This window comes from Macaca mulatta, chromosome 17, assembly GCF_049350105.2.
Source record: "Macaca mulatta isolate MMU2019108-1 chromosome 17, T2T-MMU8v2.0, whole genome shotgun sequence".
Taxonomy (NCBI): domain Eukaryota; kingdom Metazoa; phylum Chordata; class Mammalia; order Primates; family Cercopithecidae; genus Macaca; species Macaca mulatta.
The window spans coordinates 18751378-19328093 of record NC_133422.1 but is presented as its reverse complement, the minus strand read 5'-3'; the positions used below and the strand labels follow the sequence as shown (position 1 = coordinate 19328093).

Genomic DNA, 576716 nt, shown 5'->3' with positions numbered 1-576716 from the left:
ATTAATAGCCTACCAACCAAAAAAAGTCCAGGACCAGATGGATTCACAGCCGAATTCTACCAGAGGTTCAAAGAGGAGCTGGTACCATTCCTTCTGAAGCTATTCCAATCAATAGAGAAAAAGGAAATCCTCCCTAACTCATTTTATGAGGCCAGCATTATCCTGATACCAAAGCCTCATCCTGATACCAAAGCCTGGCAGAGACACAACAAAAAAAGAGAATTTTAGACCAATATCCCTGATGAACATTGAAGCAAAACTCCTCAATAAAATACTGGCAAACTGAATCCAGCAGCACATCAAAAAGCTTATCCACCACAATCAAGCTGGCTTCATCCTGGGATGCAAGGCTGGTTCAACATACACAAATCAATAAACATAATCCATCATACAAACAGAACCAAAGACAAAAACCACATGATTTTCTCAATAGATGCAGAAAAGGCCTTTGACAAAATTCAACAGCCCTTCATGCTAAAAACTCTCAATAAACTGGGTATTGATGGGACGTATCTGAAAATAATAAGAGCTATTTATGACAAACCCACAGCCAATATCATACTGAATGGGCAAAAAACTGGAAGCATTCCCTTTGAAAACTGGTACAAGACAGGGATGCCCTCTCTCAACATAGTGTTGGAAGTTCTGGCCGGGGCAATCAGGCAGGAGAAACAAATAAAGGGTATTCAATTAGGAAAAGAGGAAGTCAAATTGTCCCTGTTTGCAGATGACATGATTGTATATTTAGAAAACCCCATCGTCTCAGCCCCAAATCTCCTTAAGCTGATAAGCAACTTCAGCAAAGTCTCAGGATACAAAATCAATGTGCAAAAATCACAAGCATTCCTATACACCAAGAACAGACAAACAGAGAGCCAAATCATGAGTGAACTCCATTCACAATTGCTTCAAAAAGAATAAAATACCTAGGAATCCAACTTACAAGGGATGCGAAGGACCTCTTCAAGGAGAACTACAAACCACTGCTCAATGAAATAAAAAAGGACACAAAGAAATGGAAGAACATTCCATGCTCATGGATAGGAAGAATCAATACTGTGAAAATGGCCATACTGCCCAAGGTAATTTATAGATTCAATGCCATCCCCATCAAGCTACCAATGATTTTCTTCACAGAATTGGAAAAAAACTACTTTAAAGTTCATATGGAACCAAAAAAGAGCCCACATTGCCAAGACAATCCTAAGCCAAAAGAACAAAGCTGGAGGCATCACACTCCCTGACTTCAAGCTATACTACAAGGCTACAGTAACCAAAACAGCATGGTGCTGGTACCAAAACAGAAATATAGACCAATGGAACAGAACAGAGCCCTCAGAAATAATACCACACATGTATAACCATCTGATCTTTGACATACCTGACAAAAACAAGAAATGGGGAAAGGATTCCCTGTTTAATAAATGGTGCTGGGAAAACTGGCTCGCCATATGTAGAAAGCTGAAACTGGATCCCTTCCTTATACCTTATGCAAAAATTAATTCAAGATGGATTAAAGACTTAAATGTTAGACCTAAAACCATAAAAACCCTAGAAGAAAACCTAGCCAACAACATTCAGGACATAGGCATGGGCAAGGAGTTCATGACTAAAACACCAAAAGCAATGGCAACAAAAGCCAAAATTGACAAATGGGATCTAATTAAACTAAAGAGCTTCTGCACAGCAAAAGAAACTACTGTCCGAGTGAACAGTCAACCTACAGAATGGGAGGAAATTTTTGCAATCTACTCATCTGACAAAGGGCCAATATCCAGAATCTACAAAGAACTTAAACAAATTTACAAGAAAAAAATCAAACAACCCCATCAAAAAGCAGGCAAAGGATATGAAAAGACAATTCTCAAAAGAAGACATTTATGCCGCCAACAGATACATGAAAAAATGCTTATCATCACTGGTCATCAGAGAAATGCAAAGCAAAACCACAATGAGATACCATTTCACACCAGGTAGAATGGCAATCATTAAAAAGTCAGGAAACAACAGTTGCTGGAGAGGACGTGGAGAAATAGGAACACTTTTACACTGTTAGTGGGACTGTAAACTAGTTCAACCATTGTGGAAGACAGTGTGGCGATTCATCAAGGATCTAGAACTAGAAATACCATTTGACCCAGCCATCCCATTACTGGGTATATACCCAAAGGATTATAAATCATGCTGCTATAAAGACACATGCACACGTATGTTTATTGCGGCACTATTCACAATAGCAAAGACTTGGAACCAACCCAAACGTCCATCAATGATAGACTGGATTAAGAAAATGTGGCACATATACACCATGGAATACTATGCAGCCATAAAAAAGGATGAGTTCATGTCCTTTGTAGGGACATGGATGAAACTGGAAACCATCATTCTCAGCAAACTATCGCAAGGACAGAAAACCAAACACTGCATGGTCTCACTCATAGGTGGGAATTGAACAATGAGAACACTTGGACACAGGGTGGGAAACATCACACACTGGGGCCTGTCATGGGGTTGGGGGAGTGGGGAGGGATAGCATTAGGAGATATACCTAATGTAAATGATGAGTTAATGGGTGCAGCACACAAACATGGCACATGTATACATATGTAACAAATCTGCACGTTGTGCACATGTACCCCAGAACTTAAAGTATAATTTTTTTAAAAAACTGGGAGATACATGTTTTAAAAACATATATATATATTTTTTTATCATTATCCTAGTGTTTTCCAGAATTCACTCTTACTACTTTTACTTTTGTATTTGGGTTAAGGCATATGTAATTTCTTATGGTGTGCATCAACTTTCCCCAAAAAGAAAACAGAAGGGAAGACTTTATCCTTTTTTAATTTGGTCTTTGTTCTTTCAGTTAATTGATTTGTAAGAAAGTTTTATGATGGGCAATATCTGAATCAGGACAGTTTCCAGAATTTATGGTGGATCAAGACACAGGTAAGTAAGTAAGTTTAATTGTACCAAGGATACCAATAATGTACCCAAAAAAGTATTGTGTGTAATAGTCTTCTCAGACTTCCTGTTATGCTTTGAGAGAAAAAGCAAACGTAGCAAAGAATACCAAGTGCTCTGGACTAGACCCCTGCAACCCAATCAATCAGAACATGAGGAGCAGGTGCTTCCCTCCTGAGGGAACTCATGTTAATTGGACCCTCAGTTACTGATGTATAATAACCAGGATGGCAATGTATTTGTTTACAACGAAAGACGTAGAAAACAGCAGACTGAATCCTCTTGTTTATTCATTTGCTACCCTGTAGACAAATCTACAAGGAAAGCCAAATTATTATCAGAAAGAAGTTTGACAAGATGAAAGTCAAGCAAGGAGAGCAAGTTGGGCGATCTTAACAGCTGCTGCCACCAAGCCAGACTTGGGAACGCCAGTCTAGTCCCCAGGGCTGTGCTGGAAACATTAGCCAGTGTTTATTTAAGTGGCATTGTTTGCTATACACTCATAGATCCTAATGAGTACATCATACTTCCTAATGTATGAAGTGAAAGTATTATTTCACTTATTTTAATTTTACATTATTTTATTTATTATTTATTTTACACTACAATAATTATTTCAATTATTTTATATTAGAAAGTAAAACAAATTTTTGTTCTGAGATATAATTGAAAGCATTGTGACTATCTAACATTTTTTTAAAAATATGCCACAACATATATTAGGGCATCCTGTTGCCACAGGATCCCACTACCATGATGGGGCCAGAAGTCCTCTAACCTACTGGAGCCCACATGAGACAAAATTAGCATTACAACTTTGATAACTAGCTGACCATCGGGTGTGTGGCATGTCCTTCTGACCCTGCTCTGGCTTCCAGGAATCTATGCCTTCTGATGTACTCATTGTCAGCTTGGACAAAATTTATTCTAATCTTTGTTTCCCATGGGCACAAAAAGACTTTTTCTTGTCCAGCTTCCCAATGGCCTTGCTTACTGTGGATATCCATTTGACTTCTGTCCCTTCTCCATTCGTTTGACCAACCGTGTCCTTGATCCATCTTTTACATTCAGGCTTCATCTTCATATCAGCTGCCCTCTGAATACCAACACCTTTTTTCTGCTTTGTCCATCTGAAGTTGTAGAATTTTACATAAACCCAATGATGGCAATATTTTTTGTTGAGCATCTTTATGTTTTACTGTTACTAAAGTAGTAAAATTTGTAGTTGACCACAAAAGAATAGTTTCGGCTTTTTTTAAACATTAGTAATTTCTACTAAAATGTTTCACAGGCTTAACACTTACAGTAAATGATAAACATAATAACAGAATATTTATGAAATATGACCTTTTCTGAAAGTATATGGTTTTACATTTCTTATTTGTTAAAACCTATAGGATATAGGTTTTAATTACTATATAATTATTTCATGGTAATTAATAATTACTATATGGGATATAATTACTAGTGAAACATAAAAGAGGCTGATAATTACTGTCCACGGGCATACAAATGTAGAACAATGTATCTTTAATTACTTTATCAATAATTTTACTATAGAGGCAAAATAAAGGCAGAATCTATATCATCCCCTCTGAAAAATAGTAAAAGTTAACCATGTTCATTTGTATGATATACTTAAAATGATTGTTATGAAGTAACCAAATATCCATTAGATTGTTTGTATTCTTGAATGAACTATATTTTTCAAAATGATATGTGACCATAATAATATTATCATAAAATAACTAAAACCCCCATAATTCTTAAGTGAAACTAAGTATACTCTAATCCACCAATGTTGGTATTTGGAATGGGTCATTTGATATGTGTTGTGATAGAAAGCTAAGTAAGAATAGAGATTCAAGGGGAATTTGGAAAGAAAATCATTAATTTAATTAGAATGTAGTAGCTTCAACAGCTTCTTTCTGGTCCACATACTCGTTCTTTGGGTATATGAATATCTTAAATAATGCTACCTTCAGAGTAACTTTCACCTGACAGGCATTTCTCTCTGAAAAGTATCATGTTAAACGGGATCCCTGCTTATATAATTTAAACGTTTTAAGAGCAATCCTATTTCTCTATGCCAGTTTTATGGGATAAAAAGAAGGGGAGAAGGCCGGGTACAGTGACTCATGCCTGTAATCCCAGCACTTTGGGAGGCCAAGGTGGGCAGATCACCAGGTCAAGAGATGAAGACCATCCTGGCCAACATGGTGAAACCCCGTGTCTACTAAAAATACACAGATTATCTGGGTGTGGTGGTGCACGCCTGTAGTCCCAGCTACTCAGGAGGCTGAGGCAGGAGAACCGCTTGAACCTGGGAGGCGTAGGTTGCAGTGAGCCAAGATCGCGCCATTGCACTCCAGCCTGGGCGATAGAGCAAGACTCTGTCTTAAAAACAAAACAAAACAAAACAAAACAAAAAACACGGGGAGAAAAAAAGAACACTTTTATCATTAGTCACATGTTTACTGCCGGTAACCTGTACTAATTTGTTTTTATTTTGTTCCCCTCACACTCCCCTCCCCACCATTTTCCCTACAGATCCACACTCCACCCTTTTTCATGTGCAATCAACCCCGGAAAGTTGGACAGGAAGTGAAAGATACCAACAGTCCCCAATGTCCCCTGGCTTCTGGTTGGGTTCGGCCAGGGACAGTAAGCTTGTGGTGGTTATTCCCTCAGCTCCCTTTCTACAGTGTCACCACAGGCAAGCTGCCCTTCAATGCTGTGAGGCCGCGCTCTCTGCAGACCCCCTCTGTCTCCAGGATCAGAACCGCTCGCCCCTTCAGGTGTGTGTGGTAAAAGCTCAGGATGGTGCTAGCTCCCGGGTACCATTGGTAGACTACATCCTGGCACCTTCATCTGTACTGTGGTCCCAGTATCTCTGCTCAGATTACCCCATAGGAGTGTCCCATCCATTTCTTCCTGGGACTCTACCTCAAAGATTATCTTCATCATCAGACAAACTATCTTCATCGGACCCCTTCCAAAGCAATGAAACGAGGATTCCAGTATGAGACTCTACTGAATCTGTGTGTGCTACAACAGTGAGGTTAACACTTCAGTTTTTAAAGTGTAGGAATTTAGAAAGAAATTCCAATTGCCAAAAGACAATCACTCAACTTCTTCATCCAAACTGTAATTAAACTTTGAAATAATTCTCCTCTTTGACATATATAATCATACCTTTCTAACAGAAAAGTCAGATTAAGTGTTTTAGACCTAATATCCTAACTAGAAGTGAAAAAGTTTCTAAATTAAGACATGAAGGCTTTAAAATAGACAAGAACACCCTGAATTGCCTTTCTCTTATCAATGTTTTGCATTATCACTCCTAATAATAATATTAAAAATAATAACAGGTAACAATTATTGAATGCTTAGTATGTGTGAGGACTGTTTCAGGTGCTTTTTGCATATTATGTCATTCAATGCCTCCAATAAATCTGTGATGTAAGGACTGGTATTACCCTTGTTTTACAAATGACGAAATAAAGTATGAAAGATTAAATAACTTGTCCAAAGTTGTTTTCTTTATGTTGCTGCCTTCATGGGTTTTAGAATATAATAAATAGTTATTTCTGCCCAGGAAAATCACATGTACAAATACTTATCTTTAATTAAAACCCATTTTTACTATCACCTCCACATTGCTAACAGATTTCATCCATAGACCTAGATGTTATAATCATTGAGTTTTCTATTTTTTCAACTTGAAAATTTGTTCTGAATCATAAATTTGTAATTCTGAGGACTTCAGCAAAGATGTTTACAATCCTGAACATTTCTTTCAAGAAATTTCCACATGTATTGGCATGTTGGAGCTGCTGCTGGCAAAATAGGAAAATCATTGTATTTAAGTATCATGTTCTTAAACATCATTTCAAAGTTAAACTAATGAAAAGATTAGTATTATCTTAACTGATGTAAAAAATCTTCTGCTTAAAACTAATTTGGGCAACCAATGTACAAAAAGGCTTGACAGTGGCATCTTGTCAAGTATGTTACAGGAGTACCAAAAAGGAATATATTGAGGGTGTGAATCTTTAAAATACTGAACTGTGAATACATGTCTCTTTAATACATTTCTGTATTTTAATCTAGTCTGTCATATTGCAGTCAGAGGTCCAAGGAACATTTCTACTTCTATGTAACTGTAGAAACACAATAAACCTGCTTTTCTGGCCCATTTCAGGCAAGCAGTGAGCGACAGATTGAAACTTGGAAGCCAGATCATGACCAATAGCTCAGCTGCCTGGTGATGAGGTTAAAGGTATACAATCATATTTTCTGTTTCTATGTCATGTCTGTCACTGAAACAAAATCTTTCTGCCAAAAAGTTATTGCTACTAAAAGAAAAAGAGTTAACTCTATATTCTGAGTTACAATTAACTCTCAAATAGTATAAATAATAGTTTTTAAATCTCTGCTATGTCATCAAAATATTAAATAAAGGCAACAAATTTTGTTTTCAATCCAACATTTTGGTCACAGGGTAAATCTGAAGACACTGTTTTGTACAAATTCATTTGTCATGACTAAAATGCAAAGGAATAACGTGCTCAGAAAGAAGAAAGCTAGAGTACCAGAGAGGATCTTAAGGATTATCTACTTTAGAAGGTGAGGTCAATAAAGATGAAACAATTTGAGTATTCATTAATGGAGTGATGTTGTTTCTCATATTGATAACCACAATCACTTCTTGTTTTCATTCAGCCTTCAAAATCTTCTGGTTCTTACGGCGTTTCACTAAATGAGACACTAAAACCCCAGTACTTAAAAACCCAAACCTATATTAGCATGTATATGTGGCCTTTTCAGTCTCTCTCAATATTTTACCTAATATATATTGGTTACAATTAATATGTAAAGCCTCATTTAAACTAATGAATGATTATCCTTCCCAATTTTCAACACGCAAGTTCTCCGATTAATAATATGTTCTTTGTTTATCTCTATTTAACAAAATTAGTCTCTATTCCATCTTTAGCCTGGAATATAATGAGCTTTTATTCAGAGGTTTCAAGGACATGAACTTATTTGTACTAATGCCTCTGTGTGAAGAAAATGTTTCATTGCATCCATATTTCACCAATGGTAGCAGTAGAGCCAGGGCTGCTGACTTCTTCAAGGTCATGCCAAGGATCATCAGCCAAATCTAGGGAGCCAGACCTCTCAGTCCCAGTTCTCAATTAATCTATGATTTTGATGCTAATATCAAAACTGTGTTAGTATTAGATGAATCAGAGTTGCTCAACCCATCACCTGTTCTTTACCACTTATTATTGAAAAACTGAACTAGCACTTCATGGGTATTTGGTAAATCTGTTGAATATACAGTTAATTAATCTCTTAGTCACTAATCTCATTTCTGTGCTTTTGTTCTGTTCCTTAAATACCTTTCACATTTGTATCCAAAATAGATAGATGAACAGTAGGTGTTTAATCCGTTTTTGCAGTGAAAAAAAATGAATGCTTGATACAACTTAATGAAATGCCATCATAGAAAAAAACCTATGAAGCCACAAAGTGAATTCAACAAGTTAGCAGCTACCTCTAAAGTGGGAAGAAAAGAGAAAGGAAGCCTGCAGAGTGGCTTTAATTACATATGTAAGTTTCGTATTCCATTAAAAAAATTGGAGATCAGAAACAATACAGCAAATCCTCCCAATTTGCTTGATGGGCTCTCTTGGTATCTGTTGCATTGTTTTCTGAGATTTGAAATATTTCATGTTTTACAATTTTAGTAAAGCAATGCTTCTAAATTTCAGTAATTGGATAACAACTTTTAAAGAAAAAAAAATCACAAAGCTTCAAAATGTATCTGCAGACCCAGTTTGAGAAAAACTGAAATAAGGTGTTTACTGGAGGAAGAAAATTAACAACAGAATTTTTTCTTCTCTATGCTTTGCTAATTTTGCCATGTGCTTGGAGTTCAGGATAACAGAAAATATGTCCCCATTGAACATCTGTACTTTGGGGGCTTGACTAGTACCTTATTTTCACTTACTTTGTTATTTCACTTACTAGTCCTTTGGTGAGCTCATTACTAATCTGAATTTGTTCAATTTCCTTAAAAGATTATAAATATAAACAAGAATAGGACATGCAGGAACAATGAACCTAAGGTTTTATTGTGGTATTTTGGGATTTCTAACATACAGCCAAAAGGAAAAGAAAGAGAAAAACATACAGTGAGTGAGTTATGATGAATTATATTGAAGGTTGAATACTTTCATTTACTTGAATGCTGAAAATGGTTTTATAAACAAGTGAACTCAATGTACTCACAATAACCCGCAAACAATACTCTTACTGGTTAGTCCTTAGGTTTAGAATAATTTCATAACTGTAGTTGGCATCTTTCTCAAGATGAAGAAAATAAAGTCTAAGGAGGTTAAGTTCTGTACCTGGGAGGCCAGGAAATGGCATGAATACTACCAGTTGTCTTTCTGATCCTGGGGCAGACATCAGTAATCAATCATCAGATTCTTTGACATATGAAATAAACCTAGTTAGTGGCCAGGTGCAGTGGCTCACGCCTGTAATCTCAGCACTTTGGGAGACCCAGGTGGGCAGATCACTCGAGGTCAGGAGTTGGTCAGGCCAGCCTGGCCAACATGTTGAAACTCCGTCTCTACTAAAAATACAAAAACTAGCTGGGCATGGTGGCTGGCACCTGTAATCCCAGCTACTCAGGAACTGAGGCAGGAGAATCACTTGAATCTGGGAGGTGGAGGGTGCAGTGAGCCAAGATTATGCCACTGCACTCCAGCCTGGGCAACAGATCGAGACTCCAGCCTGGGTGACAGAGAACTCCATCTCAAAAAAAAAAAAAAAAAAAAAAATTAATTTAATTTAATAAATAAATAAATAAATAAACCTAGTTAGTAGGCCAGTTCCAGACCAAGAACACATAATGGTCAGGAGATAACAAGGAAGCCAGATTACCACCCCGTCACCACTTGCACCCAGCCAGGTCTATCACTACTGCTTCTTATTTTGACACCTTTTTCCACATGACTTCATTCTCATAAATGCTCTTCTTCAAGAAAAATAAGCCATTTATCCAACTGATGACTAAAGCCACTCTCCTTTCCTAGTGACACTTTGCGGTTGATGATGACTGAGAATCCTGTCTTCATACTTGATTCCCCCCATGAGCTCACATGGTTGATGCAAACGTCTCTGCTTGCTCTCCTGGGGCCTGGTGCCCCAGGCAGGCTCTTGCTTTCTCTGGCCAGCCCCACTGCCTAAAGCCATCTGTCTAAACATGGAATCCCTCAGCCCACATTCCCTCATTGCTCATGTTCTGCCCCTCTCATCTGTCTGCGGCTTTGGGCTTGGCAAACACCAGGGAAACTCCTTGTGGCTTTACCTGCATTCTGAATAGCATTTAACCATGGAAAACTAGAAGTTTCATAACAAATCGTGTTTTAATCTTCTTTGGGGAGGCTTCTCTTTCATCACCTGCTGTTAGAGCAACAGGCAAAAGAGACATAGAGAAAGAAATAGGTTATTTTGAAGGGGAGAACTAATGAAATAATAATGATGGATGTGTACGTTTGTCTTTTAGCTTAAAAAATGCTTATGGAAAGCACTTGGTATTGCAACATGGTGGATGGGGAGTGGAGATTCATCTTTCTGTAGCCTCTTTGAAGGTTTCTACAGCACAGAGCCAAGGGTTCAGCACCAGTGGGCTAGCTGGGGACACTTTCTGGAATGCTGTAAGCTTTTCTTTACACCTGACAGCAATAATTTTGAGAAATACATTTTCCCCCATCTTTGTGGATTTAGGCTTAACATACAGAACAGTGGTTTCTACCTAACTCAAGTGATTAATTAACCAACTCAAAAGTAGGCACTGAATGGCCAAAAGCCACTGCCATTTCATTCCGTTTCACCTGCCCACATGCTAACACTGTATAAGCACTGGAAAGTGTTAGGAATTTGAGTGAGGAATGCTGGCTGGGGGAAAAAGAAGAAAATATCTTCCAGGCAAACTCCTTCAAAGTAAAATCTTGATGACTCCTTCTTCTCCCTCTATTCATCAGTTTATTCATTCAACATACATTTATTACACTCCTTACTTAGGGTAGATAGAGACTTAAGCATTGATTACTAAAAGATAAATAACACTAAAAATTAGGTGTAAGCATTCTCATTTCCAGAGCACCTAACATATAGCAGGTAAGTTCATATCCATTCCACATTCAATCCTGTGATATAGGGAGGTATTATTAATCTGTCTTTTTCTAAGCAAGTGATAAAATGGAGATTTGGGGAGGTTATATAGCTTAACCTCAATCTCAAAACTAAACCATGGCCTAGAGTGGATTTAAACTCAACTCTGACATTCTACCATATTGCCTCCAACCCTCACAATTAAGTGAAAGAAAGAAACATATAAGAATGCACTTCCCAGACCAAAGTCCTGGAGGGTTTCTCCACTGTTTTGTTCATATAGTTTCATAGTTTCGGGTCTTAGATTTAAGTCTTTAATCTATTTTGATTTGATTTATGAGTATGGTGAGTGATAGAGGTTTAGTTTCATTCTTCTGCATATGGATATCCAGTTTTCCCAGCACCATTTATTGAAGACTATCTTTTCACCATTGTATGTTCTTGGCAACTTTGTTGAAGATGAGTTGGCTGTAAATACCTGTTTTCATGTCTGGATTCTCTATTCTGTTCCATTGGTCTGATGTCTATTTTTATGCCAGTACCACGCTGTTTTGGTTACTATGGCTTTGTAATGAATTTTGAACTCAGGTAGTATGATGCTCCCAACTTTGTTCTTTTTGCTCAGGATTGCTTTGGCTATTTATGCAAACAAATTCCATATAAATTTTTGGATTTTTTTCTATTTCTTTGAAGAAAGTCATTGGTATTTTGATAAGGATTGCATTGAATCTGCAAATTGCTTTGGATAGTATTCTCTCAACAATATTAATTTTTCTAGTCCAGAGCATGGACTATCTTTCCACTTATTGTGTCCTCTTCAATATTCCTCTCAGAAGGATTGTTTTATAGTTTTTCTCGTCTAGATCTTTCACTTCTTTGATTAGACTGATTCCTAGGTGTTTTATATTTTTGTAGCTATAATAAGTGGAATTGCTTTATTGGTTTCTTTTCCAGATTGTTTGCTGTTGGTGTAAACTCCAGGCAATCAAAGCAAAAATAGACAATTAAGATTACATCAAGTGGCTCCAGTGGTGCAACTGGTTAGCATGCAGTACTTATAAGATTACATCAAGCCAAAAATCTTCCGCATAACAGAGGAAACAATGAACAAAGTGAAGAGACAACCCACAGAATGGGAGAAAATATTTACAAACCATCCATTTGACAAGGGATTAATAATGAGAATATATAAGGTGCTCAAGCAACTCAATGGGAAAAAAATCAAATAATCTGATTTAAAAATGGGCAAAAGATTTGAACAGACATTTCTCAAAAGAATACATGCAAATGGCCAACAAGTATATGAAAAAATGCTCAACATTACTAATCATCAGAGAAATGCAAACCAAAACCACAGTGAGATATCATCTCACCCTGTTAAAATGGCTTATATCAAAAAGACAGGCAATAGCAGATGCTGACAAGGATGTGGAGAAAGAGAACACTCATACACTGCTGGTTGGAATGTAAATTTGTACAACCACTATGGCGAACAGTTCAGAGGTTCCTCAGAAAACTAAAACTAAAACTACTATATAATCCAGCAATCCCACTACTGGACATGTATCCAAAAGAAAGGAAATCAATATATCAAAGAGGTATCTACTCTCATGTTTATTACAGCGCTATTCATGATAGCCAAGATATGGAATCAACCTAAATACCCATCAACAGATGAATAGATTAACAAATTGGGGTAAAGATAAACAATGGAATATAATTTAGCCATAAAAATGAATGAAATCCTGTTATTTGCAGCAACATGGATGGAACTGGAGGCCATTATGTTAAGTGAAATAAACCAAGCACAGAAAGACAAATATCACATGTTCTCCCTCATATGTGAGAGCTACAAAAAGTGGATCTCATGAAGGTAGAAAAGAGAATGGTGGTTACCAGAGGCCAGGAAGGGAGAGGGGAGGGGAGAAGGAAAGTGGGGGAAGAATATACATATATTTATTGCTATTGAACTGTACATTTAAACATGGTAAAGAGTAAACTTTGTATGCATATTTTACCTCACTAAAATCTATATTTTAGAGAATGCATTTCCCTTGAAAGGGATTAATGCTGTCATGCAGATGTGTCCATGATGCTGTAGGAGCACATGGTAGAGAGCAACATTCTTTTCAGGGACTTCCAACCCTCACTGTTATGAGGGCTAACATGTGAGAGACCCCAACATGGGAAGAGGGAGCACAAGCATTATTTTTATTCATTTTAAACTTTCAATCAATTTAATAAGTATATTTTTAGGAGAAATGCATGTGTGGCATAGTTTGTAAGTCCTTACATACATAAAAGTCTTGTTGCTAATAGAAGTTAACTGAAACATGATTTGGGAAGAAAAGAAGCAAATACAATTTCCATAGCAAACACTGCAGATTCACTTTTGTTGTTGAGTATGAAACCACAATTTAGGAAGCTATATTCCCTAAAAAAAGTATAGATGTTGCTTCATGATCTATTCCTGACCTGTAAATAATGTATGCATGTAGGCCAGGCGCGGTAGCTCACGCCTGTAATCCTAGCACTTTGTGGGGCTGAGGCAGGCAGATCATGAGGTCAGGAGATTGAGACCATCCTGGCTAACACGGTGAAACCCCGTCTCTACTAAAAATACAAAAAGTTAGCCAGGCGTGGTGGTGGGCGCCTGTTGTCCCAGCTACTCGGGAGGCTGAGGCAGGAGAATGGCATGAACCCAGGAGGCAGAGCTTGCAGTGAGCCGAGATCGCGCCACTGCACTCCAGCCTGGGTGACAGAGCAAGACTCCATCTCAAAAAAAAAAAAAAGAAAAAAAAAAAGAATGTATGCATGTAGATGAAAGTCTTCACTATGTTGCAGGTACCATAAATAACGAATATAACTTGCCCTTGTGATGTTATCAAAATTATAGTTCAGAGAAACAACTGAGAGTAATCTAGACAGATAAAATCCAATATCCAATATCTCTAAAGAAAAAGCATCAGATTGGCTTAACTTCTACCTCCACATTAAATACTCTAAATCATGGAAGAGCATTTTTAAGCTATTAAAAAGAAGCATTGTTTTCTTATTTTATAAAGGTGCACAATTTTCAAAGTAGCCTTACCTGCCCAGGCTATAAGTTTTCAGTCTTACACAACTTCTGACCAAATACCACCTTGATTCCATAGCTTTTGTGAGAAACATGAAAGGAACGTCAATTTGGGAAACAACCTGGGCAGGAGAGTAACAGTTACTCAAACAGAAGCCTAGTCTGAGTCATCATCACACCCTCACCTTATGCAGAGGCCCTGGGAGAAGACAAAACATTTTCTTTTGAAACTTAAAATATATAGGTGATCAACATTTGGTTATTTTGTCAGGACAAACAATTTTTTAAAGCCTTTAAATTGAATAAAAAACTGATTATAGTGATACATTTTCTTGGTAGTGTTAGCTTTAAAGAAATTGCATTGGCCAGGCATGGTGGCTCACGCCTGTAATCCCAGAACTTTGGGAGGCCAAGGCAGGCAGATCATGAGGTCAGAAGATCGAGACCATCCTGGCTAACATGGTGAAACCCCATCTCCACTAAAAATACAAAAAATTAGCTGGGCGTGGTGGCAGGCACCTGTAGTCCCAGCTACTCGGGAGGCTGAGGCAGGAGAATGGCGTGAACCCGGGAGGCAGAGCTTGCAGTGAGCCGAGATCAGGCCATTGCACTTTGGCCTCCGTGACAGAGCGAAACTCCATCTCAAAAAAAAAAAAAAAAAAAAAAAAGGGAAAAGAAAGAAATTGCATCAACACAATAAGGAAGGGAACTCCACAAATAAATTGGTAAAAAAAATAATTTTACTATTGTAATTGAGTGTTATTGTTATAAAACTCCTAACTCGGTAGGGTCTTCCTGAACACTTTGTCTTCTGTCCAAAATGGGAAGGGAAATAGCCAGTGTGCAGTCACTAGGGACGAGTTTGGACCTGTAGGCTGCACAGAACTGAATAAAGCGGTGTATTTCTGGGAGAAGGGGAGCAGGATTAACCCGTATCATTGAAAACTGAAAGCACCTAGATCCAAAATGTTGTTTTTCCAGGCTGTCATCGGGAGGCAATGATTCCTTGCTCATTCCCCATTCCACATTCTCGATTGATACCTTTCGTCTGGCTATATTTATTTTCACTTTAGTATTTGAAAAGTGAAGGAGTGTGTGCCTGTCCTGTGGGTGACCTGAATAAGGGCAGCACAGTGCAGTCACTGTCAATGGTTAAGCATTTGCCACTGCTGGATGAGTGGCAGAGCCGACACTATGTCCCAACTGTGTGGCTTACTCAAAGAGCCATGCTACAGCTAATTGGGTTCACAAAATTTTTTAGTCCATTGGTTCAGCTGCAGTGGTTTAGACACGGTCTTTCCTCACAGTAGGGGCCAGGCTGGAGCGCTTTCTAAATGACTGAAATGACCAGCAGCAAAGCCTATCATTCAGATCACTCCTTCGGCGCAGACACAACCTGTGAGCACAGGCTGAAATTACGGGTTGAACTGATGCAGCGTTTCTTTTTTTCCAACGTGCAAAAACTGAGCAAACTGTGTTTGTTGTTTTGCTATTTTAGGTACAGCAGAATGTTTAACTACTAAGTTAATTTCACAACTTTTTGGACAATTGTATAATAGAAGCATTTATATAAAGACTGTCTTTTTCTTAATAAAAGATTTTCCCCCTGAATGTTGATGAGTGACTTTCTTTCACCTCTCCAGCTAAGGGTCTCATCTCAACCCCATCACCATGTTATATGTGGTTCTTCTGAACCTTTCTGCTCAAACATCTCCAGAGCCAAGACTCATCTCTGTGGTACCTAACTCAGAACACACCCTAGCTGAGCCACGTACAAGTCCACCTATCATCTTTAGGCTGTCAGACCTCCATTATTGGTTCAGAAACCCAAGAGAGTACAGTCTGACCTGAGATCTTCAGCTAAGTGATCTAAACCACAGATTTTTAGAGAACAAGCTTCACTCAGCTTCCTCCTTTAACAGCTTACCTATCCCTTCCTTGCCCCTCAACATTCAATAAGCAAGCTCAGATTCTTTCGTTTCTCTCACTGGCTATGCAAATGAGCCTGACTGAAAACATTTGATCCGCTCAGGGTCCTCCTGCCAATTTGGCTGTTCACTCTAGACACCCAACCCCAGCTTAGCCTCAGCATTTCCCACCAATGCAAACCTGTCATTTACCCTTATGTCCACAATCACGAGTAGGGGTCGTGCCTGATGTCTGCCTTGAACCTTTGGAAACTCACCCAACATTAATATTACCCTAGACTACGAGCACATAACTAATCAGGAATAGAATATTAGATGAAATTAAAATTGTAAAGAGGAATTCTAATTGGTGCTTTCTTTTTGCCATTGTGATCTAACTATCACAGAAAGAAACTACTGTCCTCAAGAAGCTATGTGGGCTGTTTCCTAGAATGGCAAATTGTATACTTTTAGTGTTTGTCTGATGATACATTCCAGTATCTTTAATTTAAAAAACAGTGGAAGATATGTCACATGGTAGCATGTGAGTTACTGCCAAACAAGTGTTATATGGAATGCGCTGCTAAGTCTTCAAAGAAAATGGAAAAGGAACAGACATATCTTGATCTCTTTTTGGGTGCCTTGCACGAGGCTGGAAAGAGGTAAGTAGAGGCTTTCAATTGGTTGGGAAGGTTTCATCTCCAACTTTCAAGACTAAAACCTGGGAATGATCCATCCTTGGCCCCTCCCTGTCCCTCATCCTTTATGTCCAGTCCAACATCATCACTTCCCTTGATTTTCACTGCCACCATTCTCATCCATCAGTTCCCTCTGGACTACTTCCACAGCCCCCTGGTGGTCTCCACACTTCAATTCCTGTCCTCCTCCCATATGCACTCACACATGCAGCCAGACCAAGTTTTTAAAGTTTACATCAAATCACATCACATGCTGTCCCTTCTGCCAGGTGCCCTGTCTCTATTCTCACTTGCAAAGAACGCCTGACTTCTTATTTTTCAGGACTCAGCTTAAATCTCACCACCCTCTCTAAGTACATTCTCCCTATTATTCTTTCTTTGCTTATTCTTTCTTACTTATGTTTGCTCCCAGCTTATTTTCTGCCTCCCTCAATAGACTTTAAAGCTCCACAAGGAAGACAGCGTGGCTGCTTATTCACCAATGGGTACCCTGAACCTAGCACGTCAATTGGGAAGTACTAGGTACTCAATAAATGTTTGTTGGATGAATAAGGAAGAACAACTTGACTCTGGTGTTAATGTTGGGAAGAAGCTGGCATTCAGAGGCTAAAGCATGGTAACTCACATTGCTAAATGGGCAAAGGTAAAGATGAAATAATATAAGAGAAAGAGAGATGTGGGAAAGTGCTGGGTGTATGAGGGTATTGGGAGCAGAGGAGTCTGGGTGGACGTACAGAGATGTGAGCAAAGAGTAGTGTGAGGTAGTCTGGGAAAAGTGGGCCAGGTTTGATGGGACCTCATGTTGCCCAGGTGCCCACCCTCCAGTCTGGCACTGCATCAACTTAGACCTCAGCATGTAAACTAGAGTGAAAAGTCCCAGAGAAAATGCCATAATCAGTTTTCAAAAGCATGAGTCCCCAGGTGCATAATATTACACATGTTGAGACATTTCACCACCATAGGATGATATTCTATACATTCAACGGGGGTGTTCCTTATACCCCTCACAAGACTGCTCCATATCAAATAAGGCATTTACAGAGAAAAGCTGAAAGAAACAATGAGAAAGTTCTTCCGAATTTAAGAGTGTACCTACAATCAGGAAACAACATGAAAAGAGTAGTTCCTGGCAATGGTGGTGATATATAACCCAGCCATCTACTGGAAGTATGACATTGGAGATGAGAACTAGCTAAGGACTTGAGGTGTCACTGAGCACACATTTAATTCTCTACCTCCGTTACTGACATGGAATTAAACACCCGAGCAACAGAATACCCAGTCTATTTAAAATTTCCATAATAAATTATAGTGTTTATAGGAAATCTGATCTGTGTCACAAGGTCTTCAGTCATTTCAACACATTAATCCTATAGTGAAAAGGCCAGGTGGATGGGGCATGATTCTTGCATTGACTGGCGTTTCAGATCACAGCCAAGTTTCTACTGATTTGATTAAACCTTATCTCACACCCAAAGGACACGGTGCAGATGTTGTTCAGGAAAGTGAGACTGGGGTGATTAAGTTGAGCTTCTTATGCCCAAGGAAAGCTCTTGACCTAGGAAAAGAAAAGGTAACAGTAAACTGTGGAGGAGCAATCCTGGCCTTTATCCCTTTGATATGAAAGGGCAGGTAAGGGAGAATAACGTGGGCTTAGTTCCTAAAATGTTTAGTAAGCTCCTGAGAAGAAAGGTATTGGAATTTTAAGTACAGTATTGTAGGAATCGCTCACCTGCAGGAAACTGTAGGCATATCTAGCAATATCTAAATTCTTTACCTTTTTCAGCGAGCTGATTAATGGTTCACCATTCCACTCTAGTATGTTCTGACATGGGTGTGCCAAGGTGCCGTGCACAATAAGGTTTATGCCCCCAAGATCTGGAGGATCTGATCAGAGAGTTATGTAAAGAGACACTAAAAAGCTGACATCCATTAAGGATTGAACTTCAGAGTTTGAGAAGCTGAGTGCTTGTAGTCTTTTAGGACCAGGCTAGTGATTTGGTTTAAGTGAGATTGTTAAGGGAAGGGCTTGGAATAGCACGAGGGCAGAGAATGAGATGTTCCTGGGCTGAATCAGCCACATCTCTGTTCCTGCAGTTTGTATTAACTAACAGGGACTAGAACCAGGAGCTATTGTACTATTCTCCAGACTATTGCTCTCTACAATGTCCAGTTTCCAAGCCTGGTGTCCTCTAAGAGAAGCCCATTTTCCTCTGGGGAAAGTGACTCCTCCCTGACCTCTGAGGGCCAGGAAACAGAACTGAGGCAACTCTCAGTCATCTGTGACCATTAAGTGAAATAGGATCTCCTCATAGGCTCTTGGTTGCTCACCTCCATCTATGAAACTCCCATTCCCTTAGATATGCACAACGGGCTTAAGGTTAGCCTTCCAAAAGCGTGCACTTCTACTGGCTCCCCCAGATACCTTCATAATTTTCCTCCCTGACAGCCCAGTAAACTAGCAACAGCTGCCTTCTCAAGAACTCTAGCTACAACATTTTAAAAGCAAATGTTATTAATATAAAGAACATTAGTAAGTATTAGATACCCTGAGGATGGCATATTATGGTAAATAAAGGACCCGTTAATTCCCACAATGAGTATTATCTAGTATCACTTAATTGCCTGGGAGAATTCTTCATTCCTCTCTCTATATGGCCAGTGATAGCATCTCTATTCCAGAGGACACAGCTCTAAGAAAATGGTCGCAGTCCTGGGGGTGCCTTCACTACATGATGAGCATCAGACAGGCAGAGGAGAGCGTCTTTTCTCTGCTCATGGAGGATTTGGGCAGGGATACGTTGCTGTAGCAAGACTTACTCCTTCCACCCTGGGAAACATTAGCAAATGCTACCCAAAATGAGTACAGGATCACAACCTCACCACGTAGATTTTTCTGATGAAGTTTCAAATATTGGCTGTCTTACCTTCAACATTAAAGCTTTCTGTTGCTAAGAGGAATGGGAAAACAAGCAGCACCCAGGAAAGCAGTGATTGGTGTATGGGCTGGTTCTTAGTGAATACGCAGGCTTTTTGCATAGAATCCTGTTGCATTGTTTCTTTCTGTGACATATAATTTTAATTGCCTGTATACCTTAAATTATCCCAGTCAGGTTTTTTCTTAATTAACTTTGTGGGATGGGACATAGGCTCTGTTTTTTGGGAACAGCTTCCAAATTAAAATTGTCCAATTAATTAAATTGAGCTGGTGTCGGCCCATAGATTGTAAGTTTCTTACCTTTATTCATCCAACACCTATTTATGTCAGAGATGCATAATAGACATATGTTATCTTTTAAGAGACATATGTTTCTACTGCCTCCCACCCAAGTGTCTTCATATAAAACTCCACGCAGGAGAGTTTTAAAGTTACCTTCACCCTTTGCATGACCATTTAATCTATTCTCCAGTCTCTGTGTCTGGACATTTTGGTTTTCCCACCAATTTGGCAACTCAGTATGAAAGCTCCCATCACACCAACTCTCAAAGCTATAATCAAAGCCTTCAAACCATCATGCACCGTGGCAGAAGGGTTATCCATTGTTAAAGTAAATTTCACTTCCCAAGTAGCACATTGAGTGTCTTTGATCTATGTGACCCCTCTTCATGTCCACACCTGGCAGCCTTCCCTGCTAGGATCTCCTCCAAACAACAGCCTCCTCTCCAATTAGGGGGAAACTCAAAACAACAATCTTCTCTGTAGCTTAATTCAGACATGAATTGTCAACCCAATGTATTGTTTTAACTCAGTGTCCCACATTTCTCCTATAATTACTCAAATTCTCTCGATCAGAATTCCACCTGAAGAGTATACATATACATGGAGGAATTATCTATCCTTTTATGATCGGCTTGGTAAGATGGATCCATGTGCTTCTTGACATTTTATGTAAATGGAAAGTACTACGTGCAAAACTGTTTGCAGAAAAAACAGTGCATAGTAGAATATTGTGGTTTCCAAACCTAACTGATAATAAATAACTTGGGAAGTTTTTAAAGATGGGGATCCCTGGTCGCTATCTCATATCATTTTAATAAATAGGTCCAAGATGGAGTTAGGAGTCTGTATTCTTAGAATCATTCCCCCACATAATTCTGACTACCAGCTGGAGTTGGGCTCCAACAATGCAAGGTATTATTATGTTTCTATAATAATAAATATGGCTTTCTATTTTGTTTGATTTTTAAACATTCTGTTTTGAGATAACTGTAGATTAACTTGCAGTTTTGAGAAATAATACAAAGAGATCCCATGCACCCTTTACCTACTTTCCCCTCTATAATAACATCTATGGCTATACTCCATCTTGCAAAACTGTACAGTATCACAATCAGGATACTAACATGGACTCAATACACTCATCTTGTTCAAATTTCTCCCATTATATTTATGCTAATTTGTGTTTGTGCGAGTGTGTGTCTTTAGTTCTATGCAATTTTATCTACTTGTAGGTTCATGTATGCACCACCACCACAATCAAGACACAGAACAGTTTCAACATCACAAGGATTCTTTGTGTCGCCCTTCCATAGCCACACCTACCCTCCTTCTCCCCGCACCCTGGCAACTTTTCATCTGTTCCCCATTTCGTGATTTTGCCATTTTAATAATACTATATAAGTGGAATCCAGCAGGATCGTGATTGCTGAATAATGGCCTGTCCATGTCTTAATCCCCAGAACCTGTGAATACATGATTCTATATGGCAAAAGATACTCTGTAGATGTGATTAAGTGAAGGATGTTAAGAGTTGGAGAGTATCCTGGGTTATCTTGGTGGGTCCAATATAATCACAAATGTCCTGGCAAGAAGGAGGCAGGAAACTCAGGGATATAATAGTAGGAGATGTGGTGATGAAAGCAGAGGCTGGAGGGATTCTAGGAAGGGGCCACAAGCCAAGGAATGTAGGCATTCTCTAGAACCTCAGCAGGCAAGGAAATGGATTCTCCCCTACAGCCTCCATAAAGAACCATCCTTACCAACATCTTGACTTTTCAAGACTTTAGAGACTGATTTTGGATTCCTGATTTTCAGAACTATAAGATAATAAATTTGTATTAGTTCAGCCATTAAGTTTGTGGTAATTTGGTACAGCAGCAACAAGAAACTAATTTAGTATGTAATCTTTTGGAATACTGGGTTTTTTTTTCTGTCCTTATAGTTCTCTTGAGATTCATCCATGTCGTGTGAATCAATAGTTTGTTTCTTTTTATTGTTGAATAGTATTCCAAGGCATCGATGTAGCACACTTTGTTTAACTAGTCACCTGTCAAAGAACACCTGGGTTGTTTCCACTTTGGGGCTATTATGAATAAAGATACTATAAACATTCATATATGGGGTTTGGTGTGAGCATAAATTTCTATTTCTCTGGGATAAATGTCAAGGACTGAAATTGCTGGATCATATGATAATTGAATGCTTCATTTTGTAAGAAACTGCCAAACTGTTTTCCAGGGTGACTGTACATTCCCACTAGCAATGTATAAGCGATCCAATCTCACCTTCTTCATTTTGTATTGTCTCTATTTTTTTTAAAACATTCTGGTAAGTGTGTAGTAATATCTCATTTGGGTTTTAATTTTCACTTCCCTAGCTAATCATGCTGAGCATCTTTTTATGCTTACCTATAAACCCTCTTAAGTGAAATGTCTGTTTATATCTTTTACCTATTCTATAGTTGGCATATCTGGTTTTGTTGTTGTTGTTGTTGCTGTTGTTGTTGTTTGAGACAGAGTCTCACTCTGTCACCCAGGCTAGAGTGCAGTGTCATGATTATAGCTCACTGCAGTCTCCACCGCCTGGGCTCAAGCAATCCTCCCACCTCAGACTCCCAAGTGGCTGGGATGATGGGCATGTGCCAGCACACCCAGCTAATTTTTGTACTTTTTGTAGAGACAGGGTTTCACTATGTTGCCCAGCCTGGTCTTGAGCTCCTGGGCTCAAGCTATCTGCCTGCCTCGGCCTCCAAAAGTGCTAGGATTACAGGTGTGAGCCACCGTAACCAGCCATGTTTTTTTCACTTTAGAGTTTTGAGAGTATTCTATCTAGTCTAGATACAAGTCATTTGTCAAATATGCGATTTGCAATTTTTTTTTCCTAGCCTGTAGCTTATCGTTTTATCCTGTTAATAAGGTATTTTGCAGAGCAAAAGGTTTTTTTTTTTTATTTTCATGAAGTCTGATTTATCAGTTTTCCTTTTATGGATCATACTTTTGGCATCAAGTCTAAGAACTCTTCGCCTAATTTAGATTCTGAAGATTTCTCTGAAGTTTTTTCTAAAAGTTTTGTAATTTATATTCTATTTTTTTTAAGTCCGTGTTTCACTTGAGTTAATTTTTGTATAAGGTATTAGGTTTAGGTTGAGGTCCACTTTTATAATTATAGCTATTCAGTTGCTCCAGCACCATTTGTTGAAAAGCTATCCTTCATCAAATTGCTTTTGCAGGCTGGGCACAGTGGCTTACTCCTGTAATCCCAGCACTTTGGGAGGCCAAGGTGGGCAGATCACTTGAAGTCAGGAGTTTGAGATCAGCTTGGTCAACATGGCAAAACCACATGTCCACCAACAATATAAAAATTAGCCAGGCATGGTGGTGGGTGCCTGTAATCCCGGATGCTCGGGAGGCTGAAGTAGGAGAATCGCTTGAACCTGGGAGGTGGAGGTTGCAGTGAGCCAAGATCAGGCCACTGCCCTCCAACCTGGGTGACAGAGTGAGAATTCATCTCAAAAAGAAACAAACAAACAAAAAAGTTGCTTTTGCACTTCTCTCAAAAATCAAAGGAGGATATTTGTGTGGATATATTTCTGGGTTCTCTATCTGTGCCACTGATATATATGTCCATCCCTATGCCAATATCACACTGTTTTAACTACTACAGCTCCATAGTTAGCCTTAATACTGGGTAGGGTGATTCTCCCTCTTTATTCTTCTTTGTCAGGATTATTTTAGCTATTTCAGGGTTTGTATCTTTAAATACAAATTTTAGAACAAGGTAGTCTATGCCTACAACCTTGTATGATCTATGCCTGATCAATTCAGGGAGAATTAACATCTTTACTATATTAAATTTCCAATCTATGAACAGATATGTATCTCTATTTATTTAGATATTCTTTGATTTCATTTATCAGCATTTTGTAACTTTCATCAAACAGATCCTCTACATGTTTTGTTAATTTTTATCTGAACATTTCATTTCTGGGGGGCTTTTCTACATGATCATGTCATCTGTAAATAAGAGCTTCCCTGATTTTTTTTAATCAATAAGAAAATCCTAAAGGGAAACACAGAGGAATCTGGACTACAGAGCACTGCTACATCATAGTTGCAGAAGACGAGGGATTGTTCTATAAAAGCAGAAGGAAAAAATTCAAAAGAAGGGTGCTAATCTCCATTCAAATGCACACAAAAAATATGTCAGCCCTGCAATATTTTTCCTCTGCGTTGTTTTCCTCCATGTTGAGTTTTCTGGTACTTTTCTCTGTGTTGAGCTGGTAACTATATCACAAGATAAAAGATAGGTTGATTTTTATTCTCATAATTGAAATTGGCCCCAAAAAGCATGCCTTCTGCACTGTCCTCTGTTTTGCAGACAGGGAAGTATGGGCCAACTGTGAAATTCGCTTTGGGTCTGCATGGGATTATGACTTTTCCATTTCAAGGACATCCAGTACCATCAGAGGGGTCCCAATGTATCAAAAGTGATGCTCCTTTGAGTAGGAGACAGATCTAGTCTCTTGAGCTCTAGAAATGGCAGCAGAGAGCCAAGGACCAAGTGAGTCCCCAGAGTCAGCGGCCATGTCAAAAACAGAAACAGAACTCCTGACATTGAGTCTGCCAATCTAACCACCAGACCGCATTTCCTCTTTTTAATTTCCACTCTGCCCTCCGCATAATTACATCAATGCTTCACTGTGTTTATGACACACGGCGTGGATTAAAGAGCTGAATGTAAAATGCTATGCCTGAGAAGGCAATTACTTTGAACAATTGTTTCAGTTGGATAGAAAGGTAACCGTAAGCACGTTGAATCTATGATCCTACATTAATTAGTAAGACTTCTGGCTGTGTCCTGGAACCCAAGGGCAAAGATACCCCAAGTCCCCAGAAGGGCACTGAAGCCAGGATTTGGAAATATGTAGGATTCCTGCTGGTTCTCCCAAAGCTCTACTTCAGAACTTCAGATCACTTTCTCTCTCTCTCTCTCCCTCTGGTCACAGTCTTACTTCTATAGTTTCTGTGCTTTAAAATCAGAATATTAAGATTTTTTTACCTACTTGCCTCAGGAAGTATAAATTTTGTGATCTGAAAAACTAGCACCTAAGAGAAGTGAAAGACTACTGGCGATTACCATAAATCACAGATTTTAAGCCCCTCTCGGGATTGCACGACATATAATAAATCCTGCAACCATTTTTGGTCCTTCCTTTAATTATTTCTGAAACAAAAAAAAAATCTACCTGGTTTATTTTCTAGAATTTTTATAAAAATTAAGTGTCTTAACATATGCAAAAAAATGCTGTATAAACCCTAGGACACTACAAAAATAGAAGATACTGCAACCATGCTTGTCTTGGGATTCATGTTATTGGAAATAAAAATAATCCTATATAGGACCTTGTATTTATTTTCACACAAGAAGAAAAAATCATTTATGTAAATGGCCATATTTTTATAAGACTCTTTTGAGGTTATTTGGGGCAAAAAAATATTGTCATCATTTTGTTGGAGGCAAAAATGAGAACCAAACAAAATAACTTACCAAATGTCACATAAACAGTCATGGAATAAGATCTTTTGGCTAGGATGTGATATTAAAGAAACAAGTTTCAAAACCTGAGCCCAGATCGTCATCCTATTTACACCATGAAAGGGAGATGTTTCTTAGTGTATAAAATTCCCAGGAAATGACCGCCAAGCCAGCACTTCTGGAAGATGGAAACATGAAGTTCAAGACTAGCTCCCTAAATTTTATTGATGATCATGTCCTGTTTTCTCCTCATAAATGGAAAACACCACTATACCTAAAAATTGGAGCCCTCCCTTTACAGATTCCAAGACCACCTACTGCTCTCCAGCCCCTGGGAACTATGCATAAGATTCTGCAGCTCCTGGGATCATAAGCGAGCACTCCTAAGTCAACAGATTCTCTTTGGTGCATTCTATGTTCCTCCCAGTTGGTTCGGATATTCCTAAGAGACAGAAAATAGCAATGCCTAAATTTTATGGAGTGAGGAATTTTATTTCTAAGAGGACAAGAAGCCATTAAGTAAGAACATGTTTTTGCCCTATTCACTTTAAAAAGACGAGCAGAATCATACAACAATTTTACAAATATTCTCAAGGGTAATCGGAATTCTGCTATTCTAACACACCTAAAAAGTGAGAGTAGCTTCAACTCCGTGCTCTGGAAGCACAGCTGAAACTCAAGAAGGATTTTCTGAAGGTTGGCTCCTTCATGTTTGTCCTCAAAGTCCTCAATCATAGTGAGCAGTCCTTGTTTGTTCTTCTCCTTAATAAGTGAAATAGCTCTGAGAAGGTCTGAAACTGGAAAAAGCAAGCCATGTGATGGCAATGTCATCATTAAAAGCATCTGTTGTTATTTATTTGGTCACATCCTACAGTGAAAATGCTCAAAGAATCAGCCTATGTCCATTTATTATCAACACAGGTATCCCAGATTTATTCTGCTGTATTAGTTTAATTGGAACATTATTGAGAAATACAGGTTTCCAATGAAAAAGGAATAAAAGTCTAGATAAATTACGCAAATAACATATGGCCTTTTCCTATGAAGATCATAAGCAATTTGTATGCCATTTGTTTTCCAAGGGCAAGGTCTTTTGTGTGTGAAATTGAAATCTAAAGTAAGGTACATTGATTTACAGGAAATTGTACCTTTACCCACAAATTCATCATTTACAAATACTATTTCGGGGGCTAGATTGAAAGAAGGCATATTTTTTGAGCCAAGAATGCCATCAACTGTGTCCACATCTGTTTATAAGCAGTTTTTTCCTAATTCAAAGATTAAAGGCTCACAAAAATATTTTTTAAAATCATTTGAAATAGCAGCATACAATTTAGTCTTAGGATTCACTTCCAGGGAAAATTGTATTCACTCATATTTCATAGAAAAAGAGTAGGGCAGGTGGAGGGCGAGGGGGCGCCTGGAGAATAAAGGGTGTAGCCAATTGAAAGGTTAGTGCCATTTTCCTAGGAAATGGCACTGGTTCTTTTTCAAACTAAAGAAGAATGATTGTGTGGCTCCATATCCTTTAATATGAGGATTTTTTAAATCCCCCAGGGTTTTCCATTTGCCACTCTGAGCTTACAGGCAGTCTTTTTATTGCCCAGAATATTTATTTGCAGATCTTAAAATGTCCATATGTCATGGAAGATATGAGGCTTCGGTGACAGGTATTAAGATGTGTCCAGAAACCACTTTTCCAGGGCCCAGTGCCTGAGTCCTTTATTTAAGGGTGTGCACCCCGCAAGGAGAATTAAACAGTGAGCACTACCGTAGGTTTAGACAGGGCTCCCTCCTCCTCCACCTACCCGGCTTCCTCCACTTTCTTTCAGTTTCAACTGCGATCACATTGCAATCAAGCCAGAATATTTTTCCATTTCTAATGCTTCTAATCCAAGGTCTTATTGCAAGGAAAATTTTCTTCTTTCTGGAAAAGGGCTCAAAGCAGAAAAATGTGTTGGGAACACAAAGATGTGGGCGTATTTGCCCATCTGCACAGGATGTGCCTACCTGCTGTGCTCACATAGGAATGTAGAATTATCAGTGGAGAAATGGCAAAGTGGCAGGAAGTGGGGGTAAAACTATTTGACTCTCTGCTGTGTCTTACCTCTTGAGTTTCAAATAAAAATATTCAATAACCAATGCGTGTGTAGTTTAAACATGCCTGATGCTTTCCTGGAGGCCAAACGCTATTCAAATGTGACCAAGAAGCACCACAGTTTTGAAATCTCATGGACAATGATTGTGGTGGGAAAGGCATTTTCTGATATATTACCTGAATGCTGGTGACTTAGGTATCGTTTGCTTTTGCCTTGACTACCTAATCATTTGCTAAAATGAAAAGAACGAAAGCATCAATCATTAGCCTCAATTCTGAAAGCTTATTTTTCATTCATATTGCCTTGAACATAAGGTTTGATCTTGGTTGGCTTCCAAATCAGTAATTTGTTATGTTTTGCTCCCCCGTGCCATCTCTTGGCATTGAGGAATGAAGGTGCTATCACAGGCAGAGGAAGGCAGTACTGGTCCCTTCGCTTTGTCTAGAATACAAAGAACGCTGCCAACTCTACCAAAGAGAGGCAAGAACAAGGGAGGCGTCTGCCGCCCACCCACTCTGCTTACTTTCCCAAATACAACCATCGTGCCTTTATACCAGTGGTTTCAAGCAACCGGGAGAAAACACCTGCTCTATCCTGCTTTCCACGGCAGACAGGTTGCGTGGTTCTGATCTATGATTCATTTCGTTTTACTGGGTCCTCCCCAGAATCTCATCCTATGTATTCGAGGATCAAGTTAAAAACTGCTCATTAAGATTGTGTGTGCAAGAAGCAACCAGGTAACCATTTTGGCTTAACTGTCTGTGTGATTTAAACAATCTATTTGCTTAGGGAAGAAAGGGAGGAGTTCTTTTTGTTTGTTTTAGGTTAACTTTTATTTTCTTACTCTAACTGGGTGGGGTTTTTTTTTAAATGCATTTGCATCTATTCCATAAATTCCACTTTTTTTATTCCTTATTTGCTTCCCCTTTCCTTTTCTGTTTGTATTGCCTTCTGTTACAAACCTACTGCCACCCCTTAACGTCTCAGTGCCTATCTGACATTGACCTACAGAGATATTTTCAGATGCCTCTCCTTGACCATCCCATGCTTCTGAGGCATATCACACCCCTTGGACTCTTCTTTCGGTTTCCAGTTTTCTTTCTTTCATTTTCATTTCTTCTTTTGGGGTGGTATATAGGTTTGGGATTTTGCATTCTTTCCTTTCAAGCCTCATGTACTTTAATTCTCCACTGAACTGGCCTTAACTCTGGCCCAGAACATCCTCACATTGCTCCATTTGCTCTTTCCAAACCTGCTTTTATACATTATGCTCTGAAGACACCCTGGGAGGTAAATTAGTTTCTATGTCTTTCATTTCACAGATGGGGAACCTGAAAGCAGAAAGGGACTGTAGAGCACCAAGCTAGAGGTGAGCTGTGATTCAAACTCCCAGTCCTCACTTCTAGCTGTGTCCCAGCGCAGGCAGTTCACTGTTCAGCTGTTCCAAGATCTCCCTTCAGCCTCCACGAATAACAATTGAATAATGGTGCTAATGAGATCTGACTTGTATTCCTGAAGGAAACCTTCTCTTCGTAGATGAGATTCTTATAATTTCCTCACCTGAAGATTTCCATATTCCAAAGCCCTAGGCACCCACAGCCTCTCCTTCAATGCACACTGTTACTTAGGGACCCCATTTGGCTGAGATAAATCTGTTGTTTAATTGGTCTTAGGTGGTTACTGTTTCATAATCCCTGGCCTCCTTCTTTCCATCCCAGATCCCCAAGAGCCAAGAAAGAACACCATCACTTCTGTATGATATTTCTTTATTTAACCTTCCTGCCAATCAAACACATAGAATCCATTTCAGGTAATGACAGAGAATTTTAACTGTGGCGATTAGCCACAGCTCATCAACAGCACAAGAACCTGCTGAAATTTCTCTCAGAAATCATTGCACTCAACTGTGATGTGCTGATTGAGATAATGAGCTGCAAGATGAAAATTAAGGAATAAGAGAATGAATATCTTTTTTCTTTTCCTCCCACTAAGAAGAGGAAGAAAAGCAAAAGAAAAAAAAAGGGAGAGGAAGCTAGGAGCTAAAGTTTATTTTCTAACACATTCCTTACTTAATTTTTCCCACCTAAATCTGATTAAGTCTACCACTTTTCAAGGCTTTTGTAGATTTCCACCAGTTGTGGCTTTCGGGCTGAAGAATGTCTCTGCAAGAATGTAAGCTGGATTTGTCCTTGGTTATTTGAGTCTTAAAAGCCACAGTGCCAACAGCTTTTCTCTGAATCCCTTTTCCTTTTACCCCTCCTCTTCTAAAGGATGGATTTTAATACCGATTTTCGTTTAGCACCAGTGCCTTGTATTGGGTGTCTGAGTTTTGGTCGTTGGCAGGCAGACGCAAACCACAGTGTGCCTTTGCCATTGTTCCCCTGGAATTCCAGAGGCATCTAGGCCACTTGGCTCTGCTGCCCTCATCAGGGGCAGCCCCTCTCTCCATGCAGGGCATCCAGTGGATGGAAGCAAATTCCCGCAGCTCTGCATCCCAGCCCGGCCCTGCCCTCCTCCTCTCCGAGCAGGGTGGAGATGGGATGGAGAGATAAAGACTGCCCTGGAGGTTTCATTCTCTGAAGTAACAGCTCATTAGGGAGAGCAACCTAAGTGCAAATTTTAATCTTTTTACTTTTCCGGTCACACAATGAACTTCAATTATGAGATTATAAGATTGAAAAAGGATGCTTAGGAAGGTGGTATGTGTGCACAGTGTGTGTGTGTTGTGCATTGTGTGTGTGTGTTGGTGAAGTGGATGAAATAATTTCTGGTATATATCCCGAAAAAGTTCTTTTGCAATTCCAGATTGCAAACTTACCTACTCTAACAGTTACCAACACTTACCTACTCTTAATTGACACTGTGGCTTACTCACTGACTTGCCTTTCATCTTCATAGGCAACTTTATGTATAGGTCTATGTTAAACTTGTATGTTGTTTATTGCACAGAAGTAACTATATCACTCACCCCCAAAATATAAAATGCATGTATATATGCACACATAAATCTACAGTAAATATACATGAGATATATGTATTATCAACAGCTTGACACTAATGAGGTAGAAGTTGGTTAAATTTCACATGAAAGATATTGTTTCCCAAGTGTCATTTAAAATACACATACATGCTCTCAATGTACATATACTTAGATACATACACACATATATATCTGTGTGTATATATACATGCATTTTCTCCTTTCTTTACAATGGATCTTCTCTTTCCCAGTGAAAGACCCTGCTAAAGGGACAAGCTGCTTTATAAGAGAGGTTCAGTGCTAGGGGTCGTGGGTTCAAATCCCACCATTCTACCTCTAACAGGACATGAGATCTTAGCGCATTTCTTTAACCCTCTCTGCCTCATTTCTATTAACAAAATAGCCTCTATAAAATTATGTGGGAAGGAGATCACGGTAGCTAGCTCACAGTATTGTAAGACCTCTTGATTGAAATCCACATCAATTCTAAGATCTTTAACATTTGTCACATTTTAATGTCCCTGAATTTGCATTTCATCTTATGATGGATTATGCATTATATTTAATTGGCATATTTTCTTTCTTAATGGCATATGAAGCAATGATATTTCTTACAACTGATGATATATACATTTCATAAAACACTATTTGAGTTAAAATTGTCTTGCTAGTTTACGGTATTATTCAAAAGTCATGTTTTCTTGTTACTAAACAATGAACCATGGAACCGATCTCCCTGGCCTGTTTTGAACAACCAAAGACATTCACTGAGTTACAAAGTACCCAGCTGAAGCAGAAGATGAATTAGGTAAGAAGGAAAAAATGTCTGTCTTGAAAAATATTATACATAATAGCCGCTCACTTGGTTTAATGATCTGGTGTTATTGTCCTGAAATTCTTTATAATTTTTGCACAAGAGGCCTTGAATGTTTATTTTACACTGGTCTAGAAAAATGACGTAGCACATCCTGATGAGAAACTTACTCGATTAAAAAATTAAAGTCTGTTGACTCTTCTTGCGTTCACCTTCTGGCCCCTGGCATGCAAGACTGTGAGTGTCTCAAAAAGAGTCATGAACTCTGTGAGTCTCAAATCAGCATTTTCAAGCATGCTTTGTTCTGTTTTCAGCCTTCGTATCCTCAGCCCACATAGGACAGCAGTTACAAACAGACCTTGGAATTCTGAAGGTTAGAAATAGATAACATATTTCAAAACCTTTAGCTCTTAAAATAAAGGCCCTTAAGGAAAGCATATGTACCTTTTTTTTTTTTTTTTTTTTTTTTTACAATTTGAGGGAAAAACCCCTGGAACTTCAAGGCATCTTTTCATACTTTTACACAACTCGTGTTTTACATAACTCATTTTATATAAGGCAGATCATAAAGTTATTTTTTAAAAGAATATTACTAAAATAAAGTTAAAATGAGCATCTTTTCTGGTTATATTTTCTATCACCACCTTATATATCCACTTTCTGTTTTAGTGGGGATGAACATGATGCAAGCAATTTTCTCTGCTAAAACTAAAGTATGCAAGGAAATTAAAACCTCTCCTTTGAAATGTTTTACCTAGAGTCAGATTCTATCCAGCAATAAATTCTGCACATGATTCTATAAAACATATACTCCAGACTCAGAATTTCTAAGTGACTTAAGTGAAGAAAGTGAGGATGTTGAGGGGATGAAATGAATAGGCTCACTTAAAATGACACATTGAGCTCATAAAATTTTCTTAAGCAGATTTTGCCCAAATAGAAGACTGAAAGTTGCCTCTTTTCAAACATGCTTCAAAATCTAACAGTTCTAAAGGCTTTGCAGTTGTGATTGGCCTGTCTACAAGTTTTAGGAAGTCTTTGCTGCTACCTAAGCAACAAAGATTCAACAAGACAAAGGCAACAGTGTTGAAAGGAAAAATATTAGGTGAAATGTAAAAGGGATCACTGCAGAGGACCAAGAACACCCAAACCTAGACACTCATTTTTCTCCTGGCCTTAGGGAAATACATGCATGGAGGATAACAGCCAAAGGACATTCATTGTTACGATTAACTTTGGGGCCCAAACCACAATGTAAAACTGGAATGACCTGTCCTTGAAGGCGGCGAGCACGGGCATCATGGTGGGTGGCAAGGAGGCTCCTGCTGGGGAGGTGCTTGTTTCAGGAATGCACAGGCAGCCAACTTCGCAGAGCAGCCTAGCCCCTAAGGTCTTCTTGGAGTTCATCCTGCACCACCTACCCATCGACCACAACCGGCTGCCTGAATGAGCTGCTGTCCCTCTCTGTGGTCTGTGGCCACCACCTCTTCCTGGGCTTCAGTTACAATAAAGACCTTTCAGACAAAGTGATGGAACTAGCTGGTGGGGTTGAAGTGGAAGGCCTGCCACAGTTTACTATAAGAAGTGACTTAATGAATGAGTAGAGCTAAGGCAGAAGACCAATCACACTGTCCTCATAAGCTACAGGGGCTTAGAAAGGAGGCTGGGATGAATGGGACGCCAACCACAGCAGCTCTCTTAAAACTCCTGCTACCACCAACAAAAAAAGAGGCAGGTGGAATGAAAAGGAATCTGTCTAGATTGATTTTTTTTTTTTTTAAGTTCTCATTCTTCCTGTAGCTATCACTGTAAAAGTCTGCATGAATATGTATGTATTCATAAATCATGCACTCTAAGATGAGTTCATCAACATTGTAAAAGCTCTTCTTTTTTTATTTTAGTTTTTAAATGTCAAGCTTTGTATTTAAAATGCCCTTTTTGTTGATGTAATAATAGCAAGTAATGAACTTTATTGTTTGGATTTTTTAACAGTGGAAAGAAAAAAAGTGTGGGGGAAAAAACTGAAATGACTTAGGCTGGAATACTCCTTTTGAAGATTTCTGAAAACAGATTCAATAACATCTATCTAATCCCCCAAAACCTGAGCGCAGTCTGTATTATATCAAGAGCTTAAATACAGTGTTTTCAATGAATCATATAAACAGCACAAAAGGTTAAGGATTATGTTGTCTGATAAAGAGGAATTTAAAATCAGAGTTCTTGGGTTCCCATTCTTCACAATTTCACACTCATTCTTTGGATGCCTCCTCTCTTATTCCTCACTGGGAGTCATCTCATGGTGATGTAGATGTACTTGAGTACCTGGAGAGAGGGAGCTTTCTCCAAACCCACATTTCTTATGGGGGCCATGCTCTATAACTGCATCTGTCCCTAAAATTGTAGATGACTGCTTAAGTAGTCCAAAGTCCAAGGTATATATCTAAGTTCTTGATATGGTTTGGCTGTGTCCCCACCCAAATCTTACCTTGAATTGTAATAATCCCTACATGTCAAGGGTGAGGCCAGGTAAAGATAATTGAATCATGGGGGCAGTTTTCCCCACACTGTTCTCATAGTTGTGAATAAGTCTCATGAGATCTGATGGTTTTATAAATGGGAGTTCCCCTGCACAAGCTCTCTTGCCTGCTGCCATGTAAGACGTGACTTTGTTCCTCATTTGCCTTCCGTCATGATTGCAAGGCCTCCCCAGCCATGTGGAACTGTGAGTCAATTAAACCTCTTTCCTTTATAAATTACCCAATCTCAGGTATGTCTTTATTAGCAGCATGAGAACAGACTAACACAGTTCTATAATACATTCTTCTCCAAAACAAATATAAAGAGGACATGGCGGCCACCTTCTTCTAAAATGTCTACTGTTACCATATCACCAGCCTCCTTTTTCTGAGTTAGAATTTAGTCTAGCATCATAACTTCTCATATTGCTTTCTCTACTTTCTCTTATATCTAGCAAACACCCCAAAATGCAGTATCACATTTTTGACTCTATAGAGGCAGTAGCCACTTCCATTCTTTTTACTTTTTATGTAGGTTCTAGATAATTTGGGGTCAACGAGGAAGGAAGGCCAAGAGAAAAGTAATGGCACAAGAATACTGCAATAATTTGCAAACAATTCTTTTAAAATGAGTTATCTTTATAATGTGGGCACTATTGTTATATAAAAACAATTCAACAGTTTTAAAACGTGTGATAAATATTATGGAACATAAAATTGTAAAACTTTATCACTTCCCTTTTAAAGGTAAGAGTAAAAACAGTGGTTGGGAGAAGTAATTTCAAAAAATTTGTCTTAGTGAATAAGTGTATCTAACATTTTCTTTCAGTGGTTCTCTGCCAAGAGTGATCTTGCCCTCCACCCCTACGCCAGTGGATATTTGGCCAAGTCTGGAGATATGTTTGATTTTCACAGCTCTAGGGGGTGGGAGGGCATTTCTACTGAGGTCAAGTGGGTAGAGGCCAGGTATGCTAAACACCCTCTAATGCACAGGGCAGGCCCTGCTGCAGAGAATGTTCTGGCCCAAATATCTATAGTATCATAGCTGAGAAACCCTGCTCTATTTTATTAAGGGAAGAACAACAAAAAGAGCGTGGACTGAGTTCTTCAGGAAATACTTTCACAATTCCAAAATGGGTCACTTCAACTCCAGGGCACTCATCTGCTCAGGTGTTAGTCTTACGGAGACAGATACCAAGAGTCCAGTCTTCCCAATCAATCCTCTCTTCATCCATTCTTTATATTTTTAACTCCACCAGCTCCAAATCGTTCAATCTCCTCTAGTAATTGGACCAACTCTGCCCCCTGCCTATGATTTAAACAGCTGGAAGCTTGACTTTGACATGCAAAAATCAGAAGTCTTGAAGCTCGAGGAAGCAAAAATCTGTGCAGATGCTTAAAAATAGCCTGGCTCAAAGAGTGTCAAGAGGTAGACACTCTAATCATAAACATTAGGGAGTGTGTTCTAAAAATGTTCAGAATAGAATCTGAAAATCTAGCAGAAAGTCCTTTGTCAGTTTGATTTTACATGAAAATCAGGCTTTGAAGCATTCAAGGTTATACTCCTCATTTGTAGGAACTCTCAGAGAACGCTGGCTTACCTTCCGCAGCTTAACTTTTAGCTGCCTCCCCCATGGTGTTTTGCTTCTTATACCAATTTACTATTATCATACTTCTGTTTCTTTTTTTTCTCTTCAGTATAATGTGGGAAAATGACTTTTGTGGACATTCCTACTGTGAATATTTGCATTTTTGAACATTATCTGAATGACATCAGGAATTCAAACAATTTGAAATCACAGAGCCTTGCAGGTAGCAATCGGAATAATTTTACACAGATAGAAATTTTATGCTGAGCCGAAAACCATGGCAGTCGCCCTCTAAAACACAAAAGAAAGCAGCCATAGGATAAAAAGTAAACATTTGCCTAAAACAGTAAAAATAAAAAAAGCTTTAGTTTAGAATTATATCATTCTATTGGAGTCATTTGTATTTTTTGCAAAACATATATGCAAATATATGTTTTAAAATAAATGCATGAATATATGTAGACACAGTTATACATCTACACACATGTGTATGTATTTCTCTCAAAACTTTTTATTTATTAGTTATTTATATTCTTATCATCAACAACAACTTTAAAATGTACGTGTAATAGTGGGCATTATAGAAATGAGTGCCAAATGCCTTGTCTGAGGGGCATCAGAACTGAACAATCAACTCCAGATATGTGCTCACATTAATCTGAAAAGGAACAAGCCTCTTTTCAGTGTATATTATATATTTCCACACTAAAGCCTTGTCTTTACTTTTTTTTTCTGTCATTCCAAAACCAAGAAAAGATAATATAAGTAATTGATTCTTAAATTACTGCTAAGTCTTCCATAATCAACGTCAATATAAAATGAGGTAACTCTGCCCAAAAGAAAAAGAGAAAATATGTAAGATGAAAAGAAAAGAAATAGCTGTTAAGGTAGCAATGTCCAGTGGGACCTGATATTAAAGGCCACAATGTCATAGAGGATAGTTTTTAATATAGAGTTTAAAATACCTGCATTCTACTTCAGCACCATTTTTTTGAGGGGGGAAGAGTGGAGTTACTTCTTTAAGCCACAATTTCTTCGCCTGTAAAATAGGATAAGCAAATATATGCAAAAGTACAATGAAAATGTCAAAGAGCTTCACACATGTAATTTAAGATTTAATATTACAGTTGCTGAAAGGAAGTTCTTCCAGTTGTGACACCCTCATGTTTAAAGGGCAACAGAAGATCCCTGTGATGAAGAGTGGCCACTTGACCCCATTACTAAAACTAGGGTCAGTTCCCCAAGACTTTGTGACATGGAATGGTTTCCCCTCCTCTTCCCTCATGATTCTGAATAAATCAATCATCAGCTAAGGAAAAAGAAAGCCACCCAAGCCAATGAGTTCTACCATCTGCTCCAGCTTGTATAAAGTACCGTGCACACTGCCATGAACTGAGGAATGGGAACTGTTGACATTATCTCATCTATGGACAAATAAAATGATGAGGATGGCAATTCATAATATTTCTAATACACTAACAATAGCTAATATGTATTGGCTGTTTGCCAAGTCGATAAATATTTATCAAGAATGAGGCACTGGGTGCGGTGGCTCATGCCTGTAATCCCAGCATTTTGGGAGGCCAAGGAGGGTGGATCACTTGAGGTCAGGAGTTTGAGACCAGTTTGACCAACATGGTGAAACCCTGTCTCTACTAAAAATATGACAATTAGCTGGGCATGGTGGCGGGCGCCTGTCATCCCAGCCACTCAGAATGCTGAGGCAGGAGAATCACTTCAACCTGGGAGGCGGAGGTTGCAGTGAGCCAAGATCGCGCCATTGCACTCCAGTCTGGACAACAAGAGTGAAACTCTGTCTCCAAAAAAAAAAAAAGAGAGAGAAAAAAAGAAAGAGGCTAAGTTCTTCTTGTTGATTTTCGAATTTATAAGGAAACATCTATTCCTTCCATCTTACATATGAAAAACTGGCATGACAAAATTAAGTAACCTGCTGAAGGTAATACAGTGCGCAAGTGCTAGATTATGCAGTGGGATGTTAATGTTAGGTCCAGATTCAGGGTAAGAAAGTCAAGAGACAGAAGAACAAAAAAGGAGAGACTTTTGCAGTGACTACTACATTTAAGGTGTTAAAGACTTGTCAGTAAGAGATAGAAAGTATTAAGCATCAGTTTTTCTAACACTGTTGTTAGTTCTTTTTAACCCCCATGTTTTCTTAGGTGAGCCAGATTGCAAAGTCTCTGACATTAGGGAACATGTCTGATACTTTGAATCTACTATGGGACCAGGCACACAAATAAATGTACCTGTCTGTGAACTAAGCAAGCTTTTTGCAAAGTTAAAATGGGATCTGGTGATGAATGGGGTGTATTTACAGCTTGAGTCTCACTTACTTTGTGCAGTGGAGGAGTTTGACTCAAGAACATTCAGGGCGTTTTGGCAGCCCCAGGAGAGGTGGGCATGTCTCTTGAGAAAACAAAATTTAATTTTCTTTTTTTCAAGATGCTTAAAAATAGCCTGGCTCAAAGAGCGTCAAGAGATAGACACTCTAATCATAAATGTTAGGGTTCTACACAGATAGTAGAGTCTGGGTGAAAAGTTAGTACAAACAACAACACAGAAACCCCAAGAAAGGAGATGCATCACCCAGAATGCTGCAGGCCTTGATGAGCATCGCTAATCTCAGTGTACCAGGTTTAAAGCAATGGTGACAACGGGAGCTAGAAATTGACACAAGAATCTGTTGGAAAAGCCTAGGGTTCAAAAGTCCCATGATATAAGCTGAGCCTCCCCACAAGGCAGCAGAGGAGAGACCCCTGTGACAAACAGAGGTTCCACAAGATGCCCAGATGTGGGACTGGAACAAGCAGTTGTGCAGTGTGGCAGCTCAGCAAAGCCCTGGGAGCCGCAGAAAGCAAACAGCAACGGGATGGGAAATGTGCAATTGTCGTATGATGTTTTTGGTGACTTGAGCTAGTGTTTGCCAACGGGAAAGCATCAGCACATCCAAAAGGATAAGTTTCACACGTGTCTGAATCACGGCTCAAACTCAAATACTCACTCAGATTGGAATCAGATCCCCAGGAGGTCACCTGGACCCTTTCTGCCACAAACACAGACTCATACAAGTAACAGGAATAATTTTTTTATTTCTCCCAGTTAAATGACGGTGGAGATAAATTAGGTTAACATTTCTTTCTTAGAGCTATAAACCATGTTTTTTGGAGATTTAAAGTGGCATCATATTAATATTAATATCATCTTGATTTTGCTGCTTTATGTGAACCCCTGTGGTTGTAGGAACCTCCCATCTCCTTTAATTATAAATGGGAATCCCTGGGGTTCTCTCATTCTGACATTCCTTTTCGCTCCCCTGTGGGACTCTCCACAGTGACGTTTCCTCTCCTATCCAAGCCTCCAGTAGGACCATCTACGCCCAGGCCTCAGGTCCCTGAAACTGCATGAAGCCCACCACCTCCACCTCTGCTACGAACTGTGGCACAGTTTCCCACTGTGCCCCTAGGGCCACTGCTGTCACCAGTCCCACTCATTACTGCCTCGGCCAGGCCCTGCAGGAGCCCTCCAATGACACTCCACCTGCTGTGTACTGAACCTTTGTGCCCCCCCAAATATGTATATTGAAACCCTAATTCCCAATGTGATGTTTTTTGTATGCAAATGTATATATTTGGAGGTGGGACCTTTGGGAATACATTATGGGCGTGGAGCCCTCACGATGGGATGGGATTAGTGCCCTAATAAGAGACATAAGACGGCTTGCTAGTTTGCTTCCTCTCTTTCTCTCATTCTCTCTCTCTCTCTCTCTCTCTCTCTCACTGCCTTGTGAGGACATACCAAAGAAGACAGCCCTCACAGGAACCAAATTGGCTGGCACCTTGATCTTGGACTTCCCAGACTCCAGAACGGTGAGAAACAATATCTGCCATTTAGGCTACCCAGTCTATGGTGTTTCTGTTCTAGCAGCTGCAGTTGACTGACACATCATCTTTCCTGCCTCTGTCCTGGTGAGTCCAGCTGGCACAGTGGGGCCATGTTCTCTGCAGTCCTCAAAGGCTGAGGCCACCACACAGCAGGTCATTGCTGAAATGGGGGAATTGCCTCTCTCCCCTGAGTGTGAATACAGAAGTCAGGATACAGGCACTTCCCTCTACCCCTGAATTGTTGTGACATAGTTCTGTCCACTTTCATTCACTGCGCTCAAGCAAATTCACTGCAGGATGGAGGGCAGGGATCTTCTCCGGCAGTCCACCAGGCTCATCAGATTCGTACTGGTTTGGAGCGGCACCTCACGATGGCATAAAGAGTTCTGCCCTACAAACATTACCAGGTTACATCCAGCACTTGGAGATTATTGGAAGCATATGAATACATGCCTCCTGAGGCTTCATAGCTATTATAAAACGTTCTTTGCCAGTCAAGCTTCATTTCACAAAATCAGCATTTCCATTTCAACAAAAATGGCATGTCCAATCCAATTCTGAGTGCTCTTACTCAACAACTTGACAAACCCCAAAGTCATCTGCTACTGGAGTTTGGTGTGGGGGAGGGAGGTGGGAGGTGGGAGGTGGGAGTAGCACGGGAGACACACACCTAAGCGTGGTGGAAGGAAAATGCCGTCCACTCTCTCCTGGCAGCAGCTAGGACTGGCGAGGCCATGGGTGCTCCCTAGAGGATGTTGTCTGCAACTTCTCTAGGAACAAGAGACATACATGCCCTTCATCGGTGGTAGCCTTGCGGCAGCAGAGGCATGCTATGTAAGAGAGGAAATTGAAGTGCAGGTGATAGAGGAATCAGACGGCTTCCAGTTGGGCGCCAGAATCTGCTAACTTTAGAATTTTGTTAGGCTCTATAACTTGGGCCAGAGGGATATGGCGTGGTAAGAAGAATGTGGGCATTGAGGTGACATGGGGAGAATTCCCTAATGTCATTGAGAGAGAGTAATACCTCAGATAGTAGATGGACAGTCCTTCATAAGGGCCAGAGGCATATGGTGTGGTTAAGAAGGATGTGGGCATTGGAGTGACATGGGGAGAATTCTCTAAAGTCACCGAGAGATAGAATTGCCTCAGATAGTAATGGACAGTCATTCAAAAGGGCCAGAGGCATATGGTGTGGTAAGAAGGATGTGGGCATTGAGGTGACATGGGGATAATTCCCTAACCTCACCGAGAGATAGTAATGCCCCAGATAGTAATGGACAGTCATTCAGAAGGATAAGGTGTGACGGTGAACAGCCCCGGTGTCATGCTTACTGCATGGAAGGCACCCCACCACAGGCTGTGGTTCTTCACGTGCCTCTGCCCGTTATGCGCTCAGCCCATTTTAATAGGACCTGTCTTCGAGAACAGCAAATAACAGGGCAGCTGACATATTGAGTCCACTAAGGCTTCAAGAGGGAGGAGAGGGAGGATGTGAATATCCTGGGATAGAGAGAGTGGTGGAGGCAGCAACAAACAGGTGAATCTGCTGAGGGGGCTGCAAGGAAGGGAGAAAAGGCTGAGAATGAGGAGTTGCCTGTCGCTGAGAAAGGCCCTGAGTTTGGAAGTGCATCCTCCTGGAGAAAATCCAGCCTGTGCGGACACCATTCCGCTGACTCTGTTTATGTGCTATTTGGTACTCTGTGTCATTTCCTATTCTTCCTCTGCCTCACCATGTAGCCTTTCTGTATTTATCAAAGGATAAATTAGAAAAAAAATAAAGTGCTGTGAACTTCATATTAACCTATTGGTCTCATGGCTAGCTGCAGTGCTGGAAAAGTTTATTCAGTCAGGAAAGCTGAGTATTGGCCAGTTTTGAAAAGTTATTTATAGATTTCCTTTATCAGTGTTTTCTAAAAACTCCATATTAACATGAAAAAAAATCACAATAACTAGTTTTATTTCTTTTCAAACAAAGCATCTGTAACCAAGCAGAAGTAGGATTTTATTTATTTATTTTTTGAGACACAGTCTCGCTCTGTCACCCAGACTGGAGTGCAGTGGGGCAATTTGGCTCACTGCAACCTCTGCCTCCCAGGTTCAAGCAATTCTCCTGCCTCAGCCTCCTGAGTAGCTGGGATTATAGGCGTGTGCCACCACACCTGGCTAAATTTTTTTGTAGTTTTAGTAGAGATGGGGTTTCGTCATGTTGGCCAGACTGGTCTCGAACTCCTGACTTCAAGTGATCCACCCATCTTGGCCTCCCAAAGTGCTGGGATTACAGGCATGAGCCACTGCACCCAGCCAGAAGTAGGATTTTAAATGATGGATTTACCCTGGGGATTTCTCCAGAATGTTTGGACAAAACCCACTGAAGGCGAAGCACATGAGTTAGATACATAAAAACTCTCAGCATCAAGAGAAAGGCTCAGGTTCATATTATCTTGCTTATTTGTGGTATTATATAATTTATTGTGCATTTTATAAATATGCAAGCCTTGTGAATTGTCTTCATTTCACTACAGAAGCTGCACTGAGTCATTTGCTATCTTGATGCGGGATTTTCTTTTCTGTTTTCATATTTATGAATTTGTCCTCTTGGAAAATACCAAGGTCAGTTTCTGCCATTTGTTGCAAAATGTGGAAGGTTTCACTGAAGGTGGTGTTGATTATGCATGCATCCAAATATAGATATGGGTCTCAAATATTTATTTAAAAACTGAAAACCCTTGAGAACACAAAGGCACAAAATAAAACAAAACAGAAAACAAAAGAAAAGTGAAATGAAATATGAAATATGTTTTCTTAACCCTCAGTGTTACACCTTAGGAAATAGCAGGATCTAGTCTCTGCAATGATTGGTTTTCAGGTGATAATAACAATCTAAACTGAAAATATGAAGGTGGGCCGGGCACAGTGGCTCACACCTGTATCCCAGCACTTTGGGAGGACAAGGTGGGAGGATCACTTCAGCCCAGGAGTTCGAGACCAGCCTGGGCAACATGGTAAAACCCCGTCACTACAAAACACACAAAAATTAGCTGGGCATGGTGGCACGTGCCTGTAGTCTCAGTCTCAGCTACTTGGGAGGCTGAGACAGCATTACCTGAGCCCAGGAGGCAGAGGTTGCAGTGAGCTGAGATCACGCCACTGAACTTCCAGCCTGGATGATAAAGAAAGACTGTCGAAAAAAGGAAGGAAGGAAGGAAGGAAGGGAAGGAAGGAGAAAGAAGGAAGTAAGGAAGGAAGGAAAGAAGGAAAGAAGGAAGGAAGGGAGAAAGAAAAAAGATGAAGGTAACACATAATAGTTTACAAGTTAAGTTTTCAAACAAATTGGAGTTTTTACTAAGTTGATGTTTTCTTCACCTGGGGATGCATTTTTTTTTTTAATTTTTAAAGAAAATAAATAGCATTTCCAACTCCAAAGCTATTTTGAAATGAAACATAAAGTCAGGGAAGATTTATGACTATGGACAATTTATGAAGTCCCTTTTTATAATGTCAGCTTACATAGCTCTGGAATTCTAACTTCCTGGGCACAGCAAGGAGCAAAATAGCAAACACAATAGGTAAACATGGAGAGACAATATCAGTGACTGGTACTCACCAATTGTTTTCCTAACTTTACAGACACATGTACAGAAAGACAGTCTTCAAATCAGAAATCGGAGTAAATAAATCTTAAAGGATAGGAATCATCTGTAGGGGTGGAAGTATACTAACGAAAGCATGATAGGAAGGTGGAAAACATTCACTTGGGTGCTGGAAGTCAACGGAGAAATGCCTTAAGTGTTCTGAGGAAAACTGAACTACAATTCGACTAAGGGCAAAATCAAGATATTGTGGATATGCAGGGACTCAGATTTAATACTCACATGCCCTTCCTTTTTTTAATTTTTAATTTCCGTAGATTTTTGGGGAACAGGTGGTATTTGGTTACATGAATAGGTTCTTTAGTGGTGATTTGTGAGATTTTGCTGCACCTGAGCAGTATACACTGATCACAATTAGTATTCTTTTATCCCTCACCCTCTTCCAACCCTTTCCCCCTGAGTCCTCAAAATCCATTCTGTCATTCTTACGCCTTTGCATCCTCATAGCTTAGCTCCCACTCACGAGTGAGAACATACAATGTTTGGTTTTTCATTGCTGAGTTACTTCACTTAGAATAATAGTCTCCAGTCCCATCCAGGTTGCTGTGAATGCCATTAATTCATTCCTTTTTATGGCTGAGTAGTATTCCATCACACACACACACACACACACACACACACACACACACACCCCACAGTTTTTTTTATCCACTCCGTGATTGATGGGCATTTGAGTTAGTTCCACAAATGCACAAAAGTGCAGTGGCATTTTTGCAATTGCAAATTGTGCTGCTATAAACATGTCACACACCCTTTCATAGAGAGTATTATCCACCAAAACCAGGGAATAAATCAAGCAATAAATTAAGGAAGCTGTGGCTCCAACAGTGGAGCTGGGAAGCGAGGGTCCTGGATGGCCACTGGGTTGCTGGAGATGAGTGCATCTGGATTAGAGAGAGGGAAGGTGGGCCACAGGCAGGAGGTTTCCAGAAAAAAGAGAAAATTAGTGGGTCATCTGACTTTTTTATGTGATTTTTTTCTGTTTTTTTTTTTTTTAATTGTGGTTAAGTATGTAGCATAAAATGTACCATTTTAACTATTGTTAAGTGTGCAGTTTAGCGGCATTAAGTACTTTCATGTTGTTAGGCAACCATTAGTGCCATTGCCAGAACTTTTCCATCTCCTCCAACTGAAGCTTTCTGTCTGTTAAAGTCTAACTTTTCATTCCACCTCCTCCCAGCCCAGGGCAACCACTATTCTACTTTCTGTCTTGACAATTTTGAATACTCTAGGTACCAGATATCAAGGTTTAATCATATGATATTTGTCTTTTTATGACTGGCTCATTTCACTTAGCATAATGTCCTTGAAGTTCATCCATGTTTCTTTTTTTTTAGGCTAGTATTTCATTGTATGTAGATACCACATTTTGCTTATCCATTCATCCATTGATGGACATTTGGGTTGTTTCTAGCTTTTAGCTATTGTGAACAATGCTGCGATGAACATCGGTATAGAAATATCTGTTCCCGTCCCCAGTTTCAATTCTTTTGGGTATACACTAGAAGCAGAATGGCTGGGTCATATGGTAATTCCATGTTTAATTTTTTGAGAAATCACCATGCCATTATCTACAACAGCTGCACCATTTTACTTTCCCACCAGCAACGTACAAGGGTTCCAGTTTCTCCACATGCTTGCCAACACTTCTTATTTTCTGTTTTCTTAATAATAACCAACCTAAAGAGTGTGAAGTGGTATCTTATTTTTACTTTTCATTTGCGTTTCCCTAATGATTAATGATATTGAGCATTTTTTTCATAAGCTTATTGGCCATTTGTATATCTTATTTGGAGAGATGTCTATCCAGGTCAGGTCCTATGCCCATTTTTAAATTGGGTTCTTTGTTTTGTTGTCATTGAGTTGTATGAATTCCTTACACGTACTGGATAACAATCCCTTATCAGATATAAAATTTGCCAATATTTTCTCCCATTATGTGGGTTACTTTTTCACTTTGTTGATAGTGTCCTTTTGTGAGAGGCATGTGAACCAGAACAACTCCATGTTGAATAGGAGCTGGGTAAAATGAGGCTGAGACGTACTGGGCTGCATTTCCAGATGGTTAAGGCATTCTAACTTACAGGATGAGAAAAAAGGTCAGCACAAAATACAAGTCATAGAGACCTTGCTGATACAACAGGTTGCAGTAAAGGAGCCGGCCAAAACCCACCAAAACCAAGATGGCAATGAGAGTGACCTCTGTGTGTGTGTGTGTGTGTGGACTCTTTAGGGTTTTCTATATGTGAGATCATTACCTTTTGTGAACAGAGCTACTTTTACTTCTTCCTCCCAAAGTGAAAATGAATTTTTAAATTTCCTTTTATTGCCTAATTGTCCTCACTATTACACTCCCACCAGAGTCATGAGAATTTACAAATGCCATGGCAACATCAGGAAGTTACCCTATATGGTCTAGAAAGGGGAGGCATGAATAATATACCCCCTTGTTTAGCATATAATCAAGAAATAACCATAAAAATGGGCTGCTCTGTCTATGGAGTGGACATTTTTAAAATTCCTTTACTTTCTTAGTAAACTTGCTTTCACTTTACTCTGTGAACTCGCCCTGAATTCTTTCTTTTGTGAGATCCAAGAACCCTCTCTTGGGCTCTGGATTAGGACCCTTTTCCTGCGACTCCAGTATTTCACCTCCATGGTTAAGTTTATTCCAGCATTTTATTCTTTTGATGCTATAATAAATAGAATTTTTAAATTTCCTACTTGGATTATTCATTGTTAGTGCATAACAATGCAACTTATTTTTGTGTGTTGGTTTGTATCCTACAACTTTGCTGAATGTATCAGTTCTAATCACTCTGTGTGTGTGTGTGTGTGTGTGTGGACTCTTTAGGGTTTTCTACTTGTAAGATCATTATCTTCTGTGAACAGAGCTACTTTTACTTCTTCCTTCCAAAGTGAAAATGAATTTTTAAATGTCCTTTTATTGCCTAATTGTTCTGGCTAGGACATTCAGTACTACACTGAAAGTGATGAAAGTGGTGAACGCAGGCGTGCTTGTCTTGTTCCTGATCTTGGAGGAAAAGCTTTCAGTCTTTCACAGTTGAGTATGATGTTAGCTGTGAGTTTTTCACACATAGCCTTTATTATGTTGAGATAGTTTTCTTCTATTCTTCACTTCTTCAGTGTTTTTATCATGAAAGGATATTGAATTTTGTCACATGCTTTTCATGCATCGAGAGGATCATATGGTGTTGTTTTCCATTCTATTAATGTGGTGCGTTACACTGACTGATTTTCATATGCTGAATGAAAGGTCACAATTGATAGACCTTTGGCTAGTATGACTAAGAAAAAGGGAGAGAAGTCTCAAATAACTAAACTCAGAAATGAAAGAGGGAACATTATGACTGATTTTACAAAAATAAAAAAAACTATAAGGAAGTAACAATTTTATGTCAACAAATTAGATAAGCTAGTGAAATGAACAAATTCCTAGAAACACAGAACCCACCAAGACTGAATCATAAAGAAATGAAAAATCTGAATAGACCTAAACTAAAAGGTGATTGCCTCAGTAATCAAAAGCCTCTAAGCAATGAAAACTCAGGAGCAGATGGCTTCACTGGCAAATTCTACCAAACATTTAGAGAATAATTTATACCAATCCTTCTCAAACTCTTTCAAAAAATTAAAGAGGAGGGTACACTTCCTAATTCATTCTATGAGTCCAGCATTACCGTGAAACCAAAGCCAGACAAAGGCACTACAAGGAAGGAGAACTACAGACCAATATCCCTGATGAATATTCATGCAAAAATTCTCAATAAAATACTAGCAAACTGAATTCAACAGCATATAAAAAGGATTATACACCATGAACAAGTGGGGTTTATTCCTGGAATGCAAGACTGTGCCAACTAGACTGCACTGCTGAGTGCCCAGATTAAACCTTATTTCTGGGTGTGTCTATGAGGGTGTTTCTGGGTGAGATTAGCATTTGAATCAGTGGACTCAGTAAAATAGATGGCCTTCCCAGTGTGGGTGGGCCCCATCCAATCCACTGAAGATCTGAATAGAACAAAAGGTGAAGGAAGGATGAATTTGCTCCTTTTTCTTTTTGTCTGCCTGCTTGAGCTGAGACACTGCTACCAGAAAGGGGTCCCAATCCAGACCCCAAGAGAGGGTTCTTGGATCTCGCACAATAAAGAATTCAGGGCGAGTTCATAAAGTGAAAGCAAGTTTATTAGGAAAGTAAAGGAATAAAAGAATGGCTACTCCATAGACAGAGCAGCCCCAAGTGCTGCTAGTTGCCCATTTTTATGGTTATTTCTTGGTTATATGCTAAACAAGGAGTGGATTATTTATGCCTCCCCTTTTTAGACCATACAAGGTAACTTCCTGATGCTGCCATGGCATTTGTAAACTGTCATGGCGCTGGTGGGAGTGTAGCAGCCAGGACAACCAGAGGTCACTCCCGTCGCCATCTTGGTTTTGGTGGGTTTTGGCCAGCTTCTTTAGTGCAATCCTGTTTTATCAGCAAGGTCCATCTGACCTGCATCTAGTGCTGACCTTTTATCTCATGCTGTGACTAAGAGTGCCTTAACTGTCTGGGAATGCAGCCCAGCAGGTCTCAGCCTCATTTTACCCAGCCCCTGCTCAAGATAGAGTTGCTCTTGTTTACACATCTTCTGACAACGTCAGTCTCCTGCCATTGGTTTGGGATTTACACCATCAGCTCCCCTGATTTTTAGGCCTTTGGACTTGGGCTGGAATTACACTACAAGCTTTTCTGAGTTTCCAACTTGCAGGCAGCAGATCTGCAGTTCTCAGCCTTCATAATCATGGCAGCCAACTTCTGATAATAAATCTTCTTTTATAAATATTTACCCTCTCTCTCTCTGTCTTATCTATCTATCTATCTATCTATCTATCTATCTATCTATCTATCATCTATCTATCATCTATCTATCTATCTATCTATCTTATCCATCTATAATTTTCTTTTGGTTCTGTTTCTCTGGAGATTCCCAACTAATGAAATTTTAATCAAATACAAAAACAGTACTCATAGGCTCTGCCCCTGCTTCATGTGACTGTCACAAATTATATCTCTATAATACTATTTTATGCTCATTAACATAGATTTATAATTATTTATTACATATTTATCTCTTAAATTCTGTATAAAATAAAAAATTGAGTTATAAACAAAAAATACAATAATACCGTTGTTTTCTATTTATCCATGTATTTACTTTTGCTGAAGAATGTCATATTTTTGTATGGCTTCAAGTTTCTGTCCAGTGTTTTTTCATTTCACTTAATCCATTTTTGGCATTTCTGGTTGGACAAGTCTATGGCAATGTATGCGTTCAGCCTTTGTTTGAGAATATATTAACTCTTCCTTCCTTTTTTTTTTTTTTTTTTTTTTCCTGAGACAGAGTCTCGCTGTGTCGCCCACGCTGGAGTATAGTGGCATGATCTTGGCTCACTGCAACCTCCTCTTCCTGGGTTCAAGTGATTCTTGTGCCTCAGCTGGGACTATGTGTGTGGCCACCACACCTGGCTAATTTTTTTTGTAATTTTAATAGAGATGGGGTTTCACCATGTGTGCCAGGCTGGTCTCGAAGTCCTGACCTCAAGTTATCCGCCTGCCTTGGCCTCCCAAAGTGCTGGGATTACAGGTGTGAGCCGTAAGCCCAGTCTTCCTTCATTTTTGAAAGACAGTTTTGCCATACATAAAATCCTTGGTTGATTTTTTTTTTCACTCCAGCAGTTTAAATATATAATCTCATTCCTTCTGGCCTCTTATAAGGTTTCTACTGAGAAATCTACCGATAATCTTATTGAGGTTTCCTTGTACATGATGAGCATCACTTTTCTCTTGCTGTTTTCAAACTTCTCTGTCGTTTGCTTTTGACAATTTGATTATAGTGTGTCTCATTGTGGGTCTCTTTGGGTTTATCCTACTTAGTGTTCATTGAGCTTCTTGGATAATATAGCCATGCCTTTCTCCTAATTTGGGATGTTTTCAGCCATTATTTCCTCAAGTAATCTATCTACCCCTTTCCCTCTCTTTCTTCTCCTTCTGCAATTTTTACAATCCCTATGTTGGTCTGTTTGACGGTGTCTCATAAGACTCATAGGCCCTGTTCACTTGCCTTCATTCTTTTTGCTCCTCAGACTTGATAATTTCAAAAGATTTGACTTCATGTTTGCTGATTCCTTCTTCTGCTTGTTTGAGTCAGCTGTTGAACCTCTCTAGTGAGTTTTTCAATTCAGTTCTTATGTGTTTTACTTCCAGAATTTCCTTATTGTTGTTACTGTCTATAATTTCTGTCTGTAGAGGTTTTTATTTTGTTCCTACGTTGTTTTTCTAATTTTCTTTTGCTCTTTGAGCATACTTAAGAGAGTTGTTTTAAAGTAAGTTTGAGATGTGTGTTACTGCAGGGATTGTTTCTGTGGTTGTATTGTGTCCTTTTGAATGAATTATGTTTTTTTGTTTCCTTGCATCTCTTGTGATTTAAATTGGGTATTTAAAAAAACAGCCACCTTCTCCAATCTTGCAAACTGGCATGGAAAACGTTCAGTAATTTATGAGCCCCTGATCCTCAAGATCAGACTGCGGTTATGGTTTAAAGTCTTCTCAGGTCTTTTCTGAACATGTGTCCTGACTTGGTCTATGTGTGTGTTTCCCCCACCACCCACCCTAATTAATTTTCTCTGGCTGCATTGAAAAGTCTTGATTCCCCAGAGTCTCATCCCAGCTTCCTATGGACTTAGATGTCCTATCGTAATGCTCTGTCCATACTCTCTTGCTCCCAAGTGCCCACGGATCTGCATTCCCTTTGCAGTTTTCATGTACACACCTACCACTGCCTTCTACAGCTTCTAGCCTGAGATCCAAAATATGCCAGTGTCCCCTGTCTGAGCTCTGAGTCAGGCAAGGCAAGACTAGACCCTCAGGTGACCCACAGAAAGGTCAGAATGTTGCAAACATTTCTACCCTGCTCTTTCCATCCCAAAGGGAAAACCAGGAATTAGGCTACTTCCTCCAGATTTCACTATGCTGGGAAGGTGAGACAAGGTAAGTAAAAATGCTATGAAATTTCCTACTGTATTGAAGGTAGATTTTTCTTGGTTGAGCTTTTTTTGGTTGCTGTAGATCTTTGACCTGTTTTCAGAGTTCCTATAAAGTTATTTTTGTCACTCTAGTGGTTTATTTGGTGTTTCTATGGGGGAACAAGGGCCTGAAGCTTCCTCATCCACTATCTTGCTGATGTCACTCCTAATAAAATATTTCGAAAGAAACTGGTGATGGGTGAATAGCACATGAGAAGGTACAGTTGTGTGTGTGGCTTCATTCGATTTCATTCCTCTGTCAAGAAAGAATCAACTAGAACCCAGAAGATAGTCCCGTTAATTCAACTTGTTTAGTGAGAAAAAAATACTGTATTAGTATGTGTATATCTATTTCATTCAATTCAATCTAATTTAACAAGTTGGTTTTAGCCCCTATAATTAGCAAAGAAAATAAAATATTTGGGTAGTTATATTTAAAAAAGCAATGCATAGAGAAAAGAAAAACAATAAAGAATAAATTTATGAAAAGAACCAAAAGGAACATTTGGGGAAAATTTATGAAAAGTTAGCTAACCCTCATAGCAATAGTTTATTTCATAAGTGTTGAAATGGAATATGAATAAGCAGAAAAAATATGACTACAATTTAGGAGCTATTGATGAACTCTAAAAGTGTGAAAAGCAGAGGTAATATAAAACATATACTTCTGCTGGGCCTAGTGGCTCATGCCTGTAACCCTAGCACTTTGGGAGGCCAAGGTGGGGTGGGGGAATAGCTTGACAGGAGTTCAAGACTAGTCTGGGCAACATGGTGAAGCCGTATCTCCACTAAAAAATTTAAAAATTAGGGCCAGGTGCGCTGGCTCATGCCTGTAATCTCAGCACTTTGGGAGGCCAAGGCAAGTGGATCGCTTGAGGCCGGGAGCTCAAAACCAGCCTGGCCAACATGGTGAAACCCTCTCTCTACTAAAAATACAAAAAATTAGCCCTGCATGGTGACGGGCGCCTGTAATCCCAGCTACTTGAGAGGTTGAGGCAGGAGAATTGCTTGAACCTGGGAAGTGGAGGTTGCAGTGAACCGAGATTGTGCCATTGTATTCCAACCCGAGAAACAAGAGTGAAATTCCATCTCAAAAAAATTTAAAAATAAAAAAATAAAAAAAAATTAGTTGGGCATGGTGGCATGTGCCTGTGTTTCCAGCCTCTAGGGAGGCTGAGGTGGGAGGATTACTTGAGCCTGGGAGGCGGAGGTTGCAGGAAGCTGAGATCACACCACTGCACTCCAGTCTGGGTGACAGAGTGAGACCCTGTCTCAGGAAAAAAATACAAAAATCCCACAAAAAACCAAAAACTTCACATATTCTTTCTGTTTTCTATAATCTTTTCATTACTACTTCTGCTGTTTTCCATGCACCCCCATTTCCAAAAAAAAGATTTCCTAAGTAAAAGTAAAATTACTTGGGATAAGTTATACCGCAAAGAAAACATGGCTGTTTACTAAATATAATAAGTCACTTAGGAAAACCATTTTGGTAAACCATTGATTTTTGAAATTTAAATACTGGAATCAAGAAGGAAACAAACCTGCAAGAGGCTACATTCAGGTAAGCCTCTCCAACTTCTCTGAGCTCAAACTAAAGTGATACATTAGTTTAACAACAATTAATCTTTCCAGAAAGTTGCATATTTTCCCAATTACATTTTATTAGTTTGGTTGAAGTCTACTGTCTTTTTAACTACTTTTCTTCATTTATTGAATATGTATTTGTTATGAATTGAATGTTCATATCCCCCTAAATTCATATGTTGAATTCCCAATGTGATGGTATTTGAAGATGGGACTTTTGGGAGACAATTAGGTTTAAATAGTATCATGAGGGTGTGGCTTTCATGATGGGATTAATGCCCTTCTAAGAAGAAACATAACAGCTTTCTCTCTCCAAGGCTACCACCTCACTTGCCATTAAGGACACAGCAATAAAGTGGCCATCTACAAGCCAGGAACAGAGCCACGCTGGTACCTTGGGCTTAGATTTCTAGCCTCCAGAAATGTGAGAAAATAAATTTATGTTGTTTAAATCACCTAATCCATGGTATTTTGTTATGCCAGCCTGAGCAAATTAAGAAGTATTTGCTGAGCACTTTCTGTGTGCCCAGCATTGGGGTAAATGCTGAGTGTGAAATAAAACTAAGACACAGTCATTGATCTTAAGAATCAGAGTCTGTCTTGGGCAACTGACATATAAACCAATAATTTAATACCAAATGATCAGTGCTGCAGTAGGCCAAAACATAGAGCTCTGTGTGAGTACAGAGGAGAAAGCCTTCATATCTGCTATCATCCAGTGGTTCTATTTCATGTTCAAAAATGTCCTTAAGCCTCTTATAATTCCAAAATTCTGAGGTCCTGCGTGATGGTGAGTTTTCATGTTGTGTATTTGGGACTCATCTCCTGTCTTTTAATGCAAGATGCATCAGTGCATAAGTTAACGTCTCTGTATTTTCTTCCCAGTTTGGCATTTGACCAGACTTTGGGATAGTCACACCTCTCCAGCTTTTTGTTTCTCAGTTTTTCCATCTGTAAACTGAGATGTTAATATTTGTCATAAACTTCCGTACACTGATAAACAATGGGATAGTGCTCCAAGTGGGAAGGGAAAAAGCAAGCAAGAAGATTCGTGTTCCATTAAAGCGATAAAAATGATGTAGGACAACAAATAACAAAATTGATAAGGCTAATTCTCTTAAGCCAGTGCTTGTTAGATTACAATGGGCACACAAAGCACATGCAACTCTTGTTAAAATGCAGGTTTCGATTCAGAAAATCTGGGATGGTCTAAGACTCTGTGTTTCTACAGGCTCCCAGGTAGGCCGATGCTTCTGCCAGGTGGACTACACTATGAGCAACAAGATTTTAATGATTTCAGGCCCTACCGTAAGTGCAGGTATAATTTTCACAATTTCTAAACGTTTATTTACTTACCAGAGTCACTAAGGCATCACTTAAGATGGTGGTTCTCAAATTTTTTGGTTTCAGAACCCCTTTTACAATCTTAAAAACTGCTGTGGAGTGCTTACGTCTATCTGTACTTAGCACATTTGAAATTAAAATTGAGAAAATTTTAGAACACAGGAGTATATCACCATATATCCTATTATTTTTCAGACTCATCATGTTACTCCATATCCGGTAGCCTCAAGAAAACACTACTCTACACTCATGAGAGACTGAGAATGAAAAAGCAAATAGTGTTTATTACTATTATGAAAATTCTTTTGGCCTCCCTGATCCCTTGAAAGAAACTGCTGATTAAGATATTTTCCTTCCTTCCTTCTTTCTGCCCTTGCTCCCTTCCTCCCTTCCTTCCTCCCTTCCTCCCTTCCTTCCTTCCTCCCTTCCTCCCTTCCCTCCCTCCCTTGATTCCCTCCCTCTCTCCCTCTCTGCCCCCGTCTCTCTTTCGTTGTTTTTTGTTTCTTTCTACATAAGATCTCACTCTGTCATCCAGGCTGCAGTGTAGAGGCGCAATCGCAGCTTACTGTAGCCTAGAACTCCTAAACGCAAGTGATTCTCCTGTCTCAACCTCCTGAGTAGCTGGGACTATAGGTGTGTACCACCATGCCGCACTAACTAAAAAAAAAATTTTTTTTTTTTTTTTTTTATAGATAGGATCTCACTATATTGCTCAGCTGCTCTCAAACTCCTGGCCTCAAGTGATTCACCTGCCTGGGCCTCCCAAAATGCTGGGTTTACAAGTGTGAGCCACTGCACCTGGCCAAGACATTGTTCTTTCAATATACATAGCTGTACCACAAACACTACTAAATAAATCAGAAAACAACCTATGGTCATTTAATTCAGTTAAAGATGCCTTTCTTGAGAACCTAATATATATACAAATCAAAATATCCAAGTTTTTCCATTAAAAATATCTGATTAAAGCTGTAATTCTTATGTGTGGGAACTTTTAAGAAAATATCAATCTGATCTCCATCCAAACCAATTAAATTAATATCCCTGGAACTTAATATTGTTTAAACAACTAAGAGGTGATTCTAATTTGCAGCCAGAATTAAAAACCACTAGGTTAAGGAAGCAGGATATAAAGTACAGAGGCCCAAAGTAGAAGAAAGTGTGCACATGGGGTCGACATTGCTTAGGGGGTCAGATGGACCAGGTCAGAGTCTCGGTACTATTGTTACCTAGCTGTGTGATCTTACACAGTACGTTTATCATCCCTCACTTTCAGTTTCTTGAACTATAACTTGGGATAGTAATGGCTCATATAGGGTTGTTCCGAGGATTAAATGAGGAAAAGCATGGAAAGCACATGGTAAATATTCATCAAATGTTAGCATTATTAATAGAGACATTAAGCACTGCAAAATCTAACCAGACAAACTATGAATTAAACACGTCTTGTGGGATGGAAGGTAGGTTGCAAACATTTGATGTGGACCTGGAAGGAAGATAATATTAATCCGAAGGCAATTGCCATCACCCTTGGCACAAATTGGCTTAACACAGCTTGGGGTATGATTGAATAGTGTGTTTTTGTTTTTGTTTCTTTAATCCTTGATGGAGAAAAGGAGCCAAAGTAGTAGATTTAGCAGAAAGGATTTTTGGCTACCGTTGATGGGTTCTGAAAGAGTTCATTGGATCTTTCACGTCCTGAGAAAGGAGCTCCCCTGAAACCATAATAAACCAGCCAGGCTATACTGCATAAACAGTCCCATTTACTGTTAGTATATAAACATTGCTTTGGCATTAATATAGAAAATATGAATCAGAGGGTCCTATTCATAAATACAATATTTGGATAAGAAGAAAAGCCACCATAGAGTTAATTTGCCCGTAAAGTCAAAGGGAAAAAAGAGGTGGAAGTAGAAATTCTGCTGTCAGTTTCAAGTAATACTTTGGATACATAGCAATTATCTGGTTAATCTGGTCAGTGTGGAAAAATTCAAGAACTCTTTCAAATTGGCTAGCCACACTAACCAAAGTATTCAAACAAGTAACAAATCTACTTTGTAGTGGGGAGAGGGGTACTGTTAAAAATATGTAACAAAATGGTACAGTATAACAAAAATGGTACAGTTTAGAACTAACAATCAGAGCAGATAATTGCCCAAGCAGACCCAATGTCAACTGTAAATATATGGTTCATCTGTACTTAGTGTACCCACTGACTATCAGCTTTAAGGTGGATAACATCTCTTGTCTCTTTTTCCTTAGCACTCTTTCATGAAAATTAACTCTTCAAGATATGTTACCTAAATATTTAGTGATCCCAGCTGGTTTTACGTACTCATCATTTTAACCACTTAACAACAACAAACATTCTTTATTTTTGATTGCAGAGACATCTGAAGAAAAAGAATTTTAATGCTCTGTGTCCTTTCAAAATAGATCATTTAGAATACTGTTAAGATTGTTTTGCCAGGCATGGTGGCTCTCACCTGTAATCCCAGCACTTTGGGAGGCCGAGTCAGGTGGATCATGAGGTCAGGAGTTCAAGACCAGCCTGGCCAAAATGGTGAAACCCCGTCTCTACTAAAAATACAAAATATTAGCTGGGCATGGTGGCAGGCACCTGTAATCCCAGTTACTCGGGAGGCTGAGGCAGGAGAATCACTTGAACTCAGAGGGCAGAGGTTGCAATGAACCGAGATCACACCACTGTACTCCAGCCTGGGCAACAGAGACTCTGTCTCGGAAAAAAAAAAAAAACAAAAAAAACTGAGAAAAACAAATTACATAATTTGTTCAAGTTTGTACCACTCGCAAATAAAGGAGCTAAGCTTCAAACCCACATAGCTGGACTGCAGAGCCCACACTCTCGAATATTATGCCTTACTGCCTAAACACAAAGGAGAATTTAATAAATGAAAAGTGTATTTCAAATCACTTTCAAAGTCCAGGTTAGTCAATATATCCTACCTGGTTAAAAAATAGCAATGGAACCCTACCTCACATTTATTTAAACAAATTAACACCAGGTAGATAATATATTTAATATTTAAGTAAACAAAAATTTAAAATAAAGATCAGGTATGTTACAAATAGTTCTGGTGCCACAAAAGAAATAGCACTCGGATATAAAATTTTCTTTTTTTCTTCTAAGCAAGGCAATTTACTTTTATAGAAGGGTGCACCCTCACAGACGGAGCAATGGTGAGCACAAACCTGGCCAAGGGAAGGGAGGGGGTTTTTATCCCTGACGTCCGCGGCCCCTGCGTTCCTCTATTGGCTAGGGTTAGACTGCACAGGCTCAACTAATTCCAACTGGCTAATTTAAAAAGGGTGACAGGGTGAGTGGTTTGGTGGGGAAAATGGTAATGGAAGGAGTCAGTGTGGAGAATGAGCCAGGGTGGAGCAGGTGATTGGAATGAGCCAGGGTGGGACAGGTGATCAGAATGAGTCAGGGCGGAGCAGGTAATCGGAATGAGCCAGGGTGGGACAAGTGATCAGAATGAGCCAGGGTGGGGCAGGTAATCAGAATGAGTCAAGGTGGAGCAGGGGATCGGAATGAGTCAGGGCAGAGCAGGTAATTGGAATGAGCCAGGGTGGGACAGGTGATCAGAATGAGTCAGGGCGGAGCAGGTAATCGGAATGGGCCAGGGTGGGACAGGTGATCAGAATGAGTCAGGGTGGAGCAGGTGATCAGAATGAGTCAGGGTGGAGCAGGTAATCGGAATGAGCCAGGGTGGGACAGGTGATCAGAATGAGTCAGGGCGGAGCAGGTAATCGGAATGGGCCAGGGTGGGACAGGTGATCAGAATGAGTCAGGGTGGAGCAGGTGATCAGAATGAGTCAGGGTGGAGCAGGTAATCGGAATGAGCCAGGGTGGGACAGGTGATCTGAGTGAGTCAGGGTGGAGCAGGTAATTGGAATGAGCCAGGGTGGGACAAGTGATCAGAATGAGTCAGGGTGGAGCAGGTAATTGGAATGAGCCAGGGTGGGACAGGTGATCAGAATGAGTCAGGGCGGAGCAGGTAATCGGAATGGGCCAGGGTGGGACAGGTGATCAGAATGAGTCAGGGTGGAGCAGGTGATCAGAATGAGTCAGGGTGGAGCAGGTAATCGGAATGAGCCAGGGTGGGACAGGTGATCTGAGTGAGTCAGGGTGGAGCAGGTAATCGGAATGAGCCAGGGTGGGACAAGTGATCAGAATGAGTCAGGGTGGAGCAGGTAATCGGAATGAGCCAGGGTGGGACAGGTGATCTGAGTGAGTCAGGGTGGAGCAGGTAATCGGAATGGGCCAGGGTGGGACAGGTGATCAGAATGAGTCAGGGCGGAGCAGGTAATCGGAATGAGCCAGGGTGGGACAGGTGATCAGAGTGAGTCAGGGTGGAACAGGTAATCGGAATGGGCCAGGGTGGGACAGGTGATCAGAGTGAGTCAGGGTGGAGCAGGTAATCGGAATGAGCCAAGGTGGGACCGGTGATCTGAGTGAGTCAGGGTGGAGCAGGTAATCAGAATGAGTCAGGGTGGAGAAGGTGATTGGAATAAGTCAGGGTCAAGTAGGTGATTGCAAAAGGTTGCTTTATGTGTAAGTTAAGTTTAAAAGTAGAAGGCAAAGAAGAACATACTGACTTACTGATTCTTTGAGGAGAAATTTAGAACTCATATCTAACAGATAGATCATTGCTGCATGATTTTTAACAACAAAATCAAAATATCCATTAACTAAGGATTCGATTATAAATTGGAGTACATTCATACTGTGGATTACTGTTCAGTTATTTTAAAAATCGAGGCAGCATTATTTATACAACAGTGAAATGTGATGCAAAACATCATTGAACATAAAAAGGAACAGAACATTGTGTGTAGTGTGCTATCATTTGTTTTAGACGTGTGAGTGGTCTGAGTGCAGATGCATAGATGATCTTTAAAGTATGCACGGGAAGGCCGGGCATGGTGGCTCACGCCTGTAATCCCAGCACATCGGGAGGCTGAGGTGGGTGGATCACGAGGTCAGGAAATCGAGACCATCCTGGCAAACACAGTGAAACCCTGTCTCTACTAAAAATAGAAAAAATTAGCCGGGCGTGGTGGCAGGTGCCTGCAGTCCCAGCTAATTGGGAGGCTGAGGCAGGAGAATGGTGAACCTGGGAAGTGGAGCTTGCGGTGAGCCAAGATCGGGCCACTGCACTCCAGCCTGGGTGACAGAGCACGACTGTCTCAAAAAAAAGGATGTATAGGAATTAGAAATTAGGCAACAGGGATTGCCTATGGGGAAGAGAACTTGATGGCTAAGGTCCAGGGTGAGAGGAACTTAATGTTTACTGTATATCCTTTTGTGCCTTTTGAGATTTTTACAGTGTACATGCTATTACCCATTCATAAATAATAAAATTTAAAACCAACAAGTACAAGTGAGGATGTTTTAATCATTCCCTGCGTAATGCTCTCTCTGCCAGGTGAAGTAAGCAACTTTTGTGAAAACACAAAGAATAGTGAAGTTTAGAAGAAAAGAGTGGTGGAGAAAAAAAATAATGAATTTTTAAGGCTTACTTTTCTTCAGGTCATCTTGTCTTTTAACAAACTATGAACATTAAAGTTATTTAGAAAGTAACACATATTTGAGATAAGAATAACGATAGTGATAACAGCCAACACAATTGGTGTTTACACTTAGACGGACACATTTTAGTGCTTTGCGTACATTTATTTATTTAAGCCACACAGCAACTCTACATGCTGTGTGTGCGTGTGTATTATTATCCGCATTATTCTGAAGAGTAAATCTGAGTTTCCATTTGGTTCATCCCTCACAGCATTTCCACCAAATGAAGAGTCACAGAGTAGACAGGGGAAGATGACAAAGCCATCTGGTCACATTTCTACAGCCAGTCCCCAAGGCAGAGTTTTCCGGGACGACATCACCTCCCACAACTGGAATGATTCCAGAAGCACAAGGTCTTGCACTGGTTACAAGATGATGATGGTCCATGGGGTGGCCGCCTGTGAGCAAATGTCAACATTCAAAGACAATGTTGCTGATGGTGCAATTTCCTGCTTTGAATACCTCACATTCCTGCATGTTCACCGGGAGGGCTGAACTAAAGATTCATCCAGGACCATACACTGATTACCATGTGGTGGAGGATGTGTGAAGATGGAAAGGGCAATTAAGCACTCTGCTGACCGCTGATTATTATTTTATAGTGGTAACAGTTGTCCCACAGGGAAAGCTCTAAGCATGGCATTTTGAGAAAATTCCATGCCAAAATATAATTGCTCCACACCTCTATCCTAAGTGACCGAAACTCCATAGGAAGGAAGCATAGTTGCCTTCTGTCTGCTAGCTGCAACTTTTTAAATGAAAATAAAATGAAATATATACAGTTATCCCTCGCTATCCATGGGGGATTGGTTCCAGCATCCCCACAGATACCAAAATCCACAGATGTCCAAGTCACTGATATAAAATGGTATAGTATTTGTATATAACCTACACACGTCTTCCAAAATACTTTAAATAATCTCTAGATTACTTACAATACCGAATACAATGTGCTTAGTTTTTATGCTGTGTTTTAAAAAATGTTTTAATGTATTGTTATTTTTTTCCCAAATATTTTCAATTAGCTGTTGGTTGAATCTGTGAATGCAGAACCTGCACAAATAGAGAACTGACTGTGTGTGTGTGTGTGTGTGTGTGTTGTATGTGTATATATATGTATATGTATGTATGTGTATACATAGATACATATATAGTTAACATTTAACAAATAAGGTGAATCATATTAAAACAGCAAACACATAGGATTCAATCAGTTATTTGTTCTAAGCCTTACTATGCCTCTTAGTAACTCTGTGCAGCCAGGCAAGATTAATCTGTTTCTCATCTGTAAAATGGTGAAACTAATTCTCATTTCTTAGGGTTGTAGGGTGAGTTAATACACGCACACACCACACACACCACACGCACACACACATCACTTGATACAGAATCCAGTTAAATGCTAAAGCATGCAGTTAAATGTTCCACTAACATCAGTTTCCTCCCACACTTTCCTACCAATTAACCCCATCTTCTTGGCAGGCAGTGCAAGAATACTTTGCTGAAACCAAATTTGACCACCTTGCCTGGAACTGGCTTTTTGTGCAGTGACCACCCACACTCTCTTTTGCACTCCACTCCCCTGACCCTTGACCCAGTCTGCTCACTATAGTTCACAGCATGACGAGCCAATCTCACAATGAAGAGGGACATTTCCTACCTTTGAGAAAAAAAAAAAAAAAAATGGGCAGAGAACCAGCAGACTTGTGGTGCCTTCCATTTCCCATCTGTAAATTTCTCAAAATCCTTTCCAGTAAGCAATCTCTTAGGGCTCATAATGTGATTAATAGTATTAAGTGTCTCTGTTGTCTTGAGCATTTCAGATGCAAATCTTTCTTAATAATGTACAGTCATTGTATTATGGACGGGAGACAGTTTGATCAGGCTCCTCTCTCTTCTCATGCATGCTAGAATCTGAGCGGGCTTACACGAATCCATCAGTCAATCAACAAGTAAAAGTTTTGCTTCATTTCAGCAATGAATTAATAGGGTTGCTGTGGATTAAATCCAAGTGTCCCCTCTGGAATCCAGAGACCTCAAATCAGCAGGGCTAGATAGAATTCACATCAGAGTGGCTCTTCCTGGGAGCCCTATACAAAATGATTATCAATTTTATATTTGTCTGAAATGCCACGCTGTCAAGTTGAATCTTTAAAGTGCAAATATAAGTGACTACCATTTTCTCTCTGCAAAACTTGTTTCAGTATCACTTACCCTATTGGTGTTGTCATTTTCTTGAAACGTGATTTCCAAACTGTCCAGTCCTGACAACTGTGCCTCTCCTCTCCACTCCCTGCCCATTGACAACAAACTCTGCAGGATCTCACAATCACCTAGAACCACATGCCCTTGTCTGGGCATCCACTATTTTCCTTCCACTCACTGTCAGCTGCATTAAAACGGGCCAAGCCAGTGTTCAGTCACCCTCTTTATCTGCCTCACCATTCCTTCCTCTGCCTATTCATGCTGCTGCAGAGCTCTGGACCAGCTTCCTGTAATCTCCTGGAGGGGGAAATTTCTCCCTTTAGCTTGGCCTCCCAAGCCTGGTTGTTTTGGGTAACTGATTTCCTCCTCTCTCCTCATTAGGGTTCACATAGCTTCTTTGTTAGCCTGCTAACCTTTCTCCACCAGTGAGGAATTTCTTCTAAGCCCTAGGATTTCAGTGTGCTCCTATGCTTCCTGCTGTTGGAGTGCAGAATTTCCTGAGCCAGGGATGTATACGGTTGAGGCACTGCTGGGCTCTATCCTGACTGTACCTCATAGGGATCATCCTACTCTTTGTACAGTACATCACATTTGTATCCCAGGGCACTGAGTTCTGTCCCTACTTTGACATATCATTTCCTTAATTCCCCAAAGCTGAGAAAAGTGGAAAATCCTCCATTCTCCAAGTACTCTTAACCCCCACTCGCTCCGTTTTGACTTGGGAGTGGTCCTTCTCCTTCAATTCCCCATCTGAAGGATTTAGTTTAATACAAGATAAATAACTAGAAAAGCAAAATGTTGTATGAGGTGTAGTCTTCCAACTGAGATCTCTTCTGAGTGCCCTATCAAAAATATTAAATAATTCAAAAATAAAAGGATTAGCAGAAATACTCGTGAGGGTAAATTCTCTGATCCTTTTTGTTTTTGATGGAGGAGTGTAAGTAGACACTGTTAACGATTTAAAGGATGAATGTGTATATGCGAGATCTCCTGAATAGTAACTAGAAAATGACCACAGACATAAGTTAATTTTAAATCTGAGAAGGGCTGGTCTGATGGTAGTGGGTTATCAGAATTTATTAACATTAGTGTCACTAAAGTTGGTATAAAACCCCCGATTGCTAAATTTGACTGGCTAGAAAAAATAAATAAATCTGAGAAGGTAATATTTACCAGCGAAGAGCCAAAGTAAAATACTTAATTTCTCACATGGTCAGATAACAGGAAATCCGACCCCTTTAATCCCTGCCTTACTACCTTCAGTTTCCCGACCTCCTCACTATATACCCTGATATAGCCCAGAATGCCAAGGAGTTTACTAGAATTTCAAGGAATTCTCAGTTTTCCAGCTTTATTTCTGGAGCACGGACTCAGACGCACCTCTTTTGATGACCTTCATTGCAGTTGCAAAGCAGCTATCCTTCTTCCAAAGGTAGAGCTAGCTGAATTCCAGGCGTTCTAAAAGGTTCTCTGTTGAATATGGCATAGCCACAAGGTTGAGGCATACTGTGGTTGGTCATGACCAAGGCCAAGGACCTAAGACTGGGCCTTCACTCCAATTCCTGCCCAGTCCCTGGCAGTACATTAAGTTAGACTTGCTCTTCCCTAATACATTGCTCATTTAGGAGTTCCCACAACCAAGTGACAATGAGTTGAACATATTAGCCTTCAGACACATTTTTTTCAGGCTACGAGACTGCCCCCAGGATGCATGCTCATCTCAGCACCCATACTCTGGGAGCTCCTGAACCACAAGACTTCAGTGTGGCAGCCCGGAGCTTCCTCTCTTTCTATTCTCTTGAAAAATTTATTAGGAGGACTCCACTGTTCTTCCCTGTTCCTGGGCCTTGGTTAAGGATATTATCTTCATCAAAACAGGTTTCCTTAACTTTGAATCTAAGAGAACAGGAGCTGGAAATCTGCTTGTAGACATCTGGACAATTGCCACATGAATTATTCACTCCTTTACAGTAAACTAAAAGCTCTGATTATTTATAGTTTCTACAAATTCCAACTCAGTGAACTGCCTACTGTGTTCTAAACCATGAACTCCTTGTGAACTTCAGGTCTTGTTGACTTCTATATCCGATGCTTACTGCCCCCGGTGCAGAACAGTGTTTGGCAAATACTAGTTAGATGGATCTGATGCCCAGAGGTCTCCTGCCCCTTCTAGGTAGTGGTGGTCTCCTCCAAGTCTCTGTTGGAGTTTCCCAACTAATCTGGATTCCGCCACTCATTGCTCACTGCTGTTCTAGGCCACGCCATTACCCTCAAAGGATGTTCTCCTGACGGGTCCTACACCTGAGCTATTCTTTGCAGGTGAGGTCAGGTGTGCTGTACTCTGACAAATAGGTATATTCTAAGCGTTCCATGAATAGAAGCTCTTGGCTCATCAAGAAGGTGATGACAGCTTTTCCAGGCATAGCCTTCTCATTACCCCCTTCTTAATGTTAAGTGGGCTGTGTGGAGTGGACTGTGTTATGTGAACAGATGAAGCCGGCCCTGCATCAAGGTTTGCAGCAACCAGCTTGCTTCCCTTCTCACCACACTTTCTCCCCCCAGAATCCATGCTGTCTGGGGCCACTTCCAGCACAGCTTCCGCTTCCTGTAGGCTAGAAAGAAAAATGATCTCGCTTGCCTTCAGGTTATATGTTTATCAGAAGACCTTCAGCAAAAGAGGAATGGAAAATGCCCTAGGTAAACTGAAGTTGGACTTCCAAATGAAAACTGTGTTACAGTTGTATTTGGACAGCCACTTAGCTTGAGGAGGAGCTGCCTATAGATAAATGATGTTCAGGTGTGCTGAGATTAAACTGAGACAGATTCTGCATCATTTGTTGGTTTGGGGTCAGAGACAAAATTAGGGACTGTATTTTATAATATTGAATATCTGGTCACTTAACGTTAGTTTGGATTGGTGTGTAGTTTCACAGGCCTCTGGGAAGTATTGTCCTTTTCAGTCTCACAAGCATATTAGTAATACTGCCAACTGTACCATCATTTTAAAATAAAAAAGGTACAGTGCTTGACTCTAAGAATTTAACATCAAACAGAAGAGAACAGAAAAATTTTAAAATAAGGCATTGTGTTTATGACATTAGGAATGGAAAAAAAAACAAAACAGAACAAAAATGAACTAACAAATATTAGTCATCTGGTAACTAAAAAATCCAGGCTTTTGTGTTGTTGAGCATCATAAGTTTCTAAATAATACCATCCTACTTGCCCAATGGCTGCCACACTCTTGTCAACGACAATATTTATTTCCATTTAAAAAGTAAATATTTCCTAACAAAGGGCATAGGATTGAATGATATAGCTTTGTCTCCACCTGCAGGAATAAAGAGAATGAATTCTTATTCATTATTTGAAAATATGTAAGACCTCTAAGATCATCATTAAAAATATGAGGTGAAATCAATACTCGAGCTTTACTAATACATTCTTCTATAATGAAGTAATTGGATCAAAACAGGGTCAGTTTAAAAAAGACATAATTAATGTGAACCACTATACTCGTTTTTTTAACTTTTTGCTGAACTGTGATAGAAGTATACAAAAGTTCACAGTCATCAATATACAGCTTGATGAATGATCACACAATAAACATACTTGTCTAATCATCATCCAGATCAAGGAACAGGACATTCACAGCACCCTTGAAGCTCCCTCAAGAGTCACACTTACTTTTCAAACCAGGATTCAAAGTCCTTGTTTTTAACCTATCCATCAGTCACATCCCATGGGAAAAAGGCATCTTACGGGCATGTGAGCCACAGACTGCAGACATCCTGTTCCCCGCCGAGCACCGTGGTCTAGGTGTTGCCCCTGAGAAGCCCATCGCTAGGCCTCTGTTGTGATGGGGGGAGGCAGCCCCCAACTTCCTGTGGCTCCTTCTTCTACTGTGGCTCCAAACACAATCAGCTTGTGCTCATGTTCAAGGACAGGTGTAGCCCTCATTTTCATTTCATCCTCAGTCTGGATGAACATGAGGAGAGATTGAGGTTATCTCCTCATCAAAACACATTTCTGGTGCACTTCTTGAAGATCCATGACACACAGTATTTAGGGAGGACTCCTGTCTGACCTGGACAAAAGTAGGGCCACCCACAGGTTACTACAAGCAGCATGTCCAACATTCTACACCTCCACCAAGGAAGAAATTAAACTCTTTTGCTTATTACCCAAACTACAACTTCTAACTAAAATAGATCTGCATCTGCTTTAGGTTATCTTAAGCTTCCTGTTGTCCAGTGTCTTGAAATGATTATTTCATAGTTTTTTCAGATTTTTGGTTGTTTCAGACATAAGGGTACCTCTAGTCCCTGTTACTCCATATTGGCTGGAAGCAGAAATCTGAAGAGTTATGCTCTGATGGCCCTCTGGCCTCTTGAAAAGAGCAAGGTTTCTAGAAATACAAAGCATCTGATGATTCCTAGGATTTTCTGTACAATGGGTAATGTTTTTCCCTTTACCCAATATGTGTAGTTGCTTGTTCTGTGACCACAAAGCCTGTAGATATTTTCAGATTTAGATTTAAAATCAATGAACGATATCATCTCCCACTGATTCAGCTGGGAAAGAACAAGTTCACATTGTAAGTTAACAACCCAAGGGAAAGGGTATGAGAAGAGAGGAAATCAGAAAGAAAATTATAAAACAACCAAATATAACAGGTTTAATTTTCTTCCCATAAAGTATTAATTAAAATCATTTGTTAGATTATTTCTAATATTTGTTAAAATTATTTGAAAAATATATTTGGATGTTTGTCATTCAAAGAGTTAAGCCAGGCTCCATGGGGGAACTTGGGACTGGTGACCCTGCCAGGTGCTTTTGGTAAAAGGGAGGTAACAATGTGTCTAGTGCATACATATTGTGGGCACACTTCAGCTATTCAAACCCAGACAGAGGAAATGGGGGAATTGGGGTGGGAGAGGGATGGGGCTTAGAAAATGAATAAAAAGAGAAAATGGCCCAAAACTCTTTGCTGTGGCTCTTCATGCAATGAAAGCCTGCATTGTGTCAAGCTGTGAGTCAAAATAAGAAGGTTATTCAGCTATCACAGCCTGCATCTAAAATATGAAATAGTTCTATTCCAGCCATTTAGTTTCTCATACTAAAAAAAGAAAAAGAAAAAAAAAAAAGCCCTCTTCATTTGCTCCTACTTTTTTCTGCAGCCCACAGTCATTTCATATTTTCAGGGGAAAAACAAATGTTAACTTTTAAAAACCTCTCTTCTCTAACCTGTCAACTGATTTTGCACGTTCCAGTGAATTGGGATGAATGCTTGGACCTAATTTGATGTTTGCCAAAAAAAAGTCCTCCAGCCCTCTAATAAGCGCCCATGTATTATGTGGGTAGCAGCTCTCACCTCCCCTTCTCTTCTCTAAAACGGCTCCCCTCTGCATCCTTGTCCCCACCCCCAGGCCCTTCACCTCCATTTATTTTCCTTGGATAAGAGTCTCACAGTGAATAGGAAACATCTTTAAGAAGGGGAGAGGAGTTGTGAAAGAGATTTAGAGGCCAAATGGGGCCGTTGGAGAAAAAAGAATTCAGAACCGTTGATATAACTCAATGGCATTCACTGTTGCAGAGAGTAATGAACTTTTTACTTAGTTAGCAACAGTTCACCCAATGTCCTAGACTAATTTGAGGCCATTTTCCAAGAAGAAAAGAAAGCTATGCGGTTCACAGCCACGCATCTGTGCACAGTGCCGAGAGCCACCGCCATTCCTCGTGCAGATTTTTGTGCAAGGAAAAGACTAGCTCTTATCTTTGTTTCTCTGCCTGGTTCCTTGTGTGGCATTTTTTTCATATGCATAAACACAACGGGAAATTAAATGGCTCATAATCCATTCTGAAAGGTAAATTTTGCCTGAAAAATTATGTGCTATAACTTGAAAATAATATTCTATGTCCAGATGTCCTCAGACCTCCCTAAATAATAGAGTGTATATAAAACATCCAAGCATTTATCCTAAAGCCGAGTCTTCTATTCAGTTGGCTGAAAGTGTAATACACTGAGAACCCATGAGGTTTCTTGTCTCATTTATTCCATATTAATATGGATGTTGGGCCAAAAATAGTATTTTTTACTTCTGGTATTAATAAATTAATAAATTACTTCACCCCAGACATTGCCTTTAAATAGAAGAGACATTTCTTTCAGGGAAGGGCCAGCTGCCGGGGCATGCATGCCTGAGGGTAACATTTAGACTACTGGTGGTCTTGCCTTCCTTGGTGCCAGCCATCATGTTGCTCTGTATATTCAACAGCAAAGTTCTGAACATTTAAATTTAGTTTGGTCAGATATCAGGAGCTGGGATATTCTGATCCTATCAAACATCTTCTTTTCTCTTTTTGAAAGCAAACTTGTTGGTGTGACAGCTGTACTTGAGAAAAGTAGGCAAAAAAGTAGATTTTGGTTTCTAGTTTGAACTCAATGCATTTGTAAGTCAAAAACTCAAAACTCTCTTTTCAGTCAACTTCCTGACACATGTTCTTGGAGTGTCACTGTGGACTTTGACTGGAGCAGACAGCAATTATTTTCTTTAAGTCCTCCATGGGTTAAAATTCTATTCATTCTTCATCCATCAGCAAGTTGCTTCCAATTTAAGAAATACTGTGACTTGCCTAGAGTAGGTACCTAATAAATGTTTTAATTTTATTTAATTTAGGATAATATGTCTGTGGACTATTTGGTAGCCAGATTCTTGAGCATTCTTGTAATGTTTGTTCATGATAGCTCAATTCTCAGAGGTGCAACTGAGGTGAATGATTCTGAAGTGATTTCTGGCCCTGGGTCCCCTTCCTGTGATGTCAGAGACACAGCTTTCTGAGGTGACTTTAGGACAGAACCCTGGAGAGGTCTTTGTTCAATGAAGCCACACTAAGAATCTGAAAGGATCTATTCAAGGGTTCCTGAATGGCTCCTCATGGCTCCAGCTGAGATTTATGCCTCTGATTTCAGCAGGACCCTGGGTGCCATTTGGTCTTTCTCATCTCCATGATGTTGAACCTGAGAAGTCACATAGCCTGGCTGGCACTTTTCCAGACCACTTCCTCTGATGAGAAAAGAAAAACAAGGCTTTGTGACACAGAAGAATGCATGCTGCCTGTCCTGGATCCGCAGCCTAGGCAAAACAGTATCCAGGTTCTGCAAAGCCCAATAGGATGATGTGGCGATAACACCTTTGCTTATAGGAATGATCAATTTAAGGGACACCCATGACTGATGCCAGCAGCTTTTGTTCTTGTCTCTGGATTAGCTCTATCACAGGTCAAACAGACTCAGAATAGAATTAGTAATCGGCATCATTGCTAATACTTACTGAAAGCACTTACCATATACTCTGCACTGTTCTAAGCTCTTTACATTGATTTATTTTATTCTTACGACTCTATAAAGCAGATACTAATGTTATTTCTACTTTACTGGTGAAAAAATGGGAGCATAAAGTTTTTAAATAGATTGCTCAAGGTCACACAGTGTGACAGTTTACAGTAGCATGCAAATTTTTTGACACTCCTCTCTTCAAAAAGTGGAATATAATTTTCCTTCTCCCTTGATTTGAACCAGACTTAGAGATTCAATTCTAATAAAAAGCATATGGTGGAAGTGAGGGCACATGCTTCTTAGGCTAGGATGTAAGACATTACCCCTTCTACCTGGTTTTCTCATGGATTTCTCGCTTTCAAGGAAGCCAGGCATCATCTGGTGAAGACTCTCAGGCAGCCTGTGTGGAGGCCCACAAGTGGAGGACTAAAACCAGACCAATGTGTCAGCCATGTGGATGAGCCACCCTGGCAGTGGTTCCCCTCCTGACCCAGTCAAGCCTTCAGATGACAACAACCATGATAGCCCCTGAGGCAAAACTGCCCAACTATGCCACTTCTGAATCTCTGACCTAGAGAAACTGTGAAATAATATTGTTTTAAATAAGTAAGTTTGAATAATTTGTTCTGTATTCATAGATAACTAATACAGCTTCTGAGTGGCAAAGTCAAGGGCGGTCTGAAGGCAGAGTCTACACTTTACTGCTATACCCTCTCCTGATACTAAGGAGATTATCAATAAGCTCAGATTCTGGCAATAAATGTTCAGTAAATGTTTTATCTAAGCTGCAGGAAATTCTGATGTGTTTTTAGACACTTAGAAATCAATAATGCACATGAGCTAGGTAGTCACTTCTTTCATTGGCTGTTATGAATTAATGCTGGTCAAGGCCTTTTGCTCTATGCTGCCTTTTCTAGGCTCTAGGTAGACACTACCTTTCCATTAGCACATTATTTCAGAGAAGGCTGTTGCAATTATAATTAGTCAGATTATAGCATCCTTTAGGGTCCTTCCTGTCCTGAGAATACACCATAGTCATCTTACCCAAATTGGATATGTATTAAATCTATCAACCTCAAGTATTAACCATTTTTGATAAACTATTCCTTTTAGGCTGGGAGGAAAATATAAGCAACTCATCTCTTAGGCAGGATAACTTCTGCACATAGTTATTTCCCATAATGTTTTGATTAGGACTGCTTAACTCTCAGAAGATTGACTCTTTGCTGCCACCTTGCTGATACCATGAATGTTAATGCCCATGGCACTGGGCTTTGCACAGAGTGGATATTCAGTAAATGGTAGTTCTTGTTTCTCTCCCACATATGCAGTTAGGAATACATTAGTCTTCCCAGAAATTGTTAGACTACTGTCAATAAGTAACCATTATTTGACATAACCCCACTGGCTGCAGCAAACATACATTCCCTACTACCCTCTTTTCAGCATCAAGAAAACTGAAATATCTACTCAGAGAGTTAGAAGGCACATGATGAGTAATTTCCTAGTCATTTAGAGCCAGACCAGATGGCCTTAAAGATACTCCAACCAAGAAGAGCTGGCTAACCTGACTCTGGGATTCCAACACTGGTGATGCCTCACCAGGACAGATGCCAGTCTCTCTGCTGCCCCTCCTGTGTGTTGTTCACATGGCAGCCTTATTTCTGTTCTTAAAATCCAAAGCAAAGTTCAAGTTTTCTACCAGGTAATACAAACCTGGCCAGTTTCTGCCCCTGGCCTACCTCATCTTCCAAAACTTCTCACATTTTTCAACCTAATAACATTGAACTTTATGTAGTTTCCCAAGTAGCTATCCTCTCTAGCTCCACACCCCCATCTTCTAACCTAGTTAACTCTTATTCTTACAGGAATCAGGTTATTGGTCAACTCACCTGGGGTATCGCCCTCCCACGCCACCTGAGCTCTGCCCTCATTCCTTGCTCTTCACTGCTGGAGTGGACCCCACCCTCTGTGCTCCAGGATTACTCTGAAAATAGCCCCCCATACTGAGTATGCTGTGTTGACACTATCTGTTTGAATGCTTATCTCCCCTACTACATTATAAGCCCCTGCCAACAGTGGCAGGGTCATATTTAACTTTGCCTTCTCAGTGTCTGGCAAAAAGAAGGTGCTTAATAAATTAGATAATGTATGCAAAGTACTTAGCCTAACACTTGACGTAGCAAGTGTTGTTGTTAATTTGGTGATGGAACCAATTGTTACTTCTCACCTATCCACAAGCCAAAAAGCTGTTTTGGTTTCTTCCTGGTAACAACTAAAGAGAGAAAGGCTGAATGAACACAAAAAGAAAGAAATAGAAAAGACACATAGAATCAAGAATCTAAAGACACTAAAAATAAGTAATTAAATAAACAAAATTAAATGAGACTGATGAGAAAACTAAACAAAAGCAAGGGGAATTTGACAAACGTTCCTAGCAGCTACATAGTCCCCACTACGAAAGCAGCTTCGACAGAAGTGGTAAATTCCCTATAACCTGAGTCACTATAGACCAGACCAGACAAACCGCTTGAAAGAATACAGCAGTAGACACCAGGGTACTGGCTGAATTAGTTGGCTTTTTTCATCTTCAATTTCTCTGATTCATTCACAAAATATTTATAACAGGGCCGCAAAACATTTGTTACATCTTTTCCCATTTGTTCTCCTTCATTTTCCAAAGGAAAAGTGTATAGTATTAAATATTTACTTAGTTAAAACATTACCGGGCAAGGGGACTGTGCAAAATCAGAAGGGCTAATATCTAACAACAACAATGGAGAAGACAGAGACGGCCATTTTACTGGAAACTTTTTTGACACAACCTGATTATTCTGATTAGGTCTATATTGGAAATAAAAAATTTAGGGCAGATTGCTTCTGGGTGTTTGTTGATTTATTCTTTGGATAAAATTGGTCAGAATAAACTTCCTTAAAATAACAACCACACATAACACACAAGTTGTACTTTCTCTTGCTCTCCTTCTGCCTACTCTTCCTCCCTCTTCTGCCTCTCTTTTTTCGTCTCAGAGTTCCTAGAAACAAAGCTAAACACTGGAAGGAAAGCGCTGACACTACTGTGTCTAGAATTGGTGGATTCTTGGTCTCACTGACTTCAAGAATGAAGCTGCGGACCCTCGCGGTGAGAGTTACAGTTCTTAAAGATGGTGTGTCCGGAGTTTGTTCCTTCAGACGTTCAGATGTGTCTGGAGCTTCTTCCTTCTGGTGGGTTCGTGGTCTCGCTGTTAGGAGTGAAGCTGCAGACCTTGGTGATGAGTGTTACAGCTCTTAAAGGCAGCGCGTCTGGAGTTGTTTGTTCTTCCCAGTGGGTTCGTGGTCTCGCTGGCTTTAGGAGTGAAGCTGCAGACCTTTGTGGTGAGTGTTACAGCTCACAACAGCAGCGTGGACCCACAGAGTGAGCAGCAGCAAGATTTATTGCAAAGAGTGAAACAACAAAGCTTCCACAGTGTGGAAGGGGACCCCAGTGGGTTGCCACCGCTGGCTCGGGCAGCCTGCGTTTATTCCCTTATCGGGTCCCACCCACATCCTGCTGATTGGCCTATTTTACAGAGAGCTGACTGGTCTGTTTTGTCAGAGTGCTGATTGGTGCGTTTACAATCCTTGAGCTAGACACACAGTCACAGAGTGCTAGTTAACTAGATACAGTTAGCTAGATAGAGTACCAATTGGTACATTTACAAACCTTGAGCTAGACACAGAGTTACAGAGTGCTAGTCCTCCAAGTCTCCACTAGGTTAGCTAGATACAGGGTACCAATTGGTGTATTCACAAACCTTGAGCTAGACCCAGAGTGCTGATTGGTGTATTTACAAACCCTGAGCTAGACACAGAGTGCTGACTGGTGTATTTACAAACCCTGAGCTAGACACAGAGTCACAGAGTGCTAGTCCTCCAAGTCTCCACTAGGCTAGTTAGATACAGAGTACCAACTGGTGTATTCACAAACCCTGAGCTAGACACAGAGTCACAGAGTGCTAGTCCTCCAAGTCTCCACTAGGCTAGTTAGATACAGAGTACCAACTGGTGTATTCACAAACCCTGAGCTAGACACAGAGTGCTGACTGGTGTACAGACAATTCTCCGGCTATATATAAAAGTTCTCCAAGTCCCCATCCAGTTCAGGAGCCCAGCTGGCTTCACCCAGTGGATCCTGCACCCGGGCTGCAGGCGGAGCTGCCTGCCAGTCCTGAGGCACGCCTGCACTCCTCAGCCCTTGGACTGTGGATGGGAACCGGCACCACGGAGCAGGAGGCGGCGCCCCTCCGGGAGGCTCAGGCCGCGGGGGAGCCCACCGCAGGGGGAGCTCAGACATGGCGGGCTGCAGGTCCCAAGCCTTACCCCGCGGGGAAGCAGCTAAACCTGGCGAGAATTTGAGTGCAGCGCCAGCGGGCTGGCACTGCTGGGGGACCAGGTGCAACCTCTGCAGCTGCTGGCCCGGGTGCTAAGCCCCTCATTGCCCTGGGCTGGCGGTGCTGGCTGGCTGCTCCCAGTGCAGGGCCCGCGGAGCCCGCACCCGAGCCCGCACCCACCGGAACTCGCACTGGCCCGCGAGCGCAGTGTGCAGCCTGGGTTCCCGCCCACATCTCTCCCTCCACACCTCCCGGCAAGCAGAGAGGGAGGAGGCTCCGGCCTCAGCCAGCCCAGAGAGGGGCTCCCACGGTGCCGTGGCAGGCTGAAGGGCTCCTCAAGCGCCGCCAGAGTGGACGCGGAGGCCAGAGGCTGAGGAGGTGCTGAGAGTGAGGACTGCTGGCACATTGTCACCTCTCACTATTCTTTTGTAGTTGTTTTCTTTAGCTTTTAAAATATAGTTATGTTTTTCCAGCTCTTTGTTGATCAGAATTTTGCCTAAAAAAAAAAACCTTTCAACCGGGTGCTGCGGCTCACACCTGTAATCCCAGTACTTTGGGAGGCCAAGGCAGGCAGATCACCTGAGGTAGGCAGTTCCAGACCAGCCTGACCAACATGGAGAAACCCCATCTGTACTAAAAATATGAAATTAGCCAGGCATGGTGGCACATGCCTGTAATCCCAGCTACTCAGGAGGCAGAGGCAGGAGAATCACTTGAACCTGGGAGGCAGAGGTTGCGGTGAGCCGAGATCCCGTCATTGCACTCCAGCCTAGGCAACAAGAGAAAAACTCCGTCTCAAAAAAAAAAAAAAAAAAAAAAAAAAAAAGATATTTCAGATGTATCTCTGGAAGATTATTTTAGGATATTTCCAGCTTTTACTGTAGCTGAATTCCGGATGCTTTAATCTGTTTTAGTATTGTATTAAAATGTAAAACGACATGAAAAAGAACTACGTTATTAGGGCTTTGTGAGTCACTCAAGCAAGGTCATAGGATGTGAGGGGTCAATGGGAGCAGGGAGCCTCCTGTACAACCCTCCTCAGTTTTAGTGATGAGGAAACCAAAACCCAGGATGAATAGTAAGGTTAAAGGCTACTGAAAGTCAAAGTCAGGACTGGATCCCAGATGTCCTCATTCTTCATCTAGAACTTTTCCCATTATACCAAGTGGGTAGAGTGTTTGGAGAAAACCGAGCTGTTGTATACTTTTTCTTTTTCTCAAATTTAATCCTAGAAACATAACTATAATGAAAATAAGAACAGCTAACATCCAGTGAATGTTGATTTTGTGCCCTCCACTGTTCTACACTTTTTACCTGTCTTAACTTATTTGAGTCACAACGTCATTACCCTCACCTGACCAATGAGGAAACTGAGACAAAATAGGTTATGTTTCCCAGAGTAACTTACCTCAGGTAACAGATGACAGACAAAATGGGACCTCCGGGCCAGGCCTGGCTCCAGAGCAGACACACCCATCCATGATGCCTGACAGCCTCCCAGCAAAAGCAGAACTTCCTCCAAGGCTGGGAGAGCAATGAGCAATGGAAATGCCCATTCCCCTGCCTGAGTGTTGATATTTCATTGTCATTTTTGTACCTTTGCATTTTTATAGCCTATTTAGTGCAACTATTAATAATAAATTTGCAATCTCTCAGAATTTTCTGAATATAATCACAGTGATTTTGCAACGGTGTGAAAATATAAACTTTGAAATTTTTTTCTGGCCAGCGGTGGCTCACAACTGTAATCCCAGCACTTTGGGAGGCTGAGGCAGGTGGATCATGAGGTCAGGATTTTGAGACCTGCTGGGCGAATATGGTGAAACCCTGTCTCTACTAAAAATAACAAAAATTACCTTGGCGTGGTGGTGTGTACTTGTAGTCCCAGCTACTCGGGAGGCTGAGGCAGAAGAATTGCTTGAACCTGGGAGGTGGAGGTTGCAGTGAGCCGAGATGGCACCACTGCACTCCAGCCTGGGTGACAGAGCAAAACTCTGTCTTAAAAGAAAAAACAAAAACAACAACAACAAAAAAGACATTTTTTTCCATCTTTGTGAACTACCTAGATGTAAAAATATTTAAAATTCTGCTCCAAACTACTGATAAAAGTAAATTATAAACAAAAAGACTTACAAAAGAACCAGCATAAAAGTCTATAGAAAAGAAATTTTTAAATATCCACCACCACCAAAGAGTTTTTGAGCATCAGTTGTACCAAATACTAAATATAGTTCTCAAATTTGTTTTCTAAAACAACATTTAATAAGTATCTTATATTCTTCTGTAAACACCAGAAACAACTGGCCTAACAATTTGGGGGAAAAATGATTTTTCACTGGCAAAAAGAAGCCTTCAAAATGTATATTACCTTCATACAGTTTTAAAATCATATGCGGTTTGGGAAATAATAATGTGGAAGACTTTGAAAGTCAAGACTAAGGTTTCCTTTGGCAGCTATGAACTTGGGGCTTATTGATGAGCATCCTATAAATAGCATGCCCTCATTTGCCCCTTAAATATAGTCAGGGAAGCAGTCAGCCGGTCATTTCCTGCAATTTGACCATCCTGATCTGTGACTGTGGGGCAGTTTCGAAGCCTCTACAGTCAGCCCACACCACACACTCCTATGGATTTCTAACCAAACGTCTGCCAACCTTCACATTCCCTTTTATGATTCATTTCTAGGTTTATTTCAGTCAGTATTTAGACATGATTGGGGAAAAAAAAAGCAAAAGTGTCAATAGGTTTGTAATTTTCATTTCCATCTGGACCAGTTAGAGTACACCATGATAGGTTTTACATGTGCTATCCACAGCATTTCTTATTCTAAGGAATGTATTGACTTTTAAGCAATAAGAAGCTGATTATGAGGTGGACAGAACTTAAGTCATAAAAAATAATTAACCTATTTCCACAAAACTACTAGCTTTAAAAGAATCCTGATGGGAGTCAGGCTGGGACAGAGTTTCTACATTCCAGTGACTATTCTCTCCAAATAGAGTAACTCCTAAGTGACAGTGGCCCAGCTCTTTTACTAAATGGTTGCTGCCAATCTAAAATCATTCACTCTTCAGTTCAGGGCTTTTGTTTTCCTCTTGTTCTAACTGAAACAGAGGTAGAAACATAATCAGTTTCTAATAATTGAGAATTATGGTGTCCCTGCCTGTTTGGTTGTTAGTGTAAACATGTAAAAATGGCATAAATTATCTTTCTCTTTGTCAGAAGTATCAGAAATAGACAATCTCCAGTGCCTAAGATCATGTAAAGATCTTTCCCCTCACACTACCATGAAAGCTGATTTGGAAAGTGCCTATTGTGGCTTCCATTTAGGCCTAAGCCTCTTCCCAATAAATGTGTTTGTAAATACCCCAAATGACCTGCACCCTTGGAAGGCACCTCCTCCCTCTGGCTGCCTTGAAGACAGATGGGCTATTTTTCCCTTCCTGGCATTAGGATGGAGGGAAGGTGAAGAGGTAAGAGGAGCAGGGGGTGGATAGAAATGGCTTTGATCTTGCTGTGCCACTGGGGCAAGTCCCTCCATCTCTAAGGCCCTTCTGATTCTCGACTAATAAACAGGGAGACCCACGTCTACCTTGTTAGTTTGATGTTAGGAGACATAAAATATACAAAGCTCCTGACCCCAAATTGGTGATCCAAAATGGCAAATGTTCCAAAAGAAGATAGTCCCCACAGACAGTGGCAGGAGGGCAGGTCTTCACCAGCTAGCAACTGCTCTGCAACTGGAGCCTCTGGCTGGAACATTTGGAGGTTCTGTAAAAGCCTTCAGTTCCTCAATGGGGGCAAGAGAGCCCAAGGTAATTGGAAGAAGGATGTCTGTTTCCTAAAGAGACCATAAGGAAAATCAAGTACTTGGCTACCTGGACCATCCTTAAGAGGTCAAGAACTGAGCTCTCAGGCCAGCACAGGGAGTCTGAGAAGAGCCCCTAGGCCAGGAAACAGATGATAAGTGATGTGACTCCATGGTGCCAGGGAACTTTAGGAAAGCCTACGTCAGGTGTTTACTGACAGCTTCTCTAACTTGAAAAGACCAAGTCAATTCAACTGATGTTCAGATGCTAGTGTCCTGTAAAGAACACAAAGATGAGAAAGCTCCAGCCCCCTACCCTCAAACAATGGAGAGTTGAAGAAATGAAGACTACAAGCTCCCTGAGGGCAGGAATCATGTCTGTTTGGCTTAACATAGAATGCTTAGTGCTGAGTCAAATGCCTGGCACATGATAGGACTCAAGAGATGTTTATTGAATAAAATATGCAAAGAATTATGATGTGAAGCAGGTACAATATATTCTGGAGGCTCAGAGGTAGGAGAAGCATCAGTGGGTCAGGAGAGGAAATCAGGAAAAGTTTGATAAACTATTGTAAGAGTTTAAGCAAAACTGCAGCAAGGGAAGACATTTCAGGAAACAATGTGAGCAGAGGTGAAACACAAGATGTGTTCAGAGAACACATATCTTCCGATACATGCTCTGGGTTCTAATCACACCAAGCTCGTTGTGAGGAGCAACACCAGAACTGGAGTAGCAGGGCAAGGCCTTGCTGGGGAAGACCTGGAAGGGAGGCCTAGGCCTTTGTACTTAATTTGGAAGGCAGTTTTTGAATGAGACAGCGGCAGTTTTATTTCTACTCTGTGCCAGGCTTCAGCCTTCTCACCCCTACCTTGTACCCTTGGAAGATATGTATCTTGCTCAGTGCTTTTCCCCCAGCACCAAGTATAGTGCCAGGAACCATTAGAAAGGTGTTGAATGGGCCGGGCGCGGTGGCTCAAGCCTGTAATCCCAGCACTTTGGGAGGCCAAGACGAGTGGTTCACGAGGTCAGAAGATCGAGACCATCCTGGCTAACCCGGTGAAACCCCATCTCTACTAAAAAATACAAAAAAATAGCCGGGCAAGGTGGCGGGCGCCTGTAGTCCCAGCTACTCGGGAGGCTGAGGCAGGAGAATGGCGTGAACCCGGGAGGCGGAGCTTGCAGTGAGCCGAGATCCGGCCACTGCACTCCAGCCAGGGCCACAGAGTGAGACTCCGTTTCAAAAAAAAAAAAAAAAAAGGTGTTGAATGGATAAATGAAAAAGTGAATCAGGCAGGGGGATGAGATGGGACCATGGCCATTTTTAATAACCATACGATCATATGTGCTTTTCAGTTACTTTATACGATTAAGCTTTCAAGTTATTATTTTCGGGGATGCTCAAAAAAATTTGGTGAGGTGGGTAGACTATATATTTGTATTATCTTCCTCAGGCAAGTAAGAAAAGGCCAGTAGAGTTAAATGTACTTTGCCAAGGCATCAGCCCAAATGACAGATGGAACCATGACTGTCCTCCTGCAGAGGACCGTCCTCCTGTGCCAAGGCACTTCCTTGACTCTGACTCCAGAGTCCAGTCAGAAAGCTTACTGTAAAGATCAAGCAGCAGGGCCGGGTCTCCCTGGGGAGCCCTGGGCAGCGGGTGAGCCACCAGTTACCCCTCACTATAACTCCAGGTGTCTCTGGGACACACACCTGGCTATTCTTGTCTAGTGTGGAGACGATGGATAAAGAAGTGCTTAGAAATCTTACAGGATGACTTAAACACAGCAAATGCCTTTCAGTACCTGTGGGAAACAAGCCAGAAAGATGGCTGGATCTGTTACCTGCTGAGTGATACGCAGAGGACAGGCCCTAAGTTGTTGGGAATTGGTGGCCCTGCCCATCAGCCTTGTATGGAATGGCCCTAAGCAGTGGCAGGCTTTCTTCCTGCTGATGTGGGAGGGGGTGGCAGTGCTCAGCAGTGCCACACGTGTCTGCATGGACCTGATCTGCAGCTACTTATATGACATGAGGAGCAGCTAATGAGGGGCAGCTAATGCTTGAGCCCCAGAGAATGTAGGATTTTCTTTAATGAAAGTGAACACTAAAAAGACAATTAATGTTATCAAGTGAGGTCTTGTAGAAACAAGAAGAGAAGGCAATGAGGCAGTGGAAGTTCTTTTGAAAAAAACCTCTTGGCAATAAAGAGTGTGGTAACTACACGCTTCAGTTGTTACTAAACTTTTCAGTAATTAAAACTTGATTGGGAGAAATGAAAGCCCGTGATCTTAGGCCTTTTTCATTTCAAATAAGCCTTTCACAATTAATTCTTGCACCATTCCTCTTAAAGCAAATTTGACAGTGAACTTTGTTCAGTATTCTGACTAATGGCTATAGCCACCTCTGCAAACACAAATGGATTTCTTTATCTTTTAAATCAAATGGATTAAATTAAATAGCATTGAAAGGAAAAATGAATAAACACGATAAACATGTACTATGGAGCATAATACAGGGGGCAGGGTGAGGCAGTGGAAAAAAAAATTGGATCCAGTGACAGAAGACCTGGGTTTCATTCAAGCTTCTGTCATATAAGACAAATACTTAATTGTCTCTTACTGTTGCTGCTTTATCTGTAAAAATGGAATGAGAAATAACATGTAACTTTGAGGACCTCAGTGAGGAGGCTGATGAGAGGCCATACGTGAATGTGCTTTGTGAAGGCTCTATGGAAACGTTGGATGCTCTTAGCATCCCTGTTAGCTGTCTCTAAGGACACCTCTGTCAATGTGAGGGAGTCTTCGTGTGACATGTGTTGTCTCCTGGAGTGCTGAGGTCAGTGGCATTCCACTGGAGCCCAAAAAGAAAACCCAACTAATATGTGTAAGACAATAGTAGTAGTTGTGGGTGTTAATTAGATAAATTACCAAACTGCCTGCCACTTGTGATATGAACCAGAGAATATTTTTACTTTCTGATACTGATTTCTAATTTTCTTTGCAGGACAGATTTAAATTGTGTGTGGTACTATAAGGTAAAGAGTTCAACAGCATGACTGCTAGATGTTAGCTACTTGTTTTAGTTAGTTCAGGCTGCTTAACAAAATACCTTAGACTGGGTAATTTATAAATAGAAATGTATTGCTAACAGTTCTAGGGGCTGGGAAGTCCAAGATCAAAGGCATCAGCAGATTCAGAGTCTGGTGAGGGCTTGCTCTCTGCTTCAAAGATGAGACCTTTCACACGATGGAAGAGGCAAACAAGCTCTCTCATGCCATTTTATAAGGGCACAAAACCCTTTCACGAGGGATCCAGCCACATGAACTAATCATCAACCAAAGGCCCCCCTCTCTTAATACCATTACCTTGGGGGTTAGGTTTCAACATATGAATTTCAGGTGGGACAGAAACCTTCAGACTATAGCAGTACTGTATTCAACTATTTCCCTCTACTCTTAACTTCAGTTTTAACATAAAATAATAATTTATAATAATTGTTGGACACTATTGTCTATCTAGCTCTGTACTAAATTATTTGGCTTTGCACAGATTATTTTAGTTCTCATAATAAACCTATACCTTAATGCAATTTATAATTCCTACCTTTGCAGATGAGAAAACAGGCTTAGAGAGGGCAAGTAATTTTTCCAAGGTCTCACAGCCAACAGCTGGAATTCATTTCTAAATGTACTCTTAATATCGCATTGGACACAGAACATGGTGGTAATCTGGAAAACTGCAACTGCCTGGCTGGAGAAAGTATAAGTTGGTTCAACCACCCTGAAAAACAATTTGGCACTCTCTTATAATCTTGAACATTCTCATATTCTGTAACCTAGAAATTTCACTCCAAGGTAGGGAGATTCTCATGCATTACACTAGTATGTGTACATAGGAATGTTATGGAAGCATTGTTCACAATGCTAAAGAAACAAAAGACTTTAGAAAAGCTCAGACATTCTGTTGACAGGAGGGTGACTAACTTGTCACAGTGGATTATATAGCAGTGAAGATAAATGAACTACAACTCCATAGAGGTGCAGAGATGAATCTTAACATTATGTTAAGTGAGGAAAAAACATTACAGAAGGGCTACCTACAGAATAATATTACCTTAATATGCAAAACTAAAAAATAATGAATAGGGACACATACATATGTGATAAAACCTTAAAAAAATCAAGTGAAAGTCAGGACAAAATTCAAGCAAATGCTTCCCTCTGATGGTAGGCAGGGGGTGGGATACATATGCACAGGTAGATACAAGAGTATTTGAAACATTCCAGTTATTAAGTTGAGTAGTGAAGTCTATAGGTGCCTGCTTTGTGGCTGAAATATAATAGTATTATATATTATTTTAAATGAAACAGATATCACATAATTACAACTTTCTTCTTAAAAGATACCACTGAGACTTGACTGCAAAGGTAGTATGAAGATGTGTGTATTGGGAGTCTCTGCTTCTCACTCCCACCCCCAGGAACCTAAAGCCTAGATGACTAAAAAGAAAAAACATCAGATCAAGGGTATGGCTATGATTACCCAGGTTTGTTTTTCTGGCCCCTCCAAGCTAGAGGACTACCTGGGGCTCTTAGCCCTGGATAAACCATCCTGCCGGTATAGCAAAGCAGATGAGAAAGATTTGGCCACCCACACAGCAATCAAGAGCTCCTCTAGGTGGGCCAGGAAATTGCAATTGTCCCTGCCCTGTGGCAGCGCTAAGCCACCTGTGGAGTGGCAGTAGGGGCCAGGAGGAGTGGCAGTGTTCAGGACTCAGCTGCCCAGCTGGTCCCTAGGGAGCAGCAAGTAAGTGCCAGTGAGATATCAACACCAGAGCACTCCAGCTGAGGCAATTTAAAAGAGTGCATAATTGGACATAATAGAGTTAAAATATAATTGCCTCATTAAAATGGGTTACTAAATCTCATTGTGTGTGAGTGTGAAAGAGATAGACAGACATGTGTGTTAAACTGCAAGAAAGAGAAGTTACATAAATGAATGTGAGTGGGTAAGATCTGAGAGTGCCTGGCAGTGCCACCTAGATAGAAGAGACCCTGGTTCCTAATGGACAGTGTGTGGAAACCCCCGGCTTGTGGCTGCTCTTGTGCAATGACAGTTCAGAGTTGGGACAGACTAAATGTAACCAAGTCTCATCTTTTGCCAGCGGGTCTCCATTTTTAAAATCAAAGCTCCAGGTTAGGAATGCTTTTCTATCCCTTTGCTGTCTCTAGTTCACCTTGGCATGGCTACCAGAGCAAGCTGTAAAATTGGGACTTTTCATGTCTAGTTGCCTTCATGGCAGATTCAGAGCTGGATTTGAGGCTGTTGGCCTGAGTGACAGGAGCATGACTGCAGGGGTGAAATACTTCCAAGCAGCCACAGAAGTCTTTATCACCCTGTAGGGGAGCCCATACAAGTAACATTTTCTGCTCCTTCCCTGAAAGTTAGAACACAATCAGGCTTTGGTTAGATTTAGTAAATGCTCCCACCAACACACACAGAGAGAACGCTCTTCTTTGCTGACATGTGGTACATAAACTACAATGTTTCCTGCCACTGCCACCTCCACTCCCACTCTGAAAATCATCAATGCCCCCTATAAGAACTCCTGAAGGGAGAAAAATGTCACCTACTTACCTCCTTTAAAATATTTTCAAGAAAAGATCAGTAATTTCTGACAATTACCTAGAACTCTCATTATCCCAAGAGCCTCAAGTGGTCATGCTTCACTTTGTTCTCAATTTCCTAACATGAGTACAATCTGGCAATTAGCACAACTTAGTCCGGAAGGAGCAAAATTAATTTTTGTCTCAAAACCCTCACACATTAAAATGTCAAGACTAATGAGTTATTTTATTTTTTGTTGTAGAAAGCAGATAAACATTAACAATCTGGTGTCAGTAAGTGTCACTAACAAGACCCAAAATATGCAGAGTGCTTATTGTAGGCATAGCTTAGGCAAGGAGATGAAGGAAGCAAATAGAGAAGGAAGGGGGTAGAGGGTTCCATACCCCAGCCCTAACCTGTACACAAAACGCTGATCATACCCCATCACCCTTTAAAACAAGAAATGTCAAGTCAACATGAGAGAGCTTAAATTCACCCTAACCAGCTTATGTGACTCATCTCTGCTGGTAAGCACCTGCCTTTAAATGCAGATTTTCACTTATATGCACAGATTTGTTTCTATGCATGATTAAATACTCTGTTGATTCTTCAGATAAGTTCAGAAGTGCAAAAAAGTAGGAGGATAAGCTTTTTAATTACAAGCAATTCAGCCTGGCAAACAGAACTCTCAACCTGTCCAAGTTCTGGACTTCCAAACCTTGCCAAGATCCCCATCTGCTTCTTCTGTGGGAGCTTGGGGAGGGGGTGCTGATTCAAGTTCCCACAGAAAGAATTAGAAAATCTTGGACCAAATGCTTAGTTCTAACAAATAAAGAGCCTCAGTTCTGGATAAAAGTTAAATTGTTAAGAGATTCCACTGCTCTGGTTTTGGGATGGGGTTAGGAGGGAGTAGTATGGGATGGGGTAGGATGGGGAAATGACAGAACCAGATTTCAGCTCATCTTGATGAAATTTGGAGTTACAAAGGCTACTCTTGTTCCCCCAGGTTTTTTTGGGAATGGGCCAGGGGTGACTGGATGCCGAGAATCCTCTGAGTGGCTCTCCCTACTCCACCTCCATGCCCAGTTTCCTTGAGTGCCAGGATACTCCAGAAGCCTCTGAATGGAGGCCCCTGAAATGTTATGCAACAGAAATTGGCAACCCTTTCCTTTCAAGCTGCCAAGCGGGAGAAGTGTTGGTAGGTGGTGGAGGAACAGGGAAGGTGAATGCAATGTGTTAGCTGGGAGTCGCGACTCAACATGTAAGGTGTCCCCAACTGTGTAGCCATTGCTCAATTGACAGGCAGATGGAGGGCAGATGGGCAAGAAGGGTGGAGACAGAGGCAGTATTGGGGAGAGGGTCCAGAAGCCAGAAGTGGCTGGGTGGCAGCTGCTGAGTCTCAGCCAGGCTGGCACAGTTATCAGGAAGCCTGGAGTGCCACCCTCTGGTAAGTGAGCCAAGGGTTGGTTGCTAAATCCTGTAACAGAACCCTCCCTACAGGCACTTGGCATTTGAGCTTTAATGGTTTTGGCACTTGGCCTAATTGCTCAGAATATGTGCTCGGTTAGAGAGTAATTCCTTCATCACACTCAGTAAGTATCTGCACACAGCACAGAAGCTGTGATATTTTTATACCAGTAATTCCTTTGCCGACCACCAACATTCTATGAAACCTTCCTTGAGGCTAGTGGATATCAACCAAACTCAGAGTTTTACATTAACTTTAGACTCCAGATTATGAATAATTTTTAAAGCAGAATGTCTACCCAGTAAGAAAACTGCTCTATTTTGTTCAAGAAACTATCTAGAAGGAAAGTTGCAACATACAGTTAACAAAAGGATTCACATTTTATCTTAAAACACCGAAAGCTGGAAATCAATCTGACATACTTGCTTATTCTTGTTAATGTGATTAAGTACCATAACACATTTTGGGATTAAGGTCATTTCAGTGAGTGAAATAAGATTATTTCTAGTATATGAGATATCTAGATTTTTCAGAGATTAAAGTCATATGCTAGTATTCAAAAATCAGTCAGAACCAATAGAATCCAAGTCACCCAATCCAGGGTTTGGGAGAGAAGGATAAGTGAACAATATGAATAAGGCCTCAATATGCTGTGAGAATTTGCTTAATTTGCCATGGGATCAAAGCAATTGGAACTGCCAGTAATTCAAGTATCAGTGATTGGCTTAATTGGTAAGTCTACAGTTTATTTTTATAAACTGTGGAATAGAAGACAGAAAGAGATATCAGAGGGCATGGCAGAAGGAAGTCTCTTAGCGATTCTTTTTCAAGGAACAAATTTGATTGCCTCATTTCCTTGCTAAAAACTTTAATAGCAAAAATGCAAAGAACATACTTCTAAGTAACACATAGTTCAAAGAAGATATCATAATAGATAGAATTTATATATCTAGAAATAGCCTGAAAACATATAAAGCAAAAACTGGCAAAACTAAAAATACAGGAAAATCCACAATCATAAAGTATTTAACAAGTATCTCTCAGTAGCTGATACACCATGCAGATTAAAAATCAGAAAGGCTATAGATGATTTAAACAAGATTAACAAAATTTATCCTTTTACCATATACAGAGCACTGCACCCAATACTACAGAAAACATATTATTTCTAAATCTAAAAAGGACAATTTACAAAAACAAATCATATGTTGGACTATAAAGCAAGTATGAATAAATATAAAAAGGTTGATACACAGAATATATTTTCTGGTTATAGTGGAATTAAGCTTGAAATCAGTAATATAAAAATAACTAGAAAATATTCATATGTTTGAAAATATATTTCTAAGTAATCTATGAGTCAAATAATAAATCACAGTGGAAATTAGCAAATACTTCTGAAGTAAAAGGTAATGAAAATATGACATATAAAAGTTTATGGATATAGCTAAACCTGTGCTTAGATAGAAACACAGATGAACACATTAAATATATTTAAATGAATACATTACAACAGAAAAAGGTCTGAAAATCAATAATATGAGCTTCCATTTCAAGAAGAGAAAAAGAGGAGAAAATAAAATACCAAGAAAGTAAAAGGAAGGAAAAATATAGAGCAAAAATAAATGAAATAGAAAACAAATATACAATAAAAAAAAAATCAACCAAGTCAAAAATAGGTTCTTTGAAAGGATAAATAAAATCCGTAATTCTTCCAAGACTACCCAAGGAAAAAAAGAAAGAAAACACAAATTACCAATATTAGGTCTACAGACCTTAAAAAAGTAAAACGATAGTAAGGAGAACATTATGACAAAAACATTTAGATGAAATGGACATATGCCTTGCAAAATAAAATTTACCAAAACTGACACAAGAAGAAATAGAACAGCTAAAGAGTTTTACATCTATTTAGAAAATGGGATTTTTAATTAAAAACCTTCCCACAAAGGTATCTCCAGGTTTAGTTGGCTCTACTTGAAACGCTTCTAAATATTTAAGAAAGAACTAACAACAATCTTACATTCTTCCAGATAACAGAAAGAGAGAATATATCCCAATTTGTTTTATGAGGCCAGTATTATCATATTATCAAAACCTGACAAAGACCTTTAAAGAAAGGAAAATTACAGGGCAATCTTTCTCATGAACAAAGATGCAAAGATCCTAAATGAAGTGTTATCATATAAAATAAAAAGATATGTAAAAAGCATAGTACATTATGACCACTGGGTTTATTCCAGAAATGCAAGGCTGATGTTTGAAATTCTCCATATTAAGTAAATAAAAGGGGGGAGGCACAGATATCAAAATTCTCCCCAAATTGATACTGATACTCCCCAAATTGATCTCTAAATAGACACAGAAAAAAAACTGATCAAATTCAATACTTATTTGTTCTTTAAAATAATCAGGACACACCAGGAACAGAAAGAAATTTTCTTAATTTGATAAAGCTTATCTACAAAACACGTATCTAACAAACAATTGAAAGCTTCCTCTCCTTCCATAAAATTTACAATTAATAAGTAAATTTAGCAAGGTCACTACTAAAAATACAAAAACATACAAAACTAAATCCAGTGATTTATACAGAAAGGGAAAATAATACGATCAACTTACGCTTATTTTGGGAATGCAAGAGTGATTTAAGGCCAGGAAAATTATAAATATCATTTATCACATTAACAAATAAAGGAGAAAAGCGAAATGATCATCTCAGTAGATTCTGAAAGTGGTTTAATAAAATTCAACATCCATTCATAATTAATAACAGCATGTAAGATACAAAGTAACTTCCTCTCTGATAAAGATTATCTGCTGAAAATTTACAGCAAGTATAATTCTTTATGGTGAGATAGTGAAAGCTGAATTAAGAAAAATAACCATTATCATAGCTATTAGTTAACATTCTGCTGGAGGTTCTAGCCAGCATAAAAGAAAAGAAAAAGAAATAAAGGGTACATAAGCGTCAAAGAAAAAAAAAGCCACAAAACACTTATTTTGTCTTGAATAGATCTATATAGAGAAAACTCAAAGAAAAATCACTGAAAATAGTATTACGAAGGTGCCTGGATCTATTATAATCAACATATAAAATCAACTCCACATCTTTATTTTTTAATTGTACATTATTTATGGGGTACAGTGTGATTTTTGATACATGTATCCATGTGTAATGATCTAACAGGGTAATCAGCATATACATCACCTCAAATGTTTGTAATTTGTGTCAGACACATTCAAAATATTCTCTTCTAGCTATTTGAAAATATATAATAGATTGTTGTTAATTATAGTCACCCTACAGTGCTATAGAACACTAGAATTTTTCTACTATTTAGCTGTACTTTTGTATCCATTAAACAACCCCTGACTATCCCCACCATCTCCTTACATGTCCCTGCCTCTAGTATCAACTATTCTATATTCTACTTCTGTGAGATGAATGTTTTTATCTTCCATCTGAGAACATGCAGTATTTATATTTCTGTGCCTGGCTTATTTCACTAAATATACAATGTTCTCCAAGCTTATCCATGTTGGCGCAAATGAGATAATTTTGTTTTTTTTTTAATGGCTAAATAGTATTCCCCTGTGTATATATGCCACATTTTCTTTATCTACTCATCTGTTAAAGGACACAAGTTGATTCCATATCTTGGCTATTGTGAATAGTGCTGCAGTAAACATGGGAGTAAAAATAAAATATCTCTTCAACATATTCATAATTTCCTTTAGATATATACCCAGTAGTGAGATGGCTGGATCATATGGTAGTCCTATTTTTAGTTTTTAGAGGAATCTCTATACTGTTTTCCATAGTGGCTGGACTAATTTACAACAGCATATGCATTCCCATTTCTGTGCATTCTTGTTAGCATTTGTTATTTTTTTCTCTTTTTGATAGTAGCCAAAATGAGATAATATCTCATTGTGGTTTTGGTGTGCATTTCCCTGATGATTAGTGGTGTTGAGCTTTTTTTTTTTTTTTTTTTTTTTCCATATACCTGTTGGTCACTTGTGTCTGGTTTTGAGAGATGTCTATTTGGCTCTTTTGCCCATTTTTAAAATTGGATTTTTTTGTTGTTGTTGCTCAGTTGTTTGAGGTCCTTGTATATTCTAAATATCAATCTCCTGTCAGATGAATAGTTTGCAAATATCTTCTGAAGGTTGTATCTTCACTTTGTTGATTATTTCTTTTACTGTGCTGAATCTTTTTAGTTTGATATAATCTTATTTGTCCATTTTTGCTTTTGTTGCCTGTGCTTTTGAGGTTTTCTCCATAAAATCTTCACCCAGGCCAGGGTACTGAAGTGTTTCCCCTATGTTTTCTTCTAGTAGTTTCATACTTTCAGGTCTTACGTTTAAGTCTTTTATCCATTCGGGGTCTAGTTTCACTTTCTGCATATGAATATCAGTTTGCAACTGCTGCACATAGAAGTCAATTCCATTCCATATACAGCAACAAATAATTGTAAGTGTAACTTAAGAATAGATATAATTTACACTCTTAACAAGAACTGTAAGTTTCTTAGGAATAAACACCAAAGTTTTCTCAGATATATATTAAGAAAATTACAGTGTTTTTGAAGGACATTAAAACTACCCTAATAGGGAAATTTTGACATGCTGTGAGTTGGATTAATCTAATAAAGATATCAATTCTCCCCAAATTGATACATAGAGTTGAAGTAATCCCAACCATATCCCCAATAGCCGTTGAAGAAATGTAAGTGGATTCTCTATTATAGTGACAAATTTACATTGCTATTTGTGGAATGGCAGAAAGCCAAGAATGGCTAAGGCACTCTAGATGAAGAAAAGAAAATGAAGCACTGTGCCATATATTGAGACTTACTACAAAGTTATAATAATGACATTCGTTGTTGGTGCAGGAATGAATAAACCTATAAAAAGAGTGCAGTAAAAATACATAAATTTATTCACATATGGGAATTTGATATATGACAGAGATGGCACTAGCCTTCCCCCACTATTATCACACACAGAAAGAAGAAAGCAATACTAATTCTACACCATCCCCCAGAGACCTGAGGTTACAAAGAGCAACACCAGAGCTAATGATTTACCACTTGCAGAGAGTCTTTTGGTAAATCAAAGTAGTGTGTTTGCACATTTTTTGGTTAAATGCAAATTCTGTTATGGTTTGTTATTATATGATCCGTTATATTAACCTATTAATACTCAGCTCAGTGGGGAAATTATTTTCTTTTTTATAAGATTTAGAATAAAGGCAGGGTACATTGAGATGTTCTTTCTGTTTTTGTTGTTTATTTTCTTTTTTAGCAGCACCTTTTGGCTTTTTAATGCTTAGCTTGCTTATATCTTTGTTTGTAAAAGAATCTAATAGTTTTAAGCAAGGAAAATTCCTAGTCTGCAATTAAATATGTATGGCAATTATGTGGAATACTAATCAAATCTTTGGTGTCCTTTCTAAGACTTAGCTTCTAAGGTAAATTCATTTTTCTACCTCAGTTCAATCTTCATTATCATTTTACTTTCCACTGGAGGCCCAGCTAGCCCGACAGTGGCCAGCTCTTGCCTGAATCCCGAAAATTAGACTTATATAGATGATACCCCCAGAAAGACTCAGGGCAATCTCAACACAGGAGACCCAACTTTTGATGCTGGCTTGCACTCTTGCTTCTTGTCATTTTGCTTTTAGTAGGCCAAAGCTAATACTTCTCCAGTGGAATTTCAGATGTTGACAGTGATGGAAAAAAGAGTATATTTAAGTAAATTAATTTCCTGGTAGCAAAGGTGTAAACTTTGAAATCCTAGACTGGCTTAGACTTTCACTGTTAAATTCACAATAATGTAACACTTTGCCAAAAGATGCTATGTCCCCTCAAAGCAAGCAAATATAACATATGAATACTTTTGGCCCTATCAACAATTTCCCCAATTTAGCTAATTTTTGTAAGCTTAGTACCATTTATTTTTACTTATTAAATTGTCGGTGCTAAGAAAGTTTTATTTTTAACATTCACTGGTATTAAGGTTAGTTGGATTTGATAGACTAATATGCTGTTATTAATCTAATTATTAATATTACATTCATTTCTCAGCTAGTTTATAGAAATTTCATATTTGGACCTGCAAAAATACATAATTATATTATCTATCTTCCAAAGCACATTCTCTCAGAGGTGAAGTAAGTATGTAATTTCAAGATGATAGGTAATTGTGCTTAATACAATTATAGTCCCAAAGTAACCATATGTAGTCCTATCTATTTATAATATTATCTAAACAGCATATTTAACTAAATATGTATTCAATATTATTCAGTATTATTATATGACTCTGCATTTCACTTATATATTTATTTTAAAGTGCATAGTGTATAAAAAAACTGATAAATAGTCCAAGACTGGACAATTATATATCAGTACTATTGCCAGTTTCAAGGAAAATATCCCTCAATTTCTAGTTTTCAAAAGAGGCCATCAGATCACAAAACCACAATAAGATCACAATTAAGACATGAGAACTGGCCTGTTTTAATTCCATTATATTTGCAATTTACTTTGAGAAAAAATTCATATAACATAAAATTTACCATTTTAAAAAGAGCACGATCCAGTGGCTTTTAGTATACTCAATGCTGTGCAACCATCATACTGTGTAATTCCAGGACATTTCTATCACTCCAAAAAGTACCTGTTAGCAGTCTCTTCCTGATCAGTTCCTCTCCCTATCCCCTGGAAACTGCTAATCTACTTTCATGTCTCTGTGGATTTGCCAATTCTGGAGATTTCATTAAAATGGAATCAAATTATATATAGCCTTTTGTGTTTGGCTTCTAATTAGAATAATGTTTTCAAGATTCATCCATGTTGAAGCATGTTTCAGTAGTCCATTCCTTTTTATAAATGAATAATATTTCATTGTACAGATAGATCACATTTTGTTTATCCGTTCATTATCTGATGGACATTTCAGTTGTTTCTAATTTTCAGTTATTATAAATGCTGCTATGAATATTCACGTAAGTCTTGTGTAGACATAAATTTTCAATTATCTTGGGTAAAAGCCGAGGCATAGAAATGCTAGGTCATATCATAACTCTACTTAGCTTTTTGAGGAACCGCTTGTTAAACTGTTTTCCACATCAGTTGTACCACTTTACATCCCCACCAACAACGTATGGGACTTCCAAGTTCTCCACATCATACCAGCTTCTAAAATTACTAACGTTATAGTCACCTTGATATGTGCAAAGTAGAATCTCATTGTGATTCTGACTTGCATTTCCCTAATGACTAATGATGTTGATCATTTTTTCATGTTAGGGTTAGGGTTAGCTATCTGTGTATCTTCTTTGGTTAAATACCTATTCAAATACTTTGCACACTTTAAAATTTAGTTGTCTTTTGTTTTGTTTTTCAAGGAAGAACTTGATGTCCCAAAATTATTATTATTTTTTTTTTTGTAGAGATGGGGTCTTGCTATGTTTCCCAGGATACTCTTGAATTCCTGGCCTCAAGCAATCTTCTCACCTAGTGCTGGGATCACAGGCATGAGCCACCGTGCCCAGCTCAGTTGTCTTTTTTTTTTTTTTTTTTGAGAAGGAGTCTTGCTCTGTCACCAGACTGAAGTGCAGTGGCGCAATCTTGGCTCACTGAAACCTCCACCTCCTGGGTTCAAGTGATTCTCCTGCCTCAGCCTCCCGAGTAGCTGGGATTACAGGTACCTGCCACCACACCCGGCTAATTTTTGTATTTTTAGTAGAGACGGGGTGTCCCCATGTTGGACAGTATGGTCTCCATCTCTTGACCTCAAGATCTGCCCACCTTGGACTCCCAAAGTGCTGGGATTACAGGCATGAACCACCACGCCAGCCCTCAGTTGTCTTTTTATTGCTGAATTGCAAGAGTTATATTTTGGATACACAGCCGATCCTTGAGCAATATGGGTTTGAACTGTGTGGGTTCACTTACACATGGATTTTATTTTCAACCAAAGCAAACAAAAAAAAAAAACAGTACTCGTAAGGTGTGAAACCTGCATATATGGAGGAATGGCTTTTCATATACATGGATTCTACAGGGCCAGTTTTTAAGACTCAAGTATGTGCAGATTTTGGTATACAACCACATATACCAAGGGATGAATATATATTCTAGATACCAGATTCTTGTCAGACAAAAAACTTGCAAATATTTTCTACCATTGGGTGGGTTGTCTTTTCACTTTCTTGATAGAGTCCTTTAATGCATATATTTTAAAATTTTAATAAAAACCCAATTATATTTTCTTTGCATGCTTGCACTTTTGGTGTCATATTTAAGAAACCATCACCTAATATAAGGCCATCTACATTTCCTTCTGGAGATTTATAGTTTTAGCTCTTATATTCAGATCTTCCATCTATTTCTAGTTCATTTTTGTATATTTTTGTAGATTTCCAGTTGTCACAGCCCCATTTTCTGAAAAGGCAATTCTTTCCCCCATTGAATGGTCTTGGAAGCCTTGTAAAAAAATCAATTGAGCATAGATATATATGTTTATTTCTGGACTCTTAAATTTTATTCCATTGAAATATATGTCCATTCTTATGCCACTACCACACTGTTTTGATAACTGGAGCATTGTAATAAATTTTGATATTGGGAAGTTTCAAGATGGGTTGGCCATAGTCCTCCACATATACAAATAAATTCTAGAATCAGCTTGTCCATTTCTTAAAAAAAAAAAACAAAAAACAAGCAGATGAAACTTTGATAGGAATTGCATTTAATCTGTAGATCAATTTGGGGGGATATTGTCATGGTAATAATAAGTCCTCTGATCCATGAACACAGGATGTCTTTCTAGGCCATCTTTAATTTCTTACAACAGTATTTTGTAGCTTCCAATAGACAAATATTTCACTTCTGTGGTTAAGTTTATTCCTAAGTATTTTATTCTGTTTGGTGTTACTGTAAATGAAATTTGCTTAATGTTCAGATTGCTCACTGCTACTGTATACAACAGATACTTCCACAGTGATCTTGTATCCTACAATGTTGCTAAGCTTATTAGTTCTAGTTTCAGGGCTTTTTAGAAAGATTATTTAGGATGTTATATATATTTTTTGATATTTTGTGTATATGTGTATATACATAAATACATATATCTGTATATATATAACCACGTCATCTACAAATTAACATAGTTTTACTTCTTCCTTTTCAATCTAAGTGCCTTTTGTTTCTTTTTCTCATCTAATTGCTACGGCTATAATATCAAGTACAATGTGGAATAGAACTGTTGAGTATCCATGTCTTGTTCATGATCTCAGGAAGAAAGCTTTCAGTTTTTCACCATTAAGTATAATGTTAGCTGTGGGTTTATTCATAGATTCCTTTCATCAGTTTGAGGAAGTCCCCTTTTTCACTTATAAAAGGGTGTTTCCTTTTTTTAAGTCTCACTCTGTCACCTAGGTTGGAGTGTAGTGGCATAATCATAGCTCACTACAGAGTCAACCTGGGAGGCATGAGTCACTGTGCCTAGCTGGTGCTGGATTTTTATCAAATGCTTTTTCTACAATCACTGAGGTGATCATGTATTTTGTTTTGTTTTTATTAATATGATGTAGTACATTAATTGCTTTTCATACATTCAGTTGACCTTACATTCCTGAGATAAATTCACTTGGTTGTAGCATGTAATTTTTTCAAACAATGCTGGATTCTGTTTGCTAGTATTTTGTTGAGCATTTTGCATAGATCTTCATTAGGGATATTGGTCTGTAGTCTTCTTGTGATGTCTTTCCTGTCTTTGTTGTACCAATAACAAATATTAGCCTTGTAGAATAAACACATCAGGGTGTGTTCCCTCCTCTTTTGGGGGAAAAATTTGATTAGCGTTAATTCCTCTTTGAATGTCTAGTAGAATTCACCAGTGAATTCACCAGTAATGACATCTAGTAGAATTCACCTGCGAAACCACCAGTGTATTCCCCAGTGAAGCAATTCACTAGGCTTTGTTGTTGTTGGGAGTTTTTTGATTACTGACTCCATCTTGTTGCTATAGGTCTATCCAGATTTTATATTTCTTCTTGAGTTTATTTTGGTACTTTGTTTTTTTCATTTGTCCACTTTCACTTGTTTGCATATATTAATAGCATTCTGTTATCCTTATTTTGTAAGTTCAGTAATGTCCCCTCTTTCATACTTCAGTAATTATTATTATTATTATTATTGTTCAGTCAGCTAAAGGTTAGTCAGTGTTTCTATCCTTTCAAAGAATTTACTTTTGGTTTTGTTAATCTTCTATATCATTTTTCTAGTCTCTATTTTGTCTCTGTTATAATCTTTATTATTTCCTTTTTCTTGCATTAGGTTTAGTTTGCTCTTCTTTTATGTTTCTTAAGGTTATTGATTCGGTTATTTCTTTCCCTTTAAGGTAGGCTATAAATTTCCCTCAGAACTATTTTTGCTGCGTTTCATAAGATTTGGTATGGTGTTTCATTACAAACTTTCAGAGTATTTTCTAGTTTCCTTTGTGATTTCTTCCTTGGTCCACTGGGTTAAGAGCATCTTGTTTAATTTCCACATATTAGTACATTTTAAAAATTTCCTTTTGCTATTAATTTACAATTTCATGTTATTGTGGTTGAAAACATACTTTGTATAATTTCAGTCTTTTAAAATTTATTGAGACTTGTACTGTGGCCTAACATATGGTCTATCTTGGAGGGTATTCCCTGTGTACTTGGAATGTGTATTCTGTTGTTTTTGGGTGGATTGTTCCATTGATGTCTACTAGATCTAGCTGATTTAGAATAGTTATTGAGTGTTCGATTCCCTTGTTATTCTTTAAGTCTTTTGTTGATTTTTTTGTCTAGCATCCTTTCATTTCAGCTCCAAGTACTTCATTGAGCACTCACTTAGGGCAGGTTGGCCAGCAATGAATTCTCAGTTTTTGTTCATCTGGGAATGTCTTAATTTCTCCTATGTTTTCAGTTTTGTCAGACACAGATACAACCCCCCACCCCCCACAGCTCTTTGAATATACCATCTAATGCCTTTTGGTTTCTACAGTTTCTGATGAGAAATTAGGTATTAGTCTTATGGAGGATCACTTGTACATGATGAGTTACCTCTCTCTTGGCGTTTTCGATTTCCTCTTAGCCTTTGGCTTATAACAGTTTGATTGTGATGTGTCCCAGTGTACATCTTTTTAGTTCATCTGACTTGGAGCTCAGTGAACTTTTTGGATGTGTAATGTTTTCCACCAAATTTCCAGTATCCTGACAATATTTCTTCAAATATTCTTTCGGACGCTTTCTCTTTTTCTCTGAGACTCCTATTGTCTGTATATTGTTGATGGTGTCCCACAGGCCTCTGAGGCTATTTCCTTTCATTCATTTTTTTTTTCTTTTCCTTAAACTGGAACATCTCAATTGACCCACCTTCAAGTTTTCTGAGTTTTTTCTTCTGCCTGCTCAAAATTGCTTTTATCCCCTATAATGTATTATTTTGTGTACTAATTCTCATGTCCAAATAAGTTTCTTTTCATAATTTTTATAAAGTATAACTTTAAATTATAACTTTTAAAATTATAAATTTATTTAAAAACTTCCTTTTTATACCTGTATCTTTTTATTGTATTCTGTATTTGGTAAGACACTCTTCTCATACTTTAGTCCTTCAGACTTGGTTTCCTTAAATCCTTGAGTATATTTAAAATAGTTAAAATCTTTGTCTAGTAAGTTCAATATCTGGGCTATCTGTTGGAAATCAGACTCTCTTGCCCCACCCCATTTGTTGTTGCTGCTTTTTATAGCTGTGATTATATTTTAGTGACTTTCATGAACTCATTCTGTAAAATCTATATTCTTTGTCGTGTGACCACTTATGTGTCTGATTCATTAGCTTAACTGTCAACTAATGATTAGATGCAGAGTTCCCTGAATGCCTAAAACCAAAAAATTGCTCCGTCTTTGCTGAAGGGCTCTGTGTGCCTGTTGGGACATGTCTTGGACACTCAGCCAGGCAGCTTCTAACTTTGCTTCTGCCTTCATTCCCTGCTTGCTCAGATCCTCAAGGTCAGGCAGAGGGGAGAGATTGGGGTCTCTCTGTTCGTTCGTGAACATGCACACAGTCCTAAACATGCACAGAGGCCTTCTAGATTCCCAGAAATATGTAAGACTTTTTCAAAGTCCTTATGAATATCTCATTCCCAACCTTTCTTCCAAAGTTTTCTGGTTAGTTTATTATTTGCCCCAACTGTTATCCATTGCTTCATGTAGCAATGACAGGTAAATGTTTTAAATAAATTCCCCACCCCCACCCCAGTAGAGGGTGAGTTCCATAATAGGTACGATAAAAGCCAGTTTTTTGAATGGGTTTTCCCAGGAACAATCAGACAGATCAAATAAGGTCCATTTTGCCAATAAGGTCCATTCTGCTCTTTCCCATACCATGAATGTGGCATGTGCTTTTCAAGACTACTGCTGAACTAGGGAGCAAGGTATGGAATTGGCATAAGTTAAAGCACCAAAATGCTTGCTGTTATTACTAACATTTGGCTTTTTTTTTTTTTTTTAAGTAACTCAGGTTACTGTGATTTTTTTATTAGTTTCTAGAGTCCTGAAAAAGTTGACTTTGACCATTTTTTGAAGGCCAGTTTTATTGCTACCTTTATGAGGGGACAAAATTTTAAAATTCACCATTTTTGCTCTCACCATGCTATTATATGATTTTACATCTTAACCAAATAGTTAATAGAACCCAATCATTATGATAATCTCAGACTGAACAATGTACAGTTGTGGTTTGAAACTTTGTTTTCTTGCTCTCAACCTCTTATCCCAAGGACATCCGGCTGAATTATAAAGGATGATATTAGTTCATTTTTTCTTCTTGCCAACATGCACAAGCACTCTACCAAATTTCATGTTAATTTACAATATATGTAACTATCTCTGTGCAAAACAGGGAATTTCTCAATGGGAAACAAATGATTTGGTTATATTTTTAAACTCTGATGCTTATCACAGAGCCTACTACCTAGTAGGTACTTAAGAAATGCATTTAATAAGACTAATGAAAAAAATAGCTATCATATATTGAGTTCTAACTTTAGCCCAGGTCTTATGCCAAGCAAATTTCTAAACTATTTTTTAAAATTGTAAAATATATGAACAAAAGTTTATGTAACATATACGAAAAATTTTAAAGAATATTTAACAGTACTAACAACCTAGCATAAGAATAAAACATTATCAGTAACTTCAAAACATCCTGTGTTTCCCTCTCCATAATCTTAAATTGTATTAATCATTTCCTATATTTTCCTTACACCTTTACCACATGTATATCTATGTATATTTTTTATACTTTATTAAACATTCTATAAAAGGGTATTATATTATTCTGATTTCTTTCTCAACATTATATAATTGAAAACCATTCATTTTCTCACTGCTGTACTCCATCCTATGGATCTATCTAAAGACATTTAAGCTAACATTATTCTGGATAGAATAGGTTGAAGTAATAAATCCCTAAAGGAAGGATTAAAAAAAAAAGTAACCAGGATCAAGCCCGAGAGTATGCCAACTTTTAGAAATCATATAGAGGCAAAAGAGCCAGGGAAGAAGGTCAAAAGAGGGTTGGGCTAACGAAATGGGAGGAAAATTAGGAGAAAGTGGTGCCATGGAAGACTGGAAAGGATAGAATTTCAAACAGAAATGTGTGGAATGACACTGAGAGTTCAACAAGTAGAGATACAGAAGAATCTGCTGGATGTGACAACATACAGCACTGATGAAAAGCTTATCAGGTTAGTTTTGGTGTAGTGGTGAGAGACTGAAACTATATTGGGATACTTTAAAGACAGAATGAGAAATGAGGAAGTAGATGACAGCATGTCTAAACTAGGAAAGGAAGCAGAGAAATGGAGGTGTTAGGATCTGGGAAGTAGAGAGTATTAAAAAACATGATGAACATTATGACATTATGTATGACATTAAGAATAATCCTAGCGAGAGGCCAGTTGTTGCTGAAGCAAAATGAAGGGATAACCCAGAGAGAGAAGGCTCTAATAAGAAGATGAGAGATGCAAGCCAGAGCATAAAGGAAGGGAATATCCTGTCATAGAAAGAGAAATAACATCTCAAGTACCAAACAAGGACGGAGAGGAGATGGGTGTGATGTTTGAGAATAGGAAAATAAGGAAGATTAATAGTTTCTATTCTTGGTGAATTATGAAGGATATTAAATGAGAATGTGGATGAAGAAGTCCTTTAGAAACATGGAAAGTTAAGAGTAGAATTACAAACTAATATTGAATGTCTGTCTTAGTTCATTTAGACTGCTATACCAAAATACCATAAACTAGGTGGCTTATAAAAACAACAGACATTTATTTCTCCCAGTTCTGGAGGCTGCAAAGCCCAAAATCAAGGCACTAAAAGATTTGGTGTCTAGCGACGGCCTGCTTCCTCATTGATGGCTGTCTCCCACTGTAACATCACATGGTAGAAGGGACAGGGATCTCTTGAGCTGCCTGAGTAAGGGTACTAATCCCATTCATGAGGGCTTCATCCTGACAACCTAATCACCTCTCAAAGGATCCACCTCCTAATACCATCACCTCAGGGGTGAGGACTTCAACATGAATTTGGGGAAACGTAAACATTCAAACTACAGCAGTGCCCATATGAACACTGTAATCATGAATTCTGAGTAAAGTCAGTCAGTCCATTTGTGTTATCTTTTCCCTCAGGTAATATCCACCTGCTCAAGTGAAGGCACAGAGAAAGAAATGGAAAAGTTCAACCACATAAGGGTTTTGGCATTCAAACACCCTTCCTCTCTGAAAGAAGTGCAGACATGCATTTTCTAGGTTATACTTATGCCAAGTGAAAATAATTCAAAATGCAAACTCTGAAGTAATAGCAAACTTAGGTGTTATATTAATGGATTATTACTTACAATGTTTTATTTTGCTTTAGTTCTCAAGATCATACATACCACATTTCGCCTGTGAGTCTTTCACTGATTACCTCAGTTTTGTCCTATGTTGTACTTCCTTTTCTATTAGTGCATTTTCTAAAAACACATCAGTAGGATGTATATCTACAGGATAGCTGCAATAATTGCTGCTCTATACATATTGTAATATTTTATTTGAAAAAAAGCCAGCTAAAAAGCACAATAAATTTTTTGCTATAAAACAAAGGAATTTACTCATGACAAGGTATCAATCTTCTTTCACTGTAGAAATAAATTATATAAAATTTAAGTTCTTGATTTATACTTTATTTTCTGTCTTTTATATATAACACATACTAATCGAAGGGAAAAAAAACTAAAAATACAGATTTATACCCAAATGGATAATGATTATATAATCATTCTTACTCCAAACAGAATTGTATTAGGTATAAACAATTATAAACTTTAGATAAATAGGTCATATTCTATAAATACCAATTTGTTATATACAACATAATCTTCTACAAATATTAGTTTTATGTTATTACTTTTCAAAATATTTCAAACTAGTTATTTTTTTCCTTGTGCTTCAGTTTTCTCATTTGAAATTTAGGGACTTACCCCTTTTTATAGATTTACTAGAAATCAAGTTTTTTTGCTGATAAGAATGTCAAATCAGGCACACTGGGATTTATTCCTTTAAAAACACAGTCATTTTGAATCTTCCTAATAGGTAATGGTCTAAAGTCAGAGTCCAGTTACACCATAGAGATAAGACACACCGCCAATTGACAACCCTTTCTCTGGCAGATTTTTCTCCAATGTTTGAGTAGATCATTGTTTCTTGGTGTGAACACCAGATAAAATGTGTAGTTGGTTGGATTTAGGACCCATATTGTATGACAAATACCCATCTTTAAACACCAGCCTTAGACATAGCTCAGGCTGTCTACATGCTTAGAGTTCATTGGAAAGGCTGAGTTCCGCCTTGAGGTCCATTGAGGGCTCCCACAGAGTGGAATCCACCCTGTTTAAATCACTTTTCTCTCTCCTTTTTTCTCATTATTGCTGAGTGTATATTTAAAATTGTGTAAAAATGTATGCAAATATATATGGCATGCTAAAGTAGAACAGAAAGGAGATTCACTGCCATATACACCAGAAGCACAATTCACTGTTATTTTTCTCTCTTCTAACAACTCTTTAAGGGCAGCTATTTTGGGGACAGAGACATAGGCTAGGTTCAGAAAAGCTACTAAGTATACCTACTCATATTAATAAGAAAACAAATGAATCTTTAAGTAAGGAGACATTTATTAAGTCATATCCTTATACTAATTCTTAAATTTAGACAAATTTTTTATATGCTGTTAATTTAGAACTACTAGTCTTGTAAAAAAAATTCTTCAAACCTTTCATATTACTTTATGCTTCTTGAATACAGTGAAAACTGCAGAGCTGGAGAGATGGCTAGCAAAAAAAATAGAGCATCTTATTTAGAGTAGATACACAGCAATACTAGCTCAGGTCAACATGTTATTTACTTCCATGTTACTGAGACCAAAAAAAAAAAAAAATTATCGGGACTTACAATCTCATGACACAAAGAAAACTGTAACTATCAAATTTTAGAGTAAAAATTCAAAGAATAAAAAATAACCTTCAGTGTTTTAGGCAGGACATATTTTGCTAACACAATGAAATAAGATAATCAGGAAAGAAGCGTCTGCACTTGCTGTGGCGATCGGTGAAGAATGTTCTCTGGATCTTTGTATTCATTGACTGGATTCATCACAGCTGCATACACTTCACCATAGGCTCTGCAGACTAATTCTGTAGACTGTTTTACGATCTGCTCTCTATTGATAAGCAAACAAAATGTAAACACATCATTTGAAAAAAATATTTTTACTAAGAATTATAAGACAGCTTGACATTTCAATCAATACATTTCACTTTCATTATCATCACACATGCACTATTTAAGAATCACTATACGGGTACACGATTAATCCTGATTTGGGGATAAAACATAATTTTATATTTATTATTTATTAAATCTTTCTCCATTACTATATAGGTTGCAGAGGGCATGGACTGTGTTTTGTTCCTGATATATAGTGAACTGCTATATATTTGTGCCTGATACACAGGACTGCTAAATAAGAAACAAAAACTGTGACCCAATGTCAATGTATTGATTTTGCAAAAGTGGTAACACATTAAAGAAAGATGCTTACAATTGTTCAAATTTATCAACACTTTTATCTCTCAGAAAACTTAAACTGCTCTTTCACCTATAGCTTTTACTCTAACAACCACATCTCCTAGCTTTCTCTTCAACTCTCTATATCACCCCAAGCTAAAATGTGACGCTTGCAGCAAATCACAGCTTTCTCACAAATACACATTTCTACAAAAGCACACAAAAGAACAGAGTTTTGCAAATGTTTACAAAATTATCCAGCTAGAAAAAACAGTACTGGTTCATTAAATGTGCAACAACTCTCTGCATAGTTCCATGACATTAACTTCCCGTCATCCCCAGCTACTTGTACTATTCATGTATCACTGCGAGAAGATGGTACTAATGGTTCTCATGGTACTAGCCATGAGAACACTGGTACTAATTTTCTGATTTTTACAAAAACTAATAAAAATGTAGTATTTTTTTTTTTTGAGACGGAGTCTCACTCTGTCACCCAGGCTGGCTGCAAGCTCTGCCTCCTGAGTTCACGCCATTCTCCTGCCTCAGCCTCCCGAGTAGCTGGGACTACAGGCGCTCGCCACCACGCGCCGCTGATTTCTTTGTATTTTTAGTAGAGACAGGGTTTCACCGTGTTAGCCAGGATGGTCTCGATCTCCTGACCTCGTGATCCGCCCGCCTCAGCCTCCCAAAGTGCTGGGATTACAGGCGTGAGCCACCGCACCTGGCCATAAAAATGTGTTTTTAAAGCTTTGCTTCCAAACTTCCTTTTCTTGTAGTTTCCTACTTGTGTTAATGGCATAACAATGTCGTATCACCTCAGTTCAGGTTCTAAAATGACCTCTTGCCTGGAGTAAACGCAAACTCCTATCTATTCTTCTCTCTTTCAGTATCTTCCATATTCAATCCATCCTACGCACTGTTGTTAGATTAATCTTTCTGAGGCATACTTTCTATCATATCTTTCTCTTACCTGGAGCTTTCAAAGAGCATCAATGGCCTCTTTTGGTTTCAGAGAAGCCAACATTCCTTCTCCTACCATTCAAAATCATCTAACACTTTCCCTATCACTACTCTAATTCCAGTGCTACCCCTGACTGTTCTCCCGGCTCTGGTCTTGCTCATCTCAGTTCCTTTGCTCCTACTTCATTTTCCTAGAATGCCTCTTTCACCACTTTTAAATGCTCTCAATGTTCAGCAAAAATGTTCCCTCTTATCCATGAAGTCTTATCTGATTTTTAGAGCTAGAAATAATTACATCCTTTGTGGAATGTCCATGATACTTTTTCTGTTCCTTTTATGTAGCTTTTACCACTCCTAACTTACAATAAAGCTTCTACATTTTCTTGATGTTCAGATCCCAACAGTTTTGTATTAGGAAGGGGTTAGCTCTGCATCAAATGGATATGACTGACATATAACCCAATTTCCAAAATGTCCTTTAAAAATTATTAAATTACAGAAATACATGTTGTTCATGTCTTACCTGTCCTGCAAAATTTCAAGTAACTTGACCCTGTTTATGTTCATATGTCCCTTAAAATCCAGTATATTTTGAATATGATGGATGCTCAATAAATACATGTTCACTGAATACTTGGAGAAAAATAACTTTTTCCTTATTTACAGAGTCCTATTCTGGGCTCTTGAGCCACCACTGTTTTCCATAAATGCTGAATCAGTGGCTATTTCAGGGCAAACTGTTTCTTCACATAGTCAAGAGTACGTGACTGTGACTAGCCAGACTAACGTAATAGTTATAGCGTAATAGTAATGTTGTGTTAAGTTGTAACACAAGTCAATATCATGAGGCCATGATCAACAGAACATATTCTTTGTTTTTCTAGGAATTATGTTCTTTTTTGGTAATAATGGATAGAATAATATATTTTTAAGATTATCTGTGGAAATATATGCATCTGTGGTCTAGAAAAGAGAATAGTTGGATGGAATAAGAAGTCCACCTATGATCTTGGAATATCTGTACACTGTTCTAATGGGGTCCAAACTCTTGGTGAGTTGAAGTAACTTGACATTTTCCAAAAATTGCTAAAGCTTCCAAAATGACAGTGAGTAGTAGAAAGATATGCTGTGTAAATTTTCTGAGCAGAGTAGAGTGGTGCTACTGGTTGTACTACATTTTTGCTGAAAGGAAAGGTATGATGGTAGAAACTGGTTTAGAAAACTACTAAACTAAATGAGGCTTGGAGATTTTTTTTTTTTTTTTTTTTGAGATAGTCTCACTTTGTCACCAGGCTGGAGTGCAGTGGCATAATCTTGGCTCATTGCAACCTCTGCCTCCTCAGTTCAAGTGATTCTCCTGCCTCAGCCTCCCAAGTAGCTGGGATTACAGGCATGCACCACCATGCCTGGCTAATTTTTGTATTTTTAGTAGAGACGGGGTTTCACCATGTTGATCAGGCTGGTCTTGAAATCCTGACCTCAGGTGATCCACCCACTTTGGCCTCCCAAAGTGCTGGGATTACAGGCATGAGCCACTGTGCCCAGCCTGGAGATATTTTTTGATCTATTGATTGGTGATCTTTCCTGTAATTAAATTTGCTTGACAATGAATGTAACAAAATAATGCAAAAATTATTTTTCATGAAAACATACTAGAAACTAGTATTTTAAAACATTATTACATTTAACACACATTTGATACCCACTTTTGCAACAAGTCAGATACTGGATTTTAGAAATAGTGTTCTTCGTTCTTTTCTAAGTACAATAACATAGATTTCTGAGAAGTGTATAAAGCATTCATTATCCATGCCTCATACTCAAGTCTATACTCAATCTCAATACAGCATATATTTGATCATATATAAGGAGTACACAAAATAAGGCTATTTCTTCTCATAAAAAGTATACAATGTACAATTATAAATATTGAATATGATTTTTAAAAGTTCAGAGTAACTTGTAAATGTAGTATTGTTGAAACTTCTAAAGTAGTGAAGTTTAAATTTCTCAAGTAACAGTGATAAAAAATTTAAAATTTACTGAAATTTAGTTATAACTTGACACATTTATTTCTAAGCTATATAAATTAGCTCACAAATGTCTGAAACTAACACTACAGCTGAAAATTCATTGTTAAGTCTGCAATAGATAAAAATAAAATAAAGCAGTACTGCAATAAACATAGATAATTAAATAGAATCAAGCCAGTTAAAACTAAACAAGAGTTTATAATTTATTTTAAATTTTGGTGTTAGATGGTATAGTACGTCTTCAATCTGCTCCTCACTTTAAAAAGCCACTGAGATAGGGAAAGGGTTAAAAAAAGAATATGCGTATGGTGGAGAAGATGAAGAAAGCAAAGCTGGTGGATAAAAAGAAATCTTCATGTATTACATGAAGGAAGGAGGAAGGAAAAAAAGCAAAGAATAAGGAACTGCTCCTCCTGGCCTGCTAACTGCCTGCTAAAGCCAACAGGATAGAAATAAAATGAAAAGGGAGATTCTCTAAAGTGAGTCTGAGTCAAACTCAAACTATAAAGACCAAGAACTCTGGATGACAGTGTGATTCTACATTTCTGAACAAATATGAGTTCATTTATCACTACCAAAGCGACAGGTTCCTACACTCACTTTGATTAAGTATTTTCTAATCCGTTCTATAGGGTACAGTAGAGATAAAATGGTATAGTGGAGGAAATTACTGTTAGAAGACTTACATTCTAGTTGAAGCTCTGCCACTTATTATTGTTGCCTTGAATAAGTAATTTAACCTCTACTAGTTAGATTACTAGATGAATTAGTTAATCTTTATAAGGTACTTTGAGCTTTTGAGCGATATTATTCCATTGAGAGTTAAGAGTATTTTAATGAGTTATTGTTTAAAAAAAACTACCTACATGAATAAATACATCACATACGCATACACATACATTATTTTAGGGAACTAAGTTTCCCAAAATATGATTTATAAAAGCATATCAGTTATTTGTATATAAATGAATGTTTCTATAGTGCTAAAACCATTTTATCCTCTTGCCAGTTTACTATACTTTTTATTTACAGTAATAATTACTATGTAAATTCATCCTTTATCTTAAAAAGTATATTAAGTATCTGTCTATCAATCAACTGATCAAATGATTTTTTTTTTTTTTTTTTTTTTTTTTTTTTTTTTTTTTTTTTGAGACAGAGTCTCGCTTAGTCGCCCAGGCTGGAGTGCAGTGGCGCGATCTCGGCTCACTGCAAGCTCCGCCTCCCGGGTTCACGCCATTCTCCTGCCTCAGCCTCCCGAGTAGCTGGGACTACAGGCGCCCGCCGCCTCGCCCGGCTAATTTTTTGCATTTTTAGTAGAGACGGGGTTTCACAGTGTTAGCCAGGATGGTCTCGATCTCCTGACCTTGTGATCCGCCCGCCTCGGCCTCCCAAAGTGCTGGGATTACAGGCGTGAGCCACCGCGCCCGGCCTGATCAAATGATTTTTAAAAGTTCAGAGTAACTATCTATATTGTCTGCCAGCCTGCCTGGTCTTAGCCCAAATTATTCATTAAATACTAATATCACATATGAAATACAGAGTCTCAAACAATAATGAATCATTATAGTGACAAATAATCAATGTTCAAAATGGAAAAGTTTCAAGGATTCTATGACTAAATCCAAAATGACCAACAGATCATCTCAGTTCAGTCACATGCTCCTGAAAGTTGGGAATGTCCTTATCAACTAAACACCCTATGTACTGGCAGTGAAAGCAGTGAATTTTTGTTGTTATTGTCAGCAGTGCATGCTGAACACTGGTTCTAGCATGGGCATCCACTTGATTTTACTTACTATTTTGATCAATCACAGCCTAGCCCATACTGAGGGGGAGTACCTTCAGGACTGTTTCTGTCCTCTTGCTTTTCACAACACCAAAAGATATGCAAAAAGACCAGTTGAAAGGGGAAAGTAACTTTTTAAAAATTATTATACTTTAAATTCTAGGGTACAGGTGCACAACGTGCCGGTTTGTTACATAGGTATACATCTGCCATGTTGGTTTGCTGCACCCATTTACTTGTCATTTACATTAGGTATTTCTCCTAATGCTATCCCTCCCCCACCCCCACCACACGACAGGGCCTGGGGTGTGATGTTTCCTGCCCTGTGTCCAAGTGTTCTCAATGTTCAATTCCCGCCTATGAGTGAGAACATGCAGTGTTTGGTTTTCTGTCCTTGCAACAGTTTGCTCAGAATGACGGTTTTCAGCTGCATCCATATCCCTACAAAGGACATGAATTCATCCTTTTTTATGGCTGCATAGTATTGCATGGTGTATATGTGCCACATTTTCTTAATGTATTCTATCATTGATGGACATTTGTGTTGGTTCCAAGTTTTTGCTATTGTGAATAGTGCCACAATAAACATACGTGTGCATGTGTCTTTATACTAGCATGATTTATAATCCTTTGGGTATACACTCAGTATGGGATCGGTGGGCCAAATCGTATTTCTAGTTCTAGATCATTCAGGATGCACCACACTGTCTTCCACAATGGTTGAACTAGTTTACACTCCCACCAACAGTGTAAAAGCATTCCTGTTACTCCACATCCTCTCCAGTATCTGTTTCTTCCTGACTTTTTAATGATTGCCATTCTGACGGGTGTGAGATGGTATCTCATTGTGGTTTTGATTTGCATTTCTCTCATGACCAGTGATGACGAACATTTTTTCATGTGTCTGTTGACTGCATAAATGTCTTCTTTTGAGAAGTCTCTGTTCATATCCTTTGCCCACTTTTTGATGGGGTTGTTTATTTCTTGTAAATTTGTTTAAGCTCTTTGTAGATTCTGGATATTAGCCCTTTGTCAGATGGGTAGATTGCAAAAATTTTTTTCCCATTCTGTAGGTTGGCTGTTCACTCTGAGGGTAGTTTCTTTTGCTGTGCAGCAGCTCTTGAGTTTAATTAGATCCCATTTTCCTATTTTGGCTTTTGTTGCCATTGTTTTCATCATGAAGTCCTTGTCCATGCTTATGTCCTAAATGATACTGCCTAGGTTTTCTTCTAGGGTTTTTACGGTTTTAGGTCTAACATTTAAGTTTTTAATCTATCTTGAATTAATTCTTGTATAAGGTGTAAGGAAGGGATCCAGTTTCAGCTTTCTACATTTGCCTAGCCAATTTTCCCAGTACCATTTATTAAACAGGGAATCCTTACTCCATTTCTTGTTTTTTTCAGGTCTGTCAAAGATCAGATGGTTGTAGATGTGTGGTGTTATTTCTGAGGCCTCTATTCTGTTCCATCGGTTTAGATATCTGTTTTGACACCAGTACCGTACTGTTTTGGTTACTGTAGCCTTGTAGTCTAGTTTGAAGTCAGGTAGTGTGATGCTTCTAGCTTTGTTCTTTTGGCTTAGGATTGTCTTGGCAACGTGGGCTCTTTTTTGGTTCCATATAAATTTTAAAGTAGTTTCTTCCAATTCTGTGAAGAAAGTCATTGGTACCTTGATGGGGATGGCATTGAATCTATAAATTACCATGGGCAGTATGGCCATTTTCATGATATTGATTCTTCCTATCCATGAACATGAAATGTTCTCCCATTTATGTCCTCTTTTATTTCGTTGAACAGTGGTGTGTAGTTCTCCTTGAAGAGATCCTTCACATCCCTTGTAAGCTGGATTCCTAGGTTATTTTATTCTCTTTGTAGCAATTGTGAATGGGAGTTTGCTCATGATTTGGCTCTGTTTGTCTGTTATTGGTGTATAGGAATGCTTGTGATTTTGCACGCTGATTTTGTATCCTGAGAATTTGCTGAAGTTCCTTGTCAGCTTAAGGAGATTTTGGGCTGAGACAATGGGGTTTTCTAAATATACAATCACGTCACCTGCAAACAGGGACAATTTGACTTCCTCTTTTCCTAATTGAATACCCTTTATTTGTTTCTCCTGCCTGATTGCCCTGGCCAGAACTTCCAACACTATGTTGAATAGGAGTGGTGAGAGAGGGCAGCCCTGTCTTGTGCCAGTTTTCAAAGGGAATACTTCCAGTTTTTGCCCATTCAGTATGATGTTGGTGTGGGTCTGTCATAAATAGCTCTTATTATTTTGAGATATGTTCCATCAAAACCTAGTTTATTGATAGTTTTTTAGCATGAAGGGCTGTGGAATTTTGTCAAAGGCCCTTTCTGCATCTATTGAGATAATCATGTGGTTTTTGTCATTGGTTCTGTTTATGTGATGGATTCTGTTTATTGATATGCATATGTCGAACCAGCCTTGCATCCCAGGGATGAAGCCAACTTGATCGTGATGGATAAGCTTTTTGACGTGCTGATGAATTTGGTTTGCCAGTATTTTACTGAGGACTTTTGCATCAATGTTCATCTGGGATATTGGTCTAAAATTCTCTTTTTTTGTTGTGTCTCTGCCAGGCTTTGGTATCACGATGATGCTGGCCTCATAAAATGAGTTAAGGAGGATTCCCTCTCTTTCTATTGATTGGAATAGTTTCAGAAGGTTGGTACCAGCTCCTCTTTTTACCTCTGGTAGAATTCGGCTGTGAATCCGTCTGGTCCTGAACTTTTTTTTGGTTGGTAGGCTACTAATTCTGCCTCAATTTCAGAGCCTGTTATTGGTCTATTCAGAGATTCAACTTCCTCCTGTTTTAGTCTTAGGAGGGTGTATGTGTCCAGGAATTTATCCATTTCTTCTAGGTTTTGTAGATTATTTGCATAGAGGTGTTTGTAGTATTCTCTGATGGTAGTTTGTATTTCTGTGGGATCAGTGATGATGTCCCCTTTATCTTTTTTTTATTGTGTCTATTTGATTCTTCTCTCTTTTCTTATTGGTCTTGCTAGCGGTCTATCAATTTTGTTGATCTTTTCAAAACACCAGCTCCTGGATTCATTGATTTTTTGAAGGGTTTTTTTGTGTCTCTATCTCCTTCAGTTCTGCTCTTAGTTATTTCTTGCCTTCTGCTAGCTTTTGAATTTGTTTGCTCTTGCTTTTCTAGTTCTTTGAATTGTGATGCTAGGGTGTCAATTTTAGATCTTTCCTGCCTTCTTTTGTGGGCATTTAGTGCTATAAATTTCCCTCTATACACTGCTTTAAATGTGTCCCAGAGATTCTGGCACATTATGTCTCTGTTCTCATTGGTTTCAAAGAACATCTTTATTTCTGCCTTCATTTCATTATTTACCCCGTAGTCATTCAGGAGCAGGAGTCATCCATGTAGTTGTGCAGTTTTGAATGAGTTTCTTAATCCTGAGTTCTAATTTGATTGCATTGTGGTCTGAGAGACAGTTTGTTGTGATTTCTGTTCTTTTACATTTGCTGAGGAGTGCTTTACTTCCAACTATGTGATCAGTTTTGGAATAAGTGTGATGTGGTGCTGAGAAGAATATATATTCTGTTGATATGGGGTGGAGAGTTCTCTAGATGTCTATTAGGTCTGCTTGGTGCAGAGCTGAGTTCAAGTCCTGGATATCCTTGTTAACCTTCTGTCTCGTTGATCTGTCTAATATTGACAGTGGGGTGTTAAAATCTCCCATTATTATTGTGTGGGTGTCTAAGTCTCTTTGTAGGTCTCCAAGGACTTGCTTTATGAATCTGGGTGCTGCTGTATTGTGTGCATACATATTTAGGATAGTTAGCTCTTCTTGTTGAATTGATCCCTTTATCATTATGTAATGGCCTTCTTTGTCTCATTTGATCTTTGTTGGTTTAAAGTCTGTTTTATCAGAGACCAGGACTGCAACCGCTTCTTTTTTTTGCCTTCCATTTGCTTGGTAGATCTTCCTCCATCCCTTTATTTTGAGCCTATGTGTGTCTCTGCATGTGAGATGGGTCTCCTGAATATAGCACACTGATGGCTCTTGACTCTTTATCCAATTTGCCAGTCCATGTCTTTTAATTGGGGCATTTAGCCCATTTACATTTAAGGTTAATATTGTTATGTGTGAATCTGATCCTGTCATTATGATGTTAGCTGGTTATTTTGCCTGTTAGTTGATGCAGTTTCTTCCTAGCATCGATGGTCTTGACAATGTGGCATGTTTTTGCAGTGGCTGGTACCAGTTGTTCCTTTCCATGTTTAGTGCTTCCTTCAGGAGCTCTTGTAAGGCAGGCCTGGTGGTAGCAAAATCTCTCAGCATTTGCTTGTCTGTAAAGGATTTTATTTCTCCTTCACTTATGAAGCTTAGTTTGGCTGGATATGAAATTCTGGGTTGAAATTTCTTTAAGAATGTTGAATATTGGCCCCCCACTCTCCTTTGGCTTGTAGAGTTTCTGCTGAGAGATCTGCTGTTAGTCTGATGGGCTTCCCTTTGTGGGTACCCTGACCTTTCTCTCTGGCTGTCCTTAACATTTTTTCCTTCATTTCAACCTTGGTGAATCTGACAATTATGTCTTGAACTTGCTCTTCTCGAGGAGTATCTTTGTGGCGTTCTCTGTATTTCCTGAATTTGAATGTTGGCCTGCCTTGCTAGGTTGGGGAAGTTCTCCTGGATAATATCCTGAAGAGTGTTTTCCAACTTGGTTCCATTCTCCCCATCACTTTCAGGTACAACAATCAAACATAGATTTAGTGTTTTCACCTAATCCCATATTTCTTGGAGGCTTTGTTTGTTTCTTTTTACTCTTTTTTCTCTAAACTTCTCTTCTTGCTTTATTTCATTAATTTGATCTTCAATCACTGATACTTTCTTCCAGTCGATCAAATCAGCTACTGAAGCTTGTGCATGCATCACGTAGTTCTCGTGCCATGTTTTTCAGCTCCATCAGGTCATTTAAGGTCTTCTCTACACTGTTTATTCTAGTTAGCCATTCATCTAATCTTTCTTCAAGGTTTTCAGCTTCCTTGCGATGGGTCAAACATCCTCCTTTAGCTCAGAGGAGTTTGTTATCACCGACCTTCTGAAGCCTACTTCTGTCAGCTCATCAAAGTCATTCTCCATCCAGCTTTGTTCCGTTGCTGGTGAGGAGCTGCGATCCTTTAGAGGAGAAGAGGCTCTCTCGTTTTTAGAATTTTCAGCTTTTCTGCTCTGGTTTCTCCCCATCTTTGTGGTTTTATCTACCTTTGGTCTTTGATGTTGATGACCTACAGATGGGGTTTTGGTGTGGATGTCCTTTTTGTTGATATTGATGCTATTCCTTTCTGTTTGTTAGTTTTCCTTCTAACAGTCAGGTCCCTCAGCTGCAGGTTTGTCGGAGTTTGCTGGAGGTCCACTCCAGACAAGCGGAGGCTGCAGAACAGCAAATATTGCTGCCTGATCCTTCCTCTGGAAGCTTCATCCCAGAGGGGCACCTGCCTCTATGAGGTGTCAGTCAGCCCCTACTGGGGTGTCTCCCAGTTAGGCTACACAGGAGTCAGGGACCCATTTGAGGAGGCAGTCTGTCCATTCTCCGAGGTCAACACAGTGCTGGGAGAGAATCATTGCTCTTTTCAGAGCTGTCAGACAGGGATGTTTAAGTCTGCAGAAGTTTCTTCTGCCTTTTGTTCACCTATGCCCTGCCCGCCGAGGTGGATACTACAGAGACAGCCTGCTTTGCTGAGCTCTGGTGGGCTCTGCCCAGTTAGAGCTACCCAGGTCACTTTGTTTACCTACTCAAGGCTCAGCAATGGCAGACGCCCCTCCCCCTGCCAGGCTGCTGCCTGGCAGGTTGATCTCAGACTACTGCACTAGCAGTAAGCAAGGCTCCATGGGCTTGGGATCTGCCTAGCCAGGTGAGGAATATAATCTCCTGGTGTGCCGTTTGCTGAGACCATTGGAAAAGCACAGTATTTGGGCGGAACTGTCCCATTTATCCAGCTGCCATCTGTCAGCCTTCCCTTGGCTAGGAAAGGGAAATCCCCCAACCCCTTGAGCTTCCTGGGGGAGGCAATGCCCCGCCCTGCTTCTGCTCACCCTCCATGGGCTGCACCCACTGTCCAACCAGTCCCAATGAGAGGAACCAGGTACCTTGGTTGGAAATGCAGAAATCACCCGTTTTCTGTGTCGATCATGTTGGGAGCTGCAGACCGGAGCTGTTTCTATTTGGCCATCTTGGAATGGCATAACTTTTTATTTGAATATAAGCTATGATCATCTAAACAGGTAGACCATTAACTTTCCTGTCTCTTTGCTACCACGAAATCCTCAGAGGTATTAATTTATTAAGTGGTATCCTATGGGCCTTTGGATGGTTTAATGATCTTCCCAGTCCAAGTATAACTTTTAAAAAATTAAAAAGATGATTCTCATACAAATTAATGATGGGTCAAAAATTTAATAACTCATTGATGAGGAAACTACTAAGAAGATAAAGCTGGTTCAAAGCACATTTTGAGAAACTGGTCATTTACAGGTATTTGGAAAGGACAGTCAGAACAAAACAGGTTAGGTACAAATGTGCTACAGAGCAAGAAAAACCATAGCTTTGGGGCTATTTCTTCTACCACACAGAATCTATAAATTAACATGTCCACAGAGTTTGGAACCTTTAATCAATAGTAAACAGAGAATCAAACAAAGGCCCATTCCCTAAATAAATAATTATTGATGAGCCTGTTAAAAACAATGCTTCATTATGACCCTGCAATGACATACTGTTCTCTCAGACCTTATTTGCCTAATTCCAAGTTTTGAAAGGTCTTTCTTAACATCTCTTACACTTAGAAAGTAGCTGCTATACCAGCATATCATATAGCAAATATAATAATCAGGCAGTTAATTTACTGTTAGGAAAAAAACATATTGAGAGATCAGCTTGTTATATAGTTTTAAAGAAGGCAACGTTTTTTCAGCTACTAATGTATCAGAATACTATATATTGGGAAATTCAATTTGTCCAGTTACAAACGTCACAGTGTCATAAAAATCTGGTATTATAAATTTTAAAATCATGATAAAGACTGATCTATAACTAAATGGATATATTATTCTCATTTTAAAATATGTTCAAGGAAATTTACTGTATTTTAAATAATTATTTAAAACTGAACTGAGATAAGAAATGAACTGCTTACTTCCAAAAATCAGTGAGCTTGTCATTAATCTGTACTTTAGGATTTTGGTTGCCATAACAACATGATACAACTTTCTCATTACCATAAACCCAGCATTTCCAAAAATAGATTATTTCAACATCAGGTTCTGTGATCACTAAAGTTAAGTTTTATTTTAGCACCACAGTTAAGAGTGCAATCAAATGTGCCACAGGAGAAAAAAAGGCGTTAAGCCTAAAAGCCCAAGTAGAAAAGATGATAATATCCTTATGAATAACAGATTAGTTAAAATTCTGATTTTTCTTTATCACCATATAAACATAAGAAATGTCACAATGGGTCAAGACAATTTTTCATCCCAGGTTAGCTATCTGTCTACAAGTGAAATTTAAGTATATTTTTCATGAGGCCAAGCTACGTATTTCACATGTCATCTATCATCACATATGCCAGACATCTATGAGCATCTTTCAAAAATAATAAAATAATCTCAACACAGAAAGAGCTAATAAAATACAGTATAGTCTAGTGTTGAAGAGAATAGGGTCTAGAATCAGAAATACTGGATTTAAATCATGGCTCTACTTCTTACTAATTTTTGACCTTGATTCAATTACTTAATCTTTCTAAACAATATCCTCTTTTAAATTCATCGAAAGAATTGAACTAAGCAATCTATTATTAAAGGATCACTCTGAGTGTTCAGTTTAGGCTGTAGGGCTTGGGTGGATGGTGGTGGAGAGGGCAAGTGTAAAAATGGAAGAGTTCAGAGGTTAATGTGATAAACCAGGCACAGATGATGCCACCTTGGGCTGGAGTGCTAATTGTGGAGATGTTCAAAAGTATGAGTCCTCTCTCATATACTTTTTCTTAGATAAATATTTAATGAAATAATTCCATGAGAAGTTTGATTAATGTTGGAATTATTTACAGATTAACCTGTTACACTAGTGAATTTTCCAGTCTATGAACAGAGTATGCCTATTTAGTCAGACCTTTTAGAATTTTCAATAAATTTTTATAAGTTTCATTATGTAATTTTCCATATATATTATCGAATTTATTCCTAGGAAACAATCCTGTGACTTTTATAATAAAGTCTTTTACTTTTCACTGTTATAATTAGATATTGCTGTTATACAGAAAAGGTACTAATTTTTGTATGTTAATTTTGAATCTTGTCAAGTAACAACTCTATTTTAGTTCTATTAGTTTATTAATTGTTTGCCTTTTTTGTTTTTGGTACAGACATTTAAAATTAACACGTTTTATTAATTCTTTTCAATATTTATGACTCAATTCATTACAATGGCTAGAAGCTCCAAAGTAAATACATGTGACAGTAAGTATGCATATCTTGTTTTGAACTTCAATGAAAAGGTTTCTAATGTTTCATCATTAACTATTATGTTTGCTGTACATTTTCAATATTCCAACATAGTGTAATGGTACTCTTCTCTAACTGGTTTATGTAGTTAATTCAAGTCAGATTTTTCTTTGTATCCTTTGGCTATGGTGTTTCCTCTCTTGATGCAATGGCATGTTTGATTTTTTTAAATGAATTTTTATATCTTGCAGGCTTTTTATGTAAGACCTACTTAAGCATGACTTTTATCACTATAAAACATTACCCTTTGACCTTTTAGTGACTTACACCCTGAATTCAATTTCACCTGTTAATATTGCAACTCCTTCTTTCTTTGTATGCCGCTTTGTTGTAAATGGTCTCTTGTAAAGGGCATATAGGTAAACTGAGTTTTTTTTTTTTTTTTTTTTTTAAATCTCAGCTGACACGCTTGTATGTTAAAATAGGGTAACTTAAGTTATCCACATTCATTGTAAAAACTGATTTAGCTTGCAATTTATAAAGAAAAACTTGCTATGACTTTTCTAGTTCTTGCTATGAACTTTCTAGAACTAGAAATATCTAGTTTGAGTTCTTAAGTTCATCTGCTTAGGATTTCTTATTTCCTTTTTTGCTCATTCTTACATTAATTTCATGAATGTTTCATCTGCACCTAAAAACAATGTGTATTTTCTATAGTTTGTGTGTAGTATTTTAATTTTTTTTTTTTTTTTTTTTTTTTTTGAGACGGAGTCTCGCTCTGTCGCTCAGGCTGGAGTGCAGAGGCACAATCTCGGCTCACTGCAAGCTCCGCTCCACCTCCCAGGTTCACGCCATTCTCCTGCCTCAGCTTCCCAATAGCTGGGACTACAGGCGCACGCCACCACGCCCGGCTTAATTTTTTGTAATTTTAGTAGAGACGGGGTTTCACCATGTTAGCCAGGATGGTCTCAAACTCCTGACCTCGTGATCCACCTGCCTCGGCCTCCCAAAGTGCTGGGATTACAGACGTGAGCCACCGCGCCCGGCCAGTATTTTAAATATTTCTATTAGGTAAAGATTGGTAGTACTGTTCAACTATGAAGCATCATGTTAATGTCCTATTTTTTTGTATCAATTACTGAGAGGAGTTATGTTGAAATATCTAACTATATTTCTTGATATAGCTATTCCTCATCAATTCTGTAAGCTTATATTTCATGTTATTTGCAGCTCTGCTATTAAATGCACATATATACTATTATACTTTCTTCATGTATTAATCCTATTATATTATAAAATGTCACACTTTATCTCTGGTATTATTATCTGTCTGTAGTCTAATTTTTCTGAGAGTAATATAGCTATTCCAGCTTTATGATTAGTGCTTGCATGGTATATCTTTTGCCATCCTTTTAAACTATCTCTGCCTTTATATTTAAAATGAATTTTTTTATAGATAGCAGATAGTTGTATCAGGCTTTTTCATCCAATCAAAGAATTTTGTCTTTTAGTTCGACTGTATAGTACTTTTACATTTATTACAGTTACTTATTAGGCTGTAATTAAGTCTATCTTCCTGCTACTTGTTTCATACTTGTCTCATTTGTTCTTTTACCCTCCCTTTGCACCTTCTTTTGATAAAATTACTTTTTAAAAATTCTATTTGATCTTATCTATTGGTATGTTAAATAACTTTGTTTGTTTTAATGATTGTGGGAAGGTTTACAATCTACCTCCAATCAATATTATATATTGCATGGATAACTTAATATCCTTACAATATTACAACACCAAACTTCCACTTCCCTCCCACTGCATCTTTTGCACTTTTGTTGTCATATGTTTTATTACTATGTGTTAAAAATTCCACTATTAGGAGCAAGATGAGCAAATAGAAGCCTCCAGTAATCGTCCCCCAAGCAGGAATGCCAAATTGAACAACAATCCAAACAAAAAATCACCTTCCTAAGAACCAAAAATCAGGTAAGCAATCATAGTACTTGGTTTCAACATAATATTAAGGAAAGAGGCACTAAACAGGATAAGAAAGATAGTCTTGAATTGCTACACTGTCCTTCCCCTAATCCCTGGCACTGGCAGCATGGCATGGAGAGATAATTTATGCACTTGTGGAAGGGAATAAAAAGAGTGATTATGGGACTTAGCAATGGAATTTAGTGCTGCCCTGTCACAGCAGAAAGCAACACCAGGCAGAACTCAGCCAGCATCCCCAGAGGGAGCATTTAGACCAGCACTGGTCAGAAGGGAAGTCTCCATCCCAGCGGTCAGAACCAGAGTTCTGGCAAGCCCCACCACCATGGGATAAGGTGCTCTGGGATCTGAAATAAACTGAAGGGCAAGTTTCGGGCCATAAGGGCTCTAATTCGTGGGCAAACTTCTGTGCTGTGCTGGGCTTAGAGCCAGTGGACTTGGGGTGCATGCGACCTAGTGAGACACCAGCTAGGGCAGCCAACGGAGTACTTGTATCACTCCTCCTGCAACCCCAGGCGATGCAGCTCGTAGCTCCGGAAAAGACTCCTTCCTTCTGCTTGAGAGAGAAGAATGAGAAGGACTTTGTTTTGTATCTTGGATGCCAGCTCAGCCACCTCAGAACACAACACCAGATATAACAGATTCCTAAGGTTCCTGACTCCAGGCCCTGCATCCCAGACAGCTTCTCTGGACCCACCCAGAGACAAGGGAAACTCATTGCCCTGAAGGGAAGGACACAAGCCTCGCTGATTCATCACTTGCGGACTGCAGAGCCCTTGGGCCTTGAGGGAACATGGGCAGTAGCCATACAGTGATCCCTGTGGACCTTAGGCAAGACCCAGTACTACGCTTGCTTTGGATCTCACCCAGCACAGTCCCAGTGGTGGTGCCACAAAGAGGCATGTATCACCACTCCCCCAGCTCCAAGGCAGCTCAGTACAGACAGGGAGAATCTCTTTGCGTGGTGGAAATTAAGGGAAGAGAACAAGAGTCTACGTCTAGTAATCCAGGAAGTTCTCCTGGATCTCACCCAAGAACACCAATGTAGTACCTCATTGAGTCTGCAAGAGCCATAGGGCTTGGGGTGTTCCCTAATGTAGATACGGCTGCAGTGACCAAAGACTTAATTCACAACACCCAAGTCCCCTTGAATACTTGGAAAGCCTTCATAAGAAGGACAGGTACAAGGCCCAGACTGTGAAGACTATAATACCCACCTCGTCAATGCCCAGACACTGATGAACATCTACGAGCATCAAGACCATCCAGGAAAACATGACCTCACCAAACGAATTAAACAATGCACCAGTGACCAACACGGAGTGACAGACATATGTGACCTTTCAGACAGAGAAACCAAAATAGTTGTGCTGAGGAAGTGCAAAGAAATTCAAGATAACACAAAGAAGAGATTCAGAATCTTGTTTTTTGTTTTTCTGAAACCGAGTTTCACTCTCGTTACCCAGGCTGGAGTGCAATGGTGCGATCTCGGCTCACTGCAACCTCCGCCTCCCGGGTTCAAGCTATTCTCCTGCCTCAGCCTCCCGAGTAGCTGGGATTACAGGCAGGCACCACCATGCCTGGCTAATTTTGTATTTTTAGTAGAGATGGGTTTCTCCATGTTGGTTAGTCTGGTCTTGAACTCCTGACCTCACGCGATCCACCTGCCTTGGCCCCGCAAAGTGCTGAGATTATAGGCATGAGTCACCGTGCCCGGCCGAAATTCAGAACCTTATCAGATAACTTTAACGAAGAGCCTGAAATAATCAAAAAGAATCAAACAGAAAGTCCAAAGCTGAAAAACACAAGTGACATGCTAAAGAATGCATCAGAGTCTCTTAGTTGCAGAATTAATCAAACAGAAGAAAGAACTACTGAGATTAAAGACAGGATATTTGAAAATACACAGTAAGAGGAGACAAAAGAAAAAGGAATTAAAAAAATGAAGCACACATACAAGATCTAGAAAATAGCCTCAAGGGAGCAAATCCAAGAGTTGCTGGCCTTAAATGAGGAGGCAGAGAGAGATTAGAGTAGAAAGTTTATTCGAAGGGATAATAGAGAACTTCCCAAACCTAGAGAAAGATATCAATATTCAAGTACAAGAAGGTTACAGACCACCAAGCAGATGTAATCCAAATAAGGCTATCTCAAGACCTTTAATAATCAAACTCCCAAAGGCCAAAGAAAAAGAAAGGAATGTAAAAGCAGCAAGAGAAAAACAACTTACAAAGGAGCTCCAATACTTCTGGCAGCAGACTTTTCAGTGGAAACCTTACAGGCCAGGAGAGAGTGGCATGACATAAAGTGCTGAAGGAAAAAAAAACTTTTATCCTAGAATACCGTATGCAGTGAAAAGACCTTATAAACATGAAGGACAAATAAAGGCTTTCCCAGACCAAAAAAACAAAAAAACAAACAAAAAAAGGACTTCATCAACACCACATCTGTCCTACAAGAAATGCTAAAGAGAGTTCTTCAGTGTGAAAGAAAAGGATATTAATGAGCAATAAGAAATCATCTGAAGGAACTAAACACACTGGTATTACTAGGTACATAGAAAAACACAGAAAAATATTGTAAACTGTAACTGTGGTGTGTAAACTACTCATATCTTGAGTAGAAAGAGTAAAAAGATGAACCAATCAAAAATAACTACAATAACATTTCAAGTGACAGACAGTATAATAAGATATAAGCAGAAACAACAAATATTAGAAAGCAGGGCAATGAAGTGGAAGAGTAAAGAGTTTTTTGTTAGTTTTCTCTTTGCTTGTTTATTTAAACAATCCATGTTAAGTTGTTGTCAGTTTAAAATAATGGAGTATAAGAAGCTTGGAAGCTTCATGGTAACCTCAAGTCAAAAAACATACAACAGATATACAAAACATAAAAAGCAAGGCATTAAAATATACCACCAGAGAAAATCAACTTCATTAAAAGAGAGATAGGAAGGAAGGAAAGAAGGAAATGAAAACCACAGAAGAACAAGAAAGCAAATTTCAAAATGGCAGAGTAAGTCCTTATCAGTAATAACATAATGTAAATGGACTATGGTCTCCAATCAAAAGTCACAGAGTGGTTGAATGGATTGAAAAAAACAAGACCCAAAGATCTGTTGCCTACAAAAAAATTACTTCATCTATAAAGCAGACATAGACTGAAAAAAAGAAAGAAAAAGATACTCCATGCCAGTGGAAACAAACAACAAAATAGGAGTAGCTATACTTATTTATACCAGAAAAAATAAGATTTGAAGGCAAACATAAAAAGAGACAAACAAGTTCAGTATATAATGATAAAGGAGTAAATTCAGCAAGAGGGTATAACAATTGTAAATATACATGCACCCAACATTGCGGCACCCAGATATACAAAGCATTATTAGAGATAATGAGAGAGATAGGCCCCGAAACAATAATAGCTGGAGGCTTTAACCCTCTACTTTCATCACTGGACAGATTTCCCACAGAGAAAATTAAAAAAGAAATATTGGACTTAATCTACACTACGGACCAATTGCAAATGCACCTAATCAATATTTGTAGAGTATTTCATCCAATGGCTGCAGAATAAACATTTTCTCTTCAGCACATAGATCATTCTCAAGCACAGACCATATGTTAGGACACAAAAAAAGTCCATAAAATTTTTTAAAAATGAAATTATATCAAGTATCTTCTTTGACCGCAAAGGAATAAAACTAAAAATTGTAACAAGAAGAATTTTGGAAACTATACAAACACATGGAAATTTAACAGTATGTTCCTGAATAACCAGTGGGCCAATGAAGAAATTAAGAAGGAAATTAAAAAATTTATTGAAACAACTGAAAATGGAAACAACATACCAAAACCGATGGGATACAGTAAAAGCAGTAGTAAAAGGAAAGTTTATAGCTGTAAGTGCCTACATAAAAAAGTAGAAAAGCTTCAAATAAACAACCTAATGATACATTTTAAAGAACTAGAAAAGCAAGATGAAACCAAACCCAAAATTAGTGGAAGAAAATAAATAAAGATAGAGCATAAATAAATGAAATTGAAACAAAGAAAAGTACAAAAGAGTGATGAAACAAAAGGTGATTTTTTGAAAAGACAGACAAAATTGACAAACCTTTAGCCAGACTAAGAAAAGAACCAGAAGATCCAAATAAATAAAATCAGAAACGAAAAAGGAGACATTACAGCCAGTACCCCAGAAATTCAAAGACGCATTACAGGCTACTATGAGCAACTATAAACTTAGAAGAAATGAATAAATTCCTAGACACATGCAACCTGCCAAGACTGAACCATGAAGAAATTCAAAACCTGAAGAGACCAATAACAAGTAATGAGATCAAAGCCATAAAAAAAGTCTCCCAGCTAAAAAAAGCCAGGAACTGATGGCTTCACTTCTGAATTTTACCAAACACTTAAGGAAGAACTAGCGCCAATTCTACTCAAACTATTCCAAGAAATATAGGAGAAGGGAATACTTCCACGTTCATTCTATGAGGCCACCAGTATTACCCTGATATCAAAACCAAAGACAGATTAAGAAAAAGCAAAACAAAAATACAGGCCAATATCCCTGATGAACAGTGATGTAAAAATTCTCAAAATAATAGGGAAAAGAATAGAAAAAGAAAATGATCATAAAGAATTCTTCCTTTTTGGCCAGGCGCAGTGGCCAAAAGCACTTTGGGAGGCCGAGGTGGGTGGATCACGAGGTCAGGAATTTGAGATCAGCTTGGCCAACATGGTGAAACCCCGTCTCTACTAAAAACACAAAAATTAGCTGGGCGCGTTGGCAGGTGCCCATATTCCTACCTACTCAGGAGACTGATGCAGGAGAGTTGCTTGAACCCAGGACGCAGAGGTTGCCGTTAGCCAAGATCGCACCACTCTACTCCAGCCTGGGTGACACAGCAAGACTCCATCTCAAAAAAAAAGAAAAAAAAAAAGAATTATTCCTTTTTGTACCCATTTCTTACAGTGCATTAAGCTGGGGATAAATCTTCTCTATTTTCATTTATTTCAAAACATTTATTTCACTTTCAGTTTGAAAGATACTTTTTTTCCGATCGATCACTTAAAGTTGACATTGTTTATATACTTAGCTTTTTAAAGGTGATGATATTCTACTGTGTTCTGGTCTGTGCTGTTTCTAACGAGAAGTCAGTAGTAATGCCATTGTTCCCTGCAAATGTCTTTAAAAAATTATCTCTTTATCACTGGTTTTCAATAATTTGATTATGGTATGATTTGGTATTTAATTTCTTGGGTCTGAGGGTTCCTATTTGCCATAACATTTAGAAAAAATTCCCCTTTTATTCAAATTTTTCTGCTTCAATTACACTATGATATCTAATTATACACGTTAGACTGCTTAGTATTATCTCACAATTCTCTAAGACTCCATTTATTTTCCAGCCTTTTAATTTTTTTCTATCTGTGCTTCAGTTTCTATTGTCCTCTCCTCAAGTTAACTGATCTTTCTCTCTGGAGTGTTCAACGGGCCTATAAGACAATCCAGTGAATTTTTCATTTTATATACTGCATCTCTGAGTTCTAAAATTCTAATTTTGTAAAATCCCCTATTTGTTCTCTCAGGGTCATGTTTTCCTTTAAATTCTTGAACATATTTTTAACAGCTTTTTAAAAACACCTTATCTGCTAATTCTGTAAACTTTATCATTTGAAAGCATGTTTCTATTGACTGATTTTTTTTTTTTCCAGGTTTGGCTCATATTTTCCTGCTTTCCCACTGCAATAGTATTTTATTGCATGCTTAGCATTATAGATGTTAGCATTATAGACTGCATGCTTAGCATTATAGATGTTGATTGTCTGTAACTGTCATCTTTAAGTATGTTATGTTTTGTTCCGGAAGGCAGTTAATTTAATTACAGATCAAGTGGATCATTTAGAGGCTTGATTTTAAGCTGAATTAGTATGAATATAAAGTTGCTCTGATGGTTAATTTTAAGGGTTAACTTGACCGGATAAGGGATACCTAGTTAGTCGATAAAGCATAATTTCTGGGTGTGTCTGTGAGGGTGTTTCCCCAAGAGATTGGCATGGAAGTTGGGAGACTGAGTGAAGAACATTCCCCATCAATGGGGCGGGCTCCATCCAATCAGCTGAAGGCCTGAATGGAACAAAAAGGTAGAGGAACAGCAAACTGCTCTTTTTCTCTCCTGCAGCTACGATACTCTTTCTTTTCCTTCCCTTGACATAAGAATTCCAGGTTCTCCAGCCTTTGGGGATTAACCCTGCTTTTAAGGTTTGGACTTTCTGAGTCTCTAAAGCATTCAGTTCACAGCTGTCCAGTAGTTCTTTTCCTGGTAGTTTTTTTTTTTTTTTTTTTAATTTTACCCCAAACTTGCTTTATTTTTGTCTATATGGATATTCCTGATAGTACAGGTGAATAAAAGAAGGTAGTTAAAAGAAAAAAAAAATATTCAATTTCTCTCAAAAAAATTGCTCCATTATAGGTACATGCTTTATTTCTAACATATTATTTCTATAATGGAGGAAAAACCTTGAATAAAAGCGTTATCAAATCTTATCCACTTTCCCATATGCTCACTTTAGGAAACATCTGCATTCTCTTTATTTCTTAAGTTATTATGGAAGTAACTGTGACTCAATAGCAAAGATTCATTGAGAACATTTTATATATACACAATTGTGGTTTCTATAGTCCAAACTCTATTTTTGTACTGCTATAAGGCGAATATTTGGAAATTTTGTATTGAAAATAGAACAACAAGCTTCAAATTCACTCTAAAGGGAAGACTTCTTTAAAACCATTGTCTTTCTCTAATCCTTTCCTTATTTCCTATACCACCTTGTTTCCTAGCTATTTAAATGTATTCAATACCTTATTCAAAGGCTGAGGTGCTCAATCAAAATCTCTGAAAGTCAATCAAACGAAGACAAGACAAGAAAAAGGGAGACACGAGTTACAGGTGTCCCAAAGATATTGCAACTATGAAGATAAACAAAGTTCAGGAGAAGAGAATATGAAAAAAAAAAAAACAGATAGTATACGTGCAATTAAAAAATCTGCTTTAGGCCGGGAGTGGTATCAAGCCTGTAACTCCAGCACTTTAGGAGGTCAAGGTGGGCAGATAATTTGAGGTCAGGAGTTTGAGACCAGCTTGGCCAACATGGAGAGGACCCATCTCCACTAAAAATACAAAAATCTGCCAGGTGTGGTGGCATGCACCTGTAGTCCCAGCTACCTGGGAGGCTAAGGCAGGAGAATCACTTGAACCCGGGAGATGGAGGCTGCAATGAGTTGAGATTGTGCCACTGCACTCCGACCTAGGTGACAGTGCCAGACTCCGTCTCAAAAAAAATAAAAAATAAAAATCTCCTTTAATGTTAAATCTTTTTTTTTCTGAGATGTAGTCTTGCTCTGTCACCCAGGCTGGAGTGCAGTGGCGCAATCCCAGCTCCCTGCAACCTCTGCCTCCTGAGTATCTGCCGGGTTCCCTGGCCCGGGGGTTGGGGACCCCTGCTTCACAGCATCTGGGCTATATGTCATCTTTTAAAGTATATTAAAACCTCTCTTCAATCATTATTGCATTCAAACGATTCTCCTGCCTCAGCCTACCAAGTAGCTGGGACTACAGGCATGCACCACTACACCCAGCTCATTTTTGTATTTTTAGTAGAGACAGGGTTTCACCATGTTGGCCAGGCTGGTCTTGAACTCCTGACCTTGTGATCTGCCTGCGTCGACCTCCCAAAGTGCTGGGATTACAGGTGTTCAGAGAACCACCGCGCCCGGCCTGATGTTAAATCTTAAATGTGTAAAATGCCCTATATTTTCAAAGCAATCCTGATTTTGAAAATAAGTAGCTAAATTTATACTATAATTTCTGTTCGTCTAAACAAATATTGAAAATTATGTTGCAGATCACATTTAATTTTCAAATACTTTGCAAATAACATTTAAAAATATTTCTGAATGAAAACAAAGGTAAATAGGTACTAAGAAATTTCAAATTCTTGTTTGTAGTATTAATACTTATATAAATAATATGCATATCTCAATTTTAAATGTCATTATAAATAGCAAGAATTCATAATAGGATGTTAGGCACATATCATAAAATAATTTTAAAAACTGAATTAAAAATTCACATTTAAAAAAAAGTACCAAAACTTTTTCATTTGTCTGATAACAAAATAACAAAGTTTACATTTTAACTGTTAGACAATAGGACAATAAAAGTAAATGAGAAACTAAAATATTCTCAATAATGGAAGACAAACATTTAATTAATTTCAAAAATGATTTAAGCTTAGGAAATTTGACAAGTTTCTGAGGCAAAGAACTCAAATAGATCCGTATACAATACTCAATCCCATCGCTGGTTCAACAGTGTTTTTTAAAACTGTTACCAAGACTAAGAAAGAAAAATAAAATTCTAGAAGAGCCTAAGAATGTATAATTTCGAAATTTTGTGGAATGTTGCCGAACTGCCCTTTGAAAAGATTGTACTAATTTATACTGTCATTAAAAAAGTGTGAAAATGCCCATTTTCTCAGACCTGTTCCATTAGTATATAATAAATGTTTTATTGTCAGCAGTCTGATAGATAAAAGTTCTCATTGCTTCAGTTTGCATTTGTTGGTAATTACCATTTCCTCAGATATTTACTTGCCATTTCCATTACTTCTGTGAGTTGTCCAAATATTCGGGGCCTGTTTTTCTACAATCTGTATTAATTTATAGGATCTTACTACATATTAAGGATAATATATTAAGGATAATTTATCTGTTACATACTTTGCAAATATTTTTCCATATTATTGTTTATATTTTAACTTAGCTTATATTATCTTTTTCTGTAAAAACCTTAAAATGTTACAGAGCCAAATCTGTCCATCTGTTTCCTTTATAGCAGCAGTTCCCAATGTTTTTGGCAGCAGGGACTGGTTTTGTGGAAGACAATTTTTCCGTGGACGAGAAGCTGGGGGATGGTTTTGGGATGAAACTGTTCCATCTCATAAGGAGCACACAACCTAGATCCCTCCAGGCACAGTTCACAGTAGGGTTCGTGCTCCTAACAGGTGGGGTCCCTTGCCCGGGGGTTGGGGACCCCTGCTTCACAGCATCTGGGCTACATGTCATCTTTTAAAGTACATTAAAATCTCTTTTAAATCATTACATTATGAAAAGAAAAACAATATACTTCACATGTAGTGACACTGCTAATAACATTCAAATATTACGTACTGAGACATGGTTAAGTTAAAAAGCATTACAGGTATTTAGTTAAAAATTTAATAATTTAAGAAGCACATTGGCCGGGTGAGGTGGCTCACGCCTGTAATCCCAGAACTTTGGGAAGCCGAGGTGGGTGGATCACGAGGTCAGGAGTTCGAGACCAGCCTGGCCAATATGGTGAAACTCCATCTCTACTAAAAATACAAAAATTAGCTGGGTGCAGTGGTGGGCGCCTGTAATCCCAGTTACTTGGGAGGCTGAGGCAGGAGAATTGCTTGAACCTGGGAGGCAGAGATGGCACTGAGTCAAGATCACTGCACTCTAGCCTGGGCAACAGAGCAAGACTCCATCTCAAAAAACAAAGAAAAAAAAAGAAGCACATACAAACAACCTGAGTCACAGCATAACAGTTTCTTTGGTAATCTCTTAAGTCTTCAGAATTCTGGTTATGTAAACAGTATAATATCTTTTAGGATAATACAATATAAAGGTCACAGAAAAACACTAAATTCATTTACTCTAGTCACTCACCTAAAATGGAACTTTCCTAAGTCTGTGTCTGAGAAAAAAAAAAATGGTCCATTGATTTCCAGCCAATTTTAATCGATACCAAATTCTGCATGGTGAGTTAAAAAGCTGCTTCCTTGCTCTATTTTTTGCTGTAGTTCTATGCTCAAGAACAGAAAATAAGTATATCTCCTCTATAACATTACATTCTTTTAGATGTCTGAAATGTTTTCTTCAATAGTTCTTTCCTTACTGTACATTGTAAATATTTGTTCACATGTTTAACTGACCTATTAGTTTATAAGCTCCATGAAAACAGTGCAAATGTCTTTTAAACCTTAACTCCTAGTGCCTGTTACATAGAAAACACTTACTGCACTGCTGTTTGAATAGAAAGAAAAAAAAGTGTAGATAATGTTGCCTAATTTCTTACCTGGCAATAGACAGGTAAAAAAAATAGACAATTTTGCCAATATTTTTCTTAAAATCAAGAAAGATTATATAATCTGTTTCTTCTAATTGTTATATTCTAATATTTTCATGTATGATTCTGTGTCCTGAATACATTCCTGATAAATGATACTGAGTAATTTTATATCTACAGAAAACTACCTTAGATTCAAAATAGTCTATAAATCAGTTCATCTGCATTGCATAATGAATATATTATTGATTTTCCATAACATATTCAACATTATTCTAACATGTTTGTTAACATAAAGGTATTTGGTATTACAGCTACATAGCTTCAATTATATTCAAAGTAATTTTAAAAATCATTTACTAATTAGAGATTTTGGAGTGACGTATAGACATGGAATAAGTACAGACATGTTCAGATCACATCCTTCGGTGTGCTGAGGCAGACGAAAGGTTGAGAACTACAGATTTTCAACGGTAAATCGCCTATTCTTGAAAATAACTTTTTTTCCAAAAAACGTACTTGATATTTAAAAATATGTGAATCTTTACCAACTACTTGGGACCAAAAATACTTACTTCACTGTGGCACTTAGAAGAAAGTTCAGCTGTGGTATTAATAGGTTGTCTGGGGCTGACAGATAACGATCAAACTGAACCTAAACGAAATAGAGAAATACAAAATATAAAGTACATATATGTGCTAACAAACATCTCAAATATAAACATATCTTTTTTTTTTTTTTTTTTTTTTTTGAGGCAGAGTCTCACCTTGTCGCCCAGGCTGGAGTGCAATGGCACAATCTTGGCTCACTGCAAGCTCCGCCTCCCGGGTTCACGCCATTCTCCTGCCTCAGCCTCCTAAGTAGCTGGGACTACAGGCGCCCGCCACCGTGCCCAACTAATTTTTTTGTATTTTCAGTAGAGACGGGCTTTCACTGTGTTAGCCAGGATGGTCTCGATCTCCTGACCTTGTGATCCGCCCGCCTTGGCCTCCCAAAGTGCTGGGATTACAGGTGTGAGCCACTGCACCCAGCCAAACATATCTTTTAAGAATTAAAATACTTGAGAAAAATTCCATACTCCAAATAACTAGATTGTTGTGTTCAAACTGTGTAGTATTTCGTAAACATTCTACCTAAAACTCCCTAAAACTGTCAAATCTGTAATGTAGTCAATATTAGCAATATTTACTTTTAAAATCCTGAATCCAAACCATTCATTTTAGTCTTCCTCATAAAGCTTTTAAGTAATAATATTAACAAAAAGTAAAGTCATCAGGTTTCAGGTCTACCTGTTTCTTGATTTTACTATATTTATTCATTTGTTCATTAATCCATTCATTAGTTCAACTAATACCTACCATTGAAAAGGTACTATATTAAGTAATGGAAGTATTAAAACGAGCAAAAAAAAGGATAGTCCCTAGCTTCATAGAGCTTATGACCTAGCAAGAGAGGTGTTAAACAGGCAGTAATATAAATAATATAAAATTACAAACTTTGTTAAATGCTATTAAGGAACAAAACAAGGTACTATAAAGAATAAATTAAGGACCTAGTCTGTGGATTTGGCAAAAGCATCTCTCAGGAAAGGACATTTGAAGTGAAACCTTAAAGCTTAATATACATTAAGTAAGTGAATAGATGGGTGGGGAGGTTCAGGGAGAGGAGACAGCATGAAGGCTCGAGGTGGGAAGGAAAACAGCTAGGTAAGTAGAGATCATGTAGGACTGGTAAGCTTATTTAAGATTTTAATAATTTTAAAAGCATTAGTAAACCATTTAAGTTAAGTAAGGGAGAAGTCTGATTTAAGTTTTAAGAAGCTCACTCTGGCCATAGGAAGAACAGAATGGAAGATTGCAATAATAGATGCAAAGACACCAATTAGGTACCTTAGGCACCTACTGCAGCATTTTTAGACTATGGGGCAATCAAGATGAAAGAAGTAAAGATATTTGAGGACCATCAGGACTTGGTTACTGATAGAATGAAAGGATTGACTCCCAGATTTTGGATCTGTATAAATTAATTCACTACATTATCGTAACACAAAACTGTACTCTTCATTCATTTGTGTAGTAGCTGCATCTCTTACTAGATCATATCTGTTTTCATCCCAGTTCTTAGTATGATGCCAAGAAATAGCAGAAACTTGGTTAATAACTATTTAAATGATAAATGGATAGAAGGTCTTACAATTTTCCGAGTTAATAATGCCTGGAAAAGGACTTAGGTTTGGGGTGGAATGGGCAGAGTTAGTTTTGGACATGCTGAATTGAAGTGCCTTAGAAACCCCTAAATGGAGACAACAAATGGTTGTATATAATCATGTATTAAATACAAAACTCAAGCAAGATTTGTTTCTTTAGAGAAATCATATATTCATATTCACCTTAATTGTTCTGAAAATTAACACCAGGAACATGAAGAATTTTTAATGGCATTTAAAATATTTTATGAGTTGTATTACAGACTGGATTATGTGTCAAGAGAGGAGAAACAGAGGAAGGGAACACACATTTGGTACTAACTAATGTTACAGATGTAAGTGTGAGCATAGATCTTCATTTTTTGGGGGTAAAAGCCTTGAAGTGGAATTTTACTGGATAGTATGGTGAGTGTATATATAACTTCCTAAAAAACATATCTTTTAATGAATCTAAAATTCATTTTCATCTATTTTTATTTAAACTTTTTAACATTGAATTTTCTTTGCATTTCTAATTTTTGCTATTAAATTTTTGTTTTATATATAGAAGTTATAACTGTTGCTTCTATATAGTGTCTTTTATTATGACATAATGTTTCTGCTTTGTTGCATTTAGTCTTTTTAAATTCTACTTTAGATATCTAACAATTATATAGATAGCTCTACCTTCTTCTTTGCATTTGTTAGGTATCTTATGGGCCTATCCGTTTATTTTCAGTTAAATTGAGTTCTGGAAGATAATATATAGGAAAGCCCTGGCATCAAAAATTGTTGGAAAATTTAAAAACCTTCCTAGAGGACTATCTATGAAAGTCAGGCCATTGTGGTAGTGAGTATATGTGAGTATTTTAAATACTTAGGATCAGTAGTTTAGAACAGTAGTTAAATCCACAAGCACTGTAGGCCAACTTCCTGGATTGAATGGGGTTGTCATGAGGATTCAAGAGTTAATACATGAAAAGCACTTGCTATGCTAAGTAAATGTTAATGGCTGTTCTTGTTCCTTGTTATTATTATTACTATTACTAGTATTACTATCATAAAACTTCCAAAAGGGATCACTCCTATGAGAGATAGAGCTGTATGACTTAAATATCATATAATGAACGGCTATGCACATGAGAAAAGTATATATACTTAAGACACAGAAACACACACAAAAAATTGTGATCATGCAAAAAGGAAGATACAAGATCCTCACCTGAAAAGGAAGGTAATAAAGTCGAAATTCAGTGAGTCTCAAACTAAAGAGTAACATACTATTTTAAGAGTGGAATCTAGTTTTGATTTTCATGTCAGGAAAAAGTCAAGAGCTTTAAACCAAGGATCATGTAGTAACAAGTTTATAATGATATACAGCCTAATTTCTTCATATCTGTCATTCCTGTTTTCAATTAAATTAGGAATAAAACTCTAAAAATAGAGTAAACAGTAATCCTAAACAGTAATGATGAGACTATCAGAGCATAGTGGAACACTACCATGAATTTAAGACTTGGCCAGAACTACTCAATTAAAGGAATACAGGCTTAGTCATTATTATTCGACCCAATGTTAATACAGCATATCGAGAGATAAAAAGTATCACCCAGAATGAAATTATCACACAGCAAAAAATGAAGAATATTGATCTATAAGGAAATCTAAATTAAAATGTTTTATCATACACTTACCATTGCAGCCTTCAGTGTCACAGAATCTAGGTTGGCCATATTAGCTAAAGAGCCCTATTTAAAAAAAAAAAAAAAAAGCAGATCCGAGATGTAAAAAAGGAGATATACATTTTATTTCACTTATTGAATATAGTCCATTAAAGAACTGCCCAAATTTGGAAAATCATTTAGCTTATTTCCATAGAACTCAAGTGTAATTTCTTCAACCTCAGTAAGATCAGGGACTATGATTTGTTGGAAGGAGCAAGAGGCGCTCAAGTTTATTAACAACAGAAATATCATGATACTTCAAGTTTACTCATACTCAAGAAAATGAAGGCAATGAAGCATTGGAAGATGCCAGTGACACATGGAGGCTTTGATACTTTCAGAAAGTACAGAAAGGCAGCAAAATTGGTTCCTACTGGTAGAAATTTGCTTACCACTTTAGCAAATAAAAAATTGAAAAGTTGTGTTTTGAGAGCTTCACTTAAGAGTTTCTGGGCCACAATATAGTCTTCATGTTAATGCTGTTTGAAAGAGTTCTTTGCTTTCTTAAGAAAGATGGCTTACATGGTTTTCTAGGGTTCCCATCACTCCTTTATTTCTACCAGGGTTCTATAATTTAACAAGATCATATGCTGACCTCAGAAGTGACTGCCTTCTCAGAGTAATGGGCACTTTGCTAAATTAAAAAGAAGATGACTGCTATTTATACTGTAATCTACGCATTCAATTACAACTAATAGTGATATAGGAATCCAAAAAATTTACCAGTATGAATATCCTTTAGACATTTTATTATAATACTAATTTTTGTATATTTTCATTACTTTTAACAAAAACCATTTTTAATAAAAAGGATTGTTAATACTGTGGGGCACTCTACCATATTTAGGAAGTCATCTAAGAGCTATGCATGTATTATGTCTTAAGAATAACCCTATGACACAGATACTATTATTACCCCCAACCCACAGGTAAGGAAACAGATACAGAAAAATAAATCACTTTCCCAGGAAAACATAGCTAACATGTGGTAGAGCCAAGAATCCAGAGTGCAGCTCTAGAAGACCATACTATAAACTGGCATGTTCTTGAATTAGGAAGGAACATGAATTAGTAAGGAACATCTAAGCACTTACCTGTTCAGGTTTATGTTGCTGTACAGCGTTATAGATGCAACTCAAGCCTACCCTAGTTAAAACATAAGAGGCTTGCTCATTTATAAGTGTGTCCAAATGTGCTTCAATCTAAAATAAAACACAGAAAGAAAACATTTTAAAAGAAGAATGACACTGATGAGAGTAGAAGTAAACTACTCCAGAGTCTTAGCTCTTCATCATGGAGTTTTTCCTTGCATTGGCACAGGGATGACCTCTGTAACAAAACCTTTTTCTTCCCCCAAACAGTAAGTCTTTCTATGAAAGGGGGAAAAAGTCTTACTTTAAAAATTATAACCAAGGAGGATTCTAGGACTATCCTTCAGTCATAAAATTTGGGTTGTTTCTCAACTCTTTTAAAAGCTGGTAATAAACAAAACACAAACAAAAAAACACTAGTAAACAACAACAGTATAAAATAAAATATTTAGGAAGAGCTCCGAGATGAGGGCCTGATGTTCCTGACTTCCTGTCCTCCTCATGGTCCCAACTTGCTAGGTTGACTTAACAAATCAAATATACCATCTGGAGGAAATCTCATTACAGCTCAAGTAGCAATTTCTCCTGAGGATAAGGCAGGCCTGTGACAAGTAGGGAAGAGTTGAGGGCCCAGTAGAAACTTGGCTAAAGATTTCAGGTTCAGGAACTACCTAAGAAGATGCCGCTACCAGATGTGAGTAGTATGGGCTCCCCAGTTTTGTGCTATTTTGGGGGATTCCAACTAATGCTAATGGAGATAAAAACCACAGAAGAGGACTACCTTGATGGGTTGAAACATTCCCTGGTGAGAAAAAGCTTGCTCTTCCTTTTTTTTTTTTTTTCCGCTAGTACAATCCTGAATCTGGAGGTCTTCCTTCTATTCCTCACCAGAATGTTCCCCCAGATTTTACCAGTTTGCTTGCTAGTGACACAGTACACTGTCAACTATGGTATCTGTTACCATCTAAATGATTGCCATTTTCCAAGCAACTCCAATAGCTCTGCTCTTCCCCCTAAAAAACTTAGAACTGATTTAAAAGAGGTGAGGAAGCTAAAAGAAAGCCCTTGTGAATAATCAGAACAAGTATGGTTTCTTTCCTGAGGCATCACTACGGAAAGACATAAAGTACTTTCATTTTTTTTTTTTTAAATAAATGCCCAAGGAAGTACAATTAGAGCCCTTACTTGCTGGATTTACTAGAAACCAAAGAAAAACAAAGTGTGCAAAGGTAAACACTTAATGAAGGTGAAAAAGAGTTACGGCTAAGAATCAAATTAGTGGTCTGAAAGAAAAATGGAAGGAAAGTAATATAGAGCAAATATCAAAGAAATAGATTAAAGTAAAGAGATCTAAAAAGAAATTAGAGGGCAGATCCTTGAGATAAAACCAACCGAGGACAGCGGTTTCAAAATATAAAAAGTAACACATAGAAAAGTGATGATTAAAGAAATAGAACTCTTTACTAAGCAAAAGAAAGGTTTGAATCTTTACATTGAAATGGCTCTACAAAGTCAAAGATGCAAATAATTTTTAAAAAGAGACATACCAAAAATATCCTGGGAAAACATACGAACTCAAAGGAAAATCCCTGTAAGTTTCCAGATGAATGGACTAGATTACTAAAAACAAGAGAATCTGACTAGCCTGGACTTCTTGCTTGAAACACTGGAAGAAGCTATATAAAAGTAGGAAAAAAATAATAGGTTATTGGTAGTAAAAGTCCTAAAATCAAGAATCCTTTACCCAACAAGGTAAATTGTTACTTTGGAGAAATGTGATAAACCACACCTTCCCATATCCACACCCTTGTATTGTCCTCTATCATACTGAATCCAGGCTGTTCTATGTGACCAGTCTTGGCTGACAGCACGCTAGCAAGCATAATGCAAGTATAGGCCAATAAGCACTTCCACACTGTGATTTGTCTGCTTAGAATACCCACTCAAAGGGACTGCCAGTGGGGTCTGAAAGGACATGGCGAAAATTGCTAGTGGAGTCTGGAGAAAGGGGAACCTGAATTATCTGCTGATAGGACAATTACTGAAAACGCTGCCAGGACTAATAAAGATCTGGCTCAAGAGATTTCTGCAGAACGTTGAAATACATGTAAAAGTCCAGTTGACACATTGAATGGGGGCAAAAATAAGCAAGGACATAGATAACTTGAATAAACTAATAAGCTCAATTCAGCGCACAGACCAGGAAGAATTTTTACCATGTAAACAATTTTTACAATTGTTCCATAAAATAGTTATGGAACACATAAGAAAAACAGATAATGGGTGACAAAGCAAATTGATAGACACCTGACCTATCTGAAGATTTAGATCAATGGCAGGGATTTGGGCTTGAATTAGTGACAAATACAGAAAAAATGACATTTCTTAAATAAAAACGTTATTAATTCCACAGAAAATGAAAAAGTCATCCATGAAAGGTAAATTAACCATTCTTCGTTACGTGGCTCAGTCACCAATAGTGTTTACATAGTAATAATAATTTAACATAATATTGATCTAACCAAAATTTATAATATAGCTGCATTTGGGAGGATGGGAAAGCTCTAAATATAACCATATTCTTATCCGGGTGGGTTGGGGGAGTGGCAGTAGATAACTAAATTTTCATTGTTCATTTCATTTCATAATGTATTAGATTATATCTAATACATTAGATATAAAACTTAAAAGATCTGTAAGTAGCAATACACATAAGTGTTTAGAATTACAAATATAAATACCAAAAGAAGTAACTATAAAAACTGAAAGAAATTGTGCTTTTGAGGGAGAAATGAGAGACAGATGTTGGAGGTGGAGAGGATGGTACACTGGTGGCTTTTCATAAGAAGTTCGGTAGAATTATTTGACTTTAAACCACAAATATGGAAAATTCTGATATATTTATTTTAAAACAAAAAATTAAAAATTAGAAAATATAAATTTAGATCTATCAAAACTCATTCCTATATCCACTGCCAAACTGTTGATATATGTGTGATAGCACAGAACATTCAGAGTTGTTTTTTAAAAAAATAGTATATTTACCAATAATCACTGCTTAAAATTGGAATCCAACTATCTACTAAATTTTACAAATGGCTTTGTTTTAGTCATCATGTACACTCTTAAGTGATAACCATTTGCTTTATAGAACTCAAGGACTCAAGTGATTGGTATAGCAATTTGTAATGTTTTGCCTAACACTGGTTTACACATAGATAAAAATATATCTGTCCGCTGTAACACATTCTGCATTAACTATGCAGCTTGAAAAATATAGCATATTATTCACAGTTCAGAAACTGAAATCTGCATACAGAGTAACTGTTCAAATTAATCAGAAAAGCTTCAATCCACCATCACATACTACGGTATGAATCGAGTATTTTAAACATTACATATTCTGGTTCCTCTAAAGCTGAAAACTGAAATACTAAATTTGTGTGTGTGTGTGTGTGTGTTGTATATGTGTGCGTGTGTCCTTTCATCAGATGATATCAAGGGATCTATAGGAATTAGGTCATTAAAATTAGTTAAGCCAATAACTTAAAGCTATCACATAGAGAAAAAGATTCGATCATAGTAAATAGTCATTTTATAGAAAAATTTACCTGAAACTGTAGCATTTCCAGACGTCTGTCAGTGAATTCAAATAGAGCTAATGTTGTCTTCATCATATATAGTGAATTGACCATGAAAGTGGCCATGTCAGCTGTGCCTAAGTTGCTGGCTGATACAGTACACATCTGTAGGAGAGGATCCAAGACACATGATAAAACCTACAAATGAAAAATAAAATGAATTCTTTATTTCTCAATCACTGATATGGTCTTGGGTTAATGATACTTCAGAATTAATGCCAAACTAATCAGAAGGAAGCCAATTTATGGAAGCACATAGGAAAAGATTAAACATAAATCAATACTTTTTAAATTATGAGAACTGGTTTAATATTTGAAGGAAAATCAACAGTAAGAAAGGGATTGTCAAAGTATATGAATTACAAAAATCCAGAAGTGAAACAGAATGTACAATAGAGGAGCAAAAAACAATCATTAAAAATGAATTTACAACATACCTGCACAAAATCAGCTTGACGAGCATCTAATGGTACAACTGAAGAATCATGAGATGCTAAAACTTCACGCAGCAATATTAGTGTCTGATTTAGTGCAGAACTTGGTCCAAGATCAGGTGGTGGGAGTTCAACCTAAAATAAGAGATGATTTATCCACTCCTTATATTTTTCCACTAAATTTTAATGGGTAAATGTAAGTTCATAGTAAAAAAAAATGTAAAAGTTATAAAGCATAGACTCACACATTAGAAACCTATAATTTATTAATAGCTTACTTTGAACTACACTAACAGCATACAAAGTGAGAGAAAAGTTCTTTGCCAGATTATCTCAAAATATCTCACCTTGTACTCTAAAATTAAAAAAAAAATTTGAAAAGTTAATGTTCACTTGAATTACAGAATTATATTTTAATATGTATTTAAAATGGCCTGTTTTATTTTTTAGCTCAAATCATAAGAAAAAAGCAGTCCATAGACCAGCACTATCCCAACTATAATATAATTGAGAAACGTCACCTACTCTCAGGCCCAAATCTCAGAGATTTTAGTTCAATATGTATAGGCTAGGGGTTCAGGAATTGACAGTTCAACAAGCACCCTAGGAGTCTCTTAAGAAGGTAACTCATGGGTCACACATTTTGAAAATCACTTCACAGAAACAGTATAACATTACCATTAATATCTTGGGCTCTAGAGTTAAGCACATTAAGTTCAAATCTTGGATCTATCAGTTACTAGTTGTGTAATCTTCAGCAAGTTACTTAACTTTCCAGAGCTTCAGAGGGACTCTGTAAATATTAAATGAGATTGTTGCATGGCTGAGTAGCGTGCCTTGCACTTACTAAGTAGAAGGTATGCCAAGTTCACTATCCTTATTTGGTGGCACCATGATACATAAAAAGAAGTGCCTATGAATTTCTTTAAAAATATTTTCAGAATACTTGTAATGTTAATAAAGTAATATTTTGTAAATTTTTTAAAAATAGCACTTAGAAGACAATGTAAGAGACTACATCCAAGTGGCAGGTAGGTAGAAAGGTGTAAGAGTTTTCAAATATTGGCATTTATTATGAGATTGTTTCATGTAGAAAGTTAATACATAAGTGACATCACCAGGAATAGCAAAGTAAGCATGTCCAAAAATACTCTCTCCTTCATAAAAACAACAAGAACAAAAAAATCATAAAACATGCAAACAAACAAGAAAATATAGTCCATGTACAGCATACACAGAAAAACACCTCAACAGAAACATTATCTGAAGAAGTCCAGATGTTAGATTTACTAGACAAAGACTTTAAACAAGCTATTTTAGATATGTTCAAAGACTGAAGGAAATCATGTCTGAAGAACTAAAGTATGGAAACAATGTCTCACCAAATAGAGAATATCAATAAAGAGACAGGAATAATAAAATATAACCAAATAGAAATTCTGGAGTCAAAAAGTACAATAACTGAAATGAAAAATTCACTATAGGGTTTTGTTTTGTTTGACAGGGTCTCTCTCTGTCACTCAGGACAAAGTATAGTGGTACAATCACAGCTCACTGCAGCTTGACCTCCTATGCTCGAGTGATCACCCCACCTCAGTCTCCCAAGTATTAACAGCTAGGAATACAGGGACGTGCCACCATGCCTGGCTCATTTTCTTTTTTGTAGAGATGGTAGCCTTTCTATGTTGCCCAGGCTGGTCTCAAACTCCTGGGCTCAAGTGATCCTCCTGTCTCAGCCTCCCAAAATGCTATGATTACAGGTGTGAACTGCTGTGCTTGGCCTTACAGCAGATATGAGCAGGCGGAATAAATAATCAATGAACTTAAAGACAGGAACTTAAAGATTATTGAGTCTGAGAAACAGAAGGAAAAAGAATTTGAAAAAAAAATGAACAGAACATCAGAGATAAGACACTATTTAACAACGTAAGTATACAGGGGATCCCAGAAGGAAAGAACAAAGAGAAAAAGGCAGTGAAGAAACAATGACAGAAAGCTTCCCAATTTTGATTTTAAAAAGCATTAATCAACATCCAAGAAGCTAACTGACCTCCCAGAAGGATAAACTCAAGAGACCTACATTAACATATATCATAATCCAACTGTCAAAAGACAAAGAGATAATTCTGAAAGCAACTAGAAAGAAATAACTCATTATGACAAGGGATTTTTGACAAGATCAATAGCTGATTTCTTACCAGAAAACATGCAGGCCAGAAGCATTGGATGACATATTCACAGGTTGAAATAAATGAACTGTCAACCAAGTATTTCAAATTCAGCAAAACTATTTTTCAAGAATAAAGGAGAAATTAAGACACTCCCAAATAAAGGCAAAAATTCTTCATTAGCATACCTGCCCTACAAGACATACTAAGGAAAACTGGACACTAGAAAGTAACTTGATCCACATAAAAAAATAGAGCACTGGTCAAGGCTGCAACAATGATAACTATAAAAGACAGTTTTAATGTATTTTTTTCTTCATAACTCTAATTTAAAAGAAAACTGCATGAGGCAATAATTATAAGTCTATGTTGATGGTATACAATGTCATAAGATTTAACTGTATTAATAATGGCATAAAGGAAGAGGAGAATGGAGCTATATAGGAGCAAAGTTTTTGTATACTATTGAAAGTATGTTGTTATAAATTAAGATGCTAATTGTAATTCCCAGGGCACCACTCAGGAAATAAAACCTTATACCCACATACATATATATTTAAATAACAAGGGAATTAAATTAGTATACTAGAAAATATCTACTTAATGTAAAAGAAGTAACAGGGACACAGAGAAAAAAATCATTTAAGACATACAGAAAACAAAAGAGCAAAATGCAGACATAAATCCTACTCTACCCTCAATTAAATTACGTGTAAATGGATTAAACATGACAATCAAAAAGCAGAGACTAGCAGATTAATTTGAAAACCCACACCATGTACCAACTATATGCCAACTTCAAGAGACACACTTTTAAGACAAAAAAAATTGGATGTAAAAGGATATAAAAAGCTATACCTTGCAAACAATAACAGAAAGAAAGCTAGATTAAATTAGCTACATTAACATACTAATACCAGACAAAACAGACTTTAAGACAAAAATTATTACTAGAAATAAAGGATATCTGATAATGATAGAAGGGTCAATCAAAAAAATAAAATAATTATAAACATATATGCACCCAACAAAAAAGCCCCAAAACACATAGAGCCAAAACTTACAGAATTGAAGGAAAATATTTCTTGTAGTGAAGAGATACATATTTTACATTCCACAGTTTCTTCAGTTTTGTCTCCTTTTCTTTCATTAAATTCAAATAAATGTGAACTTAAAAAAAACCTCCAGAATATGATCTTATCTTCACAAAAGTATTCTATTTATCATTCCTACTTAAAATGATATCTAGACTGTTGTTAAACTGATGATAATAAAGTTAACTAATGTTATTTCCAAGAAGAGGGTTTTTAAAAATTTTTCATCTTTGTGCTCTTCTCTATGGTTTAAATTATGTATAAATATGCGCATATCAGTTTTACAAAATTAATAGAGTGATCTCTGCCCCCTAAAAGAAATGAAATATACCAAGCAGTTAATAACAGTTAATTCAGAGTGAGAGGATGTAGATGAGTATTATTTTCTTCTTTGTGTTTCCTTTTTAAAATAAATATACATTTAATAGAAATCAACATACTCATAATTCTAAAAATTTAAATATACAGATATTCCATATACATGCATGCATATACATGTTTATAAGTAATATAAACTGAACAGAAGATACTCAAAAATTTTTCAGTGGAATCTTTAGCTTAGTACAAATCAGAAAGATCTGCTAGCATTCTAATAGCTATAATATAGAAATAGACAGCTATAAAAACTAGAGCAAACACGTATGTGTCAGTTCCCAATACCTTTCACAAAGAGAAAAAAAAAAAAATCTAACAAATCCTCCAGGGAAGCTTAGAGAGAGAGATACAGAAGGGGAGAGAGAGAGAGAGAGAGAGAGAGAAGGAGAGAGTACATAGTGTCTTTTGGAAGCAATAAATCTTTAAAAAAATTTTTTTTAATTTTAGTAACTTTTGGTATACAAAAGTTTCTGGTTACATGGATGATTGTACTGTGCCGAAGTCTGAGATTTTAGTGCACCCATCGTCCAAGTAGCGTATATTGTGCTCAATATCTAATTTTTTATTCCTCACTCCTCATCCTCTCCCCCTTCTAAGTCTCCGTAGTACATTATATCACTCTGTGTGCCTTTGTGTACCCAGAGCTTAGCTCCCACTTTTAAGAACACAGTTTTTGGTTTCCTATTCCTGAGTTGCTTCACTTAGAATAATGGCCTCCTGCTCCATACAAGTTGTTGCAATTTCTTTATTTTGCAACTCATTGGTTGATGGGCACTTAGGTTGGTTTCATTATCTTTACAATTGCAACTGTGCTGCCATAAACATACGTGTGCAAGTGTCTTTTTGATATAATGACTTCTATTCCTTTGGGTAGATATCCAGTAGTGGGAGTGCTGGATTGAATGGTAGATCTTTTAGTTCTTTAAGAAATCTCCCTAGTGATTTCCACAAAGGCTGTGCTAATCTACATTCCCACCAGCAGTATATAAGCATTCCCTTTCACCATATCCACATTAATATATACATTTTTTTACTTTTTAATAATGGTCATTCTTACAGGAGTAAGGTGGTGTCTCGCTGTGGTTTTAATTTGCATTTCCTTGATCTCATTTGCCCACTTTTTGATGGGATTTTTTTTTCTTGCTGATTTGTTTGTGTTCCTTGTATTCTGGATATTAGTCCTTTTTCAGATGCACAGTTTGCAAATATTTTCTCTGTGGGTTGTGTGTCTCCTCTGATGGTTATTTCTTTGGCTATACAGAAGCATTTTAGTTTAATTAGGTCCCATTTATTTATTTTTATTTTTGTTGCACTTGGAAGCAATAAATCTTTAAAAAAAATTTTTTCAAAAATTCACACAAGAGATTTTTAAATTGCCAAACAAAACAGAAGACCAACGATGTAAAACTTACACATTGGTGGGAGAAAGCTTAAAGGAAATTTTTTTCTCCCTTGAAATCAGGTCTTTAAGGAGTTTAAATTTAAGGCTAAAGATGCACTTTGCCATAGTTACAGTTGATGGTAAATTATTGCAAGTGAGTGCTACTTGAACTCAAGTCATTCGACAAACTGCCATTCTGTGAGGTGCTTTCACACACATCCATTAGATCAGCAACAAGGTAAGAACCATACTTCTAAAGCAAAGTGAAAATTATGGCAGTTTTTCAGATAAACAAACTTTGTGACTACAAAATCCTATAGCAGAATAACAGAAAGAAAATCTAAGGAAGAGAAATAGTTCATTAATATCCTTTTGTCACTTTAGTTTCATTTTGTAAAATTCATTCTAATGGTTAAACTTTGTAAGAGACAAGTCTACATTTCTTTTAAGTACCTCCAATGCATTCTTGCACTTACTTTATACTAACCATAATCTTCCCCTTAGGGAAGAGACCCTCTTTACTATGTCTTTCATATTTCCATATAAGCCTGTGGAGGCCAAACACTAGACTTAAGTGGGCTTTGTTATTTAGAGGGCCTAAAACAAGTAGTAGCAACCATTAGAAAAAAACAAAATACATTTTATGAACTTCATGTAAAACAATAATCACAATACAAAAATTCCTATAAGCTTTAAGCTGTGTAAAAAATCCAAGTTTATTCACACTCCACTTCCTTGGAAACCAGTCAGTACCAGTGAGTGAGTGGCAGATGCATCCTCAGAGTGATGTGACTGGGAGAAAGAGGTGTTAATATTATCACTGCTACTTATGCCAGGACTTGAGCTATTCATAGAAATCTTACATACTGACAGAAAGTTGAAGAAAATGTGAACTTTTGCCTTACAAATAAAGATTTCCCTCTTTCTTATTCTGTATGTTTGACTTTTCCCTCTATTTTTGTCATGATCTTTTTTTTTTTTTTTTTTTTTTTTTTTTTGAGACGGAGTCTCGCTCTGTCGCCCAGGCTGGAGTGCAGTGGCCGGATCTCAGCTCACTGCAAGCTCCGCCTCCCGGGTTTACGCCATTCTCCTTTCTCAGCCTCCCGAGTAGCTGGGACTACAGGCGCCCGCCACCTCGCCCGGCTAGCTTTTTGTATTTTTTAGTAGAGACGGGGTTTCACCGTGTTAGCCAGGATGGTCTCGATCTCCTGACCTTGTGATCCGCCCGTCTCAGCCTCCCAAAGTGCTGGGATTACAGGCTTGAGCCACCGCGCCCGGCTCATGATCTTAAACTCTCAAAAATCTTAACTAGAGTTGTAACCTGACCTTGGCCACAGGATACTTTGCTGAGTATCTACAGCAGGCATGCAAGTACTTGCTCAGGCAGGTAAGCTTTGTTTTAAACATGGCCACATGTTACTTCCAAATATCTATATCACGGATATGTGCCACTAACCTAAGCACGTTCGTGTGAATGAATGGATAAAAAAATCACTGGTTATAGTCAAAGCATACTCCCTCAGCGACAATGAGCAAACATCTTTGCTTGTTTTAAAATCCAAATACAAGGCTGCTAAAATGACATGTGAGAGTGTCTACTTCAAATAGATTAGACTCCCTATTTCAGGCACATATCTTCTTAACTGCTCTTTCACAATGTTTTAAGCATAATGGATATCAATAAAAACTGTTGATCATGGTCGCTTACATTCAATTTATGTTCCTGCAACATAGTTATAACATAAAACATATACATGTGCCACTATATATTTAATCAATTGTTTTGAAATACCAGTGGACTAAACAGTAAGTCATTTCTTAACAAGCCTCTAGACAATAAACATGTTCCAACAGTACTATGAGGGAATGCTTTGGCATTAGTAATGCTATTTAATAGGGAATATGAACCAAAATAATTCATCTATAACTGGCTTCTGTGTGGAAGAATGGGATCCATAAGTACAGTATTAAAGATGTTTCCAAAAATAAAGAATTAACATTTTATTAAGCCCCAATAATATGTTAAATGAAAAATGCAAACTACTCATCAGGGCTAGGCATGGTAACTCACGCCTGCAGTCCCAGCACTTTGAGAGGCTGAGGTGGGCGGATCACCTGAGGTCAGGAGTTTGAGACCAACCTGGCCAATATGCGAAACCCCGTCTCTACTAAAAATACAAAAATTAGCTGGGCGTGGTGGCATATGCCTGTAATCGCAGCTACTTGGGAGGCTAAGGCAGGAGAATCGCTTGAGCTCAGGAGGTGGACATTGTAGTGAGCTGAGATTGCACCAGTGCACTCCAGTCTGGACCACAGAGTGAGACTCCATCTCAAAAACAAAAACAAAATTGTATGCACATCATGTGTACAGGTGTGTGTACACTTGTATTTTTAAAAGACTGAAATATTAAAACACTGAATGTTACCTACAGTTATGTTTAAACTTTCTTTATATTTCTATCTTCAAAATGAGTATTTTGTAACATGTGAAAAAATAATCTAAAAACTGTACCATGTACTTTTACATGTCATCTTCATTTCATCCTAATAAGCCTAAGGTATATATTATTCCCATTTTACAGAAGATGAGTAAGACTGATGAGAAGGAGGAGGAAGGAAGAATATCGGATTTTATATATGAGGAAACTAAAATAAGGACAGATTAAATAAGGTGCCAAAGGTCCCACTGTTCTTAGAAGGGGCAGAGCTTAGACTCTCACCCAAGCAGTAACTCCAAAGGTCACACATATAACGACCACATCAAAGTGTTAATTTTGATTTTCATAAGTGATATTTTTACTTGAATTCTATAAAGTTAATTTTTTCAGAGAGGATGCTATAGATCTTAGATTCTTCTGTAGGATCATAGATCTTAGGGAATCTACGATAAGGCGCTATTAACAGCTGTTTCTTAAGATCATGACCACACTGAAGCCTATCAGCACTAATGGCCCCAGTATCTTACAACCTATTTGAGGCCTTCTTCAAGTTTATATAAAGCATCCTTTCTTCCTAAATGTTTTGCTACATTGAAATTTTGCTAGCTAATTTTATATCCTTGTGACTCACATGCTTTAAACTTTTCAAACCAGTGATTCTCACGTGTTACAGGTGGAGGAGGAAGGCATACATCTTTAAGAATATCATTGAGGTTACCATTTGTTTTTCAAAAAAAAAAAATAAACATATGGAAAATTACAGACACAATTATAGATTAATAGAAGCCCACTCATGGGCTCCAATGTAATTTTAAACATAAGTAAAATTAGATATATTGTTTTATAAGTTAAGATTTTTTAAAAGACAGAAATTAGCATTACATGGTAAGGTTAAAATTTTTCTTTCATCAAAAACAAAAGCTAGTATCAAAAAAAAAAAAAAAAAAGAAAAAAGAAAAAGAAAAGGACCAGCTAATGTCTTCGCCACCCTATTTAAAAAAGAAAAAACTTCTAAAGAACTCAGAGTTTGTATGAAATACAAACGGGAGTAGGAACAATAGTTACCACTTTTTGTTTTACAAACATTAAATGAGGGTATTTGCTTAGAAGCTTTAATGTACAAGTATTAATGCTATCCAGTTAATCAGATCAACAACCCAAAAGTATTTGTTGATTTTTTCTTTTCTTCATTTCCCTCACTTAATTTACTGAATTATCTCTATACCATTAAAATATATTCCAAATGCAAATGCTCCAAACCATCCTATGCTACTACTCTATAGCAAGCCACTTTTGCCAGGTTTACTCTGTCTCCTAAGTGGTCTCCTTTCTTCCAAATGTGCTCCTCCATACCCACATTCCATTCTCCATACAGCAGTTCCAATGATCTTTTTAAAATGCTTTCAAAAATGAAGATGTGAGACTAAATCTTCAATGACTTACTCTTGCACTCAAAAGCAAACTGCCTTTAAGGTATGTGGAAACAGAATCAACAATCAAAATCAACTCTATACTATAAATACATATGTGGAAAATAAAATTTAAAAAGAAAAAGAAGTTCCAAAAGCATCAAAAAAACCCTTCAATATCAGGGAATAAATCTAACAAAAGATGTGTAAGGCCTGAACACTATAAAAGGTTAGTGAGAGAAACTAAAGACCTAAGTAAATGGAGAGATACATGATGTTCATAAATTGAAAATCTTGGTATCATTAAGATACTAATTTCTCCTCAACTGATCTATAGATTTAATCAAAGCCTCAGAAAGCTTTTTTATTTTAAAAATGTATAAGTTGATTCTAAACAAAATAAAATCAATGGAATAATCTAAAATAAATCAATGGAAATCACAATTACCAAACAAATCCACATACATAGTCATGTGATTTATGACCATTTCCACTTCACTGCAGTGGGAATGGATGGCCTTTACAATAAATGGTGCTGGATCAAGTGTATATCCATATGAAAATATGCACAATAGTGAAGATATGGAATCAACCTAAGTTGTCTTACATATATGTTATACATGTTATACACACACATCACACATATACACACACATATATATATACACATACATACTCATACACACACACCATGGAATACTACTCAGCCATGAAAAATAATGAAATCATTTCTCTTGCAACAACATGAGTGGAACTTGAGGCCATTATCTTAGGTGAAATAAACAAAGTCAGCCATGAAAAAGAATGAAATCATTTCTCTTGCAACAACATGAGTGGAACTTGAGGCCATTATCTTAGGTGAAATAAACAAAGTCAAATATTGCATGTTCTTGTAAGCGGGAGCTAAATAATGTGTACACATGGACACAGAGTAAAATAATAGACACTGGAGATTCAGAAAGGTTGGGAGGGTGGGAGTGGAGGATGAGAAATTACCTACTGGGTGCAATGTACAGTACTCAGGTGATGGTTACACTAAAAGCCCAGACTTCACCACTACATAATATATAAATGTAACATGACTGCATTGGTATCTCATAAATTTATAAAAATTAAAAATAAAAGGAAAATGTTAAAAGGAACTATTATGTATGGAACATCCACCAAGAAGTAGGCACAGGCTTAGCAATTAAGCAGACGTGGATTTCTATTCACTCTTAGTGACTATGTGACCTAGGGTAGGTTTATCTAAGTTTACTGTGTCATCATTCTTTGTTTTACATTTAGTAAAAACTCAATTACATAGTGACAGCTTATTGAAAGTCATAATGATTGGAAAAGTTAGAATTTGAGTACAGCTCTATTAGACTCCAAAGCCCAGGATTTCTCCTTGAGCCATATATTGCCTTTCTAATGTGGAGCCATCAATTGCTTACCCGAGATAAGTATTCCCAACAAACTCAGAATGAATCTTTAAGAAAGGCTATACTTGTATCACCGCACACAAACTACGTGCAACTGCACTACTGGTACGAAGACAACAAATTATTAAATATCAACTTAACTGGAAAAAAACAGAAGTCTCAGGTAACCTAAGAAATACATATGTAGCTAAGGACAAAGACGACTGAGAAGATTAGCTTCTAAGGCTCTTCTAGTTTTTCAATCTATCAAACATCTGCTGAAGACCTACTATGAGAACATGGTATTAGGTATCCAGTTATGTTTTACCAGACATTACGACATGGATCAAGACCAAAGGCAAGAAAAATTGAAAGCAGAAATAAACTAATTTAAATAATGCATACACACACAAATTAAACTTGACCCCTACCTTCATACCATACTCAAACATTTGAGATGGATTGAAGGCCTAAATGTGGAAGCTAAAATAATCAAGCTTCTTAGAGAAAAATACAGAAGAATATCCTCATGACCTTGGGATAGGCAAAGATTTCTTAAACAGGACACAAAAGGAACTAATCATGAAATAAAGGCTTGTTATACAAGACTGAATTACAAATTGAGAATTTCTGTTGATCTAATACACAACTCACAGAGTGAAAAGACAGTTCAAAAACGTAGAAAATATCTGTAATGCTTATTATTCCATAAAGGACTTGTATCCAAACACGTTTGAAAACTCTTACAAGTCAATGAGGAAAAGGTAACAACCTAAGGACTCTCTGCAACAGTCTTTTATTTATTTATTTATTTATTTATTTAATTTTTTGAGAGGGAGTCTCACTCTGTCACCCAGGCTGGAGTGCAGTGGCGTGATCTCAGCTCACTGCAACCTCCACCTCCCGGGTTCACGCCATTCTCCTGCATCAAACTGCCGAGTAGCTGGGACCACAGGCGCCCGTCACCACGCCCGGCTAACTTTTTGTATTTTTAGTAGAGACGGGGTTTCACCATGTCAGCCAGGATGGTCTCGATCTCCTGACCTCATGATCTGCCTGCCTCGGCCTCCCAAGGTGCTGGGATTACAGGCATGATCTGCAACAGTCTTTAAAAGACAACTTCACAAGAAAGTACATCCAGCAGCCAATAAACATGAAAAACTGTTCAACACCATTAATCTTGAGAAAAATGCAAACTACAAGCAAATGAAATACCACCACACACTTTCTATAATGACTAAAATTAAAAAGACTAACAACATCAAGTACTGGAGAGAATGTGGAACAACTGAAACACCCACATTTCTGGTGAAGTCATCTAGGACAATTACTTTGGAAAAATACTTAGCAATATCTACTAAAGCTAATCAATCTTATAATCCAGATATTCCATTTCTGGGCATACATACAACAGAAATAAAAACTTTTATGTTCACCAACACATGTATAAGACTATTCATAACAGCTTTATTTACAATATCCAAGAACTAGAAATGTCCCAAATGTCCATCACTAATAGAATGAGTAAATTGTGGTGCATATATATAACAAAATCACTACACAACAATTAAAAAATGAACTACTGAACATGCAAAATATATGAATCTTACAGATATGTTAAATTAAATCAGGGCCAAAAATGTACACACTGTATGATCTATTTACATGAAGTTAATATCAGGGAAAACAAGAGATAGTAGTCAGACAGCAGTTTACACTGGGGTTAGATATTGACTGGGAAGGGGAATGAGGATGCCTTCTGAGGTGCTATAAATGTTTTATGTCTTATCTGGGTGATAGTTAATGAGCACATGCAAATACAAACATTCAACTAACTGTATACTTTAGACTTGGGTACTATAGCTGCAGTTAAAAAGAAAGCTCGGCCGGGCACAGTGGCTCATGCCTGTAATCCCGGCACTTCGGGAGGCTGTGAGTGGGGATCGCGAGGTCAAGAGATGGAGACCATCCTGGCCAACATGGTGAAACCCCTTCTCTACTAAAAATACAAAAATTAGCTGGGCACGGTGGTGCATGCCTGTAGTCCCAGCTACGCAGGAGGCTGAGGCGGGAGAATCGCCTGAACCTGGAAGGCAGAGGAGGCAGTGAGCAGAGATTGTGCATGGCACTCCAGCCTGGTGACAGAGTGAGACTCTGTCTCAAAAAAAAAAAAAAAAAAAAAAAAAGCAAGCTCATTTGTTCTTCTTCTTTATATTATTGTACATATTAAACATCAAGTCTTATTATGAAATACTTATTTCAAAATTTGAATATTTTTAAGTGACAAAGTTGAAGTATACAGAAACATTTCACATGTAAAAGCATTTAAAGGCCAGGCATGTTGGCTTATGCCTGTAATACCATCACTTTGGGAGGCTGAGGTGGGTGGGTTGCTTGAGGCCAGGAACTCAAGATCAGCCTGGCCAACGTGGTAAAATGTTGTCTCTACTAAAAATACAAAAATTAGTTGGACATGGTGGTGGGTGCCTGTAGTCCCAGCTACTCAGGAGGCTGAGGCAGGAGAATCGCTTGAACCCAGGAGAAGGAGGTTGCAGTGAGCAGAGAGTGCACCACTGAGCTCCAGCCTGGACGACAGAGACAGACTCTGTCTCAATCAATTAATCAATCAATAAATTTAAAAAAAGCATTTAAGCTACTGAAAAATTCCTATTTCATATATCAAAACCTCTCTTTTTTAAAATGTGTAGCGCTATACCAAAAGTCCTCATTCTTCTTGTGACTACTTTTTATCCTTTCGGTAGTTTAGGTGCCCTTTTACTAGAGAAAAATAAAAAGGTTGCACCATAAAAATTCCAAAAGCTGTTCCTATGACTTCATCCCACTACCAACTTTAGTTTTATTCTTTCAGCTATCTTTCATTTAAAGTTCTCTAATTTTCTGTTGTGTAGTTTCTTAGAAGGCCCTTCACCCATTTGCTTTCAAAATATAAAGACAAACCAACCAAACACAGAGTCCTCATATTTTTAAACGAATTTCCTCATTCTCTCTCTATCTATATTAAAATATATATATAAAGGATTATATATGTATATATTTAAAGAAGTGTGTGTGTGTGTATATATATATCTATTCCTTTTGCTCTAAATACATACATTCTAGAAAATGACAATATGTGGAATTTAAGTTTTTAAGTCAACAAAATTGTCCAAGATAAATTTAAGAGTACAAATTAACGTGTTTGAAATAATTTCAAATTACAGCTTATTTTATACACTTTTTTTTAAATGTTAAAGCATTTTGGATAAAAAAAATTCAGTTTTTTGTTTGTTTGTTTTCCTGGCACAACCATCTGTAAGGAATAATGTAAAACTCAAACTATTCAACCAGAACAGCACCTCTCAAACTTTAATGAGCATATGAACCTCCTGGGAATCTTATTAAAATGCATAATTCGATTCAGTAGGTCTGGAGTAGGGCCTGAGATATTTGCATGTCTAGTAAGTTCCCAGATGATGCCCAAGCTGCTAATCCACATACTATGCTATGAGTAGTAAAAAGAGATTCAAAGCAGTAACTATATCCTAGAATTTAAATGACTATTTATTTAAAGAATCATTTTAGGTTTTTTTTTTTTTTTTTCTCCAGAGGACCAGGCAAATCAATCCTGACTACTATTAATTTGATATGGGTTTCATTTAAGACAGGCTATATCCTTTCAATTAGAACTGTACTATTACTATAGTGAGAAATAATTTTAGAAAATGTCAGTCTAGCCTAAATTGATACAGCACTGTGTCTTTTGCAGTATAGACACATATTCTCTTTAAACTTCACTAGATTTGCAGTTATGAATATTTCCGGAGAGCCTGATAAGGAAGGGAGTATGCATACTTGAATACTCAAGTGCTTCAAACTGCTTTGTTAGGGAAAAGGTACGTCTTTCAATAAAATTATGTCCTTGAATTTTCTTTTTTTCATGCTGGATAAAGAATCAGTTCCCAAGTATGTCTTTAAAAGCACAAAAGCAATCATATTTTTTAAAATTCATCTCTGGCTATACCTTTATTTTAAAAGCTATTCTTCCTAACAATTATACTATCCACTTAAAATTATATTAACAGAAATTTCCACTTGGGTGCTTTGCTAATGAAGAACATTCTACAATAAATACTGTTTTCTTCATAGAGCTACAATGTTTTTAGAGGAAGCAAAATGGTTTACAAGAAGCAGAATAAGTAAAAGATATAACTAATATAAAATTATGGAACATTAAAATTTGATGAAAGGAAGATATTCTTGCAAAAACCCGGAAATGATTGTAGATACAAGCAACATATAAGTTGTAAAGAGAATCATAATACAGTTGCAATCTAATGTAAAAATAACTCTAAATATAGCCCAGTTCATATCTGAGAAAAACATCAAGGGTTCAATTAATAATAATGACAATGAAAACAACAATAATTATCAGAGCCCATTCACTCTACAAACTCACATAAGCTGCAATATTGATTGGTAATTAATATATTCAAATTACAATTACTTTCTTCCCTCATTTTCATCCTGTTCTGTTCAAAGTTTTAATTGGAAGATGTCATCCTTCAATTGCCTTTTACTATCCATTACAGATGACCCTTAAACAACCAATGTTTAAACCACAAAGGTCCACATTTACATAGATTTTTTTCTCCCTCTGCTACTCTCTGAGACAGCAAGACCAATCCCTCTTTTTCCTCCTTCTCAGGCTACTCAATGTGAAGACAACGAGGATAAAGACCTTTATGATGATTCACTTCCATTTAATGAATAGTAGATATATTTTCTCTCCCTTATGATTTTCTTAATAACATTTTCTTTTCACTAGCTTACTTTATTGTAAGAATACAGTATATAAATACATACAACAAAAAAATGTGTTAATTGACTGCTTACATTACTAGCAAGGCTTCCAGTCAATAGTAAGCTAATGAGCAGTTACATTTTGAGAGTCAAAAGTCATATGCAGATTTTTTTCAACCGCACAGGGGTCAGCATCCTAACTCCTATGTTGTTCAGGGGTCAACTGTGTATTTTCCTGTTTTGTTGCAACTTTCATTTTAACTTTTACATGACTAATAAAATATACAGAAATTTACTATTAGGGTAATAAAACAAAATAAATGGATAACCACTTGGGAAAGAATAAGATCTTAACTTTTCAGTCTGAACAATAATAAACTTCAGTAGATTAAAAATTTGTTGCAAAAGTGAAACCAGGGCCAGGGCCAGGTGTGGTGGCTCATGTCTGTAATTCCTGCACTTTGGGAGGCTGAGGCAGGAGGATCACCTGAGGCCAGTAGTTGGAGACAAGCCTGGGCAACACAGTGAGACCATGTCTCTACAAAAAAAAAAAAAAAAGAAAAATCAAATTAGCTGGACATGGTGGCATGCACCTGTAGTCCCAGCTACTTGGAAGGCTGAGGTAGAAGGATGGCTTGAGCCCAGGAGTTCGAGGCTACAGTGAGCTATGATCCTGGGCAACAAGAGTAAGACCCTGTTGCTTAAAAAATAAATAAATAAAGTGAAAACATAGAAACACCTAAGAAAATATATCTAAATAAATATATTAAACAATCTATCACTTCCCCACTAATAGATGCTAACTTTATTACATATTAAATTCTAAATGTTTTCTCTTGTGGGAATACTTTCAAGCATGGAATGCTCCCAAGGGAAAAAAACTATATAAAAAAAAGTTATATCGAACTATAAAAAAATTAAAAGTTGATGTTTCAGAAAATACTACAGGCAAATTTTAAAGGCAGATGATAATGTGGAGAAAATGTCTGTAATATATATGATGGAGTTAATATTCTTAAGGCATAAAGACTATCAGAAACAAACAAGACAACCCAACAGGAAAATGGCAAAGGACTTGAACAAGCAATTCATAAACAGCCAAAACACATTATCTTAAAATGCGTATTCTCACTAGAATCTCAGAAATCCAAATGAGAAAAATAACAAAATGTCACTTTTGCTCATCGTGTAGGCAAATATATATTTTTTAATGTCCATTATCCAGTTTTAGCAAGGGTTGGCACTTTTTCAGTAGGAGGTAAGATAGTAGATTTGAGGAAATGGGTGAAAGTAAGTATGGTAAATGTGAGTGGCTGCCAAAGGACAATCAGTATTTGCTGGACCTCCTGGAGGGCCTTCCTGATGCTGGAGACAATTTTTAGTGACTCCTGTCTGTATGATGCAATTTCCTTTAGCAGCACTCAGGAAATATTGAAAACTTGAATTCAAGGTGGTTTTGCAAAGTGAATGTGGTGAAATGGCAAGGGTGCAAGAGATTTAAAGCTAATGGCAAGATAGTGATGGAATATAGGCCAGCAGAAAATGAACTGAACCATTCATGTTACCAGTATTTATTGAGCACCTCATGAGCTGGCATATAAGAAAATTAATTACATTTGCATATTGATCTTTTCACCAATGACTTCACTAGAATTCATTTTCTGGTGTACAACTTTTTAGTTGATTCTCCTAGGTCCTCAAAATAGACTATCATAACATCCATAAATAATCTAACATCTCCTCCTTTAAAATATTTACAATTCATTTCTTTATCTGGTCTTTCTGCCATGGTTATTATTTAAAAGTATTGGCAAGCATTCTTGTTCTTCACTTAAATAGAAGAATCACGAGTGTGTCAATATTAATTATGATGTTGGCTGTTAGTTTTATCTCTCTTTATATGGTTAAGGAAGTATTCTTCAATGACTTACTAAGATTTTCCCTAAACAATGTGATCAAATATGAGAATATAAAATTTATTTTATATACTCATTTAGTATATTTCCTAACACTGAAACATTCTTATATCTATGTAATAAATCATTCTTGGTTTTAATATATAAATGCTGAATTTTGAAGTTTTAAAACTTAAAAGGTGACTAATACATGGTTTTCACTACTGACTATCTTTAAAAGGTTTTATGTCAGTGTTATACTACCTAAAACAAACTGAGAAGCTTTTCATATTTTTTCGTGTTCTGAAGAATTATCTGTTCCTCCTAAGTATGAATGAAGTCCTCTATATAATCTGAACGAGGCCTGGCAACACGTTCTTTAATAACTTTTCTTCCTTCCTTAGGTATAGTCACACTTTCCACTTCCTTTTGGCTCACATTTTACCAATTTATGTCACCTTGAAAAGCATTCACCCTATTCAGATTTTCAGATGATTAGCATAAAACTGCATATGTGTACTCTCTAAGTTTTAATTCTCATCTGTGGATTATCTCTAATTTCTAAAAACTTTTAATTTTCTTTTTTTCTTGATTAAACTTGTTAGAAGTTTGTCAATTTTGTTTATCTTTTCAACAAATAATTCTGCTTTTGTTTTCTAATTTGTCACAGAAATTTAATTCCATCCTTTCTATTTATCTTTATTTTATTGTTCTGTTTCAAATTTCTTAATACAAATGCCTAATGCATCTATTTTCAGTCTTAAGGCCCGTATGTTTTCCAATTGGTAAAGCTGGAAATATGCTTACCCATGAGCTTTTCTACATACTGCAATCTGGCTCCTATCTCCACCACAGGACTAAAATTGTCCAGTCAGGTCACCTATCACATATATATTGCCAAAGATAACAAGCCTCCTACTAGAACTCTTTAAAAGCATCTGTCATTATTAACCATGCCCTCCTTCTAGAAACTCTCTTCTCTTAGCTTTTCTGATAAAACCTTATCCTAATTTTTGTCCTGCCTCTCTGGCCATCCTCTCTTAGCATCATACTGTTGACTTTTTTCCTTCTCTTAAATGTCAGCATTTCCCAAGACTGTGTCCTGGTAGCTCCACTCTTACAAAAAAAATTCTTCCTAGTGACTTCACCCAAACCCATGAATTCAACTATCTCTTATATGTGAAACTCTCTAAACCCAAATGTATCGCTCCCCTTTAGATAAGACCAGTTCCAGAGGGATGTCTCATAGGCACCTCAAACTCAACTTATCTAACTTAGACGATACCATCTTTATCTCCCAAATTGTTCTCTCTTTCTGCATTCTAGATATTTGTGGTTAGCCTAGGAATTATTCTAGATGGCTCCCTCTCACTTACCCACATTCAGTCAGTCATCAAGTTTTGAAGATTTTATCTTCACCCTTCAAGAATCTGTCCCCTCTTGCCTATTCCCAGAGTCTTTCCCTTAGATCATGTGTGAATAAAAACAACTGCAATACTCCTTTAATTTTCCTATCTCCAACCCAGCCTCCCCACTTACATATATAAAACACATCACTTTACTAGTGGTATTTCTTAATAAATGAAAAATGTGTTTATAGGTAACTCATACTCATGTTCTAGCATATTCTATTTGTTACTTCTATTTAAGATGACCCCATCCACTCCTTTCTTCACCTATCTAAAGCCTACCTGTCCTTCAAAGTTCAACTGTCTTACGTCTCTCTGTGGAAAGCTTCCTCTCTGTAGAAGAGTACATAGAGTTTGCTAAATATACTCCTCCTTGGGTGCTAGCATATACCCTAGGCACATGTCTTTCATAAATCATAGGATTCTATAATAACTAGACTTATTTGGTCATTTTCCACTAAAGGAGAAGCAACCTTAAGGAGGTCAACAGACCTTGAGTGTTCATCCTTGTACTCTCAACATCTGGCACATATTTGTTCATGTTTAATGTTTGGGTATCATGTATAAATTATTTTAGAAGAGTTCTGTCTAAATAAGAACCATAAAAACAAATATAACCAGAAATGATTGTTAGTAAACTGGTGATGCAAACAGAAATACACAAGGCAAGAAAAATTAAGGTAGACATTCCAGCTCCACAAATTCATGTTGCTTTTCCAAATGAATCTGAGTCATGCATGTGGGTCAGGAAGTAGACTTAGGAAAGTGAAGATTGAACTTAGGAAAGTAAAGATTGACCAGGTATTCTGAACTAAATTGCTACTGACTATTTTATACCATATTACAAAACCCGGGCCTAATATAGCTAGCCTATTAGATAGAGTAGTACAATTAAAAAGCCAGCATGGTGATTGTGACACATCCTTGAAAAACTCATGTCCTCAATAATGAAACAAAAATAAAGAAGAATTTGATCATTGTAAATATATTCCTTAAGGTCCTACCAAAATACCCTGCTCAATTTAAGATATTAGATCTTACAGACCTTGTTCAGGTTTTTGTTGTTTATTTGTTTTTTTGTGGGATGTGTTTTTTTGTTTGTTTTCATAAATAATTATATAACTCAGAGGAGCATAAATTTCATAAGGGCAAAACTGTAACATCAGGGGTAGAAATACAAGCTGTTTGGAAAAAACATTTTGTAAGAGTTCTGGTTTTCCAATCTATATGTCATCTTAGCCCCCGGCTAAATATAGTAAATTTGCTTTAATTATACAACTTCTGTGACAGAAAAAATGGTAGTAAAATTGGAGCCTGAGACGCTATCTCTAATTATAACTCGATGTTATACTGTTTCTGGAATGAAGACTATAAACTTAGGTACAATCAGTCATCTCAAAATGAAAGTTGTTGGTGACAGGAAGAACTCAAAGGAACACAGAATGTAATGGGAAAAGTTACAAATCAATAATAAAATCATTAAAACATCTTTAATGTGAAAGATTCACATTCACATAATTTAATAATTACATTTTTCAAACATACCTTGTCCATTAATTTACTTGCATGAAGACTCAAGCTATTGAAGAATATTTTTTTGCTTAGCAAATGCATTTCTTCAATGGTAGTCAACAATGTAGTTGCACTATTTCCAACAATGCCACTAAAAGCAAAGGACATTTCAGGTTGCAAAACAGAAACTGAAACAAAACAGTTCTTTGAGTAGAATGCTTTAAAAAGACCTAGATTTAAATAAAAGTTTTTATGTAAAATATAACCTGTGAATTACAAATACTCTAGTTTCATATTTTAAAAATCAGGATTTTTATTTTTCTTTTGAGTTAGGTGAAGAAAAAATAAAAACAAACTACTATGTTTTCAATATTTCACAATCTCTTTTAGCAAAACTGTGGGTCAGAACAAATATTTGTAATATACAAAACCCTATCTCTATTTTTCCTCTATTAGAGTAAATATATATCTCGATTATCTAAGACAGTTAAATTTTAAGAAGAGCATTGAATCAACAGCTCTATTGATAAAATATTTAAATTGCATAAATACTGAGTTATTCTTTTAATTAAAACTGTCATACTATTATATCAATAACACACCTATAAATTAGAGTTTCTCAATTTTTATACAGCTGCCTACAGAGCAGTATATTTAGACTAACTGAAAAGTCTGATAAGTCTGAAAAGTATGATAATATTTTGAAATAACTAATTACATTAGTACGTTCCATAATCCTCAATTTGCTATTGTATAAGGATATTTCTTAGACCCATTCAAGGAGGTTTCCCATTTTTGCCAAGATCTAAGACAAGTACGTATATAAAATAATTCCCAATTTTTTTCTCCTAATTCACACACTAAAAATGATTTTAACAACTTTCTAGGGGAAAAGCTTCTTAAGGATATGAAAATATGCTGTAATCCAGTAGGGAATTATAATTTCTAAAGGTATCACAACATCTTCCATGCCTAAAACATTTTAGATTGCTAAAGATGAATATAATGGCATTAAATACTACCAAACAGTAAGCTAAAACACAGCAAATTTACTGATAAATCAAAACACATACGATATATTATAAAAGCAAATATTAATCTCTGCAAATGTAATATTTCAGTACAATTCTGAAACCAAAATAAATTAGATAAATTCTTACATAGTTCATGAAAAAAAGCAAATTATTAGTAAAATACATATATAGAGCAAACAGCAAAATACTAGCAAATTGCTAAACCAATAGCCATAATACTTATATTTTAAAGAAACAACAAGTATTTCAGTTAAAAATATTGTAAACCAAATACTAAAATAAACTGGATGGAATTCCCACACACGCCTGCACATGCAATAAAAACAAGTATTTCTCTGAACAAAAGTGTACATCAAGCAACAGAGGAAGCAAATTAAATGAAAACAAATAGAAGCAATTTAATGAAAAATTTAGAGAGAGCTCAACATATATTTACATTTTTTTTTAAAATTTGTAGTTATCAGCTGTACTTTGCAGTTACTCAGATCTAGAATTTACTAATGTTTATTGAGCACTCACTATGTTCCAGTAACTGGTCCAGATAATTGTAGACGTTTCTTCTGACATTTCATTCCATATTTCTATCCAACATGCTTATACTATTACTTGATTTTTCAGTTTTAGGTATTATCTACAAATTCCCTGATGTAGAAGATGAGAGTTAAACTCTCTTATACAGTTCTCCTCCTCCACCACAACACACTCAAACTTCACCTTCCCCAGGCTTCCTAATAGAGCCACGGGCACAGAGTTCTGGTAAATGACTATTCAATGTTTACATCATTACACTCATGTAAATACTATTCAGAGCTGACCAAAGAATCAGGGATACCCGAAACAAGCCAATGAACAGGCTAGTGAAGAAGACAAACCCCAGTGTGACAGCCAAGCAGCTTGCAGTAGGCCTAAAGGGCAACACATCTAGACTGGCGGGGAATGAGGGCTCCAAGAAGGGTATCAGACAGGGGCAGGAGAGAGGCCGATTACCTGGTGGACTATATGGTGAGACAATGAAGTGTTGAGTTCTCTTAAATACCTTGGATCCAAAATAGTGATAAGGGCATAGGAAAGTAAAGTACAAAATCAAAGTGTTTATTAATTCCAGGGAGAAAAGCTTTAAAGGAAAAGATATATAATCCAAGCATGCTCGAGTCCCTGTTTTTTGGATTCTATATCTTCCTTTTGTTGGGAGTTTTAATGTATAAGAGGTGAATTTTTTGAGATCTTGCATGCGTCTTGTTTTTTTCCCAACTTCACTGCTATTCCTTGCCAGTTTTGTGGTTTCTCCTCTTCTTGACCTCAAAATATTGGAGCTTCCCAGGACTCAGTCTTTAGCCCCATTCTTTATCTATACTCATTTCTCAAGTGACCTTACCTACTCCCATGGCATCAAATGTCATCTATTTTCTGAAAACTAAGACATTTACAGCTTCAGCCCTGATTTCTCTCTGTATTATTTGCTCACTCAAAATCTCCTACTCTATGTTCACAGATACATCAAATCTGACAAGGCCAAAACTGAACGGAATTCTTCATTACCCACCACTCCCATCCACCAGTTCCTTTCCAGCATTCCCCATCTCAGCAAACAAAACCATTCACCCAGCTGTTCAAACCAAAAGCCTTATTCATCCTTGACTCCTCACACCTCACGCTATCTAGTATGTATACATGTCCTATTGGCTGTGACATAAATTATCTCCGAAATCAACTACTGTCACCCTAGTCTAAACTCATCATCATCTCTTCTCAGGACCACAAACTGCTTTCTAAATATCTTCCTTATTTTCCCTTTTGTCTCACTACACTACATGATTCACAGAGTATTCAGAGTAACCTTGTAACACGAACCTGCTCAAGTCACTCAAAACCCTCACATTTTTCCCAATCTTATTCACTCAGTATGAAATCTAAATAACCACTATGGCCTTCAAAATCCTATACGAGCTGGCCTCTCTCTACCTTTCTTATTTCATCCCCCCCTACTCCTTCCAATTCACTATACTCCAATTCCTGGTCTTCTTTCTAGTCCTCCAAAATGCAAGCTTTTCCTAGCTTCAGTAGCAGAGTGTATTTTTGTCCTGGACATTCTTCCCCAAGATCTTTTCATGCCCAACTCCTTCATATTATTCACATCTGTATTCAAATACCACCTCTACTGAATGGCCTCAAAAATAGTCACACACACATATATCTAGTCATATATGGTCACTCCCTATACTTTCTATTTCCTTTCTCCTGCTTCATCTTCAGTACCCTTATAACTACCAAAAATTATTATTTTATACTTGCTTGTCTCCCCTACTAGAATGTAAGTTTAAGTTCTGTTTTGTTAATTACTGTTTCCTTATTACCTAGAAGAATGGCAAGTATACAGTCAACTTTTTAATTGAATGAGGAAATGTGTGAACAAGTAGAAAAAGTACATGCAAAAAGTCAATCAAAAAAAGATTTTGTCATCTTCAATATCATCTTCAAAGACAGAAAAATTACAATTATCAGAGCCTAAAAAACCTATTATCATCTTCAGAATCTGAATTATTTTTTTCTAACATTTTCTGCATTAGAAACTAACATATCAATATCTTTAAATAATAAATTTCATTTAGTCCCATTATGGACATTATTAAATAAACAATTTTAAAAATTATTTTACCAGCATCTTTTTATAACACAGCACTTGCTATGTCCAGCTTTCAGCTGTCCTTGTGTTTTCTAAGTATTTATTATTCTCTTATTATAGGATGCTATAATATTACAACTGAAACTAATTCATTGCTTTTGAATTACGGGAAAGATGACAATAAGTTTATATCTAAAATATTAAGGGACTAATCCAAATCCTATCTCTGATCAGTTTTGTAGACTACAGCTTGTTAGTTTTGTTTGAAAATCTACTAGTAAGATGTAAAATCCCCTTCTTAGCTGTTTGTTAAGTTCTGGGTGGCTACTGTCTGTCACTAAGGGGTAGGTGATAACCCTACCACAGTTTTTTGGTACTCTGTAAACTAGTGCTCCTTCAACCTTTCCTGGTAATGTTAGTTATATTCTTCTTAGATTTTTAACAGTTGGCCTACTATTCCTGATACTGGCATACTGTATAACAAGTAATTTTTTTTTTTTTTTTTTTTTTGAGACGGAGTCTGGCTTTGTCGACCAAACTGGAGTGCAATGGCCGGATCTCAGCTCACTGCAAGCTCCGCCTCCCAGGTTTACGCCATTCTCCTGTCTCAGCCTCCCGAGTAGCTGGGACTACAGGCGCCTGCCACCTCGCCCGGCTAGTTTTTTGTATTTTTTTAGTAGAGACGGGGTTTCACCATGTTAGCCAGGCTGGTCTCGACCTCCTGACCTCGTGATCCGCCCGTCTCGGCCTCCCAAAGTGCTGGGATTACAGGCTTGAGCCACCGCGCCCAGCCAAGTAATTTTTAAATAATTATTTAATGGAAAAATACAAAAACTATCAAAAATATGGCTTGGAAAGACATTGTTGTAACATAACTACACATGTAACAGTCTTACAGTGACAGTTATAATAAAACTCAAGGGTATACCACCAACAGACAAATGTAAAGCAAAAATGAATGCATATTTTGGAGTCAAAGATTACATTTTTTATAAGACGAGTGGTTCCTAATCAGATAAAGTTGCTGGTATGTAGCGAAGATAAAGCTATGGTTCTATTTTATCACTTATAGTAAACTAAATGCTGAAGAATTTAGGTTATTTACATCCAGAATAGAACATTTAATTCACTATGCTCTATTGTGAGTATATGGTATAGTTGCGTTAGTTGCCTTGGATGTCTTTTACTAATGCAGGAAGACTCAATAAAGACTTACGTTATAGACTCATATTGTTATATAAGGGGTGTGTGTGTGTGTGTGTGTGTGTGTATAGTTAAGCTTGGAGAAAAAAGGAGAAAGGAAATAATAGACCTTAAGGCACAGCATGTATAATATGCATATAATGATTTACATGGTGTGGAGGTTCTACTAGTTATGCTTAGTCTATACTTAGTGTATAATTACCATACACAATATAAAAAAAAAATCTTATACTGTGCTCTAACTGAAAGAAACAGCACATTGGATTTGGCAAACACATTTTGCCATTCCACTTACCTGATTGTATGGTGATAAAATTTGAGGAGATTAGAAATTTTATATAATAAAACTGCCCCAGGTTCAGCAACTATTACTTGCTCAATTCGAACCTATTAAAATACATGAGAAGAAAGTAAACATTTCTTAAAAGTATAACTTTTTTTCATTAATAACATACGGTATGAATAGAATAGCAAAGACAAACTTTTATTATTGCAGAGATCACAAAATGCCTCCTAAATAATTTCTGAGTAGTAAGTCATACAAGATGGTAAAGTAACAAACATTTTAATATAGATACACTCTACAAAAAAGCTGACCCATTATTTGCAGAATTTGGTTCAAGCCAGTTGTTACCAGAAATATCAATACATTGAGATCATTTGAGATTTATCACCAGTATATAATGGAATCTGGTTCAATACTAAATTGTAAAGGCAACTGCTACATCCATAAAACAGATTATCAATGAAAACATACTGCTTTATTGCCAAATATTCAAGAAAAAAAATTCCAGTCTATAAATTATTATATCAAGTTTGTCTATTAATCAAAGAATAGAAAAGTAGACAAATCTTGAATTAGCACCAACATATTTGCCAAATTATAAGATTACCAGAGCAAAATCAGATCTAGTTCAAGATTAACTTGATCTGCATCAAGATTTAGCAAATATGAATCTTTTCTAATTAAATTTCATCCTTCACTGATCTTTCTTTTCTCTTATTAATGAATATAATCTAAACTACACTGATAAATGCTTACTTAAATATTGTATCTGCCCTTAAGCTATTGCTTACATTATATCTTCTTGCTTTCCTAACTAGTTTCTATATACAAATACAGTATAGACATTATGTCTTCTTCTGCCTATTTTACATCTCTGTAGCGTCTGGTAGAACAGTATACACACAACAGATGTTTAATAAGTGCTTTTAAAAGTTGAACTTTCTCTGTATTTAGATTTTGGCATATGTCATAAAACAACTATGATTTGCTAAAATGACATTTTATATCTGCATACAAAAGCCTCTTAGATTATAGAAATCAATTTACATTTACATTAATATGTTTATGAAATTGGTTCATCTGTTGGTATAGGTGATAGACTATCTAACTACCACAATACCATGGATCATGAATGGCATTTGAATTTAAAAAATATATTTTTCCATATTATAATTTATTTTTAAACCAAGACCTTAACAGTGACTTATATGTTATATCAATAAAAGTGATATTTTCTTAATTTTAATATAATTATTACAGAAAAATATAAAAAATGTTAATTGTAGGCAAACAGCTCTTTACTAGCAGATTTTAAACACCATCTCAGCTATATGGCCACCTGCCTTCCAGAATTTTGAGGCATCAAGAAAATATTCTTAGTTCTAACTCCCTTAAGAAAGAGAGAAAAGAGGGGAGAGAGAGAAAGAAAGAAAGAAAGAAAGGAAAATAAAAGAGGGAAGGGAGGGAGGAAGGAAAAAAAAACAATTTCTATCTCTCTCGAATACAAAGGTTTTGAGGGAAAGCGGCAATAAACAATACAACAGCTACAATACAAAATACAACAGAGAAAGGCTGGAAAATCAGAAGACTGACAAATAATACACCAAGAATGCTTTGTTTGCCACACAGAAAGAAACACTCTGTCTTATGAGGGCTATATGAGAGGCTAACCATTTTCAGCAAAACCCAACAGTCACAGGAGAAACAACAAAAGACAAGAGAAACAAAAAGTAAAAAAGGTCAAAGAGACCAAAGAAGTGGTGGTAGCAGCAACTGGGCTGGAAATTATCACTGTGATGACAGTGGAGGGAAAAATCATTAGCAGAGCTGGAAAGCAGCAATGGGAATAATGGCTCAGATATAAAGTGTGTTGGAACAGATCTTGGCATATCATAAGCACTCAATAAATCCTAACTGCATTGTGAGAAGCAGCATCAACCATAAAGGCAGATATTAAAAGTAGCAAAATGGGCTTCAGGCACCCTGACAGCAGAGAAGGTAGGGAAGAGCTAAAAGAACAGTGGCTCTCCTCTCCAAGGCCAGAGAGAAAAAGTGAGAGCAAGAGAAAGAGAGTGGGTTTGTGTTCATGAAGGGGACATAGGAAGAAGGGAGGACTAAAAAAGATGATGATGAACTTCCTTTACCTTAGTATCACAGACAGCTGCTCAGGGTAGACATCTGTTCCTATGTATACCTCAATCTGAGGGCCCAATGACTATGTTGTGTACAATATTCAGCTTTATTTTTCATGCCATTGATCTTTTACATTATGCCTGCCTTCACAGAACCCGCCATAATCTAAGGTCTGTAGCATACACTACCCTAAAGTTTTTATTAAAAGAGAAAATTCAAATGATAGCTGGTAATCTATCAGCAATCTAAAACATTCACATAAAAGAAGGATTTTATACCCATGGGCTTGAAAAAAATTTTAATATATTAGTTCTGATCTTTCTAGCTACAATTTTTGGAGTAAAGACATGTACAAAGTAATAGGGTTGATGCTGATGAGCCATGGATAGTATCCTCTACACAACATATGTAATCTTAAACTTAGAGCACCAATTCTTTAAACTGGCAATAGATTTACAGATCTTATCTTAATGCATACATTTACAAATATTTAATCTACCACCTATGATGTTTCACTTTACTAAGACAAAGAAAAGATTAAACAAGGTAGAATAAATCAAATATATAGTTTCTCAAGGATTATCTCCCATTACCACTATAACCTTTTCTTTATGCTTCTAAAAATCAAAATCTCCTACTCTAAAAAAAAACCATTTCTACAAAGAAGAATAATGGACAGAAAAGTAGCCATAACATCCAATATCATATGTCATTAGAAAAAGTTTAGTTGCTTATCAATTAGGAAGAAGAAATTTTGTATGAGTGAGATTATAAAAGCAGATTGATCACTAGAAAAATTCAGAATTATAATTGCAAAAGGAAATATTAAAAGTCAAAATTTTTTTCCTCATCTAACAACTATATCACTGAAAATATAACCACCAAATAAAGTACAGAAAAAAAATTCCTAAAATAATGTAACACTGTCTATCAGTATAAAAGGAAGGGAAGTATGAAATTGCTAGATTATATATCACTATCAAGCTAATTTGATATGTAACTATTGTGAACACCTGCTAAATATTCTCTGGAGTATGCAATACATATTATCATCATATGGAAAGATTTCAAGTTTCTGTCATTTCAGAAAAGGAATTTTTCTTCATTTTACGACAAAAAGATACTTGTCTGCTTACTAGTGTCTTCTTTCCCTTTGGCATCTTATATTTAAATTTGCCAGCAGATCACAGTAAGGTCCTACAATTGTCATAAAGATCTTTCTGAGCATGTACATTTAAGGAAGATGAAATGAGAATTTCTAAGTACATTTTAAAACAAAGGCAGACTTCAGTATATAACGTCTTTATCTAACTGGTGGGTATTAGTTTAAACATTTTTGATATAATAATTCTTACTCAAACCAGGACAGGAAACTGAAGAGTCCATTATAACCCTTAGATTCTAAAATTATAATATTTACACAATTACTTTTTAAAAAGAAAAGGAAAAGCATACACCTACTATGTAGCCACAAAAATTATAAATTAAATTTTTTTAAAAAAAGAAAGAACAGCTGTAAAAAGAAACATAATTACATAAGCAAGGAAGGGGGGAAGGTAAGGCAGATAAAGTAAAATTTATCTTTTACCTAGTCACTTTGATAAAGTGACTAGGAGTTTAACTATATGAAGTTATAAAAAGGTATAAAAGCATAGCAAAATAAATCTCATTTTATTCCTCCTCTTCTTCTATGTTTCCAGTAACTGCCAGTATACAAAATAAACAATATTTATAAGAGTTATATATGTCTACATCAAACTATGACAAGTAAATATTTCATTTGGGAGAAATAAGTAAAATAATTTCAAGATACTTTGCCATTTATTTTCTGAATATACAGTTACGTCCTATGAGATCAAGTTAGAGTAACAGTTAAATTTGTCAGTATAATCAATTGTCACAAAGTGTGTCATCTGAGATTTCCTTGCCTGGAACATATACCAAAAAAAAAAAAACTTAGAAATAAAATAAATTAATTTTAAAGTTCATTTCTTGAAAAAATTAATTAAACTTCTGGATTTCAATTTCCATGTACGAAATTGAAGTCAATCAAGGAAGTTGGTTTACAAGGAAAAGTAAACCAACAATTGCCAAGTATTCTCTAAATATTAATAAAGGAAAACAAAGGTATTTACCATCTGCTAAATACTTAGTGTCATAAACTATGTACTTCATCTACACAGTCATCCTCACAACAACCCTGGATGATAGATGTTTTAACATACAGGTTCCACGGGAGCATAATTCAGGCGCAGAAGAGTTAAGCAGATAGAATAAGTAAACACAATTAAGTGGCAATATGGGAATTCTAACTCAAATTTGATTCCAAATTCTGTTTCTTGTACTATAAATAGTATTGCTAATACTAATACATATTATTTTATCCTTGGATTAATCATTATTTATTGCTATAAGCAAAAACTCTTCTATGTTTGAAGCAATCAAGTAAACAAAATATTCTTAGTAAATCTCTCTGTTAAGAGTTCATAGATTTGCTATTTAAATTTAAGAGATTTTTTTCTCAATCAAATAAGAAAAATTACTACAGGAAATATAATCTGTAAAAGATAGGTCAATATATGCAAACTACAAATATTACCAATTTTCTTTCTCAGAGAGAAAACTGGCAATTATTATTTTAAAATGTTTCTTATTAGTCTACATCAGTGTGCTAATTTGAAAAAATTATAGATTGTATTTGAGTTGGTATCAGTTTCTTAAGTTCCTACAAATAAGGTAATAATTTAACCAGGTACCATATAGCATATGTAAAAACAAAATATTTTACCTTTAGAGGCCTGCACACACCTTCAGTGATATGCCCAACAACTTCTTGAATATTTTCTTCAATACCTAAAATTAATTACTACATAATTAATATTTGTTTCCATATTATACCTTGCTTCATATAAGTTCAAAAAACAAATAATATATAATACATATAATTAATGGCACTAATAACTTTTAAAATAACCGTAACAGGGTCCAGCGTGGTGGCTCACGCGTGTAATCCCAGCACTTTGGGAGGCCGAGTTGGGTGGATCACAAGATCAGGAGATCGAGACCATGCTGGCTAACACGGTGAAACCCTGTCTCTACTACAAATACAAAAAAGTAGCCAGGCGTGGTGGTGGGCGCCTGTAGTCCCAGCTACTCGGGAGGCTGAGGCAGGAGAATGGTGTGAACCTGGGAGGCAGAGCTCACAGTGAGCCGAGCTCGCGCCACTGTACTCCAGCCTGGGCGACAGAGTGAGACTCCGTCTCAAAAAAAAAAAAAAATTAACCATAACAATATTTTGGTAAGTTTGATATCTCTTGGGACATTACTAATTGTGTTAACATATTACTAATTGTGATAATACCTAATATGCGTCTAGAAAGCCTTAATTCATTTGATTTTGAGTTAATAAAATGAGTATTTCTTTGTGAAAAATATTATAAGACAGAGGAAAAAAAAGTCTGAAATGTATTCATTGAATGAAGTGATGCCAAGATGTATTAGCATTTATTTTACAAACATCTTGTTCCAGGCAGTACTGCTTAGCACATACACTGAGGGTATAAAGTTGAAAAATACACCTTGAAATCTTACAGAAAAACTAGTATTTTCCGAACACCAACTATTTATCGAGCTCTGTACTGGGTATTTGACATTTACTGCTTGTAACCACCTTCATTTTTACAGATGGAAAAACTGAGGCCCAGAAGATTGAAGTCATTCCTATAGAATAACCTACTTCATCTAACTACAATCTATTTTCTTCCTTAACACTGCCTTATATATACTTTTCTAAAACATCTTTAAGGAAACACATTTATTTAAACGGGGTAATGAGAATAATAACAGAAAGAGAACCTAACAATGCACACTTTGTGCCAATCTAACATATGCTGAGTCTAATCTTGATACTGAAGAGTTAGAATCTATGAGGTTAGTATTACCACCATAACACTGACTCATCTTGCAGATAATGTGAACCACAGAGGCGTGTGGCTGAGCTATGTAAAACAGTCAAGTGATACCAAGCCACAGTGTCTCTCTTAACTTCCTATCAAAAATAGAACATTTTAAAATCATACCTACACTAAACCCTCAAACTCTAAAACAGGCCTCCTTAGGTAATCACAACTAAGAAGATTGGGAATTCTGTAAACAAGACATCAGCAACACTCAACTACAGTTATTTTTCTTCCTTGACATCAAGACAAAAATTTTAAGTACATTGTATATATGGTGATGTAGTTGAGTGTTTGTCCCCTCTAAATTCATGTTGAAATGTAATCCCCAATGTTGGAGGTGGAGCCTGGTGGGAGATGTTTGGGTTATGGGAGTGGATCTCTTATGAATGGCTTGGTGCTATCCTCACAATAGTCAGTGTTGCTTAAAAGTGTGTGGCACCTCCCATCTCTCTGTCTTGCTCCCTCAATCACCATGTGACATGCTGGTTCTTCCCCTTTCACCTTCCACCATGACTCTATGCTTCCTGAGGCCTTCACCAGAAGCAGATGTGGGCATCATGCTTCCTCTACTGCCTGTAGAACCGTGAGTCAAGTTAAACCTCTTTATAGATTACCAAGCTTCAGGTATTCCTTTGTAGCAATGCAGAAACATACTAACAAATATGATAATTGGTTTTAAAATTTTAAAACAGTGTCATGAGAATGAAAAAAGAGGCTGGGTAGCAGAAATGAAAGAATTAGTAGCTTCAAGACCTTAAACAAGTCACTCAGCCTGTTTACACACAGATAAAACTAAGATAATACCACCTTGTACCTTTAATGCGTCATGTAGAGGATTTGAGATAATGTATGCTAGATATTCCAGAAATTTCTTAAAAGTGCCACAGAGGAGTCTAGGTTTGATATGAAAGGTCATTATTTTTCACTATAAAACCGAACAGTTGAGTGACAGGACAAAGGTGATGGAAGAGAAAGTCTATTAGCAGAATGAGGGAGAAACCAGAGAAGAGAAAGACTAATCAGGACACTTATTATACCATCAAGGTGTTTATCTAAGTGAAGAAGATGGCAACAAGAGTAGAAACAGAGATGCTTGGGTTATTTTCAGGATGTAGGCATTAGCAATATAATCGGTGGACCCACCTTGTGTAGTTACATGCTTTAAGAGAGCTTCAAGGTGTTCCTTTTCAGAAGCAGTAGCTTGATGGAGCCAAGCCAACATATCTCCCACATACCTAATGAAAACTAAATGTTAATGAAGATTTCCTTTGGAAAAACATCCACTCCTCTTCTGCTGTCTGATTACTATACCTCAATGGGTCATGAGAGTGCATTTCAATTGGTCTAGGTGTACCTCCGGGGCCCCCTCTTGTGAGCGCATCAATAAATCCACGAACAACTGTACTTCTTCTGGCTGTTCCAAATTCATCTAAGGTATATCTAGAAGAAACAAGTTGTACAAAAAATGGTTGGGGTTCTTTGTCTCTAGTGGCTATATCAGATTTTCATGCAATTTCTGAGACAAGCAAGTACTTAAAGCTCTTTTAGGCATTCGGTCAAGCAACACTGCTTTCAAACAAGAAAAAAATATTTAAGAGATAACTTTGGCGCATTGAAAATTCAGTCAAAAAGTAAAAACTTTTAACCCTCCTAAGAAACAATGCTGGGATATGGGACTAAAGCAGAGGCAGCAGTAATAAGGGATAAAGCAATGGACTTAGTAAAAGTAGGAAAATCAAGCCAAGGTGGGAAGACTTAACTTTTTAGGTTTCAGTATATTCAGTATATTAGGTTTCAGTATATTTCAGTATATATATTTATATTCTAAAACGATGCTCTACTGTTTTACATAAAGCCATAAGAGTTCTCAAAAGCTGATTATAATTAGAACTCTGCAATCCAAGGCTGGGTGTGGTGATTCACACCTGCAATTCCACCACTTTGGGAGGCCGAGGAAGGTGGGCACTTGAGCCCAGGAGTTAGAGATCAGCCTGGTCAAAATAATGAGACCCTTTCTCATTATTAAAAAAAAAAAAAAAATAGCCAGGCATGGTGGTGCATGTCTATAGTCCCAGCTACTCGGGAGGCTGAGTTAGGTGGATCCCTTGAGCCTGTGAGGTTCAGGCTACAGTTAGCAGTGACTGCTCCACTATACTCCAGCCTAAGCCACAGAGCAAGACCCTGTCTCAGAAAAAAATAAAAGAATTCGCAGTCCAAAAATGGAGGTTTTCTCTTCTACATTAAAAAGTTGTCTTTATACATACTATCACAATTTATCACCAAAATTTGCTCTAAAAATTGCTATCCATTTTTAAAAGCTTATTTTGACTCCAATATTAGACATAATAGATGTTCCTTAAATTTACTGACCAATCACATATACAAGCAAATACCTTTTTAAAAAACATGTATTAAGAAGTCACCTATTATAATTGAAAAGGCATGGAAAGGCTTTCTAAGGTGAAGGAACTGGTAGGGAAGGAAAGCTTTTAACTGGGGAACAGGACGATTTGGGATTCAATTTATAAAAAGGGCCTGGAGCTCTCTGTAGTACCCATTTCTTTGACTTGACTCAGTCTTGTTTCCCATTATTGCCACCATTCCTGACATCCATCCCTCAATTGAAAGTTCTTTCCATTTTAAAAGTATAAAGAAAAACACAATCTATTTTAGCAGTCTGATGTCAGCAGATTCTAGACTAACTTGTAAACCTCTAAACAGTATTCTACCATACCAAATTTTAAGAATTATGTCGGCCGGGCGCGGTGGCTCAAGCCTGTAATCCCAGCACTTTGGGAGGCCGAGACGGGCGGATCACAAGGTCAGGAGATTGAGACCATCCTGGCTAACATGGTGAAACCCCGTCTCTACTAAAAATACAAAAAATTAGCCAGGCGAGGTGGCGGGCGCCTGTAGTCCCAGCTACTCGGGAGGCTGAGGCAGGAGAATGGCGTAAACCCGGGAGGCGGAGCTTGCAGTGAGCTGAGATCCGGCCACTGCACTCCAGCCTGGGCGACAGAGCGAGACTCCGTCTCAAAAAAAAAAAAAAAAAAAAAAAAAAGAATTATGTCGATAACCTATTACCAAAACTTCCCAAGATACCCAAAATAATTAATATCTTAGGCTACATAGCTTTCTTTCATATGCTGTTAATTGGATGAAAAATCCACATTTCGGTAAACATGTGAAAGATCGTTTACTTCAAAATAAAAGAGAAAGCCTGTAGAACTGGCAAATAGCTATAAATATTTAGGAATATGAACCTTTTTTGAGGACTGTTTACTATTAACTAGACTATGGTTCTTTGTGTGTTTGTTTTCCATTAAAAAGAAATGGTTTTGAGATTCCCTGTGGTGACATACTAGTACAGAAAAGGGAAAGTGTAATATCCAGCTAAGTTTTGCTAAATTGCATAATTGCCCTGCATTTACTCTCTATTTTTTAAACAAATTAGAACCAAAATGCTCATTGCTATTTTTTCCCTCATGCTCTTAAATTATAAATCCATTTAGTGTGAAGAATGCCTTCTTTTAAATGATCACCTGATTCTCTGAAATATGACTGCTTATCACAGCACAAAATTCACAAATGTTTAACTTTTTAAGTATATAAAGCTAATCCTCATTCCCAAGACCCTATTAACCACAGTAAAAATAAACAGCAAAATTTGTTTCTAGGACTGTCCACTGGGACCACAGTTGTAACAGAATCCAGTGAATCTACTGGTATCTTAAATAGGGGGTAAATTACCAAGCCTGGCAAACACTGGAATTTCATCTGTTTAACACTATAAAATATCAATAAACATTAATATTAATGTCAATCTTCCTATAGAACAAATATAATTTAAAGCAAAAACAGCATAAGCCATATGAACCTTCAATATCTTTAGACATGAAACATCCTGGGAAGGCCCAGAGACAGAAGAAAAATTCTTTCACCAAAATCAGACATTCTTCCAACAATAATCAAAATTCAAAATGGAGCTTTTTCAGGGTGAATGTTCAAATTATGTACATATTCTCAAATACCCCTAGTTAAAATTAAGTCTCATTTTAAAAATCGTGTTTTAGCTACCGTCAAAGAAATTCTGGTCAAAAAACAAATTAAAAGGTGAAAATTTTTAATCAAAAAGCAAATTAAAAGATAATAGTATAGAAGTGCCTCTTTGAAACACAACAAATACATAAAGAAGGAAGAAAAATCAGCATTGTACATATTACTACATTTTAAAATAACTTATATTCTAAAGGCTTACGAAAGGAAAGAAATTATCAAAATTTCTCACTTCCATTTATAATTATACATGATTTATTATTAAAAGTCAATAATGCATTAGCATTCCAGTTATATACTACATAAGAAACACTGAGTAATGGCAACTTTCCCCAGGGATTTCAATAATTGACATTTTTCTTGCCTATAATACTTACGTTATTTGAGACATAATAATGGACAGTGAAGCTTTTAGACATTACTTACTAAGTTCATATAGTGCCATCTGGTGGTTAGCATGACACATTATTAAGTTTTCCCTAAATGTAAGGAAACTACCACTTTGAAAATAATTACTTAATGAAAGGCCAATTTCCTCTTTTTTAGCATTTATCTTGTTCTAATCATCTGGTCTTAAAAACTTACTCCCCCACTCAACTTCTAAATGTCTCTTAAAATCTTCCGAATTGCCATTACTGCCCCTGCTTCTTAGCATATGCCCTTCGCAGATAAACCTTCTTTGCCCCTCCATCATAGTTCCATTCTTTATTTTTCAAGCTTTTTCTCTGATTGCCACGTGGCCCTCAAATACACCCCTCCTTAGCTGACAGCTTTCTAGTCACCTCCTCTCAAAATAAAAATAATATCCAAACATCACACTACGTGCCTCAAGTGAACAATGTAACTTAATCTTCACATCAACCCTGTAAAATAGGCACTATTATTATCTTCATTTTACAGCGAAGGAAACTGAAGTTTATAAAGGTGTAAGGACTTCTCAAAGAAATCTGACTCAAGAGCCCACCTTATAAGCCATTTAATATTGCTCCTTTCCAAGTTTTGATAAAGAACTATAATTCAGTAAAAATTTATTTGCATGGCAGAAGTCAGCTGTTGTTTTCAGGTGCCCAAAACACACAAAGGCTTTTTTTTTTTTTTTTTAAAGATTAACCTTGTGAATAAATATTAATCTGCAGACAATGCAACAGTTGTTAAAATCAAACACCAAATGTTTTAAGTGCTAAAAGACTCATATCAATGCCAATACGTTAAAGTGAAAAAGTTGAGAAAGAAATTTCAAAGAACTGCTAAGCTGCTGATCAATGGTAAACATTAACTTATATTATATGCACAACATTCAGGGCTATTACAAATCCAGCTGTTGCTCCTAATTCAATAGCCAGGGCAAGCTTTTGCAATTAATTTCCCAAAGGTGCATGTTCTCTCAATGTATATCTTTGCATTACTGTTCCCTCAACCTGGAAACTGTTCTTCCTTTACTTCTAGGAAAATGCCTATTCAGCCTTCAGAACTCACTTTATACCTAATTCCATAGGAAACTTTCACTGACGTTCACTCTTTCCCCTACCTCAGAATACTTGAGCCACACAGCATCTGGGACATGACTTGTAGACTAGCAATTAGTATATTCAATTAAAATGCATTTGTTTATCTCCAGTTCCATAAAATAAAGCAGTCTGAGGGCAGTGCTTTACTGAAGCTGTGTTTCTAGAATGTGAAATGGTGCTTAACACAGAGTACTCAGTAAGTAGCTCTGGGGTGTTATTCTTTTACACAGTTGGTCAGCATTTGTGTTCTGTGACCTTATGAGAGTATAAGTAGTGTTCCAATCAGAAAGTAATGGGAAGGTCCTCTAAAAATAGTATAAGCAGAAACTGAAAGGGATGAGTCACAGCAGGATGTACTACCTTGGTAAGAGTCCCCTGGTTTCCTATTTTCAGAATTAGTAATATCATCAACCCCTACATCTACCTAAAGCTTATGCTCATACTACTCTAGGCATTAAAGAAAGTATTTACTTTTTATTTTATAAAAATTAAGTGAATAAAATTAAAATATAAAATAATAAAACACATATCAACAAATATAAAATGCATTAAATTCTTATCCAAAGCATTACCACATAGCTCTTGTTTGGCGTCAATTAGGAGATCAAAGACCTGGGCCCTCTCTTCCTAAATCCTATTAATAGAACCTTGATATTAAATATTCTTTTTTTCATCTCTGCATAACCATATTTCTCAGTCCTGGTATGACTTCAGTCTCTGTAGGGAAGGATTCATATAGGAGTTTTAGTTACTTACAATTCTAAGGGAGTTAATAAGATGACAGGGGAAAAGTCACTGAACCTCTATATAAATAAGAGGTAGTCTAGATACAGAGACACTTTGGTTTCTCTTTCCATATTGTATTCTATAGTATGTAAAATTCAAATAAGCTGATATCCCGTGAAACAAATTCAAGTTAAGGTGAATAGTATTGTTGTAAATTATTACAAATATTACTCAAACTATTATATATGCTTTTGATTAATACTGATATATAAAGTAAATTATCAAAAGAAAAGTAGGCATTCTTTTTTAATTAAGAAAAAGTCACCAACTTATATAAGACAGGTCTGTCCTGCAGGGCTTCCATTGCCTGTGTCAATACTGGAGATATGTCACATGATTCTTGTGTCAATGTTCTGCATTCACCTGAAATATAATGAACATTATAACTTTTGTTAAATTCAGCTTAGATGTTTATTATGTCTGTTGCATTCCAGGAGTCTAAATTCTATGGCAAACACTCCATAAAAAAATTCCTCAGAAAAACCTAGATATACCAATCAAAAACTAATTTATACTGTCAACCAAACTAAAAAGTTAAGCTTAAGTAGTTATATAACTTTAAATGACCACATATGCTATCAGATATACCCCAAAGCTGTATTTTATTATTATAAAAAACTAGAGTTCTGAAAAACCAACCAATGGACAAGTATTTCCTAATAACTGCCATATACATGACAGTATTAGGGAGGCAGGCAGGAGCACTAAAAATATATTATCAGTTCCTTCCCTGAGAAGCAATCTTTAAGCAATTCGCTAAAATTGTTAATGTGGTTAACCAATATATAGTGATACAATTATAATTTCAAAAGAGTTTGAATTTTAAACTCTTAAAAATCTCTACACCAACTTTTCTTTATTTTTCTAATTTTATCTATAACATGCTCACAAGTGCCTAGTACATTCAAATTTAGAACTTCTCAGAAATTCCCAACCTTTGGTACACAAGGACTTCACACTGGCAGTATACTTTCTAGCATGCACTGACTGAAAACAAAATATGCACAGAGAATTGAAGACATCTTAAAATGTCTTCATAGTCTCCACAAGATAGAGGCCCACAGTTGGGAGCCACTGTGTAAGATGTTGTGGAAGCACAAAGAAATTTCAGTCAATGTCCGTGCCTTTGAGAAAGTAGAAAACTAGTGAGATAAGACATATATGAAAAAAATACAATGAGATGCAACGAGAGAAAGGCAGACAACACTCCAGATGGAAGCAAACAATGTAAAGGAGATAGGTAGAAAAACAAACAGGTTTTAGAGATAAAAACTTAACCAACCAGACCAGAGAATTCCATTTGCAGAGCATAGTACAGGAGTAGCTGGTTAACTAAATTTAATTCCAACCCCTTCCAACAGCTGGTTGGTAACACCTATTAAAATATGTGCTCCTGTTCCATGCTTGCTTGTTTTAAATATCTTCTCTGGTTTTAATAGGCTATTTGCAAAATGTCTATTGAAACATTTTCAAACAAAACTAAAGCAAATAAAGTATTCCTGGTAGGCAAAATAATGGCCCTCCAAAGATGTCCACATCCTAATCCCTGGAATCTTTGAATATGTTACCTTACGTGGCAAAAGGGACTTTGTAAATGAAATTAAGGTAGTAGACCTTAAAATGGAGAGATTTTCTCAGATTACCCAAGTGGGTCCAAGGTAATCACACAGGCCTCACAACCTAAGTAGCTGGCAGAAAAGTTAGAGATATGAGATGGAAGATGAGGCAGGAGAGAATCAACATGAGAAAATGACTTGACCTGACATTGCTGGCTGGCTTGAAGATGGAGGAAGGGGCCGCAAGCCAAAGAATGCGGGCAGCCTCTAGAAACTGGGAAAAACCCTCAGTGACAGCCAGCAAGGAAACACAGACCTCAGTCCTACAAACACAAGGAACTGAATTCTGCCAACTAACTGAATGAGCAAGGAAACAGATTATCCCTTAGAGCATACAGAAACAAATGCAGGTCTACCAACATTCAGATATTAGCATAGTGAGAACCACGTCTGATTTCTGACCTACAGAGGAGTAAGGCAATAAATATGTGTTGTTTTAAGCCATTAAGTTTGTAATAATTTGCTACAGCAACAGCAGAAAATCAATTTACCACTTACAACTTTACAGTTATGTAAACAACAAGAGACACCTAATCTGCTTTAAGATAATCTAGGGCAGAAACTGTCTTCATGTTTTTATTCTCATACTTAATCAAGCATACTGCTTGGACGATAGCAGGTGCTCATGATACAATCACAAAAACAGTGTGTTCAAACGTGAAGTTTGTTTTTCTGTTTTTTTTTAAATATTTTAAAATATTTAAAATATTTTTGATTACTAGATCAAAATGCATCAAAAACCAAGTAAAAATTTAAAAATCAAATACAATTACTATTTTTATTTAAAAAAATTTTTTGACTACTAAAATCAAAATATATCAAAGACCAAGTAAAATTTTAAAAAACAACTACAAATGTTCATGAATGTAGACAACATAAAATAAATCACTTACTTTGAGCCCATCGGTAAAGTCTTTCATAAGCCGTTTCTTGAAGTAAGGCCATCTGTTCCATAATTTCTAAACTAAAAAAAATTAAAGATTTATTATAATTTAAATCTTAGTCAACAGCTACATCTAAGCACCTAATTATTTTGTTTGCATATTACATGTTACAGCATATTAACTTTTTATCATTTTATGGAATGATTTTTCAATAATTTTCTACAATTAAGTAAATGTCACATTTTAACCATCACTTACTTATCAACTACTGTTTTAGCCTAAACCTGTCAGGGTATAACTTCACTATTCTCTAAAGATAAATAAAGATTAAACTTCTATTTCACAAAATGCTATATAGTTTCACAAACAATCTAGAATATCTTTAAAATTTTGGAAACATAAGCAGCAATGCAATTAGTTCAACGAGCAGTTACTCACCCTGCCGTTTGTTGATTTGTACGCAAGAGAACTTTGACATCATTATGAATCTGTTTTACTCTTCCAAGTGCCTTGAAAAACTCCTTTAAAATTAAGAATGTGACTTTATGTCCATGCTTCAGGCAAAATTACATTATTTAAAACTGAAAGGTCACTGCCAAGGGCAAACAAACTCTTTCACCTATTTTAACGAAGACTTCCTATACTGATCTCAACTTTCTCTAAGTTTTCATAGATGATGTAACTGGTATTTATTCACATCTTCCTACTACGTGCCAAATAGTGTTGACAGTTGCCAGGAATACAAAATTTATAAAGAGAAAAATCCCTGTCCTCAAGAAGTGTACATAGTCTAGTGAGAAATGCAAAACTAAAAATTAGTAAATTAAAAAAAAACATACTGTGTATTACACATCTTATTACTTAAGCCTGGCATTCTTATTGCTGAAGATGATGTTTTATATCTCTGTTGTATACTTATTCTTGCTCCCTCGTCCAAGAGTAGAATGCAAAGTTAAATATATAGGAGGTGACAGATGCCAAACTGTTGACTGATATTTAAATGTACTGGAGGCTTAGGTTTCAGAGTGCCACAAATAGTGTTCCACTCATGAAAAATAATGGATATGTTATTTTTCTTTGATGAATAAAGCTTAAAATACTACTAATAATAATCTTCCTTTTCTAATTTCTACCAAGGGGAGAAAAAAATGATATATCAAATATTTCAAAAGCACAAAGTTCCTCAAAACATGAGGACAGTACATACTAATACATAATATCTCATACTAATACATAAAAGAAAAAGAAAATAGAAAATGTGGTCTAACTGTACTATGATGTATGAAGGAGATAAAGAGAACATATGTGTGTACTATCTGTGTTGGGGGAGGAGACAGAGTGGGTAAAAGGCTAAATCCTCACATTTCACAATAGAGAATCAATAGAAAACAGTTAACATAGATAATCAAAGCATATTCTTTTTAGCTATAGATCTGGAATATAGAATTTACAAAAGAAGCAATTAATAACATTGAAAATGGTTGGCAAAAGACCTAGAGGTGAGGAAGAGTAAAATAGGTGACATAGATTTTCTTTCTATAAGCTTTATTGACTCTGACTTTTTAAAAAGTACATGTATTACTTTGAAAAATATAATTAAAATACACATCTTAAATTTCCAAACATAAAAATATTCTCAGATGAAACTTTTTAAAATGGGAAAATAAAGCTTCAAAAATGCAGTTTCTCTCTAATATCTGTAACTACTAAACTTTAAATGATTAAAAAGTCAGGATACCTCAGTAATGGGTCCTTCTCTTGTACCTCGGAGAAGACTCATTTCATCAGAAGTCAGTTGGAACTTGGATAAGAAGGCATCTGCGACTTGTGCTCTTATCTCTAATTTTTGGCTGTAATTTTCAAAACAAGCAATAAAAGTCAAGCATCTTATTCAGTTGCATAGCTTTAAAACAGATTATATCTCAGACAACTTTTTAAAACAAAGATATGAAAAATTCTCAACATTTTCAAAAAGTCTTGTTTCTGCCTCAAATATAATTTTATCAGACATGTAGGTGATAAAATTAGCTAATATTATTCTATTTCAGATACTTGCACACAATAAATGGAGTTGATCATTATGCAAAAGAAAAAATAAGTCCATGCATGGTCCCTGCATTACAAATTTGCAGCCACTTACAGGTACTTAAATAGTTCACCTTGCAGTTTGCTAGATTGCTTTTATAAGGGAGAAATACGTACCTGTTTTCAACCAATTTCTCTTCAGTCACTAAAACAATTCCGAGCCTTTTACGTTTTCACATGAAGTACATATCAAAAATCAAATTTATTAGTTTATTTTATGTTAGAGAAGATAAGAACTCCTTTATTAATTCTCCATAAATTGCTAGTCACTTATCCACTTTTCTCTTCCCCACTTTTTCTACAAAATATAGTAATAAAAACAACCTTTTAAATTATATTATCTGAATGCAACCTATCTAAACTAGCTGACAGAAAAAGGCACACTCAAGGACCTATGGGACTGAGTAGAATCAATACCCACAGGCAAGTTAGGAACACAAATTACTTGAACAGAAACTCAACATTCCTGGTTTCTGTATCTCAGAACTGAAAATACATACATAAAGTTATACAAGTATTTCACTAGCAATATTCAGAGAATAGTAATATTCCACAATTAAACAAATTTCAAATAAAAATGAACAAAGATAAACACTATTTGTATAGATGATACAATGCATCTGCCATCTCTGTTTTATTTGCACCTTTGAGGTGGGAGGTTTTAAATTCAAAGTTGATTGCTAATGCTCCTACTGAATAAAGAAACTTACAAGGAAAAATCCTCCAGGTGGCAGCAAAGATCTGTTTATTTCAAATGAGAAATCACCTAATTGAGTCTACACAGATTTAAATGTCATGTTCTTAATCATCTTATTACTGATGCCTGAACGTTATCTTAATATTTATTTTATTTTTGCTTGGTTGCTTTGTTGCCTGTGCTTTTGAAGTCTTATTCAAAAAATCCTTGCCCAGTCCAATTTCATGAAACAATTCTCCTATTTTTTTTTTTTCTGGTAGTTATATAATTTGGGGTCATATAATTTACTCTTTAATCCATTTAGAGTTTGTTTTTATATATGGTGAGAGATAAGGGTCTGGTTTCATTCTTCTGTGTGTAGCTACCTAGTTTTTCCAACACCACTTACTAAAGACACTGTCTTTTACCCAATGTGTGTTCTTGGTGCCTTTGTTGAAAATCAGTTGGCTGTAAATGCATGAATTTATTTCCGGGTTCTCTAGTCTGTTCCATTGGTCTATGTGTTTTGACACCAGAACCATGCTGTTTTGTAGTATATTCTGAAGTCAGGTACTATATAATGCCTCCAGCTTTCTTCTTTTTGCTTTGACTATCCAGGTTGTTTTGCATTTCCATATGAATTTTAAGATTTTTTTCTATTTCTGTGAAGAATGTCACTAATATTTTAAAAGTAATTGCATAGAATCTGTAGATTGATTGGGGTACTATGGACATTTTAACAACATTAATTCTTCTAATTCATGGACACAGGATTATCTGCCCATTTATTTGTGTCCTTTTCAATTTCTTTCATCACTGTCTTATAATTTTCATGGTAGAGATCTTTCACCCCCTAAGTTTATTCCTATGTATTTTATCATTTTTTGTAGTTATTATAAATGGAATTGCTTTCTTCATTTCTTTTTCAGATAATCTGCTGTTCATGTATGAAAACACTACTGATTTTTGTATGTCGATAATGTCTTCTGCAACTTTACTAAATTCATTTAATATTTACACAATTCTACCATTTTTTGGTGGAGTCTTTAGGATTTTAAATATATGAAACAACCTACAGAATGGGAAGTACTTGCAAACTATGCATCTGGCAAGAAGCTACTATCTAGAATATATAAGAAACTCAAACATCTCAATAACAACAAAAAAATCTGATTTAAAAATGGGCAAAAGACCTAAATAAACATTCTCAAAAGAAGATACACAATTGGCAATAGTTATATGAAAAAAATCTCAACATCACTAATCACCAGGGAAATGCAAACCAAAACCACAGTATCACCTCTCCTCAATTAGAAAGGCTATTACCAGAAAGACAAAAAACAACAAATGCTGGCAAAAATGTAGAGAAAAAAAGAAATCTTATACACTGTTGGTGGGAATATAAATCAGTACAGCCATTACGGAAAACAGTGTGGGGTTCCTCAAAAAACTAAAACCTATCATGTGATCCAGCAATACCATTATTGGGTATATATGCAAGGGAATAATATCAGTATGTCGAAGAAACATCTGCACTTCCATGTTACTGCAGTGCTATTCACAATAGCCAAGATATGAAATCAACCTAAATGCCCATGTTCAGAAGAATGGATAAGAAAATGCATGTGTGTGTACACATACAATTGAATACTATTCTGCCATAAAACAAAATGAAATCCTGTCATCTGTGAAAACATGGATGAATCTAGAGGACATCATGTTAAGTGAAGTAAGCCAGGCACAGAAAGACAAACATCACTTGATCTTCCTCATATCATATGTGGAACCTAAAAAAGTTGACTTCATAGAGAGTACAATGATGGTTACCAGAGGTTGGGGAAGATAGTGGGGAGAGAGGGAGAGGAAGAGATTGGTCAACAAGTACAAAGTTACAGTAAGGAAGAGTAAGTTCTACTGTTTTATTACAAACTAGGGTGACTACAGTAAATAATGCAGTGGTATTTCAAGATAGTGAACATTTTGAATATTGTCACAAATAAATGATAAATGTTTTTTATCACTTATTTGATAAATGAAATGATAAATGTTTAAAGTGATAGATATGGTAATTACCTTGAAACATTACATTGTACCCCATAAATATATATAATCATTATGTCAATTATAAATTAAAAATGAATTTTAAAAAGCTTAAAGAGTTACCCTTAACAGGTTTTGTTTTATACTTTTCAAAGTTCCAGTCATTATCATAAAGAATTTAAAGTAATTATAAAATTTTATCAAATTCCTAGGGACTATGCAAATTAACCATGTGAAATAAAATGTTTTTGGGAGCTTTTTTGGATCTATCTTTAGAATCAATTTATTAGGCACAAAGAAAAATTTGTCTCTTTAGTTTATAGTTTCATTTTGTTGTAATCAAAACAAGTGTTACCCACCTTGATCATACCCCTTAATCATTACAATTCATTCCAAATAATGCTGACTGGATTTAAAAATCAATCACGAGATAAAGACTGAAACATAGGCTCTTAATATAGCTACAAAAGAGACGGTGCAAAAATATTTTTATAATGGGCACAATACTAAAACAAGAGTTTGATATATCAAGATGGCAACTTTAAAAGTAGTGACAGAATAAATTCTAATACATTTTTTATTATCATATTACTCTAGTTTTACCACATGTGTTCTTTCCAGGTAAATTTTCACAGCCATTCTGACAGGAAGTTATTGTTCAATGGTCCAGTGATTCGGTTTGGGAATATTCACTCATTCAAATAACATTATTGGAGACTTACAATGTATAAGGCCTATGCCAGAGAACAGTGTGACAAAAGGCACTTATGACACAGACCTTGTCCTTACTTTACATCAACATATGGAACTTTTTGAGGGCTTTTAATGTCTAAGTAAAAAGTATATGAGATAAATATTAACATAAAACATATAAAGTATAACTTCCAGAGTATTTAAGATTATGTTTATACAATCACTGTATATTGTATAAATAAGTTAAATAATAATATGTGAAATACATACTACAGAAAAATACATAATAGACAAAACTGAGGTAGATCTATATGTACTAACATAAAATGATCCATAAGGCATTTTACAGATATAAAATTTGCAAGAAAGTATGTATAGGAATCCCCACTTATTTTTAAGAGCCACAATAGTCCCCCCTTATCCTCGGGGGATACAGTCCAAGACCCTCCAGTGGATGCCTGAAACTGCTGATGGTACCAAACCCTACACATACTGTTTTTCAATCTGATAACTGAGACAGCTACTAAGTGACTACTGAGTGGTGGCGTATATAGCATCACACACTAGAAAAAGGGATGATTCAAGTCCCACCAAAGTGGGAGCCAACCACTTGAGATTTCCTCATGCTGCTCAAAATGGTACACAATTTAAAGCTTATAAATTGCTTATTTCTGAAATTTTCCATTTATTACTTTCAGACTGCAGTTGACCATAAGTAATGGAAACCACACAAAGCAAAACCATAGACAAGGTTGGGAACACATACATCAATTTTCAGTATGTCCAGTCATACATCGCCTAAGTATTTAAAATAAACAGACTACTTAATCTTCATGTTCCTTCAAATCATCCCAGAACATGATTTATGAATTTTGTGGTACTTTTCTTTTTCTTGAAAACTTATCTGTGTCGTATCTTAATTCTACCTCTAGGTTCACCTACACCAAATAATTTCAAAATAATTTTTTAAAGGGACATAAGATATAAACCAAACCAAAAAAAAGTAAAGAAATATAAATGGCAAAACAAGATGAGAAACATGTCGATTCATCACTATTCAATGATATGTAAATTAAAATGATTAAATTAAATGAAAAATTAAATTAAAATGATACCAGGGCCTGTCGTGGGGTGGGGGGAGGGATAGCATTAGGAGATATACCCAATGTAAATGACAAGTTAATGGGTGCAGCACACCAACATGGCACATGTATACATATGTAACAAACCTGCACGTTGTGCACACGTACCCTAGAACTTAAAGTATAATAAAAAAATAAAAAATAAAAATAAAAATAAAGTGGTGTGATAATATTTTTCATCTATATTGGCGAAGTTTTTAATGATGATACCTAACGCTCATAAGGATGTAATAAAATAGACACACAATGGAAGTAGAAATTGTTATAACCTTTTTCAAGAAAACTTTAGGCATTGTATTTCAGGACACTTCCAAAAATGATCCTCTTGAAATAAAAAACCGTAGGAAAATGGACATAAAATATTAACTGAAAAAAGTAAAATATTAACAACACACACACCTACTCACTCTGGAAGGAAATATGCCAAAACATTAATTGTGGTTTTGTCTGAGTGGTAGAGTTATATCTGATTTTAATTTTCCTTAAATTGTATACAATAGATTTATATTAACATTATGTCAAAAAAATTTAAGAAAGAAAAGGCAGTTTTTTACACTTAAGAGATTCCTTTTACCTAATTCATATGATGGAAAGATAAGTGAAATAACCTGTTTGACAGGATCTTAAAGAATCTGGTTATCAATTACAATCCTTAAGGAAAAGTATTTCTACAATATTTTTCTTGGTCCTAAAATATAAAAAAAGAAGAAACTTTCCACTTTAAGTTTCTATAAAGTATCAAACTGAAAGTTAAACATTTTTGAAAGACTGGTTAAAACTCAATAGAGATAAAATCCTGTAATGAGGTTGTTCACTTGTCAGCATTGCCAGTATCACGCCATGATTTTAAAACCTGATAAATTTCTAAATTTTTATTAGTATTTTAAAACAAATAGATAAAATAACTTCAATACAAAAATATATTGAAAAATAAAGCACAAATGACAAAAAAGATAAAACTGAGTTACATCAAAATTTAAAATGTTTGTGCTATAAATGATATCACAAAAGTGAAGATAACTCACAGAATGGGAGAAAATAATGTATCTGCTAAAAAAAACCTATATCCAGAATATATAAAGAACTTTTACAACCAATAAATAAAAACACAACTAACCTAAACAAAAAATGGGTAAAGGACGTAAATAGACATTTCTCCAAAGAAAATATGCAAATACCAATAAGCAATAAAAAGATGCTTGACATCATTAGTCATTAGGAAAAAGCAAATCTAAACCACAATGAGCAGTACTTCACACCCAGTAGCATGGCTATCATCAAAATGACAGATTAAAAACAAAGATATGCAGAAACTGGAATCCTCATATGTTGCTTTTGGAAATGCAAAACTGTGCAGCTTCTTTAGAAAGAGTGTGGCAGTTCCTCAAACAGTTAAACAAAGAGTTACCATACATGACTCAGCAATGCTACCTCTAAATATATACCTAGGAGGAATAAAACACATATGCCCACACAAAAACTTGTAAACAAATATTTACAGCCAGCATTATTTGCAACAGCCAAATAGTGGAAACAACCCAAATGTCTATCAACTAGTGAGCAGGTGAACAAAATGTGGTATAGCTGTACAATGGAATACTATTCAGCCACAAAAAAGTTAAAGTAACATGGATGAATCTTAAAAGTATTTATGCTATGTGGAAAAAGCTAGCCAAAAGGGCCACATATTGTGTGATCTTATTTGCATGAAAGATTCAGAATAGGCAAATCCAGAGCGGCAGAAAGTGTATTAATGGTTCACTAAGGCTGGATGACTACTAATGGTCACGAGTTTTCTTTCTGGGATGGTGAAAATGTTGTAACTCAGATCATAATGATGGTTGCACAATGCTTTGAATATACTAAAAACCAATAAACTATATACTTTAATTTTATGCTATGTGAATTATATCTCAACAAAGATGTTTTTACAATACAAAGGCTCTACCTTTTGAATTACATGATTATAACTGTACAAAATACAGCTTAAAAGGCATCTAATACATTCTTTCAGCTTGATACTTTCCACTCCTTAATAACATTTAGTTAAGTATATGCACAATTGCTATTACTCTTATAAAGTAAGAGTGTCAAATATTAACAGGCAATGTCAGCAATAACTATTTAAAATGTTAAAGTAACCGTGTAGATATAGTCAGTTGATAAGTTTTCTGTATAGAAAGGAGTGGGTACAAAGAGCATTAATACACTGCCTTTGCTATCTAGTTAAAATAGTCAAAGACCACAATGTCCAGCAATTTTTCAGAAATTATAGGGCAGAAAATAAGTGCTAGAAGAATAATGTGTTGTGGGAGTACAAAGAAGGAACTAATTACTTTTTTTTTCTGGTGACTGAGTAAAGGTTCCTGGCTGAACATGGAAAATAGATAATAAAACTGTAAAGCACAAAGGTGGAATATAATTTCCTATAAGCTGAAGTATTTGTTAAAGAAAGCAAGACTTTCTTTGAAACATATATATGTACTTACATATATACATTCTCAAGGAACATGTACATGCATGTGTGACACACACGATAGCCTGTAATTCTTAAGTTTTGTAAAATATTTTGAAATATATGATGGGCATAAACAACAGGGAACCTTAAGGGACAAACGAGTTTTCAACAAATGAATTTTGGGAAATGGAATTCCAGGTAGAACGAATGAGAATGCAGAAAAAGTCTACCTGGTTGATAAACGCAGTTAAATCAGGAAATAAAAAAGCAATAGCCCCTTTAAATGAAGTGTGACCACAAAAAAAAAGGAAGGAAAAAAACAAAACCTCTTTTGTATTGGTGGAGAAAAATGTTAGGGAGAAAAAGTTCTTTTTACTGGTGGGGAAAATTTGATCAGACAAAATTTTCATTAAAAAAAATCCATACCATCTCCAAACCTAATTTTTAAAATACATAAACCAAAGATTATTTCCAAATTTTTCCTCATACTATTTCCCTTAGAGTATGATCATCATAATCATGAGAAACAGATAAGTCATACTGTGCCTTACCCCCAAATTTTCATTTCCAGTCCAATATGTGTGACTGAAATAAAGTTGTTACAGTTTATCTGAGTCAGGCCCCTGCATGTCACTGGCAATATTTTCTTTTGGATAGTTGCTGCTATGTACAAGTGAGATAGGAAGAAAGAAGAAAAGAGGTGTGATGCTCCCCTGCTTTCCCCTAACCTTTTATTAGGTAATGAAAGAAAATGTGTCATATATGCTTCTGCAGTATATTTTTACATGCAATATAAAACCATTTATGCAAGAAAAAGTTTTATATTTTTATGCCACCAATTTCAAAACCTGAGTTAAAGTAGTTTACAATGCAATTAAAATAAAACTGTTAAAAACCAAAATAGTAAGAAATCAAGGGAAAGGCTGAGAAAGTAAATAATACATCTGAGGAAAGCTATTGCAATTAAGCACAAAATAGCTCTAAGCTTCCTAGTTGCCAGAGCAAAAATAGAAATAAGATGCGTGACATGGATTTCTTTATCCAATAAAAGGGAGGAGTAGAGAGGGGCAACATTCTTTAATGTATGTCATGCAGTGTGTTCAGCAACTTACGTAAATCATTTAGTTATCTCAAAAACCCCATGACATAGATATTTTTCCCTTCCTTCTTTCAGACATAGAAACTTAGGTTAAGGGAAGTTAAGAAATAACTGTATAAAATCAAAAATCTAATAATCTTTTACCCAAGGTTTCGATTAAAGTTCAGGCTTTTGTCTTAAATCCTATATTCTTTCCATTTTAACATACTGAACTTAAAAAAATACACACACACAAACATTCTCCAGAAATTATTTTTCTGAGTCCAGAGAGAAATCTGGCTGGTGGGCCTTTACAAGAGATAATAAAAATATAATAGTGATTTCAGTAGTATTTAAAAAATACAAAGGTATGTTCATGTACACATAGCCTTTCCTGATCATCAATGAAGCCTATCGTCTGGCTACCAATGAAATATTAAAGGGAAATGCTAACCTGCAGTCCTGTGAAGAAAATTCTACATTGAGCTTTATCTATTAGAGCATCTCAGCTGTCCTGATGACTGACTGACTTCTCACTCAGTTGGAAAAACATTCATATCATTTATACATTTGTCTGAATAAGAGTATCATATTATTCAAATAATCCCATAGTATTTCTATTTCTAAAGCTAACTGCTTGTTTAACGAAGTTTCTTGTTAAAAAGATATTTTAAAATGAAAAACCAACTCCGTGTCAGCCCCCAGAGACCTGTTATCATAATTTCTGCCTTGCAACTTTCCTAAAATATATTCACACAAATGTTCACTTGGCACATCTTATCTATAGCTCTTGGGATACTAGAATGTCATGAATTTTCATTTCCCAAAAGCATTATCAGGTCAAAACACTTCCATAGGCTGACTAAAATAATAAACATAAACCTTGCTTAGTTTTGAGAATACATGAACAGAAGCACAATGTTCTAATATTGTCTCCTGTATACATTATTTAGAGTCCCATATTACAAGCTCCAATACAAGGCTTATTTTTCAGTTTTCACTTTATGTTCCTTTCCTAACATTATAGTTGCTTCCCATATTCATTTACTCAAAAATTATTTATTGAATCTGTGAAATACCAGGCACTGCAAATACAAAAAGGAGAATAAGAAATTGTCATTGTTCTCAAGGAGCTCACAGTTTAGGAGATAAAGAGACAATCAAATCAACAATTAATTGCAAACAACTGTAATACATATTACACTAAAAATGCAAACAAAAAGATTTAACTGAGAACAGGAAATGTTTAAATAGGCTTTGCATACAGGATTACTGATGTGTTATCCTCTTAGTTTTAGTCACAATTTTTAATTAAAGTAACGTTTGTTTTTGTGTTCAGCACTAAGTTAGAGAAAAATTAATGTCAAGGTCTCTAACAGGGCATGTGTTTTTCTAGGACACTTTTCTTTCAAAAGAACTGTTATAAAATGCAATCTAATTTTACGGTGAAGGCACAGGCTTAATTCTGATAAAGAAATTTAACATTGCCTTTCCTCACAGAGCTGACTGCTTTGCAGAGTCAACCATCTCTCACATGGGCTTAGTCTGCAACTTTTCTCACCACTGTCTACCACCAACAGGAGAATATTTGTGGTGACAGAACTGTACTATAGCGTGACTATGGTGGTGCATTCAGGAATCTACAAATGATAAAATGTATAAAAATAAATACACCAATAAGTAAAACTGTAAAATCTGGATAAGACAGGTAGATAGTACCAAGGTCATTATCCTAGTTGTGGTACCATACTATAGTTCTGTAAAATGTTACCTTTGGCAGAAACAAGGTAAAGGCTACCTTGGATCTCTGTATTATTTCTTACAACTGCATGTGAATCTATAATTATCTCAAAATATAAAGTTTAACATTTAAAAAGTTTAAATGTTTTTTCAAAGTTTACCAGTTAGGAGATGAGAGAATTAAGGTAAGGGAGAGGGACATTCCACAAAAAATTAAAAATATGAATAATATTTTGTCTAAGCCCAGGTCTTTCAAATTATAGTCTCTGGACCACTGCATAAAAATACCTGGGGCCGAATCCTGAGCCTGAATCAAGATTTACTGAGTCATTAACCAAAAGACACAGTTGTTTACTTTTTGCAGTCAGATCTCTGAGGATGGAGGCCAAAACTTGCCATTTTATCAAGCTCCTTGGTGATTCTTATGTTTACTGTGATAAGGTGTGGGATACATGAATTGTAATGTAAAAGACCAGAAAGAAAAACTGAAATAAAAGATGGCTCCAATGACACCTAACATCAGACTAAATATTTCCAGTGATTTAAAAAAAAAAAAGCTTTGAAGAACTAATTGTTCAAATTGTAAGGGATAGAAAATTCTTGCTTATCATAAATCAAAATTTGCTACCTGTAAATTTCTCCTTTAAAACTCAATTCCAAACTCAGCAGCAATACATAATAAAATTTAGCCCTTTTTTAAACAGAAAGTTCATCAAATACCATCAAATATTTGAAGACACCACCATGTCCCTCTTAGTCCTATACTTCTAAATAAACAATTCTGGTTTTTTCAACCCTACGTCATTTTTTGAGACCCTTTACCATCCTATTCACCCTCTTGCCCAGCCCCGTTTTTTCTTAAAAGCTTAAATCTGTTGATATTTCACACTTAACATTCCATACTTTGTGTCATTCACAATTTCTAAGTTGTCTATATATACTCTAAAGTCTTTGATTAAATGTTAAACATAAAAGGATTGGATTGAAGGTGCTCTGAAAAGTTTACAGACTTTTCAGGAAAAAAGCTGACTTAGAGGTCAACATCAAGTAATTAACCACCAATGTGGGGGTACGACCATTTATCCAGCTATAAAATACAGAATGACATAAACAAGATAAAAGAGAATTTAAGGCCAGATTTCCTAAAATTAATTTCTATCCAGGCAATTTGCAATTCAATAAATCTGAGGACAACATCAACTTGCTCTCATTTTGGCTTGTAGAAATCACAAAATGGATAAAGGTGGATTTTAGTGAAAGGGAAGGTAGTTAGTAAACAAAAAGGGAATTAAATGCATGAAATTATGATTAAACTTTTATAAAGTTTTGATACTTAGTTTTTTTTTTAATATTTTTCTCTGGCATAAGGAATAAAAATCAAGAGACTATTTTATTTGGTATTTTTCCTTTCAACTAGTCTTAAAATTGGGCAATATTTTTATATTTTCCTGCTGTCAAACCCTTTTTTCAAACAAAATCTTACATGAAATCCTAATACATTAATAAAAGTGAAATTGCTCTAACTAAAATTAAGGTGAGAGAATCTGACCTCCAAAACTGCATTATCCTTCTACATCTTGCAAAGAAACCCTAAGGTCCAATGAACTATGGTTTGAAAGCCACAGTTCTAAGACAAGGTACATGTTCCAATATCTGATAACGTACTTCCTATACGGGTAAAGAAAATGTTTGCTTTGTTTTGTGCTATTAAAGATAGTATTTTTTAGATGATATTGGTACATATATTTTATTTTGCTAATTTTGTCACATTTTCTCCATGTTTTTATAAGACAGAAAAGTAAGCTACATTGGTTACCATTTTAACTCCAATGGATCATTCCAGTGGATCTCTGAGTCCTCAGTAGCCCATTATATCCTTTTACACAAGTAACTTTATACCTCTGCACTCTTTATAATTTCCCATTCATCAATTTTAGCCTGAAGAGAATTGTATTAAGAAGGATTAAGGGCTCAATATAAAAGAATGTCAAGATCAATGGATGTAAAACTAAGGAGTTGGGGGTCATGTATTTGCCATTGTTGGTCTAGGGCAGTGTTTTTCAAACCCTTGACTATGACCCATAATATTAAACCATTTAAAACCATTACCAAAACTGAAAGAAAGGCTTCACAAAATAATATTCACCCAAACTATTTTTACTTATTTATTTTTTAGAGACAGGGTCTCCCTCTGTCCCCCAGGCTGGAGTACAGTGGCATTATCATAGCTCACTGCAACCTTGAACCACTAGGCTCAAATGATCTTCCCACCTTAACCTCCAGAATAGCTGAGATTTCAGGTGTGCACCACCATGCCCAGCTACCCAAACTATTTTCTATTTTATTTTATTCTAATTTATTTTTTAAGGCTAGCTATGATTGACTTAAATAGTAGTAATGACCGATAAATCATAATTTACAACCCACTGATTTTGACCTGAACAACAAAAAACACTAGATAGATCAGGAGTCACAGACTTTTTCTGTAAAAATCTTGATAGTACATATTTTAGGCTTTGTAGGCCACATATGGTCTCTGTTGTAACCACACAACTCTGCTGCAGTAGGGTGGAGGCAGCCATAGATAGTATGTAAACACAACCGTAGCTGTGTTCCAATAAAGGTACATTTACAAAAGCAGGCAGTGAGCTGGATTTGGCATGTGGCCATAGTTTGATGACCTGTGGTCTATACTACAGTATACTGACCTACTGCAAAATGAGCAATGAAAGTGGTAGTATCTCCATATTACTGATGAAATACCTAGAATACTAAAAGGTTTAAGTGATGTACCCAACTACTGAGAAGGAGACAAGTATACTGACTGCATCATAATATAATGCTTCTCCCCCTCTATACTACTCCACACATGAGAGATGCATTGTTAGTGAGTTTTAGCATAATTGCTATGAGTTTTAGCAATACTGAACACAACACATTATACAAATCCATACTGTACTCACCTTTATTCACTCACTCATTCATTCAATCAACCAACAGTATACCTATTGTATAAACTACAAGGAGAATTTATATAATTAACTCTTAATTATACCAGAGAGGATATATCATAGCTTAAAAATAAAAGACAATGATTGTGAAAAAAAAGTAGTAAAACTATTAAAAATCTGAAAAAATTTACATTTTAAAAAGCAATCATTTCTGAACTCCACAGCAAACAATAACAATACATCATCACCTCTCTCCCAAAGAAGGAATAATCTCTCAACCCAATATCAAGTTTAATGCTCCTAAACTACTGTCTTTATGCTAAAGTTACTACTGGATAATATAATAGCTTGGGACTTTATGAACCATGTTATTATTCTGCTTTAATTTTGATTTGGAGTTATATCTAATTTTCTTTGACTCCAATCTCCAAATTATTGAAAAGGTGGCTGTATGAAGAAAAACTTACCTTTCAGATTGAAGCTTTGTGGTTTTTACTATTAAATCTTGAGTCTGTTCCTTTGCTGCCTAAAATTATAAACATATCTAATATAAGTACATTCCAATTTTATTTTATTTCAGAAAACAAAACTACCACTTACTGAAATTTAGACTTAAAATAAATGAGATCACTCTACGGAACGCAAAAGAAAAGCACAAAAAAATGAAATAACGTAGATGTTTCAAGCCTCATCCACTGGAGGAACACACTCAAGAGTTCTTAATATACACATAATGCTAAGGCTTACAAGAAAGAAAAAGGTATCCAGATGCTGACTAAAGAACTTAATAGTTCGTGATGCTTTTCAGTGCAACAGAAGCACTGGAAGAACAAGTTAAGCATGAAGAACATGACTTCAGGTAGGGACATGTTGAACTGAGATACCATGCAACCTCTACATGGGGTTGTTAACTAAGTCACTGAAAAGGAAGTGTGGAGCTCAACAACAGAAAAGTGTAAGACGGAGGTAAAAATTTGAAAGTTGTAATATACAAACTACCTGCCATATAAGTTTTTGGTGAGGATCAGAGCTAGCCCCATCTAAAGGACACAAGGCTATTCCTAACCAACTTTCATTCTAAGCAATTCTCTCTTCCCTAAGCCAGAGTTGAAAGGATCAAGAGTGAAAAGTCAATTAAGAAAGTATTTTATCCAAAGATTAGAACACATTCACGAAGTGGCTTTAAACAAAAGACAATAAGATTCTCTCTCAAAGATCTGAACTGGGGAATATTACAAAACTAAGGCAATAAACAACAAGAAGAGAAGCAAGTGGTCATGAGGCATGTACAGAAATAGAGTCCATGCCTTGAAGAAAAATTAAATGAGCCAGAAAGATGCATAAATTATGTCATTAGTAAAGTAGAGAAAAACACATAAAATAGAAGGTGAGTCAGTCTGTTAAACAGAAAATACCAACGCAAACACCTGAAGACACTGGGTCATTTTCATGTTAGAACACCATAATAAAGAGTGAAGCTTCTGTTGCTAAGGTTTCTTTCTTTCTTTTTTTTTTTTTTTGAGACAGAGTCTCGCTCTGTCGCCCAGGCTGGATGGAGTGCAGTGGCGCAATCTCAGCTCACTGCAAGCTCTGCCTCCCGGGTTCAAGCCATTCTCCTGCCTCAGCCTCCTGAGTAGCTGGGACTACAAGCGCCCGCCACCACTCCCGGCTAATTTTTTGTATTTTCAGTAGAGAAGGGGTTTCACCGTGTTAACCAAGATGGTCTCAATCTCCTGACCTCGTGATCTGCCTGCCTCGGCCTCCCAAAGTGCTAGGATTACAGGCGTGAGCCACTGCGCCTGGCCTGTTGCTAAGGTTTCTTTCTAGCGCTGCCTTAGACCTAGACACCTCCAGTTCTGGGTTTTTAGAGGCCTAATCCTCTACAAACTCAGTTTTCAGACTGTGAGGAAAATTCTCTTATTGCTTTCTAGGTATCCTGTCAATAACAGAGCCTGATTGCCACCTCAAATGAAGCTATTTTGAGTGTATGTTCCCAGGAAATAGATATTTTAAGAAAATAGATTTGAACCTAGGTAATTCTGCATATCACTTATCTTTATTATTATTATTTGTTTTTAAAGACACAGGGTCTCACTCTGTCACCCAGCCTGGAATACGGTGGTGCAATCTTGAGTCACTGCAGTCTTGACCTCTGGGCCCAAGCATCCTCCCACCTAAGCCTCTAGAATAGCTATGACTACAGGCATGTGCCACCATGCCTGGCTAACTTATTAAAAGTTTTTGGTAGAGATGGGGCCTTGCTATGTTGCCCAGACTGGTCACAAAGGATCCTTCTGCCTCAGCCTCCCAAAATGCTAAGATTATGGGTGTGAGCCACCATGCCCAGCCATTTCACTGACTTTTAAGGAATGGAGCTCAACATGATAGCTCCCAAGGTACTCTTTTAGAATTATTAGACTGCCAATAACCTCTTCAAATGCTTATACTTCTTAAACTCTAAAGTTCCATTTCCACCTTGTACAGCCTGGCCTTATGCAATTTTTAAAATATAGTATCCCCCCTCAAGTCAAAAATATATTTACATTTTAATATTTCTGAAAAAAAGAATGCTTCACAAAATCAGTATCAAAAAACATTTACTAGCTTTTTACTCCAGTCATTATTGAGGGTGCACCTTATAATTAACACCATTTATTAATCAATGAAATATGATACTTTAGCACAATGTTATATAATAAGAATTTGCAAATATTTTTTGCATATGTCCTGATTTTTTTCATTTATAAACTATGGTAAGAATTCCAAAGTAATATTTAATAATATTAATGAAGATTATTAATCTCAATTTCCATTTATCTTAAATGTTAAAGATGATTATTGTTAAATTAATAATAAACATATGCATCTAAATGTAATTTATCCAAGGAAAACCACAAAGGAATAAACAATAACATATATGAAACTACCGATTACATTTTTAAATGTTTTCTAATAATTTCTAAAAGGTACCATAGTCAAAGCATTTCAGAAAATATTAAATAATTAAATGAATCATTATAACAACATTCTATAAGAAAAACAGAGAGGATACTCTAAGAAAAACTTTTCTTTATGAATGAATAACTTAAGAACATTAGAGTTGATATTATGAACATATACTGTTAGAATTCCAATAGTGCTATCTCCAAATAAATTACCTTTAAGCATAATTTGAAGGAATAAACAAAACTTTCAAAATCATGGACCTCCTACTATTAGAAATGATATGTGGATCAAAAATGAATGTAAACAATAGGCAGTATCAAATATTTTTAAATATTCAATCAAAAAGCTATGAGGGAATCTTTTATAGGTGATAAAAATGTTCTCTATCTTGATTATGGTTGTTGTTTCACAGGTGTATAAAACTGTCAAGCCTATCAATATAAACACTTTGAATGGGTGCAGTTTATTACCATTCATAAATTATTCCTCAATAAAGTTGACCTGAATAAAGAAAGAAAATAGGCCCATGTCACTATAGAAGAAAAAACAAGATGTAAGGTGGGTGCAAAGAAAATATAAAGGACTGGCCGGGCATGGTGGCTCATGTCTGTAATCCCAGCACTTTGGGAGGCCGAGGCAGGCAGATCACTTGAGGTCAGGAGTTTGAGACCAGCCTGGACAACATGGCGAAATCCTGCCTCTATTAAAAATACAAAAATTAGCCAGGCATGGTGTCAGGCGCCTGCAATCCCAGCTACTTGGGAGGCTGAGACAGAATTGCTTGAACCCAGAAGGTGGAGGTTGCTGTGAGCCAAGATCGCGCCACTGAGGATAGAGTGAGACTCTGTCTCAAAAAAAAAATACAAAGGACAAAACAGAAGGAGACACTTCGGTTGTAATTTAAAATATTTATAAACTATTTGAAAAATAGCATGAAGAATAAAAATACTATGATCTTTTTATATTTAAAACTCTCTATGATGAAAAGTATAAAAATATAAGGGTACAAATTAAAAAATAAGAGATACTACCACTAAAAGTTGGAAACTGAGTAGTCTAATATTACAGAGCATAATATTATTTAAAAAAACAAAGGTACAATATAGAAAACATTATAAAGTGTAATTTGAGGAAAGGCATTACATTATGGAGACTAAAAGATGAGAAAAGGAAATAAAAAAGTTAAAGAAAAAGAAGGGTCAAACAAAATCAACCACTGAGGAATAAAGTAAATATATGCCAAAAATGTGAAATGGCCATTAATAATTAGTATATACTATATAATTATTTAAATATTGTCAAATTAACAAATACCTAAATATTGGACTGAGAGACAATAAACATGCCAATAATATCTGATAGGTTAGTAAGAATATCAAAATTTAGACAAGACCAGAAAAGATAAAATTTTAGAGAAACAAGAAATTAACTAGTCCTGCAAACTGATGATGCAAGTAGCCTGTGATTAATCTATAGAATATGCATTAATGATTCTTCCTAGAATCACTGTTGATGTCAATGGTTCCAGGAGACACTTAGAGATAGAAGCTAGCTCTTAAAATGTGAAGGTAGTAGACGTAATCATGATTGGCCCTCAGGAGGAAACTGTTCTATGTACTACTCCAAAATTAGATGACTGAGGGTAATTAAGTCAAAATGCTGATTCTGCTGCCAAATTGTAAGTTTAGGACTGCTTTCATTAAAAGACCTAAAATTATACATATTTTCCCAGAATTGTTTTAAGGCTATGCATAAATCAGAATTAAGCTGGGTCTTTATCAGGCACAGCTTTAGTGTGAAATTAATCCTAAGGCTTCGTACTAAAAGAAAATCATTCCTCCTAGATTTCTAGAATATTATGGAATTGAAAGGTTTATCACAATTCTACATAGTTAGCTCTGTACTGGCTAGACCAAAATATAAATGCTCTAAAGTCAATTGAACAATATTAATAAATCATTATCCAAAGAAACACAAAGATATCTAAAATTTTTAAAAATAAGGATTATATTTATACCCAAATTTCCTACAGGGCATTATGGATTAGATATCTATACATTTTGTAGACCTAATAATTTTTGAAAGTTTATAGCAGGAACTATGCCAAAATCTGGCCATTATACAATACCTGTAGTCGACTTGTCATATCTTGACAACAGTTGCTCATTGCTTGAACATCTTCACTTATGCTTTCAAGTTCCTGAAAAGGAGAAAAGTAACATCATACATCATATATACAGTAAGAAGAAGGTTCTCTTCTCTTAGCTAAATCCTTATTTTAGTTACATAAATTTTTTTTTGGTCAAGGTATGACAAGAGATCCCATATTTAAAACTGGAAATGATTAAAAAGAATAACATCTAGTGTTAGAAAAACTGTAAAGAAAATAGTACATTCCTTTTAGAGAATATGACCACAGGAAAATGGCAAATGCTTTATAAAACTGAATATCCCTTTATTCCTAGAGTTATTCAATTGCAGTTATTCTTATTGATGTTTAAATAGTCCTATATTTGGCCAGTAGAAGAATCCTCTTCATATTAGCTCCAAAGTCCTTTTGACATTTATCCAATAGTCTCAGATAGCATCTTTGCTTTCTGATACTGATAAGATTGTTCCTTTTAGTAGGAAATGATGTTTAAAAGAGCCAGGCATGGTGGCACACACCTGTAGTCCCAGTTACTTGGGAGACTAAGGTGCGAGAATTGAGTGAGCCCAGGAGTTCGATGCTATAGTGTACTGTGATCATATCTGGAAACAGCCACTGCACTCCAGCCTGGGCAACATAGCAAGATTCCATCTCTAATGTAATAAAAAGAAATCCTTTCCAAATTATTAGTCTTCAGTCAATAAAAATCTACCAAGGTGTTAAAACAATCTATTTTTATTGAACACTCATTGAAACCATGTGCAACACTTCCATAACTCACAGAGAAATATATTACTATTACAATGTATTAATACAGTTAATAAAAATATTACATAAAAAATAAGATATAATAACATAAACAAAATTTATTTTCACTCTATGGCGAGTGGACTATACTCTCAAGTATGATGAATCATTATTAATACATTGAAGTTACTGATATTAATCTGAAATTTTCATATTTTAGAATATAGTAAAAGTAACTCAATTCTAATTAATCTCCAATAGAGAAGTTGTTATCCAAGAGAGGTTTATTCGATGAGGGGATATTTCTATTGGAAAGCCATTCAGGGAAATGTTAATATTTTTGTTAAAAAAGCTAAAATTCCTAAGATAATCTTCTAGAACAATGTTACAACTTTCTAAGAATTAATATTTGTGGAAGTCACAGATTCATAAATCACATTAATACAAATAAAGACCCAAATGCAGCAAGAGAAATTAGCTAAGTTTTCTATTTGGGCATAGTATACGAATAGCAAATATATCAATCTAATTCAAAAAAATACTTAGCACAGAGTCAGACATAACAGTAAGTTCTCAATATATGCTAAATGAAAAGAGTTTACATACCTCCTTCACTTCCTTGAAAATGCTTACAAATTCTTCATTGATGGCTAAACTTTTACGTTCAATATCTCCACGTAAATTTCTTCGAGTTCTCAGACTATTTTCAACAAAAAAGGTTGAAAGTGCCTTGAGAGCTTCTAACATCTCCTATACAATTGGTAACAGAAGACAATTACTGGAACTAATTTTTAAATGTTTTCCTAATCTCAAGACAAAATGTAATGAAATCATTTTCAAATGATTTGTTTTCATTAAACAATCCAAAAAATATTGAAGGACCTTCAAATTACTGAAGCATGCTTATTTCCAGAACATAATAAGGGTCTACTTACTTGTGTATAGTGTTACATATACAAGATTATTCATTGCAGAATTGTTTGGAATTGCAAAGACTAGAAATAATCTAAAAGTCCATCTAAAAGGGATTGGTTAAATAAATTATGATATACTTATTTACAAAAAAAAATCTTTATGCACTTACATAGTATAAGCTTTGAGATATGGTAAGTGAAACATCAAGGCATAGAAACAGTTATAATACCAACAGTTAAAAACTTAAAAGGAATATATACATGCATATTTCCTTGCGTATACCTAGTTTACACATATATAAGGTACACATTAAACTATCTCTGGAACGATCTATTTAAGAATAAGTACTGGAAGCCTCCAGGCTAGAAACTGAATAACTGGAAGCAGAACTTGGAAGAACTTAAAGGCGAAGGCCTCTCTGAAGTGACTGTGAACTGAGGCCTCAGTGGTAGGCAACAGCCAGTCATGGAGACAACGCCTTCCACAGAGAGAGCAAACAGTGAGTACAAAGACCCTAAAGTGGTAGAAGGAAGGCCACTATGACTGAAGCTATGAGAAATTATTACGATTTTAGGCGGCGGAGTAATATAATACAATTTACATTTATAAAAGTGTATTCAACTTTGTAAGGGAAATGAATGGTAGAGGGGTACAAGAAAGGAGGTAGGAAAGAGAAAAAACTAAAATAATCCAAGTGTGGTTTGATAGTGGCTTAGACCAAGATGGCAGTAGTACAAATGAAAAAGAGATATTCCAAAACATGGCACAGTGGCTTACATCTGTAATCCCAGCAGTTCGGGAGGTCAAGTTGGGAGGATAGTTTGATGCCAGGAGGTCAAGACCAGCCTGGGTAACATAGTGAGGACCTATCTCTACAAAAAATCAAAAAATTAGCCAGGTATGGTGGCATGTGCCTGTAGACCTAGCTACCTGGGAAGCCGTGGCAGGAGGATCGCTTGAGCCCACAAGATCGAGGCTGCAGTAAAGCCACGTTCTCTCCACTGGACTCTAGCCTGGGTGACAGAGTGAGACGTGGTCTCAAAAAAAAAAAAAGATATTCCAAAAATTTTTTTCAAAGTAGGATACGTTTGTGGATTTGACAGGAGATGTAAAAAAAAAAAAAGTGACAAGAATCCAAAATTACTCATATGCTTCTTGCTTGACGGGGTAAATGGTGATGTTCTTTAGCGAGAGTGGAACCAGTTTAGGGAAGAATCAAGAGTTCCGCCCATGTTAAGTTCTATGATGTCAATCAGTATCCAATTGGAAGTACAGTATAGACAACTGATTCTACAAATCTGGAGCTCAGTCTACGTCAGAAACACAGTCATAAATTTGAGAGTAATCATGCTTTTTACTACTTAAAATTATGAAAGTACAAGATTTTTCTCACAGAGAGAACATGAAAGGAGGAGAGAGCAGAGAACCAAGCCCAGGACACCCCATAGTACCCTAAATTTTGCAGATATACATGTCTACACCTCTACTACTATATATTCTAGTAGGCTTACCCTTTCATGTTTCTGTTATGTTATTTTGAAATATTGGCTGGATTGACAAAAATAGTAAAGCTATTTATATAAATCCAACTTAATATTTAAGGGGAAGCAAAAATATGTTTACAACTATAAATACTTACCATACCAAAAAAAAAAGAAAAAGAAAAAAAAAAACCCATAAAGTGAAGCAGTTTCTTTTGACTATAGCCTTGAAATGTCCTTAGGTCTGGTTCAAAGAAGTAGTCAGTAATATTGAATGAACGAAATCACAGACTCAAATGTAAATTACAGTTCCACCAGTTACTAGTTGTATGACAACCTAGCTGCACTCTCTCCATGCTTTATTTTCCTCATGGTAAAAAGAAGGTCATGTGGCCAGGTCCTCTGGCTCACGCCTTGTAACCCCAGTACTTTGGAAGGCCGAGGCGGGCAGATCACCTGAGGTCTGGAGTTCGAAACCCGCCTGACCAACAAGGAGAAACCCCATCTCTACTAAAAATACAAAATTAGCCGGGTGTGGTGGTGCATGCCTGTAATCCCAGCTACTCAGGAGGCTGAGGCAGAAGAATCACTTGAACTCGGGAGACGGAGGTTGGGGTGAGCCGAGATTGCACCACTGCACTCCAGCCTGGGCAACAAGCGCGAAACTCTGTCTCAAAAAAAAAAAAAAAAAAAAAAAAAAAGAAGGCCATGTTATCTACATCAAAATAAGTAGCAGTCTTAAATGATATAATAAATATCAATACGAGATACATTAAACACTTCATAAATTTTATGATAAAATATTTGTTAAGAAACAGTAAGTGCCAGGCTCTTTGCAAAGGACTTTACCTGGAGTCTCTCACTGAGTCCTCAAATAACCACCATGAGAAAGTTACTAGCAGTATTCCTAATTCCTAAACGGAAGCTGAGATTAGTGAAGGGACTTACTCAAATCATAATGCACAAATGTAGTGGTTCTATCTAATAAGTGGCAGCCCCCAGAGCCCTTCTTTCTTATTCATTACATTGCAATGTTATTTTGTTACATACCGGAGTCAAATTGTTATTGACAGCTATTTTTCAGTTACCTACACATTCAGCTGTAAAACTCTCTAACTTTGACATATGTTCTTCTTTATGTTACACTGTCATGATCAATTTACCTAGCGACTCATGGACACAGAAGAGATGGCTGGGTATGTGAGCAACTGTAAAGTCCAACTTAAGTGTCAGGAGGTACTTGGGAGAGAGCATGCGGTCTATCTTCTAAAGAAATACAGCCTGAGCCCACAAATCATAGCGCTTGGCTAACAACAAAAAAAAAACTAGTAGATATAACTTCATTTCAGCCATGGGCAAAGGTAGTTCTTTCCCGCTGCAAATTATTGTAGCTGTTGTCACTTGTCGGCGGAAACGCTCCCTTATCCCTACCAATGCTCTCTTGGTCTCCTGACCCCCATTCGCACTGCCTTATCTTGGAATCTGCTCTTCTGCATGTATTTCCTATCCCGTCCTGTGCTCTCCTCCTGTCTCCCGGCTCTCACCGCCAAACACCTCCGGGAGTGTATGGAGGGCACCTTTCGAGGCGCCGCAGTTCACCAATCCCATCCAGAGAGTCTTGAAGGCACCTTTTCAGGTGGAGAGAACACACAGGAAACCCCTTCGCTTTTCCGAAGGTTACTGGGGCTCCCCTTTCTCACCCCACCCCCCACCCCCGGCGCCCGCAGAGCAGCGGAGCCCGCAGGGCTGGGGTCACTCGCGGTCGCTCTGCGGCCGGGACGAGGGAGACCGCGGTGGGTCCCTGACAGACACCGCCCCTGGCCCGGCTCAGCCCCGCGGGAACCTGTGCCTCCGGCCCCACCAGCCCCGGTTACCTTGTCGTTGTCCAGCCGCGTCTCCAGGATCTTATGCAGCTTGCGCGACAGCGGGTTGTTGGTCGTCGCCGAGGTCCCGCCTGCCCCATTGTTGAGGCCGTTGGCAGCCCCAGTCGCAGACACTGCGACCACTTCCCCGCTGCCCTCGGCCATAGCGCTGCGCGTCCCGCCCCTTGCTGCCACCTCAACCAGGCAGGGACAGCGGCGGCAGCGCGAATATTGCGCATGTGCAGATCGGCCGCGCATGCGCATCGGTCCCGGAAGGCTCCACCGGGTAACCCTGCCTGGGCTCCCAGAAGGGTGAGGGTTGAAGAAGATGTGGGGGGCGGGACAAGACCCTCGGGTGGGAGGAGAAAATTGCTAGGATTAGAGAGGACTTTGGAACTGTGAGTCTGCGAGCTTCTGAGCTAATTAGATGACAGCCAAATGTAATATGTAAAATACACCAAGACTTGTGCCTGGCATATACATTCAGTATAAGTTAACTAGACGTTTAAATTAAATTTGCCTTATCTGAATTCATTTTTTTGAAAATTATGTGCTGAAGGCATAGTATGTGCCAAGTACTCTGGTAGGCACTGGAGAATCTACATTGTATGTCTGAAACAGACAAAGCAGTTAATAGATGTTATTAGGTTGTGATGAGTGCTCAGGGCATGAAGTAGTACAGTGAAAGAAAATGGAGGAAAAGGCCCACTTCACTCAGGGAGGTTTGGAGAGGAGTTGACACTTAAACTGAGATTCGAAGGAGAATCAGAATGTGAGGAGAAATCATTCCCAGTTACAAGAAAAGTGTGTAAGTGTACAGGCTTCAAAACAAGATGAACTTGGGTCTGACACAAATGAACCAGAGCCCATGAAACTGTAAAGTAATGGATAAGAAAGTAACAAATTGAGAAAACCTCCCAGGAAACGCTGAAAAACAAACATCTTTTTTTTTCTTTCTTCTCTCATTTTTTAAAATTTGAATCAAAATAAAATCCTGGACTTCTGTGAATTATTTGTCAGAAACACTATTTGGCTCTTGTCATCAATTTTCCTTGTTTCATATATATCTATGTACCTATTTATATTGTATATCAGACTTAAGGGAAAATTACATATTACACAGGTCACATAAAGAAAGCACTGACAAAACCACTCATCTCTACTCTAATAAAGACGAGAAGGCTCAACTATCCAAAAGAAAAAAATATACAAAAAGCAGCAATATCTAGGTATGTATTCAACAAAAACTACAGAGAACCTAGATGAATAAAACTTTAAAGTGCTACTGGGAGAACATACAACTTAAATCAATGAAAAAATATATTGTTCTCTTCAACAGGAAGACTCAATATTGTAAGATGTCTTTTTCACGGATAAATTTAAGTTCAGTGTAACCAAAACTAAAATATCAAAGGTGTTCCTAAGGTGTATATATCCAAATGAATCTTGACTATATAAAGCAATAATATAATGTGGAGTTTGCAAATATGTACAGTTCAAAGGAATGACAATGATAGCATGCCAAGTCAGGAGTGGTCATGAGATATCACATATTGTATGACTTCCTTATGTGAAATCTCCCAAATAGGTAAATCCACAGAGATAGAAAATAGATTAGTGGTTCTGGGAAGAGGAGTATTGGGAAGAGGGAATGGGGAGTACCAGCTCATTGTACAGGTTAGTTTTGGGGGAGATGAAAATACTCTAAAGCTAAATTGTGGTGATGGCTGCACAACTCTGTCAATATACTAAAAACCACTGAACTGTACACTTTAAATGAATGAATTGTATGACATGCAAGTTTCATCTCAAAGCTGTTTTTTAGGCCAGGTGTGATGGCTCACACCTGTATTCCCAGCACTTTCGGAAGGCTGAGGCAGGGGGATCGCTTGAGTTCAGGAGTTAAAGACCAGCCTAGGCAACATAGCGAGACACTGTCTCTACAAAAAAAAAAAAAAAGAAAAAGAAAAATAATACAAAAACGAGTCAGGTGTGGTGGCATGTCTGTGGTCCCAGCTACTTGGAAGTTTGAGGTGGAAGTATCACTTGAGCTCAAGCCTGCGGTGAGTCCATAAACTTCACCTGTTTAAAGTATAAAATATGACAACTTTTAGTTTAATTTCAGAGTCAGCAAATATCACCATCATCTAATTTTAAGACATTTTCACTACTTTAAGAAGAAAACTCTACCCATTAGCAAATACTCCCCATTTTCCCTTCTCTACCACCCTAGGAAAGCACAAATCTGCTTTCTGTCCCTATAGATAGCCAGTTTGGGACATTTCATATAAACAGACTAATGATATTGAGTTGTAAGAATTTTTTATATATTCTGGATACTAGTCTTAATGATTTATTGGAAAATATTTTTTACTACTTTTGCTTGTCCTTTCACTTTCTCAGTGGCAGCCTTTGAAGCACAATTGATCTTAATTTGATGAGGTGCAACTTATCAATTTTCTTTTTTATTATTTGTGTTTTTGGTGCCTTATTCAAGAAATGATTACCCAACCTAGACCACAAAAATTTATTCCTGTGTTTTCTTCTATTACATTGGCACAAAAGTAATTGCAGTTTTTGCCATTGAAAGTAGTGGCAAAAACTGCAATTACTTTTGCACCAACCTAGTAAAAGTTTATATTTTCAGCACTTATATTAAAGTCTATCTTGTACCTTGAGCTAATTTTTGTGTATGGATGTTAGGTAGGGATCCAGTTTTATTGTTTTAAATGTGGATATTTAGTCCTCTCCCACACCATTTGCTGAAAAGACTATTCTTTCTCCCATGTGAGCTTTTCTATAGATTGAGAAAAAGCAAATGATAAATCCAATTTCCATTCATGATTGAAAAAACAAGCAAACCCTTAGCAATTTGAATAGAAAGGGACTTCCTTAATTGGATTGAGAGTATATCCAAAAAAAAAAAAAAAAAAAAAAGACCCTATGACAAACATCACACCTAAGGAAATATTTAAAACTTTCTCCTTGACATCAAGAATAAGACAAAAATGGTCCACTATCACTGCTATGCATTATTTCACTAGAGGCTCAAACCAGAATAATAAACTAAGAAAAAAGTCATAAAAATTTGAGAGAATTTTTTAAATTCACACTTTTTCCAGATGATGCAATTGTGTCCCTAGATAATCCAGAAGGATCTACAGAAAAATTGTTAGAATTAAAATAATAACCTATTTCACATATTGTTTTCCAAAACTCCAAAAAGTACAGGATCTTGGAATTTAACTAGCTTGCAGAAGAGGTTGTGTGACTCATTAGCATCTCATTGCAAAAATATGTTTTTACATTGGTTAGGATTTGCTTCATCAGTTAGCATTGAAGAGCCTGTAAAAGTGATTAAAAATCCAAGATTAAAAACGATATGGAGCCAGGTGCGGTGGGTCATGCCTGTAATCCCAGCTACTCGGGAGGCTGAGGCAGGAGAATCACTTCAACCGGGAGGCAGAGGTTGCAGTGAACCAAGATTGTGCCACTGCACTCCAGACTGGATAGTAGAACAAGACTCCTTCCTTGAAAAAAAAAAAAAGAAGAAGAAGAAGAAGAAAAGAAAAAGATATAGAGACAAGGCACAGTGGTTTATACCTGTAATCCCAACACTTTGGGAGTTAGAGGCAGGAGGATCACTTGAGCCCAGGAATACGAGACCAGCCTGGGCAACATCAAGAGACTCCACCTCTACAAAAAATTTTTAAAAATAGCCAGTTGTGGTGGTACATGTTTGTATCCCAGCTAGTTGGGAGGCTGAAGTGGGAGGATCACTTGATCTTAGAAGGTTGAGGCTGCAGTAAGCCATGATTGCACCACTGCACTCCAGCCTGGGTAACAGAGTGAGAATCTGTCACCAAAAAAAAAGAAGAAAGAAAGAGAGGGAGGGCTGGAGGGAGGGAGCGAGATGGGGGTGGAGGGGGGAGAAAAGAAAAGAAAAGGAAAGAAAGGAGACAAAAGGAGAAGGAAAGAAAGAAAATATTTGGGCCGGGCATGGTGGCTCACCTCTCTAATCCTAGTACTTTTGGGGGCTGAGGCAGGCAGATAGCTTGAGCCCAGGAGTTTGAGACTAGCCTAGACAAGACAGAGAAACCCTGTCACTAGAAAAATACAAAAATTTAGCCAAGCACGGTACCACACGCCCCTGTAGTCTTAGCTACTCAGGAGGTTGAGGTGGGAGGATTGCTTGAACCTAGAAGGCGGAGGTTGCGGTGAGCCGAGATCATGCCACTGCACACCAGCCTGGTTGACAGAGTGAGACCTTATTTAAAATATGTTATTTACGTTATCCTAGGATTCAGGATTTCTTAACTTTGGCACCATTGACATTTGGGGCTGCGTATTTTGTTGTTGTTGTTGGGAACTCTTCTGTTCACCGTAGGCTGTTTAGCAGCATTCCTGCCCTCTATCCACTAAATGCCAGTAGCATCCTCCCCAGGTAGAACGATCAAAATGTCTTCAGACATTGCCAATGTCCCTGAAGGGCAAAACTGTCCAGGGTTGACAACCACTGTTCCAAGCCATAAGTATTTTAGTTATCTGATAGTGCTTAACATGTTACCCCAAAACTAGTATATTTAAAAAAAAAAACCATCATGGCTTCCGTGAGTCAGGAAATCAAGAGTGACTTGGCTAGGTGGTTTAGGCTCAGGGTCTCTCATGAAGCTGCAATCAGATATTACTAGGACTGCAGTCATCTGAAAGCTTAATTGGTGCTGGAGGATTCACTTCAAGGTGGCAAACTCATGTGACTGGCATATGCTACTTATTAGAAGGAGGCTCCATTCCTCACCAAATGGGCCTTCCCACGGGGCTATCTGAGTGTCCTCGTAACTTGGCACTCTTCCTGCTAGGCATTTACCATGGATATAATGCAACTACTTGCCACAGTATATAAACAAAGATATTTATCATATCATGGTTCATAATAGAGAGAAAAATAGAGACAGAGAGAGAAATGAAGAGAAAGGAAGGAAGGAAGGGAGAAAGAGAGGCAGAAAGAGAAAGAGAAAGGAAGGAGGGAAGGAAGGAGAGACTAAGGGAGGGAGGAGGAAAGAGAGACAACCAAAGTGTCTATCAATAGAGGACTGAACAAATAAATTATGATGCACTCATTCATTCAGCAGAATACTATGCAAATGTTATCTGCTATGAAGGAGATTTAAATGTTAACCTTCAAAGAATTACACAATATATTATGTGAAAAAGTAAGCTGTATTATGTATGCATGGTGAGATCACTTACAGGCATGAAATGGAGAGATACATAGAAATTTAGATTTTTTTTTTTCAGGATGACATTCCAGTGGAAGGAAGGCTTCCATTTCCCATTTTGTACCTTTCTAAACGGATTGAAATTTTCTAGTCTTATTCATGTATTACTAAATATATTAACAGACATTATTAAGGTAGAGTAACTATGACCCACTTTTCTTATTTATTTCTAATTCTCTGAATTAACAATTGTAAAAAAGTAAATGAGATAATTTATGAATTAAAATAATATGTGGTAACATGAAAACAGGGAAATTATTATATGTTTTAAATGCTTAAGTGTATTTTTATGAGGCTAACTATAAATTGTAAGAACTTAAAATCAGTATTTGTCAAGAGTTAAAATAAATGTTCAGGTGTGCCTCATCAGAGACATGTGTGTACGTATTTGTGTATTTTTGAAAATAAAGTCTTTTAGTGAAAATGTGAAAGATAATTTTTATAGTAAGCTCCATAAAGTAGTAGAACATTAAAAGAATTAAAAGATATGCTCTGACCTAAATATTTCAATTTAATGGGAGAACAAATACATGCATGTAAAAGAGCAAATGACAGAAGAACCATGCAATAGAGTGAAATGTGGAGATTCTTACCTTTTAAGAAATGGTTGAGGCCAGATGTGGTGGCTCACCCCTGTAACCCCAGCACTGTGGGAGGCCAAGGTGGGCAGATCACTTGAGGTCAAGAGTTTGAGGCCAACATGGTAAAACCCCGTTTCTATTAAAAATACAAAAATTAGCCAGATGTGGTGGTGCGTGCCCTGTAATCTCAATCACTAGGGAGGCTGAGGCAGGAGAATTGCTTGAACCTGGGAGACGGAGGTTGCAGTGAGCCAAGGTTGCACCACTGCACTCCAGCCTGGGCAACAGAGCAAGACTCCATCTAAAAACAAAAACAAAAACAACAAAAAAAAAAAAAAAGAAAAAAAAGAAAAAAGGAAGAAAATAAAAAGAAAAGGTTGAAAGGAGGGCCTCTCCAAACTCCTACTCCTCTCCTTTAGATCAAGCTTGTCCAACCTGAGGCCTGCAGACCGCATGGATATAGCCCAGGACAACTTTGAATTCTGCCCAACACAATTTGTAAACTCACTTAAAACATTATGGATTTTTTGCAATTTTTTTTTTTTTTTTTAAGATTGTCAGTTATCATTAGTGTTAGTGTATCTTATGTGTGGTCCAGGGAAGCCAAAAGATTGGACACCATTGCTTTAGAGGGTTATTTAAGCTTTCTTGCCCTTTGGCTTCTGAAATAAGAGGAAGTCACTTTGTATTGGCAACTGGGGCTTCATCAAAATATAATATGGCATTTACTAAAGCTATGTCTAGTAAGTCATAGAATTTTCAGTCTTCTACGTTTTTCATTGTGTTGATAACAGTAGCTCCCATTATTTAGCAACTATGTTTATTGTAAATCAGGCTCTGTGCTAGAATTTATTATACACTATTTTTATCTTCACAGCTACCCTGCAACATAAGGATCATTACCACATTATCATGTAATCAGTACTCTTATTGATGAATAATCCAAGACTAAAGAAACCTTTCCAAGGATGTATGGCTAATTCAGATAACATAGCCAGCTACCCCCTAATTGGGCATTTAACTTAAAGGGTTGGGCCGAGCACTGTTGCTAATGCTTGTTATCCCAGCATCTTGGGAGACCAAGGTGGGTGGATCGCTTGAGGTCAGGAGTTTGAGACCAGCCTGGCCAACTTAGCAAAACCCTTTCTCTACTAAAAATACAAAAATTAGCTGGGCATGGTGGTGCGCACCTGTATTCCCAACAACTCTGTAGGCTAAGGCAGGAGAATCTCTTGAACCCGGGAGGCAGAGGTTGCAATGAGCCAAGATCATGCCACTGCACTCCAGCTTGGGCAACAGAGCAAGACTAAAAAATAAAGGGTTGTATTATTGCTTTCTCGGTTTTGGTTGTGTACACCTCTCCCTTGGAATGTAAGCAAAAACTTTTGCAGCTAAACATTCAAATGTGTTCTATGTTGGTGTTGCCTTGACCAAGTTCTTACTGCCTTCATGCTGACACCAGCATTATTTTTCTAAAACACAGATTTGGTCCTATTACTATTTTTGCCTTAAAAACCATGATGGTTTGTGAAACAGGTATCCAGTGGGGATCTTCAAAAGAAAAAATAAATAAACAAATAAAAATAAAAAATAAAAAACAGAAGAAAAGATAAAAAGTAATAAAATGAAATAAAATAAAAACTGTGATGGCAGTTATCAAATAAACAAATGTTTTATTATGGTATACACAGGACTTCATAATCAGACCTTCATCATCAGATTTCATGTTATCACTCTGGCCTCATTTCTAGGCACTTGCAAATGATTGTGACATTCTGGCCATACTCCATTTGCTAGGCTACAAATGCATCACAAACTTTCATCTCCTTATGTTGGCTCCTACAACCCACTTGTATTAGTCCATCTGGGCTACTATAACAAAATACATAAACTGGAGGGCTTTTAAACAACAGAAATTTATTTTTCACAGTTGTGGGGCTGGGAAGTCCAAGATCAAGGCACTGGCATATTCAGAGTCAGGTGAGGGCCCGCCTCCTGGTTCATAAATGGCTCCTTCTCACCGTAATTTCACAGGTAGAAGGAAGTGGCTAGTGAGTTCTTTGAGACCTCTTTTTCAAGGACACGAATCCCAATCATGAGAACTCCACCTTCATGGTCTAATCACCTCCCAAAGGCCATACCTCCTAATTCTAACTTGGGAATTAAGATTTCAACTTAGGAATTTTGCAGGGACACAAACATTCAGATTTTAGCACCACACGTTTTTATGGTGCATGAAATATTCAGCGTTAGAGTCTCTTCTGAGAGATCATGTGGCAATTAACATTACAATTAAAGCCAAAGCTTCTGGAAGATGCTTCCACCTACATATTTTTAATTTTTATTTTTTGAGACAAAGTCTTGTTCTGTAGCCCAGGCTGGAGTGCAGCGGTGCGATCTTGGCTCACTGCCACCTCTGCCTCCTGGGTTCAAGCAATTCTCCTGCCTCAACCTCCCAAGTAGCTGGGACTACAGGTATCACCACACCCAGACCCTTATTTGTGACATCCTCTTATTCTAGTTTTGGAAACACAAAGGTATGTTACTGGATTAGGGATGGTTAGAGCGAAAAATAGCATAGAAACTAGAGGTTGCTTAAAAATATGCAAAGATCCACAATGAAGAGGACGTGGAACATAGGGCACAGAAATGCACAGTCATCTCTCAGGCCAGCCTTTGTGCAGCACCACTCTTAGCTCCTGATGAACTTTAGCCCTGGAAGCACGTGGCCTGTCAGCAATCAGAACTGGCCTTTAAGAGGATCATTGGAGATAAAAACGCTCATAAATAAATGCTCAGTGCCACAAAGTGAAACCAGCACTCAGGCAATAGTTTTCTCAGCAAGGCAATTTACTTCTAGTATTGCTTCTCTTATGGGAAGCAGGTTTTGTGTTTGGAATGTGCAAAAGTATCCAGTTCAAGGTGGTGAATTTTAAATTACTGTTTAAAATTTGTGTAACATTTTCATCTAGTAATAAAAACATGATGTGTGTTAATATCTTTTTTTTTTTTTTGAGAGGGAGTCTTGCGCTGTCGCCCAGGCTGGAGCGCTGTGGCCGGATCTCAGCTCACTGAAAGCTCCGCCTCCCAGATTCACGCCATTCTCCTGCCTCAGCCTCCCGAGTAGCTGGGACTACAGGCGCCCGCCACCTCACCCGGCTATTTTTTTGTATTTTTTAGTAGAGACGGGGTTTCACTGTGTTAGCCAGGATGGTCTCGATCTCCTGACCTCGTGATCCGCCCGTCTCGGCCTCCCAAAGTGCTGGGATTACAGGCTTAAGCCACCGCGCCCGGCCTCCCATGTGTGTTAATATCTTAAACATGGTGGAAGTTAATGACTGCAATCAATAAAAACAATTCAAATTAAATATCCTACTAATTTCTAATTGATAGCATAATTTTCCCATACTAAGGAAAATCATTTTGTTAGGTCAGCCCCAGGTTCTTAAAACATATTGAGTAAATCATGGTTAATGATGATAATATTGATATTAGGGACATAAGGCCCTTAGGTAAGAAATCATTGGAAAATTTTATGTCATTCCTGGCAACTTAAAACAAATTTATGCTGATCAGCAAATTAGAAAATATTTGCTAATTAACCGACTAGAAAAAGTACATGTTATTACCGAAACATGATAAATTTTGAAAATGCTAAGAAAGACCATAAAATCAAACATAGACAGTTAAAAGCAATGTATTTCATGAGCACAGATTTATGGCTCAGTTAATCAATATTTGAATTAGATGTGGGTAGATCAGTTGTTAAGCCATTGCTCCACAAACTGCAAATTAATATTAATGAAAAATTCAATGGCATTCAGCAGCAGCATTCTGTCGCTTGTTACAGTAACCATTAATTTTAATTTTAAATATTAATGAAATATGATTTTTTTGTCAGCTTTAGGCAATGATTTCAAAGAAACAGCAAGACCTGAGTCAGGGGAGACCCTATCATAGGCAAAGCTGTCAGCAGTGACTGGTTAGCAAAATTTGAATCACTCTAGCAATTAGCAGATGATTGTGAATGATTACTTCCTTCATCATGAATAGCTGACCCCCAGGGTTATTTGGTTTGCGGTCTGTGACAAGTCTGTTTAAAGACCTGTCTGGTGGCAGAGATGGAGCGATTCATTCTGAACAAGTAATTCAATCATAAGTCCAAGGAACAGAGCCATGAAAACCAGCCAGCGCTTTGTACCAGGGGAGAGAAGAGCAGAAAGAAAAGCTTGGGAAAGCAGTGACAATAGGTGAGCCCCCCCCACCCCCACCAACCTTTATGACATCCCAGGATCTCGGCATGAGAGGCCTGATAAAACTTGGACAGCATGTTATTGAGCCTAGTCCTACTCTTTAGATCTGATAGAGTGAAAACAGGATATTCTAATCATCCTAAAGCAGAGAAAACTTTTCACCTTTTTCAACGGGCAGGAGAGCAACTCTTTAATCAAGATGAGAGGATTCCAAAGACTGATTTTCATGTCTCAGAACCTGGAGAACAAAAAGTAACCAGATCTTGTCATCCTGGCAGCACCCCCTAAACCAGATCCTATCTCCTGGGACTTCTGACCTAGAAAGCATATCAGGTGGATGGCAATATAGGAGAAATGCTCTTTTTCTCCTGCATAAGTCTGGGCTGACTCGTCAGAGTGCTGTGTCTAAAAACTATTTTCTGTTTTTTAGAGTAAAGTATAAGCATCATTATTGCTGTTATTAGTAATAAAAAGCTTATGAGTCACCTGCCTCTGACAGGAATTGACATCAAAATAAAAATTACTTAAATTACTTATGAAGTATGTGTCTACATATTTACCATGTCTGACATAAAGTTATGATAACGAAATTTTCTTTCAAAGTCATTGAATTAATGTATGTCATTTCTATTCAAATTTAGGAAGCAAAGTTTTTTTATTTATTTATTTTTTTTAAGAGGTGGAGTCTTGCTCTGTCTGTCGCCCAGGCTGGAGTGCAGTGACGCAATCTCGGCTCACTGGAACCTCCGCCTCCTGGGTTCTAGCAATTCTCCTGCCTCAACCTCCTGAGTAGCTGGGATTACAGATGCACACCGCCATGCCCGGCTAATTTTTTTGTATTTTAGTAGAGACAGGGTTTCACCATGTTGCCCAGGCTGGTCTTGAACTCCTGAGCTCAGCCAATCCACCCACCTTGGCTTCCCAAAGTCCTAGGATTACAGGTGTGAGCCGCCGTGCCCAGGCTGGCAAAGTCTTTTTTTGTAATCTTTAATGATGCTAATATCACCTTTTTCTTAAGTAAAAAAATGAAAATGACATTTTTTGATGTATTATAACTTTACATGTTCAGTGACCTTTATTTCTGAAGAAATACATGTCAATTTACAGGGTAACTTTCTTAAAAATAAAAAGCAAACAAGCAAACTTAATTATTTGTTGAAATTATGAAACCCTTCAAAAGGTAAGAAATAATTTAAATTAAGTATAATGAAAGAACACCATAAGCAATGACATTAATAATTTTCTCCCTCCCTCCCTCCCTTCCTTCCTTTTTATTTGAGATGGAATCTTGCTCTGTTGCCCAGGCAGGAGTGCTCTGTTGCCCAGGCTGGAGTGCAGTGGTGCGATCTTGGCTCTCTGCAACTTCCACCTCAAGGGTTCAAGTGATTCTCCTGCCTCAGCCTCCCGAGTAGCTGGGACTACAGGCACGTGCCACCATGCTCAGCTAATTTTTTTGTACTTTTAGTAGAGATGGGGTTTCACCGTGTTAGCCAAGATGGTCTCTATCTCCTGTCCTCATGATCCTCCTGCCTGGGCCTCCCAAAGTGCTGGGATTACAGGCATGAGCCACCTTGCCCAGCCGACATTAATAATTTCATAATGATGTTTTCCCTGTTAGAAAGATGAGCATAAAATATAGACATTGCACAGAAAAATGAATACATATTTTTGAGCCTAATATTTCTGTCTGTTCCCAGTAGGGTGCAAACAATATACCCTGACAATCAGAGTGTTAATTTTAATTCAAAGAAAGGACTATTTCCCAAAATGCCTCAGATAATATTGATTTATCATTAGAAATAACTACTCTCTAATATTTTAAAATGATGTGCTTGCAATAGCTGTATGTTTATAACATTTTTGAATGTCCATACACTATATGGAACTTCAGTTATTCAATGAGTGTAAGAGCTACATTAAATTTATTTTTGGAATAGAACAGTGTATAAATATTAAGTTAGCAAGTATAGGAATATTAATATAAGCATATTTTATAAATTTGTATGTAAATGCTTGTTTATATCCATAAGTGATATAAACAAGCATTGTTTATATCCATAAATGATATAGACAAGCATTGTTTATATCATGATATATAAATGATTACATAAACATGAAAAAAAACCAGATTGTCCAAGAAATGAGAGAGATCATGTAGGGGAAGGTGAGATCCACAGAATAAAAGGTTTCACTAAAACAAAAGCATGTGTTCTTATTTATGTAAAATTAAAAACGTGTGAGTAGAAAAATTAGACATAAAAAATAGTTCCAGGAAAGCGTATTTTGGGAAGATAGAGGAATAGGAAGCATCAGGAATTAGTCTGTACACCTAAACAATTGTACAGTGTTTATCTGATGTAACTATTTTGGAATTTTGGAGTCTATTCAAGGCTTGCAAATTCCAGAGGAAGGCTTGGAAGGTAAATTCCACTTAATTTTGGTAAATTTCAGCTCTTTCTTCAGTAGTGGATACCCATCCTTCACCCCCAGCCCTGTGGCAGGCAGCTGTGAGGAGGAGTTTTGGAGGATCTTGTATGTACCCAGTGAGAGGCCGAGGTGGGCAAAAAGGACTGTCTCCTCCAAATTTCAGGAATTTGTGTTCTAATTGCTGATTGCTGCTTCTGATCATGGAAGTCCAGTATGGAGGGGGGATAGCCACTGTCACATCCTCCCTTCATTATTGCAAGCTTCACCCCCTCCAACTGAAGTGACTTCCAAGGGATTTAAAGGGCTGGTGCCCTTTAACCTCCCTCCTCTATTTTTCTCCTCCCCCCCACCCTTTTGGATGTGAGACCTTAAAAACTAGAACATTCAAAGCAAAAAAGTTACCCCACATGCCCAGGAAAAGACACAGGCTCAGAAAAGACCTGAGTAGGCTTTACGTCTCAGGCTGATCCTTGGCATAGAGACAGCCTACAGCAATCAAAAACAAAACAAAGCCAAAACAAAAACAGCAAGCCCTGGGGAAGAAAGTAGAATATAATATTCAGGGTTGCCACATTATTAGATTCAAATGTCCAGTTTCCAACCAAAAAACTCAAAAGTATACAGAGAAACAGGGAAGTATGGCTTATCTAAAGGGAAAAAATAAACCAGCAGAAACTGTTGCTGAAGAAGATAAGATGCCACATCCATCTTATCTTTAAAGCAACTATCTTAAAGACGCTCAGATAACTAACAGATGGCATAAAGAAAGAAAATGGTGTATGAACAAAATCAAAATATCAATAAAGAGATAGAAAAAGATAATTCAAAAAGAAATTTGAGAGCTGAAAAGTAAAATGAATTAAATGAAAAGCTTATTAGAAGTATTCAAAGTTTATTAGAAGTAGGCAGAAGAAAAAAAATCAGTGAACACGAAGATGGGACTATTGAAATTGTCAAATCTGAGGAACACAAAGAAAAAATACTGAAGAAAAGTGAAAAGGGACTAAGAAATCGCCATGGTACTATCAATAGCACCAATGCATGCATTGTAGGAGCTTTAGAGAGAGTAAAAGAAAGATTATTTGAAAACAAATGGCAAAATACTTCCCAAATTTGATGAAAGACATGAATATAAACATCCAAGAAACTTAATGGATTCCAGGTAGGATGAACTCAAAGAGACCCACACCAAGGCACATAATAAAATGATTGAAAGACAAAGAACAGCAAGAGAAAAGCAAGTCATCACATAAATGGGATCCTCAATAAGATTAAAATGGATTTCTTTATCAGAAACTTTGGAGTCCAGAAGGTAGTGAACTGATACATTCAAAATGCTAAAAGAAAAAAAAAAATCTGTCAGCCAAGAATTCTACATCCAGCAAAGCTATTCTTCAAAAGTGAGAAGGAAATTAAGACTTCCCTAGATAAACAAAAATTGAGGGAATTCACTACCACCTGACCAGCCCTGTAAGGGAGTCTTGCAGGTTAAAGTCATATGAAGAAATAAAAATCTTAGGAAAGATAAATACATGGGCAATTATAAAAGATAGTATTTGTGTAGCAACAGTTTGTACATCAACTTTTTTGTTTTCTGTATGATCTAAGAGACTAATACATTTTTAAAAATTATTAGTCTAAAATTGTAATTTTGTACAATTTTACAACATTGTACAAGTTACAACATTGTAACTTTGGTTTGTACCTTCATATATTGTTTACTACACAATTCAAAAGAATAATGCATTAAGAAAACAATTATTTGTTTATATTTTTTAGCACACCACATACAAAGGTGTAATTTTGTGACATCGAAAAATAAAACAGATGGAGACAGAGCTGTAACTGAGCAGTTTTTATATATTATTGAAGTTAAATTGATATAAATGTAAATTATAGTGTTATAACCTCAGAATGTTAAATGTAATCCCCAAGACAATCACAAAGAAAATAATTATAGATATACTAGAAAGGAAATGAACAGAAAATTAAAATGCTTTACTACAAAAAATTAACTATAAAGAGGCAGTGAAGCAGAGGACAAAAAGAGACAATGATGCGGGATTTTAAAAAAAGCTATAAGGAATATAGAAAACAAATAGTGGCCAGGTATGGTGGCTCATGCCTGTAATCCTACCACTTTGGGAGGCAGAGGCAGGTGGATCGTTTGAGCCCAGGAGATTAAGACCAGCCTGGTCAACATGACCAAACTCTTTTTCTATAAAAAAATACAAAAATTAGCTGGGTATGGTGGTGTGCACCTGTAGTTCCAGCTACTTTGGAGGCTGAGGTGGGAGTATCATTTAAACTTGGGAAGTCAAGGCTGCAGTAAGCCATGACAATGTCACTGAACTCCAGCCTGTGTGACAGAGTGAGAAAAGAAAGAAAGGAAGGAAGGAAGGAAGGAAAGAAGGAAGGAAAGAAGGAAAGGAAGGAAGGAAAAAAGGAAAGAAAGAAAGAGAAAAAAACAAATAGTAAAATTATAGAAGTCATATTAGTAATTACTTTAAATGTTAGTGAATGAAACTCGCTGATCAAAAGACAGAGATCAGCAGAATGGATTTAAACACACACACACACACACATATAATGGTGTAACTTTATGCTATCTATAAGAGACACCCTTTAGATCCAAAGGGACAAATAAGTTAAAAGTGAAAGGATGAAAAAAGATATTCCATGGACATGGAAACCCAAAGAGAGCAGAGATGGCTATTCTAACGTCAGACAAAATAGATTAAAAAAAAAGATTGCAAGAGACAAGGAAGGGCATTATATATTAATAAAAGTTTTAATACAATAAGAAGATATAACAATTATAAACCTTTACATACCTAATAACATACCATAAAAATATATAAAGCAAAAATTGATAGAATTGAAGGAAAAAATAGACATTTCTTTTTTCCTTTAAAAAATTATTTTAGATTTTTTAAAATTTATTTTTATTTTTTATTATTCTACTTTAAGTTCTATAACAATTATTGGAGACTTCAATATATCACTCTCAATAATAAATAGAAGGCTGGGCATGGTGGCACACACCTGTAATCCCAGCACTTTGGGAGGTCAAGATGGGTGGATCACTTGAGGTCAGGAGTTGGTCTGACCAACATAGTGAAACCGCACCTCTACTAAAAATACAAAATTAGCCAGACATGGTGGTGCACACCTGTAATCCCAGATACTCAGAAGGCTGAGGCAGGAGAATTGCTTGAAACAGAGAGGCAAAGGTTGCAGTGAGCCAAGATCACCCCATTGCACTCCATCCTGGGCAACAAAAGTGAAACTTCATCTCAAAAAAGAAAAATAAATAATAATGAATAGAATAATGAGATAGAAGATAAGTAAGAAAACAGAGGACTTAACACAATAAAACATGTAGATCTAACAGACATACATAGGACAGTCTATTCAACAACAGAATACACATTCCTGTTAAGTGCACATGGGACATTTTAGACTACATGTTAAGTTACAACTTAAGTCTCACTAGACTTTAAAACATGGATATCATACAAAGTATCTTCTCTGACCACAACAGAATGAACTTAGAAATCAGAATAGACAACAGAAGAAACATTAGGAAATTCACAAATTCACGCAAATTAAACAACACACTCTTAAAAAACCAATGTATCAAAGAAGAAATCACAGGGAAATTAGAAAATACTGAGAGATAAATAAAAATGAAAGGACAATGTACCAAAAACGTATGGAACATAGTGAAAGCAGTAGTAAGGAGGAAATTTATAGCCGTAAACATTTACATTTTAAAAAACAGGAAAGATCTCAAATCAATAACCTAATTTTACAATTTCAGAACTAGAAAAAGAACAAAGAAAGCTCAAAGATCACAGAAGGAAGGAAATAATGAAACTTAGAAACATGAGAGAACAGAAAAACAGAAGAGAAAAATCAATGAAACCAAAAGTTGCTTCTTTGAAACAATCAACAAAATTGACAAACCATTCTCTATATTGACTAAGAAAAAAGGGGAGAAGATTCAAATAACTAAAATCAGAAAGTTTAAGATACTACTACTGACTCTGCAGAAGTGAAAAGGACTATAAGAGAGTACTCTGAAAATTGTATGCCAAGGAATTGAAAAACTTAAAAGAAGTAGACAATAAGCAATCTGAAAAGAAAATTTAAAAAAAAAACTCCATTTACAATAGCACCAAAAAGAATAAAATACTTAGGAATTAACCAAGGAGGTGAAAGATTTGTATAACAAAAAATATAAAAATTCCTGAAATACATTAGATGCTAATAATGGAAAAGGCATTATTCAATTATTGAAAGGCTTAATATTAAGATGTCAATATTACCCAAAGTGATCTACAGATTCAATGCAAATCCCAATACATTTTTGCAGAAATAGAAAAATACGTCCTAAAGTTTATATGAAATCTCAAGGGATCACAAATAGCCAAAACAATCTTAAAGAACAAAGTTGAAGGACTCACACAGCCTGACTTCAAAACTTGTTACCAAGCTACATTCATGGCCAGGTATCGTGGCTCATGGCTCTAATCCCAGCATTTTGGGAGGCTGAGGCAGGAGGATTGCTTGAAGCCAGGAGTTCGAGACCAACCTGAGCAACATAGCAAGAGCCCGTCTCTATAATTAAAAAAAAAAAAAAAAAGCTACAGTTATAAGAACAGTGTAGTGCTGCCATAAAGATAGACATTTAAACCAATAGAAAGAAGTAACAAATCTCCAAATAATTGCTTACATATATGATCAAATGATCTTTGACGAGAGTGCTAAGACCATTCAATGAGGAAAAGATCTTTTCAACAAATAGCGCTGGGAAAAGTAGGTATCCACATCAAAAGTATGAAGTTGTACCCTTGCCTAACACCATATGCAGAAATGAACTCAAAATGGGTCAAAGTCCTAAACATAAGAACAAAAACTGTGAAACTCCTAAAAGAAAACGTAAGGCAAAAGCTTCATGATATTAGATTTGGCAATAATTTATTGGCTATGAAACCAAAGGCACTGGCAACCAAAGAAAAAAACGAGACAAATTGGGCTTCTGGAAAATGATAAACTTCCATTTATCCAAAGACAGGACTAACAAAATCGAAAGGTAACCTACTGAATGAGAGAATATATTTGCAAGTCATGTATCTGTTAAGGGATGAACATATCCAGAATACATAAAGAACTTCTAAAACTCAACAACTAAAAAACTATCCGATTTGTTAGGATTATGTGTCATTTTGCCACTCATATATCATATTTAAGACAATATATGAATGGCAAAAAGGCACATAAAAGATGTTTAATGTCACTAACCATCAGGGAAATACAAATCAAAACTACATTGAGATACCACCTCAGACCCATTAGGATGATTATTATTTAAAAAAGTACACACACACAAAACCTAAAAATAACAAATGTTGATGAGGAGGTAGAGAAATTGAAACCCTTGTGCATTGTTGGTAAAATGATATAGCTGCAGTGGAAAACAGTATGATAGTTCCTTTAAAAATTAAAAATAGAATTTACCATATGATCCAGCAATTTCACTTTTGGGCATGTACCCAAAAGAATCGAAAGCAGAATCTTGAAGAAATATTTGTACACCCATGTTCATAGCACATTTATTTATTTATCTATCTATCTATCTATTTATTTATTTATTTATTTATTTATTGAGACAGAGTCTAGCTCTATCGCCCAGTCTGGAGTGCAGTGGCACTGTGTCGGCTCACTGCAACCTCTGTTTCCTGGGTTCAAGCAATTCTCCTACCCCAGCCTCCCGAGTAGCTGGGATTACAGGCGCCCACCACAACGCCTGGCTAATTTTTTTTGTAGTAATTTTTTTTTTTTTTTGTATTTTTAGTAGAGCCGGGTGTGGTGGCTCACGCCTGTAATCCCAGCACTTTGGGAGGCCAAGGCAGGTGGATCACGAAGTCAGGAGTTCAAGACCAGTCTGGCCAACATAGTGAAACCCTTCTCTACTAAAAATACGTAGCACCTTTATTAACAATAGCTAAAACATGGAAGCAATCAGGTGTGTATGGACAGATGACTAGATATGCAAACTGTTGCATATACATACCGTGAGATATTATTCAGCCTTAAAAATGAATGAAATTCTGACACGTGCTAGATGAATTTTAAGGACATTATGCTAAGTGAATTAAATCAAGCAGAAAAAGACAAATACTGTATGATTCCACTTATATGAGGTACCTAAAGTAGTAAAAATCGTAGTAGGAAGTAGAATGGTGGTTTCCAGGACTGGGGAAGATGGCACAGTGGGGAGTTATTGTTTAATTGGTATAGAGTTTCTGTTTTGCAAGATGAAGGCTTCCAGAGATGGATAGTGGAGGCAGATGTTGGTTTCCTCATAATTAGATTCGGTATGCACTGTTGTTAGGTATATCACTAAAGTTGATGCTGTGTTCTTATTGCCTCTTATCAGGTGGTGCAGAATTTCAATTTGTCCAGTTACTAATGGTATTCACTTTGATAATTTGATTAAGATAGTGTCTGCAGGATTCTTCACCGTAAACTTGTACTTTTTTCTTATTGATTGATTGATTGACTGATTGGAGACAAAGTCTCTTTCACTCAGGCTGGAGTGCGGTGGCACGATCTTGGCTCACTGCAACCTCCGCCTCCTAGGTTCAAGCGATTCTCCTGCCTCAGCCTCCTGAATAGCTGGGATTACAGGTGCACACTACCATGCCTAGCTAATTTTTATATTTTTAGTAGAGACAGTGTTTCACCATGTTTGCCAGGTTGGTCTCAAACTCCTAACCTCAGATGATCCACCTGCCTCGGTCTCCCAAAGTGCTGGGATTACAGGTGTGAGTCACCTCACCCAGCCTCATTTCTATTTAATGTGTTTCGTGGGAAGGTAATTTGAAACTTGGTGATAACCAATTTCTCATCATGGTTTCCTGTTGTATTTGATGAGTCATAACCCATTGTTATATTTATTTCTTTTAATGCTCAAATTGGACTGGACTTCATCAGTAGGAGGCCATCCAGATTGACTTCTGTGCATTTTTGCTATGTTTCCATCTTTTTTCGCTTATTTGCTTGCATTCTGTCATAATAAGATAGCCTGGCCTCATCTCATACTTTCCCTTTAAACAGGCCATAAACTTTCCAGTTTGCCTCAATTCACATCACTATTGCTCCCCCAAATTTCTCCCTGTCTCTATGATTTTGACTACTCTAGGTACCGCATATAATAAGTGGAATCAAATACTGAGGTCAAATGTCAATTGCCATTTATCATCAAGCACCATTTCTCTCTCTCTCTCTCTCTCTCTCTCTCTCTCTCTCTCTCTCTCTCTGTGTGTGTGTGTGCATGTGTGTGTGTGTGTGTGTGAGTGAGTGACAGGGTCTTACTCTGTCACCTAGGCTGGAGCATACTGGTGCGATCATGGCTTGCTGCAGCCTCAACCTCCTACTCTCAAGCAATTCCCCCTACCTCAGCCTCCAAAGTAGCTGGGACCACAGGCATGCACCATAACACCTGGCAAATATTTTACTTTTTTGTGGAGATGGGAGTCTCCCTGTTTGGCCTAAGCTGGTCTTGAAATCTGGAGCTCAAGCAATCCTCCTGCCTTGGCTCCCACAAAGTGCTGGGATTACAGGCAAGAGTCACCAAGCCTGGCTACCATTTCTCTTACAGTAGAAAAGAAAATCAGTTTTTATGAATCTTCCAAAAGTGGGAAAATAAATGATGGGGAAGGCCACTTGACTTTTCCTATACTTGGGCCTCCTTTACCCATTTATGCTCCATATCTGGTCTCTGAAGACATTTGCATTTGAGACTTTTAACTTAAGTAATTTAATAACTACTGCCCATCCACCTTGAGTCACTTTGGCTAGAAGAAATATTTGAGTGTTAAATTTGAATAGAAAAAGAGGTTCTAAGGAAAGGAGAGGTGGGACAGTCATTTTATATGTAGTAAAAATATACATGTATATTTCTAATATTTATGCCCCCTCCACCCCCAATATAAAAAACAAAGGAAACAGTGAAAAGTGTTACTCAAATACAGAGGTTATAGGAGTATACTTTCAGTAGGCAGGGGAGAACCAAGGAAGAAGGACTCACAAAGTAATTCTTGAACTGAGTCTTACAGGATAAGGATTTTCCTTGGCAGAGAGAAGTTTATTACTTCATGATGAAGTCTGGGAATCAATATTAGAACTTTGATTTATTCTTTCCCATTTCAATATTTTTCTAATAGCATTCATTACTGTTTTTAGCACTTAAATACTCAAAGTGAAAGGCTAGGATAACATGGATCCAGTAAATCCAATGGTCTTATATTAAAGAGTCAGTCATTCCTAATAGAATCACTACTATTGGAATTTTTTTTGAAATCATCAAAATTTCTTTATTTATTCTCCTGTTGGACATTTAGTTGTTTACAATTTTGTTTTTACAAACAATTCTGTATATCTTTTTTATACACATTCATTTTTCTGAGGTCTATGGCTAGGAGTGGAATTGCTAGGGGAAATAATACACCCATCTTCAAGTCTACTAGCTATTGTAAAAACTATTGTGCAAAGTATGGCGCCAATTTATTCTAACTAAACAATTAAGAATCCTCATTGTACCACATTATTTCCAATGCTTGATATAGTCGGGCTTTTTCATTTTTGAGAGTTTCATAGTTATAAAATGGTATTTCTTTGATATTATAACTAGTATTTCCCTGACTACTAATGAAATACCCATCTTTTCATGTTTACGGGCATTTCGCTTTCTACTTCTGGGAATTGCTTATTCTTTTGCCCATGAGGTTTTGTTTTGTTTATTTTTCTTGTAGTTCATTTGTCCACATTATTTATGTATTCTAGATACAAATTCTTGTTGGTTATATATCTTTTCTCAGCCTGTGGCCCATATTTTTACCTTTCATGGTGAACAAAAAATGTTTATTTGAATTTAACATAGTTTCTCTCTAGAAATATAAGCTCTTGGACAGAAGGGCTTTTGGTCTCTTTTGTTCAACGATGTATCCTAAGTGCCTAGGGCAGTGCGTGATAAGTGCCAGATGTTCAAAAATATTTGTTGAATGAATGAATGAAGGGATGATTATTCATCTTGTATCTTACATGATGGCATTTTGATGGGAATTGTATTGAATTTGTAGATTGCTTTTGGCAGTGTGGTCATTTTCACAATATTGATTCTACCCATCCATGAGCATGGGATGTGTTTCTGTTTGTTTGTGTCATCTATTTCTTTCAGCAGTGTTTTGCAGTTTTCATTGTAGAGATCTGTCACATCCTTGGTTAGCTATATTACTAAGTATTTTATTTTTTTGGCAGCTGTTGCAAAAGAGTTGAGTTCTTAATTTGATTCTCAGCTTGGTCATTGCTGGTGTATAGCAGTGCTACTGATTTGTGTACATTGATTTTGTATTCTGAAACATCGCTAAATTCATGTTATCAAATCTAGGGACTTTTTGGAAGAGTCTTCAGGGTTTTCTAGGTATGCGATGATATCACCAGTTAACAGAAACAGTTGGACTTCCTCCTTACCAATGTGGATGTTCTGATTCATTTCTCTTGTCTGATTGCTCTGGCTAGGACTTCCAGTACAATGTTGAATAGCAGTGGTGAAAGTGAGCATCCTTGTCGTGTTCCAGTTCTCAGAGGGAATGCTTTCAACTTTTCCCCACTTGGTATAATGTTGGCTGTGGGTGTGTCATAGATTGCTTTTTATTACCTTGAGGTGTCCCTTCTATGCTGATTTTGCTGATCACAAAATGATGCTGGATTTTGTCCAGTGCTTTTTCTGCATCTATTGAGATGATCATAAGATGTTTGTTTTTAATTCTGTTTATGTGGTGTATCACATTTGTTGTCTTCCCTGTGTTACTCCCTGCATCCCTGGAATGACACTCACTTGATCACGATGTATTATCTTTTTGATATGCTGTTGAATTCAGTTAACTAGTATTTTGTTGTGGACTTTTGTATCTATGCTTATCAGGGATATTGGTCTGTAGTTTTCTTTTTGGTTATGTCCCTTCCTGGTCTTGTTATTAGGGTGGTATTGTCTTGATAGAATGATTGACAGAGGATTCCCTCTTTCCCTGTCTTTTGGAATAGTTTCAGTAACGTTGGTACCAATTTTTTGAATGCCTGATAGAATTCACCTGTGAAAATCCATCTGCTCCTGAAAATTTTTTTTTTTTGTCCACAATTTTTAAATTACAGTTTTAGTCTTGCTACTTGTTATTGGTCTGTTCAGACTTTCTATTTCTTTCTGATTTAATCAAGGAGGGTTGTATATTTCCAGGAATTTATGCATCCCCTTTAGATTTTCTAGTTTGTGTGCATAAAGGTGTTCATAGTAGCCTTGAATAATCTTTTGCTATTTCTGTGGTATCAGTTGTAATATCTCCTGTTTTATTCCTTTTTTTTTTTTTTTTTTTTTGAGACGGAGTCTCGCTCTGTCGCCCAGGCTGGAGTGCAGTGGCGCGATCTCGGCTCACTGCAAGCTCCGCCTCCCGGGTTCCCGCCATTCTCCTGCCTCAGCCTCCTGAGTAGCTGGGACTACAGGCGCCCGCCACCGCGCCCGGCTAATTTTTTGTATTTTTAGTAGAGACGGGGTTTCACTGTGGTCTCGATCTCCTGACCTTGTGATCCGCCCGCCTCGGCCTCCCAAAGTGCTGGGATTACAGGCTTGAGCCACCGCGCCCGGCCTCCTGTTTTATTCCTAATTGAGCTTACTTGTATCTTGTCTCTTCTTTTCTTGGTTAATCTCACTAATAGTCTATCACTTTTTTAGTCTTTTGAAAGAACCAGCTATTTATTTATTTATTTATTTATTTATTTATTTATTTATTTGCTGTTTCAATTTCATTTAGTTCTGCTCTGATCTTTGTTATTTCTTTGCTTCTGCTGGGTTTGGGTTTGGTTTGTTCTTGTTTCTCTAGTTCCTTGAGGTGTGGCCTTAGAGTGTCTATTTGTGCTCTTTCAGACTTTTTGATGTGGGCATTTAATGCTATGAGCTTTCCTCTTAGCACCACTTTTGCTGTATCCCAGAGGTTTTGATAAGTTGTATCACTGTTATCATTCAGTTCAAATAATTTTTTAATTGCAATCTTGATTTCATTGGTGACCCAAAGATCATTCAGGAGCAGATTATTTAATGTCAATGTATTTGTGTAGTTTTGAGGGTTCCTTTTGGAGTTAATTTCCAGTTTTTTTCTACTGTAGTCTGAGAGGGTAGTTGACATAATTTCTATTTTTAAAAAATGTATTGAAAGTTGTTTTGTGGTCTCCTATATGGTCTATCTTGGAGAATATTCCATGTGCTGATGAAAAGAATGTATATTCTGCAGTTGTTGGGTAGAATGTTCTGTATATATCTGTTAAGTCTGTTTGTTCTAGGGTATAGCTTGAGGCCATTGTTTCTTTGTTAACTTTCTGTCTTGATGACCTGTCTAGTGCTGTCAGTGAAGTACTGAAGTCCCCACTATTATTGTGTTGCTGTCTGTCTTGTTTCTTAGGTCTAGTAACAATTGTTTTATAAATTTGGAAGCTCCTGTTTTAGGTGCATATATGTTTCAGACTGTGATTTTTTCTATTGGACTGATTATTTTTATCTTATATAATGTCCCTCTTTGTCTATTTTAGGTGTTGCTTTAAGGTCTGCTTTGCCTGATATAACAGTAGCTACTCCTGATAGTTTTTGGTCTCCATTTGTATGAAATACCTTTTCTACCTCTTTACCTTAAGTTTATATGAGTCCTTATGCATTAGGTGGGTCTCTTGAAGACAACAGATACTTAGTTGGTGAAGTTTCATATATTCTGCCATTCTGTTTCTTTAAGTGGGGCATTTAAGCCATTTACATTCAATGTTAGTATTAAGATGTGAGGTACTCCTTTATTCATTGTGCTAGTTTTTTTTTTTTTTTTAATTGTGTTATAGTTTTATAGGCCTTGTGAGACTTATGCTTTAAAAAGGTTCTTCTATTTTGGTGTATTTTGAGGTTTTGTTTCAAGATTTAGAACTCCTTTTAGCGGTTCTTATAGTGCTGGCTTGGTAGTGGTGAATTCTGTCAGCATTTGTTTGATGGAAAAAGACTTTATCTCTCCTTCATTTATGAACCTTAGTTTTGCTGTGATTGGCAATTACTTTGTTTGAGGACCCCAATCCTTTCTGGCTTGTAGGGTTTCTGCTGAGAAAGCTGCTGTTGACCTTACAGATTTTCCTTTATAGGTTACCTGATGCTTTTGCCTCACAGCTCTTAAGATTCTTTGCTTAGTCTTGACTTTAGATAACCTGATGACTATGTGCTTAGGTGATGATCTTTTTGCAATGAATTTCCCAGATGTTCTTTGTGCTTCTTGTATTTGGATGTCTAGATCTCTAGCCATGCCAGGGAAGTTTTCTTCAACTATTAACTTGAATAAGTCTTCCAAACTTTTGAATTTCTCTTCTTCAGGAATACCAATTATTCTTAGGTTTGGCTGCTTAAAATAATCCCAAATTTCTTAGAGGTTTTGTTCATTTTGTAAAATTCTTTTTTCTTTGTCTGATTGGGTTATTTTGAAAGTCTTGTCTTTGAGCTCTGAAGTTTTTTCTTCTATTTGTTCTAGTCTATTGTTGACACTTTCCAGTGCAGTTTGTATTTCTTTAAGTGTGTCTTTCCTTTCCAGAAGTTATGATTGTTCTTTATGATATCAGCGTCTCTGAATAATTTTTCATCCATAACCTGTATTTTAAAAAAATTTCCATAAGGCCAGGCACCATGGCTCACACCTGTAATCCCAGAACTCTGGGAGGCCAAGGTGAGTGGATCACAAGGTCAGGAGTTCAAGACCAGCCTGGCCAACATGGTGAAACCCTGTCTCTACTAAAAATACAAAAAAATTAGCTGGGTATGGTGGTATATATATATATATCTTTAAGTTGGTTTTTACCTTTCTCTGGTATCTCCTTGAGTAGCTTAATAACCAACCTGCTGAATTATTCAACTGGCAATTCAGAGATTTCTTCTTGGTTTGGATTCATTGCTGGGAAGCTAGTGTGGTGTTCCGGGGGTGTTATAGAACCTTGTTTTGTCATATTACCAGAATTACCTTTCTGAGTCCTTCCCATTTGGGTAGACTATTTCAGTGAAAAAATCTTTAACTCAAGCACTTCTGTTCTGATTCTTTTGTCCTGCAGGGTGACCCCTTGATGTGGTACACTACCCCTTCCCTGAGGGATGGGGCTTCCTGAGAGCCAGACTGCAGTGATTGTTATTGCTCTTCTGGGTCTAGCCACGTAATGGGCTCCAGGCTGGTTCTGGAGAATTTCTGCAAAAATTCCTGTGATGTGATCCACCTTCAGATCTCCCAGCTATGGATACCAGCACCTGCTTTGGTGGAGGTGGCAGGCAAGTGAAGTAGACTGTGTGAGAGTCCCTGGTTGTAGACATGTTTAATGTGCTGGCTTTCTTGAATGCTGGTTATGCTAGCAGAGAAGTTGTCACGTGGAGAGACTCAGGACCTCTTGTTAGCCAGGACGTAGCAGGCAATAGAATTAGCTATTGTTTTGTCTTTCCTTGGAGCAAGGGTATTCTGTGGTGAGTTGCTGTGATGTCCTGAGTTGGTTGGTCTTCAGCCAGAAGGTGGTCTTTAAGGAGCACCAGCTGCGATAGTAGAAAGGGGACGTAAGCTTGCCCTAAGTTGGCCAGGATAAGTATCTGGGTTTCTCAGGCAATGGGCAGGGCCATAAAGCTCCCAAGGGTTTATGTCTCCTGTGATTGCCTGCCAGGGTGGGTAGAGAAATACCATCAGGTGGGGACAGGGTTAGGCAGGTCTGAGCTCAGACTATTCTTGGGTGGGCCTTGCTGTGTCCACTGTGGGGGATGGGGGTGATTCTCAGGCCAATGGGGTTATGTTCCAGAGAGAATTATGGCTGCCTCTGTCACCAGGGAAGTGGGGGAAAGCTGGTAGCAATAGGCCTCACCCAGCTCCTACACAGCTGGCCATGCTGGTCTCACTTTGGCTGTGCCGGGCTAATAGCTCTGAGTTTATCTCCAGGAAGCCTGAGTGCAGGACTCAGACCTTGCCCCAGGCTACAAGCTTCCCTGCTGAGAAAGCAAGCATGGCTTTCAGGCCTTGCCCCTCACCCCTCCCCATCTCCCCATACTGTCGGCTGTGTCTCCTGCTCTTCTTTCTGCAGCAGTTCCCATTTGCTACCCAGATTCTGCTCAAGACTTTGTGCACAGCCAAAATTATTACAAGGTTCAGTTGGAAGTTTATTTTACCCTGTGACCTCCTCCTAAATTCTGCTGGCTGCCTTCCCTGAGGGCCCCCGTGAGATACAGTCAAGGATGGCTTCGCTGGACTTGAGTTGGAGACGGGGAGTGCCTACGAGACTCTTTCCACTACTGCTTCTGCTTTTATATTCATGCTAAATCTGTTTTGGCTCTAGGTAAGGTTAAATCCTTCTCCCACAGTCTGGATTTTCAGGTTCCCCAGGGGGGATGTGTGTGTGGAGGCAGGTTTGCCCCTCCTCTCACATTTTGGGAACTCACAGTTTTTCACCTGTCTCATGGAATTTGCAGTGCCCTGTCACTTCTTTCAAAGGATCTGCAAATTGTTTTGGTTTCCTTGGTGGTGGTTCTTGGAGCAAAAGTCCACAGTGTGAGTCTCCATATGTTCTGTCTGTCCAAAAGGGAGCTGCATGTTAGCCCTGTCTCCGATCCACCATCTTCCTCCTCCCTCTTCTTTATTAGAATTTGCAGATGAGAAACTTGTTGTGAGGAGTAGAAGACACTTTGAAGATGGTGCCATGAGTCCTGTGGGTGAGTTCTGGCTTTGCATCTAACTCCTTGAATGACTTTTAGCAGGATAAAACTTCTCTGAGTTTGTTTTTTCATCTCTAGATGGAAATAATCCCATCTGGCCTGCCTCACATGGCTGTTGTGGAAGTTTACATGGGAAAAAAAAATCTGAAAACACATTCTAATCTGTGCCATGTCCTTCAAATGTGAGGTGTAGTTGGGCATATTGGCTCATGCCTGTAATCCCAGCTCCCAGCACTTTGGGAGGCTGAGGAGGGAGAATTTCTTGAGGCCGGAAGTTTGAAACCTGGGCAACATAGTGAGGCCCAATCTCAATTAAAAAAAAAAAAAAGTGAGGTGTTATCCACAAGAATGTACAGCACAGAGAAGGACATAGAAGAAGTTCTTTATATATATTTAAATTGTATCTTGGAATACTTGGCAATTTACGGAAAATTTGCAAAGATAATATGAAGAGTTCCCATACACCTCTCACCCAGTTTTAGTTTCCCCTAATGTTATTGTTATACAATGGTAAACTTGTCCAAATGAAAAAACCAACATTGATACAGAACTATTAACTAAATCCCAGACTTTCACCAAACTGACATCCCAGTTTTTCTCCTAGTGTCCTTTTTCAGTTCCAGGAACCCATGCAGAATATGCTGCATTTAATCCTCAGGTCTCTGTAGTCTCCTCTGCTCTACAACAGTTTCTAAGTCATTCCTTGACTTTCATGATTTTGACAGTTTTGAGGAGTTCAGCTCAGGTATTTCGTAGGACAGCCCCCAATCCCTGTTGGTCTGTTGGAGTCATGGGATTTTGGAAGGAAAACCATGGTGCTGAAGTGCCCTTTTTTCATACAATATCGGGTGTAGTTGGCATTATTGGCAATGCTCACCTGACTCACCGGGTTAAGGTAGGATCTGCCAGCCTTCTCCACTGAAAAGTTACCATTTTTCCCTTTCCATACTCTAGTCTTTATAAGTGAGTCGTTCAGTTGAGTCTATCTTCAAGGCTTAGAGGGATAAATTCCACCTCTGGTGGAGTGGGAGGGGGGGAAATATATACATATATTATTCGGAATTCTTCTGTAAGGAAACAGTATTTTCTTTTTTTAATATAGAGTTTCACTCTTGTGGCCCAGGCTAGAGTGCAATGGCACGATCTCGGCTCACTGCAAACTCCGCCTCCCAGGTTCAAGCAATTCTCCTGCCTCAGCTTCCTGAGTAGCTGGGATTACAGGTGCCCACCACCACACTCAGCTAATTTTTGTATTTTTAGTAGAGATGGGGTTTCATCATGTTAGTCAGTCTGGTCTCGAACTCCTGACCTCAGGTGATCCACCCACCTCGGCCTCCCAAAGTGCTGGGATTACGGGCATGAGCCACCATGCCCGGCCAGGAAACAGTATCTTTTAAACCATTGAATAACAGAAACAATATTGATTGATATGAGGTTCAGTTTTTATTCTCTGCTTACTTAACTTCTGGTAAGAAAGCTAAGATTAGTCTTTCAGCCAATAGGCAGAGAGCAGGTGGGAGAAGGAAGTGTCACTAAAGACCTAGAAAACCCACGAACTAGAGAATCAGCCTCTTTATGCCTGAGAGTTGACTGTCATTCCAGCTACCCCATTGCCAAAAAGCAGAGCTTCCTAATATGGGAAACTATACTCCTGTGATAACAGCAGATGTCGCTACTGAGTAACGGCTGTGCAGCTTCTCCCTCACGGGGTCTTTACCGAAACACTAAGCTCTTGCTGAAGACTGAAGAAGCAACGTTCTGTCATTTAAATTCTTCCCCGGAAGATATTTTAAAATGTAAATAAGAAACATAATAATTATTCAATTTCTGCAAACTGATCAAAGTAAACAGTGTTTGGGGGTTTCTATATCAATTCTAAAATCTGACATAGACTATTTTAGCGGAAACATGGGTAAATATTCCATTTAATTTACTGTTTTGTCAGTAGGCTTTCTTAAACATTTGATACTCAGATGTATCTCTGTTCTTGCAATGATAAATATGGACAACATTATGAAGAATTAGAAGGTCATGGATATGTTTGAGACTAGTATGTTTTGTATTCTATCCATAAAACTCATTTTCAAAAATAATTGTTAGCTAGAATTGATATAAATCAGTTAGGGCTATTGATCGCATGTATGAGTTAATGTTATTTAAGAAGGATTTCGAGATTGTACTAATGAACCCAAAGTGCTCCATGGAACCCAAAGTGCTTTCACATCCTAAAGTTACTTAGTAGGACCATCCGGGCCTCAAATTGTTGAGTCCAGTATTTTCTTTGTCTCTGCTAAGGTGGCTACTAAACTGGATTGTCAAGATAGGCTCAGAAATAGGGAGGAAGAAAGAAAACAAAGTTAGAGTTGGACTTGATCAGAGCAAGAAAAATCTTTTTTTTTTTTTTTTTTTTTTTTTTTTTTTTTTTTTTTTTTTAGACAGAGACTTGCTCTTATCACCCAGGCTGGAGTGCAATCATGTGATCTCGGCTCACTGCAACCTCCACCTCCCAGGTTCAGGCGATTCTCCTGCCTCAGCCTCCCAAGTAGCTGGGATTACAGGTGCCTGCCACCACGTCAAGCTAATTTTGTTTGTATTTTTAGTAGAGACAGGGTTTCACCATGTTGGCCAGGCTGGTCCTGAACTCCTGACCTCAGTTGATCCACACACCTTGGCCTCCCAAAGTGCTGGGATTACAGGTGTGAGCCACCGTGACCAGCCCTCTCTCAGATTTCCTGACCTCAGAGTAAACATAAATTTTTAGCACTTCTCCATTGTTTGATTTTCATTAAAATTATCAAAGTATCAGACATCATGTCCATTGGGAAGTCTTTATTGGCCACCATTTTGTTCAAGATAGTAAGCTGATCAATACATCAAAATTAGGGTATGGTCTGATATTTGTATTTCTATGAAAAACTTGGTCAGAATTTGTCTTTTCTTTAAAAAGAAACTGTGGAAAACATAATAGATTGCATGTTGAATAATCATGTTTTTAAAAGAAGGTTCATGTTAGTTTCATATAACAATTCATCTTAAAAGGGTAAGTCAGACTTTTATTGTAAGTTTGAGTGTGTTGGATTATTTCTTGCTAACTGATCCTAGAATAATAGAAGAGAAACCTTATTACTGATACAATAGTAGCCACCATTTATTGAGCAGTTGCTATATGCCAGGCATGGCTTTAAGTACTTCACATATATTATCTTATTTAGTTATTTACAATAACTCTATGGGCAGAGATTATTATCTCTACCTTGCCCATAAGCATATTGAGTCTTAGACACAGGTTAAGTGTATTAGTCTGTTTTCACACTGCTGATAAAGACATACCTGAGACTGGGCAATTTACAAAGAAAGAGGTTTAATTAGACTTATAGGTCCATGTGGCTGGGGAAGACTCATAATCATGGTGGGAGACAAGGAGGAACAAGTCACATCTTACATGGATGGCAGCGGGCAGAGAGAGAGCTTGTGCAGGCAAACTCTTGTGTTTAAAGCCATCAGGTCTCATGAGATACATTCACTAACACGAGAACAGCACAGGGAAGACCCACCCCCATAATTCAATCACCTCCCATTAGATTCTTCCTACAACAAGTGGGAATTGTGGGAGTTACAAATCAAGATGAGATTTGGGTGGGGACACAGCCAAACCATATCACTAAGTAACTTACCTAAGATAAGAAAATCAGTGAGTGGCAATGCCCAAATCTTCCTTCTTTAAACTACACCTGGTCTTCCTCTCATAAGAGGTATTTCTATGGCTAAATCAAATTCCGATCAGTCCTGTCTTGGTAGCGGGAAATCATTATGCTATTTCTGATGCTTCTACTTAAGTTTATTACATGTCAACACTTAATCCAAGAAAATCTGAAAAAGCATACGGACAAAAAAAATCTTTTCTTTTTAATATTAAACAAAAAAAGTAATTAGAATTAGGTTCATTGCACTACGTTATGTTTAGGGTCTTGACCTTAGCATGCTCCTGGCAAACCAATTGTCCCCTGTAATTCATCTTAAAAGAGCTTTTCAGACATTTACTGTAGATTTGAATATATTGAACTTTTTTTTAAACTAAATAACTTCTAAGATGGCAGAATAGAAATTATGAAGAACCTGGGTAGGGAAATAAATGATTTAAAACTGATGGTTTGGATTAATTTAGTACATTTGGATGCCTGACATCAGATTGCTCTATCCTTCTCCAGCACTGATTAGTACTGATTAGTGCAATGGAATTATTATTATGGCTTAAAAAATTAAAGAGTATTATTTTATCTAAGTAGCATATGAATAAGAAATGGGAGAAAAGTTAATCAGCAGCACAATGGTGCATTCATTCACCTATGTCCCTGTTGTGGTGTGTTTAATCTTCAAAAAGTTTATCTCACGTAGCTAACATACTATAGCAAGAAATTTTCTGACACCAGCCTGACTGGCTATTGGTAATTACTTTATCAGTCTCATTCCACAAACTTTATGTAAATCATTGCTATAGGCTGAATGTTTGTATCCCTCACAACATTCAAACGTTGAGACCTAACTCCCAGTGTGATGGTATTCGGAGGCGGGGCCTTTGGGAGGTGGTCAGTCATGAGGACAGAGCCCTCATAAAGGGATTAGGGCCCTTATAAAAGAGATCCCAGAGAGCTCCCTAACCCTTTCTGCCATGTGAGGACACCACAAGAGAAGACAGCCATCTATGAATCAGGAAGCTGGCCCTCACCAGACACTGAGTTTGCCAGTGTCTTGATCTTGGACTTTCCAGACTTTAGGACTGTAAAAAATACATTTCTGTGTTTATAAGGCACCTGATTTATGGTAGTCTGTTATATGGTATTAAGTATTCTGTTATATATATTTATCGCATTCTATTATGGTATTCTGCCATTAAAAGTAATGGCAAAAACTGCAATAACTTTTGCACCAACCTAGTAGCAGCCCTAAGGAACTAAGACAACCATACAGTTTTGTTTGGAGAACAGAAGGATGACTAGATTCGTCATTTTGTATTGTTACTTGTCCAAAATCAAGCAAGAATTTAACAGCTACACCAAACCCAGAAGTGGGTGTTGCTGACCTTTGTGTTTAGATGTGGCATTGAGCTTCTTTCTGTGTCTCCCTCTTTTCTGTCTCTCTATATACAAAATTGCAAGTTAGGAGGCATCAATCAAACGCCAAATGTTTATTCTCTGTCTATTTAGCCAGACTCAAAGGCTTCTTTGAATCAAGGAAATCAGGTTTTTCCTCTCTTTGCTACACCATAATTATTTGTTTTCTAAGTTATATCCAGGTTGAAATAAGACTTGCAATGTTTTCAGACCAAAAGCAGTGTAAGTAAAAACTTAAAACCCTAAAATAAATACCTTTACATAATTTCTGATTGAGAATCATGACCATGAAAGAAATAATAGCCACATATATGAAAACAAAGACAAAGGAAGAAATATAATTAAGTGACAGGGAGCTTACAGCAAAGATAGAAGGTGGGCTTCTCCTGGCTTAATGCCACTTTCAATATACCTACACTAAGCCAAGCCTGTGCCCAGGTTAATGTGTTAAGAGCAGAGACATTTGAGATACTAATCAATTAACAGAAAAGTCAGACAAAATTAAGCTGAAATCTAAGATGTATCCCGACACGTAGAAGAAAAATTACTGAAGATTCAGTCTCCTTTTTGCTGCATTTCTGCCACTAGGAGGCACCTGGTATAAAGAAACAAGTACTTAACATTCAGGGAAATTGCATTACAATCCAAGCACTATCATTAATTCAAGCTCTACCAATTACTAATATGAATAAAGGAACTGATTCATGTCATCTCAGGCAAATGATCATATATAATAGTGAATAATTTTATTAGATAAAGACACTGTTGAGAGTAAATAGGTTATAATAGACGTGATATTTGAGTCATAATTAGTGTGTTCAAGATCCAGTCTCAGAATTTGAACTCAGGTTTCTGACTCCCCATGTAGTGTTCCTTCCACTCCTGAACGCAGTGCATTCTGATTATGACGGTCAGAAGCCTGTTCTGACTCCTCTTGGAAAAGGTAGATCTCTCTGAAGGCAGTTGAGCAGTATATTTTTATACGCTTTTTCTTAGACCAGTAGTTATGTGGGATTCTTATTTTAACATTTTGGCTCAACGTATCTGTTTAAGGCAATATGGAATCCATGCTAAACAGATGAAAATGTGTTGTTCTTAAAGAGGTTACCTTTCTAATAATATACTTTAAATAGGATTATTTTATGTTTTTAAAAGGCAGACTGACATTTGAGCTAATTTTTCAGAAAGGCACACATCGAAATTCCCTTAGCAAGATAATTTTGTTCTTTAATTGGGGCAAGGGGTGGGGCTCAGAAAAACTCTTATAGTGACTTTGGTCATGATCACCCCCAGAGGGTGAACAACAGGGAGACACAGGGGCAAATGCTGAAATGCCAAACAATACAGTGAACAGAACAGAGACTTACCTTTCCAAGCGCAGCCTAAGAGAGAGGTGCTAAGGGGCTCAGAAAAAGGGGTGCAGAAGAAGTCATTGAAGGAGGGAGAAGGACGGGCCTGGCTGTACAAATTGGCAGTAGGCAGAATTCCCTGAGGAGACAGCAGCCTGTGTGAAATTCCACATGGCAGGGGTTCTAGGATTAGGAGGCCCAGTATTCCATTTTGGGTGAATTGCTATGAAGTGCCAAACTGCGATCCCCCTCCCTTGTCATCCTGTAAACCTTTAGGGAAACTGCTACCTGGTATGGTCTTACTGGGGAGATAAAGAAGTCTGTTACCACTTGGGATTTAATAGGATAACTCTAGGATGAGACAGATGTGAGACCCACAGCTAAGAGGGAGGAGACCAGGGTTTCTCCAAGGAATAGGCAGAAGTGCAGGGGCTTCGCCGGATAGGGGTGCGAGCTACTATAGAGTGTTAGGTTGACCCAAAGTTAGGCCTTTGGGACATGTTAGGCTCAAAGTCAAGGTAGCATATGAAATTTTAGTCTTCTCTTTCCCTCTCCTTCTATTCTTCCCTCCCTCTCTCCATCTCTGTCTCCTTATTTCCCTCTCTCTCCCTCCTCCCCAACTCTGCTGTCTGTGTGCTGACATGGTTGATGTTGTATGCTACTCTTTACTCTTATTGTATCGTCTGCTTCTTGTCACCTCACCCTTGCTCTTTAGCTTTTTATCACACAGACATAGATCTGTCAAAGGTAAAAGTAGTCAAATATAGTAACATCTCTTTTCATCCAGTCATTCACTCTAACTGGCAAATCAACCAAGTACAGTGTTTAAGATGCAATCTTTGACAATTTAACTCAGTGTCAACTGCTAAAAATTAGTTCCCACTTTTCTTTTCTTTCATTTTTTTTTTTTTTTTGAGGAGGAGTCTCACTCTATCACCCAGGTTGGAGTGCAGTGGTGTGATTTTGGCTCACTGCAACCTCCACCTTCTGGTTTCAAGCGATTCTCCTGCCTCAGCCTCCCGAGTGGCTGGGATTACAGGTGTTCACCACCACACCTGCCTTTTTTTTTTTTTTTTTTAGTAGAGATGGGGTTTCACCATGTTGGCCAGGCTGGTCTTGAACTCCTGACCTCAAGTGATCCACCTGCCTCACGGTTCCCTCTTTTCCACATGACTCCATAGTACAGCCTGGTGTGGCCGGCATATTGGTTAATAAACAGTAATATTTCACTGATATTTAAATGAATGTCCTAACATTCACTTTGTATTAGTTCATCTTGGGGTCTCTGGAGGGGAGCAGTAAATAGTACTCCTCTTGCCCATCTGAAATCTGAGCTAATTGCGGGGGTTAAGTGGGAGATGGAGAACAAAATATCAAGTTTCTTCCTGAAAATGGCTAACTTGGAGTCTATAGCTTAGTGAGGGACAAACAGGTTTGCTAACTGAACCCCAGAGCTCAGCAGATTTGTCCACCTGTCCCTGTCTCAGCACTGTGAACAAAGAAGGCCTTCTGGGTAGCACACAGGCCCTCCTGCCCCATGTGGGAGATTTGCTCCCAAGAGAAGATCAGAGCAAACCAGGCACACATGGGATGTTTCCTGTGGCTTCTTTAATCACCCCAGGCGCTCAGAGGAGGGGAGAGAGCAGAGGTGCACTGAGGGAAAATTCTTTCTGAGGAAAACCAGAGACCTGGGGAAGAGGCCTTTTTCCCTCTACCATTTTATCATGGCTACAATATGAAATTATTTACTTCAGGAAAATTACATATAAGAGGAACTTGCTAAGTCCCTCTTAGTATTATAATACCAATTAAGTGTTTTCAATTTTGATTTTCTACTGTATGGATCATTTTATTACGTTAAAATGTAGAAAAGTATATTCATTTGGTCCTTGCAATGCATCTTATTTTGGTGCTGGAGAGATTTAAGATTTTAAAATACTGTAGAAATAAATCTTTGTGAATTTTCTTAGAAGTTAAGACTGATTGGTGGCAAATATTATGCATAATTTTTTAATCTCTTTCTATAGTACCCATAATATTCAGCTGTCTACATATTATGGGAAAATAAAAACACAAACCAAAAAGCATAGTCACAATGTTGGAAAAAACAGAGATGATTTTTGACCCTGGAAGAAAAAAATAACTTAAAAGCAGCAGAAGCATGACCCTGATTCAGTATTAAACATAATTATGTACTGCTTTAAAATGCAAACTGGGTCACGTAGCAAAAGTATATATATTATGTATTACGGACATTTTCAATTTTGATGGTTTAATGTGAAGTACTTGCTGTGTTAAATCTGATTTAATGCTTCATTTTTTTTCTTATAAATAAGTTATTAATTTAATATTTGTATGCTACTTTAATTCATAAAAGAATAATACATAGAAACTATATGGCACTTCATAGCCCAAAGTAATGTGCAAACTTTAAATGAATAATGCAGACAGCAACATGGGAGCAGGTCACAGATGGTATCTACCTCATTTCCATGAGAGCTCCGGAGGAATTCAGTCATACAAATCACTATGTTTAGAAATTGCATGTAACTAGACAAATGCAATTTCTATGGGGTGGGGGTGTCTTGAGTCTATCGAATACACGAAAGAAAGTTCATCAAAAATGAAATGGGCAACTCCGATTTAATAGGATATTGAGATAGCTATGGTAAATACATGCATACAAATAGGAGAGTTAGCATTCTAAAAGCAATACACTATCTCACTCATAGACTACTGGATATGGAGTCCAGGAAATCTGAGAGATTACTTGTCCCCTGAGATTTTTTCCCCATGTATATAATGGACTCAATGCAGTAAAATATCATAGCAATACCCCTTTAAATTAGTCTTAAGAAGGGATTTGTGAAGGTAAAAGGGCAATTTAGAAATGAAGGGAATTGTAATTCCAGCACTTTGGGAGGCGGAGGCGGGAGGATCATGAGGTCAGGAGATGGAAACCATCCTGGCTAACATGGTAAAACCCCGTCTCTACTGAAAATATGAAAAATTAGCTGGGCATGGTGGCGGGCGCCTGTAGTCCCAGCTACTTGGGAGGCTGAGGCAGGAGAATGGCTTGAACCTGGGAGGTGGAGCTTGTAGTGAGCTGAGATCGCCCCACTGCACTCTAGCCTGGGTGACAGAGCGAGACTCTGTCAGAAAAAAAAAAAAAAAAGAAAAGAAATGAAGGGAGGAAGGAAATAGCAGAATGGAGGAACTTACTATGATCCCCAACTATGTGTTTTTAAACCTTGTTCACTGCCTCTGTACTGAAAACTGTGACTGCAGGTTTTCGGCTGGTGGAGCATTTCTTGGGATATCTCACAGCATGTGTTGAGGAACAAATCATGTATTTTTTCATCAAAAAAGAAATGATGAGCTCCACATTCAGGAGAAGTTAAGGAAAAAAATCACTCCTCCCTGCCCCTATTTAAGGCCTCTCTTGTTAGCTACTGATTCTCATTTGGACCTCCCACCTGCCTGCATCTCTCTCTTGCTGGTTTGTATTTAAGGGGAACCGTTTTGTATCAGGCTATTTTATAATGCTGAGGATTTCTGTCTCTCTGAATTGCTCAAAGTTGAAACTTTAAGAATAAACATTTTATAAAACATTTTCATAGCTGTTCCTGTTTCTATTGCCACACTTTAAGGAAGGTCCATCTTCTGCAATACACACTTTGGACAATGAATGCCTCCATAGCCACTGTTTGCTTGAGAATAAATTCTCTCTCAACACTGTAACGTTCTTTCCTGGTTGTTTCATGTCCTCACACTCTGTGTCTTTGTGGTGGTGCTGGCCTCTTGAGTGTCACGGAAGAGTTGGTATGAATAGTGTAGCAGGTAATAACAGTGACTTAACCAGGTAAGGGCTCTTGATCTTACCCCAAGTGAAGTCCAAGCAGCCTAGTGCAGATAGGGAAGAAGCGGACTCTTTTCACCATGTCGTTCCATCATGGCTCGTGTGCTGGCTTTCCTCCTCAAGCCTGTCGCTTCAGGGCTGCACAATGAATGCCGTGCTGAGAGGTGCTATCACATCCATTCTCCGGGCTGGAAGAAGGAAGAGGTGGAGGAGATGGTACCAGCACCCTTCAATGGCCAGAACTGTCACATGATGTTTCTGGAATCTCTAACCAGGTTTTTCCTCTGCTTTCACACCAACACAATAACAATCAACACAGAAGACTTCTGTGATCCCCAGGTATGGGGATATTTCCCACCAACAAACAAGCAATCAGCTCTGCAGCAGACACAAGATGGGTGTCCTCCAGTTCAGTTCTGACAACATCTACCCGGAGATGGCATCAGATCCCAAAGATTGAGGCCTCGGTCCCCAAGATGGCCCCTGTCCCCTCACATCAGTCTTCAGAACTTCTGACCAACTGGCTTCAAGTTGGGGTTCACAGGACCCCTTCTTTGGGTTCAATTAATTTCCTGGAGCAGCTCACAGGACTCAGGGAAACATTTGTTTACCAGCTTATTATAAAAGGATATTATAAAGGAAACAGACGAAGAGATGCACAGGGCGAGGTATGGGGAAAAGGGTGTGAAGCTTCCATGCCTTCCTGGGGCACACCATCCTCCAGGAACGTCCAGTCCTCTTGGTTTTGTTTTGTTTTGTTTTTGAGATGGAGTCTGGCTCTGTAGCCCCGACTGCAGTGCAGTGGTACGATTCAGCTCACTGCAACCTCTGCCTCTTGGGCTCAAGCGATTCTCCTGCCTTAGCCTCCTGAGTAGCTGGGACTACAGGCATGCACTACCATGCTCAGCTAAGTTTTGTATTTTTAGTGGAGATGGGGTTTCACCATGTTGGCCAGCCTGGTCTTGAACTCCTGACCACAGGTGATCCGCCCACCTCGGTCTCCCAGAGTGCTGAGATGACAGGTGTGAGCCACCATGTCAGCCCTCTTGAGTTTTTTTTTTTTTTTTTTTGAGACAGAGTTTCGCTCTTGTTGCCCAGGCTGGAATGAAATGCTTGATCTCAAACTCCCGACCTCTGGTGATCCGCCCGCCTCGGCCTCTCAAAGTGCTGGGATTACAGGTGTGAGCCACCGCGCTAAGCCTGCCCTCTTGGGTTTTTAATGAAACCTTCAGGATGTCATCACTCCTTTTCCCAGGATATGGGGTAGGTCCCTCTCAGGTGAGGGTCCTAAGACCCACAGTCAGAAAGGAGGGGGAAAGATTAGAGCCCTGCCTTGGGGCAGGTGAAAGGAGAGCAGAAGCAGGTGAGAGAGGTTCTGTTTCTTGAGGTCTGCTCCTGAGGCCTAATATGCCCAACACTGTAACAAAATACTATAACAAGGGCTATGGGTGTTGGGAGCTAGGAACTGTAGACAAAAATTAATACATATCATAACACCACACATCGCCCCTCAAATTTCAAGGGAGGCTAGGACATGGAGATTTTAGCTTTCACTGCTTCTGTAGGAGATAACAATGTAAAAGAAGTGAGTTGGAAATGATATCAGCCAAACTGTAGTGTTTGCAACAATTGTGGACAGACTAAATCCCTTTCTAATCTCTCTCCGGTGGTCAGAAGTGATTGATTTCATTACGTTCTCTGTATTTCATTATTATGCTCCTTCCCTAATTTCACATAGCATACCATTTGTTTAAAAACTAAATACCCACTCTCTGTAGGCTGCATTAGAACAAGGATAGTAATCACAATGATATTGATTTGTTCATTAAATCCCACAATTACTGTTTGATTATGGAGTATCTGTCTACATTGCCAAGCACTGAGATACAATGTTCACTGATGTATATTTCCTCTCATTGAAAATGTCTTATCTATACCATGCTTTATCAATTAGGAATGCTTTTAGCTACTAAAAGGAGAAAATTCAACTCATAGTGATTTAAACCATATTAAAAATCTATAATTTTTAAAGAATTCAAATGGAGGTGAGAAACTCTACAATGTTAGATCACTGGGATTATGTCTCCGTGACCCCCACCTGGTTACAGGAAGGCTGCTAGAGCTCCAAACACCTCATCCTTCAAGAATGTGCCCGAAGACAGTCATGATGGTGAGAGAACTATTCTCTCACGTCTCCTTATTTTATCAGAGAATACAATCTTCCCCAGAGGCCTCCTTAGCGAACTCATTGGCTAGAGCAGGATCAAGTGACCATTATTTGCTTTAAGGGAGGCTAGAAGAGTATCTGGTGAGAAGGGAGAGGGGATTGTGAATTAATATTGGGTGGCCAACCAAGAGTGTTGTCATAAACACTTTATAGCTTTCCACAGACTGTCGCATTCATGATCTCATCTTGTGACTCAATGAGACTACGATCCAAACATACTGGAAACCCAAACCTGGAATAGGTGTTATAAGTGGCATCTACTATGTGGGAACTTAGGGCTGTGAAGTAATTTAATGGTCCTTTAAAGGTACAAATTTAATGCAAAGGGGCTTACATAAATTATAATGCATTTTGCTTACAAAGTGTGCATGGAAGAACGTAAGGAGTAATTCAGAAGGTTTTATAGTTTAGTAAGATAATTAGAAAGAGAAATCAAGATATGTGGATTCTAGCCTCAGCTTTGGGTAAGACACTGGAAGAATTTTGAGCCTCTGTTTTGTCAGCTGTAAAATTACATACTTGAACAAGATTAGATGATCTCTAAATTTCTTCTCAAAGATGAGAGTACCCGTATAACCATGATGCCGGAAGTCGTGAGCTTAAAAAAAATTAAAATAATCTATTCCAATCTCTTTTTAACAATGAGATAACTTAGACTTGGAAAGATCACCATTTGTCTAAATTCACTTATTTAAGTTAGAAATTTGAGTCCCAGTATTATACTTTCACGAATAATTGATACTGCATCCTGACAGATTTTTAAAAATTTGGCCTCTTCTATAATTTTTTTTTTCATTTTAGGCAGAATCTCTGTGATAGCATTTACTCTGCTTAATAGAGTGCAAATAATGAGATTTTTTTAAAAGTCATTTTTTAGCTGTAAATTCTTGGGCAAATTACTTCTTATCCTTGCTGTAAAATAATAATTGTTCCTTCTTCATAATTTTTCTTTTCTTTTTTGAGGACCAGATAAGTAATCTATTAAGAGACCTTAATGTACTAACACGCAGCAAGGAGTCCATCTGTAGTAACCATGATTATCACTAATCTCTCTCCAGCCAGCTCAAGTGCTTAAAGCTTGAGAAAGTGTTTGACAGCAATTTCCCCAGCAGGTTGTATGGAGGTGACTCTGATTCTCACTATTATTATTTTGTCTTTTATGATCATATCTTTCATCATCACATTATATAGGTATGAAGGCTCTGTGTAATAACTAAGGGTGTGGTACCTAAATGGAAGTCAGAGCAATCATTCTTACGCTGTCACTCAGCCCAGTAACTGGTGATTTGTAAGAGTTAAAACAACTTAAACTAAACAACAACAACAACAAAAACACTCAAATTGGGGATTCTGAATATGGAATTCATGAATGGACTTTAAGGGAATGGGAAACCACCTAATATTTCCTTCAAATCATTGACTTTTTGGCCCAGGTAATTTTGGGGACTGTCCTGTGCGCTGTACTTAGCGGGATCTCGGGTCTTCACCCACTGGATGCCAGTGATACTCCCCAGTCATGGGTTATGATAATCAAAATTATCTTCAGACCTTGCCAAACATCCCTTTCCTTCTTCAGAATCACTGTGGTAAAACTTTATACGTATGTGCATTTTTTTTTTTCTGAAAGGCTTATCAGTTTCATCATATTTTTTAAAAGACCTGTGACCTTAAAAGGCTTGGAACCAATCACTTAAGATCTTTCAAAATAATAATAAAAGAACACATATCTTCAGCTGTCGTTGTGGGAAAAATGTACACCATCATGGCTAATTAAAATGGTGCAGTCTGAAAATCTGCTATGAAATATATACCTGCCAATTTATTATTTTCAACTCCTCTAAAAAGGCACCTCACAAAAACTATATCATCTGGGAAACTGTCTACTTCAAAAACTGCTGTTCCCAGATGGCACACTTCTTAAAATACTGTCTTCAGTAGAGACTCCCACAGTCATCTACTGAATCTAGCTCTCAACTTCTAAAGGGGTTAGTGCTAATGACAAGTGGAAAAAGTCCTTAAGTCCAGAGGGGAACTAAAAATCAGTTGTTTCGCAGAAAAGAAATCAAATGATGGAATAAACTGCAAAATTGATCAGGAGGCAAGATGGAGCAGAAGGGAGGGAGGAAGTGAAGAGAAAGGGAAGGAGGGAGAGAGAGAAAGAGAAACAGCGAGAGAGAGAGAGAGAGAGAGAGAGAGAGAGAGAGAGAGAGAGAGACCTTTGAAATAGAGTATCGCTTGGGAGAGGCTCGCTAGAGGTCTGCCCTGGCTCCTCTGGAAAGGCAGATGCCCCCATGCCATACAGGAGCCTTGGGCTCTCTGCTGTGCTTTAATTCCCACGTCCACAACCGCCTCGTTCAAAGCCTTCCAAAGTGACCACTTCTCAAAAGCCTCCTCAAATCTCAAAGGGGCCACTTTACCCACTCTGTAAGGCCCTCTTTCCCGTCTACGGCTTCTAACGGCGGCAGGAAAACAAGCATAAACCCGAACAGTAAACCCAGAAAAGCCAACAGGCAAAGTGTGTCATCTTCCGTGGCCCCTCGGGGTCACCCAGGAAGACAAGCAACTTTCTCCCATACTTCTCCGTCTGTCTGCCTTCCCCACTCTCAGCTTTGAATGAGACGCCGGGAGAGGGGGCGCGAGGGGGCTCGGGGCTAGGGGAGGAGCCGCGAAAGCTGCCTCCGGGGGTGGGCCTCGACCCGCGCGGATAGCGGGGCGCCCCCCACTCCCCTCCCGGCGCTCCAGGAACGTCCCCGGTGCGTCCTGGGTCTGTCTGCGCGGAGTTCCCGGGGCGCGAGGGGAGGGGACTGGAGAGAGGAGGGCCGGGCAGCGGAGGGGAGGAGGCGGTGCGTGCCTCGCCTGCCAAAGGGAGATCCACTCCTTTGCGTGCTATCCCCGGCGCCCGCGCGCGGCCACGGCGCTCCGCCAGAACCGCCGCCGCGGACTCGCCGGGAGTGGGGGTCTCCGCTGGTGCCAGGCCGCTTCTGGAGACCCTCCGCCTCCTGCCGACTCCTGCTCTTCAGGTTGGGCCCCGGGGCTCTGCGGCCGTTAGGGACAGAGGCAAAGAAGGGCAGGACGGTCTGGTTTTCCGTGGATGTTCCCGCCCGAGAAAGACAGCAAGTTGTGTGTGCGCCCGGGACGCGGGAGGGAAGGGAGCCGCCGCCCTCCAGCCATGTAAGTGAAGCGCTTGGCTGCCCCGTGGGCGTGGGCTCCGCTGCCTTCTCCCGGGCTCCCTCTCTGCCCCGGAGCCGGAGTTGGGCTGCTCCCGGGTTCCGGACTTCCTGAGCTCGGCGGATCCGTCGGCTCTCCCTGCCAGCCGCGTCCGCTCTTGGCGTCTGCCTCCGGGGGGTGCTGCCTGCCCATCCTTATCCCCTCCCTTCACCCAGAGCCGGCTAGAAAATGCCTCTTGCCCCCTTTTGGAATGGAGGGATCATTGTGTGTCTCCATGGGTGAAGTGGCTCGGTGAGGCAATGGCAGGGGGCTAAATATGGGCTTGTCTTGGCGAGGGCGCCTCACCGCAGTTGGAGATGGGCCCCCCCCTGTCCCCACGCCACCCCCTGCTGGTCTTCCCCAGCCTCGTGGCCCAGATAGATCAACTTCAGCCACTGACTGCAGTTGACAAGATTAGAAAAAAAAAGTAGTAGCCGGACCTCCCTTTTGAGTGACATCCAGAACTGAAAATGGGCGGTGGTTAGAGAAAAAACGGGTAGGGGCGAGGCGAAGAAAGGGGGGAATTTGCTGTGGACCCTGAAAGCTAGAGTTAGGAGTCCTGGGGGTGGAACTCTAGGGTGGAGGGGCTGTGTGCTTCTGTATTCGTTTCTTTATAGAAAGTGGGAGAAATGGTTAAGGAACTCTTTTTGAAAGGCTGGGGTGGAAGTAAATGTCCCTGGAACCATTTGGATGACTGGGGTTTGATGTAGAATACTGGGGAGTATGGATTGCTGTTCAGATTAGACAATCATTCAGTGGGAGAAATGATTCCAATAAAACTGTTGGAATCAATGAATCAGAACTGCAGACCCAAAATAAGTCATACACAGGCATTCTTTTGCACTAGAAGATGTTAAGACTAAAGAAATCTCAAATGCTGCTGAATGAGTACAAAGAGTGTCTGGTAATAGTTCTGTACTGTGTGTGCCTCCGCAGACCATAATGCTTGTTAAATTTATGGTACTCTGCAATTGTGAAAAATTATCCTAATTAGTTTGTTTGGCTCATGCAGAGAGTTAATGCACCCTTAAAGGGACACAGAAAAGTTGCAACAAAGTTGCAACGTGAGCATGAACTTGCAAGCCAAAAAAAGGAAACCATGGCATGGTTCACTTTATTTTCATTGTTTATTGCCAGTGAAAATGCTACATTACTTTTAATGTGAGGATATAATATATAGAATGAATTCATTGGCCTGTCAAATACAAATCAGGCGTTTCTTTAAGTAAATAGCTGTCAGAGTTAATTTGGAAACATTTATAGGAGATAAAGACATGAAAAAGCTTTGAGCTGGTTTGACAAAAATCAAGTTATGGAGAAGCTCATAGAGAGAATTAGTTCTTCCCACTTTTAGAGGGTTGAGGCAAGTCTGAATGTTTATTAATTGAAAATTGTAGACTAGCTGAAACAGTGTTGTCACTTCTTTTAATGCCTTTCATTTTTAATGTTTCCTGTTGTTTTACCAGGGACCATCATCCTTAGTACAGAGGATGGAAAGCTGATGCCCAGTAAGATTGAAGATCCATTCTGCATTACAGAACTGTGGATTATCTGTGGGTCCCTGGTGATTTCACGTCTTCATTCGCTCCTGCAGTCCCTGGACACTTACTTGGGGTCCTCATTGCCCTATCTGGTGAAAGATGGCATCCAGCCTGACTTGTACTGGAGTAATCTGGGCTTTGCTCTCTTTTCTTTGTGCTGCCACCTCCTGCGTGGGGTTCTTTATGCCTTACTGGCTCTGGGGATCACAGCTGGGCAAGCCTGTGTCCTTCGGTACCTTCCGGAGGTGCTCATATCCTGTGCATGATGAGAGTCGGCAGATGATGGTGATGGTGGAGGAATGTGGGCGCTATGCTTCCTTCCAAGGCATCCCCAGCGCAGAATGGAGGATCTGCACCATAGTGACCGGCCTGGGTTGTGGCCTCCTCCTCCTGGTGGCACTCACTGCCCTCATGGGTTGCTGTGTTTCCGACCTCATCTCCAGGACAGTGGGAAGAGTGGCTGGAGGAATTCAGTTTCTTGGGGGTAAGTGACTTGCTGAGCTTGAGTTGTTTACTGGAATCCCAAAGCAGTATTAAAAATTATGTTTCAGTTGTCTACTGAGATTATTATAAATGACACCTGGAATGCACAAGAGAAATAGATTTGGAATGGCTTTGATGGTAAGTTGCCAAAGTCAAGATTATTGTCAGAATTGCTTTACAGCTTCAAGAGTTCTTCATTTCTGTATGTATACATCAGTGGCCTGCTAAGTGCCACCTATGTGAAACAGTAACATCTAGGTTGTTTGCAGTGTAGTAGGGGAGACAGTTTGGATTTTATATCTTCTTGTTCTTTATGTTAAACAATAGGCAGTTAGATTATCTTTGTCTTCATGGAATCCTCAGGTCTTTAGAGGTAAAGATTTCACAGAAAAGTGGAAAAGGTTTTTGATCCAACATTGTTATCATGAACCTCTAATACACTTTGGTGGATGCAAAATTTACTCTTGCCCAATCTTAAACTCTATTTCTAAATAAATGTTAACTATTTTAAATGAGAGATCAGTTTTATATAACAACTATGAACTTAACTATTCTACAGAGATAGCGATCCACTTAATTACCTTGTTAGGTCTTGACTTTCCTGGGTGCTCTTGCTGTGGAAAAAAAGAAAAGGGATATTTAGCAAACGATGTGTGCTTGTCCCAGACGGACTGGATAGTTTCACTAACGCCAGAAGAGGTTTGATTTTTACTTGGATTTCCTCCAGCAAGTATTGCTTCAATATCTCTGGTCATATGGTTTTAATTGTACTTTATGTATTTTCCACTGTGCTTTTCACCTCCATTCTTCAACCTGACTGGCTGAACTTGTCTGATTTACAGTCAACCCTGGTGAAATATGACAACCTCCATAGATAGTGCAGAGTGAAGGGAAAAAGGAAGCCTGGAAAACTTATACAATGTATTTGGAACTTCATTACAAAGTAAAGGTCTGTTACTCTGCCATTTGGTGTTCTCTTACAGTCTTTTGTGAAGAATCCCCAAGAAGAAAAACAAATTAAAAATGAATAGTTGTGAGATAGTCTCCCCGTATTAGAGAACCCCAATGGATTATTTCAGATTATTTAATATAAAACTTTCAAGTAACATTTTAAGTAATGTTTAATTCTTGTGCTGCAAATGCAAATGGCAAAGTTTTGTGTTTTGAAATGAGATAGAAAGTTTTGTTTTGAAGGGAGATAGAACTGTCCATTCTTTCCTTACTAATGTAACTTTGTTCTCATTTGTTTTTTTTCCCATTGGTTTTGCATCTTAGTCCCTCCCTGGAGGCAGTGTGGGGGACCTACCTACCTGTCCTCTCTTTACATCTTCAATGTTTAACACTGACAAAAGTCTTGCATGTGATATATATATTTACACAGGCATGTTGTTAAAACTATTAGGAAACCTGAAGAAGTTGCCGTGGAAAGTGGAAATGTAAATTCAGAGTTTGAAAACTTACCAATTTTAAGAATAGATTTTAAGAATAGAATTAATGCCAAGAGTATTTAAAATTAAGTATTTCAAATTTAATTCTATTAAGAATAGAATTAATGCCAGGAGTATTTAAAATTTTTTTCTGTAAGAATAAACTTGGTCTGCTGTTTGTGTTTCACTTGGCTCAGGAAAAACGCTTAGGCAGTTTCATTTCTCCTCTTATGGTAAATATTACTTTCCATTTTTCCTTCATTTTAGGGCAGGGCCTGCTATTATTTCTGGCAGAACAGGAAAATGCTTACAAAGAGAAATCAGTTTTTATTGATTATCTTTAAACATGTAATGAAGGAAGGCAACAGGAAGTGAATCTGAGACCCATGAGATTTATGGTTCCCTCTCTAAGCTATGTATAGATTTTTTTTGAATTATATAGAGCTAAGTGTTCTACTTTACAGAATACCAAAGGGGACAGACAATTGGGGAAATTATATATATTTTTAAAGAACCATGTTTTTTTCTTTGTGTGTACTTTTCATGAACTTTGGCTTGGTGGGAGTTACTGACATTAAGCTAAGAGTATAATTTGTTAGTAGCAGCTGGCCTGGCGCGGTGGCTCACACCTGTAATCCCAGCACTTTGGGAGGCTGAGATGGGCAGAACATGAGGTCGGGAGATCGAGACCATCCTGGCTAACATGGTGAAACCCCGTCTCTACTAAAAATACAAAAAAATTAGCTGGGTGTGGTGGCAGGTGCCTGTAGTCCCAGCTATTTGGGAGGCTGAGGCAGGAGAATGGTGTGAACCTGGGAGGCGGAGCTTGCAGTAAGCCAAGATGGTGCCACTGCACTCCAGCCTGGGTGACAGAGTGAGACTCTGTCTCAAAACAACAACAACAACAACAAAACAACAACAACAACAAAATGTGTTAGTAGAAGCTGGTATTCTCTCATTTCTCGAAAGTATTTCTTATACAGGCAAAAATAATTCTGGATGTAAAATCTAAGAGGGTTTTACAGAATCTCACCTCTCAAGGGTACAAGTAAACATACCCATTGCCAAAGATAACAGTAAATTTAGAATTAAAAAATAACTTGAAACATGGAAAAGGTTTTAAAGAATCCCTGTTTATTACTGTTACTTAATGGGAGACTAGATGACAAAAAAAAAAAAAAAAAAACTTCGAAAAGAATTCCCTAGGTAGGTTTTTCATAATAGTTTGGGTTTTTATTCACGAAAACTTATGCAATAAGTAATTTTATTTTAATCAATTTTTCCTACGATGAGTTGGGTTTCATAAAGACTCGGCAGGATGCCAAACCAGTGAGTTCTATCAATCTCATAGACTGCCATGTTTCAGAAATGTAATCAACATACAGGGAACTTTGCTATGAGGCAGATTCTCCTGCTAAAAATGATATGCCCAGGAGGGTTATGTTTAGCTAAAGTTAGGCTCCTCCAAAAACAACAGGAAGCAGGAGAATGGCAAAATACAGAGGCATCCTGCTTAACCCCGCCTGCTGTGTCTAGAGTTTGCACATATGGTCTAACATCAGGCAGTAAAACCCCTGCAGTGCTTTGGAACAAGTTAAAGGACAAAATGTCAAACTTAATTCTGAATATTCTTGCTATGGTTGGTTAGAGGTTAAAATGTCAGCTGTCAACTGATAGAGCAATGTAAAATGGGGCTGCCATACCTGGATATTTTTTTATCTATAGTAGGAATACCTCAAGGAGTCAATGACTATCACTTTTCCTGTGGTAATCTGTACAGAAACTTGAATTGCCACCATCTCCATTTCATATTATAAGGTATGTTTATGTCCTAACTTTAAAGAACCAGTGTGGGTTGAGTTACCCTCAACTGAGTTTTTAAAAGGCATGTAGAAAGGCTGTGGGAAGTACAACATAAAATAAAAATGTTACCATGTATATAGTGTGGTAAGGATGCTAGGAGAAAATAGAGGCTTTAATGTTTTTGATTGGTGAATGTAAAATTTTGTGCTTTCAAATACTGTTTTAGTCATTAGGGACTTTAACAGAATTTAAAAAAATTAATATCAGACTTTTTGGTGCACCTATTAGTAAGATTTACATGCCCTGTAAATGATACACGTAAGAACATTGTAAAGACATATTAAGTGTATTTATAAGTTCTGTCAGGTGGTGCTTGCAAATGTCAGAATCTGAATGTGTACATTTCATCTTAAGAAACTGCTGGTGCAGTAATGAGGAAGTACCAAAGAGAGTCCCAGATTTATATTATTCCACGTTTAGTTTGATCGTTAGTCGTATATACATATGAAATGCGTGTGGAGTGCTAACCAGCAGCAAACCATTACCTTTCCAGCTTAGACACTGTTTTGTTCTAAGAAGCCGGAGGAGATCATCTCAACTAATTGATAGTTAAGTGCCACTGAAGACGGTGATGATATCAGAATATTTCTTTGAGCATCCCTTGCTCTGTGTTCTGAAAGTATCATTACCTTTTCAGAGTCTCCGTACTGTAGAGTTCCACCTGGGCCTGTCTTTCATGGCTTGAGCGAGATTGCTTGGGACTCTCCTTCCCTTGCTTGACATGCTATGTTATGCTTTTTTTTATAGCCAAACTCTCTGCCACGTGACAGCTGAGTAATAAGCTAAATAATGAGTGTTGGCATATAATTTGGCATAGTGGCTTTCTGTGACCGTGTCTTAACTGAAAACAGTTGCTCTAATTTAAAGAAATGTAGGGACTTCTTAGGCCACTTGGGGAAGCAGGCAGAGGACTTTTTTTTTTTAATGATGCCTTATAGATTACGATAATAACTACTCTTGTTTTATTTGGCTCACTCTAACCTATGATAGAAGGTCCAGGTGAATTGTCTTGAGTTTTAAGCCAGCAGATTTTAAACTCTAATATGCATCAGAATCACCTGCGGGACCTTTTAAAACACAGATTGCAGAATTTCTAAATCAGTAGATTTGGTGGGGTACCTGATAGTTTGCGTGTCTAACACGTTCTCAGGTGATGCTGCTGCTGCTGGTTCAGACACCACACCTTGAAAACCAGGTTCTAAGTTAACCATTTCCTATTTAAGAAAATGAGATTTCTGGTAGATGGCTTACTTTCAGAACTGAGTTAAAGTGTCGTTGTGTCATAATCTGCTATAAACCTCTCTAAAATTGAACTACAAAGGGGGTCTGCCTCTGTAGTTTGGTACTGATTTAGCACATTCTTGTTCCATTTCTCTTAGTTCTTGTCACAACAAATTGTATGGAATTCTCTCTTAATACATGTTATATATATACATACATACATATATATGTTACAATATATGTATTATACATAGCATTTCCTTTTATTTATAATTTTCTTATACCAGACACAAGATTTTATATATGAAGAATTCAAAATGAGACCTTCATACAATTTCTGAAGTTTGCATGCAGTGGATTTTCAGTAAGAAATTGTTAATTGAAAGATATGAATACCATACTATAGACCATAGGGATGGTCCTGGACAGCCCTTGGCCAACTCTGTACAGTCGTGTACATCTTGGAAATATAGAATGATTAGGCCAGAAGGGTACCCTAGGAGCCAGTGCTTCTGAATTTCTCCAGCAAGGTAGAATGGCACTTAAATCAGCTTTAACCAATGAAAAGATCTCCTGGTCTTCAGCATCTTTGAGGAAGAAGATGATAAACTCTTGCTCAGTGGTCATACTTATCTAGGGCCACAGACCATGCCTTTTCGTCACAACCACGAACACTGATAATATAAAGGAGCAAGCTTGAGATGGAGGCCTACATGGTGAAACAGTGGGAGTGGGGCTTTGCCAGCCAGGAAAGAGTGAAAGGGAGATGCACACCAGGTGCAGTGGCTCACGCCTATAATCCCGGCACTTTGGGAGGCCAAGGCAGGCGGATCACCTGAGGCCAGGAGCTGGAGACCAGCCTGCCCAACATGACGAAACCCTGGCTTCACTAAAAATATGAAAATTAGTGAAATGTGGGGGCACGTGCCTGTAGTTCCAGCTAATCTGGAGGTTTGAGGCATAAAAATCGCTTGAACCCAGGAGGCCGAGGTTGCAGTTAGCCAAGATTTCGCCACTGCAGCCTGGGTGTCAGAGCAAGACTCTGTCTCAAAAAAAAAAATAAATAAATAAAAATAAAAGGAAAGAAAGGAAGATACACTGCAGGCAGCTGACAGTGAGCACCACAGAGAGCATGTACTCTAAGCTCAGGATTTGTTAAAAGCAAGGATGTTGAGGAATTAATAAATCTTTTATAATATAGAGAACACAAAATTTTAATGTTTGTATCTAATGATGTTTTTAAATTATGTTTCCAAATTGTCATGGTCACCAGTTTCGTTTTTTACGTTTTTTTTTTTTTCTAAAAAAACTTGTTTTCTAAGCCTTAACATGAGAAAGATTTTTATTGTTTTGATGCTTTCCTATGAGGTTTCTAAGTTCTCCATATCAGGATTCAATGCAGTATTCTTTTTGTTGTTGTTGTTGTTGTTTGAGACGGAGTTTTGCTCTTGTCGTCCAGGCTGGAGTGCAATGGCGTGATCTTGGCTCACTGCAACCTCTGCTCTCCTGGGTTCAAGCGATTCTCCTGCCTTGGCCTCCCGAGTAGCTGGGATTATAGGTGCCTGCCACCATGCCTGGTTAATTTTTGTATTTTTAGTAGAGACAGGGTTTCACCTTGTTGGCCAGGCTGGTCTTGAACTCCTGACTTTAGGTGATCTGCCCGCCTCAGTCTCCCAAAGTGCTGGAATGACAGGCGTCAGCCAATGCACCCAGCCTCAATACAATATTCTTTTAGCTTTCTAGTAGGCTTAAAACTCACCAGAGAGATTATTCTATGTAAAGAGTTCAAGGCCTAACCCCAGAGAGACTGCTGGGAAGGTCTGGGTGGGGCCCAGGGAGCACTTTGAACAAACTCCCCAGGTGTTTTAGACACAGATGGTCCACAAACCATATTTGGAGAAACACAAACCACTTTTATTTGCCTAAAACTCCATATTGTACTAGTATTGGGATGTAGACTTACACCACTGTTAAGCTTAGAATGAATCATCATTACCTCTTTAGTGGTCATTTTGGGGGTGATGTGATTTGAGCTGCAGAACATAAGAATTGGTGTAGGAACAGATGCGTTTATTGTTGGTTTTGCTTTTATATTGCTTGCTGACCTTAGGTGATGGTTAGCCTTGTATATACACTCATAAAAAAGAATGAAATGTTTTCCATGCTATACTTAGATGAGGACTGTATTTTGATGCATGACTCCAGGTACAAAGTGCAAACCCCACCATCATTCCCAATGCTGTATTTTTCCTCCTTCATCCTGCAACAATGTGATGTTGCTGCTACATGTTCTGTTAGAGTGGGCTCAGATCTAATTTCTTTTTTGCCAAATTTATCAGCTTTTCCCTGTTTTGCGTTACTGTGTTTTACTTTTTAACTTTGTATTTTTGAAGTAAAAATAATAATCATAGTAAGTCTTAAAATAGTGGGATATAGAGTTTTCCATTATACTTGGACTTATTAGCAGCTATGCAACACTTTTTTGCTAGAATTATTTATTTTTGACATGGTTCAGTTCTCTATTTACTTTAGGCAGAGTAGAGTCTTTCTAAGAGTGTTGTTTGATTTTTAAGTTACTTCGCTTAATTTCCACCAGCAAACACAGCCATAGCCAGACACCCCTGAGGCCATGGTCAGTGTGGATCAGTTAGCCTCACTAACAGAGTGAAATGCAAATTGTTGACCTATCTTGTGAAAACAAATTGTTAGTCACAAAGGAAACCAACTGAGGAATGTAAATTCATAACCATTTCCATAGAAAGAACTCAAAAACCACACTCAAGAGATCTTTACATCATTCTATGTATCATATACTTACATATCAATGATACTTACATCATTCTATGTAAGTATGATGAGATGCATACAATTTTCACTCCACACAAAGTCATCACTGTTATACACTCTGTATTTGAACTCTCCAGGTTGGTAAGGGTGTCTTACTGTGTGGGTGTTGGTTATAATCAGAAAGAATAAAAGCAACAAACTCAAAACTTTTATTCTTAGATGTCACAAGAATTGATCTTGTTGCTCCCTTGAAGTATCAGCCTTAAGTGAGTTCTGAGGAACATTAATTCCTGGGTGTACCAATAGGTGCTATCAGGAAAAAGTAAAACAGTTTTAGGGACAAGTAGATTTGAGAAGCCCTTGGTTTTGGAAAGTTAATAGGTTCATAGCAGCAGAACTTCACGGAGCTTTTGGTGTGTTGATGCATATTGCCAATCTCCCAGATAAAATGGGCGGGAATATAGGATTCAATATTTACCTAATTTATTTGGGTCCTGCACCCTGAAGGGACCTTTGAGCTGTGGAACATATTCAGTTTTCATTTCACCTCAGTGAAGCAGGTGATTAATTTTTTTTTAACAGATGAGAACACTGAATTTTAGAGCATGAAAACCAAAGTTATCCCATTAGTTACTGACTAGGCTGTGAATACTATCACCACAATATTAAAAGTGCTGATTAAACTTCTATTTTATATTATATTTAGAATTCAGAATTTTTGTTCACCGTGAATAAGTCTCAACATAAGGGAATATTCTTATTGTCTCTTTGGCCCTCAGTTTGTGCTTCTGGTATGACAGAAATACTTACAATATAGCCACTTTTTGCCAATATTCAAAAATTACATTACAGGTTAATATTAATAATGTAATATGTAATAGAGAGGCCATTTGGGGAGAATGCCAAAATATCTGACCAAAGCAAGCATACTGTCTTTTAAAAATTATTTAACAGATGATCACGTGCTGGCTAAATTTTCTGGTGTAGACACCCATTGTTGGAAGCCTTTGTAATAATCCTTTATGAAGGTAAATGATAATATTAATTCCAAAGGACATATTTCTTAGATAACAAAACCAGAGGCTTTGTGTCTCTCTTTAAAAATGAAGGATAATGTCCTACTTTATCGATCTGGATCAATAAAATATAGAAACAAATGGAAGTTTTAGCTATATCATAATAAAAAAAAGTCCATGACTTTCTCAGAGATTTTTAAATGGTCATTTTTAGAGGCTCATGGGGTTGGATACAACATTGTCCAGTTCTTGTCATTAATATTGTTATTATTGGTGATCTAGCAAAATCTGGGCTGGGCATGATGACTTACATCTGTAATGAATCCCAGCACTTTGGGAGGCCGAGGTGGGCAGATCATGAGGTCAGGAGTTCGAGACCAGCCTTGCCCAGTTCTTGTCATTAATATTGTTATTATTGGCAGTCTAGCAAAATCTGGGCTGGGCATGGTGACTTACATCTGTAATGAATCCCAGCACTTTGGGAGGCTGAGGTGGGCAGATCATGAGGTCAGGAGTTCGAGACCAGCCTGAGCAACGTGGTGAAACCCCATCTTTACTAAAAATACAAAAATTAGCCAGGTGTGGTGGCACGCGCCTGTAATCTCGGCCACTCAGGAGGCTGAGGCAGAAGAATCGCTTGAACCCGGGAGGCAGAGGTTGCAGTGAGCCGAGATGGGGCTACTGCACTCCAGCCTGGTCAACAGAGTAAGACTCTATCTCAAACAAACAAACAAACAAACAAACAAAAAAACAATTTATCTGGTAGATGTCATTCCAGTTAGTGATTTGCTCTTATAATTCATGAAATTGAAATCGTAAGCTCCAGAGCTGACCTGCTTATCACTTCAGTAAATAATTCCCCTCCATGGGTCTCAGAGTTTTAATAATCAAACAGCACCAGGTAGGTATCTTGATGTACTAAAGCATGTATAAAAATATTGTCAGATAAAAAAAGTTTCATTTTATGGTTCTCTGTTTTTCTTATCTCTTCAAATAGGGTAGGAACTATGACTTAGATTTTTATTCTAGCCCTGCAGTGACTAGAATAGTAAATGACACCTTACATATCCAATTAATACTTGATGTGTTCTTTAGCTTTAATTATTTATTAGTGACACTTGTATCTTCAAGGTGTGACCTTATTCTTCTGTACCTCATGGGAATATTTCAAAGATAAAAGGAAGTAATGCCACCAATGTGAAGATATTTAAGCAATATCCCCTTAGAACTGAGGTTCCTGCATAATGTTAGCTCTTTGGAAAAAGTGTTTAGTTGTCATGTATGTTGAAACAATGCTGTATCATACTACAGTTCTCTCTTCAAGCACATTTTAAAGACTCCGAATAATTCTGCAATAAACAAATCAGCTTAAGTTTATTTAACCCTTTGTTTCACAAACTTCTTTGGGAATGGCAGGGTCCTATTTACTTGTAATATGCATTAACGTCTCTTTGAATTAATGGTCAACAGAATAAACTTTGGGAAATACCAAGTTAAAGAATGTTGTAAATCCTGGGGACTGGTGGTTAAGGGCATTTACTTATCGAGCACCCACTGTATGTCAAATAATGTGCTATGTGTTAGGGTAAAAATTGGGTTCCTGCTGTTGCTGAGCTCACGGTCTTATAGAGGAAACCAACGTGCGAGGTATAATTACAATACAAGGACTCATGATATGTAACACACGCACTGCTGTGTTTTGCTCAGACAGTGATCAACTGGTGAGGCTCACTCTGCAGCCACGTGAGGGGCTCAGCAGCCTCACACACTGTGTGCCACTCATTTTCCATCGCGCCCTTTCCCTGCTTGGTTGTAAATCACAAGGACCACGTTTCCTGGAAGCCTTAGCATCTGGCACCTGGACATCCGGCCAGTGGGAGGCACTTTTGGAAGACAAAAGGAGACTGGAAGAATCCAGGGTATTTCTCCTTCTCTTGCTTTTCCTTGCACAGTTTTGTGGGCATGGTTCTCTCCTCCTAGAAAGCCCTGCCCTTCCTGGTCCCAGCTCTCATCAGAAAATCACGACATGATCCTCCCCTGGTCAGGCAGCCCAGTCCTCTCATCACTAGTAGTGCCATCTTATGTCAATATCACTCCTATCTAATGGACAGCAATAGTTTTCTGTTGATGTTACTTTCTGGGTTGCCTCTTTAGCTCCTGTTTGGCCTTTTAGCTCTTCCATCATCTGTAGAACCAATTTCTTGTACAACATTCTCTGTGTTTGAAATATCTAGGATGATTTCGGCTTCCCTGGCTGGACCCTGGGTGAAACGCAATACATAATTCAAATTCATACTGTCGCCAAGGCAGTGTGGAGGATTGTGTCCTGCTATGTCCTTTTAGGATTTTTGGTGACTAGATCAAAATCACAGATGTTTAATCTAGGAATGTCCAGGATCCACTGGAGTATGAACAAAATGCTGTGGGTGTGCAGGGCAGGAGTGACATTGTGTCTGGGAAGGTGTCGTAGCAGAGGCGCTAGTTGACCTGGGTCTGGTGAGCAGACAGCCTCCTCAACCTTCAGACAGGGGAACATCAAATCCTTAAAGCCAAGGAATTGTAAAGAGATCTGATGGGAGTTCAGGGAATGGTAATGGATTTACGACAAGGTATGGGGTGAGAGTGATGTGACAGGGACTAACGTGGACAGGACAGATGCAGTCAAGTTATGAAGGCCTCTATTTATGTTCCAAGCTGAGGATTCTTTTTTTTTTTTTTTTTTTTGAGACAAGAGTTTTGCTCTTGTTGCCCAGGCTGGAGTGAGGTGGTACGATCTCGGCTCACTGCAACCTCTGCCACCTGGGTTCAAGCAATTCTCCTGATGCAGCCTCCTGAGTAGCTGGGATTACAGGTGCACGCCACCACGCCTGGCTAATTTTTGTATTTTTGGAAGAGACAGGGTTTCGCTATGCTGGCCAGGCTGGTCTTGAACTCCTGGCCTCAGGTGATCCACCTGCCTCAGCCTCCCAAAGTGCTAGGATTACAGGCGTGAGCCACCGTGCCTGGCCCCAAGTTGAGGATTCTGTATTTAACTAAATTGAAGCTTTTGAGAGGCTATGGGTGCAACTGACTTAGGAACTATATATCTAGTAGCAGTGAGGAGCAGAGATTGGTTTGGGGAACATTAAAAACAGGAAAGGCAGTTACAGGCCTGTTATAGCAATGTCGGCCAGCAATGGTGAGAATCTCAGTGAAGCTGTGGGAATAGAGAGAAAAGATTTTGAAATTTCTGAAGTAGAGTCAAGCTCTACTGTCACAATGCATATTTTTAGATGAATAGATGAATGAATGAATATCTCAGTAATTTTATATCTCTGTTTATATAAGTAGCCAGCATTTTCTTTTTTCTTTCTAGTTCCTCAAAAGTTAACAAAAAGGGGGAAAGAAAATACAATACATTACAACTGTTTTGGCTTTCAGTGGGTTATTTTTTAAAGTAGTAAATATTGTTGTTACCACGGTATGTAGATGTGACTTATACAGCTTTACAGTGTGCATATCTCTGACTTCAGAATCATTTGCACATTAGTCTGCATGTAAGCATGTGTTACTAACTGTCCAGCACAGCTGGGGGCTTAAAAGGGGCATATTGATGACAATTAAAGCAGCTGACAGTGTCTCTGAACTCCACTGCTTCACACAAAAAGACATTCTTTTTTTCTTCCTAAAAATGCAGGAAATACTATGATATATATAGATATTATATATAGCAGTGAGGAGCAGTATATATGTACACACACACACACAAAATAATTGGATGTAAGAGTGATTTTATATATCTCATTTTCATAAACAATTTGACATTTTCTTTTTTCCCTCCATGTTTTAATGGATCTAGTGTTATTTTATTAGTCTAGAGATCTGATGGGAGTTCAGGGAATGGAAACAGATTTACTACAAGGTATGGGGTGAGAGTGCCCCATATATTTTTTTGAGAAAAATCTAGTAGATTTTAATCATAGCTAAAGTTAAAATGTCCTAACTTTTATTAGGTTAAGCATCCTGCAATAGCTGTTAGTGGCTTCCTTTTTGCCCAAGAAGGATGTCTCATAACACATGATACATAATACTATGAAAAGAAAAACTTTTGACAAATGGAATTTAATAGCTTATTTGAGCAAAGAATGATTCTCCAATCAGGCAGCCCTCAGAACCAAAGGAGGCTCGGAGAGTCCCATTGGGCAAACAGGTGGGCAGGGAGCATTTACAGACAGAAATGGAAGTGAGGTACAGAAACAGCTCGATCAACAATTTGACATTTTAAATTATACCTATATTTTACTTATAAAGAAATAAATGAATGTTATTTATCAACCTGTTTACCATTGAAAATTGCTGTCAGTTACCTGTAGTAAATTGATCTTTTAAGTCTGGAGACCTAATAGATTTGCTTTCACAGCTTATGTTAGTTGTGTTACAGCTATATATTAAAGTATAGCAGATAAACTATCTATCCCTTGATTGTTGTCTATGAGTTAATACTCATGGTATGTCCCAAGAGCCAATTGCATTGAAGGCCATGACACACAAAATGTACTCTTGTCAATCTAGTGTAATTTATAGTTCTCATATATTTGCCATATTACATTTTTGGGAAAAGCAATGTGCCTGTAAGCTGGAAAATGTTATGATTCTGTGATAAAACATAATCCTCATTTGATATTGTGCTCCTTAGCAAGACTCACTATGTATGAGGCATGGATTTCCTAGATGTTTCTGTATATTCCCTCAAGCTCCAGAAGCTGTATTAAAAGCATATACCCCTAATGCCATCTTATGATGAGATTATCCTGTTTGCCCTCTCAGTGATCCACTAATGCACCTTCCATGTGGGTGTATTGGGGTGGTGTGGGGTGCAGTTGGGCACACACATAAAGCAGGGGACTCCTTACAGGACTGTGTCATTTCAACATGTGTGTGGCTGGAAAGTGGGAACCTAGGTACATGGCCAGAGTCACCAGAGACTTCTCACTCTTGGCAAAACTTGGCTCCCCATAACAATCCAAGCTCCTTGTATTATTTCCTCTTCCTGGCGGTGAGTGCACAGTTGTTTTGGGTAGAAGTATGAGATTTTCCACGTTCTCTTCATGTCTAGAAGGGAACTACAATGGAGTCATTATTGTCTGCAGTTTAGTGTATGTTGGAATGTTGTTTTTGTTGTTGTTTTGCCTTTCTTACTTGGGTTTGCATTACCCAATCTAAAGGGAAAATTATAATCCTAGACATTAAGGCTGTTCCTTTATAGACTCTATAGTCAGGTCTACGTAAGAATTACTTACCATAACATTACTCTAAAGAAGAATGTTAACTCTAGTCTTAAAGGAAGTTACCCTGGTACACACTAGATATAAAAACAAAGAAAAAATTAATGTGTATATATATACACACACACATACACACACACGTATATACATATATACGTGTGTGTGTGTATATATGTATATATATGTGTGTGTGTGTGTATATATATATATATATATTTTGAGATGGAGTTTCACTGTTGTTGCCCAGGCTGGAGTGCAATGACGCGATCTTGGCTCACCACAACCTCTGCCTCCCGGGTTCAAGTGATTCTCCTGCCTCAGCCTCCCGAGTAGCTGGGATTACAGGCATGTGCTACCATGCCCGGCTAATTTTTGTACTTTTAGTAGAGACGGGGTTTCTCCATGTTCATCAGGGCTGGTCTCGAACTCCCAACCTCAGGTGAAATGCCTGCCTCGGCCTCCCAAAGTGCTGAGATTCCAGGCGTGAGCCACCATGCCCGGCCATTGGTTCTTTGTTTTTATTCACTTATTCAACAAATGTATTTTAGGTGCTTACTGTGTATCAGGCTCTGCTCTAGGCCCTGGAGATAGAATGCTGCTCAGAAAAGTCTGGTTCTTGCCTACTAAGAATCTAAATCTAGTAAGAGAGACCAACATTAATCAAATTCTCCCCAAAATGAAAGTATAATTGCAGACATAATAAACGTTAGAAAGAGAAGATATGTCACAGGCAGGTATGACCTAGATGGATGCCAAGGAAGACATTCCTGAGGAAGTCAGGCTTGAGTTGAGGCCTGACATGGAGGAGGAGGGGAGGGAGCCTCTCAGGGAGGGAACAGCAGGGACAAGACAAGACGCTTGGGTGTGAGGGAGCAAGTTGCCTTGCAGGCACGCTAGACCAGAGGACATGAGGAAGGATGGGTCAGATGAAGCGGGAGAGGGAGCAGTGGCCAGAAGGACTTGCGTTGAGGATTGGTTCAGGATATTTATGAGATCAAAAGCCAATGAAGAGGTAAAGAGGTATGAACCAGGAGGTGCTGTTTATCCCTATACTTGCTTGCATGAGAAGTTTGTTCGTTTAGGCAAACCATGGGAGAGTTAACTTGAGGGTTTGTTGGCTAGAAGACACCTGGATTCTTTCACTTACACTAGTCCTTGTGAGGCAGAGGTAACCATTATTGTAATTTGGAAAGAGAAAATGTCATTATGGAATTTCTGTATGTATTGTTTGAATGTGTAAGTTAACTCTGGTGTCTAGGTATTTGATTAGGAGATACAACTGTTAGAATTTTGCACCCAGCCATATGTGATAGCTCACACCTTTAATCCTAGCACTTTGGAAGGCTGAGACCAGTGAATTGCTTGAGCCCAGGAGTTCAAGACCAGCCTAGGCAATATGACAAAACCCTGCTTCTACAAAAAATACATAAAAATTATGCGGGTGTGGTGGCATGTGCCTGCGGTCCCAGCTACTCAGGGAGCTGAGGTGGGAGGATCAGTTGAGCCTGGGAGGCAGAGGTTGCAATGAGCTGAAATTGTGCCACTGCACCGTAGTCTGGGTGACAGAGCAGGACCCTGTCTTAAAAAAAAAAAAAAAAAAAAGAATTTGGCATCCTGTACATTTTCTTCATAAAATATTTTATGCTTGTGATAACTTAATTTTTGCCATTAGGTATATAATGTCTTTCTTCTCTGATTGTAACTCCCCTAGGTCAGAGGTCTGTTTTAATCACCACACTATTTCCAGAGCCTACCAAAGTGCCTGGCAGAGAATGCAATAATAATTTGCTGTCTGCCTGAGACTTAATATAATATGACCTCCTTGAAAAGCTGTTGTATATATACTTTTAACCCAGTTCAATTTTGAAGCTATTGATCCAGTTTCTACTTTGCAGAATGGCAGATGCTAGGCCTTGTGTTGAATAATGACTTAAATATGACAATGTCTGTCTTCAGGAGGCTCAAAATCTGGTGTGTGGAATTGTACAGACAAATGATGCAGCTGCTAAGATGATTGCTGTTTGTTTGATATCCTCAAGATCCCGTAAGATATGCATATTGGGTAAGCTATGGAAAAAGGTCATCTGTCTGCCTTAGGCAAACTCAGTTGCAGCCCCTGAATCCTTTCTCCTCAATCTTCAGCATTGCCATTAAAACCACACTCTGCCAAAAGTGCCAAGCAGGGGGTACATTCAGATCTCTTGAATATTTTGCTACTGATTAAATTCTTGCATTGTGAAATGCCTTCCCATTGGTTGGGGTTAGCTGTGGCAGCCACATGATCATTAAATTTCCATCCTCTCCCCTATCCTGCTTTATAGCGTTGGCTCTGCATTGATTTCCTTAATGACCTTACCCTCCAAATCCCCTAGCTTGATACAATTCTCACTGGACTGAAGTTCACACGGTTGGGTCTTGTCACCCTTTTCTTAGTGATCTGCAGAATGAGACCCTGGACTCTGGGACATGTAAGACAGAAAGAGCGAGATGTGAGATGGGATGAGAAATGCAGTCGATGTGACTTGGCAACTGATTGTCATGTGAGATTATGCATCAGTAGCAGCTCTCTATTTTCAAGTCCGTGTGCCTCCTAGAATGAGGCCGCTGCTTTTGGAGACTGATATGTCTACAGGAGGCATGATTTAGGAAGCAAGGGGATGAGTTGAGTTCTGGACAGCTTTCGGTTCAAGTTCTGTAGGAACCTTAAGGTGGAAGGCGAAGTGGAGAGTTGGAAACACTGGGCATAGATCTCATGAGAAAGATCAGGGTAAAATACATAGATTTATAAAAATAGTGTTTTGAAAACCTTCATGTGAGTAAATACTACTTCATTTACTCTTCAAAACACATGGCTTTTGAATCTTGACATTTTCTTTTGCATTTGACTCTACTGGTTGAAAGGCAAGCTCCTAACTGTGTCTACTTTAATCATTAATTGTAAGCCTCCCCTCAGATAGTGCCAGCTGCTTAACAGTTACTATGCTGGTGGACCAGGATGATGGAGAAGTTTGTACTTTATAGGAATAGCACTATTTTTTTGGTTTGTTTTTGGTCTGGAATAGATTGCAATAAAAATCGAAGTAGGAAAAAATTGCGATGTTCATTAACAAAAGATGCCTTGGGGGAAAGCAGAATCTAGAAGTGACCATGTAGTTAAAAAAAAGAAAAAAAAAAAAAAAGAGAGAGAGATGTGAAAGCTGAATATTTTAATTTCTTCTTCTTCTTCTTCTTCTTTTTTTTTTTTTTTTTTTGGTCTCATGCATAAAGATGGTATTCTATTTTGATCGCCTGGTGGAAGAAAGTCAGTTCATTTATCTCATCCACCCACTGGTGGCTATCCTGATTATAGCCTCCTGGTAGGAACCATTTAAAATTCAATTTGGCTGTCTGTGCCCTTGGTGCTCAGTAGGTTTCATTAAATTACACAGCAGTGAGCTCTTCTTCCGTGTGTGGCACCTTTTGATGTACATTTGACTTCAGTGTAATTTCAGACAATTGTACTTTGTGTGGAGTGGTTTTACCATAATCATCTTGCAGTCCAGATAGGGCAGATCTGGAAATCTGACTCTGATGGGGTTCTAAGATGGTGGAAAATATTGGACCAGGGAAATATTTTCATTTCTCTATACTTTCCTTATTTAGCTTGTTAGGCTTGTAGAGTTTGGCAGGTTGTTTCTGTAGCATTACTTGCAGCATGAGATTAGAATAACATTTTCCCCCCATGTGGGATGCTTTAGGATTTTACATGCAGTCAGATTCCAGAAAAAACTGTTTCCTTGAGTCTGTAAGTAAAATTAAGTGTTAGTACTTTTTTTCTTGTATTAGCAAGTCTTGAAGTACTGCCTTTATTCTTGTGTTCACAGTACTCTATGGCCATGTGTTGTTGTGCAAAGCAAACAAACAGAGGATCTGGACAGACAGGGTTAAATTTTGCCACACATTAGCTTCCTGGTTCTGGACAAGTTACAGACTCTTGGCCTCCTGTCCTTTGTAATAGTTACGTTAACTCTTTGAATTTTTGTGAAATTTAAATACATGTAAGTTACTTAATATCAGGCCTGATAAAGTAGATTCCCAATAAATGGTCGCTATTACTAACAGTTGGTTGCATAAATATTTATTGAATCCTGCTCTGTGCTAGGCAACATTCTAGATATACCGGGGATAAGGTAATGAACAGAAGCAGACCAAGAAAGAAAAGTAAATAATTATAAAGAACAGTAAAGGAAGAACTACAAAGAAAGGACTTTCATTCTATTTTCATCTACTTTTAGTTTTCTGTTGCTTTCCCATTGCATTTCCTTAGCTAGCTGATTTTCAAAGCTGTAATATTCTTATTGGTAGGTGTATTCAGGACCTGGTAATTATACTGTGTTACTAGGTATATTTGACCTCCACAGATCATAATTTGGGATGCCATGCAGATATCCTTATGCATGTTCTCAGTGTCTGGACAGGTTTGTGTGTGTGTGTTTTTTTTTTAACACCTGTCACCACATAATGGGTTTTCTTACTTCTGATTGCATTTTAAATATCATCTGTCCCTTCTGTGAGACCCCATCTTTAATTCCCCATCTCTCTTCCCATATGCTTTCATGTGTTTATAGCTTGATTACTACCTGCTCATAAATTTGTATTTTTAATCTCTTTTGTATAACCACCAAGATCAATTGAAAGTACAATTAGTTCTTTAGAGTGCTAAGTCAACTAATGCCAGCTACTTTTAATATGGCACTTTATAATATACAGGAAATGTTTGTATACATTTTCTCATTTAATCTTAAGATTCTGCTGCAGCTTTGTGCTTGACACTGTGATAGGTACTATGGGAAAAAAAAGAAGTAAATGTACTACAGGTCTGTGACCCTGAGGAGTTTATAAATTCATTGCTTTGGTCACTACTCTTTTCCTCAGAAAGATGCCATTGTTATTCTACCAACAGCAAGCTTAAGTATCATGTTATATTGCCAGATCGTTATTCTATCTTCACAAAATGAAACTTGCCAGTGATATTTGCAGGTGTATGTTGAAGTGATATTTTCTAAGATTAGAGCTCAATTCAGGGGTTTTGGAGCTTTCATTTCTGATCCTTGGGGGAATTGAGCAAAATAAAAAGATAATAATATCTTTGATGATTGTGTGTAATTCTTTAAAAACTGTAACAAGTATATTATTAGAAAAAGAAAAAATTTCAAAATTGATGTCAGAAATGGGGCAGAAGAATGTGCTGTAAAACTGAATTATTTTGAGAGTAGAAGCTGAATCTGATAGAATGACAAGACATTTCATTGTCTTGAATTTACTATAAGAGAGTTACTTAATGTAGTATGTACCTATATGTCATGGAAGCGTGCCGTTACAAGAGTCATGACCTGCTGGGTCATGCCCTGCTGGGTGACCATTTAAAAAGCCTTCTGGCATTAAATATTGTCCTCGTTTAGCGTCCTGGAGCACTATCACATTTGTTTTAAAATGGCTCGGAAGACTTGTGGTGGGTGGAGAGTATCCGTCCTTGGCCTGAGCTCCCTTCCGGCATGCCTGCCTCCCTCCTATGCAGCCTCATGTTGCTGCCAGAGTAATCCTCTTGGCTGTGAGCATGGCCCTTTCATGCTCAAAATACCCTGGCTGCTCCCTGTAAGATGAAGACCTCCTACAGTGTTACCCCAGGCGCTACTGGACGTATTACCATCCAGTCACCTCCATCTTGTTTATTCTACTTTAGCCACACTGAATCTTCTGATGTTTCTTGTGCACTTGCTACACAAGAGGTTCCATAAGATTAGAGTAACATCGTTGTGCCTTTGCTGAACACTGTTCCCTTGACCTTTCTCTTCTCTCTTCCCAGACCCCAAACCTATTTGCCTTTTAAGGCCTGGTTTGAATGTTGACTTCTCCATGAAGTCTCCTCTGATTGCCCAGCTGGAGGGAATCCTCTCTTTCCTGAGCTCCTGGGAAACTTTATGAGCAATGTTTTTGGTGGGGATTTGGGAGAGCACCATCTACCATAGATGATTGTCAGCTCCCCTGGCCCCCCACTGTGGCCTCTTAGCATAACCTCTACCTGTCACAATTTTTATATGCATTTGAATGATGACTTGTTGAAACTTATTCTGGAAACTTTTGAATTCAGGTGTTCACCTGAGCAAGATACTGATTTTGGGGTTCATGACATGCTTGCCCCGTGCCCTCTGTGTTGCACTGTTAAATTTCCTTCCTTCCTTTGGCTAAGTCACTTGTGTCCATCACTCTCACACCTCATGGCACAATGCAGATTCTATGCAGTTTTCTGTCTTGGATGCCAATGACTGTATTCTTAAAATAAAATTCTGTTTAAATGTAAATATCTCTGGTCAAGTTAATTTCAGAAGATGATTTTCTTATATCTGTTCCTACTTCACTTGCACTCATACAGACAGCACAGAAATGCCCAAGAGTTGAAAATGTTACTGTGAGGTAGTCTGCGGCTGTTGCTTCATGCTGATTTAATCATTTTTGTCAGGGGTCTTTAGTAGGGTGCTTTCGTCCTATCACTCCATGATGATTGATTCACCCATTTACTTTAGACAACAACTAACTTGGTTGCTCTTTTCCTGAAAAGGGAAAGGAGAAATGTCTAGTGATATGGGTTGAGACATGCTGCCTATGTGTATTTTAAAGGTGGTGAATGTACTGAGAACACTTCCCTTCAATTCAGTCTTGGTTGATGGATAACATGTCTTTTCTGGCAAGCTGCCAGGACATGCTTGTTTGTGCGCCACCAGACATTTCTATTTTAAAATATTATCAAATGGCATTAATACTGAGTTGTTGGGGCTGGGCTCATGGGATTACAGGCTCATGCCTGTAATCCTAGCACTTTGGGTGTCTAAGGTGGGCAGATTGCTAGAGGTCAGGAGTTCGAGACCAGCCTGGCCAACGTGGTGAAACTCTGTCTCTGCTAAAAACAAAACAAAACAAAACAAATATTAGCTGGACATGGTGGCATGCACCTGTAGCTGGTCTCACACTTGGGAGGCTGAGGCAGGAGAATCGCTTGAACTGAGAGGTGGGGGTTGCGCGAGCCAAGATGGTGCCACTGCATTTCTAGCTTGGGTGACAGAGTGAGACTCTGTCTTAAAAAAAAAAAAAATGAGTTGTTGGAAAGACACTCATAAGCCACCAATTAATGCAGATATTGTGGTTTCATTAAGACCATCACACCATACTGCCTCTCATAGATGATCCAAATACATCTAATGGTATAATTGCTCACTGGGGTGCTTAGAGCTTGATACTTAGAGACAAGTGGAGCTCTTGAGTGTGTGTGCACACTGAGTTTCATTCTTTTAACTTGTACTTGGAAGCACATATGTTCCTTTCTAAAATGCTAACCTTTCCAAATTTGAAAAACAATTTCCTGAAATGAGTACAATTGGCGCTCAAGTACTTGCTACTTCAATTTTCCTTGGAGGAACACTGCTTTCTCACTCAGCGTGTAGCCTGGTGGAGAGAAGTGGCGGATGCTCTGGAAGACTAGGAGGAGCAGCAAAATCAGGCGTATGTGTTCAATCCAGGAATACTGTAACCTTTTTAACTGCCCAGTGACATTTTTGTTCAAGTTTTAAAGATCACGTTAGCACTTAAGTATTTTTCTTAAGTGTTATCATTTTTCACTGTTTTGTTTTTTCTTTTCATTTTTAACTCCGTGAAGATAGTGAGTGTATCTGTCTTATTGGAGCGTTTTGCATCTTTAGCACACGGTAGGTCTCAACAAATTAGGTCACTGGATGAATGAATGAATAAACACATTCTATTGGTAAGAAGGTAAGGGTAATAGAATAATAATGTTCATACATCTAATGCAGGACTGGTGATACAATTTGGGAGACTGAATGCAAAATGAAAATGCAGAGCTCCTTGTTCAAAAATTATTAAGAGCCTGAGAAATGTAATGAGACATTGTCTCTAAAAAAAAAAAGTTTTTAAATTAGCTGGGTGTGATGGTGCATACCTGTAGTCCTAGCTACTCAGGAGGCCGAGTTGTGAGGATCACTTGAACCTAGGAAGTCGAGGCTGCAGTGAGCCATGATCACACCACTGCACTCCAGCCTGGGCAATGGAGTGAGACCCTGTCTCAAAAGAAAAAATTATTAAGAATTTCAAGATGATGACAGCAGAGCAAGTGTAACCCTCTGGAGCTACACGGGTTGGAAATCATGAAGCCACTCTTTTGTAATGCAGAAAAAACCCAGAGATTTGAACTCCCGTTTTTATCTTTGCTTGTGAAGTAAGCATACTTTATTTTTTCTTTTCCAGTTAATAGTATGAAAGCTTTGCTTCTTGGCTTCCTAATGAAATAGGGAGAACAACTGTTTAATACTGGTACCTGTCACACCACAAATTGGAACTAATGCTTAATTTACCATCTTTGATGTCAGCCTCCGCCAGTTTTCTTAGCACAAAATTTAAAGCAGTAAACTCTACCAACCTAAGCAATCTATTCTCATTCATGGCCCCGGTATTTTTACTGACTTTAACTGTGCTGCACTAGTAAATCATTTTGACCCAAATCTAGTCTGTATGAACTCTGTTAAAATGATTTTAAATTAGACCAGTGAAAAATGAGCTTATTTCCTCTTTACTTTTGGAGACATAGGAACAAGTCCCAAACGGAATTGCCAAAGAGCCAGTGGTCCCAGGAAGAGGTAAGCGGAACCTTCACATTTAAGAAATGCCCTGGGATAGGTTTCGTTTACAAGTGAAATTGAATTGTAATAAAGCAGAAGGAAGAGATACCTCCGCTAGGGCTCCTTGCAAGGTACATAAACCTGAATAGAAAGTAAATGTTGGCTCCTCTGTGGTCTCCTCGCATTTGAAAGTAAACTGGTGATTTCTAATCAGACGTGTCAGCACAGGTTATCCTTCAGCTGCTGAAAGTCAATCTGAAGATCAGGAGCAGGCTATAGTCTGCACCAGGGCTGTCCTGTGACTAGAAGTGAGACATAAGGAGAAACCGTGCACACCCGGGCAGAAGCGAACCGGACCCCACGGCGGAAGGAGCTCCCCACTCCACAGCTGTCCCATGTCTTTCCCACTTCAGAATGTTGAACTTTTTGACTGGCAGATTGCTACCCCATTTCTTTGCTGCTGCTTTTCCTTTAGTTCACTGCCTGATTCACAGTGTTATCGCTTGTTACTAAAAGCTAGGCCTTTTAGAATGAAAATGAAGCTAAAAATAAATCTGGCCACTGGACTTCTTAATTCTGAAACATAGAGATTTCATAGTAAATTAGCAAGGCGTTGTGACTAAAATGGTATCTTATGACTCTTTGTGGATTTTCATGATACTAGTTTTTAATTTTAACGCTAGTCTTTAATTTTAATATAGATAAAGAATTGCTAGTAGCCTGGAGGAAAATGTATTAAAAATCATTCCTTAACTGTGCGCTAAAGTCTGAAATACAAGTAAGGGTACAAATTGCTTCAGAAATGATTGTCCTGTGGGCATTAGCAGAATCACAAACAAGGATATGACACGTCATCTTTCAGTCTTTACATCTGTGCTCTGCTATTCCCAGGAAAGGTAGTATAGCTCTGGTTACCTGTATATGTGGTCATCATTGTGTTTTCATTTGATGAAGTATCCTATAACAAAGACAGAGGAGAGGGATGGGCAGGGAACAGAATGGAAATTTCTTAGACCCACCTGTTTTTTTTTTTTTTTTTTTTGAGATGGAGTTTCCTCTGTCGCGCAGGCCTAAGTGCAGTAGCGCTATCTCGGCTCACTGCAACCTCTGCCTCCCAGGTTCAAGTAATTCTTATGCCTCAGCCACCTGAGTAGCTGGGATTACAGGCACATGCCACCACACCCAGCTAATTTTTGCATTTTTAGTAGAGATGGGGTTTCACCATGATGGCCAGGCTGGCCTCGAACTCTGGACCTCAGGTGATCCACCCACCTCGGCCTCCCAAAGTGCTAAGATTATAGGCGTGAGCCACCACTCCTGGCCCCACCTGTTTTTTGATGAAGGAACCACACTCCCTCATTCTTGCCTGTACACTTGCCTTGCACATCCAGCCTCTTGTACATCAGTCTCAATTTGCAGAAATCTCAGTATTTCATCATCCAGCTAACAATGGATGCAACACCTTGCTCTGCAGTGCAGCTAGGAGAACAAGATTGAAACATACAAAAATCACTGAATAATCAATCAATGAATACTCCAAATAATATGAAATGTGACCTATTATTTACACACCATAGGTGGAACATGTTTATTTGTCATCTTCACTGTTTCTTTCTAAGATCACGTGAGCCCTGTTTCACAGATGTGAAAGCCGAGGTTTAGAGAAGTCAGGAGTATGCAGCAGGCTACTGGCTGAGCTAGAATTCAAATATGGAGCAGGTGCATCCAAAGCTGTTCCTTCCCATTATAATATGCCCCTTCCCTATCTGACACACAGATGAATTATAGTGAAGGTATATACCTTCTATTGGGAAATACTTCATTTTTCTCTGGAATGGTGAGAGAAGGTGCCTTGGACCCATATGTAAACCTGGTGACATGGTTTGCAAAAATGATAAATAGAGGACAAATATTTCAAAAATAATAAATAGAGGAAAAATATTTCAAGCTTCCTTTTTTATAAAAATACTTCAAAAATAATAAATAGAGGAAAAATAAGCTTCCTTTTTAATAAAAATATTTCAAAAATAATAAATAGAGGAAAAATATTTCAAGGTTCCTTTTTTATATTTTATAAGTATCTCCTATAAAGTTTCAAAATGATTAACTATTAGCCTACTCATAAATATTAATATAGGAAGGAATTTAGTGGATGCAATATTATTTCTTTTTTTCTTTAGTTATTTTTCCTAGATGCAAGATTATTTCCAATCCCTTTTGTGTGGGGCAAAGTAGAATAAAGATACACTGCAATTTAAAAACTTGTAACTTTAAACCGAAAGTATTTTATAAAAAGTTATACCATGTAAAAGAAGGGCATTTAAAGTTCTGACCTTCAAGCTCAGAAAATTTCTATTTACAACTGTGGCCGCTTTTCCTTAGATGCGGATATGCATTCATAAATTTTAATCTATTTTGATGATTATTGTTCTTTTAAAATAGTTTTCTTTATTCTATATTTTCATTAAGATCTTCCAGGTATTTTTCTGGTCCCAGAACAAACTCCATGTGAGCAGTTCTTTTTAAAACCATACATAAAAAATGATGCCTTCCTTTTGAAGGCTAAAACCTATTGATATATACTCATTTAAATTGTAAAATCTATTTCAGGAATTAATTTGTTTCACCTAGTTTTTATTGCTTAGTAGGAATAGGAGTATTTACACAAGAATGAATCTCTATTCCACATTTTCACCTATTTTGATAGGGGAAAATCTCTATCAAATGTGTTTTGTATCTAAAATACTGTTGTATCTAGAATCCTACACCATACATTTTTACCAATCTTCAAAACACAATAGAAGTTACGGCGTTGGCTAGGTTAAAAAACTGTATGCAGTACATTCAGTTTCAATCCTGGTTGTTTCTTCTTTATGTGGAAATAAGCTAGGAAATTTGCCATCATCAGATATTAGATTGTGTATCTCACCTTTAACCTCAATAACATTATTCATTACTTTCCTATGAATTCTGATCCCCTTGCCCTCAGCCTTGTGACCCAAAGACCATGTGACTGGCTGACTTGGAGGAGAAGCTAATGGTCATCGACTGGTATCTCACAAATCCAGAAATCCTTCTACTTAGGAGAAAGATGGCTTTTTCTACCAGTTTTTGATGGCTGGGGTATGCAAACTCAGACGGTTAAGATCTGGCTATTTGTGCAACAACTGAGCCTTAAAGTGGAAAGTGGTGATTAAATGAAACAGAGGACAGGAGAGGCAGGCAGCAAGAGTGGAGGAGACACAGAACCGCCAATGCATTTTAGGTATGAGCAGAAGGAAGATGGGTGGCCAAGCCTACTTTGCACAGAAAATTGGACTGTGGTGTGTTTTCCTTTTCAAAAGCCATAGCAATTAGGGATAAAGCTTTTACTTCTTAAAGAGAGGTTTTTGAGTAATAGGAGATGGATGTACTGTATAATACCCTTTATTGAGAATAGGACTGGAACCTCTGAATTATGGCTATATACATACATTCATAGAAGATCTATGTCTGGGTCCTGCATTTGTGTATGTATATGTGTTTCTGGAAAGAAGTCTCAGACTGATTCTCATTGGGGACTGTGACACACACAAACACACATAGTTTAAAAAATACCACTGCAGCTCTAAGCCATAGATGACTAACTCTTTAGATTGTTCTATCTTAAATGCTTTATTTTGTATTTGATTGTATGCAATATTAGGTGTCTTTAGAGTATTTTTATGAAAGTTTACTGTGTTGCTATTTGATTACTACTTATGTAGGACACAACTACAATTCTAGGAGATTCTTGTCCTGTGATATAATATCCTTGGCCAGTTCATGTCCTTTGCCCTGATTTAATTGTCATATTTATAACCTTGGACATATCAATGCAGGATTTTTCTCGGCCCCTTCACCAGACTCATGTCAGGGAGCCCCCTCTACTTGGCTCGTCACATTCAACCCCTTGCAGGAGGCAGCACATAAGCGAGCAAGTGTAGGATCCGGCCAACCACTCTGGGTGCTGACAGAGGAGCAAGCTCCATGCAGGGCCTGTAGCCAGACCAGGCATGTCATCTTGAGGGGAATGTGGCGGCTCCCATGTGAGAGTGCCCATGACCCCAAAGTCCCAGAGAAGATGTTACAGTGGTCCTTAAACTCCACTGTCCATGGACAGTGGTGTGTTAGCAGCTCAATTGGCCTCTTACCTTGTTGTGTGGGGTGGCTGCCCTCTGCTGTCAAGGGCAAAGGGCCGGTGTGACAGCCTTTCTGGATACTCGCAATCAGTGGGTCCTGAGCTCTTGTTTGGTGTCCAAGAAGAATGAGGTACACAGATAGTTGAAGGATGGTGAAGGTAGATAGTTTTATTGAGTGATGAAAACAGTTCTCAGCTGGAGAGGGGATGGGAGGGGCAGGTCATCTTCCCTGATGTCAGGCCGTCACCTCCCCGAAGTCAGGCCGTCTCCTTCTCTACCGACTGAGTTTGGGGTCTTCATAGGCAAAAGGTTAAGGTGAAGACACCACTCAAAGTTGGGTATGATGGTGTAGAAGACCAATTAGGAAAGGGCAGGGATATGTAAAATAGGTGAAGGGTGGGGATCAATCAGAGGAAAGTGCATCAAACAGGAAGACAAGTTCTCAATCTGGTCCGAGGATTTAACTTGTAGCTTGGCTTTCAGGCTTTAAACTGTCTTTGGCTTGGAGATGGGTTTTCACCAGGGACCTGCCCTATCTGTCTAGGCATTTGGCTGCCTCCTATTGTTATCAATACGTGGTCACAAACATCTGTTGAAATAAAGCCTGATTTGTGGTTTGAGACATCTTTCAACATTTCCTAAATAGAATAAGCTTGCCTAAAACCTGAACTACATGAAGTGGTTAGTTTATTGTTGTTTTTTACACTTTCAATCTAGTAGTGGTTAGACTAATGGAAATTAAGGATTCTTGCTTACTGAATCTGACTGGATGGGGAGATAAAGAATGTTATCCATGGGTAAAAGAAATTACAGGGTTCTTCTTACTTTGAACATTCATCTTCAAGAAATAACCTCATTTACTTTAGGCTTTTGCCTTAAATATTTAGGAGAAAAACACACACATGCATGCCCAAGCACACACACACACATTCACTCACATGTACTCACATGCGCACACTGTTGCCCCATACTGACTGTTGATAGTATTAATACTTAAAATACAACTACTTTATATCTACCAGAGCTATACTCACGATTAAATCATTGTTGCTGCAAACGTTAATTGAATGGCAATCGTCTTACTTAGTTCTTTGATTATCATTCTATATGTCATTCTAATATATAAATTATATATAATTTATTTATAAGATTATCATTCTGTTTTATATTCTATTATATAACACTCTATTATTTTACTCCCACACCCTCTTTTCTTGCCATGCTTTTAATGAATCCTTCTGGATATGTAAAAATTACATAAATTAGCCAGGCATAGTGGATTATGCCTGTAATCTCAGCACTTTGGGACAGCAAGGCTGGAAGATGCTTGAGTCCAGGAGTTCAACACCAGCCTGGCCAACATAGTGACAATCTAAAGTGATGGCTCACTTCTGTAGTCCTGGCTATTCAAGAGAGGATTGCCTGAATCCAGGAGTTCCAGGTTACGGTGACTATGATTGTGCCACTGAACTCCAGCCTGGGTGACAGAGCAAGACCCTGTTTCTAAAAATAAATACATTAATCCAATAAAATAAATTTAAAAAGAGTAAAGAAAGATTAAGCTTGAAAAGCTAACTTGGAGTCAGAACCTGCCCATATGACTTTTCCTTAGGCCATCATTTCCCTTGTATATATAGATATTTCTTAGACTCTTCGAATTTTGAAGTGAAAAGTATGTAAGAATTCCTTTTTCTGCCACATTCTAAATCATTCCTTCTGGACAGTCAGAGTCGCCATGTGCTTGAACAGGTGCTTAAAGAGTTCAGAAGTTGTTTCATCCATTTTAAAACCTTTCAAATTGTTAGCATTTTCATAATTTTCCATATGAGCTTGTGCCTACCACTCATTTCTGCTGGTTCTAGTTGGGCACTCTGTATATGTAGGAAAGTGAAGATATTAATTTATTAATAGCACCCTTTAGTGATAATTTTTCAATAGTTTGAATACACCTTACTATCCTGTCATCCAAACTTGAGTTTTCCATGTCAATCATAAAGAATCTTAATTCATCAAATATCTTGCAAAAATCAAGACACTTTATACCTGTAGCATTTTCTTATCAAAACCAAAGTTGAGGTGAATTTAATGCAGTTTATTCTTAGTGATGTAGTGTTGCTTGCTGGTAATCTACTTTTTCTTGAGTAAGTTTTTTAGGACATCTGGTTAATAATGCCATTTGCAGGTTTTTCAGGTTCTCAACATAAAATTATTGACCTGTGTTTCCAAAAACTAACATTTTCTCCTTTTGAAAATGAAAGCAATAGTTTGATGGGTTCCAAGACCTGGCTATCTAGCCTATTTGTGCTTGCTGAAGTCCTTGCCATCATTCATTGCTAATAGATCCCTTACATTTATGAACTTCAAAACCACTATGTTTTAACTGCTCAAGTAGGTTTGCAAAGACATTTGTGGATAAGTCCTGTATGGTTTAGAAACCAAGCACAATTCAGATGTTTGCAGTTTTTATCCATCCATCCATCCATCCATCCATCCATCCATCCATCCATCCATCCATCCATGTTTACTAAGCCTCTATTGTGTGCCAGAAACTGAGCTAAGGCCAAAGATATATTGATGAGCAGGGCAGAAATGGTCTGTGCCCTCATGGATCTTATTCTGCTAGGATTTTCAATTTCCAACAGTAATGAGAACCAGTATGGGAAATGATTTTAAGCACCAATGAAAATGGTTAACTGCTCAGGTTGGAGGATGGATGATTGAGGAGTGTAGATGAAAGTTCAGTAGAAATCCCTCTGTGTTTATCGAATCCTGAGCTCTAGGGTTGAAGTCACTGGATATGATCAACTCAAATTCTGGTCTGCTGCTGGAAAGCAAAGCAAGAGTCCATCTCTGGAGGTAGCACTGGCCTCCACCTAAACTGGACAGTGTGAACATTTGAGGATGTGGGGGTGAAAGGAGCCAGAGCCTGGAGCTTCTGAGATAGGCAGGAAGGAGTTTTTGAGTTATGCATCATGCAGAGAAAAAGTGAAATATAAGTACATATAAAAACAATTTCACAGTGCTTTCCAAGTTTAATTTCTAGGATGAAATATTCTGCTTACAGAATTGAGGGAAAGCTAATTGAGAAATGTGACTTTCTGAAATGATTTGATTTGGGTTAGAATTTTTTTAATTTATATAGGCAGATATATATGGTGCTTTGCTCTGTTTACATAGCTTTATACCTTTTTATATACTAAATTGAAATGGATAGGTAGAAGCAATATTTTCAGAATTGAATAGGTCATTGTCCTGAATAAAGTGAGCCACTGTGTTCTCTCAGGCACCATGCAAGCTCAGCCAATATTCATATACCACAAAAGGGTGTTTTTTCTGCCTAAGTTTATATTCTATATCATATTCTATTTTTCTTTTCTGGATATTTCCACTTCATATTGTTCTCTTTCAACATTTTTTAAGAAGTAGTATTTCCTATTCTCTGCTGTTACAAAGACTATGAAAATACATGCAACCCATTTAAAGAAACATGTGTATGTCTGGAAGTTTTCTCTACCTAACACTTTCACATACAAAATTTATAATATTTGGTTTCCATGGTATTTAACATTGGCAAGAAAAAATAACTCTCAATGAAGTAACTAAGACCACTTGTTCTAGCTCTTCCTATAGTGGAAAGGGATAGAGAAGAGTGATAGTAACAAAGCATTCTCATTACTCTAGAACAGAGACTGGCAAACATTTTTCTGTAAAGGGCCAGATGGTATATACTTTTGGCTTCGTGGGCCATAGGGTCTGTGTTAAAACTGCTCACCCCTGTCTTTGGGAAAGCAGCAATAGATACTTTGTAAGTGAATGGGAATGGCTGTGTTCCAAGAAAACTTTATTTACAGAAATAGGCTGTGGGCAGGATTTGGCCTTTGTTCTGTAGTTTGCCCATCCCTGCTCTATAACAAGGGTAGGAAACTGTGCCCTGGGGCCAAATCTAGCCTGAAGCCTGGTTTTGTTTGGCCACAGAGCTAGGAATGGTTTATGTGTTTTCACAGAGTTGTTAAAGGAGGAGAGGGAAGAGCAGAGGAAGGAAAAGGTAGAAGAGGAGAGGAAGGGAGAGATATAGGAAGAGGAAGAAGAAAACCGTATGTGGCTCACAAAGCCAAAAAGTTTACCATTTGGATTTCTATGGAAAAAGTCTGTTAGATCTTGCTCTGAAAGATTGTTTACTTGTAACTTCCTTGATAATTTCAACGTATGGATTTGATTTTGTGCTCATTTTCTATTTTCCTATGCTTATAGTCTTATAATATGGAGCAAGTAAGTTTATTAGTCGGATAAAATACAGAATTTAAAATTTTGACGATATATTGGCTATCAGAAAAAATACTGATGTTTTCTTTGTCACTTTATTCTTTTGAAATTTGAGATTTTGTAAGAAATTTTGAAGAGGAATATTATTCTCTTGTCTTGAAAATGTTTTTAAGTGGGAATATAAGAAACAAGGATATATTCCTGCTTAATTCTGCGCCTGAACTTTGGAGTCTTCTGATCTGTGTTTGGGACAGAAAATGCTCTATCTCTGCGAAAACCTTTTCAATCGTTGTGATGTTCTTTGATGTTAGCAAAAAAACAAGAACAAAAATGAAAGCAAAAAAAACCGTGGATAACATTTATTCAGTGCCTAACTATGTGACAGGCCACCGTCTAAATGCTTTTAACATTATTTTCTCACTATTCTGGGAGGCATGTGTGATTAGAAACCTGGTTTTAAGGCCGAAGAGATCAAGACACAGAGATATTAAGTATTATTATTTGTCCAGGATTAACAGCCAGATAGTGGTAGAAATGGGGTTTAACCTGGGTTTTAGATGAGTTCCCCCAAGTAGAGATCACTTTCGATTTTCCTACAATGCCCTTTAAAGCAAACTCTTTTTTTTTTTTTTGAGTCGGTGTCTTGCTCTGTTGCCCAGGCTGGAATGCGGTGGTGCAATCTTGGCTCACTGCAGCCTGGACTTCCTGGGCTCAGGTGATCCTCCCACCTCAGCCTCCTGAGTACCTGGGACTACAGGTACACAGCACCATGCCCAGTTCATTTTTTGTAGAGACCAGGTCTCCCTCTGTTGCCCTGGCTCGTCTTGAACTCCTGGGCTCAAGCGATCCACCTGCCTCAGCCTTCCAAAGTGTTAGAATTACAAGGGAGAGCCACAGCGCCCAACTGAACTCACCATTTATTTTACTTCGTCAATCTCAGTAACCCTTTGCAAGTGATGCTACAATAGATGATGTATACTGAGAGTCATTTAGACATGGTTTCTACTTTCTAAGGATTAATATTTCAAAATGATGCTTGACGTCTAGCAACTAGAAAAATCCAGTTGCCTTATTAGAATTTCACAAAAATGAATGGGTTAGAAAATTAGCAGTCATGTATTCCTCTGTTCCGTACAGCTAAATACAATTTCCAACCTATTGACGAGGGGCTGAGAGTTCTGTATTAAGACTTGTACCTCCTTTTTCTTTTTATTATTTTTTCCAACAGGATGAAATCATGTGTTTGACATGTTGAACTTGAGAGGCACATACTTGCCATAATAAATATACATGGTTTTTCAAGTTCCTAAAAGTCCCTTCTTCATTTGTTTGAGTCTGTGTTTCAGATAGATCCTAGGGCATAATAATTTAAGAATCCGGTTAAACCATAAACAAAATGGCCTTACTGTTTTTCTGTTGATTTGGTGTCTTTTTATTTGGCAGCAGAGTTTCTTCCTGTTGTTATTTCCCATGTGACGCCCATGAATTGGTGGGTCCTGGAATCCCCACGTACAGTGTGTTGGAACCCATTCTGCCTGGGAGCCCTAGTGTAGGTGGCTGAGGCAGTGAGTCAACAGCACTGGAATTTGCTTGCTTCAGAGTGATAATTCTCATGCAAATAGTTCTCAGATTTTCAAAAGAAGGGCTTGTCAGCTTCGTACTTTCATAGTGACTCTGCCAGAAATTTACAGTTTTACGAGATTATACGTAGAATGTTCTGTTATAATAATCAAATGTTCATTCAGAAATAACCCAGTTAATGCAGACTGTACAACAAATCCCCACCATTGGCACCAAAATTCCTTTCAAACTACAAATCCCTTCTCTGCTGTTTCTTTGGTCCTTTTCCTCCTCATTCAGCAGCTTGTTTTCTGCTGTCTGATAGTTATGCCAACATTCCATCTTATTTTAACAACTACACAAATATAAAAACCACAGCACCAAAATTGAAGTTGGAGATGCATTTTGTACTATTTAAGAACTGTATTGTCATATGTAATTTGCAGTAAATTTGAACACAAAATGAAATTTTAAAAACCTTTCTTTTTGCCTATAATGTTTAGAAATGATGTTCTCTTTGAACTAGACTGGATTTTTTTTCAGAGTACACTATCATTCTATGATGAAATATATTGTAATTCGACTGCTTTTTCTCTGTTTTTTCCTTTCTTGGCTTATTGTCCTCCTGGATATAAGATGATAGAGATGGCAAGCTTATTTCAGGACCGTTTGTTTTTTATTCTAAGGAAATGGTAGTTTTTAAACAACAATGGTCATTTTGATTTTTGGAGATCAGCCTTCCATTCTTAGAGCATTGGAATGTAGACGTTTATGCCTGGGGATTGCCACTCATCCAGAGCCACCGCTCTGTGAGAATTCAATCTTTGATTTGTTGCCCTTTATATTTATTTTACTTCTTATTGAATGATGCTTACTATACAATAGCAAGACATAGTAAGGTATAGAGACAGAGTTTACAGAACCTTGCCCCACTAGCATTTTAAAATTTTGTCACATCAGAGTGAGTATACTGCCCCAACTTTCAGAAGAACATAGCTCATTGGCAGAAGGTAGAAGTAGGGTTCTTAACCCTTTTACATAAAAGGCCACTTAAATGAGCAAACTTATTCTTCCATCAGCTTTTCTATTTTCGTAAGTTCAAACTGACTTTATTTACCCATGGTTAGATGCTTTTGACTTACATATTTCCCAAAGGCAACCAAAATGGTATAATAGCGTAGCGCAATTTTATGGGAGTCTCTTTGGCACCGCGGTAATTCTTTTTGATCTACAGTTCTCCTCTGGGTATGGTGGCTACAGATGGCGTATCACAAGCAGAGTCAAAGGCCACTTTTAGTGCTCTTGGGTTTTGTACTGCATGGGCCGTTGTTTGAAGTTTAGAAATATGAAGATGCACATATTGGTTGCTCTGGCCCAGTATGGATATCATAGGCCAGATGGGTTTGAGCTAGAGAGACACATACATATTTATGTTCTTTTTTTTTCTTTATTGCCTCTATTGGAAGGACTCCAAAGAGGTCACCTCATTTAATCTTGGCAATAGATTTTACCATTTTTTAAATCAAATACTCCCCATTAAGCACTCTATATTTATAATTGTGTGTTAGGTGCTATATTCAGAGTGTGCTAAACAGACTTTATTCCTGGTCTTGACAATTTGTCTGCTGATTTGGCCAAATCTGTGCTGTATTTCTTTTGAACACAAAATAAAATGCTGCAGAGGAAAACAGCTCCCAATCTCCTGGATTTAATGACTCTCGATGGTGGGAAGCCTTCCAGTGCAATGATAATAGCAGCTCATGTTTACTGAGTGTTCACCATGGACCCAACATGATACTGGGAGGCTTACACCATTTTTATCACCTTTGGGGGATATACAACAAGTGTCTGTTCTCTTACATAACCGCCCTAGGGGATAGTGTCGATTAGCCTCATTTTACAGGGGAAAAAGCAGAGGCTCTGAGAAGAAAAGGAACATGCCATACCTCATTCTTAATTTTGTTTTCAATCCCCTGAGTTAACTGGTATACTTTATGACCTGAAAGCATGAAGATAATCTGTTACCCTGGCAGGAATAATAAAACACAGAGACATGACAATGGATTAATAAAGATCTGATGAGGAGCAAACGCCTCCCAATCACCCTAAGAAATGCTGCTCCCAGGGAAGTAGAAATTACGTTCCAAGTCCCATATTTTCACTTTGCCTGTTGGTTTTATCCTTATTAGCCAAGAAGGTATTAAAATATGCAACGATTCTGCTCTTGAGAATGCCTCTATACTGCTGACTTGTGAGCTTTTACCCTCTAAGAGTATTTTCGCTCCCTTGTCTCATTATCTAACACCTATTTGATCTGTGTAAGTCACTTATCAACCCACCAGACTCATGTATTCTGGTCACTTAGGAATATGTTTGCTTTTTTCCCGTGCACAAGATATAGCTCTGTATTTTGTTTCTGTCAACTGCAAATTTAGTGACTTGGGGCAGCGTGGACTGTCACAGACGGGATTTTCTTATTTGATCCATTCTTCTACTTTTCTGCTTTTATATGATCTTTATAATTTAAAGTTGTTGGAATTCTAGTTCCCTTTTATTTTTCGTTTAATCCTGATTTTTAATTTTTAATATATTTAGCTCTAATTTTTTAAAAAATCGATTTTTAACATTGTTGCTTTGCTGGATAATTCAGAGATGCTCTGTGTGTGTGTGTGTGTGTGTGTGTGTGTGTGTGTGTGTTTCTAGTATTGCCCCATGACCTTTATGACTCATTTAATGAGGAATTTAAACAAATTACTATTACTCCTACTGCATTCATTATCAACTAGCAGGCATCAGCTTTCTGCGTAAAATATTTTTTTCCTTTGAATACCCTCTATTTCCCCTCTGTGAGGAATTTATTCTCCCCTTGGTGCGTGGGGACTGATTACGGTCATAATAGCCATTAATGATAATAGGAAGAGTGTGTAAATCTTTGAAGCATTGAAAACTGAATGGCGCTCTGGTGGGTCTTTTTCTGTATCTTACCTTACCAGATTTTGTTTTGCAGCAGGTGCTATTGGTTGGGTAAAGTGCCATTACTCATGTTTTTCTCTTTATTTTATACACACAGTATACACACACACACACCCCCACACACACCCACCCACACATAGATCGTGGTTCTTCTCACACTGGAAGAGGATTACTCTTTATTTGTTGGTATCTCCATGAGGGCAGGAGCTGATTCGATTCATTTTCCTCTCCATGTTTAGTACTGCACACAATGCACCACTCATGCTGGGTGGATATTCCTACCTAGAGGAATGATAGGGTGCATTCACTTCATGAACATGAAAGCAAAGTGGCTGCTAATCCTGCCTGGGCAATATTCTTATGCTAAAATACATATTGTATGAGTTATTGCATAAATATTTGTTCTTATTTATAATGCATGGGAAATAGTTTAGAGAAATGAAAATAATACAGACCTTGAAATTAGAAGATTTGACCCTCATCCTACTAATTATTGACTATGTGTGAGTTTTAGGAAATTTTTTAAAAAGTCTCTAGCTTCAGTTTTCTCATCTATTACATAGAGATAATAGTTTCTAACTCAGAGGATTGTTGTGAGAATCAAGTGAAAGCCCATATTCACTTTGATTCAACAAACATTTACAGAGTAGTCACTCAGTGGTAGGCCCTGGGGTAAGTTCTGAGAATAAATAAGATGCCACTCCTGGCCTGGTGCCATGGTTCACACCTGTAATCCCCAGCACTTTGGGAGGCCTAGGTGGGAGGATCACTTAAGGCCAAGAGTTCAAGACCAGCCTGGGCATTATAGCAAGATCCTGTTTCTGCCAAACAGACAAACACAGCAGACATGGTGGCTTGTGCCTATAATTCCAGCTGCTTGGGAGGCTGAGGAAGGAGGGTCACTTGAGCCCAGGAGTTTGAGGCTGCAAAATTACACCACTGCACTCCAGCCTGGGTGACAGAACAAGACCCTGTCTCTTAAAAATATTCAGAACAAACAAACCAAATACCACTCCTCTCTTCCCAAAATTCAGACACGGAGAGAGTTTCTCCTCAAAGTCCAAAGTGCACATAAGTTGTGGGGATCTTATTAACAATGTTGATTGTGATGCTGTAGGTTTGGGGACGACTCAGGATTCCCTGGAGACATCAATGCTGCTGGTCCATGGGCCACAGCTTGGATAGAAAGGGTTTAGGGAGAGATTGACAAATAAGTAATAATACAGGGTGGGTGAGTACTGCTGCACTGGCATTCTAAAAGCAGAGTGAGACATACAGAGGGGCATGGGGAGTGGGAAGGAGACAGACAAAGCATCCTAGAAGTGGATGACTTGGGCCCTGAATAGGTGAGTCAATTTACCAAGCAAAAAAGTAGTAGGAAAGGCCTTTGATCAGAGGGAGCACCATAGATGTGGACACGGGCTGGCTCCTGCATAGAGTGAAGAATGCAGAGGAAGGTGATGGGACAGTGGCCAGAGAGGAGGCCAGAAAGCTCACCAGGGGCTGGATGGGGAAGGGTCAGTCCTGTTTGCCATGTAAGACCTAAGACTGCAGTCAGCAGGGAGTCTTGAGGTTTCATAGAGGTCTAGTTATACAGGATATGACAAACTCCTTTGAAAAGAGCCAAAACTACATCATGTTAGAGAATTTGCATAACCCAAAGGAGATTGTGCTTGAACACTCCAAGGCAGTGAATAATCTGCAAAGGAATAAGACTGTAGGCGAGAGGCAGGTTTTTACACTTCCACAGGCTTGGGAAACAAACAGAACAGGAATTGATTTCTGGTTCCCTGCTTTCTAGCTATATAACTTCAAGAAAATTAATTAACTTTCTGAATCTTAGTTTTCTCATCTGTAGAAAGGATGCAATAAATCCTGTCGCATAAAAGAATTGTGAAGAGGAAGTCATTCATTTAATTCATTGAAGCACTACATTTTGGCAAAGCATGCAGTTTGCTGATAACAGGAAGTATTTGTTAACTTATTATTAATGTTGATTTGGAGCTCACATGAACTTTTGCCTAGGAAATGACCTGGTAGATTGGATAGTTACCATGTTGATAGATTGCCAAGCGCCTTTTCTCATGTGTGGGGTTCTGATGCCATGGTCAGCTGGAAGCTCATTAGTCTTGTGGGTGGAATGCAGCACCAGTTGTCTGATTCAGCAATGCTGTGAGAGAATTGAGAGGGTGTTCATTCAGTAAAGGGTGGCAAGGATTTTCTTAAATGTTTAAAAATAAAAAAGACAAAGAAATGTTTTCTCTTTAGGGGAGGGAAAATGGGGGACTGCCACAGTACTCCCCAAGGACTTAATTCAATAAACACATTAATAATAATAGTTGAGAAGATTTTCCTGACGCAACCAGATGTAGGTTAGATGGCCTTCTCTGCACTTCACAGTCTGCAGTGACCATTTGCAGCCTGGCACTCCTCACATTCAATATAGTCAGTATTTTTCACCCTGTCTTCTCAATTTGAGCTTCTTGAGGCAGACAGTTGTCTTTCTGTCTTTGATTTCCCACTGCCTAGAGCAGGGGCACATTGTTGACTTTCACTAACTGCTCTTATCTACACACTTATTCTCTGAGCTGTGTTATCCTTGGTAGAAACGAATGGTACTGGAGGAGGTGGGGCTTACAGAGCTCCGTGTCATCACTCTGGGGATCTGCAGTGTCCTTGTTGATTAGTCAATTCTGACTCTGTGCCCTACTTTGGGTATTGTTTTTGAGATCGAAGTGCCCCTCTTTAACCCTGTCTGCCTCCGCATCATGCTTCCTGTTCATTAGGTCAGTCACATGAGAATAAACACCTTGTCTCCTCCCATCAACTCCCATCCTCCGACACCAACCCCTGCCTCTGAATCACAGCCTAGAGAATGGAGCCTGTGGGCCTCTCCCACGTGGGCTGAATGTGGCCTTTGGGTGAGGACATTTCTACCTGTCCCTGGAGGAGAGGCACTGAGTACTCCCTTGGCCTCCAACCTGGTGTCTCCCCTGACTCTTGGCGGTCAGTGAGACTTCCACCAGCTGTCTGCTGGTGTCCTTGGATGTTGCCTTTGGTCTGACAGACTGGGCTTATTTCAGTGCCTGCAACGGAACCTGTCTCTCAGCACCTCTCCAGCGGGGAGGCTGTAGCCCCTCCTACTCTGCTTTGTTCGTTTAAACTTAAATGGGCCAAGACCAAAGGCGTGATTTCATGAAATGAACAAGAATTTCATAAAATGGAATTTTCTAACAATATTCGTCATTTCCAGTAAGGATTTTAAAAAGGTCAGCTTTGCTTAAATAGATGCAAACAGAGTGGCATTTAAAGATTGGAAAGCATTATTTAAGAAAATGATAGATTTCCCTTCCTAAAATAGGGTATCCTGCCTGGTGCTGGGGAGAGAGTAGGCAGGTCAAGGCCTTTGCCTCTCTATAGCATTTCTGCTACCCAAAGTCATTGTCAGATATCCCTGATTTTATTTTATCTGCCAGTGTACAACTTAAGCCAAAACTTGTGTCAGAACTGTTTTAATGAATATATTTGTTGCGGCCTTTTAAAAATGATATCATCATCCTGTCATCCAGTAAGCAGAGGAGGTAAGTGACTTTGAAGCAAGTGCTATCGGTGAAAAAAGATTTCATCATTATGAGAGAATGTTGCATGATGAAAAATAAAGGAGCGCATTATACAGTTGAGAGGTAACTTCCAATTATGTGTTGTCAGAATGTCCTATTGAACTTTCCTGGAGATGGTGGAGAAAGGGTAGTTAACACCTAATATTTGTTTAGTAACTGCTGTCTTATAGGCATCGCATGTACGTTATCTCATTCAGTCTTTATAACCTTACCTGTTCCCTACCATGAGGCAGGAATTATTCCTATTTTTCATGTAATAAATTGGAGGTTAGGTGACCTGTCCAAGGCCCCACAGCTCATACAAAGTCTGTTACTATTCTACACTCTGTAAGACTAGTGTAATATTTTAATATTCACAATAATACCCTGATTAACTGAGTGGTGTGACAGTGTGTTGGTCTGCTCTTGCATTACATTAAGAAATACCTGAGACTGGGTGGTTTATGAAGAGAGGTTTAATTGGCTCACTGTTCTGCAGGCTGTACAGGAAGCATGGTGCCAGCATCTGCTCAGCTTCTGGTGAGGGCCTCAGGAAGCTTCCAATCATAGCAGAAGACAAAGGGGGAGCAGGTGGGTCATGGCCAGAGCAGGAATGAGAGGGCAAAGGGGGAGGTCCAAGACTCTTAAAACAACCACATCTTGGTAAACTAACTGAGCAAGAACTCACTCAACATTAAGGGGGTTCGTGCTAAGCCATTCATGAGGGATCCACCCCCATGATCCAACACCTCCCATGAGGCCTCATCTCCAACATTAGGGATCACATCTCAACATGAGATTTGGAGGGGTCAGATATCCAAACCATATCTTTCTGCATGTGGCCCCCGCAAATCTCACGTCCTTCTCATGTTATAAAACACAATCATCCTTTTTCAGTAGTAAATCTACCACTGTATCTACTGCAGGTGGGACTGGAGGGCAGCAGCCCCCTTGTCACAGCTCCACTAGGCAGTGCCCTGGTGGGGACTGTGTATTAGGGTTCCAACCCCACGTTTTCCCTCCACACTGCCCTAGTAGAGGCTCTGCAGCAAGCTTCTGCCTGGACACTCAGGCTTTCCCATACACCCTCTGAAATCCATGTGGAAGCCGCCAAACCCCCTTCACTCTTGCATTCCATAGGCCTACAGGCTTAACACCACATGGCAGCCACCAACGCTAATGGCTGACCCTCTCTAAAGTGGTGTCCTGAACCAGAATGTGGGGAGCAGTGTCCTAAGGCTGATCAGGGCGGTGGGGCCATGGGCCTGGCCCCTGAAACTACTTTTTCCTTCTAGGCCTCTGGGTTTGTGATGGGAGTGGCTGCCTCAAAGATTTCTGAAATGCTTTCTAGGCCTTTTTCTCATTGTCTTAGATAGTAACACTTGGCACCCTTTTAGTCATAGTAATCTCTCTAGCAGGTGGTTGCTCCTCAGTGTGCTTGGAATCCTTCTCGATCACAGGGCCAGGCTGCAAGTTTTCCAGACTTTTATGCTCTCCTCCTATTATTTATTTATTTAGGGACAGGATCTTGCCCTGTCACTCAGGCTGGACTGCAGTGGTGTGATCATGGCTCATTGCAGCTTCAACCTTCTGGGCTCAAGAGATTCTCCAGTCTCAGCCTCTTGAGGAGCTGGGACTACAGAGATGTACCATCATGCCTGGCTGATTTTTATTTTTTTGTAAAGATGGAGTGTCACTATGTTGCCAGGTCTAGCCTCAAACTCCCGGGTTCAAGCAATCTTCACCCCTCGGCTTCCCAAATTGCTGGGTTTATAGCATGAGCCACCATGTCCAGTCACTGCTTTCTCTTTAAATATAAATTCCAACTTGAAGTCATTTCTTTGGTCCCATTATCTGATTATAAGCTGTCAGAAGCTACTAGGCCACTTCTTGAATGTCTTACTGCTTAGAAATTTCTTCTGCCAGATACCCTAGGTCATCACTCTTAAGTTCAAACTTCCACAAATCCCTACGGCATAAACCCAGTGAAGCCAAGTTCTTTGCCAGGGTGTAACGGGGTGACCATTACTCTAGTTCCCAATAACTTCCTTATTTCCATCTGAGATCTCATCAGTCTGGACTTCACTGTCCATATTTCTATCAGCGTTTTGGTCACAACCGTTTAATCAGTCTCTAAGGAGTTCCAAACTTTCCCTCATCTTCCTGTCGTCTTCTTTGACCTCCAAACTCTTCCAACTTCTGGCCATTACCAAGTTCCAAAGCTGCTTTCACATTTTCAGCACCCTACTTCTCAGTACCAATTTTCTGTGTTTGTCTGTTCTTGTATGGCTGCAAAGAAATACCTGCAGCTGGGTAATCTGTAAAGATGTTTAGTTGACTTACGGTTCTGCAGGCTGTACAGGAAGCATGGCGCTGGCATCTGCTCAGCTTCTGGTGTGGGCTTCAGGAAGCTTCTAATCTCGGTGGAAGGCAAAGGGGGAGCAGGGTGTCACATGGCAAGGGTGGGAGTGAGAGTGAAGGGGGAGGTCCCAGACTCTTTTAAACAACCAGATCTCATGTGAACTATTTGGGTGAAAACTCACTTACTGCAAAGAGGATGGTGCTAAGCCATTCATGAAGGACCTGCCCCCAGGATCCAGTACCTCCCACTAGGCCTCACCTCCAACATCTTCAGCATGAAATTTGGAGGTGACAAATATCCAAACCATATCATGTAGGGATGGAGTGTTCTTATTAATTGAAATTTCTTGTTGAAGGCCATGAAAATATTTTTCAGTTTTGTTAAAAATCTTTCAAAATTATGTTGATTTCTTTTGCTATCTTTATAAATACATTATATGCTATGCATAATTTAATACTTAAATTTTTGTTACTAAATATCTTGCCTTCCCTTGTGTTTATTATTGTGAACACCAGTTTCAGTAAACTGATGCTTAATAAGCTCACTAAAGTTTAGTGCTCAGGTAGCCTCAGCCACTCATTTTACAGATGAGGAAATAGTGACCCAGAGAAATTGAGAGACTTTGCTTAGAATCACCATGTTTGTTTTTAGAGGCACAGTGTGTGTGTTTGTGTGTGTGATTAGAGAACTTTCATCTGAATGTTATAATATGTGCCTAAAAGAAATGGCTATCACATAAGTCCTGGTAGCACCTTATCTTCTTTCTTAAATTCACAGCAGGATACAAAAAAAAAAAAAAAAAAAAAAGGAGAGCTTTGCTTTTCTAAGTTTTACTGTGTTCAGAAACCACCTTTCACTTATTTGATTCTTCCAAATATGTCAGACAGATTAGGATGAGAGTAGAAAGGGATTGGAGCACTTCTGGGTCCTGATTCTAATTGAATTTAACATAGTCATATTTGTCAGTTTCTGAGTAGGAGTGAAGTAGCTGATGCTGTATTATAATATTGTTAGAATTTTGAAGGAGTCAAAAGCTTACTTGTCCTTGTTTGTAATCTTTTATTTTTGATCATGGAGCAAGAGTATTTATTTGCACCACATCTGGATTTGACTTTTGGCTAGAAAACACATTTTTTTCTGAAGAGTTCCTCCCCAGTCTAAGACCCCAGATCCATAACACATTGTATTTAGCCTATCAAGCATTGTACTATTGTATGAGGGATGCAAAGGTTCATATGTCATGCTGTCAAAAATTTACAACCTTTAGCACTTGACTAAGTAGAGGTTAAACTTTAATGAAAACTTTACTATAACAGTGGAGGCATATTCGAGGTGTTCAGGGAAAAGGACAGATCTACCCAAGGCAGTAGATGGGGATGTGAGTGGCTGGGGGGACACATGCCTACTGGAGAAGACGGTCAGAAAGTTGTCAGTAGTTGAATCAGCTTGTTGGAAGTTCAGTAGGTGGGGAAGAAAGGGAAGATGACAACATTTGAAAACATGGAGATGATTGTTTTGGTGTGATGACTGTGAAAGTATGCAGGGATGCAGGGGAAACAAGGAAAAATTGGGATCAGATAATGAAGCATCTGGAATTCCATGCTCAACTGTTCGGAACATTCTGTAGGGAACTGGGGGTTGTTAAAGTGTCTGACTTGCATTTATGGGATGATATGTCCTGACATGCATTTTAATAAAACAATGATTTTGATTTAGTAAGAAAATTATTCCTCTTTAGTGATTAAAGACTGTATTAAAGAGGCAAAAGAATGAGGAAAGGAGATGTTTTAGAAGACAAATGATGAAGACCTTTACTTGTAGTGTGGCAGAGAAAATGGAGACTAGCAGATAGCTTTGAGATCTACATCTGTATAGAAGCTGCCAGATTAAGTGACTGATTATGGGAAGTACAGGAGAGGGAGAAGTCAAAGTAGATTGCTTAATCCAGAGTCATAGGATGAGTAATGGTGATATTGGTAGCTGAGAAAACACAAGGAGAGTTAAATAGAAGGTTGTAGAATGAAATCCAAGCAGCGACTTTGAAAGGTAGATGAGCCTTTCATAAGGTGTAACAAGCCACCTCAAAATTTCATAGCTTAAAACGACAACCTTATATTAATTATGCTTATGAGCTGATGGCTTGGCAGGGTGGTTCTTCAGGTCTGGGCTGGCTTAGGTTAGTCTGACCTTTTTTTCACTGATGATCTCCCGTCGGCAGGGAAATTGGCTGGTGGCTGGCTGGTTTAGGATGGCCTCAGCAGGAATGATGTTCCACTATCTGCTTCTGTTCATCCAGCAGGCTAGGTAAAGTTTGTTTCATGACTGTGGGGCAGGACTACAACGTGCACCTGACCTTTTGTTATTTATTTTGTTATTTTTTGAGACAAGGTCTTGCTCTGTCACCAAGGCTGTAGTGCAGTGGCTCAATCATGGCTCACTGTAGCCTCACACTCTTGGGCTCAAGTACCACCTCAGCTTCCTGAGTAGCTGGGACTACAGGCACACATCACCTTGCTGGCTAATTAAAAAAAAAATATATATATATAATAAATGTATATATTTATAATATATATGTATATATATAATAAATATATATATTTATAATAATATATATAATAAATGTATATTTATAAGTGTATATTTATATATTATATATAAATACATATTATAAATATATATATATATTTTTTTTTGTAGAGATGAAGTCTCACTATGTTGCTCAGGCTGGTCTTGAATTCCTGAGCTCAAGGGATCCTCACATCTTGGCCTCCCCAAGTATTGTGATAACAGGTGTGAGCCACCATGTCTGGCAGTGAAATCGAGTCTCAAGACTGACATAGTTGTCACTTCCATTGCACTTTTTTCTGGCCAAAGCCAGTTACAAAGCCTGTCCAACTTCATGGGGTGAAGCTGCAAATTTACATTGCAGGGAGTTGGGTATAGGAAAGGTTGGAGAATGGGGTTTTTGCTGTAATTAGTCTACCACAGTGATTCATAATTATTAGATGATTATCAAAATAATTTCTAAATTGTATCCCGTTAATTGTATTCATATGCTTTCCAGTGAACACTAAAATGAATGATTTTCTAATATGAGCTTAAAAGTGTTGACATATTTGTTTCAATTGCTCTCATTTTGTGGGATATTATTCTGGTTGCTCTTTGCAGGGTTCCTGATGCTTTACATTTTTAAATTTAACTTCATTCAAAAGCATTAATAAAGTTTTTTCTCTTTTATTCAGAATTACCTCCAGAAGAATAATAAGTATACAACAAATCCTGCAAGTAAGGTATCCCAAAGCATCATCCTCACTCTTGGTCACCACCTCCAAAAAGGCACCCATTAAATGTAAAAATTTGACTAAATGTGTAACTGTGCCTTCAGTGTCTTTGGGTGGAGATGTTTACTTCAGAAGCTTCATGGGCTGGTTTTTCACTGTTGCTGGTGAGTTGCAAGATGTTGCCCTTGGCAAGGTGTGCTTGGTCCCTACAGTTCTTCTCTATCATTCTTATTAACGATGTTTTGCTAGTCCCATGCAGAGTCTTTGAATAGCATTCCAAGAAAGGACCACCCGCAGTGAAAATATTACGCCTACCCAGTGGTCTTGAATGTGTCCCTTATGAAGTGGAATCTTTATGTAAAATAGACACTTGGGAAGCAATTATTATTAATTACGGACCCTTTCATCACAGCCTTTGATTCCTTGCATGCACCAGTACTCACTCCTGCTGTTCATGACAGTGACAGTGTGTTATAGACCAACAATGGTTTTTGTGCCATTAAGAACAAAGAGACTTTTTGAAAAATATTCAGTTTACCAATTGCTGTCACAATTGTAGTCTTTGAATATGGTTGTGTGTGTTCTTCTCAGTTAATGGATTCTCCTTATATTAATGCTGACCCCTGCCTCTGTTACAGGCTTCAAGGGTATGTGTTTAAACTGACCCGTTGACATTGGGGTTAGATTATCCATGTATGCAATTTATTTTGAACCTTGTGAATGAGATAATCATATACAATTTGTGATCCATGAAAGGAATGCTATCTGGCACAGAGGGTACTGATTTGTTAGACTTTATGTTCTCATGATTATTTTCTGATGTTTGGAATAATTATCATTGTTTAATAAAAAAGCAAAGGCCAGCTGTATATAGCTAATTCATTTATAATTAAGGAAGTTAGCCAACATATTCTGAGTCATTATTCAGTCGAAACATTTAGATACAGAGGGCTTTTAGTATGTTAGTAACTGAAAACCTAAACATATAAAGATACTACTTTTGTCCCTGTTTTAAGCACATTCTTTCAAATGTCAAAACTTGACTTTGAAGAATGGAGTGAGGGATAGGCAGGGATGAAAAAGAAGATGCCAGAAATAAAAACTAATTTTTTCCTTAGAAAAAAATTAAATATCTGAATAAGTGGAGAGAGATACTGTGTCCTTGCATGGAAAGAGTCAATATTGTTAAACTCGATCCTCCTCTGGTGGATTTATAGATTCAATGCATTCCCGATCAAACCTCAGCTGGACTTTTTGTAGGTGTTGACAAGTTAATTCAGAAACTTGAATGGGAAGGCAGTGGAGCTAGGATAGCAAAAACGATTTTGAAAAAGAAGGACAAAGTTGGAAAACCATACTACCTGGTTTCAAAATTGCTGTGGTTTGAATGTGTTCTCCAAAAGGTCATGAGCTGGAAACTTAATCCCCAATGCAACAGTGTTGGGGGGTGGGGCCAAATAAGAGGTGATTGGGTCATGAGAGTAGAGCCCTTAGGAATGGATTAATGCCATTACCACAGCAGTGGGTTAGTTAACTCAAGAGTGGGTTGTTATAAAGTGAGTCTGGCCCCTGGTGCTTTGCCCTGTCTCACAGACTTCTGTCACCCACCAGTCCCCCATGGGATGACACTTATCAGATGCCACACCATGCTCTTGGACTTGCCAGCCTCCAGAGCCATGAGCTGAATAGGCATCTGTTCTCTATAAATTACCCAGTCTGTGGCATTCTGCTAGAGCAACAGAAAATGGACTAAGACAAAGATTTATGGACTGTTGCATTAATCAGGGTCAGTTGCTATTGGCAAAAGAATAGACAAAGGATAGATCAATGGAACAGACTAGAAAGCACAGAACTAGCCCCATATATATAAAAGACAGCAAATGACAACATGTGGGTAAAAGGTTGGTAATCAGTGAATCTGGGTAAATGTTATTTAAACATTCTTTATACTATTCTGATTCTTGCAAACTTTCTGTATTTCACGATTTTTCTGATTTAAAAAAATACAGCTTTCCTAGTAGAAAAACCTAACATACTCTTTAAAAGCATTCAAGATTGAAATAATTAAATTTTGGAATGTTTCTCTTAATTAGGCACATGCTTTTTCAGAATGTAAAGCCCTTTGTTAACTTAATAAGCACATGTAAACTGAATTTATCTTATTCATAAAGCCAAAATAAATGGATTCAGGTCTAGTTAATAGCTTTATAATTGTGACTAGAAATGCACATGTCTGCATTACCTCTTACATTTATTCAAAACAATTTAAAAAGTGGAATGGAACTACTTCAATGGCAAAAAAAATGCAATGACATGAGGTATTCAAAGGTATTATGATTGTGCACTAATACAGTATTGGTGGGGGAGGGTTGGTGAATAGTCTTATCACTCCAGTATACAAATTAAAAACCACAAAGCAAAACACAATTTTTCTGTTGGAAAATATGTATATAGATATTTAAAAGTCAAGTTCATTGAGGTATTATTTACTTGCAGTAAATCCTGTTTAGTTGAGTTTTGACAAGCACGTACAAATGTGTAACCCCCACCACAACCAAGATATAACATGGATCCATCACTCCCAGACAGTTCCCTCAAGCCCTAGTTTCTAGTCAACCCTTCCACCTGCCCTGACAATCAGTGACCTGTTTTCTGTGCCTATAGTTTTCTCTTGTCCAGAAAGCCATATAAATGGAATCATGCAGTATGTAACTTTTCTATTAAAAAGAGCTTTATTGAGATAAAATTTATGTATCATACAATTTCCTCTTTAAAATATGTAATTCAATGGTTTTTGGTATATTCACAAAACTGTGCAGTTATTTTCACAATTTGAGAACATTTTCATCACTTCAGAAAGAAACTCAATACCCATTTATTGGCATTCTCATTTGCCCATTTTCTCACAACCTCCCAGTCTCAGGAAGCCACTAATTTACTTTCTGTGTCTAATGTAGCCTTTTGAGTCTGGCTTCTTTTACTAGGGATGATGCATTTGAGATTCATCCATGTTGTTGCATATGACATTACTTTGTTTCCTTTTATTGCTGAGTAGCATACCATTGCATGGCTATATCATATTTTTGGTATCATATGTATCAGTTGAAGGACATTTGTTTTATTTTCTTTTCAGTTTATAGTGATTATGAATAATGCTACCATAAACATTTGTTTGAAAGATTTGGGTGAATGTAAGTTTTCATTTTTCCTGGGTAAATGACTAGGATTAAGACTGCTGGGTTATATGGTCTGTGTATGCTGAACTTTATAACCCAAGCTGTGTTCCAAAGTGGCTGTACTATTTTTTGTTTCTACCAACAGAATATGAGAATTCTAGTTGCTTGACACCCTTGCCAACATTTTGTATAGTCTGTCTTTTTAATTTTAGCTATTCTTATCTATGTATAATGGTATTTCATTGTGGTTTTTACGTTGTATCTAGGAAATCTAACTCAGGGTTACAAAGATTTCTTGCATACTTTTTTTAGAAGTTTAATTGCTTTAGATTTTAAATATTGATCTATTTTCTGTATATGCTAGAAGTCAAGGTTGTTTGTCTGTTTTGTTTTGTTTGCATATGGATGTACAATTGTTCCAACATTATTTGTTGTAAAAACTGTTGTTTCACCACAGAACTGCCTTTGCACTTTGGTTGAAACTCAGTTGAACATATATGTGATTTCAATTTGCATTTTCCTAATGGTTAGTGAACATTATTTCATATGCCTGTTTGCCATCCATCCATCTTCTTTGATGAAGCATCTCTTCAAAATCTTTTGTTCATTTTGTAATAGGGTTGTTTTTTATATGATTAAGTTCTGAGAGTTCCTTAAGTATCTTGGATATGTTACTTGATAAGACATGCGTTTTGCAAATATTTTCTCAGTCTGTAACTTGTTTTTTTCATCTTCTGAACAGTGTCTTTCAAAGAGCAGAAGTTTTGATTTTGATCAAGTCTAAGTTATCAATCTTTATGGATTATGCTTTCGATGCTTCCAAAGTGGCTCCTGCATTTCCATGACAAAATCCCATCTTTTTATTCAAGTACTTCCGCATTTTCTGGAATAGCAAGGTGTCCCAGGCCTCACTTTACACTTTCCCTGCCTTACCCTGGAATGAGCCATTTCTATGGACAAACCATGGTTTCTTTTACTGAGGCATGGTATTAAGGAGGGAGAATTTTGAAAAACTTTTTCTGTCTCTTTTCTCCCTTAACATGCGCCATAGATTTATGAGTCATTCTGCATTATGATTTTGGACACGAGTTTGATTCTGAAGGTAGGTAATATGATTTTTTTAAATCAAATAAGAAGGAGAAAAGCTTATCATCAGTGGCACTGAGTTGTTTTAAGACAGATCCCCATGTGTCCCATGCCTAGTCTACGGCAGCCGCTGACCATCGGGAGATATGTTGTTGTCCAAATAGTGGGACTGCAACAGAAAAGGTCACTAGTCTTTCCCACATTTTATAGACATCCAGGTCATCCTTTAATTTGAATTAGAATCGATTGTTTTGGAAAGATTTTCTTTCACCTTGCCAGAGTAACAACAACCATAAGAGGACACAGTCTCTGATTCCTAAATTTACCCACTGGTGTTTGCCTTTGGGGAGAAGTGTCTGCTTTGATTTCCCAATGCATATTCTATTATTAAATCTTTGGAAGGAGGTAATTTCCCAGGTAATGTTTTCATAATATTCTGTTTAACTTAGTTTTATTACATATATGTATTCTTTTGGAAGCAGTCCTTTGTAATACTTTGTGAACATCTCCTAGCCTTTCTTATCTTGCCATGGTAATTATTTTATCTTTGAGGTGGAACAATGTGGTCCCACTGAGTTTTATGACCTTTAAATTGTGTTGATTTTCCAGGGAGTGGGATAAGGGCCATTGTACGCAAATCCATTGTGTTCCTAAAAGAAAGTGACTTAAGTTTGCATCTAAGGTATAACATTACCTAGCTTTCTTCGCTTTGGGGCATTCAGCTCCACTTACTGATTCTCATCATTTAAATACATAATGTATATCAGAATAACTCTTCATTCCTTACAATATTATGAAAAAAAGGAATACATTTTTGTAAAGTGCTTGGAAACATTAAGCACGGTCTTTGATTTGTAAAAAGTGTATAATTTAAAATTGGCTGAGTCCTTCTGTCTGAGGTTTAGCAGCATGCAGCACAGAAGCCTCAATTCTCAGGAGCTGGTCCAGGTCAGATTTGCTGCAATATCTCACTGTTTTGCAAAATGTTCAGAATATAGTGTCTGCATTCTAATTTAGTTAATTTGAGAATAATGATCATGAATTTAAGACCAGTTCCTTGGAAAGACTCACTATACAGAAAATTGCCTGGCTGTAGACCACAACCCTGATCTCAGCCAACAACATAGTGAATCTTGTTACGGGTGGATTAAATGGTTCAGCAAACTGATTTTGATTTCTTTCTGTGACAAAGCCCCTTGCTAGGTATTGGGGATACAAGATGAATGGAGCAATGAGTGGGTGAAATTGACATAAGGAAGCAGGCAACCAGAGACGAGGCAATGTGTCAGAAACCACTGAATGGGCTGTAACTCTACCTTGGGAGAAAGGTAAAAAGGGCTTGGGATTTTTTTTTCCCGTAAAATAAACAAATAAATTAAAATTAGAACTAGTAAAATTTAGCCAGGGCACTGGAGTGGGGAGAGTGAAATGTGGAAGGAAGGGAGCAGCAGGAGCTGAAGTTTACAGGTGGAAAATAGTAGAATTTGTGGAGGAAAATTCTAAGAGGCTTCAGCTGTTAGGGCAGAAAATTGGAGGCAGGGGGTGGTTATTAGCGAAACCAGCATACTAGGCAGAGGCAGAGTCTGAAAGGACTTATAAGCCATTTTAAGGATCTTTAGTCTTCAGAGCAATGGGAATTTGCTGAAGCGTGCTAAGCAGGAGAGTGAAAGTGTCAGACTTGCAATTTAGGTGCAGCACTGGATTTGAGAGTGACATGACTGGAAGCAGAGACATTTGGTAGGAGTCCTTTTTGGCAGTCAAAAAGCAGTGGACAAAGACGTGGAATAGAGAAATAGAGGTTGGGAGGGAAAGAGGACAAAACAAAATAGGCAGTACTTGGTGGTTGATTGGCTGCCAGAAGTGAGGAAGAGAGATGGGTGGAGTCAAGGGTGACCCTGGATTGCTGGCTCTCGTGTCTGGGTCTCTGGCTGTATCTGAATAGGAAGGTACCGATGAGTGCAGTTGTAAAACCCAGCTGGAGGGCTGGAAAACCCAGATGTCTGGTTTATCCTAAAGTTTCTGATTCACTAGGTCAGGTGGACCCAAGAATTTGCATTTCTAACAAGTTCTCAAGTGATGCAGATACAAAAACTTGAGAACAACTAGATTATTGGTTCTCAAAATGTCTATTGGAATGTGCTAGAGTGTTTATTTAAGGAAGTGGATTCTCATTCCCTAAAACTAATTGAGTTCCAATTTGTGGGCATTGCCCAGGAATCTACATTTTTTATAAAGGATCAGAAGTGATTTGTAATGCTGATGAGAACATAGGCCACATTTTAAGAAACATTTAGATTAAGGGCCGGTCTATGGCATGAGTTAGGTGTGTATTACTAGCTAGGTCATCTGGCCCCAATTTTCTTACATGTAATCTCATCATGAGATTTCATAGTCTAATAGCTATTATTTATTGGGGGCTTACCATGGGCTAGGCATTCTCTAATCATTTTACAATATATAATTTTATTTAAAGCTTGCCAAACTTTACAAAAGAGATAGAGTTGGCCCTTCATATCCATGGGCTCCACATCTGTGGATTCAACCAACTTTGGATAGAAAATATTAGGGAAAACAAAAACATAAAATAGCAATACAACAATAAAAATAATACAGTTTTAATTTAATTAATTCATTTGTTTTTTTGCAGAGAAGCAGTCTCACTATGTTGATAGGGCAGGTCTCAAACTCCTGGCCTCAAGTGATCTTCCTGTCTTGGCCTTCCAAAGTGTTGGGATTACAGGTGTGAGCCACCTTGCCCAGCCTAAAAATACTACAAATTTTAAAAATACAGTATAATAACTATTTAGGTAGCATTTACATTATATTAAATATTACAAGTAACCTAGATATGATTTAAAGTATAGAAGAGGATATATGTAGGGTATATGCAAATACTATGCCATTTCATATCAAGGACTTGAACATCCCCAGATTTTGATATCTGCAGGGGTCCCGTAACCAATCCTCCATGGATAGGGAGGGATGACTCTACTGCTATTATTATTTCCATTGTCAAGGTGATGAAACTGAGAGAGGTTAGTAACTTGCCCAAGATCCCAGAGCTAGTAAGTGGATTCTTATTTATCTGTGATCACGTTCAGTGGCTTCAGAGCCATTTACTGTCTGCGTGGTAGACAGTGTTCAAGGGTGTAAAAGTGATGCATTTTAGGAATGGACACAATATGGTACGGCTGGAGGGAGGTGGTGAGGGAGCCAGTACCAACTAAGATTCCTTCTCTCTGCGCTTATTCTATTAGATTTCTGACCACTTACCCTTGGTCGCTTTTGATTCCTCTTTAGTAATCTTGGTTTGAAAATTAAATTGGGTGTTTGCCTATTTGTAGTAAGTGTGGTGTTATTTATTAAATGACCTTTATATAATTAATTCAATGAACGGTGCAAAATTAGCCATGAGAGAATACTTGAAACTTTTTGTACTGTAACAGTTTTTGCCATCCAGTTCATTCCTTAGGACTTTTCCCATTGATAGTTCTATTGTAATATGACTACTTTTACCAGAATCTTATAGGTTTCTTCATCCTTCGCATGTGAATTATTAATGTTTATTATTTTATAAGGAAAGAATCATTCCCATTCAATGTAGTCTGAGAGGGTTTCTGTTCATTTAAGTTGCATTACTTTTGTTGGCGATGATTATCTCATTGTCATCACCCACTGAGGAGAACAAAGGTATTCTCAGGATTGCCACTTGGAGTTCCTTGGGTTAAGGGAGAGCTTAGTGAAGCAAAGTTCTGTATCATTGGGAGGCCAGCTTCTATTTATTAGCCTTTTCATTTTTGGTCCCTCCTCTCAGATTTTACCAGTTCATATCTGTTGCCTGCAAATAGCTGAAATAGCATTGTATGAGCTAGAAAGGTGTCAAATGAGCTAATTTCCTGCTCATGCATTCAGAGAAGTTTCTCGAACTGCAAAAAATTATATAGTGGCAAAATGTACTAGCCAAAGCTGACTGCAAAATAAATTCTTCCTCAGTGAAAGAGCCCAAACAATTTGCTTTCAGATTGTACTTGTTATCAATTTCCTGTCTCCTTTTGCCAAAAGAGAGGTAATATCTTCATTCAATTCTTTAAGTTTTTAGGCAAAATGAATATTATTTTCCTTCATTTTCTTCTACTCTTCAGTGATAATAGCTAAACAGTCTAGTTCCAGCTGGAAATTGTACCTCTCTTGCCCACTGAAATAAAAGTCTATGATAGTTTTCCCAGTAGTTGAAATATAAAAGAAAGGACACAGTAGAATTGCTAAAGAAGCTGTAGGTAAACTGTTTTCATAATCACAAGAATTTTTAGGAACCTTTTTGGACATTTTCCAGATGTGTCTGAGACATGTCATCAAGATATTGCTTTGTCTGCTTTTTGCAAATTGGCATTATGCAAGTTTATAACTGAATAGGACCAGTTAACACCTTTATTTTAGGCTACAGTCATAGATTCCTGAGACCTGAGGAGCTTGTGACTTGGCATAGTTATGTCATAGTAAAGCTGGGAGTGAAATTCACATCTCTTGACTCCCAACCCAGCACCATTTGTACTTATCATTTCTTGTGGATACTCTTTTCTCTGGGCTGAGGAGAGGAGTTTTGTAAAAATTGTATTTTGCAGGGGCCAGATCCATTAGTCTTTTGCAGGGAAAATGAGTGACAGGTCAAAAGTAGGGACTATGATGAAGTAAAAGAAACTTCAGAAAGAGACTTCTTAGAAGACCCCAGGGAACGTCCTTCATGCACTAACAAACGACTGTTAATTGGGTGCTTATTATGTGCCAGCACCATGATAGATGGTGGGATAAAGAGGTGGAAGAGTCACATGTGTTCCCTGCAAAAACCAAACACAAAGAATTTTGGTGGAAGGTTCTAGGTTTGAGAAAACAGATGCTGGACTATGGTCTGCAAACTAGTGGGCAAGAACTGGCATGCTTTCCTTTGCTAGACAGTAAATTCCTCCAAAATAGGAAGGAGTGAATGACTAAAGAAAATGTGATATATACATACAGTGGAATATTTTTCAGCCTTAAAAAGAAATAAAATTCTGATAAGTACTTCAACTTGGATGCACCTTGAAAACATTAAAGGAAGTAAACCAGACACTGAAGGACACATATCATATGGTTTCATTTATATGGGGTCCCTAGAATAGGTAAATTCATAGAGACAGAAAGGAGAATGGTGGTTACCAGGGGCTGGAGGAAGAGAGGAACAAGGAGCCCATATTTAACTGGTACAGCGTTTCCGTTTGGGAAGATGAAAAAGTTCTGGAAATGGATAGCGGTGATGGTTGTACAACATCGTGGATGTACTTAATGCCACTATATTTTATACTTAAAGTGGTTTAAATGATAAATTTTACGTTATGTATATTTTGCCACATACACACAAAAACTTGGAGACACCTCCGGTTCATCATTATGACCCATGTGACTTAGCACATAACATTCTCAACAAGTATTTGTTGAACTGAATTGAACCAAGTGCCGGAGGACCGGGAACTGAAGGGAAAGTTGATTAAATCATGTTGGGGGTTGCAGAGAATTGGGGATTTCAGCTTACTCAGGCAGGGTGGATTCCCACAATGGCAAAAAGGTTCTCCCAGAGGTTTGGCATCCTGACAGTGGGGAGGGGCTTGTTAAACAGTCTTACAAAGTCAGGGGTGGAGCCTTCTTACATGGTCTGGGCTGGTGGCAGGTGCAGAAGAGGCACAGTGGAGCAATGAGCCAAATGGGAAAGAAATTCAGTGGTGTGTGTGTCTGTGCGTGCGTCTGTGCTTCTATTGTCATTGTCACTTGGATATTTCATTGTTACTAAATGGTGAAGCTGGCATTGTGCTACTTGAAACAATAATGAGCATGTGGCTATGTTTGCAATGTTTATTAATTTGGGTAATTTCTGTCACTAGTTCATTCTTTTGTTGCTTCCACAATTTTTTTTCCACAGCTCAATACATTTTAACTATGCAAACACACACATAACTATTATTCAGGTGAAGATACAGAATATTGTCAGCATCCCAGGAGTCTCCCTAATCCTTCCTTCTATTCAGCCTCCCTCATACACCTTTGGTAATCTGTCCCATGCATTTTTATTATTATTATTATTATTATTATTATTATTATTATTATTACTGAGATGGAGTCTCGATCTGTTACCCAGGCTGGAGTGCAGTGGCGCAATCTCGGCTCACTGCAAGCTCTGCCTCCTGGGTTCACGCCATTCTCTTGCCTCAGCCTCCCGAGTAGCTGGGACTACAGGTGCCTGCCACCACGCCCGGCTAATATTTTTTGTATTTTTAGTAGAGATGGGGTTTCACCGTGTTACCCAGGATGGTCTCGATCTCCTGACCTCGTCGTGATCTGCCCACCTTGGCCTCCCAAAGTGCTGGGATTACAGGCGTGAGCCACCGCGACCAGCCAACCTGCCCCATGCATTTTAAATGAGATTCTGCTACATGTTAGGCAAAGTTCTAGGCATTGGATCAGACACAGAAATAAATAAGGTGATCCCTGCTCTGTAGCAGATCATAGCAAAGAGATGGAATAGACACATAGACAAAGAATAGGCTAAATACTCCAACAGATGTGTGTTTAAGGTCAGTGAGAGTGAATGGAGATGATCCTCACGAGCTGGAGTAATTAGTAAAGTCTGTGCACTGGACTTTAGTAGAGTCCTGAAGGATAATAAGATTCAGAGAAGCAGCATTAGAGGACAAGGCCTTCAGGTAGGGAATGAAGGCTAATGGTAAGAACAATCTTGGCAGCAGGTTATGGAGGGTGCCTGGCTGCATGATCAATGACACAATGTCGCACAGCTAGGGGAGGGCGTGTGGGGAGCTTTGAACACTAGGATGGGGCAATATGTCTGCAGAATTGAGTTTTGCTTGTATTTTTGTCTGAATTTTTTCGTAACAAGCAAACATGGGAAAAATGGACTTCACTGGTGTTCAAGATATGTCTTTAAAGCAACCCAAACCAAGCTCTTCTCCACTGGGGTGTCCATGAGATCCATTTACTCAGTAGTGGCCCAGCTGGAGTGGGGAGATAAAAGATGCTTTCAGGAGCAATACTGGGCTTCCCAGAGGTGGCTTATATTCCCATGCTGTGTACCCTGATGACTGTCATTAACAAAACACTGGCTACATTTCTGGAGAAATAAACCTTTACTAACCTTATCAGGCTTACTTCTCTAGTATAGATTGTGTATGTCTAGTACAATTGTTTCTCAGTGACAGCGTACTTGTTAAGTATTAACTATTCTTGTTTCATTTTAAACTTCTCTTCAACACTGAAATGTACATTTTATAGTTTTTCTCTCTATTAACATGTGTTCTAAATGTTTGAGAGAAAACAGTTTCTAAATGCATTTGTTTTTGCTCTTTGGTAAACTGTTCTTTATCCAAGTTATTAAAGAAAGAGGTATTCCCAATTTAGCTTAAACAGAGGTTTGGCAACTTAAAATACTTTGAAAGGAGTGTGTTTCTATTATTTTCTCACTAAAACAATTGTTTCAACTCTTAGGGAAGTACTGTCCGATGGAAGCCTATTTTACAGAAGCATAAAACTCTTTTATAATTATAAAGTTAATTGTTAACCCCCAAAACTTATACAGTGGGTTAAATACTTGTTATAGTAAGCAGATTACAGATATTTCTAATATTCCATCAGAAAATCCTTTCTGCTGTGTTAGGGAAGAGAGAAATTTCCCCTGCTCTTGTCAAATTAGCATACATTTCATGGCACAAATTATTGTGGAAACACAATAGTATATCTAGTAATATAAATATTATGCCCCGAGGTGGATAAGATTCTTAAAAGCAGATTAAAATAAATAATGTTTCTGTAAACAACACTCTAACAAGACTTAAAATTGGGATTTTTTTCTTATATCATTTCTGGTCAATTTAAATTAAGAATCCTAACTAATACATAAATAATTAGAAGACTCTAATATGGTATTTTTTCATGAGTATCCTACTTTACTGCCTAGTTTGAACCATAAAGTATATTATCATGAAACTTGTGGTTCTATATATAGCTTTATATTTTATTTCAACTGCTTTTATGACCTTGAAACTTGGCAGGAGTTTCACCCCTCTACCCTCACCCTTCATTTCCAAAGAATTTATAGGCTATCTTAACACTGTGGGTTTTTTAAAAATTTGAATCATGATTTAGCTTTCTTTTTATTAATAGAGAATCTATATAACATGAATTTTCTTCAGTTTTTACTTATCATCCATATGAAACTCTTTTAAGAACTAAGCCTATTTGGGTTTCATGATATGCCATATTCTATGAAAGTGTATTACATGCAGTTTTAATGGCAGAGCACAAACTGAATAGATGAAAGCTTTCTATTATAGGTAAACTTTTAATAGGCAGTCTGAACCAAAGGGGCAACTTGATTAATCCTCTAAATATTTAATATTGACTTGTATATTTCTAATGCCATCTTGAAGAGCAGTCTGGGTTTGTGGGAATCATTCTTAAAGGATTGCTCATTTATGAGCATCCAGACAGACAAACACACATTTTAATTGAATCTACACCTGCTTGGTAAGAGATACTGACCTCACCTATGGCATATGCTGATTAGCTGAGTTCATTTTCCCCAGTGGCACCTGTGTTTATTCTCCCAGGTCACGTGCATGTGCAGCATATTATTCAGGAAAATACTGATTTGCTGAATAGCCAGTATCCAGAGGACTTGAAAGAATGAGTTGGGTTCCAGTGGTAAAATGAGGTGAAGGGCCCAGTGACTTTCCCACTTATCGTCAAAAGCTGTTCAAGTACTAATCAGCTCCAGGACCAGAGATCACTGGTGATTTGGTTCATTGGATGAAAGAGCCGTTGAAGAGTTCAATTTCCTTCTGATATGGTTATTTCATTTTACAGGCATGTTTTTTTTTTTTTTTTGAAAAAATAAAATCTGCAAGTCACATGATAGAGAAAAGACTAGCTGTGCAAGAAAACATTTGGCAGATAATATGAAACCATATGTTCCTACTTTTCTAAATGCAAAAGAAAAAGAACTAAAAGGCTAAGGTAATGCCATGCTGTTAACTGGGGCCAAGGACTATGTTTGTCATAAGCCCAGCTTCTATTTTTTATATGAAAGGGCCGATTAGGGGTGGGCAAACTATGGCCTGTGAGTCCCTCTGTGTTTATAAATAAAGCATTACTGAAACACAGCCATGCACATTCATGTATGTATTGTCTATGGTTGCTTTCATGCCACAATGGTAAAGTTGAGTAATTGCAACAGAATCCATATGGCCCGCGAAGCCTAAAATATTTACTCTTACCCTAAAAAGTTCACCATCTGGAGTAGATGAATAACTCTATGGTAGATGAATAAACCACATTTTATGTAAAGATATTTTAGTGTAAATTGCAGGTATCCTTACATTTTACTTCTAATTTCTTTATTGAGTATCTCAAAAATAATAGTGCTGTGTAACCAGATTGAAATTGTTATACTTAATAAAGTAATAGTTTTTCCTTGATGAAATTTGATACCAATTCATATAAAAATTTCTGAATTGCGTCCAAAATATGATTTACAACTTGTTTCTCCAAGTCAGGATCTAATTCAGGATTATTCCTTGCATTTGGTGTCTGTGTCACCCAAGTCTCCTTTAATCAAGATATGTTCCTTTTGTCATGACACTGACTCCTGAAAAGGCTGTGCCATTTGTCCCATAGAATATATCTGCAATATATTTGATTGCTTTCGAGTGGTATCATCTAATATGTTCCTCTCTGACCCGGATTTACGTAAACTGGAAGTTAGATCTCAGTTGAATTCAGGTTAAACATGGTTGGCAAGAAATTGTGCAAAGGGATCCTAAAATCTGCGTCAGATCTGAAGATTTGTGTCACTATTAGTGACACTAAATTTGACCATTAGCTTAGTCAACAAATTATTTTAAACATAAGAAAAATAGGCTGGGCGTGGTGGCTCACACCTGTAATCTCAGCACTTTGGGATGCCAAGGCAGGTTGATCACCTGAGGTCAGGAGTTCGAGACCAGCCTGGCCAACATGGTGAAACCCCATCTCTATTAAAAATACAAAAATTAGCCAGCTGTGGTGGTGTGCACCTGTAGTCCCATCTACTTGGGACTGAGGCAGGAGGCTGAGGCAGGAGAATCACTTGAACCTGGGAGGCGGAAGTTGCAGTGAGCCGAGATCACACCGCTGCAGTCCAGCCTAGGTGACAGAGTGAGACTCCGTCTCAAAAGAAAGAAAGAAAGAAAGAGAGAGAGAGAGAGAGAGAGAGACAGACAGACAGACAGACAGACAGACAGAAAGAAAGAAAGAAAGAAAGAAAGAAAAATGGCATTCAGGGTACAAGAAGTAAAGAGTTAGAAGTTGAACTAGCCACCTGACATTGATTTCTTGCTCCCGTTTGTGTTCCAGGATGCCCTCTAGACTGTGTGGTAACCTGATCTTGACTCTCCATTGCTTTCTCAGTGGTTCTGTGCCTAAAGTATATTCTCACTCCATGAAATTTTGTAATGGCTTGGCAGAATGGGGGTAGGCCTATTTTCCTGATAATTGTGCTTTGTTTGGGTTCTGTGATTGTTGAGGGTTTTGTTTTTGTTGTATCTCTTTCCTTTTAAGTACAGGAATATCAGTGAAAAGCAACAAAATGATTAAAGGTGGTAAAGCTTGATAATGAGACATGAAAGAAATCTAAAGGACTTGTAATTATTGAGACTTAAATAGATAGAAAACCCCACGCTGTAAGTTAACAAGTACATTTAGGTAATTATCACCATTAAAAAATCTGAATGCAGTTTTAAAGCCCTGAAATTTCCTAGTGTTGTCTACTTCCCTGGCATGAAATATTCTGTACCTGTAAGGATAAATCTGCCAGAAGCAGACGCATGCTGGGACCTGTGGCCTTTTAAAATGGACTTTTGTTGTGTTAGTGTAAGTTTCCTCTTTTGCTTTATACGTTTTATTTCCTTGGTTCATAAACTTGTGGTTTATAACCCGGGTCTAGGTTTTGATGCATCGTCCCTAAAGCCACGTGGACTTGTGTGGTGTGTTTGCTGAGGACTGTGAACTTAGAGCTGCCAGTGGCCCAACCTGTTCCATTATTTTCAGGCAGGAATGTGTTTAAGGCCTTTGCAAGAGGAGGGCTAGAGTGAAAGGCAGAAAGACACTGCAAACAGAGAACCATGAATGAACTTTAAAAATTCCCACAAGGCTTGAAAGGCTCCCATCAGTAGGAAGACAGTTAATCAAAATGACAGGGGCAGAGGAACAGGCCCTGTGGAGGGAACATTCTCAACAGCTTCTTAATACCTCAGGGAAATGTGTGAGCTTCTCTTGGGTATGGATGTATTAGAATAGGTACAGAGAGGTGACAGCTAAGGGTCAGGAGTTGAAAAATAACAAATCATGCTTCATTGTTTTAGGAAAAATGACTGCTTAAAAGCAAACTACCTATTACTTGCCCTTGAGGTCTTAAGTAGACAAGAGGTAAATCAGAACTGGATTAACTACTGACTGACTCACTATGAAACTAGTTCAAGTAGAATTTTAACTGCATTCTGCTGGTCAGATGTGCAAGACATTTGGGTGAAGAGAGGGAAATACTGATGAAAGATAAAGGGGGAAGGATAGGAAAAGATCGGGAGAGGTGCTGGACTGGGCAATAATCTGAAACCTGTGGAAGGAGAGAAGGAAAGAAGTTGGGCAGGAAGAGCTCCAGACTTCAGTGTGGTTCTGAAAAGATCTCAGCTAGGCCACCGGGAGTCCCTGAGCAGGAGTTGCGCATTAAGAGAGCCATGAGTTGGGCAGCAAGGCTGAATCTAGTGACCTCATGGTGCTCAGTCATTGGCTGGGAGCACCTTGGAAGAGGTACAGCTTTGGTATGAGTGCAGAGAGCCTGGAGATACAGCAACTGATGCTCATTCTGTTGACTTCTCCCCTCTCGAAGGGAGATCTGAGTGGTACAACTCCGTGGCTGTGACACTTGGTCCTCAAAAGCAACTGGTATGACTCCTCCTTCTCTGCATTCTTGTTCCCCTACCTTCAGCAATCACTTGATGTGTAATTAAATTGAACAAGAGTGTTCGAATGTCAAAGAGTGGCACCTTGCAATGTACATTTCTTTCAAATTTTAGAACTTGCTCTATAGGAAAAATATTTTGATCCTGAAAGTTTACTACTTGCTGCTTGTGAACTTAGAGCTGTGACCTGGCAAACAGATCTTTTACCAACTAGATAATGAAAACACATTGAATGCATAAAGTGAATGGGGTGAGGTTAGCGTGTCTCATTATTTTTCCTTTCCTATGTATTGTCAAATAGAAAGCTGAAGCAGGTACTCAAATAGGTTTCATGAGTGGTTGATTACATTTATTCTGATCCCTCCTTGCTTGAGTTATTTATTTAGAATGCTAACGGTCTCTGCCAGACCCCATGCTCATTTACGTCCTGAGCTTGATTTTTTATTCACTGTAATAACTAGGAACAGGTGATTATGACTCTCAAAAGAAGAGGTAAAATCACAGCAGAAGAATGATGTTTTTGTCTCTAATGAATCTTCAAGTTAATTTCTTATTTGCTTTAATTTAGCTATAAAATGTAATAGCACACATGTCTATGTAGGTCAACTTCAACCAGGTAAAAAATGATAGCTAGTAAAACAGAATGTGTACACTATCCCTGAATTCATAGAACATCCCGGCCCAGTGCCTGAAATTCCTATTTAGTGATATATGATGACCTTGATTCCCACAAAAATAGCCACCTTCTGTTCTTTTGAATTTTTATCTCAATTTCTTCCACCAAAAAATGCATTTTAATTTTTTTTACAATGCCAGCCATTAATCTTTAAAATTGTTATATTTAATAAGGTAATAGTTATTCCTTAATGAAATTTGGAATAAGATAAGTGATCATTGGGATCACCCAGCCACTCTGCTGTGTTGAGCTTGGAACAAAAAGAAGAGACAGAGAAGCTCTATAAAATGTTGTGTGTGATGATGTGGGTTATGTTAGTGTTATAGGCTGAATTGCCCCTCACAAAAACGTATGTTAGAGTCCTACCTCCAGGGACCTGTGAATTTGACCTTGTTTAGATGTAATCAAGTTAAGATAAAGTCATTAGGGTGGGACCTTCTCCAATATATGATTGATGTCCTTGTAAGAAGAAGGAAATTTGGACAGAGATACGCAGAGAAAATGCTGCATGGAAACAGAAGTAGAGATTGCAGTTATGCTGCCAGAAATCAAGAAAGGCCCGGGGGTGTGAGAAGCTAGACAAGGAAAGGAAAGATCATCCTCTAGAGGCTTGGCCGAGAGCATGGCCCTGCCAACAGCCTGATTTCAGACTTCTAACCTCCAAAACAGTGAGGGAACAAATTTTTGTTGTTTTAAAACACCCAGTTTATGGTACTTTGTTATGGAAGCCCTAGGAAAACAAAGTGGGTAGTGAGAGGGTGATGGTTGCACAGGGGGCAATGAGAAGAAAAAGCTTATAATTATTAATTTTAATTTATGTAAATTGGTAATGCATAGATGTGGTCCACAATTATAAAGGTATAAAAGGGTATATAGTAAAAGTATCTCTGTTACTACATTTCCCCCCACCTCCCCAGGTCTCCACCACTCTTACCCATTTTCTTGAGTATCACTCAAAAAGTGTGCAATGCATTTACAAGCATTTAAGAATTTCCACCTTCCTTTCTTGTCTCTCCTTAATAAATAGCAATGTGCTATTTACACATTTTGGATCTTGACTTTTCACTTACAATATATTTTGAGATTTTGGAATATTAACACAGAGCTATTATGTAATAGGGAAGATTTAAATTTGACCTATATATGAAGCCCAGTAATTGCCTTCTTCTAGTTTCTGTTGTTAATGTACCACACAATCACATATGGGATGCTTAACACCACTGTGTTTTGAAAACTGCCATGCGCTAGGTACTATGCAAATGGATTACATATTTTATTTAACCTGTCTTGGGTAAGGGCAGGAGGGTTAACAAGAAAGCTTCAATTTCCTTTGCCTAAAGAACATAAAAAGAAATGTTTGCTGTTGGAACACGATCAAGTTCCATTTGTCCTGTAGTCTCCTGAAAAAAAAAAAAAAAAAGAGTAAATTTATATATGTAGTTCCAAACACTGCCAAATTGCCTCAAGGTTAGTTTCATGTTAAAAGACTTATCTCTTGTTTTTCACTTGTCATCACTGAAAAACATCACTTCTTTGGCATTATAGATGTAATTTTTCTTTCTGCAGAACTTATGCCAGGAAAGCAGAGTCTGTTTTTGATATTTCTGAACATTCCTAACTAGGATGGCAACAACAAGGGTACATATGTATTTTATACTGAGGATATGAGCCAATTACATGTGCAACCCAATGTTCTACCCTAAAATTACTATGACTGTCACCCCCACCCACCATTCAAATATGGGTTCTTCACTGGCAACTTGACAGCTGGGAATTGGAAATGTGTGGAATGTTGTGTATGGTGGCAAAGGAGTTGGTAAGTATCTGTGGCATTATTGTCTTGCTTCAGACGTGGAAATATGGAAGACCCCGTGTCTTCCAATCTGCTACAGAAATAGGGTAGATCAGTCCTTCTGAAAGCACACTAGAACACCTCTGTTCTCGGCATGGACTCCAGTGGTGGGGAAGACTCCCTTCCGCTTCACTTGGTGATATATTTGCCAGAGATGTGGGAGCAGAGATGGGTAGTTTTCCATCAGCATCCAAGCTAGGGAGTGTATGTCAGCCTCCTTTGCAGCTAAGTGTAGTAGCTAACCAAGTTCTGGTCAATGAGATGTGGGTGAAAGCGATGTGGGGCGCTTCCCATCCATGCCTTTAGAAGAAAGGTGTGTGTTCCTTTGCTGTTTCCTTTTCTGTATTCAGACATGCATGTGATGGTAGAAACAGGAGCTGTCATCTTGGATTCAAGAGGGAGGCCACATGTTGAAGATAGCAGAGCCACCCTACCACCCTGGAATATTCCTTGAGAGAGAAATAAACTACTGTCTCATTTAAGCCCCTGCATATTGGGGGTGTTCTTTGTTTCAACAGCTTAGATTGTGTCCTAACAAATATACCCATATACCCAGATATTGGTAAGGACTTGGGCCACCCACATGTTTTAACTATCTTCTGGAATCAAATATTGAAGATACAAATGACTAGTTTTAGAGCAGCCTAGAGTCCAAGGTTGCAATGTATTCTCTCGTTTCCTTTATTTAAGTCTGTGCTTGAGAAACGTCTGTGGCTTAAAATGGGACTGGTTAGTATAAAGTTGGTGATAGCAGTGTTTTCCAAAGTGCTTTTCAGGAAACATGTATTAATGGGAATTCTTCCAAAAAAAGGTGTGGGAGATGATTTAAAGGCAGTATGTTTGAAAAGTAACGGGTCATATAACTTTAGTTTCTTCAGAGCCTCTAGTGGGAAATGAATACCCTAATCTTCCAGTGGGAGGATGCAGCGTGCAGTGTGGTCCAACATAATTTGGCCGTGAACCTCTTTCTTTGGAACACTTAGTAATGTTTTGTGGAATCCTAGTGTTCTTCTGAACATAAGTTGGAATGACAGCATTATAGGGTTACAATTATATTGTATTTTACTAGTCTAGAAAATATTCTGTCTCTGTTAAGGATGACTATGTATCTCATCCATTGTGATTGATTCAAACTTTAACTCATAGAAGATACCATGTTTACTTTATGTTAAAGGTCTAGAGGAATACCGCATATTTGGTCCCATGGGATATATACATGGTACAAGTAAAAAGGATGATATTTGTCTTTATGAAAATAAAATGATATAAATTTGAATATATGAAATAACATTGTAACAGGGCACCATTTTTATCTGCTTTGTATTATTTGGACTATGGGTAGGATTTTACTGGAAAAAAATGGTGATGCAGCAGCAAAAATAAGTCAAAAAACTATTGTTGGTATTTGTCGAGAAGCGGTGGTTGTGAGATGGAAAACGTCAGTTGGGGCTGCTTTGTGGAGGGCTGCGAATGTCTACTCAATTTGGTAGGCACTTGGGAACCACTGAGTTTTTGAGCAGGGGTTAGGGCAGGAGTAGGATTAGTGTTGTTCTTTAAGAAGAATATTCTGACAGCAGGACAAAAAAGGGTTTAGGTGAATGCTGGAGGGAGGCAGGGTTATGAGGCAGGAGGCCACTAACACCCAGGGAGAGGAACAACGGGAAGATGATTCAGGGGTAATTTCCAGACTTTCATTCCTACTGTTGGCATTATATTTTGCATACAACTGGAATGTGGCTTTTGGAAACGTAAACCAATAACAGAAAATGAAAAATTAGAAGCCCATGAACTATACTTGAAAACACCAAAGCCAAATCTGTCTCGTGGCTGCTTTTAACACCCCGAAGTGCTTTTCAGGATGTTGGCGTATGTCACGTGAACTTCTTCCCCATGGCTCCCCTTTCTTCAGCGTACTTGTGGCAGAGGGGTTCAATTATGCAGTTATGTTCTGTAATATGATCTTTGTCCAGCAACATACTCTTTAGTTGAATTGTCTGTGCTCTTAATGTGGTGGTCACACTTCTGTCAGTAGAAGATTTTTACAGCATCTGGCCCCACACATCTAGTGTTCAGGGGCGGATAGGAAGCTGTGGATCTTAAAAGGAATCTACCTGAAGTCTGAGTAGCTTTTACGACCTAAAGGTCAAACATTGGAATTTCCAATTTAAATTTGGTACTTCTATACCCTTTTATTTCCAACTGTATAGGCTTTGGTGGCCCCAGAATAGTTTGGCTCGCATTGTCTGGAATCTCATGAGCCCCCCCAAAGTACATTTTGTTAATTTAATATAACCTCTTCTCTTTTTAGGCACACCCTAATTTTTTTTACTGTCTTTAAAATTTTATGTGTCCAAAGGAAAAGAAAATGTAAGCATGGCTATCTACACAGAGACAATGAGGCTCATTAATTCTCATCTGCATAAAAGCCATTTCTATCAGCACAGCCCATTTTCTATTACAATGACATGCAATATATTCAGAAAAGTGTATATTACAGGCTTGAGCCACCAAGCCCGGCCGACATAATTCTTAAAATTTGGTATGGTAGAATACTTGTATTAGTGTAGACACCTCATGAATGTCACCTTTTGTTTGTTTGTTTGTTTTTGTTTTTGCTGTTTTTTTGTTGTTGTTCAGACGGAGTTTCGCTCTTTCCCCAGGCCTGACTGCAGTGGCAGGATCTCGGCTCACTGCAAGCTCCGCCTCCCGGGTTCACGCCATTCTCCTGCCTCAGCCTCCCGAGTAGCTGGGACTACAGGCGCCCGCCACCTCGCCCGGCTAGTTTTTTGTATTTTTTAGTAGAGACGGGGTTTCACCGTGTTAGCCAGGATGGTCTCGATCTCCTGACCTCGTGATCCGCCCGTCTCGGCCTCCCAAAGTGCTGGGATTACAGGCTTGAGCCACCGCGCCCGGCCAGTCTCTCAGTCTTGTATCATCACAGCCACCAAACACTATATGAGACTTAATAAGTGCTTACCAAATTCAAGCATTATGCTTTTAGCTGCAGTCTAAAAATCTGTTCTGGAAAATGTCTATTTCAAAATATCAAAATCATCCAGCCTTACTGGGAGGTGGGGGTTACAGTGAGCCGAGATCATGCCACTGCACTCCAGCCTGGGCAACAGAGTGGGACTCTGTCTCAAGAAACAGGAAAAAAAAAAAAAAGAAGGGAATTGGGATGAATTTTGTACATTATTTTTTGGTGGTGGCATCTCTGCACAGTGGGTCCTGGGAAACAGTAAGCTTGCCTTCCAGCTGTTTTAAACAGAACTAACTTGCACTGCCTTAACCATCTTTCTGTCTTTTGACAAGATAGAGTAATTCTTTGAAAATCAAGCCATATACATTTTTTTTCCCTTTGAAAGTGTCTAAGCAACAAAATAAATAAATGTATTATTCATTCTGGGTTGTGTTAATTCTTCCTGCCAGAGGGGAAAGTGAATTTACAGGGAATTCCTGGAAGAATATCTTGAGACCTAAAAATAAAAATCATGGTTTTATTTTAAACTTGTCAACAGGGGTGACAAGTGCAAGAATTGTAGCCCAGATGTGCGGGAAGCAACTCATAAATTCTATTTTCCACTATGTTTTATCTTGCCTGCCACTTTCCCTAAAATGGAAGTCATTTTTAGTATCATAGAGAGAGATGGGAAACGTGGGAGTTTATTTGTAGAAGTGGCACTATGGTGAGCGAGTGTTCACAGGGACACTGGCCTATTTTCATAGCTGGCCTCTGGGAGAGAGGGATGCCCGACAGCCTGGCACTTGAGCTCTTCAGGATGCTGCTGGACTTGTCATTGCTGTTCCTCTTTGGGGTCTCCAGGCTGCTTTTAAATTCTCTAGGAGGTGACCATGGGACCTTATTAGATGTGCTTTAATTTCTCTTTCTAAGTTGGTTTGTGCAAATACAGATGTCTAGTTTTTTTTTCAGTCAGAGGGGAGAGGAAGGATACAGTTGAGGAGTGGGCAGTAAGCACCCCCATTCAGAGGCAGATGCAGTCTGGTTTAGGGAGATGGTAGAGGACTAGAGCATATTTGTGAGTATGGAGCTGGCCTGGGCGCTGAGATCCAGAGTGAGGAGTGTGCCAGAGAGTCCATCTGTTTGAGCTGGCATGATTCATAGTGTGAATCAGTAGATCTCTTTTCTTAGCAAAAAAACAGTAAAAGCCAAAATGGTGAATTCTGTTCTTGCGGGGGTCATACGAAGTGGAAGGACATGAGATTCTATATGATTTAGAACTAGTTCATGAGCTACCAAATCTAAAAACTAGGAGTCAGGTCAGATAAAATAGCATATTTCAAGCTTAAAGTTTTATGATCATGAATCTTATAGAAATACAGTTAACTTAGAAATTAAAGATTTAAGATTAATTTAGAAATAGAAGTTTCTAGAAGTTCTCAAATGTATACTTCTGACAACTTGGTTAAATCCCTGGTATGTGCAGAAAAGTTTCTGTGATTAAAAAATAACAGAAGTATGAGAGTTTTTCCCTGTCCAGCCAATTTTGTAGTCTATTTGGGAAGATTAAAAACAACTACAAAAGCTAAGTAACACGGAAACAAAAAAATGATGAGTATATAACCACAAGGAGCCCAGGTACTGTAAAAACTAAGTAACAAGGAAACAAAAAAAAAATGATGGGAATATTACCAGAAGGAACCCTCAATTTGATTCCCATATCAGGAAGTTCTTGGGTTCAGTGCAAGACTTGAAACCTGACATGGTCTATTCTGGCCACAGAACATTAAATGGTTTCCGCTTCTGGGAGCGCAGTGGCATCCCATGGCATTGACCTCAACCACGTAGGTCCAAGTCTAGCAGCACACATCTGTTGTAGGAAAGAAAGAAGAAACAAACCAAGACGTGTTATCAGCTGCCCAAGGAGGTATATTTAGGTTTCATTAGATTGTAGAATATATGCTTTTTTTTTTTTTTTCTGGACAACAGATGGAACCATGTTGTTGGTTGTTCAAAGATGGACGGGAGACAGAAATCTATCAACATGAAGTCAGCTCCAACTGCAGCTATCTGTCTCTTCTCCTGAGGACTGCGCTAGTGGTCCACAAAGCTCACCTTGCTTATCACGTGGTATTTCTTGACGTTGGTTGAAGCACATCACCTTAGGCAATGCATGAGGGCGAAAGGCCCCTTTCTCAGGGATGTATGTGAAAGCGTGGTGGGTTGGGTACCAGCTAAGGCAAAAAAGGCACGAAGCAGAATGCAAGCATCATACAGTCATCATTCAGTAAGAAATCTTCATGATTAGACAAAGGAAAACATAAACGCCTTTTAACCTAGAATGCAAAATTTCTAGTGATTTTTACTTTTTCAGTGTATCAGAAGTCACTGAGCAAGGTAAATACCAGCACTTACAGAGACGGAGTCATAAAAGCTGCTCTCTAAAACTAGAGGATGTGCAAACCCTGTAGTACCATTTAACAGATTTTTGAACTTGTTAATTATGTCGTTTTGAAACTGGAATAAATACATAATTTGAAGGTTGATTTTTCTGAACAAAAGTAAGTCAAGGCAAAGTTTTCTCAGAATCTACCGTTTGATTCTTGAGGTTATTCAGAATCCAGGATTGATGTGCATTTCAACATTTCAGTTTCTGCCTAAGTGAAGATTCACTTAAAGCCTTAGAAATTACAGATGTAAAATGAGGCTGCACGTGATGTCAGTAGCTATAATTCCTACTCTGGGGGTAGCTTGATACGTCCGAAGGCTGAGTGAGCTGGGGCAGAATGAATGGATCTTTGACTTCACAAGATACTGTTCTAGTCTGTAACCTTGTCGTGTGGAATCAGCCCATCTAATGCTGAACACTAACTTGAAATGACTGGCTGAATGCAGAGTAACACATCAGAGCACTAGACCGGTGGAAAGAACCTAGATTGCAAATCCAGTGAATTCTCTCCATCTTCATTTTGTTAGGTATAAATTTACTTTTGTTATTGGTTGCAATTGCAATATTTTAAAATCATGATTATACATTAACCCCAACCATTTCTAAAACATTGGTATTTGTGTCATTTTTAGTGTAGCTTCATTTTTGTTTTCTTCTTTCTGGTACAACAACTAGTTTCGCCCTCCAACCCCTGCTATGTATATCTGTATCATGTATATCTATATCTACATACCTGTCTCCTATCAATACCTACGATTTACCAGGTAGTTCAGTTCGTTTCAGATCAACTAGAATTTATGAAGTACCCTGTATGCTAATCCCTATACCAGGGGCTTGGGATATAACAGTGAATAAGTTCCTGGGGCTTACATCAGTCAATATAGGGTTACTGTCCATTGAACAAGATTATTTTTGGGTTTCTGTCTATTTGAATATGACATGGGATATGATAATGCATGTATTTATTCCTAACCAGCACACAATAATATTATGAAAACTGTTTTAGTAGGAGGAAGGTGAGAGCCTTCATTTTAGCTGGGAGGACTTGGTTCTGTCTAAGATGTTGCTTTTGTTATGGGTTAGTGCCCATTAGATAACATTCTGTTTCTGTGACACATTATTTCTTTTTAACCTTCTTATGTCCACTGAGTTTTAGGTAAAAAAAAAAAAAAAAAAGGAAAAATTATGATTACGTATCTGTAACCTCAAGACTTTTTATGAGGATTATGATTTTACTGTATTTGATAATAAATGCCTTTTGCATGCACTGGTTTTCAGCATACAATTATGAACATTTCCTAGTGGATCAGCTTAAAAAAGGGAAAAGCTCCTTGAATTCATGATATGACCTTTGGCCATATTTCTTTGGCTTGGCCATCCTTAGTATTTTTTTATAGTCATTGTTCCTCAAAGTCAAAAAGAAGATGCAAGGCTATGCAGGCCCTTAAGTGACATTTACTGGTCACCCTCCATTCCCAGTGGCCTCATCCTATTTAAATTAACCCTTTAGCAGTTGATCTTGAATTAGTGAGTGGCATTATATTACCACTCACATGAAGTCTTAAAATAATATTAAATGCAGACAGATTCATTGTCAAGTTAGATAATATCCTTCCAGAAATACAATATTACAACAAAAGATATTTTTATGAAAATTAGTTATTTCATTATCTCTTTAGTATAAACTTTAAGTCAGAAGGAGAACTATGTTACAATGCTTTTCATTACTGAAGCCTGAGTGTTAAAAAAGACAATAGTCTTTCTCAGGCAGAGACCTCAGAAACAAAACCCATGATTGGGGTCTGTAATGAAAATGACTCTTAAATGAATCTGAGAGTTAGAAATAGGACTCAGATCTTAAAAATGTAAAAAACAAAACAAAAAAGCAGACAGCTCAAAGGGCTGCATCGAGACTGGAAAAAAAGCAATTGGCAGCAGCTCTTACCACCTTCTGCACATGGACTGTGTGTCTCTTCTCTGGTTCCTTTGCACCAAACTCAAACGCCCTGAGCATTTACCATAGGTGGTCCTCAAATACATTTTCTTTTTCTGCCAGACATGTTCTCTTCCATTTATGTCAGATGAGCTTATTTTTTCCCATTTTTTCATCAGCAGCATGACAAAGTTGTCACTCCTGGCAGAAAATAGAATAATTCAGTAAGTTTTATTTCCTTTGCTGATTTGATATTCTCGTCATCCCTATACCCCAGACTTGGTTAGAACCCTCAGTTATATGCAATTTTAGTGCAATTTTCTATTTCCTCATAACATTTAGCACAAAAGTAGTTAATTATTTCTGTACTTAGTTTTGTTAAAGTCCATCTCCCCTAGTGGCCTGTAAATTCTATGATAGCAGGAGGCCTGTTTGTCTTATGTTCCCCTAAATCCACTGCTACATTGTTGGTGTGGAGCAGAGCAATCAAGCATGGTTGATATTGGTGCCATTCTTTCAAAGTGCTTTTACCTAAAAGGAGACGGGGGTTTTATAAAAACCCGAATACCTCTTCCCTTTGCACAATATACCTCCTGCGGATCAAAAGATACCTGCACAATATCACAGAGGGTTGACTCAAGACCTTGTTCCCTTCTCTTTCAGTGAGGCTTTGAGCCAGACACTCATACCAGCTTCAAATAGGTCTAGTTCCTGCAAGTTGTATGATAGAAATTGTAATTAATCTTGAAAGGTGTATAAATAAATGTGGTTTTTATGGACCCACTTAGAGACAGCTCCCTTTCCCTCATGCTTTTTTTTATAGGCCTTACCTGTGAGCGAGTCACTCCTTTCCTAAAAACAGAAACCAAACCCCCAAACCCCTGCTGATTAAACCATGCTTGCACTGAGTGTAATCCAGTCTACAGGAAATCAGTATAGACTGGCTTTTTCTCAAAATACATACTAAATTGATATTTGTTGAGTATTTACTTCTTGAGCGCAGTGGCATTCCTACTTCCCTTAGCCCCTTTCTTCCCTTTATCTATGCTTCTATTTCATAATCTTTATCATCTGTGCTTTCTTTACCTCCTTAAAGTATGACCTATTTGTATTTTAACCATGCTGGCATTGGGCATTGCTTTTCATTATCTTTTATTTGTACTCTGCCATCTTTTCCTATTGCTCCGTAATACAAATCTTCATTTTTTTTTTCTTTTTAATGTTAAGATAAAGTTAACTTTCCTTTGAAGCTCACCAGTTTATTTATGGAATCTTTCTTTACCTCTTAACATCTATGCCATTAACCTCTTTTCTGTCTTTCTTGTCTTATTTATTCTAATACCAGCCTTGATTCTGGAACTTTTACTCACTTTTAAATCTTTTGTAAAATAAATGGGTAGTGTATTGAGATACCTAGTTAGAGAGCGAGATGTGGTGGTAGTAGGCAGTGATAAAATAGGAAATTCTGTGCCTAAGATTTCTCGGGCTGTTACATCTCATTGCAAAGTTCTCTGGAACTGCCAGTGAAGAGTCCATTTGGATCCTTCTTCTTATGACCTGGGTCTTCATATCTGTTAGGCTTAAGCCTGCACTAACTTTTTAGTAGTCATGTCATATTGTTGGTGTTTACTGAGTTTTCAGAAACCTAACCCTCCATAATAGGAATAACAGTAATAGTTGACAGAGACTGCACACTTTCTGCATAACCGGCACGTTACATGTACCAGTTGTAAGCATGATATTATATAAAGGATGAAATAAAGGCCCAAAGTGGTTATGTAAATTGTCTAAGATCATACAATTAGTAAGAGTTGAGGCAAGTGGTTTTTGTTTGTTTGTTTGTTTTCCTACAAAGACTTTTGAGTTGTATTTCCCTCATCTTACATTTGAATATTGCTGATTTCAGGTACCTACTCATATGGTATTCCAACTTTGTTAGTTTCTACCCATTCTTTAAGGTTGATTTACCAGCTATGAATCCATCTAATCATGCCATCATTCTGCTAACATTTCTACATTGTCCATACAAATTTAATGCAACTGAAATCAAGAGTGAGACACTATATTAGATCGTGTGCAGATGACAAGAAGAACAAAATGCTTTTTTTGTGTGGTTTCTATTTGTGGTTGCCTGTTGGGGAGGAGGGAACAAACACATATACAGGTCATTATGTATAAACCATGATGAATTTTCTCTCCAATATAGATAGACCAAGGGAAATTTGAAATGGGAAGAAATAGATCTTGTTTGGGGAAATAGGAAGGCTATATCTTAATGGCAATGTGCAAGCCGAACCTTAAAAGGGATGTGGAGGGCTGTGCAGGCCATGAGATTGTCACCTGCGTGTGTGGAGTGGGATTGGTGCAGTCTGTGTGTGGAACAGTAAGATACTGGCTATCACCACAGCATGAGTGCTTTGGAGAGTGCAGTACACAATAATATTGGAGAGTTGGGTTTAAAACTTGGACTTGGCATGCTAACAACAGTGTACTGGTTAGGAGCATGGACTCTGGAGCCAGACTTCCCGAGTTTAAATCCTGCTGTGCCACTTACTAGCTGTGTCATCTTAGATACCTTAGGTAATTTACTTAAACCTGTGCCTCAGGTTATCTATCTGCAAAATGAAGTTAAAATATCAACTACCCCTTAAGGTTTTTGTGAGGATGTATTGGATTAATATTTGTTAAGCTCTTGCACAGTGCCTGGCACATGGTAAGTGCTAAGTGCTTGTTAAGGAGAAGATAGATTTTTGTCTTTGGGAGAGGAAAGTGACGGACAAAAGTTGAAAGGCAAAACAGTCACGGCAGTGGTAGTGCACATAGCGGATTAGTAAGAGGCTGTGTGTGTACTAGGGCTTTGGGGTAAGGCAGGGGTTGTAGTGAAAGCAATGTGGAAGCCAATGGAATGGGCGGGATGTGAAAGAGAATAGTGAGAGGGCCACTTTCATTCGGGATTCCATTAACTTTCACTTCACTAATTGGTTTTCCTTTTTGGCTGGTCACAAGCTCTCTTTTCGCTCCCTTCTGCCTTTTAAAAAAAGTAATCTGCAAAACAAACCAACAGTCAAGAATCTTTCAGCTGCTGTGCAATAGGCACGGTAAGACATGTTGAAAATTTGGATAGATAATGACTCTTTATCATGACTACATTTTACTTCTGTAATCTGAGGAAAGCATATAATTAATTGCTTTCTTTGTAGGTGTGGTTAATGCACACACACAACAACAACAACAACAACAACAACAACAAAAAACCCAGCCCACTGGATATCTTATCAGCAGCCCTATTGCTACATAAAATTTTGTAACTGCTACTGACCAATCGATGTAAACCTGCTAATTAAGCCAGAAGTTCTCCAGATATGTTAGAGGAAATCTAATTCTAATCGTAAACCGCTAATCTCCCTTTCAGCACATGAAATGTACATATAGCCGGGCGCGGTGGCTCAAGCCTGTAATCCCAGCACTTTGGGAGGCCGAGACGGGCGGATCACGAGGTCAGGAGATCGAGACCATCCTGGCTAACATGGTGAAAACCCGTCTCTACTAAAAAAAATACAAAAAACTAGCCGGGCGAGGTGGCGGGCGCCTGTAGTCCCAGCTACTCGGGAGGCTGAGGCAGGAGAATGGCGTAAACCCGGGAGGCGGAGCTTACAGTGAGCTGAGATCCGGCCACTGCACTCCAGCCTGGGTGACAGAGCGAGACTCCGTCTCAAAAAAAAAAAAAAAAAGAAATGTACATGTAATGCACATACAGCAAATGATAGGTTAACAGTAGAACTTAGCTATATATAATAATTGCTATTTCAGGACACTCTGAAGTTCTGCCTGCTAAGATTCAATTCAAGATGAAAGATCACATAGGTATTGTAACATGCAACCCTGGATAGTGAGGTCGTTTAAAAATAGGTAGTCTACTTAAAACTTGGAAGAAGTATTGATTGAAGCTGTGAGGAATGGCCTTTGTCTCCATTTCTGATTTGTCGGAATGATCTGTCTTAAAGGTTGCAGGTACCTTATGCTACCTCAGACCTATGAAGGTAAGACAGATGTTAAAAGAAAGGAAAATAATTGTTGTCCAATTAGACATAATTTTATAATTACGTAGAATTTGACATGGACCTGTGTTTTCAGATCCTGCCTGGTCCCAGCATTTCTAGTTGCCTTCTTCCCAGAACTGAGGCTATCCATGAGCCATCAGTAGTCCCTTCCCAGTCCTGTAGTCATTCTCAACCTTGGTTGTACAATGAGATCACCTTGGGTACTAGAAAAATACCAGCATCCAGACCCACACCCAGAGATCCTGATCTAATTAGATGGCGAGGGGATCCAGGCATCGGCGATTCTAATGTGCAGTCAGGGTTGAGAGTCTCTGCTCTAGAGACCCGTTGTACCTCAGGCAGGAGGGATTTCAGGAGGTTGAGGTGAATGCTCTTCAGCTCAGCGATGCTGTGATCACTGCTGTTGTCTGGCCTTGACATGGATCTGCTATTTGATAGCTCATTTCTCTACCAGCGTCAAAGACTCAAATCCCACCTTTGACCACAGTTCTGATAACAGGAGTCCTGCTTTCTTTTCCTGTGGCCAAGTCCACAGCTTGTTAATTTGCCCAGTTCATCACAGTCTGGATCGAAGCCTTGAGGAATTGCCACTAGAATGTCCTGTGCTAACTGAAAGTTCCATACAGCACTCTTGCTGAATGCCGGCTTTCAGTATTCCTCCTCCTAGGACACACTCTTGTTTTGGTTGGGTGTCCCTGATAGGAAGGCTGGTCAGAGCAATCACCGAGGTCCACGTTCTCAGGGTAGCTTGGTGCTGGTTGACTTGACCTGCTGCATTTCTGGCTGGGCCCCATCCTGTTTCTCCCAGTATTTGTTCCAGTGTAGAGGTTGGGTGTGGTTCTTGATATAGGTCCTTCATGTCTACATCCCTCTGCCCTAACTGTAGGTCACCAAATCTTACACAGCCTTTTACATGACGAAAGGTGTTGATTCAGATGAACCAATTCTGAAGACCAGGCTGCTGGGCACTTGCTCCCAGACAGGGAGGGTAGATCTGAACCTTCTGAGGATCTGAAAACATACCACTTCCTACTGAGATCAATAATGTACAAGTTTAGGAAGCCTATCCTGTGTGGACCATTCCTATGAATCCCTCCATCTGGTGGCTCTGGTGGTTAGTGTGTGAACCAGGGGACTATATGTCTGCAAACAGTGACTTGAGTGTTAAAGATTTGCTTTGGGTAGATTTAACCTCATTATGGTGGTTTTTTTTGTTTGTTTGTTTTTTGTTTTTTTCTTTTCTTTCCCCTTTGTTAGTAATACCCAGAGCGTTTCATCTATTACATCATTTATCTTCTAGAAATCTGGGAATTAGGATTTGCAGGTGCCCACTCTTTTATTGATATGGAGGGAGAAAGCACGGGGCTTATCTAAAGGTGAGAGAGAGAGAGAGAAAGAATAGATTATAACTTATTCTCGACCTGGATTACATATTTCTTGTGTATCATATTTAGCTTCACAATTTTAGCTGGCTTAAGAGAAAAAGAAAAAAATTTATTAGTGTTCAATAATTGAAGATTTTGTTTGTTGTTAAAACCAGGCAATTAGATCATTTCCCTGGCCTAATTGATCTGAAATTAATTGCAGACTGACGGGGAGATGAAGAGGGAGACAAGCTAATGCGTGATAACTTTTTTAACACTCAGTGATCTGGGACATTGGTGCTGACCTGGTCAGTTATTTGAGGAAGATGTCCCTACTAGCTCCCTTGAAAAATTATGTTCAAAAGTCAAACTTAAGTCAAATAAGTGGATTTATTATGGAATTTCTACTGTAAGCAAAATCCTCAAGTATATTTATACAGGTAGTATCTCACTTACTTGGCTCTGATTTTTTTTTAATTTTTTTTTTTTTTTACTTTTTGAGACAGAGTTTTGCTCTTGTCACCCAGGCTGAAGTGCAGTGGCCTGGTCTCGGCCCATTGCAGCCTCTACTTCCCGAGTTCAAGCAGTTCTCCTGCCTCAGCCTCCCGAGTAGCTGGGCCTACAGGTGCCCACCACCACGCCCTGCTAATTTTTGTACTTTTAGTAGAGATGAGGTTTTGTCATGTTGGCCAGTCTGGTCTCAAACGCTTGACCTCAAGTGATCCACCACCTCAGCCTCTGAAAGTTCTGGGATTACAGGTGTGAGCCACCGTGGCCAGCCCTGGGCTCTGAATTTTGAAGCAGCTACTTTGCTTAATGCCTGGCTTATGAACTCATTCTCACTTTGATGTGTTCCATTGTGGACTGGATGCTACCCATTAATTGTCCAACTTCAGGGAACATCAGCAGACACATGTGTTTGGGCCTCATCTCTGGAGTTTTTGATTGATTAAGTCATGGTGGGGGTGTAGGGGCCTGAGTGATGCATTTTTCAGAAGCTTTCCAGGTGGTTGTAGTAGACCCAAAAGCTGAGAAATGCTATTGTAGAAGGATACAAATACACAGGTGTGGCCTTTGGAGATGCTTCCAACCCTGAGTTTCCTTATAGGTTGATCCAGTGTGAATTGTCAAAAAGTTTTGGAAAGATTTAGAAACTTACAAAAATATGAAGTTAACAAAGAAAACAAATATACATTATAGTAGAATTATTTACCATTAAGAAGGATTTTCTACTGGGCTATTTCAAATAGAAAGAGTCTCTATTACATTCAACATATGAGTTGATTGAAAAATATAAGTTGTTAAAAAAATACAAGCTTGACATACAGTTTTTTGAAACACATGTAACTGGGGAAAGTAGCCAGGATGTCTTAGACTTCTTTTATTTTCAGAAAAGAAGTTATTTGAGACCTAAAGTGTTGGTACTTTAATATTTTGGGATATGGGAGAACTAACTCTAAGTTTGCATTATTATTGTTAATAGGGAGGTACCAGTACAGTTGAATTAGACCAACATTTAATGGGAGATTTATTGGATGAAGTGAAATTATGGAGGTCTTTGAGTGTCGCTATTAGAAAGTGTTTAAACTTTATCCTGAAAGCAGGGAAAGCCATCGAAGCAGAGGGTGACCTGATGAGATTTTCACTTGAGAAAGATCACCCAGAGGGAATGGATGACTTGGAGGAAGGGAAGGGCAGTGTGGATATTGGAATCCCAGTCAGTAGCTTATTTCAGCAGTCTGAGCTAGAGAAGATGGCACAGGCCCACCCATAGCTGGGGGTGGGTGGAACAGAGAAGGTGGGAGTTGTGGAAGTGATCTCCACATAATTTATCCTCTTAATCTGGACTACTGTGAGAGTAAAGGGAAGTATAATTAATAGTAATGCCAGCCTGGGCACGGTGGCTCACGCCTATAATCCCAGTGCTTCAGGAGGCTGAGGCAAAAGTATCCTTGAGCCCAGGATCCTTGAGTTCAAGACCAGCCTGGGCAACATAGACCTTATCTCAATTTTTAAAAAATTGTGGTCATAACCCCAGGACAAAAGGTGTACATGAAAACTGTCTCAGAGAGAGACAAATAATGGTGCTAAATGTGGAGAGAATAAGGACAACTTCTAGGGATTTTTCAAGGAGTTGAGGAAATTTGGACAGAAATTTGTATCTGGAGCTCAGGAAAAATGTTTGAGCTGAAGACATGTATTTGGGATCTTCAGTATAGACAGTAGTGATAAGGATGATGCCTGAATTAATTACATTCATTTGAGAATTGGGATAAGAAGGAGAGAGCCAAGGATCCTGTACATATTTGTAAAACCAGAGCAGAAAAGTGTTGTTCATCTGATCCTCTTGAAAATCTTGAAGTCTTAGAACATGGACAGGGCCTCCTCTCCTCTCCTCTCCTCTCCTCTCCTCTCCTCTCCTCTCCTCTCCTCTCCCCTCCCCTCCCCTCCCCTCCCCTCCCCTCCCCTCCCCTCCCCTCCCCTCCCCTCCCCTCCCCTCCCCTCCCCTCCCCCATACTATCAAAATCCACTGGCTTAACATATGGTGTCTTCATTTATCCTCTTTGTACTTCATTATTTCTTTTCTTTCCAATCAGCAAATTGCATTTTAAATAGTCTTGGGTATTCAGGAACTAATTATATAATTTAGAAGTTCTCATTACCCCCCTACAGTCCACAGTATTCTTTCAACCCTTGAGAGATTTGGCAAGCCTTTCCCGTTAGTACCATGGTGGGTTTCTTTAAAGCAACTTTTAGAAAAGGTATTATTTTTGGGTCATGTGGGGAGATAAGAATTTTTTCTTAACCTCTTCTTCTGAAACTATATAGCACATTCTACTTCCAGCGTGGAAGATTTAATCACCATCATGTGGTGTGCATTAAATTAATAGACTGCTACATGAGCTGATTTAGGAGGCTTTGTGTAATATGTTGGTCAGCTGCATTGATACGACTCCCTTCTCTGTTGGCACTTTGGATGTTTGCTTTGTGTTTTGACTATTGTCTTTGGGACTGTAAATTACTCAGGAAAGCTCATCAGAGTAAATTAAGTTCCACATCTAATTTTCATCAAGATTTTTATTTTATTCAACTTTACTGTTTGGCTAATTGAGGCTTACAGAGGCCAAGTGCCTTGGCCAAGGTTATCGAGCATGTTAATGTCTTAGCTCAGACGAGTTTTCGTTCAGTCCCTGTTGATTCCTGCATTATATATTCATCAGTCTGGTAATTAACATCCAGTCATCCTTGTTGCTCTCCTTAGGAACTGGCTGTGTTACAGGGTCCTCCACACCAGTGGGATTTATGGGAAGTCTGCATGCCCATGCATTATCTTTTATGTGAAAATGAGAAACATATAGAGATCAAGTATGATAATCTCCTGCATGGCAGACGCGGCTCTCGAGGAATTTGTTACCCCATGACAGCAAAATCAAGCCAGGGGCTGCTCAGCTCACCACTTGGACACTTGAGCAGAGTGGAATGATAAGTCATAGGCTGGTATTTGAAGCTGGCATGGTAGAAGGCAGGATGGCCTGCAAATAAATTACTTCATTTCAGGGGCATGAAGCCTTTGCCAGGATAGAAATGTTTTGCATTCATTTCCTAGAGGCTACGGGAAGTGTGGCATAGCTGTTAGATTTTTGTTGCTTGAGGGCTTTGTCTGCCCAGATACAGAATGTGAAGCTTGCAGAAATCCAGCTAGGAGACTATTCCAGAAGGATCAGACAATAGGAACTTGTAATTAGCCTCCACAGTCCTGAGCCTTCTAGGATATGCTAGAATGCAAAATACTTTGAAAAATTCCTGGGTTGAAATTTAATTTAAATATGTCAAGTTGAGTACCATGAATAAAGAGAAGAGTATACTGTAATTATGTATAACTCTTGAGGTATGAATTCATCTAAAACTACATTCAAGCTATGTTTTTTTTCTCTCTGGTGAAACTGTATTTCCATAGTAATTTACTTTTTCATGAAAACAAATAGTTTTTATTATTGGTCTCCTCTCTTAGTTAATAATGCTTTTTTATTTTAAGTAATTCCTGTAATTTGTGTCTCTTTTCTTCTGTCTCTCATCATCACGCACACGTCTGTATGGCAGGGAAGACAATGTTAATGTTAATATAAGGGCAATCAGCGAGCCAGTTAATCACCTCCCTAGCACAGATAGCCGGGAGCTGCTTTGCTGTCGGGCAGAGATAAATTAGAAAGGGAGAATGATGATTTAAAACAATGCCTTAGAATGATTATCAAACAAAGGCAAGCATTTAGCAAGCTGTTAAGCTGAAGAGAAATCCCCAGGAAGGAGAAAGGCGACAGCCTTTATCTAGCAATAAGGGCAAGTGGTAAGAATAAAGTGTCAGCCCAGGCATACTTTATGTCAATTCAAGTGACTGAAGGCCAATTTGGTGCAGCGTGTTTGGATCATATGTTGTAAAATGCATGACCTTGTTTCCTGATGCTGATTTATAGCTTGGTGTGCTTCAAGCTTTATTTTCTTTCATGAAAAAATCCTCAACCCTTGATGGGAAAGTGGCAAACCTGAAGTAGCTGCAGAAGTCTGAAGGCGCATCGCTTCTTGAAGACAGCGCAGCTCATCCCCGGCTGGGATTGCTTTGTGGGTGGAACTAACAGGCAGGGACAGTGTCTTGTCAGAAATACCATAAAGTGTGAAATAGAGTCAGGTTCTTTGCCAGGTGAAGTGGGCAGATCTGTTAGAGGTACAACCACTCACTTAAAGGGGATTGAGGTCTCATCAGGATCAAATGAATGTAGTTCAACAACAGTGGCTCAGATAGTCCTCAAAGCAATGTGTAGGGCTGATTTAGGAGTTATTTATTGAATTGATCTGTTCCTACAAACGCCTGGAAAACTCACATGCTCCTCTTACACATTCTTGGAGCTTGTTTTCCAATATGTGGCATTACATGGGAGGTAGAGTCCCTGCCTTTAGCACTTCGCTGTTTTTCCTCTGGGTTTTGGCTGGCTGGAATTAAAGTTTCTACGTCAATCATGTCCTTGGTTGGCTTCTTCCACTTTGAGAATATTAAACTCTTTCTTCTATATGTAAGTGCAGAAATGCATTCACATGGAATTCAGTGTTTCGCTGCCCTTTCCCTGTGCCTGGTTTTGGAGCTCTGCCCAGATTGCGGATGTAACCTTGCGCTCTTCTCATCCCCTGGCACTCGGTTAACCTTGGATGGGTAATAATGCACTGCCCAGGTGGAGTTTGGGGCTCACATTTCTTCAGAGAATTTTGTGTTCCTGGGTAGCATGATGTTCCTGCCTAAATTATTGTGGTGCTCATTTGTGACTGGATCAGAATGATAAGCTGCTTTTCAGAGCAGGTACAAATGCAGTGCCGAGGGACCTGTGTTGATGCCAGAGCACTTTTCCTTCATTGGTGTAAACAGTGAGTATACTAATCCCTCATCATCGAGAGAACAGACTTCCAGTCATTGCCCTGCTAAGCCCTGGTTGTGGAGAGGGGTTGGGGCTTTCACTGTGTGCTTTCGGAAGAGACCCTTGGACTTAGAGCTTTGTCACCTGTGACCCCGCCCTTCTCTGCTTGTTAATCCATTCATAACCAGGAAAATAAGAAGGGAATTGTAAAACGCTGAAACGCTGAGGGACTTTAGTCCCTTCCAATTTAGTTTACATATGAAGGGAGCGAACCCAGTTACTTTAGTTTGGCCAGTTTAAATGATCAGTAGCTGGGACTAAACCAGAACATGAGTCTCGTGATCCTCAGCTAAAACCGTCTTTGACTCCATCACTCAGGTGCTCCCTGAGATGAGCAGGCGGCCAGGAGCAGGTGTTAGAGATAATTGTTGGGTTTCCAGAGGCAAGTTGCAGAGTGGGCTGAGGATGGGCTCACCCATTTTTTTGACTAGTTCTCAGAGTTAGAAGGGACTGAATTGTATGTGTTGTTTATCTCATAAAATATTCAGTACAGTAGGGATCACACTATACACACAAATAGAAAGGCATTACGTGAACTAATGAGGGCCACACACATGTTGTAGGGTCATAAAGGCCTGCGTTTGGATCTTGAAAAGATATATAACCTTAGACAATGAAACTTATCCTCTCTGAAGTGTAGCTTGCCAACTGTAAAATGGAAATAATACCTACTTTTAGAGTTATTGCGAGGAATAACGATGGTAACATATAAAAGCTCCTGATACAGTAACTGGAACATAGTAGGTACTCAATAAAATGCAGTTTACTTTTCTTATTTTGACATTTCTCCATGGCTTAGCTTACTAAGCACCCTCTAGAACATGTAGACTTATTTCTTTACTCTCTGAACTTTCTATCTTTGTATAGTTTTAACCTTCAAGATTTCCAGAGAATATTTTGGGAAAGAGATTCAAATAAAGAAGGCCACTGGAAGGTGTAGGATAGGAAAAGAAGCCAAAAGTAAGACTGAATGTAGAAGATAATACAAACTTGGGAGTATAAGAGGCGAAGGCTGAGAAAACTTTATCCTGATGATTAGAACAAAATAATTGTTTTCGGTCAGAATCCCATGGAATTCTGTAAGAAGGGTCATGCCCTTCTTATTCAGTTAAGCAGCTCTTTTAACTGTTTGAAAAGAACAGCTAAAACAGTTCTTCTAACTAGTTATTTGATTTGCTCTAAAATGATCCCATCTAACTTAGAACAAAACCTCTCACAACTGTTTCCAGTTAGTAAAATTTTAAGGTTATTTGCTATTATTCAGAAAATGCCCATTTAAGGAATGGCATCCAAAGGACAGGAAATGGGAGTTGGGAAAAGGTACAGATATACAGCTAGCAAATGTTCTCTAATAACACCCAGGACAGCATGGTCATCAGTCATGACAGTGGCCAATAGCAGAGGAATGAAAGGCAGACAGTGTCATGCGTGACTAGGCACATCTTTCACGCCTGCCATCTCACCCCTCCAACGGCCAGGAATGGACCTTAGCACAAAACTGGCAGAGAGAGAGAGAGAGAGTCTCTTAATAGATACTTATCTTGTCTTCTCCCAGATTCCAAACATGCCAGGCCTGGTCAAGCTGTCCTATCTGCTTTTAGAATTGAAGAATGCATTGTCTGAATATATGAATGTTTTCTGAAACAACCACACAGGAACATTTTAAAAAGGGAACAGAACTGGCTAATCATTCTGTAATTGATGACAGAGAAATTGGTCTGATTTCTTATATGTTTGACGTGTTTTGAAAATAAGGAAGGAAAGGCATTACTTGGTTTTTAGTCAAAGAAATATTTCACATAGATCTGCAGAATGATGGTGAGATGAGAGAGAACAGGAAGACAGTCTTAAGCAGGAAGAAGAAGGTAAGGCTTGGGAAGCTGTTGAAACAGTAGGCACATGTTTAAGACGTGACATGATCTTTATGGTGGGACTGTAAACTAGTTCAACCATTGTGGAAAACAGTGTGGCAATTCCTCAAGTTTCTAGAACTAGAAATACCATTTGAGCCAGCCATCCCATTACTGGGGATATACCCAAAGGATTATAAGTCATGCTGCTATAAAGACACATGCACACGTATGTTTATTGTGGCACTATTCACAATAGCAAAGACTTGGAATCAACCCAAATGTCCATCAGTGACAGACTGGATTAGGAAAATGTGGCACATATACACCATGGAATACTATGCAGCCATAAAAAAGGATGAGTTCATGTCTTTTGTAGGGACATGGATGCAGCTGGAAACCATCATTCTCAGCAAACTATCGCAAGAACAGAAAACCAAATACCGCATGTTCTCACTCATAGGTGGGAATTGAGCAATGAGATCACTTGGACACAGGAAGGGGAACATCACACACCGGGTCCTATTGTGGGGAGGGGGTGGGGGGAGGGATAGCATTAGGAGATACACCTAATGTAAATGATGAGTTAATGGGTGCAGCACACCATCATGGCTCATGTATACATATGTAACAAACCAAACCTGCACGTTGTGCACACGTGCCCTAGAACTTAAAGTATAATAAAAAATAAATAAATAAATAAAATAAGATAAAATAAAATAAAAGTCTTTAAATTTAAAAAGAAAGTATTAAAAACCCATTTGAACCATCCATCCCACTTCAGAACCAGAAAACTCTAGGTGCTAATAGATTTTCTTGTGGAGACTTGTGAACTGCCTGTCGGAAAAAGAAAATGTTTCGAGGCATTGACTGGCATGGATGAGAAATATAACTTTCAGAAGGTGCTGGAAAATCCTGAGTGAATGATAGGAAGTTACAATGGAGGGTGCCTATGTGAAGATTATTATCAAGAGCATTTCTCAAGGACAGCACTGTACTTGTTTTTGCTTCTCAAAGCAGATACCTAAAAACAGGCATAACCTTACTGTAGACCACCAGCTACAGAAAAGTACACAGCAGGTGTGTTTTCGGGCTAATTCTTGATCTAGAGAAAAGTAGACTTTAAATTGGTGATTGATTCCAAAATGAAAATTAGTGGCCTGAGGTTACTCATTTTTCATAAAGCAAAACTTCTGTAATTGTTGAATAGTATATTCTTAAATATTCTTTGTTCATAACATCAAGCTAGTTGGCCTGGAATGCTCAATGTTTTTCCCCTGACTTTAGTTGAATCCTTTGTTTACTGCTCTTATGTATTCATCAGAGGTGGCGAATGTATCTCTTTTCTTTCTTTTTTTTTTTTTTTTTTTAAGAATTTTAATCAATTGACAGGGGTTAGGAATAAAGAATGGTGTGATTGATTACTGATGTCAGCCAAAATGGGAGGAAACGTTATTTTTTTATGCCTTCTAGTTCAACCTTATTTGCAAGTTTTTAGCCAGAAATGATTGTATATATAATATTGTATTACTTTAAGAAATAAACACAGTTGACAAAATGTTAAGATTTGAAAACTTGGGAAGTGGATACAGAAGTAGCCATTACATTAAATACCCATGACTTTTTTTGTCCATTTTAAATACTGCATAAGAAAATATTTTTGCCGAGTGAGGTGGCTTGTGCCTGTAATCTCAGCACTTTGGGGGGCTGAGGCGGGCAGATCACCTGAGGTCAGGAGTTCGAGAGCAGCCCGGCCAACATGGTGAAACCCCGTCTCTACCAAAAATACAAAAATTAGCTGGGTGTGGTGGTGGGTGCCTTTAATCCCAGATTAAGGCAGGAGAATTGCTTGAACCTGGGAGGCAGAGGTTGCAGTGAGCCAAGATCGCACCACTGTACTCCAGCCTGGGAAATAAGAGCGAAACTCCCTCTCAAAAAAAAAAAAAAGAAAAGAAAAATTAAAAAGTAATGATTAAGAATACCAGTAATTTAGTTTCAGGTTAAACTGTATATTTCAAACAGTAGTTTTTCTCTTCAATTATTTTTTGTTTTATTTTGTTTTATTTAACTTTTTCACCCAGGAAGCAAAGTTGTCCACTTCTGTAAATTTCTGTAATATTTCCATTTAGCTAATTCTATGATTCCTGACTTTCTACCTGCTTCTCCATTGTGTGTGTGTGTTTTCTCTTTCTAGAAAGATGTGTTCTGATCTCTTGATTGACATAAGGTTTGTTGAAGAACTGAGGTTATAGATCCAGTGATATCAGACTTACGTAAAACACTATAGTTTCTCAGACATCTGCCATCCCCACCCCACAATGCTAGAAGTAAAACTAGTAAAACTAGCAGCAGCTGGAGAAAATTGATTCCGGACTTTCAGTTTCTAGTGACCTACCCCTGGGGAGAAACAGACAGCTCTCTTGGCACTTACTACAGACATCGCCACCTCAGTTTGCCCCAGGGCAAAAGTTACACTTCGGGAAAACAGTGTCAGGTGAAAAGGGGTTTTATAATTAAGGACAAAAAGGAAACTTGATAAATGTTTCTTATAAACCAATGCTGCTCAGAATATATAATTTGATAGATTTAACTCTACCTTCAATGGGTGGTGCTGCAATCTTTAATTAGTTTTTACTCTCGAGTGAAGTGCTTTGATTGGATAGGACTCCAGAGCAATGCCTATTTATTGTTACCCCTCATTGTTACTATCTATAGAGCAGTCAGTAGCCATCGGCAGATGGGCAGTTGGGTGGGATTCGCTCTTCCTGCAGGATTCTCTTTGAGCACCATGAGTTTCTATCTTAGAGTCTATTCTATTTCTTGTAACCTACAAATTGCTACTTTTATATTGTCTGGTTCATGCCAGTTGGAGTATTTTTATTTTAGTTTTTGAGACCAGGTCTCGCTCTGTCACTCAGGCTGGAGTGCAGAGGCACAATCATGGCTCACTGCAGCCTCACCCTCCCTGACTCAAGTATCATTCCCACCTCAGCCTCCCAAGTAGCTGGGACTGCAGGCACATGCCACCCTGCCTGACTAATTTTTAAAATTTTTATACAGACGAGGTCTTGCTATATTGCTCAGGATGGTCTCAAATTCTTGGACTCAAGGGATCCTCCCTCCTCAGCCTCCTACAGTGCTGGGATTACAGGCGTGAGCCACCGTGCCTGGTCCCATCTTTATTTTAAAGCCCCTTCTTTATTGATCATTTTGGCATTCCTAAAGAAAAAGCATTGATAATACTGGAATAGAAGAAAACTTTAAAATTGTCCAAAAATTTTTAAATATAAAATGGCAAAACAAAAAAATCAAATTTTAAAATAGGCATATACAAAAAAGAACTTCAGCACATACCTTAAACCAACTTCAGCACATACCTTAAACCAGAGTTAATCTGAACGATATTATGTTCCTAAATCTAAAACTCCAACTATAAAAAGCCTCTAGAAGAAAAGAGTAAAAGGAAATATTTATGACCTCATGTTAGGCCAAGATTTCTGAGATATGACGTTTAAGATGTGATGGATAAAAAAAACAAACGAATGACTCTTTGCAAATCACCTACCTGATAAAGGATTTGTACCCAAATTATTTAAAAATATTCAAAACTTGATAATAAGAAAACAATGCAATTAAAAATGGGCAAAATGGACAAATATATGGAGTACAAATATATGAATGGCAGATACCCACATGAGAAGATGTGCACCATCGTTATATGGATGGCAAATAACCACATAAAAAGATGTTCACCATCATTTATCATTTAGGAAATGCAAATTAAAACCACCATGAGTTATCATTCAGCACTTACTAGACTGACTAAAGTTAAAAAGAATAACCATACAAAGCATAAATGAGAATGTGGATCAACTGGGAGTTTCATACACTGCTGGTGGCGATGTAAAATTGTACAACCATTTTGGAAAACAATTTGGCAACTTCTTTAAAAAGTTAAATATATATATACTGTATTACTGAGCCAGTCCTTTCATAGGTATCTACTAAAGAGAAATGGGAGCATATATTCGTACAAAGAGTTGTGTATGGCTTTTCATAGTTGCTGTATTTCTAGGAATGCTGTTAGCCCCAAACTGGAATCAGTAGGTGAACTGATAAACAATATTGGGATATATCCATACACTGGAATATTATTTACCAATGAAAAGGAATGAATTTATAATACATACAACAATGCGGATGAATCTCAAAATAATTATGCTGAGTGAAAGAAGCAAAACAAAAAGTACATACTGTATGATTCCATTAATATAAAATTCTTGAAAATTCAAACAGATCAGTTTTGAAAGAAAGCAGATGAATGGTTTTCTAGGATGGGGAGTATAGAATGGAATGGGGGAGGAAGAAATTACAAAGTATTATGAGGAAATGTGATCAGGTAATAGATATGCTTATTACCTTAATTGTAGTGATGGTTTTGCCATTGTATGTGCATCAAAATTTATCTATTGTGTACTTCAGGTATGTTAATATAATTATATGTAAATTATGTCTGGGGGCAGTGGCTCACACCTGTAATCCCAGCACTTTGGGAGGCCGAGGCGGGTGGATCACCTGAGGTCAGGAGTTCAAGACCAGTCTGGCCAACATGGCGAAACCCCACCTTTACTAAAAATACAAAAACTAGCCAGGCGTGGTGGTGCATGCCTGTAATCCCAGCTACTCAGGAGGCTGAGGCAGGAGAATCACTTGAACCAGGGAGGTGGAGATTGATTGCAGTGAGCCGAGATGGCGCCATTGCACTCCAGCCTGGGTGACAGAGCAAGACTCTGCCTCAAAAAAAAAGTAAATTACAAATTAATAGCACTATTAAAAAGAAAAAGAGGGAAAAGAAAGGGGAGAGAAGGAAAAAAAAGAGGGAAGGAAAAGAGAAAGAAATGGAAGGGAGGGAGGGGAGGGAGGGAGGGAGGGGAGGGAGGGAGGGAGGGAGGGAAGGAAAGAAGGGAGGGAGGGAGGGAGGGAAGGAAAGAAGGGAGGGAGGGAGGGAAGGAAAGAAGGGAGGGAGGGAGGGAAGGAAAGAATGGAGGGAGGGAGGGAGGGAGGGAGCAAAGGAAAGGTAAGATAAGGCCTGGACTTGAAATCAGAGACAAATCTTGAATCTATCATTTACTTGCTGTGTACCTGTAGATAAATTGTGTAGCCTCTCTGAGCTCAGTTTTTCTTTTCTATAAAATGAAGTTAATAATATCTACCACATACTCAGATACTGTAGGTAAAACTGTTTTTCTATATGCAGAGTGCTCGAGAAATATTTGGCACTATTATGAATATTACTGATGGTATTTGACAAGCAGATACAAACTGCAGCAATTTCAATATTTGGCATTATGAATATTACTGATGGTATTTGACAAGCAGATACAAACTGCAGCAATTTGGGGCATTTCCCACACACTTTGGGAAGAAATGTCTGCAGTCCTTTGAGATGGGAAGGGGTGTTAAAATGGATGTGATGTGGAGAGAAGCAGCAAGAATGTTTATCTTTTTATGTGAGAGGGAAAACAAAACCCCAAACTTGCTAGACCTCTGATGACACAGGAAATGCACTGCAGCTTCCCTCCTGTCTGGGGTCTACAGGTCCTAGCATGCAATGGCCCAATTTCATGTGGACCACAGAGCACTGCTTGTAAGGACGTGTAGCTTCTCTTGGCTACCCATGATGGAGAGGAACTGAAGCAGAAATGGGCAATAAATTCTTAATGCATTGCACACATTACACATCATGTTATTTTTAAACAAAAGGCATACCTTGCATTTTCCCATTAAGACAGAATGCATTTTTGTTTACCAAAAGGTAGCCAACTATTGCTTGGATGACCTGAAAAGGTTTTATAAGCACAAGCGTGTTTATACAAACTTGTTTAGAAACATGCATGCACGGTCCAAAAAAATTTGCAGTTTTTCCTTCCATTAAACATCTCCTTCTTGGCTAGCTCAGAGTGTGTAACTAGACTCAAAGCACTAAGCCATTTAAAATCGAAATCAGAATTTAATAAGGGAATGTCATGTTTCATTTAAAAGCTTATCTTCACCTCCTTTTCTTGTGCTGTCAAGTGAAAGAAAAGCTAGCTTTATAATTACATAGCTGCCTCAGCTTTAGATTATATGTGAGATCTCACATTATTTTTCCACACCTCCCCCCCAACCCTCCCTATCCCACCTCCTTCCTTCTCTGCCATTCAACCCTTTCCCACCCCGACTTGCTTTCTTATGCTTCTTAAGGAGCTGACAGAATGATGGAGCTCTGTTGATTAAGCTGCTGAGTGGTGGTGGCCCTTATTAATTTAGGGGTGACAAGCAAAAAACGAAATGAAACAAAATAAATGACTTTAGTGTGAAATGTTTCTCACTGTGGATCATCATCCTAGCCTGGCTGGATAGAAAATTAGGTGATTTTGGTTTCCACTGCTCAGAAGAGCATGAAATCCAATGGAACTCAACTTTGACAAATGTTTACTATCTTCTCTGAGGTCCTTTCTCACAGTTGGTCTTCGTATTCATCACTGAACACCGTTAGGATCCTCACGCTTTGTTAAGAACTTGGCCAAGGAATTAGCAGCAGGACCCACAGGTGCTCTTTCGTATACATTTTATGGTAGCCTCTTCTTGTTTTCCTAATCACATCTATTAACCGCACTGTTGATCACAGAATATTATGTCCACAGAAGCCAGAGCTGAATATTGGAAATCATATTGTTCCCCAGAAACTGTTATTGTAAGGAAGTAATATAAAAGATCCTAGTGTAGAATAAAACCCTATTATTATACTTGGGGCTGTTTTGTCTGGAAAAAGAGATAGTTCTTGCTTGATCACCTGCATGACAAGGTGGTCAGTTTTGAATGCAGGCTTTATCTGAGTTGAGTGGTAGAGGTTAAAAGGAGAGATGTTTCACAGATCCTTTATAATAAATGATGAGGACTAAGAAATTATTGATAGCTCCTCTGAGGCAGTAAGATAATGCAGCCTTGTGTAGATGATTATATTTTTATGTGTAATATAGACAAAACGTCATTTAGAAAATGTATAAAAGTGGATATTACCCTTCACGCTATCACTGGAAATCCGTAGTAGGTACAGACCTTATGAAGTTTCTCAGCTTTAGAAGGAACCAAGAAAGTCAACTATTCTCTGTCTCACCTATGAATCCCTCCACAGCACCCCCAAACCTTGTTTGACACATTCAGTGAGAAGGAACTCACCACCTCACTATTACTAGTTATATCAGAAAACTCATCCTTCTTTTAGCCAAAATCAGCCTCTCAGGATTTGAACTAGTTGATTAAACTCTGTCTTCTGGAGCCTCTGAAGATAAATCTGTTTCTGCCGGGAAGCCCTTCGTGTGTGTGTGTGTGTGTGTGTGTGTGTGTGTGTGTGTGTGTGTGTGTGTTTTAAACAGTTCTCATATCTCCACTGAAGTTCTCTTTTCCTCCACCAAGAAACATAATCCTAATTTCTTTCAGCAGTTTCTCACTCAACCGCCTCTGGGGTCTTGCACAATTCCTTATACATAGTAGGCTTTCAGCAAATGTTTGAGTTGACAGATTCCTGGTATCAATTATGTTCTGAGTCCCACTGAGATTCTGCCGACAACTGTCTTCTACTCCGATTCCGCTCTCTCTAGAATGTGGAAATAGCAGTGATTCTGAGGATGTTTTGATGCTGATAACATCTTTACCTGGTTGATGTGAAACCATTCTCTTGACCTCATGTTTCCTCCTAAAATGGTTGACTGGTCCTCCCTTCCTTTCTCTTTCTCATTTGCATCAATTCCCAGAGAAGAATGTTTAAGAGAAAAAGATGTGTTTGTGTAAATGAATCTACAATGAAAGATCTAGGAAAGAAGCCTACGCTTTGGGAGAACATACGAGTCCTTTCATCTTTCCTAGTCGATGGAAAAAACTAGAAATTGTAGTTGCAGTTAGATTAATTTTAATTCATTCATTTATGTAATGAGCCAGGTCATCTTCATTTATTTCAGGAAGGTCATGTACATTGAAAATGACATTATACAATTTCCTCTGAGGTTTTGGTAGCATATATGAGAGCAGGCAAAGATGTAGGGGGATATGCTTATTCCTGAGCATAAGTACTAGAATTAGGAGTGTGGGGTTTCCTCCCCAGATTCATGTGTGACAGCACTAACCTTCAGTACCTCAGAATGTGACTGTATTTGCAGATAGTCTTTAAAAAGTTAAAGTTAACTAAGTTAAAATGAAGTCATTAGAGAGGGCCTTAATCCAGTGTAACCAGTGTCATTAGAAGAAGAGAGTAGGACACAGACAAGTACAGAGGGAAGGACCACGAGAGGATGAACAAGAAGGGAACCACCTGCAATGCCAGCCAAGCAGAGAGGCCTCCCAGAGAAACCAAACCTGCCAGCATCTTGATCTTGGACTTCCAGCCTCTGGAACTGTGGGAAAAGAATGTTTGTTGTTTAAGCCACCCAGTGTATGATACTTCATATGTGAGTTCTAGTAAATTAATACAGTGAGGAAATCTTCCAATTTAAATTCTGAAATATGAAATCAAATTAAGATTAGAGATAAGATTTAAGATCCCATAAGATATAACTATAAATATTTGATCATTAGTGATAATATTGAATCTACTTATCTTATTCATCAGGATTTATTAATCTGAAATAATACCAGTCCTTCCCATTTAACCATTTTGAAAGGAAAATTTGTAAAATATTGCAATTAAACTATATGCTTTAAAACATTATTCTGTGCTATAGATATATTAATATAACTTAAAACATGTTAGTGATCCTCCTGGTGACTCACTGATATCTTGCCTCACCACAGTCATATATTGATTATTTAGGTTGGTGCAAAAGCAATTTTTGCCATTAAAAGTGATGGCACTATCAAAGCTAACATTTTGCCAAAGGAATGATAATGCCAAAACTTCTAATTTTACCATATTATCATCTTTATCAGCATGTATAATTGTTAGTCTCTTCAGGAACTTTTGGAGGAAGCTTCTTATATTTGACTTGTCAAAAGGCACATTCTGGGAAATTGATCTGGGCCCTAAATAGGCATTCGGTAAGTTATTGGCAAAATATGTTTGCTTTTCAAACTGTAGGTGACCTACTAGTGAGTTACAGTCAAGACTTAACAAAATAAATTAGAATTGGATAGAGAATATCAGAGTACAGACATAGTAAGGTTAAGTATTGTGTAAAATTTCTTTCAATTTTATTATTCAATTATATTAATTCAATTATATTTTTGAATTATATATATTATATATAATTATATATTATATATTCATATATAATAATATATATTATATATAATTATATATTATATATTCATATATAATAATATATATTATATAATATATAATAATGTATTATATAATATATATTTATATTTATATAAGTTAATATATATAATATATTATATATATTGTATTTATAATATATTATATATATTATATTTATAATATATATAATTCAATTATATTAATTACCTCAACATATATTGAGCACCTACTGCATACCAAGCACTGTTCTAGGTGCTTGGGATACATCATTAGACCTACAAAGATCCTTGGCCTCATGGAGATTACTCTGTAGTGGGAAAGATAAATACTAATTAGCATAATAAGTAAATTGTGTGGTATGTTAGAAGCTGAATGTGCCATGGCAAAAAGAAACAAAGTGGCAGGAGGGGATTGGGAGTTAAGGTAGTGTGTGTGGGGGATGGCTGCAATCTTAGATATTAAGATGGTCAGGATAGGCCTTGTCAAGCTGCTGTTTGATCAGAGTCAGGTGAGAGAGTTGGCCACTGGAAGAAAAGCGTTAGAGGCAGAGGGAACAGTCAGTGCAAAGGCACAAAGGTGGGAATTCCTAGAAAGTTTGTAGAATGGCTGGGAGGCTAGTGTATTTGTGAGGAGTGAGTGAGGGAGCGGTGTGTCCAGTGGTTGAGGATGCCAGGTCAGGTAGCATTTATAAGTCACCGTAAACATTCTGGCTGTTCTGAGTGCAGCTTGGAACCACCCAGAATTCTGGGCATAGGAGTCACATACATATGGGTTGTAATAGAAAATGTATTTATTGGCCAGGTGTGGTGGCTCGTGGCTGTAATCCCAGCACTTTGGGAGGCCAAGGTGGGAGGACAGATTGAGCCCAGTAGTTTGAGGCTGCTGTAAGCTATGATCGCACCACTGCACTCAAACCTGGATGACAGAGCAAGACCTTGTCTCTAAAATAAAGAAATAAATGCGATACAACAATAATAAATAAAAATTTTAAAAAGAAAATGTATTTATTACTCTGAAAAAGACTAGAAGAGACTGTCATGTTAAGGAATCTGTAAAAGTCCTATTAAATGAAGTTTCTGTGTTTAGTATGTTGGGAGTTCCACAAATGGTCTTTTAACTTTTGAAACTGGTTTACTACACCTGAGGGAAAATAAGAATCACTTGGGGCTTTTTAAAGATCCTGTGTTCCAGCTTCACCCTCACCCTGGACTTACTAGATCAAGATGTATGTGTGTGGATGTTTTTTTAGAGACAAGGTCTTGCTCTGACTGGAGTACAGTGGCACGATCATAGCTCACTGGAGCCTCAACTTCCCGAGCTCAAGAGATCCACTCACCTCAGCCTCCCAAGTAGCTGGAACCACAGGCATACCACCATGCCTTTTTTTTTTTTTTTTTTTTTTTTTTTTTTTTTTTTTTTTTTTTAATTTTTGTAGAAACGAAGTCTCACCATGTTTCTCAGGCTGATCTCGAACTCCTGGGCTCAAGTAATCCTGCCGCATCGGCCTCTCAAAGTGCTGCGATTACTGTTGTGAGCCATTGCGCCTGGCCGAAATGTGTATTTTTAATATGCTGCTGAGATGACTCTTGTATGATCAGAAAGAGCACTTGCAAATCACTGATTTTTTGAAAGATCTGAGTTCAGTTCCTGCCACTTCCTAGCAGTCAGGCATTGGCCAAGCTACTTAACCTCCAGCCTCAGAGCCTTCCTAGCAAGGCCATTTTGAGGTGTTTGTGCCCCATTGGTGACACACACAGCAAATGCTGTAAATGGGAGCCATGTAGGGCCTGGGGATTTTCTCAAGTGTGGCACTTCAGAATCAGAACAAGTGATAAGGGATCCACAAGAGAGTGACTTACAAGAAAACAGAGTTCTGCCCGTGAACAATTAGTTGTACTGCAGACCTCCTGGGCCCTTGGCTCATGGTCCTGAGAGAGTCATGTGTCCTGGTGAAATCTGTGAGCCCAAGTCCCCTTTGATCTGGCTAATTATAGTGAAGCATGGGAAAAATGTTAATTGCTTGACTCTTGGCTTCTCTTTTCCTTAGCCTCATGCTTCTCTGCCCTGGTTCACTCTGGGCCAGCCTCTTGTCAAGCTTTTGAACACATGGTTGATGCTTCTTTAGCAGCTCCATGACCACACTCAGAGCAGGGGTTCCAACCTGCCCTCTCCATGGGGTAAATGGAGAGAAAACATTTCACCTCATGAATCTTGTTTCTCCATCCCTCACCCACCCCAACCCCTCTTTTTTGTTGAATGCCACAAATAAGCATCCTCAACAGCGTCCATAAAGTTGAGAATCCCATACACAGAGCCTGGGGGAAGCCTCAATATATTTTGTAGGAAAATTGTAAATAATTGTTAGGGGGAAAGGAAATGGGGCAAGTTTAAGCCCATTGTCTAATTTCTTTTAAAGCACAGACTCTCTAAACATTGAATTTTAATTGAATTAGGGAGGCAGAAGGAAAAAAAATCCAGGCTGTTTAGAGAAAGATAATTTCAAACATTGCAGCGCAGAGTAATAGAATAAGATACGAGAAAGGATAGCGTGAGAGGCTGGCACTATACTGAATGATGTATCCACATAGGAGGTATTGTGGCAGAGTTCAAAGAACCCTGGGCTGGGAATCAGAAGGCCTGCTTACTAGTCCGGCTTTAGACATCGACTTCCTGTTGCTAACAGCAAATATAACAACACCAGGAATAACAGAACTGATCGGGCACCTACGATGTGGGCTTCTGGATCTAGACCTCAAAGATGCCCATGCTCTTCTCAACTACTAAGATAGAGGGAGGAAAGGACGAGACTCCAGGGCAGCGGTCCCCAAAGAAGAGCATCAGCATCACTTGGGAATGTGTTAGAAATTCACGTTGTCATGCCCCACCCCAGACTTACTGAGAAACAACTTGTGGAGGTAGAGCCCAGCAGTCTGTGGTTGCCTAAGTTTTCCAGGTGATTCCAATGCTCACTCAAGTCTGAGAATCACTGTCTGAGAGACACAATCCAGGTTTCTTATCCAGGTTTAATTTATGTTTAATACTATGTGAAATATTGGGTTTGCTTTTGGTCAGAATACTTAATTTATTTTGAAATTAAAAGAGGTGTCAAATTTTTATACTTATCAAGAGGTGTGGTATACATTTTAAAAGGTTTGAGAACATTTGATATACAATTCATGGGCCTTTTCTTAAGAAATGTATAATTTAATTGAGGGAATGACATCCTTGTTAATCTATCAGCAGGTGCATAATAAGGAGTACAGGAAATGCACTAGCGCCAACAGAAGTAGAATGAAGAATTGAGATGGGGGCCAAGCACGGTGGCGCATGCCTGTAATGCCAGCACTTTGGGAGTTTGGGAGGTGGGAGGATTGCTTGAGCCTAGGAATTTGAGAGCAGCCTGGGCCACGTAGAGAGACCTCGTCTCTACACCAAATAAAAAATTAGCCAGGCATGGTGGCATACACCTATAGTCCCAGCTACTTGGGAGGCTGAAGTGGAAGGATCACTTGAGCCCAGGAGGTTGAGGCTTCAGTGAACTGTGATTGCACCATCACTGCACTCCAGCCTGGGCAACAGAGCAAGACCCTGTCTCAAAATAAAGCAAAAACACTAACCAAGCAAACAAAAAAAACCCACAATAAAATGAAAAAAGCAAAATGCAAAGGGCTTCTACCTGGAAAGTGAGATGATGAAGGGTGTGAAGAAACACACTGAGGCAGGACCTGGGGGATCAAGACAGAGAGAAACTGGCTTATCTGGAGGTAAAAAGAACCCAACTGGTAAGAGAGAAGAGTTTGAAAAAAAAAGAATAGACTCATTTGGATTTTGCAGGAAACTTTCTAGAATCCTGAACAAAGTAGCACAACAGAAGGATTCTCAAGTAAGAGTGTCATGTCAACAATGTGTGTGATTGTGTCAGGTGTGACCGTTTCAGCTGCACGTGACAAAAACCCAATTCAAAGTAGTTGAATCAAAAAAGAATTTATTGGCTCAAGTTACTGAAGACCAAAGATAGCCTGGCTTTCGGCCTGCTGGATCCAGGAGCTCCAGCAAAGTCATGATTTATGGGTCTTTTCTTACCATCTCTGTACCAGCTCCTTTCTCAGGGAGGTGCCTTTCTACAGCACTAAGCTGATGGCCAGAACCTCCAGGCCTACATCAAATTCTCAGAAACCCAGGTAGTGTCCTAGAATTGAGCCTCTGGTTTCAGACAGGCTAGACCAGGTTCCCGTCTCTCCTGAAAGGATGGTGTACAGGGCCATCTACACCTGGACCTCGTGGACTGAGAGTGGGCATGGGCCTGGTTCCGTTTTAAATAGGAGTGTGCTCATCTGAAAAGAGGTGCTGAGGGGGCCTGGGCTGCAGGTCTGTTCTCTCAAGGAATGGTGAAGGGAGGAGAGGACTGAGGAAGGAAGACCAGCAAGGAGGCTGCTGCCATGATCCAGGTACAAACTAACGAAGGCCTGGCTTGGAGTCATTCCTTAAAACCCAAGAGGACAAGCTTTGACCATCACTGTAAATAAATAATCACTATGACTTCTAATAGGGTAATAAAAGAAAAACAGCTCATTGCCATGCCTTCAGTATAGAAGAGAGATTGGTTGGTGCTCTTAATAGTCATCGTGAGGTTAAGAAGTTTGGGGAAAAGGCAGGCCGGGCATGGTCGCACACGCCTGTAATCTTAGCATTTTGGGAGGCCTAGGCAGGTGGATCTGAGGTCAGGAGTTTGAGACCAGCCTGGTCAACATGGCAAAACCCCGTCTCCACAAAAATACAAAAAAATTTAGCCAGACATGGTGGTGCACTCCTGTAATCCCAGCTACTTGGGAGGCTGAGGCAGGAGAATCGCTTGAACCTGGGAGGTCGTGGTTGCAGTGAGCCGAGATTGCGTCACTGCACTCCAGTCTGGATGGCAGAGTAAGATTTTGTCTCAAAAGAGAAAAGAAAAAGAAGTTTGGGGAAAAGGCAAAGCCTCACAATATCACCATGGGAGGTTTTTGTAGTTGCTGGTGGGAGATCCAAGATGCGTAGCCCATCTCTGTGGACAGAGAGGTAGAACTAGGGACTTCACTCCTTGCACCCTTTATCCTTGAATTGTTAGCACAGAGAGCTACCTTTTTGTTACCGTTTTGTTACCTTTGTTAAATTAGATATTTGGGGGCTTGTGTATCTCTTCCTAATGTAGCTATAAGCTTTGAGAGCTGGGCTGTGTTTTGGACTTCCCAACCACAGCTGCATGCTTGAATTATTCAGACTTTCAGCCTCTACTGATCTTCTCTCCCTGATTTTAAACTCTGTATTAAATAAATCTCAAGAAGAAAAAGGGGCCAATATGCCTTTTAGAATTAAAAAGGATCCTGATACCCCCTACCGTTCTATGTGTAGATAGAAAACGTGCCAATCATTTGAAGTACTTTAACAAATAGGATGTGATTAGCTTGTGTCAGCCAGGTTTAGCACAACCCTCTACAGAGTAGGTGCTTGGTAAATGCTCTTTACTTTAATGGAGCAGGTGACCAGGAAACAAAAAAGGTTTTCAATTGATTCTGAGATGGGCATTGGTTAAGTCCGATCTTGGGAGAAAGTCACTTGTTCTCTGTAGGTTTAATTAGAAACTGGACCACTTACCTTTTGTGGAGTGGTTTGGGAATAATCACCAGGAGCAGAATAAAATACTTGGAAACTAAAGAGATACTAAAATGTTAAATATGCCATATGGTAATAAAGTTTTAGAGCAAAATGGAAACGTTCGATGGTTTTTAATCTTGTAACTGATAGGGACTCTAGGTAGGGTTAATTTATCATAGTTCACTGCAGAGGCTTCGGTTGTAGCTAAGAAGAGCAAAGCTTTACAAGTGTGTACTAGCACTAAAATCAGTGTCTTCATTAGAGTATTAATCGTGTGGAAGTGGGAATTAAACTTGGCAACATGACAGAGAAGCTGACATCAGAGTTATTAAATTAAAAAGATTGCTACTGAAATCAAATCAGATAATGCTATTACTGTCATCTCTGGCACTTTCAACAGTATAAAGAGAGAGGAGAAAATAAACCCTAAGTTAAACAGCTGTGTGCTCCTCCCCCCATCTTTGGAATTGCTGTCATAAACCCAGAAGATTAAATGTGTAGTCGAAGCAGGAAGGCTTATCAGTGACTGACTCCTATACACATATTACCAGTTCATTAGTTCCAAATTAATTTTGCCCATATCTATACAAAATGAAAAGAGAAAAATCTTACTGCTAGAGAGAAATACATTATGCTAGTAAATTTTAGCCAAGTGTTTTTAAAAATGCATGCTTTGTTCTAAGGAGTGGCATCTTCTTTCAGGTGCCTTTGTAGCATGAGGGTGGCACTAGAGATGACACAAAATTCCTACTGGGAATTTGGTAGTCCCTATAAATAGGAGCATTCTCTCTCTGCATTTCTCTCCCTTAATTATGGCAAAGTTATTAAATTTGCAGCTCATGTATTGAGAATACAATGAGCTCTTTCATACCTCTCTCACCTTGACCTTCCCTCATAGGATTCAAAGTCAATGCCAGTAACTACAGCCCTTGTGGCTTTGTGATAGCCAATTTTTGACTCACTTTTTCTGAGCATTACCATATAACCTGACATCATGCCCTCAGTCTGCCTGTTGTGGAGACTGTAATGAGTGGGGGTTGGCTTGAAGCCCATTAGTAGATTTTGAGTGTAGTTTACTTGTTCAAGATGATGAGCAAAGTGATCTATCACTGAATCCATACTCCTTACTGAAGGTAATAGTTCAATTTTATTTTTCTAGCTCCACAATTTACAGCCAGCAGTTAGATCTGAGAGAGGCTTCTGCATTTTTGATTGCAGAGTGTTATGATTTTAGTACAGAGGTTTCATGGAGCCACCTGCAGCCTGCCCATCAGAGATGTGGCCAATACTGTGGTTATCTCTCCTCGTGACTGAGCTATACCCTTGGGTATCATGGAGAATGAATGACAGCGCTTCATTCCCAGTTGGTCATTGGAAATGCCTCTGGCACCTGCAACCCCTGGATCCCTGTGGTGGCCAGTAGAGCAAACATTCTCTAAAATGAGATGTAATTATCCTTTTCACTAATAACAGATTTCCTGCCTTCCTGTGGTGACTATTTTTGGTCTAGTCATTCATGAAGCTGCATGCTCTTTTCTATAGCTCTCTATTGATGAATTATCCAGCCTGTTTTCTCCAGAAAGGACGTCTGTCTTTGACACTCAGACACCTGGTCCTCTGCATTTGGGAAGTATAAACGTCATTGCATGCCTGCATTTTGGAAGTAAGTGCTGGGTTTTGAAAGAGCCTTCTTTAGGATCTTGTTATATCACGTTTTATAAAACTGGTCTTATGGTCCCAAGGTGCTATTGTCTGAATGTTTGTGCCCCTCCCCATTCATATATACAAATTAAACTCCCAAGGTGATGATATTTGAAGACGAGGCCTTTAAGAGGTGATTAAGTCATGAGGGTTGAGCCCTTTTGAATGGGATTAGTTCCCGTATAAAAGAGGCCTCCAAGAGCTGTCTTACCCGCTTCCACCACGTGAGGACACAAAAAGAAGACAGGCTCTCACCACATACCAAATCCACCTTCGCGTTGGACTTCCCAGCCTCTGGAATTGTGCTCAATAGATTTCTGTTGTTTATAAGTTACTCAGGGTATGGTATTTAGTCACAGCAGCCCAGGCAAAGACTCAAGGAATCCAGTTGGCAGAGCTGCCTTTTTTCTTTCTTCTTCTCTAATCTCCCTTTTCCATAGAGTTACCATTGACGGAATACCTGCCATGTGCCAGACCCTTTATATCCACTATTTTATTTTATCCGTATTTCTCTTGACTCTAGACAAACTGAAGCTCAGAGAGGCAAAATGACTGCCTTGGTCACCTAGCCGGCTAGTAGTTGAGCCAGATTTAAGTCCAGGCCCTTGAATTCCTGAAGCCTGAAATCTTTCTACAACACTGCTGGTCCCAACCCTGGCCATGCAGCAGGATAATCTGGTGAATTACCAAAAAAAAAAAAAAAAAAGAAAAAGAAAAGAAAAAAAAGATTATTGAGTTACATCCCAAGCTTTTCTCGTATCCCCAGCTTCAAAGTTGGTATCTGGCACTTAGTAGGCATATTATACATACTGATTTACTACAACAGTTTTGAGAGATAATAAGACAATCTAGGAATCTATGATGTTTCAGTTATTACATGATCATATACTTACAAAAAAAATAAAAATAAAAAATAAAAGCCTAGGATGGTCGTTGAAAAGAAAGATATCCAGATGGAGCAACTGAGTTGTTGCATGCAGTACCACAACTTATCTTTTCACTGCTAGCCTCTGAAATGGGCATGATTTCTTTTGATGCCTGTAACTGAAATATTGTGAGCACTCAATGAATGATGTGAGAACTACAACGTACAATCCAAATGAAAGGTATTATTATCATAAAATGAATTATAAGAGAAATTCCATACATGATTGTCTAGACTCACTGAATCCTATTAAATGAAATCAACCGGTCAGCATGAGAGAGGCTGAAAATGGCAAATATAGCCCAATAAAGAGGTTCTGAAAGACCAGTACCCTGACATCTGAATAGATGCATTAATTTGAGACATCTTTTCACGTTAATAAAATGTGTTACAAGGTCTCAAAGCAATACACAGTGAAGGTACTTGGAAAATAGACGTTTCCCTGTTTGGTTCACATCTGTTTTCCTAAGCCTGGAAGTTGATCAAGTTTGCTTGTTTTCCACTTGCTACCTTCTACCTACAGATACGAATGTGGCGAGCAAGGAGAAAGTGAGATGGGAGAGTGGGGTGCAGTTATTTCCTGTTCTAACTCAAGGCCTGAGGATGGCGTATGCAGTGGTGGGGCAGTACAGGCAGCTCACGGTCACATAGTTAAATGACTTTCCTGCTGCCAGCTCATGTGGTCAGTAGTATAAGCAATCTGTTAATAAAAATGGAAAATTCTGAACTAATTAATTTGAAAAGGAATGCCCATAATCTCAGTCAGAGAAACATTTATTTTGGCACAGCACAATTATATTCTCTTGTGACTATGTCAGTACGGTAAGTGTGGCACATTTGATTCCAATTAAATCTTAAATGACTATAGAGCTTAATTCCAATGAAATACCCTAGTGAAGCTATAGATTTATGAGCTGTAGCTATAGAAAGGGGTTTCTGTGAATTATTTTCCTTTTACTTTGACATGATTAGGATACTTTTGCACATTAGCCAGAAACTGTTTGCATAAAATGAGGATATAAACTCCAACCTGATTTTGTAAATCACATTCAGAGCAGAGTTTATGAGTATGGTGGGCTGTATGGGAGTGACCAGGGTGGCCAGGAGTCAGGCTCTGTACCCAGTCAGGCTGCCAAGGTGGAATCCCATCTTTGATGCTCCTTAAGTGAGGGACCTCAGACCACTTACCTTCTATATCCTTCAATCTTCCCATGTATGAAATGGGGTTATTAACAAGTCCTTAATGGTTATTTCCCTATCTACCGTGGGGAAATGAATGGTAAAAAATGCCACGAACTGCTTAGCACAGTGCCTTCCTTATAGGCAGCACTAAGACTGTGACTAGCAATAGTCCTGCAGATGTAATGATGGCATTTGAGGCCAGTGTGCTTTCACAGCGCTTCCTGCCTTTTCACAGGGGTGGTTGCCCCAGCCCAGTGCCTGGCCTATTTTCTTATAATATATTCCTAAAAGTAGAGATCCTCGGTCAATGCTCTTAAGTATTTTAAGTTTCTTAGTATAAATTGCCAAATGGCATTCTAGAAGATTGGCATGAACCTAAATGACCAACAGTAGTCATATGGTTGTATAAATTAGGGCATATTCACATGATGGAACATTATACAGCTATTAAAATTGTTTTAGAAGAATATTGAGGCCAGGCACAGTGCTCACGCCTGTAATCCCAGCACTTTGGGAGGCCAAAGTGGGAGGATTACCTGAGGTCAGGAGTTCAAGACCAGCCTAACCAACATGGAGAAACCCCGTCTCTACTAAAAATACAAAATTAGCCGGATGTGGTGGCACTTGCCTGTAATCTTAGCTACTCAGGAGTCTGAGGCAGCAGAATCACTTGAACCCAGGAGGCAGAGGTTTAGGTGAGTGGAGGTTGCGGTGAGCTGAGATCACGCCATTGCACTTCAGCCTGGGCGACAAGAGTGAAACTCCATCTCAGAATGAATAAATAAATAAATAAATAAATAAATAAATAAATAAAATAGAGTATTGGCATTGCTTGTAATGGGACAAAATATGTATATTATACACATAGAAAAAAGCATAAAGGAATCATAATAACAGTGAATGTCTTTGATTAAAAAACTGTAGGTAATTTTTATTTGCTCTTTTATTTGAATACATTCCAAAGTCTCTACAAGAAATACGTATTCCTTTTATAATCAGCAAATTGATTTCTAAAAGTATTGAACTATAAATGTATAATGATGTTAAGGTTCCAGCATTCATATAAATTCTTTTGGCTGTTTTAATGCTCTTGAACAAAAATAGCATTACCCATTTTACTAAGAAAGTGAATGCTAATCATTCAGGCTGTTTAGTTCATATGCTCTAGATTTTTTATTTTGGGGGCACTCAGGAAATGACATTATGGAGACAGCCCACAATTGCTACCTTCACCTACAAACAGATTTGCCTAAATCAGTAATTCTCTAATGGTGAGTTCTAGACTTCATATTCACAGTGTACTCTTTCATTAACTCATTCATTTATTCATTTACAGTTGTTCATTGAGTACTTATAGTGCTTGCCACTGTACTAGAGATAAGGAGAGGGAAAGATGAATGAAAACTGTTCCCATCTGCCAGAAGGTCACAGCTTAATGTATTTTAAGAGGCACTTGGCTCACATCAAGCATTTTGAGAAACTATCAAAAGTAATGTAAATTTCTGCCATCTCTTGTTTAAACATCTTCAATGTCATTTTGCTTGATTTTCTTGACTCCTTACCTGTACGTATTTATTACTTGAGGACTATATGTCCAATATAGTAGTAACTAACCACATGAAGCTATTTAAATTAAAATTAATCAACATTAAATAAAATTAAAAATTTACTTTCTCTGTTGAACTAGCCATCCTTCAAGTGCTTAGTAGCCACATGTGGCTGGTGGCTCACATTGCAGAAATTCGTATTGGACAGCCCTGCTTTAGAAGGAGAAATGGGTCTCCTTTCCCCCTTGTCCCCACTCCATGTCCCTACCGAGTCTTTCCTAGGCTTTAATTGTGGCTTCCCAAGTGAACTCCAGTTATTTCCCTTGAATTTAATCTTGTACATCCTCATCAGGAAGATAGTCTTGAAAGAACCATGATGAATTTGTAGCTTTCTAATTAGAAACTGTTAGTTGGTTTATCTCTTGGCTTCCAAATCAAATGTAGACTCTTGAGGCAGGCCTTCAGAGCGCTCTAAAACCTATTTTCCACTCTCTTTCAGGCATTCTCTCTCTGCTGCTTCAGCTAGTTGCAACCATTCCCCATCTCTGAAGCTCCCTCCGCTCTTTTTTGCCTCTGAGTTATCCTTTACGCGAACCCAGCTGTCAGAAATGCTATTTTCCCTCACGGCCCAGACTAGGAATTACTTCGGATGTCACTTCTGCCATGAGTCCTTCTTTGATCCCCAATCATAAGTTACCCCTTCCTCCTCATTGTATATGGCTCCAGATTTGTAAACCCTATGTGGCATCATTGCTTCACGTAATGCCTTGTACTTCTTGCAAATACATTTTTCCTTTTCTATACTATGAAGTCTCGGAGTAGTTTATGTGTGCCATGGTAGACTCACAAATCTTTGTTGTCTAAACTTAGAGGCACATTGCAGTCACTAGCTTGATTTTAATTACACCATTTGAGTGCATTAAATAGCCGAGTGACCCTCATTCAGGTGGAGTTTGAGTTGGTCTGTTGCAGGGAGCTAATGTTTTGCCCACATGCCTGAAATAATTGGAAGTACTTGGATTTATTTATTTATTTATTTATTTTTGAGACGGAGTCTCGCTCTGTCGCCCAGGCTGGAGTGCAGTAGCCAGATCTCAGCTCACTGCAAGCTCCGCCTCCCGGGTTTACACCATTCTCCTGCCTCAGCCTCCCAAGTAGCTGGGACTACAGGCGCCCGCCACCGCGCCCGGCTAGTTTTTTTGTATTTTTTAGTAGAGACGGGGTTTCACCATGTTAGCCAGGATGGTCTTGATCTCCTGACCTCGTGATCCGCCCGTCTCGGCCTCTCAAAGTGCGGGGATTACAGGCTTGAGCCACTGCGCCCGGCTGGAACTACTTGGATTTAATACTGATCTTTTTTGTGGGACTTCTAGGAAAATCAGGGTTCATTAAATAGAGAAGAGAATGACATTAACAACAGAAAAATCCCAAAGTCAAGTAAGTAGCAGTGAGTAAAGAAAAGCTGTGTCCTTAGCAGCTGTCCCCTCCAGCTTTCCTTTTCAAATTAAATGAATAATTAAGGCTTCCTTTAGACTTCGTGATGTTATTGTTCTAATTGTGGTGTTACCAGGTCACATGTCGTAGTGGCAATTTTGTGGCAGATGCTTAGCAGTACAGCTAATTACATGGACACAGATGTAGCTGTAATTCCAGCGTTAGTGGCTACTGACTTACTGTAGCCCTATCTTTTTCCTAAAGACTCCAGCAAATCAGCATTCATTGCATCCAGCATGATTTTTTCCAGAGTGGAGATGGAGTTAACACAGAGACGGCTGCACCTGAGAGAGAGCATGACAGTGGCTGAGCCAGGACTGTTCTCTTTCGGTTGTCCTCTAAAGCTGATTTATCCATGCACCCATTTAGAGACTATGATTTTTATCTACACTGCTTTGTTCCCCTATCAGGCTTTTAGAGACTTATCTTCCTCTTGGTTTGCACTTGTATTGTGGCTCTATTGTCTCTGAGAGATTCCTGCATAAGAAATTCCTGCAATTCCTGTACGTTTCGGAATTCTTGTGTTTCAGAATTTCGTGTTTTAGAATCCAAGCAATCCCTGCGTGTTTTGCACTCAGTGAAGAGGAAGAAGAGAAGCAGAAGTTCTGTATAGGATCTTCTTAATTCCGTGACTTTTCCTGTTTTTTGTTTGTTTGTTTGTTGATCTGTTATTACCTGTTGTCTTCAGGTTTCCAACTGTAGGCAAAAGAATAGCAGTTTGGATTTGATTTGAATTGGTGCTTACTTTTAAGCACCAATTCACCTTTTCTGGTTTATGGGGACTGTTAGTTTTGTGGATCTTTAAATAGAGGTCTAAGCTTTACTCCAGCTCTTTAGAAATTGTGTAGTAAATCCAAAAGTGGTATAGTAAATTCAAATTCAAAACACCAGGCCAGGCACAGTGGCTCACGTCTGCAATCCCAGCACTTGGGAGACTGAGGTGGATGGATCACTTGCACTCAGCAGTTCAAGACCAGGCTGGGCAACCTGGTGAAACCCCGTCTCTACTAAAAATACAAAAATTAGCCAGGCGTGGCGGTGCGTGCCTATTTGGAAGGCTGAGTTGAGGATCCCTTGAGCCTGGGAGGTGGAAGTTGCAGTGAGCTGAGATCACGCCCCTGCACACCAGCCTGGGTAACAGAGCGATACCCTGTCCCCACTGTCGCCCTGCAGAAAAAACCACAGTGTGCTTCTCCATTCCTTTGATATGCCTTTAACACAAACATGTGTATGAGAAGCCATGGAATCATATTATTTTCTATATATTTTAAGATTAAGAAGGAGCTGAGAGGTGATCAAGATTAAACCTTTTGATGAAGCATTGGTGTAGACAACTGATGGACCTTGTCCAAGGACACATTCCTGATCAGGAACAGTGCTGGGACTGGAACCCAGGCCCCCTGACTTCCAGGTTGGTGCTCCAACAAAGAGATTCGTTCGCTCTAGATACAGAAGAAAGTATCAGCTGTGCAAAACAATTCCTCAAGGTTCCTAGACCTCGCAGTCCGGTCAGTATTTGGGTTCTCATACCGTTGTTCAATGACTTGCACACCAGTTTTGATGCAAACATCAAACACAATTACTTAATGAGATGCCGCAAAACTATGTGTGTCAAAGAACATGTCAGGACTGAACATTTTGCCGGTAGATCTTCTCATGTAAAAGAGGAGAGATGGGAGTCCTTAAATGATACTGTTCGGATCATGCTGAGGTGGAGTGAAGCGGGAAAGCCAACGGAAGAAGGAAAGGAGCTACATAAAGCAGATGGTTTTCTAATGGGGCGTTTCTGTCCACATCCTCTGAATTCATGACGATCGAGATAGAATCTAAAGCTGTATCTGCAAAGTCACATGTGTTGAATCCAAGAGATGGTTATTGATGTATCAATAACAATTGATTTTTGAAGTCTTATGCTATCTATGATAAATATCTAAAGATGTTTTAAGTCTAATTAGCACCATTCATTGGGTGGCCATAGAACTGAAGAGCGCTGTACTTGGCTTCATGTTTTCAGGAAGGGGAGTCCTGGGCCTGGCCACTAGGCACTGATGATAAAATACATTATAATGATTAATAATTATGTATTACATGATCCAATTAAACAAAGTACAGCTTCATTTGGTAGTAAGAATTTCTTCACGTGGTAAGGAGAGTGTGTCTAATCAGAAAAGTCTGTCTTAGAAGTTGCATTTTTGATAGGAGAGAAGGATGTGATTCAGTGGAGAGTAAGGGAGGAGGCGCTTGTAAAGGACAGGACTGGAAAAGGAACGGACTGCTGGGGTAAGAGGGAGAGTCGTCTCACTTCACAAGCTATCCGTCACCTGTTCTCAGAGCTCGCATTTAAACTGTCAAGGCCTGACCTTTTACTTAGATACTTTTATAATTCTTACTCAACTGGATGTCTTAGTCCATTTGGATTGCTATAACAAAAATCTTAAACTGGGTGGCTTATAAACAACAAACATTTACTTCTGGCAGTTTTGGAGGCTGGGAATTCCCAGATCAAGGTGCCAGCAGTTAGTTAGTTCCTTGTAGATGGTACCTTCTTGCTGTGCCCTTACATGCGGGTAATATGCTTGCTGGAGCTTCTTTTATCAGGGCATTAATCCCATTCATGAAGGTGGGGCCCTTATGACCTAAACATCTCCCAGAGGCCCCACTTCTTAATACCATCTTATTGGGTGTTAGGTTTTAACATATACATTTTGGGGGGACATCAACATTCAGACCATAGCACTGGATGCAATTTTAAAAATTAATTTTCTTGTTCCTCCCTGGGATAAATAGCAAAAGCAATTGGAGAACCACCACGCCCATCTAATTTTATATTTTTAGTAGAGACAGCGTTTCTCCATATTGGTCAGGCTGGTCTGAAACTCAGGTGCCTTCACCCACCTCCGCCTCCCAAAGTGCTGGGATTACAGGCGTGAGCCACTGCACCCAGCCTAGAGAACATCTTTCTTTTAATGTCATCTAAAGTCTTGTCCACAAAGTAACCTGAATGCACTGTATCATGCAAAGTCTCTGATGTAATCCTATGGACCATATATAGTACGTTAATGTGGGAATTTGCTAACTGTTGTCAAATGCTTTTAAAGCATAAAACCACTTTGAAAGCTCAGTATGATTAATTCATAAAAACACTTCAGTGAGGTATGTAGGTGCTGAGTCTTATTATTTTTGTTGTCATTATCTTTCTTATTTCACAGTTGGCCACACTAAAATGCAGGAAGGTTAACTGCTTTAGCCAAGGTCACTTAGGAATCCCTTGATGTGGCTAGAGCAGGACGGGAGAGCTCTAAGCTGAAGCACAACCATTTGTCTATTAAAAAGGAAGAGTTTACTCTTTTGTCTGCTAAAAATCAAGCCAAAAAGGCACTATACAATTTTGAGAATTGAGGAATCTCTTTTTTATCTCTATTTGTTTCTTGAATAGTATTGGAGGGGTATATAATATTGCCCAAATTGACTGATAGTGCATTTATCATTTTTAACAATTTTTGGAAGAAATTCTTTCCAGAGTGGCTCATTTTGTCTGTTGGATGGTTTTCAAAAGCTTTTTAAGATTATATGTGTAGTTTGTGAGAAACAGCTCACATTTCATTTATCAGTGAGTCAAATACATCTTTCTTTGGATAGAAAGGGTACATTTACATTTCACCGAGTTCAGTTTTGACCCTTGTGCAAGCTGTGGCTGTCTCAGAAGATAGCAACATTTGTGCTGAAGTGTCTGTCGTGTGCTGATTAAGTACCATTGAACGGATTAACAGGGATATGCCAACAATTTTTAGTAATTTTTCATAAGCAAAGACACAATTTCCATCCTTTCTTTAGAGGTACTCACTTGTTCTAAATTACTGAGGCAGAGTAATCCAGCAAGGAGCTACACTGTTTTTCTTTTGACATTAGATATCCTGATAGGTTAGCATTTTCCTTTATTGTATAAAAGAGGTTCAAAGTGACCGATGCTTTTCAAGCTGGTGGGATTGAATTTCCCTTTGTAATGACAGGTTGCAGTGCCCCTTCTACTGGAAAATCTATCTTTAGAGTGGAACAAGACACCCTGACCACAGTCGTCATATTGGCAGTCATACTCAGTAACCACTTGGGGTGATACATTTTACACCCCTGTGTCTGCTCCCATTGGTGACCTGTAGGTAACCACTGTTTGCCTCAAAGATGTCAGGTTCGTGGGGCTCCCCGGGATAGGTTTTTATGTATACCACCCATTTGTAAGTGCTAAGACAGGGTTGCAATACATTTTAAAAAATACTGTGTTAGCTGACCCAGCCTATACTGTTGGTAGCAAAAACATTACTATCTGTCCACACAGTAACTGCATTGCTGCGGCTAGCACTTCTGTGGAAAGAAAAAAACGACATGAAAACAAACAAAAATCTCTGATACAATGGAGACTCAATCAATAGTACTCACTAAGTACTCCACTGGAAATAAGTGATGTAAAAATATGGGAATTCCAGGTCTTGTCCCACTAGAAATTCTACTTTCACTCTACAGTTGGATGCTTACAATCTCACTAAGAAAGAGAGTGAGGCCTGCAAATGGCTCTTTCAGATGTTGACAGACTGTGTGGAGTGGGTTTGGGGTCAGCCAGTCTTGGGTTCGACCCTTACTGATCCAGCAGACTTTGTGGCCCTGAGCAAGTTATTTACCCCTGAGCCTTGGTTCCCTTCTCAGTAAAATGCAAATGATAATACTTATCTTGGAGGTTGCTGAAAGGATTGGAAACATTGTTTGCAATGTGCCTTGGATAGTCTAGAACTTAGTGAAAGATCAGTTAATACCTATTACTATTGTTATTGCTAACAATAATGATGGCACAAGTCAGTGTGTACTAAGTGCAAAATGGTTGGTACAAGTACAAATCTTATAGGAGGTCAAAGCAAATTAAATTTCTTTCACTACAATTTCTAGATTTGAAAAATTGGGTTCATTCATCATTTCCTTTAGTTCCACCCTGATTTCCTTTGTTCCCTGAAAATGTACTTATTTTCATAGCTGCCTTTATATTGGCTGGCTCTGGATTATTCATAGTGGTGGAAGCCAAGAAGCACATAAATAATTGAAATTCCAAGATAGAACACTGGGAAATCTTATTTTAATCTGTTTTCTTCTCTAGTCTTGCATTTACCAGAATTCTGTCAGGGCTCTAGTAAGCAACAAACTGAACTATCCTTTATCTTCCTTCTGTTTCTTTCCCGTTGACCCGTAGGGTTGCTAATGACTTCTGAAATGACTTAAAGATGGCTATCAGATAGGAGAAAAGATTTCTCTTGAATCATTTATGAATTAAATAATTAATTGTACAATACTTGCAAAATGGCTGAACCCATTTCTCTGAAACTGAGATACAAGTAGAAGTTTCAGAAAGTATTAAAATGCCTCTAAGGCATTGTTTTGTTGGAAAATAGTGATGTTGATAATCTAGACTGTGAGATACCCCCAAAACATTTCTCCTTGTCTTTTGTATGCAGCATGATTTTTCCCGCTGATTTATCTCTCTTTATAGTTTGCTTCATCTGGTACTAAATGTAGTGGGTATTTTCTGAGTGGTCACTGACTCATGAGGGCAAAGTGAACCTGAAATGTATAAAGCATTAGTAGAGACCTTTGTAGAATTGAAACTAGGCCATAGAAAATCCACAGGATAATTGAGAATTTTCTTTAGATGAAAACTGCCCTGTTCAGGCATCTGTTTTCATCACTGTAAAAAAAAAAAAAAAAAAAAAAAAAAAAAAAGTTTATTCTGGCTATTCAAGGAAGGGGGGAAAAGTCCATCGTCACTCTGAAGGTTGGGAAGATGGTAGGCAGTCACCTACACAAATCTCAAAGGAATGCATTGCCACACACAGGTTTGTACCTCCTCATTTTGCACACATTTCGCACCTCCTCCTCGTTTATCCCCCTCCCCAAGTGAGAATCACTGCGTATAACAAAAGATATTTCTCAGAGTGGTTTATTACAAATGTAGATGAGATGAAAGCTTAAACCACCAAGTATTTAAAATTCTCACAACTGACAACAGCCTCCTGAGTAGATGCTTGGTCCTTCCACAGGGAGTTCACATTATGGAAAGGATTTCAAAAGAGAAAAGAAATTATTCCTGTACATAAAGGAGGGTAGATAAAAAGAAAGGGAGGGAAGCAAAGGAAAGAGAGAAGGAAAGACTGTCAATTTTCCATCAGTGGATGATTTTTCCCAGGAGAATTCACACTGTTTACAAATCAGGATCATGTTTGTTGAAAAAAGAGTTTCTCTGTTCAGCCAGGGTTTCCTGTCATTGCATTTTCTAACAACAGCAGCAAACTAAAGAGACCTTAAGCATGACTCCAAAGTTGAGAGCTAGAGCAGTGGATAGATGGTGGTGCCTACTCTGATGACTGCTAAGAGAGGAACACATTTTAGGGTGAAAGATCGTAGGCATGGGGGATCGAAAGTTCATTCTGGCCATATTTTGTTGGATATGAAGTGCTTTTGCAGGCAGTTGGCTCTGTGAATCTAAAGCTGGGTGGAGAAGATAGGATTGGAGAAAAACTTGGGAATGATTGTCATGTGAATGGCATTGAAAGCACAGATCTGGATGGAATCACATAGAAAAGTGTAAATAGAGAGTATTTGAGAACAGCCAATACTCGTGTAGATGAGGTGAATTGTCTTCGTCCAACAGAATCTTTTGAAATTAAGAAAAATAACTTATTATTCAACTAAGAAGAAAAGTAATACTTGTAATCCTGATCAGTGATATCCTTCTCCTTATGGAATGCCAGGTTTTAAACCTTAAACATCTGGTCTCTTATGTATGTTAAAAGCAATGTGAGCTCAGTGAGACCAGGCCATTCCCTCCCCATGGAAGGAAGAGGGTGGCAGATAATCACAAGCAAGTGCTGGCTGGATATTTCAACCTCTTCCTGTTGCTCTCAGTCAATAAGCTATTTACATTCATGGCCCCATCTTCTTCCTCTCTACATTGATTTTTGGTGCTTCTGTAAACTCCTAAATTGCATCCACTTGGTTTCTGAAACCAGTGAAGAAAACTGCCTTAGTATTTCATCAAAAAATGAAAGGAAAGGGAATCTATAGCAAAACACTGTGTGTTTCATGGTATCATAGAATGCCTTTGCCTGAGGCAGAATTGGATGAAAAAGAGCAGGAAATGGTTTTGTAAAAAAAAAAAAAAAAAAAAAAAAAATTGTAATGAAGAAGACAGGAGTTTGGAATACTCTAGGCCAATTGTTTTTGTATATATGACATTTTTATGTTACACGACATAGGGGGCAAAGAAAACTTCCATTTTCTGGTTGAGCTCTAAAGTTACAATATTGGTGCAGTTACTCAAGTCCTTGCTCCAAGCACAACCCTTAGAAATAAATATCCAAGGAGGGTGCAGATTTTGACAGCTAGAAAGCTGGAACAGGGCAGAGAATGTGCCACAAAAATTTTCCTCTTTTTAATGTAAGTTCAAATAAATCACTTGTATAACATTACTAGTTTTAAAATGTCCACATATGTTTCCAGTGTGGGTTTTAAGTTTCATTCAAAAAGTAGTGTTTTTAAAATTGTGATTATAATATATATTCACTATAGAAACTTTGGGAAATACAAAAAAAGTATTGCAACAGTAAAATAAAATTTACCAACAGCATCTGAGATCACTATTAAAACTGGGAAGATAAAAGATGAAAGCTCGTTTATCCATCCTTTGCAATGTCTTCCATTTTACCTGCATCTGTACTGTGTACTCTGCCTTCCCTTGTGCTACAACAGTGAAGGGCAGCCCTTCCACTTGAGTCTTGTATCTAATTCCTTCTCTTTTAATCATCTTTTGTATCACCCACCTTTAATGAAACTCTACCTTCCCTTCCAACTAGTCTTGCTTTGGTAGCTGTCATACAGTTGAGTTTTCTAGTTTGCTGTCTGTGGTTCCCTCTTACTCTCTTCCTCCAATGGTATTCCTTCTCATCACTCTCCTAAAACTGCCATTGTCTAAGTTACCTATGACCTCAGTGTTGCCAAATCCAGTAGTAAATTCTCTGTCCCACTTTACTAAATTTCTCGCAGTGTGTAACACAATTGATTATTTCTCCTTCCTGAAGAATCTTTCTGTTCATCTTCTATGACATTATGCCAACCAGTTTCTTGATAAATCACCAGCTATTCTTATCTTCCTATGCTTAAGCTGTTAATTTGGGTAAGATTGTTCCTCTCTATTTTTTTTTTTTTTTTAGATAGGGTCTTGCCCTGTAGCCCAGGCTGGAGTGCAGTGGCACGATCTTGGCTCACCACAACCTCCACCCCTAGGTTCAAACGATTCTCCTGCCTCAGCCTCCTGAGTAGCAGGGATTACAGGCACGTGCCACTATGCCAGGCTAATTTTTGTATTTTCAGTAGAGATGAGGTTTCGCCATGTTGGCCAGGCTGGTCTCAAACTCCTGACCTCAAATGATCTGCCCGCCTCAGCCTCCCAAAGTGCTGGGATTACAGGCGTGAGCCACTGTGCCTGGTGGCTGTTTCTGCTTTTTATGATTCCATCCAGTGCTTTAAACGACATCCATGTGACAATAATTCCCAACTTTTCCACCAATCCTATCCTCTTTACCCAGCAGCTTCAGATTCATATAGCCAGTTGCCTACTAAGCACTTTACATCCAACAAAACACGACGAGAATGAACTTTTGATTCCCCATATACATGTTCTTTGACCCTATAATCTGTTCCCTCTTAGCAGTCATCAGAGTAGGTACCATCATCTATCTACTGCTCCAGCTCTCAACTTTCAATCCATGCTTGGTGTCTCTTCTTCTCTCACACTTCACTTCTACTCCATCAGCAAGTACTCAGATGATATCACACTCCTGCTGAAAATCTTGCAATGAATTTTTATTAAGTAAAATAAAATGTCAGCTCATTACCCTGGCCTTGCATGATCAGATCCTTGCCAGTTCCTGCGGTTGCATCCTGAATCAGTCTCCCGCCCCCTTCCTTTTTGTGTTACAGTCCCAACGAGCTCATTGAATCTAGGAGGTCTTTGTCTTTGCTGTTATTTAAAGTCCTTGATGTCCTTACATCTTCATGTGCTGGCCTTCCTGTGTTATTTAGGCCCCATCCCAGATATCTTTGCTCAAAGAAGCAATCCCTGATTGCACAGTGTCAAGAAGCCCCACCTCAAAATGACTTTTCATTATATATGCCTATTGTATTTTCTTCACAGCACTTACTAGCATCTGAAAAGGTCTTGCTTCTTTAATTATTTGATCATTATATTTTATTAACTTAGAATGTAACCTCCAGGAAAGTGGCAACCTTGTCTGTTTTAACCACCTCTCTGTACTCAGGGAATATGGGTGCTTGGTATGGGCTGATTATTAAATAGATAGGTTGAAGTATTTTCCTCTAATCCTTATTCACTGTGAACTAAGTTATATTTCAATCATATATAGTATTTTATTGCCTGATGTTTTTACAATTACCATCACAAAATTAAACGTTTTCCTTTGTTAGACATTTTTAAACAATATTTTTTTTTTATAAAACTAATAAAAGTTAATTGGGCAAACTTAAAAATACAGGGAGAAAAATAAGGGGGAAAACCAATCCATGATATTCATTAATAATTTGCCACAAATCCATCATCTGTAGACATATAAATATATAACACATTAAATTTGCATGCTAATAAATATAGTTTTAGTAACTTGTGTTTTGTTCTTATGAATATGCCATAATTCACTTAGTATCCTATGATCATTTAGTTAACTCCAGTTTTTCAATATTAAATACTGATGTAGTATGTACCATTTTTTGACCTTAAAATGATTTCAAATTCTATAGATCAAAGATTTGTTCTTTCAATAGTGTTGGTAAGAGATAAGCCTGCAGTCACTGTTGTGTCTGTGTCATGGTAAAAATGGTTGCCTGATTCTGCCTTGACTTACTACCTCCCTTTCTACAGGGATTTTTCTTGGGTAAAAAAGGGTGTTCCTCTTATACCAAGAAGTCCCCATGAGAGGGAGGGAGGGACGTGAGCCGCCCACACAAAGATGTTACCATTATGGCATTTTCTCTAAGACCTATTCACAAGCTACCAATCAAGACACATGCCTTTGGGGTAACAGTAAATGGCCAATGGTCTATATCTCAGGGGGTTCTGCCTTGGTATCTCCTTCTTACAATATCAGAAGAGACCTTTCATCTTGGGACAACAGTAAACAAATGACAGGGCGAGTTGAGGAAATTTAGTAATAGATGCTCTCTATGAACTATACATATTTGTATTAATATATTCATATATAGATGCATCTGTATCAAGATGCTAGTATAAAATTCAAATGCAACTATCGTGTTCTGAGTAGCAAGTGCTTTCATTTAAATATACATTAATACTTTTATCCAGGAGGTTAACAGTACCTCCCTCATAGTCCAGGTCTAGGTCCAGATTGTTTCTTCTTGTTCTTTTCTAACACCTTTGTTTTTCTCAGAAAAGACCTTCTTCAAACTGACACATGGAAGAATCTGTGCCAAAATGTTAATGGGGGTTGTGCATGCTTGTGGTGTTATAGGTGATATTGTTTCATGTATTTTTCTGTATTTTCTAGTTTGTCAGATCGTTTGCAGAGTTTCCAACAATATAGGAAAATGCCAATTTGATAATGTGGATTGAAGAAAGAAACCATGCTATGAAATAGTATGTAAACATGCTCAGACTCAGGTTACTGCTTTCTTGGCTCTTCGGGGCTACACCTGGCCCTGGCCCTTGTAAGTAGGAATATGGTCATTTCAGTTGTTGGAGATTGTCAGTGTTGATCTGCCCTTAAACTATGTTTTCTGACTCAGCTACACAGAGTTTACCCATTAGTTTGCTGTTAGTATGCAGACTATATAGAAATGTCTAGCTTTATATAAATGTCTAGCTTTATATGTCTAGCTTTAAATGTCTAGCTCCCTTTCTAGTCTGTGAGTTCTTTTACCTGTTATTTTACTCATTATTATATTTCCAGCATTTAGCACAATACCTGGCAACGCACAAAGACTCAAAAAATATTTATAGTGCTGATTTCCAGAAGAAAAATCTGATAAATATTTAGCTATGATTTCTCTGACATTACTGTTGATGCTTTTCTATTCCCTGTTCCTCTTTTATTCTTCTCTTTATTTCTGTCTCTGTGTTTCTGTTTCGCATTGTTATCACTCAGTAGCTTTGCAGTGATCCCAAGACCACTCTGGAAAGAACTGCAGGGCCTGCTTGCATTATGGTGATGGAGCTCCTCTGTAGAAGTGGTTCAGAGACTGCCTCTGTGAATTTAGAAAAAGTACTTCTCAGCCAACTTCTGCCTAGAGTTTTCCTAGTACTCAAAAGGTGTTTTGGGAATTGTTATTTCCTATCACTTACTCCAAAAAGGCATTTGTTCCATCTTGCTGTTATTCTGTTCATGACCATTACAGGTGGGTTCCTCTCAAAACCTAGTGTATTAGTCAGAGTTCTCCAAACAAAGAGAATTGTATATATACAGATAGATAGATATAGATCAACCTATGTATATCTATCTGTATCTATCCATCCATCTATCTATCTATCTCCTATTTGTTCTTCATTATATATAATAAATAAGTCTCTTCATTTTATATATATGTATATATTATATACAGAGACATATAGATATAGTATGGATGGAGAGATTCATTATAAGGAGTTGTTTCATGTGATTATGGAGGCCGAGAACTCCTGTGATCTGCTGTCTGCAAGCTGGAAACCCAGGAAAGCTGATGGTATAATTTCAGTCCAATTGCTAAGGCCTGAGAACCAAGAGAATTGATCATGTAAATCCCAGGGAGCGACAGGAGAAGACCAATATTCCAGCTCATGCAAAGAGACCAAAAGCAAGAGGGGTGAATTACTTATTTCTCTACCTTGTTGCTGTATTCAGGCGCTCGTGGATTGGATGATGCCCATCCACCCTGGGAAGGGCCATCTCCTTTATTTTACTGAGTTCACTGATTCAGATGCTAATCTCATCCAGAAACAGCCCCATAGATACGTCCAGAAATAATGTTTAATCTGGGCACTTCCTGGGGCAGTCAAGTTGACACAAAAAATTAGCCATCACACCTAGATAATTGAGCTAGATTTAAGAGAGACACTGTATCCATACAAAGTACATTTAATGTGCTATCAATATGCAAACTATATAGGAATGCTTGTGTGCTCATATGTCTAGCTCCCTTTCTAGTTTGTGAGTTCTTTCAACTGTTATTTTACTCATTATTATATTTCCAGTGTGTATTTAGCACAGTGCCTGGCAACCCACAGAGACTCAAAAAATGTTTGTAGTGCTGATTTCCAAAAGGAAAATCTGATAAATATCTATTTAGATATCACTCCTCATAAATTCCGTTAATCTCCAGGTGGAATGTATTAACTCCTTGAAGACAGGGATCCTCACTTCTTAGAAAATTCCCTGCCCCCTCCTTTCTAGAACAGTGCTGTACAGAGTAAGTTCTCAGTAAACACTGTTCAAGCTTTAGGTTGATTTTGTAAATGAGAAGACTGTCTTGATTTGGGAACATTTTCTTGATTTAATTCTTCTCAAAACTGGACATTGGTTTCCAGATGGATGCTTTGAAATTGGCAGTCACTTGGCTTGTAACCTCATAATTGTATCACATTCTTTTTGGGTAAGTTTAACCATGATTGTCGTTTGTGGAAATTGATAAACAGATATTTCATGCTCAGCAACAGCATCATTATTTATTGGCTATCTGTTGACTCTATGATATGCTTCTAGATGCTTGACATAAACCATAAGAAGAGCTAAAACGAGAACCAAAAATTTATCTGGTATTTTATTCTCCCAAAAGTTACATTCTCTTCTCAACTTGACTAGGGAGTAGATACAGGTTATTTACTGGCAAACAAAAGACATTATATTTTATCTCCTTATCTAGGGAGAAGATACAGATTATTCACTGGCAAACAAAAGGCATTATGTTTTATCGAAGGATGAACTCTTGCATGCTCTAAACATGCCCGTTGGTTAACACATAGAACTCTCTTCTCCTTGACAGTATCTAGAGGCAGGCACCCGGGGGATTCAGTAACAGGTTCACGTTGCTCTTTACAGATTTTCCCGGGACAAAGAATATGTTTGCAAATCAAGTTCTGCTGAAAAAAGATTTCAGTGCTTAGCATGATATTCTCTAATTCTTGTGGTAGAGATGCAAACAGAATTCTAAAAACACTTGTGAACAAGTACCTGCTCCCAAGAAACTTAGCAGAGAGTCAGAAGTGTATAAAATGCTATCAGCCAAACAGTGTAGCTCTGACTGTATATGCAGCAGTGGTCTGGGGAAAGGAGGGAAGCTGACAAAGATGGAATCGTTAGAAAAGGCTTCAGAGTCATGAAGGAGGAGTCTGGGCATGAAGAGCATCATCAGCTCAGGAACAAGAGGTTGCAGCAGAGGGACCTGGGGGAGGTAAAGTCACTAGAGATGGGGGAGGGTTGGATCTGTGGCACAGGGAGAAGACCAGGTTCAGAAATCACAGAATGAGTGCTAGGGAGTGAAGGGCAATGAGTTTGAATTTATAAAATGTCAAAACCTCTGTTTTACGACCCATCCTCGGTCTGTTACTATTTGCAAATATTGTCAACAGCTGATCAAACACTCGCTTTACGTAATCACACAAAGACCATCAGAATATCCCCACTTTGCACTGGAGCAATGGGCCCCCATTTAATGAGGCCCAAACAACCCGCCCGGTTTGTTAAACTAGGACACTGCTTTTAAGCTTGTGAGTCTGTTTGCCATCCTCTTGAAGGGAGGAGGCTCCTCACAGGGTTTAGATTATTGAGTACATACGTTCTTAAATACTATTGCTGGTGTCCCTTTGTAAGTATGGTTTACAAATTCTTCAGACCTGCAATATTTTCTTTTTACCAGACGTATGTTCCCAGAGATGTTGTAGTTGATATAAATTATATTGGAAGCTGGAGGAAATACAGTAAGAATGCACTTTGCCCTTAATTCAGTTTTTATTAACATTTTTACTTACCTTCAGCAGAATCTCCTTAGGCTCAGCTACCTTGCCAAATTGTTACTAGATCTTTACTAAAAGAATTTATGCCAAGGACCAAATAATTCTTTGGCACATAGTATTTTATTTGAGGTGCCAGCCTTTATTCAAATAGTATCTATGTCATTTAATTTAGAGTTTAGTTTTCCTTTTGGAGTTCAAATTTTTATTTTCAATTTAATTAACATGTGCTGAAATAAAAATAGATGTTTTCAGGCTGGGCGCAGTTGCTCATGCCTGTAATCCCAGCGCTTTGGGAGGCCAAGGCAGGAGGATCGCTTGAGCCCAGGAGTTGCAGACTAGCGAGACACAGTCTCTATTAAAAATAAGTAATACAAATTAAAATTCAACAAATAGATGTTTTCATACAAACAAAAAATGGGATATGTGTTTCCTTCGGTTAAGTACAATATTAATCATGTGTTTTTATAGAAATAGTAAATACTCAGTTTATGGAAAAAGGTAATTCTTTTAGTTCGCCTGAAATAAAAAAATTACTGCTAGTATCTAGTCAGGACACAGATATGCACATACTCATTAGTTACATTATTTTTTTATTCCCTGCATTGTGGAGCTCTTTCTTTGGGTTGCCAGATCTTGGGGATAGGGAGACACTCCGCCTTTATTCCCGGCCACAGTGCTGCACATCATTGCCTGTGCTTTCTCTGTGGTGGGGAGGGATAGAGAGTAGTGATCCTTAGACTTTTTACTGGAACTGATAACTGGTGTTGCTTTGGGTGTACTGTGATCATGGCATCCTGTTACTGCTATTTCTCATGTACACTGGCATCTCCCAGCTGTGGTCTGTCCTGGGCCTCAGGGCTGTGGTGACGAAACTGTCAGGGTGCCAATGAGAATGTGGGTGCTGTCTGGGAAGCCCCCTTGTGTGTGGCTATGGGTGGTATCTGCAGTATTTATGGGCCACCTGGCATCGTCTGTTACGAGACGTGCTGCTACCACAGCATCCTTGAAATTTTGGTGGACATGTTAAATCATTGTATTCTGACATTAGTGCCTGCATTGAAAACAACAACAAAAATGTGTTTTTTATTTCTTCGTGGCTTCCTTCCAAAAAAAAAAAAAGATGGAGCAGTTAATTAAATGGAAAGAATTTGTTACCTCAAGTTTTTGTTACTAACATAGAAAGTTATTAAGCACATCTGATCTTATTTCTCATTTGTTTTAAATACTTAAACTGATTAGGATCATGTACAAGTACCTACACGTGGCAAGCAAGGCCCTCAAGATCAGACATCTGCCTGCATGTCTGAGATTGTCACCCTCCAGTCTCTCGATCCTTCTGTGCCTGTGCCTTCTGCCCTACTCCAGCCTCACAGATGGTTCTTCTGCCTGATGTGCCCCTCCCAGCCCCACTACTCAGCTCTGTCTGTCGGCTGTGTGGTTCTCTGAGGGTGGTCCTGGGACCGCTTGAATCAAGATCAAATGGAAGCTTGTTCAAAACACAGGCTTCTGGGTCACGTCTGAGAAACGCTGCTTATAATTCTCTGGGAAAGCAGTATTGGACTCTGTGTTTAACAAGTTCAATCTAAAATGTGAAAACCACTGATCTACCAAACAAAATCCTTCTTTGAAGAATCAGTTCCACCACTGTCCACCTGGAAGGCCCTCCCCTACTCCCCATGGGCTGTTAGGGTCTCTCCTCTCTCCTCCTCTTCCTGTTCTGCCAGCCTTGTGTGTTGTGTGAGATGCATCGCTGTCTGTGGCACTTGCCTGCTGCCACCATGGGTCTGCTGTCTGTGGTACTTGCCTGCTGCCACCATGGGTCTGCTGTCTGTGGTACTTGCCTGCTGCCACCATGGGTCCGTGAGCTCCCTGTGGCCTGGGAAATCATTGACAGCTCCCTTTGTCTGGTACTTATCTCAAGGCCTTATTAAAAAAAAAGCAGAGTTTAATAAATGTTTATAATTTGTTCATTGCCAATTCAGAATTAGTGTGTCATGGCATTAAATTAACCTAAGAGTATTTTTAAAGTCATAATGACTTCATAGTTTGACTCTAGAAGGGTAAGAAAAGAGGTGAGGAAACCTGATTTTCTTCTTTTAAAAAAGAGATCCTGTTTAAACAGTTGAAGGGAAAAACAATATCACATTTTAAATTATGAACTGAAAGCCAAATATGAATAAAACTAACTTGTTACCAATTTGTCATGCCAGGTTACTTCTCAGGTGAAAAGTGAACATTGACTCAGATCAAAGAAAATGGAAAAATAAAAACAAGTGAAATTTTCTTCATGAAACTGAAAAATAATTTGTATTGTTATTTTAAACAAACTCATAAAATAGAAAAGCTGTATTATTACAACAAGTAGACGATTTGTTCCTTTTCTTTCCAAAGTGATATTGCTTAAACTTTTTTTTGATTACATTTTCACAGACCAGAAGCTACAGAATATTTAATACAGGGTCATAAAAAAGGCATACCCATAAAATATCTGTTAGCAGAGGCTTTGTGTCGGAATTATTTTGGTGTTGCAATTGCAATTTTATTTAGGAAGATAAACCACCCAGCATTGGCCTCAAATCAATGACTGTATTGAATAGTTATCCTTTTCCCAAACTCTCTCCTAACATATTGAGGACATTTTGTGTAATTGGAAATTTACTGGATGGTCATTTATTTCTGGGAGATTTTTCCTCCTCATTTCTCTTTTTGTTTCTCTAGAAGAGCAAAGAAAGAAATAAATTAGATTTAATGTATCCTGTAGTCATACAAAAAGAATCCAAAGGAGATTCTGAAGTAGCATTGATGGTTTTATTCAGTCTTAAAGTTGCCCTTTGCCAGCGCTTCAAGTGGCACGTCTAATTATAAATTTGTCTCTCTGAGACCCTGTCATTGGTAAAGCAATTGGCCAAGGGTTACTTGTGACAGATTTACATACAGTGACTCACGTAGGACTCAGGTAGAAACTGAGGGGGGACTGCTGTCAATGTACCCGAAAAGAAGACCTGATTGTGCTCAATTATATAAAACCTTATAATCTAACAGAATAAGTAAAATTGGACACATTTATATTGGAAGAAATTACACTAAGTCTGAATAGCACTGTGGAGGAACAAAAATGCCACATCCTTCACCTGAAGTATTGTTGGCTTTCATTCTTTCACTCTGGAGTCCCTAAGGAACCCAGTGATTCCCTGCCAATTTTATAAAATATATCTCAGCATGGCATATTGGACTAGTAAACACAAAATGTGTGTGTGTGTGTGTGTGTGTGTGTGTGTGTGTGTGTGTGTGATCTAGTGTCTTCTGTCCTTATTCTGGAATAAATGGGCGTTTCTCTGGAGAACTTTTGTTCTTAAAGCACACCTGTTCAAAGGAGTCAGGTGAGGTGGCATCAAAAGGTGGCTGGTGTAGATAGAGAGGACCTGGCCATCTTTAGAACTCTCGCTTACAAGGAGGCCTCCATGGAAACCTGTTTCCCACGCTGCATCTCCACCTTCCAACCCCAGCTTGCATAGCTGTCACCTGGTGGTTTGAGGGTTCTGTGAGTGCTCCATTATCCGGAGACACACGCCCCAGCTTTGCTTCAGCTGCCTGGTTTACTCTGTAATTGCCACTCACACAGTGCAAAGTTTTTAATGAAGGGCTCATACATTCAAGGGATTTTAGCTGCAGTTTTGGAAAGGACTATACCAGTGTGAAGGCCTGTTATTAATAAAGAGGGGGTCTGGGCACGGTGGCTCATGCCTGTAATCCCAGCATTTTGGGAGGCCAAGGCGGGTGGACCACCTGAGGTCAGGAGTTCAAGACTAGCCTGGACAACCTGGTGAAACCCCATCTCTATACTAAAAATACAAAAATTAGCTGGGCGTGGTGTCAGGTGCCTGTAATCCCAGCTACTCGGGAGGCTGGGGCAGGAGAATCACTGGAACCCAGGAGGCAGAGGTTCCAGTGAGCCGAGATCATGCCATTGCACTCCAGCCTGGGCAACAGAGTGAGACTCCATCACAAAAATTAATTAATTAATTAAAACAATAAAACAAAGAGGGGAAGAAATGTTTCAAATACATTAAGAGGGAAAGTCCCTGCTCTCACAGCTGAACCCCGGCATGTCCCCCAGGAAATAAAACAAATGGAAGCTGTGTGTTGTTCATCAGACTTCAGAGCACAAGTCCTGTAACAATGAAGCCACCAAGAGAATGAGAAAGCATGCAGATTCACTTCTGTGGGCCTCACTTTGTGGACTCATCATAGTTGTCTTCCTTGAAAACATCCAAGGAGAAGAGCCTTTAAGAGAGTGAATGGAAGTGCGACTTGTAAGGGTGCTAGTACATGAGAAGGGGAAGGTATCTTGGATTGGATGGAAAGGAATCAGTGATTTTTACTTGTTACTGTCTGAGTCCTTTCTCCTGTGCAATGGCCAGGTAGTATATATTTGGGAAATGATGCGCACGCTCAGCCACAAGGAGAGGGCATGTTTCTAAACTACTACATCTAGGACCAGAGAGATGAGATGGAAAAAAATGAACGGAGAGCTGGAGGACCTGAAAGTCTCAGGTTCTGGTCTCTGCTCTGTCACAGTTTCCTGTGTAATTTTGGGAATAATGGTCTGGAGCATGTATTTCTTTCTTGTGTTAACAGATAGAAGAGAATAAATACATTCCATGTATCCTATCCACACCATCTTCTGGAGATAAGATAAGAATCATTTGGTGATTAGTTGTTGAAAAAAATGTTAGGGCGAGTTCCTTTTTTGTGAAAAGTAACTGGATTTTTCTAGGATAACAATAAATGGGAATGATTATCATGTTTATATGAGGTTAAAGCTTTTTCCTATAAGAATAAATTCAAATGCCATAAAAATGAATTCTAGTTCCTTGGTTAATTTCTCTACAAGGTTGAACGTCCTGGTCGCTAACGATACACACAATACATGTGGTACAATACACGTGTAAGTACCAATGGGTAACATAAAGCCAGTTGCAATTCAACTTAGCAACAGAGCTATATGTATATGTGGTAAATCCATATGCGGGGGTTCAGCAATGAGACTGGGAGACAGAGAGGTATGCAGAGATTCTTTGAGGGATTGGGACCTAATGGCAACCACTTTTACAGAACGTCCTGGTTGGGCTGTGTGTGATTTAAGAAGCTGTCTGCCACAGCAAAGGGATCACCCTCTTGTTTCTGCTCTCACTAGGCCTCCGCTTATCATGGCACCTAAAACACTCTAGGAAGTTAGTTGATGAATATCTTACCGGAGAAAATACTGAAGGTCTGAAACAAAGCAATGGCAGTGAGGATGGAAAGGAGGGACAGACTTCAGTGATGTGCTGAAGGTAGAAAGCTGGAAATGAAAGAAATTCATGCCTCCTTTGTCTGATGTAGCTTTCTCTCCTCTGCTGGCCAACACTCCTGCATCCTTCAGTCTTTCTATATTCAGTGCAGGCATCTTTTCCTCCAACAAACCTTCCTCAGTCTGCTGGGATGCTGCATTAGCTAGCATCCAGCTTCTATTTCTACCATAACTGCATGATGGTTGCTGATTTTCTTGGCTGTCTCCCTGGCTGGTCTCCAAATCCTTTCAGACAAAACCTGTCTTCCTCAACTACGTAGTTTGTGGTACCTAGAAGAGAGATTTGTTCACTGTGGATGTGCACTGAATATTGCTTGAGCAAATGCCTGTGTATCTGAAGTGGAGAGAGGGAGAAGAAGGTAACCACGGTGATGATGGGCTGCTAATGGAAATGTATTCTCCATAACATTTGATAAATTGAAAAGCATTATCTAAAACTTGAGTTACTATTAAACTTGTTTGGAAATCAGTGGTTTTTTTTTTTCACTCAAATTCTTTTTAAAGTTAACTTCCAAATTCAGAAATTTGTTGGACCAAGAATCAGGCTTTTTTTCTGTAATTTTATATGTTTGTCTATGTTATTAACTATTTATTGTAAATAACGAATCTGTATATCATGGAACATTCATTTATGGGAGTACCCATTCCTTTGCTTAGTAAGTTAGAAGCAGTGTGCATAGATGAAATGCAATACATTATAACCCAAAATAAATAATTTAAATGATATAAAAGAAATCATCTTGACCTCTTAAATTTTTTTGTCTGTGTTTATAATTTAAAAAGTTCTCTTTTTGATTTAGCTCTTAGTAGCCAGTGTTTAATTACCATATAAAAACTGGCATGTAATAATGATTAGAAAGTTGGCAATGTGAAAAAAAATGAACCAAGAATGAATCGCTAAATATTATTAAAATAAAATTGAAGCTAATTTTGCTCTAAATTTGACAAGAGCTTTCTTAACAAATTAAACATATTAGATTTGGGGGTTTTTTGCACTTCTTTGAACACATTCAGCACAAAATACTGTATTTGATAGAGGAGAAATATTGAAGAAGAGTTACTCTTGACCATTTAGTTTAGCAAAGATTTTACCAAAGGAATTTTCCATTTTAGCTAGCCTATTTTGACTTTCTGTGGCCTTTTATATATATATATATATATATATATATATATATATATATATATATACACACACACACATACACATACACACACACACACACACATATACATATATATTTTAAGTGAGTGGAGAAATGAAATGGTTAGCTGGATTATTCAAGCCTCAAATGCTATTTCACTTTAAGTTCTGCAGATACATATTGCTTCTTGTAGTACTTTCCTGATGTTCCTTCAGGTCTTCGTCTTTTCTGAGACGTATGTAATTGCTGGTAATTTGAGCCCTCTAGTGCTTTGCCTGTGTCTCTACTGAAGTAATGATGCCATCTCAGTGTGGTTGTACCTGTCTGCCTCTGGGACTACAATTGTTTGTGATAACCTTGTAGAAAGAGACAACATGTTGCATTCTCATTTTTTTGTTTTCCCAGTGCCTAGTACCCAGCAGATGTTCAACAAATGCTTTGAGAATTTACTCTAATTATCCTTTGATTTTATGTTTCACATTGTTGAGAAGCTCTATGTAGCTTACTTGGTCAATCAAAACCCACAAGCATCTACTACAAGTTTATTCCATTAGCCTGTCTGGCCTTCTAAAGACAGAGCTTACTGTATGCTCTTGATGACCTTTTTTCTGATTTACTTTCAGTCTTGAGCACTAACCCATCTGCTTTCCCTCAAGGTGAGCAAGGAAACAGGGCTGTCATAGGGAGGATTTGGGGGTCATGCCCAGGTGTGGGCAGCCTGGTGTAAAGCATCCTGGGAGCTGCCTATATTCCACAGTGGATGTGAGTGTAATGCCATGAAGAAAGATATCAGCAGCCTAGAAGGAGGAGAGGGACCGGGGCTATTTGAACTACACTGGTAAAGAGGGAAAGTGCATGGTGGTGGGCGGTTTGCAGATGGCAGAGGAGAGGAGATAGAGCTATGAACTGAATGGCCACGAGAATCTCAATCTCAGAAGCATTTTGAACACGAAGTTTCTGGTAGCACATAGTGCCTGTGTTGCAGGGTTACCCAAGTGCGAGAGAGGTGGGGAGGAAAGGAAAAGAACCTACTGAGAGGCCAGGAGACAAAAGCAGAGTGACTTGAAGTACTTTTAGGGCGGCTCTACTGGCAAGAGAGTTAAGAAGTGTCTTGCAGCAGTGACTGGTGCCTTATAGTTAAAATCCTTATGAATAGGATATTTTTTTTCTCCTAAAACAGTTCCTGCTGTCCTAGCCCTTCTGTGGTTAGGCTAGCCTGAGGCATACTAACTTAGTTAAAATATTTCTAGCATTAGAAACAATGCCTTGGGGTTTACTTGATACAGTGTTGCAATTCAAACCTGATTCAGGTTTTTTTTTTTTTTTCCTTACATTTGGCATCTTCCAGCTGTATAAATGGTGAAATGAGGATGCTGACCATAACCTTAATTCCCCTGTGAAATCAAGATCGAGTTTTCAATACATTAAAAACAATCCAAGACTTGGCTTCTTCTGAGAATTGTAATCATGTGCAGAGAAGTCATAAGTGGTTGTTAATGAGAATGTAAAACGGTAATGTTAGGTGTTTTTGATCAGAAAGGTGTATTCAGACCATTTCCTGGGGATATGAATAATCCTGATGGATTTCAGAGTGCAAATCATGACATTACTTTTAGGACATGGCCAAGGATGAAGATACATCATGGAAGCATTATGCCACTGACAGAAAATGTTAAGATATTTCATGGCTCTTGGCCCAGTTCAAAAAATCGGCCGGCATTTTTCTTTTTTCAGGAACTGCTCAATACCAAATGATTCTCCAGCTAATTGGAGAACCAAGGGTATCAAAGCACCCAGTTCCTGCTGCCCACACCTACCTTACTCTTTGGGATCAAATGATTAAAGCCAGGAAAAATGCATGATTACTCCAAAACAGCTATAAAGGGAACTGTTTAATGTTCGTTTTCCATTATAGAAAAATGAGAGGATAAGTAAGAATAAAGAAGTAATGAATTTTCAGAAAGGAATTAAGAGAAAAAGGATACAGGAATATCAAATACATAGGCTTGCACAAGTCACAATGGGTTTACATTATGTAAAATAAATGTGAAGACTTGGGTTTATGTAGATTGGTGAAAAAGATAGCAGTGGAGTGGTACCATTGAGAAGGACTTTATTGGCGTTGAACGTGAGGGATGTGGAACCAAGAGGAACAAGTATCATATGAATTTGACAGGCATGGGGCAAAGGAGGAAGGCTTCCCCTCTATTTTTTGAAGCTTCCCTGAAAATGACCTTACAATGGGCAGATTAATAGAAAAGGCATACAGCTTATTCAATGTGCACAGGGGGAAAAATCACAGGAATTACAGGGAAGTGATCACTCAATAACCCAATGGGGTCCAGATTTATTTACCCTTCTTCATAGGGCAAGGTGAGATGGGGAGGATATGGCAATTTCAAGAGCAGTAAATAATTTTTAGGGAGAGTCAATGAGCCAAATGCCCAGACAAGGATTGGTAAATAATTATTTTTGTGGATTAAACAGACAATACTTTGGGACAAAGTTCACCTGGGCTCTAGGAGTGGTGTTTAAGTTTTAGTCTCTTCCTCTATGATATGAATTTAATCTTCTCTGATTAATGAAATTTTAGGGAGGGGATCAAAGCTAATTGCATTTCTCATTGGTGGGTCTAGTTTCCAGGTAGATAAGGGAACTTCAGAGAACAGCTTCATCCAGTGCTTTTGGAGAGAAAGAATCAGAGACAGGAGCAGGGTTGGTCAGAGAGCCCCTGAGGCTGCTGCTTTAATTCAGTATGTCAGAGTGCCATATTTCAGGGTATTGTTTGCTGAGCCCCAACGCAGGCAAGAGGATTCCTTAACCCTGTGGACTTGCAGACACCTTTCAAAAATTATGGAAGAGGAATGTTGAAAATAGTTGGGAGGAGATTCATTCATTCACTCATTCAGCAAATGTGTATGAAATGCTTTCCGTATGTCAGGCATAGTACTAAAAACACAAATAAGACATCGCACCTAAACTCAGGGGACTTAGGATTTAGAAGAAAGAAGGGAATCATAGGTGAATAAGGCAGTTAAGGGGAACAGATGAATAAGGGCAGTTAAGGGGAACAGTAAGATGGGGACACAAAGGAGATGGAAAAGAATAACTCAGGTTCTCTCTGTGAATTGGAATCATATTTGCTGTAGCTCCTTGTTTAATTTTATAAGAACGTGTCTGGTTTTCTATTCACATGGCACACACATGTGTTTTATCACTTTGTCACTGAGTAACAAAGATCATTTTATACAAAATAATGTAAGACTTCAAAGAACAACGCAAATAGATGAATAATGATGGTGTAGAATTTCTATGTTTAGCTCTTATATATTTGACATATGGTTACCTGAAGTTACTTAGAAAAACCTACATCAGAAAAACAAATGTAATTTATTCTGCAGTGTCATTATATGATAAATGCATAAGAAATCTGGTTAGAGAAATGTTTGCCGATGAAGTGCAAAGTCTTCTATATTAATATATCCTCATTTATTACTTATTGTATTTGGGGATGAGAATGAAGAGCAAGGGCTTTAATTACTTTTGTAAATACTATAAAATGAGAAGATATTCCAAATTACCTAGAGTCACATAATTTGTCATTGACTGATTAATAGTTCAGACCTGGCCATCTGATTCCAAAGCCAAACTACTAATTGGATCTTTCTACTCTGTGACCTTTGTAAAGTCAAGACCTGTGTAGTAGCCATACTTTTAAGGTGCTTCAAATCTTCTGTACAACATGACAAAGTTTAAATACAGAGACATGTTCATCCCTGATTTTCTCACAACATGCAGCAGTCTTTGCATTGTTCAGGGCATAATCAATATTTTTCAACGTGAATTCATGCTGATGTCAAGTGGAGGTGAATCTTAATTGGTAGATGTTCCTCTTCCCGTCTTGGCCCGTTGTGCCTTAGTGTTCCATTTTTCTCTACCTGGGAGTATCTAGAATTATGTGGCAATATTGAGAGAACCTTAGGAAAATCAATCAAATAAACAAACTCAGATCCAAACATTTAGGCTGAACGTTTTTAAGATTTACTAAATCATGTCTCCAAATCTCTTCTCCTAGTGAAAGATAGCTGAAGAATAGACAGAAGTGGCTGTTCTCCCATGAAGGGGAACCCACTCTACTCCAAAGGCTGGCATTCAAGAAAGGAGTGCTTTTTCCAAGAGTGCAGGGCTCCAGGGAAGACCATGAACATTCTACCCATAGTGCCATACTTAGGATCCCAGTCACAGGATGGTGGAGGAAGCCGCCACCCATCCTCTCTAGTTCAGTCTTCTGAGCGGTGCAAGGAAATCTTCCAGACCTACACCTTGCTAGGTCATTGCTAGCCGCTGCTGGACTCTTTTGCAGTGAAAAGGAACTCTCTCTCACTATGCAGCTGCCTCCTTTCTTTTTCTTCATGTTGATTCAAAGCCAGGATCCTTATAATGTGCTACCTGTGTTCTGCGAGGCCACCCGGACATTCTACCCCTGTAAACCATGTGGGATGGACTTGAGACTTCTTTTTCCTACAGATGAATATTTCAGATATTTTCAGACAAGATGATTAAGTCATTTTCTAGTTTGTCTTTTCCAGACAAGCAGCCCTAGTTATATGACATGCGCAACTCTGAACGCTTCCCCTTGGAATTGGGTGCCCGGCACTGAGGGTGGCAATTTAGTGAGATATGATCTGAAGACAGTGGGAGTCTAATTTTTAAACCTAAAATTGCATTAATTGAATAGTTGTAATTTGAAATGTCTGAATATATTGGAAAAGTAGTTCCTAAATTAGGAGAATGAGTTCTTTGGAGGTCACAGAGACAGGCAAGAGCCTAGAATTTTTTAACTGTAACTCATATTCTGTCCAGGAATCACCTTGCTGAATGTCTTGTTAATGATAGGTTGGCATGCCGCTAGCAGTCTCAGTCACTCTAAAAATTAGTATTGGTAAAGCTATTTTAACACTTCAAAAGAAAAGTGATTGCAGAATATTATTATTTTATGGCTACAATCGATAAGCTGGTGGGCATTTTCTCTCTGTGGTTTCTGATTTCTCTGAAATCCCATGAGAATAAAGAATCTCTCAGGTGATCAAATCTTCAATTTTTTCTTTATTGCCATAGCAACTAAGTCTGTTTTTACTGCTCAAATTAGTTAATCAATTGTAGTCTCTGATTTATGCTGTTTGACAGCAGCCATCTCTGAAGATTTCTGGCTCTTTGTTCTTCTTTGGCTAATAAGTGCCCCTATTAGAAGACAGTACTCCCACATGTAATATACACTGAATTATCTGAAGGACTCCTTCAGCTTGTGAGTCTGAGATTTCACTGCAGTATAATTAACTTGAATAACAGTTAAGGCCATGTTTTCCCCCATTGTGTGTTATTGATTAAGGAGTGAAATAAGTACACAATTCCCAGTTCTCTGGAATAGGTCATATACTTTATTTCTGTAGTAACCAAATGTTCAAAATGCAAGTCAAGACATTAGGTCAGACAAAAAAAAAAAAAAAAAAAAAAAAGACTGCTTTTCCCCCAATAGTTAAATTTATTTACATTGAGTCTTTCAAATGTTATAAAAATAAAAGCATATTTACTACACTGTTAGTTAATAGACTTCATGGAATAGAATAAAAGAACTGCAGATTTGAGCTTCTCAAAATTTTTTTGTAGTGGACTGGTATTAACATATGTTTTTTACACATATTCTCCCATAGAGAGTTAACTACTGTGGTTCATTCCAAATTACATCTTAATTGTCTTTAGTAACTATTCATTTTATGTGTTTATCTTCAGTTTCATTTGATTTCCTTCTCTGTTTAGCTATTTTCACTTTGTTGGTCCGGGTCAAATGTGAAGTGATTATCCTTTGCTGTTTTATATAGGATCTGTTTCCATCAGCCCCTCAATTTATTGATTTGTATCAAAATTATCATTGGAAAGATTTAATTGGCCCCCAAATATCACTTCTAGTATTATATAATCCACCCATCCTCATGGAGTTTCTATGCTGTACTGGAGACTTTTTCAACACATCACTCTTTTGAGTCCTAATTCATGGACTGTTTAATTGCTGAGCTTATGAAAAAGAAATGTCACAGACCTACTTGAAAACTCACCTTTTGAGTACCTCCTTAGTTTACAATGCCCTCTGTGCCTTGCATATTTTACTTATGTAGAATGTATGAGTTATGGCTCCAGATTTCAATTCTGGCATAGCCTTGTCAACAGCAACACAAGGGCTACCTCTGTATAATAAGGGCCTTCATTTCTAATCAGCATCAATATATTAGGTTTGCTCAATTTGCATATCTAGAAACCTATAGCCAGGTGGGCAGGAATAGCAGACTGTCTGCAGTGTGTCATGTTTGCAGTCTACAAATCAGGGCTTGTTAACTTGCGTGCAACCAATTATAGCATGAGGGTGCTGCAACATAATCCTCAGTAAATCAATTACTGCAAGAGAATTCCTCACTATAAAGAATGAAAACTATGAGATTTCATACCTCCCTGCCCTTTTCTCTCCTAACTTACCTAATTGAAAGTCTGTGGCTGAAATATTCAGACTTTTCTCATCCAGCCGTAGAGCTTCTTCACCTACAGTGGGACTCATGGACTGTCGGAGGCATCTACCTGGAGATTAAGGTACCTTAATCTTTAGCCCTACCTCGAATAAATCTTTGTATGCAAGATATGTGTTAATAGGAAAGTTGGAATAGATTATTTTATATTGGATATTCTTTTGTTATGCTGAATAGTTTTATAATCAGTATTATTCTTCTAAGACTACCACTGATCAGTTTTTAATAATTATATAAAAACTAGTAGAATAAACACAATAAGATTCACTGTAGAGTTTGGCTATACCTTTCTCCACCTCAGTTTTCACAGTGTATAAATTAACAATGAACAAAATGGTTTCATGACTGGGGAGAAGTTGTAGGGTTGATGGTAGGGGAAATTGAGTCATACAGGGTTGAAATAATTTGACCAGACTCATACCAAACATATAAATGAAGGGAGGGCCATGAGCATTTGCTAGTTGATTCTGTACTCTTGCCATGGCCCAGAATATTTCCAACTGTCTTTCAATCTGGGCTGACAATAGTGATGAAGCCCATTTCCTGTCTCTGCCAGAGATCGCCCTATGGGTGAGGTAGAGGAAGACTCCAGCCATGTGATTCCCTTGGGATGCTGGTTTTCCTTGGGAGCTGCTTTTCTTTCCTGAACATGTTAATGGCACCCTTATTGGAGAACTGGAAAGCATGAGTTTGTATAATTACAGCCTGGTTTGACTAAACCTTTTCCTTGAAGTTAACCATGGTAGCACCCCCAGCCCCATCCTGAGGAATGAATCCAAGCTTCTCAGGGGCAATTTTCACCTTGTTCCCACAAAACTTAAATTCCTGAGGCTTTTTGAGGGTCACAATAACATAGGAAAGGACATCACTGGAACTTGGAATCACGCAGACTTGAATTTGATTCTTGCCTGTGCCATGTACTGCTATGGGACTTGCCTGCCTTTGTTTTCTTATCTGTAAAACAGAGACAGGAATGTCCACTGCCCACTTCACAGAGTGAGAGGGTAATGAAAAGCACGTAGCCTGGTCTGTGGCATGTATTTGTTGCTTAATACAGGTTTGTGTACTTTCCTTAAAAGCCCTTGAATGATATATAACATTATAGGGATAGGATAACAGAGTTTGGACACATTTGTAGAAGGAAATGACTTTAAACATCTTGACAATTACTAGAGAGATTATTTGCAGTTTGCTAACATTTCCTAAAACTGTGGTGTGTGAGATACAGTAACACACACATTTTTTTTTTATACTTTAGGTTCTAGGGCACATGTGCGCAACGTGCAGGTTTGTTACATATGTATACATGTGCCATGTTGGTGTGCTGCACCCATTAACTCGTCATTTACATTAGGTATATCTCCTAATGCTATCCCTCCCCCCTCCCCCCACCCCCCACCCCCTGACCCCCACACACATTTTTTTTAAAAGGCAACCAAAGCAAAGGAATTTTAACTAACTGTAGTCTATCAAGGCAGCATGGTTTTGAAGGATCAAGGCTTGACTAACAATTCTCGTGGTGACATTTTGATAAATAAATCCTTAGGGGAGTGTTTCTGAGGGTTGAACGGCCTCTTCTTCTTCTAAAGGTGGTGTTAGCAGTGTCATCCCCAGCCTTTCTGAAGAGAGACCTGATAAGAGAAAGGGAATTAGTTGCCAAGTGTCTGCTCTGTCCATAAAGAGTTAGAGAATTCGTAGTTCAGTGAGAGGAGACTGGAGCCTGTCGGAGGCAGGAGACCCAGTAGAGTCAGCCCCATCTCTGCTAAGCACTGCCCCAAGATGAGAGCTGACTTTGAAACATTCCCAGGTGACAGACTCAGCCACAGGGCAATTTATTTTAAAGTGAATCCTAGTCTACTCTTCTGTCTTTGTTGTGAGAGATTTCTAACCCTAAAGAATTCAGGAATTAAAAAAATAGTGAGACTTGATGTCATGGCAAATGCCTGAAGTAGGCTCATATTTAGGGAAGAAGAAGTTCCAATGGGATGTACCAATGTTTGCTGGGCTGAGACTGTTTAATGCAAATACTTTAGCAGCAGGTTTCTGGGTAGACTTTTATTTTGACTTTCCCAGCTGTCCCTTCACCTTCACCCTTTTTGCTTCCCTTCCCCAGGTATAACTAGTTAAAGGTCATGGTTTTTTTTCCTTTTGGACATAGACTAGCCTTAGCATCTCTGAATATAAATCATCTTTGATAATGTCTCAACTGACAGGAGAAACTTGCTTAAGGGATGATGACTTGTGATGATGTTAAAGTTCTCTGGTTTGTCTGTGGACTATGGAACTAGACTCCTCCCCTACCTACCTGCCCTTGTGAATGTAGCAGTAAACATTATACAGATAGTGCTTATACTCTGCTGGTGGGAATGGAAATTAGTTCAGCCACTGTGGAAAGCAGTTTGGAGATTTCTCAAAGAGCATGAAACAGAATTACCATTTGACCCAGCAATCCCATTACTGCGTATCTACCCAAAGGAATATAAATCATTCTGCTAAAAAGACACATGCACACGTGTGTTCATCACAGTACTATTCACAATAGCAAAGACATACACTCAACCTAAATGCCCATCAGTGGTACCCTAGATAAAGAAAATGTGGTACATATACACCATGGAATCCCACGCAGCTGTACAAAGCACAAGATCATGTCCTTTGCAGCAACATGGATGGACCTGGAGACCATCATCCTAAGCGAATTAATATAAGAACAGAAAACCCAAATACTGAATGTTCTGACCTCTAAGAGAGAGCTAAACATTGAGTAAATATGGACACAAAGAGGGGAACAATAGATGCTTAGGCCTAATTGACAGTGGAGGGTAGTAGGAGGGTGAGGATTGAAAAACTTCCTATCAGGTATTATTCTTATCACCTGGGTGACAAAGTAACCTGTATACCAAACTCCCATGACATGTAATTTACCCATGTAACAAACCTGCACATACACCCCCTGAACCTAAAATAAAAGTTGGAAAGGGAGAAAAAAAAACCATGCACAGATGAGAGGACGTCTTATTTTAAAGCACTGGCAGAAACAGAGCAAGTCTTTTCTCCCTATTAATATTTTCAAAGAGCAAAAGAAATGTCTGCTTCAAGGGAGCTAGTTAATGCCTACGTAGAGCATCTGTTAGGAGTTCAAGTCATTAAGGAATGTGACTCTCAAAATAGCCAACACTGTTTGCTTTTGTTTTGCCATCAAATGATGTTTATTAAGTATGCACACATGTTGTTCTGGATTCTGTACCAAGTAACTTTAAAGAACCCACGATTGTTCTTTAGGAAATCATCAGAATTGCTGAGAGAGAGATGCTGTGAATCCTGGGCCAGCTGCCTGTTTGAATTGTTTTCTGTTCTCTCATGAGCTTAAACCAATGCTCACGTTGTGTCAAAAGCCAGCACCTTTAATATTTCCACCGTGGTTCTTGCTGTGTTGCCTCTTTAGACTAAGGAAAGGATTGACGTTCTTATTAAGTAATTTGATCAGAGCTCTTTTAATTAACTTACTTTAGGTAATAGACCATTGTATTCTTGAACCTTAACTTGTATTAAGGTGGATGTGAGCTTTGCTCTTTCTTGAGACTGTCATGTTTTTTGGGTTGTATCAAGTAAACTACTAAGCATCCTGTGGTGTGAGCTTTTGGTTGAGACACCTTCTAATTCACGGAGATCAGTTAGTCATAGCATGAGTAGAGAAATTTCTGTAGATATTCAAGGCATTAATTGAATTTTGTGAAGTAAGTTAAGAAGAGGAGGGATTAAGATACAAAGATATATACCATTTTTTTTAAAGAAAAGATTCTCTTATTCCACATTCTTTGTAATAATTGTGGAAATCTAGAAGAGTTGGTAAGGTATGCTGATATGTCAACACCAGTTAGGATATTTTCAAACCTATTTTTAGTGATTTCCTACACATCAAAATCCCTGCTAAAATGAGGCACATTTTTCTGAAGGTGTTTATGTTTTAGGTTGCTGGAGTTTTTGTTGTTGCCACAAATGATTATCCCTAAGTTGACATGATCATGTTTATAGCTTCAACTTTGTGGGACCCTCAGGCTGGCTTGTCAGGCTGAGTTTTAAAATTCCAAACTCAACTGTGAAGACATGACATTAGGGAATGGGGAGATAAATAAAAGTATATAACTAAGAAAAATATTGTATCCCAAAGGTTTAAATTCCCATTGGAAGGAAAGTCTTGCTTTCAAGGACTAATATTGGAGGACAGAACAGTCAATCGTTGTTTCTGCTTAATGTTAAAGCATTGAAAATTACTGATGAGGCCGGGCGCGGTGGCTCAAGCCTGTAATCCCAGCACTTTGGGAGGCCGAGACGGGCGGATCACGAGGTCAGGAGATCAAGACCATCCTGGCTAACACGGTGAAACCCCGTCTCTATTAAAAAAAATACAAAAAACTAGCCGGGCGCAGTGGCGGGCGCCTGTAGTCCCAGCTACTCGGGAGGCTGAGGCAGGAGAATGGCGTAAACCCGGGAGGCGGAGCTTGCAGTGAGCTGAGATCCGGCCACTGCACTCCAGCCTGGGCGACAGAGCCAGACTCCGTCTCAAAAAAAAAAAAAAAAAAAAAAAAAAGAAAAAAAAAAAAGAAAATTACTGATGAATCAGCTACCTTCCAGCCAGCCCAGATCCTGAGCAGGGTGGAACCCCTTGTGGCTTTGTGTCCCTGGCAACTGGCACAGGGATCAGCCTTCAGCATGTTCGCAGGTTTGTTGGAAGGGAGAAAAAGAAGGGAAGGAGAGAGAAAGGAAAAAGCATGAAATCGAATTAAGGAAAGGAAGGAAAACAGGAAAGAGTAAGGGAGAAAAAAAAGGGAGTGAACTAAATGGAACTGGAAAACTGGTTTGTTAACACACATACACAGTGCGTGCACACACACACACACACACACACACACACACATTAAGGAACTTGTCCAGCTGTTACTGACAGACCTGGAACCAGAACACAAGCAGGTCTTTACAATCTATCTCCCTCTTGTCCCTGTGCTTCATAGTGGGAAGTCATTTCATGGGCATTTTGAAAGCCTTGAAGAGAATTATTAAAATGTATAAATTAAAAGTCCTTGGAAGGGAAACCATGCCTTAAATTGAGTTATTTACATTTAAGAGAGCCAAGTAAGATTTTAAAAGGCCCCAGGAAGGATACATTTCATAGAAGGAAAAAAAGTGTGTTGGAAACATCTGGAAAGTAATTCTTCAAGTTATTTCTTTGGTGTTTCCTTACAATATTTTAATTTTACAACAAAATAATATATTGACAGTCTCATATCTCATGTTCCCATCCAAATGTGGACTTCCTAACCCTCCTTTTTTTTTCTTTCCTCATTTGTAGTTACTTTTTCTCTCTCCACCCATTGTACCTGGTGTCTAACTCTGCTTGCCTTTTTTTTTATTTTATTTTATTTGAGACAGGGTATTGCTGTGTTGCCCAGGCTGGAGTGCAGTGGCACAGTCACGGCTCACTGCAGCCTCTCATGGCCTCAGGTGATCCTCCCATCTCAGCCTCTCTAGTAGCTGCAACTACACATGCAGGCCACCACGCCTGGCTAATTTTTTTGTATTTTTTGTAGAGAAGGAGTTTTGCCATGTAGCCCAGGCTGATCTTGAACTTCTGACCTCAAGTGATCCACCCACCTCAGCCTCCCAAAGTGCTGGGATTACAGGCATGAGCCACCATGCTCAGCTTGCTTGCTTTCATTGACCTCAACATTCTTTCTCACATCTCTTGTTTTCCTAGGTGTGTATCCATTTCTCTGTTTGTTCTTCCTTTGTTTTTCCCATAACCTCTTTTCTCAGCCGGTACTTTTCCACTGTTTTGCTTTGTTTTGTTTTGTTTTGTTTTTTGGTCAGCTGTTCTTTCTCTTGGTTGGCATTCCTCTCTCATTTTCCTCTTTAGCTCTCTTTCTTCCATTCTTTACCCCTCCCATCCTTTTCTCTCCCCTTCTTCAAGGTTTACTAATGGCAAACTCTCATTGGAAATCTGTCAGAGGATGAAGCTATTTCTCCGTTATGTAATTCAATGTACCCAGAATCAGCTGTTATTATTGTCTTACAGGTAATAACATTTTCCCAAAAATATAATAAAAGCTCCTGGATGATATTCATAGTGGGGAAAGGTAGTTTCTTTGGGCTGGACTTGACATTTTAGGATCTGGATTTCTGATCATTCTTTTCTCAAAATCTTGATTTCACTGTGTTACTCTGTGGCCATTTTCTATGTTCTTTTCTATACGAATAGGCAGTGGACAAATAGAAACATTTATGTAATTTTTACTTTTATTTATTATTAAGGTATTATTTTATACAATACAATTCATCTATTTTAAGGGTGTGGACTGAGAAATTTTGGCTATTCAGTTGTTTAGCCACTACCACTATCAAGATATACAACAGTTTCCTCACCTTAAAAAGTCACCAAGTCACCTTCTGCCTTTACCATATACCTGATTTTTGTCACTGTGGTTTTGTCTTTGTGCAAACAGGAATAGATTGCAGAGTTCATATGGTAAATGTACCTTTAATATTATAAGAAATTGCCATACTGCTTTCCCAAGTACCTGTACGATTTTGCATTTTTACTAGCAATGTATGAGAGATCTACTTGCTCCACATCCTTTCCAGCACTTGATATTGTGAGCCTTTCAAACTATAGCTAATCTAGTAGGTGTGTAGTGATATCTCATTGTGATTTCAATTCACATTTCCCTAATAACTAGTGATGTTGAACTTCTTTTCATTTATTTATTGCCCATTTATATTCCTTCTTTTGTGCAGTTTCTGTTCAAATCTTTTGCTCATTTTTAGATTGTCTTCTTGAATTGTAAGGGTTCTTTGTATATTGTAGATACAAGCTATTTGTTAGACATACGTTTTGCAAAAATTTTCTCCTAGTATGTTGCTCGTATTTTTGTTTACTTAACTGTGTTTTTTCAAATATCAGATTTTTCATTTTGATAAATCCATTTTATCATTCTTTTATAATTTGTGCTTAAGAAATCTTTGTCTAATTCAGCTGAGCACTATGGCTCATGTCTGTAATCCCAGCACTTTTGGAGGCCAAGGCTGGAGGATCACTTGAGGTCAGGATCCTCAACTAGCCTGGCCAGCATGGTGAAACCCCACCTCTACTAAAAATACAAAAAAAATTAGCCAGGCTTGGTGGCTCATGCCTATAGTCCCAGCTACCTGGGAGGCTGAGGCAGGAGAATGGCTTGAACCCGGGAGGCAGAGGTTATAGTGAGCTGAGATCGTGCCATTGCACTCCAGCCTGGGCAATAGAGCAAGACTCTGTCTCAAGAAAAAAAAAAAAAAAGAAATCTTTGTCTAATTCAATATCACTAATATTTTTTCCTGTGTTTTCTTCTAACATTTTAGCTCTTATGTTGAGATTAATAATTCATTTAAACTTAATTTTTGAATACAGTCTGAGGTTCTTTTGTTTTGTTTTGTATTTTTCCATACAGATATCTAGCTGATCCAGCACCATTTGTGGAAAAGTCTATCTCTTCTCTCATTAAATTTCCTTGGCGTCTTTGTCAAAAATCTGTTAGTATGGTGAATTACATTAATTGCCTTGCATTACTGGGATAAACCCCACTTGGTTGTAATATATTGTCCTAATTATATGTTGTTGCATTCAATATATTAATATTTTGTAAATAATTTTTTTTGTTTAATTTCCTTCAAGCCAGAAATACATTGATCTCTAGACTTTTCCCAATTTATCAAAAGTGAAAATCTGTATTTCTGCTAATATCAGCCTTTTACAGATTTGGGAGTAAAATCAAATCCTTGAATAGTTATTTTCTAAACAATCCTCTAAAGTTTGAAAGAGAAAATATATTTATCTCCAAAAGACTCAATTTTTTGCCAGTCTGCAGATTATCCCCAGGAAGATGTGGCTCAGATTGGTTAATAGGCACTTTTAAGAAACTGACACTTGTCTAGATGTGAGTCCAAATAAGTTAGCAATGACTTTTGCCCTCAGGAAGATTGTGTCCTTCTCTTGCTTGCTACTAGATTGTTTCTATTTCCTTGTTAACTACTCTGAGCAACACATTCCAGCTCTTATCACTTCCAGCCTCTGGCAGTCAAAAATCTAAGAGTCAATATATTTGTGTCCTGTTTGGATGACAATGATATGGATTTGAAGTAAATGTATGTGTTTCCATATTCGTAACATGGTTCATCCGAAATTTAATCAAATTTCTGATTTTTTAATTTGTTTCTTATGTGATTTGTTCATTTAAACAACATAGGCTGTGCGACTTTAATGTGGTTAGAAAAAACAGCTTCTCTTTCGCTGCTGTCTCACGTGGTAATCTTATTTGCCTCTGATGACTGGAGCAGATGAAGTAATCGCTTCACAGCATTTGATAAACACATTACATTGACTGTGAGAAGCAACCAGAGACTCGAAAGCCTTGTTCCCTAGTGAAATAAAATCAGGTTATTGTCCTCATAAGCCATTTCTCTTCCTTAGGCTTCTGAGAGGGAGTCACTGGTGCTGTGCTAAGCATGTCTACTCTCTCTAGAACTAATGAAACTCTTGGCAGTTTGGAATTAAGGTCGTTATTTTTGACAAAATGGAAAATTTGATTTGGTATTCAAATGATTTAGGTATTTTTTACGCTAAAAATATTGATGGTATGTGGAAGCAAAGCCACACCTTTTCTCCTTTGATGGGAGCAGTGTGTATCTTTATATTCCATTATTTCAGAGCATGCTGTGAAATTTCAACTTTTTCACTCCCTGTGTTCTTCCATGACTAACGCAGTTTGCAGCTCAGGGTGAAGGGCTGCCACTGGCCCAGCTGTAGCTGCTTTAGGGAGAGTGTTCTGTGTCCTCTGGGTGCCCAGGACATTTTGTTAAATGATTTAAACATGAAACAGCTGAAACCACTTGACTTGGTTTTTTGGAGGGGAGTTGGGGGCTTCTAAACAACAAAACTAACTTTCTCACTATTCTGGAGACTGGGAAGCCCATGACCCATGTCCAAGCAGATTTAGTGTCTGGTGAGGGCCCATTTTCTGATTCAAAGATGGCTTCTTCTCCCTGTCGCCTCACAGGGTGGAAGGGCACTTGACTTTTATTGACAGAATCTCCAAAGTGAAAATAATAAAAGTAAAAAAGTGAAGGACACTCTACAGTCTACAATAATATAGTAACAACATTTATTTTTCCAGATGAGTTTAAAATGTCAGCAATTATATGCATTGTGACCTGTTGGATGAAAATATTGTATCCCCGCTCCTTAAACGTATCAGTAGGAAGACAAAAGTGATAATTTGTGTAGTAATAAATTCATTCTGTCCACAAAAGGCAGCTCTTTAAAGCACTAATGATAATTCAGTGGTACTAAAATGGAATTACTGAAAGACCTAAGTACCAAAACTGAATCCAGCTCTTACCCAGGCATCCTTTGATTGCAACTCTTAAGGAAATGTTAGAGAGAAGAAATTGGAGTGTCACCGACCCAGAAGATCAAACGGTGTTGGATTGTATTTTAAAGTATTAACTACAGGTTTTGATCATCTTAGTTTCATTTTTCTGGATTATTAACCTGTCCTATAGAAATATAATACTTTATAATGAGACAAATTAGAAGATTATACTGATAGTTTGAGATCTAATATTCCTTAAATTCTCCATTTTTCTTGAGAATCAGAGATCAGCTCTTGATTATCCCCAGGGATGAAGGGAAACTGGGTTGGACCATCCAAAGCAATCAATAATTCTGAAATCAATTGCATTTGCCTAGGGAATGCAATAAAAGAACTCAATTGAAGTGTATCTTAGGAAGTCCATGTATACACTCAAAACCCCTGGGCCTGACCTTGACTTTGGCCTTATCCCTTTGCTCTTAGGTGGCTGATGGGCTAGAACTGTATTGAAGAGAACGTTAGATTCTTCTTTTCCTTAACCATATCACACACGACTTGCTTGTTGAATTCTTCCTCCAGTCATGATACACATTGCAGTAATTTGTCTGTCTTGTTCAACTCACACCCATGCTGTTGAGTTAAAGAACGAATGAATGGACTACCTGCCCAGGGAAGGCAAGGGACTCACTTCATACCAGGTAGCTAGTCATGAGATAGAAGTAGAAACACTCCCTTACCAACGGCGTGGCCTGATTTTCACTTAGCTGCTGCTTCTATCAGTCTGGATTCCTTAGCTGGAGTACTAATGCTTGCCTTGCCAGTGTTGAATATTTTAATGAAATTTAAGTGAGATAATCAAGGTAAGTTGTTTTTTTTTAAATTTAAACATTATAAAAAACATGACACATAAAGTATTTTACTTGCTTTTTGAGATTAAGGGTTCTCTATTTTTAGGCAAAAGGTACTGCATGAGTTAAATGCCCATCATTATATACTTCAAGGCTACTCGTAATGGAAATACTGCATAAACCTAAAATTGATATAGCTTAATTCGTCCTTCTTAATTTGCCTGATGCTACCTTTTATTTTTTTTTTTTTTGCTCTAATGTAAATTCAGTGAAATGTTAGATATTTTATTTGAGTAAACGAGGCTTATTTTAAGCCATAACTGCGATGCCATCACTTAAATGTAGTTCTTCAAGTAAAGCCAGTGAAAATGTATTCTATTAGGTGGAAGAATGACCTCAACTCTCAGGGTAAGGCCAAAAAAAGAACGGCCTTGTGTGTTCTTCTGCCTGCTATATGCAGGTGAGTGAAGTCAGCAGGCTTCTCTCTATCCCAAGTGTTCATAAAAAGCTTTTGAAAGGTTAGGATTCCAGGGAGGCCTCTTTGTTCCTGGCATCTCAGTGTATTCCAGGCTGCTTCTGGCACAAGTAGCAACAAGGTCACTATCTCTGGGGGAAGGAAACTGAGACAGATGGACAAAACCAGAGGATGGTACGGAACTATAGAGAACAGAGCCAGCTAAGCAAGAGGAGAGCATTATAAAGAGAAATGGACTAGGATGCCCTGTTTTTAAATGGAGTGGCTGTCCCGGTAATACTATCAATGGATATGTCTGTTTTTCACATCTAAATTTATGCATTGGCCATTATTCTTGCGGCTCTTCCTTTAGCTTGAATTACAGTCTTCAGCATCTTAATTGCGGTGTTTGAATGAGGCAGCAGAAGAGGAATGTGTGTGAGACGCCCGGTGTCTGGGTATCATCATAATGAGCCTAGCAGAGCCCTGCACAAAGTCCTCCTGTCGCCTCACACTCCATGTGAGACAGCACTGGGATCTGTGAAGAAAGGGAGGAGCGTCTCCCTACTGCTGCACTTTACATTTTTAAGACATTATCATAATATAGGAAATTGTCGTTTTACATTTGCATTCACCGAAATGTATTACCCCCCCCCCCCTCCTCCCTTTCTCAGAAGTTTCTAAGTTGAAGGCTGTTATTTCTGAATTTGGTGATTTGTATCAAAACCTGCGCTAACTGGCTTAGTATGTAAGAGTTTCTCTTTGAAGGGCAAACATTTCAAATATTGAGTCCTCCTAGTACTCCATAATCTGGACTGGCAGAAGATTGTTTTTCAGTGCCATGTGCTGTGTTGATTTTCTTTTACTGTGAAGCCTTGTCTGGATTAAACCTGTGTCCTGTGGATTGCTTCACTTCCCTCTGCAGCCCGGTGGGGAGTGGGACCAGCTGGTGTAATTCTGTTGACCTCATTTAAACTCTCTGTTATATACTCTTTTTTTTTTTAACCTTGATGTATCTTTACATAACAAATTGTCTATAGAAAGTTTTTGTTCCTTTAAAGTATGGGGTTCCTCTTGGGGCTTCATGAAGATCATATTCATTCATTTCATGGCCCTGGTCCAAAAATAGTTTTTAAGCTCATCTTATGCACGTGCATGCGGACATACATGCACACACACACATATTTCCTGTAGTTTTACACTTCTGCTTTCTATAGTTTTATTGCTATGCTTAGATAGAATTTTTCTCACAATATTTTACAGAAATTACTTGAATATATACTAGAGTCTTTAGATCTTTAGGAATATTAGTAAAGGATGTAACTTGATAACGCTTTTAAAAAGACCAGGAAAGGAGAATCTATTTGGCTCAACCTACTTTATGAGACTTATTAAAAAGAAAATATTAACAGTAGAGACATATGCTGATAGGACATGTAAGGAATTAAACTATCATTGTAAGACCATGCTTTGTTATAAACAGCTTTTTATGTACTTTGCAAATGTACTACTTTTATCTTCTGAATAACATACATTTGAGTTCAAAACAAGCTCATTTAATAGCCTACAATAGTGCAAGTTTGATTTAGTGGCTTTTTGTGAAAGTTTTCTTTCTTAGGCTAGGTTATGTAATAGGTTGGCTACAGGCCAATTGTTTCTCAGAAAAGGTTAACAATGATTATAAACCCTGATCTTCTTCAATCACAAAGCATTTTCCCAGTTTGGAAATAAATTTACTTATAATAAAATCATAATGCCAACTGATGTTTTTCCTTTACCCATTTTTAATCACCCAATATCTTAGTTGCTGCAGAATAAAACAAAAGTTCAGGTTTTCTTGTTTTTATCAGAAATATGAACAAACTTAATAATATCTTCCATTGACTCTGTAAACTATATTTAATCACACCTCTCCCCATTTCTAAATAAACAAGTAAACAAAACGGATCTCATGACTGGGAGAAAAACCTGACAAGTTGGCATTTTAGCTTCAGTGCACATTTCATGGGCAATCGTAAGCCAGCAACTGGTGTTTCCAATCCGGCTATCTTCCGGAGAGTAGAAATAAAATATTACCTAATATTAGTGTGAGTTAGAATAAAACTTTTCATGGTAAATTTGTGGTAATTGAGGGTCCTAATATGTGACATCAGCTTTTGTTTTATTATTTTGACTCCTATTGTGACATTAATTACATTTTTCTTTCCGGGTCAGGGTCCCTACTGCTCAGTTACTGTATGTTTATAGTCTAATTTAATTTTATAATTGAGCTAAGTAATAGACGGTATGGGAAAATTTTACAGATCACAAAATGGCCTATAGTAACATTAGCTGGAGCCATATGAGATGACTGATATTTGACTGTTCTTGACCTACAGAAATGGTATTCACTTAGTTCAGACCTACCAAAACCCCACTATTTAATCGTTCCAATCAAGAAGCCACCCAGTTAGTACACCTGGGTGAACTAGCAGCACCCACTGAGTGCAGGCAAAATCAGCTGGAAGTTCTTAGAATCTAAGCATGGATAGATAGAGAGAGACACAGACATCACTCTATATAGCCATTTCTAGGTAGATACCTCACACCCACACACCCACATACATATAGGTATTGTTTTAAGTCCTTTAAATGGATAGCTTTCTAAAATGAATTAGTACTTTTATAACTCATTAAACTGACTAAACCAAACAAAATAGGAACTTTCTGAATGAATCAGACATCAGAATGAACATCAACTCTTCTACTATGAATGCAGTACCATGATGCCAGTGGGACCTATTGAGTTATATTAGTTCTCACTGCAGTATCCCCAGACTATTGTGCTTTTTAAGCTTTTGTCAGTTTTAACAGATTTTCTATTTTGTCTACTATTGTATCTCTGCTCTCATAGAACCTATAACAAGTACTAACTCCATTTATTTATGGCTTCTAACATTCTTTGGATTTAGAAAACAGGTCTAAAATATTAGAAAATATTATAAATTTATGTTTTTTTTTTTAGGTAAAGCATAAAAGCAAATAATCTGTAAAACTGATGGTGTATGAGTTTCTCCTCCAAGACAGAGCAAAGAGTTTTATGACTTGACTTTTGTGACTTGACTAATTGATTCTCAGTTGTGTTCCAAATATGAGATGTCAGATGAGTATTTGTGGATACAGGAGATGTTATAAGAAGAAGCCAGGAAAGGTAAATCTGATGCAGAGCTGTGGAAATTAGCAAACTATTCAATCTTCGTTTTAAATTCCCTTTTTTTTTTTTTTTTTTTTTTGCTACTTTCAGAATCATTGAACTCTTAACCATTGACGTTGGAGGGACTTGGCAACTGAGTCACAATTGAGTCACAGATATTGTGACTTTAAATCTTTAGGTTAATAGCACTCACTTTTCAGTGTGGGCTCCAGTGGTATCCACAATATTGAAATCTTAATTGCTTAGATGATTTGGCTCAGTCTGTATATCTTTCTTATGTTCTGTTCTGAAAACAAGTTCCATCATATAAATTAAAGGTAAGGCAGTCTGTTGTGTAAATTTAGGCTCATTTTAAATCCCAAACTTTAAACCGAACGTTAACTATTTCACAGTTACAATATTTTTCGGATGGCAAAATTGTAAATCTAGTTCTGTAAATAATATTGTGGGAAATTCACAACAATTGCAATGTTGGAAAATACTTTTCCTATCAATACTATTTTTTCATATTTTCTTATTTCATATCCATTCACACCCTTGACCAGGACAAATGAGCACATTTTTTATTATAATGCTCACCCTTTATAACCATACAAGTAAAAATTACTTTATTAATTTGTCAGATTTAGAATTAGGTGTTAATGTGTTTGGTACATTAGTGTCTTAAGTACATTTTACACGTATGTGTTTAGTGCCTGTTTCAAGTAACGGTCATGAAATGTAGTGAGGAATATCACTGATCATTCAGAACAGAGGGTCAGTTTACAGTTGACGTGGACGTGGGTATCTGTGAGTGCTGGAGGCCCGTGCGCGGAGGTGCAGTGGAAAAGCTTCCCCGGCTTGTGAAGCAAGTAGCACCTCCCTTACCCTATTAAAGCTGCAGACTAGGAATAAGTTTCCATTGGTGCATTGACATGGTTGAGGCAGTTTTAGAAGGTCTGACAGCACTGGGATTAGCTCCCCAGATCAGATGACTTCTAATGCATCTGCTCACATTGTTTTGCCAGCTTTCAATTGGCCAGGTTCCCCAGTAAGTTCCTTTCATTGCAAATCTAATCCCCTTTACAAAGTAGAGTATTACTCTTAGTTTTGTCCTGAAATAAGCACATTAAGTAATTCGTTATAGTCTTCCAGTAAACGGGTCCTGTTACAGGCATTTTAAATATTTCCAAATGATCTTGTTAGATTAACATCAGTAAATTAAAAGTGTATTTCACCTGCCTGAATTTAGCCAAAAGTTCTATTAAAAAGAATTATAGCCATGTGATTTCTGTTAATGAGGCTTTTCCATATTTAAATCTAGAGCTACCACCAGACCTGACCATAGAAATTTTGTACATTATGTTGTACATCGTTTACAGAAAATGAAAGTAGAGATACAAGAATGAAGAATTTCTATTGTGCCTAATGTCTGCTCTTTTCATAATTACATAATTTAGCCAATACACCAGATTCTTTAGATAACCTTGTTCCCGCCTCTTTAAAGAATCCTTCTCTATTTTGCAAACTTCCCCACTTTCCTACCTGATGAATAAATGTGCAGTATAGACAAAGCTCCCGCATAGAAGCAGGTCGTGTTCCATAATGTATTTGTTTGGACCTCAGAATATTATGATATATAGGATCTGAGGCCAATAAACAAGAGCATATTTAACACAAAATGTACCCTGAATAATAGTGCTATCAAACTGAGTCATCTTGGAGAACATTATTTCTATGAAAAGTGAGGCTTCCAAAAATTTAAATGCAAGCAACAAATCTGCTCTCACTGAAACTCTGTAGCTTTGAGATCTGTGCCTTCCCACCACCCCTGAGAACTGGGAGGAGACTCCCACAGTTCTGAACATGTGATTGATTTGGCCTGGTGCCTGGCTACAATTAAGGAGATTAGGAGTTTGGGAAGAGGGTAGCACAAATATTCTGGGTCAAGGAATTAGAATGAAGATGGGAGGACTATGTGAAGGGTCTGGATGAGGAAAGAGGAATGGAAGAACATCCCCAGATGAATTCCCTCCTTTTTCCTTATGTTTTCTCCTTATCCTTCCTGCTTCTCACTTTCCAGACTTTTCAAAATTATCAGTAATTTATGAAGGGTGGAGAAGAGCAATGGCCCAAATACTCTACTAGGTTGGGGATGGATCTCCCTCTTCTTGCATCCCTCCCTGTTCCTCTCTTGCTCTGTGAGAACTCAACCCTTGAGTGACCTTGGTGCCACTGAGAAGTAGATAGTTGAGACTGAGCACTGGGTGCAGAATATACTCCATGTGTTGTTGAAGAAGCCTGAAGTCCAGTAGCAACAGGTAAGGGAAAGCGGATTCCTCTTTCAGGCTCTCTGGGCTTGCCGGTCTTATCAGTTAGATGTGTGATATTACTGCTTTTCATTTAGTATACACAGTATCTTTCATGGAGTACTCTCCAGCTCAAGAATTCCGGGTCTGATCTTACCTATGGGGTGGAGTTTAATGAATCTGATAAAAATTGGCAGTTCAACCAGGGTCCTCTTAAAGACTTGATTCCTAAGTTAGATGTATCAATTTAAAAAGATGTAGTGAAGTATAGGCATTATGAACAGTAAGAGAAAGTTTAAAAAAAGATTATAAAATTTTCACTTATAATTTCATCTGCTTTTGGATACTCTAGAGAGTCTGCACTGTACTAAATGGGCACACTCAAATTCAATGCATATTGATCCTTTTGTGGTTCATAAGTGTGATGATTGGGTTTCACAGTAATGTGTGAGATGTGCCTCCTTCAGCCTTATCAGGATGTTGGCACATTACCCATCTGATATAAAAAAAAAAGTCAGTACATACTTAACTCTGTGTTCCCATACAAGGCCAACTTAGATTTGTGGTTTGAAAGAATTTGGTCTCTAATGTGTTCATTTAATAGTCTGTGGCTAATTAATTGACTTGGTTAGAATTCAGCTCTAGGGAGCTTAAGGTCAAGGGCTCAATTTCCCTGTGGACCAGTTTATCTTTTCCGTTTCATGGTCATTGATTACACTTCTAATCCCTATTCAGGTGACTTCCAAAGTTATGTTATTGATTATGACGGATTGGATATGCACAAATTAAAGCAAAACCTTTACCAGAGCAAATTTATTGCATATAGTTGACAAGTCGAAATGGCATGCCACTTAGTATCGTGAAGTTTGCTATTGGATGGGACCTAAATGAAAATACCGGCTTTGCCACTTAACTAGAGGGCAATATGGTTTACTTTCCTAAATCTTAGTTTCTCTATCTACACAATGAAGATGGCATCAGCCTCATAGGGAAGCCTTGAGGATCACTGAGATCCTCAGATACAGTGTTAGTTGTGGTACACAGTTGGGACATGATCTTTGTTTACACTGGCCCAGTTCTCTCAGGGTATACTGTCCCATGCTGCATGTCCTAGGGCCTCTGCTTACTCTGTGCTCTGCAGATGGTATCTGTTTAACTTCTGCACCCACCATAGTTCATCAATAGCTGTCTCCAGCTCTACATCAGGAGAGCTTGAGAGCTTGCCTGTGAGGACAGTTTGTTCAATGATTTCTCCTATTTCATAGCACCTTTCAACTAAATGGTTCTGAGTGGTAGGAGTTACAGTGCATAGGAGAGGATGGGAGTCTCATAGAAACATACACAAAAGATAAGTAGGCCTACTCTGTTGGAGGAGATTACATAGATGGGCTTCAGGCTGTATCTGAATCTTCATATTTCTTCCACTTTATCAGGGCCTTCCAGTAAGTTCTCATCCTAAAGTCATTTTCAAGTTTGTGCTCCTAACTACCCTGCTCATTTCCTTATTTGTAAATTTGTTCATCTCCCAGGAGAGGGCTAGAAAGTAATAGGTATCATAAAGAAGACTTGGCATACAAATTATAAATAAGATCAATAAAAATATGACGGAATGATGCTTTTTAATTCTCCTTCTAAGATTATTAGCTCTTTTTTGTGGAGAGAAAAATGCAAATGTGATGCTAATTATGAAGATCCATCTGTTATGCTTAAAGTACCACAGAAAAAAAAGCCTAAATTTAAAGTTCTTCTATAGTACTTCGCAACCTTTGAAGACTCATTTTGGAGAGGCTGTTTCCATTTCAAACAAACTTTGATGTCCTCTAAGGCAGGATGTCTACCTGAAAGACTCTGAGTTGCTATTTGAAGAGGCCAGTTTATTCTGATGTGCCACTATTTTTTGTTTGTTTTATTCTGCTGTACCAAATATGTAGTTAATGGACAACTGAATAATTATTTGGAAAGAATTGTTAAATAAATGATGAAAAGCAAACATTAGATAACTACCAACCCCTGAGTACTTACTCAGCTCAGAATTTGTTTCTTTTAATACCCTTCCTGGGCAGGGATTCCAAAGCGTACTTTAATAAACGTCTATTGAAATCTGTTCTATACTAAGACTGAGCATTCTCCTGGTAATTTGGGTCAGGTCCAGTTTAGGAGCTGGGTGAGAAATTCATCTGACCTCTCTCATCCTGTGTTTTTTTAATTTGTAAAATTGGAAAAGTTATTTTCAATAAATCTTCACAAAGTCCCAAGTTAAAGAACCTGAGTATTGTTAAAGCCCCAAATTCATGTTCTTTCCATTGTGTGATGTGATGTCATATGGCATTTATAAGTTTTATAAGTTTATAAGATTTATAAGTTATCAAGGTAAAGGGAGTGAGTCCATTTCATGCTGCTATAATAGAGTACCACAGAATGGGTAATTAATAAACAATAGAAGTTTGCTGAGCCTATAGTTCTGGAGGTTGGGAAGTTCAGGATCAAGGGGATGTGTCTGGTGAGGACCCTCTTGCTGCATGATAATAAGACTGAAAGCATCACATGGTGACAGTATGCACAAGAGTTAGCAAGAGAGGACTGAATTCACTCCTACGATAATGACAAACTCACTCCTGAGGCAATGCCATTAGTCCATTTAATAAGGGCATCCCTGCCTCTGTGGCTTTGCTGGACTCAGTCCACTCAGCAGGTCTCACAGGTTAAAGTCTTGTGCCTGCAGTTTTTCCTGGCTGGAGTTGCACACTGGTGACTCTGTGGTTCATGGTCTCAGGGGCCACACCACTCCCATGGCTCCACTAGGCATTGCTCTAGCAGGGACTCTCTCCAGTGGTTCCACCCCTGTGACAAGTCTTTGCCTGAGCCTCCAGGCTGTCTGTAACATCCTTTGATACCTAGATGGAGGCTGCCATGGCCCCACAACTCTTGCATTCTGTGTGCCTTCAGAATTAGCACCATATGGATGTTACCAAGTTTTATAGCTTGTACCTTGTGGTGTGGCAGGTGAAGCCACACCTCAGCTCACTTGAACCATGGCTAGAGCATGCTGAGGGATGCTGTACCAGAATTCCAGGAGTGGAGTCACAAGGCAGTGTAGGGCAGCAAATGTTGAAGTCTTGTGGGCACCTCTCTGGAAACCTTGCCCTTGAGGTTCTAGCTTGCCTTGAAGATCTCTGAAATGCCTTCAGGGTCATTGTCCTATAGTCTTGATGAGTAGAACCTGGCTTCCTTCTATCCATATGAATCTGTTTAGCAAATGTCTCTTGGCCACACCTTTAGTATTCTCTCCTGAACAAACTTTTTTATTCTTTATATGGTCAGGCTGATAGTTTTCCAAATCTTGGCATTCTACTTTCCTTTTAATTATAAATCCCATTTTTACATCATTTCTCTCTTCCTTCATTTTACTGTAAGTATCTAAAAGAAGCCATGCAGCAGCTTGAACACTTTGCTGCTTAGATATTTCTTCTGCCAGATATCCTAGTTCCTCACTCTTAAGTCCTGCCTTCCACAAAGTTCTAGGACCTGGACTTAATTCCATGAAGTTCTTTACAACTGTATAACTAGGATAAAGGATGGCCTTTATTCCACTTTCCAATGCTCCTTGACTTATGATGTGGTTACATCTTGATAAACCCATTGTATGTTGAAAATACAGTAAGTCGAAAATACATTTAACACACCAAACCTACTGAACATCATAGCTTAGGATAGCCTACCATAAACATGCCCAGAATGCTCACATTAGCCTATAGACAAAAGCCTATTATATAATCAAGTATGGAATATCTCATGTAATTTATTGAATACTATATTGAAAGTGAAAAAGAGAATGGTTGTATGGGTACTGAAAGAACCATTTCTATTGAATGCATATTACTTTCACACCATCATAAAGTAAAAAAATTGTTTAAGTTGGGGACCATCTATATCTGTTTCTCATGTCTATTTGATACTATATCAGAATGGCCCTTACACTCCGTATTTCTACCAACATTCTGACCATGACGAGTTAAGTAATCCCTAGGAAGATTTAGGTTCTCCGTACAGCTCTTGTCTTCTTCTGAACCCTCACCAGAAATGCCCTTACCACTCCATTTATAGCAATCCAGGCTTTTACTAGCCTGCTGCTCCAAATTTTTCCAGCCTATATACATTACTCAATTCTAAAGCTGCCTCCACTTTTCAGGTATTTGTTATAGCAACAACCCCATTCTGTGTACCAATTTTCTGCCTTAGTCTGTTTTATGCTGCTATAACACACCACCAGAGATTTGGGAGTTTATAAAGAAATGAAATTTATTCTGCTCATGGTCTGGTGGCTGGGAATGCCAAGACTGAGGGACTGCATCTTGCGAGGGTCTTCTTGCTGTGTCAACCCATGACAAGAAAGCAGGAGGGCAAAAGAGTGCACATGAGAGACACAGGAAGAAAAGGGGACAGAACTCATCCTTTTCTCATGAACCAACTCCAGCAATAACTAACCAATGCCCATGTTAATTAACTTACTCCCGTAATAACATCATGAATGCATTTATGAGGGCAGAACTCTTGTGACCTAATCACCTCTTAAAGGTGCCACTTCTAGACACCATTGCCTTGGGGATTCAGTTTCCAACACATGAACTTTGGAGGATGCATTGAAGCCACAGCAGGGACTAATGGAAGACACTAGATATTTTCAACTCTCTGAAAAAGGAGAGAAAGAGAGAGAGAGAAAGAGAACAAGCTTCAGTTAGCTCAGGAACTGAGACATGAGGGCCGGCTCTGATTGAGGACAGTAGTATTTGAAATGATCCCTGAGTTGTTCTCACCATAAAAGCCAGGGATGGAATTTTAAGAAGGAGATTGTTCTTAATAGTGCCAAATGCTGCAGAGAAGTCCAAAAGAGGGAAAACAAAGACAAGGCAAAAATTCACAGTGCAAAAAAACAGAATAGAATTACAGAGCCCGAAGAACCTCTGAAATCTTCATTAATATAATACACATACCAGAAAACTCAGATCAAGAAAGAGAGACACTTAGGCAGAGCTACATAGCTAATCAGCAGTCGTTCCCAGATTGGTTCTGTCTCCTGATTCCCAGTCTATGCCCTCCCTCTCATTTCATGCCTTCTCTTCCCCTTGTAGCTAGTTAGTGCCCATACAGACACTTTAGCACTTTCCAAAGTTTTGATTGTAATGATATTTTAATTAACTCTTTTTTTTTTTTTTTTTTGAGACGGAGTCTCGCTCTGTCGCCCAGGCTGGAGTGCAGTGGCCGGATCTCAGCTCACTGCAAGCTCCGCCTCCCAGGTTCACGCCATTCTCCTGCCTCAGCCTCCCAAGTAGCTGGGACTACAGGTGCCCGCCACCGCGCCCAGCTCATTTTTTGTATTTTTTTTAGTAGAGACGGGGTTTCACCATGGTTTCGATCTCCTGACCTTGTGATCCGCCCGCCTCGGCCTCCCAAAGTGCTGGGATTACAGGCGTGAGCCACCGTGCCCGGCGATATTTTAAATGTGAACATCAGTCTCAGCAGAAAGTTTCTCCACACATGGAAATTTATTTGGGGCAATATAAGTGTTAAACATATTTTTCTTAAGGTTTGCTCAAGAGCTTCTTATACTGAAAAACTTACACATCATCTCTTAATAGCTAAGAATATGTACCCTGATAATAAATAAAGGGAATTTGTGATATGACATTTATAATAATTTAGCAGAATACTTTTTGACATTTTCAAATTTTTCAATTTTCTAATTTTTTAAAAAAAGACTCAGTTCTTTCACATGATCATAAAAGACTATTTGATATGTAGAGACACCTAAAGAAGTTTTAGCCAGCCGGGGGTGGTGGCTCATGCCTGTAATCCCAGCCTGAGGCAGGCGGACCACCTGAGGTCAGGAGTTCAAGACCAGCCTGGCCAATGTGGTGAAACCTGGTCTCTACTAAAAATACAAAATTAGCCGGGCATGGTGGCACATGCCTGTAATCCCAGCTACTTGGGAGGCTGAGGCAGGAGAATTGCTTGAACCGGGGAGGTGGAGGTTGCAGTGAGCCAAGGCCTCACCATTGCACTCCAGCCTGGGCAACAAGAGTGAAATTCTGTCTCCAAAATAAAAAAAAAAAATTTTAGTCCAGGTGCAGTGCAGTGGCTGGCTTACAACTTTAATCCCAGCTCTTTGGGAAGCTGAGTCAGGCAGATTGCTCGAGCCCAGGAGTTCAAAACCAGACTGAGACACATGCTGAAATCCTATCTCTACAAAAAATACAGTAATAGCTGGGCATGGTGGCATGTGCCTGTAGTCCTAGCTACTTGGGAGGCTGAGGTGGGAGGATCGCTTGAGCCCAGGAGGTCAAGGCTGCAGGGGGCCATAATCATGCCTGTGCACCCCAGCCTGGGTGACAGAGTGAGACCCTGTCTCAAAATAATAATAATAATAAAGTATTTTGGTTTTTTTTTTCAGGAATTCTGAATTTAATTGATGAGAAATTGAAGCAATGTATCAGGAAGGCGGTAGACTTTTCCTCCATTTTCCTCCATGGTGGTCCTATAAATTGCTGCCCCAGCCATATTTTAAATTCCTATGGCCAGGTTAGTTTAGGTGTTTTGTTCAGTATTTTTAACTTCCTCATCAACTAATAGCCTAATAAACAATGCATTTAACAAAGCAGGGACCTGGTGCAGTGGCTCACACCTGTAATACCAACACTTTGGGAGGGAGAGGCAGAAGGATCATTCGACCCAGGAGTTTAAGGCCAACCTGAGCAACAGAGAGATCCTTTCTCCAAAAAAACAAAATGAAAAACAAAAACAAAAACAAAAAAAATTAAATTAGTTGGCATGGTGGCACCTGCCTGTGGTCCCAGCTACTCGGGAGGCTTGTATTAGTCCATTTTCATGCCGCTGACGAAGACATACCTGAGACTGGGTATTTTACAAAAGAAAGAGGTTATTGGACTTAGAGTTTCACATGGCTGGGGAGGCCTCACAATCATGGTAGAAGGTAAAAGGCACATCTCACATGGCAGTAGACAAGAGAAGAGAGCTTGTGCAAAGAAACTCCCATTTTTTAAAACCATCAGACCTCGTGAGACTCATCCACTATCACGAGAACAGCACAGGAAAGACCCACCCCTGTAATTCAATCATCTCCCACCAGGTTCCTCCCACAACACGTGGGAATTGTGGGAGCTACAATTCAACATGAGATTTGGGTGGGGACACAGCCGAACCATATCAAGGCTGAAGCAGGAGGATTGCTTGAGCCCAGGAGGTCAAGGCTATAGTGAGCCATGAGTGCCCCTCTGCACTTCAGTCTGAGTGACAAAGCAAGACCCTGTCTCAAAAACGACAGCAATAACAACAAAAACAAGGCAGGTATCAAGCTCCAAGAAAGGGTGTATCTGTGTAACTGGAGATTATAAATAAAGTCAAAGAAAGGGCCTATGTATTTGCTATCTGTTTTCTGTTTGTTTATGTGCATTTGTATATAAAGACTCGTGTCTCACTTTGTTGCCCAGGTGGGTCTTGAACTCTCTGCCTCAAGCAATCCTCCCACCTTGGCCTCCCAGAGGGCTTAAATTACAGGCATAAGCCACCACACCTGATGGGCTCACTGTTTTTTAAACAGAGTATAGACCACACCAAAGCTCTGGGCTCTGAGCCAACCCAGAGTAACACTATGGAGTTGACTAAATTTGTCTTTAAATTTATACCCACCACCTTCACCCAGTCATTATACTTACCTCTTCCTTAGGAAATGTGATGTATCATTGCAGTCTCTCCAGATAACTCTCTAAGATATCTTCTGCTCATCTGGTTATATGATCTCTCTCTCAATGCCATTTTAAGCCATGATGAGACTTCTTCCTCTAATACATACTTTACTGTTCAGGCTCTGTGTATTAACTGATTAAACTTAAAAACAGTTACTTAATGAGGTTGGACTAGAGAAGACTGTAGCCACTGTTACTGCATTAGTTCATTTTCACACTGCTGTAAAGAAATACCTAAGACTGGGTAATTTATAAAGAAAAGGGGTTTAATTGACTCACAGTTCTACAGATTGTACAGGAAGCATAGCAGCTTTTACTTCTGCAGAGTCCTCAGGGAGATTTTAATCATGGTAGAAGGCAAAGGGGGAGTGAGGGAGGCACTTCACATGCCAGAGGAGGAGAGAGAGAGAGAGAGAGAGAGCAGGGAGGTGCTACAGGCTTTTAAACAACCAGCTCTCATGAGAACAGCACCAACGGGGATAGTGTTAAACCATTCATGAGAAACAGCCCCCATGATCCAATCACCTCCCACCAGGCCCCATCTCCAACATAGGGATTTATAATTTGACATGATATTTGGGCAGGGACAAAGATCCAAACCATATTATTATACCCTAGACCCCTCCAAATCTTATGTCCCACCTCATATTGCAAAATACAATCATGCCTTCCCAACAGTCCCCCAAAGCCTTAACTCATTCCAGCATTAACTCAAAAATCCAAAGTCTAAAGTCTCATCTGAGACAAGGCTAGTCCCTTCCAACTATTAGCCTGTAAAGTCAAAACAAGTTAGTTACTCCGAAGATACAATGTGGATATAGGCATTGGGTATATTCTAAAAAGGAGAAATTGGTCAAAAGAAGGGGGCTACAGGCAAGTCCAGGACCCAGCAGGGCAATCATTACATCTTAAAGTTCCAAAATAATCTCCTTTGACTGCATGCCTCACATTCAGGGCACACTGGTGCAAGGAGTAGGCTACCAAAGCCCTGGGCCATTCCATCCCTGAGGGTTTGCAGGGTTCAGCCCCCTTGGCTGCTCTCAAGGACTGCCATTGAGTGCTTGCGGCTTTTCCAGGCACATGGTGCAAGCTGTTGATGGATCTAACATTCTGGGGTCTGGAGGATGGTGGCCCTCTTTTCACAGCTCTACTAGGCAGTGCCCCAGTGGGGACTTTGTGTGGGACTCCAACCCCACATTTTGCCTCTGCATTGCCCTAGTAGAGGTTCTGCATGGGGGCTCCATCCCTGCAGCAGGCTTCTACCTGGACATTCAGGCTTTTCTGTACATCCTCTGAAATCTAGGTAGAGGCCCCTAAACCTCAACTCTTGTACTCTGCATACCTTCAGGTTTAATACCATATGGAAGTTGCCAAGGATTAAGGCTTTCACCCTCAGAAACTGTGGCCTGAGCTTTACCTGGGCCCCTTTGAACCACAGCTGGAGCTGAAACGTCTGGGATGCAGTAAGCAGGGTTCTGAGTCTGCAGAGGGCAATGGGGCCCTGGGCCTGGCCCAATAAACCATTATTCCCTCCTTGGCCTCTGGGCCTGTGATGGGAGGGGCTTCCCTGAAGGTCTCTGAAATGCCTTCAAGGCCTTTATCTCATTGTCTTGGATATTAGCACTTGGCTCCTCTTTACATATGCAAATTTCTGCAGCCTGGTTAAATTCCTCCCCTGAAAATGGGCTTTTCTTTTCTACCATATGGCCAGGATGCAAATTTTCCAAACTTTTAGGCTCTGTTTCCCTTTTAAATGTAAGTTCCAATTTCAGTTCATTTATTTGCTTATGTATATGACCATAGGTGGTTAGAAGCAACAAGGTCACATCTTGAATGCTTTGCTGCTTAGAAATTTCTTCCACCAGATACCCTAAATCATCAATCTCAAGTTCAAAATTCCACAGATCCTTAGAGCCGGGGCACAATGCAGCCAGGCTGTTTGCTAAAGCATAGCAAAAGTGACCTTTACTCCAGTTTCCAATAAGTTCCTCATTTCCATCTGAGATCTCCTCAGCCTGGACTTCACTGTCTATATCACTATCAGAATTTTGGTCACAACAATTTAACAAGTCTCTAGGAAATTCCAAACCTTTTTTCATTTTTCTGTCTCCTTTTGGGTATCCCAGATGGTTCTAACCTCTGCCTGTTACCTAGTTCCACACTTTTAGGTATCTTTATAGCAGTGTCCCTCTTCTGGGTACAAATGTTTATATTAGTTAATTCTTGCACTGCTGTAAAGAAATACATGAGACTTGATAATTTATTAAGGAAAAATATTTAATTGGTTCATGGTTCTTCAGGTTGTTCAGAAAGCATAGAAATTTCTGCTTCTAGGAAGTCCTCAGGGAGCTTTGAATACTGGTGAAGGCAAATGGGGAGAAAGGCACTTCCCATAGCCAGAGCAAGAGGAAAAGAGGGAGTGGGGAGGTACTGCATACTTTTAAACAACCAGATCTCATGAGAACTCACTCACTATCACGAGTACAGCACCAAGGGTGATGGTGTTAAACAATTTATGAGAAACTGCCCACATGATCCAATCACCTTCCACCAGGCCCCAACACCAACATTGGAAATTACAATTTGACATGATATTTGGGCAGGGAGACAGATCCAAACCATATTCATTACCCATTATAGTGATGTCTAAGAAAAGCAGGATTAAATGGAGAGTTAGAATCTAGAATTACAGTAATAACAACAATACTAATAATATGATTATAAAAGCACAGCAGCTTACATGTTTTGAGCACTTACCATCTACCAGAATATGTAAGCCTTTTTATATTATAATAAGTCTGTAAAATTTCTCACCTTTTGAATGAGGAGAGGTCTAGGCACGTTATAAAATATATCCGAGGATTTAGAGCTGTGGATTTCATCACAGGTCTGTTGAGTTCCAGTGGCTTAACTACTGTGCAATCAAGTGGTTAAGTGGACCCAACATGTAGGTCACTCTTAGGATCCACATAAACCTCCCATTGTTGGTGCCATAGCTGTATTTAACAGCCATTATTAGGCACACACTGGGATGTTGAAAAGTCACACTAACTCAGGAAATTACAGTGATCAACATGATATTGATGTGTAACCTGCAACAGGTATGACCACACAAACCATAACATCGCTGTGCTTTATAATACATAATTTTAGAGAACAATGATTTAATATTTGTTGATAACCTGCAGATGAGGGGAAAAGTTGTTTTATCAGTTAGTATACTGATAGTATACTTATAGTTTATAAGTATTGGTAGGAACTAGAAGGTTAAAAACTTTTGACTAGGTGGGCAGGGGCTATGGAGAAGAAATATGTATATCAAGAATTGCCATCAGAGCGGGAAGAAAGGAAGGGATTGAATAAAAATGAACAGGGCAATGAAAAGGGAAGAGATGTTTCTCTAGACTAAAGCTATTGTCATGTATGATGTAATTCAGTTATTCATTTGTTTGTTAATCGGTTACTTTTTATTTAAGCAAGCCATGCTCATTTTAAAAATTTTAACAGGACATCAAAAATAAAAATTATATTACTCATAATTTCACAACTTTACTGATATAGTTAACATTGAAGTACATCTTTCTTCAGCTATTTTTCTCTGCATGTTGTATTTTATTTTGGGATCTTTTTGCATGTACTCCTCTAGAATGTTCACTGGCTGCACACAATTTTCTTATATTACTGGTTTTCAAATGATTTGGCCTCAGGACCCCTTTACATGCTTAACAATTGTTGAGGACTCCAAAGGATTCTGGTTTATACGATTGATACTTAAAGTAAAAATTAAAACTGAGAAAAGCTTAACATATTTATATAGTTATTAATTTAAAAATAATATTAAAACCAAATACATGTTAATATAAATAAATATATTTTCCAGAACAAAAGAATAGTTAAGAGTGACATTGTTTTCCAATTTTTTGTGAGCATCACTTCTTTAGTGACTGGTTTAATAGAAAATAGCTAAGTTCTCATATGTGTGCATATGACCTGTTTCAATATGTTGTTTTGATTGAAAATATGAAGAAAATACAGGTTCATACAAATATGTAGTTATTAAAGTGGCATTTTAATAGCATTTTGAGATAACGTTGAATATTCTTTGATGCCACACCAAAACTTGATGGGTAGTTGTTTCTAAAGGTTGGTTGAAATGTGGAATCCATGAGTTCTTCGTATTTCGCTATGTATAATATATATATATATATAATCCACCATCCTGTCTTGCATTTTGAATGGAGACTTTACCCATGCATAATTCTGTGATATTGTACATTAGTCATTTGGAAAATAACATTCTGAATTACATTCAACTTCTACATGTTGATACATTTTACTTCATAATATATAAAATATCATATAATGACCTCATCTAAAGGTCTTTAAGTATTGAGGAGCTTCCAAGCATACTGTGACAGAAACAAATCTTCCAACATTCTTATATTTGCTTGAAAGCTCAAATTTTACCATTGGCAACAAACAACTGTCAATGTGGATTCACTTTCCTCTTGGATAAAACATTTGCCCATGGCTCAAGTCTGGACAACAATACTTTGTCCTTTGTTGTTTCAAGTGAAATATTTTCATTAAAAAAAGGTTAATTTGGCTAAAAACCCAAAAACTCATTACACAAGTGCTTTATCTCAAGATAGCCATCATCTTTCTATGTGCGTATTTCTCATTTTGTCACAGAATATTAAAAAGATATGTACTCAGAGGTTGATTTACTTCTTTATCAAGGATATTCTTAAATAACATTGGCATTTTTTGATTGCAAGCGTGGAGGTGAAGTCTACATGACTGGGAGTAGTACAGTTTGGTGCTGCAACCTTGACTCATGCTAAGGGCCATGCAATTTAACCTACCATTTCATTTGGGCCATCAGTGAGGATGTCAGCTTGGTGAAAATGGGTAGTAACATTGCAATGTTACTATGAAAGCAAGTTGAAAAACAATTTAACCTGGCACCAAAGTGATTGACATGTTTATAGCAATTTGACTACTATATAATATGCAAAGGAAAAAATGAAATTGGAATCACTCATGTTACAAATGCTTGATAGAGAAACAGCATCAGAGCAGAAAACATGGATTCTGGAGTTAGAATTCTGCTGCCTTCTTTGCATGCTTATTAGCTGTCTGACTTTGGACAAGTCATTTAATTTCCCATTCTTCATCGGTAAAAGGTCAATAATACATTTTCTTACAAAGATGTTGTAAAGGCAAAACAAGGCTGTGTGGAAAGTGCCTGATACAGTACCCAACATGTAGTAGGTCTTCCCTAACTAGAAGCCATTATATTTTTATTAATGGGAAAAGATCTCCCCAAATCAAGGTCTGGGGCCAAGAGGTGTCTTATCTAGATCCATGCTGCCTCTGAGCATGCAAATCAAAGAATCCATTGGTAGATGTGGTTGCAGGATGTGGGAAGAAAAATAGGAATCCAAAAACCTGATACAAGAGTCTGTAAGAGTCATCAAAACAGAAAAAGGGTCACAGATAGCAGGCTCTTTGCTGTCTTCTCCCAGAGAGCCAGGGAAACAGGAGCAGGAAATCGATGGGTTGAAGGGAGTAGAAGAAACAGATTTCATCCCAAAGGAGGTTCCTGGTGACTGCTGGATTATTCAGACTTCCTGGCTGAGAGAGCTGGTTTACAGGGCCAGGGTGGGATGGATAGGAATTCTTATACTTTTAGACTGAATAAGAATTTTCTTGCTAACATGACAGCTTTGAGCAGCAATCAAGGGCTTCAAATTTCCACAACATCTGAGGTCGCTCAATTTATACTTAACTTGCCAGTTTTGTTATTATTTCCAGTGTCATATTAGATTCTTGGTAATAGTTGTTTATCATTGAATATCAGATTGACACTAATTCTTTCTCTGGGGTCTTCTCTACAGATCACTGACTTTGAACAGATGTACATGTCCAGCTGTCTGCAACCTTGTCAGGGGTTTCCTCTGGCTTAGTTGGTACTTTTTGATATTTATTAAGCACTCTTCAACATGATGAATCATCAAAGGATTATGTGTATAACATTCCCTTTACTTTATTATATAAAGTGTATTAAAGATAGAATTGCACATGTGCGCTTATCATGTAAGTTATAAAGCTCTTGATCCCCCCAAAATGCCAGTCATTTCCAGTACTTAGCTTTGTTAGAATTTCTTTTATTTTTTAGTTGATCGGTTGACTTGTTCTCTAGAGTTAAATATACATCATGGTGAGAGTTAGGTGCTATTTAGTAAAAAAAGGATTACTCACCAAATTAGTTGTTTCTTAACAACTTATTGATAGATACTTAATTATCAGAGCCTTATAACAATTTAGAGGTAGGAGAGCTTAGCTGGCCAGCTTAGTTCTCCTACCTGTAAATTCGCATAAGGCTCCAATCTGTTGATTTTAGCATCAGAAAGCAAGATCTAGTGACTGGATAGCTTGAATGGATTTTTGCGTATGTATTTCTTAGCCTCATAGGAGGATAACTTGAAAATAATTTGTTTTCTGTTTTGGTATTTGTTTTCATATTAACAACATATGTATTCTATATTTCAGCCATAAAATTGGGGTAAAACGAAAATGTTTAGTCATCTGTTCAGTGATAGATTGACTGACTGACTGATTAATTAATTGATTCAGTGACCATGTGTTGGCTGCTTATTATGTGGCAGGCAGTGTTCTAGGTCCTACAGAAACAGCAATAAATAAAACTGATAAAAATATCTGAATTTGTGGGGCTTAAATTTTGGGAGTGGAGTGGGAGGAGGGAGAAACAAACAATTTTTTTTTGAAGTAAATCATTAAGCACATTGAAAGATACCAAGTGCAAAGGAAGGAAAAACTTATACAACCAGGAAAGGAAACAATAACTACCCGGGACGGAGGTGGGTTGCAATTTTAATGAGGCAGTTGAGGAAGACCTAATTGAGAGTGAGATTTGAACAAAGATGACATAGGAGAGGGGGTGAACCCTGCAGAGGAAGGGAGAGAGGTTGAACCCTGCAGGGGAGAGGAGCGTTTCAGGCCAAGGGATGAGCCTGTGCAGAGGCATTGAGGGGAGACAGCAGGGATGGTAGCATGTGTCAGAGAGGAGTGAAAAGGGAGGGAATGGACAGAGGGGAAAGCCATTATAAAGTCTGAGCACATGACCGGGCGCGGTGGCTCATGCCTGTAATCCCAGCACTTTGGGAGGCCGAGGCAGGTGAATCACGAGGTCAGGAGATCGAGACCATCCTGGCTAACATGGTGAAACCCCGTCTCTACTAAAAATACAAAAAATTAGCCAGGCGTGGTGGCAGGTGCCTGTAGTCCCAGCTACTTGGGAGGCTGAGGCAGGAGAATGGCGTGAACCCAGGAGGTGGAGCTTGCAGTGAGTCAAGAGCGCACCACTGCACTCCAGCCTGGGTGACAGAGTGAGACTCCGTCTCAAAAAAAAAAAAAAAGAAATAAAAAGTAAAATGAAGTCTGAGCACAGTGTAAAGTGATCTGCCTTATGTTTTAATAGAATCACTCTTGCCACTGGGTTAAAAAGACTGTATTGGGTGTGTCTTAAATTATTTGTGCTGTTATAACAAAATACCACAGACCGGTAATTTTGAAATAAAAGACACTTATTTCCTTACAGTTGGAGGCTGGGAAGTCCAAAATCAAGGCACCGGCAGGTTAGGTGTCTGGTACGGCTCGTTCATCTAGATGTCCTCATGTGGTTCAAGGGACAGAAGGGTAAAAGCAACCCAAGCGGGGTTCCTTCCAGCCTTTTTATGAGGCACTAATCTATTCATGAAGGTGGAGCCCCCTTAACTTAATCATTTCTCAAAAGGCCCCACATCTTAATAACACCACAATGGAGATTCAATTTCAACACCTGAATTTTGGGGGACACATTCAGACCATAACAGGGGGTTGGGACAGACACAAGGAAAAAAAATGGGAGGGATTACGATTAAGCCAGGTGAGAAATAAGGGTGACTTGGGGCGGAGTGATAGCTGGGTGGTGAGAAATGGTTAAATATTTTAAAAATCGAACCAACAGGTTTGCTGACAGATTCGATGTGGAATATGAGATGAAGCCACCCCAAAAATTCTACAGGGCTTTCGGCTTATGTAATAAACGATGAGAGTTTAGAGTTTTCCTCAACTTAGATGGAGACGACAGTGTATGGGTGGTTTTTTAAGTGAGGGAGTGGTGTTGATCAAGTATTCAGTTTCAGATATGTTAAGTTTGAGATTTCAATTAGACATCAAAGGAATAAGAAAAGTTGGAAGGTTGAGAAGGACAATGGATATTTCAGTCTTGGGATTCAGACAAAAGGTATGTGCTGGAAGTATGAGTTTGTAGGCGTTGTGTCCGGAATTGGTTCCTTCTGGTGGATTCTTGGTCTCGCTGACTTCAAGAATGAAGCTGCGGACCCTCGCGGTGAGTGTTACAGTTCTTAAAGATGGTGTGTCTGGAGTTTGTTCCTTCAGATGTTCGGATGTTTCTGGAGTTTCTTCCTTCCGGTGGGTTTGTGGTCTTGCCGACTTCAGGAATGAAGCCACAGACCTTCGCAGGGAGTGTTACAGCTTTTAAAGATGGTGTGTCCGGAGTTTGTTCCTTCGGATGTTCAGATGTGTACAGAGTTTCTTCCTTCCAGTGGGTTCGTGGTCTCGCTGACTTCAGGAGTGAAGCCGCAGACCTTCGCAGTGAGTGTTATAGCTCTTAAAGATTGCAAGTCCAGAGTTGTTTGTTCCTCCCAGTGGTTCATGGTCTCGCTGACTTCAGGAGTGAAGCAGCAGACCTTTGCAGTGAGTGTTACAGCTCATAAAGGTAGTGTGGACCCAAAGAGTGAGCAGCAGCAAGATTTATTGTGAAGAATGAAAGAACAAAGCTTGAAAAGCATGGAAGGTGACCCAAGCGGGTTGCCACTGCTGACTTGGATGGCCAGCTTTTATTCCCTTATTAGGCCCTGCCCATGTCCTGCTGATTGGTCCATTTTACGGAGTGCTGATTGGTCCGTTTTTACAGAGTGCTGATTGGTGCATTTACAAACCTTCAGCTAGAAACAGAACCCTGATTGGTGCATTTTTACACAGTGCTGATTGGTGCATTTACAAACCTTTAGCCAGACACAGAGTGCTGATTGGTGCATTTTTACAGAGTGCTGATTGGTGCGTTTGCAAACCTTTAGCTAGACACACGGCACTGATTGGTGCGTTTTTATGGAGTGCTGATTGGTAAGTTTACAAACCTTTAGCTAGACAGAAAAGTTCTCCAAGTCCCTACTCAACCCAGGAAGTCTAGCTGGCTTCACCTCTCAATGTCAGCATGTAAATGATGTCTTAGATCAGCTTTCCCAGGAAGCAGATACTTGAGATGAAGATTTGCAGTCAGACATGTATTGGTAAGGACTTTTGAGATTAATAACTGTGAGGAGTAAAGGAAGTAGGAATGGACAGGGGGAAAAGTTGGGCTGCAATAAGATCAGAAATAAATCCTTCCACCAATCTCATGGAGAGCTCTAGAGTTGGAAAAAGCTTGCAGAATTGTCATAGTTTATACCCCCTACATCAGCCAGTTACTTGATGCCCACGCTTGTGACCTTGAGTGAGGCAACTTTCTTCAGCTGAGGGCAGTTGCTTGGTGAAGACAGGGAATAAATTTTGAGAAATCAACTATTAACATTCTCAGCAGTGGGGGAAATGAGTGCTTCAGTCTTAAAGGCAGGCGTCTGAGTGGTACACCCAGCATACACTGCAGTAGTATTTAAATCCACGAGAAGGATGAGATCACTAAAGAAATGAGTGTGCTTAGACAAGATGCCCAAGGACTGAGCCCTGAGTCCTGTGGCATTATGAAGTTAAGAAGTTGAAGTAATAAGTTGGAAAAGGCAGAGATCTCAGAGAAGGAGTAGTCAGTGTTGCTGAATGATTGCAAGGAGGGTATGGTGCCCTACAAGCCAGGGAAAGAAACATGCTTTAAGGAGACAGTGATAACCTATGTCACATGTTGCAGAGAGGTCAAGTTTAATGAAAATTGAGAATTTAAATTTGGATTTAGCAAGATAGAGGAAGTCAGAGTGGTCTTGACAAAGACTTGTTTCAGTAGAATAGTAGGAATGAAAACCAGACAGAAACAGGTTCAAAGTAGAATGGGAGAAGAGGATTCGGAGACCATGAGTGTATGTAATTCTTTCTAGGAGGTTTTTCATAAAAAGGATTAGAAAAAATAGTAGCAATAATCACATTAAATATAAATGGTCAACATATTGATATTGGAAAACCAATATCAGTAGTCACATTAAATACAAATACAAGCAAAGATTGTCAGATTGTAAAAAAATGTAAGACCTAACTATATGTTGCCTATAAGAAATGCACTTTAAACTTAAAGGCACAAATGGGGTAAAAATAGAAGGATGGAAAAAGATATACCACGCTAACACTAATCAAGAGAAGGCTGCAATGGCTTTATCAATAGCAGACAAAACAGATTTCAGAGCAAAGATCGTTATTAGGAAGATTTTGTAAAGAGAGATGGATCAATTCATCAGGATACTTTATGATCCTGAATATTTATGCACCTATTTATAGAGCTTCAAAATACATGAGACAAAAATTAATGAAACTGCAAGGAAAAATAAAGAAATCAACAATTATAGTCAGAGATTTCGATATTCTCTCTTGAGAATTGATAGAACAATTAGGAGAAAAACAGTAAGGATATGGATGACTTGAACAACACTGTCAACTTGATCTAATTGACATTTGCATAATAATTCCCAAACAACAGCAGAACACACATTTTTTCAAGTGCAAGGGGAACATATATGATAAAACAAGTCTCAATAAATTTTAAAAGATTCAAGTCATACATGTTGTTTGACCACAATGGAATTAACTTAGAAGTAAGTATTATAAGCCGGGCGTGGTGGCTCACGCCTGTAATCCCAGCACTTTGGGAGGCCGAGGTGGGCGGATCACAAGGTCAGGAGATCGAGACCACAGTGAAACCCCGTCTCTACTAAAAATACAAAAAAATTAGCCGGGCGCAGTGGCGGGCGCCTGTAGTCCCAGCTACTCAGGAGGCTGAGGCAGGAGAATGGCGTGAACCCGGGAGGCGGAGCTTGCAGTGAGCTGAGATCCAGCCACTGCACTCTAGCCTGGGTGACAGAGCGAGACTCCGTCTCAAAAAAAAAAAAAAAAAAGAAGTAAGTATTATAATGGTATCTGAAAAGTAGTACATTATTTGGAAATGAAATAAGACATTTCTAAATAGCCCATAAGTCAAAGAAGTCAAAAGGGAAATTAGAAAGTATTTTGAATGGAATGAAAATAAAGAGAAATACATCGAAATTTGTGAGATGCTGCTAGAGCAATATTTAGAGGGAAATTTTAAAAGAGTGTTGCTCCATTAGAATACAAGTGTCTCAAGTCAATGACTCCACTTGCACTTTAAAAACAAAAAAGAGAAATTCAAAGTAAAGGAAATAAATGTCACAATAGAAGTCAATGAAGTAGAAACAGGAAAAACAATAGAGAAAATTGATGAAACCAAAAGCTTGTTTGTTGAGAAGACTGATAAACTAATAAAGCTCTATCCAGGTTGATAAAGAAAAAGAAGAGTAGAAAAGATACAAATTATAAATATCAGGAATGAGGAAGGTGATATCACTAAAGATGCTATAGATTACAGTGATAATAAGGGAAGATTATGAATCACTGCATAGCAATACATTTGACAACTTAGATGAAATGGAAAATTCCTTGAAAAACACAAACAAAAGGAAAAAGAAAATATCAGTAATTCTATGTCTATTTTAAAAATCAATTTGTAGTGAAATACCTTCTCTATAAGAAACTTCATGTCCAGTTGACTTTCCTGATGAATTCTATAAAACTTTTGAGAAAAAGTAATATTAATTCTACAAACCTCTTACAGAAAATTGAATAAGAGAAAATACTTCTCAATTCATTTTATAAAGCCAGCATTATGTGTAAGGCCAGACAAAGACATTCAAGAAAGGAAGCTGTATTAGTTCATTCTCATACAGCTAGAAAGAAATGCCTCAACTGGGTAGTTTATAAATAAAAGAGCTTTAATTGGCTTATAGTTCCAATGAGCCAAGTAAACAGTTCCAAAGAGGCTGGACAGGAAGCATGATGCTAGCATCTGCTTTGCCTCGGGGAGGCCTCAGGAAACTTACAATCATGGCTGAAGGTGAAGCAGGGAGCCAGCACTTCACATGGCTGGAGCAGGAGGAAGAGAGAGCAGGGAGGTGCTACACGTTTCTAAACAACCAGTTCTCTTAATAACTCTTATCAAGTTAACTAAGATGATGGTGCTAACCATTCATAAAGCACCCACCCCTGTTATCCAGTCATCTTCCACCGGGCCCTACCTCCAACACTGGTGATTACAATTCAACATGAGATTTGGGAGGGGACATAGATCTGAAGCATATCCAAAGCCTACAAATCACTATCACTCATGAACCCCAGTGCCAAATTTCTTTACATTTTTTAGCAAACTATATCCAATAATGTGTAAAAAAAATTTTTTACATATTCATGATGAGGTGGAATGTATCCCAGTAATGCAGAGTTCGTTTAACATTGAAAAAAATCAATTTAAATGACAATATTTTTAGAAGTTTAAAAATTAAATCATCTGGTCATTTCAATAGATGCAATAAGAATATTTTACAAAATCCAACAGCTATAACTGATGACACCTCTTAGCAAACTAGGAATAGATGGGAACTTCTCCAGCCCAATAAAAGACATCTATGGAAAACCTATAGTTAACATTATTTTTAATGGTGAAAGGCTGAATGGTTTCTCCAATGATCAGGAATGAGGCCGGATGTCCTCTCTATCTTTCATTAAACATTGAACTGGAGATTCTAACCACTGGAATAAAGCAAGAAAAAGAAAGAAGACAAACCCAGATTAGAAAGAAAAACTATTTTTATTCTCAGATGGCGTGTTCGTCCATATAGAAAACAAGAGGGACTCCTCCAAAGAAGCTTTTTGAACTAATAGATGAATTTAGCAAACTTTAGGATACAAAATTACTTTACACAAAAATTATTTCTATTTTTATATATTATCAACAAGCACATATATGGCAAGCTGTTTTTTCTTACAAAGATGCAAAACCTATTCAGTGGAGAAAGAATCTTTTTTTAGACAAATAAAGCTAAAACAATTGGATGTTTAAATCTAACAAAATGAAATTTGATCCATATCTCACAGCATATACAAAAATTAGCCCCAAATCGGTCAATACCTAAATATGAAACCTAAAATGGTAAAGATGTATAAGCCAACATAGGAGAAAATCTTTGTGACCTTCAGTTAGTCAAATATTTCTTAGATATGATACCAAATGCTCAATCAATAAAAGAATAAATGGATAAACTGGCCATAATAAAATTAAAACATTATCTTCACTAAAATATTTCTAAGGGTAAGCCAACTCTTTTATATACATACAATAGAATATTATTCGGCCATAAAAAGATTGAAGTTTTAATATGTGGTGCAACATAGGTAAACCTTGAAAATATTATTCTAAGTGAAATAAGCCAGAAGCAAAAGGGCAAATACTGTATAATTCTACATACCTGAAATATTTAGAATAGGAAAATTTATAGAAAATAAAGTAAATTAGGCCAGGTGCAGTGGCTCACGCCTTTAATCCCAGCACTTTGGAAGGCCGAGGTGGGTGGATCACCTGAGGTCGAGAGTTCGAGACCAGCATGACCAACATGGAGAAACCCCGTCTCTACTAAAAATACAAAATTAGCCAGGTGTGGTGGCACATGTCTGTAATCCGAGCTACTCAGGAGGCTAAGGCGGGAGAATCGCTTGAACCCGGGAGGTGGAGGTTGTAATGAGCCGAGATGGTGACATTGCACTCCAGCCTGGGCAACAAGAGTGAAACTATGTCTCAAAAAAAAAAGAACGAAAGAAAGAAAAAAGAAAAGAAGGTAAATTAGAGCTTACCAGGAGCTGGAGGGAATGGAGATAGGGAGTTATTGCTTGATGGTTATAGAATTTCTGTTTGAGATGGTGAAAAAGTTTTGGAAATAGTGGTAATGGTCACATAATATTGCAGATTTATTTAATGCCATTCACTTGTACACATAAAAATCACGAAAATAGCACATTTTATGATATATATTTTTTTTACCACAATCTTGAAAAAGACTATTAACAGAATGAAAAGACAGTGAGCCATGGTGGTTTGAACCTAGAATGCCAGCTACCGTGAACGCTAAGGCTGAAGGATCACTTGAGGGCAGGAGTTTGAGACCAGCCTGGGCAACATAGTGAAACCGTGTCTCATATTTTTTTTAAAAAGGAGAATGAAAAGACAACTTACAGACCAGGAGAAAATATGAGCATATTGTATGTTGATAAAGGACTTGTGTCAGAATATATAAAGAACTCTCAAAACTTCATAATAAAATAATCCATTAGCAAAAATGGGAAAAAGATTTGGATACTTCATCAAAAACTATACATGGACAGCAAATAAGCATATAAGATGCTTTATTAGATATTAGGGAAATGCAAATCAAAAACCACAATACACTACCAGTTCACACCTATTAGAATTGCTAAAATTAGAAAGGAAAACCACACAAAACATGGGCGAGGATGAACTGGAGGTCTCATAAACTCATAAATGCAGTTTGGCAGTGACTTCAAAAGTTAAACACTTACCGTGTGACTCAACGATTCCACTCCTAGGTATTTTCCCATAAGAAAAGGAAATATATGTCCATACATACATAGACTTGTATACAAATGTTTATAGCAGCTTTGTTCGCAATAGTCAAGCACTGGAAAGAACACAGACATTATCAACAGGCGAATGGATAAGCAAATTGTGATATACCCATGCAATGGACTGTTACTCACAATAAAGATGAATGAACTATTGAGATATGCTCAATCAGGGTGACTCTCAAAATCATTATGCTGAGTGAAAGAAGCCAGATGAAGAGTACATATGTATTTTTTCATTTATATTCTCTAAACTCTAGAGAATACAAACTAACCTGTTATGACTGAAAGCAATCTGTAGTTGCCTGTGAATTGGAGGGAGAAGTGCTAGTAGGGATGGAAGAGAGGGTTACAAATGGAAATCTTTGGGGAGTGATAGATATGTTCATTATCTTTATTGTGGCCGTGGTTTCCTGGGTGTACACATGCCTAAGCTTATCAGATTGTACCTTTCAAATATGTGGCATTTATTATATGTTGCTTGTACCTAATGAAAATGTCTAAAACAATTTAAGAGTACAAAATAAAACTGTAACTTTAGTACTCAAATAATGCTACGATTCTTTGCCCTATTACTTTTAAGGCTTCTGGGGAATAGTCTAGAAATGTGCAGTGCCTTCTCTCTAAGTTTCATATTAATATATTACAGAAATGAGATATGATAGCCACAGAGATTCCAGATCTCTGAAATTATACCAGGACATTTTCATCATTTTGAAAAATTGCAGTACCATTTTTTTCGCGTTGTAACAATCCCCATAATATTAAATTGGATGTTATCTTACTACCTATTTATGTGACTGTGGACTGGCACATAAACAGGTGATAAATTTTTCTGTAGCTCCACTTTGCAATTTCCTTTACTCGGGTGCCCTTCTACTTCACATTCACACAATAGGAATGTTTCCTTCACAGCCCACATTATCATCCATACGAGGGTGAGCTCCTGGTGCAGTTGCTGACAGCTTTATTCAGCAGCCTATTCTTACCTATCTGGTTTTTCTCATTTTCACAGTTTTCATTTATTTAAGCTTTCTTAAAACTTTATTTCTTTATTGTGTGATTCCTTTATTCCTTTATTGTGTGATTCAGACCCTAAGATGGAAATCTAGTTCTTCTAATTTTCATTGACTTTCCAGATCTAAGGTGAAGCTATTTTAAAAGCTCTATTATTATTCACTTTCACAGTATTTGGGTTACACTTTCATTTTAATGCTTGAGCTACTTTAGGAAAAACAATAATTTTCTAGAACTATTTTGTATGTGCTCTTTAAAAATATATAATATGTGTCATGTACCATATACAAGATAAATAATATCTATGCTGGCTCATAGGAGTTCAATACAAAGGAGATTTTACCTTTTTCCTTCCTCCTGCCTTTACTGTAGCTCCTGCCACTCCCATCCCTCACCTGCTGTCCTGTTGCAGTCTCTCAATTGGTTTTCCTGCGTCCAATTTCTTCTACCTCTAATCCAATTCTAACCAGAGTGAGCATGTTAAAATATAATCATGTCACAGTACTGCAGAGGATCCTTCCCCAATTCCGTGTTGCTTTGATAAAAGTATCTAGACAACTCCATTTATGTGAGGTCCGGTGTGCCCTGGCACTACTTTATCTCACTTGCTCTGTTTCCTTTCTCATGCTTGATTCCTTCTACATTGAAATTCTTTCAGGTCTTTGTCACAGATATTGATTCCTATGCCTGGGATCACTTTTCCTCACCTCACATGATTCTCACTTGTCCTTTGTGTGTCAGCTTTTGCATTATGTTCCCTCAGAAAAATTAGCTAGGCGTGGTGGCAGGTGCCTGTAATCCCAGCTACTCAGGAAGCTGAGGAAGGAGAATCGCTTGAACCCGGGAGGCGGAGGTTGCAGTGAGCCAAGATTTTACCACTGCACTCCAGCCTGGGCAACAAGAGCGACACTCCAGCTCAAAAAAAAAAAAAAAGAAAAAAAGAAACCTTTCTTTCCCCAAGCTGAGTGTGATGCTTTGCCTTTGTGCATTGCAAAGCATCCTGTATTCCTCCTGTCAGATCCTTTAGATTTATTGCATTATGTGGTTGAAAAATATAGCTTCAAATAATCCTGAAGCAAGATTTAACCAAAGCCATTTGGCACATGGAAGTGTTGTTGATATTCTAACCAAATAAATCTTTGTGTAATGTCTTAGATAATCTGAGTACTACAAGAGATCTGTTGAGAATTATACACATGTGGCATCCTTTCTTTGATTCTTGGTGATGTGGTTTGGCTGTGTCCCCACCCAGATCTCATCTTGAATTGTAGTTTCCTGTAATCCCCACGTGTCATGGGAGGGACCTGGTTGGAGCTGTTGTAATTGAATCATGGGGCTGTTACCCTCATGCTGTTCTCGTGATAGTGAGTGAGTTCTTATGAGATCTGATGGTTTTTTAAGGGGCTTTTCCCCCTTTTGCTCTGTACTTCTCCTCACTGCTGCCATGTGAAGAAGGATGTGTTTGCTTCCCCTTCTGCCATGATTGTAAGTTTCCTGAGGCCTCCCCAGTCTTGTGGAACTGTGACTTAATTAAACCACTTACCTTTATAAATTATCCAGTCTTAGGTATGTCTTTATTAGCAGCATGAGAATGGACTAATACACTTGCCTTCCTTACAAGCCACACAAATGAGGCTCCTAACCCAAAATAAACTGCTGAGGGAAAGGCGTTGTCATGAGAACTTTCCAGATAAAAGAGTGTATTTTTATAAGGGATTTGTAGCTGTTGCCCATTGTGTTTTCTTCCTTCTTCTTCTTCCTTCTTTCTTCTTTCTTCTTCTTTTTTTTTTTTTTTTTTTTTTTTTTTGAGATGGAGTTTCGCTCTTGTTGCCCAGGCTGGAGTGCAATGGTGCCCTATCAGCTCACTACAACCTCCGCCTCCCAGGTTCAAGCGATTCTCCTCTCTTAGCCTCCCAAGTAACTGGGATTACAGGCGTGCGCCACCATGTCCAGCTAATTTTTTGTGTTTTTTAGTAGAGACGGGGTTTCACCTTGTTGGTCAGGCTAGTCTTGAACTGCTGATCTCAGATGATCCGCCCACCTCAGTCTCCCAAAGTGCTGGGATTACAGGCGTGAGCAACCATGCCGGGCCTGTGTTTTCTTCTTGACATTAACTGCACCAGCATAATTATTTTAGAATTAATTATACCTAACATTAGAACATATCATATAGTCTGCTGCCACTTACATAGAAGATTATGATAGCAGCACAACTTGTCTCATAACTTGGCATTTTCTGGTACTTGCACCCAGGTTATTGACCTGTGATTAACAAATAAGGCTAGAACAATTGGATGTTTACATGCAATAAAATGAAATAACAAAATCTGCTAAAAAGGGCATGAGATATGACCATCTCCTGAAGACTTAATAATTAGTAATAATAATAATGGTAGCAACAATAAAAAACCCAAACCAATTGTTTATGATTGCCTCATTCTTTGTATTACTGGGCTAGCCAAGCATTAAGACAACTAGGTCTACCTGACCGTCCTCTATGAGTGTATAGATTCCTCACATTGGTTTTGTAGGTGTGCATTTCTCCAGGTAAAGGAACAGAATTCAAATATGTCATATAAAAAGATTTTTTCATATAGCCAACCTTCAAATTATTAATGTGACAGTCTGAAACCATTTTTCCAACTTTTTCCATCCTCTCCCCAATATGCTTTTATTGGACTGCTTTGGGGAAGTAGAAACAGATGACAGCTGTGAATTTCCAAAATAGTCCCCATTAATTTCTCCACTGTGTACCAGTGGGAATGAACTTGGAACCTTGAACCCTGCCCATTAATGGAGGATTTTGCCATTTGAATGTTCAATTGAAAATGATGTAATTTTCATCATGAAACATTGGATTTCATACCTTGTAAACCAAAAAGTGGAACAGTAGACTGTCATCCACCCAGTAAAATCTCCTAAATGACAACGAGAATTTTTTTTATATAATAACAAATTTATTTTATTATTTCAATATGCAGGATCAGTCATAATGCTAGAATCTGTTTCATCACAGTATGTGTGTGTATGGTGTGTTATGAGCCTAAGACTTAAAGTTGTAGAATTCAACATTTAGTAATATCTCTGAGTGATTTTTAAATTATTAGTTATATTTTATGAAAAATTATAAAGCAAACATTTTTATCATTGAAGAATTTTAAATCAATAAGCAAATATGATACCTGAGCATCAGTTTGGTGCATTCTGGAGTTTTACTTTCAATCTTTTGCCTTTTCTCCGTGATTGACAGGCTTTCTTTTAGCGGATATGACAGGAGAGTCAATGGGCATTCACAGTTCTGATTTAGCTATTTTTTTTGTGATCTGATAGACAGATATTAGATATTGCTACCACCAGGAATAAGAATGCTCTCCTGGCAAAACAGAAATGAGAAAGCCCAACCCCTTTTCAATTCTGTTACCAAACTATTTCCTAGTTTTGAGGGGGAAAAAAAAACCCAGATTCAGAACATAAAGAGATGATATTGCTGTCTATAAGAATGGAACTACAGGAAGGAAGTTATTACCAGGACACGTAACTTCAGGACTACTGGTACAAATTGAGAAGCTTCTGGGCAAATACAATCTATGGAACTTATAAAAGTTTTTATCTTGCTACTGTTGTTTGCGACAGCATACCATGAGGGTCTTCTTTTCCTGTCTCTCACCAAATTCATATCCTTCAAGGATCTCTTACAAGGAAGGAAAGTGAAAAAACAATTATTTGCACTTTTCAAATAGCCTCTTGAAAGTTTTCTAACTTTTGACAAAGTCCACCTTCTTTTTCCCTACTGAAAGTCTTGAGGTATTAATTTCCCTACTCAAATATCACAAACCCCACCTCCTTTAGTATCTACAAGTCAGCTCCAGAAGGGAGTCTTAGGTTATACTCATGTCTTTTTAAAATCTTGTCATTTTTGATATGTTAAGGAAACCGGTGTCGTTATTCCCAATTTCTGGCTGATAAGCACTCTCCTCTTTGCTTCTTTTAGAACAGTTATTTTAAATACCTGTCTTACTATTTCTCCCCCATGCTGCTGGCAACATTAATTGCTACTTATAGAAAGAAGACACAAAGGATGAATGATCCATTAACCAAACCTACCTAAAGAGCTTCAAATTGAGGTATGGATTACATTTTGATGGGCAAAGGCGTACTCTGTAAGTTGAGGGTTGTATAGTAACCCAGATCTTAATCTTCAGACACTCCAAAGTCTTTGGAAAATAAGCCTTATTTCTGAGTGTGTGATGTGCCTCAATTAGGAAGGGAGCTGTGGGAGAAGAGTGGATACAGACTCCAGATAGCCTAATTTGAAGGAGGCTTGCCTGTTAGTGTAAAGGCCAGGGGCAGCTAAGCAGGTGCAAACACAGTTGGCGATCCAGACCTTCTAGGAACACACAGGCTGTTAGGCTGTGCATTTTCTATAAAAGCGCTTTGTGCTTTGGTCACTTTATTGAAAATCATTATTCTCGACATTTTTACTTCTGTAAAAGAAATATGTATCTTATCAATAGTTATAAAAAGTACTTGGATTTTTACAAATATTTCTAGAAAAAATTTAATTAATCATAACCTACATTGGTGAGCTTTACCTTAGGAAAAGACTGTCAGGAAAAAATAGAAAAGTAACTTGTGAACTCTTTGCAAGCAGGTGAATACGATTTGTAAAAATCTATATGGGACTAATATGTGTACAACTCATGATTAAATTTTTTAACAAATTTCTTCGTCTGTCCTTCATTTCTGAAATGATTAAAACCTTTTAAAAAATAAGATTTAAAAAGAATCATGAACTTAAACTACTTTGCTCAATTAGGAATATTACAGCTTTAGTAGAAGCTAAAACATTTTAATTCATTTCAGAAGACGAATTCAACTCTTCTTTCACATATAATGAATGAGACATTTATTGGTTATAAAGCTTTTTACTTTTTGTTTCCTTACTTATCCAGAGAAGAGGATGGGAATACCAAATATGTTTTGAAACCATTTCATCCAAAGCTGGCTAGAAGTGTTTCTCTTTTTCTTTGTTCAATGTTAGGTAAAACACTTTGACTTCAGACTGCTGTGATCACACTAGCGACATCAGCTTAAACTTAGGGACTAGGGAGAGATGAAGGAATTGTAGTTGTATTTCACAAGAAGTCCAGAGTAGAGAAACAAGTCATTATTATTTACCTTTTTTTTTTTTTTTCCACATCTAAAAGTGTTCTCTTTCATAAGCAAGATTGGGGTCAGGACAGAGGGGAGTGCAGCCTGTGCTGGGTTTTGTTGAAGCTGTCTCCAAAAGCTAGGTAGATGGAATGGTATAGCCCACATTTGAAATGTAGCCTGATTCACCTGATCGCTAATTGGGAAGCTAAATCCATGCCCTTACCATTTCTTAAAAAACAAATATTATAAAATAAGTGAAACATTTAAGGAAGGCGAATCTGTGGAATCCGTATTCTGATCATTGGGCAGCAATATTTGTATATCACTAAACATGGCACCCATGTTCCACCTTGACTCTCCCGGGCAGCTCAGGGTGAATGGGATTCTTTACATGCTGTAAAGTCGGCAGGGGCTGTTTGGTCACAGCAGAAATTTAATGTTAATGCCAGAGATTGCTAGAGTAGAAGACAGGAGAGGCAAAGCTGTTTAATTTTGTCAAAGATGAGACAATATTGTGAGATTTCTGTGACTGAATCAGATGTCGTATTTTATAAATAAGAAAATGCACAACCACTGTTGGGAGCTTTAAGGAATTCTGCTTTAATGAGGGGCCTTGCTAATATTTATCATTTAAAGTGGATGAGAATCATGAGGGGCTGCACACATTCGAGCTGGTATTCTCTTCCACCCTACTTTTAATATGCAGCTTTTACTTCCCCCAGCCGCTACTTGCATTGTTAGGAGATTTCTGGATAAAATGTACACAAGTCTGTTAAAAATAAGGGAGTAAGAGAAAAGTTAGACATGGCCAATTCCTTTTACTCAGATATTAGTTGCATGGCATCTAAAAAAAGAAAAAAAAAAACAAAAAACAAAATAACTTTTGCCTTAAAAAAAAAAAAACACCTTATTTTGGGAATCAGAGCATACATCTAGGCAATGATTTCATTTTGAATCTATTGTATTCCATTTGTTCTTTAAGTTCATTGAATATTTAAAAATCCCTGCAGCATTTTTTCAAATCCCATGTAAAGAATTAGCAGCTAATTTGGCATACTACAGTTTTCATAAGATAAACTATATAAGTAAGATTGACCATGGTCAAAAAGGACTTGTTTATTTCATGCATTCATTTATTTTGCTGGGACAGGGTGGAAGTGGGATGGTGGACTGGGAAGAGTAGCTGTGGGGTTTGTTTGGTTTTGTTTTAATTTGAGCTTATCTTAGAAGATGTGAAATGCCTCCTTTTGATGCAGATCTGTCTGTGGATTGGGTGCTAGGACACAAGACTAACCCTCTTTCTCTCCCCACGTAATGCTCTAAATCTTGCAACAATACTGACTCAATGACTTCAAATCCCATGCTCCTTTCTTCCCTTCTTTCGCTTTCTAAACATGTTTGTGTTATGAATCATACTCAGACACAGGGCCCGTTTGATGGCTGGGCTGGGTCTCCTTGTCACCACCCCAGTAAATTGGAATGCAGCCCACAAAGTCGCCCTGCCCCGGCCCAGGAGCTCCGCCTGGCTGGGTGAGTTCATTGATGTGCTGAATATCACAAAGACTTAATTCTGTGCTGAAAGGTTAAAAAGAAGCAGGGAGGAGAAAGAAGAGAGGAATAAAGATGAGGTCTGTGGAGAATGGTTTATTCAGCTAATGAATTTTTGCAGAATGGCTAACAAGGAGGAATTTTGCTTAAGGAAAATTGGTCCTTGATGTGACTCCTTCCCTCCTTCTCTTTTCCCTTTTGAGCAGGTGGAAAGTTAGAGGAACTGTTCGTTAAATGACACAGGAAAATAGAAAGATGTATTTTCAAAAGGCAAAACAAAAACTCCCACTTTGGCTTCCAATTTATGCTTTGAGGAATGTCAGTTTCTCATAGAGTTGCTCTGGCCGCCCCTGCCTCATTTAATATTATGCAGCTGCTGTGACCTAATTTAGCCTCTGGGGCACCCAAGTCAGAGCATTTGAGGGCTTCACACAGATTCTTCTGCAACATGTCTGTTAACCAATAGTGCCTTTGGGAAAATGCTTGGGTAGTTAGTCTTTTCGGTATAGTCCAGTGCTGTCCTGTTTCAAGAGGGATATGAATAAGGCAGGATGATTCCAAAGAAGAGAAAAGACACTGGACACCGGTAAGAAGCGCAACAAAAACATCTTGGCCTATCCCACCTTTGTTTCTTCCTGGAGTTAAGAGGAGTTTCCCTACACCTTTGGGCTCTTCTAAACTTGTAATAACCTAAATGTAAGTGCAGGCTAGAAGAAATCTGCAGATGACATTTTAAAACAAAAACATGTTCACATTTCAGAAAAAACCCTTATGTGATTGTACAAGGCGTATTCATTATTAAAGTACCTGTAGACAAATGTTCATATGCCTTTTATAGATAAGAAGATAAAAATAGGTGCTGGGACTAGCAGAACTCAGCTTTAGGAGGAAAATTTGATTTGCATGCCATTTACAAATTATTTCTACCACCTCTGACATCAAAGTTATAAATGTTTTAAAAAAACTGCACAATGACTTTATAACTTTCCTTATTTATGTTCACACAGACTGTAAAGAGAGAAAGCTAGCACTTCCTCTTTTCTCTTGCAATCGCATAACGCATTCACACATCAAGTACATGAAAGTGATCCTACTGTTCTCCAGCTGCAGACTTTTGACTTTATTGCCCAAATATTCAGAGGTTGTATGGAAAAGGAGCTCAAGGTAGGGGAAGGGAAAAGACATTTTATTCTCTACCTTTTTGTCCTTTAATCTGTATGATCAAAAGTATCATTGTGTGGCACTGCAATTGGGGGAAATATACAGTAAATGAACTGGAGAATGAATTGGCCTAATATAATGGAGTTTCATGCCTCCTTTTTTTTTTTTTTTTTTAACATATTAAGGTTCATTCATTCAACAAACATGTGCTAAGCATCTGTAATATGTCTGGCATTGTTCTCAACCCTTGGTATACATTAATGAACATGACAGATAAAGATACCAGCCCTCCTTGGGTTTATATTCTAGGGCTTGATCATTGAGTCATAGAACCTGATTCAAATTGTTCAGATTATTTTTCCCCAAATAGTCTTACTACTCTTACTGTCATCAAAGACTTCAGTTCATATTAATTTTCTTTACCATTTCTGTTGCAATTTACATTTGCTCAGTACTCTAACTTCAGTTGTTACCCAAGGAGACTGCATAATCTCATTTCTTGGACATTTCTTTTTTTTTTTTTTTGAGATGTAGTCTCGCTCTGTCGCCCAGGCTGGAGTGCAGTGGCCGGATCTCAGCTCACTGCAAGCTCCGCCTCCCGGGTTCAGGCCATTCTCCTGCCTCAGCCTCCCGAGTAGCTGGGACTACAGGCGCCCGCCACCTCGCCCGGCTAGTTTTTGTATTTTTTAGTAGAGACGGGGTTTCACCGTGTTAGCCAGGATGGTCTCGATCTCCTGACCTCGTGATCCACCTGTCTCAGCCTCCCAAAGTGCTGGGATTACAGGCTTGAGCCACCGCGCCCGGCCATTTCTTGGACATTTCTTCAATTCACATCCATTCTGTCATTATACACTTGCTATGGACAGAGAAATAGACAGAGGTGATGTCCGAAGGGCCTTTCTAGTCCTAATTCTACAACTATCTAAGCATCAAATGTCTACCCAAGGTACGTAAGTATTGTTTTCTTTCTTTCTTCATAATGTATTGAACAAAGTTCAAGGAGGCAAACTGGCTGCAAAAGAGTCAAGGCTTGAAAAGAGTCAAGGTTTAGACTTCTCACTTTGAATTCAGCACAGAGACTATGAAGCTCTACTGCTTATTGTATTTATCCTGCCATTCATTTTTGCATTCATTAATCCTTCATCCAATACACCTTCGGTTACTGCTGAACTGTGAGCCAGACACTGCCTCAGCTGCTGAGGGGAGCAAAGATATGCCAGAAAGCCACTGCCCCCTGGAATTCAGTCTGGTGGGGCACCAGGATGCTTCTTTGTAAGCACAATTCTGTTTTTTTTTTTTTGGTTTTTGTTTTTTGAGACGGAGTCTCGCTCTGTTGCCCAGGCTGGAGTGCAGTGGCCGGATCTCAGCTCACTACAAGCTCCGCCTCCCGGGTTCACGCCATTCTCCTGCCTCAGCCTCCCCAGTAGCTGGGACTACAGGCGCCCGCCACCTCGCCCGGCTAGTTTTTTTGTATTTTTTTAGTAGAGACGGGGTTTCCCCGTGTTAGCCAGGATGGTCTCGATCTCCTGACCTCATGATCCGCCCGTCTCGGCCTCCCAAAGTGCTGGGATTACAAGCTTGAGCCACCGCGCCCGGCCAGCACAGTTCTTAATTTCAAGTCATGAAGGACTTAAGTGTTTCTTCAGCTTGCTTTTGTTTTTTTTCCAGCATTTTTATGGCAAGCTGTCTTCGCCAGCAGAGGAATACACTATTAACATGTTGAACACAGACCTGAGTTCTTCCGCATGTGCGTGTGCACACACATGCATATGCATACACATACACAAAAATTTATTTTTCCTCAACTTTGCTGAATTACTTTTCCTTCAGTTATCTGCTGAGGCAATATCATAATATGCAAGCTTTTCAGAAATCCAAAGGGATTCATGCCCAACTGAGTTATTTCACTCTGCACTCTGTGTCAGTTCCTGGAAATTAACAATAGAGCATTTCACTTTGCTCTTTGATCCCACTAGCTCAGTCATGGTATTTTTCCAGATGTTTCCGTCTTGGGTTGCTATTACAAAAAAGCACAGCACAAGTTAAACTAGGACAAGTTGGCCTGTCCTGGGGTCTGAGGAATGTGTTTTCCACCCAATAAACTGGTCATGTGCCACAGAAGGGTTAGAAAGGGAAACTCAGACTTCATAATCAGAGTGATCCTTTTCATTGTAAGTGTATTTAAGGAAAAGTACCATGCCCACCCCCAGTAATTTGACTCAAGACCCTGTAGCTTCTCAAAGACATTGATTTGGCCTGGTTCTAGTAAAAATTATTTATGTTTTGAAATAAGTTACCATGCTATTTTCTCTCAGTTTAATTTACCCTAGCCTGTATAATACTCTTGGGGGTCTAAATGCCAACAGGCGTAAGAAAAAACCTCAGTTGCCAGTAATTATATCATTTAGGGGGTTGGGCAGAGATAAGACAAATAATTGGTGTTATCATGCCTTCTATCCAAGTTTTGTAAGCAAGAATTTCATAGCATGTTTGAACACAAATGGCAAAAAAATAAGCCCACAGAAACTTGAAGCATTATATGTTAAATTTACTAAGCTGGAAATAAGGAGAAGAAGTGAAAACAGTACCCCAAGAAAGTCCCAGAAGACTGATAACACCAAATGCAGGGGCCCTTGTTCTACCTCAACTCCAGCCCAAATCCACCATGAAGACTCCCTCAATTGTCCTGAAACACATGCCCTGAAGCATAATGTGGTATTATAAAAGAAATTTCCTGAAAAATGACAAGATAAGCTTCTAATAAACTGTGGCTAAAATCTGATACTGGAAAGAGGAAGATGGAAGATGGAATTAGGAAGATGTGTAAATGTTGACACACATTCTCACAGCTAATGCTTATTTTATTAAGCATTTCTCATTTGGTTTGTGCTGCTACTAACATATAACATTATTTACTGAGCTTGATTTCCAAATACTTAATATCTTTGTAAATGCTTTTATACCCTGTGATCCAGCAATTTCACTCCTCCATATAGTCGATACAAAAATGTATAGATATGTGAATGAAACGGCATATGAGAATGTTTCCAGAATTATTTTTTGGAGCAATCAAACACTGGAAATTGTCCAAATGCCTATAAACAGTAGAGTGGATAAATTATGGTATATTCACATAATGAAATGCTATGCAGCAATGAAAATAAACCAATTCTAATTATATTCATCACTATGGATGACTCTCGTAAACATGCATTTGAGTCAAAGAAGCCACAGCAAAAGAATAATTTATGATTCCATTTATTTAAGTACAAAGAGAGGCAAAACCAATCTATTTTGTCAGGAGGTAGGATAACCCTTGGGAGGGGGTGGCAATTAAAAAGGAACAGAAGGAAGACTACTGGGGTGCTGGTCGATTCTTTCTTTTTAATTTGAGTAAAGGTTACACGGTGTATTCAGCTTATGAAAATTCTTTGAGCTCTGCCCTTATATGTACACTTGTCAATATGCATGTTAGAGTTTAATACACTTGTGCAAATGTAAACATATGTTCACTTATTAAAGACAGCAACACAACAGAAAAATTCATTTAAAACATACTTAAAGAAAAAAAAAACTAAGTCAGTTGTGATGACACATGCCTGTAGTCCCAGCTACACAGGAGGTTGAGGCAGGAGGATCTCTTGAGCGGAGAAGTTGAGGCCAGCCTGGGCAACATAGTGAGACCCACCCCCCCACCCCCAATTCCTAAAAAAAAAAAAAAAACCTGAGTAGTTTTGGGTTTGACGTTTAAATAAGAACATAATTTATGAATATTTTAATCTTATTTTCCTACTTTAAAGAGTAGGATATTTTCCTGAGTGCATATCAATGTGGATACATTTTGTAGTTATTATTTGACCACAGACTCTGAAGAACTGGCATAAAATATTGTATAATACAAGCATGTTAAATTGGATTAAAATGAATAACAAATGCTATTTTTCCTTCGTTAAATATTCCAGATTTATTTGATTAGATATCATCTCTCCCTTTTTTGAAAGTCCACAATATGTTGTATTTCACTTAGCGATTCATATATTGTACTACTTTGTATTATATCTAATTTTATAAACTCCTTGGGGTAGAGTTAGGGCTCATTCATCTTTGAATCTACTGTGATATCTGCAGAAGGCAGGCATAATATAGGGAAGATGTTAAGAGAGTGCCTACTGGTGCTAGACATGAGTTCAGGTTCCCTTGCTGCCATTTACAATTTTTTTCTTTTTTTTCGAGACAGAGTCTTGTTCTGTCGCCCAGGCTGGAGTGCAGTGGCGTGATCTCAGCTCACTGCAACCTCTACCTCCTGGGTTCGAGCCAGTCTCTGCCTCAGCCTCCCTAGTAGCTGGGATTACAGGCACCCACCACCACGCCTGGCTAATTTTTTTATTTTTAGTGGAGACAGGGTTTCAGCATCTTGGCCAGGCTGGTCTTGAATTCCTAATCTCGTGATCCATCCACCTTGGCCTTCGAAAGTGCTGGGATTACAGGTGTGAGCCACTGCACCTGACCTACAATTTGTATAAATTTGGGGAGCAGCCTCTCTGTACTTCAGTTTCTTCTTTATAAAATGGGAACAATTGTGGCATCTGCCTCTTAGTGTTGCAAAATGAATCAATAGCTATAAAGCTCTGAGGACAGTTCCTGAAACATCGTTAGTGCTCAAGAATTGCTAGCTGCTATTTTTAGTCATGTAGTATAATTAAGATTCCTATTGTGATTCCTGAATGAGAAAAAGGAAAGAAAAAAATCAGAAAGACTTAGAAGTAGTGGCCAGTCAAAAGTCATATGTAAAAGTCTAAAATTGCTTGATAAAGTTTCTGTCTGCTAATTCCCCAATACAATTTTTTTCTCAAATGTTCTTCAAATAAAGTGTCCTAATCATTTATAGTTGAATAGTTTCAAAGTGTGCTAAATCAGTCTAGTCATAAACAATTACTAGATTATTTCTTGTAAATATCGATAGTCTCCTGATTCAGTTAGGTAGGTGGGACCATGGTAACAAATAGACCCAAAAATGTATAATGGCTGAAACATAGTAAAAGTTTATTTCTAGCTCATATTACAGCCCAAGTCGCTATTACCAGTCAGCTTCCATTGATGATTCAAGAACCCAGGTTCTATCGATAGGTATACCATCCCCTAAGTCTCCTCTAATACTGATGTCCCACTGTCAGAAGTGAAAGAGTGTGGGAAGCTGCATCCATCCACTTCTTAAAAGCCCGGATGAGAAACAGCACACATCACTTACTCCCGTATTCCTTGGCTAGATTTCACTTAATGGCCACATCCCACTGAAGAGACACTGGGAAATATAGTTTAAGTATGTGCCTCAGAAGGAGAAATTGAATTTTGTAAATAGCTGGCAGTGCTTGTCATTATTTAGAGGTAGGCAAGGGCTATAGTTCTATTTCCCGACAATTCCATTGCAAATACAGAAGCATACTCATAACATTCCCACACAGATATGTCATAGCGACCAGGCCCCAATAATCATAGCGCTTTTTCTGAAGCTCATGAAAGTTCCAGGTCTCTGTCCCTGTAGGTGCTTCAATCACAGCTGACACGAAAGGGTCCTCTTGAGATACAACACTATTATAAGGGCAGGACTTGGTTAAGCTTAGAGAAGGAATAAGGCAACCAAAGTCATGTGAATCATGCTTGGATATACCACTATTTTGGAATCAAGTTCAGCAACCATTTCAAAAAGCACCTTCCTTCCAAAAAGTGGCTCACCTCCTTAGCTCACTGGATTATTCTAGTGTTACACATAAGAGGGAAGAATGTCTTTAGATTCTATGCAATCCACATATTTTGAGGACCAATACTTTTACTAACAAAAACTCCAACCTCTTATATCCGTTTTGCCAATTAGAAGAACTTCTCAGGTTAGTGTGGACATAAAAATAAGGAAAGCACATCTGTAGCAGCCACCCTGGAGTGTGGCCTTTTGATGAAATATTAGCAACTACAGTTGGCGTGCATTTTCGTACGTAGAGCAACTCACCGTCCCTCAGGTATAAGCAGGTTACTCACGCATACATATCATACTACCCATGCAGACATGTATTTATTATAGGCAGCAAAATATTGTAAAAGGTAAAATTAGCCTTTTATTTAAATATCCCTCTGACAGAGATCATCCCCAAGGAAGGCTCCCCTATAATAAACCACTTATTTATAATACAATGGTTTAACATGTAATAATTGCTTGAAACATGGAATGTTGTCCGTAGGCGAAGCAGCTGTGCTGTGTGATCAGGAAGTTGTTGTAGATTTCTCTTTTTCCCCGCAAAGATTGATAGGGGGCAATGATTTCTTGATTTGCTAACCTCCGGAAAAGGAAGTAATGAAATGTTAACATTCTTCAAAGACTTGACTTTTGAAAAGCATCCTGAAGCCACTGTGGGCTGATTGATCATCTCAGTGGGGGTGTCCTCTGGGAGGTTTTGTACAAAATACTCCTAGATTGTGCAACAAGGAGCTGCATTTCTCCAGAACATGAGAAATATCTGTTGTGAATGTTATTCATACTTTTTTTTTTTTGGATACTCAAAAATTCTTGTTTTTCGTGACTGTCTTTTGTCGGTTTTGTCATTGTTGGTGGGATGGGGAGAAAGAGGATCTGTTTCTCTGAAATGATATTTGAAGTATGTGCTTAGATCCTAGATGGAGAGTTCATGTCTAAGTTGTGTAATAACATTGTTTTTAAGTTTAGTGGTGGTCCATGGGGATACTGGAGACCACCCTACTTATGCTTGGGGGCTGCTATCTTCATTCATTGTGGTTTTCACCATGGCAATGGGAATAGAATTTTCAGCTCTGAGCTCTTCTGCATTCTTAAGTAAGCTTGCATAATACTGCTGAGGACAAAGCAATTGCCTGCTGAAAGCCAAATGAATGCATAAATTTGGCCTCAAGATTTTTGAACTGTTGTGAAAGAGTTTTTGTGTCGTGGTTTTCTTTTTTTCTTTCAAATCACCACTAGCAAATTTTTTCTTCAGTTGATATCTTTGTTATCCAAAATCTGATGTATAATGAAGATAGGTAGACAATTTTAACACATGATTTACAAATGAGTTTCAGAGTCTAGGTTAGTCTTTTAAGAATTTTTATATTAAGTGAAAACTCCCCTTTTAAACATTTGTCTGGGATTTTGTGCTGGGCATGATCCAACAAAAGATGACTGTTTCTGTAACAAAAATGATAAACTCTATAGAACCTGGCTTAGAGATCTTGCCATATTATTGAATAGCATTGAATGGTATTGAATTATTCTTTTTCTAGATGACTGAGCTAAAAGGAAGCTATTGTTACAGAAAAATTTAGTTTGGAATTGTTTCTTTTCCTTTTCTTTCTTCCTTTCCTTTCCTATCTGACATTATATCCTCCCTAACCAAATGACATTTGTAATTACTGTTACCTGAAGACATTCTGTTAAGTTTTACCCAAATAATTCAATGGTTACTTTAGGAAACATAAAAAGTAAGTGCATATATTGAACTGTCCTGTCAAATTTGTATATTGTGGAAGGCACAATATACTTACTGATTTGAATCAATAAGTACAGCTTGGCCCAGAGACATGGAAGTCCCTGAAACACTGCAGGGATGAGAACACTGTGACAAAAAAGAATGCCTATCAATGGTGGTCATGCGTAATATCTCAGCACATTTCAAATGTTTTATTGTTTGTTTGTTTTGAGATGGAGTCTCGCCCTGTTGCCCAGGCCGGAGTGCAGTGGCGCAATCCCAGCTCATTGCAACCTCTACCTTCCAGGTTCAAGTGATTCTCCTGCCTCAGCCTCCTGAGTAGCTGGGATTACAGGCGTGCATCACCACGCCGGGCTAATCTTTGTATTTTTAGTACAGATGGGGTTTCACCGTGTTGGCCAGGGTAGTCTAGAACTCCTGACCTCAAGTGATCTGCCCACCTCAGCCTCCCAAAGTGCTGGGATTACAGACATGAACCACTGCGTCTGGCAGTACATTTCAATTTGAGCCATGAAGCCTATAGATATCAGGTCTGATGACCCAGGGAATGTCTTGAAGGAAAAATTCATTTAGAAATATGAAACAAGAGGCATTTGGCCTGTAGATTTAGGTGATGTCAACGTTACCTGCTTAACACTACAAATTCCTCATATCTTATAGTGCACTAAGCTACTTTCCCACTATGGTACACAAACGGACCACTACTTTGATTATTGTAATGGCTCTTTACAAAACACTCAGGTGGCTTTGGGTTGGAAAAAGCCATATAAGGAGTTTTTACTTTCTTAGATGTCCAATTTAGTCAATTAAAGAATAATAATAACAACACAAACCTCTCATTCCTTCTATTACTATTAAAAAAATTTTTCTAAATTACATTTCCGGTCATGCTGCTGGAAGCTCCAAACTGGATCTGCTTTCTGTTTTGGATGTTGACAGGCAGGGTGTGATTGTGACAGGGCATTGGCTATTTTTCATGGTCCTCTTATATTTGAACTTGACTTTTATTTTCAATGGCTCAAGCCATAGCAGTTCAAAGATAAGGAATAAGTGTCTGTTGTTTGTTTGGTGCAAAATATAGGAAAGCACTATAATGAAAATAGAATGGGCCCAAATTATGGGCAAATGCATTATTTATTAAGTCATTTTAGTTTCCTGTAATAAGAACTGGGAAGTCTCTGGATATTTATAATTGTCTATATGTAAGCAGTAATCCCGGAAGATCTGTGTAAGGATCAAATGAATTGCACTTAATGAAAGTGATTATACCAGGAACTTTCTAACATTGTTTTCAATTTGAGGGTGAAAAGATATCTTCATTACTGTGGAATAATTCCCTGGCCTTCTGGTCTGATAGTCTGAGGAAAGACTTCTGCCTGCATTTGGGCAGTTAGGTTTAGTCTACAAGTTAGACAACCAAGATATTTCCATAAATCAAATAGCAATTTCCATTTATGTCTGACTTCTTAATAAATTTACATTAGACTTGGCTATTTCTTAGCAAAACTGAGTAACTTATTCAATAGTTTTTGACACTTTGGGAAATGCATATATGTTGCATTTACTTATTTTATTTCCATTGTATTTCAAAAGAGATTTGAGATAGCTGAGTAGAAACATCCTGCTGTAGACCATGTCAGGTACAAAGATGTGTAAGTAGTCTCTGGCATCCGTGTTGGTTTCCCTGTTATGCAGAAGGAAAGGGAAGCGTTGAACACTGTGTCCCAGACAGCGTCTGCCACCTTCCATTCATTCCCAGAAGGAATACTCCCCTGTTTCTTGCCAAGAGAATCCACTACTGTTTATCTGACTCGAAAATTGTTTTTTTTATATATTTATTGATGGCTAATTAAATGAGTCAACTTTTATAATGTGGTTCTTGAAGAAAAAATTTGGTAAGTCATAAATTCATTCTTAATAATTATGTGCAAAGGTATATGTTCTGTGTACATGCATATGAATGGCTCAGTGAATATTAAAGTGGAACACCCTTTTAAAAAATATTTATTAGGTAGTAGAGCATCACTTTCATAGTTCATTACATTTAACTCCTATTTATGGCTCAGATATTTTTTCCATTACAAGTGGATATCTTCTAAAGCATTTCCAAGACATTTTCCTTAGCAAATAGCAAGTTTTGATGACATGACCTAATTCTTCCAGTTTTCAATTTCTAAGATGTTTGGCCCATGTCCCATTTGGCACTTACCTGGGAAGGATCAAGAACAGTTAGTGAAGATGGTTGTGGCTAAAAGTCTGAAAAATGGAAAACTTACTTGCAGTAGACAAATGCCTTAGCCTGCATCAAGGTGAACTTCAGACTGCAGTATGGCCAGAAGGTGGGGGGATACTCAGAGGGGCTTGGTCTGGAAGAATCAGACTCTGGGCGTTCTTTCTCAGGCAGAGCATCTATAAAAGGATTGGAGAGATTGGGAAAATCATTAATTACTTGGTCAGTACAGAATTTTTTTAAGTGGGGAGAGAAACCTTTGAAATCCAATGGAGAAATTAATTATGAAACTCAAATAAATACAAGTTAATACAATTGAAGCAGTGAAGGATATTAGATCAAAGCTTCATGTGGGTTGCAAAATTCTGCCAATAGAGGAAAATTAAATAAAGATATGACTTTAATCTAGCCATTTGTGCTGCAAGACCAGGCATGGTCTGGATACCCATGTTGGACCAATGACTGTCAAACAGGGTTTCCTTGGTGTGTTGATGATGGTGGTAAGAAAAATTACCTTGGATCTCTTGCAGTCTCAGAACTTACCTCTAGGCTAAAACCTGCAGTTGATACTCAACCACTCCCAGTGGTTGAACATTTGCTTGTCAGCATGACCATGAAATTGTTTGAGGTGATTCAGTTGTTTCCATAAGACTTAAATGTACAGTGTTTAAGAAAATCATCCCATAATATTAAATGCTTTTGTATTAATACATCTGGATGTATATGGCATTTTAAGTGTATGAGTATCTTCATTGAACACTGTGATTACATTAAAATGGATAATTGACTATTTAGACTTGGGTTTTTAAGTTGAAATATTAATAAGTTTATCAAAAATATTGAACAACTTGAGATAACTTAGGATCCACTGTGTTTAATTTGTTATGTTTACAAGAAGTACTTATGTATGTGGTAGTATTTGTTTGTACTCAAACGATTGAAGCAAGTAAGGAAATTAAAAAGCAAATTTATAAATGTAAGTTTAAAATCTTTAAGGAATTTGATTAAATACATGAGACCAGGCATTGATCAAAGATTCCCTGAAAGCAATTTAATATTTCCTAAATTTCAAGAGAGAATTTTAAAATATTTTAAGTTGGATTTAGAAACTTTGAGAATATTTATTTTGAAAAAAATAAATTTTAGGTAATCTTAACTGTGCACAAAAAGCCATACATTGATACTATCCTGACACAATTCTTCCTCAAATGGCATATTGTTTATTGGGGTGGAAAAAAAAAAAGGCTCCCAACCAGACAGTTTTTACAATGTTTACAAAAAACAATGTTTTACATTGTTATGGAAAACACATCTAACACGTTATTACATCAAGCCCTGATTGGGAAAGAGTTATCAGCCACTTTCTGTGGCACAGGACTGAGGTGGACCAGGAAACGAAACTGTACTGTGAATCCTTATTCATTTTCTCATTCATCCCGAACTCTGGTGAGCTCAGCTACAATACAGAATAATAAAGTAATGTCAGTCACACCCATGAGGACTCTTTTAATGTTACCCATCGCAAAAATACCTTGGCCAAATTCCATCCTTTGCTTTAATAGGATGAGTCCTGTGGTTAACTCAGATTTCATTTGGAAAAAGAGCTTTCTCTGCCCTCAAGCAACTCGGACTAATCTTGTGTGTCCTTCATTAGTACTTTTACCACATGCCTGCCTTCACCCTGGAGCTGCCTAGAATTTATGCGTACTCTGTCTCTGATGTGGCCTGTGAACACTACCTTAATTTGCAGCACCTGCTTTTGTTATAAGGTTAAAGTGCCTGAGAGCTTCTTTTGGTCTGTTTGTTTGTATGACAGCTTTTTGAAATTGGCAAGAACGTTTCTTGTTCCCTGCCCCCAGTCTGGGTTTCTGCTCAGAAGTTATCTGTTCGTGCTGGATGTAGGAATGGTAGTTTGTGGAGACAGCCTAGAAAATGTTTGTATCATCAAGGATTTGGGTGGACGATAAAAATGTGAAGAGAGTAAATATTTTAGAGCACATAAACCAATCTGTTTCTTCTAGCACAGCTCTTTGATTCATCAGGCTAGTCATTTAAATATTATCCCAAATGCTTGATCAAAATTAAGTAAAGAGGGTAGTTTTCAAAATGGAGCTCTTTCTTTCACATTTTATGAGTGAATCTGGTTTTCTGACTCAGATAAACAAAAGGCTGCTGACTTATGCAAATGTTTCATGTAGCTCAGGAAGACTTGCTGGGTAGTGAAATTCAAGGCTGAGACAGAAGGCAAAGTTGGGATGGATAGATAGCCTATACTACATGATTTATACATTAGACTGTCCATGCTCAGGTTCACTCATTTAAGTCAAGGAGGACAGATGTCCACATATGTGTATTACTCTTTATCACCTTGCACTCAATTTTATTGGTCTTTATTTTTATATATGCTGTATTATCCAGCTCTCTTATGTTTCATATGCATTAATTGTGCTTGTAAAGAGGTTACAAGTTTTTTTCTGTCACTCCACAGTACCTGTTTGAAAACTGATCACACAGTACTTAAATATTTGGTTAGTTGGCTAGTTTTAATTTGGGGGATTAAGTATTCGTGAAAAGGTAAATGTTGAATTTATTGAACATTCATTTTGCACAAATACATAGTGTCCTGTCCCAGGTACTGCACCAGATGCTTGGATGCTGTGATGATGAAACAGTCAAGGTCTTGGCTCTCATAGGGTACACCATCTAGGAGGCATAGGGAGGATCAGAACAAAGATGGCACAGCTAAGGATAAAATAAGAAAAGGTACAGAAAGCTATGAGGTGGTGCTCATAAATGGCAGAGAAACCTAAATTAGCTGGAGTGATTGTTGAATTCTTTGCTGGAAAAGTAACATTGAAACCAGTGGTTCCCAAACTTCGGTGCACAGTGGAATCATCTAGGGAATCTTTAAATAAATGCTGCTTTTTAAAACTGAAGCTCCCACTTCCAGTTGTTATTATTTAATTTGTATAGGCTGTGGCCTGGGCATTGAGATTTTTGAAAGCTGGCTGGGTGATTCTAACATGTAGCAGAGTTTGAGAGCCAGTGTTTTAGGCCGAGACCTGAAGAGTGAATCAGAATTGATCAGGTGAAGAATGTCGAGGGAATATCGTCTTCTTGAGTTTGGAAGGACTGTACACCCAGGAGACTGAAAGAAGGCTTGCTTGTTGGATCAGGGTGAAAAACGAGGTTGCTGACTACTGACCCAAACCAGTTTGGTCATGAACAACACTTGGATTGATTTTATTAGTTAGCAACTAAGAAGTTTAAAGTATTATAGGTGAGAGAAAGCCACTCCCTTATCACCTGGCTACTAGGTTATGAAAAACGTAAATTTCGGCTGGGCACGGTGGCTCAAGCCTGTAATCCCAGCACTTTGGGAGGCCGAGGCAGGTGGCTCATGAGGTCAGGAGATCGAGAACATCCTGGCTAACACAGTGAAACCCCGTCTCTACTAAAAATACAAAAAGTTAGCCAGGCGTGGTGGCGGGACCTGTAGTCCCAGCTACTCGGGAGGCTGAGGCAGGAGAATGGGGTGAACCCAGGAGGCGGAGCTTGCAGTGAGCCGAGATCACGCCACTGCACTCCACCCTGGGCAACAGAGCGAGACTCTGTCTCAAAAAAAAAAAAAAAAAAAAAAAAGTAAATTTCAAACAGAATTCCATCACATGCTTATTTAATAAGCAGCCATTAGCAAAGCAGGCACAAAGCAGTTCACACACTGTGTTCCTTAAGCTCCACAAAGTCTCAGCTCTCTATCCGTCCAGGTAAGCTGACCTTGCCTTGTACAAAAGGTTTACTTGAGGCAAAAACAACAGCATTTATCAGGCATGATTCCAGGCCTTCTACTTGGCATCATAAATCAGAAATTCTCCTAAATCAATGCTGGGCACATATCCAACTAGGTATCAAGCCACAGGCACCATTTTTCTAAGAGGTACAGGATTCAAACCTAAGGGATACATGATAACAGGCCTGGCTGGATTCTTACATGTTTATACAATGGTGGGGGTATGTCTAATGTATTTCTGCCCATGCACATATTTTGAATATCTTAAACATCACCTAATGAAATTTCATTATTACATCTATCATGCTAATTAACAAAACACTACTTTCACCAATAAAAATATAATGTTGATATTTATTGGCTATTGGCAAAGTTTCTAGTCTTGATGGATATAGAGATAATAAAAGGGCTTGTAGTCACTGCCTCTTTCTGATTGAATGTTACCTGGCCACCCCAGTCTTGCCTTCCTTATAGCACGTTGCCTTGATGACTCCTGACCATGAAAGTGTAAACCAACTGGTATATGCACAATATCACACTGATTATACTGGAGTCATTTAAAGTAGATTACAGACTGTAACAGAAGAGTAATGGCCATCTCAGAGCCTGGAAAGATTGGAAAGGAGGAAATGATAAAATTCTTCTTGGATGAGAAAGCTGACACTAATTAACTTTCCTTCTTGCTATTTATAGAACACAAGAGCTTATAGAGAGCAAGGAAATAAGGAGGAAATGGAGAGCTGCTTGGATGTTCCCTTTTATAAACAGGCCAATGCCTTCATTGTCTAGCTCTGTGAATGACTTGAATGGCCACTTGACAAAGGCATTGCTTCTCCCATATCTCACACAATGCATTGATCCCTGTTTTTCCCTATTTCTCAATATCTGGGGATTTAAATATTAGTCAGAAAACTCTTGATACAAATATTAAATGATCTTATTATCTCCCTAGGTCACTGTGTATTCCGTTGAGGGAATTCCTTCGAGGACCCTTTGGTGCTTTTTCAGTAATTAGGTTCCATCTTTGATCAACAGAAAATCAAAGTAAGGACTTCAATACTGCGGGAGTCACAGCCCTAACCTCTAGCAGACTGTGAGAGCTACTTTCCCACAGCCAGTTCAAAAGACAAGGCAGGGATTTTGAAATCTGTGTTTGATTTCTTTTTCATACTGCTAGATTACATAGATTCAGCTGCTGGCTACGCCTTTATGCCATTCTCAATAGCAGAGATATTTTTGAGGCCTTCTCCATTTCCAGCTACTCTTCTGCTTTTGTTGCCAGAGGATTCGTTTGCCTTCATAGCAGATCATTTTTAGGGTTGCTTTTCATGAGTTTGCATTTTCTATGCTCTTTTATGTTACAGATGGAGTCTGTGATCCTAGTCTGTATTTGTGTTGTCAATAGAAATATAGTTTAGACTACATATGCCATTTTAAATTTTCTTGGAGCTATATTTCTATATTTAAAACAGCAAAAAGGGCCAGGCATAGTGGCTCATGCCTATAATCCTACCACTTTGGGAGGCCAGGACTGGAGGATTGCTACAGTCCAGGAGTTCAAGAACAGCTTGACCCACATAGCAAGATCCCTGTCTCCACAAAAAATTGTAAAAACATTAGCCAGGCATAGTGGTGCACGCCTGTAGTCCCAGCTACTCGGTAGGCTGAGGTGGGAGGATTGCTTGGGCCCAGGAGTTCAAGGTTACATACAGTGAGCCATGATTGTGCCACTGCACTCCCTCCTGGGTGACAGAGCAAGACCCCAAATCAAAAAATAAGAAGAAGAAAATATTAATAAAAAAAGCAAAAGAGACATGAATTAACTTATATTTCATAGAAATCTGTATCAAAAATATTGTTATTCTAACATGTAATCCATTCAAAAATATTATGAGGTATTTTACATTCTTTTTTTCATATAAAGTCTTTGTAATTGGTGTGATTTTATACTTTTCCAACACATTTCAAGTTGGACTCACCACATTTCCATTGCTCAATAGCCACATGTGGTTAGTGGTTACCAAATTGGACAGTATAGGTCTGTTTAAGAGTCCTCAGAAACCTGTTATCTAAATAGCCCATTGTTCATTCTGTAAAGCACATGCCTGGATTATTCCCTATCTTCCTAGTGGTTCTTGTGACCAAGGCCCCTATTGTTGAGATGACAGGGTTAAGGGCATTACTGGAGAGCAGCTAATTGGCTTTTTGAAATTCAAATATGTAAAAGTCTTTAGTCCCATGCCCTAGCCATTTTGGTTAATTGTTCACAGTGATATAAAAATGATAGAAATAGACTAATTGCTTATGGTAGTAGAGTATTGGCAAGTCAGGAAAGGTGTGAGAATGATTAAGCAGTAGAACTCATGGTACTTTTGTGAAACCTGAATTTTAACAACTCAGAAGGAAAAGACTGAGCATGTGTATCTCAAAAAGCTCAGAAATACTCATGCTGCTTATCTTTCTGCGTCAGCACCAGCCTAGTAATGACAACTGGAAAGAACAGACACAAATGGAGGATGCCTTCCTCCCCACACCTTATTGAATCTGACAGCATGAGACAGTGACGTCATCATTTCCCACTGTTGACTCCAAGTCTCCCTCATCTGTATCATCATGAAGCTGATGAATTTCCCCTCTTAAGTGGAAACAGTGAACTCTCCGTTTTAAAGGAGAGAAACAGGGAAGAACAAACTGTACTTGTTTTCTTCCTGCCTAGCCTCTGCTTTCATTGTTATGTAAGAGGTTCATGCAAATGACTTTGGTGCCTGTGTGCACATTTCTACAAATTAAAAAAGACATTGTAAAATCACCACCCAAAGTCCACGTGAAAGGATTTCAGGGGTTCTGTAATTGTTGGACTTAGAGTACTCAATGTGTCTACAGTGGATATTTGTAGTTATGCTCAACATAGTCATGAGACTGGAATAAGCTCTATAAAGGAATCATTCAAATCACTTTTCTATATGTTTGGTGATTAAGCTTGAAAATAGTTGAAACTGGTACTTAGTAGTAAAAGGGAATTAAAAAGGTTTAGAATATATGTAGTTGATGCTAACAGGCATTTTGGTGCTAGGAGTATATAGAAGAGTATTACTAATATTTGCCATTCTTACAATAATCTGAAATGTCTGAAAACCATTCCGTCTAACACAGCACTGTCCAGTGGAACTGTCTGCAAATGATGAAAATGTCTCCTATCTGTGTTGACTAGTGTGGAAGCCACCAGCCACCTGTGGCTATTGAACATGGAAAATGTGACTTGTATGACTGAGAAACCCGACACCTGATTATTTTCTAGAAACTTACATTTTGATTGAACTCATGTCAATGTTTTTTCCAAGCTAGTATCGACAGCAAATACCAATTTGAAGTGAAGCTATGCTGAGGTGCACAATATTGCCACCCTTCATTTTAAATTTGGCTATTAATAATTTTCACCTTACGTAGGCCTGCTTTCTTGGATCAAATTTGGTTGTATAAATTTTCTTTTCTTTTTTGTTTTTTTGGTTTTGAGACAGAGTTTCGCTCCTGTTGCCCAAGCTGGAGTGCAATGGTGCAATCTCAGCTCACCGCAACCTCCACCTTCCGGGTTTGAGTGATTCTCCTGCCTCAGCCTCTTGAGTGGCTGGGATAACAGGCATGTGCCACCAGGTCTGACTAATTTTGTGTTTTTAGTAGAGACGGGGTTTCTCCATATTGGTCAGGCTGGCCTCGAACTCCCAACCTCAGGTGATGCACCTGCCTCGGTCTCCCAAAGTGTTGGGATTACAGGCGCGAGCCACCGTGCCTGGCCTGGTTTTATGAAGTTTCTTATTTAACCCTGGCAGTCAAAGTTTTCTGATCTTGGATCCCCTTCAGCTCCTTTTAGGTGCCGATGATGCCAGAATTGATCTTGCCCCAAATGCAACAGGCAATGTTAGTCCTAACATTTTGGCTTCTCGGTGAATTTCTTTGCTTTCCACAGCTTGGTCTTTATAGAACACTATCCTTTTAAGTCCTATGCCTCTCCCTCTTCCACCAGCAAGAGTTCATAATTCTTGTCCTGATTTGCCAAATCTGCTGTCCTAAATTTCCAATTAAGATACGCCTACATCAGTGTTGTGATAGGAGTTTAGAAAGAGCTTGTTCAACTCTTGCTTCCAAGTTTGTCTCTTTCCTAATTATCATTTCCTCCTCTAATAAATGCTAATTAAAATACTTTTCTTGCTGGTTTAGAGCCTTCTGTTTTAATATTCTTCTGTGTAAAGAGGCTAAATTTAGTTTTCTCTGAATTCTTCAGACCATTTTAAACAGAAATGAATATGTAAAACCACTTTAGACTGTGGTTTCTGTATTTTCTCAACAAGATAACTGCACGTACTATAGAAATATGGTTATATATTTTAATAGAAGCCAGCAGAATAAACCAGATTGACCCTATGCTCTTTTGGCTTATAAACATGTATGCTGAAACTTTGAAAACGCCTTTTATGGTGTCTGGATAGCTATAGGGTTTTTAAAACTTGAATTCCTGCACTAATCATTGGCTCTAGGAAAGACTTGGAGTTGTAGGGTGGGTTGGCCACACTTAATGTCAAATGATTATAAAACACACTCTGCTGTTCTAGAGCAGCAAACCCCAACTTTCTGGCACCAGGGACCTGTTTTGTGGAGATAATTTTTCCATGGACAGGAGGGTGTAGTGGGGGATGGTTTGGGGATGAAACTGTTCCACCTCAGATCGTTAGATATTAGTTAGATTCTCATAAGGAGTGCACAACCTAGATCCATCACATGCACAGTTCACGATAGGGTTCGTGTTTCTATGAGAATCTAATGCCACTGTTGATCTGGCAGGACGCACAGCTCAGGCAGTAATTAATGCTCACTTGCCCACTACTCCCCACCTGCTCTGCGGCCCTGTTCCTAACAGGCCAGGGACTGGTAGCGGTCTGTGGCCTGGAGGATGGGGTCCCCTGTTTTAGAGACTGGTGGCACTTGGTTAAATCCAATAAATTTACAATATCCAAGAAGGCAAACTAGTGCCAACAAAGTTTCCAAGGCTGGCAAAATGTATCACTTCTGCAGAGTCAACTTGAGTTTGGGCTAGTGAAGACTGAAGCAGCTTACCATCACTCTGCCCTTTGCAGAAAGGCGTTAACCTTGAGGGAGTTGAGAAATACAGGTTTCTGGAAATACATCTTTCTTACTATTTGGTAAATTAAAGGAAGATCCTCTCAGGTCAGGTCCAGAGAACTCAATGCTAGAATGTTTAATTACTTCGTTCTTCAAAGAGCTCAAAGAAATTTACTGTTCTTTCTTAAATCTTCATATAACATCCAGGAAGTTCCTCAGGAGATTTTACAATTTTGTTTTGTTTTGTTTTGTTTTGTTTTGTTTCATTGAGCCTATTCAGAAACTCAGTAGGAAAACAGGCAAAGGAGAAGCAGCCCTGGTTGAAATGGGGTTTGCCTCTGAAGTCCTTCCTTCTTCTCTTTCCTTGATGATGTTGTCTCCATGTGTCCCAGCCATGCAGACCTCAGAGGAGTGCCCGGGGAGCACACCCTAAAGACTGGCCAAAAGCATCACTAAAGATGTGTGTGGTGAACAAAAATTTGGCTGAAATGCTGCCTCCACCCTAAAATACTATTTATGGCATTCTAATGCTGCTCAGCAGAGTGAATGCTTCTGTCTCTCTCTGCACAAATGTGTGTGTACACACACACACACACGAGAGAGAGAGAGAGAGACTGAGTTTCCTAGACCTCAAAATAATTCAATAGTTAACTCTCTAAATAAATGGTAATTTCAGAATAGACTGGGCCTTTCTGAGTAACCCCCTCCCCAACAAAAGGAAGACAACAGAAATTATTTTCTTCTACTCACCAGAGTCTCCGAGAAATAGAGTTTATATGGAAATATAAACATCAGCTTCAGAATAACAGTCTGTGCATTTGGAGAGGGGAAACTTAACAATTCTAAAAACAAAAAGAGGAGAACAAGTGGCCAAACCCTGAGATGCCAGAGGAAAGAGGAATGTATGACCTTACTTTCCCTTCGTCATGGATGACTTGCAAGGATTAATTAAGTAAAAGTCGGTAAATTTCTTCAAGCTCTTTGGAGAAAGAAGCTATTTAAATATAAATTATGATCATGCAGCTTGCATCTCACATGTCAGGCATGCATGGTTAACTGTGTCTGACGTGTAAGTTATGCTTCCTCCAGGTTATAGCAGTGAGGATCCCGGATCGACCTCCCTTCTTTGACACAGTGGTAAGACAGAGATTGATGGTGTTATGTGTGGCATCTGAGTCCAGGGCATCTGAGCCGTGATGTTGCGCTTGGAGAAACCAGAGCCTCTATCTGTCTCTCTTCTTCGGGGCATTTTCTTAAGACATTTGAGGACGGAGTGGGAAACAGAAGTTAGTAAACTGAGAAAATCTACTTTTTTCTTTTTTTCAATATACTTTATTGCCTAAGAGGGTAAAACAAATTAAATGATTGAAGAATATATTTTTAACCAGGCGTTTTAGTTTCTTAGGGCTGGTATAAGGAAGGACCACCAACCATGAGGCTTAAGGCAACAGAAATCTATTTTCTTTCAGTTCTGAGGCTACAAGTCTGAAATAAAGGTGTAGGCAGGGCCATGCTCCTTCCGAAGGTTCTGGAGAAGAGTTTTTCCTTGCATCTTCCTAGCTTGTGGTTCCCCTAGGCATTCCTTGACTTACAGCAGCATGACTGCAAACTCTGCTTCTGTGTGTGTATGCGTGTGTGTGTGTGTGTGTGTGTGTGTGTGTGTGTGTATGTCTTCACCTGCCTGTCTTCCTGTTTTTTTTTTCTTTTTTTTTTTTTTTTTTTTTTTTGAGACAGTGTCTCGTTCTGTCACCCAGGCTAAAGTGCAGTGGCGTGATCACAGTTCACTGCAGCCTTGACTTATCTGGCTCAAGGGATCCTCCTACCTCAGCCTCACAAGTAGCTGGGACCACAGGCACACACCACCACACTGGCTAATTTTTGTATTTTTTGTAGAGATGGTGACTCGGCATGTTCCCCAGGCTGGTCTTGGAACTCCTGGGTTCAAGCAATCCTCCTGCCTTGGCTTCCTAAAGTGCTGGGATTACAGGCGTGAGCCATTGCACCCAGCCTGGCTGTCTTCTTATAAGGACACCAGTCACATTAGGGTAGGGACCTACCCTACTCCAGTATGATCTCATCTTACCTAATTACATCTGCAGCAACCTTATTTCCAAATAAGTTCATATTCTGAGGTGCTGGGGGTTAGGACCTCAATATACCTCTTTTTTGGAGATAGGGGGATGCAGTTTAGCCAGTAACACCAGGTTAGGATCCTTTTCAAAATTATGGAGGAGCCGAACCTTGCCCTTATATAAAGTATCAGGTGCAGCCCCATCAGAAAGCAGGTAGAGCAGCCCCGTCCTGGTGGGGGCAGCAGTGGAGGGCAACGCCTCTCCTCTGCATCGCCCCAGCTCACCTCGCTCCATCCCACCTGGGCACGTGTTCTTTAGACACCACCGAGACACCCCCAACACCCTGCAGAGTTTCAAGGGTCACAGCAGAAAAAGGTGCAAAACTAGACGTTCCATGGGTTTCCTTTCTCAAGTAAAACCCTATGTCTTTATAGCAGGCAGCTTTAAGGCACGCAAATTGTGAAAATAGTCTGTTTATAAGGCTTGTTGGAAAGCAATTGCATTTCCTTTGTTTGTTGGTTTTAACATAAAGAAAATAGAATCTATAATGAAAGCAAACTTCCTCCAGTGTCACCTTTGCATTGCCACCAGCAGCCATTCAGAGTGGGGTGAAAAGCCTACCACAGACTGAGGGTTGATTTTGCCCTTCCAAATGTTAACGTCCATGGAGAATGGTAGCATACAGCTCACCCTCTAGAATGTGACTTCCTCCTTTCATAAAGACTGGGCAAGTGGGAAATTCATGCTTGTAAAGACTGAAACAGAGGGAGTCACAGCCAGTCCTACCTGCTGAGCTGCACAGGGTCCACCCACAAAACAATGACTCCACAGCAGAAACCCTGACAGAGGTCCATGCCGCCTCCCGCCCGGAGTGATGGAACTCTTGGGAATAGTTTGCCCGGGCTCCTGGGAGGAATGCAGACTTCCTTATCAGTCTTTGGGAGGCCGTGATCTCCCTGGCAAGGAGAAAGAATTATATTTTTTAGATAACTAGATCCTGGACGAGGAGGCTCTGGGAAAGAGTACACAAAGCAGCCCAAGGGGAAAAGTCCTGACGATAACTCCATAAAAAGCAGCTTTAAATGGTCTCAGCTGATCCATATTTTTAGAAAATTGTTTTTACTCAGCCCGCCTGACTGTAATACTATTGCCAGAAACAGCCATGAAAGGGAGATAAACATGATGTTGTGATCTTTCTTTTTATGCCTCCCATGAAGCCCTGGGTAGTATAAATTGTGCTTGACAACCTTTGATTAGCAGCTGCTCGTTCTGCTGAGAAAAGGAGGCATTTATCTGAGACACTGTTCTCCCTTCATAAATAAGCTAGAAATTTGTGGCTGATGAGTGTCCCTGAAGGAATCCTGGTCTGATCCACCTCTTTCACACCTCTGGACACTTCTGTTTGCAGCCCTGTGGGAAGGAGCAGTGGGGAGTCCATGGGGCCAATTGGGGAAGTCTGTGTCTCATGCTTAGGGTAGCGCTGAGTGACCTCAGAACCTTTTTGAATGTGATATGGTCTGTGCCAGGCAGATCAAGTACTTTCTTCTTTTCTGTGTGACAGCATGGTGCTGCACAAAATGCTTTGGACTGAGCAACAAAAGATTTCATTCCATTTCCGATTCTTTTGCTAACTGTGACTTTGAGCATGCCACCTAATCTTTTTGAGCTGCAGCCTACATTCATTCTTCTAAAACTGAGCTATCCATGCACTTAAAGGGAAATGGCTCCAGATATGTGAAGCCATGGGATAAACCCAAAATATCTTCTAAGAGTATCAATTTTACTCCCTCATTTTGAGGAAAGCATTTTTATATGAGAAACAAGGCTACCCGTGGAGTAGAATGGAGAACCTCACAATAATTTTTCAATAGGTACAAGGAAAACCTGTTTCAGAGAAGTACTGACTTAAGGTGTGAGTTCCCTACTGTTTGATTTTAGGAATATTTTCATGGCAAAGTTTGAGAAGCACTAGATTAGATCATCTTGAGGCTGCCTTTCAACTATCATATTTGAGGTTTCAACCACAAACATCTGTTGTGGGCTGAACATTGCCCCCCACAAGTTCAAATGTTGAAGCCCTACTCCCCAGTACCTCAGAATGTGACTATGTGGAAATAGGACCTTGAAGAAGTGATTAAGTTAAAAACGAGCCCTTTAAGTGGATCCTAATCTAATCTGACTGGTGTCTTTATCACAAGAGGAAATGTGGGGCGCAGTACAGTGATTCACACCTATAATCCCAACAATTTAGGAGGCTCGCAGGAGGACTGCTTGAGGCCACGAGTTTGAGACCAGCCTGGGCAACATAGCAAGACCCTATCTCTACAACACATAAAAAAAAATAGCTGGGTGTGGTGGTATATGCCTGTAGTCCCAGCTATTTGGGAGGCGGAGGCCAGAGAATCGCTTTAGCCCGGTAGTTCAAGGCTGCAGTGAGCTAGGATCAGGCCACTGTACTCCAGCCTGCATGACACAGGGGGACTCCATCTCTATGAAGGAAAAAAGGAAAGAAAATTTGGACTCACAAAGAGACATTAGGGACTTCTGCTAAAAGAGGAAAGACCGTGTGAGGGTACAATGAGAAATGGCTGTCTGCAAGCCAAGAAGAGAGGCCTCACAAGAAACCAAACTGCCCACACCTTGATCTAGGACTTCTAAGCCTCTAGAATGAGAATAAATAAATATATACATGAATGAATGAATGCATGAATGAATGTTGTTTGAACCACCCGGTCTGTGGTGTTTTGTGATTGCAGCCTTAGCAAACAATACATGTTCCTTTTGACTACTACACAAAGGCCAACTTCCTTGGTCCAGAATTGATGACCTTCTGTGAGGGTCATTGACCTCATCCTCACCATTTAGCCACCGCTGTCCTCTACTCCCTGAATTCCTAACTCACTCTATTTTCATTTTGTGCCTGCCCATCTCCAGGCCTGTTCTCTTCACCTGAGATGACCACGTCTAACTTCTCAGAACACACTCATCCCCTAACAGCCTCCTTCCCCTCAGGTCCAGCCTAAAATGAACTGACTTACCTGGTATCTGCTGGTTTTGCTGCTAACGTGACACAAGTATAGCCTTGGCTTTGGGTTGTTTCTGCATTATTCTTCCTCTCAGATGCCAGAGTAAAGAGACCAGTTCTTCTGTGTTTCGAATGTCTCCACAGCAAGAAGTCCCATGCTTGACACAGAATCAGAGCCCACCAGCTCAGTGCGTGAAACAGAGATCAATCAGTATTGTTTTCTCTGCCAAATATATTTTAAAATGTACAGTCATTCCTTATCGTCCTTGGGGGATTGGTTCCAGGACCTTTCTTAGATACCAAAATCTGCAGATGTTCAAGTCCCTTATATAAAATGGTACCGTAGTTGCATATAACCTATACACATTTCCTGCATACATTAAATCACCTCCAGATTATTTGTAATACCTAATATAATATAAATGCAATGTAAGTAGTTGTTATAGTATATTGCTTAGGGAATAATAACAAGGAAAAGAAGTTTACTTGTTCAGTGTGGACGTAAATTTTTTCAAAGTATCTTTGATCCACAGCTGGTTGAATTCATGAATTCAGAACTCACGGATACAGAGGGCCGATTGTATCTTATAAATATATTTTACACATATATCTTTATTATATATTATATATAACTACATAAAAATACCTTAAAATATATCGCATGCTTTGATTCCTGGGTATGCAACTGATATTCAGGTTTTTGTTTGTGGAAAATTCATATGGAGATAATTAAAACATCGGGCTGAAAATGAGCATTCCTGATTTTACCTTCTGCTAGTTCTGTAATGTGAAATGCAGCATTTACTCTTATATTTTGTTTCGTTTTGAGATGGAGTGTAGCTCTTGTTGCCCAGGCTGGAGTGCAATGGGGCAATCGTGGCTCACTGCAACCTCTGCCTCCCAGGTTCAAGCGATTCTCCTGCCTTAGCCTCCCAAGTAGCTGGAATTACAGTTGCCTGCCACCACACCCTGCTAATTTTGTGTTTTTAGTAGAGACAGGGTTTCACCATGTTGGCCAGGCTGGTCTCGAAATCCTGACCTCAGGTGATCCACCTGCCTTGGCCTCACAAAGCGCTGGGATTGCAGGCATGAGCCACCGTTCCTGGCTGCTTTTACCGATTTTGGAGTCTGTTTTTATTTTTATTTTACTGTGCTGGTTATGATAATCTATTTGAAAAGATATGAGTCATTGTGATTGCTTGCGGTAGCATTTTAAATACTTCTTCCTTTGTAAAATACTTTATCATCCTATTTCAAGGTATGTTTTTATATCTTTTAATATTAAAAACCACTAAAGACAGATGTGGTGATTTAAATGGAGTCAAAGTGGGAAAAAAGTGTTGAACTGACTGGAAACAATTCTCAAGTACTTTCAAAACTTGTTTGGGACTGATGAGTACATCACAGATGGAAAAGTAAAAAGTTTCAGTTATCCTTGACATTTCAAGAGAGAAAGAAAACAGAAAGGAAAATCATGATAGCTCTCTTGAAAGAAATTGCTTCCATACTGCTGTCTGTGAGCTATTCCAGATGGCTTTACTGTTTTTTCAGTGGAAATGATGGTATTTTAAAAAGACCCGAGGAGAATAGATGAGGTTCTTCTTTCCTGATGTCCCAGAAAAACGATCAAGGGAAAAATACTTTTAAAGAATTGTTTCTTTTAAGTGAGTTGGCCACCTGTACCACCATATTGATGGTACATATCAGCAATCTTATGATACATTCATATTTTCTAAATTTTTAGTGATGAAAAAGTTGCTATATGAGCATAAATAGTAAAAACAATATATATCCAAAGCTGAAAAGTTAGTAGAAGTTAGTAGAAACCTGTTATAAATGGTTTATTTATTCTATTAAAAATATATATCATATAATGTGTATATATTATATTCATAACAACAAAATAAGCTATATATAATTTGTAGATGATTATATATAAGGTTTGATACATATGTATGTGTGTGTATGTTTGTATAAAACATACACACACATAAATCTTTATAATCCTTACAACAGCTCTATGATATGTATTTTATTCCTTCTTTACTGATGAGGAAACATCCTCAAGAGAAAGGCAAGAAAGTTGCCCATGATCACAGTGCTAAAGGGGAACATAGCCACACTTCTAAGGCCACCCTTTTCATTACCATACAACATGGCAGTAGTGTTTGTGAAATTCACAGGGTGTTTGGTTTGCTGTGGCATCAAAATCAGTAGTAAAGACCTGGATTCAAGTCTGGCCTGTAGTGTGTCAAGACAAAAATCTATGCAGTTTCATGCTTTGATTTTCTTGTTTGCAAGTTAGGGATAAGTAGTATCTGCCATCAGAATATCTAGGACTTAAAGAAATGTGCTATATCAAGGCATGATATGTTTATTTTCATTAGTACTTAGGGTTTTCAATTGATACTTTCTGCATTACTGTTTTTGGATTGGATTATTTATTTATTTATTTATTTATTTATTTTTGAGGTGGAGTCTCACCTCTGTCTCCCAGGGTGGTGTGCAGTGGCGCAATCTCGGCTCACTGCAACCTCCACCTCCCTGGTTCAGGCAATTCCTCTGCCTCAGCCTGCCCAGAAGCTGGGATTACAGGTGCAAGCCACCACACCTGGCTAATTTTTTTGTATTTTAGTGTAGATGGGGTTTCACCATGTTGGCCAGACTGGTCTTGAACTCCTGACCTCAAGCAATCCACCCATCTCGGCCTCCCAAAGTGCTGGGATTGCAGGCATGAGCCACTGCGCCAGCCTTGGATTGGATTTTTTTAAAAGCTTTTATTTGTATGGATTTAGGAGTACACGTACAGTTGTGTTCCATGGATATATGGTGTAGTGGGGAAGTCTGGTAACCATCCCCTAAATAGTGCACATTGTACCTGACAGGTAGTATTTCATCTCTCACCAGCTTCCCACTCTTTATTACATTGTAAAAGTTTGTTTCCTTTGTTTTTTCTTTTGTTTTTTAGAGACAGAGTCTCATTCTATCTCCCAGGCTGGAGTGCAGTGGTGCAGTCATAGCTCACTGCAGCCTTGAACCCCTGGGCTTAAGCAATCCTCCTGCCTCAGCTGCGTTCGTAGTTGGGACTACAGGCATGTACCGCCACGCGTGGCTAATATTTTTTCTTTTTTAAGAGAAGGAGTCTTGCTGCGTTGCCCAGTCTGGTACTTTCCTTATTTATCTGTGTAAGAGGCTTCAACTGGCTCACTGTGGCAGGACAAACTACACAGAGTCTATATAAATTTGTAGAAAGTCTTTCTTTCACTATCCAGTTCAACAAATGTAGATTTTACTACTTTTTTTAAAATGTCTGACATCCTACTTTACTGTTGGTGTGGGACTCCTGATTTATTTAAGACCCTTAGAAATATATAAGAAGGGGAATTATTTCTTACCCAAACTTTTTTTTTTAAAGTTAAGTAGAAATGAATGAAGGTAGTTGAGAGTCTGTTGGCGCTTGGGCTCTTGATGTGTTGGTTAAGGGCACTCATGGGGAGAGAGGTTTAACTCTTCCTCCTAAATATTGTTATGTTAGAACTGAAATAATTTCTGCAATAGAACTTAAGACAAGAGAGAAGCTGAAGTAGAAGCCCCAGGGAACTGATCACTCCTTTGGAAGATTTCTCTACCTGAGCTCTGCACTGTCTTGGGTAATTTTATGATATTAGTATATCAGAGCTAAGGAGGGAGATATTTTCCCTCGAATAGTTTGCCCTCTCTGCGTGTGCTTCTCCTGAGTGATCTCCTATAGAACATCTTCTCTCGTCATATGCAAACATAACATGCCACTGTCTACCACACACTGGGCAATTGGTGTACGTTGCTGATGGTCACACCATCCCCAAGAGGTGCAGGTGGCTTTGTTCACACTGGCCCTGAGAGAAAGGCTAAGTTTCAAAACAAGTGACCTGCCTAAGCCACCACTCACCAGTGCAGAGCCTGGCTCCACACCAGTCGCTCTGGCTCCAAAGCTTACGGCCCTTCCTCTACAGCAGGCTCCCAATTCAGGACCCCATTTGAGTTAAAACTTGGCCATGCCCCTTTCCTTATACATTTTGGCCTTAGATAATGATTTTAAAAAAATGAATTACTATTTCTCACAGCCATATGAGAAGGTGCATTCCCCTGGGCCCCTTCTTCTCAACCCACAAGCCCACTCTTCCTTTCTTCCAAGGGAATTTGGTTACTCCCGCCCTACTAGTTCCCCACCCAATCAGCCCCTCCCCTGAGGTCATGGGATCCAGTGTCAAAGCTGTGTATTAATTAGCATGACAAACAATGTAGTTCCTCATATGATCTGCACAGAATCGGGCAACTTGGTTCCTTCGTTGTCTCCATTCAGACAGGATGCAACCCCCAAATCTGCTCCAGTTTTTGCAGGAGACAGTGTATTGCAGGAGTCTCTTCTCCAGCCACCTCTGTCTATGCACAGCTTGGCTTTCCATCCCATCACAAATGTCCCTCATATCAGCTCACCCAGAATCCCTGAGAGGTTCACACAATGAGTGCATTCAGTAGAAAAGATGTGATTTCCCACGCCCAGAGTAAATCGCTCTACAAGCCTGCCAGGAAGGAAACTGTGAGTTAGGGCTCTAGCAGGAATCAAAGATCTGTACAGATGTCAGGGGAAGGCTTGGAGGTGGCCGGGGATGGCATTCTACTTCATGGTGCCAAGGTGTGCTGCCTGTGACACTTCAAACACATAGTATCATCCGACCTGCAATTCCAGTGGAAGTTTTGCAAATCTCTCCCATAACACCGTGCATCCTAATGTAATGATGGTGTATTTTGTTTTCATAAAGACACTGTTATGTAAATAAAAATAAATGTTCAAAGTATTACCTCTCCCTCCTTGTAATTTCCTAAGAGGGAAGCTGCTTCTACATGCTCTGCACTGTGCTGGGATTTTAAAAGCATTTTCTCCAGTGCTGTCAATAACTCTGTAAAGAAGCACTGGTGTATCCATTTTGACATGGTTTGAATGCTTGTCCCTTCCAAATCTCATGGTGAAACGTAATCTCCTGTGTTGGCGGTGGGGCTTGATGGGAGGTGTTTGGGTCAAGGGGGCAGATCCCTCATGAAGTGCCCACCCCGTGGCAACCAGCTTTTGCTAGAGCGGGTGGTTTAAAAGAGCCTGGCAGCTGTCTTGCTTCTCTCCATCACCATGTGATACACTGGCTCCGCCTTTGCCTTCCACTGTGATTGGAAGCTTCCTGAGGCTTCACCAGCAGCAGATGCTAGTACCATGCTTCTTGTACAACCTGCAGAACCATAAGCCAAAGCCTCTTTTCTTTATAAATTTCCCAGCCTCAGTTATTCCTTTATAGCAATTCAAACAGACTAACATTTTATGGAAGAAACTTCTGAGGCTCAAGTTTACGAGACTTGCTTGGCCAGTATCTAGTAAGTGGCATATCCAATATTTGAATACAGCACTTTCTGACTCCTAAGCCTTCCTTCCTGACAGTTTTCCACTGGAATATTTATTTTCGTGAGGGTAACCAAAGTTTACCAACATGCAATAACTAGAGTCTGGTTTGGAATTAACGTTGCATTTTCAAAGCAAGGGTGGAATGCATTCAGGGTTTGCAGTGCAAATTTACTTGTGCATTTTTCCTTTTGTTTTTTTCTGGTCAGAACTTTCCTGACAGAATATTGTTGAAGCCTAGTCCTGCTCCTGGAAGGTTTCGTGTTGAAGCGTGATGGTTATGTTCATTTTTTTTTTCTTATTTAAGAGGGTCAGTGTCAGGAGTAATTCATTTTTTGCACAAAGCAACAGTGATCATTAAGAGAAAATATGTCTACTGAAAAGTCTGCGCTGAGCGGCTTATCTGTGCTGGGACTCTTTATTTTGTTATTCTGAGGTTTGTGAAATGTCTTATAAGGTTCTTATTGGGATTTCTGGGTCAGGTAGCTGAAGCAAGCTGATCCTATTTTAAGCTGTAGGATAGTTGTTTGAGAAATGTGAGAGACTTAAAGGTATCCATTACTCCAGATTTGTATAGAAATCACTTTCCAAGTTGATGGATCCCAATTTAGCACTATCAGGCCTTCAGGATACAGTCTTGTCGCAGTTACAGCTTTTTGGTCTAATTTTGTGTCTGTATCATAGGTCTGCATAGACTCCTGCGCCAAAGAAAGAAGAGGATGGAGTATGAATGATGACAGGAAACTGTATATACTGATGCCTGAAACTTACTAAGACAAGTACCCCCCCATCCCTAAAAAAAAGGTGGATTTATGGATTAATAGAGGAGTGGGAACATAGGTAGATAGGAGATTAAAACATTTCAAAAACCTGTTAATCATAGAACCTAAATGGTGGGTATATGGGTATTCACTCTACAGTTCTTCCAACTTTTCTGTAAGTTTGAAATTTTTCAGAATACCGTGTTAGAGGGAATAAAAAGAAATGTAACAACTCTTAGCTGTAGAGATATGGTTAGTTCCAGCAAGTGTATTTGTTGTGAAGATGTGAGCAAGTGATACAGCAGAAGCTTCTGCTTCTAATTAGGTAGTGTTTTGGTTTATTTGTTTGTTTGTTTGTTTGTTTTAAACTGGTGAACACCTGTAGGTGCTAATGAAGAATCTGAAATTGGCAGGTATAATAGAATGAAATACTTGCCATTCTGAAACAGCGGTAATATCTTTATTAATATTGACATAAACAACTATAATGTGCTGCCCCCTATTAGATGCCAAGCTCTGGACCTGGCATTTTTATCAAGTCATTAATTTATATTTAATAACAGTGCTAAAGATACAGGTACCATGCTAAATGTACAGGAACCATTAGCTCTATTTTATAGAGATGAGAGACTGAGCTCAGAGAGGTCAGAGGCATGCAGCTCAGGGTCACATAGCTAGTCAAGGTTGGTATCAGAATTCAGGCCTGACATGATGGATAGCAAAGTTTGTGCAATTTCCACTCGACCCTTGAGGCTCAGTGTGTGGTTCTGGACAGCAACCTCAGCCTTACCAGGAGCTGGCTGGAAATGCAGGGCACTGGGCCTCATTCCAGAACTATAGAACCAGAACCTGCATTTTAGCAAGCTTGCCAGCGGTTTCTGTGCACATCCGTCTGAGCAGTGCTACACTGGACCGTGGTACTCTGGAAATTTGGTACTGTGTCTTTATTTTTCTCTCCATGTAACGCATGACACCTTAGGGTCTGTGAAAATGGGCATTTCTTTTGTTTTGGAGGGGTAGCTGCAGGGCTAAGCGTTGTTAACTTCCTTTCCAGCAGTATCAGAGTGAAGGCAGTGAATCAAAGCTCCTACTCCTATCACAGGACTCAAGCGCCTGAGTTTGTGTCCCAGCCCTGCCTCTGGTTATCTGTGTGATGATGGTACTTAGATCTCCCCATCAGTGTGCGACCCTGTTTCTTCATCTACCAAGTGGGTGAATCAATTCTGGCTCTACCTGCCTCACAGAAAGGCCAAAGGTGCCTTTAAAAGACAAAAAAACAGCTGGGCATGGTGGCACATGCCTATAGTTCCAGCTACTCAGGAGACCGAAGCAGGAGGATACCCGGAGCCCTGGAGCTTGAGGCTGTAGTGAGCCATGATCCTGCCACTGCACTCCAGCTTGGGCAACGGTGTGAGACCAGGTTTCTAAAAACACACAAAAAGGAAGAGAGAGAAGCATTCTCATCATGGTAGCAGTGTACTAATCCTTCACTCCTGTGAGGGTCACCCTGCTGCAGCTGTTTCACTTGTGCTTTCTGAAGCTTCTATGACTGGGCCAAGTGTTCATGGCTCACAGTTTCCAGCAATGTCCTTGCTGGGACCCTCCCTGCATTCCATCTGAGAAGAGAAGCTTCTCCAAGAGAGGAGGACTCGATGTCAGACAAAGGTATACAAAACCACACTGGCCTTAAGCAAACTCACACCGTCATTGCCTGCACGACAAGGTCTAGAGTTTAACGATAAAGACCATGCACTGACCTATTCCTGTGAAGTATTGTGTCTACCGCTTTACATACACTGTCTCATTTAATCCTTGCAACCATCTCAAGCGAGCCTGATAGGCATTTTCCCCCATTTTACAGATAAGGAAAACTGAGTCCTAAAGAAGTGAAATGGTAGAATTGAGATGCCCTTAACTACTGGGGTTGCTAAGGGCAAAGGTGTTGCTTTCAATCAGATGTAATTTCCCAGAAAACTGTCACATATCTATTTCAAAATCTTCCCCAAATTTTCATTGTTTGAAGCAACTTTATTTTTTTCTCCCAAGGATTGCCTAGGACCCCAGGAAGAGAAAAAGTGACAAGTCACTCATGACTGAAGTTAGCTTGTGAATTTTTGCTCTGAGCTAAGGAACAAGTATTTTGGTGCATAACATATTGCACATGTCTTTTGTGTTTTCTGTCACATGAATTAGAAAAAGAAGAAGAATGAGAATCAAGGCACCACTTTGGAAAACATTTGAAGGAAACCCAAAGTATGCTCTCTTCTGCAGGATGTTTTTAGCCAAGGAATAGCCTTATTGTGATTTGTTAAAATATTTTTGATAGGTTATCAAATTTTCATAGTTCTGTTTTATATTTTAGTGTTTGAATAAGATATGCTTTCCTTGGCTAACCTTTTGATCATAACCCATTTCTCATCTTTATACCTCCATGTGCTCCTTTTTGGACAGAAGCTTTTTGTGTGCCAGCGCTCACAACCGGGGTTCTCACTCACTGATCCCCAGGAAAGGGATTTACAGGGTTTCCAAGAGCCCATCCCTTGTCATTAGTCACAGGCAGCAGTGCGAGTCTTCCCTGTGGCTAAAGCAGTGTCAGTCTTGGACAAATGGTGACTGGAAATCTGGCTTGATCTTTGCCCCGTGCCTCCTTCCCATTTACACAGAGGGTTCAGTGCATGTGTGGCTATGGAAAGTAAGCCCAGAGATGCGATAGTGAACACTTGGGGATTTGGGAGGCATTGGAGAAGAGGGGTTAGGAGCACTGGCTCGGGGCTCAACCTGGATGTTTGTCAAATCTACCACTTGAGTAGATTTGTGAGCATAGGCCTGCTTGTGCAAGCTTCAGTTTCCTTCACCTATTAAATACGGGCAATGATTTTGTGTGTGTGAGACGGAGTCTCGCTCTGTCACCCAGGCTGGAGTGCAGTGGCGTGATCCCGGCTCACTGCAACCTCTGCCTCCTGGGTTCAAGCGATTCTCCTGCCTCAGCATCCTGAGTAGCTGAGATTACAGGCATGAACCACCGCGCCCAGCTAGTTTTTGTATTTTTAGTAGAGACGGGGTTTCACCATATTGTCCAGGCTGGTTTTGAACTCCTGACCTGGTGATCCATGCACCTCGGCCTCCCAAAGTGCTGGGATTACAGACATGAGCCACTGTGCCCGGCCGATATATTCTATAACTACGACCCGATATCTGGACTTCAAAAACACATGTGTACAAAAACACATTTTTCTGAGGATTTTAAAGTACTAAATAAATAACATTACTACTATTTGATATTTAACAAATATTGTGAATGAGTGAGTTGGATGCAAGTAAACATAGAGTGTGTGGCCTTCCAGGACGTGTAATACTTACAAATAACTGCAATGTAAGATGGTCAGCCTCAATTAAAGGGTAGAGAGTGCATCAAAACAGCAGCTCCCAGGAGAGGCAAAACCTATAGCTCATTGCTGAGATGACCAGGAAAGGCAATGTGTTGAGGCTTCTAGACCTTAAGTGGTAGTATTTTCTGAACATTAAAGTAAGCAGTGAGAGTGTCTCAGTCAGAGAGAAGGGATTTAACTTCCAGAGATGAAAAAGCTCAAAATGTATTCAAGGAACCAGTAGTAGGTGCGGTCAGTCAGGGATCCCCAGTCAGAAATGCCTTTGAGACTGGCCAGGGCACCCAAGCAGTTAACAGGATGACCAGGACCTGGCTCCAGCCAGCCACTTGCAGGCTCTGTATTGGCATATGTTTCAATTATTCAAGAGATACAAGAAATCTGGACTTAGAGATGCTCAGTCCCACTTAGTAAAACATGATGGTGGTCAAATCCAACATGTGTCTGGTTGAACTCAGATTATGGGTGGAGAGTGTGTGACCATGGAGTGGACTTATGTCCAAGCACTGGGATCATGATAGGTGGAAAAGAGGCCTGGTCTGGGATCCAGGAGGCCCGGTATTAATCTGAGCTCTGCGTCCTTGGACAGGCTTCTTACATCCTCTGTGCCTCGGTTTCCAGAAAGCAGTTTGATAGGAGGTGTGGTTTACTAGAACCCAACCAAGCCTTCTTTTTTTTTTTCCTGTAGACTAAAGAATGTACTCCTTGGGTTTTCAGGGTCTGAAGAATTACACTACTGACCCCTGCTCTTGTTCCTTCCCCACCACTGTATTTGTTTTATTGTTACATTTCTTGTTCTTACATTTTGTAAAGGGGCCATTATCTAGGGATGAAAATGGACAAAACTCGTGTACATAAATTAGCATATGGAGAATTTGAGATGGAAACATGCCAGCCTCTTCCAAAGAGAAGTCCAGATAACAGGCTGCAAGATTGAGCAGCTTTCATGAGAACAGTAAAGAAAACAATTTCCCTCGGTGCCCACCACAGAAAGGAAGATAAAGGAACTGGAGGATGGATAAAAGTATCCAAAACACATAAAAGATGAATTGATGGGAAACACTGGTGTGACCACTCGAGGGGCCAAGGGTGGAAAAAGTCATTCCATTAAAAAAAAAAAATAAACAGTGGAAAAAGAATGGAGCCACAGTCATGGAAAAAAGTGAGATCACATTTAAAAACTTGCAAGATTGGCCTGGAAAAATAAGGCTTTATGAGTTTAACATGAGGACTCTATTCTTACCACCTGTGGAGAGTAACTGGCATTGGCTGACTAGAGGTTTGTTTTGCCTTCTTGGCAGGAGCTGAATTGTTATGTTAATCGTCTGCTGGCTAAGTGTTAAGTACTGTGTTTGAATAGAAAGAGTTTTGCAGAAGGGAAAATTCCCAGCCCCAGGTTCTTATTCTGACCACTGAGCTCTTTACAGACTTCAGACTTCACACACTCAAATTCAAAGAAGCAATTAGTATCATGGCCGATATTTCTAGCATTTTGTGAAATCGAACAGAGTTTCTACTAGGAGCTCTCCTGCAGGTGGTTTACGGCCAGAGTATATCCAGGCTCAGGTTTGGTCCCAAGGGCCCATTTGGAGCTAAAGAACAGACTTTCAGCACAGCAGCATTGCCCACCTTTTTAAAATTATCTATGCCAGCTCTTTTCATTCGCATTGGCTTCTCCTTAGAGGTCATTCCACTGACTTGACTCTTAAAATATTGTAATTGTCCTTGAACAGGGTGAGCCCCAAAACCTCAGGGCACTCAGGATGAAATGGTGTAGCAGTCAATGCATTATTAAAATGAACTTTTCCAAATTTAAGAATTATCAAGTCATCTGTTGGATTATTGCTTTTTCTTTTTTAGGAGGCAGCATCTCTGTACAATCCTAAAACCTCTTTAAAAATGATCTTCCTCGTGGCCTTTTGCCTCTAGATTGCTGATTGCAGCAAGGTGCTGGTAGAAACTAAAGATTGAACTAATTTGCAGTAATTTGTGATTGACTTATGACCCCTTAAAAGTTGCAAATCTTTGGGGTTGCAGAAATAGATTGCTTCTTAATTGCAAATGAGCTTGTAGCTGCACATGATCTCACACCCCTTCCTGCAACCCACCTTGATTCCCACCTTCCTCAGGTTGCTGACTTGCTTCACAACATCTTCCCTCACTTTCACTCCTATGCACAAATTTCCAAAAGGTGTGATACTGTGACTTTTTTTTATGTTGTCTTTTATGGCAGTGACAAAGGAATTTGATTGAAATTAAGCCCATGTGGTAACCACAAGGTTTAGAAGTCTAATAAAGAAAACCCATGCAAATAATATTAAAGCTTGTAAGCTAGAGATTCTAACTGAGCCACTTACAGAAGCAAGTTAGGCAACTAGAGGTCTTAAAATCTGTCAGGTCACTAAGACATCATTTGAGCAATTACTTCAAATTCCAGAAAATTTTCTGGGCTCCATTTCTGCATACCGTATGATACCGAAGTGGTATCTAATTCAGGGATTTCTAAACGGTGCTTCCAACAAACATTGATTTCCACAACGCGGGCTAAGATTTAACACTGCTGGAACAGAACAATGGCAAATTTCTTCCATTAAAAAGATGTTCTCAGTTTTACATTTAATTGCTTCTACTTTACTTTGCAAAATAGTACTTCAGTATAGACAACAAAATGCTAGTTGACTTCAGTCCTCTCCCAAAAGGCAGTTAGTTAACATTCGAAGTATCCTTTTCAGAAATCTACGTTTCAGGAGAGGTTAGTTAGCCTGTTCCATTTCCTAACCAAAGACCATACCACAGACATGCTTAAAGGCCAAGCTTTAGAATATCACGATCTATACTTGCCCCAGAAGTTTAATAATTAGCATAAATTGTGTTTAGAGATAATTTTTAATTAAGGAAATGGATGATGTTCAAGAAATACGGTGGGGTGTTGAGACCAGTATTGGCTCTTCTGCCCTTGTGTGAGTGGGCATGTACCGGAGTTTGACTGGTAAGAGAAATAACTCTAGATATTACCAGCAGGAAGGGATGTAGCCCAGAGATTTAACATTTTTTGTAGACCTACTAAGAGGTCTGAGAAAGTGAAGGTCAGAGAAGCTGCTTTGAAAAATTCAGGAAATCAGGAAGTGCTGGGATCAACAGAAGCTACAGCTGATAATCCACCCTTAGAGGGTGATGAGGAGGGGGACACCTGGAATCACTCCCAAAATGTCACTGTCTGTCTGCAGAAAGGCTTGCCCCTGGCTGCAGGTGTGAATGTGGAATACCAGTTTATCCCTTTTATCTTCTATATTCCACATGAGAGCTTCTTATTGACACAGTATGACCCAGAACTCCCACTAGTGTATGAAATAATAGTTTCCTGGCCTCTAGCCCTACCTAAAAGGAAGAATTTTAAAGAGCAGTGATTTTGATTGTTAACAAGCACTATTAGGCTTAAGGCCTAAGAATCTGACAAGTCCAGCATTCTTTTAAAATGTGTCTTATATCTAGCACAGCCATCCTCCAGTAGAACTACAGTTATGGAAATGGTCTGATTTACGCTGTCCAATATGGTAGCCACTAGTGCCAAGTGGCTGTCAAGCACTTGAAATGTAGTTGGTGCAACTGAGGGATTGAATTTTTGAGTTGTATTTAATCTTAATTGACTTACATTTAAACTTAAGGGGCTACCTGCGGCTATTGGCTACTGCTTGGGGCAGTCCAGGTTTAGCTCTCTTTGGACCTGTGCTCCCTCTCCACTTCCATTTAATGGAAAATATTGTGGCCTGATCTGACTTAAAGTTTCCCTGAGCTGTCTCATAGTTGTCTATTGTGTGTTGAAAATTTCATGTGAGGTCCTTGTTGCAATGACTACATGATGGAGTTGTGTTGGTCATGGGGGCAGGTCACTGGATTTCACTGAGCTTACAGAATTGGTCTTCTGACTCTTTTTGGTGCCAGCTTACTAATAAACATTTGTTGCATATTTGGCCAAATATGATCTCAAACTCCCTTTTACCATAACATACAGTGGTAGCAAGTTAGTGGAGAGGCCACCGAAATGTCTACCTACATATCCTAATAATTGCGATAGCCAATTAGCCTGATCATATGGTTTGTAACATACATTTTTCTCCCAGAAATCTTTCTCAAATTTTTGGAGTCTGCAGTTTCTTTCCTGCTAGCAAATACTAGCAGATGACAAAACAAGAACTACATAAATATTAATATAAAAATTCAGATAAGCTAGTTGCCCTCCACTGAATAACTTTTTCAAAATGTGAGCATATGTTCATGGTGTATTTTAAAAATTCATACATGTACCACAAATTTCCTGTGTATAAAATTGTTCCTAATTTATATGGTTGAATCTACATTTCAAAGTAATGTGGCTGGGTGCAGTGGCTCACACCTGTAATCCCAGTAGTTTGGGAGGCTGAGGCAGGCAGATCATGAGGTCAGGAGTTCAAGACCAGCCTCACCAACATGGTGAAACCCCGTCTCTACTAAAAATACAAAAATCAGATGGGCGTGGGGGCACGCGCCTGTAATCCCAGCTACCCAAGAGGCTGAGGCAGGAGAATCGCTTGAATCCGGGAGTGAACCAAGATCGTGCCACTGCACTCCAGCCTGTGAAACAGAGCAAGACTCCATCTCAAAAAAACAAAACATAACAAACAAAAGAAAACCAAAGTAACCCACCCTAGGTTTGGCTGCTTGCTGGTAGAAAGCCAGACAGAACACAAGAGGCAAAGTTTGGTGGGAGGAAAAGCAGGTTTAATTGCATAACCAGCAACCTGAGAAGATGGCAATCTAGTGTTCTAAACACCATTTACATTTTAAAATTTACCATAGGGCCTTTAAAGGGAAACTTGGTATAGGAGACATTCAGGAGTAGTGCAGGGTACGTGGTCTGTGTATCTTGTTCTCGTTAAATTGAACTAAACATGGCCTGAGAAAACCTCCATACTTCCGTACGTAAGTTCTTGAGGATGAACCATAACCTGGCTTAGTAGGTAGACTTAGTAGAAAACCTAATTTAGGAGTGTGCTTCTGTAACAATAGCTGCATCTCAGCCAATCCCAGTAGCCATACTTCAACAACGCATATGCTGCTGATTGTTCAAACCATGTTCAGATAAGTCAAACACCAAGCTGTGACCAGTCCATCTGTTTCTGTACCTCACTTCTGTTTTCTGTATGTCACTTTCCTTTTTTTGTCTATAAATTTGCTCTGACCATAAGGTATCCCTGGAGCCTATCTGAATTTGCCATGATTCTGGAGGCTGCCTGATTTGTGAATTTTTTTAACCCTTACTCAATTAAACTCTGTTAAATTTTATTTTCACATTCTGACGGCCATCTTGGGTAACTGCCTGTCCGGAAGTCTGGTTGGCATTATCTTGACTTTGATGATGGTGGGCTAGTGGTGGACTCTTCCTAAGTGGGAGGATTCTGCCATGGGGCTCCAGCCTGGTTTGTTTCAAGAGCAAGAGCATAATGAGATAAGCATGCATTGTTGGAGGAGAGTGTCTAGAGAGGGAAGGAATGAAGGGGTGAGAGGGGAGAGAAGGAAGAAAAAGAAAGTAGATGATTTTTAAAACCAAGGTCCCTGGTTACAGTATCACCAAAACAGCCCAGAATTCCACAAAAGACTCTGCCAAGTGTTCTGCCCCTTGGAGAGCCCCTGTTCTAAGTGTTCCTTCCATATGTAAGCTCCTTTCTATTTAGTGTCCCAAAGTGACTAGCATAAGACTGGGCCAAACTAGGTGTTTTCATGACTTCATGGCACATAGTTTTTACTTGTAATGAAAAGAATGTTAGCAAATAAAACTGTTTTTCATTTAGTTGTCTATCAGGTAAGGAGGAGATTACTGATAGCTTAAATCAGAAGTCTCCAACCTGTTTTTCACCAGGGACCAGTTTCATGGAAGACAATTTTTCCATGGACTGAATGGAGGAGGATGGTTTCAGGATGATTCAAGCACATTACATTTAGTGTACGCTTCATTTCTATTATTACATTGTGATTATATAATGAAATAATTTTACAACTCACCATAAGGTAGAATCAGTGGGAGCCCTGGGCCTATTTTCCTGCAACTAGACAGTCCCATCTGAGGGTGATGGGAGACAGTGACAGATCATCAGACATTAGATTCTCATAAGGAGAGTGCAACCTGGATCCCCTGCATGCACATTTCACAATAGGGTTCGTGCTCCTATAAGAATCTAATGCTAGGCTGGGCACAGTGGTTCTGTCATCCCAGCACTTTAGGAGGCTGAGGCGGGCGGATCACCTGTGGTCAGGAGTTCTAGATGAGCCTGGCCAACATGGTGAAACCCCGTCTCTACTAAAAATACAAAAATTAGCTGGGTACAGTGGCAGGCACCTGTAATCCCAGCTACTCAGGAGGCAGAGGTTGCAGTGAGCTGAGGTCACACCACTGCACTCCAGCCTGGGTGACAGTGCGGGACTCCGTCTCAAAAAAAAAAAAAAAAAAAGAACTGATGCCACTGCAAATCTGACAGGAGGCAGAGCTCAGGTGGTAATGTGAGCAATGGAGAACGGCTGTAAATACATATGAAGCTTTACTTGCTTGCCTGCTGCTCACCTCCTGCTCTGTGGCCCAGTTCCTAACAGACCGTGGACCCATACTGGTTCATGGCTCAGGGGTTGGGGCCCCCTGGCTTAAATGTTACTATTTTTCATTTTTCTTGCACTTAAATACTTTTTGTCCAGATGCCTTTCTGTATTTGTCATCCTTTAAAAAAAATTGCTCACAGGATCTTCTCAGAAACTGGTGCTTCCTATTAAGACCTGAGTATCACAGACATGATACCTCATTATTTATTAAACATTCATGGAATTCAGTTTACACAAAGCTTGGCATCCTCATTCATAATTTCTTTACTTAATGGTGCCTAAAACTAGTTTGGAGTTGTCTTTAGAATGCTATACATTCTATCCTAAGGGAAAAAGCCTAAGGAAATTGGCCACTAGGATATTTTGCCTCGTCAGCAAAAGATTGTATAACTGCTTTCTAGATTATTCTTCAGCTTCAACATAATTCATATTTATGCAGTTGCATATAGGACATCCTGGGACTAGTGATTCACAGTTTCAATGATTCTTTTAGCACTCCCACAAGTAGATGGCCCTCTGCATTGCATATAGAAGGCCCTTCATGTCGACCAAGGGGCAGACTGGGGAAAGCATTACCAGGGTAGGAAATGTATCAGGATGGGTGTGGGGGTGAGGGAGGCCTTTCCTTAGAGCTCCACAGAGTGGTTGAGGACAGGGATGGAAAGCAGCTTGCTCTCCCTTAGTTACCTGTGAGGAAGCAGATTATTTGTACGGATTACTACTGCTCAATTTATCCACCAGGGGTGATGGGGGTGGGGAAGAAAAGGAAAAAAGAAGGCCGGGAAGGGACGTGGTGCAGAAATATTGAAGACCTCCTCTGGTAGATACATTCTAGGCCCTGCCATCCTCCTCCACATTACCATATTAATAGATTTTCTCATTTAGGGGTCTCTCTCATTCAGCACCTGATAAGCCACTTCCCCCACATTAGACTACCTATCTGTTGGTCCTATGGGTTCAGCACATTTGTGGTACTCACAGGTGTTGATAACACCTGTGATTGACACAACAAGATCTCACTTTCAGATTAGCACACAAATTCAAATAGTGAGTGCTTAAATCTCATTTAGCTTCTTGTAAAACCGTATGAGGCTTTGATGCAAACTAAAGACTCACCAATTGAAAGCTGTCAGCTCAGAGAGTGCTGCCAGGATAACTTAATTTATATTAAGGTAAAACCGTCACTTTCTTCAGTTTAGTCATCAAAATTTTTGGTTTTAGCTGCAAGGGGTACTTAGATTATAATAAATGTCTGTCTTCCTGAGTCTTTCTGAGATGCGTGGATGCTCAGTGATTCTCCACATCGCACAGTAATGGGCAGGACAGTTCAGAGGTTTGAGGTTTGATGAATGTGCTGAGGCCATTCATGAAACTCTATGTTCTTTCTGCCCCTGGCAAAATTTGACAACACTGAAACACTCTATTTTGAGCCTTAAATAGGAAACAAAAATCTAATGAATAATGAATGATGAATTTAGAATAATGAATAAGAAATTATAACCTATTAGGAACTTTTGCTTGCTCTTTAAATACTTGTTTGCATGGATTAATGGTGGAATTGGTTGGCTTTTTACAAGAATGATTTAAAAAGCTTCTGAATTGTATTTCCTAAACAGGATTTGCAAGGCTTTTAATGCTTTAAAAGGCAAAGTTGGACCCAAACTGAGCTGTCAAGTTTTTTTTTTTTTTTCTTTTAAGCTGACTTGAAATTGTTGTTGGAGTCAAACTGACCTTAGATTGCTTAAAAGAGTTGTGGCTGGTGCTGTCCAAAAAGCAGACGCTACAGTCTTGTTATATTGCTAAATATTGATCCCACCACCTTTATCTAGTGTTGCAGAGAAGCACTGGTAAAGCCCTCTTCTTATCTCTTTGCAGGCTTGTTGATTGGTGCTGGCTGTGCTCTCTACCCCTTGGGCTGGGACAGTGAGGAAGTCCGGCAGACTTGTGGCTACACTTCTGGCCAGTTTGACCTGGGTAAGCTCTCTTCATGGATGGCACTCCTTTTAGAAAAAGAACCTTATCTGATGTTTCATAGAAGCAGAAAGTGGAAAGGGGACAGATGAGAAAACCCTATCTGGGTATTACAGCCAGCAAGTCACGTGTAACAGTATAAATGTATCCATTTATTTAGTGAAGAGCTATTGATAATCTACTGTTTGCTTAGTGCTATGATGAGTATCATAGATGCAAAGATAAGAAATGGCCCCTGTCCTGAAGAGTTTATACTCACTGATTACTTCATTTTTCAAAATCATGTATTTTTTACCCATTGCATGGGCTAAAAATAATTCTGTAGAATTTGCAGTCTGAGAAGAGGCGGCAACAAAACAGTCAAGGAAATGATAATACAAGCTAAGCAATTCTAAGCAATTTCACATTAGTGGTCTAATAAGGCCACTTTGTCAAAGAGGTGAGAATGGAGTTCGGTCTTGAACAAAGTACTACATACGGATTATCAGGATTAGGTGGAAGCACCTTGCAGGTGAGGAATACAGTACACCAAAGGCACAAGGAAAGAATGGGAAAAGCTCATTGGGAGACTGCAGGGATTCCAGCAACAGAAAGTCGGGTGCCACTCTGATAAATGTGATGATTGGGTGAGAGTTTGCATATTGATAAAGGGCTCTTAACTCACAAATTTGTTTTTCTGCAGACTAATAAGAAAATTTCAGGTAGTTTTCACTTGTAACCATACTTATGTTGCACTCTATAAAATATTTTGCAGAATATTCCATGGTTTGCATCATTTTAATTTGTAATAATTGGGTAATATTTCACTTGCTTGATAAACCTCCATTTACTTAACCATGTTCTTATTTCTTTCTAGCTGGGCATTTAGTCTATTTCAGTGTCTGTTGTTTTAAGACATGTTATGACGAGTAGTTTAATGAATATAAGTGCTTTTCCTACTGAATATTTTCTTAGAATCTTTTTCTAGAGTTGGTATTACTAGATCAAAGAATATGAACCCATAAAACACTTAGCATTGTATGGGAAAAGAAATGCATTTCTATTCCCCATTGCTAGATTCAAACCTAAGGCTCTTATAGCAAATGGCAGATTAACAAGAGAAAAGCATACAAATTTATTTAAAATAAAAATGTCATGACACGGGACCCCTCATAAAGAAATGAAGACTTGGAGAAGCAGGTAAACCCGTATACTTTTTATGCTAGGTTTAATGAAGAAGTGGATTGTTGTGGAGAAGTCTGACTGGACAAACAGGGTATTATCTAGTGGTAATAAACTATAAAACTTAGCAAGACCTGTTTGTTCAGACTCCTCTCTGTGTCCTTGTATTGCCGGAGGTAAGAATATTCCTCTCTTTTGGGTATAGTGAGAGCATCTCTCCAATGATGGTCTTATGATCTGCTTCAGAAGAAGGTCAGATCATCCTTTCTAGGTTTTATGACCTGCTTTGGGAGAGAAAGGCAGCAGGGGAATGTGAGGGAGACTTTCCTGCTTCTGCTGCTTTCTCAAATGCCAAGGTGCTGCATTTTAGGGTAGCATGTCCTGAAGCCCATCACTATCAAGTGATAGCAAATATATTTTCCCCTACTATATGGATGGACAGACTGAGATTCTGATAATTAGTACATAGTCAGTTACTAACTTAGACAGCTACTTTTTACATTAAATATTTTAAGTAGAAAAATTGTGAGGGAATTGGTCTAATAGCAGTATTACTATATTCCAAATATTAATTTTAAATTTTTATGTTAGAACGTCTATGAAAAAAACTTCTGTTGGATTCTGAGAAAAAGGGACAGAAAAAAGTATCAAAGGTCTGTGAATTTGAAAATGAAAAAATGAAGCAATTTTTATTTGATTTCATGGATGACAACCGCCCTACTTCTGTCGAATATAATACTGGCTCTTCTGGTACAGAAGACTGTTCTAAATACCACCTAATTTGCATGGATAAAACAAATAAGAGATTTCCTTTTACCATTCTTCCCTCTTTGATGACAAGGCTTTCCTAAATCTGGTTTAGTTTGGGATTGCCATAAATGTAGAGAAGGGGAAAAAATGCTGAAATGCTGGCGTGCAAAGCTGACTGCCAACTTTTTTTTTGGAAAGCAAACTGTGTCTAGGGGAGATATTTTAAAACAGTGCTTGGCATTTTTCTTTCCCTGGTGTTTGAGGCATTCTTGGCTGTTCAACACAGGCCTCAACTTGATTATGATCCTGTGTGTGCTGACCTGTTGTTATCGTGTATTGCTATATTAATTAGCAGATTATAATGAAGTTCAGGTCCTGTTATTGCAATTTTCATTACTGCACCTCAGTATTTTGTATGTCCCCAGCATTACAGAATAAAACTTTGAATGTCAAACTGAACGTTGAAAAATACTTGTCTCTTGCCGGGCGCGGCGGCTCAAGCCTGTAATCCCAGCACTTTGGGAGGCCGAGACGGGCGGATCACGAGGTCAGGAGATCAAGACCATCCTGGCTAACACGGTGAAACCCCGTCTCTACAAAAAAATACAAAAAAATCTAGCCGGGCGAGGTGGCGGGCGCCTGTAGTCCCAGCTACTCGGGAGGCTGAGGCAGGAGAATGGCGTAAACCCGGGAGGCGGAGCTTGCAGTGAGCTGAGATCCGGCCACTGCACTCCAGCCTGGGCGGCAGAGCGAGACTCTGTCTCAAAAAAAAAAAAAAAAAAAGAAAGAAAGAAAGAAAGAAAGAAAAATACTTGCCTCTTTACTAGTGGTAATAGTTTTTTAATGTTAGTATACACTCTAAAACCACTCTGGCAATTTAAAAAACTATAAAGGTGTTTTCATTTCTGATCGTGTGTTTCTAAATTTCCTTAGATTTGTTGATAAGAAAAAAAAAAAAAAAAAACTGGCATCATCCACAGATAAAATGAGTTCTAGGTCCACTGCGAAAGTTTTTTGGGGTTTATCAAGGTCTGTTTCTCTAGGTTACTGTTATCTTTTTTGATTCTGTTATCTATTTTTTGAAAAGATAGACCTAAAGAGAAAGTGTGGCATAGAGTTATCTCCTCTAGCCCATCCCACTTCACTTTCCTTTTTTTTCTTTTTCTTTTTTTTTTTTTTTTTTTTTGAGACAAAGTCTCACTCTCTCGCCCAGGCTGGAGTGCAGTGGAGAGATCTCAGCTCACTGCAACCTGCGCCTCCCAAGTTAAGCGATTCCCGTGCCTCAGCCTCCTGAGTAGCTGGGATTACAGGCACCCACCACCAGGCCCAGCTAATTTTTGTATTTTTAGTAGACATGGGGTTTCACCATGTTGGCCAGGCTGGTCTCGAACCCCTAACCTCAAGTGATCCGCCCCACTCAGCCTCCCAAAGTGCTGGGATTATGGGCATGAGCCACCCTGCCTAGCCCATCCCACTACACTCTTTATGCTTTCTACCTTTTAAAAATCGTTACTGTTCCCCTGAACGCTGATGAAAGTTGAGCCCCAGTGACTTAGTGAAGTCACAAATTAATGAAGTTAGATAGGGAGGGTCCCTGCTGAGCTTCAGCGTGAGGTCGTGAGTGAACATTCTTGGTTAAGATGGCTCCAGCAAACACGCTGCTTGCCTCTGCCACACCTTGCCTCAAGAATTCTGAGAATCCAAGTTTGTTTCTGCCTCTTCGCAAAGGAGACAGCACGTAGACACTTCTTCCTCCCAAGGGTTGTGAAATAATGTTACTAAAGCTCATGCCTTTCCTATTGTGGATTACGTGTCTCTTTTTTGGCGTGCTGTTTTTGATATGTTGTTACTCTCTGATCTGGAGCATCCTGAAGGAAATAATTGCTTTTGCTCCTACATAGAAGATTATTTGAATAGTGCATTTATCTCAATGAGTCAGCCAACAAATATTTATGGAGTGCTTATAATGTACCAGCCCATGGGCTAGGTGCTGGGGATGTGGCATCAGCAATGAGTAAAAAATGACACTATTCACTGCCCTCAGGAAACTTAAATTAGCAAGGGAGGCAGATGTTCAAAAAGATAATACAAATGTGAAATATGTTAGAAAGGAAAAGTGTTGGGTGCTAGAATGGAACTTGTGGTTGACTTGCGACATTATTCCACACTAGTTGGTGCGTCTAAACCAGAGCTTGGCAAACACTTCTATAAAGGGTCAGATAATATCTTCAGCTTTGTGAGTTATATAGTCTCTATTGCAGCTACTTAACTCTGCAGAAAAGATAGATGGCCCCAATAGAAGTTTATTTTTATTTTATTTTTTATAATTTCAACTTTTATTTTAGATTCAGTGGGTACATGTGCAAGTTTACTACATGAGTATATTGCTTGATGCTGAGATTTGGGGTACGATTGATCTCATCACCCAGGTAATGAGCATAATGCTGAAGAGTTAGTTTTCAACCCTTACCTTGCTCTGTCCCTCCCCTCATAGTAGTCCCCAGTGTCTATTGTTGCCATATATATGTCCATGAGTACATAGTGTTTAGCTCCCACTTATTAATACAAACAAGAAAATGCAGTATTTGGTTTTCTGGTTTTATATTTACTCACTTAGGTTAATGGCTTCCAGTTGTATCCATGTTGCTGCAAAGGACATTATTTCATTCCTTTTTATGGCTGTGTAGTATTCCATGGTGTAGAATACTACATTTTCTTTATCCTGTCCACCATTGATGGACACTCAGATTGATTCTATGTCCTTGCTATTGTGAAGAGTACTTTGATGAACATATGGGGTACATGAATCTTTTTGATGGAATGATTTATTTTCTTTTGTGTGTGTGTGTATATATATATATATCTCCAGTAATGGGATTGTTGGGTCGAATGGTAGTTTTTTGTTTTTTTTTTAAGTTCTTTGAGAAATCTTCAAACTGCTTTCCACAGCGGCTGAACTAATTTACATTCTTACCGAAAGTGTATAAGCATTCTTTTTTCTCCATAGCCCCGCCAGCATCTGTTGTTTTCTGACTCTTTAATAATAGCTATTCTGACTGGTGTGAGAGGGTGTATCTCCTTGTGGTTTTCCATTTCTTTGATAATTAGTGAGGTTGAGCATTTTCTCATGTTTGTTAGCTGCTTGCCAATTAAACTTTATTTACAAAAACAAGCAGTGGAGCCACAGTTTGACAATCTCTGATCTCAGGCAAAGCATACCTCTGGTGTGCCAGAAATGGTTACATTTCAGCTGTGTTCATTTATTGATCCTTGCAGCTCTCAGGGCAACTGGTCAGGACCCAGGACAACTGAAGACTCTGCACTGAGCAGCTCTATCCAATTACCTTAATACCCTGTGTATATACTACAGTTTTCTTGTTGGGCGGCAGTGGGAAGGAAGGTGGTAAGCACTGTGCCTCAGACTTGGTCACCCCACCCCTGACACTGGCATGGAAAGCAAAGGCTTAGGCTCATTTGGATCAGTGAGTCTAGAGGCATCTTGGGGAAGAAGGGACCCTATGCGTAAGGGAGAGGCCACACATTCCTGGCTCTCCCTCCTCTGGAAACCCCCTCTGACAATGGGGACCTGCAGGAGTAAGCAGCCTGCAGGGGTAGAGGTGGGCAGAAAAACTAGTCTGTGGAGCAATCATCCCTGCAGCTGGCCTTCCCTAAGAACGACCAGCCTCACTGACACACAGTAATTTATTTCCATATTGGGTGATGTTTGAGGCCCGTTTACTCTTGCAACTGAAAGTAGTTAGACTTGTATTTAGTTGCTATCTCATATTTCAAGGGCACCTGACCTCACCTGGGAGCTTCCTCAGGAAGTGTTGTATAGGCAGAGCTCTCAGCCCTTGGAGGATTTAGGTAGGTAAAGGGTTTGAGTCTGCATGTGGTTTGGGGTGACGTGGAGAGGTAGGTTGCAGAGAGGGCAGGAGGAAAAGTCAGGAAAGAGGCTACTTTATGTACTGCTTCCCTGTTTGGACAGGTTTTAATTCCAAGTATCAGCCATGGTACAAAATAATACTTTATTTAATTTAAGAGAGCAGGAAGAGCCTCCCAAGGTCAGAACATTTCAACTGGGTTCAAAAATGTAAGTAATAGTTAGGCAAGAAGGATTTCATAAAAACCTCACATATGTAGTTGTAGTATAATGTGTAGGAATCTGAACAAAACCTGCTTTAAAAAAATATCTCTTTTCCTTAGAAAGGAGAATTGGAGAGAATTTTTTTATATGCCTTAAAAACAATTTTATAATCCTATTGATTGTTTCTTCAGCATTTTTATATTTTATTACATGCAGGGCTCTGAAGCAATCTTGCGAAAGTATTCACTTTCACAAATCAAAGACTGTTACTCTGCTTACTTTTGGATCACACTAATTGATGAAGCAGCAAGGAGTAGGTGTGAATCCACACATTTTTTAAAACAGAGAAACAAGAGTTCAGACAGGCTGCGTAATTCTTTCATTTGTAGTTTAAACGAGTATCCCATGTGATTTAGGTGCAAGTGGTCAGTGAGCATACTTTGAAAAACAATTGTCCTTAGTTGTATAGAAAAGTATTTTTGTTTCGTACTTTGCCTTGCTTAACAAACATTCATTATGTTTTGTATAGACTAGAATGCTTTAGGTTTAGGTTATAAAAGTCTGGCTCAAACAGGCCAAAACAAAGAAGACGTGTGATATCTCTTATTATAGCAAGGCAGGAACTAAGGTCAGCTACAGACGACTGACCCAGGAGCTCAAAGATGTTTTCCAGGGACATGTTCAGGAACAACTGTCTGTAGATTGGCTGTAACCATGCGCCATCTGTACGCTGGCTTCATTTTGATGTTAGTTCTCCCCATGGTTGTAAGTGTGTTTGGCACTTGTGGCTCTAAACATCCTTGTTCATGCCAAAAGGAGAGGACAAGCTTCTCCCCAGGAATGGACTCAGCATCTCTCTCCTCACTCTAATTGGGCCTACGTTGTCATGTGTCCACTCAAAGGGATAATGGCTGCCAGGGAATGCCACGTGCTTCTTATGGTTCCGCTTAGATGCACTTAGAGTTTTATAAGACTTGATTTTACTGAGAAGTAATGGGATTTGTAAGAGGAAGATGAGATAAAAAGGAGAAAAGGCATTTTAGTCTTTTCTTTCTTTTGTCAGACTTCACTGCCTGTGGTCCTTCCATCAGTGCAGCCTGTAGTTGTGGACAGAGGGTCAGTCGTGGCAGGTGTTAACAATGCCGATTTTATTTATTGCTTTTTGAGAGAATAAAACAGTGTAAGTGATAAGAATACATAGTGTCACAGCATCTGGCACATAATAAAAGCCCAGTAATATTTACAGTTGGACAGGACCATTTAAATGCAGATTTGCTGATCAATCTTTATGCTGCCTTTTACATTCCACAACAGTGAGTTTGCGTTTACACATTAAGCATAAGGGTTTTATAATCAGGTTATCCCATTGATTTAATTCATGCCTCAGAGTTATTCTCATCCACCAAAGACTTCTCTAATTATATCCTTGTGATCAAAAGTAGTGTTTCAATTTGTCTCGCTATTTTACCAAGTAAATTTGAGTAATTATTGCTTTCATTTTGCTATTTAATTTGATTAAAAAGCCATCAATGGTTCCTGTTCTTGAAATTAAGAAGCTGCTGGCTTCTTAAGAGCAGTGCCATAAACTGGAAACTCAGAGCCTCCCAGTGTTGATAAAGATGAGAGTCTGTTTCTTCCAATTTTCAGTCAAAGGAAGAAATCTCTTCTACTCTAATCTGAACAGTGACTGTCCCACATCTCTTTGGACACATGTCCTTTAGCTCTTGACCCCTGACTCATGCTGTCTCGCCTCTCAAATCTAATCATACGTGAGAAAAAGCTGTTTGCAATTTCTGGCTAGGTCAGCTGGGTACAAATGCAAACAAAAGTATAATTTTTAAAAAAAATTTTGAGCTCTTGGTGTTAGTGGGTGCTTCTCAAGCGAGGTAATCTGCTGTTGGTCTCTGTGACATTTATCATGACTAGCTTCATTTTGGTCAGAAGTTACAAGGCTCCTATGACTCCTGTGGACTTTTTGCTTCCTGCTCAGGCGGGCCAGGCAGCTCTGTACAGTTTCTGCAGGCATCCGAGTTGTGTGCCAGAGCAGGGTTCTCCTGACTCAAACAGCAAGTGTTTGCAGAGAGCAGCAGTTCGAGTGTCTGTCACTCAGCTCAGGAAGAGACTCGTAACACTTGATGCATTGGTCATTGCTTAGAGTGAATGGATTATTCCATTATGAGATTGCTATTTGGGAGGCTGGTTAATAGTAAGGTATTGAATATGCATTGATATGTAGGCAAATTGAAGGTCATTAATGCAGCAGTGATGTCCCACCTCCCAAATGACTATTAACTGAATATTTCCAAACTTTTGACACTTAAATCTAAGCCACTGGGAGTCATTTAGAAGGTCCAGCATAAGCCTGGATTTCCTTACCCAGAGCTCTAGCACAGGAGAATGACAGGAAAGCCAGGCAGCTGCTGTGAATTCAACAAAGACCTAAATTGGGTAGGAACCCATAGGGCCACTCAGGAACTTGGCTCCAAATGATGCAGGGAAACTTCCGCAGGCCAAGGGAGCCCACCCTGGCCAGTGATGACATGACTGAGTAAAGTGTTCGGGCACCCGCAAGGCAACAATAATCAGCTTTTCTGGTTACTTAGCCTTTCTTAGGGGCCGCTTTCCATCAGATAAAGAGTTTTCTGCCTTTACTCTGGAAGTAGGGAGAATACCACATTTTTCCAGGGACGTTCATTCAACCTGCCCATTCCAGTGGGTTCCACATTATCAAAATCAGAGCAGGAACATTTCTACTTTATTACTTAGTAAACACCTCTCATCCTGCTTTGGGAAAAAGGACCCCATTTTGTACAATCATAGATTCAATTTGATCTGCTTCCCTAAGCACAGCTTTGCAGGTCCCAGATGAACCTGTGGGATAGGATTTTTCAACTTTGGTGCCTAGCTTGGTGTTTGGTGTTCAATAGATTCACTTACTTCCCCAGCAAATATTTATTAAGCACATTCTAGGCATCAAGACTTGTGCCACAAACATAAAATTGTGAATAAGATAGACATGATTCTTACTGGCATGCCATATATCTGCCGTCTATTGAATGGTTAAAAATTTGGGAGGGAGAATGAGAGGAAAGGAAAAAGGGAAGGAAGGAAGGAAGGAAGGAAGGAAGGAAGGAAGGAAGGAAGGAAGGAAGGAAGGAAGGAAGGAAGGAAGGAAGGAAGGAGGGAAGGAAGGAGGGAAGGAAGGAAGGGGAAGGGAGGAGGGAGGGAGGAGGGAGGGAGGAGGGAGGGAGGGAGGAAGGAAGGAGGGAAGGAAGGAGAGGGAGGGAGGGAGGGAGGGAGGAAGGAAGACAACCTACTATGAATTTTTGATCACAGAAACAGCAGCTGCCATCATGTTTCTGTACCTATTTGGCCACTGATGTCCTGCCAAGAATCATGGCATCACTTGTTAAGGGACTAATGGCCTAACCACCTCCCAGAAAAAAAATTACAAAACCAAGTCAGGGTAATCATTTAAAGAACGAGATACCCTGATAGGTGGGGGAAAAAAATGCTCTACATTCTCTTTTTCTCAAGTCTATTTTGGCTTTATTTCAGTGTGGGTCATTCCTACTCTTTTATTTATGCCTTTGTAAAGCTTCATTCAGTGGCTTGCAGAGATTTATAGCAGGGGAATTCAAGCAATCGCGGGAAAAAGGAAATCTCTTAGAAAACCTATGAGAAATAAGATTTCTTGAGATATGGTTACAAAACTATTGGGGAGAATATGCTAGTCTCTTTTCTAAAGATTCTTCTTCATTTTTTTCCAGTGTTGTCCTTTTATTAGTCTAAAAAGAAAAAAATATGTACCTGAGTTTGCCTTTTCAATGTAAAGTACTTAAGGACATTTAGGAAATTGAGCTGTTTCATTCTAATTATTTTTTGTATTGTATGTTCTCAACCATTATATTCTTTCCCATCATTTCAGCCAGAATATATAAAATATAAAAGATAAAGAAGCCCCTTTTTATCATTAGTGGCTCTGTTGTCAGATAGTCATTCCTGAGAGCTGCGGACATTTGTAGAATGCTGTTGCCCTTGTACTAAGAAATCAAGACTGAAATAATTTTTTTGTTCTTTCTGGTTTTGTTGTTGTTGCTTTGCAATTGTTTTATGTCACAGTTATTGATTATTCATTGCAGTCATTATTGATACCTGTCTCTTTATTCTCTCACTTCTAATTTGTGCCCTTTGTAAAGATCATAAATCATTTAAAAATCATACTATGAAAGAACAATCTTCAGTCCTTTATTCTGAGGATTTTGTATCTTTTTTTATGTTGTTGTTGTTGTTGAGACGGAGTCTCACTCTGTCACCACGCTGGAGTGCAGTGGCGTGATCTCAGCCCACTGCAACCTCCGCCTTTCAGGTGCAAGAGATTCTCCCAACTCAGCCTCCCGAGTTGTTGTTGTTGTTGAGACGGAGTCTCACTCTGTCACCACGCTGGAGTGCAGTGGCATGATCTCAGCTCACTGCAACCTCCACCTTTCAGGTGCAAGAGATTCTCTTGACTCAGCCTCCCGAGTAGCTGGGACTTCAGGCGTGCGCCACCACACCCAGCTAATTTTTGTATTTTTAGTACAGACAGGGTTTCACCATGTTGGTCAGGATGGTCTCGACTCTTGACCTCGTGATCTGCCCACCTCGGCCTCCCAAAGTGCTGAGGTTATAGGCATGAGCCACCATGCCCGGCCTGTTTTTTTTTCCTTGTCGCCTACTGCAACCTCTGCCTCCTGGGCTCAAGTGTTTCTCCTGCTTCACCTTCCCAAATAGTTGGGATTACAGGTATGCACAACAATGCCTGGCTAATTTTTGTAATTCTTAGTAGAGACAGGGTTCACCATGATGGCCAGGCTGGTCTCGAACTCCTGGCCTCAAGTGACCCTCCCACCTCGGCCTCCCAAAGTGTTGGGGTTATAGGCATGAGCCACCATGCCCGGCTGGATTTTGTATCTTTGAAGCATTGATGTTTATATGTTCTGGCTACTAGTTTTTAACCTCCTGATTTGGGGTCATATTTTGGATAGGTGGAGATGTTATTAATACTTTTTGGGATATCTGGCTAAGTAAGCTACTTTGGGTTGGCAACTGGATGTTTTGATGAATTGGTAGAAGAGTTAAATGTTATGGTAACCTTTGATTTTCAGATCGATTTTAACTTAAGGTCTCCAGACCAATTAAGTGGTTCATAGTCCATCAATAGGCTTCAGAGAAATTGAGAACCTACTGAAATGCTATGCAATTTTCATAGGCTTTTGGACATGCGCTTTTTTCTGGAGAGAGTATTCATAGCTTTTTGTTATTATTCAAATGGATTCCTGACACCTGAAGACTTAGAACCTATAGTAAAAAACATTTGGAAGTCTTACATGGGAAAGCTTAGAGATCTGAACTCTAGACCTCACCTCCCAACAATCCTCAAATTCCCCCAGAAAGCTGGAACACAACTGAACCCCTTTGACTTGATTTCATTATCTGCAAGAGTATTTGTTAAGGGATGTTATACAGAAACACACCTCTGCTTACAAGAAGCATTGTGCAAATAAGTACTCCCATACAACAGTTCTTTTTTATTTTTATTTTTAATGACATTCTTGCCTTTTTTATTATTTCAATTTTCATTTTAGATTCAGAGGGTACATGTTCAGGATTGTTACATGGATATATTGTGTAACACTGAAGTTTGGGGTACAACTGATACCATCACCCAAGTAGGGAACATAGTACTCCATAGGTAGTTTTTCAGCCCTTACCCCTCTCTCCCTCTTGCCTCACTCTAGTGATGCCCTGTGTCTGTTGTTCCCATGTTTATGTCCATGCCATGCACCAGTTCTAATTCAAAATCACATCTGTGAAAATGAGTGTTCAGCCTTCTTAGTGAATTGAATATGCTTCCACTTAGGATCTTAGCCAGTTTCATTAGTGCCGCTGTTGGAGATGGTTCTTCACAGATCTCTTGTGTCTTAGCACAACTTGTCAGCAGAGACACTCTGTTCTGAACTGTCATTTCAAAGATGTTTGTATAGTAAACAATCTTGGAAGTAGAGCAGAGGACAGGTGTGTTTAGTGTCCATTATAATAAAAATGATACCTTTCTCTGGGGTAAATAAAGATTGAGCAGATTTTATTGCAGTCCATTATAAAAGATTCAAGTTCCCTTCGTTTGGGTTCCTCAACTGTGACACAGACCCACTATGTTTGCTGCATTCACCTGGGCTGTTTTGCGTCAGCCCCTGTGAGGTGAGGGTGACAAGGGGAGTGGACATAATAAACATGAAGCTCACACTGCCTGCTGTGCTGTGAGTAATACAGTCCTTTCTCTCTGATCCAAGAGTCTCCTATCTTTTGACAGCATCCAAAAATTTGTGATAGTATAACTTGTTACATTGTAAATAGAGTAAAATATCAAACTCTTCACAGTTCTTGAGACTACTGTTACAATGCCTATAGTTCCTTGAAAAATACTTCATCATAGACAGTGATATATGCATGTTATTTAAGGGAAACCACAACTCAAGTACATGGATGCTAGTACAAGTGGTTCTGTTATTCATATCTTGACTAACACTGGAAGCTTTACTAATTAGCACAGCAGTGATCAAAATGAACTTTTATTGGTAGAATTAGATCTTATTAAATAGCATGATGAGTATTAAAAATGGACTTTCATTGGTGAAATTAAAGATACTCAAGATTGTGGATTGGTAGAATTCACATAAGTAGTTAGAGACATTCCCTAATTTGCTTGAAAGAATTCAAGCATTCATCCAGTCAGTGTTATCACTCTAAGTCTAAGTGATATTCAAAATATTTAATAATCAATATGTCATAGGTTGTAAAAAACGCAAGCTAAAACAAGTACTGGCCACATGCAGAGGTAGGCTCCCATGGGGGCCTCCATTGCCAGGCATTAGCTCTTTGGTTTCTGGGATGTGAGGCAAGGATTCCCTAGGGTTTTCAAGGGAAGAAAGGGTTTTGGGGGAACTGGGGGCAGTGGCTGTTTACCTACAAACAGGTACATATTTTAGTATTTTGATACCCAGTACAGCCTTACTGATGCATCTGTGCCCTCAGTGTTCTTGGGAATGGTATCCACGGCTTGATCATCCCTAAAGTGTTCAGTTTCTAGTCTCTGGTTTGGAAGATTTCTGGTTGTTTGTTGCCAAAGAGAACAGAATCCTGCCATGGAACCTTGCTGCATTTTCCCTAGTGGTTTTTTCCAAGAAGTTGGTCGTCCAAATACCTAAAAAGAGAGTTAGGACTTAACTAGATCCCAGGTCAGTTTGATGTTTTGTGCCTGCTTTTTGATGGCTATTTGTTGAATAAGTGTCTGTATGTGTAGGAGGATTTGTTCTGAGACTTGCTTTCATTATAAGTTGGAAATGAGGTTGTGGAAGAGTATCTTACCATGTCTCACACTTTTTCAACAGATTGTAATTTACCAAAAAGAGTCTCAAGGCTATACTTGACCAAATTGAATGAGGTTCATTCCCAAGAGCCACTGTACAAGCAAAAAGGGATCATCAAGGAAAACCTTTTAGATTGAGGCAGCTAACAAACATCAAAGCAGTGCTTGCTGCAGTTCTGTTCCGGTTCTCTAGGTATGTAACCGGATACCTAGAGAGTATATTCAGAGACTGCTTGGTGGCCAATGGAAGTATAACCCGTAGAGACAGGGAGGGCAGATACATAATATCAGGATGACATGCAGCACCTCTTCACATGGGTGTTATAGGAAAATGGCTGCAGCCATAGTTCACATGGAGGAGCAGCAATAAGAGACAGATTGGTTCTCTGCACACTCTCTTCTGGGCAGTCCGTGAGCCAGAGGAGCTGGATTTCAGGTATTTCCAGCCTTTATAAATAGCAGCTACAGACAGAAACTGAAGGATAATCTTCATCACCATACACTACATAAAGCCCGACTGGTTATCTTAGCCACCGCCACCTGGAGATCAGATTCTGTGACAGTTCACAGTGTGAACGCAAAGACCACCACTATACACTGAGCCAACGTGTTTGCTTTATCATCTTAACAGGACGTTATCTCTAAGGAAAGTTTTAGGATGGATTCAGTGCTAAGGAGCAAGGATTAATAGCAGCTGTGCTAGCAGATACTCAACTGGCCAGACAAGACAAAGGGTAAACCATTTTGTGTGTGTCAGTGGCAGAAATGTGTATGTTAAGAAAACTATTGGGTGGGGGGTTGAAGGGTGCAGCAAACCACCATGGCACGTGTATACCTATGTAATAAACCTGCACGTTCTGCATGTGTATCTCAGAACTTGATTAAAAAAATAAAGAAAAGAAAAGAAAGAAAACTATCCACTGGGCCACAGAACAGAGGTCCATTTGATTGGTGTGATCATAAGAATTCAGAAGCCGCTCCACTCATCCTGCTGAAATGTGGTTATGTTTCTGGAGGAGCCAGGGTATTTCTGTTTCCTTTGCCATTCTCCACATTGGGGGAATGCTAAATAGGCAGAGCATCTGCCACCCTTTCCATGGCATGTGCTTCCTACTGGGATTTCAGGAAGGGATGACACGGGGCCTTGACTCAGTGGAATTTAGGAGGAAGGACCCTGGATGGATCTGATGGAAGGAAAAATAATTAGGTTTGGTGTGGTGTGAAAGGGAAACCCCACGGAACTCTAGATAAGAGGGGAAGTGCAGAGCGTTTGTTCCTGTGCAGCCATACCCAGCAACATCACCTGGACATCTAGTTCTCAGATCTTCCAGGGCCGGTTTCTGTGACTGGCCCATCTCTACTCTCTTCCCTGCCACGTAACCCTGCCCCTTTTGTTTTATATCAATCTCAATTCCACAAGTAGTTTACTTATGTTGACATGAAGTAGAGTCACATACTATATAATGATGTTTCAGTCAATGATGGATCGCATGTGTGATGGTGGACCCACCAGGTGAGGATGGAGCTAATGGAGTAGGCTATATCGTCTAGGTTTGTGTAAGTACACTCTATGATGTTTGCACAATGACAAAACCACCTAATAATGCATCAGCAGAGTGTATCTCCATTGTTAAGCAATACATGTCCCAATGTAAAAAAAAAAAAAAATATATATATATATATATATATATATATATATATATCCCAATGGCCTGGTTTGTTGATGAAAAAGTTTGTTGGTTTTTTCCCACAGCTTTATAGTTTTTTGTTCTGGGTATGTGAAATTAAAAGGATAGGCAGGTAATTATGTGGTGTAAGTACCCAAAGAGTCAGGGCTGCATTTTTGGATAAGAATAACCCAGCATCGCCAGCCTGCTTTAGACTGGGAGCCAGGAAATTACAAATTATAAACAAAGAATAGGACTCAGCTACTGAAGAGAACACATTCAAGAGACATGGGAAAGCCCTGTCGGTGTCTTGGGCAGCAGTGTTCTCACTGGAAAGTACGGGAGATGGCTTACATCAGAGGTTGGCAAACTATGGGCCAAATCTAGTCTGCATGTTTCTGTAAATAAAATTGTATGGGAACACAGCCATGCTCATTTGTTTATTTGGTGACCGTGCTTGCTTTTGAACTACAATATTTACTGTCTGGCTTCTTTCAGAATAAGGTTGCCAACCCATGACCTAAATGATCCTTCTCCTAGGTCCCTCTGTCTCTAGAATCCGTGATGCTGTGATGCTCTGGGTGGCAGAAGTGACAAGGATAAAGTCAAAGGGACGCAGAAACGGAGGGGTGATGCACTGGCTTTTGACAAGGCTTGAATTTAAAAGAGGCTCTGTCCTGTTCAGGTCTAATCCCTTTCCTCTAATCCCTGCCTCCCATCCCTTCTGCCTTCCTGTCTTGCCAGCAGCACTCACAGCTGGAGCTGCCTGGGGATGACTTTGACTGCACAAAGAAATCCTGTAGTCTTTCTCTTTGGAAGACCCGCTTTGGTTGTATAAAATCCTTCAAACATATCAGCTGGAAAACCCCCTTTTTTTCAGTGGGAAATATTGTTTCCCACATCGAATATATAACTGCTTTACCTTGCCAGGCTGGGGAAATTTTGTGGAGGAAAATGGGCTCTGTGCCCCGATGTGTGGCCCTCATCCTCTACGCAGCTCCTGCTGGAGAAGATGGATGACACCCTGTTCCTTCCCCGCTGGACACAGGTCCTGCACACTCATCCACCTCCTGTATTATCTCACAGGAACATCGTATGATTCGTGCTGGGATGTCATCTTTATTTAATTGATCCAATTTGTAGATTGTTTGCTCAGTTGGGTGTGGTTGGCAGGAATGGGATGAAGTTTTGTGTTAGGTGGGATGTGGCCAGAGGGTAGGAACCAACTGAGCCTCCTCACTGTGTGCTGTGCTTAACAGAGCCACACCTGCAAATGGAGCATAAGAGGGTCATTGAGTATTTTCATGAGGAAAATTACAGAATAAAAATGGCCATTATGCGGTGTCTCATTTTGCATGTCATATGGTCAGTATGTTTATTGATTTCTTGCTCCTTAAACTTACAAGAGTAAAAGTCCCCACTGATTTTGTATATACTTATACATATACATACACCCATTGTATTAGTCCATTCTCACAGTGCTATAAAGAACTACCTGAGACTGGGTAATTTATAAAGAAAAAAGGTTTAATTGGTGCACGGTTCCACAGGCTGTGGAGGAAGCATGGCTGGGGAGGCCTCAGGAAACTTACAGTCATGGCAGAAGGCAAAGCAGAACCAGGCACATCTTACCTGGCCGGAACACGAGGAAGAGAGAGAAAGGGGGAGGTGTTAAACCCTTTTAAACAACCAGATCTCGTGACAACTCACTCACTATCGTGAGAACAGCAAGGGGAAGCCCACCCCCCATGATCCAGTCACCTCCCACCAGGCCCCTCCTCCAACAGTGGGGATTACAGTTCGACATGAGATTTGAGCAGGGACAAAAATCCAAACCATGTCACATAGATATATTCAAATTTGTGTTTACATTTGTGTAATTCTGGTTTTGGAGTAATTTTAGATATATAGAAAAGCTACATAATAATACAAAGAAGTCCTATATTCCTTTCACCTGGATTCCCTTAATGTTTGATTTCAACATACCATCTTTATCAGTCCCGGCCTCCCTCCTGCCCTATTCCCTCCCCTTCTGAGACATGCTGTCCTCCCAACCCTAGATACTTAAGTGAGTAATTCCTAACAATAACCTTCTCTTATCTGGCAATACAATTACCAAATTAGGAAATTAACATTGATAAAATGCTATTATCTAATCTACAGATCTTATACTGATATATTTTACATACAGAATTATTAATAAAAGAAATGGAACTCATTTCCTTGTGCTGGGTATTGTTTGTCATGGGCTTTCTTTATGCTTATGGTTTTTGACTTGCAAAATATAACAAATGCAAAGCATATTTAAAATCTTCAGAGCCTCAAGAGCCGGGCACGGTGGCTCACGCCTGTAATCCCAGCACTTTGGGAGGCCGAGGCGGGTAGATCACAAGGTCAAGAGATCGAGACCATCCTGGCCAACATGGTGAAACCCTGTCTCTACTAAAAATACAAAAATTAGCCCAGTGTGGTGGTGGGTGCCTGTAGTCCCAGCTACTCGGGAGGCTGAGGCAGGAGAATCACTTGAACCTGGGAGATGGAGGTTGCAGTGAGCCAAGATCATGCCACTGTACTCCAGCCTGGCAACAGAGTGAGACTCTGTCTCAAAACAAAACAAAACAAAACAAAAAAATCTTCAGAGGCTCAAAATTTGAAAGAAAACAAGTTGTTTTCTTCACTACACTGTGATGTTAGAAATTGTTAAGATTTCAGAAAAGTATTAATAGTGACAGCATTAGGAATAATAATGATGGCTAGCACTGTCTTCCATCCTCTGCTGTATAATTTGGGCTCAGCACCGCTGACCCTTGTGTCGAGTCTAGCTGCTGGTCAGTGTGTCCTGCCCTTTCACAGATATGAGCAGCTGTGCAAGTATGAGATCTCAGATAGGTATTTTCTGGTAAATTCTTGTGTTGATGATGGCCAGCGCCATTTCTTTGGGGGACAATAACTGGTACTAATAAATGGCCACAAACCTGTTATTTTCTTTTGCCCACAGTCTCTTATCTCAAAAGTGGAGCTAAAATATTTTTTTTTGGGGGGGGGGGTCAAGAGAGACTCAACAGAGCAAATAAAAACTATGGCTCTTTAGCAAAATTTTTGTGGGAATCCAGAAGGGAAACTTATACCATTGAATATAAAAGAATGCATTTGTAATTCAGAAAGGTTTTTTTTTTGTTTGTTTATTTTGTTTTGTTTTGTTTTGTTTTGTTTTTGTCCCCTGACAATCAGAGGCCCATCTAACATGTGCTTCTATTTGAGCTTAGTGTTTGAACAGCTGACCATTGCCTCTAATGCATGTCTCTGTAGCGCTCTTTCCTTACTCCTCCTACTCCAGCTACAGAATGGATTTACCTACACTGCATAAAATTGACAAGGCTGATATATATTTTCCCATCAAAATTCACCCCTAACATATCTCCTTAGACATAGTGCTATTCTGTTATGAGCTCTTTGCAGATACACATCTTATCTTTTCTAGAGCATAAATCTCTGCTCCCTTTGACATGCGTGGTTATGGAGAGTGCTTAATGCCATAGCTTGAGTGTGTCAGTTCTTACTGATGGACACATCTGCGTTTTATCTTCTGGTTAGCTCTGTGGAGAAAGTAGGGCAAACAAAACAGATAAAGGGAGTCTTTTAAAAAATGTCTTGGCCGGGCGCGGTGGCTCATGCCTGTAATCCCAGGACTTTGTGAGGCTGAGGCGGGCGGATAACGAGGTCAGGAGATCAAGACCATCCTGGCTAACACGGGGAAACTCCGTCTCTACTAAAAATGCAAAAAATTAGTGGGGTGTGTTAGCGGGCGCCTGTAGTCCTAGCTACTCGGGAGGCTGAGGCAGGAGAATGGCGTGAACCCGGGAGGCGGAGCTTGCAGTGAGTTGAGATCGCACCACTGCACTCCAGCCTGGGTGACAGAGCAAGACTCCGTCTCAAAAAAAAAAAAAAAAAAAAAAAAAAAAAAAAGCCTTGTCTTCTCTTTTTGTTGAAGTGGCTCCAATACGCTAAGCTAGAACATCATACATTGAGGCACACTGTGTGCTTTGGGACAAGGTGTCATCCATTAAGAGAGTCCAAATCCTACCATTCAGTCCTCTAAACCTGATAATAAATAACAGAACAGGTCAAAAGAGTCTTGTATGTTAGAGTCACATGAGAGAGCAGAGCTGCAGGTTTTTTCTCAATGTTTATTTTAGGTTCTGCGGGTACATGTGCAGGTTTGTTACAGAGGTATACTGCATGATGCAGAGGTTTGGAGTATGATTGAATCCGTCACCCAACAAGTGAACATAGTACCCAACCCATCTACCAACAGGTAGATTTTCAACCCTTGTCCTACCTACTCCTCCTTGTATTCCCCAGTATCTATTGTTCCCATCTTTATGTACATGTTTGCCCAGTATTTTGCCCCCATTTATAAATGAGAACATGCGGTATTTGCTTTTCTGTTTCTGCATTACTTTGCTTAGGAAAATGGCCTTTATCTTGTTATTTTTTTATGGCCATGTAGTATTCCATGGTGTATTTGTACATTTTCTTTACCCAATCCACCATGGATGGGCACGTGCCTTTACTATTGTGAATAGTGCTGCAGTGATCATACAGGTGCATGTGTCTTCTAGGTGGAACAATTTCTTTTATTTTGGGCATATACCTAGCAGTGAGATTGCTGAGTTGAATGGTAGTTCAACTCTTAGTTCTTTGAGAAATCTCCAGACTGCTGTCCACAGATTTTTGCTCTGAAATCTGAACTAATTTACATTTCCACCACAGTGTGTAATTTCCCTTTTCTTCACAGTCCTGCCAACACCTGTTATGTTTTTAGGTTTTTTGTTTTGTTTTGGAGACAGAGTCTCGCTCTGTCACCCAGGCTGGAGTGCAGTTGTGCACTCTTGGCTCACTGCACCTCTGCCTCCGGGGTTCAAGTGATTCTCCTGCCTCAGCCTCCCGAGTAGCTGGGACTACAGGCGCCTGCCCTGCTAATTTTGTATTTTTAGTAGAGACAGGGTTTCACCATGTTGGCCAGGCCAGTCTTGAACTTCTGACCTTGTGTTCCACCCGCCTCAGCCTCCCAAAGTGCTGGGATTACAGGTGTGAGCCACTGCGCCTGGCCTATGTTTTCACTTTTTAACAAAAGTCATTCTGACTGGTGTGAGATGGTATCTTGTGGTTTTGACTTGAATTTTCTGATGATTAGTGATGATGAGCATTTTTTCTTTCACATGTTTGTTGGCTGCTTGTATATCTTCTTGTAAGAAGTATCTGTTCATGTTCTTTACCTACTTATTAATGTGGTTATTTGCTTTTTCCTTGTTGCATTGTTTAAGTTTCTTATAGATTCTGGATATTAGGCCCTTGTCAGATGCATAGTTTGTGAATATTTTCTCCCATTCTGTAGGTTGTCTGTTTACTCCATTGATCGTTTCTCTTGTTATGCAAAACCTCTTTAGTTCAATTAGGTCCTGCTTGTTGATTTTTTTTTTATTACAGTGGTTTTTGAGAACTTAGCCATAAATTCTTTACCCACAGCTGTGTTGAAAGGCTGTTCACTAGGTTTTCATCTAGAATTTTTATAGTTTGAGGTCTTACATTTAAATCTTTAATCTCTCAAGTGAATTTTTACATATGGTATAAGGAGGGTGTCCACTTTTATTCCTCTGCATATGGATAGCCAGTTATACCAGCACCATTTATCAAATAGGGAATCGTTTCCCTATTGCTTACTTTTGTTTACTTTGCCAAAGATGGTTGTAGGTGTGCAGTTTTATTTCTGGGTTCTCTATTCTGTTCCATTGGTCTATGTGTCTGTTTTTGTGCCAGTACCATGCTGTTTTGGTTTTTGCAAATTTGTTATATAGTTGAAGTCAGGTAATGTGATGCCTCCAGCTTTATTCTTTTTGCTTAGGATTGCTGTGGTTATTCAGGCTCTTTTTTGATTCTGTATGAATTTTAGAATATTTTTTTCTAATTCTGTGAACAATGATGTTGATAGTTGATAGGTTGCTTTGAGCAGTATCTACCAACCTACAAAGTTGGTAGATTGCTTTGAGCAGCATGGTTATTTTAATGATATTGATTTTTCCAATTTATGAGCATGGAATGTTTTTCCATTTGTTTGTGTCATCTATGATTTCTTTCAACAGTATTTTGTAGTTCTTTTTGTAGGAATCTTTCACTTCTTGGTTATATGTATTCCTAGGTATTTTATTCTTTTTATGGCTGTTATAAATGAGATTTCATTCTTGATTTGGCTCTCAATTTGAATATGATTGGTGTATAAAAATGCTACTGATTTTTGTGCATTGACTTTGTATCCTGAACTTTTACTGAAGTAATTGATGAGTACCAGGAAGCTTTTGACAGAGTCTTAAGGGTTTTCTAGGTATAGAATCATATCACCAGCAAAGAGAGATAGTTTGACTTCTACTTTTCTTATTTGGATGCCGTTTGTTTCTTTCTCTTGCCTGGTTGCTCTGCCTAGGGAGCCCACTCCTATTCAACATAGGAATAGGCTGGAGTGCAGTGGCACCATCTCAGCTCACTGCTACCTCCACCTCCCAGGTTCAAGCCATCCTCTCACCTCAGCCTCCTGAGTAGTTGGGACTATAGGTTCATGCAACCACACCCAGCTACTTTTTACATTTTTTAATAGAGATGGAGTTTCACCATGTTGCCCAAGCTGGTCTCGAACTTCTGAGCTCAAGTGATCTGTCAGCCTTGGCCTTCCAAACTGCTGGAATTACAGGTGCAAGCCACCATGCCCAGCCTGATTGGTAGCTTTTTAAGTTACTGATTCAATTTCAGAACTCATTATTGGTCTGTTCAGGGTTCAATTTCTTCCTTGTTTAATCTTAAGAAGTTGTATGTTTCCAGGAATTTACCTATTTCCTCTAGATTATTGACTTTGTGTGCACAGAGATGTTCATAATAGTTTGTGAGGGTCTTTCCTATTTCTGTGGGATTGGTTATAATGTCCCTTTGTCAATTCTGGTTGTGCTCTTTTGTATCCTCTCCCCTTTTCTTTGTTAACCTAGTTAGCAGTCTATCAATCGTGTTTATCCTTCCAAAGAACCAAGTTTTGGTTTGATTGATCTTTTGTTTAAATTTTTACATCTCAATTTTGTTTAGTTCTGCTGTGATTTATTTGTTTTCTTTTGTTTGCTTTGGCGTTAGTTTGTTCTTGTTTTTCTGGTCCCACAGATATGATGTTAGATTATTAATTTGAGATCTTTCTAACTTCTTGATGTAGGCATTTCATGTTATAACGTGTCATCTCAACACTTCTTTTGCTGCATCTCAGATATTTTGTTACATTGTGTCTGTTTTCATTGATTTCAATGAATTTTTTAATTTTCTGCCTTAATTTCATTGTTTATGCAAAAGTTATTCAGGAGTAAGTTAATTTTCCTGTAATTATGTGGTTTTGAGAGATCTTCATGGTATCAATTTCTATTTTTATTTCAGTGTGGTCAGGTAATATGCTTGGTATGATTTTACTTTTTAAAAATTTATTGAGACTTGCTTTATCACTGAACGTGTGGTCAGTCTTAGCATATGTTCCTTGCGCAGATGAAAATAATGTGTATTAAGCGGAGTATTTTGTAGGTTTCTGTTCGGTCTCATTGGTCATGTGGAGTTTAAAAACAGAATTTCTTTTTTGGTTTTCTGCCTTAATGATCTGCCTAACACTGTCAGTGGGATCTTGAAATCCCCCACTATTTTTGTGTGGCTGTCTAAATCTTTTCATAGGTTTAGAAGTGCTTCTTCTATGAATCCAGGTGCTCTAATGTTGGGTGTTTATATACTTAGGATAGTTAAGTCTTCTTGTTGAATTGAACCCTTTATCATTATGTAATGCCCTTCCTTGTCCTTGTTCACTGTGGTTGGTTTGAAGTCTGTTTTATTGGATGAGAGACTAGTGACCCCTGCTCTTTTTTGTTTTCCATTTGCAAAATACATCTTTCTTCCTCCCTTTGCTTTGAGCCCATGGTTGTTATTACATGTGAGATGCATCTCTTGAAGACAGCAGATGGCTGGGTCTTACTTGTTTTACCCAACTTGCCACTCTGTGCCTTCTAAGTGGGGCATTTGTACCATTTACATTCAAGGTTTGTATTGATATGTGAGGTTTTGATCATGTCATTATGTTGTTAGCTGGTTGTTTTATACTTGATTGTGTGATCATTTTATAGGATATGTGTGCTAGGTACTTAAGTGTGTTTTTGTGGTAGCAGGTACTACTCTTTCATTTCCATGTTTAGAGGAAGGACATCTGGTCTGATGGTAATGAATTTCTTTAGCATTTCCTTCACTAAGAAGGATTTTATTTCTCCTTTGCTTTTGAAGCTTAGTTTGGCTGGATATGAAATTCTTGGTTGAAATTTGTTTTCTTTAAGGATACTGAAAATAGGCCCCTAACGTCTCCTGGCTTGTAAGTTTTCTGCTAAGAGATCTACTGTTAGGCTGATGAGGCTCCCTTTGTAAGTGACCTGACCCTTCTGTGTAATGGCCTTTAAGATTTTTTTTCTTTCATGTCAACCTTGGAGAGTCTGATCAGTATGCATCTAGTATGGCACCTTGCTGGAGTTCTTAGAACTACTTGAATTTGAATGTCGACCTCCCTAGTGAGATTGTGGAAATTTTCATAGACTGTATCCTCAACTATGTTTTCCAAATTGGTTACTCTCTCTCTTTCTTTCTCAGGAATGCCAGTGAGTCATAGGTTTGACCTCTTTACATAGTCCCCTATTTCTCAATGGTTTTATTCATTCTTTTTCATTCATTTTTCTTTATATTTGCCTGAATGAGTTGATTCATCAGACTGGTCTTTGAGCTCTGAGATTCTTTCTTTGGCTTAGTCTATTCTGTTATTAATGCTTGCAACTGTGTTATGAAATTCGTGTAGTAAATTTTTCAATTTCACAAGTTCAGTTTGGTTCTTTCTTAAAATGGCCATGTCTTCTTTCATCTCTTGGATTATTTTACTGGTTTCCTTGGGTTGGATTTTAACTTTCTGCTGAATCTTGTTGAACTTCTTTCCCATCCATATTCTGAATTCTGTGTCTGTTATTTGAGCCATTTCAATCTGGTTAGCAACCATTGCTGGACAGCTAGTATAATCATTTGGAAGTAAGGAGACCCTCTGATTTTCTGAATTGCCAGAGTTCTTGCCTGATTATTTTTCATCCAAGAGGGCTGGTGTTCTTTTATCTTTCTGAAATTGCTGTTGCTTGGGTGGGGCTTTTTGTTTTTATATTCTTTATTTTTCTGAGGGTTTGAATGGGGTGTATGTCATACATAGTCAATTGGCTTCATTTCTGGGTGCTTTCAGAGGCCCAAGGTTCTGTGTAGAATCTTTATTTGTGGCTAGATTCCTGCTCTTCACCAGTGATGTGTGGTGAAAGAATTTTTGTTTGGTGGTGTAATTCAGGCTGCAATCCAGTGGATGGTGCATAAATGTAAGGGCTGGCAGATAGGCTGTCACTCAGTGGCACACTTCTTTCGTATTTCAGTGCATTCACAGCAGCAGTGGAGAGCTGCAGTCCTTGAGGGGAAATACTGGTGCCACCTACTGCAGTGCTGCTGTGGTGACTTAGGAGGCATCAAGATGGCCTCCTGGGATATTTTGAAAATAGACTCAATGCATGGGATCTGGGAGATTCTACCATTACACACACCTTCTCATCACCTATTCTTTGGGGGAATACTATGCAGGGAGCGCTATTCCCATTATATGCATGTGTGCAGCACCACACCCCCAGGGCACATCCATTAGGAAGCCTATAGAATGCAAAATAAATAGACGCCTTAGAGTTGTGTACAGGACAGCCCTGACAATTAATACAAGTTTATACTTCCTGTAATAAACAGACATAAAGAAACAAGCAAAGGGGTTTTGTTTGTTTGTTTGTTTGTTGAGATGGAGTCTCGCTCTGTTGCCCAGGCTGGAGTTCAGTGGCACAATCTCGGCTCACTGCAACCTCCGCCTCCCGGGTTCAAGAGATTCTCCTGCCTCAGCCTCCCAAGTAGCTGGGACTACAGGCACGTGCCACCACGCCTGGCTTTTTTTTTTTTTTTTAAGTAGAGACTGGGTTTCACCGTGTTAGCCAGGATGTTCTTGATCTCCTGACCTCGTGATCCACCCGCCTCAGTCTCCCAAAGTGCTGGGATTACAGGCGTGAGCCACCGTGCCCAGCTGTAAAGGAGCTTTTAAAAAGAGCCACACCCCACAAACATTCTTCTCTCAGCCGTTTTACTTCTACGTTTTCTGCCCACCAACCAAGTTTGGGTGGTCTTCTCTTTACAGGCACATGACACATCATTTTTACTGCTTGTCTCATTAAAAGTTTTTTTTAGGACCAGGCATGGTGGCTCATGCCTGTAATCTCAGCACTTTGAGAGGCCGAGGCAGGTGGATCATCTGAGGTCAGGAGTTTGAGACCAGCCAGGCCAACATGGTGAAACCCTGTCTCTACTAAAAATACAAAAATTAGCTGGGCATGGTGGTGCACACCTGTAATCCCAGCTACTTAGGAGGCTGAGGCAGGAGAATACCTTGAACACAGGAGGAGGCAGAGGTTGCAGTGAGCGCCATTGCACTCCAGCCTGGGAGACAGAGCGAGACTCTGTCTAAAAAATATATATTTATCTCTCTATATACACACAAGGATACAAGCAACAAGGATACAATCTAATATGCCTACTTCTTTTTTACCCAAACTCTATATTTAAATATTAACATGTTAACATTTTTAAAATATCACAGATAAAAGATATTCTGCCTGGATAAATGAAGTCAGTCAGCTTATCATATCCTGACTCAGGCACTATGTCTACAAGGCATTCTGGGTGCTCAGCAGTGACCTTGTAGGGAAAGAGAAGTAAATGGGGATCCCATGGAGCTCAAGTTCAAGGAAAGGCACTATAAACATGGAGGTTTTGTGATAAATGGCATGCAGTCAGAGGGCAGGAACTGCCTGAGTTAGTGTCCTGTGCTGCGCTTTCCAGAGCAATACAGTGAACAGTGGAGGGCGCTACTATGGAGTCTCTGGGTGAAAGTTAAGATGATATGGTGGCACCAGCCAAACTTCTGAGGGTTCACAGGCAGACAGCAGCTCTGGAGGGGAACTAAAGTGTACCCAGGAGTTGAAGCCCTTCATCAGCTAAGGCTCAGACAGAATCAAGGTAGGGTCAAAAGCACTCAGTTTGGGACCATTTCTAGAGCCAGTTTCTCCTGCGGGGAGCATCAGTTATCTGTTCCTCAAGCAAACTTATATTAGACATCACATTCCCACATCCTTGAAGATGCACTGCCAAAGGTGCCAAGTGTGGTTTCATTGGCTCAGGAATCGGGGCTGTCAAGTCTTTGCAGGGTGCAGACCTTTAGTAATTGAAACCATGCTCATTGAACATGGGCATTGTTCAAAGAAAAACTCTGGCTGAATTGAATTTAAAGGAGTTTAATTGAGCAATGAACAATTCACAAATGAGTCAGCCCCCCGAATCACAACAGATTCAGAGAGACTACAGGGGTGCCTCATGGTCGGCACAAATTTATAGACAAAAAAGGAACGTGACGTACAACAATCAGAAGTGGGGTACAGAAACAACTGGATTGGCTACAGTTTGGTGTTTGCTTTATTTCAATACAGTTTGAACATTCAGCAGTGTATGAGTGGTTGAACTATGGCTGCTGGGATTGGCCAAGACTCAGCAGTTATTACAGGTGCACACCCCTAAGTTAGGTTTCATTCTTGTCTGCCTATTAAGCTAGGTTACAGTTCATCCACAAGGATTCAAATATAGAAGTACAGAGTTATTCTCGGGCCGTATTTAGTTCACTTTAACAGCATGTAGTCTTCTAAGAAGACTGGCAAATTGAAGGGGTAAGGTAAAATATGTTTTATTTTTTTCTTGGGCATAGACATGCCAAGACAAGTACTATTTAACAAGTGAGAAAAATGCATTTGATTAAGATCTTTTTTATACATTATCTGAGCACAGGAAAAAACTCTGGAATCAGTTTGACCCAAGTTCCAAGTTCAAGCTTTGTTATTTATTTGAGATACTGGGTAAGTTACTTATCCTTCAGTTTCTGCATCTTCAAAGTGAGAATAATGTTGGAAAGTATAAACAGATCAACGATCCAAGACAAAAATTATTAAAGGATACCCCCCTTCATAACTTGTAACCTTTCACTCGCCATCTAGATATGCAGCTGTTATAGGACTATTAATTTTGTATCTCTATTCTTAGCACAAGTATAATGTCTGATATCCATTCATGCCACAAATGTGTATCAGTTACTGTGATCTGGTCATCGTACTGAGTGCCCGAATAGAACATTGAAACAAGCAGACAGTCACACTCGGTAGGCTCCAAAATGTTAATTGAACTCATTAATGAAAAGGCAGAGGTTAAACTCCAGTGTCCTTAAAAGATGAAAAGATCACCGGAATGCCATTGTTACATGGAATAAGACTGGATTCTTTGTACCTCTCTTTCTGTCTCCATCACTTCCAAAAGCTATACTAAAAACTAATTTGAGCCACCCTAAGAAATCAACAACCCTCCCCACCCCTATCTCTACTCTGGGGCTGCCCTGGAATTCCGCCACAGTCTTTTTCTATCAACTTGGCAGGTGGCTATGGTATGCTGCTTTCTGTCCCATTAACCTCTATTTTATCTGTCAAGAATAGTATTCCCCATTGTTGAAAGCAGCAATTTGCCAACCAAGCAAGCTTGGAGTCCTGTTTGATGGAGCATTACGGAGAGCAAAAGGGAAAGTTTAAACAGATTTGCTTCTCTAATTTCCTGAAAGGATCACAGACAAAACTTGCCCTCTGGAAAAATGCTTTCTGTTTGCATTATAATAACAAGCATTTATTGCCATGACATGGGCAGAGAGAGGCCGTGGAAGAATGGTCCTGTATTTCCTGGTTTTATTTAGTTTCATTACTACTCATGAAAAGTATGCAGAAACACTTTTTTTCTATGACTGTAAAACATGGTGCTAATTTCTTGTTATTGAGCACGTAGGTTTTAACAATAGGATCGTGCTCAGAGAGAAAAATCTATTTTTGCTTTTCTTTTGGAGAAGTTCAAGGTGACGAGCCCGTGCCTGGTAAACCCTTAATCTCTCACAGAATTCTGGATGTTTTGCTTTCATGTTTATAGTTTTATGAAAAAAAAAAATTCTGTTGTATCTGGTTTATTTCATTAAACTGAAGTTCTACAAAACATGTGTGTAATATACGAGGAATGCTTCAGAATAATACAGCTGATGTGAGTGATGTGAACTGGAAAGTAAGCTTCATGAGACCAAAGACTCTGTATTGTTCCCTGCTGCATCTCCAGCTTCTATAACATACCAAAACAGGTAGCAGGAGCTTAAGATTTATTTGTGACTGTTCCTATCCAACAATACAAATGACAGTTTCGAAGAGGGAATTTTCAGGCTTCAAGCTCTTGAACTCTGGAGGTGGTCATACCTCAACCCATCCCTTGCTTTACACCCAAAATGGGATCCGTCTCTTACTTGAGCAATACTTTAGCAAGACCCAAATCTGTCTGCGTTTCTCCATTACATTTCCCATCCCCTCACTCCGAGCATACTGTTCCCTGGCCCCCCACATTCACGCTTGGCTCACTCCTGAACATCTGCAGGTCTTGGCTTAGATCTCACTTCTAATTTAAGCTTCTCTTTCACTGACCTGACCACACTACATAGATCACTTGCAATATGCTGCCTTCGCATCCTGGATTTTTTCTTCAAAGCACGTATCACAATTATCAGTATGTAAATGTCTCAGTATTGCTTAATGCTTATTTCCTTGACTAGACAATAAGCTCCTTGATAGCAGGAATTATATCTATATTATTCCCAACAAGCTCCCAGTACCCAGTGATTCATTCATAGTTGGAGCTGGCACTCACTGAATGTTTGTTGAATCAATGAATAAATTGAGAGAGGGAACGAGGAAAGGGAAAAAGAAGGGAAGAAGAAAATCAAGAATCAGGGTTGAATGACAGTATTTTTTCAGATTTGCTTAAATTCTATTGATACACCTTTCTCTAGCTAGACTGATCTTGACCATTTTTCCTCAAAAGACATGTATGCATATGTACTTTTGTATATTTTTTGAGGCTAGTTTGGTTGGTTGGCTATATCTCAGTATAATTTATAACATTAGAACAAATTCATATTAAACCACTTTTTGATTTAATAATTATTTTTAAAATTGCTTAGTAAATGAAAAAGCCTTCATGTCTTAAATGAAGGACTCTTTTTCTTGTAAATCACATTGAACATTAATAGCTCATTTTGGACCTTAACCGGCTGTTGAATGTTAACTCCAAATTTTGTAAATCACACACAAACTTGCATATATGTCTGATTGATGGCCGTATTTTCTTATATCCTCAAACATTTTCTGCTATTATGGTACACTCCTTAAAGATCTTTAATTTCCTGCCAGTTTTCATCTGATAGATATTTAGCCTGATACGTTAACTACCTGTTTTATGACATAAACAAGAATGGATCCAGATAACAATGACTAGAAATTACAATTACACATGAGCAAGACAAGGACTTGGATTTGCCCGAGGAAGAGGGTAGTGTGGTGAGAGCCGGAACCAGCTGGTGCTGAAAGCTCTGCTCGGTCTTTTTCAGGTGACAGCAGGGCTTGGGTAGTTGGGTGGGGCGGTTTAGTTTCTGACAATGGTAGAAACTGACAGATCCCTTGATAAAGAAAAGCAAGAGAGTCTTTGTTCGTTCACTCCTGTCTTAGATCTGGTTCCCCAGAGTGGATTCTGAGATGAGGATTTGTGTTCAAGTGATTGAGGAAATGTGCCAAGGAAAAACCAGTGGGGAAGTGGAAAAGCAAGGTAGGGAAGGAGTCAACACCCAGCAGGGTGCGGTTTGTCATATGAGGGTTCAGCCTCAGCCTGAACTCACAGTGCTGGGAACATTCATTATCATTACACTGCAGACTTTGTGCCACCTGGAGGGAAGAAAGCCAGGTGTGCACGCTCCAGTACAAGTCCATCGCTGGCAGTGGGTCACACCAGGGGGCACTTCAGCTGTCAAAGAGCTGGGACAGAGTAATGCCAGTCACTCATGGGTCCTCTGAAGAGCGTTGCAAATATAAGCTGTTAGGAGCAAACAGGAAGCTGGAGACTGAGAGTCCAGAACCAGCAAAGGGACACAGAGGAACTGGCTGGAGAATCTACAGCATCGGCTGTAGCTCCCCTGCCACTTACGAGATGCTGAAGCTTAAACTTCTGCTATTTTATTGACTTCTCTGCCAAAAACAAAAGCAAAACCAATATTATCATCTCTCTCATTACCTTCTGATAGCCAATCCATTACTAGCTTCTTTTTCCATCTTTGTTTAATAGATGTGTCTACTGTCACATACACCGTTTTCAAATAATTAGCCTCAGCAACTTTTTCTTAAGTGCCAAATAATAAAGAATTATATACTCTACTTTTCATGTGAGGTTATGGAACTATGTATAGGGCAATACATTATTAATAATGAACAATTGATTGTGTTCTGTGTTATGAGTCCAGTGCTAAATAGATGGACCACAAATTTTGCCGACTTTTTGAAATGTTCTAAACTATTGGTCATCTCTTCTCTACCTATTAATTCACCCTCCTAGGTGTATTTAATCCAGCTAAAGAATAATTCAAATTGGAGATTATTCCCAAGACTCACAACCACGTTAGTTCATGGTTGTCAGCAAATCTGACCTGTGAAGGGGGACCCGGTTACCCGTGAAAAATGCGTATTCTATCAGTATTAATGGAGGTCATTGTGCCAGTGAGACCTACCCAGAGGTGGAGAGGCGATCTTTCAGAATCTGTTACCCTGTTAAATTTAACACACTCGCTATGAGACCAGAAATACACACTTGGTTTGGGAAGTTCTCTCCAAAATTTCAGTGCCAAAACAGGACAAGAGTTACTCTTGAAATAAAATACTAGATTTACTGTTTTTCAGGTATTAGCTGCCTGCCTGCTTTGCTTCCTTTCTGCTTTTCTTTTACCTTGCCTTTCATTCAACAAATTATTTATTAGGTGCTTGCCATAGGCCTGGCATTTCCATGATCTAGAAGTAGAATTTCTGGGTGGAAGGAATCGTAAGTGTGAAGCTCTAATGTCAGCAACAAGGCTCATGTGCTCCAGAAAAAGTGATCACTGTGGCCAGAGATAAGACACAGGAGAGAGCGGTCATGAGGTGTGAGAGGTCAGCAGACATTTAAGCCCTCATAGGCTATACATTGATTTTTGAGAATTCATTAAAGGGACTTTTTTTTTCCTTTTTCTTTTTTTTTTTTTTTTTTTTCTCGAGCCAGAGTTTTATTCTGCCAACCAGGCTGGAGTGCAGTGGCGCAATCTTGGCTCACTGCAACCTCTGCCTCCCGGGTTCAACTGATTCTTATGTGTGAGCCACTTGCACTAATTTACTCTGTGTGCTTGATGTCTGTGTGCTTATGTAATGGCCTAAGAGCTTTTAAGATGTGGAGGCTCTTGATCAAATTCACCTGGCTAATTTTTGTATTTTTGGTAGAGATGGGGTTTCACGATGTTGGCCAGGCTGGTCTTGAACTCCTGACCTCAAGTGATCCACCTGCCTTGGCCTCCCAAAATGCTGGGTCATTACAGAGTTTTAAGTAAGAGTGTGACTTGATCTGATTGATTTTTTAAAAGACAGCTGCCTACCTTGCTGTTGGTGATGATATAAGAAGAATCAGAGAGACAAGAAAGCAATGACAGCAGACCAGACTGCCTGGGGGATGATGCGGGCATTTGAGAAGGGAAAGGATACAGGATAGATATGGGCGAGAGTGGCAGAGGACTTGCTACTTATTAAGGAGAAGTCCTGGAGCAGGTTATTAAACTTTCCTTGGCCTCCGTCTTCCCTTCTGAAAGATGAGAATGATACTCATCATGTACTTGCCACATTGTGTTCCTATGAGAATTAAAGCATTAATGTTTACTCCATGTAAAGCTTCATGACAATTTTGAGAAAATGGTAATCAAAACACATTTGCTATTTTTTAATTATTCATTGGATGTGGAAAGGGAGAAATCAAGGATGACACCTAGGTTGAGGACTGAACAACATAGCTTGATGTCTGTGTGCTTAGGTAATGGCCTAAGAACTTTCAGGATGTGGAGGCTCTTGATCAAATTTTGCTGCTTTTGACTCATGGTGACCACAAGCCAGTAACTCCCTTAGCTCTGTCTTGCCTTGCCTTTTTATCCGTGCATGGGGCACATGCTAACTACTTCAGTAAATGTCCAGTGAAGATCTAAAGTTTAACTGCACGTTATACCTAACAGTCTTGGTAATTTTCAGCAGGGAAGTTATTAATTTTTCACAAATGAACAAGGTAAAAGTGGCTGTGTTCCGCGGTGAGCAGGTCTATGCAAACCCAGCCCCATAGGCTGAGAGGCTGAGAAAAGAGGTGAGGAAAGAGGCTGACAAGTCCAGTTTCTCAGGAAAAAAACATTTAATAGGGACTTACGAACAGAAGCCATGTCTCAGGCAGCTGCAAGATGGCGGATCTTTGCACCCGCCCTCCAGAAAGCAGCCTTTACACAGCAAGCTTTTAGGGTACAGATATGTGCAGCTGGTCACATCTCATACTTTCTTGCTGAAACTTGTGACCTCTAGGGAGATGAGATAAACATCTTTATGGAAGGTTGTCTATGCCATAGGCATTGTTTCTTTATGGGGGGTTATCTACGCTATGGGAACACCTCGGTGTGCAGGAGTCAAACGCTCGTCTTCATTGAGGTTTCGCTTCAAGATGGTGTCACTCTTGCCAAGCAACAGGCTGTTTTCCTGCAGACTGCTTGTGGAAAAAAAGGGATGTGATTTTCTTTTGTTTCTTTTTGTGTTTTTCTTTTTTGAGACGGAGTCTCGCTCTGTCGCCCAGGCTGGGGTGCACTGGTGCAATCTCGGCTCACTGTGACCTCCGCCTCCTGGGTTCAAGTGATTCTCCTGCTGAGGCAGGTGAATTACAGGTGCCCACCACCTCGCCTGGCTAAATTTTGTTATTTTTAGTAGAGATAGGATTTCGTCATGTTGGTCAGGCTGGTTTTGAACTCCTGACCTCAGGTAATCCACCCACCTTGGCCTCTCAAAGTTCTGGGATTACAGGCATGAGCCACTGTGCCTGGCCCCGTGATTTTCAGTCTGTGGCTTTTATGTTCAGTGACTGTGAAAACCAAATGTCTTGCTGTTTATGTTTGTATCTAATGCAATGCAAAACAAGAACCAAAAAGAGGAACATGGTTGCTGTTAGAGCATTGCCTGATAAGATGGTAAGACAGGATGAAAAATGAATTAGAATTGAAGCAGAAAGTACAGTGTCCAGTATAAGATATAGAGGCCTTCTTTACTGTGCACACAAAAAGAGTAACTTGGATGTCATTAAGAAAGAAAAAGCTAATGAATGCAAAAACCCATTCCATTAACCCAAATAGGGTATCTGGGGATGCCAACCTGTTCTTGGGATCTGGAACCCGGGTTTGAGTCTTGGCTCACTTTATTCCAAATTATAAGCGTATGACTATGAGTAAGTCACCAACTTCTTTAAATGCTGAGAAGCATTTTTGTCAACCATGTTAAGCTAGTACTCCACCTTATAATGTTGATAAAAGAATTGACAAAGACAATATAGATAAATAAATCTACTTATTATATTTTTAATATTTTGGGTATGTTATGACTATTAAGACTAATCCAACTCTGAGAAATCAGGACTCATTTGGACACTTGTCATTATATTTTCATTTAAATGACACTTTATCTTCAAGGTGAGTGTTGATCCCAGAAGAATCTGGGAATTTTTGTTTTCTGATTCAGACAGTAGACAGTAAGTCACTTGAGGATTCCACATAAATAGCAGTATTCACCTTAGCATTAGCCATTATCCTTCAAATGAGTTGCCTCCTCAAAGTGGCCCTTTTGCAGAAAGATTGCATCAACATTTAGATTTTTTCCCTAAAGTACTTTGTTATGCAGGTGATCTTGGGTGATGTAAGTTAGAATTAACTCCTTCATCTCATATCCTGGTTGCTGCTATTCTTCTCTTTTTTTGACCGGGGTGTGGATATTGGTGAAGGGGACTAGACTTCTCTTCACCAGTGTGAGAGGTAGACATTGAGATCCTTCTGAAATGCACCCAGCCATTCTTGCTTTCTTCACTGTCCAGATAACTTTCAGCATGTTATGATTCCATTTAAGCGAGGATACCATATTCCTAATGCGTGTTTCAGAACCCACACACTGGAAGCAGTAAGAAAGCCTGCTGCAAAATCATCCTCATCTGTGTCTTTCTTCTTTCCCTTTCCTTTGTCCCTAGGGAAGTGTGAAATCGGCTGGGCCTACTACTGCACGGGAGCAGGTGCCACTGCCGCCATGCTGCTGTGCACATGGCTGGCTTGCTTTTCAGGCAAGAAACAGAAGCACTACCCATACTGAGATGGAGCCACCAAGAGCAGACAGAGGAGAAGACGGACTGAAGGGGCTTGGAGAGGTCAAAACATCCACCTACCTTCAAAAGGTGGAATAGTAGTTCTAATCCAATACAATGCTAATAAAATGAAACCCGATAAAATCAGGAACATGATATAGGAAGGAAGGATTGTAGGAGATTTGTGGGGGGAAAAAAAAGGAGAGTGTAGAATGATGGAGAAAAATGGACCAAAGCCTAAAAATATTGCAGGGCATGGGTGGTTCTATTCCACAAAGTATTGTTAATATACAACACACACACACACACACACACACACACCCCAAATCTATATATGCAAACAAGGGTTTGGGTTTTAGTTTTTTGTTTTGTTTTGTTTTGTTTTGTTTTAGGTGAAGACTCAGAAAATCAAAAGGGCTAGTAGAAACAGTGTTATGTTGGGAAGCAGGGTACCCCCAAAAATGTTCCCTGTAGGTCACGGCACTCCCGAAAGCACACAAGCACATACAGACATACGCATCCCCACACACACCCATGCACAAACGTGGATCATCGCACAGACTTTACGGGAGGTTTAGTGGTGCATTTCTCCTCTGTTTTCTTTTTAATATACATTTAAAATACAGTATTATCACTTTATAAAGCATATATTAAACCCAATAAATGGACCAATAAGCCAAACTATCAGTATTTTGTATATCCTGCATAAACTCTGATGTAGTTCCTCAACATATTTTCAGTGTTTATGCAGACCTTTAGAGTTAAGCCTTTGTATTTCCATGTTATTCAACAATATGCAATATTTCTGAGCAGTTTCTGCTGTGATATTCGTATGAAGAAAAGGGGCACCTTTCTGTCCACTAGGAGAGAATTCAGCTGAAGATATGAGAATAATGAGAGACATTTTCCAGTCATTGGATCGTGTTTTCTTTTGTCCATTATTGTACTGTGCTGTACCACATTTATTTCTATATTCATTTTGTAAAAAATTTAAAAGTGCTATTTTGTTTGTATTTGAAAATCTCTGTGAATAAATTCTCTCTTTGATCAATAGCTAGATGAGTCATGGAGTGTTAATTCAGTTATTGGATTTGCTTTCTTAATTTCTTCAATGTAGTTCTTCAACTACTATAGTCTTGTAAAATTTCCTTTTCTCTTTTAAGGCCTGTCATTAATTCACTCACTAATCATCCAACGAGGCATTGTTCTAGGCACAAGTGTATTACAAATGAGTAAGACAGTTTCTGCTTTCAACATGAATTCTTTGCAACCAGAATTCTAACTTCCTGCTTATTACATTTCAGTCATAACCAAATTCTGAGGAGAGAAGAACTTCAGGTCTGTTTTGTATTAAGTTTGAGAATAAGGGTGGTATTCAGATGTGATTTAGGGCAACAAGAGCTAGATTGTGGTTCAAGGTGGTGACTGGACTGACAGTCTCCAGCATGGTGACATGACTGTTACAGTTGCCAGTGACTTACTGTTCCTCCAGCTTCTACAAAGTGCTGGGTTTCTGTACTTCCGTGTCAGGGAAAATTTTCTATCACTGCCCTTCAGGGATGTTGGCCATTTGAAAAATCTTATCTCAACAGCCCTGTCCCTCCAGCAGAAAGTCTTCACGGAACAGAAGGGTTTGGACCCTCACATGGCCCCTTAACAGAACTAGCTCTTTCAGGGTTAGGCGTGGTGGTTCACACCTGTAATCCCAGCCGAGGTGGGGAAATCACATGAGGCCAGGTAGTTTGAGACCAGCCTGACGAACATGGCAAAACTCCATCTCTACTAAAAATAACAAACAAACAAACAAAAAAATTAGCTGGGCATAGTGATAGTGGTGCTCTCCTGTAATCCCAACTACTTAGGTTGAGGCACAAGAATTGCTTGAACCCAGGAGGTGGAGGTTGCAGTAAGCCGAGATTGCAACACTGCACTCCAGCTTAGGCAACAGAGTGAGAACCTGTCCCCACCAAAAAAATAAATAAAAAATAACAAATAACAAAAACTAGCTTCTTCAGGAGCAAAGATTGCATACTGGATAGTGGATCTAGCCTTTTGTTTAGTAAGCCCGAGTTATTGTAGCAAATCCTTAAGAATTCCGTTTCAATTAGCTTCTAAATTCATTGTACTTTTCTGATTTGGAAATTGAACATTCTGGCTATTTATGCATGTAACTATATTTTCTATGCTATCTATACACATTTATCAATTTAATTTGAATATCTGACTATTCCACTTGCTTCTGGTGCTTTTAATCATCCAGGATGAGAATCCATGCTGCTCTGGAAGAACAATACAGGATCTGACCAATAAAATTCTACACTTTCTGAGGCTTTGTTGGTGTGGAGAAAGTCATTCCACTCTCAGATGCTTAATTCATAATGTGCTGAATGTGATTTTGTCTCATTGTCTGCTGAGCAGGGGCTTCTCCATTCTGTGGTCTCCTGCAGAGAAGAAAAGATTGCACTTTGCTTCCTCAATTAGCCCATTATGTTCATGTATAGCTGGTGCTTTTCAAATTTCTTTTAACTGCACCTTCCTGTCAGAATAGTGTTGTGACTTCTTAGCTCCCATTATCAAGTTGGAGTTCTCTAGGGAATTCATTAAGGTCTAGTTCTTTGGACAGATTTAATGATGATATTGTCATTTTTACGTAGTTCATGTGATTTTAGACATTAGTGAGCCTCGCTAGAATAAAAGGTCAGCCACTCTACATGGTAAAGTCAAATGACAAACTCTTATATGGCAATGGCAAAATCTGGCTAGTCATATGATTTTTTTTTTTTTTTTTTTTTTTTTTGCTTAAGATGTCCCTGCATTTTAATAGGAACATCTAAGTTATTAAGAATTACATATACTGCTTTTGAAATGAAAATCACAATTCATAAGGTAATAACAATAACAAAGTCAGTGAAAAGTATCTATTCACAGGATTCTTACTGATATACGCATGAGAGGCAATAAAAAGCTCGATTTTCACAACCTTAAAAGCTTTCATTGCTTGCACATGCCTGTGCAGTAAGTGGGGAGTTTACCTTGTTTTTAGGAAGAGAAAATGACATGCAAATAAGTGAATTGATGAAATTTAATTGACTCTAGTCATTGAACACCTGCTACTTGGTAGGTATTCTACTAGACATAAAACACTAAATAAAACACAGCCCATGCTCTCAAGTCAGTCCTAAGCTCATGGAGAAAAATGACAGGAACATCAGTGATTACCAAATCATATGTCAACTGATTCTCAAAGACAGGGAGGAAGCTCCTCCCAGGTAAAGAATTCTACACAGACAAAAGGGTATAAAGAAAGATGAAAGATGATATATTACAATGTTCTGCTCTTCAAAAATCATTAAGAAAATGAAAAGATGTGTCAAAGACTGGAAAAAGTTATATATCTGATAAAGAGCTTGTATTCTGAGTACATACATGACTCTCTCAAATGAATAATAAAAAGGACAACTCAATTTTTAAAGGGTAAAAAAGTGAATGGGGTAGTTCCCAAAAGACAATATACCAGTGGCTGATTACATTGAAAATGTGTTCAACATCATTGAGAAGAAAATGAAACTTTGAGAACCACAATGAAATGCTGCTTAACATACACTAGAATAACTAAAACATAAAATACTGACAACACTAAATGTTGCTGAGTATGTGAAAACATGGCTGGAAAAGCGATAGGTACATTTTTTTTTATTTATTTATGTTTATTTTATTTTTTGAGACGGAGTCTTGCTCTGTCGCCCAGGCTGGAGTGCAGTGGTGCGATCTCGACTCACTGCAAGCTCCACCTCCTGAGTTCACGCCATTCTCCTGCCTCAGCCTCCCAAGTAGTTGGGACTACAGGCGCCCGCCACCACGCCCGGCTAATTTTTTGTCTTTTTAGTAGAGACGGGGTTTCACCGTGTTAGCCAGGATGGTCTCGATTTCCTGACGTCGTGATCCGCCTGCCTCAGCCTCCCAAAGTGCTGGGATTACAGACATGAGCCACCGCGCCCGGCCCAGTACATTTTTATTAAGTGAACCATAATAATTCCCTTCCTAGGTATTTGTGCCAAAAAAACAAAACTATGTTCACAAAAAGATTGTATAAGACTGTTCATTTCAATTTTGTTCATAATAACCCTAAATTGGAAGCAACTCAAATGTCCACCAGTACATACATAAATTGTGGTATATTTAAATAGTGGAATACTACACAGCAATAAAAGGAATGAACACGTGGTATGCACACCAACCTGGATGAATCCCACAGACATTCTGTTGAGCAAAAGAAGCATAGAGGAAAACTAATACATGGTCATAGAAATTAGAATAATGATTACCCTCTTATGTAGGTGGGGGAATTGACTGGTGAGAAGAAAACGGACTTTCTGGGATGATGGAAATGTTCTACATATTGATTGGAGTGGTGTCCACATGCATGTATACACTTGCCAAAAATCCATTGACTACATGCACTTAAAGACTGCACTTTATTGTATTCTAATGGTGCCTTAATCAAAGAAAAGCATGGAGGGCCTTAAAGGTTAACGGAACTGTGGGTCATCTCACATGGCAGCAGTTGGGGTATATTTGGGCAGGTGGAAGATGAAGTGGGAGAAGGGCAGGCAGTGCTTTGGGTACCATGCTAAGAGGATCAAAATTTAAAATGGATATTGGAGGCAGTGGGAGGATCTGACATAGGGGAAGATGTGGCACGAACAACTTATGTTTCTTGACTAGATCCCTGGTGGAAGTATTGTGAGATACTGGGTGGCAGGAGTGGGGAGAGAAATTGCTACAATGCAATCATTCCACCAACAGAAAGTGGAACATCTACTATGGTCTAAGTGATTAGGAAAAGGAAATGAACGAATATGGGGATATCAAAGTGTGAAATGATAGGGCCAAACTGGGCCAAATTAATAGAGGTGGGGAGGCTGGGAAACATTAGAGAGAACGGGATAAACTCAGTAGGTCCTTGGAACAGAGAGAGAGGGAAGGAAGAGAGTTGGGTGGATGAGGGTGCCACAGATAGAGACAAGATATGAAAAAGGAACATATTCTACAGTGCATACATACATCAAAACATCATGTTGTACACAGTAAATATATACAATTCTTGTCAATAAAAAATAACAAAAAAAGGAATATACTATCAACCTAAATAAAATTCTATACCCAAGAAAAATCCTTCAAAAACAAAAACAAGCTTCAAATAAAAATAAAGACCTTTTAAGACGCACACAAAAATTAGTGTAATTAAGGACTTGGTGTGCGTAAATTACCTGTGAGATATCCAGACACAGATGCTTAGCGGGTAGTTGAAAATTAAGGGCTGAGGCTCAGGAGAAATTTTAGGTATGCAATCATGTATTGCTTAATGATGGAGATATGTTAAAGAAATGCGTTAGGCAATTTTGTCATTGTGGGAACATCATAGAGCGTACTTACACAAACCTAGATAGTGCAGCCTCCTCCACACCTAGGCTATAGGGTACGACCTGTTGCTCCTAGGCTGTAAACCTGTACAGCATGTTACTGTACTGAACACTATAGGTGACTATAACACAATAATAAGTATTTGTGCATCTAAACATATCTAATATAGAAAGGAACAGTGAAAATATGGCATAAAAAATTAAAAATGGGCCAAGTGCAGTGGCTCACACCTTTAATCCCAGCACTTGGGAAGCCAAGTCGGGCGGATCACGAGGTCAGAAGATCAAGACCATCCTGGCCAACATGGTGAAACCCCGTCTCTACTAAAAATACAAAAATTAGCTGAGCGTGGTGGTGGGCGCCTGTAATCCCAGCTGCTTGGGAGGCTGAGGCAGGAGAATCGCTTGAACTCGGGAGGCAGAGGTTGCAGTGAGCCAAGATCACACCGCTGCAGTCCAGTCTGGCAATAGAGTGAGACTCTGTCTCAAAAATAAAATAAAATAAAAATAAAATAAAATAATTAAAAATGGTGCACCCATATAGGGCACTTATTATTAATGAAGCTTACAGGACTGGAAGTTGCTCTGGGCAAGTCAGTGGGTGAGTGGTAAGTGAATGTGAAGGTCTAGGATATTACCATACACTAGCATAGACTTTATAAACACTATACCTTTAGTCTATTATAAATTGACAGAAATATTTTTCTTTCATCATCAATAAATTAACTTTAGCTTATTGTAACTTTTTTACTTTATAAACTTTAATTTTAAACTTTCTGACACTTTTGAAATAACACTTAGCTTAAGCTAAGTTTGTTTTAAAGCATTGTACAGCTATACAGAAATACTTCCTTCTTTATATTCTTATTCTATAAGCTTTTTTCTATTGAAGTTTTTTTGTTTTGTTTTGTTTTTCACTTTTTAATCTTTTAAAAGAACCAAAACACAAACACATACATTAGCCTAGCTTGCACGTGGTGAGGATCATCAATATCCCTGTCTTCCACCTCCACTTTGTGTCCCTCTGGAAGGTCTACAGGGGCAATAGCCCCTATGGAGCTGTCATCTCCTATGACAACAATGCCTTCTTCTGGATACCTCCTAAAGCAGTTGCTTGAGGCTGTTTTACAGTCAACTTTTTCTTTAAGAAGTAGAAGGAGTATATTCTAAAATAGCAATAAAAAGCAGAGTAAATACATATACCAGAAACAGTCATTTATCATCATCAAGTATTATGTACTGTACATAATTGTGCTATGCCTTTTTTGTTTTGTCTTTTTGCTTTATTATTATCTTTGACACATAATCATACATGTTTATGGGGTGCTGAGTGATATTTCAGTAGAGGTACACAATGTATGATGATAACATCTAGATAGTTAACATATTCATCACCTCAAACATGTATCATTTATTTGTGTTGGGAACCTTCAAAAATCTGCTCTTCTAGCTATTTGAAAATATACAATGAAATGTTAATGTTAATCACCCTAGAGTGCTACCATATATACTATGCTTTTATGTAACTGGCAATGCAGTAGATTTGTTTACCCCAGCATCACCACAAACACATGAATGATACATTGCACTGTGATGTTACAATGGTTATGACATCACTAAGTGACAGGAATATTTTAGCTCCATTTAATCTTATGGGAACCACTGTTGTATATGCAATCCATTGTTGACTGAAATGTCTTTTTACAGCATGTGATGATATAGATAATGGATATAAGTGATACTGGTGAATATGAAGACAACAGGAAGGAATTAATGCAGAAGAAGAAATCTTGGAGAACATCATCATTGAAAGGATAGACCATTAAAAGGATCTTTGTTGAGGAGCAATCAGAGATGTCAGAGGAAATTTTTACAAAGGTGTTGTCATAGACACCAATGGAAGGTAAGAGAATTTCAAGAGGAAGAGAGTTCTAAGCAGTGTTTATGGAAAATGTTTCCAGGGAGCCAAGCTACACTTATTTGATTTGGTAACTAGAAGGTTAATAATGCCCTCAGGAAAGAGTGGTTTTAGTAGAGTGGTGGGGTGTTAAAGAAATTAGTAAGGGTAAAAGAGTGAGTAAGGGGTAAAGAAGAACAGAGAATTATAGAATAATCTTTCAAGAACCTTAGCAGTGAAGGGAAGGAAAAAGATGGAATTCATTCTGCATTTTTGTTAATAGCAAAAATCGCATCTTAGTAAAAAACGTTTTTGCAATCCTTCGTGACCAGAGTGAATTTGTCAGAACAGCAAATGTTCGTACACCCTTCTTTGATTCTCATAAAATGAGTGGGTAACTCCAGACAGCCTTCATGGAGATAAGACCACTAGATTGTTACCAGGTTCCAGCAAGCCCACAGGACCAAGAAGAAACTGCCTTCACCTCAAGAGCAATTGTTGAGGAAACTGAATTGGACTATTTCTCCAGTGCAAGTCAAGAGGATACCATGAACTGGATCACTGCATTAATAGGTCGATGAGAAAATAACTTTTTCCTGGAGCAGTACATCTGTTGTAAAAAGAGGATAATATTCTCATAATCCAGATCATCTTTAGTTCTGTATTTTCAGTGCCTATCCTAGTTTCATGTACTCAAGTGGTGGTTAAAGTAAATATTTACATGTGAAAATAAATTATTAGCATAGTGAAAAAAAAGATTATTTTTAATATGAACAGGAACAAGGAGAGAGCTTAGTGTTGTGACGCCATCTGTGACCACGTAAGCTAAATTACTTCCATGAGCAATTGAATCTGGAAATCCTTCTGCTCATATATGCTTCCTCAACAACATTCAGAATTGCCACTTCTCTGGGAAATGGGAAGGAATGGTTGTTTGTCCTATTCAGAAGCCTGTGCTGTACCTTCTATATATGATTGCCTGAGATGTTTAGGTTGGTTCACCTAGAACGCTGTTACATGGCTTCTGATATCTTTGTATTTTTATTTTAGTTATTTCTTTACAAGTGTTTACTTATCACATTTTATGCATCAAATACTGTGATAGGATCTACCGCTGACATATTTTGCCTTTTACTATGGCCCTTAAATGTTTCTACTCATCTAAATTATTTAAAACAAGGACTCTTTATTACAATTATTTAAGCATATTATAGATCATAATACCATAATAATTTTTTTCAATAAATGTTTAACTTATAGCACACACAGAAATAGCCTTCATTAGGAGGAACATTTTTTCAAAGATCAGATGTTTGTAGATGTGTGGTGTTATTTCTGAAGCCTCTGTTCTGTTCCATTGGTCTATAGCTCTGTTTTGGTACCAGTACCATGCTATTTTTGTTACTGTAGCCTTGTAGTATAGTTTGAAGTCAGGTAGTGTGATACCTCCAGCTTTGTTCTTTTTGCTTGGGGTTGTCTTGGCTATACAGGCTGTTTTTTGATTCCATATGAAATTTAAAGTAGTTTTTTCCAATTCTGTGAAGAAAGTCAATGGTAGCTTGATGGGGATAGCATTGAATCTATAAATTACTTTGGACAGAATGACCATTTTCATGATATTGATTCTTCCTATCCATGAACATGGAATGTTTTTCTATTTGTTTGTGACCTCTCTTATTTCCTTGACCAGTAGTTTGTAGTTCTCCTTGAAGAGGTCCTTCACGTCCCTTGTAAGTTGTATTCCTAGGTATTTTATTCTCTTTGTAGCAGTTGTGAATGGGAGTTCAATCATGTTTTGGCTCTCTATTACTGGTGTATAGGAATGCTTGTGATTTTTGTACATTGAATTTGTATCCTGAGAATTTACTGAAATTGCTTGTCAGCTTAAAAAGGTTTAGGGCTGAGATAATGGGATTTTATAACTACACAATCATGTCGTCTGCAAACTGAGACAATTGGACTTTCTCTCTTCCTGTTTGAATACTCTTTATTTATGTCTCTTGCCTGGCTGCCCTGGCTAGAACTTCCCATACTATGTTGAATAGGAGTGGTGAGAGAGGGTGTCTTTGTCTTGTGCTAGTTTTCACTGGGAATGCTTCCAGTTTTTGCCCATTAAGTGTGATATTGGCTATGGGTTTGTCATAAATAGTTCTTATTATTTTGAGATATGTTCCATCAATATCTAGTTTATTGAGTGTTTTTAGCATGAAGGGGTGTTGAATTTTATCAAAGGCCTTTTCTGTATCTATTGAGATAATCATGTGGTTTTTGTCATTGGTTCTGTGTATATGAAGGATTACATTTATTGGTTTGTGTATGTTGAACCAGCTTTGCATCCCTGTGATGAAGCCGACTTGATCGTGGTGGATAAACTTTTTGATGTGCTGCTGGATTTGGTTTGCCAATATTTTATTGAAGATTTTCGCGTCGATGTTCATCAGGGATATTGGCCTGAAATTTTCTTTTTTGTTGTGTCTCTGCCAGGTTTTTGTATCAGGATGATGCTGGCCTCATAAAATGACTTAGGGAGGATTCCCTCTTTTTCTATTGATTGGAATAGTTTCAGAAGGAATTGTACCAGCTCTTCTTTGTACATCTGGTAGAATTCAGCTGTGAATCCATCTGGTCCTGGGTTTTTCTTAGTTGATAGGGTATTAATTACTACCTCAATTTCAGAACTTGTTATTGGTCTATTCAGGGATTCAACTTCTTCCTGGTTTAGTCTTGGGAGGGTGTATGTGTCCAGGAATTTATTCATTTCTTCTAGGTTTTCTAGTTTATTTGCGTAGAGGTGTTTATAGTATTCTTTGATGGTAGTTTGTATTTCTGTGGGATCAGTGGTGATATCCCCTTTATCATTTTTTATTGTGTCTATTTGATTCTCTCTTTTCTTCTTTATTAGTCTGGCTAGCGGTCTATTTTGTTAATCTTTTCAAAAAACCAGCTGCTGGATTCATTGATTATTTTGAAGGGTTTTTTGTGTCTCTTTCTCCTTTAGTTCTGCTCTGATCTTAGTTATGTCTTGTCTTCTGCGAGCTTTTGAATATGTTTGCTCTTGCTTCTCTAGATGAACTCCACACTTTATAAAGTATCTAAAAATATTTGTTATAAATACTATACCAATACCTGACAATAAAAGCTAGACACAAAATACAATTTCTGATCCCTGTCTTCAATTCTTCTGAAGATCTGCTGATCACCTTTTTCTATGGAAGCTAAGGGAATGGTTCCTGCTGGTTTAGTTTATCTTCTCTGTGATCCACATGGCTTTGTCCTGTGAGGTCTGTTATGCTTTAGAATGTCTTCTTCCAAAACAAAGATCTCTAGTCCTAAGTCTTTGTTAGTGTATTTCTCTGCAATGTTTTGCTTTCCTCCAATGGCCCTGAAACATGTGGCTGTGATTTTGCTGCTGCAGCTCGCTGAGATTTCAAGCTGAGCTTTCTGAACTTTTATCTATCTTCTCTCTGGCACCTGACCCCTCCCTGTTCTACCCCCCTTTCATGATGAGAAGGGAATTTTAAACTATTTTGTCAAGAAGAATAATACTAGTTTTCACATGCACCAAGTAATTCTGGACAAGGTTTTCACTGAGGCATTTTCAACAATAGTGGAAGTCTGGAAGCAACTCAAATGACCATCAATTGGAAATTCCTTAAATAGATTATGGTACATCCATATGTAGAAAATGATACAGCCATGTAAAAGACAGCTTTTCTGTACTGATAAGGAAAGCACTTCTGTGCCTATTAAGAGAGAAAAGCAAGATGTGGAAGAGTTTATACAGCATATCAACACTTCTGATAACATTTTAAAAGACTATACATGCATTTGCTTTCTGCAAATAGCATGTTTCTGGAATGATAAATAAGAAACAGATGATAATGGTTGCCTCTGGATAAGAGACAGGATGAGAGGGAGACTTATTTTATGTGCCCTTTGTATTGTTGAACTTGTGACTATTATTAGCTACTTGAAAATAATACAGAGATAAGTTAAAATATATAAAATATATATAACCCAGACATGAGATGATAGATATGCTTATCCTTCAAAATATTTAGTAAATAAGCCCTTCAATTTCACAGCCTATCAGAGTTCAAGGCCAGTCCCCAAATTTCTGCAAATTCCTGGGATGGGGAGTGCTATTTTCAAAGGCTATCTCAACCACTGCATTCTTTTATATCCATATCCTGCTTTTGTTCCTTATCACTTTGACCCCAACATGAAACTCAGCTTTGTATAGAGCACCCTTGACATAAGTAACTCCATCTTAGAAAAAAGACTCCATCTTACATTTCAAAAGGCACTCTATCAACAGCGACCAGATGTTTTGCCTGATCAATAAGGACTGCACCCAACCACATAAGGACATAACCAAGCACACTCCTCCACCATCAGCCCTCATCAGGGGACCCTGTGGCCATAAAAAGCAGGATTTCAGCAGCTTGAAATAGCCATGTTAACAGATACCATCTTGCTGTCTTGTGATAAACACCTAACATCTGCTGCTGAAGACTCTGCCCACATCAAAGCTCTTTCTTGCAAGACCAAGGGACCTTTAGGCCCAGATCAGGATATTCTTTTTGTCCACATCATTCTCCCTGGACTAGTTTGTTTTCTATCCCCTTTCTCTTAATGTTAAATGTTACTTTGTTTGTTGTGGAATGTTCAATCTATATCATTTATGTATTAATGAAGTATACTATTATGTATGGTTTGCAATATTGACTGACCTGTGAGATGGCTTGAGCTTGTGTGCCTATGGCTCTGATTACCTAGTGAACAGGAAGTACTAAGGAGAATTGCCTCCTTGGGAACTCTGCAGAGTGCATGGCTTTCATGATTGAAATAGCATCAATAAAAGTCTGACATTGTGGAAAAACACAAACATGCATGGTTCTGGTTATCTCTGACTTATGTCACTCATGATAAGCTTCTTCTCTGGTTTCAAACAAAACAAAACAAAGAAATGAAAAACTCAGTTATGATGCAGCATCATGAACAACTGTAAATGGAACAGTAGGCAACCTTCCTTCAGTTGCCCTTCCATTGTGATGTTTTAGTAACCCCACCAGCCTAGCATCTCTCCATCAGGCTGCCTCCTCTGCCCTCTTTTCATATTTAAAAAGTAAAACAAAGGAACTTAATCTCCTGCATAGCCATTCTGTGATGCTATTTCCTAGCGTAAGTATGCCATTGAGCCTAATTGAGTGCAGTCGATCTCAGTTGGCTTATCAATGCATTTCCCAAATAAAGCCAACTTACCTGAAAATAAATTTTGCTATCAGTTCTTAAAAGTATGTAAAACAATACATATTTGCTAGAGTTACAACACCAAAATCATTACTGATGTATGTTGCTCTGATATTCACCCTCTAGATGTTGGCATTCTTCAGGGCCTTTTCCCTTCCTTCGACATCATTATCTACCTAGACCATCTCATGGCCTCCCATGACTTTAGCTATCTCTGCTTACTAAAGCCTCCCACAAGTACTTCAACCCCAGACCTCTTGTATCCAACTACATATGAGTAATATGTTCATTTAGCAAACTTACAAATCTATCAAACCCAATCTGTCCAAAACCAAATTTGTAATCTTCCTACCAAACCAGCTCTGCCTTCAGTGTTCCTTGTCTCTGCATATTGTACCACCATGTACCAAGTTGCTTATGTCAGAAAACTGACATTCTTGCTTCTGTCCTCTCCCTCATCCACATCAAATTCATCCCTTCAGTAGATCCACTTTCCTCCATCTCCACCATTGCTATCTTAATCCAGTTATTGTCGACTAACCTGAGCCAACTTAGCCAGTCAATCTCATTTTCAGGTTCATGTTGACAGTATTACTAACTTAAGACATATGGAGATTGATGAGAACTCTAGTATCTTCCTCCACAAGCTTGCCACCAGATGGGATGTTACAATGAAAGCAAGTCTTAGACCAGATGCCACCTCATGGCATTTGCAAGTAAGTGCAGAAACTGTCATATAGTCTGTTCCATTTATTTGTACCTTAGGCACTTTGCAAAGTACCCAGTATGAGAAATTCCACTGAGCAGTTGTAATAGTCTAGCAACAGGATGCAGCTCACCTTCTTATGGATCAGAATTCTCTGTGAAGTGGTGGGACACGGAACCAAGCGGTCCTAGGCCTAGGGTACCACTCCTAAATTAAGAGGCCGCTGGGCTTGCCAGATTCTCAGAACACTGTTCATGCAAACGTAGTGACTGTATGATTAACCAGCATCAATTCATTTATTTTAAATGTTACTCATTGCACTAATGAAATGTTCTGCCTAGCATTCCTTACACCAATTAACAAATGCTCTGGTGAAGATGTAACAGTGATATTTGAAGTCATTTGTTGTAACTGACTTGTCTGATAAGAATATATTAAATGTTAAGTAATCTCTTCCAGGGTAGAGATTAAAAAGAATTTACATATATTTGTATGTAATTACATATATAATATTATATGTAATTGTACTCAAAAGGCATATTTTTGAGTACACATACCTACATATGTATACATATATATATATGCACGTATATATATATGTGGGTGTGTAGAATATTATAAATACATATGTTTATAGTATATTATATACATATATATGTATACACACACATATGTAGGTATGTGTAGAATATACATATATATACACACACATGAGTATGTGTAGACAGACACATGTACATTTATATATCACTTTTTAAAATTTCATTAAAGACAATATATTCCTTATCTGCAGACTCCTAATTCATCATCCTGCATCCTGGCTTTCTGTTCTCTAAACCCATGTTTCACAGTAGTGAAATAATCAATTTTAAAAACCATAAATCTCATTTCTCTGCCTCAGTGATTCTCAATTCTCTTTTTCTGGCTGGTCTGTATATGTCTTACCACCATGTCTCTTGATACTCTGCTCCTTATCTATCAGGCCTGATTACATCACTGTCCTCCTTTTTGTTCCTTCAACTTGCCAAGACATCTTGGGTCTTGTAGCGTTTGCACTTCTGTCCTCCCTTGCATAGAACATCATTGTTCGCCTCTCTTGGCCTATGTAATCCTCTGAGTAAGTGAGGTCACAGCTTAAGCCCATTCTTCAAGGAAACTTTGCTGACTTCTCCCCAGTTCAGAGGAAGTGAACTTCCTGGTAGACCCACCTATGACAGAGTTGCAATTAACTAATTACTGAATTGTCTGTTTTCTCACTTGAGTGTTGTCGTTACAGGGACAAGTTTCATGTCTCTCTTACTCACTTAGCACTGCCTTTGTCTGGGTGTTTAATAAATATTTACTGCATGACTGAGTGAATGTAATGGCTATATTGTATCTGAGGAATTTCAGCCACATGCTTACGTTGTGTGTCCTGTTGGAACATGGGTTTGTTGCTAGTTATGTCTGGGAATATCAGTTAGTGTTGGTGTTGACTTTTTAATGATATTCTCTGGAAAATGACATGACACATGAATTCCTCAAACTAGATATACAGAGAAAACATACATCTGATGTCCTGTGAAACTTAAATCTTAAATCCTCCTTATCCGATTGCTCTTAGCAGTCTATCAGAAGAAAAAAACAACATTAAGGACAAGAATGAATACAAACAATTGCATAGCATGTCTGGAAGGAGTTCCCTCATCACTTTTTCTCAGGCCCTTCTTAGGAAAGCAAAGCAGGGGTCAAAGGTGACCACAGGAAGACCTTTAAAATGGGACTCAAAGGAATGTTCCCAGCAAACTAGGCTGAAAACTGTGCCAAGAATTAACTCCATATGGGGAAATCTTACAAACTGCAAAATCCATTTGTCTGCTTTGCTACGGTAAACACAAATTAGAAGTCTATTTGCTTATATTGCGAAGATTGGCTTCTTTTATGGTATTGTTCTATAATGTCTTGGAGGCAATACAAGAGATAACTTATGCATTGAGAGATTGCCAATAATCTCTCAGGCATTAAAATGATCATATATTTTCTCCCAACTTGTATGGTTTATTTACAAAGCAGATGCTTGGGCCTAACAAAGATTATTATTCAGGAGACAAGGTATAGGGCCCAGTATTCAGCACTTAAAAAATAAGTTAAGACATTAAAAGATAGAGAAAGCCATCAGGAAAATAGACCAAACACACATTAATCCTCTTCATTCATGGAGACCTGGATCACTCTTTTTATCTACCATGGAAAGTTCCATCCTATGACATCCTCTCCACAGGAGAGATCAGTGATGTTGGAGGGTGTTCATGGATCTCCTGCTGAGGAAATGGGACGTCTTGAGTTGTAAGTGGAAGTGAATACCGTTACAAGTGAGGGAATAAAAAACAGATAGCTTTTTGTTCCTCCAAGCAGTGGACCACATTGTTTTTTCAGTATAATTTACTAGCATAGATGTGCCTTCCTTACTTCTTTATTTTAGAAAAAAATCTGAATTTCTTTAACAAATAAGTGATGGGTAATAATTAAAATGGCATTCTCTAACACATTTACTATATAAATGTATTTACAATATTCTGACTCAAAACCTGTCTTAGGAACACACCCTCTTTCCAAAGAAAGATCCACTTGTAAATCTACTTTCAAGTGAAAAGAACAAAATTTTGCTCACTTGGCTATTCTTGAGCAGAGCTGCTGTTTGAAACATATGACCCATATATTTCGGTATGAAGTTAGGATTTAGAACCGTAATAAGTTTTTTGACTTTTTGGTAGAAATCAAGGCTGAGGAGAAGAAATGTGACTTGTGACCAGGAGTGGATAGCATTGAGCTGCCAGACAAATAGGTCTTTATCAATTATATTTTGGAAGCTGTCAGGAGAGAATTCAGATCTCCTAACTCTCAGACTCCCTAGGACCTCATTTTCTTTGGAGGATTAAGACTTCTCAGAAGAGCAGAACGTGCCAGAGAAATGGGCAGGAGGCTACTAAGAGTCTTTTACAACATAGTTGAATCTGGAGTCTTAGATGGGAACTGAAAAGAATAAGAAATTGAAAAATTCCAAAAATTTGACCAAAAACCATTGAGCAGATGCATTTTCAGGGAGAAAAGGCATGTGTGCCTGCACGTGTGTCTGTATGCCTGCATGCGTGTGTGCCTGCATATGCGTGTGCATGCATGTTTGTGTCTCTATGTGTGTGCCTGCATGTGTGTGGGTGCCTACTTGTATGTGCCTGCGTGTGCGTGTGCCTGCACGTGCCTACATGTGTGTGCCAGCATATGCACGTGTATACATGTGTATGTGCATGCACATGTGTGTGCATCCGTGTGTGTGTATTGTGTGCATACATGTGTGTGTGCATGCACGCACATGTGTGTGCCTGGCCTGCATGTGTGCACATGCATATGTGTGTGCCTGCATGTGTGTATGTGCGTGTGTGCACATGTGTGCATGCATGTGTGTGCGCAAGTATATGTGTGCACCCACGCATGCATAAGTGTAGTGATGGGCATAGACAGTTTAAGGTTAGTAAGAGTCAGCATTTTTCAATATTTCCGTATTTCCCTCAGCTTTGACACCCAACAGTGACAGAAAGGAATGACAGAAAATTTTTAATTATAAATAGCTGACTCTTGCAAGAGTGGCAATAAAATATGTAATAGAATTCTGAGCCAGTCTTCAGAGACCAGAATGGGTGGTGGGAATAGTTACACATAGATTTGATTAATTTGGATACTAGCACTGTGTGGATGGAGTGAAGGGTGTCTAGTAATTCCCTCTGGGCTATTGGAAATCTTCATTCTCTCTAGAATTGATTTTTCTAGAGGCAAAAGTTAAGCCAGACGAATATGAGAATAAAATTCTGATTTTAATACAACAGTTTGAGTCACAAAGGCAAAATGATTATATAGAGTTCTGAGTGTCTGATATGGGACATTTGTTCTTTCTTCCTAAGCATATGCCAGCTGTTGCCAATGCGTTTTTTCTTCCACAGTTCTGGAGGTGACATCAGATGAGGCAGGGTATGCAAGTTTCTCCAGAACATTCATCTTCAACCTGGCAGGAGTCCCACTTGCTCACTCTCAGCGTCCTGGACAAGATTGCTTTGACCTTTCCTGCTTCATGGTTTTGCTTCTTTGGTTCCTTTTTGGATTAAGTCATTCTTTTATTGTTGTTTTCTTTTAAACCCTAGCTATGCTTGGATTTTAAAGCCATAGAACAGTAACAGTATATGTCAGTGTAAAACAGGCTGGATTGGAGACCCACTCCTGCCACTTACTAGCTGGGCAAGTGTTGAAATCATGAAAACTTTGTTTCTTCATCTTTAACTGGAGGTGAAAAGAGTACTTAATGGGAAACTCACAACATAGTACCTGGCAAATAGTGAGTTTTCAATAAATGTATTATTTCTTCACTGTTAATATTTTCACATTTTGAAGTGACTAGTGCTCTGTTATGACTTAAGACATCTACAAGAACCACCTTCTTTACATAAAGCGAAGAGCCTGCATCTGACTCTGAATTGGAAATTTGCTTCTTCATCTTCTCTAGACTTCTCTGGCAATAAGCTTCCTTGGAGAACATTTTAAAGCCCATGAAGTGGTCTCTAATTGTATTATCACACACACTGAAGACCTATTTTGTCAGATCATTACCCAGTGAAGGACACTGCACAGCTATTCCGTGGACTGATATTTTTAATAACAGCTCACAACACTCATCACTTTGGGTATGGTGTTTACTTTAAATTACATCTCCCAGTTGGGGATGGAACCCTTCAGACTTATGTGTGACCAATCAGGCTCTGGAGGAGATCTGCCAACAGGAGGAGTAATGAAAGAACACTAATGTGAACATGATTCACTGTGCAGGCATTAGAGAACTAAGCCTTTCATTACTTTGAGAGATAGTACATATGAAAAGCTACGAGTGTTGTTACACTGCCTGAAGTATTCACAAATGTGAAGAAGAAATAGTTAGCATGAAGCAAAGGACCCCAGAGCTAGTGTCTAGGATGAGTTCCTTGTTGTTTCCCGAGCTCAGGATCTTAGAAATTTCTCTAGGGCCCCATCTTCTCTGCCTCTGCAAGTTGTCAGTAGTCATTCTCAGACACTGGGGGCTGCTTGGGGACATGATTAGGCTCTCAAGGAGACACTCCCATGAGCTCTTGCTAAAAGTGTCAGGTTGCTGAAGCAGACATTTCCAGGCACTTGATTTCGTTTTCCTGCCTCTGGCAAGTGGTTTTGAGTGATTCAGTTAGTAAAGAAAATGGTTGGACTGTTTGGGAAGATACAGGACATAAGAAAACATTGTTTTGACCTAGTTAAGCAACTGAATAGATTGTTGTATTTTAATGATTGGGGCTATCATGTTTTTAGGAAAACCGCAGTTGTTAATTATAAATGCTTATTAAAAAAAGTATCAGGAGCAACATAGCTTTATGAAACATGCTATATACAATTTCCTTCCTTCTCTCCCTCCTTCTTCCTTTCCTCCTTTTCTCTTCCTTTCATTCCTTTTTTCTCTTCTTCCCTTTTTCCTTCCTTCTCTCCCCTCCTTCTTCCTTTCCTCCTTCTCTCTTCCTTTCTTTCATTCCTTTTTTCTCTTCTTCCCTTCCTCCTTCATTCTCTCCCTTCTTCCCTTTATCTTCTCCTCCTTCTCTCCTTTTCTTCCTTCTTTCTTCCATTTGATTTGTAAGTGAGAAAAGGCGTGCTGTATGTGAGAGGCTACACTAGAAGCAAAAGGTCCTTGCCCTTAAGCAGCAGTCTAAAGGGGAGACAGACATATTAATACATAGAGCTACAATTATAGAAGTGTGTGCAGGGTCCTGCGAGGAACATAGTAGGAAGTGGTCATTTTATTTGGAAAGTTTGGAAGTGCTCTCTAAAGGAGCTGACGCTTGAGCTTTGTTTTTGTTAATGAAAAAGCAGCAACTGAATTGAGCACTTCTCAGACTTTATTATAATCATGTCCACACACACACACACACACACACACACACACACAGAGCCAGCAAAGAAATAGACTCCTCTAGAATCTTAGAATAGGATTTTAGGCAGAACAAGAAAAAAAGTTGTTAACTGAAACCCAAGACTGAATGCTTAGCCATGATATTTAACAAATTGCCTCAGTCTTTGTGTTCAGATCTTTAGGACCCAACTTTGGGGCAGTCAAGTACATAACTGTTCATTACTGTAGTATTTTTCTTGTTGTTGTTGTCATGTATTTGGGGGGCAGAATTGTTAGACTTGTAAAGGTTTGGTACAGATTTTGGTTAAGTTACTGTTGGTAACATGTATAGTAGGTATTACTTGCAAATTCTTTCTCAGGCATAAGAAATGGATATTCCTCAAATTCTTTCTTAGTAATAAAATATGGATAGATATCTCAGCAGGGTGATAAAAGAGGGTACTCCAGGAAACAGGGGAAGGATGAGCAAAGGAATGCCGCCAAAGAATAGTCAATTCTGATGGAGAAACGGAAATGGGTCATTATGGCGGGAAAGTAGGCCCAGAGGCAATGAGGCTATGAGTGGTGCAAGGGCCAAATCTACCACTTAACTCCTGATGGCAGGCATGTTTATGAACACAGCCAGGATTGCTTAACTGGTGGGTTGCTTAACTCCCCTGATCCCTTTTGCTTCTTTCTTCTCTTTGGGTACTTCCACTATATTTATGTTTATGCATGTAATGATGTCCCACATTTCAGTAAGCCTGTTTATTTTTATTTAATTTTCCCCTCTCTTCGAAGTGCATAATTTCTACTGATCTTTCTTCAAGTTTGCTGATTCTTTCTTCTGTCAACTCACATACACTGTTCAGCCCCTCAAGTGAATTTTTCATTTTGCTTTTTGTATTTTTCAGCTGTAGATTTTTCATGTGGTTCTTTTTTAAAAAGTAATTACTACCTGCATTAGACCAGGTTCTCCAGAAAAACAGAACCAATAGGATATATGTATATGTATATAGAAAGATTAATTATGAGGGATTGGCACACATGATTATGGAGGCTGAGAAGTCGCACGATTTACCTTTTGCAAGCTGAAGACCTTGGAAAGCTTGTGGTGTAGTTCCAGTCCAAACCTGAGGTCTGAGAACTGGGTAGGGGACTGGTGGTATAAGTCTCAGTCCTGGTCCAAAGACCAAGGAGCCCAGCTGATATCTGAAAGCAGGAGAAGATGGATGTCCCAAATCTAGCAGAGAGAACAAATTTATCCTTTCTCTAGCTCCTTGTTCTATTCAGGCCCTCAGTGGATTGGATAAATGCCCAATCATATTACTCACTTTACAGATTCAAATGCTAATCTCTCCCAGAAGACCACACCCAGAAATAGTGTTTTGCCAGACATCTGGGTATCAGTCCAGTGAAAGTAAAATATACAATTAAGCATATTATCTCTATTAATATTCTCTATATGATGAATTATTGTTATAGCTTCCTTTAGTTATTAGAACATTTTGATAATAGCTGCTTTGAAATCTTTGTGTGCTAATTCCAAACCAGCTCCTTCTGAAGGCCGTGATTTTTACCTGCCTTTTTTTCCCCTCGTGAATAGATTATACTTTTCTGTTTCTTTGCATGTCTCCTAATTTTTGTTAGAAATTGAGCATATTAGATAGCACAGCATTATAGCCACTTTGAATGTTATTCCCCTACCCATTTCTGAGAACTTAGTATTTTTTTCTTTTCGTTTGATTATTTATCAGGTGGGGCTGGACTAATTCTGTGGAGTCAATTTCCCCCACAGTGTGCAGCCTCCGATGTCCTGCTCAGATATTTTTTCTAGGACCTTTTGTCCTGGCTTCCTGGGGGTTCCACATGGGTTTGCATAAACCAGATATTGGTGGAAGATTATGATTAAGCTCTTATCCAGTTATATTCTCATCCTCTTTTCACAAATTATTTATGTCTGTGGCTTGGAAATTACCCTCACATTTTGGGGCGTTTACCATTTTGCCCATGTCCATCCAGGGGTGACAAGCTTGGAGATATTCTCTCCAGTTCCTCCTTACAGGACATGGTGTTGGATATGTGGGCATACTTCCAGTCCACCAGGGATGATAATGGTTTTATTTTTAAACCAAGCCTTCTAGGTCATACCCCTGGGTCAGAGTAGCTTATTTTTAGCTAGTATTTGATCAGAAGTTGTGCTTAAGCCCTCTGATCCAGTAAGACTAAAAGAATCTTTGCAGGTAGATTGGTGCACGGCTTGGGAACCCTTCTGGGGCTGCCCCTCATCCTGCTTCAATTGTTTCTGAGAAGGTGTAGTTTAGAGCATGTGCACAGCCTTCTAGACCCCCAAGGATAACATTGATCATGGAAGGGCTCTTCTTGGCTGACTTCTTCACTCCTTGTTATTTTTTTGACTGTTCTGCCCTTTTGCTCTTTGCTACTAGTATCTTGGAACTACCAGCCCCCTCTTCATTACTTGTCACCACTACTGCCATTGTTTTTGACAATATCTTTAGGCATGAACTTCTCCTTGCTCTGTTCCAAGGTTGTTCACCTCAGGCAGAGCTGTGGAGTTCTCTATTCTCACAACCTGTTCCTTCCCCTGGAAGAGCCTCAGAACCGTTATACCAGAGCTAGGAATAATATCCCACTTCTCCCCGCAGGGCTGAGTGGATGGTTGCCTTTTACTTTCTTGGCTGTTTCACTGGTGTGGAACTGTGTTCAGAATTGGTGGGTTCTAGGTCTCGCTGACTTTAAGAATGAAGCCACGGACCCTCGCGGTGAGTGTTACAGTTCTTAAAGATGGTGTGTCCGTAGTTTGTTTCTTCAAACGGTCAGATGTGCCTGGAGCTTCTTCCTTCTGGTGGGTTTGTGGTCTCGCTATCAGGAAAGAAACTGCAGACCTTCACAGAGAGTGTTACAACTCTTAAAGGTGGCGCCTCTGGAGTCATTTGTTCTTCGTGGTGGGTTTGTGGTCTTGCCGGCTTCAAGAGTGAAGCTGCAGACCTTGGCAGTAAGTGTTACAGCTCTTCAAGGCAGCATGGGCCCAAAGAGTGAGCAGCAGTAAGACTTATTGCAAACAGTGAAACAATAAAGCTTCCACAGTATGTAAGGGTACCCAAGCGGGTTACTGCTGGCTGGCTCCCGCAGCCTGCTTTTATTCCCTTATCTGGCCCCACCCACATCCTGCTGATTGGTCCATTTTACAGAGAGCTGATTGGACTGTTTTGACAGAGCACTGGTTGGTGCATTTACAATTCCTGAGCTAGACGCAGAGTGCTGATTGGTGCGTTTACAATCCTCTAGCTAGACACAGAGTGCTAAACGGAAATATTCTCCAAGTCCCCACTAGGTTAGCTAGATACAGAGTAGTGATTGGTGTATTTACAAACCCTGAGCTAGACACAGGGTGCTGATTGGCATATTTACAATCCCTTAGCTAGACATAAAAGTTCTCCAAGTCCCCACTAGACCCAGGAGCCCAGCTGGCTTCACCTAGTGGATCCCGCACCTGGGCTGCAGGCGGAGCTGCCCACCAGTCCCGGGCCCTGTGCCTGCACTCCTCAGCCCTTGGGCAGTCGATGGGACAGGGCACCACAGCAGAGAGGATGGCGCTCGCTGGGGAGGCTCAGGCTGCACAGGAGCCCACGGCAGGGGGGAGGCTCGGGCATGGCAGTCTGCAGGTCCGAAGCCCTGCCCCATGGGGATGCAGCTGAGGCCTGGCGAGAATTTGAGCACAACACTGGTGGGCTGGCACTGCTGGGGGACCTGGCGCACCCTCTGCAGCTGCCACCCCAGGTGCTAAGCCCCTCACTGCCTGGGGCCAGTGGTGTCAGCCGCCACTCGGAGTGCGGCCCCGCGGAGCCCATGCCCATGCCCAGCGGAACTCGTGCTGGCCTGAGAGCACCACATGAAACCCCAGATCTTGCCCATGCCTCTCCCTCCACCCCTCCCTGAAAAAGCAAAGGGAGCTGGCTCCTGCCTCGGCCAGCCCAGAGAGGGGCTCCCACAGTGCAGCCGCAGGCTGAAGGGCTCCTGGAAGTGCCACCAGAGTGGACTACAAGGCTGAGGAGGTGATGAGAGCAAGGGCCACCAGCATATTGTCACCTCTCAGAACCTCCTCCCTGTGAGCAAGCTGTAGTAGAGACAGTGGCCTTAGCTTGCTGCACCTGGACCAGAGCTCTCACCCTGTGAACATGAGCTGGGTGGGAGAAGGGAGCCCCAATTCCATTGGCCATGCCTGCTCAGAACAGTGCTTCCACAATATGAGATTGTGGAGAATGAGAGATATTAGTGACCTATCCCTTCCAGGATGAAATTATAGTCCTAGAGTAGAAACTGAGGAGAGCAGGAGACCCCAGCTTTTTGCCTGTGCCCATCTAGAGTAGTTCTTCCATCTCATGGAGCTGGAGTTGGGGCGGGGTGATGGGAGCAGCTATCAAATGCCTGAGACTCACACTCTTTGCATCAAGATTTAGTAAAACCTGACAGTCTTTTTCCATTTGCTGCATACTCCTATGAAAATATCTGGAGATGTAAAGTGGTTTTTTTGTTTGTTTTGTTTTTCTATTCTTTCACCAGTTAAATGTTTGCTTTGCTGGTAAAAGCATTCACCTAGATCCTCACATTGCCATTCCCCATGTCCCTTCTCCTATTAGGCCATTTATAAAGTTTTGAAATTTGGGGCTGTGTTAATTGCCACTCAGCAAGCAGGCTATCAGTTTTACAAAAGTGTCAAAGAAATGCCATTGTTATTGTTAATGGAAATGATTTTTAAATGATTTTAAAATGATAAATCCATATCAGTTAAATGGATAACATCTTACCAAGTTATTATATTGAATGTGATGGTGATAACATCAGCTGTAAGTCAGACTCAGCATCTGGTATGTTTCTTTTCTTTTCTTTTTTTTTTCTGAAATGGAGTCTTGCTCTGTCACTCAGGCTGGAGTGTAGTGGCGTGATCTCGGTTCACTGCAACCTCCGCCTCCCGGGTTCAAGTGATTCTCCTGCCTCAGCCTCCTGAGTAGCAGGGATTACAGGCATGTGCCACCATGCCAGGCTAATTTTTGTATTTTCAGTAGAGATGGGGTTTCACCATGTTGGTCAGGCTGCTCTGAAATTCCTGACCTCATGATTCACCCACCTCAGCCTCCCAAAGTGCTGGGATTACAGGCATGAGCCACCACACACAGTCTGTTATGTTTCCTTTCAAATTTTTTGTTTTGTTTTATTTTTGTTTTTGCTAAATTAGAAACTTCTAAGTAAAAAAGAATGCCAGTGGTTGCTGACTCTGCTGACTAGATTTCAGGGGAAGGAAAGAGCTCAGAATTTCTGGGGAGATTTCTCACTGAAGATGACTTCTGGCACTCCGTCAGGTGTAAAGCCAGCAGGATTAGGAGGGTGTCAGCATGGGATAAAGCAGCTTATGGTTTCCTAATGTACTCTTTTATTACATTCTACTCTGGAAAATAATTTTTTCCCATTTTTATTGCATCATGTGGAGGTGGTTTTAAAATGTAACTGACTAATATGAAGTCTACTAATTCTCTGGTTGAGTGAAGAACTTCACAAACTTTGGAGAAAGGAAAACTCTCAGCAATTAGTCTATCAAATTTTGACTTTCTTATAAAATCCTGATATTACAGCCTCAGCAGTAACGTCTTGAAATTTCACCTCTGAAGTGACAGCTTTAGGCTATCTAGAGTTCATGTTCTATTGTTGAGCTATGACACATGAGCAAGTTTCATTGAATCATAGAAATGGTTTTTAGCAGCCTTGTAAGTGTCAGGGTGAGCTGATTTTGTAATAACTTTAACTTCAATAGCTGAGGTGAGCATCTTCTTGATGGTCAGAAAACTTCAGAATGGAAAGCAGATATATATTGCCAATTTATTTGCAGAATAAGCTGAAAAATGAATGTATTCTGTTGGCTTAATTTGACTGCATCACAATTGTTCCTCTCACCATAACCATTGAATTAAAGATGAGGAGTCATTTGTTGACTGCTAACTGTTGCCCATGAGTAGAGTGCTCACTGGATCATGGTGTCAGAGACCCTTCCTTATGGAGCCCTTAGCTCAAGCTTTGTCAGTACTGAAATCAGCACATTGTTTTTCAGTCTACACCACCATAAAATAATCCTTAAGTTTAAAAAGTTCTTTTTTCAAAAACATGGTTTCAGTGCCAAATAGGTCAAAGCATCCTCCAGTCCATCAATTCCATCCACACAGTGCACAAGTGCCTAGTGCTGACTCATACAGCACAACACTGCAGTTCACCTCTGATGCTAACTACCCAGAGCTATTGCAGGCTGCACGGGTTCAGGGCAGATCCCCAACAAGACTGTGCTTATGTCAGATGCTAGCTGTAAGTTTGGGAATCCTCAGGCCTCCTGCACTTCTGACCAACTGGCTACAAACTTGGGAGTTCCCATAACCCCCTCAAGTTTGATAATTGGCTAGAAAAACTCACAGAACTCAGGAAAATGCCATACTTACAATTACAATTTATTATAAAGAACACAATTTAGGACTGGCCAAAAGAAGAGGCATAGAGGAAAAGATCTGGGATAGTCCTGAATGTGGGGTTTCTCTGTTCTCTTCCCATGGAATTAGGCTGCATAACCCTCCCAGCATATAAATGTGTTCACCAATTGGCAAACTCAACTGAGCTTCAGTGTTTAAAATGAAATGTTATTGGGGTTTCATTACATGGGCATGATTGACTGAATCATTAGTCAAGTGACTGAACTTAATCTCTAGCCCTCCAGCCCTTCCCAGGAGGTAGATTGGATATCACATGGCTACTCAAGGCCCCAACCCTCTCATGTCATAGTTGGCCCTTCCAGGGTGGCTAGCCTCCATCCTGAAACTATCTAAAGGCCCATTATGAGTTGCCTTGTTAGCATAAACTCATAAAGGGTCTACTATGAATAGCGAAGGTACTCCTATTACTCAGAAAATTCCAAGTGTTTAGGAGCTCCATCCCAGGAACCTAGGACAAAGATCAGACAAATTCATATACAACATGCAGCTTCATCCAGCAGTGTGTGTATTCATCATTGCCTTCCTGCTGGTATGCTGTTTATAATTTGCAGCCTCCATGGCTCCACTCGATAAAAAGCCTTTGCCGATATCTTATTAAGCTATTTCTCTGAGCCCAAGATTATTATCATTTAAAAACATAGAGGAAATCTTCTTGATACTGGTCCAGGTAAAGATTTCTTGGAATATGACCCCAAAAGCACAGACAACAAAAGTAAAAATAAACAAATGGGATGACATTAAGCTAAAGAACTTATGCACAGCAAATGAGATAACCAACAAAGTGAAGAGACAACCTACAGAATGGAAGAAAATGAACCATATATCTAGTAAGAGACTAACATGTAAAATATAAGAAACACAACTCAATAGCAAGAAAACGAATCACCTGATTAAAAAACAGGCAAAGGACCTGAACAGATACTTCTCAAAATAAGACATACAATCGGCAACAGCTTTATGAAAAAATACTGACATCACTAATCGTCAGGGAAGTGCAAATTAGTGAGATATCATCTCATACCTGTTAGGCTGCCTATAATCAAAGCAAGAAATAAAAAAATGTTGGTGAGCATATGGAGAAAAGGGAACCCTTGTACACATTGTTGGTGAGAATGTCAATTAGTACGGACACTATGGAAAACAGTATGGAAATTCCTCAAAAACTTATAGAGCTATGATCCAGCAATTCTACTTTTGGGTGTCTATTTAAAGGAAATGAAATCCGTGTGATGAAGTATCTGCACTTCCACGTTCACTGCAGCACTATTTACAATAGCCAAGATCTGGAATCAATCTCAGTGTTCATTAACAGATGACTGGATTAAGAAGATGTTATATATATATGCTGAGATATATATATATCTCTCACATACATATATATCACCATATATATATCTGATCGATCTATCTATCTATCTATCTATCTCTGATAAAATACTATTCAGCCTTAAAAACAGGGTAAATCCTGTAATTTGCAATGACATGGATGAACATGGAGGACATTATGCTATATAAAATAAGCCAGACAAATACTGTATGATCTCACTTATATGTGGAATCTAAAAAAGTCAACCTCACAGAAGCAGAGAGTAGAATGGTAAATACCAGCGCCTAGCAGGGCAGGGATTGAAGGTGATGTTGGTCAAAGAATACAAAATTTCAGTTACATAGAAGGAATAAGTTCAAGAGTTCTATTGTATGACATGTGACTATAGTTAATAACAATGTGCTGTATACTGAAAAACTGCTAAGATAATAATTCTTTTTCTCACTACAAAATAGGTAAGTACACAAGGTAAAGCATAAATAAATTAGTTTGATTTTGTCATTGCATAATGTGCACATATATCAAAACATGCTTTACATAATATATAATTTTTGTCAACTAAAAAATCTTTAAATAATTGTTTCATTCCTCCTTTCATATTACTTTGAATTCATTAAACTATTGTGCTGAAAATAAATTTTAAAAAATCATTTGTACCTGTGTATGCCCAAAAATGTGACTCCAAGATTGGCTTCTCTGAATTTGGACTCTTCTTTATTTTTAAGAATTGCTCATGCTTCTTGAGTGTTTAGTATTTCCCAGGCATTCATCTCAGCACTTCACATACATTTTACCCTCATAAAAACTCTAAGATCAGATACTTAATAGTATCACTGAACACAAAAGGTAAATGGGGCAAAGATACATTATATCCAAAGTAACTTACTCAAAGTCACAAAACTGGTAGGGGAGAGAGCTCAGATATACACACAGGATATTCAGTTTCAAAGCCAGTGCCCTAACCTATCAGGGCGTGCCACTTGTAGCAACAAAAGCATCAGTTTTGCACTGAAAAGTTCTGGAGAAACTCAGCTGGTTCACCATAAAAGCAACTGTTCTTTGTTTGAAAAATGATGCAAAAACATCAATGATTGTAATGCTCTAATACGACATGTTTGTTTAAAAAAACACATCAAGGATTCAGGTCAATCCAATAAAATCCAATTTTCCAATATTTGTCATTCATTGGATTCTTGTGAAAAATCTTCACTTGTAAATTCACTATCGTAACACGTGCAGAGACAAACTCTTTATGTGCATTGGAGACCTCTTCACTATTATGAAGTTCATCTAAGTCACACAACTAATGTTTCTATTTTCATGACTGTTTTTACACCTTAATAAAGGATTTTTTTCTTTTTTCTTTTTTGAGATGGAGTCTCGCTCCATTGCCTAGGCTAGAATACAGTGGTGCGATCTTGGCTCGCTGCAGCCTCTGCCTCCTGGGTTCAAGCAATTCTCCTGCCTCAGCCTCCCGAGCAGCTGGGACTACAGGCATGCGCCACCATACCCGGCTAATTTTTGAATTTTTAGTGTAGACGGGGTTTTGCCGTGTTGGCCAGGCTGGTCTTAAACTCCTTACCTCAGGTGATCTGCCTGCCTCGTCCTCCCAAAGTGGTGGGATTACAGGCGTGAGTCACTGTGCCCGGCCGATAAAGGACTTTTGAGTCACTGACACATTAAAAAAATTATAATTGTAGCAATAAAAGTTCAAGTTTAAGAACATTGAGAAAACGTTTAAATGATGTAAAAATACATTAATCAATAAGTCATCTCCTGTCTGTGAAATATGGTAGTAACCTAAGTGGACTGTGTGAGTCCTCCACAGTACTAATGTATGTAATGTGCCTGAGCGGATCGAACAGAGCCCCGGAGACACAAGGAGCTGGAATCTTCATTGCCGGTGGGCAGGTGCTGACAGGCCTGCTGGAACGCTTTGATTAGGCTCCCTCTTTCCTGCTGTAATCATTTCTTATTCTGAAAAAAATTATGTTTGTCTTGTGGCAGGGACTTTTACTCTGGTTTTTGCAGCTACCAGGAGGAGAAACATCAGTCTGCCTAGTCTGACAAGAAGAGTGAAGTTTTTGCGTAGAGATCTCATTAACGGAGAAGAGAGACTGTAACATCAAGAGCAAAGGCACAAAGTAATGAGAGCGTACCGTGTACTTTTTCCTGTTTTTATCATACACGATACTGAGACAACCTATTTTATTTATACTCCTTTATTGTCCTAAAACTTGACATATATTTGAAAAGTGATGAGGTGTTCTTTATTCACATATTTTATAAACCTTTCCCACAATTATGAAAGAAGAGGTAGAGGACACATTTAAATTAATTTGGTTGCTATTCTTTACTTTTAATTTCTCCTAAAACTCAGCAGGCTGACTTTGAATGGACCTTAGTGGAAAACATTTTTTTAATTAAAAATTTCACATCCAGAACTTTTGTGCTCAGCTGCCTGGATCCTAGCAGTTCTGATAGCTGCAAGTTCTTACTCAGAAATTCAGCCCTACAGATCCCCCTGGGCTACAAGACAACAAGCAAAAACAAACTTCAGCTGTTGGAACTGTGTGAAGAAGCCCATTCCAAGGGCCTCTCATAGATTTTTCAAATATATTTAGGTAATGCACAAACATACACCCCCCACCCCCATCACACACACACCTCCTCCTTTGAACTAAAAACATTTAGAGCCAGCAGTTCACTTATGTCTAAAACGTAAACCGCCATTGAATGTTTTTGGTCTAGCTCGTGATAAGGTGTGTTGTGTAATTAACTGAGTGACTTGCTTTAAGATTTGGGTGGGGTTCAGGTGCTGCACAGCGAAGGTTGGAAATTTTATGCAGCCCTCACATGGCCTGGAGCTCTTGGCAGCACTTTGTCGTTGGCCTCTGACTTGCTCCTCTTCCCTATAAGCTACTTTATTTTCTATGAGCGTTTCTCCTTCTTTCTTGCTTCCTTCCTGGGTGTCTGCAGATATTTCTCCATCTCAGAGAACCAAACCCCCCCACCTTCATTTATTCAGCATTCTCCACTTCCCATCACTTGCACAGGATTAGAGATATCAACTCCAGGCCACCACCTACCACCTGTTAACTTAAACAAATTACTTAACCTCTCTCCTCCTTCATTTGTTTGTCTGTAAAATGAGAACAATGTTATTCCTCACATTTTATAGTTGATTCATTGAAGTAATAAGTGTAAACTTCTCAGCACAAAGTCTAGTACACATTAATGACTAGTAGCTTTTATTTACCGTACCCAGAAAAGCAAGAGGCCTATTTTTTTTAAGTGTATGAAGATGTCTCCTGATGCTGCTTAGCAGGACAGATGCCAGCAGGCCCACCTCAGTCATTTGCAGGGCTTGGGGGCAAGACTACAAATGCGCACCAACTCTTGCTATCTTTCCTCCTTCCACAGAGTCCCCTCATTGCAAGGAGCCTCATCCATATAAGTGTGTGATATCCTAGTCTGCACGTCAAAGTTGTGTCCAAGCTCATCCCCTTCCTGTTCTGCAGACAGCTGCTCCTGGGCTACACCTTAGGTCTAAAGCTGGGCCCTCCAGAGGACACACCCAGGGCAGAGCCTCTTGTGGACCTGGCAATGGCTTGAGCCCTTGAATGGAGAACCCATGATCTCGAGTCCCTGGAGTGTGGTATAGAAGAGGAGAGTGGTCTGGACTTAGTACCTTGGAATTCTTTTTCATGGAGAGTCACGGTAAGTGGGTGGCCAGAGCAGAGCCCATAGGATGGACCTTGAATGTCTGGTGCTAATCATGTTTGCCGGTATAAAGAACCAAGCTTTGGAGAGGGAGGTTTCTCCATGCTCTGTCGCTGCAGCCAGTCCGAGGCCCTTGTGTCCTGTTCAGTCACCATGATGCCAAACGTGTGTGTAGGAACCTGCTCCTCTCATAGAGGCCCTGATAGCTACCAGGAAGCCAAAAGGCATCATTTTTGGACCAACCCCAAGGAATGCAAATTCCTTCAGAGCTCACTGCTTGATATTGTAGTGACTGTGCCCCCTTCACTCAGCTCCCTCCCCAGCTGCAGCACAGCCTGTTCTCCTCTTCCCCTTTTATATGGTTTCCTTTCCTTGGCATTCGCTGGGTGGACATAGAAGTAATACTTGGGGGAACTCAAATACCAGGGATCTGGGAAGAATCTTAGGTACAGTGGGACAGAAGGGGATGTGTTTGCTGTTAGTAACATCAACTCTAGAAATCCCAGTGAGGAAATCGTTAAGGCCCGCACTGTCCCACTTCCTGCAGAACTGAGTTTATAAGCCATCTTCCCCTTTACAATGTATGATTATGTCTACATTAACGACTCTCCTTTTATTGCTGAGAGTTGCAGCACCTGTATGTTCTGCATATTGCTGCAAAGGATTTGGGCTGAAGTGTTAACAACTTTAGTTCTTTGAGAAATAGTTTGGTAAGAAAAACAGTTATGAAGAATAATTCAATAGCCAAATACACAATAAAGATGAAGCATACGTGGTAGATAGTAAATCTTCCCCAGAAAAGGAAATCAATACCTTCAAGTACAATTTGTCATTTGGAATTTGGAATCTGAACAGCAATACTATCCCTGGAGTACAAAGTACTGAGTGCTAGAAATAGAAGCTTTGCTCCCCTCTCTCCTAAGCAGGAATATTTTGCCCTGCTGTCCCCAATAATCCCCAGATTCCATGTGCATGGCCTAACTGACTGACACAGCCAATGGCCTCAGAACTGGGTGAGTCTGGTGAAGAATTCTAATGTACAAGGCTATGTCCAGAACAAGAGAAGGGACCTCTTTCAGTGTTTTTGTGTTTTTCTTAAAAAAAAAAAAAAAAAAAAAGACATATCTGACTGACATTCCAACTAGTGGGCCATAAACATGAGTTTCTTACGATATTAACAGGGATTTCTATGGATTGAATGTTTGTGTCCACCCCCCTCAAATTCATATGTTGAAATTGAATCTGTAATGTAATGCTATTTGGAGATGGGCTCTTTGGGAAATGATTGGTTTATGAGGGTGGAGCCCTCATGGAGGGAATTAATGCCCCTGTAAAAGGGAGCCCAGAGAGTTCTCTCATTCTCTTTTCATCATGTGAGTCAATGGTCAGCAACCTGTAAGAAAATCCTCACCAGAACCTGACTATGCTGGCACCCTGATCTTGGACTTCCAGCCTCCAGAATTAGGAGAAATCAATTTCTGTTTGTGAGCCACCCAGATTATGTTACTTTGTGGTAACAGTCTGTACCAAGAGGCATGATATAAACAGTGCTCTGCAGTTTAAAGTTTAAAAGTTTGAGAAATGTTAAACTAAAAATGAATCTAAGAATGTTTGTTTTAACTGAAGGATATCTCAGAGCATTTATTACACTAGAGTGCTATATTATTTGAAATGAGACTATGAAATATGTTTTCTCAAAATAGAATGTACTGTAGAAATTACTCATATAGGTCCCTTTTTATACCTTTGTGTTTTTTCCTATCTCCTTTCCAGATAAATAATTTAAATATCTAAGTTTAGAAATGATATTTAAGACATGATAACTTAAAAAGTTCCATGGGGGTGGACAAGTTGATTCATAAGTGTTGAATTCTAATATTACCCAAATTGTCCATCTTGAGGGGAAAACAGGAAGATATTCTGCCAAGTTTCTCATGGAAAATCAGATGTAGGGGAGCGATTACTGGCATGGAATATTCCTTGGCATCTGTGTGGTTTAGGTACCACATAACTTCACAGTCCCGGCAGGGACCATCCGGGGTTGAAATCTCTAGGCCTCACAGTTAAGTCTGCCCCTGACTGTACTCCTTCAATTATCAGGATCTCCTCTAAGAGACAAGGGGCTGAGATATGGGGAAAATGGCAGCAAGTTAAGCATTTAGGAAAACATTCTCTTTCTTCCACAGTGCTTATATTATTTATCCCTTTTCTTTTCTTTTCCTTTCTTCATTTAGTTACTCAGATGAACCAGTGGCCCCAGAGGCATCAACTAGCTTTATGACATTTGAAGGTTGTTTGCTTTCGTTAATTCAATTGACTTTCAGCCTTAGCGAGGTAGTGGGTTTGACTCAAGGGAGAGGAAGCACTGAGAAATAAGCTTTACACTTAAAGATGCTGGGAGCTTCCATGTGCATTTCCTTACATTTAAAAGATGGAAGCTACTTTTGGACATATAGTTTAGCTGTAAGGAGAGCATTATCATGAATTCTGTAAACATGGTAATCATAGTTTCCAAATCTCAAATTGGGACACATTCCCTGGCTAAAGGATTGTTATTTTTTTCCGTGAGGTGACTTACTCTTTATGAGGTGTACATTAATCCCATTTAGCTAGTCAGTAATGGAAATGCCTTGATTAGAGAAAATAGAATTTCACAAAATCATAAGTGTACCAGAAAATCTAAGGTAGGTGCTCAATATATGTGATTCAAGTCACACAATGTTTAGGTTGCAAAATCATCCCTAAGAATATTTTTGGTGCCTTTTGTACTGTTTTAAAGGATGAATTCTTTATATTTCTCTTGTGAACCAAGGCTTAGTCTGCTCTACCACGTTTTTTTAAAGGAGGCTTTTATCACTCAATTTGCATCAGTGAGTGAAGCTGCAAGATATTTTTTCTCTTTCTGCAAAAAAACTGCATTTTTCCACCCTGAGATATTACACATAAGGCTCTAGAATGTGACTATGCCTCAGGGTCATGGGACTTTCATTGTCAACCCAATCATTCCGAAACTCAAATCTCTGAGGTTCCCGTGTTATTTAATACCATTTTCAATTAGGCTGCATCTATCAAGGTCTGGTTTGTGTTTAGGTAAACAGGTGAGCATAAATGCACACTTCCTGTCTGGGAGGGATGAGAGAGTGTACGCCATGGAATATTCCCTATCAGGTCCCCATATGTGGGTAAGAGTTGGCTTGGAGTTGAAACACAACAGAGTAGTTGGACCTGAAGGAATAAAAGAAAGTTGGCAAAGCAGATCTGTGGGTCACCTCCCTCTCCCTCTTCCCCTGGATTCACCTTATCCAGAGTAAAACCTGGGCTCTAAATCCTTAAAAATTGTACCACCACAAGAAATTTTCTTTTTGCTTGCTTTTAAAATGACTATTAGCTCACTTCTTTAAGCCTTTCAGTTTTCACTTTGCTAAGGGAAGGTGCTGAGTCTGACAATTTGGGAACTTTGAGTTTCTACCATACTTCTTCCTAAACTCATAACAGAGTGCTTATCAGATAATTTCAGCAGGACCGAATTTATCCAAAATGTTCTCTTATGGGGAAAGACCAGAGACTCTGATGTCTTATCCAGTGGAGTGCTGGTAAATGTGTAACAGTATAGCCACCATGACTGATTTAGTCTCCAGTGTGTCATCACTGGAGACAGAGTTGGGAAGAGATGAGCATAATTAGCTCTTGCACGCCCAGTAGGAGCTGACTTCAGCGTCACTGAGTTTATGCCCCTAGGACACTGGTCTCCAAATTTTAATATGAATCACTATCACTATTATTAAAAGCAGAGAAGTTGATTCAGAATCTCTGGGGTTGAGGCCAGAGCATTTAGCAAGTTTCCCCAGATGATCCTGATCCTGTAGTTGGAGTTCTGGTTCCCATGTTTATTCCCATACAAAGCCAGTCTTGAATATATAGCATTGCCATTCCAGATCAAGAACTCTAAATACTTTTTCATACCATGAAATTCACTAGGATATAACTAAAATAGGCTAAATTTACTAAGACATAATTAAAATGGATTCTAATGTTCAAGCTGAATAATGATCACAGTATTCACTTTTATATAATAGTCTATATTCAGTTCATTACTTTTCATTATCCTGAATGTAAAATGTGCTATGGAAAGTCAAATTCCATATATTTTAGGAATTAGATGAAATCTTTATGGAGCACATAGCTCATCCTAGAGTTATAAGAAATATTGTATCAAATTTTTTTGTTGTTAAAAAAATAAGATTCATAGGACAGCCTTCTTTGCTTCCCATCAATTTTCTTCCAATAGGTTTGTGCCAAATGTGTTGTGAACTTAATGATTTGTTTATGATAATAAAATTTGATAAATATATATGAATTTCCTCTAAAAAATATTTGGGTGATTTTTAAAAAGGCTTTGTGGCAATTATTTATTCTTCAGTGATGAATGTGTTTCATTGGAGGTGATTTTACTGCTTTAAACCTAATCTTTTCCCAAGGTCTGCATTCCCTCCACAAATACTCCCTATTCAAAGGAGTTTACAATCTAATTGGAGTTTTAAGGATTACTTCCATTAACAGTTAGAGAAGAATACGGGAGGTATTTGACATTATGGCTGGTATCGATTGTTGTATGTGTTTTCCAGATTGTTAGGTAGGGGAGATAAACGTAAATAGTCACCATAGAGTGTGACAAATGCTGGGAGACGGTAACTAAAATTTCCCTGATGATTCAGGGCAGCTTCACAAAGGAGGTGACATGAGCTGAGACTTAAGGATAATTAGGAGTTGGGGAGGTTGAAGCACAGAGGGCTTTTCAGGCCGAGGAATGTCACCAGGCACCTGGCTGAAGAAGAGAGATTTTCAAATTGTTCATTTGAATATCCAATATTCTCCTTTGTACACAGAACTGTGCTTGGCACCTGGGGAAGGAGAGGGGGTGGCACAGCCCCTTAACTCAATGTATTTATATGCCACTTGGATGCCTCTAAGACTTGCATATAAATACCATTTAGGACATAGGCATGGGCAAGGACTTCATGACTAAAACACCAAAAGCAATGGCAACAAATGCCAAAAGTGACAAATGGGATCTAATTAAACTAAAGGGTTTCTGCACTGCAAAAGAAACTACCATGAGAGTGAACAGGCAACCTACAGAATGGGAGAAAATTTTTACAATCTACCCATCTAACAAAGGGCTAACATCCAGAATCTACAAAGAACTTAAACAAATTTACAAGAAAAAAACAACCCCATCAAAAAGTGGGCGAAGGATATGAACAGACACTTCTCAAAAGAAGACATTCATACAGCCAACAGACACATGAAAAAATGCTCATCATCACTGACCATCAGAGAAATGCAAATCAAAACCACAATGAGATACCATCTCACACCAGTTAGAATGGCGATCATTTAAAAGTCAGGAAACAACAGGTGCTGGAGAGGATGTGGAGAAACAAGAACACTTTTACGCTGTTGGTGGGACTGTAAACTAGTTCAACCATTGTGGAAGACAGGGTGGCGATTCCTCAAAGATCTAGAACTAGAAATACCATTTGACCCAGCCATCCCATTACTGGGTATATACCCAAAAGATTATAAATCACGCTGCTATAAAGACACATGCACACATATGTTTATTGCAGCATTATTCACAATAGCAAAGACTTGGAACCAACCCAAATGTCCATCAATGATAGACTGGATTAAGAAAATGTGACACATATACACCATGGAATACTATGCAGCCATAAAAAAGGATGGGTTCATGTCCTTTGTAGGAACATGGATGAAGCTGGAAACCATCGTTCTGAGCAAACTATCGCAAGGACGGAAAACCAAACACTGCATGTTCTCACTCATAGATGGGAATTGAACAATGAGAACAGTTGGACACAGGGTGGGGAACATCACACACTGGGACCTGTTGTGGGGCTGGGGGAGTGGGGAGGGATAGCATTAGGAGATATACCTAATGTAAATGACAAGTTAATGGGTGCAGCACACCAACATGGCACATGTATACATATGTAACAAATCTGCACGCTGTGCACATGTACCCTAGAACTTAAAATATAAAAAAGACTTGCATATATTAGAGAAGGAGAGAGGCAATAGCATAGCTGGATACCGTGGAGCACTACAGATAATAAGTAATGTGCAATATTGTCAAAAGGTGAGATAGGTGTGGGCTGAAGTGTTTAGGGAAGTCTTTCTGGGCTAAATCATAAATTTTATAAAGACAGTTTTCTATTTGCACAAAAAGAATTTCTAAAATAGATTTCATTTATTTTTCTCATTTACACTATTATACTCTTTCTCACACAAAAACTTCAGTCTTTGATCCTCCCTCCCACTCCAATTCTGAAGTTTTCACTGTTCGCAAGGAGCCACAGAAAGTGAAGGTGTTAGCTTGTTCCACAGAGCTCTGCCTCCGCTATGCTCTGGGGCCCTTGTATCTATTTTGGATCTAGCATCTGTGTAGCACATGAGGGCCAATTGCACTTCATTTTTTCAATTTAGTTTCATTGCATTTCTTGATAGAACTACCCACTTGGATCTGGCAAATGACACATTACAGAATTCCTCAGCATCATGGACTCACCCCACCTCACAACACATCTGCAATAAACATAGGTTAAAAAATGTAAATACAAATTATATTTCTATATTTGAGGAAAGAAACAGGTTAGTAGATGGCTATCACTTTCCATTTCAAGTTGCTCAAAATACTTCTCAAACAGAGAAGCTATAATCCTTCATATTTTTAGCAACACTGTGCTTATTTCCCTCAGAAGAAGAAAGTGCCTCTTTTTGGTTATTTTATAGGTGTAATTAGAATGGTGGCTTAGCTAATCTGATACATTTTACAAAATGAAAATGAGAGCATTGAAAATTCCAGCCATTTTGGTTGTTTGAATGAATAAGCTGTGTTAAAATACTGCCAAAACAATGTGAAGAAAAGTGGAAAATTCGTGTAATTTTTATGCAATCCTTTTTTTTTTTTTTTTTTTTTTTTTTTTTTTTGAGACAGAGTCTCACTCTGTCACCCAGGCTGGAGTGCAGTGGCACCATCTCAGCTCACTGCAACCTCTATCTCCTGGGTTCAAGCAATTCTCCTGCCTCAGTCTCCCGAGTAGCTGGGACCACAGATGTGTGCCACCATGCCTGGCTAATTTTCCTATTTTCAGTAGAGGTGGAGCCAGGCTGGTCTTGAACTCCTGACCTCAGGTGATCCACCCACCTCAGCCTCCCAAAGTGCTGGGATTACAGGCATGAGCCACCACGCTAGCCCTTATTTTTATGCCATCCTAAACCTACCACTTCTTTGGTTGAATCCAATTCCTGTTGCTTTGGTGGTTTGTTTTAGTAAAATTCACTTCTCTATGGCCTCAGGAACTGTCATCCTCCTATCTGAGTTCAGAGCTACTGCTGGTGATAATCTTGGTGCTGTATGTTTGTTTCTGCTTTTCTCTTAGGGGGTGGGAGGAAGTGAAGCCAGCTTGCCTCTACACTGCCATTTTGAAACTGGGAGTCTCTGATTTTAGTCTAATGTCATGGTAGATTAAGGATGGCTGTGAATTCTCTGTGACTCCTGCCATTGAGAGTTAGAGTCTGGCCTCAAAGACTTCCTTGATCAATGGAGTGTGGTGGTGGAAGTGACACTATGGGACTCACAAGGCTAGGTCGCAAGAAGTCTTAGCACTGCTGCCTTTGCTCCTTAGAAAACTCGGTCTGGAGCCCTGAGCTGCTCTAAAATAAGCCCATTTGCCTTGAGACTGCCATGCTTGAGAGGCTGCAAGTCAGTGCTCGGGCTGACAGTCCTCGCAGAGCCTAGTCTTTTTTTTTTTTTTTTTTTTCCTGTTAGAGATGGGATTTCATCATGTCATCCAAACTAGTCTCAAACTCCTGAGCACAAGTGATCCGCCCACCTAGGCCTCCCAGAATGCTGGGATTACAGGCATAAGGCACTGTGCCTGGCCTGAGCTCAGCCTTTCTGGACAACCTGTCAAGTCACAGAAGAGTCTAGCTCTCTGGAAACCTCTAGACCAGCCCATTCAGTTGACACCACATGGAACAGTAGACTCACTCAGTGGAGCCCTGCCTGAATCCCTTAACCACGAAATTGTACTATAATAAAGTGGTGGTTGTTTTAAGACTGATAAATAATCAAACACATAGAAAGGAGGTCCTTTGAGATAGTTGGATTCTTGTCCATTGGTGTTTTTACTTTGCCCTGTGACTATTACAAATAACATCTCTTTCTAATTCTCACAATGATCTTGTACTGTGTATATTATTATCCTCATATTACAGATGAGAAAATAGGCACCAAGAGAATAAGCAACTTGGCTAAGTATACAAAAGCATGGTAGATACAGGATGAAAACCCAAGGCTGTTCAGCTCGAAAGCCTGTGCTATTATCAGAGTGAGAATCTTAATTATTGCTGATGTAATCACATAGCTAAGAAACAAAAGTTTCTCTGGATTTTCAGGCTGTGATTCCAAGAGTCTCAATCAGGGGTCAGAAAACGATTTCTTACAGAGCTAGACAGTAAATATTTTAGGCTGCAGACCATATGGTTTCCATGGCGACTACTGCACTTGCTTTTTATGGAGTAAAAGTAGCCATAGATAACATGCAAGCAGATTATAGTGGGTATGTTCCAAAAAAATTTATTTACGAAATTAGTTAGTGGGGCTAGATTTGGCTCCCAGGCCATAGTTAGCTGACCACTGATTTACAGATCTGAGGTGATCATATTTGGGTCTTTTTGAGTTTTTGGAAAAGAACTTCGTATCTCAACAAACTGTTGATGATACTTTCTTAAGATACAAATTTTAAACCAAAGCTCAAGGTTTTATAAATTTGTAAGACTCAGCAGAATATGTGTAAGTCAATGGAATGGGTAAATCAATGTAGAAAGTAGCAAAAAATATAGATTTAGGAACGTCATTTTTGAGGTTCTTTTTGATCTTCTAAATTACAAATCCTAGAAGAGGATTGATAGGCATAAAAATAAACAAGAAGAGAATGTGGAATGTTCTCCAGATGGGCATTATATATAAGAGTATCTTTAGTCAATTGTTAATTTCTTTAACCTTTTGGAGTTGTAAAGAGATGTTCTTGATAGTGATGACACAGTGTTTTCTGAAACATTTTGTACACTATTTACGGAAATTATTCTACCTTCTATGTCCTTCATGGTTCCTATTGGCTGAGTTACTGGCTGTTCGACAGCTGCACATCTATGTTATGTGCCAGGTCAGAATAGAATACTCCCATCTAACAGAGATCGTGTCAGCAATTGTGGGCAGCTGATGGCGATTGGAATTGGAAGTTTGTTCTTTATAAGGGAGTTATTAAGGTCTTGGAAGTCAGAGAGGGCCAAGATTTTAATTACCTTTTTCCTTCTGAAAGATATCTCTATAATCATCTTTTAGTGTTACCTGAGCCACCCTAAGTTATTTCAGTCTGTGCTGCTCATTAATTTTTTTCTTTCTTATTATCTTGGACGCATTTATTCTATTAAGTATGAAGTGGCTTAAGGGCAGGGAATGTTTCTTCTTCTTTGTATTTTCTTCCTATTGCTTGACATATAATTGTGTTTAATACATTTTTGAAACTGGCCATTCTTTAAGTTTTCTTATGTCAAATACACACACACACACACACACACATGAATATGTACATATGAAGACTTTTAATATTGATTCTTTAGCTATCCAAGAATGCTATGAGCACAATATGTAATATTATCATCACTAGCTCCTATTGCTATAACATTTCTTTTACGATTTGATTTTGTGACTCAGCTGCCTACAAAATTTCCAATGACTTTGAATTTATTCACTTAGAAGAGGTAATGTATACATATGGCACACAATTTTAAAAATTACAGAATAATATATAGTGGTGAAAATTAGGTTTTCTCCCCATCTTGTTCTATAGCCTTGGTTTCTCATCACTGTACCCAGTTTATTGAGCATCATGCTATAGCCACACTGTGCCCACACCAGACAAGTACATATCCTATCTCCCTTTTGATTTGCACACACGCTAGAATCTTGCACATGCTTTTCTGTATCTTGATTTTTTTAATTCATTATTATATTTTGGAAAGTATCCATTTTAGTAGATATAAAAATGACTTCTAAAATGTTCTGTTAGTATTTTACTGTGTGCTGTAGTTGACTTATTGATGTACATTTATGTACATTTTCCTATTGCAAAGAAGTGCTATAACAAATAGCCTTTGACATATCTTTGTGCACATGTGAGACACTGTGTGTAGAATAAATTCCAAGAAATAAAACTGTTGAGTCAAAGCAATGTGAATTTTGAATTTCATTAGGTATTTTCAAGTTAACCTCTATAAACTTGCACCAATGTACACTCCAGGCAACAACGCACTAGAGTTGTTGCCCATTTCTTCCACATGGAATGTTTCATCAAACTTTGATCTTTGTTCATTTGACAAGTGAAAAAGTATTCTCTCCATAGAGTTTTAAGTTGCAGTGTTCTGAGTACCACATGGTCAAGACCTTTGCTTGATTTTTATTTTTCTTAATTTAGTTAAAATTTAAAAAATTTTTTTCTAATTGAGACGGAGTCTTGCTCTGTCACCCAGGCTGGAGTAGAGTGGCATGATCTCTGCTCACTACAACCTCCGCTGCCCAGGTTCATGTGATTCTCATGCCTCAGCCTCCAGAGTATTTGGGACTACAGGGGCGCGCCACCACTCCCGGCTAATTTTTGTGTATTTTTAGTAGAGATGGGGTTTCACCATGTTGCCAGGCTGGTCTGGAAATCCTGACCTCAAGTGATCCACCAGCCTCAGCCTCCCAAAGTGCTGGGATTACAGACGTGAGCCACTGTGCCCGGCCAAGAACTTTGCTTGATTTTTAATACAATTATTAAATCTTTTTCTTCTTGATTTATAGTTCTTTGCATATTAAGAAAATTAAAACTTTGTTAGACATATGTTTTGAATGTTTTCCTCAATTTTTGCCTTTCTAATGTAGTCAAAGTTGTGAATCTTTTTTGGTTTAGGAGTCTTTCCCTTGCCAATATTATGTGAAAAAATTCACCCATATTTTCTTCCAATACTTTTGTAATTTCTTCTATTTTTTATTTTAAGATTAGATTTATCTGGAAATTTTGGAGTGAAAGATGAACTTTTTTCCAAAATGTTATCAAGTTATCAAAATTCCATTTACTGAAGATTCTATCTTTTCCTACACTTACATCTAATGCCTCCTTTAACATATTATAAATTCAAGTATATAGTTTTTTGTACATTTCTAGTATCTATTTTTTCTTCCTTTAGACTGTCTTTTTCTACGTAACACATTATTTTTGTGTTAAAATGTTTTAACATCTAGTCTTCATATTTTTTTCTAGAATTATTCTAGTCATGCATAGATATTTATTTTCATATGAGTTTTAAAATAAGCTTAGTTAAAAATTTTTGCCTATCATTTTTTGTGTGTGGTGACATTTGATAGTGGGATGAAATACAATTTATAGATTAATTTATACAGAATTGATACTTATAATTATTAAGTCTTCTTACCTAAGAACAGAGTATCCTTTACATTATATTCAAGTATTCTTTGAAGTATTTAATTTTTTTCTCACAGATCTAACTCATAACTTTAAGTTTATTCCTATTGCTTGTTTGTTTGTGGTTGCTTTGCAAGTAGGTTATTTTCTTCTTTTTTCCCTAGTTGGTGGTTATTTCTGTATAGTAAGGCTATTCATTTTTATATATTCATTTTGAACCCAGCCACTTTATACAAATCTCTTATTGTTTACAATATAATTAAGCTTATATTCTTGAGTTGTTTTAAATCTAAAAAATAATTTTGTACTTGTATAAAATTTTTTATCTGATTGTCAAAGTTCACAAAATTTCAGTTAGATAGGAAGAATAAGTTCAAGAGATCTATTGTACATCATGATGGCTATACTTAATAACAATATATTGTCTACCTAAAAATTCCTCAGAGAATAGGTTTTAATGTTTTCACCACACACAAAAAATGATAGATATGAAGGGTAATACATGTGTTAAATAGCTTGATTTAGCCATTTCACAATGTATACATACCTCAAAACATCATACTGTATATCACAAATATATATTTTTTTACTTAACTAAAAAATAAATTTAAAATTTTATCTCTTAAATTTTTATATTTCTTATATGTTACCTCATTTTTTAAAAAGTTAAGTAAGAGTATTGATAAATAATAGTCATTCTTGGTTTGCTTCTGACCTCAATAAGAATGCTTCTAGTATTTTTAGCATCAAGTATGAGGCTAGTTTGAAACTTATAAGGAAGTATTCAAATGTACAGATTTAAATACGTATTTATTTAAGTACAGAAAGTTCTCAGGCTAGATATATGTGTATATATACACACATACTGCACACATGTTATTTATTTACTTAAGGGAATTTTTAAAATTTTTCAGGTGACTGTGTGTGTATACACAGGAAATGTGTATAAGAAAATGTTTAGATGTCTTCAGATAATTTTTTTTCTCTGCATTCCTCTTTGTCCTCAGAAAACATAAGTTTCTTCAGCTTTTTGCCTCATGTATCTCATCTTTTAGTCTCTCTAGTAAATTCATTGACTGTGACTAGAAATTGAATCGTACGGGCCCCAGAGTTCTTTCTAATTGCATTTTAGGATTATAGAATTCTCAAAGAGGCCACAATATTTTTCCCTACAATGCATTCCCAGAAGTTTAATTGGATTTTGTGAGCTCCACCTAGTTTATCAAACACCTATAGAAGAAAGATTGCAAAACACAAATATGATGAGAATCAAGGTTGATGAATGATTGCTGACTTGCCTGTGATGGTTAATTTTATGTGTCAACTTGGTTGGGCCACAGTGCCCAGGATAAGTGAGCAAACATTATTCTGGGTGTCTTTGTGAGGGTGTTTTTGGATGAGATTTCCATTTAAATTGGTGGATGTTGAGTAAAGCAGATTGCCTTCCCTAATGTGAGTGGGCCTCATCAAATCAGATGAAACCCCGAATAAAACAAAAGACTGACTGCTCCTGAGCAAGAGGCAACTCTGCAGCACTTGGCCTTCAGGCTTGAAATGCAGCACTAGCTCTTCCTGGAGTTTCAGCCTTCTGGCCCATTCTGCAGATTTTGGACTTGCCAGTCTCCATGGTCATGTGAGCAAATTCCTTAATGTAAATTTCTCCCTATATACACACATACATATCCTGTTAGTTCTGTTTCTCGGGAGAAACCTAATATATTGCCTTTCTGCAAAATTGTGACAGGGAAGAAGAAATAACTTTCTACATTATTTTGCTTCTTTTAGAACAAGTTCTGAGGAGTGAGATTTACTTTCCGTAGCTAGAGGGAGTTGGGGACAACGAGCCCAGGCCCCCTCCCATACTCTGGACATGCCAGATTATGCTAAGAATGATCTGGGCCTGTGGAATTTCTGGTCTGGCTGGAGTTCTGGGAGATTTACAAATTTTGCAGTAAATCTTATACTTGGACTTTCTGAGTGCTGTATTTGTTTTGAACTCACACACTGCAAATAGACTTAGATCCACTGCTGGTTTGTTTTCCTGTTTCAATCACTTCTGTGGTTGTCAAAACCAGTTACCTGGAGCCCATGTTTTCTCTTTTCTTCTTTGGCAAAAAGTAAGATAAATTTGATCAGTTATATGTTTTTGTACAAACTGTGCTATCTTGCTGAAGTAGTTATTTCTCCTTTTTTTTCTTGTATTAGTCTGTTCTCACACTGCTATAAAGATACTACCTGAGCTTGTGTAATTTATAAACAAAAGAGATTTAATTGACTCACAGTTCCACACGGCTGGAGAGGCCTCAGAAAACTTACAATCAGGGCAAAAGGCAAAGAGGAAGCAAGACACGTCTTACATGGCAGCAGGAGAGCGCGAGAGCAAAGGGAGAAGTGCCACTTGTAAAATCATCAGATCCTGTGAGAACTTACTATCACAAGAACAGCATGGGGGAAACTGCCCTCATGAGCCAATCACCTCCTGCCAGGTCCCTCCCTCAACACATGGGAATTACAATTTGGATGAGATTTGGGTGGTGACACAGAATAAAACCAAGTCATTCTGCCCCAGCCCCTCCCAAATCTCATGTCCTTCTCACATTTCAAAATGCAATCATGCCTTCTCAACAGTCCCCTAGAGTCTTAACTCATTTCAGCATTAACTCAAAGTCCACAGTCCAAAGTCTCATCTGAGGGACAAGGCAGGTTGCTTCCACATATGAGCCTGTAAAATCAAAAACAATCTGGTTACTTCCAAGATACAATGGGGGTACAGGCATTGGGTAAATGTTCCCATTCTAAATGGGAGAAATTGGCCAAAACAAAGGGGTCACAGGCCCCTTGCAAATCTGAAACCCAGAGGGGCAGTCATTAAATCTTAAAGCTCTGAAATGATTTCCTCTGACTCCATGTCTCACATCCAGGGGAGCTGATACAAGGGTGGGCTTCCAAGGCCTTTGGCAGCTCCACCCCTGTGACTCGGCAGGGTACAGCTCCTGTGGCTGCTTTCATGGGCTGGCGTTGAGTGCCTGTGACTTTTCCAGGTGCACAGTGCAAGCTGTAGGTGGATCTACCATTCTGGGAACTGGAGGTTGGTGGACTTCCTCTCACAGCTCCACTAGGCAGTGCCCCAGTGGGGACTCTGTGTGGGGGCTCCAACCCCATATTTCCACTCTGCATTGTCCAAGTAGAGGTTCTCCATGAGGGCTGTGCCCTGCAGCAGACTTCTGCCTGAGCATCCAGTCATTTCCATACATACTCTGAAATCTGGGTGGAGGCTCCCAAAGCTTAAATCTTGTCTTCTGCATACCTGCAGGCCCAACACCACATGGAAGCCACCAAGGCTTGGGGCTTGCACCCACGGAAGCAATGGCCTAAGCTGTACCTTGGCCCCTTTTAGCCACCACTGGAGCTGGAGCACCTGGGACACAGGGCACCAAGTCCCGAGGCTGCACAGAGCAGCAGGGCTCTGGGCCCAGCCCATGAAACCATTTTTCCCTCCTAGGCCTCTGGGCCTGTGATGAGAGGGGCTGCATCTGAAGATCTCTGACATGCTCTGAGGACATTTTTCCCATTGTCTTGGCAAATTAACATTCAGCTCCTCATTACTTATGCAAATTTCTGCAGGTAGCTTAAATTTCTCCCCAGAAAATGTTTTTTTTCCCCCTTTTAAAAATAAGTTCCAATTTCAGATCATCTCTCTCAGGTTCAAACTTCCACAGATCTCTAGGGCAGGAGCAAACTACTGCCAGTCTCCTTGCTAAAGCATAACAAGAGTGACCTTTGCTCCAGTTTCTAAGAAGTTTCTCATCTCCATCTGAGACCACCTCAACCTGGACTTCATTGTCCATATCACAATCAACATTTTGGTCAAACCCATTCAACAAGTCTTTAGGAAGCTCCAAACTTTCCCACATTTTCCGTTTTTTTTGTTTTTTTGTTTTTTGTTTTTTTTTTTTTCTGAGCCTTCAAAACTGTTCTAACCTCTGCCCATTACCCAGTTCCAAAGTTGCTTCCACAGCTTTAGGTTATTTTTGTAGCAGCATCCCAATATCCTGGTACCAATTTTCTGTTTTCACACTGCTATAAAGATACTACCTTAGAGTGGGTAATTCATAAACAAAAGAGGTTTAATTGACTCACAGTTCCACATAGCTGGGAAGGCCTCAGGAGACTTGCAATCACGGTGGAAGGTGAAAGGGAAGCAAGACATATCTTACATGGCAGCAGGAGGTGGGGGTGGGAGAGTACCAGACACTTATCAAACAATCAGATCTTGTGAGAATTCACTCACTGTTATAAGAACAGCATGGGAGAAACTGCCCCCATGATTCAATCACCTCCTACATTGTTCCTCCCTCAACTCATGGGGATTACAATTCAGATTACAACTGGAGATGAGATTTGGGTGGGGATACAACCAAACCATATCAGGGAGCTTCAGAGTAAACTGGAAAAATATCCCTGCATTCTTAGTGGTAATAAATGGAGCATGTTTGCTCTTCATTCACGTAAAAGTAAAGATCAGTGGCAGTGGCTTGCTGCCACTCTCTGTGGCTATGAAACACATGTATTGTGGAGGTTTGAAAGTAGGCTGTGGTGGGCAGAATAACAAGCTTCCAAAGATGTCCGTGCCCTAATCCCTGGGACCAATGAATATGTTCCCATAGTTGGAAAAAAGACTTTGCAGGTGAGGCGAAGCTTGTGATCGCTTGGGCCCTTAGAAGGGGAAGAGGAAAGTGGCAGTCAGAGATACACTAATGGAAGAGAAGGCAGAAGAGGCATGGCAGCCTGAGGAGGACTTGACCTGCACCTGTGGGCTTTGATGATGGAGGAAGGGGACCATGAGTCTTGGAATATGGGCAGGCCTAGTGTCTGAGAATGCCCTGGTCCACAGTCCAGAGCCAACAAGAAAATGTGGACATGGGACATAGCTCTGCTGCTGTCTCAATTTTGGCACTGTGAGACTCTACACAGATGCCCCGTTGAGCCCTGCAGTTCTGGGACTTCTGCCTACAGAAACTTCGATGATAAATGGGTTTTGTTTTAAGCCACTAAACTGTGGTGATTTATTATGGCACCAATAGCAAATGACTACAGAGGATGTCACAGAGGTGGTTCACTTACCTGGCACCCAATCCACATCTGCATGTTTCAGCTCATGCACAGATACCTGGTGCAATCCTTTGATGATGGGTTATCAGGACTTATTTTAACTTCAAAGTAGGGATTGGGAATCAAAACAGCATATGTCCACCCCCACAAAACAGTGGTTTGGGGTCACTTTGATTAGAAGGGAGCAGTATAAATGTAGGCTTGTGGGACATCATGGATAATGACTCTTTGACCCAAGACAGTTGAGAAGTCTTTCATCATCCTTTTAGGTCTGATGTTACTTTCTCTGTGTTCAGCCATTCAGTCACTCAACAAACATATTGAGAGCTGTCAAGCATTACCTGGCACTTGTAAGTATCTTGTTATAATTGTAATGATTTATTTTCATGCTAGTTTTCCATCTCCAACTCCTACTACATTAGTGGAACATAGTGGACCTTCATAATTGGCTATAAACAAATGGACTCCAGTAATTAATTTGTCCTAATTAATTACTGACAGTGAATATAATTATTTTGACCCAAAGTAAAATACTGTCATGTCCTTCTTCCCTAAACTATCGTACAAGAGCCTTTCCACTTCTCCTAATTCCATTATGGCCTCTTATTCTAAAATGAGAAACATATTCAAGTTAGAGTGGCAAATCATAAATTTCCCTTGGTTTTCATTTGTGTCATCTATTATTATGACCATAGCTCTCTAATCCTTGTTTGTGTGATTCAGTATAAAATATTTACAGAGTATCAAAGAGAAGGCTGCCTCTACTCTTATTTATTAATATAGGCATGCAATTTAAAACTTGCATTTTTGTGTTTCAGCTGTTCTGTCAATAGATTTTTTTTAAAATTGTACATTCCTGGGGAAAGAGTAAGTCACAGTTGCCCATTTCTCATGGCATGCATGTGTTGCTATTTTAAATCCTAATAAATTTGTCACTTCTGGAGAATGCTGTGATATCTTGACCTTGCTTAGTCAGGCTTGTTGGTGAAAAGCAAATCATTTGAAAAGGCTGTGCCAATTCGTTAGTTGTATTTTCTTTTTTTTTTTTTTTGCAATATCAACTCTGAATATTTGATCATTTTTGTAATGAAACACTTTAACATTTTCTTGACTTTCTCATTCTTACTACTTTCATTAGGCCTGGAGTTCTTAAACTATCATAATCCTCCCAGAAGCTACAGTTTCAACATGCTCCTTGTACTGAATTTTACAGTAAGCACAAGTTCAAAGCACATTTCCAAAGAATATTCTTTTGTTAAGGTTTTGAACACAGGGCTTGGGAAAATACCTGAAGCTTGAGATATATGTTAAAAATAAATTTTGCATAAGCCTATATTTAGATGGCTGGTTATTTCTCATCCAAAGAGTTCCTTTACAGGAGAAAGATGTAAAATTTACAATTTTTTCATGCAGTTTTCTCTGAGCATTTGGATGGGCATCCAAAGGAACACTGGGCAATTTATTTTAAAGACTTTAAAACAAAAATGGAATTGAGAGATCCTCTGATGAACAGTGAAAGTATACACATGCAATTTTCAGCCTTTACAAAACTTATTTTCATGGAAAGAAAGAGAAATCAAGTACTATAATGAAATCAAGTTTATCACAAACCATACGCTACTTCTATTCTTACAGATGACAGTATACTTCTACATTTGCCCCACTGTGTGTTCACCCTTCTGTAGTCATCCATTATTACGTCAAGTCTGGCCCACTAGTTATATAATCATTGCATTCATATTATCTCAATCCATACAAGAACTTGGGAAAAGACGAAAAGGGACCATGATGAAAAAGTATTTGCAGTCTTCTGATGAAAGGCTACCAACCATTATTTCCCACTTAAGTCTTTCTAACCCCCTGGCTTCAATGGAAACCTAGATAATAATTATTATTATTATAGTTATTAATTTTTATTTTAGGCTCATGGGTACATGTGCAGGTTTATTATGCAAGTAAATTATGTGTCATGGGATGTTGGTGTACAGATTATTTTGTCACCCAGGTAATAAGCATAGTAATTGACAGGCAGTTTTTTGATCCTCTCTTTCCTCCCAGCCTCCATCCTCAAGTAGGCCCTGGTGTCTATGGTTCCTTTCTTCGTGTTCTTGTGCACTCAGTGTTTAGCTCCCACTTATCAGTGAGGACATGCAATATTTGGTTTTCTGATCCTACATTAGTTTTCTTAAGATAATGGCCTCCAGCTTCATCCATGTTACTGCAAAGGACATGATCTCACTTTTTTATGGCTGTGTAGTATTCCACGGTGTATACATACCACATTTTCTTTATCCAGTCTACCACTGTTGGACAATTAGCTGGATTCCAGGTCTTTGCTATTGTGAATAATCATGTGATGAACATACATGTGCATGTGTCTTTTTGGTAGAATGATTTATATTCTTTCAGGTATATGCCCAGTAATGGGATTTCTGGGTCAAATGGTAATCAAGATTACTTTTTCTCATCTGATGAAAAAGGTGTTTTGAAGGATGAGCCAGGTAGCTTGTGACAGAAGTGTGGAGTCCCCAAATGGGCACCAAGGAAGAGTGAAATACATTCAATTGACTGCACACTTGGAGACTTGAAAATTGCTCCATGGCTGCCTGACCTACCAGTGAAACATCTACTGTAGAATACCAGATAGGTTGCACATAAAAACGTCTTCCTTTGTTCTTCACATCTGTGAGGTCTCCCTCATTTATTCTTTTCCAGAAAGTCAGTTCTTCTGCCTTTTAATTTATTAGATCACTCTGCATCATTTCCTTCCATTGCAGGAGAACTTTCAGAGGCGAATCCATGGAAGAACAGATCCCTTTGGTATTGGGTTCTATGGAAATTTTCCTTTTACTGTTAACTTTTTTCTCCCCACGAAGTGATAAAGAACACTTTGATATGTTTTTATAAAGGCAAAACCCCAACACTTTGTTTTTTTTTTTCTATTTCAAACCATTTAAGGTGGAGAAACCTATTACGTATATATACAAGAAACACGTAATTTCCACATTAGTGTTTCTCAATCTTTTTGAGTTTTTGGATGGCATACCTCAATGATTTGTGACGTTAGGCCAGAATAATTGTGGCACAACAAAGAAATTCCTCACTGAACACCTGTTCTTTTTGACTACTCTTTCTTCCTCCATCCAAGGATCTCTTAACTCATTAAATGAATGGAATTTTTTTTTGGAATAAACAAACCCCCAAGCAAACCAACTGGTAAATTAATGTGATTTCATCCAGAGAATCCTAGTAGAACTTTTGCTATAAATAACCATATGGCGCATCTGCATAAATGTGGGGTTAGTCAACCAACTTCTTGCAAGCCATGGAGAGGATATGCCTTCAATCTGTCTGGAAGAAAACAGAATTGCATGTTCTCAACCAGATGCATTGTGTGGGTGATAATTTGTGAAGTGCAAATTTTTCTGAAAACAGTGTCTCACTGTAACCCTAATAGGTCTGTTGCTCAAAGTACACGGCAAGTTAATATGCCAAGACACCAGGTTGCAGCAGAGAAAGAGGTTTAGTTGTAGGGCTGCCCAACGAGAAGATAGGAGGAAACCTCAAATAAATCTCTCTCCCCGAGGAGTCTGGAGGTTTTTAAGGGTTTTGGAGTGGGCTGAAGGGTGAAGACCATTGAGTGGTAGAAGAGCCTAGGGTGAAGTGTTTGGGACAGGGCGACGAAGAAGCTGTATTCTCATGCTGATTCCGTTCCTCTGTGGGGGTCTTCAAACTGGTTTGTGTCAACTGTTCTGCTGGAATTTGGGATCTGAAAAACATCTTAAGCAATTCTTAAACAAAAGCTTTATGATTCTAAAGTCTGAGATCTCATCTGTAGGAACAATGGGGATGCCAGTGGTGAGTATCTAGTGCAATGTGACTTTCAGTTACAAGGAAGTGGGTCAACGTGCAGCCTGATTAATGCTAAATTGTAACTATATTTCTGTACAGAATGCCTGTTAACCCTGTGAGGATTGCTTCCTCACCATTGGCTCATCATTTTAAACTTGGTCATTTGAAAGACTCCTGGAATTATTTAAGGTACATTTCTTACCAACACAATAGGCAATTATTCAGTGATAAATATCGAATAAAAAGAATCAATTATTTTGTGAGGGCAATACTAATTACATTATGCAACCAAATGATCTGTTTCTATATCAGCATGTTGCTGGACTTTTAGATGACATATTATGGGATAACTTTGTAACTGGAGTTGGTGAATTTCTCCAAAGTCATGTCTTGGTGGAAGAAAATGAATTGTTTATAACTGTCCAGGAAGATGAACCCGAACTAGCAAAACTATTTTACAACATGGCTCAAAATTTAAGAAACATCTTCTTTGTTTTTTTAAACCTTTATTTTAGGTTTAGGGATACATGTGCAGGTTTGTTATTTAGGTAAGCTCATGTCACGGGGGTTTGTTCTAAAGATTATTTCTGCACCCAGGTACTAAGCCTAATATGCAACAGTAATTTTTTTCTGATCATCTTCTTTCTCCCACCATCTACCCTCAAGTAGGCCCCAGTGTCTGTTGTTCTCCTCTTTGTGTCCATGAGGTGTAATCACTTAGCTTCCCTTCATAAATGAGAACATGCAGTATTTGATTTTCTGTTCCTGCATTAGTTTGCCAAGGATAATGGCATCCATGCTTCTGCAAAAGACATGATCTCATTCTTTTTCATGGGTGTATAGTATTCCGTGGTGTATATATACCAAATTTTCTTTGTCCAGTCTACCACTGATAGATATTTAGGTTGACTCCATCTTTGCTATTATGAACAGTGCTTCAATGAACATACATAGGCATGTGTTTTTATGATAAAACAATTTATATTCATTTGAGTACGTACCCAGTAATAAGATTTCTGGGTCAAATGGTAGTTTAAATTTTAGCTCTTTGAGGAAATGCCACATTGCTTTCCACAGTGGTTGAACTAATTTACACTCCTACCGAGAATGAATGAGTTCCCTTTTCTCCGCAACCTTGCCAGCATCTGTTATTTTTTGACTTTTTAATAGTGGCTATTCTGGTCAGTGTGAGATGATATCTCAATGTGGTTTTGATTTACTTTTCTCTATTTATCAGTGATATTGAGCTTTTTTTCATAAGCTTGTTGGATGCATGTATGTCTTCTTTTGAAAAGTCTCTGTTCATGTCCTGTGCTCGCTTTCTAATGGGGTTGTGTTTTTCTTGTAAATGTGTTTAAGTTCAGTATAGATGCTGGACGTTAGACTTATGTTAGACACTGACATAGTTAGGTTTTGTTTCCCCATCCAAATCTAATCTTGAATTGTAATCCCCATAACTCCCATAATCCCCACATATCGAGAAAGAGACGTGGTGGAGGTAATTGAATCATGGGGGCAGCTTACCCCTTGCTTTTCTCGTGATAGTGAGTTCTCACGAGATCTGATGGTTTTGTAAGGTGCTCTTCCCCCTTCACTCAGCACTTCTCCTTCCTGCTGCCTTGTGAAGATGCCTTACTTCCTCTTTGCCTTCCACCACGATTGTAAGTTTCCTAAGGCCTCCCCAGCCATGCTGAACTGTAAGTCAATTAAACCTCTTTCCTTTATAATTTACCTGTCTCAGGCAGTTCTTTATAACAGATGCCTAGTTTGCAAATATTTTCTCCTATTCTGCAGGTTGTGTGTTTACTGTGTCGATATTTTCTTTTGCTGTGCAGAAGCACTTGAATTTAATTAGATCCCTTTGTGAATTTTTTGCTTTTGTTGTGACTGCTTTTGGCATCTTCATCTTGAAATCTTTGCCCATTGCTGTGTTCAGAATTGTATTGTCCAGGTCATCTTCCAGAGTTTTTGTAGTTTTGGGTTTTACGCTTAAGTCTTTAATCCATCTTGAGTTGATTTTTGTACATGGTATAAGGAAGCAGTCCAGTTTTGTCTTCATCTTCTGCATATGGCTAGCCAGTTCTCCCAGCATCATTTATTGAATAGGAAATCCTTTCCTCATTGCTTTTGTCAGCTTTGTCAAAAATCAGATGGTTGTAGGTGTGTGGCCTTATTTCTGGGCTCTCTATTCTGGTCCATTGGTCTGGGTGTATGTTTTTATACCAGTACCATGCTGTTTTGATTACTGTAGCCCTGTAGTACAGTTTGAAATCAGGTAATGTTATGCCTCCAGCTTTGTAATTTTTGCTTAGTATTGGCTTGACTATTTGTTCTTTTTTATTCTATATGAGTTTTAAAATAGTTTTTTTCTAGTTCTGTGAAGAATTCCATTGGCAATTTGATAGGAATAGCATTGAATCTGTAAATTACTTTGGGTAGTATGGCAATTTTAACAATATCGATTCTTCCTATCCATGAGCATGGAATGTTTTTCCATTTGTTTGTGTCATCTCTGATTTCTCTGAGCAGTGTTTTAAAATTCTCATTGTAGAGGTCTTTCACCTCCCTTGTTAGCTGTATTCCTAAGTATTTTATTCTTTCTATGGTTATTGTAAATGGGATTGCCTTCCTGATTTGGCTCTTAGCTTGGCTACAGTTGGTGTATAGGAATGTTAGTGATTTTTGTACATCCATTAGTATCCTGAAACTTTGCTGAAGTTGTATATCAAGTGAAAGAGCTTTTGGGCAAAGACTATGGGGTTTTCTAGACATAGAATCAGGTTGTCTGCAAAATCTCCTGATTTTGGATGCGCTTTATTTATTTCTGTTCCCTGATTGCTCTTGCCCTGACTTCCAACATTATGTTGAATAGGTGTGGGGAGAGAGGTCACTCTTGTCTTATGCTGGTTTTCAAGGGGAATGCTTCCATTTTTTTTCCCACTCAGTCCAATGTTGGCTCTCAGTTTGTCTAGATGGCTCTTATTTTTAGGCATATTACTTCAATACCTAACTTATTGAGAGTTTTCAACATGAAGGGATGTTAAATTTTATCAAAAGCTTTTTCTGCATATATGAGATAATAATGTATTTTATGTCTTTCATTCTATTTAGGAGATGAATCATGTTTATTGATTTGTGACTATTGAACTAACCTTGCCTTCCAGAGATTAATCCTTTTTTGATCACAGTGGATCAGCTTTTTGATGTGCTGCTGGATTTGGCTTGCTATATTTTGTTTCTTGAGGATTTTTGCATTGATGGTCATCAAGGGTATTGGCCTGAAGTTTTCTTTTTTTGCTGTTTCTCTGCCAGGTTTTGGCATCAGGATGATGCCCTAAAATGAGTTGGGGAGACTTCCCTCCTCAATTTTTTTAGAATAGTTCCAGTAGGAATGTTACCAGCTCTTCTTTGTACATCTGGTAAAATTTGGCTGTGAATTCATTTGGTCCTGGGCTTTGTTTGGTTGGTAGACTCTTTACTACTGATTCAATTTCAGAGTTTGTTATTGGTGTGTTCAGGGATTCAAGTTCTTCCTGGTTCAGTCTTAGGAGGGTGTATGTGTCCAGAAATTCATCCATTTCTTTTAGATTTTCTGGTTTGTGTGCATAGAGCTATTAACAGTAGTCTCTGATGGTTATTTGTATTTCTGTGAGGACAGTGGTAACATTCCCTTTGTCATTTCTAATTACATTTATTTGCATCTTCTTCAGCTGTCTCTCAGGTTCATTTGGTCAAGCATGGAGTTTAGTTCCTGAATATATTTGTTAATTTTCTGCTTTGATGATCTGTCCAGTACTGTCAGTGGGGTGTTGAAGTCTCCTGCTATTATTGTGTGGAAGTCTAAGTCTCTTGGAAGGTCTCTAAAAACGTGCTTTATGAATCTGGGTGCTCCTATGTTCAGTGCATATATATTTAGGATAGTTAGTTGTCTGGTTGAATTAAACCCTTTACTGTTATGTAATACCCTTCCTTTTTTTTTTTTTTTTTTTCTCCCATCTATCTTTGTTTAAAGTCTTTTTTTGTCTGAAATTAGAATTGCAACCCCTGCTTTTTAATGTTTTCCACTAGCTTGGTAGATTTTAAGAAACAGCTTCTAAATGTCCATAGCATATAGCTGAGGACATTTGCCAACAGTGTGACACAGGTACACAGGGAATTCCTGTCTCCTGGTATCTTTGGATCAGCTGAGACATGTCTACTTCTGATCATGCAGGGAACCATTTATATTTATCCTCTATGTGAAGATTCAAGGTTTAGATATAAATTTGGCAAGAAGAAGAATGCAAATGTTTATTGGGAAGGAACTCTATTAAAAGCATTTATAACATTAAAATATTTTAACTACTATGATTCATCAATAGTTACTCAAATAATTCTTCAAGATATCAGAAGTTTAAAACTGGAGAGCCAACCCAAATTCAACTAGGCTAGGCTGTTACACTATTGTAAGTTAAAATATTTTATTCAATCATTAACTCATTCATCTATCATTCATTTTATACAAACACACACACACATATATATATATATTTGAGACAGAGTATCACTTTGTTTCCCAGGCTGGAGTGCAGTGGCACAATCTTGGCTCACTGCAACCTCCATCTCCAGGGTTTCAAGTGATTCTCCTGCCTCAGCCTCCTGAGCAGCTGGGATTACGGGGGCTCACTGCCATACCTGGCTAATTTTTGTATTTTTAGTAGAGACGAGATTTTGCTGTGTTAGCCAGGCTGGTCTCGAACTCCTAACCTCAAGTGATCTGCCCACCTCGGCCTCCCTAGGTGCTGGAATTACTGGTGTGAGCCACTGTGCCTGACCATAATAAAGATTTACTAATGGCCTACTAAGGCACTCCAGACCCGTTACATACATTATATCTAATCCTGTTATCAAAGCTGAGAAGTAGGGATTATTATGTCCATTTTACAAGAGAAAAGAGATTTAGAGAAATTAGGTTTCCCAAAGCTGCATAGTTAAGCATGTGATAGAACCATCATTTGAAATGAAGTTTTGTTTTAAAATTCTGAGGTTTCCCCTTTACCTCACTCTACCTTTTTATCAATATACTTGGTGCACATATAAAACATTTTCTCAAACCATGCTCCCTAAAACAAATTGTTAGCAACTGTTAAACTAAGGGGGTTCCATATTCAAACAAGTGCTCAATATGTCGGTAGATTGTACTCCTAGTCTCAATTATCCACTCCCCACTTCCTTATAAGAGAATTACGCATCCTTGAGGATTGTCATGTGAAGCATAGTGCCTCCTGTGGGAGAGAGAGACCTCCCTTGCTCCATTGCCTTTGAGTTTGGCATGTGACATTCCAATGGAATGTGAACGCCCAGGCAGAAACTCTAAGATGCCTTGGGACATTTCTACCATTCCTCTTGCTCTTATTTCTGGCACATTCTATAACACGGCTATTTTTTCAACCTGAGACCTGGAATGAGAAGACATGTGGATCAGAGCCGTGGTGACCTGCAGCTGGTAACATGTGTTGTGAGTAAGAAACAGAGCTTTTTTGTGTTATAAGCTGCTGAAATTGAGGAGATGTTTATTATAGGGAAATGTTAACTCATATAAAAATACTGCATAGTATATCTCCCTCTCACATATCCACAAGGAAACTGAGGATATTTTAGGTTCTGAGAAGGCTTACATTAAAAAAAAAAAAAGCTTTTTAAAAACATAGTGGATTAAACACTTATATATTTACATCTATTCTTTTATGAACTACTGTTAAATGTCAGTTAAAAGGATTTTCAACAAAGAAGGCATAGTACAAAGAAGTCAGGAAATAAGGAAACTGCAGGTAAGAGATGGCATCAAAATCTTGGAAGCTGGCTAGGTGCAATAGCTTACATCTGTAATTTCAGCATTTTGGTAGGCCAAGGTAAGACAATCACTTGAGGCTAAGAGTTTGAGACCAGCCTAGGCAATGCAGCAAGACTCCATCGATAAAAAATAAAAATATTAACAGGACATGGTGGGACACAACTGTAGTCCAAGCTACTCAGGGGTCTGAAGTGTGAGGATTTCTTAAGCCCAAGAGTTTGAGGCTGCAGTGAGCTATGATCACACTATTGCCCTCTGGCCTGGGCAATAGAGCAAGGCCCTGTCTCAAGAAAACAATTTTTAATGGAAGCTTCAAAACAGAAGAATGAATGATATCTAAAATTTCTAGACCAAAGAAAGTAGAAATTTAAGCAAATAGTGGGGAGAGGTCTGAAACACATCAACTCGAACCCTCAGTGTCCCAAAGATTCAAAACTGAAGGAACAAGATACCTCTGAAGCCAGGGGTATGGTTAAATCTGCAAGTAGGAAGTGGGTTTGAAAGCTTAAAATAAGTAGCAATTAGAGCCAGTGTTTCCTCCTCCTTTACCCCATGCAGAAGAATGACTGTCCTTCCCCCACTGTGTCAGAAGATGGGTGTTTTAGTCTCTGGGAAAATGGAGCCTGAGGGATCTGGTATTGAAAGCATTAGGAGAAGGAGAAGGTAAAACAAAAATGACAGGATTCAGTGAAATTTGAGACTGATGACTGAGGTCCCCCCGCCAACACCCTCTTTCACATTTGGCTGCCAGGATACTGACAGCCAGGCCTACACTCCCCAAGCAGGAGCTGGGGGTATTCATTTCTGGGGATGCTGACAAGACCATAAGAAACACCTAGAGACAGAATTTGGGATACTCCAAGGAAATGGCCATCATATCACTTGAGAGAACAGCCCAGTGGACAAGTCCTCTGCCCAGCAATGAAACTATGTTCATGAAATGAGAATATACATCAGGAATCAGGATGACAACCCCATAGTACTGATAGGAGCTAGACAGCAGCAAAGCAATGACTTCAAAATTTTGGGGGAAAATATTTTTCCACTTAGAGTTTTGTAGCCAGAAAAACTATTAATCAGATGCAAGGTTAGAATGAAAACATTAGCAGATGTTTAAGGTCTCAACACATTTTCACCTAGGCTTATTCAGGAGACCCTTTAAACATCTGCTCCAGCAAAGTAAACGGAGTAAAAAAAAAAAAAAAAAAAAAAAAAAGAGAGAGAGAGAGTTGTAAGCTCCAGGAAGCAGAGAAGCAAAGAGGATTGTAGAGATAACAAGGAAGTCCCACGGCTGCAGCTGTTTCAGAGAGCAGCAGAATGCTTGGCACAAGAGGACAGAGGGCTCCATGGGGCATGCCTTCAAGAAGAAAGCTACACAGTTAGAATATTTAATGTTTGAACTATTCGAAGGAGAGTTTCAGTTATGTTCGTGAGTTTGGTAGTAAATATTAACTGACATAGAAAACTAAGCAAACATAAAATGTCATAATTCCAGCTGATATAAGAAATTTTAAATAAAGGAAAGGTAGTACTTGTGGCTCAACTGTGAGCAATAGTTGTGTAGCCACAGTAAGACAAACTGCTTATATTTACTTAAGCCCAAACCACAATATAAGTATACTGAGTGAAATGAAGAGTACCACACACCAAAAGTGCATATAATGTCTTAGTCCATTCGTGTTGCTATAAAGGAATGCTTGAGGGTTGGTAATTTAAGAAAGAGGTTTATTTGGCTCATGGTTCTCCAGGCTGTACAAGCAGCATGGAACCAGCATCTGCTTGGCTTCTGGTGAGGTCTCAGGAAGCTTCTACTGGTGGTGGAAAGAGAAGGGGGGCTGTGTATGCAGAAATCACATGAAGAGAGGAAGTAAGATAGAAAGTGGGGAGGTCCCAAGCTCTTTTTAACAATCGTCTCTTGCAGGAACTAAAAGAGTGAGAACTTACTCATTATCAGGAAGACAGTACCAAGCCATTCATGAGGGATCCATTCCCATGACTCAAACACCTTCAAAACAGACCCCACCTCCAACACTGGGGATTAAATTTCAACATGAAGTTTGTGGGACAAACATCCAAAGTATAGCAATATCCTGTTTCACAGACAGCAATAGGTGATATCTAAAACTAAAGAACGAAGAAATAGGAGATAAGTGTGTCATATAGATTGCATATGGTAAGTAGCAGAAGAAACAGAAAACGAGTTTAAAGTGTCTGATGTATTAGTTGGAAAAACAAAGAACAAGACTACAGCACAACAATGTGAAGTTTCAGAATTCAGGGAACAAAAAGAAATTCCTGAAAGCTTCCAGAGAGGTTAAAAAATAGTAGATGACAAATCTCCTACAAAGGGGATTACGTATGGGGAAGAATGGGATGAAGAGTCTTTTAAATGCAAGCCTGTAGTAGTACCTAATTTTAAAAATTATGTTATTTTGTTACTTGATAACAAATAAAACTTCAATTTAAAAGCAGAAAACAACAACAACAACATTGTTAACTAAATGTATCCACTTAATTGACCACAGATCACTTTTTTCCTGGCTCTTGAGGGACAAATGATCTAGGAATTTCATTTTTAGAAAACCTGCTCTGACAGGGAGAAAACAACAAGAAAGCTTTACAAAGGATTACATGTATAACTATGTCCTTGAGCTATTTACATATGTGCCATAGTGCTTAGTGGAAAAGGAAGTCTTGATAAAGAAAGAACCCAAGTGCACTGTCCATGAGGGACTTACAGTTCCTCCTCTTTCCCCTTCGGTCAGATGAGCAACTTTCTGTGAATTTCACTAGGGGGAATGGGAAGGTCTTTGTAAAACCCCATCTTGCCCTAGCATATCAACAGCTGGTCTTTGGTGATAGTATTCTAGATACACAAGCCGTGATCATTCATCAAGGAAACTGTCAAATTACATTCCTTTGCTTTGGAATTTCTTTGCCTTTGGAGTTTTCCATTGCTTTGTGAAGACTCTGGCTTCTAAAATTTCTGATGACATACCACATTTCAGTGAGTGTTATGGGATTACTGAGGGGGTGAAGTAAACCTGACATTACAAGTATATCTGACCACTGCCACTCTTTGTTTGTTTGACATATAATACTTTCTGGAAGCTCCACTGCACTGCTGCCCCATATTGAACTTACTCTCAACTTGGATGTAAAGGGTTTAAGAACTCTTTTCACACATGCTGCTGTTAAGCCCAATCTCCTCAGTTTTATATTTGGATTCAAGTTCTTGACTTCATCTGTCATAAATGAAGTATGGCTTGAGCGATCTTTCTGAAACCTGTTCTGTCATTCAAAACATATTTCACACCTCTCATAGCTTCATGTCACCCACCTATCTTATGAGCATTCTTCCATATATTTATTCAAGTGATTGCTTGAAAGGGTGAATCAGTTGGATCCAAGGAAATTGATCAGCACATTTAAGCAACCACTGATTAATCAGTTTTAATTAGCAAAATTTTAATGTCATTATGCCCAAATTTCTCCAGCATGTCCAATGGATATTATGTCAGATGACTTAAATTCCAGAATCATTGTATCTATCACTTTCTGTTTGGTGGGCTTAGTTATCCTTTCGCAAAAGGAAAATGTAAATAATTTCACATGATATTTTAAATGAACATCTTCTGGCTTGATAATCACCATTTCTTCTTAAGATTGCCTCACAAACCATTCTAAGACATTGATTTTAGAAGTTTCTCCAAGATTTGTGTCCAGAGGAAAATAATCTTTCTTTTTTAAAAATGAAAAATCAAAACTGTATATGGTCCTATGCTTTTAGCACTTCTGTCTCCACAGTTCTTGAAAGATCGACAGTGTTTCATGCATCTTTTAAAAAGTGATCTCAGCATTCTGTGACATAATTTGTCCAGATCACATGATTTTTTCGCTCATCTTAGGCATCAATTCATTCTCTTCATTTTTTTCTGAGGACTATTCTCATATATTCCTCATATTAAATCAAAATTAGATTTGGAGAGCATTCTCAATCTCAAATGTATGGGAGGTTGTAAGGATAGTAAACTCAATGAGAGTATAAATCTACCTTTAAACCCAAATAGATCAGTAATTACATTAAATTTACATTGACTAGAGACTCCTTCTATAAAAAACAAAGATGGCTATGCAAATTTAAAAATCCAATTATTTCCTGCTTAAAACCTGACATCTAAAACATAAGGTTACAGAAAGACTGGTGGTAGAAGTATACAAACAATAAACCATGCAAATACTGAGAAAAAGCTAGCGTATTAATAACAAGCAAATAGTCTTTGTAGAGAAGTCATTCTTAAAGAAAGATGTTTTATGATCAATTCACCAGGAAGATATAACAATCCTAAATATATATCCACATAATATATAACCTCAAAATATGTAAAGTAAAATTTTACAAATTAAAGGAATAAGTAGATAAATCAAATATTAATGTGTATTAGGCTGTTTTTCAATTGTTATAAAGAAATAGCTGAGATTGGGTAATTTATGAAGAAAGAGGTTTAATTGGCTCACAGTTCTGCAGGCTGTACAAGAAGCATGTGCCAACACCTGCTTGGTTTCCAGTGATGGCTCCAGGAGACTTACAATCATGGTGGAAAATGACAAGGCAAGGGAAGGGGGCAGCACGTCACATGGCAAGAGTCGGGGTAAAAGAGCAAGAAGAGAAGGCCAGCCTCTTTAAAACAATCAGCCCTCCTGTGAACGAACTCATCACCAAGGGGAGGTGCTAAGTCATTCATGAAGGATTGGCCCCCATCCAGTCTCCTGCCATTGGCTCCACCTCCAACTTTGGGAATGGCATTTCACCATGAGATGTGGAGGGGACAAACATTTAAACCATATCACACAGTGAGACAATTTAATACAACTGTCTCAGTAACTAATTAGCAGGGAGTTTTTGACAAAATTATGGTAAGAATACAGAAGATAAGAACGATTCAATTGACAAACTCGACCAAATGGAAACCTCTAAAAGAGTGCACTTATGATTTTTAAATAAACATTATTTTCAGACATATGTGTAACATTTACAAAACATATGGCAGGCCATAAAGTTAATCACACCAAATTTAAGAGAATTTAATAATAAAGAGTGTGTTCCATTTTCTCTAATCACAATGCAATTAAGATAACAACCAATAGCATAAAGCTAATTGGAATATTTCCATATGTTTGGAAATCAGGATTATACTTCTCAATAACCCACGGGTCAAGGAAGAATGGAAATTAGAAAATATTTTAACTAAATTGTAATGAAAAATATTTAACTCGTCTGGGATATAATGATTGTTGTGCTTAGAAGGAAATTTATTACCTTAAGTGCATATGTTAGAAAAAAAAGAAGTGTAAAAATTGATGACCTAAGCTTATAAATGAAGAAGTTTGTAAAAGAACAAAAGTCAAGTCTAAAGAAAGTAGAAGAAAAATAGAAGTAGAATACAGAGGATCAGCGTAGTTTGTCATTTGACATATATAATACAAGTGATAAACTCCTAGTGAAATTTTTCAAGAAAAATGGAAAAAAGTACAAATAACTCATATCAGTAATGAAAAAATATCTTTTTTAAACCCAAAAATTATAACATCTTATGAACAAATGCATCCCAAAAGTATGAAAATTTAGATAAAATGTAAATTCCTGGAAGACAGCTTATCAAAGTAAACACAAGAATAGAAGTTCTGAAATCTGCATAAATCTGTACCTATTAAAGAAGTTCAATCCATAATTTAGAATTTCCCACAAAGAAAATTCTAGTCACATTTGGCTTTAAGTGTGAATCATTTCAAACGTTTAAAGAAGAAATATCACTGATTTTATACAACGTTCTGCAGAGATAAGAAAAAGAATATGTTCCAACTTGTTTTATGAGGCTAGCATTATTTTGATTCTAAAACTTGGAATGAACAATAAAAATTGGAAACTTATAGGTTAGCTTTATTAACATAGATGCAAAAATTCTACATAAAATATTAACAAAATGAATCCAGCCATATTTGAAAGGGGCTCATATCCAAAATACATAAAACCTTTTACAGATCTGTAACAGACAGACAATCCAATAGCAAAATGGGCATGAAAATTGTACAGATATTTCACAAAAGGAATATTTGAACGGCTCATAAATGTGTGAAGGGATGTGCAACCACATTAGTAATCAGGGAACTGAAAATTAATGATATAATGAGATACCACAATATATCCACCAAAAGGGCTATATAGTAACTAAGACAGTGTAAGACATGCTGTGGAGCCACAGGCACCCTTTGCTCAGCTGATGAGAGTGTAAATTAGTAACTTCTATGGAATTAGCCACTGAGTGTAAACATATGCATGTTCTATGGTCCAACATTTCTACCCGATGTCTGTATATGCTCAACAGAAACACATGCAGATATGTACCCAAAGACATGTACAGAAATGTTTATAGCAGCGTGTTTTATAAAAGCCAAAAAATGAAAAACAAGTCAAATACTTATCAAAAGACAAAGCGGTACATAGTGGTTTATTCAAATAATAGAATACTATAGAGTAGAATAAATTAATACTATATGCAACAACATGGAAGACTCTCAAACATATTGTTGGGTGACTAAAACCAGAGACTATGTATATACATATATGTACACACACACACCCCATTTATATAAAATTCAATTTATATTGAATTATGTAAATATATACATGATTCATTTATATTTTATTATGTAAAATTCATTTATATAAAATTTATATATTCATTTATATAAAATTCAAAATTAGGCAAATCAATAGTGTCAGAAGTCCAGATAGCAATTACCTTTGGGAAGAAGGCAAGGGAGGGTGGTGTTTGGGAAAAGGGACAGGAAGAGGACTTCTGGGGTGCTGATAATTTTCAATTTCTTACCCTGTGTGGTAGCTACACAGTTAGGTCTACTTTTCAGAATTCATGAACTATTCGGCTATGATTTATATGTTTCTATATATATTAATATATGCTTATAAGCATTTTTGTATTATAAGACTTAAAGATATTATGCAATTAACACTCAACTGATTTTCAAAAATTAAAAAAATTGACTAACCCATTATTGGTGAGAATATAGGACAATAATTCTCATTCACTGCTGGTGGGAATGTTAATTGGTACGAGCGTGTACCCATTGGAAACAGATTTGCATTAACTAATAAGACTGAAAAATCATGCTGTGATCTAGGAAATCCACTCTAAGTACATACCTGAAGAATATCATGTGAATATGCACTAAAATACCTGTAGCAAATAAAACATACCCTTGAGCCAAATGGAAGAGAGGCAAATATTTCTGATCCTTTCAAAGAATGTAACATCTGCCAGGCTATTTTGCATAATCCAGTCCAATTTTGGGTTCTCTATTTGTTGTATACTTATCACCATATATTGACATTTCTGAAAATGTAGCTTTATTCACTCAAAAATTTACCAGAAACTTTATCTAAGCTATCACCATCTTTCCTTATGTTCCCCGCAAAAATGAAAGGAAAGGGTAGTACACGCTGATAAAAAATGCCCAAACCAGATTGTAGAGAGTTAACTCAATAAATAACCATCAGGTTTGTCATCGCTCAGAATGTCCCCTAAAGTTCTACAATTTGGGTTGGTCCTATTAAGTCCAAGCAAGCCAATGAAGAAATACCTCTGAACTTTTCTCAGTTATGTCCATCCAATCGAACTTACGATTTACAAGACAAAAGAAGCGTTTTCTGGATGTTGCTCTAACTGTTCACACTCTTTGTTCATTTCCACCACAGAAAGTCGTCTTTTCTAGGTTGTATTTATTGGACCAATGTGGACAAATGATCATATGGCTGCCCCGAAATAGGCCCAAAGCACAGACTGCCTTTTACAGCACTATCAAGCTGATCAACTGTGAAGGCACCCTGGGCAGAGACATTTGCAATTGACATTTTAATTTTTTTATCTCATGTAACTGCTGAAGTAGAGTTACTAGGTACCAGTTGATTTAAGGGCAGTTTCTTGCTCTACAAAAGTTATTTGGACAAAAGTACATAATATTGGGTATGCAGGGCTGCCTTAATCCCATGATGCTATTTTGTTCTGGAAGGATGACTTATCACTTTGGTGGGGTGCTATCCTAGAATAGCTCTGAAGTTTTAAAAAACTCTCTCTGAATGCCTATTAAAAAAATCTTTTATTTTATGTCTTTCTTTTTTGTTTTAAAACTTCTGTCTAACACAACAAATCAGTACTACAGAAGTGGCCCTACAGTTTACCCCAGCAATTTATTCATATTTCATGTAATTTTAAAATCTTCTTTTTAAAAGATATGCCTTGACCTTCTTCCAAAATCAGGAGAGGCCCCATCTTCTCTTTGATGGTTTGTAAGGACCATATTCTAAAGGGGGAGAACAGAAGGATAACACATAGGCAGGAAAACAAATCTTCGTTTCTCTAGTTCTTCTTCCCTCCCCTGCAGTTTTCTCCTGAGAGCACTGTCAACGGCTGTGAACGAGTGGAGGTTTGCCCTAGTTGCAAGCTAAGTTAGCCTGCCACAATTTTATCAATGCCGGAAGAAGATAGGAGACTCCCGTGTCAGAAACAAAGCACAATTTTTTACACATAGCAATAGCAGTAGCCAGAGTATCATCATTTTGGCATAGATTCCCCAAGCCCTTATTTTCAAAGGGGGTCAGATGACAACTGCACATGCAGTTGCATTACAAACACCTTGAGCTTCAGGATTCTGAATCTTTTATAACAGGAAGTAAGCAAACCAGCACTTTCTTGTGAAAGGATTTACTCTCTTTGCCTTCCAAAGCTCTTCACTATACAAACACTTCTTAAAAGATAGTCCAGAACGGCCGGGTGTGGTGGCTCACACCTGTAATCCCAGTACTTTGGGAGGCCACAGAAGGCAGATCACAAGTTCAGGAGATCAAGACCATCCTGGTTAACATGGTGAAACCCTGTCTCTACTAAAAATACAAAAAATTAGCCGGGCGTGGTGGCGGGCGCCTGTAGTCCCAGCTACTAGGGAGGCTGAGGCAGGAGAATGGTGTGAATCCAGGAGGCGGAGCTTGCAGTGAGCCGAGATCCAGCCACTGCATGCCACCCTGGGCAACAGAGCAAGACTCCATCTCAAAAAAACAAAACAAAAAACAAACAAAAGACTAGCCCAGAACATTGGTAACCAATGCTTCTGCGCCCAGGACATGGGAAAACATGAGAAACCCATAGAGAACTGTCACTCAGCAGTTCTCTCATTTCTACAACCTCCTGGTTTCTGGAAAAATTTCCCATGAGTATGCCAAAGTTCTAACAAGTCAACTGATTTCTTCCCTTAGTGGTTGTGACTTTTTCTCCTTTCACACTTTAGTGTAGGTGTGCATCTTTATAACTATTGTCTGTAGAGCGTTGGCAATTTCTGCTGCCCATTTCTATACTAGTTGTGACAGTGGGATGGACGTGAGACTGACTGCCAAATTGCTAAGGAAGTCTCACCACAGAGGAAAATTAGCAACAACCAAGGCACCATCTGGCAGCTGTCTTTGAACCGACTTCCCAGGATTTGACCTGCAACCTCATTTCCATTACCAGACATTAAATTGAGGTCTACTCTTTGCCTGGCTGACCATACAACTTGGTCAAGATATTCACTACAGATTCCCCTGAACGTGTTTCACACTCTCTTAATTGGTTCAAGGAGCCTTCATTCTTCCCCTTTCAGAAATCACATCTTTAGCAGCACCCCATCCTTATTGCTAAAGCAGTCCGAACTTTAAAGGTCTGAGATTGGTTTTTACTTGCAAGCTAGTAAGTTAACCTGCCAGTTTCATGGATGCTGGAAGAAGAAAGGAGACTTTTGTGTCAGAGACAAAGAACAGTTTATGGCAAGTGGCATTATCCACAGGGTGATGCAAAGAGAGCCAGGTGACACTTGGGTACACGATAGGTTGCATTACAAAAGACAAAACTTGAGTTTAGGTAACCTTAATCTTTTATATTGAGAATTAAGCAAACTTGCCTAACCTTTGTCTTGGAGGGAAGTGTTATCTTTACTATACTAAACGATAAACACACCTACCTTTTATTATAGATAAGACAATGTCTCTAGCTTCCATGGCTCTACTATATAAATACATTGAAAATATAATTCAGAATAAATGCAGCCAGTGTCTCTATTTATAACATACACAGAAATAGAGACCAACGAAAAAGTATCCCCCCATAAGCATTCCTTTAATAAATCAATTTCATATGGACTTTGTCTTTAGCTTTGCTTTTTTGGAACTCAAGACTGGGAAAATACAAATGAGGAGTTGGAAGGTCAAGTTTGAAAACCACAATAATAATGATTATTATTGGATTATATTATATAATTTTGTACATTATTATTTAAAGTTGAATAACAGTGAGAAGGCAGTTTTGGTGACCACATGCATTTGGCTTTCTTTCCTAGTACTGTAGTTAATAAATTCTAATGATTAAGAGAAGATGGGTGTTTGCCAAGGGAACGATGTCAGTAGAAACATTTCCAAATGGGAGTAGGCAGATTGAATGTTTACTCCAGCTAGCTTTGCAAGCTACATCATTAGCACAAATTACCTTAAAGGTCTCCCTAGATATTTCTTTCTGGTCCAATACATTGGGCTTTTTTCTTTCCTTCCCTTCCTTCTTTCCTCTCTCTTGCTTTCTTTTTTTCTCTCTCTTTTACATTTCTCCCTCCCTCTTTCTTTCCTTCTTTCTCCTTCATTCTTTCCTTCCTTCTTCCTTTCTCCTTCCTTCCTTCCTTTTCTTCTTCTTTCTTTTACTTTCTTATCTCTCTTTCTCTCTCTTTCCCTCCCTCCCTCATTTTTTCCTTCCTTCCTTTCTTCCTCCCTTCCTTCCTTACTTTCCATCCTTTATTTCATCACTAAGGCCCACAGACTATTTATTGGTTAAGACATTATTAGTTTTCTGTCAAAATACTCTGCATAACTTGGAAAATGGAGAAATTTTAGTTCTATGATGTATACAAGGAAATGAAGTACACATGAATCTTTATAGATGTATATGAAGGTCACAGAGATATTTATCGGTCTGCATGTTTAATACAAGTGTACATTATACACGCACATAGAAACTAAGTTCCATGGTCCATCTGGATTTTTAATGCAGACTTTCCACAGTTGCATGTAAGCAGTTACTGTCTTAGAAGTTTAAATGAATCCCATCTGTCACAAGACTATTAATCAGTACCATGGCTATCATTGCGCCCTTGGCATCCAGTAAATAGAAGGTACAACATAGTCAGCACAGAAGATGATAATTGTTCATTAACTTTTTTATTTCACAGAAAGGTAAGTACATGCTACCAATCAGTAACTATCCAAATGACTTAAAAATAACCACCTTTTCAAGACTTCAATGTAGGAACAGGAGCAAAGAGGCTGGCCTCGAACTCCTTACCTCATGATCTACCTGCCTCAGCCTCCCAAAGTGCTGGGATTACAGGCATGAGTCACCGCGCCCAACCTACATATACTTTTTATAACAATCTCTGTCATTACTGAACACATTTTCGTATCAAACACATTTTTTTCTGGAGTACATCATCTTTACTTTCATGTAATATTTTGTGAAACAGAATTCATATATGATACTATTATGGATGGAAAATTATAGCCTGAGCTGTAAGTACCCATTTATATATTTATTCATTTATTCAGCAAGTATTGCCGAATATGTACTGTGGGCTAGGAACAGAGCTAAGTCCTCTGCTTATGGTGAAGACAGTAATAACTTTATGAAATAAAAGGTTTTTTTATAATTTCAAGTTTTACTTTAGATTCAGGGGGTACATGTACAGCGTTATTACATGGGTATATTGTGTGATACTGAGGTTTGAGGTACAAATGATCTTATCACCCGAGTAGTGAGCATAGTACCCAATAGGTAGAGTTTTTCAGCCCTTGTTCCCTGTCCTTCTCCTGACTCTAGTAGTACCCAGTATCTACTATTCCCATCTTTATGTCAACAAGTACCCAATGTTTAGCTCCTACTTACAAGTGAGAACATGTGGTATTTGCTTTTCTGTTCCTGCATTAATTCACTTAGGATGACCACCTCCAGCTGCATCCATGTTGCTGCAAAGGACATGACTTTGCTCTTTATTATGACTGTATAGTATTCCATGGTATATATGTACTTACAGTTCCTTTTTTCAGTCTGCCATTGATAGGTACCTAGATTGATTCCATGCCTTTACTATTGTGAATAGTGCTGTGATGAACATGTGAGTGCATGTGTCTTTTCTGTAGAATGATTTATTTTCCTTGGGTGTATGCCCAGTAATGGGGATATGCTGAGTTGAATAGTAGTTCTGTTTTTAGTTCTGTGAGAAATCTCTAAACTGCTTTCCACAGTGGCCAAACTAATTTCCATTCCCACCAACAGTGTACAAGCATTCCCTTTTCTCCATAAACTCACCACCATCTGTTGTTTTTGGACTTTTTAATAATAGCCATTCTGACTGGTGTGAGATAGCATCTCATTGTGGTTTTGGCTTGCATTGGAATGTAAGTTCTGATGAAGTTATTCTACTGAAGAAAGACATATGAAAAATATTTATTTTATATTATATTTATTTATTTTTATTTGCTATGAAGTCAAGTAAAGGAGTGGAGGATGGAGACTGATGGTGGGGAGTGGGATGCTTCCTTAGGATGTAAGAGAATGCCTCCTTGAGGGTTGCCTTGACTGCATCTTTTATTTTCTGTATTCTGATGCTTTTATCTCTGGGGCCTGGCTGACCCTGGAGGGACTGCCTCTCTCAGGGATAGCCAAGTCTTAGAGATAGTAAACAACTCATGGGTATGATTTTCAAATCCAAACCAAGGAATCCAGATCCCAGACCCTAACCCTCTCCTTTATCGGGTTATCATATTCCAGTCCACTATCCATATGCTCTCATCACCCCAGGGCCAGACACCAGATAACTAGGGACAATGCCGCTGAAATTATTCAAACTAGTCCATCCTAAACCTGCTTCCCGTTCCCTGGACACCTTAATAGAAGCTCTAGCCCACAGCTGTCCCCACAACCCTCTGCCTCCTGATTGGCCCTAGCGTTTCCCCTCCGGGTCCACCATGGTGAGTCATTCCCCTGTTCTTGGCAACTGTGAGTAACAAATTGTCTTTTCAGTGGAATTTCCCTCCTTGTCTATTGCTCTTACAATACCTCGACATTTCTATTAATACACTATATTTTATCACAGAGGGGGTGACATTGAAGGAGAGACTTGAATGAAGTAAGGAGACTAAGGATATATGGAGAACGAACATTGCACTCAGAGAACCGCATGTGCTTGTGGGCAAGTTTGAGGAGCAGCAGGTTGGCCCTGTGGTCAGAACTGAGTAGGCAGAGAGAACACTACAGATCCATCAGGAAGGAGGTTGCAGTAGTGGTTAATGTGAGCACAGGTGCGTGAGTTTCATTTGAAACTGCCAGTGATTAGACTGTCAATGGGGAGAGGCAAAGGGAAAATCTAGATAATCACTTTTCCAGATAATGAATAGCTATTGCCAAAGGCAGAAACTAGGGCCAGACATAGGAGCAGATCGTTCACATCTCCTACAAGGTAGCTCTCGACTCCCACGAATGACAGAAGAGAAATTCTGTTTCCATATTGTGCTCTCTGACTCTGATGGATTGTTGTGTTTGTGAAGGAAGCACTATGTTACCTCAAACCAGAACACTTTCAAAATGACCTGCTGGAGCATCCCGACACCTGAGATCTTATTTTGCATTTTGACTAAATGAAGCTTCTTTTCCTCTGAGTTTTCCTAAAGTAGCAAAAAATTTGGGACAAAGGCATTACTGATGGAGTAGGTCATAACAGAGTTGTCTTTAGCCAGGACTTACGCATGTATGATTAAATGCAATATTTGTTATGTATGTGGGGGTGGGAACAATATTTAGTATGCATGTGGTAGGCGCATGTTAATTAGAAACTCTTTCTTGCATATCTTATTACTGTGCTGGGAATGAGAGACGCTCAGAAGTATAAAATGGTGTTCACCTTAAAGAGTAGTCGTCAAGGCAAACACAGATAAAACCCTTGTAATTACAATATTTAATAACAAGCCAAATTTTGTGGTATAGATGGCAGCTTTTCTTTGAATTCAAAGGAAAGAGATAAGAAGCGTTGGTGTGATAAACGAAAAGATTGATTTTAATTTTAATGTTGACCTTAAAGAAAGCATGTGGTTTCAACAGAAGGATGGTAGAGAGACTGCATGAAGGGAGCAAATTGTAAAAGCAGAAGAGAATGTGGAGTGTTTGGGGACAGTAAAAAGTTAGCTTGGTTAGAAAGAGGAAAGCATGGAAAAATATATAATTGTTTGAGATCTTGAAAATAAGGCAAACAAGCATTTAGTGATAATTGGAGGAAACGGTGTATCATTTGTCATTTTGAACAAAGAAGGGACATCATGTGAAAAACTTTTAGGAAAGATTTTTCTGTCTGAATTAAGCTGAATAGTTCAAAGGTAAAACAACTAGAATTAAGGACAATAGGTTTTCTAGAGGTGCCATAGCAAAGTACCACAAACTAGGTGGCTTGAAACAACACAAATTTATTGTCTCATAGTTCTAGAGGTGTGAAGTCAAGATATCAACTTGATTGCTTCCTCCTGGAGGCACTGAGGGAGAGTCTGTTCCATTCCTCTCTTCAAGCTCTGGCAGTTGCTGGCGCTCATTGGTGTTCCTTGGCTTGTAGATGAAGCACTCCAGTCTCTGCCTTTGTGGTCACATCGTGCTCTCTCCCTATTTATATTTGCATCTAAATTTCCCTCTTCTTTTAAGGACATCAGTCATTGGATTAGGACCCACCCTAATCTGCTATGACCTCATTCTAACTTGATTATATGTGCAAAGGTCTTATTTCCAAATAAGGTCCTATTCACAAGTACCACAGATTAGGGCTTAAACAAATCTTTTTAGAAGACACAAACCCACAACATGAGGACTAGGTAGTAATATAAGTGCTATAGACTGAATTGTGTCACCTCCAGATTCATATATTGGAGCCCTAATCCCCAGTATGGTGATATTTGGACATGGGGCCTTTGGGAGGTGATGAGGTTCAGACAAGGTCAGGAGAGTGGGGCTTGATCATGATGAGGTTAGTGCCCTTATAAGAAGAAATGCTATAGAGCTTCCTCTCTCTGTCTCTACCATGTGAGGACACAGTGGGAAGGCTGCAAAAAAGGAGCCCTGACTAGGGAACCAAATCAGCCAGCACCTTGATCTTGGACTTCCCACCCTCTAGAACTGTGAGAAATAAATTCCTACTGTTGAAGACACCCGGTTGGTTGTATTTTACTATGGCAGCCTGAGGTGACTAATACAGCAGGTATGAGGTGATTTATGTATTCAGTAGTTCTCAGTGAACTGCCATGTGCTAAGCACTATGCTGCATATTGGATGCCATGGACCAGGGTGTTGTGGTTGATTCATTAACACATTTATGCATCTATGTATGTGTGTATATACTTATCAACTACTTTATTCCCAAAAGAACTTAGGCATCTAATATGATTATAAAAGGGGGAATAGAAAATCAAGTAGAAGTGTGATAATTTGGAAGGGTAAGAATTAGAAAATAACATGTAACTCCAGAGTAACAAATTTGAAAAATATAGAAAACTTCTTGACAACATATGAAATGCCTAAGTTAACACATGAAAAATGTGATTAAATCAATTGCCATGAAAGAGAATGAGAAGATGATTGAAGAACTACTTCTGTTATGATGATGTCAGAACCAGAAGGGCTCAAGGCTGAATTTTATCTAACCATTAAAATAACAGAAGATTCTATCATTTGTTAAAACCATTTTCAACTTCAGAAAAAGACAGAAAACTAAGTATTCCTTTCATAAATCCAGCTTAAGTTGAATATCAAATTTTATGATAATATACAAAAGAAAGCTATAATTATTTGTATTAAATGTAGATTAAAAAATTATAAATAAAATGCCAGCAAATAAAATCAACAGTATAGCAAAAGATTAATATAGTATGACAAAGTGCAGTCATATTCCAAGAATGCAAGTCTTATTTTATTTTTATTATTGGGAAATCTGTCAACCTAATTCAATTCATTTAAATTAAAGGAGAAAGTATATGATTACATGAATTGATGCTGAAAATGTATTTAATGGTCTGCAACAGGTATTCTTAATGTAAAAATTGTAAGTTATATAAGAATAAACACTATTTGTGAAAGAAAAGCAAATATTACTCTGAATGATAAGACACTAAAATTGGAAGCCCAAGATGTCTGCTTTAAACAATGAAGCAACAATGCTTTAGGGCTATGTGGTAGACTGATTTCTAATATAGTCTCCAATAATTTCTATCTCCTGGAATTCACACCCTTGTGCAATTCCCTTCTCTTGAGTCTGGGCTGGTCCTAGAGATTTGCTTTGAATTTTATTAAATATATGGCAAAAATGATGGGCTGCCACTTCTAAGATTGGGTTACAAAAGATAGTGACTTCTGTCTTGCTAACACTCTTGCTCTCTTTGACTGTTATTGCTTTCTTGCTCTATTGAAGTCCTCAAGGCCAGAAGTCCCCAACTCCCAGGCCATGGACCGGTACTTGTTCGTGTCCTGCTAGGAACCAGGCCACATAGCAGGAGGTGAGAAGCGCACGAGGCAGTGAAACTTCATCTATATTTACAGCTGCTCCCCATCACTCGCATTGCCACCTGAGCTCCGCCTCCTGTCAGATCAGCAGTGGCATTAGATTCTCATAGAAGTGTGAACCCTATTGCGAACTGCACATGCGAGAGATCTAGGTTGTTTGCTCCTTATGAGAATCTAATGCCTGATGATCTGTCATTGTTTCTCATCACCCCCAGATGGGACCATCTCATTGCAGGAAAACAAGCTCAGGGCTCCCACTGATTCCACATTATGGTGAGTTGTATAATCATTTCATTATGTATTACAATGTAATAATAATAAAAAAGTGCACAAGTAATGTAACATGCTTAAATCATCCCAAAACCATGCCCCACAATCCCCGTCCATGGAAAAATCATCTTCCATGAAACCAGTCCCTGGTGCCAAAAAGGTCAGAGTGCTGCTGTAGGCAACAGCCAGTGAGGAACCAACAACCTACAGAGATCTGTTTCTTTCCAACAACAACTTGAGTGAGCTTGAAAGTAGGTCCTTTCTCACTTGAGCCTTGAGATGGCACAAGCCCAGGCCAACATCATGACTGTAGCCTGTGACAATTCATGAAGTTGGAGACTCAGCTAAACTGTGCCTGAGTTTCTGACCTACAGAGACTGGGAGATAACTGTTGTTGTTTCTTGCAAGAAAATCAAGGAACATACATTTGCTACCCATGGATAGTAGAAACATTATTAACAAAATGAAGAAAATATTTTAGCAAAGGGAAAATTAGAACGATTAGAAGGATACACACATCAAAATGTTGATAAGTTTGATCATCTTAGGAAGAGTTGTAATGGCGCATGGGAATGGCAGTGATGACCTTTGCCCGTACATAGCATTATATTATATTGTTTTACTTATTGCAAGTAGCGTGAATTACCACTGTAATTTGAGAAAAAATGAAATATATAAAATTTCTAAATAAACACAGTATTAAAATAGTGTGGTGGGGGCACTATTTTCCCTAGTATTTGCTGTTTTCTTTTTATGAAGGAAGCTGATATAATTTCTAGACTCTCCCTGCCCGTTTGCTCACCCCAAGGCAAGATGAAAGGTAGGATTAAAAGATTCACTAATTGATCGGCTTGAGGAGACTGACTTTGCAGGCATCGCCGAATTCAGCTCCTCTTCCCCTTGGAAATAAAATGCCATCAGGGAGCAGGCATTCTGCTCCATTTCTTCCAGGACAGGATTTCTCCCTGCAGGACTGGCACTGGCTGGGCAAGGAACTGTGCCCACTCCTGAAGTTCATTTGGCAAGCCCATTTGAC

The 576716-nt window shown here is 38.6% G+C and overlaps 2 protein-coding genes, 2 long non-coding RNA genes and 1 other non-coding gene across 11 annotated transcripts in view; 3 read left to right on the top strand and 2 right to left on the bottom strand.

The window, feature by feature from the left end:
* LOC144336345 (uncharacterized) overlaps positions 1-6472 on the top strand; it is a 16145-nt gene extending 9673 nt beyond the window's left edge. The window contains exons 2-3 of one of the 2 annotated variants that reach the window (XR_013408014.1): positions 2870-2952; positions 5518-6472. This is a non-coding gene — a long non-coding RNA (uncharacterized LOC144336345). Of the gene's footprint in view, positions 2953-5517 lie in introns of both variants that reach the window. The other variant, XR_013408013.1, reaches the window with a different exon arrangement.
* A 52374-nt stretch (positions 6473-58846) lies between these two features.
* LOC114673554 (uncharacterized) lies at positions 58847-70658 on the bottom strand. The gene is made up of 2 exons (XR_003724304.2): positions 60974-70658; positions 58847-59157 (listed from the first exon to the last, which is right to left on the bottom strand). It is a non-coding gene; the product is annotated as an uncharacterized LOC114673554 (long non-coding RNA).
* Positions 70659-98682: 28024 nt separating this feature from the next.
* Positions 98683-200358, bottom strand: COG6 (component of oligomeric golgi complex 6). 5 transcript variants are annotated; one of them, XM_077974394.1, is made up of 20 exons: positions 200156-200358; positions 196492-196635; positions 195118-195189; positions 190511-190569; positions 176919-177030; positions 175619-175701; positions 175190-175260; positions 172950-173043; positions 167642-167770; positions 167474-167565; positions 165160-165224; positions 160248-160339; positions 155126-155243; positions 135212-135343; positions 134745-134912; positions 131137-131244; positions 130013-130066; positions 126708-126787; positions 117188-117310; positions 98683-100369 (listed from the first exon to the last, which is right to left on the bottom strand). In XM_077974394.1, the coding sequence occupies exons 1-19, from the start codon at positions 200306-200308 to the stop codon at positions 117226-117228; spliced, it is 1911 nt and encodes a 636-aa protein (XP_077830520.1). In that variant the 5' UTR covers positions 200309-200358; the 3' UTR covers positions 98683-100369; positions 117188-117225. The 5 variants fall into 5 exon arrangements, with proteins under 5 accessions (XP_077830520.1, XP_001088372.3, XP_077830521.1 ...); XM_077974395.1 differs by lacking the exon at positions 98683-100369 and adding an exon at positions 114709-116523; XM_001088372.4 differs by lacking the exon at positions 117188-117310.
* Positions 200359-242917: 42559 nt separating this feature from the next.
* Positions 242918-502629, top strand: LHFPL6 (LHFPL tetraspan subfamily member 6). 2 transcript variants are annotated; one of them, XM_015120887.3, is made up of 4 exons: positions 242918-243064; positions 244718-245276; positions 466911-467009; positions 501466-502629. In XM_015120887.3, exons 2-4 carry the CDS (start codon positions 244892-244894, stop codon positions 501582-501584), a joined length of 603 nt encoding a protein of 200 aa, XP_014976373.1. In that variant the 5' UTR covers positions 242918-243064; positions 244718-244891; the 3' UTR covers positions 501585-502629.
* Positions 394100-394201, top strand: LOC114673628 (small nucleolar RNA U13). Its single transcript, XR_003724402.1, has one exon. It is a non-coding gene; the product is annotated as a small nucleolar RNA U13 (small nucleolar RNA).
* Positions 502630-576716: the final 74087 nt, after the last annotated feature.

Coding starts and splice junctions, on each gene's coding strand:
- COG6 (XM_001088372.4), bottom strand. CDS start 200,308: ATGGCCGAGGGCAGCGGGGAAGTGGTCGCAGTGTCTGCGACTGGGGCT. Junction 130,067..131,136: donor AGCAACATAAACCTGAACAG/GTAAGTGCTTAG, acceptor TTTTTTAAATAG/GGCTCTTTAGCTAATATGGC. Junction 126,788..130,012: donor TGACACTGAAGGCTGCAATG/GTAAGTGTATGA, acceptor TATTTCGTTTAG/GTTCAGTTTGATCGTTATCT.
- LHFPL6 (XM_015120887.3), top strand. CDS start 244,892: ATGGCATCCAGCCTGACTTGTACTGGAGTAATCTGGGCTTTGCTCTCT. Junction 245,277..466,910: donor AGGAATTCAGTTTCTTGGGG/GTAAGTGACTTG, acceptor ATCTCTTTGCAG/GCTTGTTGATTGGTGCTGGC. Junction 467,010..501,465: donor TTCTGGCCAGTTTGACCTGG/GTAAGCTCTCTT, acceptor CTTTGTCCCTAG/GGAAGTGTGAAATCGGCTGG.